Source organism: Lissotriton helveticus, chromosome 7 (assembly GCF_964261635.1).
Source record: "Lissotriton helveticus chromosome 7, aLisHel1.1, whole genome shotgun sequence".
Taxonomy (NCBI): Eukaryota; Metazoa; Chordata; class Amphibia; order Caudata; family Salamandridae; genus Lissotriton; species Lissotriton helveticus.
Genome location: NC_136068.1, coordinates 440,242,886 through 440,819,601, shown reverse-complemented (window position 1 = coordinate 440,819,601; position 576,716 = coordinate 440,242,886). Strand labels below are relative to the sequence as shown.

Here is a 576,716-nt window from a genome sequence, read left to right as displayed (position 1 = left end):
CAGAACCAATCAAACACTCACACCCAGTCAAAAGATCTGGGTTTGATCCATCACCGTTCTTTAGCCCACTCTGCCACCCCAGTTCAGACATGGCTATATGTGAATCAGTCTGACCCTGTGCCTCATGGGAACAGTCCAGCCCGAACTGCCAAGCCATGCCTTCCCTGGACCGGAAACAAGCTTCCGAGGACCGGTTTCTGGCATTCCAGCCGTCTTCAGCCCGGCTTGCTTGAATCCAGTGGCAAAGTGAGCAAGGGACTTACGTCTGAGCATACCCTGCCACACTTGTGGCGGCCAAAGCGGTACAAAAGGGGGTGGTGATGTAGGGAGCATCAGAACCAATCAAACACTCACACCCAGTCAAAAGATCTGGGTTTGATCCATCACCGTTCTTTAGCCCACTCTGCCACCCCAGTTCAGACATGGCTATATGCAAATCAGTCTGACCCTGTGCCTCATAGGAACAGACCAGCCCGAACTGCCAAGCCATGCCTTCCCTGGACTGGAAACAAGCTTCCGAGGACCGCCAAGCGGTACAAAAGGGGGTGGTGATGTAAGGAGCATCAGAACCAATCAAACACTCACACCCAGTCAAAAGATCTGGGTTTGATCCATCACCGTTCTTTAGCCCACTCTGCCACCCCAGTTCAGACATGGCTATATGCAAATCAGTCTGACCCTGTGCCTCATGGGAACAGTCCAGCCCGAACTGCCAAGCCATGCCTTCCCTGGATCGGAAACAAGCTTCCGAGGACCGGTTTCTGGCATTCCAGCCGTCTTCAGCCCGGCTTGCTTGAATCCAGTGGCAAAGTGAGCAAGGGACTCACGTCTGAGCATACCCTGCCACACTTGTGGCGGCCAAAGTGGTACAAAAGGGGTGGTGATGTACGGAGCATCAGAACCAATCAAACACTCACACCCAGTCAAAATATCTGGGTTTGATCCATCACTGTTCTTTAGCCCACTCTGCCACCCCAGTTCAGATATGGCTATATGCAAATCAGTCTGACCCTGTGCCTCATGGGAACAGTCCAGCCCGAACTGCCAAGCCATGCCTTCCCTGGACCGGAAACAAGCTTCGGAGGACCGGTTTCTGGTATTCCAGCCGTCTTCAGCCCGGCTTGCTTGAATCCAGTGGCAAAGTGAGCAAGGGACTCACGTCTGAGCATACCCTGCCACACTTGTGGCGGCCAAAGCGGTACAAAAGGGGGTGGTGATGTAGGGAGCATCAGAACCAATCAAACACTCACAACCAGTAAAAACATCAGGGTTTGAGCCATCACCGTTCTTTAGCCCACTCTGCCACCCCAGTTCAGACATGGCTATATGCAAATCAGTCTGACCCTGTAACTCATGGGAACAGTCCAGCCCGAACTGCCAAGCCATGCCTTCCCTGGACCGTAAAAAAGCTTCCGAGGACCGGTTTCTGGCATTCCAGCCGTCTTCAGCCCGGCTTGCTTGAATCCAGTGGCAAAGTGAGCAAGGGACTCACGTCTGAGCATACCCTGCCACACTTGTGGCGGCCAAAGCGGTACAAAAGGGGGTGGTGATGTACGGAGCATCAGAACCAATCAAACACTCACACCCAGCCAAAAGATCTGGGTTTGATCCATCACCGTTCTTTAGCCCTCTCTGCCACCCCAGTTCAGACATGGCTATATGCAAATCAGTCTGACCCTGTAACTCATGGGAACAGTCCAGCCTGAACTGCCAAGCCATGCCTTCCCTTGGAGCGGAAACAAGCTTCCGAGGACCGGTTTCTGGCATTCCAGCCGTCTTCAGCCCGGCTTGCTTGAATCCAGTGGCAAAGTGAGCAAGGGACTCAAGTCTGAGCATACCCTGCCACACTTGTGGCGGCCAAAGCGGTACAAAAGGGGGTGGTGATATACGGCGCATCAGAACCAATCAAACACTCACACCCAGTCAAAAGATCTGGGTTTATTCCATCACCGTTCTTTAGCCCACTCTGCCACCCCAGTTCAGACATGGCTATATGCTAATCAGTCTGACCCTGTGCCTCATGGGAACAGTCCAGCCCGAACTGCCAAGCCATGCCTTCCCTGGACCGGAAACAAGCTTCAGAGGACCGGTTTCTGGCATTCCAGCCGTCTTCAGCCCGGCTTGCTTGAATCCAGTGGCAAAGTGAGCAAGGGACTCACGTCTGAGCATACCCTGCCACACTTGTGGCTGCCAAAGCGTTACAAAAGGGGGTGGTGATGTACAGAGCATCAGAACCAATCAAACACTCACACCCAGTCAAAAGATCTGGGTTCGATCCATCACCGTTCTTTAGCCCACTCTGCCACCCCAGTTCAGACATGGCTATATGCAAATCAGTGTGACCCTGTGCCTCATGGGAACAGTCCAGCCCGAACTGCCAAGCCATGCCTTCCCTGGACCGGAAACAAGCTTCCGAGGACCGGTTTCTGGCATTCCAGCCGTCTTCAGCCCGGCTTGCTTGAATCCAGTGGCAAAGTGAGCAAGGGACTCACGTCTGAGCATACCCTGCCACACTTGTGGCGGCCAAAGTGGTACAAAAGGGGTGGTGATGTACGGAGCATCAGAACCAATCAAACACTCACACCCAGTCAAAATATCTGGGTTTGATCCATCACTGTTCTTTAGCCCACTCTGCCACCCCAGTTCAGATATGGCTATATGCAAATCAGTCTGACCCTGTGCCTCATGGGAACAGTCCAGCCCGAACTGCCAAGCCATGCCTTCCCTGGACCGGAAACAAGCTTCGGAGGACCGGTTTCTGGTATTCCAGCCGTCTTCAGCCCGGCTTGCTTGAATCCAGTGGCAAAGTGAGCAAGGGACTCACGTCTGAGCATACCCTGCCACACTTGTGGCGGCCAAAGCGGTACAAAAGGGGGTGGTGATGTAGGGAGCATCAGAACCAATCAAACACTCACAACCAGTAAAAAGATCAGGGTTTGAGCCATCACCGTTCTTTAGCCCACTCTGCCACCCCAGTTCAGACATGGCTATATGCAAATCAGTCTGACCCTGTAACTCATGGGAACAGTCCAGCCCGAACTGCCAAGCCATGCCTTCCCTGGACCGTAAAAAAGCTTCCGAGGACCGGTTTCTGGCATTCCAGCCGTCTTCAGCCCGGCTTGCTTGAATCCAGTGGCAAAGTGAGCAAGGGACTCACGTCTGAGCATACCCTGCCACACTTGTGGCGGCCAAAGCGGTACAAAAGGGGGTGGTGATGTACGGAGCATCAGAACCAATCAAACACTCACACCCAGCCAAAAGATCTGGGTTTGATCCATCACCATTCTTTAGCCCTCTCTGCCACCCCAGTTCAGACATGGCTATATGCAAATCAGTCTGACCCTTTGCCTCATGGGAACAGTCCAGCCCAAACTGCCAAGCCATGCCTTCCCTGGACCGGAAACAAGCTTCCGAGGACCGGTTTCTGGCATTCCAGCCGTCTTCAGCCCGGCTTGCTTGAATCCAGTGGCAAAGTGAGCAAGTGACTCACGTCTGAGCAAACCCTGCCACACTTGTGGCGGCCAAAGCGGTACAAAAGGGGGTGGTGATGTACGGAGCATCAGAACCAATCAAAGACTCATACCCAGTCAAAAGATCTGGGTTTGATCTATCACCGTTCTTTAGCCCACTCTGCCACCCCAGTTCAGACATGGCTATATGCAAATCAGTCTGACCCTGTGCCTCATGGGAACAGTACAGCGCGAACTGCCAAGCCATGCCTTCCCTGGACCGGAAACAAGTTTCCGAGGACCGGTTTCTGGCATTCCAGCCGTCTTCAGCCCGGCTTGCTTGAATCCAGTGGCAAAGTGAGCAAGGGACTCACGTCTGAGCATACCCTGCCACACTTGTGGCGGCCAAAGCGGTACAAAAGGGGGTGGTGATGTACGGAGCATCAGAACCAATTAAACACTCACACCCAGTCAAAAGATCTGGGTTTGATCCATCACCATTCTTTAGCCCACTCTGCCACCCCAGTTCAGACATGGCTATATGCAAATCAGTCTGACCCTGTGCCTCATGGGAACAGTCCAGCCCGAACTGCCAAGCCAGGCCTTCCCTGGACCGGAAACAAGCTTCAGAGGACCGCCATAAGTGTGGCAGGGTATGCTCAGACGTGAGTCCCTTGCTCACTTTGCCACTGCATTCAAGCAAGCCGGGTTGAAGACGGCTGTAATGCCAGAAACCGGTTCTCGGAAGCTTGTTTCCGGTCCAGGGAAGGCATGGCTTGGCAGTTCGGGCTGGACTGTTCCCATGAGGCTCAGGGTCAGACTGATTTGCATATAGCCATGTCTGAACTGGGATGGCAGAGTGGGCTAAAGAACGGTGATGGATTAGGCCCAGATGTTCTGACTGGGTGTGAGTGTTTGATTGGTTCGGATGCTCCGTCCATCACCACCCCCTTTTGTACCGCTTTTGGCCGCCATAAGTGTGGCAGGGTATGCTCAGACATGAGTCCCTTGCTCACTTTGCCACTGGATTCAAAGCCAGGTTGAAGACGGCTGTAATGCCAGAAACCGGTCCTCGGAAGCTTGTTTCCGGTCCAGGGAAGGCATGGCTTGGCAGTTCGGGCTGGACTGTTCCCATGAGGCACAGGGTCAGGCTGATTTGCATATAGCCATGTCTGAACTGGGGTGGCAGAGTGGGCTAAAGAACGGTGATGGATTAGGCCCAGATCTTCTGACTGGGTGTGAGTGTTTGAATGGTTCGGATGCTCCGTCCATCACCACCCCCTTTTGTACCGGACTGTTGCCATGAGGCATAGGGTCATACTGATTTGCATATGGCTATGTCTGAGCTGGGGTGGCGGAGTGAGCTAAAGAATGATGATGTATTAAACTCATATCATTGTACTGGGTGTGAGTGCTTACATTGTTCAACACTCCGTCCATCATTCCCTTTGGTTTTGCTTTGTTCTCCCTAAGTTGGCAGGGTATGCCCAGACGTGGGTCCCTTGCTCACTTTGCCACTGGATTCATTCTAGCCTCGCTGATTAGCCAGAAACTGGTCCCAGGATGCTTGTTTCCGGTCCAGGGAAGACATTGCTTGGCAGTTCAGGCTGGACTGTTCTCATGAGGCACAGGGTCAGACTGATTTGCATTTGGCCATGTCTGAACTGGGCTGGCGGAGTGAGCTAAAGAATGATGATGGATTAAACCCAGATCATTTGACTGGGGGTAAGTCCGGCCCCCACAAGTGTTTTGCATATGACCAGGTGGGTCACATGAAGGGGGACTCCAAGTGTTCCAAGGGGGCACAGCCACCCACCAGTGTGCAGTCCAAGGTGTTGGCTAGTGTAGCGCTTGGGAAGGAAGAGTACCCACAGGAGGGTGGGGATCCCACAGAAATGACCCTCGTCTCACTAGCGGACAGTGAGATGGTCCCAGGAAACCAGGTGCCCCCTAACACATAGAAATACAGCACCTGGGTGATCATCAATGGGAAAAGGATAGAGGCTCTCAGAGATACTGGAGTCAGTGTGACCTCAGTCCGGTGTCACCTGGTCTCTGAGAAGCGGGTAGTTCCAGGAGCATTCCACCAAGTAATTGCTGTAGACAATTCAGAGCGCCAGTTCCTGATGACGCAGGTTCCCTTCGAGTGGGGGAACCTGTCCCTTGAGGGTGCTTCCATGCCTGTAGATTGTCTGCTAGGTAATGACCTGGAGCAGTCCTTATGGAAGGATGTTGAGCTCAGATCTCACTTGGAGATGCTTGGGTTGCCAGAGTGGGCATGTGTGTCCGCTCGGTTAATGGCCGCCAGATAGGGTGATCAAGAGGACTTGGAGCCTGAAACAGTGGCCTGAGTCCCTGCCAAGAGAGAGGGCAAGGGGGGGCGGAAAACCAGTCCCTGAAAATCCCAAAGACCGGGAGGAGGTGGACCTGGAGGGGGACCCCCTAGTGCCCACAGGGCAGCAGGTAGCTGAACTTGGGGATCTCTGAGCTGACCCATTGACAGCAAGAAGGGGGTCTCACCAGGGAGGAATCCTGCAAGGAGCAGAAAGAGAGCCCTTCTCTAGAGGGTCTGCCGCAGCAGGCTGCAGACCAGGCAGCTGGTGATCAGTCCGGATCACATTGGATCTACTGGGAGAATGATCTCCTGTATAGTGAACCTAAGGTCGCTGAGCCTGGGTCAGCCCGTGTGCTGGCGGTAGCCCAGCATTTCAGGACCTTCCTACTGGGTCTGGCTCATGACGTGACTTTGGCAGGACATTTGGAGGTGGACAAGACCTTTGACAGGCTTGTCGACCACTTCTTCTGGCCCCAAATGCAAAGGCAGTCAGATGAACATTGCAGGTCTTGCCAAACTTGTCAGGCAAGTGGTAAGAGTGGGAGGAAGGTCAAAGCTCCTCTCCAACCTTTTCCAGTTATTGGGACACCCTTTGAAAGAGCAGGGATGGATTTTGTGGGGCCACTGGATCCCAAGACAGCCATAGGCAACAGGTACATCCTGGTCTTGGTGGACCATGTCACCCGGTACCCGGAGGCAATCCCTCGCATGACAACGACAGCGCCAGTGGTGAGACGAGCGTTAATGGGGATCTTTTCCGGAGTGGGGTTCCCCAGAGAGGTGGTTTCTGACAGAGGGACCAATTTCATATCCAAGTATATTACATCCCTGTGGAAGGAGTGTGGTGTAACCTACAAGTACACCACCCCTTACCACCCACAAGGTAAAGGTCTGATAGAGAGATTCAACCAGACCTCGAAGGGCATGATTAAGGGTCTAACAGAACCCATGAGGCGTAAGTGGGATATCATCTTGCTGTGCCTTCTCTTTTCATACAGGGAGGTACCACAGAAGTCTCTTGGGTTCAGTCCCTTTGAGATTCTCGATGGTCATCCTGTGAGGGGACCTCTGAGTTTGGTGAAGGAAAGCTGGGAGGCAGCTCCCAGGAAAACTCCCCAGAATGTGTTTAGATACATGCTGGCCTTCAGAAATCAAACTACCCGCTTCAGGAAACTCGCTCAGGTGAACCTAGAAGCAAGCCAAGAAGAAATGAAGAAGTGGTATGACCAGAATGCCACTCTGGTCAAATTTCAACCTGGGCAAACAGTGTGGGTCATGGCTCCAGTGGAACCTTGCACCTTGCAGGACAAGTGGACTGGGCCATTTGAGGTGGTGTAGCGGAAAAGTGATGTCACCTACCCGGTAGATTTGCTGGCTCCAAGGAACCGTTTGAGGGTCCTTCAAGTAAACCGCCTCAAGCCCCACTTCGAGATGTCCGAAATGAGCATGCTCTTGGCGACAGATGGGGTAGAAAAGGAGAGTGAGCCCCTCCCTGACCTCCTGTCTACCAAGGAGGGTGATGGGTCAGTGGAAGGTGTGATCCTCTCCCCTACACTGACCGCAGAGCAGCTGAGCGACTGTCACTGGTTGTTGGGACAACTTGCCCCACTGTTCTCCCCGACCCCAGGTGTTACTCACTAGTGTACCAATGACGTGGACACCGGTGACAGCCCCGTAAAGCACAAGATTTACAGGTTGACTGACCGGGTCAAGGCCAGATTCAAAGAGGAGGTCTCTAAAATGTTGGCGTTAGGGGTGATTGAGCCTTCCAACAGTCCTTGGGCCAGCCCAGTGTTCATGGTCCCAAAGGCTGCTGCACTCGGTGCCACTCCAGAACTGTGGTTTTATATGGACTACCGTGGGCTCAATGCCATCACCAGGACTGACGCACTTCCCATCCCCAGTGCTGATGAGCTCATTGATCCGTTGGGAGCTGCCAAGTTCCTCAGCGCATTTGATTTAACGTCTGGGTACTGGCAGATTTCCTTAACCGATGGGGCCAAGGAGAGGTCTGCATTTTCAACCCCAGAAGGACATTACCAGTATCGGGTGATGCCCCTGCCACCTTTCAGAGGTTGGTCAACCAGGTGTTGGCTTGGCTGTAGGATTTCAGTGCCACCTACTTGGATGACATCGCAGTATTCAGTTCCAGCTGGGATTAACACTTGCAGCACCTCAGTGAAGTGTTGAAGGCGCTGCAGAGGGCAGGCCTCACAAACAAGGCCGGTAAGTGCCAGATCGGCCAGGGTTCGGTGGTGTACTTGGGACACCGTGTAGGAAGCGGCCAGGTGGCGCCCCTACAACCCAAGATTGACACTATTCTGGCTTTCGGAGCCCCCCAAGACCCAGACAAAGGTGAGGGCCTTCTTAGGACTCACCGGGTACTACAGGAGGTTTGTTAAGGGGTATGGCACCATTGTTGCCCCCTTAACAGAGCTGACTTCCAGGAAGCAGCCCAAGAAGGTGAACTGGACTGAGTCCTGCCAGAAGCCTTTTGATGCCCTGAAGGCCGCCATTTGTGCAAGGCACCCAACTTCTCCAAGGAATTCATCGTGCCGACTGACGCTTCAGAGCATGGAGTGGGAGCATTACCCTCACAACTGAACGAAGAGTGCCTAGACCTGCCTGTAGTCTTCCTTAGCCGGAGACTACTCCCCAGGGAACAGAGGTGGAGTACCATAGGAAGGGAAACTTTTGCTGTAGTCTGGGCACTGAAGAAGCTGAGACCATACCTGTTTGGGACTCACTTCCGGGTTCAGACAGACCACAGGCCCCTCAGATGGTTGATGCATATGGGGGGTGAGAATCCAAAACTGCTGAGGTGGTCCATCTACAGGGAATGGACTTTACGGTGAAACACCGTCCTGGCACAGAACACGCCATTGCGGATGGTCTGTCCAGGTTCCTCCACCTGAGTGATGAGAACTCCCAGAAGGGTGGGTAGTTCTCCCTACTTTCAGCTGGAGGGGGCATGTGTTAGGCTTGGCATCTTTTGGCGTGTTTCCCCTGAGTTTTTGCTTTCTGACCTCCCGGTTTTTAATCTGTTTTTGATGCCGTAGCATTTCTGCGCACTTTCTTCACTGCTGATCAGTGGGAAAGTACAAGTGCTCCTGTGGTAAATTGTGTTATGGATTGGTTTTTCCATGATTGGATATTTGATTTACTTGTTAGTCCTTAGTAGAGTGTGCCAGGGCCTGTGAATCAAATGCTACTCGTGGGCCTGCAGCACTGATTGTGCCACCCACGTGGGTAGTAGTGAAAAGGTAACTCAGATCTGCCCATGCAGAGTCTGCGCACAGCTTGTAACTGCCATGTCCACTTGGCCAGTGTACATACTTGCCAGTCCCTAACCTTCCCTTTTCTTACATATCAGTCACCCTAAGGTAGGCCCATGGTACCCCTGTGGGCAGGGTGCAGTGTATGTGAAAGGTAGGACATGCCCTGGTGTGTGTGGCATGTCCTGAGAGGGAATTACTGCCAATTTAGTTTTTCACTATTGCAAGGCTACCTGTTCCCCATACGACAGAATGGGAAGTTGGTTTATAACATCTTATAAACATAACTGGCCCTGGGAACTAGGTAGGAAAATAAAGTTTAGTATGCTTGAACTCAGAATCTAAAGATGCATCCTTTAGTGAAGGTGATTTTTACATTCTGTGTTTGAGAATACCGCTCTTAGAAAGTAGGTATTTTCTTGCTCAGTCATCCCGTGTGCCTCTGCTGGAATGTGGATTTCCTGTCTGGGTTTTGGATGACAGAAGACTGGGGAGTAGGAGTGGCTCTAGATATTCTAGGTGGGTCAGAAAAGGGCTGAATAGACCTGGGCTGCAATTGGGGAAGGGGGAGGAGATTTCCTCCCACCGCAAAGGGCCTGGTCTGCCTCTGACAATGCTGTCTCCACCTCCTGCCAGGAAGTCACACCAGAGAAGGTGGTTCTGGCTGGGCACAGACACTCTCTGCGTAAGAGATCAAAGGATTTTGGGATATAAATATTGTGACCCAAACCCCTGAACTTTAGAACTCTTTTGAAACATGAAGACTGCCAAGAAGAAGAGCTGGATAAGCTGTGAGGAGGAACTACCACTATGCAGTGTCCTTTGATGTGTTGGCCTGCAGTGGCTGCTTCTGTCTTGGGCAGTGAAAGGACTGGACTGAATTTTCTGCAATCTAATATGTGAGTTTCTCCAAGGGTTTGAGGTAGAACTTGCCCCCTGTTCAAGAAGTCTCAGGAACAGCAAAGACTTCAAGCTCATCTGCCCTCAGCACTGGGGACTGTGTGTTTTGTGCTGCAACAGAAGAAAAGCAACCTGACGACGTCTACGACGCCGCTGCTGACTCCGTGTCCTGAAGGCACCGCAGAGGGCAGCGCCGCAATACCGCACCACGACCCTGGTGTCACGGATGACGCCTGCTGATGCCGCCACAGAGCCATTGCTCGCACTGCGACCTGTGGGCACCGCACTCCGCACCGCCTCGTGATGATGCCTTGGTATCTTCAACGCCGCCGCTCCATGCCGAAATCGATGATGCTGCTTGCACCATGGTTCGAGGGCACCGCTCATAAAGTTAACCACGCACAGTTCTCATCCTGCACCGCAGCCGTGGCCTACTGACGCCGGCATCATCGACTCCAGTTCGTCAGCCGACGATAGCGCTTCAGCAATGACGCCGCCTCTGCCTGCACTGTGACCTGCAATCACCGAGATGAGCACCGCCTTCATCTCGCACCGTGACCCTGGTCTCACTGATAACGCCATCTGACGCCGCCACGAGCCGCTGCTCGCACTGCAACCTGAGGGCACCACATGCCGCACTGCTGCACTTCGCACTGTAGTACACAATGCCTGCCGACACCAGCGCCCCTGACTCCAACAGAGAGTAGATCGATCTGCAACACGTGTGACTTCGAGGGCCCGAAGACTCCTGCACTGACATCCGGGAACCGACGCCTCGGACGCCGTGTTTTCAGAAGTGCAACGATAAGTCCCTGCCGCCCTGTATTTCTAAAAATGTACTGTTTGCGGGTCTTCTCGACACCGTAGTTGGCCCGCGATGCCGCGGTCAGCCAGAACTGTTTGGATTTGTTTACTCACGATGCCGTTATAGCCCAGGACGGAGCTATTGACATCAAGGAACTGTTTTTCAAGCGTATTTTTATAACTGTGGATTTTTAAGTACTGTATTGTGGATTTTTATCATATTTGGTCTTGTCTTAATTATATAAAAATATTGGATATTTTTCTAAACTGGTGTGGTGTCCGTTTGTAGTGCTTACACTATATTACTGTTGGTTATGTGTGAACGCTTTACACACTGCCTCTAAGATAAGCCTGACTGCTTGTGCCAAGCTACCAAGGGGGTGAGCAGGGGTTATTTTAGGAGTGTAACTCCATTATCCTGACTGGGAAGAAGGGTTCCTATTTGGACAAAGGTGCAAGCCCTTGCCAACTAGAGATCCCCATTTCTAACATTTCTCAACACCAGAGGGTCCCTACCAGTTCTGAGTTATGCCCTTTGGCTTGAAGATGCCCCCTCCACCTTTTAGAATTTGTTTAACCAGGCGTTGGCTGGACTGGAGGATTACAGTGCTGCCTACCTGGATGGCACTGTAGTGTTCTGTTCCAGCTGAGAAGATCCCTTGCACCACCTCTGGGAAGCGTTGAAGGCTTTGTAGAAGGTGGGTCTCACTATCAAGGCCAGTAAGTGCTAGAAGAGCAAGGGTCTGTGCAGTACTTTACCAGTTAGGAAGCAGATAGGTAGCACCCCTACAGCCTATGATTGACACCATTCCCACTTGGGAGTCTCCCAAGCCCCAGACAGAGGTAAGAACCATTTTAGGCATCACCAGCTACTATAGGAAATTTATCAGTGTGTACGGCACCATTGTTGCCCCTTGACTGAGCTGACTTCCGGGAAGCATCCAAGGAAAGTGATGTGGACTGATACCTATCAGACCTCTTTTGATGGCCTGAAAGCAGCAATATGCATGGCACCCATGCTCAAGGCACCTGATTTCTTCAAGGCATTTGTTGTACAGACACACACTTCAGAACATGCTATGGGAGCGGTGCTCTCACAACTGAATGAAGAGGGCCTAGACCAGCCTTTAGTCTTCCATGGCAGGAGATTACTCCCCAGGGAATAGAGGTGGAGTGCAATTGAGTGTGAAGCCTTTGCTGTGGTCAGGGCACTAAAAATCTAAGACCCTACTTGTTTGGGACTCACTTCCGAGTTCAGACTGACCTAAATTCCCTCATATGGTTAATGCAAATGAGGGGTGAAAACTCAAAGCTGTTGAGGGGGTCCAATTCCCTACAGGGAATGGACTTTATGGTGGAACACCGCCCTGGGGCAGAATACGCCAACACTGATGGTCTGTCCAGGTTCTTCCATCTTAGTGAAGAGAACTCCCATCTGGGTGGGTAGTTCTCCCTATATTCAGAGGAGACATGTGTTAGACCTGGCATCTTTTGGAATGTTTCCCCAGTCTTTTTGCTTTCTGACCTCCTGGTTTGATGGTATGCTGGACTTAGTTTTTGCTGTTTTAGTGTCTCTACACACTTTCTCTCTGCTTTTCGGTGTGACGTGCAAGTGCTCCTACTGTAAATTGTGTTGTGATTGGGTTTCCATGATTGCCATATTTGATTTACTGGTAAGTCCCTAGTTCAGTGCACTGCGTATGCCCAGGGTCTGTAAATCAAATAGTACTAATGGGCCTGCAGCACTGGTTGTGCCACCCACACAGCCTTTCAAAGGTATCTCAGACCTGCCACTGCAGTGCCTGCGCTCAGTTTTAACTGTCATGTTGACCTGGCAAGTGCACCCACTTGCCAGGCCCTAACTTTCCCTTTTCGTACATGTAAGACACCCCTAAGGTAGGCCCTAGGTATCCCTGTGGGCAGGGTGCAGTGTGTGTGAAAGGTAGGACATGTACTGGTGTACTGGTGTGTTATACATGTCCTGATAGTGAAATACTGTGTATTTCATTTTTCAGCTCTCCCATAGGCTAACATTGGAGTGGCCTTGAAACATTTTACAAGTGTAGCTTTCAATTGGGAACAGCTAAGGAGTTAGAGTTTAGGCTCTCTGAACTCAAACCATAATAACACACCTTTTAGTAAAGGTAGGGGGATATTCTCAAGAATGTGTGATAATTACTGAAAATTAGCTTTACGCAACTCATCGCATCGCAGTCTATTGCGTGAAAATAACACTGTGTTAGCATGGTATTTCCAACACGGCGATACCATGCCATAATCTCACGATAACGCATCAAATGAACAAGTTAAAATCAACGCAACGCCGTAAAAACATGAAACACAAACGCGAAAATAGTAGCGATGACACCATTCGCACTACAAAAATCAGTGAAAACCAGCCAGAGGCCTTCAATTCCCATGTGTTAAGTGGGAAAATGCACTATGGAAGTAGAAAAAAACATACAAACAAAAGCCTAACAACAGCAAAGCACAATGGAGGTAGCCAGAGCAAGTGCAGAGGACAACCAGAACCCCACAAGCCCCCCAGAGGACCAGCCTGGGACCTTGGATCAGGGAATGGCAAGGAGAAGAAGAGTAGGAAGAAGCGTTCACTCCGCAGGAAAACAGGATCCTGATAACGGAGGTGATAGAACACCATCAACTACTGTTCGTCACCTCAACTGTGTCATTGGCAACAAAAAATAGAATATGGCAGACCATCGTGGACAAGGTGAATGCAGTCGGAGTGCTGAAGAGTACAATGGAAGAGGTCAAGAGGCGCTGGAATGATGTGAAGCGCAAAACCAAGCAGAAACTCGCAAACAACCTGAAGGCAGCAATGCAGACTGGAGGTGGGAGTCCAGCGCCACAGGAGGAGCTGGAGGAGATGGAGGAAATGCTGTCCACAGTCATCAGTGGGGAGACGGTGGCAGGAGTTGGGGGGCCGGACACTGCTCAACATGACCGGACACAACAACGACAGGGTGAGTAATGACCAGGGAATGGGGGAACGGGGGAGATGAGCACAATGGCTCACATGTACAATTAAGCATAGCACAGCTGTGGACAAACCATGCCCCAGACCCCCAACTCCCACCAAGAGACCAATGCACCCAAGTATGCAACATCTCAGCACTGTATAAGCACAGAAGTCAGAGGCACACCGCATGTAAGGGATAAGGGGCAGCCAAATCAGAGCTGCAGGGGCGACTCCTCCAAAATGCGGCACACACACATTACATGCAGAGCACATCAACATTGACAACGATGTGTACAATCTACAACACATCCACAACAGAACAGAGGACACAACTGGTGCTCCTTGTCTGTAGAAAATGGCCAATCACATTTGGCATTGCAGGGAAATATGAGTTGACAATGTACAAGTACAAACACACATCCATGATGTTGTCGGAATGTCCACTGTCCCGCATCAAATAGGCAGCTCCCCCCAAGCAGTCACAATGTACACTGTCATGCAGTCTGAATGTAAACATGTACAATGCGTCAACGTACATGTGAACACCACACCTTTGACTCTGATGCCCTCCAACAGCTCGTGGAGAGCCTCCGCAGCCCACATCCAGGAGCAGGGCAGCCCAGTTGCTACGAGGAGAACCCACCCCCTGCACAGAACACACAGCAGGCAGCACCCACCACCACAGCTGCCTCCCAGGACCCCCCACGATGAACACATGGCCTTCCAATGCCGTGTGTTGGGGTGCCAGGATAAGCTGACTGAACAGGTGCAGCTGGGGTTCGACCACGTGACAGACAAACTAGACGCTGTATGTGGGTGTCATCAGGGACCACTCACAGTCCGGACACCCACAGCTTGCTCCATGCTCTCCAACGAACCATGGCTGACATCGCTAGAGTCCTGACTCTGAGACAAGAACGACTGTCAAGTCAGAGTGGCTCCAGCGAGCTCGCCGGGGTGTTGGGACACATGCATAGGATCATGGAGAACATGGAGCGGACGCAGGCAGAAAGAGCAGCTGCCATGGCTACACACCAGCGAGAGGTAGCTGGGTGCCCTAAAGACTCTCCTCATGGAATTGCTGCCACAAGGCTTGGCGCTGATGCATGCTGCTGCTACCACTCCATCCACATCTCCGGCCCCTGATGTGTCAGAGCCACACAGTGTAGCAGACATTCCACCTCCGGCCCATGAGGTGTCACTGCAACAGCAGAGGAGGAACATGCAGATGAATCTGTCTCTGTGGTCAGAAGGACGCAGTAGCATTCATCTCCGCCATATGGCCTGTTTTTGCTTGGTTCTGCCCTCTGCATCATCACCTTCCACTGTCCCCCGATGCACTCTGCAACACTCACCTTGGACCTCAACATGGACTGCCATATTCTATTTGGTCACCAATGACACAGCTATCAGACTGCGGACTGAACTCCTCCTCTTCTGATGTACTTGTCATTCCCTGAAGGACTCTGGCTGGCCCTCCACGGGCCAACAATGTAAAGTGGGGTTTGCATGGCCCTGTACTGCTGCAGCTTCAACACACCACTGAATGTGCAATAAACATTCATATTCACACAGATGTGTCATGTCTAGGATCTTTCAAGTGTGGAAGTATGGATGAATGTAGGGTCGGTGATTCCCCCTTACGTCTATGTTGCTCATGTTGTGGGACTTGGGTCAGAGGGTGACTCATTGCCGATTGCGGTCCGGGTGGCGCCAACACTATAAGGGAGACACGCATTAGTTACTTCCTTGTCCAGCCCCCACACCCATCCAGCACAGCCGGTACAGGACATGTGACCCTGCCAATAAAAAGGGCCTGGGGCATGTGCTGGATGCCACTCTCTAACTGGGTGTCTCTGTGTGGTTATCATTTATGCATGAGAGTCTAGGACCCTGCCACCTCACATTGCCCAGTGCCGGGGATGACATGATGGCATCCGCACCATAAGATTCAATCATTAATGGTCCATGACTAGCGGTGCACAGACTTGGTGGCACCGGATACACTGCGGCAGGCACAGGCACACCACCACAGGACGGTGTCTTTCGGTGCACCGTGGTAGGGGCACCTAAAGTGCTGAGCGGGTGTGCAGCCTGCGATGATGCGCCATCCTGGCCGTCTGGACTAGTGGGATTAGTGTGAGCCCTGCTCGACCACAGTGTAGGCCTGAGTGCGGGCCTACCACCACGTGGCATTGCCTCGTGGGTCACAGAGTTAGTGGCACCTCAAGAGCTGTGCGGGTGTTCAGCCTGCGATGATGCCGTGTGCACTGATGTGATCTCTGCCATTGCGAAATCAAGACCCAGAATCAAGTGTGGACCTGTTGGCCCATGGTGCAGGGCTGCATGATGTGGAGGGTGCCATGGTCATGGTCCCCGAACTTGGAGCTCCCACCGGCATGTGGTGGGCCCTCTTGGAGACACGCCAGTGGCGGAAGGTGAACAGTGAGGCCTGTGTGCTCAGGGGCAGGCAATCACCGCTGGGTGAAGGGAGGGGCTGGGTTGCAGCAGCCTGTGTGCGCGGGGGCGGGCAAGCGAAGATGGCCTGTGCAACTGTTTAGACTCTGCCATTCATGTGTCTGGAAACTGTTTCAGATAAGGGACCTGGGGGACTGCAGTGTATACCGGCACATGGTTGGAGACACACCTGTGGCAGAAGGTGAGCCGTGAGGCCTGGGTCCGCAGTGTGGGCACTCTCTCTCCCTCTCTTTCTCCCTCTCTTTCTCTTTCTCTCTTTCTCTCTCTTACACCCTCTCTCTTTCTCTCTCTCTCTCTCTCCCTCTCTCTTTCTCTCTCCCTCTCTCTTTCTATCTCCCTCTCTCTTTCTCTCTCTTTCTCTCTCTCTCTCTCTCTCTTTCTCTCTTTCTCTTTCTCTCTTTCTCTTTCTCTCTCTCTCTCTTTTTCTCTCTCTCTCTCTTTCTCTCTCTCACTCTCTCACTTTCTCTCTTTCTCTCTTTCTCTCTCTCTCCTTCTCTTTATCTCTATCTCTAGCTCTCTTTCGCTCTCTTTCTCTCTGTACTTTGATGAGCGCATGACACACCTTCTTATCTAGGTTTTTGTCTTGCAGTGTGTGACTTACTGAATGTCCTGAGAAGACACGCCATGACTCTTCAGAATAGTTGTTTTGGGTGTATTCTGTAATAAACGAATTATTTGGATATTCTAAGATGAATGTATGATTCTCCTTTTTATGACCACACAGGTATGTTAGGTGTTGTGATTGTGCCACACAGGTATGTTAGGTGTTGTGATTGTGCGACCTCAGGCGATTAGTTTGGTTCATGATTTCTGGGAGTTGATGTGCAATATCTTTGTCCATAGGTGGGGTCCTGGGGGTGGTGGCGGTCGGTGTTATTGCCTTATTGGGGCTCCTGGCTGCATGTTCAGCTGCTCCAGGGCATCTTTAGTTCTTCATTTTTTTTTTTTTTTATTATATTTTTATTGTTAGATAAAACAAAAAATTTCTTGGCACACAGCATACACAACCTACACAAGATACATAATATATATACAGAAATTAAGTAAACAAAAAATTACTGTCAAGAGATACTGTATAACATTAAACAAATCTTTTTCCCTTCGTACAACCAAAAACACATATAAGAGGGAAAAACAAAATATTGTTAATTCATCCACAGTTTACATTTAGTCTCTCTTTCCAATGATAAACTGGTTCCCATATTTTCATACCCAATCTTCTTACCCTTTTACCTTTCCTAGCATATATGCCCTTTTCAAGGTTGAAAGTCCCCAATAATAAAGCAATCCATTGTTGTGTTGTGGGAGGTAAAGGATCCCGCCAAGCTCTAGCAATTAGTAACCTATACACCGCCATTGCTAAAAATAAAAGTTCAGAATAGTCACCATCAAATCCCCTAACCCCTAACATAATTATAGTTGGTGTTAAAATCACATTCAAACCAAGTGTATGACCCATAAATTCTTCAATTCCCTTCAGTAAAATGCTTAAATGTGGGCATAGTGCAAAAATGTGAATACTATCTGCTGCCGGTGCACTGCAGCGAAAGCAGGTAATCCCTGTGATCGCACCCCATTGTGCAATACGATCCGGTGTGTGGTAAAGTTGGTATAAAGTTTTGAAGTGTTGAGATTGGAGCGAGGCAGAGCACAAAACAGAACATCCTAATTCCAGTGAGTCCAGGAAACACTGGCTCTGTATCCCTAATTTCCCTGCCCATTTATCACCAAATTTTCCAGTGTCATCCTTTTTTAATTCTGCTAAACTGGCATAGAAATAACGAATAGAGCACTCCCCGCCCTGCTCTATAGATTCCATAAGATTATTTTTTCCAAATCCACTTTCTCCTCCTTTTTTCTTACTGAAAAAACTCCTAATCTGCAAATACTTAAAAAAACTATGTCTTGTTATGTTATATTTTGACATCAAATCTGAGAATTGTAATATATTTTCATCTAATCCCAACAGATCTCCTATCTTTTTAATTCCTTTCATATCCCATTCTGCCATTATAGCATCGGAAAAGATTAAAGATGGTAATGCTTTATTCCTATATAATCTAGTATATCTGTTGTATCTACCCAATCCACATCTTTTCGCTACCGCTGACCAGGTGTTATACGCAGCAATAACTGTCTTGAAGCGTGTACGTTTATAGTAAGAAAAATCAGCGCAGTTTAAGAAAGCATTTGCAGTATCTGAACCCATTACAAGAGCATATACCATAGTTGAAAAGGATTTAACATTCAAATCTGATTCACTTGCTCCCGTCAAACCCTGGGTATATTGGAGTACAGAGGCCCAGTAATATAACCTAAAGTCCGGAACCCCCCATCCTCCGCTAGCCCTTGGTAAAGTCATACATTTATAAGCCCTTCTGGTCTTTCCATATGACCATATAAATTTATTTAGAATCAACTCCAGCTTATTAAACCAGATTGATTCAAACATAAGAGGTATCGTGCGGAAAAAATAAAGAAATTTGGGGAGTATAAGCATTTTAATTACATTAGTGCGGCCCACTAACGTGAGTCTAAGATTGTTTATTCTGGTCAGTTCTAAACTTACTTTCCTCATTAAAGGGGAGATGTTACGCTCTACCACAGTATCAAGATCAGGCGAGATCTCAACCCCTAAATAAACTGCTGCAGAAACCACCCGTATGTCATTGCATTGGACCATTGCATTTTTTATAATCTGCGTTTTTGCGCTGTTTAATTTATATCCAGATATCATTCCAAATTTACGGGCCTCTAACTCAATCTCACCCATTGCTTTAGATGGGTCTGTGGTGATTATAGCGACGTCGTCTGCATACGCTAACACATTAACTTCTAGCCCATTTGAACAAAGAGGGGGAATACTAGGATTAAGTTTAAGATGACGTAGATACGGGTCCATATACAGTGCAAAGAGGAGAGGAGAACTGGGGCAGCCCTGTCTAGTGCCTCTTTTTATCTGTACAGCCGCGGTTAGATCTCGATTGACCTTGACTCTAGCTGTTGGCGCCTTATATAGTACCTGAATTGCCCTAATATAATTATCACCAAAGCCATATAATTTCATTATCTCCCACAAATATTCCCATGCGACCCTGTCGAAAGCCTTCTCGGCATCAAGAAATAGAGCTGCGACAGGGCCGCCGGCAATCTCCATGGCGTCGAAACAGGTAATCACTGTCCTAACATGTGTTGTAGTGCCCTTCCCGGGGATAAATCCATGTTGAACTGGGGATACTAATTTATCTATAACAGTAGACAACCTTGTTGCCAATATTTTGGAATACAGTTTCGCATCCGCATTCATTAAAGCGATAGGTCTATATGACCCAGGGGCAGTAGACGGTTTACCTTTTTTCAAAATAACTATAATTTCAGTACCCCCCCATGAGTTTGGGACCGAGACTTCCCTCTGAGCTTGTATAAGGGTATCCAGTAACTCCAGTCTTATAGTTGAATAAAATGTTTTATAAAATTCAATCGGAATAAGATCCGGTCCTGCAGCCTTCGAGGACGGGAGTTCTGATAAGGCTACCGTCACTTCTTCTAACGTTATAGCAGAGTCTAATTTAATCTGATCTTCCAATTCCAATTCATTAAGTTGAATATTTCCTAAATAATCTTTAATTTTATCCCTGCCCACCTCAGCTTCAGAATTGTACAGTCCTGTATAATATTTCCAAAATTCATTTCTTATACCTGCAGAGTCTGAGATCAAGTTACCTGAATTATCTACCATATTTTTAATATCCCCTGCATTAACTTTCTGTTTGGTTCTAACAGCGAGAATATGTCCCACCCTTTCGCTGTACTCAAACACCTGTTCCTTCTTTGCAAGGTATTTTGCTGCCGTTTTACTAGTAATCCTTTCAGCAATTTCACTCTTTAACATCATAATTTCCAGAATTTTTTGATCCAGTGGGCTCCCACTCGTAATTAATCTACACAGTTCTGCCTCTGCAGTCAGGAGCGAATTAATTTGTTGTTCCATCCTCTCTCTTTCTCTTTTCTGTCTAAAGGTTGTAAAGCTAATTGTCTCACCCCTTATTCCTGCTTTAAAGGCATCCCAAATGTTGCCACTACTGGCACTTCCCTTATTATTAAGCCAGAACTCACGTATCCATTTTTCCATATGCTTACAATAGTTCTCATCTTTTAGCAAGGCTCTCTCAAATGTCCATTTATATATTTTCCTTGCGATACCGCTTAAACTAATTGTCAATAACAGTGGGTTATGGTCTGACACCAGGCGGGGTAACTTCCTGATCTGTGCATTTGAAAGCAAAACATTAGAGATTAGAAAGTAATCTAACCTCACCGTGATTCTATGTGGTGCAGAGAAAAAAGTATCACCATCAATCATCGGGTGTAGATTGGCCCAAACATCTGATAGAGCATTATGTACAGCCATGTCTACTATGGCCCTATGGACCCTTTTCTTACGTCCAGTATAACAATGGCCCAATTGTAGCTCAACACTGGCAGGACGGTTAATGTTAAAATCCCCACAGCAAACAGTGGGTTCCGCCCAGGTCGATAATTCCTGATCCAAAAATTGAAATATATCTGGCTCATCACATGTTGAACCATAAACAGAAACCAGTGTAAATCTAGTACCTCTAAAATCTACTTCGACGATAACCCATCTTCCCCATGTGTCTTCTTTACTCTTAATCACGGTACAATCTCTCCCCCTACCCAAGATTGCTACCCCACGTGTTTTTGAGGCTTGTTTAGTGGATGCCAATACTTTAAAGCCCAGTTGCTCCAACAGATAACCCTTACCTCCCTCCACATGAGTTTCCTGGAGACAGATCAAATCTGGATATAATGACTTACAAAAAGCTGAAACACGTAATCTTTTCTGAAGATCATTAAGACCACAAACATTCAGTGAGATAATTCGACAAGCCATTAAAAAACATCAAAAATCGGTACCATCTTCCCTTTCCAACTTTCTTTTTCATCCTTTATTTCCTTCTTCCACCATTTGTGTAAGGCCTGTAACTGCCTCAAAGTGTATCTCAGTGCATGCGATGTGTGCCATTTTCTTCCCCCCTTCTCCCCCCTCCCCCTCCCCTGACCCCCCCCTCACTACCCCACCCCCACCCCCCCCTACAGGCAAATAGGTCAACCATGACCTATGTGTGGACACCAGGGAAGCAGCAGTCGCCACTCCTCCCCACCGCCGTTCAGAATTCCAAAGAAACCATTTTATTTATTTCTCCTTATAACCCAAAACTTCCTTCATGTAAGCCTTCGCCTTAATCTCGGAGAAAAAGAATTTAAACTGGCCTTTGGTCACTATTTTCAATTTAGCGGGGTATAGCAAATACGCCTCTGAACCCAAGGCCTGAATATGCGGTACCAACTGCCTCAACCTCCATCTGCGCTCCACTGTGGCATGGCAGAAGTCCGGTCTTGCAAAGAAAGAGACATTGTTAAATGTACGCCTAGACTCAGGTTTAGCCTTATCCAGTATCAACTGTCGTAGGAGAAAATTCCCTACAAAGATTAACATAGCCCTCGGGCGCCCCCCCTGAGCTCCATCTTGTCCCCTTTTAAGAAAAAGTGGAAAACGGTGGGCTCTTTGAATTTCGGTTTCCCACTGCCACGTAGTTAGTTCTGGGAAAGCCCCCTTTAGCAGATTTACAACAAACATTCTGGGATCCTCCCCTTCAAGACCTTCTTCCACGCCTAACAGTCTAATATTGTTGCGTCGCTGCCTATTCTCAAAGTCCTCCAGTTTCCAGTTAACGTCTTCGGCCACCTTTTGATGCTCCTCTTTATACATTTTTAAATCTCTCATGTCGTCCTCTACTTTGCCAGTTCTTTCCTCCACATGGACAACTCTCTCCACTATCTCGTCCTGCCTTTTGCTTATATTTCTTAGTTTGTTCTGAATCTTCCTTGATTCTTGCCTTGCCCTCCTACTTTCGCCCCTAGCCTCAGATTGCATTAATTTCAAAGTATTGAATAATAGATCAAGCGTAACCGGAGGTTGAGGAGGCTGCGTAAAACCTTGATCACCAATCAACGTAGCAGGACTGTCTTGTTCCAAAAAAGATAAAGTAGTAGTAGAGTAGTCCCAAGCTAGCTTTTTAGTAGGATCAGTGGTACTGCTTGCTGTGGAGGGCTTTCTTTTAGAAAGACGTTTCTTCTGCGTAATTTTCTGAGCTGGGGAACTGCTGGCAGTATCTATACCAGTGGACTCATCTGTGCTAATTTCGTCAGAAGGCAAGGACTGCGATTGAGAATGAGAGTCTTCGTCAACAGAATAAAATTTCTCTGCGGAGGCAGTTCCATTAGTGATACCCACTTCAGCAGAGGTAGAGGCAGAGGATTCACCTCCTGTTTTATTCACTCCATTTCCCATATCTAAATCCATGACTTCTGCCCAGGTTAAAGTGTTAGAAACAACACCTTCCATACCTTCATTACTAGCCATTTGTGCATAGACTCTACCCCCCGCCCAAGAACCGGCATGGCAAAGCTCCTGTTTTCGTCTGGCAACGGAGCACCCATAGCCCGACTGTCTATTAAACCCTCCAATTCTTTACTCACTTTTGACTTTTCAGTGCGTTTAGAATCGTGGTTCTCAGGTTTGTACCTTACACCAGTCTCAGCAGTCTCAGCCTGGGGCTCCTCCAAACCTGTGCCTGCTCGATCTCCTTCCCCAGCCGTAGCGGCCACAGGCAGTATCTCAGACGGCTTCCCTTCTGTAGGTCTTGCATGTTGCCTAGCAACCCCAGCACCGGCTCCGGCTCCCGCTTCAACATCAACATCGATACTGACGCCGGCTCCAACTCCTGCTCCTGCTCCTTCTCCCGCTCTGGCGTCCGGGGTAAAAATACTGAAATCACTAGGTTTGCTTCCCACAGTCCCGCCGCCTACCGATGCCGGTACGTTAGCGAAACTCTCTGTTACCGTAGGCTGGCGCAGCGTGTTTTCTTTGATTTTAGTCTTATTAACGTTCACCGGCTCTTTCAGGGAAACCGTGTTGTCCGGGCCGGTTCTCTTTACCGTTGTCTTTTTGAAGCTAGAAGCGCTTTTCTGTGCAATGGTTAAGGCAGCAGCTTTCAGGTCCGCTTTATTTTTTTCTTTTGAAATCGAGCCTTTCACAGCGTCTGGATCTGTAGCTTTTCCTCCCTTGCCATCTTTTACATCGTTTCCGCGTTGCGGGCGTGGAGGCATCCTAAACCAGGTTTTTAAAATCAGCCTGGTAGCTTCGGTTAGTCTCCTTTTAATGCGCAAAACAGTTCGTGCTACAATGTTACCACGTTGTACCACAGAGGGCAAGGTGTCAGCAGTACAGATCCCAGGAGGCAGAAAATAACCAGCGGCAATCCTCTTCAGGCGAGGCTCCACCATTGAACCACAAAAAACCTGGCAGTGGGGAGGAGGTGGAAATGTGACTCACTCACTGCATCCCTCAGCGGCCATCTTGCCTCGGCCTCGGAATGGCATCTTTAGTTCTTCAGGTGTGGCTATGGGCTGTGCTCCCATGTGTGGTGCTGGTTGTCGTCCGACTTTACACCAGGTCTGAGCAGGTGTTAATTCCCTGCTGCTAACGCGCCGTATCGCATGTTTTGTGATCTTATCGCTGATCTGGCTGGTCGCTGAGAATGTTGCGAAGTGGTGTTGTTGCATCTTTTTGTACGGGAATGTCTACTCTGCATCTCATTAGCGTTAGTTGCTGGGGTTAACTGTCGCGATTTTCTTTGCAGCTGCTATCGCAGGTAAACTAGTGATATCGGCTGTTAGCACCAGCTTGTGAATGGGGTGATACATTTATCTCGCACTCCTTTTGATTTTCCTTTAATAAGTATTCAACGTAAAACTACGTTGAATACTTATTAAAGGAAAATCAAAAGGAGTGCGAGGCAGGAGTGTTTCTTGAGTGACAGGAACCACACAGTTTATACACATTGGACATATCCTAATTGCTCAGTAGGGTAACCTACCTACGCACCACCGACCCACAAAGAAAAAACTGTATATACACCACTACACCAAACAAACCAGAAAAAGAGTGCGGAATCATACTCCAATTGGATTTTCCTGATACATTTATCGCCACTTTGGCTGTGATAAAGTGCCGTTAACTCGGCAATAAATACTTGAGAATATGCCCGTAGTTTTTAAATTATGTGTTTGAAAATGCCACTTTTAGAAAGTGGGTATTTCTTGCTGAACCATCCTATGTGCCTCTCCATGTTTGTTATTCACCGTCTGGTTTTGGAGTGACAGGATCTGGGGATGTGCATTCACTTTAGACAGTCACAAGGAGAGGTTGAGGTGTGTCCTGCCTTTCCTGGGTGACTCATAGCCAGGCTGAATAGACCTTTCTGCATTTAGAGTGGTGGGAGGAGTTCTCACTATTACCTGAAAGACTTTGTCGGGTCATCACAATGCTGTCTCCACCTCATGTAGTGAAGCTGGACCGGGGAGGACAGAACTGGTTAGTACTGAGCCAAGAGACTTTCTGGCAAAAATTTCAAAGGGCAAAGTGGTATAAATATTTGGGCCTATACCCCATGACTTTAGAACTCTTTTGGACTAAGGAACCTGCCAAGAGAAGAGCTGGAGAAGCTGTCAGGAGTAACTACCATTCTGCTGTGTGCTTTGCTGTGTTGGCTGCAGTGGCTTCTTCATTCTTGGACAGTGAAAGGACACGACTGGACTTTCTTCAATTTATTTTCCTAAGTTTCTCCAAGTGCTTGGAGTACAGCTTGCCCACTGTTCAAGAAGTTTACGAAATAGCAAAGACTTCAAAATCATCTGCTACCAGCACTGCAAACTGTGTTTTGTGCTGCAATAGAGAAAAAAGCAACTCAACACTCAATTTCAATTCAAAAAGACTTTATTGCGGCCATTTGTGGCCATAAAAGCACATTAAATTTGCATCAATTACAAATCCAAACTAGATTAAAGTTACTAGATCAAAACATACATTGGCATCTAGGCATAAAATAGAAAATAATACATTTAATTAAAAATGTAGAATCATCTTTATGGGAATTTCATGAGTTTAAAACATACAATAAAAATATAAATTAAGTATAAGAATTCGTAAAATTCCAAAAAGAGTCCCATGGTCGACATCCGAACCCAAAGTACATACTACTAAATCTGAATCTAGTTTACCTCGGTCCCCCTCAGACTAAAATTAGGGATTCCAGTATTAGTCATGATACCAGGTATAAAAAAAGAGGGTGCTATAGATTACTTGTGGTCTGCTCCAATTTTAGCAGGTTCCTTCGTGTCAACCACATAGCAAACAAAAATGTTGATATTGCACCCACGTGAAACGGGTCAGTGTCTGTTTTTAGGATCCTAAAAAAATCAAGATAGCTCCTAATACCCAGGTTCCTACAAAGTCGGATAATCCATTTCTGCCTGGCTTGTTTATATGCCCCGCAGAAGAGCATTACATGAACCATAGTTTTTTCCTCCACGTGGCAGCCAGGACAAAGAAAACTGGATACTCCCGGCCACTTATTTTTGGTCGCGTATAGTGGTAAGGTTCCATATCTAAATTGTAAAAACAACTTCTTCGCTAGCGTCGGTTGAATAGAATCCAACACCCGCTCAAATTCATAGTGGCACTTAAAATCCAGGAACCCATTAGTTAAACTTGCAGAATTAACTGACTGCAGAATTTTAGTCAGTTTATACTCTTTAAGTGCATTAGCCAACATTTTCTTAGAAATGGATGGGCAGGAGACTTCTGGATTCATCCATAGGTTCTCCCTACCAATTGCCCTAAAAGAGTGCCTTACAAATGAAAGCCAGGGTATACTACCAGCCCCCAATGCTGACATTACCGCTTTTAATTCTTCCCTATAACATCCCAACTCTGGAGTACTCCACAACCGCCGCCAATAAAGCAACGGGCGTGTCGAGATAAGATCCGAAATAGGGAGGATATTCAAATCCATCCTTAGCGGAACTAATGGTGTGTTTTTCGGTAGGGTCAGAATTTGTCTGATAAAATTATTTTCAGTTAGTGTGAGGGCATTAGAAGATCTATGCCCACACAATTCCGCCCCATATACGGATGCTGACCTGGCTTGAACTTTGTATATTTTAAGTGGTTGACTTATAACCTTTAAAACACATTTCTTCTGGACTTTTAAAATTCCCCCTGCAGCCTGGATCAATGTTAAATTAGCCTTATCCATTTGGGGACCCCACCCCATTTTATTGTTCAAAGAGAGACCCAAATAGTCAAAAATGGGTACCCTTTCAAGGGGTCTGCCCTCCATCATCGGGTGCGGGCAGTTAGTGGAATTAGCGTTAAAGACCATGTACTTGGTTTTGTTAATATTGACCACAAGGTTCCTCTTTTTGCAGAACTGGCTAAATGCATTTAGCACGCGCTGCATACCCATTGCTGACTTCGAAAGCAGCAGGGTATCATCCGCAAACATTAATGCGGGAAATCTGTGGAGAGCCAATTTCGGGGAGTCTATGTCCTTAGTGGCAGATAGCTCTTGAATCAAACCGTTTAGGAAGAGGGAGAAGAGGGTCGGCGCAAGCGCGCAGCCCTGCCTCATCCCCTTACCCACGGAAAACGGAGCCATCAATTGTCCGTTCTTGCCATATCTTACTCTAGCAAAGGTATCTTCGTGGAGTTGTTTAAACTGAAAGCATAGATATGGTGGAACTCCCATAGCCAGCAAAATACTCCACAGCTGGTTACGGTCCACCATATCAAATGCGGATTTCAGATCCACGAAGGTAAGATTTAATCTCCCTCCTTCCAAAACTACATGCTTCCAGTAAATAAGCTGGAGCCTAAATAACTGATCTATAGTAGAGGTTTTGGCCCTAAAACCTGCTTGCAATGGGGTCAAAATATCATGGTCTCGAATCCATTCCTGCAATCTTTCTAATAACACCCTTGCGTAAATTTTTTGAGATACATCGATTAGGCTAATTGGCCCATAATTGGCCGGCTCCATGAGGGACCCTTTTTTATAAATGGGGATAATCTTGGCCCCTGCCCACGTGCTAGGAGCCTGGAGGCCCTGAAGGATTGCATTAAAAAGTAATTGGAGATAGGGAACCCACACTGCCTGTTCATTTTTATACAGGTCTCCCGGAATCCTATCTAATCCTGGTGCTTTATTCAATTGGAGCTTATCTAAAGCTAGTTTGACCTCAGCCTTGGTGCAAGGTGGTGTGCTCCACGAGGGATCGGAGGTTTGAAGACAAACCGGCGACTCACTTGGTTCAATTGACATAATTGAATATAGTTCCTTAAAATATAGACGCCAGGCTTCCTCAGCAATATTTGGTTCAATAGTAGTCTTGCCCTCTGACTTCCCTGTATGGACCAAATTCCAAAATGACCTTGCATCTTTTGCATCTAGGGCAATCTTAATAGCCTGCCATCTGTCTGCTTCTCATTCTGATTTTGCTTTAAAAACGATTTTCTTAAAATCTAACCTAGCTTCCTGTATACGTAAACGGTCACCCCCTTAAGGGATGAAAACAGAGTTCGCTTTGCCACCTTACAACCCTTGCTAAACCAGGGTTTTTTCCCCCGCTTTGTTTGCACGTGATTGGCCTACTGCTATAAAAGTAGTCACCCGCGGTTACAACCATTTCCTGGTGAATTTTTCCCAGGTCATCACCGTGCCCGGTGTTAAGGTTTTTTCCGGAAACAATGCATGCCTTTTCTAAAATGGGGATAATACTATTATACATTCTTGACATTGTTTCAGGGGATTGAATAATTGTGGCCCAGCGAATGCGCGTCCCTCCATCGACTACTCTAAGATCGCTTCTAGGAGGAATTACAATACCTTGATCTGTTTCAATCATAACAAAATCCAGCAAAATGACCAAAAGATTATGATCACTTTCGGTGCGCTGCTCAACACTAAAATCTGCCACTTTATGCCAAATTTCAATACGAATTAAAAAGTAATCAATTGCTGATGCCTGGCCCACCCTCTCAAAGGTTGGGTGCCCTGGATTATCTCTCGGGAATCGCCCATTGCAGGCCCTCAAGGAAAAAGTGAGTGTGAGCGAAGTCATTTGGAGGACTAGTGGGGTTTGTGGTTCTGAAAATTCTGGACTCGTGTAATCATTCTGGACTCAAGAATTAAAATTTGTCGAAACATGACGAATTTGGTATCAAAAGACCGAGAATGACGAGCACACCATGTACGAATATTTTCAGCATATTCGAGTGACGATTTCACCTCGAAATCGTCATCAGCGTTCTGAACCCTTGGCTTTCATTCAGCTATTTTCTGTGTTGCCCTTTACATAGGCCTTAATCCAGCTGAATTCAATTCCACAAGGATACGTACTCCTTAATCGACTTTCCTATGACCTGTGCAAGTTGGAACCATTGCCCCAGGCCGAACTCGTTAGGTCAGTTCCCCTCCCAGTGGCCGAACAAGATAGCATCAAGGCTCAACAAGCCATAAAACCATTTCAGCGCACACACCTGCCGTATCTTGCTCACATCTGTCTCTGCTCCTTTTGCTTCACTTGCTTTATGGTGGGGAGGTGCCTGTTTTATTGGGGGTCCGCCAATATCTGATGAAATGTTGGGCCTTGCCGGGTGATTTGTTGTGGGCAGCACGACGTGAAATATGTACATGTCATCATGACTCTGCTTTTCCTTTGTAACAAAGAACTGTAAATGATATACTATAAATTCGAAGAATGTTTGCCTGAAGCTGAATATTCTGTATAAGAAGAGAAGCCCGATTTTGTAAATTCGAGCAGTCTCCTGAGAATATACTTCCCCGTGTGTTGTACTTCTAGGACACTTGTTACCTTGGTTGCAGCCAATAAAATCGATCCTTGACTTCACCTAGAAGACTCTGAGTTTCTGTGGTCTGAATCAGGAAGAACCCGAGGTCTCTGGGTGTACCCTGACACCTCTGGGTTGCCGGTTCTGTGCCGGTTCTTAAAAACCCAGTACCTCAGCTGGCGCCCAACATTTGGGGCGATTCCAGTGGTACCAGCCCAGCCAGAGGTTCGTGAGGAGCTTCGTGTGAAAATTCCGGAGGACGGCCAACCACCTCATCGACCCCTGCATGTCGACGTGGTCCGAAGGTCTTTGCTGCGAGGTTCCCCGCTTCCCAACGGCTACAGAGTGCTGCTGCCCTGGCTATCGCCCTGATTTGGACCCTTGAAGTTTGGTAGAGCGAAACACTAAGACGAGTCTTCTGGTGACGTCATCGATATCTCAGTTAAGTATAAGTGGAGCGTCTCCCAGTCCTTAGTTGGTCTTAGTCTTGGGTATCCTTTGGGATAATTGTTGGTACTTGCAAGCACCAAAACCGAAGGACTCGTGTATTCACGAGAAATATCGTAATCGATAATCCTTTGAAGTTTGGAACTAGACTAGAGAGCGAAAATGCCTAGTCTTAGACTTGGAAATTTGTTTTGTCTTGGTTGTAATAATAGGGACTCCCGATTGGAGGACTCATGTTCGGTTCCTCCGGTTGGAACTCCAACTTACGAGTTATATGTGAAACATGGGGTAGGCCCCATCACATACAATGAAGTGTGGATCAAATACACCAGAAAAGATGGTGTTTTAAAATGGCCCCAATATGGTAGTTTTGATACCGAAATCTTAGATAACCTTGAAGTTAAACTGTTCAAAAAGAAAGCCCGGCCGGCAATGTTCGACTCTTTCCGCCTATGGCGTAAGGAGGCCAAACAGAAGGAAATCAAATTGGCTAAGAAAAATAAGAGAGAAGGGGGACTTTCAGTAATGCAAGCTGCTATGCAGTTTAAAGACAATGAAGAAGAACAGATGAGTGAGCAGTTGCACAGGCAACGTTAAATGGCAATGGATTAATGCTATCCAGTTTTGCCGTCTCTTCAGCAAGAGGCAGCAAAAGAGCGTGAAAAAGATCCATTAATGTCGCTTTTATTAAGTTCGCCAACCCCCTATGCGCAAAATGCCACGGCACCCCCGCAATCTTTAGTGATGCCACCTACGCCTCCTGTTCCTTCGCAGCACCCACCAGCTGTTCTTCAGCTGACTCCTGTCCCTACGGTGCAGCCTCCTCCAGGCCCACCGACCACATCTGCTCCACCTGTGCTTTCTACGATTTTGCCTACTGTACTTTCTACTTCTCCTAATGCTCCCTCTACGATTTTGCCTAGAGCTCCTTCTATTTCTCCTGATGCCTCCTCTGCTATTGTTTCTGCTCCTGCCTTATCTCACCCCATTTTTCCACCTGTTCTTCCTTCAGTTTCACCTTCCATTCGGCAGAAAATGGCCAGCACTGTCACTAACCTTTTCTCACCTCTTTTCGGGTCGCCTACTACGACCCCTAACATGGGACGAAGACAGTTGCGAAGTCAACTGCCTGACTATCAAGAGAGAGACTCATTGAATCGTTTAGCACGGAAATGGGTTATGGACACTGTAAAATATGATGTAGAGTCTGTCATGGAAGTCTTCCATCAATGGGAAGCACCGACGCAGAGATATGTTTTTGAACAGATGTGTGTTTTCCTTTGTGAGGATTTGGAAGACAATGATCTAGAATGCAACCCGCAAGAGTTGTGTCGTGTACGGTTTAAGTTTGGAGAGGGCATGATTGTAGGTCCCGATGTGGAGAAAGCGGTTGAAATATTGTTATCATATCGGAGTAAGGGGAGCAGTTCTGGGTCCCAATCTGAGCCTGGTGCATCTAGTAGGAAAAAGGCGCGACAATACCCGATGAGAGAAGTTCCCCCACAATGGAGAGAGAGCGACACAACTGTTAACCCACCTATTCTGCCACACTTTCAGCGTGTATGGGTACATGTCCCATGGAAGCGAGCTGAAGTTTTAGCACTTAAACAGACATTACCTGATCCGCGTAAAAATCCTGCAGGGTATTACAAAGAGTTGTCACAAACTGCTGGGTCATGCATAATTAATTTAGCCGATATCGATATGCTATTTGGGAATGTTGTTCCACAGCCTTTATGGGGTAAAATTCGTCATACAGATCATGATCAGGAGTTAGGTGACTCATGGGCTAATATTGCCGCTGCAGATGCCCGACAAGTTGGTGGCGCCAAGCCTGAACCTTTGATAGCGGAACTCCCTGGTAAAATAGTTGATTACATGAAAACGATAATGCCTGCAATACGTATAAATTGGGATAAGTTGTCTGCATGCAAGCAAAAGAAAGAAGAAACTGTCTCAGATTTATTCACCAGGTTTGAGGAAACATTTGTCGACCACAGCGGTCCAGATATGACCACAGAAGGTGGTCAGAGATTGTTCGTCGATAAATTCGTGCACAATCTGCTTCCAGAATTGTGTAAAAAGTTAAAGGATTCAGAAAGTTCTTGGGCTGTGTCATCTTCAGCCCAGATATTGGCTACTGCACAATATTACGAAAATAGAGACAAGGATGAGAAAGATAGAGCAGAAAAGAAAACTAAGGAGTTGAAAACGAAGGTTTTGTTACAGCAAGCATATCCGCCACGTGGTGGTGGTAATCAAAATAATAATGGTCAGAATCACTACCAGAATAATTTCCAGCAACCTCAACAGTACCAGAGGAACCCGCAAAGAGTCGAGTACACTCAGCCACATGTCCCTGTAGGCCCCAACCAGTGTTCATATTGCAAAGAAGAGGGTCATTTCAAGTATAGTTGTCCTATTTTGTTACAGCGTGCAAATGGTGCTTCTGGTGTAAGAGGTCGTGGTGTTCAGCAAGCGCCTAGAGGTAGAGGACGTGGAAACGTCCCCCAGAACGCACGTCCCCTTTCACCACAAAATTCTATGAATAGGTTTGATCAGCAGAACAACGCATCTGACAGGACAGCTCAAGATTATTTTGATGATTACTATACAGAAGATGAGTATTTGGAGGGTAATGATTGCTAGGGCAGCCATAGACAAAGAGAGGGAGTTGTTTCAGTTCCAGTAGATCAGAGTGGACCTTATGTTGAAGTGATTACATCAGGTGTGTCAGAGCCTTTTCTGTTGGATACTGGTGCTACAAAGAGTTCTATTATGCACTCCAAACTCCCTGGCGCACCTTTGTCTGGCGAAATGAACGTTTCTGTAGGTTTTTCTGGCGCCCCAGTTAGAAATCCGATTTCTGACCCTTTGTCTCTTTCTGTTGGTCCTTGCGAATTCGAAGCACCCCTTATTCTGACAACAGGTTGTGGTGAAAACTTGCTAGGATTGGATTTGTTAAAAAGATTGTATGCAACTTTGTACTGTTCTCCTTCAGGAGTACAACTTACTTTAGGTAAGAAAGTGGTTTCTCCCATGTATCTCTCAAGGGACAAACTACCAGCGGAATTGTCGTTTCTTCCAGATATTCTTTGGGCCGCTGGTCCAAATGATGTGGGTCTTTTAGAAATTCCACCATATGTTGTAACATTGAAAGCCAATGTTCAAATGCCACGAATTCCCCAATATAGGATATCTAGTGAGGGTGAAAAAGCTTTGCTAGCGATCGTTTACAAATTGATTGAAAAGGATGTGATTGAAGAAATACGAGGCAACGTTTGCAATAGTCCTGTTCTGCCTGTTATAAAACGAACTGATCCCTCTCAGCCACCTGTGTACAGATTCGTGATTGATCTTAGAGAGGTGAATAAAATAGTTGTGCCACAATTCCCAGTTGTCCCCGACATTACCACATTATTGACTATGATTCCAGCTTCTGCCTCTTGGTTTTCGGTGATTGACCTGAAGAATGCTTTCTTCAGCATCCCGATCGCTAAGGAGAGCAGGGATATTTTTTCCTTCAGTTTAGGAGGTTGCAGCTTCCACTTTAAACGCGCTACTCAGGGCTACTGTGAAAGTCCATCAATATACAGTCAAGCTCTAAAAACACAGCTTGATACGATTGTTTTACCAAAAGGTGCTACTCTTGTACAGTACGTCGATGATCTGCTCATTGCTGCAGATACTGTGGAAATTTGTAAGAAAGCAACGATGTAATTGTTGCGTCATCTGTGTGATTTACATCACAAGGTGTCACTTTCCAAACTGCAATATTGCCGACAAGAAGTGACCTACTTAGGTCACCTCTTATCGAAGGAGGGAAGGAAACTGACCCCAGAAAGAATTCAGGCAATAGCGAAATTAAGTGTGCCAAGGACACAGAGAGAAGTGCGTGCTTTCTTTGGCATTACATCGTACTGTAGACAGTGGATTCCAAATTTTTCGTTATTGGCCAAACCTTTGGTGGCATTAACGTGTAAAAATACACCCAATCCCATCCCTTGGTCTGAAGAGTGTCAGAAAAGTTTTCTCGAATTGCGCACAGCATTATGTTCGGCTCCTGTGTTAGGTACCCCCGACTACAGTAAGCTTTTCACATTGTATGTCCACGAGAAAGAGGGCTGTGCATTGTCAGTATTGACTCAGTTGTTTGGAGGTAGGCAGCGTCCATGTGCCTATTTTTCGTCAACCTTGGATCTGGTAGCTAAAGCATTGCCAAGTTGTTTAAGAGCCACAGCAGCAGCAGCTGTTTCTATTCGACAGTCTGCTGGTCTAGTAATGAATAATACACTAGTCGTGATGGTCCCACATGCAGTAGACACGTTGTTAAATAGAACCAAGACACAGCACTTAACTAGTGCTTGATTGTCCAGTTACGAATTGACACTGTTAGCGAGTCATGTGCACATAAAAAGGTGCAGTACTTTAAACCTAGCCACATTGTTGCCAATTACAGAGGAATCAGGTGTTTCAGAACAGCACGACTGTTTTCTTAGAACAGAGGAAGAGACGAAAGGGAGAGTAGATCTATCCGATGCTCCTCTTGCTGAATGTGATGGTACATTATGGGTGGATGGTTCATGTTTCAAGCTCCCGAGTGGTGACACGACTGCAGCATATGCCGTCACGACTTTGTATACAATTGTTGAAGCTGCACGTGTGCCACATAATTCAGCTCAAGCAGCAGAATTAATTGCACTCACAAGAGCATGTGTGTTGTCTAAAGGAATGAAAGTGACTATCTACACTGATAGTCAGTATGCATTTGGAGTGGCTCACAGTTTTGGGCGAATGTGGAGAGAACGTGGGTTCCTGACTTCGCATGGAGCTAAGATTCAGCATGGTCAGTTGGTTAATGAGCTTCTTGAATCACTGACCTTGCCTCTGCAAATGGCGATTGTGAAATGTAGTGCTCACAAGAAGGTGACTGATGATGTTGGTCGTGGAAATGCATTTGCTGATGAGATCGCGAAAGAAACGGCAAATAATGTAATGAGCCGAATGTATGTTGCAGGCCCTGCAAGATGGACTGGTGATGTTGGAATGTGTGAAGACACAATAGAGAGTGTAAAGTCCATTCAAGCTGAGGCCAGAGAGAAAGAATTGAGCACGTGGAGAGAAAGTACGGGTAGAATGGATGCAAATGGTTGTTGGATTGAATTGACAGAGCATCAGAGATGGTTGGTACCCGATGCATATGTGCTTGCAGTGGTTACAATGGCTCATGGAATGGCTCATATCAGCGTAAAAGGGATTTGCGAGTTGTTGGCTCCAGTATGGCAGAATCCAGGGATTCCCAAATGTGCAGAGAATGTTGTCAAGAATTGCATGGTATGTTTGAAACACAATCCTGGTAGGGGAACCCCAACTCCAGCTGGTCATTTTGCACCTCCGACGTATCCGTTCGAGGTTTTGCAGCTAGATTTCATCCACATGGAGAGGTGCAACAACTTAAAATACGTACTCGTTGTTGTTTGTGCCTTCTCAAGATGGGTAGAAGCCTATCCCCTAAAAGACAATACTGCCTTGTCCACAGCAAAAGCCCTTGTGAAAGAGTACTTCCCCAGGTTTGGAATGCCTAGAATGGTCTGGTCTGATAATGGAAGTGAATTTGTGGGTCGTGTGATGAAGAGAGTGTGTGATGGGCTAGGTATTCGGCAGAAGTTCCACGCTGCAAATCACCCCCAATCAGCTGGATTAGTAGAATGTTACAATGGCACTTTAAAACTTAAACTGGCCAAAATCCAAGCGAGCACAGGTCTTAAATGGCCTGATGCTCTACCCTTAGCACTCCTGTCCACCAGGATGACTGTGCATTCACGAGTGAAACTCAGCCCTTACGAGATCGTTTTTGGCCGGCCAGCCAACATATGGGGAGTGCCTAGACCCACTAAATTCAGTGAGCTTGAACACCGTATTTTGCTTGATTATCTGTATGAATTGACGGCTAAATTGCGTGTTTTGCATCAACAGGTTCACGACACCCTGCCTCCGGTCTCTGAGACTCCGGGACATCGGATTGACCCTGGATCCTGGGTCTTGGTCAGGAATTTTCAGAGAACGAAAAACGACCAGCCCAGGTGGACCGGACCGCACCTCGTCCTTCTTTCCACAAGATCAGCCATTCGGGTGGAGGGGAAGGCCAACTGGGTCCACGGGATCCATTGTAAGAAAATCCCTTTTCCTCTGCCTCATGACCAGTGGGTCCAGAAGGGTGTCGCTGACCCAGAACCTAAAACAGTGCCACATGTCATCCCTTTTAATGATGTGCATGTAAAAAGAACTGACTTTGAACAAGAAAATGAGAACATTTCGCACGAAGCCGTGCCACCATCCAATCGATTGAACACTACAGAGTCTGAACTCCTGTTCCAGGATCAAACAGTACCTGGAAGACAGCGGTATAATTTGAGACCAAGAAAAACGAACTAATAAAAACGATTTCTTTTGCAATTCTGAGACCGAGACCCATGAACTAATAAAATATTCTCTTTCCTTCCGAACCTTTTTTTATTGAAAGTGCAGCTCTCCCATCTGAGAAACTTGCTCATTTTTGTTTTTCGAACCGCCGTCCGGGTTCCGCTGCTAGGGCCGCGGTTGATTAAAGTGATTATATGGGCCTTAGACAACTGGTCACAACTTCTACCCATCAGGCAGGCCACACGTTGGATGGAATTTTTACAAATGCGGAAGGTTTATGCATAACTTCAGTTCTCCCCATGACCTGGACAGACCATTCAGTCATACTCAGCAGCCTAACTATTAAAGGCGCGCTGAGGAAGAAGGCTGTCTATTCGAAAATAGGCACGTTTAAAGCTTGGAAGGACATTAACCCTAACGACCTAACGGTGCTTTTAAATAATACCAGCCCTGATCTATCCAGTGATCCCAATATTGCAACTAACCAATTCCAGAAATGGCTGGGCGATGCAACGACTCAGTTGGCACCTACCAAATCCCTCTCAAGAAATAGAAGTTTGCCAACGGCCCAGTGGTATACAGAAGAACTAAAAATCCAAAAACAACTAACTAGGAACAGAGAAAGGCATTGGCGAAAAACCTACGACAGCGAAAACAAGGAAAAATATAAAAAAGCTCTCGCCTCTTACAAAGGAATGATAATAGCAGCAAAAAAACACTTTTTCTCACATCATATAGAGAATGCGAAAAACTCAAGTAAACAACTATATAACATTGCTAAAACCCTTTCTGGAAATACACAGGATCTTAATCCGCCCCCATCACAAGCATTATGTGACGCCTTATCCAAGTTCTTCTTCGCGAAGGTAAATGACATATATCAAGCCTTCAACTCAGATCCTGGCAGCAGTAGGGTTACTACGTCCTTGATCACATTAAAAAATACCATGACCAGCTTTAGACCCCTAACAACTGATCAAATCAAGGGCATAGTTAAATCAATTAAAGCTGGATCAGCCCTGGATCCATGTCCAACTTCTGTGATCGCTATGGTGCCAGACACAATCATCCCTATCATTACTCATGTTTGTAATACAATATTGACATCTGGAATCTATCCTGACTCTCTAAAAAATACGCTGATCAAACCCCTGCTTAAAAAGCCTAGTCTAGATAAGGGAGAATTAAAAAACTATCGGCCGATAGCAAGTCTCCCTTTTCTAGCTAAAGTTACAGAAAAGGCTATGAATCTGCAGCTGTCGGAATACATAGAAAGCAACAACTTGTTGGATGACACCCAGTTCGGTTTCCGTAAATACCATGGTACGGAAACCGCTCTCATCAAAGCAGCTGATGATATCCGAGTCATCCGCGATCAGGGAGGAACAGCACTGCTGGTCCTTCTGGATCTCTCAGCAGCCTTCGACACGGTCGACCACAAGATCCTGGTCGACCGTGTCGAAAGGATGGGTATTCAGCTCACCGCGAGGGACCTTCTTGCCTCCTTCTTGGCAAATAGAACCCTGGCAGTCACATTGGGTACTTTCCAATCGGCCAATCTGTCGTTACCGTGTGGGGTTCCTCAAGGCTCATCCCTAAGTCCGACACTATTCAACATATATGTGTCGGACCTTGCTAGTGTCATCAAAGCACATGGGATGAGCCTAACCTCATACGCCGACGACACTCAATTGGTGCTGGCCATAAAGGGAGACGGGCAGGAGGTGGCAGTCCGGTTCCAAAATGGGATGATCGCTATCGATGAGTGGATGGCAAGAAATTGCCTGAAGCTCAACTCTGATAAAACGGAGGTGGTGATCTTTGGCACCCTGTCTCCAGCCTGGTCTGTAGCCTGGTGGCCATCGGTTTTAGGTACCCCTCCCTCCCCCACCGCTAAGGTTAGAAACTTAGGAGTAACCTTCGATGACCAGCTTAATTTTATGGCTCATGCAAATAAGGTGGCAGCTAACGCTCATTTCAAGCTCAGAATGATAAGGAAAATTATACCTTATCTACCAGACACTGCCGCAAAGACGTTAGTCACTTCCCTGGTCCTGACATCATTAGATTACTGTAATGGTCTCTTTCTTAATGCACAAAACAGAGTGACCAAAAAACTACAGACCGTTCAGAATGCGGCTGCACGTATGCTGTCAAAAAAACCTAAATTTGCACCTATTTCGGATACCCTGAAAAGCTATCACTGGCTAACCATCCAAAACAGGGTCAAGTTCAAATCATTGTGCACAGTCTATAAAATACTGCAGGATCAAGGACCGCATTTCCTTAAAGAACAACTAACTCCCTATAATCCAGTCAGAACACTCCGATCCACTTCATTTAACCAACTGGTGGTCCAACGTAGCAGAACAGTTACTTGGGGGGACCGCCGCTTTCTAGTTGCGGCCCCGAAACTTTGGAACACTCTGCCACATCATATAAAGACAAGCCCCTCACTCCTTCAGTTTAGGAAAAAACTGAAAACATGGTTATTTAATCAGTAATTTTAGCTTCAGGGTTTACTTCCTCATCTGCTCAGGGAGAGACATTATTGCAAGTTAGCGCCGAGACGCCCACGGGTAATTGTATGCGCTTTATAAATGTCATTAAATAAATAAATAAAGTCTTTGGGGTGCAGCTGACGACGTTAGGTCGGTAGTTCTGGTTGGTCCGAGGGAGTTGCCCTAGACTGACAGAAGCATCCCTTAGCAGAGGCAACCTCCCACCGCGGGCAGCACTTTAGAGAGGATGGAGTTTCCCGACGTGGAGAGACCTGCCAAACGAACGAACTTTAAACGCAAATTATGTAACGTGATGACACAGAAAGGTTTTATAATATTGCGTATTTTTATGCTATTCAGTGTAATGATATTTTTAATAAGTTATGTTTTATTCTCTTTTCGTGTAACATTTGGACCCACTGCATCACCCATACCTCCTCCTACTATTTCCTCTCATTCTTTCCACCCTCTACCTGACCATGAATCCAATAGGAGATTGGAGTTCATTAATAACTCCTTTGTTCAGCTCTTGCACCAACACCAACTTGTAATAAACACAACTAACTGTTGGGTGTGCGGTCTTATGCCTCACACAACGGATAAAGGTATCCCTTATCTGGTCCTGCCATTTAGTCACAATGGTTCTGTATGGGCATATAGGACAATGTTCATATATGCACACGAACTCTACCCCCTACGTTCTGTAACAGACAATCCTAGAAAAAGTGCTCTAGTCAAGGGTATAGTAGACATGATTAAGGAAGGTATTTCTTATGAGACTATCCCGAGAGATGAGACACTAGTCTACATAGGATGGAACATGACTGGATATGGAGCAACTCTGAGTGAGAAACAGCAAGCTAAGAGATCGTCCCCGATTTGGATTGTACCCCATCAGGGTCATCTGTGTCTGCAAGGTAATGGCACGAACGAATCCCAGGGCTCAGTTAGGGAAGAGTATCTGCACTAAAACATATGTGTTTGCAGCCCAGACTTCCCCCGCGTTTTTAGCAGCTAAGGGTACTTATTTCATCTGCCATGATAGGGCCTATATATGGTTGCCCCCATGACTTCTCGGGCTCATGTTTTGTTTCATTTCTGTTGCCCCCCACCTACACGGCAGCGTCAGATTACCACAGGACAAGGATAGTTAGAGGTGTCTTGAGTACAGAAGACACTGCAGGTCAAGAATTTAGGGACTTTGCAAAGGGTTTTCTGCCGTTCTGGGGATCCATGGCTAACAGCAGAAACATAAGGCAATTAACAAGGGTAGTTGAGTCCACCGTGATTGAAACTGCTGGTGCCCTTAGTAACTTGACTGCTGAGCTCCAGTCGGATCGACTTATGACCCTTCAGAACAGGGTCGCATTAGATGTCATACTTGCAGACCGAGGTGGGGTATGCAGAGTGATCCAATCGAGTTGCTGTGTTTTCATCCCAGATAACGCTCCAACGGTGTACCAGGCCATCTCCAAACTACATAAGATTTCCGAATCTATTCATGTGGATAAAGGAGATTGGTCGTTAATGGGATGGTTCTGGGAACTTATATCCGCCTGGGGATGGAAAGTTCTGATGGTCATTGGGATGGTCTTAGCCATTCTTTTCCTGTTCTGTCTATGCGCGCAGTGTGCTCCTGCAATATGTGGCCTTTGTGTCACATCATGTGTAAGGAAGCCTATATCAAGAGATGAACTGAGTACTAGAATGATGTTACAGCAACATCTCAATGACTTTAGGAATATAGATCTGGACTCAGATTAGCATGAGGACAGATTAATTGCCTATGTAAGGGCAAAAGGAGGGTTTGTGGTTCTGAAAATTCTGGGCTCGTGTAATCATTCTGGACTCGAGAATTAAAATTCGTCGAAACATGACGAATTTGGTATCAAAAGACCGAGAATGACGAGCACACCATGTACGAATATTTTCAGCATATTCGAGTGACGATTTCATCTCGAAATCGTCATCAGCGTTCTGAACCCTTGGCTTCCATTCAGCCATTTTCTGTGTTGCCCTTTACATAGACCTTAATCCAGCTGAATTCAATTCCACAAGGACATGTACTCCTTAATCGACTTTCCTATGACCTGTGCAAGTTGGAACCATTGCCCCAGGCCGAACTCGTTAGGTCAGTTCCCCTCCCAGTGGCCGAACAAGATAGCATCAAGGCTCAACAAGCCATAAAACCATTTCAGCGCACACACCTGCCGTATCTTGCTCACATCTGTCTCTGCTCCTTTTGCTTCACTTGCTTTATGGTGGGGAGGTGCCTGTTTTATTGGGGGTCCGCCAATATCTGATGAAATGTTGGGCCTTGCCGGGTGATTTGTTGTGGGCAGCACGACGTGAAATATGTACATGTCATCATGACTCTGCTTTTCCTTTGTAACAAAGAACTGTAAATGATATACTATAAATTCGAAGAATGTTTGCCTGAAGCTGAATATTCTGTATAAGAAGAGAAGCCCGATTTTGTAAATTCGAGCAGTCTCCTGAGAATATACTTCCCCGTGTGTTGTACTTCTAGGACACTTGTTACCTTGGTTGCAGCCAATAAAATCGATCCTTGACTTCACCTAGAAGACTCTGAGTTTCTGTGGTCTGAATCAGGAAGAACTCGAGGTCTCTGGGTGTACCCTGACACCGCTGGGTTGCCGGTTCTGTGCCGGTTCTTAAAAACCCAGTACCTCAGGTTCACACCTTTATCGCGTATGTATTTGGTGGTGGAATCGACCAAAATGCATCCTCATCACTGGTAATAGGTTTCATGAAACCACTCAGGGGTTCATAATGGCAATTGAAGTCCCCATCAATCAAAAAGGACACACCACCTGGGAAGGAATTCCAAAGACTTGCCAGGGAATCTACTGTCGGGGATATCCCACCATGCTGAACTGGCCGAGAATAGATATTGATGAGTGCCAGTTTGGGTAATTTTCTATGAATCATAAGAATACAAGTTATGATGGGAGAGTGGGTATCCACTCTTTTCACCACACATTCAAGGTGTGTTTCTACCCATATACATAGACCCCCCCGATGGTCTACCTCTGGGGCCCTTAACAGCAGGCTCACAATATGTCACAAACCTAACTCTATGGACGGGGCTTAGGGCCCAAGTCTCTTGGAAGAGGCAAATCCAATGCGAGTCAACGTAATCTCCCCAACTCGGCAGGTCAAGTTTGGCTGCAAGCCCCGCGATGTTCCAAGACAACATTTTTAGGCCACCGATGGAACCCTCCACATCGCTCCCTACATTTACCTCAGAGCCTGGACAATTTAATGAACCAGAGAGACTAGTACAGGGGAGGGAGGAGACACAACTTCAGGGGATGGTGTAGCTTCACTAGGCAGGGTATATATATCCATCACTGTAGCCTGGTTCCCATCCTCTGGATCTAGGTCAACTATAGGTTTTTTCCACTATCACTAGACCCTATTACCTCATTGATCAAAGGGACTTGATCCTTCCCCCCGGAGACCCTCCTGTATTTATAACCCGCTGCCTCTTTGATGATGTTACTGTAAGTGTAATAGTGGATGGTAGTCAATCTACCAAGTCTAATACACTGAATCTATTGCTTACTGGAAGACCTAATAGGTGCTGATTTCCACCCGTCTCTTCTCTATGGCTATGGCTAACATATTGGACTCACCACCCCCTATTGTTTCCATAGTAGCCTTGGTTCATACTGTAATTGGGAGGACGATAGAAATAACTTAGGTCCAAGGGCTGGATTGACATTTGAGAATTTTTGGAGAGCCCAATACAAACATGTTCAACCACCCTACTGTCCTTAAAATTAATGACAATGAAATCCCCCTCCACATCTTTAGGTCTGCGTCCCACCCATCCCACTCTTCTGGCAAATAGAATTTGACATTGCACATTTCTAGGGAGTGGTCTGTTTTTATTCAACCAGTGGATGAATTTGTTTTTTAGTTCAATATAGGAGTCACATTTTCACTCAATTTGGGGACCCCAGCCAAGACAACTATATAGGGTGCACTTTCGGGAGGTAGGTCAATATGTAGAAGGTTAGTCTCCAAGTCTTCAGGGTTCGTTTTTCTTTTCAGCCTTCTGCCTACGGTTTTCCAGTCTTCCTCTCCTGAATGTTGTAGGGTTTTAGTTGATTTAGTATTGCGGACCATGGGCACATAACCGCCTGGAAATGCACTAGTGGTTGGACGAGTTGAAAAATCCAAGGAATTAGAGGGACAACTAGGAGTGAGTATTGAAGTAGTGGGCAGAACCCCTTCAGGCACATGCTTTGCTGATGTATGACTAGACTCGACCTAGAAGGTTCTTCAATTTTAGTAAGCCTTTGCTCTATTATTAGCAATCTTCCCTCAAGGGGCTGCAATGATGATAAAATTAGAGCGCCCAATTTTGACAAGAGTAGATCTTCTGCCAAAGATGGTGTTTTAGCAATATTCGCCACATCAGAGGCAATTAGTGCAGGCGAAATCTCCTGTAGGTCTTCAGTGGCTTTTGGCTCCACAATAACAGGATCCTTATTGTTATTGAGCTTTGGCACCTTAGGCTTTCTACCTCGCAAAACAACTCTCGCCCGCTTCCTTTTGGGAATTGCCCCCTCAGTATATACATGTAACTGTGAGGGAGTACCGGAAACTTCGGAGCTACATACTACTATGTTTTCATCGGAATTAGTCAATGAATTATCAGTCATTACTGTCGTTTGTGAAAACTCTCCAATCAAGGGTATATTGTCCATATCTTGGGATGGCTGTATATTAGTCCCACTCAGGAGCCCGACAGCGGCAACCCTTTGCTGACGCCGTTGTACGAGCATTTGACAAAGCCCCTATCGAAGACCTTTTAGTAAAAACAGGGTCCTGGGACAGCCAACGCTCTGTTATGGCTATCTCATGATTCAAAACAGACGTTGCCCTCATGATAAATTGGTCTAGTGTCCCAGTGACGTACCCACCCGTCATCGCTTTCTTTCCCCTACCCTCGCACCCAGCCATTATAAGTCCAAGTACAAATAACTTAGTAGGTACTCACAAGACAGTGGGGAACCTTCACTATGGCACATGCTAGATGTTAGAGGGGGGGCTGCAACGGGCTTAAACGGGCCCGCCCTTGGCCCGGGCTTAGCCCGGCGTGCACCCGCACGCGTCCCGCGAAGCGGGGGCCGCGAGCCGTAATATGCCGCTTGGAGGCGGGGCAGGCAGGCACAGGTGAGTGTGTTCAAAGGGCTCCTGGTCCTTAGAGTCCTCGTTCAGGCAGTTCCACTACCCCAGCAAAGATTCGCGGCTGCGAGCGGCAACTCAACACTGCCAATGACTCTGCTGCAGGATCCCTGACCTCTTGGCACTGCAAAGAGCACCACCCGCTTTGCGTCGCAACCCTGGTCTTGCCGACGCCAATGAGACACTGCTTGCACCGTGACCTCAGAGGACCGCACTTTGCACCGCCGCGCTTCACATTGCTGACTGTCCTCCCTGCTACCGACGTTCCAAGCTGACATTGACGCCGCTGCCTGTACCATGGCCTGTGGACACTTCTTGTAAGTTACTTGATGCACTGCCCCTTCTGACACCAGTCTTTGCCTACGGATGCCGGTGCCATCGACTCCAGATCGTCTACCACCGTTAGCGCTTCAGAAACGATCAACGATAATGACGCTGCTTGCACCGTGACCTGCCAGCACCGCTACAAGCACCGCCCCACTTCACACCGAAAGCAAAAACAACAGTTGATGGACAGAATGCAGAACAATGTCATACATTCAGCCCAGTACAGAGATCTGGGCCTAAATCCCTTGTTTTTTTCCACTCCACCCCACCCCAGTTCAGACATGGCCATATGCAAATCAGCCCTGACCCTGTGCCTCATGGGAACAGTCCAGCCCGAACTGCCAAGCCATGTCTTTTCACACCGAAGCCCTGGTCTCACCAATGCTGCTGGATGCTATAACCGAGCCTCTGCCTGCACCGATGCCTACTGACATCAGTGCTCCTGACTTCAACCTCACAGAGTTTGATCTGCAACACGTGTGACTTCAAGGGCCTGACAACTCCTGCACCGCCGTCTGGGACCGCCACCACAGCCACCTCTTTGGAGTGCCTTGCAAGGTCCACAAAGTCCTACATTTCCAAGGCACTATTTGTAGGTCTTCCCGGCACTGTAGCTGGTCTGTGACCTCACGATCGGCCTGAACTGTTGGATTTGTTTGTTCATAAAACTGTGATAGTCAGCGAAGCTGTGGACTTCAAGGAACTGTCTTTTGAGTTTATTCTTGCAAAATGCATTTCTTTATTACTGTATGTTGGATTTTTATAGTTTTATTCTTATTTTACACACATAAATAGTGGCTGTTTTTCTAAAACTGGTGTTGTGTGCTTTTTTAGAGTTTTCACTGTATCACTGTATGTTATCTGTAAATGCTTTACACATTGCCTCTGAGATAAGTCTGACTGCTCATGCCAAGCTATCAAGGCGGTGAGCAGGGGTTATTTTAGATGTGCAACCTCCTTATCCTGGCTAGATGGAAGGGTCCCTACTTAGACAAGGTACAAACCTGCGAACCAGAGACTCCAATTTATAACAGTATCTGTGCGTGCAGGTGACAGTTAATAACTTGTGTTCATTAAGGTCCATGCAAGTTTTTTCGTACTGCAAAACAAGTTTCCAGCAGGTCAAAGATTCTATGTACTACAATTAAATACCATTGCTATGCCTCACTGGAGGAGGGTTCGCTGTCTAATCCTATGAAAGTTCTCTAAGAGAACTAACCAGTCAAATTAACGACCAGCCAGGTGTACATAGGAATAGCAGAACAAGGGCTTGCTTCTTAATAGAATCCATGATCACCGTCACTGAACATATAAATTAAAACAACCTTAGCGGTACGAGAGAATTGGCCATTGAAGCAAAAAGGGGGGACTCCTGAAGAATTATCTGTCAGAGGACAGACATGAACTCCAGACCCCCAAAGGTAAAGCTCACGACCAAAAAGGGTGAACAGCATAACAAAAGTCCTATAACCTGCATTGTTCATGACAACATTAAGTATAAAAAATCTGTCCTGATAAAATCCCAAAACGGGACTTGCAAAACTCCTTACCCCAAGGGAAAGATGTACGACAATACCTCCTTGGTATAAATAATTTAACCTGTATAAAATAATTTGCTAATTGATCTTACGCTCCGATTGCATAACACTTTGCCACAAGATGCATATATAGACATAAAAATATTTACGAACATTAATGCTTCACCAGATACTTCAACTGACCCAACAATTCACAGAACTTAACTGGCTAAAAACTACTACCAGTGCACAGAACATATCAATCTTGCCTCCATACGGCATTCAGTGCCATAGTGCAATAGACTGAATATTAGGTCGAGCTCTGAATAAGCTCAAACACCAAGGCAAGCGAGAAAAGAGAATCAACCGCATCTTTGACTAAACATTTTTCTTTTCTCTCTTTCTTCATTTTTTGGGGGGGAAAAACTAAACATGTGTTCCACATACACACAAGGTCATGTATACTCTGTATACATATCAGTTCAATAGAACTGAAAACCAGTCCAAAGAACTTTACGTTGTAATGAAGGGAAGTCGGAACAGGGAGAGGAGGGGACTGAAGTAAACTGGTGGACCCCGATAACCCTATCTTCCCCTCTTGTCTCCATACAGCCAGAAGAATGGACCACGCCTTCCTACGTGCACCAGCCAGAGGACTACACTGGTCCCTTTAAATGGGAAAGCCGAGAGAGAAACAACACACCCCCTTTCCAGGACACAGCTACTTCAGGACCAATAAAAGCATGGAATTCCCCTTCTAGAGTGTGTGACGTCACCAGGGAGGAGAACATGGAAGCCAGAGGAGACGCCTGGGATGAAGGAAGGAGCCAAGAGATAAGCGGAATCGTGCCGAGGGACGGCCAGACGCTGTGGGAGAGCAAGGAGGCCAACAGCAACGCGCTTCGCGCAATATTCAGGCCCCAGACTCATGGCAAAATATCTCACCACCCGACAACCGTACCTGGTTCACAAACGACCTCCACTCATTCACCGGACACACACCGTCCCATCCGCACTCACACAGCCAAACCCATTTGCCCCTTCCCAACTGGTCCATCTTAGACTGGCTCAGCCAAATACCCAAACGTCCCGCCTCCACACGGACTTCTTCAAAACGCCTACCACCACAGGATCTTGTCCCCAGCAACTCCGAGACCCTAAAAGCCCCAAAAAACATCCACACCATGCACAATCTGAAAAGACGAACCTCAAACCCATTATAGCAACATAACGGTAACACATCAACAATACGAACCAACAACTGAAATGTCACCGCCTCTCTCATCACCCCTCCCCCCCTGTTATCCCTGACCCAACCCCGGAGCATCCTTCCAATGACTACATCTTTCGTAGGGTCAAAACCAAAAAACAAACTGGCATAGGAGGACAATCCCGCCAGTTTTCCTGAAATCGTTGCAGCCGACATATCCTCTGTCTATACAGTGCAGAACAAATTGCAAAACTCCCTGCTCAATCAACGAACGAACCCTCCCAGACGCTTCCAGTTGCCTCCCCATAAAAGAAACAAACTCATCCCATGCCAGCCTGTACGTCCTTCTTGTTGATTCCGCCACAGAGTTCTCCACCAGTCCTAACACTCGCACTCCCCCAAGGCCCAAACGCCGGCCGGCAGTCTGGTCTTGTGCTGGTCCACGCCAGGCGCCAACCTCCGGAAACGCTGCCACTGCGAACGAGACAAAGCATCCGCAATGTCGTTATTCGCCCCAGGGACATGCTTGGCTCGGAAAATCACATTCAGCTTTAAACAACGCAGCATAAACCCCCTCAACAGCCGCAGCACTCTCAAGTCTCTTGCCCTCTGTCGGTTGACCAACTCGACCACCGTCATGTTGTCCACATGAAACAACACCGACCTGTTCTGAAATTCAGCTCCCCACACATCCAGCGCCACCAACAGGGGAAAAAACTCCAAGAAAGCAATGCTCCGCCCTTGCTGCAACCAGTGTGCCAGCCATTCCTCCGCGCACCACCTGCCGTCCCAGAAAAGGCCAAAACCTGCCGCCCCCGCTGCGTCTGAGAAGATCTGAATCTGCCACACCGTCCGCTCCTGCACAAAATCCAGAGACACTCCATTGAAGTCCGAAAGAAAAGTCCACCAAGTCCGCAAGTCAGCCCGCACCCCCATGGAGATCCGGACCCTGTGATGTGGTAACACTTCTCCCAACATGGCCATGCCGAGTCGCCTGCAAAACGTCCTCCCTGCTCGCACTACACGGCACGCAAAGTTCAAGAACCCCCAACAGCTGTTGCACAGCGTGCAGCGCAATCCTCTTCTCTCCAATAGCCCACAGCAGACATGCCTGGATCTCAGAGACCTTCTCCCGGGGAAGGCAAGCCCTCCACAAAACCGAGTCCAGCTCGATCCCCAAGAATGTCAGGCAAGAGCTAGGCCCAGCAGTCTTCTCGGGCGCCAAGGGGACCCCGAAGCTTTGCGCCATGTCCTGGAAATGTGACAAGGCCCTGACACAAGCCCCTGACTGCTCGCTTCCAATGAAAAGGAAATCATCCAAGTAGAGTGTCACAGCCTTGTGCCCGCTAATCTGACTAAAATCCCACTGCAGAAATGTACTGAATACCTCAAAAAGCACACATGATATGGCACACCCCATGGGCAAGACCTTGTCCACGTAAATGGCCCCTGTGAACTGCATACCTAACAAAGGAAAATCCGCCAGATGAATCGGCAGCAGGCGGAATGCTGACTTGATATCACATTTAGCCATTTCCGCCCCCGCCCGCTCATTCGCACTAAGCGAATAGCATCATCTACCGACGCATAAAGGACCCGGGAGTCTACTTCCGCTATGAAATCGTTCACGGACTGGCCCTCCGGCCACGACAAGTGATGAATCATCCGAAACTCCCCTTCCTCCTTCTTAGGCACCACACCCAATGGAGAAACGATTAGATGCTCCAAGGGCCAGTCCACAAAGGGGCCCGCCACTCTGCCCTCCAATACTTCTTTTTGCAACTTAGCAGCCACTACCTCCGGCAATTCCTTCGCTGACTTAAGGTTGTCTGCCCATCTACGCACCCTCGGTCCTTGGTAGCCCACTCTAAAACCTTCCGTGAACCCCCACTGCAACTTCAAAGCAGCCTCCCTGTCAGGGTAACATGCAAGCCAGTGGGCCAGCGCTTCCACCTTAACCGGAGTAGGCGCCCTTTGCGCCAGGCTGTCCCCTACCTTTCGCATTGGAGTTTCGCCACTGCTTTGAAGGCGTGGCCAGGGTGAGACATTGAGTGACCGCGTGACGCCCGCCGCACTTGGTACAAAAGGGGGTGGTGATGGACAGGGCATCAGAACCAATCAAACACTCAAACCCAGTCAAAAGACCTGGGTTTGATCCATCACCGTTCTTTAGCCCACTCTGCCACCCCAGTTCAGACATGGCTATATGCAAATCAGTCTGACCCTGTGCCTCATGGGAACAGTCCAGCCCGAACTGCCAAGCCATGCCTTCCCTGGACCGGAAACAAGCTTCCGAGGACCGGTTTCTGGCATTTCAGCCGTCTTCAGCCCGGCTTGCTTGAATACAGTGGCAAAGTGAGCAAGGGACTCACGTCTGAGCATACCCTGCCACACTTATGGCGGCCAAAGTGGTACAAAAGGGGGTGGTGATGGACGGAGCATCAGAACCAATCAAACACTCACACCCAGTCAAAAGATCTGGGTTTGATCCATCACCGTTCTTTAGCCCACTCTGCCACCCCAGTTCAGACATGGCTATATGCAAATCAGTCTGACCCTGTGCCTCATGGGAACAGTCCAGCCCGAACTGCCAAGCCATGCCTTCCCTGGACCGGAAACAAGCTTCCCAGGACCGGTTTCTGGCATTTCAGCCGTCTTCAGCCCGGCTTGCTTGAATCCAGTGGCAAAGTGAGCAAGGGACTCACGTCTGAGCATACCCTGCCACACTTATGGCAGCCAAAGCGGTACAAAAGGGGGTGGTGATGGACGGAGCATCAGAACCAATCAAACACTCACACCCAGTCAAAAGATCTGGGTTTGATCCATCACCGTTCTTTAGCCCACTCTGCCACCCCAGTTCAGACATGGCTATATGCAAATCAGTCTGACCCTGTGCCTCATGGGACCAGTCCAGCCCGAACTGCCAAGCCATGCCTTCCCTGGACCGGAAACAAGCTTCCCAGGACCGGTTTCTGGCATTTCAGCCGTCTTCAGCCCGGCCGGCTTGAATCCAGTGGCAAAGTGAGCAAGGGACTCACGTCTGAGCATACCCTGCCACACTTATGGCAGCCAAAGCGGTACAAAAGGGGGTGGTGATGGACGGAGCATCAGAACCAATCAAACACCCACGCCCAGTCAAAAGATCTGGGTTTGGTCCATCACCGTTCTTTAGCCCACTCTGCCACCCCAGTTCAGACATGGCTATATGCAAATCAGTCTGACCCTGTGCCTCTTGGGAACAGTCCAGCCCGAACTGCCAAGCCATGCCTTCCCTGGACCGGAAACAAGCTTCCAAGGACCGGTTTCTGGCATTTCAGCCGTCTTCAGCCCGGCTTGCTTGAATCCAGTGGCAAAGTGAGCAAGGGACTCACATCTGAGCATACCCTGCCACACTTATGGCGGCCAAAGCGGTACAAAAGGGGGTGGTGATGGACGGAGCATCAGAACCAATCAAACACTCACACCCAGTCAAAAGATCTGGGTTTGATCCATCACCGTTCTTTAGCCCACTCTGCCACCCCAGTTCAGACATGGCTATATGCAAATCAGTCTAACCCTGTGCCTCATGGGAACAGTCCAGCCCGAACTGCCAAGCCATGCCTTCCCTGGACCGGAAACAAGCTCCCGAGGACCGGTTTCTGGCATTTCAGCCGTCTTCAGCCCGGCTTGCTTGAATCCAGTGGCAAAGTGAGCAAGGGACTCACGTCTGAGCATACCCTGCCACACTTATGGCGGCCAAAGCGGTACAAAAGGGGTTGGTGATGGACGGAGCATCAGAACCAATCAAACACTCACACCCAGTCAAAAGATCTGGGTTTGATCCATCACCGTTCTTTAGCCCACTCTGCCACCCCAGTTCAGACATGGCTATATGCAAATCAGTCTGACCCTGTGCCTCATGGGAAAAGTCCAGCCCGAACTGCCAAGCCATGCCTTCCCTGGACCGGAAACAAGCTTCCGAGGACCGGTTTCTGGCATTTCAGCCGTCTTCAGCCCGGCTTGCTTGAATCCAGTGGCAAAGTGAGCAAGGGACTCACGTCTGAGCATACCCTGCCACACCGCACTTGGAGCACTCATGTTTAAACTTACAAGGGTATCGTGAGCAGTATCCCTTGTTGTAGCTCCAGCAGGCACCGGTCATGTTGGTGCCCGTTTGCGCCCCTGGGGCCGTGTGTCCTGCAGGGGTAACCACCCCTCCCGCCCCAGACTGGGTGGGCCGCGCTGGAAAGGACCGATAAAGCACCGGCAAACCACTAGCCATGTGCGTGGAGGCGGACGAATGCGTCAACGCCATCCACTGCATCCAAAATTCCTGATCAATCTCCCCCCACGGCTTGTCAGGATTCACACTAACACGCGCCCTAAATTCTTCGTCATAGCTCAGCCATGCGAAACCTCCAAACTGTAACTGCGCCTTCCTGATAATGGCATAGAAAGCCTTACGATGGGTAAGGACAATCCCTGGGCACTCTTAGTGCACACAAGTACGTAATTGAATATATATCAATACTTCAGATTTGATGAGAACGTTGTATTCTTTAATTGATTCAATCAGAAGGGTATTCAAAACTGTCTAATTTCTTCATATTACATCATATGTTAGTAAAGTTTTGATACATGGATAAATACGAATCCAAATTTCATATGAATTTATACTCCGTAATAGAATAAACCCCGATGCATTTCGTGTAGGTTTGCACTTCTTCAGGGGGAATCTGTGTGAAAAAGAAAAGACTGCTATAGAGCGCTGATACCTGGGAGCATGCATTATGTAAAAAAAACTGGGTCAAAGAGTACCCATAGAAGTCTATTTGTGAGCAGCTGGAAAATTAAAGTGTTCGCCAATGTTAGTAATCACGGAGGTTGTGAAAATGTTGAAGATTCAGGTTAGAGCCAGCAATGGGTGAAAAAAGGAGCCGAAATTTAAGTAAAATACGTGCCAGAAAAGCCACGGTGTTATCAGTATGGGCATAGCACCCAGAAGTAAAAGGCTGGAAAAAATAATAGTGTTAATAGTAGTATAGACTCATAAAGTAAAGTAAAAGGGTGCACCACGTGTAATGAGAACGCGGAACAAGATGAGAAAATGAATAGCGCGAAATACCGGGACTGTGCATGCAAACGATTCAAAAGTGCGTGAGGAACCCAACAAAGGAACGTGAATAACGGAAACAATTTTAGCAGGTAACAGGGCCACTTACCGGCCATGGAGCAATAAGTAAAAGGACAGCGTCAGGACGGTTAAACCCGGTCCGTGTAAACGGCAATCCGGAAGACACCGAGCATGCGTACATGCTCTTTAAGGGAGAGTGATACCCGTAGACATAAAAGGCAGACTACGCGATGAAAACAAACCGGGTAAAAATGAAAGAGTAGCGCGATTAGTGTGGGACCAAGGCGTACTGGACAAAAACAGGGTAAATGTGCCGGAATTAGCTGGAATTGGCTAAGGATCGAAAAGTAATATAAAAATAAAAATAAAAAGAGTATAGTGTGAAAATTTAGGAGGCACAAGGTAAAACATGAAGTAAAAAGGAAATGTGTGGAAATACAATGTAAGCAAATTGGATGGATAAATAGGGTTAGAAGGAATTAAAGAAGAGGAGAACAGGATAGATTAATGTGAGAAAGAATGGGAATGATAGATGAGTTGAAGGAAATGAAATAGACAAAGCTATGGTATACATAGGTAAACATCAATAGATAGACAAAAGAGAGACCAGGTATATAATCAAGAGGTTATCATAGTACAATCATAGGTGACAGCTTAATTCTAATCTGTCATTGAGTCCTGTAGGATGCAGAGCATGCAGGCGATGTATCCAATATAATTTGCGTTGTAGCAAGTGTTTATTATTGTCTTTATGTGGGAATTTGTTCACCACTTCAAGAATCAGAAATCGAATTTGACTGGGATTGTGAGAATATTGGACAAAATGTGCAGCAATGCATGACTTTAAATTCTTCGTTCAAATGTTGCTACGATGTTCTGTGAGTCTTGTTTTGATTTTACGTTCAGTCTTGCCCACATATGAAAGGCCACATGGGCACTTTAACATATATACAACATTGGTTGTGTCGCAGGTGGCATTAACTTGAAGGTGTATGGGAGTGCCTTGTGTGGGGTGAGACAGAACGTTGCCTTGTATAATACTGCTGCAGTGTCCGCAGTTGTGACATGTTATCGTGCCTTTAAAGACAATATTCATTGGCAGTGTAGGTTGTTTCAATAGAGATTGAATGTTCTTAGAGCGCTGGTAAGCAAAGATTGGTAGTTTGTCGAAGATTTTGTTAAAGTCAGTTTCCAATTGCAGCAGTGGCCAGTGTTTGCGAATCGACTCTTTTATTTTGGTGGATTGTGTAGAAAATTTAGACACAAATACAGGGCGTGTATCTTCCTCCTGGAAATTGTCTTTGGGTTTCAGTAGGTCTTCCCTGGTTCGAGCAGATGCTCTGTGTTCTGCGGTTTGAGTGAGATTTCTCGGGTAACCACGTTGATGGAATTTGGTGATGATGTTCTGACTATCTTGTGCATATAAGTAAGGGGTAGATGCAATCCTTTTAGCACGAAGAAGTTGTGAGTAAGGTAAATGACGTTTTAGGCTTGGCTGATGAAAACTTTGGTAATGAAGTTGCGGTCAGTGACCTTGGTATGTATCGATGTAACAAAATGATTGTTGATTAATTTGACTTGTACATCCAAAAAGGATATCTCTGATCTACTGAGAGTGTAAGTGAACTAGATGTGGTCGTTTACTAGGTTGAGGGAGTTGATAGCACTGATCAACTGTATTTCATTGCCCTTCCATACTAGGAAAATGTCGTCGATGTACCGATGGTAGGAACAGAGGAATGGTTGCCAGTCTTGATGATTCAGAATGTGTTGTTTTTCAAAGAGATACATAAACAAATTTGCGTATGCCGGAGCGGCACAATTACCCATAGCAACTCCAGACAGCTGGAGGTAATGTTTATTGTTCGAAGATTTGAAATAACTGTGATGAAGAGTGAATTGCATCAGTTCCAGAATGAAAATCTGTAAGTCTGTTGGTTTCTGTGTTTGTACTAGAGCAGATTCCAAAGCTTCAAGGCCCAGATTGTGGGGAATTGAGGTGTATAAAGAACTTACGTAAATGGTACATAAGATGATTAGCTGGTCAGGAGGAAAGCTTAGTGAGTAAATTTGTGGTGTCTTGAATGTATGTAGACATGCCTCTGACACTGGCTTGTAGATGTTTGTCAATGTATAATCCAGTTGGTTCGTAGAGTTGCAGGTGCTGATGATGGGTCTGAAAGGTGGCTTTGTGGGATGTTTATGAATTTTTGGCACTAGGTAGATGTATGGTACCTGAGGGTGTTCCTTGATGAGGAATCTTTTGTCTCTTTCTGTAATTGTTTTCGCCGAAACAGCAGTGTTTACTATGGTAACCAGGATTTCCTTGAAATTATTGGTAGGATCAGAATTCAACATCATGTAGAGGTCTTGGTTGTTCAGATGTGCGTCCAAATTTTCAGTGTAATAGCTGGTGTCTAGGGCTACTATAGAACCTCCTTTGTCAGCTTTACAGATTTTTAGATCTGTGTTTGTGGCGAGTTGTCGTAAGGCTTTATGTTCGTTGATAGACAAATTGGAGTGATGTTTTTGGAAGTCTGAAAAATAGCATGTAGATCTTGTTGAACAGCTATTTCAAAAGTGTCTAAAACTTTATGGCTGGTAGGTGGGATAAAAGTGCTCTTTGGTCGTAAGCCCATGAGTGTACTTTCTTCTTGGGTGTTTTGTGGTACACAAATTTTGGTAAAGAAATGTCTCAACCGTAAAGTTCTCATGAATTTGTAAAATGATATGGTAGTATTCAACTCGTTGGTGTGATACGTCGGTACAAAGTTCATACCTTTTTGAAGAAAGTTTTGTTGGATAATGGTTAGAGGAGTTTGAGAAATGTTGATAATTAAATTCTGTGGCTCCTGGTCGATTTGGCTGGTGGTAGCGAAGTGGTATTTCCGTCGGGACCTCCTGGATCTACGGTTGGCGCTAGGCCAACCTCTAAAAAAGACTCAGATTCTGTGGTGATATTGGAATTATTTCTCAATTCACTATTAACTCTGGAAGTTGATGGTTGACCAGATGCCTTGGGACCTGATGGAAAGGGTTGTTGTCTAGGTTTGCCTTTGAAGAATTCTTTGCGAGATGTATCTTCCGACGATGATCACCACAGAATCTGAGTCTTTTAGTAGTCTAGCGCCAACCGTAGATCCAGGAGGTCCCGACGGAAACACCACTTCGCTACCACCAGCCAAATCGACCAGGAGCCACAGAATGTAATTATCAACATTTCTCAAACTCCTTTAACCATTATCCAACAAAAGGTTCTTCAAAAAGGTATGAACTTTTTGAGGCAGGGAGGGGAAAACATGGCAGCCGGCTAGCAGCGGATCGCGAGTGCAGGAGGAGCGGTGGTGCGCATTACGGTACAGGCAGGAGCCTTTCGCTGCTATTCTGGGCGGAGGTACGACGCGAAGCTTGCAGTGCAGAGCGGCTTCTGAACAGCCGGTCTGGGACATCTTGCTTTCTTTCACGGCTTGTCGATACGGAGTGCTTGGTCCCGTATGGAGGTAGAGGCGGAGGAGCTTGAGACTCCCGGAGGAACCAGGACGCCGAGGCCGAAGGCGGAGCTAGCCGAGCTTGCCGCAGGTGCGGCAGGTCGAGCAGAATCGACTGGGTGGAAGAGGGCCACCCAGGAGGTAGGGAGAGGCCGGCGGGCTGCTGCAAAAATCGCCCTGAGAGCGGTTGGGGGCGAGGAAGAGGTGCAGACCTAATTTCAGTCTTGCCCAGCAGAAATACCAGCAAAAATATCACGGAGAGCAAGGACGGCAAGGCAGAAGCTGAACAAGGGAATCTAGGAGGTACTGTTGTCCCTGTAGGGGCTTCAGTTAAGCCGATTAAAGCAGGCTATACTCTGAGGAGTGCAGGGAGGGGAGTGGAGAGCAAGACACTAACGAGTAATTGTGCAGTTACCTCCCTAAAGAAAGCACAAAAGAAAATAAACATTGCCAAACAAAGCTGCAAGTTGGTGAAACACAGTTTGGAGCATAAGATTAAGACAACCCCGTCCCTCAATTCATATTTCAAACCTATTCCGAAAATACTGACATTAAAACCTGACCCTGTAAGGTTGTGTCAAAGTCAGGGTACAGAGGTAGGCACAGGGGAGGTTCCTGATTTAGAGGGGTTGCAAGATTGGTCCCCCCACTTGAGTCCTAACAGATTTCAGGTTTTTGCATTGGACATGGAAGGTTCGAGTCCGGAGAGTGGCGGCGAGGAGACAGCTGATTTAGCGGATCCAGTTATATTAGGCATGGCTCACTTGAATGTCTCAGGGGAAACAGCAGCAAAGGATGACGGGAGTGCTGTAGGGAATTCCAGCAGTTACACCCCCGAGGGAGAAAAAGTTTTAGCAGATGAACTCTATCAGGTTAATCCAGATCTGCCGATAATTGCCTTGCTACAGAAATTAGATAGGGACATGCATGAGGGATTTGAGGTATCGAAGGCTAATCAAGAAAGTATTCGCGCGTCCTGCAGTTTGCTACAGGCTAAATTTAATGAGTTAAGCTAACGCACAGATGCCTTAGAGGCAGAGACAAAAAAGCTGTGGGAGTCTGTAATAGACAATCGTAAGGAAGTCGATGAGATTAAGTTTAGAGAAAGGGCGCAGGAAGATAAAGTGGAGAGATTGGAGAATATGCAAATGCGCAACAATTAAAAATTTTGAAGTTACCTGAAGGTAAAGAAGGCGCAGATGTTAAAAAATATGTGGTGCACCTTCTGAAATCTGAGCTAGATCTGGAAGAGGACGAGGAGTTGATTTTTGCAGACATACAGAGGGTACACCGCGATCCCTTCAGGCTGAATCCAAACAGAACAAAACCAAGGTAAATATTAGTTAATTTTTTGACGTATAACTTAAAAGAAAAATTTTTGTCAGCTGCTCTAAAAAAGAAAGGTATAACAGTTGATGGAGCCAACGTAGAAGTAAGATCTGATTTGTCCCCAGTAACGGCGAATAGACAGTGGGAGCTAGGCAAACGGATAGAGCCTCTTAGAGATTTGGGTGCCACAGTTCAACTCAAGTTTCCGGCGTTTTTTAAAGTACTGTGGCGAAACAAGATCTATTCGTTCCGTGTTGTCGAAGAAGTAGACACCTTTATTGAGCAATGTAGAGAGATGGCTCATGAGGCAAACATTTAATTTAGTGTTTGGCTCTGAATTGTCCTTCTTCTTTTTTTCCTGGTAGGTTAGCCTGTACAAAAAATGTATGGATTGACTAGCACCAAGAGGCTTAGCACCATCACCATAGGCACTCGAAGGGCCGAGGCCATGGGCAGGTTGGTCGGGTTTTCCAAGGGTGGGGGTGGGTGGGAGAGGGGGGGAGTGGGGGGGCTGGAGTGGGGTCTGGGGGGAGGGAAGAGGTGGGGAAAAAAGTATAAAAATAGTCCTCAGAAGCTTATTTGTCACTAGCTTGGCTTTTGTATTTTGTTTGGTACCTAATGAGCGGGGCTAGTCCGATGGATTTAAACATTTTGTCATGGAATGTTAATGGATTACGTGTAAAGTCCAGGAGACGTTTAATTTAAAAATATTTAGAAGATTCATTGGCCCACATTATCATTTTACAAGAAACGCATCTAACTGCCACCGAGTGCAAGGATATTTTTGGGACTCAAAGGTGGGTCGCACATTTGTTTAATACACCTCAAACTTTAGTTACAAAAGGGGTGGCGATTCTGGTCAGGCAAGGAGTGCAATTTTGTTTTGAATCTATGGCGGCAGATGCTAGAGGGAGATGGCTGATTTTGCAGGCAAAAGCGGTAGGGGAAATGTTAAATATCTTAGGATACTATGGGCCAAATCAAGATGATGTAGGACCTCTGGACACTTTGGCCAGCGAATTACTAAGTTTTTCAGGGAAAATTATTATGGCGGGAGATTTCAACACGGTCATGGATAATATTCTAGATCGCTCAGGAAAAAGGGCACAAGGTAATGTGAAAATGTCAAATAGAGTTAGGCTGCTGCTGACCCAGTTTGGTCTATGTGATATATGGCGGGTAAAAGCAGGCTAGCAGGTTGGATATACGTATTATAACCAAAAGTATAAACATAAATCACGAATAGATTATTTATTGCTGGATTTAAGATTAATGGATTATGTAACAGATACTAGTCATGTAGGCGTTCATATTTCAGGTCACTCCGCTATAACACTGAATCTGAGGTTTAAGACACGCAGATCGGAATCAGCCTTGAGGTTAGATCGCACTCTCCTCCTAGACCAGGAATATTTGAAAGCAATAACGGAGCAATTAGGAGTTTTTTTAGAGAAGAATCTGGGTTTGGCTAAGGTTGAGATGGTCTGGGAAACATGTAAAGCGTTCTTGAGAGGTAGGCTGGGAGCTTTGGGCGCTAAGAAGCGCAGAGACTATTATAGAGCTGTTTCAGAACTGGAAGAGAAAATCCACTTAAATGAAGCTAAGATTACTGACGAGGGAGACTCTAAAATAGCGGAGCAGGCTACGCATGATATAGCAGAGTTGAAACTAGATCTTATGGCAGTTCTCACGCATAGAATTAAGGAAAAATGGGAAGCTAGCAATTAGGCACATTTTAGTTATGGGAAAGGCTGTAACAAACTTTTAGCTTGGAAGGCGAAGAAAGACCAGTTACGCAACTTTATTAAGGAAGTGAAAACTGTTGACTCAGATACAGCAATTACAGACAGTAGAGGAATTGGAGAGGCTTTTTTCGAGTATTTTTCGAAAGTATATAAGGAGGATTTAGAACCGGAGCCTCCGGCCATTAGGGAGTGGGTGCAGCTTGTAAATCCACTTCCAATCCAATTTAAACAAATCCTAAATGGTGAAATTTCTTTAATGGAGGTGGAAAGGGCTATAAAATCGGGTAAGAATGGCAAAGCCCCCGGGCCGGATGGTCTTCCGCCGGAAGTATATAAAACTCTGATAGGACAAATTGCCCCAGTATTACATCAGTTATTCAATAGTATATTTCAAGGGCAGGCAGCAATGCCTGAATCTTGGAATGAGGCGGTTATTGTTTTAATTCCTAAACCAGGAAAATCACCCAAATATCGTGATTCATACAGGCCAATATCACTACTAAATTGTGACTATAAACTTTTTGCAAAGATCATGGCTGACAGGTTAAGCTTGGTTATTTCAAAATTAGTACAGGAGGACCAAAAATGATTTATTAGGGGTAGATTTTTAAAGGAGCTCACTTTCTCACTGATAGGTTCTATAGATTTGGCCACAGCCTATAAACTTCCATTGGCAGTAATTGCACTTGATGCCGCCAAGGCTTTTGACCGAGTTAACTGGTCTTTTTTGAAGTCGCTAATAGGTAATCTCGAGTTAGGGATGTGTTTCACCAATATATTGTTATCTTTATATTGCGCTCCCACCTCCAAGGTACTGATTAATGGTACGCTAACACAATCCATTAAGGTGATGCGTGGCACAAGGCAGGGATGCCCCCTGTCCCTATTATTATTTAACTTGTATATAAAACCACTTGCCTGCAGGATTAGGAATGCAGAGAATATATCACCTTTTGTCGTAGAAGGATGGGTTAAAAAAATTGGTCTCTACGCAGACGATATCATCATCTACACCCCCAATTTGCATCAATCAATGCGTAGTTTGTTGGAGCTCACCAAAGAGTTTGGCCGTGTTTCTGGCTATGAAATAAACGAGGATAAGACCGAAATCATGCCGTGGAATTTGGACCCAGAAGATATCCCGTGCAAAAAGGAGATGAGATACTTGGGGGTAAGGATCACGCACGACATCGGTGAACTAACTAAAATTAACTTTTTGAAGATTAAAAAAGAAATAGGTTCTATACTGCGAGGCTGGGGGCATCTACCACTCACTTTGTATGGCCGCACGAATCTGGTTAAGATGGTGATCCTGCCAAAAATGACCTTTCTGTTTGAAACAATTCCCCTGGCATTTAATAAGGACTGGTTTAAGAAGTTACAGAGCGAGATTTGTTCTTTTATATGGGCCTCGAAAGGGTCCCGTTTGTCCTGGAAGAAACTTAGGAGAAGATGGTCTAAAGGTGGATTGGCAGCCCCGGACTTTTTGTTGTATTTATGGGCTTTTCAGTTAAAGAACTTTAGGGTATTATTGGGCGTTCCGATGGCCACAGATTTTGGACGCATGTTTTTAGCCATGCTTAAGAAGAGTAACTATAATGAGGATGGTTTTTTGTGCAAATTCTCGGATCCAAAGTACTTCAAGAAAGTAAGGCTAAAAATGTTGCGTGAAGCAGCAGAACTTTGGTACAAAATCAGGAGAGTTATAAAAATTCCCTATTATGGATATAGGGCTTCAATATGGGATGCCCCAGGTTCACCTCTTTGGTCCCAAGATGCGCTAGCTATGCCGCTGAGAGCAGCGGGTCTAGAATGCTGGGGAGATCTATTTCCCGATGGAAAATTGATAGATTGGGGGCAAGGGGAAGCCATTTGGGGGAGGGGGTTTTCAAAATTTAAGTATCTACAGATACAAAGTTGGGTGAGCAAAACGGACATTGTTATTGGACTTCAGAATGAGCTGGAAGATAAACTTTTTTCAAATCAAGTGTATAAAAAGAAGTGGCTTTATGGTATTGGTCAATGTTGGATACGGAGGATGGTCCGTTTCTACTTCCAGTGGTCCTGTGGGGTGAACGCTTACCGGACATCGCTACGGAGAATGAATGGCAAGTAACGATGACTATGCTACATAAAACAGTCAAGTCTGCAAATTTAAGGCGAAATCTTTTGTTCACTATCCACAGAGCATATTGGTCTCCCCGTAGACTCTCTAAATTCAAGGGCAGCGGTTTGGTGGAATGTCCCAAATATAGAAGTGCCAATGTGGACGACTTGCACATGTTTGTGGAGTGCCCAAACATCAGGGAGTTCTGGGAGGTCATAAGTAATTGCTTGTCTCGGTCTGTAGACCTGAAGATTGAGGTAAGCGCTGAATTTATTATTACTGGAAGATATGACCTACAGAGTAAGATCATTAATGATAAAGCTAAATTGGTGTTTTATAGTGTCCTGCTTGCCCGAAGGGAGATTTGTAAACTATGGGTTTCGGCCATACCCCCGACTCTACTGGATTGGGTGAAAGCTATGAGATATTTTGCCAAATTAGACTCTATGGATCAGAAAAGGAAAAAGCACAGATTTTGGTTATTTTTCTTACAGTATTTTGGTTAGGGGGGGACACCGGGACTGGGAGTTTAGTTAGGTCTGTTAAAAATAATAGTCCAATGATTAAGGTCTTGGCCTAAGTTAGCGGCCGACAGGGGTTTTTGGCCTCGTAGTCCCCGGACAGTACAAAATGAGAGGCCCATCAGCCACTGTCGTATCCCGCAAACCTAGGTCTGTAAAGTTGGCTAATGAGATACAAAGCCCATGGGCGGTTCAGTGTCGTTTTTGAAGTTGGGTGGCGAAAAGGCTAATGAGGACAAAAAACAAAGTATGAACTTTGTACCGACGTATCACACCAACGGTTTGAATACTACCATATCATTTTACAAATTCATGAGAACCTTAAGGTTGAGACATTTCTTTACCAACATTTGTGTACCACAAAACACTCAAGAAGAAAGTACACTCATGGGCTTACGACCAAAGAGCACTTTTATACCACCTACCAGCCATAAAGTTTTAGACACTTTTGAAATAGCTGTTCAACAAGATCTACATGCTATTTTTCAGACTTCCAAAAAACATCGCTCCAATTTGTCTATCAACGAACATCAAGCCTTACGACAACTCGCCACAAACACAGATCTAAAAATCTGTAAAGCTGACAAAGGAGGTGCTCTAGTAGCCCTAGACACTAGCTATTACACTGAAAATTTGGACGCACATCTGAACAACCGAGACCTCTACATGATGTTGAATTCTGATCCTACCAATAATTTCAAGAAAATCCTGGTTACCATAGTAAACACTGCTGTTTCTGCGAAAACAATTACAGAAAGAGACAAAAGATTCCTCATCAAGGAACACCCTCAGGTACCATACATCTACCTAGTGCCAAAAATTCATAAACATCCCACAAAGCCACCTTTCAGACCCATCGTCAGCACCTGCAACTCTATCCACGAACCAACTGGATTATACATTGACAAACATCTACAAGCCAGTGTCAGAGGCATGTCTACATACATTCAAGACACCACAGATTTCCTCACTAAGCTTCAAAATATCATTATTCCTCCTGACCAGCTAATCATCTTATGTACCATTTACGTAAGTTCCTTATACACCTCAATTCCCCACAATCTGGGCCTTGAAGCTTTGGAATCTGCTCTAGTACAAACACAGAAACCAACAGACTTACAGATTTTCATTCTGGAACTGATGCAATTCACTCTTCATCACAGTTATTTCAAATCTTCGAACAATAAACATTACCTCCAGCTGTCTGGAGTTGCAATGGGCAATTGTGCCGCTCCGGCATACGCAAATTTGTTTATGTATCTCTTTGAAAAACAACACATTCTGAATCATCAAGACTGGCAACCATTCCTCTGTTCATATCATCGGTACATTGACGACATTTTCCTAGTATGGAAGGGCAATGAAATACAGTTGGCCAGTGCTATCAACTCCCTCAACCTAGTAAACGACCGCATCCAGTTCACTTACACTCTCAGTAGATCAGAGATATCCTTTTTGGATGTACAAGTCAAATTAATCAACAATCATTTTGTTACATCGATACATACCAAGGTCACTGACCGCAACAATTACCTTCATTACCAAAGTTTTCATCAGCCAAGCCTAAAACGTCATTTACCTTACTCACAACTTCTTTGTGCTAAAAGGATTGCATCTACCCCTTACTTATATGCACAAGATAGTCAGAACATCATCACCAAATTCCATCAACGTGGTTACCCGAGAAATCTCACTCAAACCGCAGAACACAGAGCATCTGCTCGAACCAGGGAAGACCTACTGAAACCCAAAGACAATTTCCAGGAGGAAGATACACGCCCTGTATTTGTGTCTAAATTTTCTACACAATCCACCAAAATAAAAGAGTCGATTCGCAAACACTGGCCACTGTTGCAATTGGAAACTGACTTTAACAAAATCTTCGACAAACCACCGATCTTCGCTTACCAGCGCTCTAAGAACATTCAATCTCTATTGAAACAACCTACACTGCCAAGGAATATTGTCTTTAAAGGCACGATACCATGCCACAACTGCGGACACTGCAGCAGTATTATACAAGGCAACGTTCTGTCTCTCCCCACACAAGGCACTCCCATACACCTTCAAGTTAATGCCACCTGCGACACAACCAATGTTGTAAATATGTTAAAGTGCCCATGTGGCCTTCCATATGTGGGCATGACTGAAAGTAAAATCAAAACAAGACTCACAGAACATCGTAGCATCATTCGAACGAAGAATTTAAAGTCATGCATTGCTGCACATTTTGTCCAATATTCTCACAATCCCAGTCAAATTCGAATTCTGATTCTTGAAGTGGTGAACAAATTTCCACATAAAGACAATAATAAACACTTGCTACAACGCGAATTATATTGGATACATCGCCTTCATGCTCTGCATCCGAAAGGACTCAATGACAGATTAGAATTAAGCTGTCACTTATGATTGTACTATGATAACCTCTTGATTATATACTTGGTCTCTCTTTTGTCTATCTATTGATGTTTACCTATGTATACCATAGCTTTGTCTATTTCATTTCCTTCAGCTCATCTATCTTTCCCATTCTTTCTCACATTAATCTATCCTGTTCTCCTATTCTTTATTTCTTTCTAACCCTATTTATGCATCCAATTTGCTTACATTGTATTTCCACACATTTCCTTTTTACTTCATGTTTTACCTTGTGACTCCTAAATGTTTACACTATACTCTTTTTATTTTTATTTTTATTTTACTTTTCGATCATTAGCCAATACCAGCTAATTCCGGCACATTTACCCTGTTATTGTCCAGTACGCCTTGGTCTCACACTAATCGCGCTACTCTTTCATTTTCACCCGGTTTGTTATCATCGCGTAGTCTGCCTTTTATGCCTACGCGTATCACTCGCCCTTAAGGAGCATGTACGCATGCTCGGCGTCTTCCGGATTGCCGTTTACACGGACCGGGTTTAACTGTCCTGACGCTGTCCTTTTACTTATTGCTCCATGGCCAGTAAGTGGCCCTGTTACCTGCTAAAATTGTTTCTGTTATTCACGTTCCTTTGTTGGGTTCCTCACACACTTTTGAATCATTTGCATGCACAGTCCCGGTATTTCGCGCTATTCATTTTCTCATCTTGTTCCGCGTTCTCATTACACGTGGTGCACCCTTTTACTTTACTTTATGAGTCTATACTACTATTAACACTATTATTTTTTCGTGCCTTTTACTTCTGGGTGCTATGCCCATACTGATAACACCGTGGCTTTTCTGGCACGTATTTTACTTCAATTTCGGCTCCTTTTTTCACCCATTGCTGGCTCTAACCTGAATCTTCAACATTCTCACAACCTACGTGAGTACTAACATTGGCGAACACCTTAATTTTCCAGCTGCTCACAAATAGACTTCTATGGGTACTCTTTGACCCAGTTTTTTTACATATTGCATGCTCCCAGGTATCAGCGCTCTATAGCAGTCTTTTCTTTTTCACACAGATTCCCCCTGAAGAAGTGCAAACCTGCACGAAATGCATCAGGGTTTATTCTATTATGGAGTATAAATTCATATGAAATTTGGATTCGTATTTATCCATGTATCAAAACTTTACTAACATATGATGTAATATGAAGAAATGAGACAGTTTTGAATACCCTTCTGATTGAATCAATTAAAGAATACAACGTTCTCATCAAATCTGAAGTATTGATATATATTCAATTACGCACTTGTGTGCACTAAGAGTGCCCAGGGATAGTCCTTACCCATCGTAAGGTTTTCTATGCTACTATTCTACAGCACCTTTTCGAACCAGGAGGTGATCTCCCGGAGCACCTATAAATATTTACAATTTATTTGACATTTTGGTTTACATTGTTCACTTCGAAGTGCAGCGGTCCTAATCTACAATTTCTACCTTCCTGATAATGTCCATGTGCTTGAACAAGGGGATAGCCCTATCCAGGTGCTTCTCGCAGTATATGCTGGCGTATATCAAAAACGCCGACGTCCAATTCTCCATATTGACAGGGACCCGAGGTCTCCTGGTCAATTCCCACTCCTCTTCCTTGGAGCCCTCCTTGGCCTGCACCTCACTGTGTAGCAGCTTGAAAACATCGACATACTCGTGTTTCCAAATTCTACTCTTAATCTTTTCGGACAAATGAGACCCCAAAGGCATGGCCAAGCCCAATATAGGGCAGCTTCTTCTGGTGTTTGTCCCCCCCTTTCTCTTCCTTGTCCTCCTTTCCCTCTGACCGGTCCTCTGATCCCGGCTTGTCCGTCTGTACCCCTGCCGTCACCACCTGCTTACCTGTCAGCGCAAACGCCCCACCTTAGCCCCTTTTGTCACTTCGTCCCGCACAGACCCCTCCCCCACTCCAACTGACCTGCACGCCTTCTTCCTGCCACCTTTTTGGCCCCCCTCCCAAGCAGCCCACCAGGCACCCTCACCTGTCAATGTGGCTTGCGACAGTCCCGGCCGACGGTCCGTGCTGCTGGTCTTCACCACCGACCCTCTCGCCTTCCCGGTCTTCTTTTTAGGGGCCTGCAAGACACCAAGCCCACTGTTGCCCTACCCTCTAACAGCCGTCCCGTCCACGAAATCTCTCACTTCACCTTCCTCCAGCTCCTCACTCTCAGCACCGTAGTCCAACTCCATGTCCCACTCATCCTCCACAGGCTTCCATTCCACCTCATGCACGGCCCGTTTCACTCCCTTCTGTACTGGCACACCACCTCCCGACCCAGCATCCACACCAGACGCTGAAGCCCGGTCCCGCGCCGGAGGGAGAGCTGCCGCCGACTCCCCTACTGCTTCAAGGCGGCGTCCAGGAGCCGTCTTGCGCTCCGCTGAGCCTCCCACCCTTCTGCTGACCTCCGCCAGCTGGGATCCCCCTTGACCCCCTGGGCCGCTCCAACCCGGGCGGGCTCTGGCATTGCCGGGCCTCACCGCCTTGGCTGTCCTTAACTGACCCTGCCTATCACCCATGCCCCCCCGGGCCCCCCCTGTTCTCATCCTCCTCCTGCTCTGCCCAAAACTCCTTCTCCGAAGTAGGGGTAGGCGGGCCCTGTAATTCACCCCCCAGATAGCACCCGCCCACATGTCCTCCAGTTCACCCCACCTGGCGTCCGCCTCCTAAACCAGCAACCTCTGTTCCCTAATCTTAGTCTCCACATCCATGGACTCCCACCTGCCCAGCAATGGAGGGCAGTAGCCCCTGGGCCCCAACCCTTGCATACTGCTCCAGGGAACAACCCCCGGTGCCCCCAGCCCCCCCAGACCTAGGCCCCAGCGCCACTTGCCCAGCAGGCATGCCCCCAGCTCCCTGCAGTACCGGGGTGCTGGCCCTGGGACCCACAGACAGGTCCAGGGGCCCACACTCTGCTGGCCCCCCAACACCACGCAGGCTGCCTCCTCTCCCTCACTGCCCTCTTCCTGCTCCAAAATCACAGCCCCAGACCCCCCCCTGCACCGGGCCACCCAGGTCCACAGCTCCAGGCCCCCCCGCAGACAGCTCGGGTACTAGGCTCTGCTCGTGACCCAGGGGCCGTTCATACGAACCAGGAAACAAACCGGGCCCCAAGGGGGTACCATGCGCCCCCCCAGGGGGGCCTTGCCATGCTCCCTTCACCTCTACATGCCTCACTTGCCCCCGGGCCCCCACCACCAGGCCCCCACTCCCATCCGCTTTTGAACGCTGAGGCTGGCTCTTACGCCGGCCTCCGCGCTGTGCTCCACGTCCCCCCGAGCTCCGCCCCCGGCCCGACACCAGCTTGCCTGCCAGAGCAGAGTCCTCCTGGCAGGCAAAAACGGCATCTGACACCCCCGCAGCAGCTGCCCACGGGGGACGCTCCAGGCCCACCCACGCCTGTTCCAAAACGCCCGGCCGAAGCAGATCAGCCCTCCCGGCCCTTCCCAACACTCGTAGCGCCTCCCGCACCGCCTCCGCCTCCCCAGACATTCTCTTACCAGCAATTCCCGACGTCGCCTCGACCCCACGCCCCCAACCCCAGCCTGGCCCTTCCCCGCGTGAAAGACCCCGGGGGAAGACTAGACTGCGTCTTCGCTTCCCCCGGGGCCCTCCATTATCCAGCCATGCTCTAGGAGGAGCGTGGCTCACCCAGCTACGTGAGCGCTTCACTGGCTGGGTCAGGAGGAGGCAAAGCACCGCTAAGTAGCCCGGTCTTCCCCGGCTGGCCCTATCATTGTAAATACCCCTCCCCGTTCACTGTCACTACACACCCCTATCTGATATCCCCACACAGTGTTAAGAGTGGCTCACAGTGTTTTCCTTCACTCCCTTTCCCCTTAACAAACTCGTTGGTATTAATTACTGACGCGCATTCTACCCTTTCTTTTCTTTTGTGGAGGTGGAGCTGGAGCTAATTTCCTATCGTCGGTGGCGAAGCTAAGAAGTCGTCATTACCCCCTCCTCCTAACTACGGTGGCATTTCTGAGGTTGACGAAAGACTGAGAGGAGGGAATCTTCTCTGGTGGAGGACAAAACAAACTATTGGTGATTAAAACCTGGCTTCATACAGAAAGCGTGTTTTGGGCAAAATAAAACCCTCACTAACTAGAGTTGTTGTACGTGTCCCTTATTCTGTTCTGCAACAATAGTATAACACCTATCAGCAAGATTTAGGTGACATACACCTAAAAGAGGCAAGATTACCTGGCATTAAGACAATGCTTCTTACCAATAGCATCAGAAAAATTGGTACTAAGCAAAGAATAATATATACATAAAAATTAACTCTTGCCAGCAGCAAGCAGGTACAATGTATTGGGAAAATGTAGTTACTGAAATTTCCATATTGTACAATTTTATTTGACTGTATTTTACAGCCAATATGATTTCTTATATGCATTATGTACCAAAATGAAAGTATGTCTTCCATGTTTATTAAGGGGCGGCTTATGCACATGCACTTTAAATAGCGATGGGTGAAGCCTTTAGGCTGTCATGTGATCAAGGGAGGGATCTCCCGAAACGCGTAATGGCGGCAATGGCTGAATAAAGAGTTTGCACGAATCTTGGGTCCACGCTCGTTCTTTCCGTGTCAGAGTGGAGTGAAGGCGAGATAATCTGGAATTGTAGCCGGAGTGACTCTCACCGGCCCGTGGACCCCTCCCTGATTTGTGGCTTCGCTTTTGTGAGTCTTTGTCTCGACTGGAAGACTGTCACGTAACATCGCGGTCCGTGGTGTTCTCTGGTGGGGACCCCCGGGGCACTGTAAGAAGTATCCGTGATCCGGAAGGAAAAGCTAAGCCCCCTGCATGCTGTGAGAAGCGGTGTACGCGAACTGCAAGCGGCGGCTATCTGGTGGTTCCTTCAATCGGTGTGGCCCGGTGCGGGAGCATTGAGAAGTGGGGACCCGGCAAGCGGTACGTGGAAGCAGTGTAACGCGACCCTGAGGATCCCGAATCAGCATATTGCAGGTGGGGAGAGTGCAGCACAACGCGGTAAGCCTCTCGGCATTTAGCCAGGATAGAGCAAGACGCGCGTTGTGTATATAACCAACAAAAGCCATGATGTCCGCAGACATGCTAAAGGATCGCGAATTGGCGGCAGCAGGGCTGTTTTCTGACGGCCCAGATGATGAGGGAGCCAGCAAGGCGACCGATGTGGGGACCAGCAGTAGTAGCCAAAGCAAGGGGTTACGAGACAGCTTAAGAGTCCTGGAAAAATTGAAACGGCAGGAGCAAGCCAAATGGTGGGAGGCCCGATCCCTCCAACGATACCTGGATGTGGGTAGAATACCAAGGGGCCTCTGCATCATGCTAGCACCAAGTTATGAAACTCCCAACCTGGATATGATGGCCGAATGGGGGGAGTGCAATCTAGACTCTTCACATCGATTAATGGAAATATTAGTGAAATATGCCATAATCGACAGAAGCATATTACAAGATAAGATTTGAGGCGCTAGAAAAAGACATAGAGTTGCTGGGAGATCCACAACAAAAAAACAAATTGCTGGATGAAATGATTGCACGTTTAAAGAAAGAGGAGGAAAAAATTAAAAATAGAAAAAGTTACAAATTCAGATGGGACAAGGAGGGCTACATGAACGGGCAAATTTTCACGTTCGCTAAAAGGTACAACTCATTAAGAATGGCAAGTGTCAACAAACGTAAAGGTGCGAGAAGTGCGGAGCAAGAACCTGATGAACCCCCCTCAGCTTCTGACTTCAGTTCTGCCGCAGAAAGTGGATCGGAGTCTGATAATACCCAGGGAGCCAGATCAGCTCTGAATAATGTGAGGCTGACGTTGGGGGAAGAATTGGAGGTTCTCAAAAGCAGCCTGTAGTACTTGAAATTCTGGACCCATGTTATAAACATCATCGTATCATGACGATTTTGATATCAGAAGACCGAGAATGGCTAGTACACTATGCACAAGCATTTTCGTCATATTCGAGTGACGATTTCACCTTGAAATCACAGTTTTCGTCCTGAACCCTCGGGTTCCATTTTGTGTACGGCAGCCACTTTGTGAGTTGCCCTCACATAGGCCAATGATTAAGGCCAAACACGATCCTGAAGGACACGAACACCTTTTCTGACTTCTCTACGACCTGGGCAAGCTGACTCCACTGCCCAAGGCCAAACCTGTTCGGTCAGTTCCTCTCCCAGTGGCCGAACGAGATAGTATCAAGGCACAACATGCCATAAACCTTTCATCGCACACAAACCACGCCTAATCTTGCACACACCTGTCCCTGTTTCCTAGAGGAGGTGCCCGTTTTTATTGGGGTTTCGTCGATATCTGATGAAAATACTGGGCCTTGCCCGGTAATTGATTGTGGGCTGAACAAACTGAAATGTGGGATTGTCATCATGACTCTGCTTTTTCTTTGTAGTGAAAATATGTTAATGATCAACTGTAAAATTAGGAATGTTTGCCTGAAGCATAATATTTTGTATAAAAAGAGAAGGCTGGCTTTGTAAGTTTGAGCAGTCTCCTGAGAACATACACCGTGTTGTACTTCTAGGACGCCTGTTACTTGGTTGCAGCCAATAAACTCGATCTTTGACTTCACCTAGAAGACTCTGTGTTTCTGTAGTCTGAAACAGGAAGGACCCGAAATCTTAGGGTGTTGTCCCTGGCACCGCTGGGTTACCGGTTCAGTACCGGTTCTGAAAAACCCAGTACTTCAGTTGGCGCCCAACGTGGGGCGATATCAGCGGTACCGGTCCAAGCCAGAGGTTCGTGAGGAGCTTCGTGTGAAAATCCTGGAGGAAGGCCGCCACTTCATCGACCCCTGCATGTCGACGTGGTCCGAAAGTCTTTGCTGCGAGGTTCCCCGCTTCCCGACGGCTACGAAGGACTGCTGCCCTGACTATCACCCTGTTTTGGACCCATGATGATTGGTAGAGCGAAACGATAGACGAGTCTTCTGGTGACGTCATCGATACCTCAGTTAAGTATAAGTGGAGTGTCTCCCAGTCCTTAGTTAGTCCTTAGTTTGGGTATCCCCTTGGGATCTTTGATTCGGAACTTGCAAGTACCAAAGCCGAGGGACTCGTGTATTCACGAGAATATCGTATTCGATAATCCTTTGAAGTTTGAAGCTAGACTAGTGAGCGAAGATGCCTGGTCTTAGCAGACTTGGAAATTTGTTTTGTCTTGGTTGTAATAGGGATTCCCGATTGGAGGAGTCGTGTCTGGTTCCTCCGATTGGAACTCCAACATATGAACCATATGTGAAACATGGGGTAGGCCCCATCACATATAATGAAGTATGGATCAAATGCACCAGAAAGGAAGGGGTTTTAAAATGGCCCCAATATGGTAGCTTTGACACGGAGGTTTTAGATAATCTAGAGGTGAAACTTTTTAAGAAGAAAGCCCGGCCGGCGATGTTTGACTCTTTCCGCCTATGGCGAAAGGAAGCCAAACAGAAAGAAATTAAATTAGCTAAAAAGAATAAAAGAGAAAAAGGTATTTCGATAATGCAAGCTGCTATGCAATATAAAGATGATGAGGAAGAACAAGCGAGTGAACAGTTGCACAGGCAACGTAAAATGGCGATCGATAAATGTTATCCAGTTTTGCCGCCTCTTCAGCAAGATGCAGCAAAAGAACTTGAAAAAGATCCCCTAATGTCGCATTTATTGAGTTCGCCACCCCCCTATGCGCAGAGTGCTACAGCACCTCCGCAACCTTTAGTCGTGCAACCCCCGATTGTTGTGCCTCAAGTTCTTCCACAGCCACCAGCTGCTCTTCAGTTGGCTCCTGCTCTTCCGGTGCAGCCTCCTCAAGGGCCACCAACTTTGACATCTGCTCTGCCTTTACTTCCTACAACTTTGACCACTATATCGACTACCACTCCTGGTATTCCTCCTGACACTGCCTCTGCATCTGCCTTGCCTCACTCTGCTTTTCCGCCTGTCCTTTCGTCGGCCTCCCACTCTGTTCGCCAGAGAATGACTAGCACTGTTGCCAGCCTTCTATATCCTCTCTTTGGAGCAACAGGTGTATCTCCTGTCTCAGAGCGTAAACAGTTACGTAGCCAACTGCCTGATTCTAGGGAGAAGGAAACATTGAATTATTTGGCACATAAATGGGTTACTGACCCGCTGAGATATGAGCTAGAGTCTGTTATGGATGTCTTCCATCAATGGGAAGCACCGACACAGAGATAAGTTTTTGAAAAAAATGTGTACTTTTCTTTGTGACGATTTAGAGGAAAATGATTTAGAGCCTAATCCGCCTGAGTTATGTCGTGTCCGGTTCGATTTTGCAAAAGGCACGATTGTGGGTTCCGATGTTGAGAGAGCAGTTGCGACATTGTTATCATTCAGGAGTGAGGGTGTTTCTCGGTCGTTGTTTGAGTCTGATTCCTCTGTTAAAAAGAAGGTAAGACAGTATCCCACGAGAGAAGTTCCTCCGGTATGGAAGGAAGCCGTTGCAGCAGATGTAGCTAATCACGTTGATGCTGTTCCAGCACACTTTCAGCGTGTCTGGGTACATGTTCCATGGAAGCGAGCTGAAGTCTTGGCCCTTAAACAGACATTGCCTGATACCCGTAAAAATCCTGCAGGGTATTACAAGGAATTGTCACAGACTGCAGGCTCTTGTATTATGAATTTAGCCGACATAGACATGTTGTTTGGAAATATTGTTCCACAGCCCTTATGGGGAAAGATTAGTCATGCGGATCATGATCAAGAGTTAGGTGACTCATGGGCTAATATTAGTGCTGCAAATGACCGACAAGTTGGTTGTGCTAAACCTGAGCCTTTAGTAGCAGATCTCCCTGGTAGGATCATTAATTACATGAAGACTTTAATGCCTGCGATGCGAGTGAATTGGGACAAGTTGTCTGCGTGTAAGCAGAAGAAAGATGAAACAGTGTCTGATTTCTTCACTAGGTTTGAAGAGACGTTTGTCGACCACAGCGGTCAAGATATGATTACAGAAGGTTGGTCAACGGTTGTTCGTTGACAAGTTTGAACACAATTTGCTTCCCGAATTGTGTAAGAAATTGAAAGATTCAGAGAGTTCTTGGGCCGTTTCCTCTTCAGCACAGATATTGGCTACTTCACAGTATTATGAAAATAGAGATAAAGATGAGAAAGATAGAGCAGACAAGAAAACGAAAGAGTTAAAAACAAAGGTTCTTTTACAGCAGGCATACCCGCCTCGTGCTGGTCAGAGTAACTATCAGCAGCCTCAGCAGTTTCAGAGAAACACGCAAAGGACCGAATATCCTCAACAACGCTTTCCTGTAGGCCCTAATCAGTGTGCATATTGTAAAGAGGAGGGCCATTTTAAAAGTAGTTGCCCTGCTCTGCTACAGCGTATGAATGGTGTTTCTAGCACAAGTGGTTGAGGTATTTCACAAGCACCTAGAGGTAGAGGACGTGGAAATTTCCCCCAGAACGCGCGTTCCCTTCCGCCTCAAAATTCAATGAATAGGTTTGATCAGCAGAATAACGCGTTTGGTAGGACAGCTCAGTACTATGCTGATGACTTCTATGCAGAAGATGAGAATATGGAAGGTAATGATTGCTAGGACAGCCATAGACAAAGAGAGGGAGTTGTTTCAGTTCCAGTGGATCAGAGTGGACCTTATGTTGAGGTGATTACATCAGGTGTGTCAGAGCCTTTTTTGTTGGATACTGGTGCTACAAAGAGTTCTATTATACACTCTAAACTCCCTGGCGCACCTTTGTCTGGCGAAATAAATGTTTCAGTAGGTTTTTCTGGCGCCCCGGTTAGGAACCCGATTTCTAGTCCTAGGTCCCTTTCTGTTGGACCTTGTGAATTAGAAGCACCCCTTATTCTGACAACAGGTTGTGGTGAAAATTTGTTAGGATTGGATCTGTTGAAAAGATTGTATGCAACATTGTATTGTTCTCCTTCAGGAGTGCAACTTACACTGGGTAAGAAAGTGGTTTCTCCAATGTATTTGTCGAAGGATAAACTTCCAACAGAATTGTCGTTTCTTCCTAATGTTCTTTGGGCCACTGGTCCTAATGGTGTAGGTCTTTTGGAAATACCGCCATATGTTGTGACATTGAAAGCCAATGTGAAAATGCCACGCATTCCACAATACAAAATATCTAGTGAAGGTGAAAAAGCGTTGCTAGCGATCATTTATGATTTGATTGAAAAAGATGTAATTGAAGAGACAAGAGGCAACGTTTGCAATAGTCCTGTTCTGCCTGTTTTAAAGCGTACTGATCCCTCTCAGCCACCTGTTTACAGATTTGTGATTGTTCTTAGAGAGGTGAATAAAATCGTTGTGCCACAATTTCCAGTTGTTCCTGATATCACTGCCCTATTGACTATGATTCCAGCTTCTGCGACTTGGTTCTCGGTGATCGACTTGAAGAATGCTTTCTTCAGCATCCCAATTGCTGAGGAGAGTAGGGATATTTTCGGCTTCAGTTTAGGAGGTCGAAGCTTCCGCTTCAAACCCGCTCCCCAGGGCTACTGTGAAAGTCCATCAATATATAGTCAAGCTTTAAAAGCACAGCTTGACACAATTGTTTTACCTGATGGCGCTACCCTTATTCAGTACGTGGATGATTTGCTTGTTGCTGCAGATACTGAGAAAATCTGTAAAGAAGCCACGTTGTCATTGTTGCGTCATTTGTCTGACTTACATCACAAAGTGTCTCTTTCCAAATTGCAATATTGTCGACAAGAAGTGACCTACTTAGGTCATCTCTTATCGAAGGAGGGAAGGAAACTGACCCCAGAAAGAATTCAGGCAATTGCAAAACTGAGTGTGCCAAAGACACAGAGAAAAGTGCGTGCTTTCTTGGGTATTACATCATATTGCAGACAATGTATACCGAATTTTTCTTTGTTGGCCAAACCTTTGGTGGCATTAACTTGTAAAGATACACCGAATCCCCTTCCATGGTCTGAAGAGTGTCAGATAAGTTTTTCCGAATTGCGCAATGCATTATGTTCGGCTCCTGTGTTGGGTACCCCCGACTACAGTAAGCCCTTTACATTGTATGTCCATGAGAAAGAAGGTTGTGCATTATCAGTGTTGACACAGTTGTTCGGAAACAGGCAGCGTCCATGTGCGTATTTTTCGTCAACTTTGGACCCGGTAGCTAAAGCATTGCCAAGTTGCTTAAGAGCCACAGTGGCAGCAGCTGTTTCTATTCGACAGTCTGCTGGGTTAGTCATGAATAATACATTAATTGTGATGGTTCCACATGCAGTGGACACGTTGTTAAACAGAACCAAGACACAGCACTTAACTAGTGCTCGGTTGTCAGGTTACGAGTTAACACTGTTAGCGAGTCATGTGCACATAAAAAGATGCAACACGTTGAATCCAGCTACGTTGTTGCCGATTGAAACAGAGTTAGATACTTCTGAACAGCATGATTGTTTTCTCAGAACAGAAGAAGAAACGAAAGGGAGAATAGATCTTAGTGACACTCCTCTTGCAAAGTGTGATGGTACCTTATGGGTGGATGGTTCATGCTTCAAGCTTCCGAATGGAGATACGACTGCGGCATATGCTGTTACGACTTTGCATACGATTGTTGAAGCTGCACGTATCCCACATAGTTCAGCTCAAGCAGCAGAGTTGATTGCACTTACAAGAGAGTGTGTGTTATCAAAAGGAATGAAAGTGACCATATATACTGACAGCCAGTATGCATTCGGTGTGGCTCACAGTTTTGGACGATTGTGGAAAGAACGTGGGTTCCTGACTTCGCATGGAACTAAGATTCAGCATGGTCAATTGGTGAACGAGCTCCTTGAATCACTTACTTTGCCGTTGCAAGTTGCGATTGTAAAATGCAGTGCACACAAGAAAGTGACTGATGCTGTTGGTCGTGGAAATGCATTTGCTGACGAAGTCGCAAAAGAAACAGCGAAGGATGTGATGAGTCGAATGTATGTTGCAGGCCCTGCAAGATGGGTTGGTGACGTTGGAATGTGTGAAGACACGATAGAGAGTGTGAAGTCTATTCAAGCTGAAGCTACAGAGAAAGAATTGAGTGTGTGGAGAGAAAGTACGGGTAAATTGGATGCAAATGGTTGTTGGGTTGAATTGTCAGAACATCAGAGATGGTTGTTACCCGATGCGTATGTGCTTGCAGTGGTTACAATGGCCCATGGAATGGCTCACATCAGTGTGAAAGGGATTTGTAAGTTGTTGGCTCCAGTATGGCAAAATGCTGGAATTCCTAAGTGTGCAGAGAATGTGGTCAAGAATTGTATGGTGTGTCTGAAATACAATCCTGGTAGGAGAACCCCAACTCCAGCTGATCATTTTGCGCCTCCAACGTATCCGTTCGAGGTTTTGCAGCTAGATTTCATCCACATGGAAAGGTGCAACAATCTAAAATGCGTACTTGTTGTTGTTTGTGCCTTTTCAAGATGGGTAGAAGCATATCCCTTAAAGGACAACACTGCCTTGTCCACAGCTAAAGCCCTTGTCAAAGAGTTCTTCCCTAGATTTGGAATGCCGAGAATGGTCTGGAGTGACAATGGGAGTGAATTTGTGGGTCGAGTGATGAAGAAAGTATGCGAAGGGCTAGGCATCCAACAGAAATTCCACGCTGCAAATCACCCCCCAATCAGCTGGACTAGTAGAGTGCTACAATGGCACGTTAAAACTGAAATTGGCCAAAATCCAAGCGAGCTCTGGTCTTAAATGGCCTGATGCTCTGCCTTTGGCACTCCTATCAACCAGAATGACTGTGCATTCGCGAGTGGGGCTTAGTCCCTATGAGATTGTGTTCGGCCGTCCGGCCAACATATGGGGAGTGCCAAGGCCGAAAAAATTAAGTGAGATCGAACACCCTGTACTGCTTGACTATTTGTATGAATTGACGGCTAAATTGCGTGTTTTACACCAACAGGTTCACGATACTCTGCCTCACGTCTCTGAAGCTCCATGACATCCGATTACTCCTGGATCCTAGGTTTTGGTGAAGAATTTCCAGCGGACAAAGAATGATCAGCCCCGCTGGACAGGCCCCTACCTAGTCCTGCTATCAACCAGATCAGCTGTGCGAGTGGAAGGGAAAAAGAACTGGATCCACGGCGTACATTGTAAGAGGGTCCCTTTGCCTCTGCCGTACGACCGGTGGGTCCAGGAGGGTGTTGCTGACTCTGAGACTGAGACTGTGCCTCGTTTTCTGCCTTTCAGCGATGCACGCATAAAACGAACAATTTCTGAAAAAGAAAGTGACAATCTCTTGCTAGAAGCTGTGCCACCATCAAATCGATTGGACACTACAGAGCCTGAACTCCTGTTTCAAGACCAGACTGTATCTGGGAAGCAACGCTATAATCTGAGGCCGAGAACTATGGACAAATAAAACTTTCCTTTTCTTTGCTAAATGTTCAAAGTGCAGCTCTCTCATCTGAGAAACTTTTTTATTTTTGTTTTTCGAACCACCATCCGGGTGCAGCTGTAGGGTCGCGGTTGCCCAAGTCTTTGGGGTGCAGCCGAAGACGTTAGGTCGACGGTTCTGGTTGGTCTAAGGGAGTTGCCCTGGACTGACAGAAGCATCCCTTAGCATAGAACACCCTACCATCGCGAGCAGCATTTTAGAGAGGATGGAGTTTTTCGAGATGGAGAGACCTGCCAAACAAATGAACTTTAAGACTACAATTTGCAGAATGACGACCAAGAAACGTTTTTTGATATTATGTATTTTCATGTTGTTCAGTGTAATGATGTTTTTTATAGGATATGTTTTATTCTCTTTTCGAGTGACATTTGCACCCACTTCATCGCCCATACCTCCTCCTACTACTATTTCCTCACATTCTTTTCAACCTCTTCCTGAACATGAATCCGCTAGGAGATTAGAGTTTATTAATAACTCCTTCGTTCAGCTTTTGCACCAACACCAACTAGTAATGAACACGACTAACTGTTGGGTGTGTGGACTTATGCCTCACACAACGGATAAAGGTATCCCTTATCTGGTTCTGCCTTTCAGCCATAATGGTTCTGTGTGGGCATACAGAACAATGTTCATCTACGCACATGAGACCTACCCCCTACGTTCTGTGACAGACAATCCCAAGAATAGTGCTCTAGTCAAGGGTATAGTAGATATGATTAAGGAAGATATCTCCTATGAGACTATCCCGAGAGATGAGACACTAGTTTATATAGGATGGAACGTGACCGGATATGGAGTTACTCGGAGTGAGAAACAGCAAGCTAAGAGATCCTCCCCGATTTGGATTGTACCCCATCAGGGTCACCTATGTCTGCAAGGTAATGGCCAGAATCCCAGAGCTCAGTTAGGGAAGAGTATCTGCACTGAAACATATGTTTTTGCGTCCCAGACTTCCCCTTCGTTCTTAGCAGCTAAGGGTACCTATTTCATCTGCCATGATAGAGCCTATACATGGTTGCCCCCTGACTTTTCAGGCACATGCTTTGTTGCGTTCCTGTTGCCTCCCACCTACACAGCGGCGGCAGATTACCATAAGACAAGGATAGTTAGAGGTGTCTTCAGTGAAGAGGACACTGCAGAACAAGAATTTTGAGACTTCGTGAGGGGTTTTCTGCCGTTCTGGGGACCCATGGTTAACAGCAGGAACATAAGGCAATTGACAAGGGTGGTTGAGTCCACCGTAGTTGAAACTGTTGGTGCCCTTAGTAACTTGACTGCTGAGCTCCAGTCGGATCGTCTTATGACCCTTCAGAACAGGGTCGCGTTAGACGTCATCCTTGCAGACCGAGGTGGGGTATGTAAGGTGATCCAATCGAGTTGCTGTGTTTTCATTCCAGATAACGCTCCAACAGTGTACCAAGCCATCTCCAAACTGCATAAGATTTCCGAATCTATTCATGTAGACAAAGGAGATTGGTCGTTAATGGGATGGTTCTGGGAACTGGTATCCGGCTGGGGATGGAAAATTCTGATGGTCATTGGGATGGTCTTAGCCATCCTTTTCCTGTTCTGTCTGTGCGTACAGTGTGCTCCTGCTATATGTGGCCTCTGTGCTACATCGTGTGTAAGGAAACCTGTATCGAGGGACGAGCTAAGTAATAGGATGATGCTACAGCAACATCTCAAAGACTTTACGAATATAGACCTGGACTCAGATCAGCATGAGTATAGGTTATTGCCTATGTAAGGGCAAAAGGAGGGTCTGTAGTACTTGAAATTCTGGACCCATGTTATAAACATCATCGTATCATGACGATTTTGATATCAGAAGACCGAGAATGGCTAGTACACTATGCACAAGCATTTTCGTCATATTCGAGTGACGATTTCACCTTGAAATCGCAGTTTTCGTCCTGAACCTTCGGGTTCCATTTTGTGTACGGCAGCCATTTTGTGAGTTGCCCTCACATAGGCCAATGATTAAGGCCAAACACGATCCTGAAGGACACGAACACCTTTTCTGACTTCTCTACGACCTGGGCAAGCTGACTCCACTGCCCAAGGCCAAACCTGTTCGGTCAGTTCCTCTCCCAGTGGCCGAACGAGATAGTATCAAGGCACAACATGCCATAAACCTTTCATCGCACACAAACCACGCCTAATCTTGCTCACACCTGTCCCTGTTTCCTACTTTATGACTTGCTTTATGAGGAGGAGGTGCCCGTTTTTATTGGGGTTTCGTCGATATCTGATGAAAATACTGGGCCTTGCCGGGTAATTGATTGTGGGCTGAACAAATTGAAATGTGGGATTGTCATCATGACTCTGCTTTTTCTTTGTAGTGAAAATATGTGAATGATCAACTGTAAAATTAGGAATGTTTGCCTGAAGCATAATATTTTGAATAAAAAGAGAAGGCTGGCTTTGTAAGTTTGAGCAGTCTCCTGAGAACATACACCGTGTTGTACTTCTAGGACGCCTGTTACTTGGTTGCAGCCAATAAACTCGATCTTTGACTTCACCTAGAAGACTCTGTGTTTCTGTAGTCTGAAACAGGAAGGACCCGAAGTCTTAGGGTGTTGTCCCTGGCACCGCTGGGTTACCTGTTCAGTACCGGTTCTGAAAAACCCACTACTTCAAGCCGCAGGGAAACACTGAGATCCAGCACCAAAGGACAAGACAAAACAGGGCAACAAGGCAGAGGAGGGGACGCTGGCAGGCAAGGAGGAGGCACCAAGAAACGAGGGAGAGGGAGAGCTCGCGGCCAACAAATGGCTTAGATGAGGCACCCAAAGACCTAACCTCAAACAGTGCCTTACCATCAAGCTCCAATAATTCAATTATAAACTTATCTTGCGTTACCCTAACCACTGCTGAGAAACAGTTGCTAACTCTGGGGTTGTCCTTTTGCCCGGAATCAAACTTTAACTATACACAAACCCGTGCAGACATTTATAAATTCATACGTAAGTTAAAGCTAAAAAAGTTCCATGAACAACGTGGTACCCGTAAAAATGAGGAGGACAAGGCCTCACAACAACAGTTGGAATTAAAAGGCCTAGTGGGTGCAGACTACGACCTACTATATGACATGCAAGGATTGGAAAGAGTAGGAAGTACATCAATTGCCCCTTCACAACCCTCTACAAGTACAGGTACCATGGATCCTGTCACCGGACGGATACAAATAACAGGGACCAATATAAAGCCTCTAACATCTTTTAAACCCAAATCCAAATTCGTACCAGTCATGGCACGTGATTCAATTGAGGTATTCAGTGAACAGTTGGTGGCCCAGATAAAAAGACTAAACATTCGTAATTGCAGATTGAAAAAGAGTAACACCAATAGGAAAAGAAAATATTGGCAATTGATCAAGAAACTAAGAGACAATGATCAAATTATAATCCGCAATTCTGACAAGGGAGGGAACTTGGTGCTGTGGCCGGTACAGGACTATTTACAAGAGGCCTACAGCCAACTCAACAACATCGAGTGTTACAAAAAAGTTCCTTACACGAAGCACAAAGACACCCAGGAAGAACTGTACAAGTTACTATTGGCTTGAAAGAGTGTGGGAATGTTAAATTTGGAGGAATTCAAATATTTGAAAAAGGAGCATCCCACTATTCCGGTGATTTATTTCATACCAATAATTCATAAAGACAGAAATAAGCCACCTGGTCGCCCGATAATTTCGGCATGTGATGGCATTTTGGAGAACCTCTCAAGGTACATTGATTCCTTCCTGCAAGGCATGGTGAGGAACTTGGGATCTTATGTACAGGACACCAGTGACTTCCTTAGGAAAATCAGAAATATAGAATGGAGGTCATCGTATTTATTGATAGCTTTAGATGTGTCCAGCCTCTATACATGCATTCGAAATTGTGATGGCCTGCGAGCCATAGAATATTTCCTCAGAAGCAGACCAATTATATATTCTCAGCACTCGAATATGTTGTTGAAAATGATAAGTTTTTGCTTAGAGAACAACTTGTTCCTCTTTGATGTGAAAATGTATCATCAAATACAGGGTGTAGCTATGGGAGCCAGCTTCTCCCCCAGCTATGCCTGTTTATTTATGGGCTGGTGGGAGGAGCTGGTCCTCAGGCGACAATATGAGTCAGTGTGTGCTAACAATATAGTAGTTTGGCTACGCTATATTGACGATTTGTTTATAGTCTGGAATGGTAGCAATGAAAGTGCCAAAGAATTTTTACAACAACTGAATCACAATGATGTTAACTTGCAATTCACGGCAGAAATGAGTAGGAAAACAGTTACATTTCTGGATGTGAGGGTACAAGTGACAGAAAACAGGATCAGTTCTACACTGTACAGGAAACCTACATCAGGAAACACACTCCTACATGCCTCCAGTGCACACTCCCCACATTTGCTTAGAAGCATCCCGTATGGGGAGATGCTCCACATTAGGCGGATTTGTAGTGATGAGATAGACTGTGAGGCAAAACTACAAGACTGTAAAGACAGGGTTCTTGATAAGGGGTACAGTTTGGAGGTGATCCATGAAGCAATGGAAAAAACAAAGGTAACAGTTAGAGAAGATCTTTTGCAATATAAAAACAGAGATAAGGCCAGAGGGGTCGAACAGGAACCAATTAGACTTATCCTGGGGTTTTCCAGACAACAGAAGCAAATCAGGGAAATAGTCCGTAAGAACTGGCCTATTATCGAAGGTGATCCGGTAATAGGAGGATCTATGCCCAAAATGCCGTTCATTACCTTTAGGAGAAACTGTAATATGGGCTCTTCTCTGGTAAGAAGTAATTTTCAATCTAAGAGAAAGGCACCATGGTTATCAGCAAGAACAGGCTTCTATAAGTGTGCTGTATGCAAGGCATGTCAGCATGGAGTCAATACCACCAGTTACACCCCAGCCTTTGGTTACCCGGCCTGCAAAATAGAACAACATATTACCTGCAAATCTGATTTTGCAGTGTATGTGCTAACCTGCAGTTGCAACCTGCGTTACGTGGGAAGCACCAAATTGCCCGTACATAAAAGAGTATTACAACATATTAGGGCAATTTGTAACAAAGATGAAAGCTACCCGGTAGCATGACATTTTCAGCGGAGCCACATCAGTGACCCCAAAGATTTGAAATACTTTGCAATAGACACTGTTATGTCTCAAGGAAGAGGGGGGGATAGGGAGAGCAAACTGAGGAGATTGGAAACATCGTATATACTCAGGCTTGACTCGAAGCACCCTAATGGTCTTAATACTAGTGAAGATCTTTATACCTTCCTATGAACACTTGTACAGAAGAACTTGCAGGTCAACATATCTCATTGAAGATATCTTTACTATGAAATGACATGATGAAAATTAACGTACGGAATGTGATAAGGGATAGTGCAATCAGATGTAGATATCATTCATCAAATATAAATAGGTGTATATATATGAAGTGAAGTGTATGATTTTGTATAGATGAGGTAGTATTGGTTTATATATTTATTAAGGATATTGGATTGTATATTGTTTTTAACCATTATATAGAAAGTATATTTATTTTTGATACTTCGGATATTTATGATGGTCTTAATTAAGGATTGTTCCTGGCAGCTATGAATTTCTATAAACTAATCTTACTGCCCTGTCGACACCATGCACTTTAACTTTAGAATATACAGTGTTTTTATGATTGATGTCGCCTTGCTGGCAAACTCTGATTTATTTTAACTTATACTTATCGCTTAATGTTTTGAGCACTATTTAATTTGATTTAGGCACGTGAAGTGGAATGGGATTAATATGAAGACTTGGTTAAGGTACTAATGGCATTTATGCTGGAATAAATCTGCTAGAATTTAAGGAGCTAGCGGAGTAAAATTCCATTTATGGAATTAATTGGATCATTTGGAAAATGTAGTTACTGAAATTTCCATATTGTACAATTTTATTTGACTGTATTTTACAGCCAATATGATTTCTTATATGCATTATGTACCAAAATTAAAGTATGTCTTCCATGTTTATTAAGGGGCTGCTTATGCACATGCACTTTAAATAGCGATGGGTGAAGCCTTTAGGCTGTCATGTGATCAAGGGAGGGATCTCCCGAAACGCGTAATGGCGGCAATGGCTGAATAAAGAGTTTGCACGAATCTTGGGTCCACGCTCATTCTTTCCGTGTCAGAGTGGAGTGAAGGCGAGATAATCTGGAATATATATATATATATATATATATATATATATATATACATTTTCAAAACAACAATGGGGTCCTTCCGGAATCCTTCCGCCCCAGTCAGGTGGTGTCTCCAATTCGGCGGACCGACCGGCCGAAAAAAGTCAATAATCCACAAGTTTGCTTACAAGCATGAGACACACTCAGAAAATTGCAGCATAAAGGGTTTATTTGTCCAGCAACACGCTACGCGTTTCGACAATAACACTTGTCTTGTTCACACGTGAAGAAACCCCGGCTGATAAGGGGGGAAATATTGTGCTTTGGGGTAGGGACATGTATATCAATGAGGCACTCAGACAATTGAATACCAGTAATTTCTATGTCAAATGTACACTGTTACAATATAATGAAAGTATAATGGAAACTTGGGACTCCTTGATGGAATGGCGTAATAATGGTTTACTCACGTGGCATGAATTCTGTTTCTTGAAGAGGGATTATCCCAAGTTACCTATTTTCTACTTGTTACCTAAAGTACATAAGGATGCCAGAGTCCCCCCGGGCAGACCTATCATTTCATCCATAGGTAGTGTAAACGAGAATCTCTCCCAATACATTGATCACTTTCTGAGGGACTACGTGTCTAGGTTACCAGCCAATATCCGAGATACCACCGATTTCCTCAATAAAATTGACACCCTGCAATGGGTAGAGGGCTCTCTACTCATTTCTATGGACGTCAATGCCCTATACACTATCATTGATCATGTCCAGGGTATGGAGGCCAGTCTTCATTTCCTGAGACAAAGGGACACATGTTAACTTGATCACACCCATATGCTCATCGAAATGATGAAGATTTGTCTGAGGAACAATATCTTCATGTTCGATGGCGCCATGTACAAACAGGTCCGTGGCGCGGCCATGGGTTCAGCATTCGCGCCTAGTTTCGCGAATTTGTTCCTAGGTAGATGGGAGGAGGAACTCAGACAGGACATTGACTTTGAGAAAGACTTCGAGAAAGTCTCCACCTGGGTCATATATATCGATGATCTGTTTGTTATATGGCTGGGTACTCGAGAGGAGGCTATTCATTCATTGAGAAACTCAATAAAAACATCTACAATATACATCTGACCTACAACATCGATGAGAAACGTGTAGAATTCCTTGACACTGTAATAGAAGTGATTGATGGAAATCTCACTTCTAAATTACATAGAAAAGACACGGCAGGTAACACTCTACTCCATGCCGTCAGTGCTCACCCGGACCCTCTCAAATGGAGTATACCGTTCTGGGAGTTACTGAGGGCCAAGAGAAATTGCAGTGATGAGGCTAGTTTTGCTACGGAACAAGATATCATGTTGCAAAGGTTTAGGGAAAGAGGATACCCGGAGGGGGTCCTGAGCAGAGCAGTCCAAAAGGTGTCCATTGTGGATCGAAAGGATACACTCAGTCCGAAAGCTCCCGAGACCAAGCCTGATATTGAGAGTTGTACACGTGTTATAACCACATTCAATCATAGATCAGATAAAATTCCTAAAATTCTTACAAGTAATTGGAACATTCTCAAGGCTGATAATATAGTAGCCCCTTTTCTCAAAGATAGACCCCAAATCACCTATAGAAGAGGCAGAAATCTCAGGGATATGTTGATTAAAGGGGACATAACTGAGAATAAACGACATGTGCAAGGCCTGAAAGCGTTTTACCCTTGCGGGCACTGCAAAGCCTGTGTTACCAGTACCATGGTCAAATATGTTGACATACCAGGTAAAAAGGAACTGAAAACGATTAAACAATTCTTGACATGTACCACCACTTATGTCATCTACGTACTGGAGTACCCGTGCAAAAAGAGGTATGTGGGCAGCACTACATGCATGGCCAAGAAGAGGATACAAGAACATCTCAGGGCCATCACACATGCAGACAGCCACTATCCCATAGCTAGACATTTCCGGGAATATCACCAGTCTGATAACTCTCAGCTGAGATACTTTGTAATCGAGCAGATCATTACTGGGAGAAGAGGAGGGAACCGTGAGCTAGCGTTGAGGAAGAAAGAATCACGCTGGATCATGGAACTCGAAACGAAGTTCCCCGGGGGACATAACTGGGATGAGGAGCTTGCAACTCATTTACACGAGGATTAGACAGCTGTAGACTTTTCATAGGCATTCTTATATGTACCCATTAATCATGTACAACATGAAGTGAAGAATCTGTGTGTTTAGAACAAGTTAAAATACTCATTGAATAACATTGATTTTGATTTTAATGTAGTTTTTAACTGTTTGTATTATGTGGTTTTTTAGGAGGAATGGAAGATTTTCACTCCCGTCACATCTATAATCACGGTCTTTGACCTACTTGAAACTTGGATGAAACACACTTACACCTGTATGAAAGTAGAATTGTCACTTTACTATTTCTTTGCACTGTTCCCTGCAGGACACATAGATATACGCTGAGTTTTCTATGAAATGTTTTTTAATTTTGTTTAGGATCCCAGTTTGGTCGATGTTGGGGGGCACTAGTCCTCAACAATCATATGGTTAACCAGTTGTTGGAGAAAATACATGCTCCATTCTTTGTACGTGTTGGTCACTGTTCAGCAATTTAAATAACCCACCGCTTATGTGCAAACAGTTACATGTCTAAGGCACTAGACCGATTGTATCTGTTCTGTTTGGAGTCAAGTATGAACCGTAATACTTGTACTATTTTGCTTTATTTGTGTGGGTTAGAACTGGTACTTATATTAATTTGTACTCTTTTTAAGCTGTGAACTCTAAATAATATATACAGTACACCATTCCAAGATGGCGGAAGGTTTTTCTGATGAGTTACAGCGCAACCATTCTGGTATTCCTTTCTCTATGTTTACGAACTGACACAAAGTGTATATCATTATGTCCCCAGCAGGGGTTTCTTCACGTGTGAACAAGACAAGTGTTATTGTCGAAACGCGTAGCGTGTTGCTGGACAAATAAACCCTTTATGCTGCAATTTTCCGAGTGCGTCTCATGCTTGTAAGCAAACTTGTGGATTATATATATATACATATATATATATATATATATATATTATACATTACCTACTGGCGGTCGCCAGTAGGTAGTTATAGTTAGGACCTAGTTTCCATAGGAAATCCTCAACATTCTATTTGGATTAACTTTGGCTCTGGTGGATGAATCTTTGCGAATTTCTCAAAGAAGATGGCTCGGTCTGCTGCGCTCCTTCCCGCAAAGTTTGGGGGGGATTGGTGAAGCGGGGGCTGAGATAAAAGGGGGGTCCCAAAACGTGTTTTCTCCATGTTATTTTCCATAGGACGTTTAGACACGGCTACAGGTCGAACGGCTGAATGGGTTTATAAGAAATTTGGCAAAACTGTAGAGTCCGGCTCGCAGATTACGCTTTTTTTGGAATGGTGTAAATCCGTTCAGTAGTTGCTGAGAAAATTAAAGTTAAAGTCAATTATATATCTGTAAGCGCGCACGGGTGCGCGCACTCAAGCGGCTGCGCGCGAGCGGAATTTTTTTTTTGCTGCGTGACATGTGTTAACGTTCGATTCGAAGGAAATCAGGAAGTGTTGACCGCCATTTTGTCACTGCGAGTAAATATATTGTTCATTTGAAAGCGTTGGAACATGGAAAGGGGAGAAGGTAGAGATTGTTTTGCTGCGTAGGTTTTCTCAGGGTGTGCAGTAAGGTCCTTAAAGGCGAAAATATATATATATTTTTTTTGAAAAAAGTTGCGGGGTGCGCGCACACCTATTTAGAAGAGTGTGAAAATGGAGATAAATCAGAAGTTTGAGTGCTTTGATATAAGGTGGCTCTGAAAAGAGCCCTTGTGTTAATTGAGTTTTTTCTGCATTTATAAGTAAGTAGCGATGCAGAGCCGGATGTTGCAGAGGAAGATTCTGTTTCTGTCTTCCTTCTTACTTAGTTATGGTTTTTTCACTCTCACTCCAGGCTTTTAGTCTGTGGATGGAAATCCATGAACCTAGACTCACCTATGAAAATCATACTATTGATGCTTGACTGAGGCCAAGGAGATCAGAGTGCATGTGTGTGTAAGGTGATGTACCTCTGGGGAGATGATGTTACGTTTAAACGTAGCCCCTGAGTGCTTAGTTTGGTTCTGTTCTCTCACTGTTGTTGATTTAGAGCCCCAAATACAAAGGCTTGTTGTTGCTTGTGAATCCCCAAGTGTATATTTGCTCATACTGATCCATAACGCCCCGGCGTATCCATGTCGTAGGCTGCACGAGTGGGCGAAACTCAGCTGGCCGAGCAAGACTTGGGGAGGGGGCAGGAGCCAAGAGGAAACAAGGAGGGGTTTTCATCATTTGGGACAAAAAATATTTCTAAACCAATGAAAAAGTTTATTAACAAGTCACATGACCTGTTATGCTTACGTTACGCGCTCCGCGCCGCGCCCCGGATTGCTTCCGGGAAGCTGCGCTTCGCGCCTCGCGCACCGGAGCACTTCCGGGTGCGCTAACGCAGCGTGTCATATGACGCATTATGCAACAACGCGATACGTCGTTGGGGCTCCACCAGAACTGATTGAATTGGTAGTTTACAGTGTTTCTGGAAGTTTCAGACTGAAGCTGGCGTCAGCATGAGAGCACCACGTGGCTACGTCGTGGCCATTCTGCGAGCAATCATGGCAGAAGCTCCCCACCAGAACTCTGCGGGAGTCGGGGGCCCCGGTGACTCTTGTAGAATCTTCAAGGCTGATGGGACGCTTTTGGGAATGGGGCCCATGCCGTAGCAGTCAAGCGTCCGAGTTCCAGGGTTATCCAGAGCCATCCTTGCAGGCCAGGCCCAAGTCTGTGGAGCCGACCGCCATTTCCTGAGCTCCGTGGCAGCCGCCTGTTGCTGTACCGCAAGAGTGGGTGCAATTCAGCCGGATGGCGGGTGAGATGCTGTAATAGCAAGAGCAGGCGTAATTCAGCTGGCCGAGCGAGGCACTGTGCCGCAGGAGCGGGCGCAACTCAGCTTGTCGAGTGAAGCGCTGGGGTGTAGCTGAGAAACCTCCACCTGGGGAGGTGGGGGAGGATCGTTCGCGCCGCCTCTCCCTTCCAGTGCACCCCACGCCGTCTCCTGGCGCAGGTATATGTGATGGTTGGACCAGGGCACCGCAGGACGTGTCTTCAGGTCAAACGGATTGTGGGACAAGGTCCAGAATGGAAGAGTCACCAAAAGGCTAAAAGTTCCGCCGGACCCCGGGAGCTGGCCGCCTATGTCGAGTGAAGTGCTGGGGTGCAGCTGAGAAACCTCCACCTGGGGAGGTGGGGGAGGCTCGTTCGCGCCACCTCTCCCTTCCAGTGCACCCCACGCCGTCTCCTGGCGCAGGTATATGTGATGGTTGGACCAGGGCACCGCAGGACGTGTCTTTAGGGGTGTAGCTGAGAAACCTCCACCTGGGGAGGTGGGGGAGGCTCGTTCGCGCCGCCTCTCCCTTCCAGTGCACCCCACGCCGTGTTCTGGCGCAGGTATATGTGATGGTTGGACCAGGGCACCGCAGGACGTGTCTTTAGGTCAAACCCTCAACTATGGCACCCAACATCCAGGACTTATGACATTTGTGGAAGGCTGTGACATCGAAGCATCTCAGGGACCAAGCATATGCAGAGTCCTTCCTACAGCCTCTGCGTTTCTTCTTACCTAGTTATGGTTTTTTCACTGCCACTCCAGGCTTTTAGTCTGTGGATGGCAAACTATGAACCTACACTCACCTATGAAAATCTTACTATTGATGCTTGACTGAGGACAAGGAGATCAGTGAAGCGCTGGGGTGTAGCTGAGAAACCTCCACCTGGGGAGGTGGGGGAGGCTCGTTCGCGCCGCCTCTCCCTTCCAGTGCACCCCACGCCGTCTCCTGGCGGAGATGTTGCAGCAGGCTGCCATGTAAATAGTTATTTAATTAAACGTTTTACCCTGTTACTTTGTTGGTGTGTTGTATATATTTATAATATTTGCATAGGGTTTCTCGTTATTTTGGGCGGGGTGGGCGGCGGAGGAATTTCACTGAAAAAACCATGCATTTGGATCGATGTTGCAGCAGGCTGCCATGTAAATAGTTATTTAATTAAACGTTTTACCCTGTTACTTTGTTGGTGTGTTGTATATATTTATAATATTTGCATAGGGTTTCTCGTTATTTTGGGCGGGGTGGGCGGCGGAGCAAATTCACTGAAAAAACCATAGGTTATAGACCATATATAGTTAAATATCTCAAGTCCATCTCTGCACTCGATGGAGATACAGGTCGTCGATCAAAAAATGTGCTGGCCACCTCTAATGGTAATAGCGTGGCCAGGGCTTTTGTCGATGCCTCTGCAAATTGCACAGGGTGCACTTGTTTGACATGCCGCACCATGGTATGTATGGAAAAGGAATATTTTTTTGTTGGATTTCCTCTTGAGAGAAACGAGTCACATATCGTGCAGGTTACTTTTGGTGCATTTACTTTCTTTTGATCTTCAGGATAAGTGAAAAATTGCCAGATGAAAGATTCTTTTTTTCTTCTTAAAGGTAGTCGATCATTTTGTTCAGATTCGGAAGATGAATGAGATACGGTAGCCATTTCACCAAAGTCTTCCGAAAAATGTAGGACGTTGTTCTCTCTTGAGAGTAGAAAAGATAGTGAGAGAAGTGGGTGGAGTGCTGCTTGTAAATTCCAGAATAGAAACTAGTAAGAACCAATTGGAAGTGTTGTTTTCATGTTGCAGCAGGCTGCCATGTAAATAGTTATTTAATAAAACGTTTTACCCTGTTACTTTGCTGGTGTGTTGTATTTATTTATAATATTTGTATAGGGTTTGTCGTTATTTTGGGCGGGGTGGGCGGCGGAGCCGAGCTATCTTGCAGCCATCATGGCGTCGAGCTCGGTTTCTCTCACTAGTTTCATATTTCTCATGAGGGGTTTGTTCCTAATGTTTCTTTTTTAGCGAGGTGAAAAAGAGATCCTATCAGTGGCCTACTGATTTTGCTCGATTCCTTTTGTTTTTTCTAACGATTTTTAAGTTAAAGTTTGCTAGCACGATACAGCGGCTAGTCCACATTTTATATATATGTCTTTTTTATTAGGGGTGTCCTCCGGTGGAGTCGGACGATCTACCTCTAATAAACGGTAAGTGTTCCTCTGAAGGAATGCGTCTTGAAAGTGGCTGACTGTAATGTATGATATTTCACTCAGTGACTTTCAGGCTCATGCTGTTTCAAAACTGTGCATGTGCTTGAAGCAGGCGTAGGTATTGACGCAGCATTGTGAATATAGTGCATTGGTGAGCCTTGCTGGAGCTGCATCACAGTTGCGATGCAACTCTAGCAATGTATTAGTTTTTGAGCACAGATGTGTTACGCATGTATGGTGTTTTTGTACCATGGTGCGCCACATTTCAAATGTGGCACACCATGGGTAACGGAGCACTACCATACTGTGGTGCACATTAACTGGTGCATATCTGGGTATGAAGTAGTTAACATAAATCTGCCCCATAGGTTACAAATCCGCGTTGAGTAGACTGTTTGGCCTTTGTAGTTTTATGTTTTTTCTGTTATTCTATGTAGGTATGTAATATTGCAAGATTTTTGTCACGAAAAAGAAGCCATGAGTATTGGGTTTGTGAAAGATTGCAAGATTTTTAAAATTAAAAAGGAAAAATCATGGCATTGTTTAATATAGTATTGTAAATACTTATCTTTAACAATGATGAGAGAGTAAAAAAAGGTTAACCTGATGTTCGAAAGTTATTCACAGTCTTCTTTAGAGGAAGTATTCTATATGATTATAGCGTGGGTGTTTCACTTTTTTATAGGTAATAGAATGCATTCTGCAAGCATGTAGTACTCCTCCTGCTACAGCATAAATATTCTTCAGTGCTTATTTTCATTTCGTAAGTGGTATTGAGACCGACACAGAACTTCAATGGATCGGAGGGGCTGTTCCTGTGCATCTGGAGGACTGCTAAGCCGTTGCAGCAGTGGGAGTGAGGCCTCTTACAGGGGCGTAGCGCAGCTCCTTTTGATGTTCACAATTGCAGATAACAGGGTAGAGATGTGAGAGAAGTGGGTGGAGTGCTTTGTGTAAATTGCAGAATAGAAACTACTAAGAACCAATTGGAAGTGTTGTTTTGAAGTCACATGACTTCACATGCGCGTCTCAGGACGTGTACGCGGTGATAGTATCTGGTCACGTACGCCATTTGGAAGTAGCGGTCTAATTCAGCGAAGTTTCAAAACGTGAAAAGGAGTAAATCCAAATATATCCGGATTTAATATATCTTCTGAGCTCGAATCAAGCATACAATTGTTAAAGTATAAAACCTTTTATATATTTTTTTTAAATACCAAGGTGTGTACATTCGGTCACACGCGAAAGTTTAAAAAGACATTCGGCTCCATTTAATGAAAATTTTCATAATAATAAAAAAGAAGCCTAGGTTTAGTGTCTTTGACGTAGTATAAGTTCTTTGATGGGTCTATGAAGAAATTTAATAAGTTGCAAAGTTTTCACGAAATATATAGGCGGGTGCGCGCACACGGTCGCGCACGAACGAAAGCCAAAAAAGGGGAGATAAACCCCCTTTATAATATGCTCCTGGAGCTGTTTTTGGTACAATGAGTTAGTTCTGAAAATAACTTTTTTTTTTTTCTTTTTAAAACAAGTGTTATGTTGTTTTTGATTTTGGACCAGGGCACCGCAGGACGTGTCTTTAGGTCAAACCCTCAAGTATGGCACCGAACATCCAGGACTTATGCCATTTGTGGAAGGCAGTGACATCGAAGAATCTCAGGGACCAAGCATATCCAGAGTCCTCCCCGGGGTATTTGCACAACGGTCCTTCACCCCTAGGCCGCCAGCTATGCTACTTTGATAGGAACAGTGTCATGCAGTTTTTGATTTTTTTAACTTGCAACAACATTTTCATGTGTGACACAGGATCAAAATGAAATGAAGAAATGTATCTTTTCTCGGGGCATTTATGACTCTCAATTTTTAGTTTAGTAAGAATGAGGCTCTGCTCTCCGTACAGAAGAATTTCTCCACACTCGTTGCATTTCATGTGCACCTTTGCAAGATATGGTCTCAAGTCCATCACAGCACTCGATGGTGATACAGGTCGTCCACCAGAAGATGTGCTGGCCACCTCTGATGGTAATAGCGTGGCCAGGGCTCTTGTCGATGCCTTTGCAAATTCCACAGGGTGCACTTGTTTGACATGCCGCACCATGGTATGTATGGAAAAGGAATATTTTTTTCTTGGATTTCCTCTTGAGAGAACCGAATTGCATATCGTGCAGGTAACTTTTGGCGCATTCACTTTCTTTTGTTCTTCAGGATAAGTGAAAAATTGCCAAATAAAAGATTCCTTTTTTCTTTTTAAAGGTAGTCGCTCATTTCCTTCAGATTCGGAAGATGAATGCGGGGTGGCAGCCATTTCAGCAAAGTCTTCCGAAGGGTGTTGAACGTCGTTCTCTTTTGAGAGTAGAAAAGATAGTGAGAGGAGTGGGTGGAGTGCTCCGTGTAAATTGCAGAATAGAAACTACTAAGAACCAATTGGAAGTGTTGTTTTCAAGTCACATGACTTCACATGCGCGTCTCAGGACGTGTACGCGGTGATAGTATCTGGTCACGTACGCCATTTGGAAGTAGCGGTCTAATTCAGCAAAGTTTCAAAACGTGAAAAGGAGTAAATCCAAACATATCCAGATTTAATATATCTTCTGAGCTCGATTCAAGCATACAATTGTTAAAGTATAAAACCTTTTATATATTTTTTTAAAATACCAAGGTGTGTACATTCGGTCACACACGAAAGTTTAAAAAGACATTCGGCTCCATTTAATGAAAATTTTCATAATATTAAAAAAGAAGCCTAGGTTTAGTCTCTTTGACGTATTATAAGTTCTTTGATGGGTCTATGAAGAAATTCAATAAGTTCAGATTGCAAAGTTTTCACGAAATATATAGGCGGGTGCGCGCAGTCGGTCGCGCACGAAAGCCTGGAAATGCGCTATCCATTTTATTGAGAACTGTTGCCGAGAGTGCGCACACCGGGTCGTGCACGAAAGTTTAGAAAGGCTATTTTTATTTACAGGCAAATTTTAATGCGTTGAAAAAAAGGCAAGGTACAGACTTTGTAATTCTGTATCGCTTTACAAGGAGTCTCTATGCAACTTGAACAGTGAAGAAAACGGCTTGTTTCTGAAAAAAATATTGCCAGAACTTTATTGACAAAAGTATAGGTTGTATACACAAGATATTTCTGAATTAGCATTTTAAAAACCAATGAAATTCACTGAAAAAACCATAGGTTTTACACATGTTATAGTTAGGAAGTAGCATTTACAAAACCTATGAAATTCACTGAAAAAACCATAGGTTTGACACCAGTTATAGTTAGCTGGAAATTTTACTGATATAAAACCAATGAAATTCCACGTTATAGTTAGTTGGACTCACTATAACTTGCGCGTGTAATGCACTGCTGATGACGTCACATATTACATCACTCATGACATCACTGATACACAATAGCAAACCAATACTTCACATAGAGTAAGGCATATACCATAAAGGTATGAACTCTTAAGACTAGGCTCTACATATACCAAAAAGCTAAGAACTCTTGAAACTAAGCTCTTCTTCAGAGTTACAAAACAAAATAAACCACTAACCAGCAGCAAATCAATCTGGAGATTGAAACTGTTAAATCCAGAGACACTAGTCTACCAGCAAGAAAGAAGAGGTGCTTAACACTTCAACACTACAAATGCAACAAGTCGTGCTTAAGACTTCAGCATACAACTAGAGACTACATACAATACTGACACATTATCAAAAATGGTGGAACTTGCCCACCAATCAAAAAAGGGGGGGAAATGGAGGTTGCCAAAGTAAACATAGACAGACTAAGATTCTGTTCGACCAGCCCTAAACCAGAATATGGCAGCATCAGCCTGGGCCCCAAAGAGGTGATCACCATCAAACGGCAAATCAAGCAAGATGGACTGGACTGCTCCTGAAAACCCCGATGCCCTAAGCCATGCATGCTGATGCAGAGCCACAGCCGACGCCATAGGTCGGCCAATGGACTCTGTATAGTCCATGACACAGCAAATGAGCAGCCTGGCTGCCTGGCGGCCATCCACCATCAACTGATGTAACTCTCCTCTGTTAGCCTCGGCAAACAAAGGTAAAAACTGGCCCAAAGAATCCCAGAATGTGTGGAGAAAATGCTTAGGGATGTAAATAGTGTTGGTGCAGCGTAAAGCTGCACTGGTGGAGGGAAAAACACATTTTCCTAAAGCATCCTGCCTCCTGGACTCCTTATTAAGCGGGGAATGAAGAATGTTCTCTATTTCCAGGGATGCCGTGATAGTTTGGACCATGAAGCTGTGACGGGTCGGTTGCCTAACAAGACAAGCGGGGTCCCCAGGGACAGAGCGAGAAGTGCAGACAATAGTACGGTCTACCGATACCCCTGAGTCAGGCCTTGCCCCTGCCCCTAGCAGAATGTCAGTTAGTGCCTCGCAAAAGGGAAGTAATGGTTCAACATCTGACTGACCAGGAGGAAGGACCTCCATCAGAAGATCTGTAGCCTTCTCCACAGTGAGCAGACTGAGATTCAAGACATCAGCCACTCTCTTCAAAACCTTCCCCAAGGTAGAACTGGCTTCCAAGGCAAGGCCATGGGGGTGACAAAAGGGAGGAAGCAGGGGATACATCTAGCATGATTGCCTCACCCAACTCAGCACCCCAGCTGTCTACAAGCCCTGGTTGTTCTAAAGGAATCATCCCCACACAACCTTACCCTAACTGGTCATGTGGGGCCTCCCAAAAAATAACCGGTGCTATTGGCTCCGTAAACAACATCAAACGACACTGAGGCGTTGTGTTGACGTCCACCTCAGAAGAAGAAGAAGCCTCAACCGGTGTTGATGTAAACACCTGGAGCCGCGGCAAAGCCTGCTCCGCGACGCGCAACGACTCCAACTCTGAGTCCTCTGTCGTCGCTGGGAAAGGCCCTAGAGGGACATCTGACGTCGAGTCAGCATCGATTGATGCCACAGGTGGGGGACCAGCAGTTTCATGCCCTGGCGTCTCTGAGTCTGAAACTAGAACTGCTGCCGAGGGCAAACCCGTTCACGATGGTGCAGTTACGGCGCCTACGAACTCCTTGGTACTCTAGAGGGGGATGAGGGCCCAAAAAGCATATGAAGAGCCTCACAGTACTCCTGCACCTGACTCCAGGTCACCCTGGCTCCAGGAAAAATTGGGAGGCATGGGCGCAACGCTGGAGCAGGAGTCCCAGCACTAGACGACAAGACTTCCCACCGATCCGAGCCAGTCGAAGAGGTCATAAAAGACAGGGGTTTGCCTTATCTTGCAACACCGCTTTCCAGGCGATGTCCCCGGAGACTGGGACCGCTACAGTTGACCACAGGGTGATGGTCGGCGCTTCTGGGAAAAACCACTGGACCTGGAAGAAGACGCGTAGTGAGGAGCTGGAAGTCCGAGACAACCGCCCTGTCAGAAGCTTCAGCTTCAACCTTTGACAGGCATCACAGTCGTCTGCATCATGGTACTTGCCTCAGCACCACATACAAATAGGACTGTGGATACATACCTGATATCTGGTGAGCCCAGGACCCACAGGATTTAAACCCAGAGGGCATAAGGCCCACGGTTTCCTGACAAAAATGTTGTTAAAGTAGGCCGAAAAGCAACCAGAGGTACACTGCTCCGGAACCATGTTGCAGCAGAGAAAAGAAGAAATGAAGGTCCGCGCACTGGAGGGGACTTAAATGACTCCACTGATGTTAGATCCGGAGACAACGTCACTGTGAAGCCGTATGACGCTGTCCCCAGGCACGCTGGAGTACTGCTGAAAAATTTCCAGATCCTGACTGGCGCCTGGCAAAATTCAAATTTAAAGAATCTGCAGCTAGATGTCTCTATCAGATGTTATGGTTATCAATACTTGATTGCGGCTGAACTGAGATTGAAGTTTTCTTTAAAAGTATGTGGGCCAGAAGTATCAAGCCTTTTTGCGTTCGTAAATGGGCAGATTCACAGAATCTGCCCATTTGCGAGTGCAAAAATTGCTTTTCCGATGTAGCACACCTAATTTTGTGATTCGGTAACCTGTTGCCAAATTGCAAATTTGGTTTGCTATTCGGTATTAGAAAGGGGCTTGTTTAGGGCGTCCCAGCCTAATACCGAATTGCATCGGTATGTATGAATGTTTTGTGACCACAATTTCGATTGCAAAACATTAGAATTTTACCACCTACTTCACGTAGGTGGTAATCCATTCACAAATGGGAAGGGGTCCCCAAGGGAACCCTTCCCCTTTGTGAATGTTTGTAGGACCATTTTTAAGAGAAGGCAGTGGACCCACGGACCAATGACTGCTCTTACAAAATGAGAAGAACATTTTTCATTTTTCTTTTTGTAAAACATCTCGTTTTCCTTTAAGGAAAACAGGCTGCTTTACAAAAAAAAAAGATTGCTTTATTTGAAAGCAATCATGGAAATGGTGGTCACCTGGCGAACATCCCTGTGACTTTTGTAATTCCTTGGAGGTCGCAAATTGTGACTTACCTCATTAATATTCATGAGGTAGGTAATTTGCGACCCCATAAGAATCGCAAAAGGTGTACTATACACCTTCATACATTGCATTTTGTGATTCCCTAATTGCGAATCATTGTGATTCACAATTAGGGAATCGCAAAATGCTATATTCATACATCTGGCCCTGTATCTCCTGGAAAGCTCCGGTGGAGTTTGCTCATCTAAATAGTTGCAGGGATTCTGCCCAAAAACAGAACTATGCATAGGATTATGGAACCTTAGTTTATAGGGACTGAGTCATCCTACCACCTGAGTACCCATGAGCCCAGGTATGACCAGCTATAGTGTTACACTTGCTCTCCTACTCACTCACAGAGAAACAAGTGATTAGACGCCCCAGAACACAACACTCCCAAATCTCTCAGGACTCTCAGTGATAAGACACACCCTTTCTCTTGCGCTCTTGTACTTGTCCACAATAAGATTTGACAGAGACACAAACAAATTTAAAATGTTTATTTTAGCTGAAGTACTCTAAAATGCAGTATACATGCCACATAAAGCAGAAAAACGCATAATACAAATATTGTCAGCATAGCAGTTAGTCCGTAAATCATGAAGGCGATGTCATTATGAAAAGATTTAAAGCCTAACGTCGCTCCCCTTGCATTGAAGTAATATTATTATACATTAGAAGATCTCTGGGTGTTGTCTGCAGACCCCATACTTTAGCCTAAAGAGGGTAGATCTACATCATAGGTGCTGTCTTGCCCTTCTCTCTGGAAAGGTCCAGCTCCAAGTGTCTGCTAGCTATTTGTCTTTTCTAATAAGACCAAAGTAGGTTGTTCCAAACAACAGCTGCATCAGTTTGTTTTGTCTAGGTGCTACGGCCTGGCCAGAGCAAAATAACAAGGGGCATTGTTGTTCAACCTTACCCACAATGTTCAGACAAATCCCAGGAACCTGCAATGTGTGAATGCAGCGATGGGTTCTCATGTGAAAATGGCAATAGAGACAGTTGCAAAAATAAATTCTTATAGTAACGTGCCTAAAGGAGTGGGCTTTCTACAGCGTGCTCAAGCAAACTTAGAGAAGACGCAATGTCGCCATGGGCCAGGAGACACTCTCCCCTTGTCGGGTTGTTAGCTCCGGCTAAAACAAAAGTCAGAGGTAAGCAGAAGCAGAGCGTCTCGGTGGTACGCCAAAGAGCCATTCAAATCCCAAGTAGAATCTTTAAGGACTAATAAATAATAAAAAATAAATAAAAAAGAAGCCAAATGGGTACCCAAAACTATATCCATTTACAGTGAATCTTCAGAGTCAAACAATTTGCGGGAAAAGTGGAATGCCATAAGCTCTATGAGAATGTCTGAACCTTCAATAGTAAAAAGGTATGTTCCAATTAAGTAATTTGAACAAGCACACATGTTCCTACTATCCAGAGTTCATAGGAGCATATCAAGGCAACCTGCGTTAACTTCAATGAAACTCAGATGCAAGAGGCGCTGTTCATGAGCACAGGTACTCAAGCCTGCCGTTGGTCTAAGTAGAGGATTGCACACCAGGCGCCTATCCACGGAAAATTCCTCGTCATGGACCATCAATGGACCCATAATCCAGGGCAATGTGTGACGTATTGGGGAGGCAGGCATACAGAGCCCATTGAAAATGGCACGATCGACAGTAGAATACAGGTTGCTCGCAGGTGAAGTAGGCATAACTGAAGGTCAGCCAATAGTCAATGTAAAGATTTTCTAATGCCATCAAACCAAAAAGCTGCTGCATCCGATCACTGTACAGCTGCAACTGGACCCGGCTTGGCAGCTCCACAGGTCAAGCAGCCATTGTGGAGCAGCTTTAGAAGTACAAGTATGCAGCAAATCAAAAAGAGCAATAGGGAAACCCTCCCAAGGCGCTGGAAAAAGTTGATTGGATAAAAGATGGGATTACTCCAAAAATAGTCTGAAAGAGGGTGACAAGTCCGGATCCCACAAGTTTAAAAAAGTGGGCCATGCCCTCTGTATCAGACACATTAAATATTTGATACTTTTTTTCTCCAAAATGTATGGGGAGATTCATGTTTAGCAGTGACTGAATCTCAGTCGCAGTTCTCGCCATCTGCAATTCCAAGGTCTCACGAACTGATGTGAGAACAACTTCTTGTTGAAACAAAAGCGCTTTGAGTCTGCTTAGCTTATTGAATTTTTTTTCGAAGTTGGAATGGAAGGCCACGGTGATCTATCTACAATCCTGCGCGGGGGTGGAAAGAGAACATTGCTACAACATGTAACACGTTGTGAAACTGTTATTATATCATTAGGCCTGCCCAAAAGCCGCAGCAGTTGTGATTAGTTAGGATAAAATAACTGCCATTAGAAAGCAAAGTCAGTGCGGGAATATTAGCTGGGACCGGGGTCCTTTTTAAAAAACAAGCCAAATTAGGGCCGAAACATTGCAGGCACCGTGACGTTTCACTTGTTTACAGACCAGGCCTACTCACAATGCTCACCTGTAAGGAAGACCTCCTTACCCGCTCATTGACACCGAAACCTGATAGTCAAGGACCATAATTCAAGAATATTGCTACTCTGAGGGGTTCAAATCTACCAACTGGATAGTGTTTCATGCAGGCCGTAAACTGGAACAGTGAAATAGGTAATGAAATAACCCCATGTATTAACCACACAGCTGAATCAGTTTCTGCCACAGAAAATGGTAATTGTTCTAGTATTTCAATATGTAACATTGTATATGTTGCGTCTTTCATGGACATCAATTTCTATTTATCTGTCAAATGAAATGGTAAAAACAGTGCAGGAGCATTCAGGTAATCTCATGGTACTTTCCCACTTTTGAGCGTTTGCAAGGTCCAACCAAATTACATAACAGAACGCAGCTGATTTTGACCATGATACAAATTACTGATGATACAATATTATCCAAAGTATATATACAAGAAGACAATGTATTAATGCTGTTACCGACTGCTGCAAGAACTTTTTCTAAATTATCTTGGACTTTTTGACGTAGGCGTATTGCAGCTTTCATCTGTAATAGCTTCCAAAATTCATTTTATACTGCATAACCAAAACATTTAGGGCGAGGGAAATTTGGACCCAAAAGAAAATCAGCAAGATCAATGTCACCTGATAAAAGGGAAAGATGTTGTTTAACAGATGACAGTGTAAAATGTTCCAACCATTGTTGACATAATTTACCAACAGAATATGTGGTAACTGTACGAGAATGTGAAAAAGGAGGATCAGGTCTACTTTGTGTAAACCCTTTTGTGATATTCAAAAAGCATAATTGACATGCATTTGAGATCATTGTCCACAATAACCAACCCAAAGGGTCAATATTAGAAAAGTTTAGTGTACAGTTCCGAAACATGACGGTTAAATCCTCAATCGACTAGTTGGTATGTGCATGCCATGAGTCATAGGCAGCCAAGAACCAAATGGCAGGAATATTCAGCTTTTTAGTGGTGGCTAAACCAAAACAAGAAGGTTGCTGTACAGTCTGATTTAAAAACATGAGCTGAGATGGTATTAACCCCTTCTGTGCTCATGACGAGCTAGACTCGTCATGGCACACAGTAGCCATGTGCTCATGACGAGTCCAGCTCGTCATGATACCCACCCACTGGGGAAGCGCTGGCTCTACCCACGTGGGCAGTCAAACCAGGTGTTTTACCGGGGAAGGCAGGGGATGATCTTCTCCTGCCTCCCCCCACCCCCCATATCCACATCATCAAGGACGTCAGCGCGCGAGGCACGCTGACGTCATTGGAGGTTTCCCTTTGTTCCCCGACGCTCAGGAAGCCATTTTCTTTCAGCACGTCGGGGAACAAACAGGTAAGTTTTGGGGCTAGGGAGGGGGGAATTTGACCAAAAGAGGCATCGGGGGTAAGGAAAGGGTTTCCTTTCCCTCAATGCCTCTTTTGTGCATTCCTACTGCACAATCGTGCGATCGCGCAGCAGGAATGCCCACTAGAGCTAGGGATTTTTTTTATTTTTATAGTTGAGTGTGTTTTGTTGTTTGGGGGAGCTGCCCCTTAGGCAAGGGTTGCTCCCCTTTTGGGGGCATACATTTTGGCTTTGTCTGCCCCCCTGGGGGGGGGCAGATTTTATTTTTTTTAAATAAAATCGGCCCTCTGGGCCACTATAATAAATCTAGTGGGAAGTGGCCCCTTGGGCAAGGGTGACTATATTTTAGGCTTTGTCTGCCCACCTGGGGTGCATATTTTATATATATATATATATATATATATATATATATATATATATATATATATATATATATATATATATATATATATATATATATATATATATATATATATTACCTACTGGCGGTCGCCAGTAGGTATATATAGTTAGGATTTTTTCTCTATGGGATTTTTGAAAATTCTATGTCTAATAACTTTGGCGTTTGTGGACGGAATTGGCTGAAATTTTCAGGAAAATGGCACATTTTGTTTCTGAGCAGCCCTTGAAAATTTGGGGGGGGTTCGTCAAGGGGGGCCGAGAAAAAAGGGGGGTCCCAAAACGTGTTTTTAACATTGAGTTTTCCATAGGGCGGTTGGCCTCACTTTTAGCCCGAACGGCTGAATGGATTTGCACGAAACTTGGCAAAATTGTAGGGACTGGTAGCCCGATGTGCCTTTTGTAGGTCTCAATATATGTGCTACAGTGGATTTTGAGAAATTAACGTTTAAAAAAAGATATATATCTGTAACAGCGCACCGCTTCGCGTACTTTTCACGTTACGGAGCTTTGCGAAGCGAAGCTGATTGGCTCTCCGGTGTCTGTAAACATTCCAAACAGTCCGTAGCGGCCGCCATCTTGTCTCTCGGTAGGATCGAGAGACAAGAGGAGGCCAAAGCGAAGGGGCAAATGACCATAAGGGGGAATAGTAGATCCTCGCTGACCCCCTAGGTTTGATGTGGAGGTTTTAAAAGGGCCCCGCGGGGCAAAAAAAAAAAATAATAATAATAATCGAACGGCTGAATGGATTTGCACGAAACTTGGTAAAATATTAGGGACTGGTAGCCCGATGTGCCTTTGCTAGGTCTCAATATATGTGCTTCAGTGTTTTTTCTGGAGTAGTGGTAAATATACTAGGTTTCTGGCGCCACTGGGAAAGTTACTCCTTTCTAATATATACGTGGTTGGGTAGTAGTTTACACGGTGCTATAAGGAGAAGAGAACCACTTCCCTCTTCTAGTTAGGCTAAGCCACAGACATTCGTTGCTCCCTAGCACACGTAAAAGATTAATACTGTCAAATACAGGTGTTTCCACATTACATTTCATACAGTAATACACTCAATAAAATTTTCCAGTTCCTTTTGTTCAGGGTTTTGTTGTTGTTTAATGAGGAGACGTCACAGCCTATGGAAAATTTTATTGAGTGTATTACTGTATGAAATGTAATGTGGAAACACCTGTATTTGACAGTATTAATCTTTTACGTGTGCTAGGGAGCAACGAATATGTGCTTCAGTGCATTTTGAGAAATTAACATTCAAAAACAAGATATATATCTGTAACAGCGCTCCGCTTCGCGGAGATAAAATTATATCTGTATTACCTAGCTGTTGCTAACACCAGTTAGCGACGGCTAGTAGGAGATAGCGACCATCTTGGGCCCCACTTTGCATGTGAGTGATATTTATCACTAATGACATGCAAAGTGGGCATGCCAAGATGTTAGCGACTGGAAACAGTCGCTAACATCGCTATCTCCTATTATCAACTTTTGGAAATATTCGAGATAAGCGCGAATATCTCCAAAAAGTAACAGCTGCCCTGAGCAGTTCTTAGCCATGTTATCCAATGGGAGGTGGATAACATGGCTAAGAGCATTAGCTCGGTAATGCATGAATATCGCTGAGTTTTCAGCGATATTAATGCATTGCGGTCGTTTTTTATCGTATTTGCGATAAACCTTGATAATAGCAAGGTTTATCTGCGATAATTTCTGACGGTAAAAAAATCTTTGCAATGCATCGTTAGGGATAAATATCGCTTAACTTTGGTAATATGCCCCACCGTCTGTTAACGTTCGATTCGAAGGAAATCAGGAAGTGTTGAAAAACATTGTCTGCGCCATCTTGTCTTTTTTCAAATGCCACACTTTTGTCGTGCAAGGCAGCCATTTTAGATGCCTTGACCAGACCCACTCTGTGCACGCTGTCGATCCTTAGCATGGCTCCCCACCCTCGCAAGCATCTCCCCCAGGCAGTGGTCACCCCCGCTCTCTGTCTTATGCATGGGTAATAAACCTCCCCCCATCTGCGCTGCTCTTCCCTGAGAATCACACCCTGTGCCCGCCCGACACCTCCCTTTCGCCCTATTCACTACCGCACCCTCTGACACTCCTTTTCCTCTGTGTCCGATTGTCCAGGCTGGTCCTAGGGTATCAGCTAGCCCTGCAGATGTAGTTTATGGCCACAGCTGTAAAGAATCACCCCTCTTCAAAGGAGTTATAGTAGATCAAGGCCCACACTCGATGAGATCCGTCACAGCAGAAGCGTTGCTATTATCTGAAAACCATCCTGTATTGTGATTGGGGAGGGGACCGAGCGTGAAGCGGAAGATTCCAGGGATGACTCTTTGTACATCAAAGTTTTTACAATTATGTGTCACATAAAAATATATAGCACTCCGACAAAGTAGTAAGATTATAAAACTTTAATAATTTATAAATATATACAAGAAAACAAAAATAGTAATAACATATAAACATTTTTAGGGAAAAACAACGAAGTAGCGGTCGGCTGTGCGAATAGTCCCAACGCAGCACAACGTCCAGATTTCCGGCGTGGGGCGTCGCGGGGGGTGGGTCATCAGTAGCAAACTGTTGTGCGAATAGTTCCAAGGCAGTAGAACGCGCTGAAATCTAGATGACACGAAAGTGATGTCTAGTAAGTTGCCACCCAGCAAATAACGGCGTGGGGCGTCGCGGTGGGTGGGTCATCAGTAGCAAACTGTTGTGCGAATAGTTCCAAGGCAGCAGAACGATGGCACCAAGGTGATGTCCAGTAAGTTGCCGCACTGGTTTTGGTATCCTACAATGCTGCTCCGAATAACGGCGTGGGGCGCCCCGGGGGAGGCGGCGTGAACGGGCCTCTCCAGGTGGAGTCTCGTCTGTTTACCGTTTCAGTTGCCATTCCGTCCGCTTTTGGTCCACTGTGTCAAAAGCCGCAATTCAGCTGAGTTGCGCCCACTCTTGCGGTGCAGCGATAGGCGGCTGTCACAGGACTCTCAAAATGGCGGCAGGCTCTTTCCTTTTTGGGCCTGGTCCACTGAAATGGCCCTGGGACACCTTGGAAATCGGACGCTTGTCTGCTAGGTCTTGGACCCCATTCTCGAAAGCGTCCCCTCCGCCTTGAGAATTCATCAAAAGTTTTGGGGGTCCCGACTCCTGCAGGCTTCTGGTGGGGAGCGGCTGCCATGATTGCTCGCGGAATGACCACGACGGAGCTACGAGATGGTGGTGCTCTCATGCTGACGCCAGCTTCAGTCTGAAACATCCAGAAACAAGGTGGGGCTTTCATCGTTTGGGAAAAAAAAAAGTTTTCATCCAATCAAAAGTGTTGTTTTTAGGTCATATGATCAAGCCTTCCATCATTAGGAAACCAAAAGTAAAATGAACCAATGAAAAGTTTTATAAACAAGTCACATGACCTGTTATGCGGCATAGGGTATAAAATGCGGAGAAAATACGTTGGCACGTGAGGCGGCGTCAGTAGCGGACCGATGTGCGAATAGGCCGAAGGCAACACAACGCGCCAAGATCCGGATGGCACCGAGGTGGTGTCCAGCAAGTTGCAGCACTGGTGTGGCCATCCTACAATGCTGAAAGTCGGCGTGGGGCGCCCCGTTGGCCTGTGAGTTTGCGTCAGTAGCGGACCGATGTGCGAATAGGCCGAAGGCAGCACAACGCGCCAAGATCCGGATGGCACCGAGGTGGTGTCTAGTAAGTTGCCGCACTGGTGTGGCCATCCTACAATGCTGAAAGTCGGCGTGGGGCGCCCCGTTGGCCTGTGAGATGGCGTCAGTAGCGGACCGATGTGTGAATGGGGCCGAAGGCAGCGCAACAATATTTTCGGAATAGAAGACACCACTAGGCGCTGAGATGTCAAGATCCGGATGGCACCGAGGTGGTGTGTAGCAAGTTGCCGCACTGGTGTGGCCATCCTACAATGCTGAAAGTTGGCGTGGGGCGCCCCGTTGGCCTGTGAGTTTGCGTCAGTAGCGGACCGATGTGCGAATAGGCCGAAGGCAGCACAACGCGCCAAGATCCGGATGGCACCGAGGTGGTGTCTAGTAAGTTGTCGCACTTCTGTGGCCATCCTACAATGTTGAAAGTCGGCGTGGGGCGCCCCGTTGGTCTGTGAGATGGCGTCAGTAGCGGACCGATGTGCGAATGGGGCCAAAGGCAGCGCAACAATATTTTCTGATTTGAAGACACCACAAGGCGCTGAGATGCCAAGATCCGGATGGCACCGAGGTGGTGTCTAGCAAGTTGTGGCACTGGTGTGGCCATCGTACAATGGTAAAAGTCGGCGTGGGGCGCCCTGTTGGCCTGTGAGATGGTGTCAGTAGCGGACTGATGTGCGAATGGGGCCAAAGGCAGCGCAACAATATTTTCTACAATATTTTCGGAGTAGAAGACACCACAAGGCGCTGAGATGCCAAGATCCGGATGGCACCGAGGTGATGTCTAAGTTGCGGACCGATGTGCGAATGGGGCCAAAGGCAGCGCAACAATATTTTCTGAAGAGAATACACCACAAGGCGCTGAGATGCCAAGATCCGGATGGCACCGAGGTGATGTCTAAGTTGCGGACCGATGTGCGAATGGGGCCAAAGGCAGCGTAACAATATTTTCTGTATGGAAGATACCACTAGGCGTTGAGATGCCAAGATTCGGATGGCACCGAGGTGATGTCTAGCAAGTTGTGGCACTGGTGTGGCCATCGTACAATGGTAAAAGTCGGCGTGGGGCGCCCTGTTGGCCTGTGAGATGGTGTCAGTAGCGGACTGATGTGCGAATGGGGCCAAAGGCAGCGCAACAATATTTTCTGACTGACACCACAAGGCGCTGAGATGCCAAGATCCGGATGGCACCGAGGTGATGTCTAAGTTGCGGACTGATGTGCGAATGGGGCCAAAGGCAGCGTAACAATATTTTCTGTATGGAAGATACCACTAGGTGTTGAGATGCCAAGATTCGGATGGCACCGAGGTGATGTCTAGCAAGTTGCTGTACTGGTGTGGTCATCCTACAATGCTGAAACTCGGCGTGGGTCGCCCCATTAGCCTGTGAGATGGCGTCAGTAGCGGACCGATGTGCGAATAGGCCGAAGGCAGCACAACGCGCCAAGATCCGGATGTCACCGTGGTGGTTTCATAGTTGAGAGGCACTTCATCTGCAGTGGGGCGCCGAGATCCGGATGGCACCGAGGTGATGTCTAGCAAGTTGCTGTACTGGTGTGGTCATCCTACAATGCTGAAAGTCGGCGTGGGGCGCCCCATTAGCCTGTGAGATGGCGTCAGTAGCGGACTGATGTGCGAATGGGGCCAAAGGCAGCGCAACAATATTTTCTGAAGAGAAGACACCAAAAGGCGCTGACATTCCAAGATCCGGATGGCACCGAGGTGGTGTCTAGCAAGCTATGCAGTTGAGTTGTGTGCGCACTTGCGGCGAATAGGTCGAAGGCAGCATAACAATGTTTTCTGAATAGAAGACACCACAAGGCGTTGAGATTCGGTTACCACCGAGGTGATGTCTAGCAAGTTGCCGCACTGGTGTGGCCATCCTACAATACTGCTCCGAATAACGGCGTGGGGTGCCCGAAGGGGGGGGGGGGAGGCGGCGTGAATGGGCCTTCCTAGGTGGAGGCTCGTCTGCTGTAGTGGGGCGCCCCTTTACCGTTTCAGTTGCCATTCAGCTGAGTTTCGGCTGCTCTTGATGCTACAGCGACAGGCGGCTGCAAGAGGACTCTCAAAATGGCGGCCTGTTCTTTGGATTTGGGCCTGGTCCACTAAAATGGCCCTGGGACACCTTAGAACTCGGACGCTCGATTTTTTTTTCCTTTCCTGTACATGCAAAAAAAGGTAAATGCCCGGTACGTTACACGCTTCATCTGCCACGATGAACTCTCCAGAGGAACCGAAAAAAAATATAGTTGTGGTAACTATACCATGCATCGTCATATGGAGAGGTGGCACCAATTAATTATAGTGCTGCATAAAAGAGAGATTTGGAGGAGAACCCCTGACCTGCTAGTACATTCATCAAAGAAGTGGCACTGAGAGCTACAGAGGCAAGGGAAACGGTCCCAAGTATTTAGAAGAACTTTGGAAAGATTAAAATGACATGTTTAGATTGTGGCAAATTAATTTCATGTGGACAGATGAGTGTTACTCTAATAAATACAGCATATGAACATCATCATAGTCGATGGTTGGTAGAGACATTTTGACTATATCCTGGACCTGCCCGTCCTCGCCCAAAATGGCGCCGGAATAAATGGGACTCGTAACTCCTTGTTGTGTACTGGTTGCAGAACCTTGAAATCACGAGATACGTATGCAGTTTTGAAGCACATGGCGGGCGGGGACGAGAATTGATTGAATATTTCGACATCCCTATTGATATTAAGTTCTGATGTGTTATTGATTACTGTACTGTTGAAAGTTCGAATTAACGTCACCCATGGTACTTGCCCGCAAATGTATATCTAGATAATTTTATTGTAACTGGCCCTGTCGTATTTTAATTATAAAATGTACGTCCACCGATTCCGTAACTGTTAGATACCTTAGTTCTTGCAACCTAATGGCCCGCCCGTTACGTTCCTCTACAGTGTAAATGTCTATTCATCATATACGATTACAGTTTGCTCCGTGGCAGGCCCACGTGGTTATAGGCTCGTATTTGTATAATGAAATTTTCACAATAAAGGTTTTTAAAAGAAAACATGGTAGTAGTATATACATTGGTAAAGTTTTTAATAATAGTCACTGTTTTAGAATCATTAAAAGGCAAGTGAAATAAAGCAGACCAATTACATGAAGGGTAAAAGGTATAATACGAAGGAACGCAGTAAAGATAAATGGTCAAGGGCTGTTGTGTTTTCTATTCCTGCAACATAAAGTGATCGATAAGAATCTCATATTCAGGCGTATCGGCGACTAAGACAGCAGGTCGACCCTCTTTTGCTCAACGGCTCCGTCATGGGACGAAGAAACGCTCTTTTTCTCGAAAAAAGAATATATTTTACTTGCAGGACAGTTGTAAAATTTCCGGGAAAGTACATTAGCCTGGAACATTATAACATATATTTAAGAAAAAATAATGTTCGGAAGTAATGAAAAGCGTAATTTTTAGGTCATATGACCAAGCCTTTCATCATTACAATAAGAAAAGTAAAATGAACCAATGAAAAGTTTTATTAACAAGTCACATGACTTGTTATGCTTACGTTACGCGCTGCGCGCCCCGGATGACTTCCGGATGCGCTAACGCGGCGCGTCATATGACGCATTACGCGACAACGCAGGTCCAGAATATAGTCAAAATGTCTCCACCAACCAGCGGTCGGAACACAACCCCTTTCAGCAGGCTAAATAGTTCTGTTAAATGACAACAGAAGGGACAGGCAACAAGAACCATCAGTCAAAGAGGGGAGGGCTAGTTCTTCTCTACCGGGTTACATTGGGGCGCTACCGGAACTGATCGAATTGGTAGTCTACAATGTTTCTGGATGTTTCAGACTGAAGCTGGGGTTAGCATGAGAGCAGCATCATTTCGTAGCTCCGTCGTGGCCATTCCGCAACCAATCATGGCAGCCGCTCTTTATCGTTATTTTGGGCGGGGTGGGTGGCGGAGCCGAGCTGTTTTGCAGCCATCATTGTGTGGAGTTCAGTTCATCTCACTAGTTTTGTATTTGTCATGAGGGGTTGTTCCTAATGTTTCTATTTTAGCGAGGTCAAAAAGAGATCCCATTAGTGGCCTACTGATTTTGCTCGATTCCTTTTCTTTTTTTTTACACGATTTTTCGTTATCTGCAAAGACTAAACAGAGTATTGCGACTCTGTGTTTGTTTGTAAATAGAGAATGAACCAAAGAGAACTAATTCTAAAACAGTAAATACTTGGATAACAATCAATCAAATGGAGAGAGAAGCAGGCACGACGGATTACAACGGGGGCAAAGGCCTGCGTTAACTACCTTTCACTATCTGCAAAGAGAGAGTACTCCTAATAGAAATGAGGGGGGGGGGCACCATTCAAAGCAGATCAGTGTGCATAAACACGAAAATGTTTTCACTTACCACGTACTTGACATTCGACAGCTTATGATATTTGCTATTAAAAAACCATTGAAATTCACTGAAAAAACCATAGGTTATAGACCATATATAGTTAGGAATTAGCATTTACAAAACCTTGAAAATTCACTGAAAAAACCATAGGTTATAGACCATATATAGTTAGGAATTAGCATTTAAAAAACCTTATTTTACTCACACAAAACCATTGAAATTCCATATATAGTTAGTTGCACTAACTATATATCGCGCACCCGCAATCCACTGCTGATCATGTCACATATTACATCATTCATGACATGGTCAGTGACATCACTGATGACATCACTGATGACATCTCAAATGACATCACTGATGACATCACTGATGACATCTCAAATGACATCACTGATGACATCTCATATGACATCACTGATGACATCACTGATGACATCTCATTTGACATTACTGATCACATCACTGATGACATCATTCATGTGATAATACGATGAACCTCTTCAGACTCTAATATAACCTTAGATACACTCAGTGTAAACACAGACTCACAGATTGTCATTCATCCATGAAGTTACACACACACCTAGTCAGTCATGCAAACAATCAATCACACCTCCATTTTCCCAACTATACAGTTATACACACCTTACTTATTCAAACATATACTAAAACATATTTACTCTCTTATACAATCCTGGATACAAGTTCACAATGATGCATACAGCCACTCACACATTCACTGGCTCTTATGCACAGTTATTTATATATGTCAAGTCTCACATGTACTGTGTTTTACATATGTACTTACTTTGACATGTAGCACTGAGATATCCATTCACTCACCAATACACTGATGCACACAGTCAACCGCCCATACAGCTGTTTCCACATGCACTTTTGAACCCATACATCTAGTGAATCAACTGCTCACACATCTATGCACAGAGTCATACACCTCCCAGCCACCCACACACACACTCAGTCTCCCATACAAATACTTGGGCAACCAATCAATAACCCATATAGTTACTCATATAGCTACTGAACAACACATGCAGCAGTTTTCAGAACAACAGACATAATGATGCACAAATTAAGACAGTTTAGTCACTAACCCATGCACTCAGTGAGACACATTTAATCACTCACTCATACAGTCAGTCATGCACCTACTAAATCCTTCATCCAGACACTTATACATCCACTCAAGACATATTTTAACTTTACAGAAAAATACAGTCACTGGATGTTGTCATCAGTGATGTCATCAGTGATGTCATTTGAGATGTCATCAGTGATGTCATCAGTGATGTCATTTGAGATGTCATCAGTGATGTCATCAGTGATGTCACTGACCATGTCATGAATGATGTAATATGTGACATGATCAGCAGTGGATTGCGGGTGCGCGATATATAGTTAGTGCAACTAACTATATATGGAATTTCAATGGTTTTGTGTGAGTAAAATAAGGTTTTTTAAATGCTAATTCCTAACTATATATGGTCTATAACCTATGGTTTTTTCAGTGAATTTTCAAGGTTTTGTAAATGCTAATTCTTAACTATATATGGTCTATAACCTATGGTTTTTTCAGTGAATATATATATATATATATATATATATATATATATATATATGTATGTAACTGGAGTCTCTCACAAAGTAAATTGCATGCGCTCTCGGACAAGAAGGCAAAAGGAGGGTCAAAATAGTTGATAATGCAGTTTAGTGCATTAAACTGCATTATCAACTATTTTGACCCTCCTTTTGCCTTCTTGTCCGAGAGCGCATGCAATTCACTTTGTGAGAGACTCCAGTTACATTAATTTGACCGGACTGCTTCGCCGGTATTTGCGCCAACTTCCACGGGTTGCAAGTGCTCCAGAAGAAGCTTTTTGACTTTCTCATATATATATATATATATATATATATTTAAACAGCATGGTTCCATTTCCCTCGTCCTGGCGCTGCTCAGCGGTGCGTCGCTCACCGCGGCCGAACCCAGCCGCCAAATATTTCCCAAAAATGTTAATCCGTTAGAATCAACAAGAGTGAGCCGCCACAATTAGCCAGTGTTCTTGCCAAAAGAGGTTTAATTTACACAGAAATCCAAAACCAACGCGTTTCGGTAGTAACATCTACCTTGTTCACGGTCAATTTCAAAACATTCAATCAGCAATATTTAAAGTGCCCCTATGTTCCCAGGAAGTTGTCGTTTCACTTCCTCCCTCAAAGAATTCTGGTCTATGTAGTTTGTCTTTTCAAACATTATTAATCAGTTAATGAGGGAACCCCCAATTTAAACTGCTTTGAAATAATATTCAAATTAATATTCACATTCATCTGTGCAATTGTGCCCTCCAGTGGGCATTTAACCAAAAATTATTAATAGACATTTTCAATGATTGTTCATCATGGGTTTGTGGCGGCTCACTCTTGTTGATTCTAACGGATTAACATTTTTGGGAAATATATATATATATATAAACTGCCCACTGGACCACCAGGGAGTGTTTAGTGGGGAGTGCCCCTTGGGCAATGGTCACTCCCCTTTGGGGGCTATGTTTTTGGCTGTCTGCCCCCATGGGGTTGGTAGATTTTGCCATTTTTTCAATGTAGGGCCCACTAGGCCACCAGGAAGTTATTTGTGAAGAGTGACCCCTTGGGCAAGGGTCACTCTCCTTTGGGGTCAATATTTGTGGCTGTGTTTGGCCCCTAGGGGGCCAGATCGCCATGTTTTTTTTAATAACAATTAGGCTCACTAGACCAGCAGGGATTTGTTTGTGGGGAGTGGGCCCTTGGGCAAGGGTTGCTCTCCTTTGGGGAGCATTAATTTGCCTGTTTCTGCCACCCTGAGGGGCAGATCGTCTGATTTGTTTTTTTGTATGGGCACTAAGCCACCAGGGTTTTTTTAATGTTGGGGAGCGGCCCCTTGGACATGGGTCGCTCCCCTTTATGGGAGGATGATTGTGGATGTTTCTGCCCTCTTTGGGTGGCAGAATAGCAGTATGTTTTTAGGCCCACCTGCCCCAAGTGGGGCAGAAGCCACAAGACACAAGAGTTTTTTAAATTTTAGTTTTGGGGAGTGGCCTCAACGGCAAGGGTTGCTGCCCTTTTATGGGCGTGAATATATCATTTATACTCTTAGGCCCACCTACCCCTTAGCTTGGCTGGTGGGCTGTGTGTGGTCTGGTGCATTATTTGCAAGTGTGATTGTAATGTTTTTGTTCTCCTTTTTAATCTAGTGTAAAGCTTTTGATTCCTGTTTGCGGTTTCGACAGTGGTTGTTCTGCAGTTTTGCATAGTTGCATTATTTTGGTAAGAAAAACATTTTTGTTCTATTTACTCCAAATGAGTAATATTGTAATGTATGATTGAATTTTTTTGTAAGTGGTGTCATAATGGCAGCATATTTAGTTAGTGTTTTGAGCATGGAATTCTTTGCGATGTGTTTTTCATTGTCTTATGTTTAATTTTCTTTTCTCTTTCTTTTTTAGTGGGATATTGTTGATACATACTGTGTCTGTGCAGAGTAGGTGGTAGTGAGTTTAGCTGCTTCTGGCAAGTGAGTGGTGTTGTTTTGGAGTACATAGGTATTTCTGATAAAGGGGCATTTTGTTTATTACTTATTTTATAAAGTGTTTGTTGTTGTTGACTTGTTTGACAAGTTACCTTTATTATTAAGCATTATGGCTAGCCGAAGAATGACTGCTCAGCAGGTGGTTGGTATGCTTCTTGAATCTTCCTCTGAGCAGGATTATGGGACTGACAGTGCGTCTGAGGGAGAGGAGGGAGGGGAAGATTCAGGCAGTGAGTTTTCTCTCCACATGGAATCATCGGATTATGAAGGTTCTCTCAGTGCAGATGAATTGCCTACTTTAGAGGAGGTTACTGCTGTGCTGATGGTGCAAGAGGCATCTGGATTGCAGCGTGAGGCTGCTAGGCTTTCTACTGGAAGTGCTGGACTGTGGGTTGATTCAAACATCGTGCATCTGAGCCGGTATTGCCTGCCTTTAGAGGTGATGCAGGGTGTAGAGTGGATTGTGAATATGTTTTGCCTATACAGTTTTTTTCAGTTGTTTATTGATGATGTATTTTTGGGTGAGATTGTTGAGCAGACTAATTTGTATGCTGAACAGTTTTTGAGGGACAACAGTGACAAACGTAGGCCCCACCCTAGAGCTACCTGATGGACTCCCACAAATCTGGAAGAGATTAAGAAGTTTTTGGGTTTGACTTGATTGATGGGTTTGATAAGGAAGCCGTCCCTGGCTTCATATTGGTATACCAGTCCCTTGATGGCAACAGCCATATTTCCTGCGGTTATGACTCGTGATCGGTATTTACTTTTGCTATGTATGCTGCATTTTGTTGATAATTCTTTGGCGTTGCCACGTATTCAACTTGAATGTGAATCGGCCTGTTCTTGATCACTTTGTAGATCGATTTTCAGAGATCTATACTTCAGGGAAAGAAATATCTATTGATGAGTCTTTGGTCTTGTTCAAGGGTGTTTCGTATTTAGGCAGTACATCCCTAGCAAGAGGGAATGCTATGGAATTAAGCTGTATATGTTGTCTGGGAGTAGGACAGGATATGTTTTTAATTTCCGTGTGTACACTGGTAGAGATTCCACTATTGACCCCCCTGGTTGTCCGTCCACTTTTGGAGTTTCAGAGAAAATTGTGTGGGATCTTGCTAGAAGACTGTTTAACAGAGGCCACCGTTTGTACCTTGATAACTTCTACACTGCTGTGCAATTGTTTAAGGAATTGTTTAAAGTGGACACTTTAAAAAAAAAAAAAGAAAATGTATTTGCATTTTCAAAACAGTGCGATACAGTGTTCAGTAAAAATACAAAACAAATTGAGCACAGTATTCTTTCAGCAGAAACCAATATGACTATGTCACAAATACAAATATATCTGAATCCAACAGTCGTGGCAGGGGTTTTCGGCACGTTCGTTATTTCTAATGCATCAATGGGAATCAGAGCTGGAACTATCATCATCTGAGGGTGGGTCACAAATGTCCCCTCTATATTTATTCCATGCCCCCCAAATTTTACTCCATTTTTTGGGACATTCCCTATTGCAAAACACTGCCCGTTCTGAAATCATCGCTGCATCCATATCATGTTTCCAAGCTGTTAGTGTAGGAGACTCCGTCCCACCCCATATCTGCGCTATGTTCCTCTTTGCCATCAGCATACCCAGTGTCATCCAACCTTGTCCCGAACGTGTGAGGTCATTAGGTTCCCATATATTCAAAAGGCAACGTCTAGGGTCTGGCAGTACTAAAACCCCCTCTGATTGAGACATGGTTTGCATCACTTGTGCCCAATAGTTTGCAATTCTAGGGCAGTCCCATATGGTGTGATAGAATGTCCCTTCCTCACCACAACCCCGCAGGCAGTATGGGTGTGCTATTCGTCTCATCTTATGCAGTGTGTGTCTAGTATAATATGATCTATGTAATATGCGTAGTTGCACCAAGCGGAGACGCGAGGGGATGCCCACTTCTTTCGGGGACGCAATCGCCTCTTGCCACTCTGAATCATCAATGTCCCCACAATCATGCGACCATTTCTCCCTTAGGGGCCCTGTCGGGTCAGGTGAATTATTTATTAGATTACGATACGTCAGTGATGTCGCCTTCGATGGCATGTAGTCTGTGAGTAGTCTGTCCTCGAGAGGGGACGCTTCTGGGACGTCCGTTTCAGGTGTCAGCGTCGGTATTAAGGCGTGGCGTATCTGCATATACCGGAAGTGTTCTGATGGGGCCCAATCGTATTGTTGTCTTAGGGTCTCAAAGGGTATCACCTGTCCCTTCTGCCGTAGATCCTCAATTGTTGGAATGCCTATAGCATCCCAATGGTCAAAGCCCTTGGTGTGCCTGAGCTTCCCCAGCTTCTTTGTGTCCCATAACGCAGTCAACTGTGTCAATACTCCCCGCCATCCCAACCTGGTCAGTGCCGTATGCCATATGGTGAGTGTGTGTTTCAGTGGGCCAAACTTCGTGTGTGATAAGGATTTATCGTAGAGGGGAGCCAGCATACCAGATAGTCCCAACTGTGCCCTGTCTGCCTTCAGAGCTGGTTTAGACTGCGGGAGATGCAGCCACTGGTTAACAACCTTTAACTGTGATGCTCAATAATAGAGACAGATGTCCGGGAGCGCTATGCCCCCATCGTACCAGCTTCTTATTAGCTTGGCCTGCGCTATACGTGCGGGCTTACAACCCCACAACAGTACCGACACCTGTGCTGTGATCGTTTAAAAATAGGTGGCATGCACAGGGTACGGCGTGTTTTCTAAAATGTAGAGAAAGCGGGGCAGAGCCATCATTTTGAAAAGTGCTGCCTTGCCCAGCAGAGTCAGCGGTAGCGATTCCCAGTGACGTATGTCACGCTTAAGACGGTCAAGGGGGGTTGCAAATTGTGTGCATAGAAGTCGTGATGTATATCCCTAAATATTTTTAAATGTACTATCTGCAGTCCGTAATGGGCAGCCGTCCGGTAAGCGCAGCGGGGGGCCGTTCAGTATGTACATGGTGGATTTAGACCAGTTAATCGAATAACCAGACGCTCTGCCGTAGGCCGTGCAGACATCCAAAAGAGTGTTAATAGAACGCCCAGGGGAGGTGAAATATAATAGGATATCGTCCGCATACAGGGATATCCTATCTTCCCAATCATCGGTCCAACGGAGGCCCCTGATAGTAGGTTCCCATCTTATCCATTCCGCCAAAGGTTCTAAAACTAAGGCAAACAGCAACGGGGACAGTGGGCAACCCTGACGCGTGCCTCTGGCCAGGGGGAAATCCGATGATATATGGCCGTTAGAAGTGACATGTGCCATGGGCTTCTCATACAATAGGCGGATCCAGGCGCAGAACCTCGGGCCAAACCCAAAATGGCGCAGCACCGCAAATAAAAATGGCCAATAGACCGTGTCAAACGCCATATGTGCGTCCAGGGAGAGAATATACCGCTGGTTCCTGGAGATACTTCGCGCGTGCCAATACTCCATGTACTCTCCTTAGATTAAGCGCCGTGTTCCTGCCAAGCATAAAGCCAGACTGGTCTTTATGTATGAGTTTGGGCAAATGGGACGAAAGCCAGCAATTTAGCGAGTATTTTAGCCTCGGCATTCATGAGGGAGATTGGGCGATAGGATGTACATTGGTCAGCTGGCTTCCCAGGTTTCAATATAGCGACAATAGTAGCCGTGCGCTGATCCAATGGAAGTTCCCCAACCTCTAGGCTTTCCTTAAACATATTCAACAGATGTGGCGCAATCGTGCCTGCCAGCTGCTTATATAATTCAACTGGTATACCATTGGGCCCCAGCGCCTTACCCGCCTGTAGCGCTTTAATAGCTACCTGCACCTCATTGGTCGTGAGGTCCTCGTCTAAGGCTTGTGCTTCCTCCGGGGATAATGTGGGCATTTTAAGGTCTTTCAATCAATCAATCAATCAATCAATCAGGTCATTTATAGAGCGCACTACTCACCCGTAGGGTCTCAAGGCGCTAGGTGGGGGGGGGGGGTGCCGTTACTGCTCGAACAGCCAGGTCTTGAGCTTCTTCCTGAAGGAGAGGTGGTCTTGGGTCAGGCGCAGGTCGGTCGGGAGTGAGTTCCAGGTCTTGGCGGCCAGGTAGGAGAAGGACCTTCCTCCTGTTGTCGCTCTTCGGATGCGGGGGACGGCGGCGAGGGCGTGGCTGGTTGATCTGAGGTGGCGCTTGGGAGTGTAGAAGTTGATTAGGTTGTTGACGTAGCTCGGGCCTTGGTCGTGTAGGGCTTTGTGCGCGTGGGTGAGGAGACGGAAGGTGATTCTTTTGTTGACGGGGAGCCAGTGCAGGTCTCTCAGATGTCCGGAGATGTGGCTGTTTCGTGGGATGTCGAGGATGAGTCTGGCTGAGGCGTTCTGGATCCGCTGGAGTCTCTTCTGGAGCTTGGCGGTGGTTCCGGCGTAGAGGGCGTTGCCGTAGTCCAGTCGGCTAGTGACGAGGGCCTGGGTGACAGTCTTCCTGGTCTCAGTGGGGATCCACCAGAAGATCTTCCGTAGCATGCGTAGGATGTTGAAGCATGACGAGGAGACGGCGTTGACTTGTCTGGTCATGGAGAGGGAGGAGTCCAGGATGAAGCCCAGGTTGCGTGCGTGGTCCGTCGGTTTGGGTGCGGTGCCCAGGGCGGAGGGCCACCAGAAGTCGTCCCAGGCGGAGGGCGAGGAGCCCAGGATGAGGACCTCCGTCTTGTCTGAGTTCAGTTTCAGGCGGCTGGTCGTCATCCATTCGGCTACGTCTCTCATCCCTTCGTGTAGGTTGGCTCTGGCGGTGGCGGGGTCGTTGGTCAGGGAGAGGATCAGCTGGGTGTCGTCGGCATAGGAGATTATGTTGAGGTTGTGTTGGCGTGCGATGGCCGCGAGGGGGCTCATGTAGACGTTGAAGAGGGTGGGGCTCAGCGAGGATCCTTGAGGGACGCCGCAGATGACTTCGGTGGCCTCTGACTTGTACGGTGGTAGGCGGACTTTCTGTGTTCTTCCGTTGAGGAAGGAGGTGATCCATTCCAGTGCCTTCTCCTGGATTCCGATGTTGCCGAGGCGCTGTACTAGGGTGCGGTGGCAGACAGTGTCGAAGGCCGCGGAGAGGTCCAAGAGGATGAGGGCCGCTGTTTCTTCGTTGTCCATCAGGGTTCGGATGTCATCGGTGGCAGCGATGAGGGCGGTCTCAGTGCTGTGGTTGGCTCGGAAGCCAGACTGTGAGGGGTCGAGGGATCCATTTGTCTCGAGGAAGGCGGCCAGCTGTTTGTTGACGGTCTTCTCGATGACTTTGGCCGGGAACGGGAGGAGCGAGATGGGACGGTAATTCTTGAGTTCGGTGGGGTCTGCTGTAGGTTTCTTGAGAAGAGCGCTGAGTTCTGCGTGCTTCCAGCTGTCCGGGAAGGTGGCGGTGTCGAAGGAGGTGTTGATAATGTCCCGCAGGTGGGGTGCGATGACAGCGTCGGCCTTGTTGAAGATGTGGTGAGGGCAGGGGTCAGTCGGAGATCCGGAGTGGACGGAGTTCATTGTGCGGATGGTGTCTTCGGTGCTGATCGGAGTCCAGGTGCGGAGGGTGGTGGTGGGTGGCGTTGTTGCGGTTGTGGCGTGCGTTGGTTGGATGCTGAAGCAGTTGTGTATGTCCGTGATCTTGTTGTGGAAGTAGGACGCGAGGGAGTTGCAGAGGTCTTGCGACGGGGTGATGTCATTGTTTCCGGCGTTGGGGTTGGAGAGCTCTTTCACGATGTTGAAGAGTTCCTTGCAGTTGTGTGCGTTGTTGTCCAGCCGGTCCTTGTATGTATTTTTCTTGGTGGCGCGGATCAGTTGGTGGTGTTTCCGGGTGGCGAGCTTGAGGGTGGTCATGTTGTCCGTAGTTGGTTCCCTTCTCCATACTTTCTCGAGGGCTCGGCAGTTCTTCTTGGAGCTCTTGAGTTCGTCGGTGAACCATGGGGTTTTTCTGCTGCCGGGTCTGCTGGGCGGGGTCCTCAGAGGGGCGAGTTCGTCCGCGCAGTTGCTGATCCATTTCGTGAGGTTGTCGGCGGCCTGGCTTGGGTTAGCTGAGCTGGCGGGAGGGTGATGGCTCAGGGAAGCGGTGAGCTGGTCGGCTGTGATCTTGTTCCAGCTTCTTCGGGCAACCTGTTGCTGGTGGTGGTGGATCATCGTTCTATTGAAGGTGAAGTGGACGCAGCTGTGGTCTGTCCAGTGGAGTTCTGTTGCGTGGCTGAAGGTGACGTCTTTGCTGGATGAGAAGACGGCGTCGAGTGTGTGTCCGGCGAGGTGGGTGGAGGTGGTCACCAGTTGCTTGAGTCCGAGGTTGGCGAAGTTGTCGAGCAGGGTGCTGGTGTTGCGGTCGCTGTTGTTCTCCAGGTGGAAGTTGAGGTCCCCCAGGAGGATGTAGTCAGCGGAGGGGAGGGCATGCGGGCTGATGAAGTCGGCGATGTCCTCGCTGAATCGTGTGCGTGGACCCGGGGGTCGGTAGATCAGGGTGCCTCTGAGGGTGGTCTTCGGGTCGGTGTGGATCTGGAAGTGTAGGTGTTCAGCGGTGGTTAGGGTGTCGTCGGTGTTGGTCGTGATGCGGATGGTGTCTTTGTGGATGATGGCGATGCCTCCTCCCGTCTGGTTGGCGGTGCGGTCCCTCCGTGTGATCTTGTAGCCCTCTGGAATGGCGATGGCGATGTCGGGTGCTGAGGAGGCGTTCATCCAGGTCTCCGTGAGGAAGGCGATGTCCGGGGCTGTGGTGTCGAGGAGGTTCCAGAGTTCGACAGCGTGTCTGTGGACGGAGCGGGTGTTGAGCAGGATGCACTTCAGGTGGTTGCTGCTGGTGTTCGGCTTGGCGGGTGCTGGTGCAGGGTAGGTCCGGATGCAGGTGAACTTGCAGGCGTGGCCGCTGAAGGGTCCGTGGGTGTGCCTCGGGGAGGCGCGGTGACATCTCGGGATGGCGCCGGTGTTGAGTGCGATGAGGTCGGCGGCGCTGTAGGTTCGTCGGGTCGGCCTCCGTCGGTGGGGGCCAGGGGTCCTGGCACTGGGCGCGGTCCAGGCGCGGACGGGCGCAGACGGGCTTACCTTTGGCGCGCCTTCGGCGCACAATCGGCGCGCCCGCTGCGCGTCAACGCTGCGCGTTCGCACGGTCGCCATATATGGCGAAGTGCGCGGGTGGGCGGAGCAGCTGGGAGGCGGGAGCGGGGAGGGAACAGAAGGAAGAAATGGGCGGGGTCAGCGGTGGTGGCGGAAAGCGGGGAGCGGGGAGGGACGACGGAGGGCGGCAAAACAGGAAAACAGCGGGAAAAACCACAGTAATAACAAATACAGCGGGAGAAACCCCAGTTAAGACAGATACAGCGTGAGAAAGACAATTTAAGACAAATACAGCGTGAGAAAAACAATTAAGACAAATACAGCGTGAGAAAAACAATTAAGACAATAACAATTCTGCTTAGGCAGTACAGTGAGTACACCAGGGGCACAAGGAGAGGAGCGCTGATCACGGACCACGCCGCTCGGAGGAGGGGGCGTGGTCACGAGGCGGCAGTCGGGCAGCAAGGCACAGCGGAGGGGGAAGCGCACGCAGCAGCTGGTGGCCGTGCGGCGCGGGAGCGTCCTAGGACTAGGACACACTCACCTGCGTCGCACGGTCGCCATATATGGCCAAGTGCGCGGGTGGGCGGAGCAGCTGGGAGGCGGGAGCGGGGAGGGAACAGAAGGAAGAAATGGGCGGGGTCAGCGGTGGTGGCGGGAAGCGGGGAGCGGGGAGGGACGACGGAGGGCGGCAAAACAGGAAAACAGCGGGAAAAACCACAGTAATAACAAATACAGCGGGAGAAACCCCAGTTAAGACAGATACAGCGTGAGAAAGACAATTTAAGACAAATACAGCGTGAGAAAAACAATTAAGACAAATACAGCGTGAGGAAAACAATTAAGAAAAATACAGCGTGAGAAAAACAATTAAGACAAATACAGCGTGAGAAAAACAATTAAGACAATAACAATTCTGCTTAGGCAGTACAGTGAGTACACCAGGGGCACAAGGAGAGGAGCGCTGATCACGGACCACGCCGCTCGGAGGAGGGGGCGTGGTCACGAGGCAGCAGTCGGGCAGCAAGGCACAGCGGAGGGGGAAGCGCACGCAGCAGCTGGTGGCCGTGCGGCGCGGGAGCGCCCTAGGACTAGGACACACTCACCTGCGTCGCACGGTCGCCATATATGGCCAAGTGCGCGGGTGGGCGGAGCAGCTGGGAGGCGGGAGCGGGGAGGGAACAGAAGGAAGAAATGGGCGGGGTCAGCGGTGGTGGCGGGAAGCGGGGAGCGGGGAGGGACGACGGAGGGCGGCAAAACAGGAAAACAGCGGGAAAAACCACAGTAATAACAAATACAGCGGGAGAAACCCCAGTTAAGACAGATACAGCGTGAGAAAGACAATTTAAGACAAATACAGCGTGAGAAAAACAATTAAGACAAATACAGCGTGAGGAAAACAATTAAGAAAAATACAGCGTGAGAAAAACAATTAAGACAAATACAGCGTGAGAAAAACAATTAAGACAATAACAATTCTGCTTAGGCAGTACAGTGAGTACACCAGGGGCACAAGGAGAGGAGCGCTGATCACGGACCACGCCGCTCGGAGGAGGGGGCGTGGTCACGAGGCGGCAGTCGGGCAGCAAGGCACAGCGGAGGGGGAAGCGCACGCAGCAGCTGGTGGCCGTGCGGCGCGGGAGCGTCCTAGGACTAGGACACACTCACCTGCGTCGCACGGTCGCCATATATGGCCAAGTGCGCGGGTGGGCGGAGCAGCTGGGAGGCGGGAGCGGGGAGGGAACAGAAGGAAGAAATGGGCGGGGTCAGCGGTGGTGGCGGGAAGCGGGGAGGGACGACGGAGGGCGGCAAAACAGGAAAACAGCGGGAAAAACCACAGTAATAACAAATACAGCGGGAGAAACCCCAGTTAAGACAGATACAGCGTGAGAAAGACAATTTAAGACAAATACAGCGTGAGAAAAACAATTAAGACAAATACAGCGTGAGGAAAACAATTAAGAAAAATACAGCGTGAGAAAAACAATTAAGACAAATACAGCGTGAGAAAAACAATTAAGACAATAACAATTCTGCTTAGGCAGTACAGTGAGTACACCAGGGGCACAAGGAGAGGAGCGCTGATCACGGACCACGCCGCTCGGAGGAGGGGGCGTGGTCACGAGGCGGCAGTCGGGCAGCAAGGCACAGCGGAGGGGGAAGCGCACGCAGCAGCTGGTGGCCGTGCGGCGCGGGAGCGTCCTAGGACTAGGACACACTCACCTGCGTCGCACGGTCGCCATATATGGCCAAGTGCGCGGGTGGGCGGAGCAGCTGGGAGGCGGGAGCGGGGAGGGAACAGAAGGAAGAAATGGGCGGGGTCAGCGGTGGTGGCGGGAAGCGGGGAGCGGGGAGGGACGACGGAGGGCGGCAAAACAGGAAAACAGCGGGAAAAACCACAGTAATAACAAATACAGCGGGAGAAACCCCAGTTAAGACAGATACAGCGTGAGAAAGACAATTTAAGACAAATACAGCGTGAGAAAAACAATTAAGACAAATACAGCGTGAGGAAAACAATTAAGAAAAATACAGCGTGAGAAAAACAATTAAGACAAATACAGCGTGAGAAAAACAATTAAGACAATAACAATTCTGCTTAGGCAGTACAGTGAGTACACCAGGGGCACAAGGAGAGGAGCGCTGATCACGGACCACGCCGCTCGGAGGAGGGGGCGTGGTCACGAGGCGGCAGTCGGGCAGCAAGGCACAGCGGAGGGGGAAGCGCACGCAGCAGCTGGTGGCCGTGCGGCGCAGGAGCGTCCTAGGACTAGGACACACTCACCTGCGTCGCACGGTCGCCATATATGGCCAAGTGCGCGGGTGGGCGGAGCAGCTGGGAGGCGGGAGCGGGGAGGGAACAGAAGGAAGAAATGGGCGGGGTCAGCGGTGGTGGCGGGAAGCGGGGAGCGGGGAGGGACGACGGAGGGCGGCAAAACAGGAAAACAGCGGGAAAAACCACAGTAATAACAAATACAGCGGGAGAAACCCCAGTTAAGACAGATACAGCGTGAGAAAGACAATTTAAGACAAATACAGCGTGAGAAAAACAATTAAGACAAATACAGCGTGAGGAAAACAATTAAGAAAAATACAGCGTGAGAAAAACAATTAAGACAAATACAGCGTGAGAAAAACAATTAAGACAATAACAATTCTGCTTAGGCAGTACAGTGAGTACACCAGGGGCACAAGGAGAGGAGCGCTGATCACGGACCACGCCGCTCGGAGGAGGGGGCGTGGTCACGAGGCGGCAGTCGGGCAGCAAGGCACAGCGGAGGGGGAAGCGCACGCAGCAGCTGGTGGCCGTGCGGCGCGGGAGCGTCCTAGGTGTATGCCTCTTCCTCCGAGACAGTAGAAGTGGAGGAATATATTGTCGTGTAGTGCTGTCCTAGCATGTGGACTATCGTATGTGGATCCGAAGTATGGCGCCCCTATCATTGCAAGCTGTGCAATCCATCTGTCCCGCCTGTCCCGTTTGTACAGCCACGCGAGTAATTTGCCTGCCTTGTCTCCAACCTCATAAATTTTGTGCCGTGTATGGGCCAATTGTTGCTTGACCACCTCAGTCAGGTGTGCTCTGTGTTGGCGCTGCGCTCCTTGTAAACTGTGTGCCGCTGCAGGGGTCGGGTCAGCAGTATGTTGCGTCTCCGCATCAGTTACCGCTGTTTCTAAAGCTAAAAATTCCTCTTGTTCTGCACGCTTATGTGTCGTAATGGAGGCTATTGCTTGTCCTCTAATCACTGTCTTATAGGCCTCCCATAGCATACTAGAAGAGGTCGCGGAATCAGTGTTGTCTTGGAAATAATGTTTCGTCCCCGTCTTCAATTCCCTTCTGATCTTGTGATTGTGGAGGTAGCCAGGACGAATCGGATAGGTCCGGCACCGTTTGAGCTGGTGGTGTGCGTAACTAACCATCAAAGGGGAGTTAAAGTGGACACTTTTGCATGTGGTACAATCCGCTCTAACCGTAAATGGTATCCAAAAGAGCTAGTTTGCAAAAAACTTCAGAGGGGACAGTGCAGTTCCTTGCGTAGTGATGAACTTCTAGCTGTGAAATTTGTGGACAGGAGGGATGTATACATGCTGACTACCATCCATGATGAGAGTACTTTACCTATGCCTGTTTGAGGTCAGGTTGCTGAAGTGCGCAAACCTGTGTGCATTCTAGACTACAATAGGCACATGGGTGGTGTTGACAGAGTAGATCAGAGTTTGGAACCTTACACTGCTATTCGGAAGGCTTATATTTTGTATAAGAAGTTGGCCAACCATTTCTTCAACTTAGCAACTTTCAATGCATTTGTTCTGTTCAAGGAGTGTTCTCCTGCGTCAAAGTTGACATTTGTTCATTTTCAGCACTCTGTGATAGGCAGCCTTGTTGTTGTGGAACAGGCAAGTGTTCCTAGAGTTGGAGTGGCTCGATTGAAAGATCACCACTTTCCTGATTACATTCTTCCCACATCTTCAAAAAACTTTTCCACTAGTAAATGTAGAGTCTGTTGGCGAAGAGGTTTGCGGAAGGAGACTCGTCTTTTCTGCCCTGAGTGCCCTTCTAACCCTGGGCGGTGTGTGCCTGCTTGTTTTAGAGCGTACCACACGCAAAGAAATTTTTGAGAGCATACATGAGTGGTAAAGTGAACTGCCTGGTCTGTATTGTTTAAACATTTTTATTCTGTTACAAGCTTGGCATTAGTGCAATGTATTTAGTTTCAGATTTTGTATTAGTAGATTTGTATCTGTTTGCAATTTGTTTGTGTTTTTTGTATAAAAAATCCTAAATGTGATGGCGGTGTGTGCAGGCTGGCGCTTGGCTGGCAGTGTGCGTGGGCTGGTGCTTGGCTGGCGGTGTGCGTGCACTGGCGCTTGGCTGGCGGTGTGCGTAGACTGGTGCTTGGCTGGCGGTGTGCGTAGACTGGTGCTTGGCTGGCGGTGTGCGTGGCTTGGCGCTTGGCTGGCGGTGTGTGTGGACTGGTGCTTGGCTGGCGGTGTGCCTGGACTGGGCGCTTGGCTGGCGGTGTGCATGGACTGACGCTTGGCTGGTGGTGTTGGTGGATGGCGCTTGGCTGGCGTTGTGAGTGGACTGGTGCTTGGCTGGCGGTGTGCGTGGACTGGCGCTTGGCTGGTGGTGTGCGTGGACTCACGCTTGGCTGGCGGTGTGCGTGGACTGGTACCTGGCTGGTGGTGTGCGTGGACTGGCGCTTGGCTGGCGGTGTGCGTGGACTGGCGCTTGGCTGGCGGTGTGCGTGGACTGGCGCTTCGCTGGTGGTGTCCGTGGACTGGTGTTTGGCTGGCGGTGTGTGTGGACTGGCGCTCGGCTGGCGGTGTGTGAGTAGTGACTTGCTGCTGGTCACTACACACACTGCTAGCTGAGCGCCACTCCATTCAATCCATAAGTTTGTGTAGTTGCTGTGCCAGGAATGTGGGCGTGTGAAAGGAATGGTGCTGTCTGCTGGTGTGAGTGTTGTAATGTAATGGGCCCGCGGCTGGCAGTGTGAATTTTTTGTATATGTCACATGTATGAAAGGTGTATGAATGGTCTGTAAAGAGGTTGGTGCCTTGTCGTGGCTTTACAGCTCACAAGCTGTGAGTCAATGGTTCCGTTTCCCGTCCTTTCAATTATTAACAGTGCATTTCATTTTTGTGAAATCACTTGCTAATACAATTGTATATACTGAACCATCACTCACCCTCGTGCCAAATCCAACCAGCATGTGTGTGTGCTTGAGGATTAGATGGCTGTGCAGTAATATTTGTCTTTTTTGTCTTTCTGAAGCAGGGTGTACCTTGTCCCTTTTTGTGAATGTTGTGATTTGTTGGTTTCATGCCTGGTGGTGTGAATGGTCTTGTGTGTAGCACGTATGAAAGGTGTGTGAATGGCCTGTAAAGCGGTTGGTGCCTTGCCGTTGCTTTACAGCTCACGAGCTGCAAGTCACTGGTTCAGTTTTTTTGCCCATTTAATTATTGAAAGTGCATTTCATTTTTGTGAAATCTCTTGTTAATAAAATGTCATATACTGAACCATCACTCGCCCTCGTGCCAAATCCAACCAGTATGTATGTGTGTTTGAGGAATACATGGCTGTGCAGGAATCTTTGTCTTTTTAGTCTCTCTGCCAAGGTGCACATTCCATCTAAGAATAACCTACCAACTGTAGATATTGTTGTAAACCCATGGGAGTACATGGTGATGTCTCTCTTGTCACTTCCAACAAGTTATTTTATCCACAATGTCCTGCAAACCTCAAAATATCTGTCACATTTTCCTTGCAATATTGTGCCAAAATTATCACGCTGCAGAAATAAACAACTAATTATGTCAAAACGATTTGGTTTTGCAAGGGGGGTCACCTGGGTTTTTGGACCGGTGCAGGGCGGCCATCTAGGGAAACCTAAAAAACACACACGTTTATGTAAAGTAGACACCCGGGGGCTTCCAGGGAGGTATGGCTTGCATGGATCCCCCAACGTTTCCTTACCTAGAATCCCCTGCAAACCTCAATTGTTACTGAAAAAAACATTTTTTTCACACATTTTTATGTGGGAAAGTGTGGCATCACTGGCCTCACACAAATTTCCTACCACCCAGCATTCCCCCAGGTCTCCCAATAAAAATGGTGCCACACTTGTATGGGAGGCCCAAGTACCCTTGACAGGCAAGGTCACAAAACGTAGTGAGGCGACATCAAAATTGCCTATCTCAAAACCATCTGGTTTTGCAAGGGGGGACACCTGGGTTATTGTCCCGTGCTCGGTGGCCTTCTAGGGAAACCTACCAAACCCACACATTTCTAAAAAGTAGACACCCGGGGCTTCCACGGAGGTATGGCTTGTATGGATCCCCCAACGTTTCCTTACTCAGAATCCCCAGCAAACCTCAATTTTAGCTGAAAAAATCACTTTTTTCAGACATTTTTGTGTGGGGACGTGTGGCATCACCAGGCTCACACCAATTTCTTACCACTCAGCGTTCCCGCAGGTCTCCCGATAAAAATGGTGCCTCACTTGTGTGGGAGGCCCAAGTACCTGCGACAGGCAAAGGCCCGGAACGTGGTGAGGCGCCATCAAAATTGCCTATCTCAAAACCACCTGGTTTTGCAAGGGGGGTCAACTGGGTTATTGGCCCTGTGCTCGGCGGCCATCTAGGGAAACCTACCAAACCCACACATTTCTGAGAACTAAATACCCGAGGGCTTCCAAGGAAGTATGGCTTGCGTGGATCCCCCAACGTTTCCTTACCCAGAATTCCCAGCAAACCTCAATTTTAGCAGAAAAAAATAACTTTTTTCACACGTTTGTGTGTGGGAGGGTGTGGCATCACCAGGCTCACACAAATGTCCTACCACCCAGGGTTCCCCGAGGTCTCCCGTTAAAAGAGGGACCTCATTATGTGGGAGACCCAAGTACCCACGACAGGCAAGGGCCCAAAACGTAGTGAGGGGACATCAAAATTGTCTATCTCAAAACCTCCTGGTTTTGAAAGGGGGGTCACCTGGGTATTGGCCCCGTGTTTTGACGGCCATCTAGGGAAACCTACCAAACCCACACATTTCTGAAAACTAGACACCCGGGGGCTTCCACAGAGGTATGGCTTGCGTGGATCGCCCAACATTTCCTTACCCAGAATTCCATGCAAACCTCAATTTTAGCTGAAAAAATAATTTTTTTCACACATTTGTGTGTGGGAAAGTGTGGCATCACCGGGCTCACACAAATTTCCTACCACCCAGCGTTTCCCCAGGTCTCCCAATAAAAGTGGCACCTCACTTGTGTGGGAGGCCCAAGTACCCACGACAGGCAAGGGCCCAAAACGTAGTGAGGTGACATCAATTTGCCTATCTAAAAACTACCTGGTTTTGCAAGGGGGGGTCACCTGGGTTATTGGCCCTGTCCTCGGCGGCCATCTAGGTAAATGTTAGAATTGGGGGTCTCTGGTTGGCACAGGTATGCACTTGTGACAAACAGGGACCCTCTCCTCTAGTCAGGGCAAATGACTACTCCCAGAAATAACCCCTGCTCACCCTCTAGGCGGCGTGGCGCGAGCAGGCAAGGCTAATCTCTAGAGTACATATGGTTAAGCATTTGTAATATCCCACACAGTAACTTACCAACCCACTGCACAGAGACACAAGACGGTTCTTTATGTAAAAATATACTCTTTATATATAAATTTCCTGCCACCCAGCATTCAGCCAAGACTCCCAATAAAAAAGGTGCCTCACTTGTGTGGGAGGCCCAGGTACCCGTGACAGGCAAGGGCCCAAAACATAGTGAGGCGCCATCAAAGTTGCCTATCTCAAAACCACCTGGTTTTGCAAGACGGGTCACCTGGGTTATTGGCCCCCTGCTCGGCGGCCATCTAAGGAAACCTACCAAACTCTTACATTTCTGAAAAATAGATACCCGGGGACTTCCCAGGAGGTATGGCTTGCGTGGATCCCCCAACGTTTCCTTACCCATAATTCCCTGCAAAACTCAATTTTAGCTGAAAAAAAGCACTTTATAGCACATTTTTGTGTGAGAAAGTGTGGCATTACTGGGCTCACAGAAATTTCCTACCACCCAGCATTTCCCCAGGTCTCCCAAAAAAAATATTGCCACACTTGTATGGGAGGCCCAAGTACCCGCGACATGCAAAGGCCCTAAACATAGTGAGGCGACATTAAAATTGCCTATCTCCAAACCATCTGTTTTTGCAACGGGGGTCACCTGGGTTATTGGCTTGGTGTTCGGGGGCCATCAAGGGAAACCTACCAAACCCACACATTTCTGAAAAGTAGACACACGGGGGCTTCCAGGTAGGTATGGCTTGCATGGATCCCCCAACGTTTCCTTACCCAGAATTCCTTGCAAACCTCAATTTTAGCTTACAAAATCACTTTTTTCAGACATTTTTGTGTGGAAAAGTGTAGTATCACCGGGCTCACACAAATTTCCTACCACCCAGCATTCCTCCAGGTCTCCCAATAAAAGTGGCACCTCACTTGTGTGGGAGGCCCAAGTACCCGCGACAGGCAAGGGCCCAAAACGTAGTGAGGCGACATCAATTTGACTATCTAAAAACTACCTGGTTTTGCAATGGGGGTCACCTGGGTTATAGGCCATGTCCTCGGCGGCCATCTAGGTAAATGTTAGAATTGGGGGTCTCTGGTTGGCACAGGTATGCACTTGTGACAAACAGGGACCCTCCCCTCTAGTCAGGGCAAATGATTACTCCCAGAAATAACCCCTGCTCACCCTCTAGACGGCGTGGCGCGAGCAGGCAAGGCTAATCTCTAGAGTACATATGGTTAAGCATTTGTAATATCCCACACAGTAACTTACCAACCCACTACACAGAGACACAAGACTGTTCTTTATGTAAAAATATACTCTTTATATATATACTTTCAAGCAGGCTTGCATTACAGGCTTAATGGTTCAAGAATGGTTTCAGTTACTTTAAAAATGATGCCACAGTTCTTACAGGTAATGTTCAATGATTAGAATGGTTTAAAAGGTCCTCAAAACGGCTTCACAGTGCTGCAGGCAATGTCTAACGCGTTGGTGCACTGTTCGTTAAGGCCTGAGCGCTTCCTAGCACTCCTGTACGCGTCGTACGATACCCAAAGGAAAGGCCCTACTGACTCTCACGCGCTTCGCGTTAGACGCGTACGGCGCGGCCGATGTAAACTAGGGGTACGAATCGTACTAAGCTTGTGCGACTAGTACCTCGGATGTTGGGACACAAGCGTTCACAATGGGAAGCGGGGCACAGCACTGAGCTCGAGGCGTTCAAGGGGCCTCAGTACATACAGGCGGTGCGAGTCGTAGAGTGGCAGTGCGACTCGTACGGTGGTGCCGTTTACAGTACCTTTGTTCTTGAGGGTTCAGGGCGGACAATGCAGGCGTAGATCTGACGTCCCACGTCGCGGTGCCTTCCTCCTTCGTGGTGAGCTACGGCTCGATGGCTCAGCAGTCTCTGCTCTCGGAGGGTAGCGATGCGTTGGGGGGCTCTTGATCTCGGTGTCCATTCCAGTCCTGAAGAGGGGGGCAACAGCTTGAGGTGATTCCAGCGGCGAGGCGCTGTCAACAGGACGTCTTCACGGAGGGGCGAGCCCAGGCGCAGTCAGTCTTTACGGTGTGAGCTACTCGTCGGGGGCCACAGGTTCACGTTGCTTGGTCCGGACGGTCCGTTCTTGTGGTGCGAACTCCAGCTCGATGTAGCAGCAGTTCACGGTGCTCAGGCCAGGCGGGGCTGGGCTTTACTGTGTGAGTTGAGGCGTGATCGTTCAGGAGTCACGTTGCTCAGCGGGACGGGGTGCACAGGCTCTCAGAGTGTGGCACAACTTCTCAGTCGCACTCAGGTCTCTGGGGTCAGCACTGCAATCGGAGATAACACCAGCAGCAGCTTCCTTCTTCAGGGGGGTAGCGCCCACTGTTCCTGGGGTGCAGTTCAGGGGGCAAGTTCACAAGCAAGCCCTTGGAGATTGTTCACAAAGATGCACAAGTTGAATCCAAAAACTCCTTCAGTCTTTTCTCCTCTCTCCTTCTTGCAGCAAGGCACCCACCACAGGCCAGTCTCTTAGGCTAGAGACAGTAGTTCTCCATGCAGCTTTCCCAGGTCCTTCTCTTCAGGCAGAGTTTCTTCTTGGTGTAAACGGAATCTGAGTTCTTAGGAGGAGGGCTCCTCTTTTTATACACAGTTTCTTTTGTTCTTTCAGGCCAGGGGGGCCTTTGCCTAATCCAGTCAGTCTCTGAGCACTTTGTTTTTTAGGGTCTGGCTTCTTCTTTCAGTGTGCAGGGCAGGGACATCAGACGCTCCGCAGGAGGTGGAGCCAGCATTGTGGTGACAAGTACAGTCAGGAGCACTCTGTTGACAGTCTTGCCTCTTCCTTGACCAGGTGCAGGGCAGAGTCATCAGTCGCTCCCCAGGGGGCGGAGCCAGCATTGTGGTGGCAGACCACAGCCCTATTCAGAGTCAAGGGGCACTCCCCCCACCCATCCTGGTATAATCTCTCTATTCACCACCTGTCAGCCCCAGCCTGTCTCCTGGAATCCCCCAGCCCTCTCACACACAGAAACCAGACAGCAGATACACATCAGAGCAGAGGCGGGCTGAAATGGTTAGGCAAGCAAACACTAACTTTCTAAAAGTAGTATTTGCAAACACAGGATATAAAAATAAACTTTACTAAAAGAAGTATTTTATTATTCTGAGTTCAGGTATACTAAACTTGACTTTCTACCATGCTCTCTGAGTCTGTTGGGATTATAGAGTGTAATAATTCCAGCAGCTCATTCTGACCAATGGAGAGCAGGTAGTCTTACAATAGTGAAAAACTAAAATGGCTGTAATTCACTAGTAGGACATGCCACAAACATCAGGGCTTGTCCTACCTTATGCTTACAATGCACCCTGCCCTTGGATCTACCATAGGGGTGACTAATATGAAGTTAAGGGAAGGTTTAGGGACTGGCAAGTAGTTGTACTTGCGCAGTTAGCATGACAATACCAGACTGCACGCAGATTATGCAATGGCAGACCTTTTGGCACATTTTACCAGGCCGCTTCTGTGGGTGGCACAACCAGTACTACAAGCCCACCAGCAGCATTTGGATTTACAAGCCCTAGCTCTCCTGGTGCACTTTACTGGGGTCTGACAGTAAACCAAATAAGCCAATCATGGAATCCAATCACCTATACATTTTACAGTAGGGAGAGCATATGCACTTTAGCACTGGTCAGCAGTGGTAAAGTGCTCAGAGTCATTACCCCAACAAAAACAGGTCAGAGAGACTATTGGAGGAAGACATAAAGTTCCAGGATGACCCTGCCAAGAGGGCCAAGTCCAACACAACCCCCTTCCAGCCAAAACGCAGGGTAGACCAATCACTACCGTGATGGGCTTCCCTGCTTAGGGCGATAGAACATGGACCTGGCCCGCAACAGCAGGGGCATATTCCAGTTCTACGCCAATCTGAACACATTTCAAATCCTCTGTCCATACTCTCAGGGTCCACCAAGCCAATCCATGGGGAACCCTTCTCTTCACCTGTGGACACCACCTGTGCAGCACCTAACCTTAACCTGCACACAGGTGTTTCCCAACAGAAAGACATCAAGTCACAGTGGCCACTGACAGTAGTCAGGGATGAGACCCATGCCTTATACCTCTCAGGGCTCTCAAACCTCTGTGGCGTTAGAGAGCGGGGCAGTAGCCCAGGTGCTTGGCACCCTTTGTCCACTCTCCCTCCTGCCAGGTCAGGTATGACATCCTGGCACTGACCCACCAGCCCCAGGCCAGTACCCGGCGGCTGGACCAGAGACTGGGGTGGGCTCTCCCACACCCGGTCCTCCTCCTTGGGGCTCTGTACCCTCCCACCTGGAGTGGTACCCCCTTCAAGAATTGTCAGGGCACCTGTGGCAGGTGACCTGCACAATTCGCCCACCAGTTCAGGGGTGCTATCCTGCAACTGGGGTACCAGGTCAGGGGGGACACCCTGCACCTGGCCCTTAAACCTACTGTCTAAACCCGCTAGTTGAACCGGGGTCAGAGGCGAGGACTCCCTTCCTCAGCACCCCCTTCCAGATGGCTGTACACTCCCACCTGGAGTGGTACACCAAAACGACAGACTGGTAGTGTAGTGTAGTTCCTATATTCCCAATAGGCTCTGCGCATTGGAATAATATCTTCAGTAATATAGACGTAGGACAGAGGTTAACTAGGTCTTTTACTAACGATATTAGACTTAAGTTTTTGTGTGCCAACTAGCTCAGAGTTCACTAGAAACTTTCTCGAATAAGCTAGGAGGAGTTTAACCTCCCTGGATAGACAAGAAGGGATTTAGTTTCTGACAACCATAGAACATGACAACTTTGCTCTCCCTGATTAAGAGTGTATCTCTAGAGTCGTGTGAAAACAAAAGACAGCTATTTTACTCAGTCAATATGTGCGTACTTAGTTTCACCAGATTGCAGAGAAAAGAAGAGACGGGCGTTTTCAATAAAAGGTGTTATTTATTGATCAGTCTCTTTTCTCATACAAGAGAAATGAATTGCTATAATTGCAACACTTATAGTTAAGTAAAGTGCATACAGTAAAAGCAGGATTATGAAATAATACTGTAAAAGCATTGATATGGTTTCTTAGCCATATGATACTTTAAAATGGATAAAATAGATACATACATATATACATTTGACTAATCGTACTCAACTGGTGCTTCTAACTATGCCTACCCCGGTGTACCTGACCTAAGCCTAATACATGGGAAGGAGTAAGTAAGTAGCAGTTTAAGTTAAGTTTGGTTTGCCAAGAATCTGACTCAAGAATTCTCTGTAAGGGTCTAGTCAGTTCAGTACCTGGGGATTTGAAGGCAGGAGGGATGGTATCTCTCTCTCAGAACTCGATATCCCAGTTCACCCGCAAGGGCAAGCTGGAAGCGCCGGAAGCTGGATTTCTCGGCAAGAGAAAAGACAGCGTCTCTCTCAGCGCGTCAAAAGGGAGGGGCAGCGTCCGTGGGCTCTCATCAGCTGGGCTCTCGGGCAAGTAGTCGCTGCTCCAGATTCACCACCACCGTGTCTTTGCTTAAGGCAGCGTTGGTATATTCATACCTGAAAGGTGCCGGGTTTGACGTAAGGATGGACATAAGACGTCAATAAAGATGTCATTAAGAACTGGTCGTTCTTACAGTATTACAGGAGTTCTCGGACGAAATCAAAACAATAGCAGAGGGGATTTCCCAGGTTAGCTGGAGGTTTGGATTTGTTTAAGAACTCGGTGTGCTTTCTAGGGGGCTGGAGGAATAGGCTTGCTTAATGTGACAGCATGCGCTATGACCGAATTATGAAAAAGGGTTTCTGTGCCGTTGCAGGGATATTATTGATTTATTAACCGAACAAGGGCAAGGAATAGGATATTGATTCAGGTACCTAGATAAAACACACTACACCCACTCCACGAATTCATGTCCATAATTACTAAACTAAGCAATAGTAAACATATCTAACGGTGCATGTGTATACCGATCCACCCCACAATACATTATTTTGCATCTGAAATGGTATATGCGAAATACACGAAAAATGAGTATAGGTACTGTATGCTTTCAAGCAGTGTAATCATTCAAAAAGATGCACATATATATCAGCATGAATGATTTGCGAAAATTACACATGAAATGGCTCTTAATACAGAAAAAAGGTGCGAGACCATTCCATCACATATAAATACAGTTTCTTGTAAATATGCTAGAGGTTGAGTTTAATATATTGTCTCTGGAGTTCCTAATAATAGAAGCTCTGTTCTCTAAGAATAGTTTTACTTTAAGCAGAGGATGAGTGCCAAAAAAAAAGGTAAATATTATGGAATCGGGGAAAAAATAGTTTTGTTCTCAAGGGAAGAAGTCAAAACAGTTCCAAATTTTTCAGAAGCTTTTGTTTTTAAAAGCTGAAGGCCAAATGCAGAGTTCTGGGAACGCTGTATGCTCGTTTGCTTAAATTCATTCTCTTTGTTCTGGGGAAAACATCATTTCTGACAGACTTAAAAAAAAAACAGTCTACTGCCTCAGGTGAAAGTTCGACCAAGTTGGAAAATGTCGCTACCATGCAATCTTGAGCATGTTTGCTTTCAACGATGTTTTGATCAGCATTGCTTACAGAAGGTTGTACCTGGTTGATGCTGCTCTCATCTCGTACTTCACTACCCTTTAATCGCAGTGGTGAAGTCTCAACGAATGCCGTCATCAGGATGGGTAACCGCTGGGGACAACACGATGCATGAGCCTTTACTGGACTGAGCAAAGTATCTGTATCCAATGGTACTTCTGATTGTAGTGTAAGACAGATGTCTAACACGCATTCTTCTCCGCATAGCAAACATCTTAACACAGGTAAGATACAATTCTGCCAGATGGGTCTGAATGAAAGAAACCAGGTCATATTTAGATCTCTTAGCCGGGCTAATCCAAGGACTTTAGTTATGCGTTCCCGATAGCGTATTGCTAGGATCGTTTCTTCCATTGTTGCTGGAGTTTTGTCTGTGACATGGCTTGCCATAACGAAGCAGGAGTAGCAAAAATAGGATGCCTGCTACGAGTCCCAACAGGAGTGGAAGTCCGCCAAAGACAGAATGGATAAAATTAGGAAAAATACCCAGGACTGCTTTGAAGGGTGTTAACAGTCCCGAAAAAACGGTCTTAAATACACTCGCGATACCATTCGTATCAGAAATGTTTAAGATTTCGTTTAGCATTTCTGCGAAGTGTAGGGGGCAATTTGTTGATAATAATGCATGTATCTCTGTCATTGTCCTTGCAACTTGTAGATCATACGTTTCTTTTGATGACGTCAAGTGAACTGGCGTCTGTAGAAGCACAGTCTTCATTCTGCTTAAAGTATCAATTCGAATAGAAGAGATATTCAAACTGGGCCAAATATTTCCCTCCCTGTCTGGAGTGTTGTTTGGAAACAATACTCGCTCACAGCAAGTGACCATGGAACTTACACTAACTAGATAAGCTTTTCCTGGCACTAGGCCACAACATCTGTGATCCACAATTAGAATGTAGCTCCCGTTAGAAAGCCGTCTAAAGAATGGCTCTATCCGAGTTGCAGGTGTGCCAAGCTGGTGACATGAAAGGTTATTTGAAGTCCCCTCACAGGCCCCATACAAATGTATGCCCTGACACAGAAGTATACCACTTAGTGATTTTTCACAATTATTACCACTAAGAAATACACTCTGTCCTTTTTCACTATAACATGTGTGTGTGTAAGGTAATTTCCATGTTGACTTAATGTATCCTTTACCCAACCTTTCATACTGGCCTGCCTGTATATACTTTTGGCAGTATCGAAATTGGAAAGTTGTTATCGGAATAGTTATGATTCCGTGTATTATCCATTCAATGACAGGTCGTTCTGACATTGTCAATGGTAATCTCTCTAGTTTTTCAATGCTTAGGATTGTATATTCTGCTCCCTTTTGTGCCAAGCTGATTTGCGTATCAGTAAGGTTATAGATAGAGAATAATGACGTTGTGTTGATTAAACGCCAAGGCACGTAGCCTGAACGCAGATTTTGTAACGTCCAGCCAAGCTGTACAATAGAACGCAATTGAGACTGACCGTGTTGTAACATCAGTAAGTCTTGCTCTATTATATCGATTGCAGATGATACAATGCTGTCCAGTGAATATATTCTGGAAGACAGAGTCATTAACCCATTGTCCACAACAGAAAGTGATTTTTCCAAATTAACAAGGTCAATTTCCCGTATTTTCTCTGCTGTCTTAATTTGAGTTACTTTCCAAGCTTCGTTGTAAGCTGCATATATAGAGGCCGCTATGAAACGTTTTTGACGCTGTTTGCGCGGTCCCATAATGAAATCACGCAAGTCAGCACCTTCTTTAAGTAAAGTCAAGTGTTGCTTAATTTCTGCCAGTGTGGATGTATGTAGCCATTCGAGGCATAGTTTACCCACACTGTATGTAGCAAGAGAATTTTCCCATTGTATCCATTTTGGATTTAATGTCACAGTAGGTAAATTACATGGGCTTGTTAATGCCTCAAAGGCTGATTCTGCTGTTCTAACAGTAATCTGTCTGCCGTCAGCTTGGTCTCTTTCTTTTGCTACAGCTGTTTGAACCGCATGAACAATGTTTTCCTTAATACTGAATGTTTTTTCAGCTTCTGTGTACAAATGTGATTTGTATGCTATTGGTACCTTTTCTCCCTCATTAGAGGTTAGGTATGTGAATCCGCATCTTCCTGGGATGACTCGAATCACAAGGTTGCGTGTGTTATCACATGTTTGCAATTTTGTTTTAGCTAACATGTCTGTTTGTAAGGATCTCAACATTTCTGTGTGTTTTTGAGTCCAATTGACTGTTTTAAAATCATCTGGTTTTATTAGGTCATAGAGAGGTTTAACCCTCTCTGCATAATTTAGAATGTAAGTTCTTCCGAAATTCAGGAAATCTAGAATTGATTGTAAGTTTTTCAGCGTTCTTGGTGCTTGGATTACAGCACATTTCTTTAAGAAATTGTCTGTCAGGCTTTTGCCTTCATTTGATAATTCATATCCTAAAAACAGGACAGTTAGATGGGCAATTCTTGACTTTTTGAAGTTGAATTTGTAACCCTCTGCTGCGAACCCAAGTATTATGGTGTTCACTCTTTTCAAGTGAGTATCCAAGTCATCATCTGTTAGATATATGTCATCGACATAAGATAATGCCTCATCATCATATGTTTGTAGTAACTCTGTTACTCTCGCTGAGAATAATCCTGGGCTGTTCTTGAACCCCTGTGGCAAACGACAGAAATTTGCTGTGAGCCATTTATTGAGAAAGCGGTCAAATATCTGCTTTCAGGTGCTATGTTTTGACAAAAGAAACCATTAGAGATGTCTAATGTTGTTTTGTATTTTTTGCGCACTATGTTATTCATTAGTGCTGCACTGTGTGAGTTTTGTACTGCAAAGGTTTTACAACATGAGTTAAGGTGTCTGTAGTCCAAAACTAGTCGATATGAATCGTCTGGTTTGGAGACAGGAAACAAAGGATTGTTCATTTGTGAGGTGCAAGTTTCAATCACCCCCTGGTATTCAAGTTGATCTAAGATCTCCCTGACCTGTTTTTTAGCTTCTTGCTTAATTGGGTACTGCCTCTGTGCAGTTGGTTGTGATTTTAACTGGATTTTGTGAGGAGGTGAGTCCTCATCCCATCCAACATGATTTATATATAATGCAGGAGCCTGGGCTACTGCCCACTTTCTTGCAAGTGTATATTTTTTATGAATTGGAATGTGATTTGAGAAGGCTGGCATAATCATTTCTTCGCCATGAGAGCACTCTCTGACAAACTCTGGTGGCCAGTCTTTTTCAGCTAAAAGGATGTCATAGCCTTTGGAGAGGTTATCCCAAAATAGACCCCTTATTTTCCTAGTCTTATCTCCCTCTATACGTAATGTTATTTCGTATATTTTATGAGGTTTGCTAATTCTGGTATCTGCAGTTTCCACCTGAATATATTCATTCGTGTCCACTGTCTCCAGATGATTCATCAGGATCTTGCGAGCTATGCTCACTTCTGCTGTGCTGTCTAGCATTGTCTGAGCCCACTCTCCGTTTTTCAGCTGTGTCCTCAGTATCTTCGGCATGTTTGATTACTTTAATACTGGCTACCTTCTTTTTTGGAAATTGTAATTTTTTACTTTGATGAGCAGGTTCCTTGTCTTTGGACTTGACGTGCTCTTCCCTGTGTTCTGACCGTCCTCTTCTTTCCGATTTCTGCGAGGAAGTCTGAAAAGATCGAGAGGGACGTGTATCAATATCTTGATATCTATCAGGTTTCTTCAAATTATCCCTATTTCTAAGGTTGTATCTTTTCTCAGAGGGCTCCCTCTGGGGAGACTTGTGTCCTAGGTCCGGAGATTTTTCTCTCCGCCGAGGAGACCTTCCTCTGGACTGGAATCTTTTTTCTTTGGGAGTGGATTGTTTATTTCCATCCCAGCTCTTTTTTGGAGTGTTCAGATTATTTTTAATGAATACCTTTTCAGGATTTTCAGTTAGTTGTGGTTTCACTGGTTTCCCACCCAAATTATCTCTTCCTAGTTCTTCCTAGGATTTTTCTATGATTCTGGCAAGTTCAAATGGTTGTTCTGCTATATCTGTTTCTTTCAATTTCTGGCGGTTCGCCACAGATGCTGCTTCTCCTTTTATGTTAGATAACAATAAAGCTGAGTCCTGCTTGAAATCTTTCAGTAATTTCATACCCAGAGTTAAAGCAGGTTCTGGACCGTATTCATTTTGAATCTGTCTTAGCACATCTGGTATTACCGCCATGGACGGAACACCATGTGTTTTTGTGTAAATGGAAGCAAAGACTGTGCCCCAAGTGTCAACGTCCTCCACATGTGGTGCAATCCCCATTGGAAGACAGATAGTCAGAATTCTGTGTTTCTCAGTAGGGGTAGTATCTGGAAATACTGCCTCTATTTGAGTGATTTTTTGTGCTAACCAGAATGGAATTTGTTCCCGTTTTATGGGTACTTTACCTAGACATGACTGTATGTTCTGTGGTGTGATTTTATTTGTGTTCCCCTGATGAGGGGTCAGCTGTGGAATTTTAATAGCTGGTTGGACTGTTGAAGTCCGCATTACATATTGGACTAATTGTCTATGTATCTTAATCAGTTGTTTTAGCTGTGCTAAAAGTTCTGGTATTGACATTTTTTCAATGTCTGGATGTGGTGTGTAGCTGGCTAGAACCGGCCACGTTGCTCCTGGTCTACCTAGTGGACCGAGCCTGGTGATGTGATTATTATGTTTTAGGGCGCCTTTAAACCAGAGCAGGTGCTCTTGGTATTTTAATGGGATTTCCACCTCCTCGCAAGGGGTGTACTCATCCGGTGGTTCCTCTATTTTGTAATAGTGGAATTCATGTGTGACAGTGTTTGTTGCTGGAAAGTTTATCCATGAATAGAATACCTCTGTCTGCCGATATTCATGTGCCTCAATTACGAATATGACTGTACCACCTCTTGGCGTTAGTCCATTCTCTATAAGTTTTATAGTTATAGTTTTCCTTATGTTGACCGGGATGAGTATTGCGTCCGGGTCAGTCTGCAGGAGACTTGTGTCATCCGCTAGGAGTTGGGCTGCTATTCTAGCTGCCTCCCTTTCTTCTTCATTGTCTGACATTTTTGCTGACAAGAAGGTTTTTGTTGCAGATCAGGTTTCCAAGGAAACAAAGATTAGGTGCACAATATTTTGGAACACTGTATCCTTCAACATTGAATAAACCAAAAACTATACATAGAAATCTCTTTCCACTAAGTTCCGGCGGATTTTAACCTTTGACCCACTCCAGACGTCTTTGGAGTATTTATGGGAGAAAGGGTCTGTGTGAAAAAGCACAACTGAGTTACTCTAATGCCTTGCATTAGATTTATCGCCTTACCAAACGGTGGGCGCCATGTAGTGTAGTTCCTACATTCCCAATAGGCTCTGCGCATTGGAATAATATCTTCAGTAATATAGACGTAGGACAGTTAACTAGGTCTTTTACTAACGATATTAGACTTAAGTTTTTGTGTGCCAGCTAGCTCAGAGTTCACTAGAAACTTTCTCGAATAAGCTAGGAGGAGTTTAACCTCCCTGGATAGACAAGAAGGGATTTAGTTTCTGACAACCATAGAACATGACAACTTTGCTCTCCCTGATTAAGAGTGTATCTCTAGAGTCGTGTGAAAACAAAAGACAGCTATTTTACTCAGTCAATATGTGCGTACTTAGTTTCACCAGATTGCAGAGAAAAGAAGAGACGGGCGTTTTCAATAAAAGGTGTTATTTATTGATCAGTCTCTTTTCTCATACAAGAGAAATGAATTGCTATAATTGCAACACTTATAGTTAAGTAAAGTGCATACAGTAAAAGCAGGATTATGAAATAATACTGTAAAAGCATTGATATGGTTTCTTAGCCATATGATACTTTAAAATGGATAAAATAGATACATACATACATACATTTGACTAATCGTACTCAACTGGTGCTTCTAACTATGCCTACCCCGGTGTACCTGACCTAAGCCTAATACATGGGAAGGAGTAAGTAAGTAGCAGTTTAAGTTAAGTTTGGTTTGCCAATAATCTGACTCAAGAATTCTCTGTACGGGTTTGGTCAGTTCAGTACCTGGCGATTTGAAGGCAGGAGGGCTGGTATCTCTCTCTCAGAACTCGATATCCCAGTTCACCCGCAAGGGCAAGCTGGAAGCGCCGGAAGCTGGATTTCTCGGCAAGAGAAAAGACAGCATCTCTCTCAGCGCGTCAAAAGGGAGGGGCAGCGTCCGTGGGCTCTCATCAGCTGGGCTCTCGGGCAAGTAGTCGCTGCTCCAGATTCACCACCACCGTGTCTTTGCTTAAGGCAGCGTTGGTATATTTATACCTGAAAGGTGCCGGGTTTGACGTAAGGATGGACATAAGACGTCAATAAAGATGTCATTAAGAACTGGTCGTTCTTACAGTATTACAGGAGTTCTCGGACAAAATCAAAACAATAGCAGAGGGATTTCCCAGGTTAGCTGGAGGTTTGGATTTGTTTAAGAACTCGGTGTGCTTTCTAGGGGGCTGGAGGAATAGGCTTGCTTAATGTGACAGCATGCGCTATGACCGAATTATAAAAAAGGGTTTCTGTGCCGTTGCAGGGATATTATTGATTTATTAACCGAACAAGGGCAAGGAATAGGATATTGATTCAGGTACCTAGATAAAACACACTACAGTAGGGACACTGATTACAGATGTCCCTCCCTCCAGGTCAGTCAATTCCTGTACCTGGCTTCCCAACTCAGGGACCCAACCCTGCAGTTGAACACTTACCTGGCGCACCAGGACTTCCTTGGGAGCACGCATGCTCCCCCTGAGGGTAACACATAACTCCTGTGTTGTGTGACAGTCTGCCTGGCACAGATCTCCCGTCCCCTGTCCCTCTGACTGTTCGCGTAGATCCCCCGGACAGAAGTGGTGTCACCATGGTCAGACCCTGGGGACGCAGTCCTTCTGACTGGCCTCTGACCCACTGGTTCTTCCACTGGGGACTCTTTCCCCCTCTCACCCCTCCATCTGGACTACTGCACCCTCCCAACTGGAGCGGCACTGCCAGATACCAGAACTACTGGATCTCTGCTTTCAGAGTCTCCGCGTTCTCTAGATACTGGGAGATCCTCCTCAATTGGCCTACAAGGACAGCCTAGGCCCCCGACCTGATGTTCCCTTAAGAAATCATCCAGGCCCTGAGACTGGGTTTCGGGTACCTTGGGACAGAACCCACACTCACTCCTTCTCCTCTGAGACAGGACGTGAGCCCCAACACCCCTCCCGCTATACTGGGACCTAACTGTGCTACACCGATCCTCTTCCATCCCACAGGACTGGAAGTTACCTGAGCCACTCTTGTTGGAATCACCCCAAATGCTTCTTCAGACCCTCTGGAATCCACCAATGGGTCAGCCTCCAATGTGAGCTCCCTGGGGTCAGAGAACTCATTCTCAAACAGGTGTTGGCCTAGCTCTGGAAAACAGGGACTTAAAATGCTCTCCCAGAATTGGATCACACATCCCCCTACAAGGGTCAACCAAACTATCCTTCACCTCACCATCCAGTGCCTCACATACATACTCCACACCATTCTCCTAAGACTGGCAAGACAGTATCTGACTGTCTCTGTCACACAACCCACACTCTTCTGGGCGGTCTCCATACTCACATTCCAGGACCTCAACTTTGGGGGATCCCCTCTCCCTGTACCTCTCATCTATAGTCAGTAGAGTGTCCCTCTCACTACTAGGACCATGAACCCCTACGCCAGTTACCCTATTCCCTTCAGGGACACTGCGTACTACTGAAGCTACCTCATGTCCTTGAACCTCCTGGTGTATGTTAACCCCCTCCAAGTCAGGTGCCACATCTCTGGGGGTGTGAACTACTCTCCCAGCACTAGATAACTGAATGTTGCTGCCACCATCTGAGCTTGACTACACCTCCAGCTCAGCAAAGCTCAATCTCTGAGCGACACATATTTCTTGTTGCTGGGATGAAGCCCTCATGGCCTCAAGCCCCTCAAGCTCCAAATTAAGTTTCCTCATTCTCAAGTCATGCGTAAGCTGCATTTTCTTTTCTTCCAGAACCACCTTCTTGCTCTCTAGCTCCAATTGGCCATTTAATTTCAACTCTGCCAACTTCATTTCATGATCCCGGGTTGCCTGTCTATCTGCCAGCTCCTCTGGCGACAGGCCTCTGCCGAAGCTATGGACGCTCTCTGCTGGTTCAGCTATCACAAGATCCTCAGACGCATTCCTTGATTCAATCCAGGCTTTCAGGTCTATGTAGAGATCTGGCTTGGTCTTGCATCCCACATGTAAAACTTTGAACTTCCTGCAGAAGCTCTTCAATTCGGATTTCTTGTAGCTGCCCAGTTTTGACTCACCCCATTCTACCTCTACCACTTCAGAGGTTTCAGATGCTGCTTTTTCTATGCTGTTTGAGAAAGGCATAACTTCAAACACAAGGGATCTCTTCCAGCAAATCAAACATTAAAAAAGGTCTGTGGCTGAGTTACTGTACTGTACTCTCTATGCAATGGTCAACAATCACTGTATAGATACTTCAAATGCAAATTCGAGATCCTCACCGCTGCTTCCAATGTTACAATTGGGGGTCTCTGGTTGGCACAGGTATGCACTTGTGACAAACAGGGACCCTCTCCTCTAGTCAGGGCAAAGGACTACTCCCAGAAATAACCCCTGCTCACGCTCTAGGTGGCGTGGCGCGAGCAGGCAAGGCTAATCTCTAGAGTACATATGGTTAAGCATTTGTAATATCCCACACAGTAACTTACCAACCCACTACACAGAGACACAAGACTGTTCTTTATGTAAAAATATACTCTTTATATATACTTTCAAGCAGGCTTGCATTACAGGCTTTATGGTTCAAGAATGGTTTCAGTTACTTTCAAAATGATGCCACAGTTCTTACAGATAATGTTCAATGCTTAGAATGGTTTAAAAGGTCCTCAAAACGGCTTCACAGTGCTGCAGGCAATGTCTAACGCGTTGGTGCACTGTTAGTTAAGGCCTGAGCGCTTCGTAGCGCTCCTGTACTCGATGTACGATACCCAAATGAAAGGCCCTACTGACTCTCACGCGCCTCACGTTAGACGCGTACGACGCGGCCTATGTAAAAAAGGGGTAGGAGTCGTACTAAGCTTGTGCGACTAGTACATCGGATGTTGGGACACAAGCGTTCACAATGGGAAGCGGGGCACAGCGCACAGCTCGAGGCATTCAAGGGGCCTCAGTACATACAGGCGGTGCGAGTCGTAGAGTGGCAGTGCGACTCGTACGGCGGTGCCGTTTACAGTACATTTGTTCTTTAGGGTTCAAGGCGGACAATGCAGGCGTAGATCTGACGTCCCACGTCGCGGTGCCTTCGTGGCGAGCTATGGCTCGATGGCTCAGCAGTCTCCGCTCTCGGAGGGTAGCGATGCGTTGGGGGGCTCTTGATCTCGGTGTCCATTCCAGTCCTGAAGAGGGGGCAACGGCTTGAGGTGATTCCAGCAGCGAGGCGCTGTCAACAGGGCGTCTTCACGGAGGGGCGAGCCCAGGCGCAGTCAGTCTTTACGGTGTGAGCTACTCGTCGGGGGCCACAGGTTCACGTTGCTTGGACCGGACGGTCCGTTCATGTGGTGCGATCTCCGGCTCGATGTAGCAGCAGTTCACGGTGCTCAGGCCAGGCGGGGCTGGCCTTTACTGTGTGAGTTGCGGCGTGATCGTTCAGGAGTCACGTTGCTCGGCGGTACGGGGTGCACAGGCTCTCAGAGTGTGGGAAAACTTCTCAATCGCACTCAGGTCTCCGGGGTCAGCGCTGCAAGCGGAGCTAACACCAGCAGCAGCTTCCTTCTTCAAGGGGGTAGCGCCTACTGTTCCTGGGGCGCAGTTCAGGGGGCAAGTTCACAAGCAAGCCCTTGGAGATTGTTCACAAAGATGCACAAGTTGAATCCAAAAACTCCTTCAGTCTTTTCCTCTCTCTCCTTCTTGCAGCAAGGCACCCACCACAGGCCAGTCTCTCAGGTTAGAGACAGTAGTCCTCCATGCAGCTTTCCCAGGTCCTTCTCTTCAGGCAGAGTTTCTTCTTGGCGTAAACAGGATCTGATATCTTAGGAGCAGGGCTCCTCTTTTAATACACAGTTTCTTTTGTTCTTTCAGGCCAGGGGGGCCTTTGCCTAATCCAGTCAGTCTCTGAGCACTTTGTTTTTCAGGCTCTGGCTTCTTCTTTCAGTGTGCAGGGCAGGGACATCAGACGCTCCGCAGGAGGCGGAGCCAGCATTTTGGTGACAAGTACAGTCGGGAACACTCTGTTGACAGTCTTCCCTCTTCCTTGACCAGGTGCAGGGCAGAGTCATCAGTCGCTCCCCAAGGGGCGGAGCAAGCATTGTGGTGGCAGAGCACAGCCCTATTCAGAGTCAAGGGGCACTCCCCCCACCCATCCTTGTGTAATCTCTCTATTCACCACCTGTCAGCCCCAGCCTGTCTCCTGGAATCGACCCAGCCCTGTCACACACAGAAACCATACAGCAGATACACATCAGAGCAGAGGCGGGCTGAAATGGTTAGGCAAGCAAATACTAACTTTCTAAAAGTAGTATTTGCAAACACAGGATATTAAAATAAACTTTACTAAAAGAAGTATTTTATCATTCTGAGTTCAGGCATACTAAACTTGACTTTCTACCATGCTCTCTGAGTCTGTTGGGATTATAGAGTGTAATAATTCCAGCAGCCCATTCTGGCCTATGGAGAGCAGGTAGCCTTACAATAGTGAAAAACGAAAATGGCTGTAACTCACTATTAGGACATGCTACACACATCAGGGCTTGTCCTACCTTATGCTTACAATGCACCCTGCTGCCCTTGGGCCTACCATAGGGGTGAATAATATGAAGTTAAGGGAAGGTTTAGGGACTGGCAAGTAGTTGTACTTGCGCAGTTAGCATGACAATACCAGACTGCACGCAGATTATGCAATGGCAGACCTTAGGCACATTTTACCAGGCCGCTTCTGTGGGTGGCACAACCAGTGCTGCAAGCCCACCATCAGCATTTGGATTTACAAGCCCTGGCACTCCTGGTGCACTTTACTGGGGTCTGACAGTAAACCAAATAAGCCAATCATGGAATCCAATCACCTATACCTTTTACAGTAGGGAGAGCATATGCACTTTAGCACTGGTCAGCAGTGTGCCCAGAGTCATTAAACCAACAAAAACAGGTCAGAGAGACTATTGGAGGAAGGCAAAAAGTTCCGGGATGACCCTGCCAAGAGGGCCAAGCCCAACAGTTAACCTACCAAACCCACACATTTCTAAAAACTAGACACCCAGGGGCCTCCAGGGAGGTATGGCTTGCGTGGATCCCCCACATTTCCTTACCCAGAATTCCCTGCAAACCTTAATTTAAGCTGAAAACCCCCACTTTTTTCACACATGTTTGTGTGCGAAAGTGTGGCATCACCAGGCTCACACAAATTTCCTACCACCCAGCCTTCCCCCAGGTCTCCCGATAAAAGGGGTGCCTCATTGTGTGGGAGACCCAAGTACCCGCGACAGGCAAGGGCCCAAAACATAGTGAGGCGACATCAAAATTGCCTATCTGAAAACCACCTGGTTTTGCAAGGGGGGTCACATGGGTTATTGGCCCGTGCTCGGCAGCCATCTAGGGAAAGCTACCAAACCCACACATTTCTAAAAACTAGAAACCCAGGGGCTTCCAGGGAGGTATGGTTTGCATTGATCCCCCAACGTTTCCTTACCCAGAATCCCCTGCAAACCTCAATTTTAGCTGAAAAAAGCACTTATTTCAGACATTTTTATGTGGGAAAGTGTGGCATCACCAGGCTCACACAAATTTCCTACCACCCAGAGTTCCCCCAGGTCTCCCGATAAAAGGGGTGCCTCATTGTGTGGTAGACCCAAGTTCCCGCGACAGGCAAGGGCCCAAAACGTAGTGAGGCGACATCAAAATTGCCTATCTGAAAACCACCTGGTTGTGCAAGGGGGGTCACATGGGTTATTGGCCCGTGCTCGGCAGCCATCTAGGGAAAGCTACCAAACCCACACATTTCTAAAAACTAGAAACCCAGGGGCTTCCAGGGAGGTATGGTTTGCATTGATCCCCCAATGTTTCCTTACCCAGAATCCCCTGCAAACCTCAATTTTAGCTGAAAAAGACATTTTTGTGTGGGAAAGTGTGGCATCACCAGGCTCACACAAATTTCCTACCACCCATCTTTCCCCAGGTCTCCTGATAAAAATGGTGCCTCACTTGTGTGGGAGGCTGTTGGACGTGGCCCTTCTGGCAGGTTCACCCCTGAACTTTTTGCCTTTTAGTGTTACACAATTATAATGATTTCTGGTCTTTGCGCACTTTAGCACTGTGGCGCAGTGTAAAGTGCGTGCGCTCTCTGAGTGGGTGTGTGAGAATGGCCTGCCTTCCCATAGGAATACATGGGGAATGTGAGTGTCCATGGTAATTCCTGATGCGTGGGGAGTGCAGGTGCGAGTTTGGTATGTGCGGACTCGTGTTATTAAATGCTGCGCGATGATGTGTGAGGCGTTCATGTGTCTAGTGTGGAAGTGCCACTTCTAGAAGTTGGCCTGTCTGTGCAGTGAATGTGCTGGCTTGTGATTGGCTGGAGCTGGCTGGTTTGCCAGGCTCCTGGAGTCTGGGTGGGTCTGCCTCAGTGTTGAATGGGGAGATCTGCATGTTGATGGCAGGGAGGGGCTGTACCTGGGACCTGAATAGGGCTGGGCTTTCCCCACACAATGCTGGCTCCGCCCCCTGCGGTGCGTCTAATGACCCTAGCCTGGCCTGTGAATAGTGAGAGGGGCTGAGCCCATCAGAGTGCTCCCAAGCCAGCTGCGTCTGGTTTTGCCCCCACCCTACACCCTGGAGAATAAACGGATTTTGTGTATAAAAAGAGGTTGTGACCTCTTGTAAAAGGTTCTTGTGTTCCTACTTGAATCTACCAGGGGCGTGCTGCTGCTGGGGCCCAGGGAAAGGCTTGCCTCCCTGGGCCCTGCCCAGCCCCTGGATGCCCTGGATGCTGGATAACTGGGGGACTTGCTTTGCTGGGAGCTGCCTGCTCCTTTTCCTTACTCCTCGACCCCTTTTTGACTTTCTTCCTTGCCCCCAGGACTTTTGCAAGCCTTTTGCAGCATGAGAGAGCTGTATTTTCCTTTGGGAATGCTGGCCTGTTGAGCGCTTGGTTTTTCCCTCTGGGAGCGCGCCATGGGAACCCTGCAGCGCTGGGCTGCGTTGTGTGTGAGGGAGTCCCCATGCCTGGGAACCCCTCCCTCTTTGTGCCCTTCGCAGGTGTCCACCCTGCTTGATGGCCGCCGTGCCGATATTATTCTCCTTACCCGTGTGCTTATTTAAATTAACACGGGTGCCACCCTGTTTAGGTGTGCCTTAGCGAGTGCCCACCTTGCTTCTACATTTTGTGTGCCTACCGAGGGTGCCCACCCCTCTTTTCCGAGTCTCCCCGCCGCGGCCCAAGCTGCGTTAAGATGGCCGCCGCCGTCCACGGCCCACCTGGTTGTGGGCGGGGCCGCCGGACGGAAGTGACGCTGGCACCAGGAAGAAGCAGCCGGCCGAGGGAGGGCTTCTTGCGGCCCGGGGCTCCAGTGAGTTATGGAGAGCCCCGGGGCCACCACCAGGGGAAAGTGAAGCAGGTTCCTTGCAGAGGCGCGGCTCCCGTGTGGAGAGAGCCCCGCAGAGTGCCGCCGCGTAGATGCCCCCGCCGCCGGAGAAGGACAGAGCAGCCCGGTGAGTGTACAGGGCGGGGGGAGAGGAAGCAAAACAAAGGCACCATGCCGGTGCCTCCCTCAGAGCAGCCCCGCTTGGCAGAGGGCTGCTCCAACGTTTGCGGACATGACTGTTTAAGGAGCCGAGGTAGCTCCTCCACCCCCATGTTTGTTTTAGAGCCTGAGAGCGCCATCGTTTGGCACAAGTGGCTACTCGGGCCCAGAGGGGCCCACACTTGGTTGTTTAGGGGGGGTGGTGTCGGGGCACATTGTCGGTGCCCGCTCCCCCCGTGCCCATACCAGCGCAGTGCCCGTTTTCAGAGCAGCCCGATGGCAGCAGGCCTCTCCAACTTGGGGGCAGGTATTTCTTTAAAGAGCCCCGTGGCTCCAAGGCCCCAGTAATCTAGAGAGCCCGATGGCTCAGTTTTGCGCAGTCTTTGTGTTTGAGGAGCCAGAGGGCACATGTAGTGTTCTAGAGCCTTGAGGGCTCCAACGTTGGCTAGCGAGAGCCCCCTGATGCAGTTTTGTCCTCAGCTGCCCAGCACTTTGTGGGCAGCTGCTCCGTTTAGGTTCTTTTCTTTCTAGGGACTATGTCTTTGAACTTCGGAGTGAGTCGCACTCCATCCCTAACCTTGGCCTTCCCCAGCTGCGCAGCACTTAGTGCCAGCTGCAGCATTTTTAGGCCCTGTTCTTGTCCCTCAGCTGCCCAGCAAGTAGTGGGCAGCTGCTACGTTTAGGTTTTGGCGCAGTGGCGCAACCTGGACTTTGATGTGAGTTATGCGCTAGATGTGATTTCTGCGCTAATTGTGAGTGATTTATGTGCTATTATGATTTATGCGCTAATGCTTTGGGTGTTAGGAAATGTACTGTGTGTAGTATGTTTTGCGCACCCTGTGTTTCTACACCGCTGAAGGTGTTCTTATGCATCATGTGTTTTACCTACACCGCTGAATGTGTTTTTATGCGTCATGTGTCTTCACTGACACCTCTGAATGTGTTTTTATACGTCATGTGTTTTCCCTACACCACTGAATGTGTTTTTATGCGTCATGTGTCTTCACTGATTCCTCTGAATGTGTTTTTATACGTCATGTGTTTTCCCTACACCGCTGAATGTGTTTTTATGCGTTGTGTCTTCACTGACACCTCTGAATGTGTTTTTATACGTCATGTGTTTTCCCTACACCACTGAATGTGTTTTTATGCGTCATGTGTCTTCACTGATTCCTCTGAATGTGTTTTTATACGTCATGTGTTTTCCCTACACCACTGAATGTGTTTTTATGCATCATGTGTCTTCACTGACACCGCTGAATGTGTTTTTATGCATCATGTGTTTTCCCTACACCTCTGAATGTGTTGTTATGCATCATGTGCAAAGCTTTTTGCCTATGCCTCTGAATGGGTTTTCATGCCTCATGTGTAAGCTTCTAGCCTATACCTCTGAATGTGTTTCTATGCATCATGTGTGAAGCTTCTGCTTGTTCTATGTTCTATGTTCTAGTTCTACCAAGTGCTTATTCCTGACAGTGGTCCGTGTGGCCCTGTCCTGTGTACATATAATCCCTTGTAAATCTTGCCCGTGCCAGTTGGCACAATGTACATCCTGTGATTCTGATTCTGATGTGTTTTGATAATACAAAGGCTATTTTTATATAACCTTGTGTGGAGTAAGTATGGGCAAAATTCGCGGTCTGCGAATTCGTGCGAAATCGAATTCGCGATCCGCAAAATTTGCAAATTCGTGCAAATTTTGCGGATCGCGAATTCGATTTCCCGCGAATTTGTGGACCGCGAATTCGCAAATTTCGCCCATACTTACTCCACACAAGGTTATATAAAAATAGCCTTTGTTTTAGAAGGGATGCACCAGTAATTGTGCGCCACGCCTCCACCACCCATGGTGCGCCGCATTTACAATGCGACGCACCATGGGGCAAAAACGACACAGAAGCGTCACGCATCTGTGCCCTGAAGTGGCGCATTGCTGGAGTTGCGTCGCAACCACGATGCAGCTCCAGCAATGCTCTGGGGTGCCCTATCTCCCCAATGCTGCGTCAAGCCGTACGTCTGCTTCAAGCAGGCGCAGGGTTTTGAGTGACGCAACATTGGCCTAAAAGTGACTGGGTGAAATCTTGTAGATTTCACTCACCCACTTTTAGGATGCGTTCCTGTGCAGGAACGCCCCCTGATGGCGCAGGGCTTTACAACGTGATGCATCTCCCAGATGCGTCACGTTATTAATATACCCCGCACCATGGCGCCTCTTTTGCGCTGCCGCTGCGTCACAAAAGTCACGCAACGACGGAGCAAAAGAGCCGCAAGGGGCTTGTAAATCTGCCCCATGAGACTCAAGTCCAGTCCTTCCTTTGTACCTGCCACTAAGAAGAGATAGTGGTGGTGGATTGATAGTTTGAGTATTTTAATGACTGGTTATGTAGTAGGAAACTTACATTTTAGTGTTCTCACTGGTCTGCAATCACGATGGACTTTGTCACTTCGCGTGCTGCGGAGTGCTGCCTGCCAGTCCTAGTCGGACCTTTTTGTAGTTGGTAGTGAGTTACATAACTTTCCAAGTCGACGGCCCGCGAATCCAGCAATACTAATATCCTAGTAGGCCACATCAGATAGGTCAATAAATTTAGTGCAATTGTTGTCTATTTCCCCGAAATAATTTGTTATTGTTTTTTTGAAATGTTTGATTTGGTTGACACCAATCATCCATGTTTGTGTCTTTCTTTCATGTTGTACATCTGCAGTGGCACCCCCCAGGGGCAAGGGGACACAGGAGGAGGTAGCGGCGCCGGCGGAGAAGGGAAAAGATCAGGAAGGCCAGGATCGGTCCGTCGAGGGCTCCCCTGCTGGCCCCAGTAAGTTTTCCTGTTAATAATAATAATTATACTTCCATATCTTTTACAGCACCTATTTTTTCCTAAGGTTCCTCATTCGATTTTTTCTAAATCGTCTTTGATCTTCTTGTAGACTGTTTCTAAATTTTTATCCTGCCTCTACTATGACTCCCTGTGGTACTACTAGATTAATATTTCTCTGTCTGTGTAGCTAACTAAGCTTGCACAGTTGGCAAAAGGCGTTAACCAAAACTCCCATTCTATTCAGCAATAGCTCTATGCACTGAGTGCAGTCCTCTGGGTTGTCCATAATGTCTTTGGGAGTCTTCTAAATGTTTATGCTTTGACCATTCCCAACAATAAAATGTCAATGGCCACCAAGAAAGAATAAGATATTAGTTTACTTTTTGATTGGATAGGAGGACAATCCATACTACTACTGTTGCAGGGACTATTCTGCACAAACAGAACTATGGACACGAAATAGTGCATTGTTTAGCAATTATAATAGGCGCAGTTAGACTTTCCACATACCTCAGTCATAACAGAATTTGAACCCCCAATCTCCTTACTGACTAGCTAGTGTGGCAGAGTCATTTAGCTCCCTAATTCATCGATGATTGATCCCCAATGATGATTATCCAACCCAGGACATAAGACTACGGAGTCAGAGTCCAGAACTGTCAGAGCCACGGACTCATGCTTGCAAATTGCAAACCCTTTCGCTCACTCACTCATGACCAAAAACAACAGAGTCTATGTAAGTTGTAAAGCTTTATTAAAAGTAAAAACATTTATTAAAGTCAAGTTCATCATACAACATAAACGGTGGATTGAAAATGGAAAAGTGCTTGGTGATTTTACACATTAATTGTGGGCGAGCCCTCACCTGGTTGGAACTTCAAATCTTCTTTGTGGTGCTGAATCGTTGCTGACTCCGTCCTAGTGATGATGATCTGATCTTGCTCTTGTTCTTAGAAGGGAAGCTTCTGTCTGTTATGAGAAAAATGGTGCGTGTTAAAAAGCAAGCATTCATCAGTTGTGCCAAAAAGTGTAGCAAGACAACACCCTTCCCTGAAAAAAGGGCAATTTTTAGTTTTGACTAGACAGTCACAAATTATTAAATTTGTTTGTGTAGTCGTAGTGACATTTTTTCATTCCTAGACAAAATACTAGGGAGTGGTGTATATGGCATCTAAGAATCTGAAATGTATTTTCTAGGCGGAACATCGGCACAACCATCCACCGGTGCCTGGGCCAGCGCGGAGGTGGGCACTCCTGGGGCGGAGGCGGTGCAACAGCCAGCGGAAACTGCCTTGGGGGATGCCATGGTAGTGGCGGACAGTGGTAAGCTATTATATTCCTTACTTATTGAGATTGCAGACTGCAGAGTGTGCTCTCTGCACGGGTGTATATGTTGTACAGCACAAGTATACTATACTGTTAAGAAGACTTACAAATTTAGAACTAAGTTTTTATCAACCAGGTAGTAGCCTCCTCTAAATTTACTTCAACTCAGCTGTGAAAGTTTTTTCGAGAATCCAAGTCAGATCAGAGATGAACTTGATGGATGGGATGAACGAAAAGGGAAAGAAGGGTGTAAGTAAGTAAGTAAGTAAGTGTGGAAGGACGAGCGAGTTAAAAGTATTGATGACTGGCAAAGAATGATACGTGTTTGATTGCTGCCCGAGGTGGCTGGGAATATGATGCATGGCCGGTTGAAGGATGAAGCAAGGATGGGTTGAAGGAGAAAGGGAAGAGGACTGCCTGGGTGGGTGAAACAGAAACTGTATGTGTGCGCAATATATCATTTGTTTGAAATTCAAATGCAAGTCAAGCACGGATGCATGGCTTGCGGTTTCCAAAATAAAATGAAAATGTTGTTTTCCCGTGAGGAAAAGTAAGGTTTGTCCAGTTGAGACATTAGGAAGAATGATTGACATTTACTTTGAATGGATGGATGCCTGGATCATGGTACTATCTGACTCATAGATAGCATATGTGTATGTAGAGAGAGAAGACGGTAACTGGATGAACTAAGTGTTACTTTGAAGAGCATGTAACATCGCACCCGCACGTCCGTTCCAGTGTAGGAAAGGCAAGGAAAAGAAGTTGTAATTTTTCCGAATACTACCATGAATAGTAGCAGTAGTTTGTATTGCAAGCACAGCATATATCCGGCGATTACGGGGGCCACTCACTACCTCTGTTAATAATTTTAGTACAACTCTCTCATTCATGTGTGGCCTATCAGTGTTCACTCAATAAAAAACAAAGCACCTAAAGTCATCCCATATGTAAGCAAATACATATCCTGTGAAGGGATAGATAATCATATTATTTATCTTCTTCATGTTCTTTTTCTAGTAGTCATTGGCACTGTAGGGTGAAAGTTAAATTAATTAAGCAGTAGTCCTTGTAACAGAGTATTCTCAGTGCCACCCGTAATAGAAAAGTAAGAGCTTCACCACCTGCATGTACTGGACTGGTACAGTAACACAAGCCTGTGTCATCATGGCGTGCGTCTGTTTTTCTCGGGTGCAAGTTGACTGCGCTGGCATTATGCCGGCTTCCAGAAGTTTACGTACCAATTTCGCTAAACACGAGAGAGAAGAAGAAGAATAAGACTGGTGTACTGTCATAGTCGACTCTAATGTAGTGAGTCCATAGTGCTCGTAGAATTGATTCCTGAAACTCCCACTAATGTTAGAGCAAGGCTAAAGAATTGGGAGGTTAGATAGATACAGGCCACAAATGTTAAGTACTGTGCTTGCAAGTTGCTAGTTCTACTGTGACACAACTTTATGCTGAATTATTTTGTGTTAATCTTAAAGAGCATTGGTTACAGACTATGTCTTTCTTTCTTCATATAGATGCTCCTTCAAAACTGTCACGGAAGGAGCTGGCTAGACGGGCCCGGCAACGGAAGCTGGAGGCGACTGTCGCCGAATATCGGCGGCTGGTGGCCCAGGAGGAGGAGGACACGCAGTCGACCTCCACAGCGACAGCTGCATCCTCCTCCGCGCTCCCTGGGTCAGCCAGTCAGCGCAAGCCTCCAGCGATACGGAGCCGTGGTACCGCAGCCACCCGCCACCGCCAAGCAGCCAAAAAATCAGCTGCCCCCCCACAGCACTTCAAAGGCACGTGTGCACCGTCTAACCCTCAGGGTGTCCTACCTTGAGCAGGAGCAGAAGAAAATGAAAATCCTGCTCAAGAACCTCTGCAAGGAGCATGACCACCTGGCCAAAAAAGTACACCGCCGGCGGCATTAGAGGAGGAGAGACTGTCCCTTGCCCCTTTTTTAAAGACTTTTGGGGGGTGGGAATTGGGAGTTGGGTTTTTTGGACTTTGGGGACTTTTTATTTCACGGACATTCTTTGGGGTTAGGGAGGGGGGTAGGTAGGGTCTTGCGGGATAGTTTATTTTTGTTAGGGATATAAATAATTATTACTTTCAACTTAAACATAGCATACGTGTTTTTACTGCAGTTGAGGCTAGGGGGTGTTTAACTGTAAGTTTGTTTTCCTGAAACTTAAGTGGCTTCTTGATTCAAATTGTGTAAGTAATTGCCCAAATGTTTACAAAACTAAGTGCCTCTCACAGAGTTAGTGAATTCAATTGTCCTAGGACTTTACTAGTACTACCGTCAGTCTCTCGTCTCTCCCACTACTCCATTATTCTTCCTCCCCCCAAACGCTTATCTTACCTGTGATTCGTGTTTGAAAATAGGGCTAGGCACTGGGCTGGCTGCATGGCAAATGGCGATTAAGGTTGGCAATCCTGGGCAGATGAAATGGCATCATTGCGGTGGTACTAGTGGTGGTACACAGTGGCAGTTGCAGCATATGAAAAAAAAGAAAATGAAACCTTGAGTGGCCTGAGCGGAGCATTAGAACGGTACGATAGATACTATAGCACGTGACAGTACATTAGAACAGTGCCTTAATGTAGCCTTACAAATGCTAAAGTATTGAAAGTATAACTATTACTTGCGTGGAATTTGACATTGGCTACTACTACAAGAAATAGTACTGAAGGTAAAGGACACAGAAGCGTAATCATTTGCCACGTGTAGGAGGAGGATGTTCTTGATGATCAATCCAGTTGATGGCGCCAGTGAAAATCTGCTTTGATTTGCCAATAGTCATGGGTCTGTGTCAAGCTGAGTAAGAATATATCCTCAGATTCCTTCACCAGCCTTGAAATGTAAGTTATTTTCTGTTGCTATGACCTTATCCTCCCCAGCAAGTGTGTGGAATTATTGCTGTCATTTACTCACACATCAATGAAAACCACACAGCCCGGGGGAAGAGGGTTAGGGTTTGGAAATTGGATGGGAATGGGGTTTTTTGGGAAAGTTTGGTTGAGAGAAGAAAAAAAAAGCACAGCATGGACAAACAACAAATGAAGATAAACAAATCTTTGGATGTGAAGCTATCCATAAATCTTTTAAGTGATATAAAGGAAGTGCATGCACTACTGTATGCATCAAGTTGTTTGCTACATGGGTAGGTTACTGAAAAGTAAGTAGTACTTTCTACAACGTACTAACTATGAATGAAAGAATGAGACAGTACAGGGCTGCTGTAACTATGCGTTTTCAATTGCCTAGCTCTGCACTCAAAGAAACACTTCGTACATTAAATTAGTTTGAAAAATAGCAAAGTAAAACCTATACAAAGGCTGGAGGGATGAATTTAGAAGCAGAGAGCAAAGAAATGCAGAATCACACTCATAGAAGTTCACAGCAATAACATTACTTAAAAGATAAGTAGAAATGAATGGATACTGTTACTATATGTTGTTGTAGTTGTCCTGTTGAATTTGGGAAGTTGCATGCATCCAGCCATTCCTCTTATTTGCGGTACTGCTCCATTCCATCTGACGCTCCGTGGATCAATGTTGGTGACCAGAAGACACCCTGTCCACTGCCTGCCTCGCGGATGCTGAATTGCGGCTCGCTAATGTGAAGCCTGACTTCATCCTTTTTCCGATTGCATAGGGTGAAAGCCGCCCTGCAAATGTTGATGGAAAAACAGGAAGTGATATTAAAACACCAGTGAGAAAAAAATATAAGGTACGTACGCTGTGTAGTGCAAAAAGTCACACTTTCAGTTTCAGAATGGAGAGTACAATAGTTTCGAAAGGGCGTACTCTGTGTCTCCTTTTGAAGGATAAATAAGTATGGGAGAATTTTGCGGATCTTTCCCCTCAAGCTATGTGTACTGTAAACTGCGATTTTAGAACAAAATTAGACCTTCACAGCAGTGCTCCCAGACCCTTAAACCCAGTCGCAAAAATGTAGAAGACCCCCAATCAGACCCCAAAAAACGTGCGAAACTGCTACCTGTCTGAGGCCTAGTGGAAAATGGTGACAAAACGTACTTTGAAAGTAAAGTAGGCCCAAATCCCCCCTTTTCCACCATGGATTTTATTCAAACCACTTGCTACCAAAATTAGACATTTCTCGACAAGTGCTCCAAGAGTAGACCCCAGAATCCAGTTGCCAAAATCTCAAACACCCCCAAACACATGCAATACTGCTAACCCTAACGAGCCCTAAGTTAAAAATAGTGTCAAACGCTTTCTTCAACTAGGCCAAATCGCCCCTTTCCCACCATGGGTTTTCTATAAACCACTTGCAATCAAAACTATCCATACCCAGCATTGCTCCAAGACCCCCCAACCCCCCCCAAACACCAGGAACCCCCCCAAGCAGGCCCCCGACAACACGAAAGTGACCGAAAACTCTGAAAAGTGAAAAACTTTTTCACCATGGATTTTCTCCAAAACACTTTCATCCGGTATTAGACCTTCCCAGCAATGCCCCCAGACCCGTCAACCCACCAGCAAAAAAGTCGAAGACCCCCAAACAGGCAAAAATACAAAAACGGGGACTTAGAAATATTTAGGCCTCGTTCCCAAATCACTCCATGCGCGCTCTGCAGCTAGGCCCTAACTCCCCTTTGCCACCATGGATTTTCTTCAAACCACTTGCAATCAAAACTATCCATACCCAGCGTTGCTTCAAGACCCCCCAACCCCCCAAACACTAGGAACCCCCCCAAGCAGGCCCCCGAAAACACAAAAGTGAGTGAAAACTCTGAAAAGTGAAAAACTTTTTCACCATGGATTTTCTCCAAAACACTTTCATCCGGTATTAAACCTTCCCAGCAATGTCCCCAGACCCGTCAACCCACCAGCAAAAAAGTAGAAGACCCCCAAACAGGCAAAAAGCAAAAATACAAAAATGGGGACTTAGAAATATTTAGGCCTCGTTCCCAAATCACTCCATGCGCGCTCTGCAGCTAGGCCCTAACTCCCATTTGCCACCATGGATTTTCTTCAAACCCCTTGCAGTCAAAACTATCCATACCCAGCGTTGCTCCAAGAGCCCCCAACTCCCCCAAACACCAGGAACCCCCCCAAACAGCCCCCAAAAACAGGCAAGTGAGCAAAAACGGGAAAAAAATCACCATCGATGTGTCCAAACCACTTGATTCCGATATTAAACCTTCCCAGCAATGTCCCAAGACCCGCCAACCCACCCGCAAAAAAGCAGAACCCCCCCAAAAAGGCAAAAAGCAAAAATGGAAAATCTCATACTTAGAATATTTTCGGCCTTCTTTCAATTCTGTCCAAACGCGCTCTGCAGCTAGGCCATAACTCCCCTTTTCCACCATGGATTTCCTTAAAAACAAATGCAATCAAAATTAGACCTTCCCAGCCGTGCTCCCAGACCCCCAAACCCACTCCCAAACACCAGGAACCCCCCCAAACAGCACCCCAAAAACAGGCAAGTGAGCAAAAACTGAAAAACCTTTTCACCATGGATTTAGTCCAAACCACTTGATTCCGATATTAGACCTTCCCAGCAATGCCCCAAGACCCGCCAACCCACCCGCAAAAAAGCAGAACCCCCCAAACAGGCGAAAAGCGAAAATGGAAAATCTCATACTTAGAATATTTTCGGCCTTCTTTCAATTCTGTCCAAACACGCTCTGCAGCTAGGCCACAACTCCCCTTTTCCACCATGGATTTCCTTAAAAACAAATGCAATGAAAATTAGACCTTCCCAGCAGTGCTCCAAGACCCCCCGACCCAGCACCGCAAATCTAAAACACCCCCAAAGAAACTCTCAAAAACCTGCACTACTGGTATATTCAAAACATGGCAAATTGCGCTGTTCACACAAAACACAAAAAACAAACAGCAATTGGTTTCAACAGAGACAGACAGCCATTGCTGTCCACTGCATGCCATCTTCTCATTATTCATTACCTGTTCTACTTTTTGTCCGAACCTTCTTCGGAAAGTGAGGGCCCACAGGGCAGCCTCTCCTGTCAATTTCAGAAGTAAGTCTGTCAACAATCAGCAAGCATGTAGTCAGTCAGTAATTTCAATCCCACTTGAGGGGACTCGTCTTCGAAGACAAAGTTTATTTATTCTCCATAATCCATCCATCTGCCTTGAGGGAAATGGATAGGGGGAGTCTGGAGGAGGAGGATAGAGGAGCATGGTTGAGTTGTGAACTTGTGAACATCAGGAATGCAGACTGCGGCACCTTCAAATCAATAAGGAAAATAATAGGAAGACAGTGCTGATGATGGACTTGTTGGGAATAGGTGATTAGAGTTTTGTTGTGGTAAAAGTTGCAAAACAAAGAAAGACACACAGGAATAAAAGTGAATAAGGACGAAAAAAAGGAAGTAATTTTCAGGCCTCGGTGTCAGGGAAGTAGAGCTCGTCCTCAAAGTCTATGAATTGAGATGGGAGTAGGTCAGGTGACAGAGAAGAACTTCCGTCGGCGTCACCTAAGTCGGTGTCCACTTCTTCCTGCGTGCATTCACGTATTTTGTAATTGGGTGGTATGAAGTGCTGATTCATCTTGATTATTGTTAACCTCTCCACATTTTTGGGCGAGAGGCGGGTCCTTCTTGAAGTTACAATGGCACCAGCAGCACTGAAAACACATTCAGAAGACACGCTTGCGAGTGGGCAAGACAAATAATTTAGAGCCAGGTTGGTGATCAGTCGCCATCCATCCCTTTTCCTATACCAATACACCAATGGGTTCTCATTAACACAGACCTCTGTTGGGTCATCCAGATAGGCCTGCACCACCGACTCAAGGTTCTCCTGGGTTGCTCCACTTTGCGTACAATCTGTGGCCTTTGCAGCAGTGGACCGAGCAAACCCATGCTGAGTTAGCCAATCCGCTTCCGACAATATTTTTTTGGGGCCTGGTGCAGGTGAGGATGATGATGACACGGTTGCTAGTGTCGTTAATGGCTGTGAGGGAAAGTAACTCACTTCGGCCACGAATTCAGAAGTGGAACTTGACGCCGGATGGCCTGCTGATTCAGTTGTACTTGTGCTGTCTCCTTGCAATTTCTGCCGCTCTCTTTCGAACCGAGTGGCTGACACAGCGAGCCAATGTTTGTACTTTGAAACATCTGCTTCATCAAAAGGAATAAATGCTTTGCTGTCCACTGCCTTTTTGTACCGTGGATCCAGAATAGTGGCACAAATGTAATGTTGTTCTGTATGTATGTTTTGAAGCCTTTCATTGTGAAGTAGGCGCCTTAATAACTTCTCCGCCAAATCATATGCTTCTCGCTTTTCACCATGATCTCTGAACATTGAAGACACCTCTTTCAGTTGGTGCTCTAGCATGACCAACAATGGGATAGCTTTGCCCAAAGAACAGTCCTTCCTGCTGACTTCACGCGTGAAGACTTCAAAAGGACAGAGCATGTCTGCCAGGCTTGCAATTAGCTTCCATTCCTCCAACTCTAGCCTCATTTCTTTCTGAGTACAACCCAGTTTATAGACATACTCATTTATTACCCCCCACTGCTCAGACAGACGCTCAAGCATGTAAAAGGTTGAGTTCCAACGTGTTGCCACCTCCTGGATTAGTCCTTTGACTGGCAGTTTACGTTCATGTTGAATGCTCCTCAGCTGCTTCTGGGCCTTAAAAGAATGGCTGAAATGTGTGCAGATTCTTCGGCAGATGGTCAGTAATTTGATGACTGTGTCTTCTTTTTTCAAGAATTCTTGCACCACGATGTTAATACAGTGCGCCAAACACGGCACTCTGAAATATCCACCATCAGTCATGGCCCTAACTATATTACTGCCATTATCCATGGAAACATAACCAACTATGCGATTTCTTGGATGTAGCCATTCCTTGACCTTCCTGTTAAACTCCTCCAAAAGGTTAGCTGCAGTGTGAGATTGCTCCATGGCAAACCTGCCTACTGTTGCATGTTTGCGAGTATCTTGAAAAACTTTCTCCGTGTCAACACCTGCTTGTTTTAACTGTTGTGTGACCCCTGCAAAAGAGACCCAGTGTGCAGTGATGCACATGTAATCAAGGGCTTGGCAACTGGTCAGCATGTCTGTTGTCATGTGGACAGTGTGAACAGCACTCTTCAGAATAGCTGCGCCAATCACCTCCAGCACATCTTGATGTAGTGCTGGAACAGCAACCCTGGCAAAATAGGCCCGGCTAGGAACCTTCCATTTAGGGCAGACTGTTGCCACAAATTCTAGAAACCCCACCCCTTCCACGAAAGAAAAAGGGAGAAGGTCCAGCGCTAGCATTTTAGCCAGTTTTGCGTTATACAGACGTACCGTTGGGTGGTTGCGTTCAAATGGCGCCTCCGACCAGAACATTCCGCTAATGGTGGGCTGGACCATTTTACTTGATGATGATGATGACTTCTTCAAACCAGTTAGGCCCAGTGATGTAGTTTTTCGCATTGGTGTCTCTCCCAGACTCTTAGTGTGCCTCATACATGTTGCAGGGATAGAGGGTGTGGGCGATACCACTGCAGTGCTGCTGCCAGGGGTACTGGGTGTACCAGAAAAAATGTCTGTCGCTTCTTCACTTCCCCCCTGCACGATCAGCCTCTCGTCGTCATCATCAGATGCAATATCAAGGAACACATTTGGATTTGTTTTTCTTTTGGCTTCCTCGATCTTACTTAGGTGTGCCTCCCACTTGATAGTGTGGTGTTTTTTGAGATGACCTCTCTGGCCTCCGCTACCATAGTTGGTACCAATCTTACCCCGACTAACTAATGTTTTACAAATCGAACAAATGACCATGTTTTCCGCACTTTGGCTAACAGTAAAGAAGTCCCAAACTGGGGACTGGAAATGTCTGCTGGTGGTGGAGGTGCTACTTTGACTTTCAATGCCAGATGAAGTGGAGGATGGGCATGGCTGAATTTGTTTCTGTTGTTCACTTACAGCACCACTACTTGAGGTCGAGCTGGATGGAGGTCCCTGCCGGCCCTTCTGACTGAAAAATATGGAAGCTGTAGGTCGTGTTGGTGTTGTAGTTTACTGCATTGGTGGTGGTACAAGTGCCACGCCGCCCACATCCACATCCCGCTCAGCAGCCATTCGGGATAGGGTTAAAATGTCTGTCTGCTGCATGCCCGCTGGGCCTGGAGTGACAACTGTGATGACTGGTCATCGTCAGACTGTTCCTCAGCAGCAGAAGACACTACTTCTTGTTCCTCGTCATCACCCATAATTTGAAGCCTTGCGGGAACCTTCCTTTTAGGCTTAGCTACCTTTGTCGGCTAATGGCATGCCTCACTCTCAGACTGCATTTGTGGGTTCCAATCAGGATCAAGGTCATCAGAATGAAGGGGGCTTGAAGAAGAACTTGTAGTAGTAGTAGCCCTCCTTGACCTTTTTCTTGCTGGGGATCTGGAAGACAATGGATCAACATCAGGAGGAATGGCTTCCTCAGATGATACTTCCGCTTCAATATCAATTTCCTGATGTGCCCCTACTTCTGGAGGAACAAGCGTTGTAGGCAGTTGTGCCGCTCCATGAACCTCTAGTTGCACCTCTCCATGCGCCTCTCCATGTGCCTCTCCTTGCGCCTCTCCTTGCGCCTCTCCTTGCCCATGAACTTGCGCTTGTACTAGTTGCACCTGTGGTTGTCGTCGCGGCTGTGGATGTTGAACACTCGTCAGCTGAGTTACACACGGCGTTGATTGGATGGTACTTTCTTGTGATGAGCCAACATCACTGGTCGATGGTGATTGAACAACCAAAGTGGCTGCCGCAGCAGCACTCATGGTCTTGGACCTACCTTGGCATGGTGGCACTGAGCCCAATGAAGCGGAGATGCTGCTTCCAGCTTGGTCCCCGGCGGAGACCGCTGCTGCTGCAGGCGTATTTTTTTTTCCCAAAAAAGGTGTCGGTGGGCACACCAGTCTCCTTGGTAGGTGGTGCCACTTGCTTCTTCTGCTCCTTCTTACTGGCAGTGGCACTGGCAACTTTTTTCGCTGAGGCGCTACGGCCACCTTTCTTTGGGGCCATCTTCTTCAGATGTCAGAACAGCAGGCCTCAGTTGCACGAGTTGCAGAGTTGTCTTGTCTGTGGCCACACGTGACGTCACGTGATGTCACGTGACGTTGTGCTGCACACACTGCTGCAGGACTTCTTCCTGGCACTGGTGGTTCTCTTGTGCACCTAAAAGCAATGGAAGCCAGAGGAACATCAGTTAAACACCCCAAAAAGTCGAAAAGCACACAAAAATCCCCAAAATCCAATGCCATCCATGTCCTCAAGGATGTTTAAATTCAAGACACCCCACAGAAAGACTAGGTCCATGCACCACTGAGTACCCCTGGGCATAATGGTTGAAAGCAAGGCAAACTGGGTGCAGGCCTGAGCACACTGCCTGGCTTCAAATTGGCCCCTTGACCCCCAGCTACATGGCCAGGCCCTGCCTGGACCAGGCCTCAAAATGGCCCCCACCCACATGGCCTGGCCCCAACACCACCCTAAAAAGTTGAAAAACACACAAAAATCACCACAATCCAATGCCATCTATGCCCTCAATGATGTTTAAAATCAAGACACCCCACAGGAAGACTTGGTCCATGCACCACTCAGTACCCCTGGACATAAAATGGATGAAAGCAAAGCAAACTGGGTGCAGGCCTGAGCACACTGCCTGGCTTCAAAATGGCCCCTGACCCCCACCACATGGCCAGGCCCTGCCTGGACCAGGACTCAAAATAGCCCCCACCCACATGGCCAGGCCCCATCAACACCCCAAAAAGTCGAAAAGCACACAAATATCACCACAATCCAATGCCATCCATGCCCTCAAGGATTTTTAAATTCAAGACACCCCATTGAAAGACTAGGTCCATGCAACACTGAGTACCCCTGGGCATAATGGTTGAAAGCAAGGCAAACTGGGTGCAGGCCTGAGCACACTGCCTAGCTTCAAAATGGCCCCTTGACCCCCACCACATGGCCAGGCCCTGCTGGACCAGGACTCAAAAAGGCCCCCATCCACATGGCCAGGCCCCAACAACACCCCAAAAAGTCAAAAAGCACACAAAAATCGCCACAATCTAATGCCATCCATGCCCTCAAGGATGTTTAAATTCAAGACACCCCACAGAAAGACTAGGTCCATGCACCACTGAGTACCCCTGGGCATAATAGTTGAAAGCAAGGCAAACTGGGTGCAGGCCGGAGCACACTGCCTGGCTTCAAAATGGCCCTTTGACCCCACCACATGGCCAGGCCCTGCCTGTACCAGGCCTCAAAATGGCCCCCACCCGCATGACCAGGCCCCAACAACACCCCAAAAAGTCGAAAAATACACAAAAATCACCACAATCCAATGCCATCCATGCCCTCAAGGATGTTTAAATACAAGACACCCCACAGAAAGACTAGGTCCATGCACCACTCACTGCACCTGGGCCTACTGACTAGTGAGGCTTTACAGATACCCCAAAATAAAAAAAATCAACATATGACAGCTAAAATTCCATGATATAAATGAGAATTAAGTTAAAAATGAAATCACAGAAACAGTTGTATCATGCACCCATGACTAACCCTGGGCCTACTGGATACTGTGGCTACCCAAAGGCCACAATATAGTTTTTTTACAGTTGTGAAAAGGTTTTAAAATTGTAGTTGCAGCAACTGCAATGCCCCAACAAACAACACCAACTTACTTGTAAAATCTCTTATCCAAAAGTGATCCAAACCAGGGGTGAAACTTGCCTGAGAGGTCAGCGGTGTGCTCCCACATCCTGTTGTCTATTTAAAGTACTCCCGTGAGTCATTGAGCTGACAAGATCGTGGATGAAGCACCTGCGCACCAGTGAGAGGTAGCGGACCGGATATAATGTTTGGCAGCCTACTCAGCAAACCCCAAAATAAAGACTATATTCTCTACTGATGATGTTCAATAAACCAGAAACACGTGTCTAGAGATCAGCACTATTTGCGTCAACCTTGGTGAAATACTCGAAAATGTCAGAGCGAGCTACAGGAGACTGCATTTACCAGAATACATGGGGCGAACCTTGCCTATGAGGTCAGCCGTGTGCTCCCACATCCTGTTGTCTATTTAAAGTACTCCTGTGAGTCATTGAGCTGACGAGCTCGTGGATGAAGGACCTGCGCGCCAGTGAGAGGTACCGGACCTGATATAATGTTTGGCAGCCTACTCAGCAAACCCCAAAATAAAGACTGTATTCTCTACTGAGGACGGTTAATAAACCAAAAACACGTGTCTAGAGATCAGCACCATATGCGCCAACCTTGGCGAAATACTCAAAAATGTCAGAGCGAGCTACAGGAGACTGCATTTACCAGAGTACCAGGGGCGAACCTTGCGTGAGAAGTCAGCGGTGTGCTTCCACATCCTGTTGTCTATTTAAAGTACTCCTGTGAGTCATTGAGCTGACGAACTCGTAGATGAAGCACCTGCTCGCCAGTGAGAGGTACCGACACTGATATAATGTTTGGCAGCCTACTCAGCAAACCCCAAAATAAAGACTGTATTCTCTACTGATGACGGTTAATAAACCAGAAGCACGTGTCTAGAAATCAGCACTATCTGGGCCAACCTTGGCGAAATACTCGAAAATGTCGGAGCGAGCTACAGGAAACTGCATTTACCAGAATACCAGGGGCGAACCTTGCCTGAGAGGTCAGCGGTGTGCTCCCACATCCTGTTGTCTATTTAAAGTACTCCTGTGAGTCATTGAGCTGACGAGCTTGTGGATGAAGCACCTGCGCGCCAGTGAGAGGTACCGGACCTGATATAATGTTTGGCAGCCTACTCAGCAAACCCCAAAATAAAGACTGTATTCTCTACTGATGACGGTAAATAAACCAGAAACACATGTCTAGAGATCAGCACTATCTACGCCAATCTTGGCGAAATACTCGAAAATGTCAGAGCGAGCTACAGGAGACTGCATTTACCAGAATACCAGGGGCGAACCTTCCCTGAGAGGTCAGCGGTGTGCTCCCACATCCTGTTGTCTATTTAAAGTACTCCCGTGAGTCATTGAGCTGACGAGCTCGTGGATGAAGTACCTGCATGCCAGTGAGAGGTACCGGACCTGATATAATGTTTGGCAGCCTACTCAGCAAACCCCAAAATAAAGACTGCATTCTCTACTGATGACAGTTAATAAACCAGAAACACGTGTCTAGAGGTCAGCACTATCTGCACCAACCTAGGCGAAATACTCGAAAATGTTGGAGCGAGCTACAGGAGACTGCATTTACCAGGGGCGAACCTTGCCTGCGAGGTCAGCGGTGTGCTTTCACATCCTGTTGTCTATTTAAAGTACTCCCGTGAGTCATTGAGCTGACGAGCTTGTGGATGAAGCACCTGCGCGCCAGTGAGAGGTACCGGACCTGATATAATGTTTTGCAGCCTACTCAGCAAACCCCAAAATAAAGACTTTATTCTCTACTGATGACGGTTAATAAACCAGAAACACGTGTCTAGAGATCAGCACTATCTGCACCAACCTTGGCGAAATACTCAAAAATGTCGGAGCGAGCTACAGGATACTGCATTTACCAGAATACCAGGGGCGAACCTTGCCTGAGAGGTCAGCGGTGTGCTCCCACATCCTGTTGTCTATTTAAAGTACTCCTGTGAGTCATTGAGCTGACGAACTCGTAGATGAAGCACCTGCTCGCAAGTGAGAGGTACCGGAACTGATATAATGTTTGGTAGCCTACTCAGCAAACCCCAAAATAAAGACTGTATTCTCTACTGATGACGGTTAATAAACCAGAAGCACATGTCTAGAGATCAGCACTATCTGGGCCAACCTTGGCGAAATACTCGAAAATGTCGGAGCGAGCTACAGGAAACTGCATTTACCAGAATACCAGGGGCGAACCTTGCCTGAGAGGTCAGCGGTGTGCTCCCACATCCTGTTGTCTATTTAAAGTACTCCCGTGAGTCATTGAGCTGACGAGCTCGTGGATGAAGCATCTGCCCGCCAGTGAGAGGTACCGGACCTGATATAATGTTTGGCAGCCTACTCAGCAAACCCCAAAATAAAGACTGTATTCTCTACTGATGACGGTAAATAAACCAGAAACACATGTCTAGAGATCAGCACTATCTACGCCAATCTTGGCGAAATACTCGAAAATGTCAGAGCGAGCTTCAGGAGACTGCATTTACCAGAATACCAGGGGCGAACCTTCCCTGAGAGGTCAGCGGTGTGCTCCCACATCCTGTTGTCTATTTAAAGTACTCCCGTGAGTCATTGAGCTCAAGGATGTTTAAATTCAAGACACCCACAGAAAGACTAGGTCCATGCACCACTGAGTACCCCTGGGCATAATGGTTGAAAGCAAGGCAAACTTGGTGCAGGCCTGAGCACACTGCCTGGCTTCAAAATGGCCCCTTGACCCCCAGCTACATGGCCAGGCCCTGCCTGGACCAGGCCTCAAAATGGCCCCCACCCACATGGCCTGGCCCCAACACCACCCTAAAAAGTCGAAAAACACACAAAAATCACCACAATCCAATGCCATTTATACCCTCAATGATGTTTAAAATCAAGACACCCCACAGGAAGACTTGGTCCATGCACCACTCAGTACCCCTGGACATAAAATGGATGAAAGCAAAGCAAACTGGGTGCAGGCCTGAGCACACTGCCTGGCTTCAAAATGGCCCCTTGACCCCCACCACATGGCAGGCCCTGCCTGGACCAGGCCTCAAAATGGCCCCCACCCACATGGCCAGGCCCCAACAACACCCCAAAAAGTCGAAAAGCACACAAATATCACCACAATCCAATGCCATCCATGCCCTCAAGGATGTTTAAATTCAAGACACCCCACAGAAAGACTAGGTCCATGCACCACTGAATACCCCTGGGCATAATGGTTGAAAGCAAGGCAAACTGGGTATAGGCCTGAGCACACTGCCTGGCTTCCAAATGGCCCCTTGACCCCCACCACATGGCCAGGCCCTGCCTGGAACAGGCCTCAAAATGGCCCCCACCCACATGGCCAGGCCCCAACAACACCCCAAAAAGTAAAAAAGCACACAAAAATCACCACAATCCAATGCCATCCATGCCCTCAAGGATGTTTAAATTCAAGACACCCCATTGAAAGACTAGGTCCATGCAACACTGAGTACCCCTGGGCATAATGGTTGAAAGCAAGGCAAACTGGGTGCAGGCCTGAGCACACTGCCTGGCTTCAAAATGGCCCCTTGACCTCCACAACATGGCCAGGCCCTGCCTGGACCAGGCCTCAAAATGGCCCCCACCCACATGGCCAGGCCCCAACAACACCCCAAAAAGTAAAAAAACACACAAACAACACCCCAATCAATGCCATCCATGCCCTCAAGGATGTTTAAAATCAAGACACCCCACAGAAAGACTTGGTCCATGCACCACTCTTTACCCCTGGGCATAAAATGGATGAAAGCAAAGCAAACTGGGTGCAGGCCTGAGCACGCTGCCTAGCTTCAAAATGGCCCCTTGACCCCCAACACATGGCCAGGCCCTGCTGGACCAGGACTCAAAATGGCCCCCATCCACATGGCCAGGCCCCAACAACACCCCAAAAAGTCAAAAAGCACACAAAACTCACCACAATCCAATGCCATCCATGCCCTCAATGATGTTTAAAATCAAGACACCCCACAGGAAGACTTGGTCCATGCACCACTCAGTACCCCTGGACATAAAATGGATGAAAGCAAAGCAAACTGGGTGCAGGCCTGAGCACACTGCCTGGCTTCAAAATGGCCCCCTGACCCCCACCACATGGCCAGGCCCTGCCTGGACCAGGCCTCAAAATGGCCCCCACCCACATGGCCAGGCCCCAACAACACCCCAAAAAGTCGAAAAGCACACAAATATCACCACAATCCAATGCCATTCATGCCCTCAAGGATGTTTAAAGCAATGGAAGCCAGAGGAACATCAGTTAAACACCCCAAAAAGTCGAAAAGCACACAAAAATCACCACAATCCAATGCCATCCATGCCCTCAAGGATGTTTAAATTCAAGACACCCCACAGAAAGACTAGGTCCATGCACCACTGAGTACCCCTGGGCATAATGGTTGAAAGCAAGGAAAACTGGGTGCAGGCCTGAGCACACTGCCTGGCTTCAAAATGGCCCCTTGACCCCCAGCTACATGGCCAGGCCCTGCCTGGACCAGGCCTCAAAATGGCCCCCACCCACATGGCCTGGCCCCAACACCACCCTAAAAAGTCGAAAAACACACAAAACTCACCACAATCCAATGCCATCTATGCCCTCAATGATGTTTAAAATCAAGACACCCCACAGGAAGACTTGGTCCATGCACCACTCAGTACCCCTGGACATAAAATGGATGAAAGCAATGCAAACTGGGTGCAGGCCTGAGCACACTGCCTGGCTTCAAAATGGCGCCTTGACCCCCACCACATGGCCAGGCCCTGCCTGGACCAGGCCTCAAAATGGCCCCCACCCACATGGCCAGGCCCCAACAACACCCCAAAAAGTCGAAAGCACACAAAAATCACCACAATCCAATGCCATCCATGACCTCAAGGATGTTTAAATTCAAGACACCCCACAGAAAGACTAAGTCCATGCACCACTGAATACCCCTGGGCATAATGGTTGAAACCAAGGCAAACTGGGTATAGGCCTGAGCACACTGCCTGGCTTCAAAATGGCCCCTTGACCCCCACCACATGGCCAGGCCCTGCCTGGACCAGGCCTCAAAATGGCCCCCACCCACATGGCCAGGCCCCAACAACACCGCAAAAAGTCAAAAAGCACACAAAAATCACCACAATCCAATGCCATCCATGCCCTCTAGGATGTTTAAGTTCAAGATACCCCATTGAAAGACTAGGTCCATGCAACACTGAGTACCCCTGGGCATAATGGTTGAAAGTAAGGCAAACTGGGTGCAGGCCTGAGCACACTGCCTGGCTTCAAATTGGCCCCTTGGCCCCCACAACATGGCCAGGCCCTGCCTGGACCAGGCCTCAAAATGGCCCCCACCCACATGGCCAGGCCCCAACAACACCCCAAAAAGTAAAAAACACACAAACATCACCCCAATCCAATGCCATCCATGCCCTCAATGATGTTTAAAATCAAGACACCCCACAGAAAGACTTGGTCCATGCACCACTCTTTACCCCTGGGCATAAAATGGATGAAAGCAAAGCAAACTGGGTGCAGGCCTGAGCACACTGCCTAGCTTCAAAATGGCCCCTTGACCCCCACCACATGGCCAGGCCCTGCTGGACCAGGACTCAAAAAGGCCCCCATCCACATGGCTAGGCCCCAACAACACCCCAAAAAGTAAAAAAGCACACACAAATCGCCACAATCTAATGCCATCCATGCCCTCAAGGATGTTTAAATTCAAGACACCCCACAGAAAGACTAGGTCCATGCACCACTGAGTACCCCTGGGCATAATGGTTGAAAGCAAGGCAAACTGGGTGCAGGCCGGAGCACAATGCTTGGCTTCAAAATGGCCCTTTGACCCCACCACATGGCCCGGCCCTGCCTGTACCAGGCCTCAAAATGGCCCCCACCCACATGGCCAGGCCCCAACAACACCCCACAAAGTCGAAAAACACACAAAAATCACCACAATCCAATGCCATCCATGCCCTCAAGGATGTACAAGACACCCCACAGAAAGACTAGGTCCATGCACCACTCACTGCACCTGGGCCTACTGACTAGTGAGGCTTTACAGATACCCCAAAATTAAAAAAAATCAACATATGACAGCTAAAATTCCATGATATAAATGAGAATTAAGTTAAAAATGAAATCACAGAAACAGTTGTATCATGCACCCATGACTAACCCTAGGCCTACTGGATACTGTGGCTACCCACAGGCCACAATATAGTTTTTTTACAGTTGTGAAAAGGTTTTTAAATTGTAGTTGCAGCAACTGCAATGCCCCAACAAACAACACCAACTTACTTGTAAAATCTCTTATCCAAAAGTGATCCAAACCAGGGGTGAAACTTGCCTGAGAGGTCAGCGGTGTGCTCCCACATCCTGTTGTCTATTTAAAGTACTCCCGTGAGTCATTGATCTGACAAGATCGTGGATGAAGCACCTGCGCACCAGTGAGAGGTAGCGGACCGGATATAATGTTTGGCAGCCTACTCAGCAAACCCCAAAATAAAGACTATATTCTCTACTGATGATGTTCAATAAACCAGAAACACGTGTCTAGAGATCAGCACTATTTGCGTCAACCTTGGTGAAATACTCGAAAATGTCAGAGCGAGCTACAGGAGACTGCATTTACCAGAATACATGGGGCGAACCTTGCCTATGAGGTCAGCGGTGTGCTCCCACATCCTGTTGTCTATTTAAAGTACTCCTGTGAGTCATTGAGCTGACGAGCTCGTGGATGAAGGACCTGCACGCCAGTGAGAGGTACCGGACCTGATATAATGTTTGGCAGCCTACTCAGCAAACCCCAAAATAAAGACTGTATTCTCTACTGATGACGGTTAATAAACCAGAAACACGTGTCTAGAGATCAGCACTATCTGCGCCAACCTTGGCGAAATACTCAAAAATGTCGGAGCGAGCTACAGGAGACTGCATTTACCAGAGTACCAGGGGCGAACCTTGCCTGAGAAGTCAGCGGTGTGCTTCCACATCCTGTTGTCTATTTAAAGTACTCCTGTGAGTCATTGAGCTGACGAACTCGTAGATGAAGCACCTGCTCGCCAGTGAGAGGTACCGACACTGATATAATGTTTGGCAGCCTACTCAGCAAACCCCAAAATAAAGACTGTATTCTCTACTGATGACGGTTAATAAACCAGAAGCACGTGTCTAGAGATCAGCACTATCTGGGCCAACCTTGGCGAAATACTCGAAAATGTCAGAGCGAGCTACAGGAAACTGCATTTACCAGAATACCAGGGGCGAACCTTGCCTGAGAGGTCAGCGGTGTGCTCCCACATCCTGTTGTCTATTTAAAGTACTCCCGTGAGTCATTGAGCTGACGAGCTCGTGGATGAAGCACCTGTGCGCCAGTGAGAGGTACCGGACCTGATATAATGTTTGGCAGCCTACTCAGCAAACCCCAAAATAAAGACTGTATTCTCTACTGATGACGGTAAATAAACCAGAAACACATGTCTAGAGATCAGCACTATCTACGCCAATCTTGGCGAAATACTCGAAAATGTCAGAGCGAGCTACAGGAGACTGCATTTACCAGAATACCAGGGGCGAACCTTCCCTGAGAGGTCAGCGGTGTGCTCCCACATCCTGTTGTCTATTTAATGTACTCCCGTGAGTCATTGAGCTCAAGGATGTTTAAATTCAAGACACCCCACAGAAAGACTAGGTCCATGCACCACTGAGTACCCCTGGGCATAATGGTTGAAAGCAAGGCAAACTGGGTGCAGGCCTGAGCACACTGCCTGGCTTCAAAATGGCCCCTTGACCCCCAGCTACATGGCCAGGCCCTGCCTGGACCAGGACTCAAAATGGCCCCCACCCACATGGCCTGGCCCCAACACCACCCTAAAAAGTCGAAAAACACACAAATATCACCACAATCCAATGCCATCCATGCCCTCAAGGATGTTTAAATTCAAGACACCCCACAGAAAGACTAGGTCCATGCACCACTGAATACCCCTGGGCATAATGGTTGAAAGCAAGGCAAACTGGGTATAGGCCTGAGCACACTGCCTGGCTTCAAAATGGCCCCTTGACCCCCACCACATGGCCAGGCCCTGCCTGGACCAGGCCTCAAAATGGCCCCCACCCACATGGCCAGGCCCCAACAACACCCCAAAAAGTCAAAAAGCACACAAAAATCACCACAATCCAATGCCATCCATGCCCTCAAGGATGTTTAAATTCAAGACACCCCATTGAAAGACTAGGTCCATGCAACACTGAGTACCCCTGGGCATAATGGTTGAAAGGAAGGCAATCTGGGTGCAGGCCTGAGCACACTGCCTGGCTTCAAAATGGCCCCTTGACCTCCACAACATGGCCAGGCCCTGCCTGGACCAGGTCTCAAAATGGCCCCCACCCACATGGCCATGCCCCAACAACACCCCAAAAAGTAAAAAAACACACAAACAACACCCCAATCCAATGCCATCCATGCCCTCAAGGATGTTTAAAATCAAGACACGCGACAGAAAGACTTGGTCCATGCACCACTCTTTACCCCTGGGCATAAAATGGATGAAAGCAAAGCAATATGGGTGCAGGCCTGAGCACACTGCCTGGCTTCAAAATGGCCCCTTGACCCCCACCACATGGCCAGTCCCTGCCTGGACCAGGCCTCAAAATGTCCCCCACCCACATGGCCAGGCCCCAACAACACCCCAAAAAGTTGAAAAGCACACAAACATCACCACAATCCAATGCCATCCATGACCTCAAGGATGTTTAAATTCAAGACACCCCACAGAAAGACTAAGTCCATGCACCACTGAATACCCCTGGGCATAATGGTTGAAAGCAAGGCAATCTGGGTATAGGCCTGAGCACACTGCCTGGCTTCAAAATGGCCCCTTGACCCCCACCACATGGCCAGGCCCTGCCTGGACCAGGCCTCAAAATGGCCCCCACCCCCATGGCCAGGCCCCAACAACACCCCAAAAAGTCAAAAAACACACAAAAATCATCACAATCCGATGCCATCCATGCCCTCAAGGATGTTTAAGTTCAAGACACCCCATTGAAAGACTAGGTCCATGCAACACCGAGTACCCCTGGGCATAATGGTTGAAAGCAAGGCAAACTGGGTGCAGGCCTGAGCACACTGCCTGGCTTCAAAATGGCCCATGACCCCACCACATGGCCCGGCCCTGCCTGTACCAGGCCTCAAAATGGCCCCCACCCACATGGCCAGGCCCCAACAACACCCCAAAAAGTCGAAAAACACACAAAAATCACCACAATCCAATGCCATCTATGCCCTCAATGATGTTTAAAATCAAGACACCCCACAGGAAGACTTGGTCCATGCACCACTCAGTACCCCTGGACATAAAATGGATGAAAGCAAAGCAAACTGGGTGCAGGCCTGAGCACACTGCCTGGCTTCAAAATGGCCCCTTGACCCCCACCACATGGCCAGGCCCTGCCTGGACCAGGCCTCAAAATGGCCCCCACTCACATGTCCAGGCCCCAACAACACCCCAAAAAGTCGAAAAGCACACAAATATCACCACACTCCAATGCCATCCATGCCCTCAAGGATGTTTAAAGCAATGGAAGCCAGAGGAACATCAGTTAAACACCCCAAAAAGTCGAAAAGCACACAGAAATCACCACAATCCAATGCCATCCATGCCCTCAAGGATGTTTAAATTCAAGACACCCCACAGAAAGACTAGGTCCATGCACCACTGAGTACCCCTGGGCATAATGGTTGAAAGCAAGGCAAACTGGGTGCAGGCCTGAGCACACTGCCTGGCTTCAAAATGGCCCCTTGACCCCCAGCTACATGGCCAGGCCCTGCCTGGACCAGGCCTCAAAATGGCCCCCACCCACATGGCCTGGCCCCAACACCACCCTAAAAAGTCGAAAAACACACAAAAATCGCCACAATCCAATGCCATCTATGCCCTCAATGATGTTTAAAATCAAGACACCCCACAGGAAGACTTGGTCCATGCACCACTCAGTACCCCTGGACATAACATGGATGAAAGCAAAGTAAACTGGGTGCAGGCCTGAGCACACTGCCTGGCTTCAAAATGGCCCCTTGACCCCCACCACATGGCCAGTCCCTGCCTGGACTAGGCCTCAAAATGGCCCCCACCCACATGGCCAGGCCCCAACAACACCCCAAAAAGTTGAAAAGCACACAAACAGCACCACAATCCAATGCCATCCATGACCTCAAGGATGTTTAAATTCAAGACACCCCACAGAAAGACTAAGTCCATGCACCACTGAATACCCCTGGGCATAATGGTTGAAAGCAAGGCAATCTGGGTATAGGCCTGAGCACACTGCCTGGCTTCAAAATGGCCCCTTGACCCCCACCACATGGCCAGGCCCTGCCTGGACCAGGCCTCAAAATGGCCCCCACCCCCATGGCCAGGCCCCAACAACACCCCAAAAAGTCAAAAAACACACAAAAATCATCACAATCCGATGCCATCCATGCCCTCAAGGATGTTTAAGTTCAAGACACCCCATTGAAAGACTAGGTCCATGCAACACCGAGTACCCCTGGGCATAATGGTTGAAAGCAAGGCAAACTGGAAGCAGGCCTGAGCACACTGCCTGGCTTCAAAATGGCCCATGACCCCACCACATGGCCCGGCCCTGCCTGTACCAGGCCTCAAAATGGCCCCCACCCACATGGCCAGGCCCCAACAACACCCCAAAAAGTCGAAAAACACACAAAAATCACCACAATCCAATGCCATCTATGCCCTCAATGATGTTTAAAATCAAGACACCCCACAGGAAGACTTGGTCCATGCACCACTCAGTACCCCTGGACATAAAATGGATGAAAGCAAAGCAAACTGGGTGCAGGCCTGAGCACACTGCCTGGCTTCAAAATGGCCCCTTGACCCCACCACATGGCCAGGCCCTGCCTGGACCAGGCCTCAAAATGGCCCCCACTCACATGGCCAGGCCCCAACAACACCCCAAAAAGTCGAAAAGCACACAAATATCACCACACTCCAATGCCATCCATGCCCTCAAGGATGTTTAAAGCAATGGAAGCCAGAGGAACATCAGTTAAACACCCCAAAAAGTCGAAAAGCACACAGAAATCACCACAATCCAATGCTATCCATGCCCTCAAGGATGTTTAAATTCAAGACACCCCACAGAAAGACTAGGTCCATGCACCACTGAGTACCCCTGGGCATAATGGTTGAAAGCAAGGCAAACTGGGTGCAGGCCTGAGCACACTGCCTGGCTTCAAAATGGCCCCTTGACCCCCAGCTACATGGCCAGGCCCTGCCTGGACCAGGCCTCAAAATGGCCCCCACCCACATGGCCTGGCCCCAACACCACCTTAAAAAGTCGAAAAACACACAAAAATCACCACAATCCAATGCCATCTATGCCCTCAATGATGTTTAAAATCAAGACACCCCACAGGAAGACTTGGTCCATGCACCACTCAGTACCCCTGGACATAAAATGGATGAAAGCAAAGCAAACTGGGTGCAGGCCTGAGCACACTGCTGGCTTCAAAATGGCCCCTTGACCCCCACCACAAGGCCAGGCCCTGCCTGGACCAGGCCTCAAAATGGCCCCCACCCACATGGCCAGGCCCCAACAACACCCCAAAAAGTCGAAAAACACACAAAAATCACCACAATCCAATGCCATCCATGACCTCAAGGATGTTTAAATTCAAGACACCCCACAGAAAGACTAAGTCCATGCACCACTGAATACCCCTGGGCATAATGGTTGAAAGCAAGGCAAACTGGGTATAGGCCTGAGCACACTGCCTGGCTTCAAAATGGCCCCTTGACCCCCACCACATGGCCAGGCCTTGCCTGGACCAGGCCTCAAAATGGCCCCCACCCACATGGCCAGGCCCCAACAACACCCCAAAAAGTCAAAAAGCACACAAAAATCACCACAATCCAATGCCATCCATGCCCTCAAGGATGTTTAAATTCAAGACACTCCATTGAAAGACTAGGTCCATGCAACACTGAGTACCCCTGGGCATAATGGTTGAAAGCAAGGCAAACTGGGTGCAGGCCTGAGCACACTGCCTTGCTTCAAAATGGCCCCTTGACCCCCACAACATGGCCAGGCCCTGCCTGGACCAGGCCTCAAAATGGCCCCCACCCACATGGCCAGGCCCCAACAACACCCCAAAAAGTAAAAAAACACACAAACATCACCCCAATCCAATGCCATCCATGCCCTCAATGATGTTTAAAATCAAGACACCCCACAGAAAGACTTGGTCCATGCACCACTCGTTACCCCTGGGCATAAAATGGATGAAAGCAAAGCAAACTGGGTGCAGGCCTGAGCACACTGCCTAGCTTCAAAATGGCCCCTTGACCCCCACCACATGGCCAGGCCCTGCTGGACCAGGACTCAAAAAGGCCCCCATCCACATGGCCAGGCCTCAACAACACCCCCAAAAGTCAAAAAGCACACAAAAATCGCCACAATCTAATGCCATCCATGCCCTCAAGGATGTTTAAATTCAAGACACCCCACAGAAAGACTAGGTCCATGCACCACTGAGTATCCCTGGGCATAATGGTTGAAAGCAAGGCAAACTGGGTGCAGGCCGGAGCACACTGCCTGGCTTCAAAATGGCCCTTTGACCCCACCACATGGCCAGGCCCTGCCTGTACCAGGCCTCAAAATGGCCCCCACCCACATGGCCAGGCCCCAACAACACCCCAAAAAGTCAAAAAACACACAAAAATCACCACAATCCAATGCAATCCATGCCCTCAAGGATGTTTAAATACAAGACACCCCACAGAAAGACTAGGTCCATGCACCACTCACTGTACCTGGGCCTACTGACTAGTGAGGCTTTACAGATACCCCACAATTTAAAAAAATCAACATATGACAGCTAAAATTCCATGATATAAATGAGAATTAAGTTAAAAATGAAATCACAGAAACAGTTGTATCATGCACCCATGACTAACCCTGGGCCTACTGGATACTGTGGCTACCCACAGGCCACAATATAGTTTTTTTACAGTTGTGAAAAGGTTTTAAAATTGTAGTTGCAGCAACTGCAATGCCCCAACAAACAACATCCAACTTACTTGTAAAATCTCTTATCCAAAAGTGATCCAAACCAGGGGTGAAACTTGCCTGAGAGGTCAGCGGTGTGCTCCCACATCCTGTTGTCTATTTAAAGTACTCCCGTGAGTCATTGAGCTGACAAGATCGTGGATGAAGCACCTGCGCACCAGTGAGAGGTAGCGGACTGGATATAATGTTTGGCAGCCTACTCAGCAAACCCAAAAATAAAGACTATATTCTCTACTGATGATGTTCAATAAACCAGAAACACGTGTCTAGAGATCAGCACTATTTGCGTCAACCTTGGTGAAATACTCGAAAATGTCAGAGCGAGCTACAGGAGACTGCATTTACCAGAATACATGGGGCGAACCTTGCCTATGAGGTCAGCGGTGTGCTCCCACATCCTGTTGTCTATTTAAAGTACTCCTGTGAGTCATTGAGCTGACGAGCTCGTGGATGAAGGACCTGCACGCCAGTGAGAGGTACCGGACCTGATATAATGTTTGGTAGCCTACTCAGCAAACCCCAAAATAAAGACTGTATTCTCTACTGATGACGGTAAATAAACCAGAAACACATGTCTAGAGATCAGCACTATCTACGCCAATCTTGGCGAAATACTCGAAATAGTCAGAGCGAGCTACAGGAGACTGCATTTACCAGAATACCAGGGACGAACCTTCCCTGAGAGGTCAGCGGTGTGCTCCCACATCCTGTTGTCTATTTAATGTACTCCCGTGAGTCATTGAGCTCAAGGATGTTTAAATTCAAGACACCCCACAGAAAGACTAGGTCCATGCACCACTGAGTACCCCTGGGCATAATGGTTGAAAGCAAGGCAAACTGGGTGCAGGCCTGAGCACACTGCCTGGCTTCAAAATGGCCCCTTGACCCCCAGCTACATGGCCAGGCCCTGCCTGGACCAGGACTCAAAATGGCCCCCACCCACATGGCCTGGCCCCAACACCACCCTAAAAAGTCGAAAAACACACAAATATCACCACAATCCAATGCCATCCATGCCCTCAAGGATGTTTAAATTCAAGACACCCCACGGAAAGACTAGGTCCATGCACCACTGAATACCCCTGGGCATAATGGTTGAAAGCAAGGCAAACTGGGTATAGGCCTGAGCACACTGCCTGGCTTCAAAATGGCCCCTTGACCCCCACCACATGGCCAGGCCCTGCCTGGACCAGGCCTCAAAATGGCCCCCACCCACATGGCCAGGCCCCAACAACACCCCAAAAAGTCAAAAAGCACGAAAAAATCACCACAATCCAATGCCATCCATGCCCTCAAGGATGTTTAAATTCAAGACACCCCATTGAAAAACTAGGTCCATGCAACACTGAGTACCCCTGGGCATAATGGTTGAAAGCAAGGCAATCTGGGTGCAGGCCTGAGCACACTGCCTGGCTTCAAAATGGCCCCTTGACCTCCACAACATGGCCAGGCCCTGCCTGGACCAGGTCTCAAAATGGCCCCCACCCACATGGCCATGCCCCAACAACACCCCAAAAAGTAAAAAAAACACACAAACAACACCCCAATCCAATGCCATCCATGCCCTCAAGGATGTTTAAAATCAAGACACCCCACAGAAAGACTTGGTCCATGCACCACTCTTTACCCCTGGGCATAAAATGGATGAAAGCAAAGCAAACTGGGTGCAGGCCTGAGCACATTGCCTAGCTTCAAAATGGCCCCTTGACCCCCAACACATGGCTAGGCCCTGCTGGACCAGGACTCAAAATGGCCCCCATCCACATGGCCAGGCCCCAACAACACCCCAAAAAGTCGAAAAACAAACAAAAATCACCACAATCCAATGCCATCTATGCCCTCAATGATGTTTAAAATCAAGACACCCCACAGGAAGACTTGGTCCATGCACCACTCAGTACCCCTGGACATAAAATGGATGAAATCAAAGCAAACAGGGTGCAGGCCTGAGCACACTGCCTGGCTTCAAAATGGCCCCTTGACCCCCACCACATGGCCAGTCCCTGCCTGGACCAGGCCTCAAAATGGCCCCCACCCACATGGCCAGGCCCCAACAACACCCCAAAAAGTTGAAAAGCACACAAACATCACCACAATCCAATGCCATCCATGACCTCAAGGATGTTTAAATTCAAGACACCCCACAGAAAGACTAAGTCCATGCACCACTGAATACCCCTGGGCATAATGGTTGAAAGCAAGGCAATCTGGGTATAGGCCTGAGCACACTGCCTGGCTTCAAAATGGCCCCTTGACCCCCACCACATGGCCATGCCCTGCCTGGACCAGGCCTCAAAATGGCCCCCACCCCCATGGCCAAGCCCCAACAACACCCCAAAAAGTCAAAAAACACACAAAAATCATCACAATCCGATGCCATCCATGCCCTCAAGGATGTTTAAGTTCAAGACACCCCATTGAAAGACTAGGTCCATGCAACACCGAGTACCCCTGGGCATAATGGTTGAAAGCAAGGCAAACTGGGTGCAGGCCTGAGCACACTGCCTGGCTTCAAAATGGCCCATGACCCCACCACATGGCCCGGCCCTGCCTGTACCAGGCCTCAAAATGGCCCCCACCCACATGGCCAGGCCCCAACAACACCCCAAAAAGTCGAAAAACACACAAAAATCACCACAATCCAATGCCATCTATGCCCTCAATGATGTTTAAAATCAAGACACCCCACAGGAAGACTTGGTCCATGCACCACTCAGTACCCCTGGACATAAAATGGATGAAAGCAAAGCAAACTGGGTGCAGGCCTGAGCACACTGCCTGGCTTCAAAATGGCCCCTTGACCCCACCACATGGCCAGGCCCTGCCTGGACCAGGCCTCAAAATGGCCCCCACTCACATGGCCAGGCCCCAACAACACCCCAAAAAGTCGAAAAGCACACAAATATCACCACACTCCAATGCCATCCATGCCCTCAAGGATGTTTAAAGCAATGGAAGCCAGAGGAACATCAGTTAAACACCCCAAAAAGTCGAAAAGCACACAGAAATCACCACAATCCAATGCCATCCATGCCCTCAAGGATGTTTAAATTCAAGACACCCCACAGAAAGACTAGGTCCATGCACCACTGAGTACCCCTGGGCATAATGGTTGAAAGCAAGGCAAACTGGGTGCAGGCCTGAGCACACTGCCTGGCTTCAAAATGGCCCCTTGACCCCCAGCTACATGGCCAGGCCCTGCCTGGACCAGGCCTCAAAATGGCCCCCACCCACATGGCCTGGCCCCAACACCACCCTAAAAAGTCGAAAAACACACAAAAATCACCACAATCCAATGCCATCTATGCCCTCAATGATGTTTAAAATCAAGACACCCCACAGGAAGACTTGGTCCATGCACCACTCAGTACCCCTGGACATAAAATGGATGAAAGCAAAGCAAACTGGGTGCAGGCCTGAGCACACTGCCTGGCTTCAAAATGGCCCCTTGACCCCCACCACAAGGCCAGGCCCTGCCTGGACCAGGCCTCAAAATGGCCCCCACCCACATGGCCAGGCCCCAACAACACCCCAAAAAGTCGAAAAACACACAAAAATCACCACAATCCAATGCCATCCATGACCTCAAGGATGTTTAAATTCAAGACACCCCACAGAAAGACTAAGTCCATGCACCACTGAATACCCCTGGGCATAATGGTTGAAAGCAAGGCAAACTGGGTATAGGCCTGAGCACACTGCCTGGCTTCAAAATGGCCCCTTGACCCCCACCACATGGCCAGGCCTTGCCTGGACCAGGCCTCAAAATGGCCCCCACCCACATGGCCAGGCCCCAACAACACCCCAAAAAGTCAAAAAGCACACAAAAATCACCACAATCCAATGCCATCCATGCCCTCAAGGATGTTTAAATTCAAGACACTCCATTGAAAGACTAGGTCCATGCAACACTGAGTACCCCTGGGCATAATGGTTGAAAGCAAGGCAAACTGGGTGCAGGCCTGAGCACACTGCCTTGCTTCAAAATGGCCCCTTGACCCCCACAACATGGCCAGGCCCTGCCTGGACCAGGCCTCAAAATGGCCCCCACCCACATGGCCAGGCCCCAACAACACCCCAAAAAGTAAAAAAACACACAAACATCACCCCAATCCAATGCCATCCATGCCCTCAATGATGTTTAAAATCAAGACACCCCACAGAAAGACTTGGTCCATGCACCACTCGTTACCCCTGGGCATAAAATGGATGAAAGCAAAGCAAACTGGGTACAGGCCTGAGCACACTGCCTAGCTTCAAAATGGCCCCTTGACCCCCACCACATGGCCAGGCCCTGCTGGACCAGGACTCAAAAAGGCCCCCATCCACATGGCCAGGCCTCAACAACACCCCAAAAAGTCAAAAAGCACACAAAAATCGCCACAATCTAATGCCATCCATGCCCTGAAGGATGTTTAAATTCAAGACACCCCACAGAAAGATTAGGTCCATGCACCACTGAGTATCCCTGGGCATAATGGTTGAAAGCAAGGCAAACTGGGTGCAGGCCGGAGCACACTGCCTGGCTTCAAAATGGCCCTTTGACCCCACCACATGGCCAGGCCCTGCCTGTACCAGGCCTCAAAATGGCCCCCACCCACATGGCCAGGCCCCAACAACACCCCAAAAAGTCAAAAAACACACAAAAATCACCACAATCCAATGCCATCCATGCCCTCAAGGATGTTTAAATACAAGACACCCCACAGAAAGACTAGGTCCATGCACCACTCACTGTACCTGGGCCTACTGACTAGTGAGGCTTTACAGATATCCCACAATTAAAAAAAAATCAACATATGACAGCTAAAATTCCATGATATAAATGAGAATTAAGTTAAAAATGAAATCACAGAAACAGTTGTATCATGCACCCATGACTAACCCTGGGCCTACTGGATACTGTGGCTACCCACAGGCCACAATATAGTTTTTTTACAGTTGTGAAAAGGTTTTAAAATTGTAGTTGCAGCAACTGCAATGCCCCAACAAACAACATCCAACTTACTTGTAAAATCTCTTATCCAAAAGTGATCCAAACCAGGGGTGAAACTTGCCTGAGAGGTCAGCGGTGTGCTCCCACATCCTGTTGTCTATTTAAAGTACTCCCGTGAGTCATTGAGCTGACAAGATCGTGGATGAAGCACCTGCGCACCAGTGAGAGGTAGCGGACTGGATATAATGTTTGGCAGCCTACTCAGCAAACCCAAAAATAAAGACTATATTCTCTACTGATGATGTTCAATAAACCAGAAACACGTGTCTAGAGATCAGCACTATTTGCGTCAACCTTGGTGAAATACTCGAAAATGTCAGAGCGAGCTACAGGAGACTGCATTTACCAGAATACATGGGGCGAACCTTGCCTATGAGGTCAGCGGCGTGCTCCCACATCCTGTTGTCTATTTAAAGTACTCCTGTGAGTCATTGAGCTGACGAGCTCGTGGATGAAGGACCTGCACGCCAGTGAGAGGTACCGGACCTGATATAATGTTTGGCAGCCTACTCAGCAAACCCCAAAATAAAGACTGTATTCTCTACTGATGACGGTAAATAAACCAGAAACACATGTCTAGAGATCAGCACTATCTACGCCAATCTTGGCGAAATACTCGAAAATGTCAGAGCGAGCTACAGGAGACTGCATTTACCAGAATACCAGGGGCGAACCTTCCCTGAGAGGTCAGCGGTGTGCTCCCACATCCTGTTGTCTATTTAATGTACTCCCGTGAGTCATTGAGCTCAAGGATGTTTAAATTCAAGACACCCCACAGAAAGACTAGGTCCATGCACCACTGAGTACCCCTGGGCATAATGGTTGAAAGCAAGGCAAACTGGGTGCAGGCCTGAGCACACTGCCTGGCTTCAAAATGGCCCCTTGACCCCCAGCTACATGGCCAGGCCCTGCCTGGACCAGGACTCAAAATGGCCCCCACCCACATGGCCTGGCCCCAACACCACCCTAAAAAGTCAAAAAACACACAAATATCACCACAATCCAATGCCATCCATGACCTCAAGGATGTTTAAATTCAAGACACCCCACAGAAAGACTAAGTCCATGCACCACTGAATACCCCTGGGCATAATGGTTGAAAGCAAGGCAAACTGGGTATAGGCCTGAGCACACTGCCTGGCTTCAAAATGGCCCCTTGACCCCCACCACATGGCCAGGCCTTGCCTGGACCAGGCCTCAAAATGGCCCCCACCCACATGGCCAGGCCCCAACAACACCCCAAAAAGTCAAAAAGCACACAAAAATCACCACAATCCAATGCCATCCATGCCCTCAAGGATGTTTAAATTCAAGACACTCCATTGAAAGTCTAGGTCCATGCAACACTGAGTACCCCTGGGCATAATGGTTGAAAGCAAGGCAAGCTGGGTGCAGGCCTGAGCACACTGCCTTGCTTCAAAATGGCCCCTTGACCCCCACAACATGGCCAGGCCCTGCCTGGACCAGGCCTCAAAATGGCCCCCACCCACATGGCCAGGCCCCAACAACACCCCAAAAAGTAAAAAAACACACAAACATCACCCCAATCCAATGCCATCCATGCCCTCAATGATGTTTAAAATCAAGACACCCCACAGAAAGACTTGGTCCATGCACCACTCGTTACCCCTGGGCATAAAAAGGATGAAAGCAAAGCAAACTGGGTGCAGGCCTGAGCACACTGCCTAGCTTCAAAATGGCCCCTTGACCCCCACCACATGGCCAGGCCCTGCTGGACCAGGACTCAAAGAGGCCCCCATCCACATGGCCAGGCCTCAACAACACCCCAAAAAGTCAAAAAGCACACAAAAATCGCCACAATCTAATGCCATCCATGCCCTCAAGGATGTTTAAATTCAAGACACCCCACAGAAAGACTAGGTCCATGCACCACTGAGTATCCCTGGGCATAATGGTTGAAAGCAAGGCAAACTGGGTGCAGGCCGGAGCACACTGCCTGGCTTCAAAATGGCCCTTTGACCCCACCACATGGCCAGGCCCTGCCTGTACCAGGCCTCAAAATGGCCCCACCCACATGGCCAGGCCCCAACAACACCCCAAAAAGTCAAAAAACACACAAAAATCACCACAATCCAATGCCATCCATGCCCTCAAGGATGTTTAAATACAAGACACCCCACAGAAAGACTAGGTCCATGCACCACTCACTGTACCTGGGCCTACTGACTAGTGAGGCTTTACAGATACCCCACAATTAAAAAAAAATCAACATATGACAGCTAAAATTCCATGATATAAATGAGAATTAAGTTAAAAATGAAATCACAGAAACAGTTGTATCATGCACCCATGACTAACCCTGGGCCTACTGGATACTGTGGCTACCCACAGGCCACAATATAGTTTTTTTACAGTTGTGAAAAGGTTTTAAAATTGTAGTTGCAGCAACTGCAATGCCCCAACAAACAACATCCAACTTACTTGTAAAATCTCTTATCCTAAAGTGATCCAAACCAGGGGTGAAACTTGCCTGAGAGGTCAGCGGTGTGCTCCCACATCCTGTTGTCTATTTAAAGTACTCCCGTGAGTCATTGAGCTGACAAGATCGTGGATGAAGCACCTGCGCACCAGTGAGAGGTAGCGGACTGGATATAATGTTTGGCAGCCTACTCAGCAAACCCAAAAATAAAGACTATATTCTCTACTGATGATGTTCAATAAACCAGAAACACGTGTCTAGAGATCAGCACTATTTGCGTCAACCTTGGTGAAATACTCGAAAATGTCAGAGCGAGCTACAGGAGACTGCATTTACCAGAATACATGGGGCGAACCTTGCCTATGAGGTCAGCGGCGTGCTCCCACATCCTGTTGTCTATTTAAAGTACTCCTGTGAGTCATTGAGCTGACGAGCTCGTGGATGAAGGACCTGCACGCCAGTGAGAGGTACCGGACCTGATATAATGTTTGGCAGCCTACTCAGCAAACCCCAAAATAAAGACTGTATTCTCTACTGATGACGGTAAATAAACCAGAAACACATGTCTAGAGATCAGCACTATCTACGCCAATCTTGGCGAAATACTCGAAAATGTCAGAGCGAGCTACAGGAGACTGCATTTACCAGAATACCAGGGGCGAACCTTCCCTGAGAGGTCAGCGGTGTGCTCCCACATCCTGTTATCTATTTAATGTACTCCCGTGAGTCATTGAGCTCAAGGATGTTTAAATTCATGACACCCCACAGAAAGACTAGGTCCATGCACCACTGAGTACCCCTGGGCATAATGGTTGAAAGCAAGGCAAACTGGGTGCAGGCCTGAGCACACTGCCTGGCTTCAAAATGGCCCCTTGACCCCCAGCTACATGGCCAGGCCCTGCCTGGACCAGGACTCAAAATGGCCCCCACCCACATGGCCTGGCCCCAACACCACCCTAAAAAGTCGAAAAACACACAAATATCACCACAATCCAATGCCATCCATGCCCTCAAGGATGTTTAAATTCAAGACACCCCACAGAAAGACTAGGTCCATGCACCACTGAATACCCCTGGGCATAATGGTTGAGAGCAAGGCAAACTGGGTATAGGCCTGAGCACACTGCCTGGCTTCAAAATGGCCCCTTGACCCCCACCACATGGCCAGGCCCTGCCTGGACCAGGCCTCAAAATGGCCCCCACCCACATGGCCAGGCCCCAACAACACCCCAAAAAGCCAAAAAGCACACAAAAATCACCACAATCCAATGCCATCCATGCCCTCAAGGATGTTTAAATTCAAGACACCCCATTGAAAGACTAGGTCCATGCAACACTGAGTACCCCTGGGCATAATGGTTGAAAGCAAGGCAATCTGGGTGCAGGCCTGAGCACACTGCCTGGCTTCAAAATGGCCCCTTGACCTCCACAACATGGCCAGGCCCTGCCTGGACCAGGTCTCAAAATGGCCCCCACCCACATGGCCATGCCCCAACAACACCCCAAAAAGTAAAAAAACACACAAACAACACCCCAATCCAATGCCATCCATGCCCTCAAGGATGTTTAAAATCAAGACACCCCACAGAAAGACTTGGTCCATGCACCACTCTTTACCCCTGGGCATAAAATGGATGAAAGCAAAGCAAACTGGGTGCAGGCCTGAGCACATTGCCTAGCTTCAAAATGACCCCTTGACCCCCAACACATGGCTAGGCCCTGCTGGACCAGGACTCAAAATGGCCCCCATCCACATGGCCAGGCCCCAACAACACCCCAAAAAGTCGAAAAACAAACAAAAATCACCACAATCCAATGCCATCTATGCCCTCAATGATGTTTAAAATCAAGACACCCCACAGGAAGACTTGGTCCATGCACCACTCAGTACCCCTGGACATAAAATGGATGAAAGCAAAGCAAACAGGGTGCAGGCCTGAGCACACTGCCTGGCTTCAAAATGGCCCCTTGACCCCCACCACATGGCCAGTCCCTGCCTGGACCAGGCCTCAAAATGGCCCCCACCCACATGGCCAGGCCCCAACAACACCCCAAAAAGTTGAAAAGCACACAAACATCACCACAATCCAATGCCATCCATGACCTCAAGGATGTTTAAATTCAAGACACCCCACAGAAAGACTAAGTCCATGCACCACTGAATACCCCTGGGCATAATGGTTGAAAGCAAGGCAAACTGGGTATAGGCCTGAGCACACTGCCTGGCTTCAAAATGGCCCCTTGACCCCCACCACATGGCCAGGCCTTGCCTGGACCAGGCCTCAAAATGGCCCCCACCCACATGGCCAGGCCCCAACAACACCCCAAAAAGTCAAAAAGCACACAAAAATCACCACAATCCAATGCCATCCATGCCCTCAAGGATGTTTAAATTCAAGACACTCCATTGAAAGTCTAGGTCCATGCAACACTGAGTACCCCTGGGCATAATGGTTGAAAGCAAGGCAAGCTGGGTGCAGGCCTGAGCACACTGCCTTGCTTCAAAATGGCCCCTTGACCCCCACAACATGGCCAGGCCCTGCCTGGACCAGGCCTCAAAATGGCCCCCACCCACATGGCCAGGCCCCAACAACACCCCAAAAAGTAAAAAAACACACAAACATCACCCCAATCCAATGCCATCCATGCCCTCAATGATGTTTAAAATCAAGACACCCCACAGAAAGACTTGGTCCATGCACCACTCGTTACCCCTGGGCATAAAAAGGATGAAAGCAAAGCAAACTGGGTGCAGGCCTGAGCACACTGCCTAGCTTCAAAATGGCCCCTTGACCCCCACCACATGGCCAGGCCCTGCTGGACCAGGACTCAAAAAGGCCCCCATCCACATGGCCAGGCCTCAACAACACCCCAAAAAGTCAAAAAGCACACAAAAATTGCCACAATCTAATGCCATCCATGCCCTCAAGGATGTTTAAATTCAAGACACCCCACAGAAAGACTAGGTCCATGCACCACTGAGTATCCCTGGGCATAATGGTTGAAAGCAAGGCAAACTGGGTGCAGGCCGGAGCACACTGCCTGGCTTCAAAATGGCCCTTTGACCCCACCACATGGCCAGGCCCTGCCTGTACCAGGCCTCAAAATGGCCCCCACCCACATGGCCAGGCCCCAACAACACCCCAAAAAGTCAAAAAACACACAAAAATCACCACAATCCAATGCCATCCATGCCCTCAAGGATGTTTAAATACAAGACACCCCACAGAAAGACTAGGTCCATGCACCACTCACTGTACCTGGGCCTACTGACTAGTGAGGCTTTACAGATACCCCACAATTAAAAAAAAATCAACATATGACAGCTAAAATTCCATGATATAAATGAGAATTAAGTTAAAAATGAAATCACAGAAACAGTTGTATCATGCACCCATGACTAACCCTGGGCCTACTGGATACTGTGGCTACCCACAGGCCACAATATAGTTTTTTTACAGTTGTGAAAAGGTTTTAAAATTGTAGTTGCAGCAACTGCAATGCCCCAACAAACAACATCCAACTTACTTGTAAAATCTCTTATCCAAAAGTGATCCAAACCAGGGGTGAAACTTGCCTGAGAGGTCAGCGGTGTGCTCCCACATCCTGTTGTCTATTTAAAGTACTCCCGTGAGTCATTGAGCTGACAAGATCGTGGATGAAGCACCTGCGCACCAGTGAGAGGTAGCGGACTGGATATAATGTTTGGCAGCCTACTCAGCACACCCAAAAATAAAGACTATATTCTCTACTGATGATGTTCAATAAACCAGAAACACGTGTCTAGAGATCAGCACTATTTGCGTCAACCTTGGTGAAATACTCGAAAATGTCAGAGCGAGCTACAGGAGACTGCATTTACCAGAATACATGGGGCGAACCTTGCCTATGAGGTCAGCGGCGTGCTCCCACATCCTGTTGTCTATTTAAAGTACTCCTGTGAGTCATTGAGCTGACGAGCTCGTGGATGAAGGACCTGCACGCCAGTGAGAGGTACCGGACCTGATATAATGTTTGGCAGCCTACTCAGCAAACCCCAAAATAAAGACTGTATTCTCTACTGATGACGGTAAATAAACCAGAAACACATGTCTAGAGATCAGCACTATCTACGCCAATCTTGGCGAAATACTCGAAAATGTCAGAGCGAGCTACAGGAGACTGCATTTACCAGAATACCAGGGGCGAACCTTCCCTGAGAGGTCAGCGGTGTGCTCCCACATCCTGTTGTCTATTTAATGTACTCCCGTGAGTCATTGAGCTCAAGGATGTTTAAATTCAAGACACCCCACAGAAAGACTAGGTCCATGCACCACTGAGTACCCCTGGGCATAATGGTTGAAAGCAAGGCAAACTGGGTGCAGGCCTGAGCACACTGCCTGGCTTCAAAATGGCCCCTTGACCCCCAGCTACATGGCCAGGCCCTGCCTGGACCAGGACTCAAAATGGCCCCCACCCACATGGCCTGGCCCCAACACCACCCTAAAAAGTCAAAAAACACACAAATATCACCACAATCCAATGCCATCCATGACCTCAAGGATGTTTAAATTCAAGACACCCCACAGAAAGACTAAGTCCATGCACCACTGAATACCCCTGGGCATAATGGTTGAAAGCAAGGCAAACTGGGTATAGGCCTGAGCACACTGCCTGGCTTCAAAATGGCCCCTTGACCCCCACCACATGGCCAGGCCTTGCCTGGACCAGGCCTCAAAATGGCCCCCACCCACATGGCCAGGCCCCAACAACACCCCAAAAAGTCAAAAAGCACACAAAAATCACCACAATCCAATGCCATCCATGCCCTCAAGGATGTTTAAATTCAAGACACTCCATTGAAAGTCTAGGTCCATGCAACACTGAGTACCCCTGGGCATAATGGTTGAAAGCAAGGCAAGCTGGGTGCAGGCCTGAGCACACTGCCTTGCTTCAAAATGGCCCCTTGACCCCCACAACATGGCCAGGCCCTGCCTGGACCAGGCCTCAAAATGGCCCCCACCCACATGGCCAGGCCCCAACAACACCCCAAAAAGTAAAAAAACACACAAACATCACCCCAATCCAATGCCATCCATGCCCTCAATGATGTTTAAAATCAAGACACCCCACAGAAAGACTTGGTCCATGCACCACTCGTTACCCCTGGGCATAAAAAGGATGAAAGCAAAGCAAACTGGGTGCAGGCCTGAGCACACTGCCTAGCTTCAAAATGGCCCCTTGACCCCCACCACATGGCCAGGCCCTGCTGGACCAGGACTCAAAGAGGCCCCCATCCACATGGCCAGGCCTCAACAACACCCCAAAAAGTCAAAAAGCACACAAAAATCGCCACAATCTAATGCCATCCATGCCCTCAAGGATGTTTAAATTCAAGACACCCCACAGAAAGACTAGGTCCATGCACCACTGAGTATCCCTGGGCATAATGGTTGAAAGCAAGGCAAACTGGGTGCAGGCCGGAGCACACTGCCTGGCTTCAAAATGGCCCTTTGACCCCACCACATGGCCAGGCCCTGCCTGTACCAGGCCTCAAAATGGCCCCCACCCACATGGCCAGGCCCCAACAACACCCCAAAAAGTCAAAAAACACACAAAAATCACCACAATCCAATGCCATCCATGCCCTCAAGGATGTTTAAATACAAGACACCCCACAGAAAGACTAGGTCCATGCACCACTCACTGTACCTGGGCCTACTGACTAGTGAGGCTTTACAGATACCCCACAATTAAAAAAAAATCAACATATGACAGCTAAAATTCCATGATATAAATGAGAATTAAGTTAAAAATGAAATCACAGAAACAGTTGTATCATGCACCCATGACTAACCCTGGGCCTACTGGATACTGTGGCTACCCACAGGCCACAATATAGTTTTTTTACAGTTGTGAAAAGGTTTTAAAATTGTAGTTGCAGCAACTGCAATGCCCCAACAAACAACATCCAACTTACTTGTAAAATCTCTTATCCAAAAGTGATCCAAACCAGGGGTGAAACTTGCCTGAGAGGTCAGCGGTGTGCTCCCACATCCTGTTGTCTATTTAAAGTACTCCCGTGAGTCATTGAGCTGACAAGATCGTGGATGAAGCACCTGCGCACCAGTGAGAGGTAGCGGACTGGATATAATGTTTGGCAGCCTACTCAGCAAACCCAAAAATAAAGACTATATTCTCTACTGATGATGTTCAATAAACCAGAAACACGTGTCTAGAGATCAGCACTATTTGCGTCAACCTTGGTGAAATACTCGAAAATGTCAGAGCGAGCTACAGGAGACTGCATTTACCAGAATACATGGGGCGAACCTTGCCTATGAGGTCAGCGGCGTGCTCCCACATCCTGTTGTCTATTTAAAGTACTCCTGTGAGTCATTGAGCTGACGAGCTCGTGGATGAAGGACCTGCACGCCAGTGAGAGGTACCGGACCTGATATAATGTTTGGCAGCCTACTCAGCAAACCCCAAAATAAAGACTGTATTCTCTACTGATGACGGTAAATAAACCAGAAACACATGTCTAGAGATCAGCACTATCTACGCCAATCTTGGCGAAATACTCGAAAATGTCAGAGCGAGCTACAGGAGACTGCATTTACCAGAATACCAGGGGCGAACCTTCCCTGAGAGGTCAGCGGTGTGCTCCCACATCCTGTTGTCTATTTAATGTACTCCCGTGAGTCATTGAGCTCAAGGATGTTTAAATTCAAGACACCCCACAGAAAGACTAGGTCCATGCACCACTGAGTACCCCTGGGCATAATGGTTGAAAGCAAGGCAAACTGGGTGCAGGCCTGAGCACACTGCCTGGCTTCAAAATGGCCCCTTGACCCCCAGCTACATGGCCAGGCCCTGCCTGGACCAGGACTCAAAATGGCCCCCACCCACATGGCCTGGCCCCAACACCACCCTAAAAAGTCGAAAAACACACAAATATCACCACAATCCAATGCCATCCATGCCCTCAAGGATGTTTAAATTCAAGACACCCCACAGAAAGACTAGGTCCATGCACCACTGAATACCCCTGGGCATAATGGTTGAAAGCAAGGCAAACTGGGTATAGGCCTGAGCACACTGCCTGGCTTCAAAATGGCCCCTTGACCCCCACCACATGGCCAGGCCCTGCCTGGACCAGGCCTCAAAATGGCCCCCACCCACATGGCCAGGCCCCAACAACACCCCAAAAAGACAAAAAGCACACAAAAATCACCACAATCCAATGCCATCCATGCCCTCAAGGATGTTTAAATTCAAGACACCCCATTGAAAGACTAGGTCCATGCAACACTGAGTACCCCTGGGCATAATGGTTGAAAGCAAGGCAATCTGGGTGCAGGCCTGAGCACACTGCCTGGCTTCAAAATGGCCCCTTGACCTCCACAACATGGCCAGGCCCTGCCTGGACCAGGTCTCAAAATGGCCCCCACCCACATGGCCATGCCCCAACAACACCCCAAAAAGTAAAAAAACACACAAACAACACCCCAATCCAATGCCATCCATGCCCTCAAGGATGTTTAAAATCAAGACACCCCACAGAAAGACTTGGTCCATGCACCACTCTTTACCCCTGGGCATAAAATGGATGAAAGCAAAGCAAACTGGGTGCAGGCCTGAGCACATTGCCTAGCTTCAAAATGACCCCTTGACCCCCAACACATGGCTAGGCCCTGCTGGACCAGGACTCAAAATGGCCCCCATCCACATGGCCAGGCCCCAACAACACCCCAAAAAGTCGAAAAACAAACAAAAATCACCACAATCCAATGCCATCTATGCCCTCAATGATGTTTAAAATCAAGACACCCCACAGGAAGACTTGGTCCATGCACCACTCAGTACCCCTGGACATAAAATGGATGAAAGCAAAGCAAACAGGGTGCAGGCCTGAGCACACTGCCTGGCTTCAAAATGGCCCCTTGACCCCCACCACATGGCCAGTCCCTGCCTGGACCAGGCCTCAAAATGGCCCCCACCCACATGGCCAGGCCCCAACAACACCCCAAAAAGTTGAAAAGCACACAAACATCACCACAATCCAATGCCATCCATGACCTCAAGGATGTTTAAATTCAAGACACCCCACAGAAAGACTAAGTCCATGCACCACTGAATACCCCTGGGCATAATGGTTGAAAGCAAGGCAATCTGGGTATAGGCCTGAGCACACTGCCTGGCTTCAAAATGGCCCCTTGACCCCCACCACATGGCCAGGCCCTGCCTGGACCAGGCCTCAAAATGGCCCCCACCCCCATGGCCAGGCCCCAACAACACCCCAAAAAGTCAAAAAACACACAAAAATCATCACAATCCGATGCCATCCATGCCCTCAAGGATGTTTAAGTTCAAGACACCCCATTGAAAGACTAGGTCCATGCAACACCGAGTACCCCTGGGCATAATGGTTGAAAGCAAGGCAAACTGGGTGCAGGCCTGAGCACACTGCCTGGCTTCAAAATGGCCCATGACCCCACCACATGGCCCGGCCCTGCCTGTACCAGGCCTCAAAATGGCCCCCACCCACATGGCCAGGCCCCAACAACACCCCAAAAAGTCGAAAAACACACAAAAATCACCACAATCCAATGCCATCTATGCCCTCAATGATGTTTAAAATCAAGACACCCCACAGGAAGACTTGGTCCATGCACCACTCAGTACCCCTGGACATAAAATGGATGAAAGCAAAGCAAACTGGGTGCAGGCCTGAGCACACTGCCTGGCTTCAAAATGGCCCCTTGACCCCCACCACATGGCCAGGCCCTGCCTGGACCAGGCCTCAAAATGGCCCCCACTCACATGGCCAGGCCCCAACAACACCCCAAAAAGTCGAAAAGCACACAAATATCACCACACTCCAATGCCATCCATGCCCTCAAGGATGTTTAAAGCAATGGAAGCCAGAGGAACATCAGTTAAACACCCCAAAAAGTCGAAAAGCACACAGAAATCACCACAATCCAATGCCATCCATGCCCTCAAGGATGTTTAAATTCAAGACACCCCACAGAAAGACTAGGTCCATGCACCACTGAGTACCCCTGGGCATAATGGTTGAAAGCAAGGCAAACTGGGTGCAGGCCTGAGCACACTGCCTGGCTTCAAAATGGCCCCTTGACCCCCAGCTACATGGCCAGGCCCTGCCTGGACCAGGCCTCAAAATGGCCCCCACCCACATGGCCTGGCCCCAACACCACCCTAAAAAGTCGAAAAACACACAAAAATCACCACAATCCAATGCCATCTATGCCCTCAATGAAGTTTAAAATCAAGACACCCCACAGGAAGACTTGGTCCATGCACGACTCAGTACCCCTGGATATAAAATGGATGAAAGCAAAGCAAACTGGGTGCAGGCCTGAGCACACTGCCTGGCTTCAAAATGGCCCCTTGACCCCCACCACATGGCCAGTCCCTGCCTGGACTAGGCCTCAAAATGGCCCCCACCCACATGGCCAGGCCCCAACAACACCCCAAAAAGTTGAAAAGCACACAAACATCACCACAATCCAATGCCATCCATGACCTCAAGGATGTTTAAATTCAAGACACCCCACAGAAAGACTAAGTCCATGCACCACTGAATACCCCTGGGCATAATGGTTGAAAGCAAGGCAATCTGGGTATAGGCCTGAGCACACTGCCTGGCTTCAAAATGGCCCCTTGACCCCCACCACATGGCCAGGCCCTGCCTGGACCAGGCCTCAAAATGGCCCCCACCCCCATGGCTAGGCCCCAACAACACCCCAAAAAGTCAAAAAACACACAAAAATCATCACAATCCGATGCCATCCATGCCCTCAAGGATGTTTAAGTTCAAGACACCCCATTGAAAGACTAGGTCCATGCAACACGAGTACCCCTGGGCATGATGGTTGAAAGCAAGGCAAACTGGGTGCAGGCCTGAGCACACTGCCTGGCTTCAAAATGGCCCATGACCCCACCACATGGCCCGGCCCTGCCTGTACCAGGCCTCAAAATGGCCCCCACCCACATGGCCAGGCCCCAACAACACCCCAAAAAGTCGAAAAACACACGAAAATCACCACAATCCAATGCCATCTATGCCCTCAATGATGTTTAAAATCAAGACACCCCACAGGAAGACTTGGTCCATGCACCACTCAGTACCACTGGACATAAAATGGATGAAAGCAAAGCAAACTGGGTGCAGGCCTGAGCACACTGCCTGGCTTCAAAATGGCCCCTTGACCCCCACCACATGGCCAGGCCCTGCCTGGACCAGGCCTCAAAATGGCCCCCACTCACATGGCCAGGCCCCAACAACACCCCAAAAAGTCGAAAAGCACACAAATATCACCACACTCCAATGCCATCCATGCCCTCAAGGATGTTTAAAGCAATGGAAGCCAGAGGAACATCAGTTAAACACCCCAAAAAGTCGAAAAGCACACAGAAATCACCACAATCCAATGCCATCCATGCCCTCAAGGATGTTTAAATTCAAGACACCCCATTGAAAGACTAGGTCCATGCAACACCGAGTACCCCTGGGCATAATGGTTGAAAGCAAGGCAAACTGGGTGCAGGCCTGAGCACACTGCCTGGCTTCAAAATGGCCCATGACCCCACCACATGGCCCGGCCCTGCCTGTACCAGGCCTCAAAATGGCCCCCACCCACATGGCCAGGCCCCAACAACACCCCAAAAAGTCGAAAAACACACAAAAATCACCACAATCCAATGCCATCCATGCCCTCAATGATGTTTAAAATCAAGACACCCCACAGGAAGACTTGGTCCATGCACCACTCAGTACCCCTGGACATAAAATGGATGAAAGCAAAGCAAACTGGGTGCAGGCCTGAGCACACTGCCTGGCTTCAAAATGGCCCCTTGACCCCCACCACATGGCCAGTCCCTGCCTGGACTAGGCCTCAAAATGGCCCCCACCCACATGGCCAGGCCCCAACAACACCCCAAAAAGTTGAAAAGCACACAAACATCACCACAATCCAATGCCATCCATGACCTCAAGGATGTTTAAATTCAAGACACCCCACAGAAAGACTAAGTCCATGCACCACTGAATACCCCTGGGCATAATGGTTGAAAGCAAGGCAATCTGGGTATAGGCCTGAGCACACTGCCTGGCTTCAAAATGGCCCCTTGACCCCCACCACATGGCCAGGCCCTGCCTGGACCAGGCCTCAAAATGGCCCCCACCCCCATGGCCAGGCCCCAACAACACCCCAAAAAGTCAAAAAACACACAAAAATCATCACAATCCGATGCCATCCATGCCCTCAAGGATGTTTAAGTTCAAGACACCCCATTGAAAGACTAGGTCCATGCAACACCGAGTACCCCTGGGCATGATGGTTGAAAGCAAGGCAAACTGGGTGCAGGCCTGAGCACACTGCCTGGCTTCAAAATGGCCCATGACCCCACCACATGGCCCGGCCCTGCCTGTACCAGGCCTCAAAATGGCCCCCACCCACATGGCCAGGCCCCAACAACACCCCAAAAAGTCGAAAAACACTCGAAAATCACCACAATCCAATGCCATCTATGCCCTCAATGATGTTTAAAATCAAGACACCCCACAGGAAGACTTGGTCCATGCACCACTCAGTACCCCTGGACATAAAATGGATGAAAGCAAAGCAAACTGGGTGCAGGCCTGAGCACACTGCCTGGCTTCAAAATGGCCCCTTGACCCCCACCACATGGCCAGGCCCTGCCTGGACCAGGCCTCAAAATGCCCCCCACTCACATGGCCAGGCCCCAACAACACCCCAAAAAGTCGAAAAGCACACAAATATCACCACACTCCAATGCCATCCATGCCCTCAAGGATGTTTAAAGCAATGGAAGCCAGAGGAACATCAGTTAAACACCCCAAAAAGTCGAAAAGCACACAGAAATCACCACAATCCAATGCCATCCATGCCCTCAAGGATGTTTAAATTCAAGACACCCCACAGAAAGACTAGGTCCATGCACCACTGAGTACCCCTGGGCATAATGGTTGAAAGCAAGGCAAACTGGGTGCAGGCCTGAGCACACTGCCTGGCTTCAAAATGGCCCCTTGACCCCCAGCTACATGGCCAGGCCCTGCCTGGACCAGGCCTCAAAATGGCCCCCACCCACATGGCCTGGCCCCAACACCACCCTAAAAAGTCGAAAAACACACAAAAATCACCACAATCCAATGCCATCTATGCCCTCAATGATGTTTAAAATCAAGACACCCCACAGGAAGACTTGGTCCATGCACCACTCAGTACCCCTGGACATAAAATGGATGAAAGCAAAGCAAAGTGGGTGCAGGCCTGAGCACACTGCCTGGCTTCAAAATGGCCCCTTGACCCCCACCACATGGCCAGTCCCTGCCTGGACTAGGCCTCAAAATGGCCCCCACCCACATGGCCAGGCCCCAACAACACCCCAAAAAGTTGAAAAGCACACAAACATCACCACAATCCAATGCCATCCATGACCTCAAGGATGTTTAAATTCAAGACACCCCACAGAAAGACTAAGTCCATGCACCACTGAATACCCCTGGGCATAATGGTTGAAAGCAAGGCAAACTGGGTATAGGCCTGAGCACACTGCCTGGCTTCAAAATGGCCCCTTGACCCCCACCACATGGCCAGGCCTTGCCTGGACCAGGCCTCAAAATGGCCCCCACCCACATGGCCAGGCCCCAACAACACCCCAAAAAGTCAAAAAGCACACAAAAATCACCACAATCCAATGCCATCCATGCCCTCAAGGATGTTTAAATTCAAGACACTCCATTGAAAGACTAGATCCATGCAACACTGAGTACCCCTGGGCATAATGGTTGAAAGCAAGGCAAACTGGGTGCAGGCCTGAGCACACTGCCTTGCTTCAAAATGGCCCCTTGACCCCCACAACATGGCCAGGCCCTGCCTGGACCAGGCCTCAAAATGGCCCCCACCCACATGGCCAGGCCCCAACAACTCCCCAAAAAGTAAAAAAACACACAAACATCACCCCAATCCAATGCCATCCATGCCCTCAATGATGTTTAAAATCAAGACACCCCACAGAAAGACTTGGTCCATGCACCACTCGTTACCCCTGGGCATAAAATGGATGAAAGCAAAGCAAACTGGGTGCAGGCCTGAGCACACTGCCTAGCTTCAAAATGGCCCCTTGACCCCCACCACATGGCCAGGCCCTGCTGGACCAGGACTCAAAAAGGCCCCCATCCACATGGCCAGGCCTCAACAACACCCCAAAAAGTCAAAAAGCACACAAAAATCGCCACAATCTAATGCCATCCATGCCCTCAAGGATATTTAAATTCAAGACACCCCACAGAAAGACTAGGTCCATGCACCACTGAGTATCCCTGGGCATAATGGTTGAAAGCAAGGCAAACTGGGTGCAGGCCGGAGCACACTGCCTGGCTTCAAAATGGCCCTTTGACCCCACCACATGGCCAGGCCCTGCCTGTACCAGGCCTCAAAATGGCCCCCACCCACATGGCCAGGCCCCAACAACACCCCAAAAAGTCAAAAAACACACAAAAATCACCACAATCCAATGCCATCCATGCCCTCAAGGATGTTTAAATACAAGACACCCCACAGAAAGACTAGGTCCATGCACCACTCACTGTACCTGGGCCTACTGACTAGTGAGGCTTTACAGATACCCCACAATTAAAAAAAAATCAACATATGACAGCTAAAATTCCATGATATAAATGAGAATTAAGTTAAAAATGAAATCACAGAAACAGTTGTATCATGCACCCATGACTAACCCTGGGCCTACTGGATACTGTGGCTACCCACAGGCCACAATATAGTTTTTTTTACAGTTGTGAAAAGGTTTTAAAATTGTAGTTGCAGCAACTGCAATGCCCCAACAAACAACATCCAACTTACTTGTAAAATCTCTTATCCAAAAGTGATCCAAACCAGGGGTGAAACTTGCCTGAGAGGTCAGCGGTGTGCTCCCACATCCTGTTGTCTATTTAAAGTACTCCCGTGAGTCATTGAGCTGACAAGATCGTGGATGAAGCACCTGCGCACCAGTGAGAGGTAGCAGACTGGATATAATGTTTGGCAGCCTACTCAGCAAACCCAAAAATAAAGACTATATTCTCTACTGATGATGTTCAATAAACCAGAAACACGTGTCTAGAGATCAGCACTATTTGCGTCAACCTTGGTGAAATACTCGAAAATGTCAGAGCGAGCTACAGGAGACTGCATTTACCAGAATACATGGGGCGAACCTTGCCTATGAGGTCAGCGGTGTGCTCCCACATCCTGTTGTCTATTTAAAGTACTCCCGTGAGTCATTGAGCTGACGAGCTCGTGGATGAAGGACCTGCGCGCCAGTGAGAGGTACCGGACCTGATATAATGTTTTGCAGCCTACTCAGCAAACCCCAAAATAAAGACTTTATTCTCTACTGATGACGGTTAATAAACCAGAAACACGTGTCTAGAGATCAGCACTATCTGCACCAACCTTGGCGAAATACTCAAAAATGTCGGAGCGAGCTACAGGATACTGCATTTACCAGAATACCAGGGGCGAACCTTGCCTGAGAGGTCAGCGGTGTGCTCCCACATCCTGTTGTCTATTTAAAGTACTCCTGTGAGTCATTGAGCTGACGAACTCGTAGATGAAGCACCTGCTCGCAAGTGAGAGGTACCGGAACTGATATAATGTTTGGCAGCCTACTCAGCAAACCCCAAAATAAAGACTGTATTCTCTACTGATGACGGTTAATAAACCAGAAGCACGTGTCTAGAGATCAGCACTATCTGGGCCAACCTTGGCGAAATACTCGAAAATGTCGGAGCGAGCTACAGGAAACTGCATTTACCAGAATACCAGGGGCGAACCTTGCCTGAGAGGTCAGCGGTGTGCTCCCACATCCTGTTGTCTATTTAAAGTACTCCCGTGAGTCATTGAGCTGACGAGCTCGTGGATGAAGCACCTGCGCGCCAGTGAGAGGTACCGGACCTGATATAATGTTTGGCAGCCTACTCAGCAAACCCCAAAATAAAGACTGTATTCTCTACTGATGACGGTAAATAAACCAGAAACACATGTCTAGAGATCAGCACTATCTACGCCAATCTTGGCGAAATACTCGAAAATGTCAGAGCGAGCTACAGGAGACTGCATTTACCAGAATACCAGGGGCGAACCTTCCCTGAGAGGTCAGCGGTGTGCTCCCACACCCTGTTGTCCATTTAAAGTACTCCCGTGAGTCATTGAGCTGACGAGCTCGTGGATGAAGTACCTGCATGCCAGTGAGAGGTACCGGACCTGATATAATGTTTGGCAGCCTACTCAGCAAACCCCAAAATAAAGACTGTATTCTCTACTGATGACAGTTAATAAACCAGAAACACATGTCTAGAGATCAGCACTATCTGCACCAACCTAGGCTAAATACTCGAAAATGTTGGAGCGAGCTACAGGAGACTGCATTTACCAGGGGCGAACCTTGCCTGCAAGGTCAGCGGTGTGCTTTCACATCCTGTTGTCTATTTAAAGTACTCCCGTGAGTCATTGAGCTGACGAGCTTGTGGATGAAGCACCTGCGCGCCAGTGAGAGGTACCGGACCTGATATAATGTTTTGCAGCCTACTCAGCAAACCCCAAAATAAAGACTTTATTCTCTACTGATGACGGTTAATAAACCAGAAACACGTGTCTAGAGATCAGCACTATCTGCGCCAACCTTGGCGAAATACTCGAAAATGTCGGAGCGAGCTACAGGAGACTGCATTTACCAGAATACCAGGGGCGAACCTTGCCTGAGAGGTCAGCGGTGTGCTCCCACATCCTGTTGTCTATTTAAAGTACTCCTGTGAGTCTTTGAGCTGACGAACTCGTAGATGAAGCACCTGCTCGCCAGTGAGAGGTACCGGAACTGATATAATGTTTGGCAGCCTACTCAGCAAACCCTAAAATAAAGACTGTATTCTCTAGTGATGACGGTTAATAAACCAGAAGCACGTGTCTAGAGATCAGCACTATCTGGGCCAACCTTGGCGAAATACTCGAAAATGTCGGAGCGAGCTACAGGAAACTGCATTTACCAGAATACCAGGGGCGAACCTTGCCTGAGAGGTCAGCGGTGTGCTCCCACATCCTGTTGTCTATTTAAAGTACTCCCGTGAGTCATTGAGCTGACGAGCTCGTGGATGAAGCACCTGCGCGCCAGTGAGAGGTACCGGACCTGATATAATGTTTGGCAGCCTACTCAGCAAACCCCAAAATAAATACTGTATTCTCTACTGATGACGGTAAATAAACCAGAAACACATGTCTAGAGATCAGCACTATCTACGCCAATCTTGGCGAAATACTCGAAAATGTCAGAGCGAGCTTCAGGAGACTGCATTTACCAGAATACCAGGGGCGAACCTTCCCTGAGAGGTCAGCGGTGTGCTCCCACATCCTGTTGTCTATTTAAAGTACTCCCGTGAGTCATTGAGCTGACGAGCTCGTGGATGAAGTACCTGCATGCCAGTGAGAGGTACCGGACCTGATATAATGTTTGGCAGCCTACTCAGCAAACCCCAAAATAAAGACTTTATTCTCTACTGATGACGGTTAATAAACCAGAAACACGTGTCTAGAGATCAGCACTATCTGCACCAACCTAGGCGAAATACTCGAAAATGTTGGAGCGAGCTACAGGAGACCGCATTTACCAGGGGCGAACCTTGCCTGCGAGGTCAGCGGTGTGCTTTCACATCCTATTGTCTATTTAAAGTACTCCCGTGAGTCATTGAGCTGACGAGCTTGTGGATGAAGCACCTGCGCGCCAGTGAGAGGTACCGGACCTGATATAATGTTTTGCAGCCTACTCAGCAAACCCCAAAATAAAGACTTTATTCTCTACTGATGACGGTTAATAAACCAGAAACACGTGTCTAGAGATCAGCACTATCTGAGCCAACCTTGGCGAAATACTCGAAAATGTCGGCGCGAGCTACAGGAGACTGCATTTACCAGAATACCAGGGGCGAACCTTGCCTGAGAGGTCAGCGGTGTGCTCCCACATCCTGTTGTCTATTTAAAGTACTCCCGTGAGTCATTGATCTGACGAGCTCGTGAATGAAGCACCTGCTCGCAAGTGAGAGGTACCGTCCCTGATATAATGTTTGGCAGCCTCCTCAGCAAACCCCAAAATAAAGACTGTATTCTCTACTGATTGGCGAAATACTCGAAAATGTCGGAGCGAGCTACAGGAGACTGCATTTACCAGAATACCAGGGGCGAACCTTGCCTGAGAAATCAGCAGTGTGCTCCTACATCCTGTTGTCTGTTTAAAGTACTCCCGTGAGTCATTGAGCTGACGAGCTCATGGATGAAGCACCTGCGCACCAGTGAGAGGTACTGGGCCTAATATAATGTTTGACAGCCTACTCAGCAAACCCCAAAATAAAGACTGTATTCTCTACTGATGACTGTTAATAAACCAGAAACACCTGTCTAGAGATCAGCCCTATCTGCGCCAACCTTGACGAAATACTCGAAAATGTCGGAGCGAGCTACAGGAGACTGCATTTACCAGAATACCAGGGGCGAACCTTGCCTGAGAGGTCAGCGGTGTGCTCCCACATCCTGTTGTCTGCTCAATGTGGAAGGGCTGACAACCTTAGGCAAGAAAGAAGGACGAGTCCTCAGAACCACCTTGTCCGGATGAACAGAAAGGAAAGGAGGTTTAGAAGAAAGAACCTGGAGCTCACTCACTCTTTTGGCAGAGGTAATAGCTACCAGGAAAGCCGTCTTGAGAGTAAGAAGATGCAAAGGACAGTTATGAAGGAGCTCAAAGAGAGCACACATCAGATACGTCAAGACAAGATTTAAGTCCAACTGAGGCATGATGAACGGCACGGGAGGAAACGTGCGTGTAATGCCCTTCAGAAAACGGTTAACAACCGGAGATTTAAAAAGAGAAGGCTGCTCTGGAAGCCGTAGAAAGCTGGAGATGGCCAAGAGATAACCTTTGACAGTGCCCAGAGCAGAGCCCCTCTGGGCCAAAGAAAGAAGGAATAGAAGGACCTCAGAAAGAGGGGCAGAAAGGGTATCCACAGCCTTCGCTGTGCACCATACCGCGAACTTGTTCCACCTGCAGGCGTATACCGTCTTGGTCGAGGGACGCCTGGCTGCCAGAATGACATCACAGACTTCAGGAGGAAGATCAAAAGCTGTTAACTGTCACTGCTCAATCTCCACGCATGGAGGTGGAGACTGGACAGGTTCAAGTGGAGGATTGTCCTCTGCTGCTGCGACAGAAGATCCTCACGAAGAGGCAGTCGGATCGGGGGATCGATCGCCATGTTGTGTAGCTCGGGATACCAGTATCTTCGTGCCCAATCCGGAGCCACCAGAATGACTTGTGCCCGGTAGCGCCGAATCTTCTTCAGCACTCTGGGCAGAAGTGGTATAGGCGGAAAGGCATACAATAGATCGCAACTCCACTCGGGCCAAAAAGCGTCGCCAAGCGAGTGTCGCCTTGGAAATTCCAACGTGTAGAACTGATGACATTGCTCATTCTCTTCGGTGGCAAATAGATCTAACCAAGGCTCTCCTGACTGCTGAAAGAGACCTTGCGCCATGTCCGAGTGCAAATGCCATTCATGATATATCAAGCACCAGCGGCTGAGTTCGTCCGCCCTGGAGTTCAGAGAACCTGCCAGGTGTTGAACCACCAAGGAAATGCCTTGATGTTCCAGCCATGTCCTGGAGGTGCAGAGCCTCCTGACATAGGGTCCAGGACCCCACCCAGCCCTGTTTGTTGCAATACCACATGGCGGTGGTGTTGTCCGTTAACACCTGCACTACACTTCCACGGACAGAGGGAAGGAATGCTTTCAGTGCAAGTCGGATCGCCCGAAGCTCCAAAAGGGTGATATGGAGCCGGGATTCCGTCGGAGACCAGAGGCCTCTGATCTCCGCCTCTCCCAAAGTGGCCTCCCCATCCCAGGATGGACGCACCCGTCACCACTGTGTGCTCCGGTTTGGGAAGGGAGAGGGATCTGGCATTGATCCAATCGCGATTTGTGAGCCACCACTGCAGTTGTGTAGTGCCCTCCGAGATCTGGACATGATCGGACAGGTTGCCTTGATGCTGTGCAGGATGCAGGAGGCCATCAGGGCCAGGAGACGAAAGGTCATCCTGACCGAAATCCGGGAAAGAGGCTGAAAGACGGGAATCATAGCCTGAATATCCCGGACTCGCTGCTCAGGAGGATAAACCCGTAACTGCGTCGAATCCAGAACCGCTCCGATGAAGGGGAGCTTCTGAGAGGGACTCAGGTGCGACTTGGGCATGTTGATGGAAAACCCCAGCAAATGCAGGAGGTCGGCCATAGTCTGAAGGTGTGGGGAGAACAGCCTGGGCGAGCCCTCCTTCAACAGTCAGTCGTCGAGGTAGGGGAAGACTGACACACCTGACCTGCGCAGATGAGCTGCGACCACCATCATCACTTTCGTGAACACCCGAGGGGCGGTGGTAAGGACGAAGGGGAGCACGGCAAACTGAAAATACTCCTGGCTTAACATGAACCGCAGGTAACGCTGGTGGGCCGATAGGACGGGGATGTGAAAATATGCGTCCTGAAAGTCCAACGCTACCATCCAGTCTCCAGGGTCGAGGGCAGCCAAGACCTGAGCCAGAGTCAACATCTTGAATTTCTCCTTCCAGAGGAAGCGATTTACATTCCTGAGGTCCAAGATGGGGCACAAGCCTCCTTTGTCCTTCTTGGGGACCAGAAAGTAGGAGGAAGACCAACCACGGCCTACTTCCGACCCAGGAACACGCTTGATGGCCCCCTTGTCCAAGAGGGCCATGACTTCCTGTTGGAGAAGCTCAAAGTGATCCCCCAACATGCGGTGGAACTGAGGTGGCATGGCTGGGGAGGGGGTAACCCCTTTGGACAAGTTGCAGCACCCATTTGTCGGAGGTGACAGAACGCCAATAGAGAAGGTGATGGCAAATCCTGCAGTCCACCGGCGTGGGGTGCGATCCGAAGCTCAGACTATGAATGTTTTGAAGTTGATGTCGCAGGGGTGGAGGTGGACTGTCCCTCACGCCAGCCCCCGGAGCCACCCCGGCGGCCTCCACACCCACGGGAACGCTGAGTCTGGTTCTGCTCAGGCATCTGGCTGAACTAACGGGCAGGAGCGCCTCTTCCATGGCCATGAAAGGAATGAAAAGTAGACGTGGCCGGGCGTGTGGTAGAAAGGCCCAAGGACTTAGCCGTAGCCCGAGAGTCCTTGAAACGCTCCAGAGCAGTGTCTGCTTTATCGCCAAACAGGTGGGTGCCGTCAAAGGGCATGTCTATGAGCGAGCCCTGGATGTCCAGGGAGAACCCATTGGACCACAACCAGGCATGGCGACGAAGCGCCACAGTCGTGGAAATTGCCCTACCGAGGGAGTCCGCGGTGTCCAAGCCAAAACAAATGGCGAACCTAACTGCGTCCTTACCCTCAGCCACAGCCTGAGACAGCACAGCCTGGACCTCCTCTGGGCACGGAGGCAACACCTCGGCGACGGTATGCCACACCGCATGGGAATAGCGGCCTAAAAGGCACGCGGTGTTCACCCCAAGCTGGCCAAAGAGAACAATCACTTGCCAAACTGTTCCAACTTATTAGAGTCTTTATCCAGCGCAGCCGTGGGAAAAGCACGCTCAGACGTTGAAGCCTGAATGACTAGACTCTCAGGTGTGGGGTGGGTGGTCAGAAAGGCAGAGTCACCCTGCGCCGGGCGATGAAGCCTTGAGACGTTTTCATCCACAGGAGCCCCTGTGTCCGGCCGCGACCAAGTGCCCAACAAGACGTCACTGAGGGCATTGTTAAAGGGCAGCAGTGGCTCTGAGAAACTGGACACCGATTGGAGCACCTCAGTAAGGAGATTAGTCTTAAGGGTCACCATGGGGACATGCCCGACAGAGCACCACCGTATATGAGGCACCTTCCTCCATAGTGGGCGGAGGAGAGGCAAACCCCGGATCAGAGGAGACGTCAAGGCCTCCGGCCTCCTCCAAATCATCCACCCAGTCCTGCTCAGAATCACACTGACGAGCCAGAGGGTTCTCGGACCCATCCCAATCATCCTCTACCGCCGGCAGAGGAGGCATAGGCCCTGGTGGCGGGGCAGGGATCAGGGTGGGAGGAAACGACACTGGGAACGACGCCGGTCTAGGCCGAACCGGCGCTGTGTCCCAATTCGGATCCCAGGCGGGTACAAAACTGTCCGGGGAACTGGGGCAGAGGTGGAACCAGCGGTATCCGCTGCGGTGCTGCCGGCGGAATAGAGGGCGGTGCTGGGGCCGGAGCCAGCAGCATGGGGCCTCTTGGTGCCGTGGCTGGAGCCAGGGGCGCAGGATTCCTCGGCGCCGGAGTCGGAGCCACAGGCGGCGCTGGGGCTGGATCCACCAGACAGTTTGACGGACCAGCAGGATCTTGGCACGGGACCGCGGGGTCTGAAGGCGCACCGGCGAGAGCCCGAGGCCTAAACAGGCGGTCCATGGCAGCAAGAAATTCTTGCATTTGTGCGGAAGTCGCCGACGGACCCGGATAAGGAGGGTAGGCTGCGGGACTCTCAGGCTCCAAAGGAGCCGCAGGGGTGGAGCTACTCTCCCCCTCATCTGCATCCGAGGACCGACGGGGGACGTCAGAGAGCGATAACGCTTCTTTGACTTCTTTTTGTGATGTTTCTTACCCGAATCCGAGGGTGAAGACTTAGTTTCCAAGGAACGGTGATGACGGCTCCGCAAGTGGTCATGGTAACGATCCCTGGACCTCGAACGGCGTAGGGACGAGTGCCAAACTTCAAGCAACTTCCGGCGCCGATTCCTGAAGGCCTGCGGGGCCTTAGCCCTACAGTCCAGACAGGACCGGGAGTCGTGGTCACGCTCCAGGTAGTAGAGACAGACGTTATGAGGGTCCGCCACCGACATATTGTGACGGCTGGACCCGCAGGACGTAAAACCAGGCATCCCTACGTGCACCAGAGAAAACCAATGCGAGACAAAGTCTCAAAAAGATAGAGCACATACCTCAGTCATTTTTTTACTAAAAGAATCTGCGCTTACTGGCGCGGAAAAAGAAAGAACTGACGTCAGCGCGCATGGGTGGCACCTAAGTATTCTCCGTGATGTCATCTCGGCGCTTACGATACCAGCGATGGACGCGGAGCCGCACAACGCCACCTACTGACGCGCAGAGGTACTGCTAGCAAAACTTTCCGGATCCAGTCTGACACCTTGGGATATTCTAAGGTAAGGAATCTATCACTAACGTGTCTCTTTCGAATTGGTATATCATTTTTAAGCTGCTCCTGAACATGCTCTGGGAAAAGGCCATAACGCAACCACGCGTGACAGCGTATGGGAACTGACCTGGCCATAGTACGACCCACAGCGTTCGTGGTGACCATGGCAGACCTATTAGGAAAGTGTGCCATATCGCGGCCATCACTGCTTAGGTGGGCCAGATCAGCATGAGAGATCCCCGGCAAGGAGGGGCGGAGCCAGTCAACAGCGTCCCAAAGGGCAAATGTAGCCCGAGCAAATACACACAACGTGTTGAGGGACCGGAGTCCCAAGCTGGCGGATGCAAACACATCATGGCCATATGACACCAACCACCGACACTCCCGAACTCATGAACTTAAGGACCAAAAGCTGACATGCAAGCATCAGGAAAGGTGCTGGAGGAAGGACTATAGTGAAGAAATGAAAAAGGTCTATAAACAGGGGCTCGCCCAATACAAACAGCTACTTCACAGTACTAAACTAAAATATTTCACAACAAAAATCCAGGAGGCGAAAAACCAGCCTAAAACCCTGTTCAAAATTGTTAAATCATTAGCTCATCCTGTTACTGCACCCACCCCCACTAGTCAAGACCTGTGCAACAACATAGCTAAGTTCTTTTTTGATAAAGTTATTGCCATTTTTTCAGCTTTCTCAAACTTGCCACATAGTAATTCATCTCTCACAGGTTCTAATTATACAAAAGACCCTAAAAACAACACCTTTTTTTAAAACTCTTTTAACCCCCTTACAAATAAAGACACCTTTAAAATCCTTATCCAGGCAAAGTCAGGCTCTCCTTTCGATCCCTGCCCTATTGAAACTGTGAAACTCGTGGCTATGACAGTGGCAAGTAAACTCACATCGATTTTCAATACTATGTACAAGGAAGGATACTTCCCAAAGGACTGGAAACAGGCTTCCACCCCCCCCTTTTAAAAAAAGACGCCAGGGATCCAAATAATTTCAGACCCATATCCAGACTGCCCCTTCCAGCGAAGATTATTGAAAAAAACATGAATGCCCAGCTTAACCAATTCCTCATTCAATCTGAGACACTAGACCCCACCCAATATGGGTTTAGAGAAGGGCACAGTACGGAAACTGCACTCAGCAGATCCACGGATCCATTCTCGATCAGGGAGGAAGTGCCGCCCTGATTATGCTGGATCTCTCTGCGGCGTTTGACACGGTCCACCACACCTTGTTGGTGGACCGCCTGGAAGAAATAGGTGTCAAACATACGGCACAAGCGCTCCTCAAATCCTTTCTTTCTAACAGAACTCAAATGGTTAAACTAGATGAATTTGAGGCGGAAGCTTTCACCCTACCTTGCGGAGTTCCCCAGGGATCCTCCCTTAGCCCCACACTTTTTAATATTTATGTTTCCTCACTTGCCCCGCTCATTGAAACTTTTGGGTTTAATCTCACGTCATACACGGACGATACCCAAATTGTGGTCAATATTCGACCCAACAAACATTGTGACACTGCTTCGAGGCTGCAGAACTGTATGCATAAAGTGAGTGAGTGGATGACACAGAACTGCCAAAAACGCAATTCCAGTAAAACAGAGGTGGTACTGTTTGGCAACTACCCCTCCTTCTGGACCCCAAACTCCTGGCCTTATGCTCTAGGTCCTTTACCACCCCCCACCAAAAAGGTGAAGAATTTGGGAGTCTGGATTGATGACACTTTAAGTTTTAAAGACCAGATCAACGCAGTGACCTCAACCACCTCACTCATTCTCAGAACCTGTAGGAAAATAATCCCCCAACTTCCGAACACTGCACAACAAATAGTAGTTTCAGCCCTGGTTTTGTCCAGGCTGGACTATTGCAATGGTATATCCCTTAAGTTGCAAGAAGGCTCCATGCACAAATTGCAAATGGTGCAGAATGCTGCGGCAAGACACTTTACAGGTATCCCCAAGTATGCCTCTATTTCTCCAGCTATAAAAAAACTCCACTGGCTTCCAGTGAAAAAATGCACCCAATTTAAGGCACTCTGCCTGGTGTTCAAGGCCCTGCGAGGAGCTGGCTCTGACTTTTTAAAGCAACAATTCCGCTGGCATATACCTAGAAGGCACTCTGCCTGGTGTTCAAGGCCCTGCGAGGAGCTGGCTCTGACTTTTTAAAGCAACAATTCCGCTGGTATATACCTAGAAGAACACTCTGTTCATCCAAGGCCAAGCTGGTAACAGCGCCACGCATAAGAAAAGCAAAATGGGGGGGCAGAAGCTTCATCACCAATGCAGCAAAGGCCTGGAACATGCTTGCCTTATATCTTAGAAGCATGACCAACTTGTTGGCCTTCAGGAAGTCCCTAAAATGTGGCTCTTTAACACTCAACCTGCTACTCCCACTCTGACATTTCAAGGGTAGGACCTCACCATAGCGCCAGCACACCGCAGGGTAGCAGATGCACTCTACAAATCCAGTTAACATTAACATACCATTAACATAACTCCCGAGTGGGAGGATGAAATGGAACAGGAGTCACAGAGAGAGCTGCCTGAAGCACAAGTCCTCCAGCTCCAGGATGGAGGGTCAAACAGGTGGGGTCAGTGGGAGCCACTGATGTGCTACAGCAAGATCCACGTGGTCCCCCAAGGAGGGCAGTGCCCACGTTCCGAGAAGGATGTCAAACAATGACTACGCAAAAGGTAACAGTGGTGCCATGTTCCCCGCACCCTGGTGGAGAATATCCAGCAAAGGCTCCGAAGGCTTAGAGACTGAGGGTGGCTCCATCCTTAAAATGTCCGCAGCCCTGCAAACCGCCCTAACGAACGTCCACCCACCTCCGTGGCCCCGTGAGGCAGTGAAAGCGAGTTATCAGTAGGTGATGGACATAAGATAAACCGGCCCCTTAATAGAGGCTCAGCAGCAGGATGAGTAGGCCAATGCTCCACTGGCGCCTGATCTGGAGGGCAATGAAATGACTCAGGGGGTGGTGACCCCCCCGAGATCACATCCTCCACCACTAAAGCTGGAGACGGTACCAGCATCGAGGCGATGCCGAGCTGGAGTCGGAGACCTTTCAAAAGGCCCGACTGACAGAGTGGAGCAAGCATCGGCGACCTCCAAAAAGGCCTCAACCACCCGAGTCGAGCCGGTGACCTCCGAAAAGTTCTCGACCCCTCAAGTGGAGCCAGCCTAGGTGACCTCCGAAGAGGCCTCAACTCCTTGAGTCGAGTTGGCCTCAGCGAACTCCGAAGAGGCCTCGACTCCTCAAGTCGAGCCGGCGTCGGCGACCTCCGAAAAGGCCTCGAGTCGAGCCGATGTCGGTGACCTCCAAAGAGGCCTCGACCCTTCGAGTCGAGCCGGTGTGAAGTGACCTCTGAATAGGTTCCAAGCTTTCGAGTCGAGCCGGCGGCGGCCTCCGAAAAGGCCTCTACCACTCAGAGTCGGACTGGCATAGACTCATCACACCCTGAGGGGGAGAGAGTATGCCGAAGCGGTGTCGTGCACCGCGTCGCAGCCACCTCCAGGCATGCTGCAGGGAGCCTCGGAAGGCTGTGCGACGGTGCTATGGAAGGGCTAACGTCGTGGGATGCTCTTCCGGGCTGTATCCCGATGTTGCGGTGAGGGCACTCGGTTGGAGCCTAGGGTAAACCCGCCATCGGTGTCCCAACCTGAGTCCCTACCCCCCTATGGGGCCCAGGGGCACGCCAGGTAGGGGGGGCAAATGCTTAAGTGTGGTGACTCTAGTGTCAGAGCCAGGTCACTCGATTGGAGCTGAGGGTAAACCCACCAGCGGTGTCCCAACCTGAGTCCCTACCCCCTGTGGGACCCGGAGGCGTACTGGGAAGGGGGCAATGCTTACCTACGGTAGGCGAATGCTGGCGATGGCGCCGGGACTGGCCCTGCCACGTGGATGACTCTGCTGGAGAAGGAGACCTGCGTTGCACGGGGTTGGTCTGGGACATCCGGGCAGACAGCAGCACCATGCGGCAAACGTCACACTCCACTGAGTCATGGTACTCTCCCAAGCACCATATACAGAGTTCGTGAGGGTCCGTCGCTGGCATCTATCACAGGCAGGACTGGCACAGTTTGAAGCCCACAAGGGCATCAAACACACTGTTCCTGGACGCGAAAGGTGTCGAAAAAGGCTTGTAATATACAAAAACAGGCCTGAGGTATTACTTTACCTGATTCGCGTTTGGAAGCTGAAAAGAAGAAAACTGATGTCAGCATGCCGGGAGGGGCTTAGATTGCTCCATTGATGTCACTTCTGTGGATGACGTCAGGACGGAACCGGGCTGCGCCGCCTCCCGGCGTGCAGAGGTATTGCTGGGAAAAAAGATTTTCCGAATCCAGTCTGACGCTTGGGAGATATTCTAAGTAAAGGAATCTGCGGCTATATGTCTCAATCAGATTCTGATTTCTTTACACGATTTGAAGACACATTCCATAACTTTAGTGGGCAGGCATTGACAAATGATACGGGTAAGCATCTGTTCGTTGACAAGTTTGTCGCTAACATGTTGCCAGAAATAGCTAGTTGCCTAAAGGCCAGCGAGAGTTCATGGACTAAGTCTTCCCCCATCTCCCTTTTGACTATGGCCCAGTATTATGAGAGTCAGGAACTGGAAGCAAAAGGCAAAGAGGATAAGAAGGTTAAGGATTTAAAGACAAAAGTTATGTTTGCTCAAGTATATGGGCCACCATTCAGAGGAAGTGGTAGAGGCGGACATGCAGTATATACACCTGGTGTACCCCCTTTCTCTCGAGCCCCTTTGTCTTCTGATCAGTGTGCTTATTGTAAAGAGAGTGGGCATTGGCGTTTTGAGTGCCACCTTTTGCTAGGTCAGCAGTATCAACTGGGTAGAGGAAGCATGAGAAGGCGCCCAGGGAATTCAGGGCAAAGGGGAGAATATGAAATCGTACCAGCTTTGAGGCAGTTCAACATGGACCAAACTATTCTAATACTTTTGCCATACTGAATGAATATCAAATGACAGATTATTTGAGTGATGGTCTTGGGTATTTTAATTATGCATAGGAATGCCTAGGATGGGGCAAGGAACCGGTTAAGGTGCCAGTAGATCAGGAAAGTCCTTATGTTGATGCAAATGTCTTGAAATCTACTGATCAGTTTCTGGTTGATACACAAGCTACTCATAGTGCTCTGTCTAAAAAATTGGTTCCTAGGGCTTCCCGGTCTGGCGCAAAGATAACATTGAAAGGAATCGGCGGCACACCTACACTTAGCCAACTGTCTTAGCCACTTGCATTTAATCTTGATAAATTCACTGCAGCATGTCCATTTCTGCTTTCCCCTAACATGCCAGATAACATTGCGGGTATCGATATGCTTAAACATTTACGTGCTACAATATGTTGTTCCCAAGAAGGTGTGCGTGTTATTTTCAAGGATAACTATCCAATGGTTGGGAGGTCTTGTCTAATTACCTTAGAATTACGCCCAGACGTCAGACTGGATCTGGAAAGTTTTTGTCAGCAGTACCCCTGTGCGTCGGTAGGTGGCGTTGTGCGGCTCCTCATCCGTCACTGGCATCGTGGTCGCCGAGATGATGTTGCGGGCGCTACTTAGATGCTGCCCAGGAGCACTGATGTCAGTTCTATACATGACTTTCCGCGCCAGAAACGCAGAACCATGCAAGAAACTGACCACTGGTGCATTGAAACTAGGGCCCCAAAAGGGATGGCCTTAACCCTAGAAATCAGGTCGCAGAACGGGGAGGATGGGTGGGACGTTAAGGAATCTATCACTACTAATGTTTCTTACAGATATATCGTTACCAAAAGTAAGTAACTTGTTCGTCTGAAAGAAACACATAGTGATAGATTCCTTACCTTAGAATAGATACCCCAGCAATACCAATCCTGGTGGTGGGTCTGCGAACCAAGATCACACCAGAAAGTCCCGGAGAACAGAACGGCCAAAGAAGCCATCTCTCCGGACTTGGCTGTACAGGCAGCAATGCTTAGTAAATATATGCCGCGAGGGCCACGTGGCTGCCTGACAAATGTCTTGTGGGCGGACACCACATCCCAATGAAGTCGTGGCTGCAGTTGCTCTAGGGAAATGAGCACGCAGTCCCACCGGAGGTTCCTTTTTAGCCAAAGAGGCTGTACAGGCAGTAATGCCTAGTAAATGTATGCAGCAAGGCCCACGTGGCTGCCTGACAAATGTCTTGCAGGGGGACACCACATCCCAATGCAGTAGCGGCTGCAGTTGCTCTAGTGGAATGAACACGCAGTCCCACCGGAGGTTTTGTTTTAAGCCAAAGAGTAACAGGCATTGATACATAAGACAACCCAGTGGGAGATATTTCTCTTATGCACCGCCTGACCTTTCTTAGTGCCAACATAGCCAACAAAGAGTTGGTCATCCACCCGGAACTGCTGAGTGCAGTTGAAATAAAAGGAAAGTGCACTTTTTGGGTCCAGATGTTGGAGCCTCTCTTCCTCTCTGGAAGGATGCAGAAAGAAGGTGGGCAAGGTAATAGTCTGCCCAATGTGAAAGGCTGTAACAACTTTTGGCAAAAAGGAAGGACTGGGCCTGAGCACAACTTTGTCCGGATGGACCAACAGAAAAGGAGGCTTACAAGAAAGAGCTTGGAGCTCACTCACTTGCCTAGCGGTGGTGATGGCAACCAGGAAGGCAGTCTTTTAGGTCAAGAGACGGAGAGGACAGTAAGAAGGGGCTCAAAAGGAGCACACATGAGATAAGTATGAACTAGATTCAAGTCCCACTGCGGCATCACAAACGGAATAGGAGGGAAAAGGGGTTTTAATGCCTTTGAGAAATCTATTGACAACAGGGGACTTGAAAAGAGAAGACTGATCAGGGAGTCTGAGAAAGGCTGAAATGGCAGAGCGATAACCTTTGATAATGCCCAGAGCAGAGCCCAGCCGGACTAAAGAGAGAAGAAACAAAAGTACCTCAGAAAGAGGAGCAGAAAGGGAATCCACAGCCTTTGCTGTGCACCATGCCACATATTTGTTCGACCTGCAGGTGTATACCACCTTAGTGGAGGGACGCCTGTCTACCAGAAGGACATCGCAAACTTCAGGAGGCAACTCGAAAGGAATAAACTGCTGCCGCTCAATCTCCACGCAAAGAGGTGGAGGCTGGACAGGTTCGGGTGGAGGACCGTCCCTGCTGCTCCGACAGAAGATACTCCTAAAGAGGCAGTCTGATCGGAGGATCGATGCTCATACTGAGTAGCTCAGGATACCAAACTCTTCAAGCCCAGTCCAGGGCCACAACAATAACTTGGGCCCGGTTGCGCCGGATCTTCTTCAGCACTCTGGGTAGAAGTAGTATAGGCGGAAATGCGTACAACAGACTGCAACTCCACTCGCGAGGAAAAGCGCCGCCGAGCAAGTGCCGACTTGGAAATTCCAATGCGCAGAACTGCTGACATTGCACGTTCTCTTTGGTGACGAATAGATCTAACCAAGGCTTCCCCCACTGCAGAAAGAGACCTTGCGCCACATCCGAGTGAAGACACCATTCGTAATCCATCATTCACCTGCAGCTGAGTTTGTCCGCCCTGGCGTTCAGAGAACCTGCCAGGTGTTGAACCACCATGAAAATGCCCAGATGTTCCAGCCATGTTCAGAGGCGCAGGTCCTCCTGACATAAGGTCCACATCATCACCCCGCCCTGTTTGTTGCAGTACCACATGGCGGTGGTGTTGTCAGTGAACACCTGCAGTACTCTCCCCTTGACAGAGGGAAGGAATGTCTTCAGTGCAAGTCAGATCGCCCGAAGCTCCAGAAGGTTGATGTGGAGCTTGGACTCAGAGACCAGAGGACTCTGATCGCCGCCTCTCCCATGTGGCCATCCCATCCCAGGAGGTACTCATCCATCACTACTGTGAACTCCGGTTGGGGTTGGCGGGTGATCTGCGATCGACCCAATGCCGGTTCGTTAACCACCACTGCAACTGTTGTACAGTGCCCTACGAGATCAAACAGGTTCCCATGATGCTGCGCCCACTGTAACTTCAGATCCCACTGCAGAGCCCACATATGCCATCTGACATGATTGATCAGCAGGATGCAGGAGGCCATGAGGCCCAGCAGCCTCAGGGTCACTCTGACCAAAACCCGGGATAAGGGCTGAAAGATTGGAATCAGAGCACGAATATCCCGGACTCGCTCTTCGGGAGGATAGACCCGAAATTGTGCCGTGTCCAGAACCGCTCTGATGAAGAGGAGCTTCTGAGAGGGACTCAGATGCGACTTCGGCACATTGATGGAGAACCCCAGCAAATGCAGGAGGTTGGCCATAGTCTGGAGGTGGGAGACGACTGTCTGGGGTGAGCCCGCCTTCAACAACTAGTCATCGAGATAGGGGAAGGCTGAAACCCCTGATCTGCACAGATGAGCTGCGACAACAGCCATCACTTTCATGAACACCCAGGGGCGCTGGTAAGGCCAAAGGGGAGCACGGTAAACTGAAAATGCACGTAGCCTACCGTGAACCGCAGGTAACACCGGTGGGCCCGCAGGACTGGGATATGGAAGTAAGCATCCTGCAAGTCCAGCGCTAACATCCAGTCTTGTGGGTCGAGAGCAGGCAAGACCTGAGCCAAAGTGAGCATCTTGAAGCAATTTAAGTTCCTAGGATCCAAGATAGGACGCAGGCCCTTGTCCGTCTTTGTCACCAGAAAGTAGTTGGAATAGCAACCACGACCTACTTCTGGTGTCGGAAGTGCTCGATGGCCCACTTGGCCAAGAAGCCCGCAACTTCCTGCTGAAGAAGCACCAAGTGATCCTCTGACATGCGGTGGTATTGAGGTGGCATGGCTGGAGGGGTAGTCTCGAAGGGAAGGGAGTAGCCCCTTCAGACTATTTCTAAAACCCACCTGTCTGATGTGATGGTGCGCCAGTGGGGGAGGTGATGGTGAAGCCTGCCGCCCACGGGCATCTGATGGGCCTGAAAGTTCAGACTAGGAAGGTTTGGAGGTAGTGGTGGTCGGGGTGTAGGTGGACTGACTGGTCCACTGGCCCCTTGGTCTGCCACGGCTGAACCCGTGTCAATGGCCTCGCTGGGGTGGTTGCTGCACAGGCTTGTGGCTCTGTTGCGAACGCTGCATGGCGCCCCTTCCGGTGCCATGAAAGGAGCGAAAAGCAGCCTGCAGAGAAGGGGGGGGCTGCGGAGAGCCCCAAGGACTTGGACGTAGCCTGTGAGTCTTTAAACCGTTCCAACGCATGGTCTGCTTTGTCGCCGAAGAGGCGACGGCCATCAAAGGGCATGTCCATAATTGTGTTTTGGACATCCCTCGAGAATCCAGTGGTCTTCAACCAGGCGTGGCGTTGAACCACCACCATTGTTGCCATCACTCTGCCCATTGAGTCGGCAGTGTTCAGGCCACAACGAATCATGAGCTGTCCGGGCCTCCTCCAGACACTGAGGCAGCACTTGTGCCACCGTATCCCACAGAGAGTGGGAATAACGGCCCAAGAGGCATGCAGTGTTCACGGACCACAGCGCAGAACTGATGGCAGAAAAAGTCTTCTTTCCAAACTGATCCACTTCCTTGGAATCCCTAAACGGGGGTGCGGAAGGGAAGGCAGTCGGAGAAGGAGAGGCTTAGACAACCAAGCTCTCAGGGGTAGGGTGTTGGGAGAGGAAAATGGGGTCACCCAGAGCTGGGCAATGGCTTTGGGCCATGTTCCTATCCACAGGAGCTCCTGTGGTGGGCCTGGACCAAGTGCCCAAAAGCACATCAGAAAGTACTTTGTTGAATGGTAGCAGCGGCTTCGCAAAAGTAGCCGCTGGCTGAAGAACTTCCGTCAGGATGTTAGGACTGACAGCCACAGTAGGGAGCTTGAGGTGTAGAGCCTTGGCCACCCTGGGCGACACCACGGCATAACTAGCGCCCTCCTCTGTAGCCACGGTAGGAGGAGACAGCATACCAAGGTCTGGTGAGGTATCCTCAAGTACCCTTTATGCCATTCTTGCCATCGACTCCGGCTTGGCATTTCCCGGCGCTGAGGTCCTCCACTCTGGCTCCTTGGACTCCTTCGGCCACCTCAAGTTCGATAGATGTCGAGATTTGAAGCTGAGGCTCCTCCGTCGACGCTGTTGATGTCTTCACAAAAGCCGCGTGTGGCGCCGAAGATGCCGATTCATAAACAACGCAATAGGAGAGAGTAGCAGAGGCTCCTTGAAGAGGAGGAATATGCACAGAATTAGAGGAAGGAGAGATTGTTGAGTTTATGGATGCCTTAGAGAGGGATAACGCCGGCCGGGCTTGGCTCCGCTGAGGCGTTCACCATCAAATCCTTTTGCCTGTTTGTTTGCTGTGGGTAACGGCCGGGCTTCGCTCCGCCGAGCGATTTACCCTCACTGCTTTCCTGTCTGGCCGGGCCCTGCTCCACCGAGCAGGACTACGACTCCCAGCTGCCTCACCCAGGACGCTGCCACACCTGTAATCATCGTGCGCCAGGAGGCGCTTAAAGCTCAGCGCGCAATCTCGTCCTGCGAGGACGCGCGCAGGACGCGCCGGGCTAAGCCCGGGCAAAGGGCGGGCCGTCTGTGGCCGTCCGGGGCCAGACGAGGCCGGGCTGGGCCACCCCCCTTGACTTCTGACACACCTCATAAGGTACATTAACTCGATTCTTTTGTCTTTGGGAGGATACCACAACGCCCACATTGCTGAAAAACTTGATAAGGAAGATACAAATACTATATCATTGTGGACTGGTGGGAAGAGAAGGAACAAATTACCTTATTACTGTGATACTTATTAGAGAGAACGTACCTAATTGTTTTTCAGAGGAAGGTCAGTGCCAGGCGATAGTGTAAGTTTTAGCACTTTACCCCAAGTCTAACTATGTCTAAACCCCCAAAAACGCGCTCGGCTACGAGTAAAGCACACCTATCCGGTACACCAAACCGTGTAAGTTTAGACCCAAAAGTAGCACTGTCTCATAAAACAAAACCTACCGCGATTGATCTGATGCTGAGGAAAGTCACAGGGGAGATTGAGCGTATTGAGAGGAGCCTGTCCACTTCTCCAATTCCCATACTAGTCACCCCCACACAATCTAGGGATGTGAATACATCTGTAATTTCCGATACCGAGATATTGGGTAACTCAATCGAGGGTATCCCCTGTGCACAGCTGGTAGTACAGTTAGGGACAAACGACACCAGGGACAGTAATGAAACTACAAGTAAAAGACCTAAACAACGGGGGCGCAGGAAGGGCCAATCTAGGAAAAATAAAGCAAACATAATGGTACATCGATCAAAAGATAGCGAAGAGGTGATTACAGTAGAAGTAGTGCCACACCATTCAGGACCACCAGGATGGATGGATGAGGTAATTGGTGACCTAAAAAAACATCTGGAAGGCTTTATCACTAGCCAATTAAAACCGATTGTCAGCAGGTTAGAGAAAATAGCAAACAAACTGACCAAACAGGGAAAGACCAAGGGCCCCATAAGTAGTAACTTTACTCCAGACCCCAACCAAATAACCAACACAACAATTGGTCAAATGGCGGAGAAAAACAACTGTGTTAGTAATATGCAATGTACAATCGCACAGGTACATGATTGACCCAAAACTTCAGTACACCCAGAGAGAGGGAAACATGAAGAAGGAGGGAATTAAGAACACAGATAAGGTTCAACAGCGAATATTTACACAAAAGGGGCAAATAGGGTACCCCACAACTCAAGGACTAACTAACGTAAATCAAATTGGCCACCCTCTGAATGAAAGACCAGACATTTCTCCACCACACATAAACCTGCCTCCTGAAGCATGCCCTTATGTCATTGTCTTTGCTGGGGTACCTGAACTCAGGGCTACAGAAAAAGAATCACACTTAGAACTAAAAAATAAAATAACTAAGTGGCTGAACATTCATAGGCCCTTGAACGCTGGGGAATGTGGCGAGATCCTCTATGTAAGATGAGCAAATTGGTTAGGTGGCAGAAGGAAAGACATCACAGGGGACTGTATTGTGGCGACCTTTAGAGACACCAACCTAGTGGAATATATACTAGGCAACCCAAACAGAAACCAGACTGTGGTTCTGAAAATTCTGGACTTGTGTAATCATTCTGGACTCGAGAACTAAAACTTCGTCGAAACATGACAAATTTGGTATCAACAGACCGAGAATGATGAGCACACCATGTACAAATATTTTCAGCATATTCGAGTGACGATTTCACCTCGAAATCGTCATTTGCGTTCTGAACCCTTGGCTTCCATTTTATATATACGGCAGCCATTTTTATGTGTTGCCCTTTACATAGGCCTTAATGCAGCTGAATTCAATTCCACAAGGACACATACTCCTTAATCGACTTTCCTATGACCTGTGCAAGTTGGAACCATTGCCCCAGGCCGAACTCGTTAGGTCAGTTCCCCTCCCAGTGGCCGAACAAGATAGCATCAAGGCTCAACAAGCCATAAAACCATTTCAGCGCGCACACCTGCCGTATCTCGCTCACATCTGTCTCTACTCTTTTTGCTTCACTTACTTTATGGTGGGGAAGTGCCTGTTTTATTGGGGGTCCACCGATATCTGATGAAATGTTGGGCCTTGCCGGGTGATTTGTTGTGGGTAGCACGAAGTGAAATATGTACATGTCATCATGACTCTGCTTTTCCTTTGTAACGAAGAACTATAAATAATATACTGCAAATTCGAAGAATGTTTGCCTGAAGCTGAATATTCTGTATAAAAAGAGAAGCCTGACTTTGTAAATTCGAGCAGTCTCCTGAGAATATACTTCCCCGTGTGTTGTACTTCTAGGACACTTGTTACCTTGGTTGCAGCCAATAACATCGATCCTTGACTTCACCTAGAAGACTCTGAGTTTCTGTGGTCTGAATCAGGAAGAACCCGAGGTCTCTGGGTGTACCCTGACACCGCTGGGTTGCCGGTTCTGTGCCGGTTCTTAAAAACCCAGTACCTCAGCTGGCGCCCAACGTGGGGCGATTCCAGTGGTACCAGCCCAGCCAGAGGTTCGTGAGGAGCTTCGTGTGAAAATTCCGGAGGACGGCCAACCACCTCATCGACCCCTGCATGTCGACGTGGTCCGAAGGTCTATGCTGCGAGGTTCCCCGCTTCCCAACGGCTACAGAGGACTGCTGCCCTGGCTTCGCCCTGATTTGGACCCTTGAAGTTTGGTAGAGCGAAACACTAAGACGAGTCTTCTGGTGACGTCATCGATATCTCAGTTAAGTATAAGTGGAGCGTCTCCCAGTCCTTAGTTGGTCTTAGTCTTGGGTATCCTTTGGGATAATTGTTGGTACTTGCAAGCACCAAAACCGAAGGACTCGTGTATTCACGAGAAATATCGTAATCGATAATCCTTTGAAGTTTGGAACTAGACTAGAGAGCGAAGATGCCTAGTCTTAGACTTGGAAATTTGTTTTGTCTTGGTTGTAATAATAGGGACTCCCGATTGGAGGACTCATGTCCGGTTCCTCCGGTTGGAACTCCAACTTACGAGTTATATGTGAAACATGGGGTAGGCCCCATCACATACAATGAAGTGTGGATCAAATACACCAGAAAAGATGGTGTTTTAAAATGGCCCCAATATGGTAGCTTTGATACCGAAATCTTAGATAACCTTGAAGTTAAGCTGTTCAAAAAGAAAGCCCGGCCGGCAATGTTCGACTCTTTCCACCTATGGCGTAAGGAGGCCAAACAGAAGGAAATCAAATTAGCTAAGAAAAATAAGAGAGAAGGGGGACTTTCAGTAATACAAGCTGCTATGCAGTTTAAAGACAATGAAGAAGAGCAGATGAGCGAGCAGTTGCACAGGCAACGTAAAATGGCAATGGATAAATGCTATCCAGTTTTGCCGTCTCTTCAGCAAGAGGCAGCAAAAGAGCGTGAAAAAGATGCATTAATGTCACATTTATTAAGTTCGCCACCCCCCTATGCGCAAAATGCCACGGCACCCCCGCAACCTTTAGTTGTGCAACCTACGCCTCCTGTTCCTCCGCAGCACCCACCAGCTGTTCTTCAGCTGACTCCTGTCCCTACGGTGCAGCCTCCTCCAGGCCCACCGACCACATCTGCTCCAACTGTGCTTTCCACGATTTTGCCTACTGTCCTTTCTACTTCTCCTAATGCTCCCTCTACGATTTTTCCTAGTGCTCCTTCTACTTCTCCTGAGGCCTCCTCTGCTATTGTCTTTGCCCCTGCTTTATCTCACCCCGGTTTTCCACCCGTTCTTCCTTCAGTTTCACCTTCCATTCGGCAGAAAATGGCCAGCACTGTCACTAACCTTTTCTCACCCCTTTTCGGGTCGCCTACTACGACCCCTAACATGGGACGCAGGCAGTTGCGAAGTCAACTGCCTGACTATCAAGAGAGAGACTCACTGAATCGTTTGGCACGGAAATGGGTTATGGATACTGTAAAGTATGATGTAGAGTCTGTCATGGAAGTCTTCCATCAATGGGAAGCACCGACGCAGAGATATGTTTTTGAACAGATGTGTGTTTTCCTTTGTGAGGATTTGGAAGACAATGATCTGGAATGCAACCCGCAAGAGTTGTGTCGTGTACGGTTTAAGTTTGGAGAGGGCATGATTGTAGGTCCCGATGTGGAGAAAGCGGTGGAAATATTGTTATCATATCGGAGTAAGGGGAGCAGTTCTGGGTCACAATCTGAGCCTGGTGCATCTAGTAGGAAAAAGGCGAGACAATACCCGATGAGAGAAGTTCCCCCACAATGGAGAGAGGGCGACACAACTGTTAACCCACCTATTCTGCCACACTTTCAGCGTGTATGGGTACATGTCCCATGGAAGCGAGCTGAAGTTTTAGCCCTTAAACAGACATTACCTGATCCGCGTAAAAATCCTGCAGGGTATTACAAAGAGTTGTCACAGACTGCTGGATCATGTATAATGAATTTAGCCAATATCGATATGTTATTTGGGAATGTTGTTCCACAGCCTTTATGGGGTAAAATTCGTCATACAGATCATGATCAGGAGTTAGGTGACTCATGGGCTAATATTGCCGCTGCAGATGCCCGACAAGTTGGTGGTGCCAAGCCTGAGCCTTTGATAGCAGAACTCCCTGGTAAAATAGTTGATTACATGAAAACAATAATGCCTGCAATACGTGTGAATTGGGATAAGTTGTCTGCATGCAAGCAGAAGAAAGAAGAAACTGTCTCAGATTTCTTCACCAGGTTTGAAGAAACATTTGTCGACCACAGCGGTCAAGATATGACCACAGAAGGTGGTCAGAGATTGTTTGTCGATAAATTCGTGCACAATCTGCTTCCAGAATTGTGTAAAAAGTTAAAGGATTCAGAAAGTTCTTGGGCAGTCTCATCTTCAGCGCAGAAATTAGCTACTGCACAATATTACGAGAATAGAGACAAAGACGAGAAAGATAGAGCAGAAAAGAAAACAAAGGAGTTGAAAACGAAGGTTTTGCTACAGCAAGCATATCCGCCACGTGGTGGTGGTGGTCAAAACAATAATGGTTAGAATAACTATCAGAATAATTTCCAGCAGCCTCAACAGTATCAGAGGAACCCGCAAAGGGTCGAGTACACTCAGCCACGTGTCCCTGTGGGCCCCAACCAGTGTTCATATTGCAAAGAAGAGGGTCATTTCAAGTATAGTTGTCCTATTTTGTTACAGCGTGCAAATGGTGCTCCTGGTGTAAGAGGTCGTGGTGTTCAGCAAGCGCCTAGAGGTAGAGGACGTGGAAACGTCCCCCAGAACGCACGTCCCCTTCTGCCACAAAATTCTATGAATAGGTTTGATCAGCAGAACAACGCATCTGACAGGACAGCTCAATACTATGTTGATGATTACTATACAGAAGATGAGTATTTGGAGGGTAATGATTGTTAGGACAGCCATAGACAAAGAGAGGGAGTTGTTTCAGTTCCAGTAGATCAGAGTGGACTTTATGTTGAAGTGATTACATCAGGTGTGTCAGAGCCTTTTCTGTTGGATACTGGTGCTACAAAGAGTTCTATTATGCACTCCAAACTCCCTGGCGCACCTTTGTCTGGCGAAATGAACGTTTCTGTAGGTTTTTCGGGCGCCCCAGTTAGAAATCCGATTTCTGACCCTTTGTCTCTTTCTGTTGGTCCTTGCGAATTCGAAGCACCCCTTATTCTGACAACAGGTTGTGGCGAAAACTTGCTAGGATTGGATTTGTTAAAAAGATTGTATGCGACTTTGTACTGTTCTCCTTCAGGAGTACAACTTACTTTAGGTAAGAAAGTGGTTTCTCCCATGTATCTGTCAAGGGACAAACTTCCAGCGGAATTGTCGTTTCTTTTAGATATTCTTTGGGCCGCTGGTCCAAATGATGTGGGTCTTTTAGAAATTCCACCATATGTTGTAACATTGAAAGCCAATGTTCAAATGCCACGAATTCCCCAATATAGGATATCTAGTGAGGGTGAAAAAGCTTTGCTAGCGATCGTTTACGAATTGATTGAAAAGGATGTGATTGAAGAAACACGAGGCAACGTTTGCAATAGTCCTGTTCTGCCTGTTTTAAAACGAACTGATCCCTCTCAGCCACCTGTGTACAGATTCGTGATTGATCTTAGAGAGGTGAATAAAATAGTTGTGCCACAATTCCCAGTTGTCCCCGACATTACCACATTATTGACTATGATTCCAGCTTCTGCCTCTTGGTTTTCAGTGATTGACCTGAAAAATGCTTTCTTCAGCATCCCGATCGCTGAGGAGAGCAGGGATATTTTTTCCTTCAGTTTAGGAGGTCGCAGCTTCCGCTTTAAACGCGCTCCCCAGGGCTACTGTGAAAGTCCATCAATATACAGTCAAGCTCTAAAAACACAGCTTGATACGATTGTTTTACCTAAAGGTGCTACTCTTGTACAATATGTGGATGATTTGCTGATTGCTGCAGACACTGAGGGAATTTGTAAAAAGGCCACGCTGTCATTGTTGCGTCATCTGTGTGATTTACATCACAAGGTGTCACTTTCCAAGCTGCAATATTGCCGACAAGAGGTGACCTACTTAGGTCACCTCTTATCGAAGGAGGGAAGGAAACTGACCCCAGAAAGAATTCAGGCAATAGCGAAATTAAGTGTGCCAAGAACACAGAGAGAAGTGCGTGCTTTCTTGGGCATTACATCGTACTGTAGACAGTGGATTCCAAATTTTTCGTTATTGGCCAAACCCTTGGTGGCATTAACGTGTAAAAATACACCCAATCCCATTCCTTGGTCTGAAGAGTGTCAGAAAAGTTTTCTCGAATTGCGCACAGCATTATGTTCGGCTCCTGTGTTAGGTACCCCCAACTACAGGAAGCCTTTCACATTGTATGTCCACGAGAAAGAGGGCTGTGCATTGTCAGTGTTGACTCAGTTGTTTGGAGGTAGGCAGCGTCCATGTGCCTATTTTTCGTCGACCTTGGATCTGGTAGCTAAAGCATTGCCAAGTTGTTTAAGAGCCACAGCAGCAGCAGCTGTTTCTATTCGACAGTCTGCTGGTCTAGTAATGAATAATACACTAGTCGTGATGGTCCCACATGCAGTAGACACGTTGTTAAATAGAACCAAGACACAGCACTTAACTAGTCATCGATTGTCCAGTTACGAATTGACACTGTTAGCGAGTCATGTGCACATAAAAAGGTGCAGTACTTTAAACCTAGCCACATTGTTGCCAATTACAGAGGAATCAGGTGTTTCAGAACAGCACAACTGTTTTCTTAGAACAGAGGAAGAGACGAAAGGGAGAGTAGATCTATCCGATACTCCTCTTGCTGAATGTGATGGTACATTATGGGTGGATGGTTCATGCTTCAAGCTCCCGAGTGGTGATACGACTGCAGCATATGCCGTCACGACTTTGCATACAATTGTTGAAGCTGCACGTGTGCCACATAGTTCAGCTCAAGCAGCAGAATTAATTGCACTCACGAGAGCATGTGTGTTGTCTAAAGGAATGAAAGTGACTATCTACACCGATAGTCAGTATGCTTTTGGAGTGGCTCACAGTTTTGGGTGATTGTGGAGAGAACGTGGGTTCCTGACTTCGCATGGAGCTAAGATTCAGCATGGTCAGTTGGTGAATGAGCTTCTTGAATCACTGACCTTGCCTCTGCAAATGGCGATTGTGAAATGTAGTGCTCACAAGAAGGTGACTGATGATGTTGGTCGTGGAAATGCATTTGCTGATGAGATCGCGAAAGAAACGGCAAAGAATGTAATGAGCCGAATGTATGTCGCAGGCCCTGCAAGATGGACTGGTGATGTTGGAATGTGTGAAGACACAATAGAGAGTGTGAAGTCCATCCAAGCTGAGGCCACCGAGAAAGAGTTGAGCACGTGAAGAGAAAGTACGGGTAGAATGGATGCAAATGGTTGCTGGATTGAATTATCAGAGCATCAGAGATGGTTGTTACCCGATGCATATGTGCTTGCAGGGGTTACAATGGCTCATGGAATGGCTCATATCAGCGTGAATGGGATTTGAGAGTTGTTGGCCCCAGTATCGCACAATTCAGGAATTCCAAAGTGTGCAGAGAATGTCGTCAAAAATTGCATGGTATGTTTGAAACACAATCCTGGTAGGGGAACCCCAACTCCAGCTGGTCATTTTGCACCTCCTACGTATCCGTTCGAGGTTTTGCAGCTAGATTTTATCCACATGGAGAGGTGCAACAACTTAAAATACGTACTCGTTGTTGTTTGTGCCTTCTCAAGATGGGTAGAAGCCTATCCCCTAAAAGACAATACTGCCTTGTCCACAGCAAAAGCCCTTGTGAAAGAGTACTTCCCCAGGTTTGGAATGGCTAGAATGGTCTGGTCTGATAATGGAAGTGAATTTGTGGGTCGTGTGATGAAGAGAGTGTGTGAAGGGCTAGGTATTCGGCAGAAGTTCCACGCTGTAAATCACCCCCAATCAGCTGGATTAGTAGAATGCTACAATGGCACTATAAAACTTAAACTGGCCAAAATCCAGGCGAGCACAGGTCTTAAATGGCCTGATGCTCTACCCTTAGCACTTTTGTCCACCAGAATGACTGTGCATTCACGAATGAAACTCAGCCCTTACGAGATCGTTTTTGGCTGGCCAGCCAACATATGGGGAGTGCCTAGACCCACAAAATTCAGTGAGCTTGAACACCCTATTTTGCTTGATTATCTGTATGAATTGACGGCTAAATTGCGTGTTTTGCATCAACAGGTTCACGACACCCTGCCTCCGGTCTCTGAGACTCCAGGACATCGGATTGACCCTGGATCCTGGGTCTTGGTCAAGAATTTTCAGAGAACGAAGAACGACCAGCCCAGGTGGACCGGACCGCACCTCGTCCTCCTTTCCACGAGATCGGCTGTTCGAGTGAAGGGGAAGGCCAACTGGATCCACGGGGTCCACTGCAAGAGAATTCCTTCACCTCTGCCTCATGACCAGTGGGTCCAGAAGGGTGTCGCTGACCCAGAACCTGATACCGTGCCACATGTCATACCTTTCAGTGATGCACGGGTAAAAAGAACTGACTCTGAACGAGAAAATGAGAACATTTCGCACGAAGCCGTGCCACCATCCAAGCGATTGAACACTACAGAGCCTGAACTCTTGTTCCAGGATCAAACAGTACCTGGAAGACAACGGTATAATTTGAGACCATGAAAAATGAACTAATAAAAACGATTTCTTCTGCGATTTTGAGACCGAAACCCATGGACTAATAAAATATTCTCTTTCCTTCCGAACCCCATTTTTTTGAAAGTGCAGCTCTCCTATCTGAGAAACTTGCTTATTTTTGTTTTTCGAACCGCCATCCGGGTTCCGCTGCTAGGGTCGCGGTTGCTTAAAGTCTTTGGGGTGCAGCTGACGACGTTAGGTCGGTAGTTCTGGTTGGTCCAAGGGAGTTGCCCTAGACTGACAGAAGCATCCCTTAGCAGAGTCAACCTCCCACCGCGGGCAGCACTTTAGAGAGGATGGAGTTTTCCGAGATGGAGAGATCTGCCAAACCAACGAACTTTAAACGCAAATTACGTAACGTGATGACAAAGAAAAGTTTTATAATATTGTGTATTTTTATGCTATTCAGTGTAATGATATTTTTAATAAGTTATGTTTTATTCTCTTTTCGTGTAACATTTGCACCCACTACATCACCCATACCTCCTCCTACTGTTTCCTCTCATTCTTTCCACCCTCTTCCTGACCATGAATCCAACAGGAGATTGGAGTTCATTAATAACTCCTTTGTTCAGCTCTTGCACCAACACCAACTTGTGATGAACACAACTAACTGTTGGGTGTGCGGTCTTATGCCTCACACAACGGATAAAGGTATCCCTTATCCGGTCCTGCCATTCAGTCACAATGGTTCTGTATGGGCATATAGAACAATGTTCATATATGCACACGAAATCTACCCCCTACGTTCTGTAACAGACAATCCTACAAAAAGTGCTCTAGTCAAGGGTATAGTAGACATGATTAAGGAAGGTATTTCTTATGAGACTATCCCGAGAGATGAGACACTAGTATACATAGGATGGAACATGACTGGATATGGAGCTACTCTGAGTGAGAAACAGCAAGCTAAGAGATCGTCCCCGATTTGGATTGTACCCCATCAGGGTAATCTGTGTCTGCAGGGTAATGGCACGAATCCCAGGGCTCAGTTAGGGAAGAGTATCTGCACTAAAACATATGTTTTTGCAGCCCAGACTTCCCCCGCGTTTTTAGCAGCTAAGGGTACTTATTTCATCTGCCATGATAGAGCCTATACATGGTTGCCCCCCGACTTTTCGGGCTCATGTTTTGTTTCATTTCTGTTGCCCCCCACCTACACAGCAGCGGCAGATTACCACAGGACAAGGATAGTTAGAGGTGTCTTGAGTACAGAAGACACTGCAGGTCAAGAATTTGGGGACTTTGCAAAGGGTTTTCTGCCGTTCTGGGGATCCATGGCTAACAGCAGAAACATAAGGCAATTAACAAGGGTAGTTGAGTCCACCGTGATTGAAACTGCTGGTGCCCTTAGTAACTTGACTGGTGAGCTCCAGTCGGATCGACTCATGACCCTTCAGAACCGGGTCGCGTTAGATGTCATACTTGCAGACCGAGGTGGGGTATGCAGATTGATCCAATCGAGTTGCTGTGTTTTCATCCCAGATAACGCTCCAACGGTGTACCAGGCCATCTCCAAACTACATAAGATTTCCGAATCTATTCATGTGGATAAAGGAGATTGGTCGTTAATGGGGTGGTTCTGGGAACTGATATCCGCCTGGGGATGGAAAATTCTGATGGTCATTGAATGGTCTTAGCCATTCTTTTCCTGTTCTGTCTATGCGTGCAGTGTGCTCCTGCAATATGTGGCCTCTGTGTCACATCATGTGTAAGGAAACCTGTATCAAGAGACGAACTAAGTACTAGAATGATGTTACAGCAACATCTCAATGACTTTAGGAATATAGATCTGGACTCAGATTAGCCAGAGGACAGATTAATTGCCTATGTAAGGGCAAAAGGAGGGTTTGTGGTTCTGAAAATTCTGGACTCGTGTAATCATTTTGGACTCGAGAACTAAAACTTCGTCGAAACATGACGAATTTGGTATCAACAGACCGAGAATGACGAGCACACCATGTACAAATATTTTCAGCATATTCGAGTGACGATTTCACCTCGAAATCGTCATTTGCGTTCTGAACCCTTGGCTTCCATTTTATATATACGGCAGCCATTTTTATGTGTTGCCCTTTACATAGGCCTTAATCCAACTGAATTCAATTCCACAAGGACACATACTCCTTAATCGACTTTCCTATGACCTGTGCAAGTTGGAACCATTGCCCCAGGCCGAACTCGTTAGGTCAGTTCCCCTCCCAGTGGCCGAACAAGATAGCATCAAGGCTCAACAAGCCATAAAACCATTTCAGCGCGCACACCTGCCGTATCTCGCTCACATCTGTCTCTACTCTTTTTGCTTCACTTACTTCATGGTGGGGAGGTGCCTGTTTTATTGGGGGTCCACCGATATCTGATGAAATGTTGGGCCTTGCCGGGTGATTTGTTGTGGGCAGCACGAAGTGAAATATGTACATGTCATCATGACTCTGCTTTTCCTTTGTAACGAAGAACTGTAAATAACATACTGCAAATTCGAAGAATGTTTGCCTGAAGCTGAATATTCTGTATAAAAAGAGAAGCCTGACTTTGTAAATTCGAGCAGTCTCCTGAGAATATACTTCCCAGTGTGTTGTACTTCTAGGACACTTGTTACCTTGGTTGCAGCCAATACAATCGATCCTTGACTTCACCTAGAAGACTCTGAGTTCCTGTGGTCTGAATCAGGAAGAACCCGAGGTCTCTGGGTGTACCCTGACACCGCTGGGTTGCCGGTTCTGTGCCGGTTCTTAAAAACCCAGTACCTCAGCACCAGTACCATTCGCACCTTACCATTGGGATATTTTTACCCGAGGAGACGGAGTACTTATACTTCGACCTATTCCAACTGGAGAACAGGAAGGGCACCACCTAGACAATGGGACAGAATGCACAATCAACCAGGTCAGCCTATACCATCTCGAGATTACCCACAGTGGGCAAATAAATTTAGTCCCCTACAGTCCCTTGATGAAAATGACTGACTACACCCAGTAGGGAATGGGCTGGAAAAGATGACCACAAGGATTGGAACCGAGCGTACTGGAAAGAGGGCTAGGGAAAGTCATGAAGTAAAGAGGACAGAAGAATCCCTAACATACAGTGGAGTGGGCGACCATGGGGTTAAGTTGCCCAAGAAGGCTGAGCACAGTCCTAATGATCAGGATCTAAAGGGAGGAAAAGTAACTAGGGCAGGGCTTGCTCTACTGTCCTGGAATATAGCGGGCCTGGGGGGGAAATTTGAAAACGAGGACTGGAGGGAGTATATCTGTGGTTCCCACATAATAGCACTTCAGGAGACGTGGGCAGTCGATTCCTCTCCCTACCTGCTAGATGGTTACAAATGCTTTTTCGTGCCAGCACAAGAAGGTAGATCGGGCAGGGCAAAGGGAGGGTTAGCCTTGTATGTTGATCTTGATTTAAATGGCACGTGGACACAACCTCCCTGGGCATCACATACTTTACAGGCAGTGGTATTCCAAGGACAAGGGTTGAGGTTGTTGATATTAAATTTCTACAACTCAGGACCTATAGATGGGAATTATGCAGTTATCCAGGAACTAGAGAGTAGATTAAATGAAGAAACCGAGCAAAGGAAAGGGGGTGCGGAACCAATTGTCCTGGTCATGGGTGACTTTAATTGTCACCTTTGCCCAAAACTCCTCCCCGTAAGCCCCGACTGGCCATCTTGCCCAATAGAAAGTGGACCACATTTTGAGCACAACAAAGAGGGAAAATTACTAATGAAGTTGTTAGACAATCATTCTCTTACGCACACAATAGACCTGGTGGTCCCGAGAAAAGATGGCACTCTCACACCAACATTCAAGGGCAGAGGTTGCTCATCTATTATAGATTTTATGATAATATCCACTTTTGCAAAATATCTGGTTAAAGAGGTGAGAACGGACTGAAGTCCCTTTAGTGACCACAATCCCCTAATTCTTGAAATCTTATATAATGGTCACTCAATAAGGAGCGATCTGGCAGACACCGAGATGCGCCCAACGGACCAGGGGAGGCGATTAAGATGGTCAAAAATCAATGCCCAGGAATTCTATAGAACCTCAATAGAAAAAGGAAAAAAACAAATACATGTCTGTTTAGAACTTACAGTAGAGGGCAGAGATGTGGTCTCAGCGTTCGAGTCCCTAACCAATGTGGTTGATGGACTATTGAAAACCAAACGTCCCACAAAAGAAACAATACAACCACGATGGTTTGATACCAATTGCTCTCGGGCACTGAGAGATCTAAAACTCTGCCTTAAGACTCTCCCGAGGGACAAGCAGAAAGTAGCCCAGTGTAGGCGTATTTACAAAACCCAGCTTAAACAGAGGAAGACCATGCTGCAAAAGGAAGTCTGGGCTGACCTGAGGAAAGCAGGGGAAACAGGGACTATACTGAATTTTGGAAAATCATCAATAGGCCCTGTTTCCAAGACAGTCGTGCCCCGGTGATTAGTACTAATATACTCCCTGAGCAGTGGGTGACTCACTTTAAGAGCCTTTACAACCACCACTGCGACACAGTTTTGGTAGAGGTTTGGGACGGGGCTCGGCCTACGGAACTAGAATTTTCATTACAAGAAATCACCGTGGCCATACAAGGTCTGACTCGAAACAAGGCACCAGGGCCCGATAGCACGCCACCAGACCTTTACCTAAGTAACATTGAACTCTGGGCGCCCATTATGACTAGGGTGTTAAATGCAGCGATAAAATCTAGGCTCCCGCGATCTTGGTCTACGGCATTGATTGTCCCTATCTTTAAGAAGGGTAGTAGGGACAACACTCAATGCTATAGACCAATATCGCTGATAGACGTGTCAGCCAAACTATTGGGTAGGGCAGTTTTAAACCGCCTTACCGCTTGGACAGAAGAGCACCACACCCTAGCAGATACCCAATATGGATTCAGATCAGGTAAATCAACCAGCGATCAATGTCTCAACCTCTACCTATTAGTTGCTAAATATACCAAAGCTAGCAACGGAACAGTTTACATTGGATTTATGGACCTGGCTGCGGCCTTTGATAACGTAAACAGAAATAAACTCTGGGCCTTGATGTGTAATTTGGGAATTGACCCTGGACTTATAAACATTTTAAAAGAATTACATTGTAACACCACTGCTAAGGTCCGCTATAGCACGGGGGGGGGAGTACCGATCCCTCCCCGTGCACTCGCGGAGTGAGGCAGGGGTGTATCCTTGCTCCCTTTTTATTCTCACTGTACATAAATGACCTAGAAAGAACATTGGTTGCTCTGGAAACTGACTGCCCCAAAGCAGGATCGCATCATATACCGGTACTGTTGTACGCAGATGACGCGGTCCTGCTTGCACGAACAGCACTGAGTTTGCAACATCTTGTGGACGGATTTGTGAAGTTCATGGACAACTTAGACCTTTCCATGAACTTGAGCAAATCCTTTATAATGGTGGCGGGAAAAAAAAAACGAAGAAATATGTATTTAAAATAGGGGCCCACGTTTTAGAAACCGTTACCACCTTCTCATACCTGGGTATGTTATTCGATGGGGAGATCAAGTTTGATTCCTCAATTGAGGAAAGGTGTAGAAAACTGGTTTCTGCAAACAGTGCTATATTAAATTTTGCACGCAGGCTGGGTCGTTGGTCACCAGAACAAGTAATGAATTTATACAGAGCGGTAAGTACCGCCAAGGCTATGTACGGGGCAGAGGTCTGGGGTTTTAGGGATGTAAGACATTTACAAGTAGAGGAAGATAAATTCCTAGGTAGGATTTTGAAGACACCACAGAGTATCCCGGCAGCAATTGCACACACTGAGCTGGGGATCCCATATATCACCGACCAGATAAAGGTGAGACCTATCTTGACTTGGCTCCGAATCTGGGTAAATCCGGAAGCGGAGCTAAGCAGGATAATAGTCAAAGACTGTTTACTAAAAGATAAGTGCCTTCAAATCCCATGGCTAAATTATGTCAAGGACACACTAGGGAGCATAGATCACCAGATACTGTTCAGGGATCCGACCTCGATTGACACCTCCTGCAAATATCGGATCAAAAAATTGTTATTAGCAAAATATGAACTGGGTAGACAAAATTCTGATTTATTAAAAACATCAGTAGTTGCACACCACTTAGCAAGTAACGGGGAGGGTATGGAACCCTATATATTTTTAATGTATAATCAGCAAGACAGATTTTTAATGTGTCGTTTTAGGCTCAATACCTAATATTTTAGCTTATCCGCCTGGTTTTACTTCAACAATTGAGCAGAAGGGTGCCTGCAGCTGCGACAATAGGTCTCCGCAGAACACCCTTCATTTTGTACTTTTATGTTCTTTTTATCGAATCCCTCGTCGCAAATTTCTTGCAGATATTTTGAAAGAGTTAAAATTTCGCCATGCCAAAACTGCATTACTTTTTCCGCAAAGAGCAACTAATATGCGCACCCTATGCTCTATTATGAGTTTTTTAAAAGTTGCAGTAAACTTAAGAAACACGAGAGGTTGAGCTATGATGTATATAATATAATTCGTTTTAAATGCATAAATTGTGTTTTTAATATTTCATGGTTCAGAAATATAATTGATGATTTTGTATAATGAATTTGTATGATGGTTTTTAATCATCGAAATAAAGTTTTACTGAACTGAACTGAGTTTATGGATGAGTTTGAGGGCCTACATGAGCCCAGTGGCTTGGATACTTCCCCTGAGTATGATCTCCCCTCTGCGAAGGCTGGGGTTGTGCAAGACATTGCTCCTTATCATGTGGTCTTAAGGAAGGCAGCTGATTTGCTTGGTCTGCAGCTTCCCTCAGCTGAGGTGAAATCTAATATCCTTACGGAGGTTCCTAATACAACTTCTTCAGCTTCTGAACCATTTTTTCCCTTTATGAGGCTTTGACGGAACCAATAATGGAGGTGTGGCAGAAGCCCTTGTCTGCTCCTGTGGTTCCTCGTTCCATCTCTAGAATGTACAGGCCTGCTCCTGGGGTTCCGGCTTTTTTGTCTTCACATCCTACACCGGAAAGTTTGGTTGTCCAGGCTTCTTGTTCGAAGCAATCTTCTGGTTCTTTCCCTACCATTCTTGGTGATAGGGATTCTAAAAAAAATGGAGCAGATGGCAAAAAGGTGTTCTCTTCTGCAAGTATGGCTCTTAAATCCACTAATGCAACCTGTCTTCTTGGAAGGTATATCCATGCTTTGATGGACTCAGTTAGTTTTGGGGGTCTCTGGTTGGCACAGGTATGCACTTGTGACAAGCAGGGATCCTCTCCTCTAGTCAGGGTAAGGGGCTCACTCCTCAGAATAACCCCAGCTCACCCTCTAGGTTGCGTGGTGCGAGCAGACAAGGCTAATCTTCAGGGCCTTTAGTTAGGTAAGCATTTATGATCACATACAGCAATATAAAGACCCACCACAAATGGACACCAGGCGTAGCTATGTAAAAATACGCTTTCTTTATATAAATATGGAAGGAGATAATTGCAGGCTTAATACAAGACCAGTATAACTTTTTTTAAATGAGGCCACAGTACTTTTGTTTTGGCAGTAGAATGCAGTTCTTAGTAAAAATGGATAAAGTGTTGCTTCTTATGCGCTTTGCGCGATTCTGGCCCGACTCCCAATGGTGATCAAGGTTACACAAAGCAGGAAGGCAAACGTTGCAGGCTTGGGGGCCTGTGGCGTACGCTCTGCCACACGCGTTATCACTAATAGTACCTCTTTGTGCGGGAGTACGGTTCGCAGGCGGTGTTCTCCACATACAGACACCCCAAGTGGCTGGCGGCTCCTCACGGGATCGGCCCTGGCTCTGGCGCCGTCTTGGTACGCGGCGGAGAGCGGGTAGACCCCACGGAGCGGGGCAGGCGATGCGGAGTGCTGGCGGGGCTCATGACTTATGAGCCGTAGCTTCAGTTCTGGTGCGGTGCGCTTCAAGGGTCAGTACGCGGCGTACTGTACTTTTTACTTGTTGCCGGTGACACGTGGGATGCGTGGAAAGGTGCAGGCGGGCCCGGGATGTGTCCGCGGCTTCCCTTGCTGGGTACGGCTCGTACAGGCCTCAGGTACGAGGCGAAGGAGCTGGACTCTGGGAGGCGGGGTGGGCGGCCAGGGGCTCACGGTGCGTTGGGTTCTCCTCACTGTGCGGCGTACGAGCCGATCCTCTCGTCGAAGCCGTTGGACGGGTGCGGACGCGGGGTCACGGAGCGGACGGTACGGCGCGTACTGGCAGGCTCTAAGTGCGGCACGGTTTCCCAGGGACAAAGCATTGGTGCAATGCGGTCCGGGCGTACGGACCGTACGGGACTCGCGCTGGGCTCTGAAGTTTACCTCTGGCGGCGGGGGCTGCGTTATGACCAGTGCGGCTTGGCAGGAAGGAGGGGGCAGGGTGCGGGCAGTCCAAGCGGGACAGGCAGACACGGCTCCATGGAGCGAAGTCACCTGTGGCGGGGCGGCCAGGCACGAGCTGCACACTTGAGGGAAATGAGGCGCAAAGCGGGTCAGAACTTCCAGCGGCACAGAAGAGGGTTCAGCCCACATTCAGGGGCTCGTCAGGAGAGGCGGCAAGAGTCCAATGATCCCGGGACTCTGGTCAGGGGGCAGGCTCCTTTCCAAGCCCTTGTAGATTGTTTTGAGCACAAGTTCCTTTTAGCAAATAAAACAAACCAGGTTTCTGTAGGTTCTTTCTCTCCTTGAGCAGCGAGGCAACCACTGCAGGCCAGTCCCCCAGGATAGGGACAGTCTTCCTCCTTCAGCTTTCCTGGTTCCTCCTCCTCGGGCGGAGATTTCTCCTTGGTTCAAAAGCAGGATCTCCTGTTTAGAAGCAGGGTTCCTACTTTTATACGCAAAATCCTTTGTTCTTGCAGGCCAGGGGGCCTGAGCCTGGTTCAGCCCAGTTTTGGAGCACTTTGTTGTGGAGACTCTTGCTGCTTCTTTCAGGGTGCAGGGCAGAGACATCAGACGCTCTGCAGGAGGTGGAGCCAGCATTGTGGTGGCAGAGCACAGCCCTATTCAGAGTCAAGGGGCACCCCTCCCACCCATTCTAGTGTAATCTCTCTATCCACCACCTGGCAGCACAGACTGTCTCCTGGAATCCCCCAGCCCTGTCATTCACAGAAACCAGACAGCAGATACACATCCTAGCAGAGGCGGGCTGAAATAGTTAGGTAAGCAAAGGCTAACTTTCTAAAAGTAGCATTTGCAAACACAGGATATTAAAATAAACTTTACTAAAAGAAGTATTTTATTATTCTGAGTTCAGGCATACTAAACTTGACTTTCTACCATGCTCTCTGAGTCTGTTAGGTTTATAGAGTGTAATAATTCCAGCAGCCCATTCTGGCCTATGGAGAGCAGGTAGCCTTACAATAGTGAAAAACGAAAATGGCTGTAATTCACTATTAGGACATGCCACACACATCAGGGCTTGTCCTACCTTATGCTTACAATGCACCCTGCCCTTGGGCCTACCATAGGGGTGACTAATATGAAGTTAAGGGAAGGTTTAGGGACTGGCAAGGAGGTGAACTTGCGCATTCAGCATGACGGTACCAGACTGCACGCAGGTTCTGCAATGACAGACCTTAGATATATTTTAAAAGGCTGCTTCTGGGGGTGGCACAACCAGTGCTGCAGGCCCACTAGCTGCATTTGTATCTACAAGCCCTGGCACTCCTGGTGCACTGTACTAGGGACTGATAGTCAACCGAATAAGCCAATCTAGGAATCCAATCACATATACACTTTTCATAGGGAGCACTTGCACTGTGGCACTGATTGGCAGTGGCACAGTGCCCTGAGCAGCTAACACCAGGAAAACATGTAAGGCACATCAGCAAAAAATGGAAGGGAGACTCACGCCAAGGTGCCAGGTCTAACTGTCAGGCCCTGAAGTCCATTTGCGCCTACCGAACACTGCACTACAGAACCCAGAATTCCAAGCGGTGTTGGGAGCTGGAATTTTATAATACATCCTGTCCCACAGGAAGTGATGTACGTAATTTTGACCGGCTCCTTGGAGGTTGGAGTGTGCAGAAGCAGCTTGTTTGGCTGTACCGAGCTTTCTGAGCCTTTGATGTTGAAGAGGCTTTTTTCATTTTTGGGCGTCTGTAGACGCGGAAGCACTCTGCTTGGTATTCTCCTCCGCCCCGGATCCCGCAGTGAAGTCTGAAGTTAAGACGCGATCCTTTGGGAAGAGAGAGAAGGAACTGTGGCTTGTTTGCGTGTGCGGCGGCACACGAAAGTCGGGCGGTGCGCGGAAGAGCATCCGTCTTCCAAAGACTTGCTGTTAAGCGGACACGAGATAAGCAGCTGCCGCTTTTCCACTAAAGTCTAGGGATTTGTTCTGGGGTTTCCCTTGCAGGATTTTCCATGCCTGCGGAGTGAGAAGGGAACCTCGGGCATTTTGAACCAAGGATTCTTCATTCCAGGGATCCTCTACCAAGTAGGTACTTTTCAGTTTCATGACAAAAGAAGGGCTGGAAATCGGACCGTTTATTTGACTGCCAAGTCATGCTAGTCATGCTGGATATCTAAGCTTTGGATTAACCTCATCTGTGCTGCTGAACAGAGTGACTATTTCGTGACCTTGAACTTTATTTGCATTGGAACTATTTTTCTTGTTCACGTTTTGTTTTGTTTTTTGGCCATTCGTTTATTTTGCATTTCCTGAGTGCAAGGAAGGGGGTACGTAAGAGGACCTTGGGTGACTGGTGGTGTTTTGAGTCTCTTCGGGGCACGGATGTAACGGAATTGGTGACATATGTGTTTTGCTACCACAGGTGCCTGTTCTGGTAATTCCATGAAAAGGGAGACAGCTGTTTGCAGTGACGTATCCCTGAAGAGCGTGGAATTCGAATACCTTATCCCCCTACAAACAGTCTAGGTTGGTAGATTCCACTAGCGAGAAATTACGAGTGTAGTTAGACTGTTTATGCATGGTGCTTACTTGTTCTTTTGTTTTGCAGGTTTCCCTCTTCCCTCACTGCACCTTCCCTAACCCTTTTTCCCTCGCCTGATCGCCTCAGTATTCTGGATTTCATATCTTCAGAACTGGGGATATCGGGAGGTGGACCCCATTGAGCAACGCACAGATCCTGAGGAGTTCATTGAGTTTTGACACTAACAGACTCAGTCAATGCAGCTAGCTCCGAAGTTGCCTGAGGAGGATCGGAATCATTCTTGGAGGTCCTTTCTGATTCTCAGGCTGCTGCCCGTCAGGTGATTCAATCGGGTCTGGACACTGCTGACTCTGTGGCTCGTGTGATGGGGTCTTCTGTGGTGCAAGGAGACAGGCCTGGCTTTGGTCGTCTGGTTTCTCACCTGATGTTCAGGCGACTTTGCTGGATTTGCCCTTTTATGGATCAAAACTCTTTGGTTCAAAGGCGGACTCATCCTTGGAGCGTTTTAAAGACAGCAGGCCTACCTCAAGGTCTCTGGGCCTCCAGGTGCAGAGTATACGGCTACAAGCGGTATTGTGGTTTTGGGAGATCTGCTTCCTTTCGTGGCTGACAGCAGTCTCAACAGAGCCAGCAACAGCAGAATCCCCTATACAAGTCGTAAAGCAAAAAGCGAAAAGCGAAAGCGAGAAGCGAATAGCGAAAGCGAAAAGCGAAAGTGAGAAGCAAAAAGCAAAAAGCAAAAGCAAAAAGCGAAAGCGAGAAGCGAAAAGCGAAAGGCAAAAAGCGAAAAGCGGAAAGTGAAAGAGAGAAGCGAGAAGCGAAAAGCGAAAAGCGAAAAACCAAAGTGAAAAGCGAAAAGCAAAAAGCGAAAGAGAGAGCGAGAAGCGAAAACGAAAAGAGAAAACGAAAAGAGAAAAGCGAAAACGAAAAGTGAAAGCGAGAAGCGAAAAGGGAAAGCGAAAAGCAAAAAGCAAAAACAAAAAGCAAAAGCGAAAAGACGAAAGCGAAAACGAAAAATGAAAAGCAAAAACAAAAAGCAAAAGTGAGAAGCGAAAAGCGAAAAGCGAAAAGCGAAAAGCGAAAAGCGAGAAGCGAAAAGCGAGAAGCGAAAAGTGAAAAGCGAAAAGCGAAAGTGAAAAGCGAAAAGCGAAAGCGAAACGCGAAAATAGAAAGCAAAAATCGAAAACGAAAAGCGAAAACGAAAAGCGAAAGTGAGCAGCGAAAAGTGAAAACGAAAAGTGAAAGCGAGAAGCAAAAAGCGAAAAGTGAAAACCGAATACGAAAAACGAAAAGCGAAAACGAAAAGCGAAAGTGAGAAGCGAAAAGCGAAACGTGAAAAGCAAAAAGCGAAAGCGAGAAGCAAATAGCGAAAGCGAAAAGCGAAAAGCAAAAGCAATTAGCAAAAAGCGAAAAGCAAAAGCAAAAAGCGAAAGCGAGAAGCGAAAAGCGAAAGGCAAAAAGCAAAAAGCGAAAAGCGAAAGAGAGAAGCGAGAAGCGAAAAGCGAAAAACCAAAGTGAAAAGCGAAAAGCAAAAAGCAAAAGCGAGAAGCGAGAAGCGAAAAGCGAAAACGAAAAGAGAAAACGGAAAGAGAAAAGCGAAAAGAGAAAAGCGAAAACAAAAAGTGGAAGCGAAAAGCGAAAGCGAAAAAAGAAAACAAAAAGCGAAAGCGAAAAGCCGAAAGCGACAATGAAAAATGAAAGAGATGAAGAGATGCATCTCTGCTATGGAATGCGGGCCAGACGTCTCCTGTTAACTTTACGTCTCTGCTCAGTGTGGATGCCTCAATTCGAATGGAGGCATCCATGCTGTGTTTTGTAGACCTCTGTAGTCTACACAAAACCTCATCTCTCTCTTATCACCCTGGGTGTGAGGTTTTGGCACTAGGACTACTGTACTAGCCCAAGGGATATCTGAAGGTTGAATCACTCCCAGTTCCAACATCTTCTGGACTTCTGTCCTGATACAGTCCCTGACATGATCAGGTTGCCTGTAAATCTTATTTTTAACAGGCAGACTGTCCCCAGTGTCTACTTCATGAGTGCACCAGGTGGTCTCACTTGGGGTCAGTGAAAACATATGTATGCCTGCAGAACCTGTCTGCACTAACTCTGCTGCTAATCAGTGAGGCTGCCTGCCAAGGCTACACCATCAACTGACCCATCATCAGGGTTCTGAGAGAGCAGGTCTGGGAGAGGGTCACTCTCTTCCTCCTGTCCTTCATCAGTAGCCATGAGCAAGCCCATGTTTGCCCTGTCCACATATGGGTTCAGTCTGTTAAATTTAAGCACCCTATGGGGCTCCTGGGAGTTCTAAGATCTACCAAATAGGTAACCTCTCCCTTATGTTCAACAATAGTGTGGGGCCCACTCCATTTGTCTTGGAGAACTGCTGGGGCCACATGCTCCAACACCCACACTTTCTGTCCTGGCTGATAAACAACCAGTACAGACTTTTGGTCATGCCAAGCCTTTGGCAATTCCTGGCTAGCCTCAAGGTTTTTGGATGCCTTGTTCATGTACTCAGCCATCCGGGAGCGGAGACCAAGTACATAGTCGACAATGTCTTGCTTTGGAAGTTTGAGAGGTAACTCCCATGCTTCCTTCACCAGACAAAGGGGTCCTCTTACAGGATGCCCAAACAGAAGTTCAAAAGGGCTGTAGCCAACCCCCTTCTGTGGGACCTCTCTGTAGGCAAATAAAAGGCAGGGCAGTAGGATATCCCATCTCCGCCTGAGCTTTTCAGGGAAATCCTTACTCATGCCCTTTAAGGTCTTGTTACTTCTTTCAACCAGACCATTGCACTGTGGATGATAGGGTGTGGTGAACTTATAGTTCACTCCACACTCCTTCCACATTGCCGTCAAGTAACTAGACATAAAGTTTGCACCTCGGTCTGATACAACCTCCTTAGGGAATTCCACTCTTGAGAAAACTCACAAGAGGGCTCTTGCCACAACAGGTACTGTAGTGGTCCTAAGTGGTATAGCCTCTGGGTACCTGGTGGCATGATCTACTACCACCAGGATAAACCTGTGCCCAGAGCCTGTTTGGGGATCCATTGGTCCAACAATATCAATCCCCACTCTTTCAGAGGAAATCCCCACCACAGGTAGTGGTGTATAAGGGGGGCCTTTGTAGTGCCCCCTGCTTTGCCACTGGCTTGGCCAGTCACCCAGGAGCGACAACACTCCTTTGTGTCTTCTGACATGTGGGGCCAGTGAAAGTGAGGGACAAGTCTGTCCCAAGTCTTGTTCTGGCCAAGAAGACCTGCAAGGGGAATGTCGTGGGCTAGTGTCAAAAGGAAGCCCCTGAATGCCAAAGGTATGACCAACCTCCTGGAAGCACCAGGCTTGGGGTCTCTAGCCTCTGAATACAGGAGCCCCTCATCCCAATAAACCTTATGGGTTCCACTAGCATTCCCTGCAGCCCCAGCAGCAGCTTGCTGTCTGAGGGGTTCAAGAAAAGGGCAGTCCAACTGCACCTGCCTCAGATCTGCCCTTGAAGGTCCCCCTGTCCCAAGAAACTCAACCTGATCAGGTTCAAGCTCTTCTAGGACAGTTCCTTCTTCAGGCCCAAAATCAGCTTCTTCAGAAGGCTGATCCTAATCCTGAGGCAGGGGGGAAGGCACAGCTCCTTTTCCTGGTTGGCAACTTGTCCATTATTCCAGAATCCAGTGCCTGTTCAGTGTTGCAATTTTTGACCTGTGACCTAGTCACTGCAAGAACATGTGCTGAGATACCTAACATTTCTGCATGTGTTATAAACTCCACTTCAGACCAGGCTGAAGTATCTAGGTAATTGCCAAGCAAACATACTACAGGGAGGTCTGAACTAACAACAACCTTCTTAAGGCCAGTTACCCCCCCCCCCCCCAGGAGAAATTAACAACTGCCATACGATGTGTGGTAGTGACATTGCTAGCATTGGTCACTTGGTAGGTTTCACCAAGTATGATCTGTCCAGGGTCCACAAAGTCAAGTATTACCATTGTGACACTGGTATCTGTGTCCCTGTAGGTCTGAGCCTTTTTCTCATTGACTAAAGGAGTTTGTCTGTACTTGATCAGGTGACTGGGGCTTACAGAGGAGGACATATCCATGCCTCCATCACAGATCAAAACAGCTTGAGTTGGTACTCTGACTAGGCCAGAGTCCATCTCAGTTCCCAGGGTTAACCCCACTACACTCTTCTGTTGAGAACCACCACTTGGAGCTGAACTAGGGGGAATGGTGGATGGAGCTGTCTCCTTTTTGGTACAATCACTGGTCTAGTGACTATTAACTTTACAAATCTTGCACCAGGGTTTCCTTGCACCTTCTTTCTTTTTGGATTGTTGGGGACCTCCACCATTAGAAACTTTTTGGGGACCTTGAGAAGACTTCTAGTCTTTTGCTTTCTCCCCACCCTTTTGGTCTGGCTTCTTCTGGTCAACACCTTGGTTCTGTACCTTCTGCTTCACCCTGGTTCTGACACATTTGTCTGCCCTCTTACCCAATTCTTGTGGAGAGGTCAGATCAGAGTCAACCAGGTGCTGATGCAATAACTGGTTCTGACAATTATTAAGAATTTATTCTCTCATTATAAGGTTATACAATCCTGTATAGTCACTTACTTTACTGCCCAGTAACCAGCCTTCCAGAGCCTTAGTATCACAATCTAAAAAGTCTGTCCAGTCCTGAGTCTGAACAGCAACCTATACTGCTCAGTGGTTAGGCCAAACCCATCTATTAGAGCACTCCTCAGGACATTGTAATTGTCAACATCCTTCTCTCTAACAGTGAGGAGCTTGTCTGCAAAGGAGAGCCACAAGATTGCTGCTCACAGCTTAGGGGGGACCTGCTGTACTTTGCAGCCCTTTCCAGAGCAGTTATCCATTTGTGGATGTCATCCCCACTCTGGTAGGGAGGGACAATCCTGCTTAAATTTTTATGGTCATAAGACCTATCCCTACCACTAGGGATTTTGCTGCCACCAGAGGGCTCTAGCCCTGCTAATTATCTCTCTCTTTCAAGAGCTAGGGTCTCTTTCTCAAGGGCAATTTCTTGCCTCCTGATCCTAAGCTTGACTTTTCTCATTCTATCTACATGTTCCTTTCTCTAAGGGGATGTTCTCCTCCTGTGAGATAAGGCAGTGGAGCCTATTGATGAACCAGAATGATGAGATTCCCCTGAGAGAGATCTCTGTCTTCTAGGTCCACCAGTAGGCCTACCTGAGGGAATGAAGAAAGGCCCACTGTGGCCATCGCCATCTCCAGGGAGTCCTGTGTCTTCCAAATGGGTTTCAGGAAGAACCTCATTCTGGTCTTCATCCCCTTCAACTTCAGAGTCCTGGTGGGGGGCCCCACTAGGATCCTCTTCTGATGATGGATGGCCCCCATACCTATTACCTTGAGTATCTGGATCTGATGTTTTTGCTAAGTCATCTGCCACTAATATATCTACTAGATGCTGGCTGGTGGGACTCTGTCCTTGCTTTAATTTTCCTATGGCACACAATCCTATCAATTCTTGGAAAGTGAATGTGTCATATTTAGATGTCTGCCTCTGGCTGACATCTGGCAGAGAGGCATTAGCTCCTGCCCTTAAAGCCATGACTAGTGAGGTGTGGTGTGTGCACCTACCTACACTACTTTTTTCCTACTAGAACCTCTCTAGAAGTTGTAGTCAGGGTGTGCTAAGCCCTTACCACCTACAACTGCTCAGTTAAGTAGATTTTATGTATTATAGGTCTTGACTTATATGTACCTACAGGTACCTTAATATGATTTTTCAAATGATATTCTCAAGATTATTTGGTAAAACAAGTGCAAGCTCTTATCCCATCCGCTGCACACCAATGTAAGAAGTTGGCCTGGTATATGATGTCCACTATTCCAGTGGGCACCTTGCACCAGTCCAATCGACCCTTTTTGATGGTAGATTATAAAGTCAAACTTATAGAAAGCTATCCTAGTGGTAGCTGTGGAGAGCAGAAACAACAAAAAAGGGGACTACCGGTCAATGATTTTGTACATTGTATTGTTGTTTTCTGGGACCATTGTTCCTACGTACTGTCCTTTACCCAGGTCCCAGAGACTAGTCATGGGTTTACCCTTCTTAGGAACTGACTTGTTTAAGATGTCACCTGAGCTCTGGGCCCAGATTCCAACCTGTATGTTTAACTTGGTAGTACGTAGAGGTCTCCCACATTCTTGGTCCCAGTCCATCATAATCCCAGTACACAAAAAAGGCTTCACAGAACAGCTGAGCTCATCTATCTGATTGATTTGGTAGTCAGAGGTGATGGACAGAGTGATTTTGGAGAAGGCAATGCTATGAGCAGGCGACAGCTCTATTTTTTCAGATCTACAGTTTGGGTTTCTCCAGGGTTTAGGGACATGTCATGTGACCAATGCCTACGCCTTTTTCTATTAATCCACAAGTATACTGAGACAAAACTGGGGTCACTGTTTTTTGCATTTATGGATCTGCCCTCTGCCTTTGACAGATTAAAGGATCCAAGTTATGGGCCATCTTGCTGGACATGGGAATGGACATAGATATTGTTTATTTCCTCAGCGAGCAGGACAGGGATATGATAGCAGCTGTCCAATATCTCAGATGGACCTTGTACTAGTTCCTTCCCCACAAAGAGTGGGGTAAGACATGGATGTATATAGGCCCATTTTGTGTTCACCTGGTATGTGAATGCCTTGTGGGCCAGGCTGTTAGGCAGGCAGGTGGATTTCTTCAAGCATGTGCCTATCAGATAATTGTGCTGTTTTGCTAGCTTGAACTGCCCTGGGCTTTCAGACGCTGCTTGATGGTTTTGTCACGTATATGTACAGCCTCACCTCTCTACCAATTATAGTAAGTCTCAGGTGATTGTTGTGGGCCCTAGGGGACGAAGTCAAGATCCTTTCGTGTTCAGGATCACACCTGACTTGGGCTCAGACTTACACATACTTAGGTTTGTTTTTTGATAAACAATTCACTGAGCCAATTTGATAAGATCTAAAAGATTATCCCTGACCCATTCTATAGGGGAGTTTTTCTCCTTCTCCCCCAGAATAGGTAGCAACCCTCTGGATGCTTTGATTACAATTTACCAGGCTTAAGCAGTCTCTGAAGCCACATTTGGCAGGGACATCTGGGGATATATATGTAGGAGAGTAGGGTCTGCTTTCCTATGGTCACCCCATTTTTTGCTTCACTGGTTTTCGACTTAATGTGGCTGTGGGCCTGCTAATCAGACCCACAGCCCTGCTATTCTCTCTCTAAATTCACAACATGTACCTTAGGTACATCACCAATTCGGATTGGGTCACCTTATGAGACCCTTTACAGTGTACTATAGGTACCCAGGGCATAGGTGCATCCAAGGCCTACCAGGGGCTGCAGCATATCTTTTGCCACCCCTGGCTGGCCATCCAAACTGACACAACTGGCTGATTACTCAGCTGGGGCAAGGTCGTGTAATCACCCCTTGCTTAGATATAGTATTCCTATGTCTAAACCTATATCTGGACATATTTGCACCTATAAGTCACTCCTATGGCAGGCCTTAACAATCCTGATGGCAGAGTGCTTGGTTTTATGTGAGATGGTGCTCTAGCATGAGCTGAGCCTGTCTGCAGCTTTCGGAACCATGTCCTTATAGCTGTTCTAGGATAATGCCATACCATGTACTCTTAAGTGCATTATGCACCTCGCGGTCAGATGCTAACTTTGGTTTGGCTTTATCAAAACATGTCGTGTAAGGTGTCATACGCTTTGGAATACTACCCCTCGCCAATTCTGGCGACGGGGGTAGCATTCCACCCTTCTAGAGGGAGAAGACATGTTACTTCTATTAATCCCGGTTAAAGTTAACCAGAGCCTCAGCATGACAAAATGGATGCTGCTGCCACAGACACAAGTCTGACCTCCTGCTGCTGGGAGCCCTTCCAGCGAGGGAGGTTGGACAATAGGTTTCCGGTCACAGGGAGGTGCTAGCACCATCCCAGACAGGAGACAGTGGATTGGGGCTGGGAGGGCTGAATTAAAACTAGACACTGCCTGGGGCACACAAGGTGTCCCATGCATAGGCCAGTTCAAACAGGTGCTGGGGCACTCCAGCCCCAGCTCTGGTGCAAAACTGGACAAAGGGAAAGGGGTGTAACCACCCCCTTCCTGGGTCCCACCCATAGGAGGTACCTAGCAGGTAATCCAGCCTCTTGATTTGGAATAAAGGTAGGAGCTGTGTCCTTAGACTTTAGATAATCCTGACTGAAACTCTGATATGAAACTCTGGACCCTTCGAGATCCTACTCGACGTAGAAGACTGAAGAATCTCCCTTGTGGTCAAGGAGTGACCACCCTGTGCAAGCAGGCACCATCAAGCGCTCAACGGTTTGCTTTATCGTTGCTCCTGCCGGAGCTCAAACAACAGAGCCTGACAAGAACCAGACTTCCAGACACCCTTCTTGACATGGAGGTAGTGGACCGCATCGAGAGTGACCATAACCCCATCTCCGCGGCGTTTAATTTGGGTTTAAATATGGTGGATGAAACGTCTAGGGGTCCCATTAAGTCGAACCTAGTTCTAGCTAATGATGAGCGACGCTTAAAGTGGTGCCAGGTGGTAAAACATCAGGATATCATTACAGAAATTGAGGAGGGTTTGGAAGGTGTCCTGGCGACTATGGAGGTTGAACCTAATGATGGGCTCCCGTATAGAGCTTTTATGGAGGCCCATGATATCTATTTTAGTAGTCTGAAAAGCTACTTCTGTAAGACTCGTAAAGGAAAAAGTGTTTAAATTCGTAGAGCAGAGGGTTGGTATGATGGCTCCTGTCGTAAAGCTAGGGGGGAGCTATCTAAAGCATTAAAATCAAAGGACCCAAGTGAAGTAAAGGTGGCTAGAGCAAACTATAGGCACAAACAGTTTATTGCTAAAAACGCATGGGAAGAGTCTAGTTGGCAGGACCTTAAAGAAGCTTGTAAAGCTAAAAACACAAAAGCTTTTTGGGACTTTTTTAAATGGGGTAGGGATGGACAACACGAGACACCCCAAAATAAAGTAGCCCAAAGTGCATGGGTTGAGTACTTTAAACCACAATACGCCGCTAATGAAGTAGGATGTACAGAGGGAACACGGGTCCACGTTTTCTACAATGAAGTAGTATTCACAGTAGGAGATGTGGACAGAGCGTTAGATCTGGTGACCATGGGCCGCGCACCTGGAATGGATTGTGTCCCCGCCGACTTGTTTTTATACAATAAGGGAAGGTGGCGGTTGTATATCATGCATTTGGCAAATGCCATCGCCCAGGGGATGGAAGTCCCACTTTCATGGAAATGCGCGGAAATAGTTCCGGTGTTTAAAAAAGGGGACAAGTCGTTAGCAGGCAATTACAGGCCCATCAGCCTGATCGACTCCGTCCAAAAAATCATGGGACGGCTGGTTTTGGGAAAAATCCAGACGTGGATGGATGATAATAACATCTTGAGTCGCCTCCAGGCTGGGTTTAGACCCAAGACCAGCACTATAGCCCAGGTCTTCCGATTTATTATTTTATTTTGGCGCACTGTGGTTTTGAACAAAGGTACCCTTTATGCCGTCTTTGTAGATTTAAGGGCAGCTTTTGACTTGGTGCCCCGCAACAAATTGTGGCAAGTGCTGGAGGAATTAGGGATGCCCCCTGAGCTGTTGTGTTTGGTCGTCCGGTTACATGAGGGTACGTTTGCTCAGGTACGGTGGGGGGGCCAGGGAGATGTTACGGAACCCTTCCCTGTTGGACGAGGGGTGAGGCAGGGCTGCGTCTTGGCGCCTATCCTGTTCTCTCTCTTTGTGAACGGGGTAGCGAGTTTTCTCTCCCTGGTCCCGACCGATGCCCCTGTGATGTGCAGTGAGCGAGTCCCGATCCTCATGTTCGCGGACGACACCTTATTAATTTCAAAAACTCCCAGTGGCCTACAGCGTGCTCTTAAGCGCTTTGAGGGCTTTTGCCTAGAACGGGGTTTGGAAATAAATATAGCCAAAACCAAGTATATGGTCCTTACTAACCGTAAATCTACTAGGTGTATCAAACCCTACAGAGGGAGGATATACATGAACAATTCCCCGCTTGAACAGGTTGAAGCTTTTACCTACCTGGGGGTCACCCTTCAGAAAGATCTGGGTTGGACTAGCCAACTAGAACTAGCAGTCCTTAAGCATCGCCAGCAGGCAGGTATCCTTCTTAAAAGGTTTAAATCTTCTGAATCAAAACCCATTAGCCCCCTGCTAGAAATATATGGGATGAAGGTACTTAGTTCGGCCCTTTACGGAGCTGAACTATGGTGTTTTGAAAAATTGGGGAGCCTGACACAAGCAGAAAACGAATTCCTAAGAAAAGCGACTAGTGTCCCAATAAGTACCCCGTTGTTACCTTTAATGTGGGATCTAGGGAAAAAATCTGTCCAAGATCTTGCTTTCCTGCGCCCGCTTCTGTATTGGCGCAGGATATGGACCACAGAAGAGCTTCAGCACTATGCAGAGGGCCTAAATGGAATAATAGCTAAAGATTCCTCCCAAAAAATACATTGGCTAAAGGCCATAAAGTCTCTGCTAATTAGCCTGGGGATGAGGGAACTTTGGGATGACCCGATAAATGCGTTTTTTCCCTCTAAAAAAGATTTGAAGATAAAATATTGGGAGATGGTTACATTAAATGCAAGAACGAAGGGCCTCTCCCTGCACCTTACAGGTCGCTTCCTGGAATTCAAGGGATACCCTAAGCTGGAATCGTATTGGGATGCCATCGAAAAGCAGCTGGACCGTAAACTCTACTTTCAAACTAGAGTAGGCTCCCTTCCAACAAGGTCATTCACAGCTAATTGGGTAGGCGAAAATCATCATGATAAATGCCCTAGGTGTAGAGAAGAACAAGAGACGATAAGTCACCTCCTTTTTTTCTGTCCCCTCTATGTGGCCCCTAGAAAGATGTGGATTAAACCAATATGTAAATTAATAGGTATCCGCAGACATGAGGAGGCGCAACGAATCTTGTGTACAGACCCCAATCCCCCAATTGCCATAGCAGTGGCAACATTTTTTAAATGGGCATGGATAATCCGGGCAAGAGCTCTATCAAATTAGATTGAGAATACCATCTAAACTGTTTATTTGCATTGTAAACGCCGGGATGTAGCTGGGACATGAGCCTTGCAATATAGCATCTGACTCACATAACTGATGAGTTTTATAAATTTTAAGGATGTGTTTTTAGCTACGTGATATTCGGCAACTGTCCCTTGGTGTTTAATTCCTTTTTAAATATATTTATTGTATAATCTTTTTAATAATATTTTTTAATCATTGGAAAATGTGATTTTATGTTTCACTTTTATGACTTAATTGTCGAATAAAGTTTATTTGATTTGATTTATACAACCTATGTTGTTGCATGTTTTCTGACCGTACCATTGAGGTTGTGAAAGACGCTTGATACAGTTTAATGGCTGGCCTGATCCATTCTGCATTATTCACTTTATTATTGTTTGATATTTTTTATGAACATCTTGTGCCTTTTGGGCTAGTTGGCTCTGAATGTAATTCCCTTTATTGTGATTTGTTTATTTCATGTTAGCATTTTGGGGCTTTTGGGGCATGTTGGCCAGAATTGTCTAGATGCCTTATATATTTGCTTAAGTGTATTCCGTCTTGTTATTGATTTTATCTGAATAATGCTGATGCATTCAGTTTTTATTGACCAATTGATGTATGTAATGATGTTATGGTCTAATTCAGACCAAATAAAGTTATTTGAATTTAAACAAATTCTAACATCTACGGGCAATATAAAATAAAGACATAAACTATTCCACTGCAAGAAATTACCATTAATGGCAACAAGGAAATGCAGACTCACAACAAAATTTTAGAACAGGCCTAGATGCATCATACACTACAGAGGTAATAAAGAGGAAAAACTGATGTCTGGAATCTAGATATACATTGACACTGGAACAAAAGGCACCAGTATACTTCGTTTGGAAGAGAAACGTTTATCCATTTCTCATAAATACCAAAAATTACACAGTGATATTCTGATCACTCGGAGATATGTGAAGTAAATACTGAACCAGCTAATACAAATAACCTACAAAGGGGTGAATACGATTTGGAATATTGGATGCTAGCTGAGAGATGAAACTAAAATTCTGTAAATTACCTACTATTTGTTCCCCATGATTTAAAGAAAATATCAGATCCATAAAAAAACCTGATGACATTGTTGGACTTGACCCTTTTTGCAGGGTTATCCCCAAACTTTTTGCTTCTTCCTTCTTTTTTTCCTGACCTGTGTTTGTTGGTTTAATGACTCTGGGCATTTTACCACTGCTAATCAGTGCTAAAGTGTGTGTGCTCTCTGGTAAATTGTGAACATGATTGGTTATCCATGATTGACTTACTGCTCAGTCTCTAGTACAGTGCACTAAGTGTGCCGGGGCTGGTAAATCAAATATTACTAGTGGGCCTGCAGCACTGATTGTGCCACCCACATGAGTAGCTCTGAAAAGATGTCTCAGGCGTGCCACTTCAGTGCCTGTGTGCAGTTTGCTAACTGCCACCTCGACTTGGCAAGTGCTCTTGCCAGGCCCTAACCTTCTCTTTTCCTACATATAGGACACCCCTATGGTAGGCCCAAGGTACTCCCCTGGGCTGGGTGCAGTGTATGTGATAGGTAGGACATGTAGTGATGTGTGTAACATGTCCTGGTAGTGAAATCTGCCAATTTCGTTTTTCACCATTGAAAGGCTAACTTGCCCTATAGGACAGAATGGGGAATGCTTTGTAACATTTTACATGCATTTCTTCCCATAGGGATAAGATGAAAAAATAAAGTTTAGGCTCTCTGAACTAAGAATTTAATAACACACCTTTTACTAAATATGTTTTTTAAATTGTGTGTTTGAAAATGGCACTTTTATAAAGTAGGCATTTTCATGTCTAACCATTCTGTGTGCCTCTGCCTGTTTGTGTGTTGGCTGTCTGGTTCTGGAGTGACAGGGGCTGGGGAGGAACATTCTCTCAGACAGCCATGGGGGTTGATCCGTGCTTTGCCTTTCCTGAATGAGTCAGGGCTGGGCTGAATAACCCTGGGATACATTCAGAGTAGGGAGAGTAGTTCTCAACAGCACCTGAATAGGCCTAGTCCTCATTTAGAGTGGTGGGAGGAGATTTCCATTGCACCTGAATAGGGACACTCTGCCTTACACAATGCTGTCTCTACCGCCTGCCGGGCAGCTGCACCAGCGAGGACAGAACTGGTTTGGACTGGGCTCAGAGACCCTTGCACAAAGAGAACAAAGACATTTTTGGGGTATAAGTATTAGACCTAAAACCCCTGAACTTTAGACTATTTATGGATCAAGAGGAATATTTGCCAAGAAGAAGAGCTGAAGAAACTGAGGAGAAGTACTGCCCTTGTTTTGTGTATGGGGTTGGCCTGCAGTTGCTGTTTTCTGCCAAGGAAAGAAGAAGGACTTTGCTGTGTGCTGTGTCCCTGGTTGAGGAAAGTCTCCAGGGGCTTGAGTAGAGCTTGCCTCCTGTTTTGAAGTCTTAGGAACACAAAGGCTTCACTCCCAGCTCCCCTGAACTTCATTCCTGGGAGTTCTGACCTGCCAAGAGGTGCCTGTGACTGTCTTGGGAGCTAGAAAAGCAATGCAACGACAAGGAAAGCAACGCATCGCTCTTCTTGCGACAGTTTTCCAATGCTACGACGTGGTGCGAAAAGAATCTCCCTGCATTACCGCACCACTGCCAAAACCAATGCAGCGCTTGTTGCCGGGGCAAGAATCGACGCATTGAGGGATAGAGGCTGAAAAGGTTGACGCAGCACCGCTCGCCATCGCAGCATCATTTGCCGACGCATCCCAGATTTCCAAGCATCGTCCCGGCGGGGCAAGTTTTCCCCGATGCATCACCGCGGATCGGAGTCGTCTCAGAATCGACGCATCGCTTTCCCCTACAGACCGGACCCGATGCATCGCTTCCCTGCGTACAGCGGAACTGTCGCATCGCATCCGCGAAGGTCTCAGGAACTATGCATCTCTTTCTTTTTCGGCACTTCTCATCATTACGGCTGTTTAGCTTGGTGAATTTTGTCGCACCGACAGGTACTTTGCAGGAAATCGCACAGCAATAGTTTTCTATGGACTCAGTTGCTAACGTCATTATTCTTAATACTTGTATGTTGGATTTTTGTTGTTTTGGTCATTTTAAGTTTAGATATAGATACTTTATTTTTCTAAACCAGTGTCATGTCCATTTGTGGTTATCACTGTGTTACTGTGAGTGTTGGTACAAATACTTTACACATTGCCTTTGGGATAAGCCTGTCTGTTCGTGCCAAGCTACCAAGGGGGTGAGCAGGGTTATCTAGAGTGTGTATCCCCCTTTCCCTGACTAGAAGCAAGGGTCCATATTTGGTACCTACCTCTGCCAACTAGAGACCCCGTTTCTAACATTGCTGGTCTGCTATGAGGATTTGAACTTGTATTTGTACTTGACCCACAGTGATTGGTGTACATCACTAGTTTAGTGCAGACCACTATGCAACCACATGCTGTGTTTTATTTGTGGTTCTATTTTTGATCTGACCCTTGAGTATCCATGCATCATGTCTTGGAATGGTAAAGCAGCAAGTGAGGATGCAGACTTGGAGTTTGACTTTGAATTTTTGGGCAGTTACAAAGCAGAGCAATTCAGGTAATTCTGCAAAAGCTTTGGTTGTCCCATGAAGAGCCACTTTAGGAAAGAGGAGCTACAAAAGGCTTATGGGCCTGGTGGGAGGCCAAAGAAGCTGGGGAGACAGATGATACAGATGTGGATGGGGATGTGCCAGAAGGTCGTTTCAGATCCCAGGAGTTGCTTGTTGGGAGAGCATCCTCTAGGGCTGGCAGTAATCATTCTTCCAGGAATTTTTCTCCTGAGGATTTGGAAGAAAGGCAAAGGGCAAGGGATCATAAATTGGACGTCATGATACTAAAGGCAGAGGAGAGCAAGAATACTCGTACCTTGAAAGAAAGGAAGTTGCTTTTGGCACATGAATTGAGTATGAAAGAGCTTGATATGGATCTCGAGAGGCTTGAAGCCATGAGAGTCTTAGACAGGAAAAGGGAAAAATGTTTAGCTCATCAAGTGAGCTTGGCTGGGTTGGAGGTGGACTCCAGCTCAGATGGTGGCAGCAATAATGTAGTGTCTAGTGCTGAGGGAGAAGTACACACACCCAGAGATGTGGCGCCTGACTTGAAGGAGGGGGTTGACATACACCAAGGGGTTCAGGGTTATGAGATAGCTCCAGTGGTGTGCAGTGTCCCTGAGGTGGACCTGGGAACTGGCACAGACGTTCAGAGTCCTAGTGGTAGGAGGGACACTCTAATGACTCTAGATGAGAGGTACAGGGAGAGGGGTTCCTCCATGGTAGAAGCTTTGGTATGTGAGTGTGTGGACTGCCCAGAAGATTGTGGGTTGAGTGACAGAGACAGTCAGACGCTGTTTTGCCAATCTCAGAAGAGTGGTGTGGGGTACTTGTGTGAGTCACTGGATGGTGAGGCAAAGGGTAGCTTAGTCAACACATGTGGGGCTGTGTGATTCGATTGTTGGAGAGTATATTTTAAGTCCCTGTTTTCCAGAGCTATGCCAACAGCCAGTGGAGTGTGAGTTCTCTGACTTCAGAAAGCTTGCACTGAAGGCAGACCTTTTGGTGGATTCAAGAGGGTCTGAAGAAGCTTTTGGGAGTGATCCTGAGAGGGATAGCTCAGGTGTTCCGCAACCAAGTGAGATAGGGAAGGTTTATGGTAGCCCAGATAGGTTGCAGTGTAGTGGGAGGGGTGTAGGATCCCACTTCCTGTCTCAGAGGAGAAGAAGTGGGAGTGGGATGTGTTCCAAGGTGCCTGAAACCCAGACCCAGGGCCTGTTTGGTTCATGGAGTGAACACCGGGAGAGGGCCTAGTCTGTGCAGTGGGGAGGGTGCATGAGTCCAGAGAAAAGGGTAAGGGGCTACACAGTCCCCAGTGGAAGGACCAGTGGGTCAGAGTTGCCAGGTCTGAGATCAGAGCACCCCAGGACTGACCCTGGTGTTGCCACTTCTGGCCGGGGGGGTCTTCATGCTCTGTCACATGGACAGGAGGCTGGAGACCTGCGCCAGGCAGACTCTCGAACAACTCATGAAGAGTGTGTTTCCCTTGGAGGGGGGTCGGTGTACTCCCCCAGAAGTCCTGGGTTGCCAGGCACAGGTCCAGTCTAAGGGTACAGATCCTGGGTTGGAGGACCAGGTTCAGAGTGTTTTCCCCTTGACCTGGAGGAAGGGGTGACTACTAACAGTGCCCCTACTAGTTTGTCTTCTGGGGGTACCACTCCAGGTGGGAGGGTACAGAGCCCCAGGGAGGTGGACCAGATGTGGGAGAGTCTATGCCAGTCCTGTGTCCAGCTACAGGGTACAGACCCTAGGCTGGTGTACCAGTTGCAGGATAGCACGCCTGAACTGGTGGGAGAATTGTGCGGGACACCTGCCACAGGTACCCTGAGATTTCTCGAATTAAGGTGGATTGCTCCTGGTGGGGGGATGCAGAACCCCGGGGAGCGTAAACAGGTGTGGGAATGCCCACCCGTGTCTCCTGTCAAGCCGCAGGGTATAGACCCTGGACTGGTGAGCAAGTGTAAGGATACCATACCTGACTTGGCAAGAGGGAGAGCGGAGAAAAGGTGCCCGGCACCTGTGGCTACCGCCCCCCACTTTCTGATGCCACAGAGGTTAGAGAGGCCTGAAAGGCATGAGGCCTAGCTCTCATCATTGACAGTTGTCAGTGGCCACTGTGGCTTGCTGTCCTTGTGGATAAAGTTGCCCCTGGGAGGGGGACAGGAGTCACACCTGGGGGTGGACTGGGCAACAACACTGTGTTGGCCATGTGGGCACTGTCTACCTGTTGGGACACATCACATCTGTGAGCCAAGTAAGTTTAGGCGCTGTACAGATGGGTTCCACAGGTGAGGAGAAGGGTTCCCCATAGGTTAGTTTAGTGGGCCCTGAGAGTATGGATAGAGGGATCCAACTAGGTTCAGGAAGGCATAGAATGGGAATAGACACCTGCTGTTGTGGGCCAGGTTCCATGTTCTATCCCCCGAAGTAGGGAAGCCCATCGAGGTACGGATTGGTCTACCCTGGATTTAGGATGGATGGGGGTTGTGTTGGACTGGGCCCTTTTTACAGGGTTATCCCCAAAATTTGTGCTTCTTCCTCCTAATTTTTCCTGACCTGTTGTTGTTGGTTTTAAGACTCTGGGCACTTTACCACAGCTAATCAGTGTTTAAGTGTATATTCTCCCTGTTGTTGTAATACTTTATTCGAAAAATATCTCATAAAAGTACAAGCATACAAAAATACATAAGACAATATATCAAGTATTACAATTTCATTTCATTTAAGATGTCATTGCTAAAAACAATTTAAGAAATAAAGGGGGGAGATTATTAAAAGATCCTTTCTTAAGGTGGGTCTGGACAGGTATTGGGTAGCAGCTTGGACCTGATAAACCAGGCGCTTGCCAGATATTTAGCGACCCCACAAACAATATACATAGAAGAGGTGTTGGTTAAGATAATACGCAAAGCTGATCTGTGGTCCCTAACTCCCTACATACAGGTTTCAACCATTTTGCTCTGGCCTGCTTATAAGCGATACATGCAAACAAAAAGTGGCCAAGGGATTCTTCCGGGCATGAACAACCTGGGCATTTTAAGTCAAGCTCCCTCCAGACCTTCCACCCTTCCTTGAATTTATTGAGGAGGAGGGTACCGTATCTTAATTTCAAGAACAGGGTTCTGTCGCAGGGAGTCTGAACGAAGTCCAAGAATGGCTCTAATTTTCTGAAGGGCTTGTGTTCAAGGAAGTTATTCGTCAGGGGTCCCCAGTTTGGGCTCTTTAGTTCCTTGGCCTCTATCCAATCCCAGTATAGTTTTGTAACGGTTTGTTTAGGTGGGGGGGATTGCGAGGCCCAGGACTCACCCACCCCTATAGACTCCACCAACTTCCTTAAATTATTAAGCCATTTTATTTTGTTGGATACATTCAGACTAATTAGCTCATCCAGTACTAGAGCATAATTTGCCAATTCAGGGGTCCTTCTGAGACGCACCCAAAATAATAAGGGGCGAATTTGGACTAAGTCAGAGATTGATCTTTTACCCATGTCGAAGAATAGTGGTTTCAAAGGAGCCGAGGGGGAAGCGAGACTATATCTCTCATAAATGTATTCTCTGCACCTACCAATGCCTTAGTGTTCTCCGCGCCCCATAGTTCAGAGCCATAGACTGCTGAAGCAAGAGCTTTCCCCTCATAAACTGCCAGGGCGGGGGATATTGGTCTACTGATAGAGAGGTGCTGGTTCTTTAAAATCGCTCGAGACCCTTTTAAGATTTAAAACCATTTTAGATAAATGGGAGTCCCATCTCATATTATTGCAGAGCCTGACCCCGAGGTAGTCGAATTCATTCACCACCTCTAGAGGGGTTCCGTCCAGAGAGAGATTAGCCCTCCTGAGCTTTCTATTAGCTGATAATACCATCAGCTTCGTTTTTGTGGTATTAACCGTTAGCCCACGGTCTTTACAGAAAACACTGAAGCGGTCGAGCAATTTTTGCAAACCCATAGGGGTTTTGGACATCAGGAGGGTATCGTCTGCAAAGAGGAGTGTAGGTGCTTTCTCGTCGGCAAGGACGGGGGCATCCGCAGGGTCCTCCCTCAAATGGTCCACCACCCCATTTATAAAGAGGGAACATATTCTCTCTGTGCAAATTGTTATTATGATTGGTTCTCCGTGATTGACATATTTTGATTTAATGATCAGTCCCTAGGAAAGTGCACTGGGTGTGCCGGGGCTGATACATCAATCAATCAGTGCCTCCAGCACTGATTGTGCCACCCACATGAGTAGCCCTGAAAAGATGTCTCAGGCCTGCCACTGCAGTTCCTGTGCACAGTTTGCTAACAGCCGTGTCCACTTGGCAAGTGCACCAACTTGCTTGGCCCTCACCTTCCCTTTTCTTACATATAGGACACCCCATATAGTCGGCCCAAGGTACCCCTCTGGGCTGGGTACAGTGTAAGTGAAATGAAGAACATGTACTGATGTGTGTAACATGTCCTGGTAGTGAAATACTGCCAATTTCGTTTTTCACTATTAAAAGGCTATCTTGCCCCATAGGACAGAATAGGGAATGCTTTGTAACATTCTACAAGCATATCTTCCCATAGGGATAAGATGGAAAAATAAAGTATAGGCTCTCTGAACTCAGAATGTATTAACACATCTTTTACTCAAGATGGTTTTTAAATTGTGTGTTTAAAAATTCCACTTTTAGAAAGTAGGCATTTTCTTGTTTAACCATTCTGTGTGCCTCTGTCTGTTGGTGTATTGACTGTCTGGTTTTGGGGTGACAAGGGCTGGGGAGGTGCATTCTCTCAGACAACCACTAAGGGGGGGGGGTTGATGTATGTCCTGCCTTTCCTGAATCAGTCAGGGCTGGGCTGAATAGACCTGGGCTGCATTCAAAGTAGGGGATGGAGTTCTCACCAGAACCAGAATAGGCCCGGTCTGCATTTAGAGTGATAGGAGGAGATTTATCTTGCACCTGAATAGGGCCGGTGGGATGTATGACATTACAACGCATACTTTTACATCGCATGCCTTTACAACGCGGTATTTACAATGAATACCTTTACAACGCATAGTGCTTTGGGGCGCTGGATAGTGAATAGTTTAATTTACTATTCCAACTCCAGTCCCCGTGGACACTAGGGAAGGTGTTGGACAGTAAATTAAACTTATTCCCTATCCTAGAGCGCCCCCCAGCGCAATGCGTTGTAATGGTTTGCGTTGTAAAAGTTGCGTCGTAAAGGCACTGCGTGGTAAAAGTTGCTTTGTAAAGGATGTTTCCCAGGCCTGTGTGTCTTACACAATGCTGTCTACACCTCCTGCCAGGCAGCTGCACCAGAGAGGATAGAACTGGTTTGAACTGGGCTCAGAGACTCTTGCACAAAGAGAACAAAGACATTTTGGGGTATAAGTATTAGACCTAAAACCCCTGAACTTTAGACTACTTCTGGAATCAAGAGGAACCTTTGCCAAGGAGAAGAGCTTATGAAACTGAGGAAAAATGCTGCCCTTGCTGTGTGTCTGGGGTTGGCTTGCAGTTGCTTTTTTCTGCCAAGGAAAGGAGAAGGACTTTGCTGTGTGGTGTGTCCCCTCTTCAGTAAAGTCTCCAAGGGCTTGAGTAGAGCTTTCCTCCTATTTTAAAGTCTCAAGAACATATAGACTTTATCCCCAGCTCCCCTGAACTTCCTTGCTGGGAGTTCTGACCTGCCAAGTGGTGCCTGGGACTCTCTTGGGCCTCTGGAGGTTATTTCTGCAGCTGGGAGATGGAACAGTAACGCAACGACAAGGAAATCAACGCATCGTTCTTCATGCGACAGTTTTTCCAACGCAACGCTGTGGTGCGAGAATTTCCCCGCATTGTCAGGCTGCTGCCAAAACTAACACAGCGCTTGTCGCCGCGGCAAGAATAGATGCATTGAAGGATAGCGGCTGAAAAGGTTGACGCAGCGCCCCTCACAGCCACAGCATCGTTCGCCGATGCATCCCGGATTTCCACTTATTGTACCTGCGTGGCAAGGTTCCCCCGACGCATAACCCGTGGATCAGAGTCATCTCAGAAACAAAGCATCGCTTCCCCCTACAAACCAAACAAAAAGCATCGCTTCCCCGTGTACAGCGGAACTGTAGCATCGCATCCACGAAGGTCTCAGGAACTATGCATCTCTTTTTTTTGGACGCTTCTCATCGCTGCGGCTGTTTGCCTTGGTGAATTTTGTCGCAACAACAGGTACTTTGCAAGAAATCACGCATCCATAGTTTTCTAAAAACCTTTTGAAAGTCATTTTTCTTAATACTTGTATGTTAGATTTTTGTTGTTTTGGTCTTGTTAAGTTTAGATAAAGATATTTATTTATCTAAACAAATGTGGTGTCCAGTTGTGGTGTTATCACTAAGCTCCTGTGAGTGTTTGTGCACATACTTTACATATTGCCTTTGGGATGAGCCTGTCTGCTCGTGCCAAGCTACCAAGAGGGTGAACAGGGTTATCTAGAGCGTGTATCCCCCTTTCCCTGAATAGACGCAAGAGTCCATATTTGGACAAAGGTACCTACCTCTGTCAACTAGAGACCCCCATTTCTAACAATTAGGAATCCATTTTATACCATTCTCAGATAAGTTGGGAGTTTTATATTTTCACTCACCTATTTTGTAATCATATTGAAACTGCAAACTTAGAATATAAGATTAACTAGAACGTTGTAATAATCCAAACACTGGAACTGTGTCACACCAGGAGTTCATCTGGTTAACTGTATTCATTTGGTCATAAAAGTATGATAAACCGGTAAACTGGTGTATTAATGAACAGCATGCTCATACTGTGTCCTGGGAATAACCAGGTTCTTCCCTTTGTACACTAGACCCTCCTAAAGTAGTAGTAGCAAGCACTCGAAGGAGACCTTAATTTTATATTTACATTGTAACGCATCTTTTTTCTTATGGGTCAGGAAAATGGTGCTACATAAACTGCTAAATAACGTGTTGCAACTAATTTTCGTTATTCTTTGTCAGTAAGACTCTATTTTTAAGTTGGTCTAACAAAGGATTCGATTTCAAATGTATTAAGACAGTCCACAAATAAAGAGACCAGCGTCTTGTAAAATGGGCTTCAATATGCATCTCATTCCACGGCCCTTCTACAGCCCCTCCCCACATAAAGTTTTTTCATCCCACTTAAACCACCAAATGTTTGGTTACCAATCCAGAGGGCTTACCGTGTCTTATCTGTAAACCAGGGCATGGTATCAGTGTCAGCCCCTTATGTAATCGAGGAAACATGCTAGTTTGATTGCAAAATGCTCTAGTCTCTGGTAAATATCAGTTTTTATGAGGCATTAATATATATTCTGGATTCTTTCAAAGAGTTTCATGAATCTAGCATTTAATATGTTTCTACGTAGGCCATAGCATTGTGCTTGCCCTGGTCTTGTGTTTTTATCTTCTTAGCTAAGGCTCAGTCCCAGACTGGTATGTGCTGGCTCTTGTCACAGGTCTGGTACAGTCAAGCTCTAACTTAGGGCCTGATTACGAGTTTGGTGGTGCTGGAGCGTACGCCAAACCAGCGGCCTGCTCCCGCACCGTCAAACTCGTGTGCCTCACCACCCTCCAGATTAGGAGTTTCTTCGAGTCTGGCGGGCTTTTTGGCGATCCAATGGCGGTGCCTCTAAAAATTGCCACAGCAACGAGAACACCAAAAATACTGTTCTTGAATGGCATGGACTATAAAGTCAATGCCGTGCAGGAACTGGGGTGCAGCCATAGGGGGGCACATTTTGTGCCCCCCTGCATGCATCCCTATAGAAATGAGCAACAAGGGGCTCCTTAGGGTACCTTTTGTTTCAAGACCGCATGGCATTGTCATAGCAGCTAAACCAACACAGAGTAGCAAGAAGTCAGAAAGGCAAAATACAGGAGGCAACTAACTATGTAAATGTGAAGGAGAAGCTTAACTAATGTGTGCTAATAGAGTCACACTTAGGTTATCCCTTCTTTGTGAAAAGATTCCCATCAGTCACCGACCGAGTCCGCCCTTCATCATCTGGGATCTTTCACACCATGAAGGTAGAGTGGTATGCCCACAGCAAACTGGCAGATGTGAAAGCCAAATCTAGCTTATGAGACCCAGTGATGTGAGTGTCATATGGGGGTGTCCGAATGTGACTGAAAAGCAGTGCAATAAATGTGAGAGTACGTGAGTGAACAAGTGAGATATAGATAATGGTAAAATTGGGTAGAGAAGGGGAAAGAAAATTTTAATATGCACCTCTTCAATCCCAAATTAATAAAAAGTGCGAAGTGGCATAAACAAATAACCACTAAACAGAATGGAAGGTCGACATGTTTCTGCAGACTGACTAGATCCAAAAGGTATCTTGCTGCTTCTTCAGGACCATTAGCGCTACTGCTGGTGAGAATATAAAAAGGTAAAATGTCACCTGGATATTAGTGATATCATCCTTCTCCTGACTTCATGATTCAAAGGAGTGCCAGAGCATTTCCAAAAACACATACATAGAAAGAAAGCACATAACAAATAGTCATGGTTAGATCACCATATTTTAGAAGTATCTTAGAAAACAGTAATCTTATTGATAGCCAATGTATATGTATCCTCAATCGATAGATACTCATATTTGCCTGAAATACACCAAATGTGCTTGCTCACTTACCTAAGTGGCAGGAGAGAAAAGCTCCACCTCACCTGGCTACAGCGCAGGTAAACGGAGCACCGCTCTATAGGACAAATGTAGATAAAAAGGGGAGTTATAACACACAAGCGTACCGCTACTATCATCACACAGCCGTCAGTGGTAGAACTCAGTAGTTTAATAAATTCTCGAATATTGCCAATAGTATTCATGTCAAGGACACATCTCATCCCTTGTTAGGTAGAAAACTCAGCAATTATGCGGTAAAATGGCATTCTGCTTTATATTATTCATAGTTAGCACCAACCAGGTAAAGAGACCACCAAACATTTTTCAACGTTAATAATGTACGTCTATTATCTTCTCACCCTTCGGTGGCGAATGAGAAAACATTACCCTTCTCACCTGACTCTCATTTTCAACAGTCATCTTGAACCATCCAAAGGGAGCCAAATGAGGTATTATTATCAATTTCACATATATCTTATTGTAACCAATTTTTTTACAAACGGCTAACCAGAGCCGTTCAGCCCTGTATATGTACCAGCAAGTCTGCTCGAGTGTACGTTTTCGAAAAACAGTGCAGTAATGTGGTTTCTCAGCCAAAAATTAACTCACTAGTGATTGAAAACTACAGGGCGAGTGAGCCAAAACAACTATGGACGCCGTTTGTTCTGCCAGAGTGCACGCTATCCACATCGTCAGAAAAGTATGGTGTCTTAGCACAGACGTAGTCGCTAGTAACTATAAGCTCAAATGACAGGCAGAGCTAAAAATAACTCCAAACATCATATATAGGTGTGTGATCCGCTTCCTCCACTCACCTGTCCGTCGGTACTCCGGACGTCCCTCTGGGCTGTCATGGGAGGTACCGACGCGGTGAGCAAGGAAGCATTATCTACCTGTTTCCTGTGCGTGTACACCGCGTCAGATGACTGCGACGTCAAAGGCCACTGGGAAATGAAGTTCGCTGCCACGCTAAGCCTGTATGCAGCTCAGGAGCGCTATCATTATCTTCTGGTGTTTCGTGCGTGTGTGTGTCGCGTCATAAGCCTGCAACAGCAAGGGACTCTGGGAAATGCAGTCTGCTCCATTTCCAAGCCTGTATTCAGCTCATAGAGCATCAATAGACTACCAGTCCCCGGGTCTGTTTTAGATTATGGAAAGTACTATATTTTTGCTGTCCAAGCAGACATGACTCGCTTGAAGGCACTATGCATAGCGCATATAGAGCAGAACTCTTACGTAATGCCTAACGCGCGCACTGCCCGTTCTCCCCACAGACCCACGCCTCTTAATCCCTTGGTACAGTGGAAGATAGTCTATGTGAAACTGACGATCGTACAGTCAAAGTACATGTTTTTGTCATTACAGGACTTTATTGTATCGAACAATCAAAAAGGGGGGGTTTGCTACAGGTCAGAGATTACTAAAGAGGTTACGCTCAAATGTCATAACTTATATGGTTAGATATCTAAACAATCAGTGCTAAATCTAATCACTCACAGTGTAAATCTATTGTTATATAGTATTCCTCTCAAGTAACTCTATCCAACCAAACTCCAAATATGACATAGCAACCAGGTCTAAATATAAAATGATCTTGATGAGTTTGAAAAAGGTATATTCTCTGTCCACAGTCTTCAGAGTGACATCCAAGGGATGTCTTCATTCAACCCAATCTTATCAGAGTTGAGTTTATATACCCATTTCTGCTCTTTTTTAAATAAGAAATTGCTGACATCAGTCACATGTGGTGGAATCGGTGGTTGTTCGATTACCGTTCACCTTAGGTCGGTGGGTAGGTGTCCAACCTCGATAAAATGATTGGTGAGTCTGGTAGCTTGTTTTGAACATCTAATTGAGCTCTTGTGCTCAGAGATCCGCACTTTAACTTTGCGCGTGGTCATCCCTACGTACTTCTTATTGCAGGGACACGTGATTAAATATATCAGGTTCAGGCTGTTACAATTCGTGAACCGTCGTTGTTCCCACGGGAGATCAGTGCTAATATCAATGTGTGTTGATTTTGATGTTTGGGGACAGGCTGCACAATTCCCGCAGGCATGATGACCTGTAACTGCAGGCATGTCCCACAATGTACCTATTGAGCGGGGGATGGTATTTTTTGGTCTAGTATGGACCAATTCGTCCTTCACATTTCGTCCCCGCTTGAATGCGAACAGAGGAGGGGGTAGTGTGTCGGTCCCGGTGTTAAAAGTTAGGCTGCAAACGTCAACATTATCGGCGCCATCTTGCTCTCCTTGAACCCATTCGTGCACGTAAGCGGCAGCCATTTTGAGCACCATGGCCTCCCTGCCCCTCGCTGATAAGCCAGCGCGTCTCTCTCTCTCCCTCAACCTCGCAGGCATCCCCTTTCCCCCCCCCGCGCTGACAAACCCCCCCCCCGCTCTCACATGCCCTGAGTCATAAACCCCTCTTCAGCGCAGCTCTGCCTCAGAACCCCATCCTGTTCCCAGCGCGACACCTCCCAGGCCCTTTGATACAAACCCCCTTTCCTGTGTGCCCGTTTGTCTTCCTCGTTCCCAGGCCGCCACCTAGCTCTGCGGATACTGGTTATTGCCCCCCCCCCCGTACAGTAGGAAGCTTCCCTCATCAAAGGACCCTCGAGTTGATTGAAGCCCCCACCCTATGAGATCCAATCAACCCCCCCACATCCTGTGAATCGGCGGGATGTCCAGCTGCGCGATAATCATCACCTGTTGTGACCGGGGTGGGGACTTCAACTGTAAATGTGTGTGGGAACGGGCCTGAAGGGGAGATTCAGAGGATGTCCTTTCATACTTCAAAGCATTACAAGAATGTGTTACCTGCAATAAAGATCATGAAAATGTGTATAAGAGGCCAGGCCTCAGAGATGCGGGTAGAGCACCTCGTGACGATACTGGCTGTCCGAACTAATGTGTTCTCCTCCGGAGAGAATAAAACCCTTGTTTCCTGCCTTCCAGTCTCCAGCGCCTGCCTCTTCATTGATTTATATCTCGTGGGTTTAAGAGGCGACACCGCCGGGCAATACTTAGGGTCTTTTATTCTGGTTGGTAGCCTGACCTCTTTACAATTGGCGCCCAACGTGGGGCCCATCAGTGACTCGTGGATCCAGTGGGAGAGGTCCTGACGACAGAGTGAATGACTGCAACGATCGGGAGTGCACCTGTCCGATAGACCCTCGTCTGACAGCCGATCATCCGAACTTCACTGGTTCCGAACAGACCTCTCTCGAGTGATCTACGGTCCTGACTGGGAACCATCAGGAGTGCCGCGAGGATTACGAAGAAAAGAGGACGATCGGGCGCTGGATTCGGAAGACAAGAAACTGTCCATGCGGTCCGGGTAAGGTCGTGTAAACACGACGAATTGCGAAATGATTATTTGAATTGTTTAGAAAATACTAGTATTACTCTTTGTTAATTTATTTGGAGATCCACTGTCTGCAAACGGAGAAACAACAGGCTCTCTCTTTGCAAGCAGCGGAGGATAGGTAATGCAACCGTCGCGCCTATCTTTCTCCCCCACTGATTAATTATTGAAACTGAACTATTGTTCGCAGACTGTTTTCTGGAGATTCTCTGTCTGCAAACAGGAAAGAGCCCCCCCTTTTTACAGATAGTGAAAGGGTAGATAACGCAGACCTTTGCGGGCCTACTTATTCTCCCCACTGAATTGTTTTGACCGAACATTGACTAGTTGATATTGGTTCATGAGGTATTCACTGCCTGCAAACAACGTAGAATAGGAATATTCTGTCTAGTCTTTGCACGCAGTGATAAGATAGGCAGTGCTGACTTTTTGTCCCCATTGTGCTCCGTCATGTCTGTCTTCTCCCCACTGATTGGTAGCCTGTTTAGCCCGGACCGCTTATTAGAGGTGAACCATCCGGCTTCACTGGAAGGCACCCCTAATAAGGACATGTTCATGAAGCATGGATTGATCGCTATAGCCTATAACAAACTGTGGCATAAATATACGAAAAAGGATCGAGAAAGTCAGTGGCCACTGATAGGATCCTTCGATGATGACAAAATAAATGCGCTAGAAACAGCCCTTGGTAAAAACAAGACAACGCCCACTATGCTTGATAGTTTCGGCATGTGGCGCAAAGAAACTGAACAACGTAAAAAGAAAACTGAGAGTAGGTTGGGAAAAGAGCTGCGAAAAGCAGCCCACCTAGCTGCTCAGAAACTAGAAGGAGAGATAAAGGAAAGAGAGAAAGCCAAACAGAAACTAGAAATGGAAACATCAAGTCAGTGTCCGGTTAGAACGTCCTCCATGCTCTACCCCGATTTACCCTCGAGACAACGAGCCAACGATGATCTGCTGTTAGGTCCTCCGACCATCTACATGCCCCCTCCATATGCCCCTTCCCAACCCTTAGCACAGCACCCACCACCCCCAGGTACAAACGAAGGTAGTGCCACAGCTTCGGCCCCCATGGCCTCTGTGCCGGCCGAACCCCTTGTAGTAAATACTACACAAACGACAACGTTAGGCGACCCCGAGACCCGAAGGGCTGGTTCTGCAAGAACAAACAGACTAAGCAAAGATGAGCGAACAGGGATCGACAAGATAGCAAGGACACTGGTAGAAAGGAAGGAAGATGAAGAGTACATCACGGATATGTTTAACTCATATACCGGGAGTCACAGACGACATTTTTCCGTACGACTGTGTTACCATGTCTTGAACGCATACGAGGACCGATATTGAGACAAAGGTCCCGAGAGCCTAACGACTCTGTACCGGAAGGTCGATATCGGGGATGAGGGCGAGTGTGATGTGACGGACCTCCTTACGCGTACGCTTGAGGTTTTCCGCCACCTCACTGAACGAGAATCGGGAACTAAACCCACGACCTCCGTAGCGACCGAGCCACAAACTGAGCATTCTAACACCATGATGCCGATACGAGAGGCTGCCCCTTACTGGGTTCCTCCCCGAGGTGCAGGGACTAACGATGATGCAAACCACCCAGATGCAAAGGGAAGGGTAGTGTACAACTGGGTCTACCAGCCATGGGACCGGCAAGAGATTCTGACATTCCGGAAATCTCTGCCTGACCTAAGTAAAAACCCCACGGCCTTCTACACTGAATTGGGTACAGCCCTAGGTTCAACGATCATGACCCTGGCTGACATCGACTTGTTTTTCGGGTTATGTCTACCAGCTGATGTGTGGAAGCAAATCCGGAAAGTCGACCACCTTGAGCTGTTTGGGCATACCTGGTCACAACTCGATAACATCGATAAACAACGAGGACCTGGACAAAAGCCTTTGAAATCCATTCTAGACCTTCCAGATAAAATCGTACAGAAATTAAAAACCCTGATCCCAGAAAAGAAAGTGGACTGGTCGATAGTAACGGCCTGTCGCCAGAAACCCCAGGAGGATGTATCGGAATACTTCTCCCGGTTTGAAACGGTGTTCTCCGATTACAGCGGCCAGGACATGACCACTGCAACCGGACACCATCTGTTTGTCCAGAATTATGTTAAGGGTCTGTCATCGGAGGTCTCCCAGAAACTGCAGGCTAGCGAGAGTAGTTGGGCAGCCTCCAAACCTACGGCTATCCTCCAGATGGCCCAATATTATGAACATCAGAAAAATGAAAACGATAGGGCAACAGAGAAAAAGAAGAAGGACTTGAAAGAGAGGGTGATGATGGCCCAACTGCAAGGGGTGACTATAGGGCGAGACCAATACCGGGGAAACTATCAGACAAACGCCCCTAAGGCTGCATTTCCCCAAGACCGCACTTTGACTCCCCACAGTGGACGTACAGACCTTAGAGAGGACCAGTGTGCTTTCTGCAAAGGAACTGGCCATTGGAAATCCCAGTGCCCAGTTCTTCTGGAAATAATCAGGAACAAAGACCCCAAGGACATAGCAAGTGGACCGAGAAATAAGGGACAACAGCGAGGGCCCCCAAATGACACGACTAACGACAGATCAGGCAGACCAAATACATTTGATCGACCCAGACAGAACCAATACCAGCAATCTGACTACGATGACGCCCACAACTTTGCATAGGACTGCCAAGGGCAAGGGAGGGATCTAGTCGAGCTCTATGTTGACCAGCAAGGCCCTTACGTCACTGCTAAGGTCCTAGGTACAAAATCTCCATTTCTGGTAGACACTGGCGCAACACGTAGTGCGTTATCTAAACGACTGATTCCGGGGGCACCCTTGTCTGGCTCACTTATAACATCGACGGGTTTCGATGGAACGCCCTCCACTAACCCTTTGTCCGCCCCGATCCTCTTTGACGTGGAAAACAACACCACCGACACCACGTTTTTACTTTCCTCCAATAGCCCCGACGCCATTATGGGACTTGACTTATTGAAACACTTCCGAGCGACGATCAGATGTTCTCAAGACGGAGTTCGAGTTTTCCTTTACGACAACCCCGTTCTGCTTAGACATTGCCCTCCCCGACGCATGTTTTCCATCACCGACGTTGACACATCCCTGCTTGACACTCTGCCTCCGTATCTGTGGGCCAAGGCAGATTCGGACGTAGGGCGCATGTTGATTGACCCAGTGCACATTACTGTCCGACCAGACGCAACACTCCCAAAACTTCCACAATATCGGATATCGCCCGAGGGCGAGAAGGCATTGGTAAAGATCATTCAGTCACTAATAGACGCAGGAGTGGTAGAGGAAGTAGTTAGCAACGTTTGCAACAGCCCTATCTTGCCCATCATCAAGAAACAGGGAGAGGGAGATGAGAAAGCATACCGTTTTATCATTGACCTTCGAGAGATCAACAAAGTGGTGGTACCCCAGTACCCTGTGGTCTCAGACATCACCACCATCCTGACTTTGATTCCTTCTACAGCCACCACCTTCACTGTCATTGACCTCAAAAACGCATTCTTTTCCATCCCCATCCACCCAGACAGCCGATATCTCTTTGGCTTCACCCTAAAAGCCCGCTCATATAGGTTCTGTCGAGCACCCCAGGGCTACACAGAAAACCCTAGCATCTACAGCCAGGCCCTCAAGAGACAACTGGATCAAGTCCAGTTACCCGATGGAGTGGTGTTAGTGCAATATGTCGATGACATCCTCTTGGCAGCCGACACCACTCCATTAGCAGTTACAGCCACCATTCAACTCCTGCGCTTCCTTGCGGAAAATGGCCACAAGGTCTCCAAGAAGAAGTTGCAATTCTGCCAACCCCAGGTCACTTACCTCGGCCACCTTTTGTCCAAAGAGGGAAGGAAACTCACTCCTGATCGAATCCAAACCATTCTCGAAACTTCTGTCCCTAAGACCCAGAAACAGGTTCGCTCCCTACTAGGCCTCACCTCCTTCTGCCGACAGTGGTTACCGAACTTTAGCCTCGTTGTGAAACCGCTGCTTTCTCTGCTAGGTAAAGACGTCCCCTTCCCACTCCCTTGGACCCCTGAGTGTCAAACCTCCTTCACGGAACTACGAGATGCCCTTTGTTCGGCCCCTGTCCTAGGTACCCCCGATTATAAAAAGCCCTTCTCCCTTTACACTCACGAAAGGGAGGGGTGCGCTTTATCTGTCCTGACCCAGGCCATTGGCCCAAAGCAACGACCATGCGCTTACTTCTCTGCCACTCTTGACCCTGTAGCCAGAGCCTTGCCTGCCTGCCTTCGAGCTGTAGCTGCTGCTGCAATCTCTATCCGACAGAGTGAGGGGATCGTACTCTTGAATTCCCTCACGGTACTGGTACCCCATGCAGTTGACACCCTCCTGAACCAAACCAAGACGCAACACCTGACGAGTGCACGACTGACTGGATACGAACTGACTTTGCTTGCACCCCATATCACCCTGAAAAGATGCACCACACTGAACCCGGCAACTCTGTTACCCTTGCCAGAGAACGATCCCAATGTGCACCCTGTACATGACTGCGTGACTCTTACGGATGAACAGACTAGAAGTAGGGTTGACCTCAGAGACACGGCTTTCCCTGACCCACGACGGGGAGCTGTGGGTGGACGGTTCTTGCATCAAACTCCCCGATGGCACCACTTCCGCTGCCTATGCGGTCACCACGGCTCGAACTGTAGTCGAGACAGCCCGCATCGTGCAACGATCTGCCCAGGCAGCAGAACTGATCGCCCTGACACGAGCCTGCATTCTGGCAGCAGGAACCACAGCGAACATTTACACCGACAGCCAGTATGCCTTCGGGGTGGTTCACCATTTTGGGCTCCTTTGGAGGGAAAGGGGATTCTTGACCTCACACGGCACCCCCATTTTGCACGGGGATCTAGTCTCCGCCTTGATCGAAGCTGTCCTTCTCCCCAAAAAGCTTGCAGTCGTCAAATGCCAGGCACACAAAAAGGTGACAGACATCATTGGGCAGGGAAATGCGCTAGCCGACATCACGGCCCGAACGACAGCTGAAAATAGGACGACAACACGTATGTACGTGACCAGGTCACAAGCAGAAAAATGGACTGACGCTAGGGACACTATTAAAGACATTCGAACGGCTAGCACACAACGCGAGCTGATTGAATGGACACGGGTGGGATTAAAAGATGATGAAGGCTGCTGGCGGACAAGAGACACAAACAAATGGTTGCTACCTGACTCGTACCTGATTCCCATACTGGCTATGGCACACTCCCCTGCCCACATAGGATCAGCCCCCATGATTGAACTTGTCTCCAGAGTTTGGCACAATGATAAAATCACAGATTCCGCCAAACGTCTGGTCCAACAATGCTTGATATGCCTGCAACACAACCCTGGGAAAGGAACTGTAGTACCCCGGGGAGGATTTGGGGTCCCAAATCACCCATTTGAAGTCCTGCAGATGGACTACATCCAGCTAGACAGGTGCCAAGGCCTGAAATATGTACTTGTCGTGGTGTGCGCATTTAGCAAATGGGTGGAAGCATATCCAACCCGTGACAACACTGCTATGGCCACTGCAAAAGTACTGTTAAAGGAGTTTTTCCCCCGTTACGGCCTTTGTCGTATTTTATGGAGCGATAATGGCCCCCACTTCATAGCCGAAGTCATCCAGTTCATCTTAAAGGGGTTGGGCATCAAGCAGAAATTTCACGCAGTCTTCCACCCCCAGTCTGCTGGACTTGTTGAGCGACACAATGCCACACTAAAGCTTAAACTGGCCAAGATAGTGGCTACCACGGGTCTGAAATGGCCAGACGCCCTCCCACTGGCATTGCTATCGATGCGTTCCACCCCCACCCGACATCACTTGACACCTTATGAAGTTGTTTTCGGTCGACCCATGAGTGTCTGGTCTGCACCGAAACCAACTTCCATTCATGACGTCCCGGACGTCCTAATGTCTGATTATCTGTATAAATTGACTGAAACTCTGTCTGTCATTCATCAGCAGGTGCAGCAGGCCATCCCCGATGCTTCCAGGGGTCCGGGTCACGCCATCCAACCTGGAGATTTCGTGCTGATCCGGAACTTTCAGCGGTCGAAGAGTTTGGAACCCCAGTGGACGGGCCCCTGGCAAGTGTTGATCACCACCCGGACGGCTCTTCGTGTGGAGGGGAAACGGCACTGGCTGCACGCACACCACTGTAAGAAGGTCTCCTCGACCCTGGCCACGACGGAAAACATCGACAACCAAGAAGAGCTCCTGAACAAAGACCGACCGTCGCTAACCTGCTATCCCGATACCGAAACACTTGAACTTTCAAAATTCTCTGATCCCACTGTGCCATCCAGAGAAGGGTATTTCCTGCGTCGAAAGGAGGGAGCTTCGGCTAAGCAGACCACAAACTAAGTTAAATCTCAGAACGGTGACCCAAAGCAACCAAGGGTTACCTGGAGAGAAGCTAAACTAAGTCTGTGATTCTGCCCACTACCGAGCACCTTGAAAATGAAGATGATGGAAGCGCCAGATAAGAAGATGATGGAAGCGCCAAATAAGAAGATGATGGAGGCAACAGGAAATACCCACTACAGAAACCCAAGGACAGACAGACTCCATAGCTCAAAGACAATTGCACTCTTCATCGCAATCCTTTTCTGCTTTCTCCTCATGACCACACTCTGGATTGTGGAAGAAAATGCGCCTGCTCACGAAACATTCCTGACCACTGCTCAGCCTACCACCATGAAGGAACATTATCTGATTTCGCTCTCTCCTCAACTCAGAGAGAGGCGAAAGGAGTTTTGGAATAACTCTTTCGTACAGCTCCTTCACCAGCACAATCTCGCCACCAATGCCACCAACTGTTGGATCTGTGGGTTGCTACCCCACGCCACTGGACACTCGATACCATTCATCCCCTCACCCTTCTCAGTTCATGGCTCCTGCCTTGCTTGGCTGATCCTCCTGCAAGAAAGCTATAGGGACAATGCCACCTCCAGCAAAACCGTAACGCATTTCTTCCACGGGGTCTGGCGGAACAAAACAAAGGCACACTTCTGCCCGCAGACCTCCAACGACTCGATCCACATGGACATCCCTGCTAAAGAACGAATTGAAATGCAGGTGTTCAACAATCCAACCAGATCCACCTTCTCCTACCTGCGGAAACGAACGGCTGCCACTCTGACTGTGGCCCTGTCAGTCATCAACGTCACAGGCCACATGTGCATAGAAGGACATGGGACACAGCTGGTGGGCCGCAGTACTTGCCGGTTTACCAGAACTTTGGACTCCACGGATCCACCTTCCTTTGTGTCGTCCCCAAACATGTATTTCGTCTGCGGCACAAAGGCCTACACCTGGCTCCCCAAAGGCTGGGGGGGCACTTGTTTCATCTCCTTCATCCTCCCTCCGACTTATGTGGCCCCAGCGAATCATCATAGACATAAACGAGCCAAGGACATTGAGCAAGCCGACTCAACAGGAGCGCAGTTCCTCGATGCTATGAAGGGACTTGTTCCTCTCTGGGGCCCGATGGCAAACAGCCGTGCCATCCGACATCTGACTCAGGCAGTTGAGACAACGATGAACATCACAGCTGGTATCTTTGCTAACAACACCGCCGAACTCCAAGCGGTCCGCTTGGTGGCCCTCCAGAACCGCCTTGTCCTAGATGTGGTTCTTACGGACCGTGGTGGAGCATGCCGCATTATTGGGTCCAGCTGCTGTACATACATACCGGACAACTCGCCCTCAGTGTACAAAGCCATCGAACATCTTCACAGACTCTCTTCAGAAGTCCACCAGGATCAGGAAGAATGGTCGCTTGGTGGTTGGTTCTGGAACACTGTTAAGACCTGGGGCTGGAGACTGTTCACCATTATCCTGATTCCTGTAGTTGTAATATGCGGTCTATGCTTAGGAATCCAATGTCTGCCACCCTTGTGTTCATTATGTGCAAACTATATTTGCCCTAAGACTGTGGACTTTGGAAACGAACGCATGGGAGCATTATATGATGTCGAGGTTAGGAATTTGATGAAGATTGACATTGAATAGGCAAGTTGGCTAGATATGTTGAAAAGGGAGGACTGTTAAAAGTTAGGCTGCAAACGTCAACATTATCGGCGCCATCTTGCTCTCCTTGAACCCATTCGTGCACGTAAGCGGCAGCCATTTTGAGCACCATGGCCTCCCTGCCCCTCGCTGATAAGCCAGCGCGTCTCTCTCTCTCCCTCAACCTCGCAGGCATCCCCTTCCCCCCCCCGCGCTGACAAACCCCCCCCCCGCTCTCACATGCCCTGAGTCATAAACCCCTCTTCAGCGCAGCTCTGCCTCAGAACCCCATCCTGTTCCCAGCGCGACACCTCCCAGGCCCTTTGATACAAACCCCCTTTCCTGTGTGCCCGTTTGTCTTCCTCGTTCCCAGGCCGCCACCTAGCTCTGCGGATACAGGTTATTGCCCCCCCCCGTACAGTACGAAGCTTCCCTCATCAAAGGACCCTCGAGTTGATTGAAGCCCCCACCCTATGAGATCCGATCAACCCCCCCACATCCCGTGAATCGGCAGGATGTCCAGCTGCGCGATAATCATCACCTGTTGTGACCGGGGTGGGGACTTCAACTGTAAATGTGTGTGGGAACGGGCCTGAAGGGGAGATTCAGAGGATGTCCTTTCATACTTCAAAGCATTACAAGAATGTGTTACCTGCAATAAAGATCATGAAAATGTGTATAAGAGGCCAGGCCTCAGAGATGCGGGTAGAGCACCTCGTGACGATACTGGCTGTCCGAACTGATGTGTTCTCCTCCGGAGAGAATAAAACCCTTGTTTCCTGCCTTCCAGTCTCCAGCGCCTGCCTCTTCATTGATTTATATCTCGTGGGTTTAAGAGGCGACACCGCCGGGCAATACTTAGGGTCTTTTATTCTGGTTGGTAGCCTGACCTTTTTACACCGGTGTTGAGGATTGCCCAAACATTGAGCTCAATTAGATGTTCAAAACAAGCTACCAGACTCACCAATCATTTTATCGAGGTTGGACACCTACCCACCGCCCTAAGGAGGATGGTAATCGAACAACCACTGATTCCACCACATGTGACTGATGTCAGCAATTTCTTATTTAAAAAAGAGCAGAAATGGGTATATAAACTCAACTCTGATAAGATTGGGTTGAACGAAGACATCCCTTGGATGTCACTCTGAAGACTGTGGACAGAGAATATACCTTTTTCAAACTCATCAAGATCATTTTATATTTAGACCTGGTTGCTATGTCATATTTGGAGTTTGGTTGGATAGAGTTACTTGAGAGGAATACTATATAACAATAGATTTACACTGTGAGTAATTAGACTTAGCACTGATTGTTTAGATATCTAATCATATAAGTTATGACATTTGAGCGTAACCTCTTTAGTAATCTCTGACCTGTAGCAAACCCCCCCTATTTGATTGTTCGATACAATAAAGTCCTGTAATGACAAAAACATGTACTTTGACTTTACGATCGTCAGTTTCACATAGACTATCTTCCACTGTACCAAGGGATTAAGAGGCGTGGGTCTGTGGGGAGAATGGGCAGTGCGCGCGTTGGGCATTACGTAAGAGTTCTGCTCTATATGTGCTATGCATAGTGCCTTCAAGCGAGTCATGTCCGCTTGGACAGCAAAAATATAGTACTTTCCATAATCTAAAACAGACCCGGGGACTGGGAGTCTATTGATGCTCTATGAGCTGAATACCGGCTTGGAAATGGAGCAGACTGCATTTCCCAGAGTCCCTTGCTGTCGCAGGCTTATGACGCGACACACACGCACGAAACACCGGAAGATAATGATAGCGCTCCTGAGCTGCATACAGGCTTAGCGTGGCAGCGAACTTCATTTCCCAGTGGCCTTTGACGTCGCAGTCATCTGACGCGATGTACACGCACAGGAAACAGGTAGATAATGCTTCCTTGCTCACCGCGTCGGTACCTCCCATGACAGCCCAGAGGGACGTCCGGAGTACCGACGGACAGGTGAGTGGAGGAAGCGGATCACACACCTAACTATGATGTTTGGAGTTATTTTTAGCTCTGCCTGTCATTTGAGCTTATAGTTACTAGTGACTACCTGTGTGCTAAAACGCCATACTTTTCTGACGATTTGGATAGCGTGCACGCTGGCAGAACAAACGGCGTCCATGGTTTGTTGGCTCACTCGCCCTGTAGTTTTCAAGCACTAGTGAGTTAATTTTTGGCTGAGAACCTGCATTACTGCACTGTTTTTCGAAAATGTACACTCGAGCAGACTTGCTGATACATATACAGGGCTGAACGGCTCTGGTTAGCCGTTTGTAAAAAAATTGGTTACAATAAGATATATGTGAAATTGATAATAATACCTCATTTGGCTCAATTTGGACGGTTCAAGATGACTGTTGAAAAGGAGAGTCGGGGGAGAAGGGTAATGTTTTCTCATTCGCCACCGAAGGGTGAGAAGATAATAGACGTACATTATTAACGTTGAAAAATGTTTGGTGGTCTCTTTACCTGGTGGGTGCTAACTATGAATAATATAAAGCGGAATGCCATTTTACCGCATAATTGCTGAGTTTTTTACCTAACAAGGGATGAGATGTGTCCTTGACAGGGGTACTATTGGCAATATTCGAGAATGTATTAAACTACTGAGTTCTACCACTGACGGCTGTGTGATGATAGTAGCGGTACGCTTGTGTGTTATGACACCCCTTTTTATCTACATTTGTCCTATAGAACGGTGCTCAATTTACCTGCGCTGTAGCCAGGTGAGGTGGAGCTTTTCTCTCCTGCCACTTAGGTAAGTGAGCAAGCACATTTGGTGTATTTCAGGCAAATATGAGTATCTATCGATTGAGGATACATATACATTGGCTATCAATAAGATTACTGTTTTCTAAGATACTTCTAAAATATGGTGATCTAACCATGACTATTTGTTATGTGCTTTCTTTCTATGTATGTGTTTTTGGAAATGCTCTGGCACTCCTTTGAATCATGAAGTCAGGAGAAGGATGATATCACTAATATCCAGGTGACATTTTACCTTTTTATATTCTCACCAGCAGTAGCGCTAATGGTCCTGAAGAAGCAGCAAGATACCTTTTGGATCTAGTCAGTCTGCAGAAACATGTCGACCTTCCATTCTTTTTAGTGGTTATTTGTTTATGCCACTTCGCACTTTTTATTAATTTGGGATTGAAGAGGTGCATATTAAAATTTTCTTTCCCCTTCTCTACCCAATTTTACCATTATCTATATCTCACTTGTTCACTCACGTACTCTCACATTTATTGCACTGCTTTTCAATCACATTCGGACACCCCCATATGACACTCAAATCACTGGGTCTCATAAGCTAGATTTGGCTTTCACATCTGCCAGTTTGCTGTGGGCATACCACTCTACCTTCATGGTGTGAAAGATCCCAGATGATGAAGGGCGGACTTGGTCGGTGACTGATGGGAATCTTTTCACAAAGAAGGGATAACCTAAGTGTGACTCTATTAGCACACATTATTAGTTAAGCTTCTCCTTCACATTTACATAGTTAGTTGCCCCCTGTATTTTGCCTTTCTGACTTCTTGCTACTCTGTGTTGGTTTAACTGTTGATGTAGGGACAGTAGCATTGGTAGGTCATTAAACACTCCCTAGGACCCTCCCCCTCCTTGTTGTGTATATGATATTGTCATAGCAGCACCACCGAGCAAACACAAGGAGATGATGCAAACACAAGGAGATGATGAACGGAGCACTGACACTTTTCTGACACTCACCCCAGTAACAGATCAGAGTTGAATCCATCATTGTTCTTTAGCTCACTTCACCAACTCAGTTCTGACCAAGTTATATGCAAATCAGTCTTGACCCTGTGCCTCATAGGAACAGTCCTGCCCGAACTGCCAAGCGTCATCACCAACATATTACTGAGGCCCTGACTAACACGCCACCAACAAGGAAAAGCGGATCCCTAGCAGCTGTGGCGGTGCAATGGTGGTCCAACTGCCCAACTTGTAATGGGGCAGTTGGGCTACCTGTGTGACGGTGGCTGCACCACCACCCTGTGCCCCCGTGAGTCTGGCGATCCTTGGACCGCCAGCCGCCAGACTTGTAATGAGGCCCTTAGCCTGGTAATGATTTGATCTTTTTTGTTGGTACTATACTTTATTACTGACTAACCCAATTTCTGGTCCTAGCCTGAGTTCTGAGCCTATCCTTACCTGGATTTTATCCTTGTACTATGTCAGGTTCAGTGGCATAACGAACTTGAGGGGGCTCCCCTGCAAGGAACAAGGAGGGCCCCCGCTCCGGATTTAATCTAGAGCTGTCTGGCCAGGGTACTGTGCTGACGGCAGTCCGGAGGCCCCACCGCACCATGGGGGCTGCGGGAGCCTGTTTTACGCCACTGCTCGGTTAGGAGTCTAGCACTAATCTTAGTCGTGTTCCATGACCTGCTTGTATCGCATGAGGTATTTCTGCTTTTTTCAAGGTGCTGTCTCTGGAACTTGTCCTGGTTCTACACTTGGATCTCTGTCTGATTCTAGCAATGGCTCTGGTTTTATCCCGCACTCTGTATACTCTCAGGCCTGTCCGTGGGCCTGGTTTTGTTTGTGATCTGTCTCTATTTTCTAGCCACTCTTGTTTCTTTTCATTTCTATGATCCTCTGTGATCCTGCCCCTCACTTGCCACAGACCCATGGCTATGTCTCTAATTCATCCTTGGTTCTGCATCGGGTTATAGTCCTATTACTGGCTTTGTCCTGGGTAACATCTGTTTCTGGTCGTGAGTCTGTCCGGGGCCAGTTTAGGATTTAACCCAACTCCTGGCTTTGTGCCTGTTTTAGTCCAAGGCTTAAAGAGGTGCATGTTTCAGTCACTGATTGAATGGCTTGTTCTGGTCCTGTAACTGATCTTGGTAATGTCAGTCATAATTCTCATGACCTAGGCCCTGGTCCTGTGGCTACTGTAGTGTTGTGGACCCCAGGCCTACATGCTACACAATTAATGCACACAGAGGCATGCTTAGTGTACTGGTAACTGGCCCAGGGCACGTGCACCCGGCCCTTTTTATTTGCAGGGTCACCATGCCTCTCCTGCCTGGTCTCCCCTCTTGCAGGAGTCTCCTGGAGGGCCTTCCTGCCGGGCTGCCATGGGACCGTGTGGACTGTGTGGGCCTTGTGTAGGCTACGCAAAGTCGTCGCTGGGTAATTACCAACAGGACCACAGCCAAATAGCTCATGTAGCGACAAAGGGTGGTGTCTCAGTCTGTGTGCTCTCGCCCTCAGGACTTTGGTTCTATGCCTTCATCAGATGGTCTTTGGGTGACCAGTCTCCATCTGCGACCTCCATGCTTCCTGGTGCCTGTCGTGGAGCTGCTGCGGACACATCTCTCGAATTCGGATTCCCCTCTCACTGGAACTCCGTTGACACCCTGGCCCCTGAATTGCCATGTGACCGCGTGGGCTGTGCGGGTCTTTTGTAGGCCTCCCTGAGGGGTCTCTGCGGAACTCCCAACAGGGCCACGGCCAAGCTTCGTGTAACCCCAAGGGTGGATAGTCTAGTGGTCGAGTATGCTCTTCTTCAGCAGGCTTTAGGTTTACGAGGGCAAACAGAAGGTTCCTGGGTGGCTGGCCTCCCACAGCGCTAGGAGTGCCTCATTGTACTCCGGGTGTCTCGAATGTTTGAATCCACTCTTTTGTGCGATGCTCCTCAGATGTTCCTGGTGATGATGATCATGCACCTGGCTGATGGATGCAATAAATTTCTTTCAGTCGGTGCAAACAGGTGGCGATCTCTTGCCTTTGGGGACCTTGTGGAGTGAGGAGTACTCGAGGAAGTTTGTGGCCACTTACGGTTGCTTTCAGGCAGGTGCACTTCCTAGATGGTGTGCCATTGATTCCAAGCAACAAACAGGTGACAAGACGGTCACATTGTGAAACATGGGGCCTTAGTGCAGATCGGGCTTGCTGGCGGCTTACGGTTGGTCCTCCTGCGAATCTGTCTCCAGTGACGTCCCTGCACCCCGGTGGCTGGCTTGTGCTGATGAACACCTTCTCAGGTGCTGGCCCAAGTCATCTGTCCTCTTGCTCTTCTCCTTTTCTCTCTTGCGCATCTGTGGTAGTTGATTGCCCTGTGACATCATGCCACTCTGCTTTCCTCTTTCGCAGAGTGGCGTCCTGTCACGCTCTTCTTCCGATCAGGGTTGTCACTCTGATGTGGCCTCCTGCCACATGTCTCAAGTTTGCGCCACATGGACATCTCCCTGGTCGTGTCCGGTTTTTGGGACGGCCTATACTCCGCTGCTGATCTGTTGCAGGTCTGTCCTGTTGGTAGGACGTGCTTCTTCTCCTTGAGGACCTCTTGCAGGCCCCTTCCCCTCCTCAGTGGTTTTTGTGTTGCTCCTCTGCTCTTCACTCAGGTGCGTCATGCTTGAGCCTCGAGGCTGCGCCATTGTTGGCTTGATCCTGCCTCCATCCAGGCATGGTTGGCGGGGTTGGTCACTTCATGTGACATGCTCCTTGCTTGGGGTGCAACATGGCATCCAGCCATGTGTTTCGTGTCTTTGGAGCACATGTTGTAGTGGCAGCGTGCCACGTGGAGTGTGCAACTCTCCTCTTGCCTGTCTTGGGCCACTGGCGACTCCGTCTTAAGGCAGTGTGAGGGAGGATACTGTGCTGTCATTGGCACACTGCAGGGCTCCACTGGTGCAGTGGAGATGTAGTGGATCTCCCTGCTGTCTTCAGCCTTGGTTCTCCTCTTTGGAGAGGTCCATTTCTTCTGGGTGCCTGCCCGTGTTGTCAGCTTCTGGGTTCCAGCATCGGCACACCTTGGACTCCACGCTCTCGGTCCTTCTTCGTGGCAGCCTCTTCTGGCACTTGGTGTGCTTGCTCCTTTCTTGTGATGGTGGCTGTTAACCACCAGGGGCGTGTGGCACAGTTTCTTCACTTGTGGTGGCATCAGACAGCCACTGGGGATTGCACGCTATGAGCACGGTCTTTATGTACTTCCTGTGGGCCTTGCTGTCTTCTTGGGCTTTGCTGCTTGGCTGAATTTGGGTCCATTACTTTGGGTGGATGTCTCTTGGGTAGGCAGCTTTGAACTTCCTGTGGGCTCCTTGATGGGGATTAACAGTTCCTCCCCTCTTGAACGACGGGCAGCCTACTAGGGAGAGTGTGGTACACATGGTTCACCCATTTGGGCTTCTGTCTGGCATTGTCTCTGTGCTTGCTGGCTGGGGCAAGCGTGCTGCAGGTCTCCCTTTTTCCAAATTTAAAGCTGCTTTGTAGGGCAAAGTCGCGGAGGCATTGCAGGCTACCTAGTGATTTGTAGAACTTGGGGGGAAAGACAAGTCACTTGCACGTACTTGTGCAGTACAAACCAAGCTAGGTAGGGGAGGGCCTGAGGGGAGAAGTGTTTAAAGACTTATCGGTACCTTGTCCCCCAACTAAGTAATACACAACACGAGAGGTACCAAGAGTCTGTACACGGGAGCCTAAATAGTACTCACTCTGTAAGACAAAACCAACAGGTCAATGTACAAGTCATCAACGATTGACATATAATAACAGGAGAAGAGAGAGGAACCAAGAGGGAAAGAAAAGCCCCAGAGGTGCTGGAAAAAATCCCCATCAGCCCGCTCAGTAGCGGAATATCGTCATCTGGGTAGAATGGTTGACAAAAGCAATGTCCATAATGCCCTTCCTTAGGAACCACCCAAGGCTAGCATAGCTTGGACTATTACGTTGACCCTCAACCAACGAAGATGCAGACTGAAAAGGGTTAAATTGCAGTGCTCATAAAGATGTGAAAAAAGGAAAAGAAACAAAATTCATAATCCAAGTGTCATAAAAATACCTACCTTGATGTCATAAAAAACTTTATTGGGTCTGACCATCAAGGTGGTATGGTTAAAAGCAGAGTGAAAATAGCATGCAAGGAATTGCTATTTATCATGAATCTTATATGGTCGACATGTTTCAGCCTTCACAGGCTTTCTTCAGGACCTATGATGTTCTACTGCAATAAAGAATAATTGTGAAGAAACTTACTGGGTCAAAAGATCTCAATAAGTGATTCAGAACTCCAAAAGTAAGGAGTCAAAAAGTCTTCTCCTGTATATGAAACAATCAAAACAAAAAACATTGTTCTTATTGTCAGAAAGAGGAAAATCTAGGTGTATAGTACACTATAGACTCCTACATAATTCAACTCACCCAAATTTAAGGGAGGAAAGACCTCACCTCACCTGGCACTTGCTCACAGTGAAGGAGGCCACGCACTAAAAAAGGAAAGAGGAAAGTAAAAAAACATACGTCTCATTTAATAAGTGTGTTTAAAAGATCAACAACAATGGCATTAATAGGGAGTCCATGGATAGTGATAACATTCCCCGACACAAGGGCCTCCCATGGGTAAGACATGCCTTACACAGTGCCACACACTCAGTTTATGATGGCACAAATACCCATAGGTCTGGATTGAAGTCTCAAGAGTTGTAGGACTTGAAAACAGGACACACCCAAACTCTCGTGGTGTCCTATGTACATGCGAGTATTCATAGGGCGGTAAACAATCGCCCAGTTGTTACGCCAGTTTCACCCATTCAGAATCTTCCAAACAAGTATTCAAAAGTCTTCCAAACAAGTATTCAAAAAGTCCTTCAAAAAGTAAGAAATCCGCAACAGCCCCATGTCCTCACCTCTCCGTCGTTGCCTCGCTCAAGACTGTGAGCCGAGGGGGAGGTGAGGACATCAGGTCTTCAGCACGGAGAAATAGTCAGGCTGCGGACCTGCGAGGGAGCGAGACCCTTTCCCTTCGCGTCCAATCAGAAGTAGAGGCAGCTATGCGGACTATGCTAAATACGCGTTGAGCCCCGAATGGCTGCTCAACTCTGAAAAGGCCCCGCTATTGGTCCATTCTGGGCCAATCAGATCATCGCGCATTAGTGTTGCGTGTCCGGTTAAGAGCTGTCCCTTAATTGGCGCATTCTGGGCCGATGGGGTTAGCCTGTGTGCTCAGTTACGGTCTAACACAGACGGCCGCATCCGAACATTACGAACGCGGTAAACTACCATACAGAAATTGATAGTGTAGATGATAATGTTGTTCCTGCCCTTCAGATCGGACAAAATACAACAAAGAGATTCATTAAGTAATCAAACCAAAAATCATCAAAGCTCTGTACCGTAGCTATCGCTGAAAACTGGCTACTGATTGGATACCCCCGTCCGTAGAATACAGACATTGGACCGCTGTAGGCCAATCACAAAGGGCCGTGTGTATTGTTTACATGCAATCAAAACGTCATTAAAGTACCGTCATTGCAAGGGCAATTTACAATACATCTATTATCATGACCTCTCTCCTTTGCGCCCCATGTGATGCCTATGTATGGGCGCATAAATATACACGCTGCCATGGAGGCATGGAACAACGTATGGAAAACATCAAAGGATTCATATGCACTCAGACACACAAACTACCGTCACATCCTACAAGGTTTACGGTATAAGGTTTGTATCTAGGATGGCTTGCTGGAAATACTAAGGATGGTAGGAGATAAGGTCCAGAAGGTTGAACGCTACCCCCAGGGAGCAAGATCCAAGCATAGGTAACCACCGTGCATGGGCCAATACGAGTACAAAGAGCCAAAGAGACCTCTTAGCTCCAAAGTGGAACAGATTGAAGAACATTGAAAAAATTCATGAAAGAATGGTACCGGCGGGGTGATCAAACAAAGCCTCAGAGTTGCAACCACGGGATGTCATCATTCAGCCCCTCCGTGTCGCTTTTTAGCTTGTACACCCACTTTTGTTCCCTTCTCAGTAGAAACTGTGAGATATCTGTTATGTGGTCAGGTATATAAGGTTGTTCAAGGACCACCCACTCTAGGTCATTTGCCTGATGTTTGGCCTGTATGAAATGGGATGTAAGTCGAGTAGCTTGTTTACTGCGTCTGATAGTACTCTTATGTTCCTGGACGCGTAATTTGATTTTCCTCGTTGTCATCCCAATATATCTTAGCATGCATGGACATGTAATTTGGTATATGACTCTCTCGCTATTGCAATTTGTATGGTGTTTGAGTATCCAAGGACGAGAGGTGCCTATGTCCACTGATGTGGTCTTCCTGGTCTGGGGACAGACCGAACAATTCCCACAGGGATAATGGCCCTGGACAGGTGGAAGATTCCACAGGGTGGATGTGGGTTCATCTACCACTCGACGTGGTCTGGTGTGGACCAGCTCGTCCTTCAGATTTGTTCCTCTTTTAAACGAAAAAAGGGGAAGGGGAATCTTATCACCAGAGCTGTTCAGAATCTTCCACTTCTGTCTGATAATTTTCTGCAGTTTCGACGAAGAGGTGTTAAACGTCGTAACGCAGACCAATTGACCCAGGGGTGGCTTCTCCACCGGTGCCTCTAAAAGGGACTCACGATGATTATTCGAGGCCCGTTTGCATGACGTCCTAATCAAATGCCTAGGGTACTGTCGCGTCATCAGTCTTGTAGAGAGGTCCTTGGCCTGGACTCGAAAATCTGCCACCTCTGAACAATTTCTCCTCACTCTTAAAAACTGTCCAAAGGGGAGGTTCTCCCTTAGTGAGCGTGGATGGTGACTGTCAAACCTTAAAAGTGAGTTCCGCGCCATAGGTTTTCTATAAAGCGAGCTGGCTAGATGACCATCTAGTGGAAAGATCACTAAATCCAAAAATGGTAATTGGTCTCTGCTATGTTCCTGAGTGAACCTCAAAAATGGGTTGAGGCCATTAAGCCAGACGTGGAAGGCTAATAGAGAATGTTCATCGCCACGCCACACCACCAAGATGTCGTCTATATACCTTTTCCACACCACCAAATGTTGGTGGTGTGGATTGGTGGCACTCAGTACATGCTGGCTTTCAAAGTTATGCATATAGAGATTCGCCAGACTCGGCGCAAACTTGCTGCCCATTGAGGTCCCAGATGTTTGTAAATATAGGGAGTCCTCAAAAGCAAAAAAGTTTTCGGTCATAGCGATCCTGGCTAGTTCAGTTATGAAATGGACAGGTGTCACACTAACCGGGGGAGACTCTTCTAAGAGTTCCTGAATGGTTTGTAGCGTCTCCCTCTGGGGTATGCAAGTATACAGTGATTCTACATCAAAGCTAGCTAAGATGTCAGAATCCGTGTTGAAATCTACCCCTGGTAACAAACGAAGGACATCCTTCGTGTCCTGAAGGTATGACGGCATCTGCTTAACCAAAGGTTGTAAGAAGACGTCTACAAATGATGACAATGGTTCTAAAAGAGAACCAATCCCAGAGATGATTGGCCGACCCGGAGGTGGTCTGGTCGGTTTATGAACCAGCAGACAAGGGTGGGGCCATTGTTATTCAGGACACCACAGCATACCGCACGGAATGTCTGAGGCAACTAGGTAACACTCAGTTTTACGCACTGCTTGACCTGGACCCTACGGCCAGGATCACTAACGAGATTAAACATCTGGTAGAGGAGGCTAGCGCAGAAGGCTGGATTACCTCCCAAGAGGCGACTTTTTTGGTGGCAAAATCCCCCACTGTCCCTTACTTCTACACACTACCCAAGGTGCATAAACCGACCAGACCACCTCCGGGTCGGCCAATCATCTCTGGGATTGGTTCTCTTTTAGAACCATTGTCATCATTTGTAGACGTCTTCTTACAACCTTTGGTTAAGCAGATGCCGTCATACCTTCAGGACACGAAGGATGTCCTTCGTTTGTTACCAGGGGTAGATTTCAACACGGATTCTGACATCTTAGCTAGCTTTGATGTAGAATCACTGTATACTTGCATACCCCAGAGGGAGACGCTACAAACCATTCAGGAACTCTTAGAAGAGTCTCCCCCGGTTAGTGTGACACCTGTCCATTTCATAACTGAACTAGCCAGGATCGCTATGACCGAAAACTTTTTTGCTTTTGAGGACTCCCTATATTTACAAACATCTGGGACCTCAATGGGCAGCAAGTTTGCGCCGAGTCTGGCGAATCTCTATATGCATAACTTTGAAAGCCAGCATGTACTGAGTGCCACCAATCCACACCAGCAACATTTGGTGGTGTGGAAAAGGTATATAGACGATATCTTGGTGGTGTGGCGTGGCGATGAACATTCTCTATTAGCCTTCCACGTCTGGCTTAATGGCCTCAACCCATTTTTGAGGTTCACTCAGGAACATAGCAGAGACCAATTACCATTTTTGGATTTAGTGATCTTTCCACTAGATGGTCATCTAGCCAGCTCGCTTTATAGAAAACCTATGGCGCGGAACTCACTTTTAAGGTTTGACAGTCACCATCCACGCTCACTAAGGGAGAACCTCCCCTTTGGACAGTTTTTAAGAGTGAGGAGAAATTGTTCAGAGGTGGCAGATTTTCGAGTCCAGGCCAAGGACCTCTCTACAAGACTGATGACGCGACAGTACCCTAGGCATTTGATTAGGACGTCATGCAAACGGGCCTCGAATAATCATCGTGAGTCCCTTTTAGAGGCACCGGTGGAGAAGCCACCCCTGGGTCAATTGGTCTGCGTTACGACGTTTAACACCTCTTCGTCGAAACTGCAGAAAATTATCAGACAGAAGTGGAAGATTCTGAACAGCTCTGGTGATAAGATTCCCCTTTCCCTTTTTTCGTTTAAAAGAGGAACAAATCTGAAGGACGAGCTGGTCCACACCAGACCACGTCGAGTGGTAGATGAACCCACATCCACCCTGTGGAATCTTCCACCTGTCCAGGGCCATTATCCCTGTGGGAATTGTTCGGTCTGTCCCCAGACCAGGAAGACCACATCAGTGGACATAGGCACCTCTCGTCCTTGGATACTCAAACACCATACAAATTGCAATAGCGAGAGAGTCATATACCAAATTACATGTCCATGCATGCTAAGATATATTGGGATGACAACGAGGAAAATCAAATTACGCGTCCAGGAACATAAGAGTACTATCAGACGCAGTAAACAAGCTACTCGACTTACATCCCATTTCATACAGGCCAAACATCAGGCAAATGACCTAGAGTGGGTGGTCCTTGAACAACCTTATATACCTGACCACATAACAGATATCTCACAGTTTCTACTGAGAAGGGAACAAAAGTGGGTGTACAAGCTAAAAAGCGACACGGAGGGGCTGAATGATGACATCCCGTGGTTGCAACTCTGAGGCTTTGTTTGATCACCCCGCCGGTACCATTCTTTCATGAATTTTTTCAATGTTCTTCAATCTGTTCCACTTTGGAGCTAAGAGGTCTCTTTGGCTCTTTGTACTCGTATTGGCCCATGCACGGTGGTTACCTATGCTTGGATCTTGCTCCCTGGGGGTAGCGTTCAACCTTCTGGACCTTATCTCCTACCATCCTTAGTATTTCCAGCAAGCCATCCTAGATACAAACCTTATACCGTAAACCTTGTAGGATGTGACGGTAGTTTGTGTGTCTGAGTGCATATGAATCCTTTGATGTTTTCCATACGTTGTTCCATGCCTCCATGGCAGCGTGTATATTTATGCGCCCATACATAGGCATCACATGGGGCGCAAAGGAGAGAGGTCATGATAATAGATGTATTGTAAATTGCCCTTGCAATGACGGTACTTTAATGACGTTTTGATTGCATGTAAACAATACACACGGCCCTTTGTGATTGGCCTACAGCGGTCCAATGTCTGTATTCTACGGACGGGGGTATCCAATCAGTAGCCAGTTTTCAGCGATAGCTACGGTACAGAGCTTTGATGATTTTTGGTTTGATTACTTAATGAATCTCTTTGTTGTATTTTGTCCGATCTGAAGGGCAGGAACAACATTATCATCTACACTATCAATTTCTGTATGGTAGTTTACCGCGTTCGTAATGTTCGGATGCGGCCGTCTGTGTTAGACCGTAACTGAGCACACAGGCTAACCCCATCGGCCCAGAATGCGCCAATTAAGGGACAGCTCTTAACCGGACACGCAACACTAATGCGCGATGATCTGATTGGCCCAGAATGGACCAATAGCGGGGCCTTTTCAGAGTTGAGCAGCCATTCGGGGCTCAACGCGTATTTAGCATAGTCCGCATAGCTGCCTCTACTCCTGATTGGACGCGAAGGGAAAGGGTCTCGCTCCCTCGCAGGTCCGCAGCCTGACTATTTCTCCGTGCTGAAGACCTGATGTCCTCACCTCCCCCTCGGCTCACAGTCTTGAGCGAGGCAACGACGGAGAGGTGAGGACATGGGGCTGTTGCGGATTTCTTACTTTTTGAAGGACTTTTTGAATACTTGTTTGGAAGACTTTTGAATACTTGTTTGGAAGATTCTGAATGGGTGAAACTGGCGTAACAACTGGGCGATTGTTTACCGCCCTATGAATACTCGCATGTACATAGGACACCACGAGAGTTTGGGTGTGTCCTGTTTTCAAGTCCTACAACTCTTGAGACTTCAATCCAGACCTATGGGTATTTGTGCCATCATAAACTGAGTGTGTGGCACTGTGTAAGGCATGTCTTACCCATGGGAGGCCCTTGTGTCGGGGAATGTTATCACTATCCATGGACTCCCTATTAATGCCATTGTTGTTGATCTTTTAAACACACTTATTAAATGAGACGTATGTTTTTTTACTTTCCTCTTTCCTTTTTTAGTGCGTGGCCTCCTTCACTGTGAGCAAGTGCCAGGTGAGGTGAGGTCTTTCCTCCCTTAAATTTGGGTGAGTTGAATTATGTAGGAGTCTATAGTGTACTATACACCTAGATTTTCCTCTTTCTGACAATAAGAACAATGTTTTTTGTTTTGATTGTTTCATATACAGGAGAAGACTTTTTGACTCCTTACTTTTGGAGTTCTGAATCACTTATTGAGATCTTTTGACCCAGTAAGTTTCTTCACAATTATTCTTTATTGCAGTAGAACATCATAGGTCCTGAAGAAAGCCTGTGAAGGCTGAAACATGTCGACCATATAAGATTCATGATAAATAGCAATTCCTTGCATGCTATTTTCACTCTGCTTTTAACCATACCACCTTGATGGTCAGACCCAATAAAGTTTTTTATGACATCAAGGTAGGTATTTTTATGACACTTGGATTATGAATTTTGTTTCTTTTCCTTTTTTCACATCTTTATGAGCACTGCAATTTAACCCTTTTCAGTCTGCATCTTCGTTGGTTGAGGGTCAACGTAATAGTCCAAGCTATGCTAGCCTTGGGTGGTTCCTAAGGAAGGGCATTATGGACATTGCTTTTGTCAACCATTCTACCCAGATGACGATATTCCGCTACTGAGCGGGCTGATGGGGATTTTTTCCAGCACCTCTGGGGCTTTTCTTTCCCTCTTGGTTCCTCTCTCTTCTCCTGTTATTATATGTCAATCGTTGATGACTTGTACATTGACCTGTTGGTTTTGTCTTACAGAGTGAGTACTATTTAGGCTCCCGTGTACAGACTCTTGGTACCTCTCGTACTTGTGCAGTGCCTTGGGCTGTAGCTAGGTGGCACTATGGTTTTGCAGCCTCCTCCCCACAGAGATGTCAACAGAGGCCTCCTGGCGCGCACTGTTCACGTGCGAGGCCGCCACTCTCACTGGCACTCTTGGGTATTCATCTGTGAGGGCGTGCCTCGCTAGTCCTTGTGCCAGTCTGTTTTTCCTGCGAGCTCTGTTGGGCTTGAGCTGTTGGGCTTTCTTGTAGTGGCACATTGCACTCTTGGACCTGGTGACTGTTGTTGCTGATTACTAGCAGCACGCTTTGGTGGCAGGAGAACACTGGTGGAATGTGGCATTCAGTGTGTTGTTGTTTAATTAGCAGGACCTTTTGGGGGGGGGGTGAGTCAGTCTCCTCTGCCCAGGGAGATCAACAGTTCTTGTTTTTCCTTGTGATAGCAACAGGCAGCCATCAAGGTCATGTGATGCACTCAGCTCCCTCTCGACTTTTATTGTCTAATTCTGCAACTGCTGGTAGTGTTGTATTTACTGTCACTGTAGGCCAGCCTACACAGTGCTGCTGGCTGGTTCCTTGCAGATTTGTTGAACCTGTTGTTTTTCTTCCATGCAATACCTCCCAATGGCCACTAGGTGGCAGTGCAACACTAGTCATGGGACCCAGCAGCTTTCTTGATGCTGCGGGCCTAGCAGGGCATGAAAGTCTTCAGTGCAGTGCGAGGAGACATTGCTCAATAGCGCTGCAGCCTGAGGGATTGAGAAAAACAAGCATTTTCAATGCAATAGGTCTCACATTTGCAAGCATTTAAGCTATTGGCATTGTAAATGATAATGCCTTTTATGTATGTGTTTTTAAAAGCTATACACATATAAAAAAGCATTGCTATTTTTAATGCCAAGAGCTCAGTCTCGCAAATGCAAGAGCACTTTAATGTTGGCCGCATGCCTTTTTGTAAATGCGGCTCGCATATTTAGGTTACAGTGAGCAGCGTCTAAACAAAGGGGTGCGACGAACATTTAAACTGAAAGCACATATGGTGCTTTCACCCAAAGTGATTAATAAAATAATTAATTTCAAAATCTTCTGTAATTAGGGCCGTGTTAGACCTGGCACCATTGGCGTGAGTCTCCCTTCCATTTTTGCTATTGTCTCCTCTGTTTTTGCTGGTATTAGATGCTCTGGGCACTGTGCCAATGCTATTCAGTGCTACAGCGCAAATGCTCCCTGTGTAAATATGCTTGTGAATTGGTATATCCCTGATTGGCTTATTTGGTTTACCTGGTAGTCCCTAGTAGCGTGGCCTGTGTGCCCAGGACTGGTAACCCAAATGCTGCTGGTGGGCCTGCAGCGCTGGTTTGCGCCACCCACAGAAGTAGCTTGTAAAGTGTACCTCAGGCCTGCCACTGCAGTGTCTGCGCCCATCCAGAACTGCCATCTTGGCTGTGAAGTGCCCACACTTCCCAGTCCCTGACCCTTCCCTTAGCCTCATGTCAGTCACCCCTACGGTAGGTGCATTGTGCGCATAAGGTAGGACATGGTTTGATGTGTGTAGCATGTCCTGGTAGTGAATCCCCCTCCATTTTGTTTTTCACTGCTGCAAGGCTACCTGTTCTCCATAGGCTAGAATGGGCAGACTGGCTATTACATACTATAGTCCTATCTGACTCAGGGAAGGAACATGGTGGAAAATCGAATTTAGTATGCCTGAGCTCAGAATAATAAAATGCATCTATTAGTGAAGTTGGTTTTAATATTCTGTGTTTGAAAATACCACTTTTAGAAAGTAGGTATTTTCTTGCCTAAGCCTCCAGTGTGCTCTGCTGTTATGTGCATTGGCTGTCTGGGTTTAGAGGGGCAAGGCAGGCTGAGTCAGACCTGGGTTGAATAGAGGGATCTGCATTGAGTACTGGGGAGGGGTCGCTCCTTGTCCTGAATAGGGCTGTGCCTGGCAAGGTGAATGCTGGCTCCACCTCCTACTGTGCGTCTGATGGCAGACCCCCTCTTTCTGAAAGGAAGACTGCAGCATGGTAAACAAAGTGCTCCAGGCCTGAGCAGAACTGGTTCTGGCTGGGTTCAGTGACTAGAGACTTGTGAGAACAAAGACTTTTGGGGTATAAATATCTGTGCCCAAACCCCTATAATTTGTATTGCTCCTGGATGTCAAGAGGAACCTCTGTCCGTGTTACTGAAGGAATCTGCAGGAGAGGACTGTCCTTGTGCTTGTGTGCTGTTTCTTGGATTGGCCTGCAGTAATTCCCCTTGGACTTGGAAGAAGAGGGAAAAGGACTTTTGAGGGACTTTTATTTTGCTAAAGCAATCACCCAAGGGCTAGAAGAGAGCTAGCATCCTGCTGGAGTCACAGGTACATCTGACTCCCCCACCAGCCTCCTGATTTCTCCCAGTGAGGATTTCTATATGCAGGTGAGGCCCCTGTGAGTTCCAGGGCCTCTAGTTCTACTACAGAGCAGAGAGAGCTGAAAATCGTCGCTAACCACGTTTGCGAGCCGCCGCAGCCGAAAAGCATAAGAAAAATCCACGCACTGCTGCCGCCGAGCTCTCGCAAACCCAAGATCATCGCATCGCACGTCTGCGGGCCCCAAAGTGCTCGCTAACCTCAGAGATCATTGCATCGCGCGTTTGCAGGCTTTTCGAAGGCTCGCTGACCCCGGATCATCGCAGAGCGGACGCCGTGCGTCCGCCATTTTCCTCGCATCGCACCCGGATCGTCGCTTCCTCGTGGAGCGCCATTTTCTTTCATCGCAACGAGATCGCACACGCAACAGGATCAGCGCATCATCCTCCCTCGCGGCAAGCATTCAACGCATCGCTGGCCTAGCGTGAGGAAACCTGTCACTTTGTCCCGCACGCACCCGCAGCCCGGCGCAACATCCTCCCTTGCGGCCAGGATTCAATGCATCGCCGGCCTAGCGTGGGGAAAATCATCGCTACAGCTCCTTTGCGACCTTTTGTTTGTTTTGCTACGAAATTCAGGTACTTTGTGAGTAAAATGTTCACAGAGACCCCTGCTTTGAACTGAACCCCTATTTGAACACTTTGAACTCTTTTTCCATCCTTTCAAGAGTAACCCCCTTTTTCAGTATTGTGGCTTTTTACCGTTATTGGCCTTGTGTTAAGTCTTTATATATAGATACTTATTTTTTATAACTATTTGTGTGGTGTCCCTTTGTAGTGTCCTTCACTGTGTTACTGTGTGTTACTGTGTATGATCATAAATGCTTTACACACTGCCTCTGAGATAAGCCTAACTGCTTGTGCTACGTTACCAAAGGGCTGAGCAGGGGTTATCAAAGGGTGTAGCCCCCTTACTCTGACTTAGGAAGATGGGTCCCTACTTGGACTGTGGCCAGCCACTGCCAACTAGAGACCCCCATTTCTAACAGGCCACTAAAGTGAAAGCGGACTGCGCTGTATATTAAATATATAAATAAGTGTGCCGCTATAGTAAAAGGGGACCACACTGTAATTTGGATAAAAAAACACTATTAAAAGGAAAGCAGGCGGGTGCTGCGATGTTGTGGGCTGAATAGGGGAAGAGCATTAAAGAAAATAGTTCTCACCAACTTATATAGCAGACCATGTAACAACACCAGTAAAAGGTCCAGTTGTTGTGGGAGGTAACAAATGCAGACAAGGCGGTACCAAGGAGGGACTAACAAGCCTAATAACGACTCAGAAGCCAGCATTTACGAAAGACAATGACACAAGCCAATTAAAAGTATTGGCGGAGAGTGGGCGGGACTTCAAAGCTATACTCCACTACTGCATGCTTCGCAGCAGCGCATAAATCACAAAGCAAAAATTAGCGTAGAACAAACCACATGTAGGAAATCACATGGAGTAAATCGCTCGTCGGACCAAATTGCACAGAGACTAAGATCACAATGGAGCAGATCATATAAAGCATTGTTGTGGGGGTGGAGTTATACGTAGTGAAGTGTAATCAGCCAAATTACATTTTTCTTTGCTGGAGTCAAATACATGCATGTATGAATGAGTCTGCCTAAACAGACTTTTTAAGAGGACTCCTGCAAAAACTACTAAGGTTTAGTACTGTGACACATACAAAAATAGTAAATGTCCATTATTTTGAGTAGAGGTGGGTGAGCCACTGAAAGTTCGAGCCAGGCTCGAATCTGAAGCATGGCACAGGCTCAGCTCTGGGTACTGTTGGAACCTTGAGCCTATATCGAGCTGAGCTTTCATGTGACTTCTGCCTGCCATGCTCGCTCTACCCTCATCCAGAAAGAGGTAAACAAAGCATTAACATATGAGGTACAAATGAGAGACAAACAGACAACTTTTTGGTTCCTGATTTGTCCAAAGTAAAACCAAAAAACCTGCATTGATCGCTGCTTCCTGCTTAACTAAATTGTGGGATCTTGGGCAAATATTTTTTTTACTGATCCTTCTTATTCTTCACTGTCACAAATGAAAGGGCCTACATATACATGCATGTACAACACAAGCTGTACAAAAACGTATTGTGTTTAAACTAATAGAGAATAATGTTGCTCTATCTGTAAGAATGCATCAGTCGCATACATACACCTGTCAACACACAAATACACACAGACACTCGCGGAGACACACACAAACACGCCGTCTGCATGAAACACTGTGCAAGAATCGTCCCAGTGTCAAAAGAATAACTTCAAGTGAAACTGAACACAGCTGCTACCAGCCTTTGCAGAGTCACCCACGCGTACAACTCAATCGCATTAAAGAGATCTCAGGGGAAGTAAAGGGCCAGCAAAAACCAATTCGTCGGTCTGGTTCAGAATCCAATTTGTAAACTAGTGTGCCTGATAAACAACCTACCATGCCAATCACTTACAAGCATTATGTTTTTTTTTTTAAACACTATAAATATGATTTTCATGTATAACATACAATACAAACTTTACATAATGCACCGAGGCACTCCCGTTCCCTTTTGCCAGACAAGAGACGCGGGTCAGAGGAAGACACGCGGGTAATTTGGGCAGGATCATACAACGCCGAGCAACAGCAACCAACTTGCGAACCCGGATCTCTGGTTCCGAAGAGTGCAGTTTAATTACCAAATCAATCTGCTCATAATCACATGAAACCAGACACACTGTACTTTTGGAAGACGTGAAAAGTGAGGGTCGTTGCGTAAATGAATTACTCAGGTCAAAGCTTCCTCATGCAGGGGTCGTGGCTTGGACAGCAATGAGGACGGGCGCCTGTGTCCGTTACCTCCATCAACCCGAGAGGAACAACGGCGATTTGTTGAGCGAAACTAAATCAGCGTAACAGCCAATCTACAAGCACGGACGTCGGAATATCAGGAGCACAGACTGAGATACCCCACCACAGCCAAAGAGTGTCGCAAGCCAAGAAACGGTCTTCAACACAAGACCAAGACAGACGCGAAGAAGGGAAGAAAATGGCGCCGCACCGATGCTAGCCCTGGTAGAGGAAGATCTGGCCCCGCGAAGAGGAGAGTGAGAAGGACCGACAACATAGCACACCCATGAGCTACCCAGCCAGGTGAGTGCTAAAAGGGTGGTGAAAAGCGAGCACCAAACCGCTATAAAAGGCTAATAAGCAAGCGGGGGCAAAACGAAACCGTAGGTGCACACTGGCAGTGGCCATCTTGGCCAGCACACACCCGCCGGAAGCAACAAGGTCGGCGAAAAGGCACAGAAATACATAGGTGCGCCTGCAACACCGGGGACAAAACGGAGGGAAACATCTAAAAGCACAGCGAGCCAGTGACCCTGAGAGTGCGAACAAGCATTACGTATCAAACGGCAACAAGACAACAGGGAAGAGGAAACTGAAGGTGCACACCGGAAGCAGCCATCTTAGCCAGCATAGACCCACCAAGTATATGTGCGCCTGCAACACCGGGGACAAATCGGAGGGAAGTATTTAAGAGAACAACCCTGGGAGATGGCAGGCCGGTGAGCCAGTGAGTGTGAACAAGTACAACGTATCAAACGACAACAAGACAACGGTGAACACGAAACTGAAGGTGCACACTGGAAGCAGCCATCGCAGCCAGCATACACCCACCAAACATAAGAGCCTGCAGCACTGGGGTCAAATCGGAGAAAAGCATTAAGAGGACGGCCCAGGGAGCCGGGGTGCCGATGAGCCCATGAGTGCGAACTAGCACAACGTGTAAAACACTAATAACCAATCGGGGGCAAAACTAAACCGAAGGTGCACACTGGCAGTGGCCATCTTGGCCAGCACACACCCGCCGGAAGCAACAAGGTCAGCGAAAAGGCACAGAAGTACATATGTGCGCCTGCAAAACCGGGGAGAAAACAGAGGGAAACATCTAAAAGCCCAGCGAGCCGGTGACCCTGAGAGTGCGAACAAGTATTACGTATCAAACGACAACAAGTCAACGGGGAATACGAAACTGAAGGTGCACACTGGAAGCAGCCATCGCAGCCAGCATACACCCACCAAACATATAAGCCTGCATCACTGGGGTCAAATCGGAGAAAAGCATTAAGAGGACGGCCCACCAAAACCGCAAGTCTGGAACAAAGCGCGGAAGACAGAGAGACAAGCGCCTGTAGAATAGTGAATTTAATCGGGGGAAAGCATCGAATAAGCCAGACCTGCGGGGGCAATCAAGACAACCGGTCCACACGAAACTGAAGGTGTCCACAGAAGTAGGCACCCGAGCCCACACGGACCCACCCAGTGCCGACAAGCAGGCGAACAGGAGCAGAAGGCAAAACGAACGCCCGCACAAAAGGGGGAAAGCAGCTAACGGTCCGGTCCAGTGGGCGCAAGTAAGAAACGCAAGAAACGGCAACAAAACGACAGCGATTACAGCAACAGACCCACGGCGAATACGAAACTGAAGGTGCACACTGGCAGAAACAAGGGCTAGCTCTGGTACAAGCAGAGGAACGCTTTAACACACCAGACCAGAAGCAGCAAGCAGAGCGTACCAAGGGGGGAAGCAAACCAGAAAGAGGGGAGAAGAAGAGGCCATCCTGACCAATAAACAGCAAGTGGGCACGCACAGAACGAGAATACCTCAGCTAGCACCCTCAAGCGGAACTGGCGGGAGCAAAAACAAGGACAAGGGCCATCCGTGACCCTAGCAGATACAGACTAGATCGCCAGCACATGAGCAAAGCCACACCGGGTCCAAGAGGAGAACACTCTAGCTCGGCCACACAACGCAAGAGCGGCAGATTGGACAGCTACCTAGCCAGAAGGCACCTCAGCGAGATGTCTAACCAAGAAGGGAAAGCAACCAACGAAGTAAAGAAATACAAAAACAATCTTGACTCGCCCTTGAAGCTCAAAAATGACACAACTCTGGACACAATCCTCAGGAAAGTCAATGAAGGCAACGAGGTTGCTAGATCCACCAAACAAACAATCGACAACATGCAACTTGAGCTAGCAGCCATTAGAGCAGACCAACACAAGACCAACACCAGGATTGATGCAGCGGAAGTGAGAATCAGCGAGATTGAAGACGCCAACACGCAATCAAGCAGAGCCCTGCTGTCAGTCTCCAAAGCCACCAACAGCCTACAGAAACAGCTGGCTGAGCAAGACGACCGCACAAGAAGAGGCAACATAAGACTTCTCGGCGTACCAGAAGGGGAAGAGGACAAACCTGGATCCTGCTCAGCCCTCCTAGAGGAGCTCATCACACACATCTCAGGTCTAAACTTTGACAAACACTTCGAACTAGACAAGGCCTATCAGGTACCAACGATGAAACTCCAAAGCGCACGTGGCCCCCGCCCGATTATTTGCAGGCCCCTTAGATCGCAGCAGACCAAGGCAATATTTGCAGTGTCCAGGAAAAATCAAACACTAAAGTGGAAAGATACCAAAATAATAATCACCCAAGACTTCTCGCGCCAAACAGTCGAAACAAGGAAAGGATTCCTTGCCCTGAGAGACAGAATGAGAAAGGACAATATCACCTTCAGCTTTGCAGGGCCGGCAAGACTGAGAATCGTGGACAAGGGTCACCCACTGATCTTCGATGACCCGGAGAACTGAGAAGACACTTACTCGGCCCCCCGGTGGAGGACATGGAGTCGCAACGCACAGAGACTGCGAAGAGAAGAGCATCATCGGATAACACGAGTGCAGCAAACCAGGCCTGCAATGGACAATAACCATGCACACAAAAGAACTCAAGCACACGATCAACGTTTCTACCTCAAGCAACACTCTACCTCACGGTACAGCCTTTATCTCGAACATGAACTCACAAAGAAGACATTCCTCCATCCCGTGGTGGACCCTGTCATTGACTCTGCAAACTGACACTACCTCAAGGTAGCACGCCTACCTCAGCCACCCTGGGACGAGTGGGAGCTCAACACGGCACCATCTTCCACACGGACCAAATGTATATCCTTTAATACTGTAGACAACTGGAAACCCTCGGGGGAGGAGTGGGGGGAGGGAACTTTGCTGTCGCACGCCCAATTTTCGAAATGCAGGGGGAGGGATTGGTTGGGGGCCAGGGGGGGTAGGCCAGTACAGACCATATATTCCTTTTTCTTTCTTTCTCTACTTCTTACATTCTCAACGGACACACATTCCCAGCCATCACGCACCGCAGACAGTCCAGACGGGGCATGCAGGGAGGCACTAGGAGAGGGGTGGACAGACCAAAACGCATGGGAGACAACCCCTTACAGACAGCACCAAACAAGAGCGACAAAATACACTTACCATGACAACACACAGTGACCCCAACTACTCTCAGACCTGAAAATAACCTCACTCAACGTCAAAGGGCTCAACCACCCGATAAAGAGGAGGAAGATAATGAACTATCTAACCAAACTAAAAAGTGATGTATATGTCCTGCAGGAAACAAAACTTTCCGAAGAGGACGCACAGCGCCTAAAGGCGAACTGGGTGGACTAACCTTGTGCTCGCCAGCCATTCACAAAAAAAGAGGAGTAGTAACGCTAATAAATAAGAAAGCCAGACTGACCCTACTCGAACACCAGGCGGACGAGGATGGACGCCTGCTAATAACCAGCCTGAAGCGGGGGGAGAAAACGATACACATCGCCAACATCTACGGCCCTAACACAGAGGACGAGTCCTTATGGGGAGAAGTGGGAGACAAACTCGGCAGCCTCCCCCAAGAGGAGTTACTGATAGTAGCAGGGGACCTTAACCAGGTTTTGGACCAAGCTCTAGACAGACATCCACAAAGGACCAGCCACCAAACACAGTCCCAACACACACTTAGGAACCTATGCGCCAAACTCCACCTCAAAGATCCATGGAGACTCCAGAACCCAGACGCCAGAGACTACCATTTTACTCCCACCCGCATAACTCGTATAGCAGGATCGACTACATCTTTATTTCTGCCACCCACACTTACCTCATACAGAGATTGCGCCAAGAACAGTGTCAGACCACTCCCTCATCAGCCTAACACTTAGCGGTCGCCACAACGAACAAACTAGCTGTAGATGGAGATTCAATAGCGATGTCATTAAGGATCCAACCAATGCAGCAGCCATAGAGGAAGCCATTAAAGAATATCTAGAAATTAACGACAAACCAGACATAGACAATGGAGAGTTCTGGGATGCTATGAAGGCCACAATAAGAGGGAAAATAATAAGCATCAAGGCCAAAATGAACACGGACAGGAACAAAACAATAGCAGAACTAGAGAGACAGATCAAAGACCTGGAGATGCACCACAGTGTCAACCTAGCCGACAGGAACACACTAACTACCCTGACAAGGAAAAAATACAAACTAAATAAGATTCTAAGCGAGAGAGCAGGCACATGGATTAACAGGTACAAAGCCATAAATCTCTGTTCAGCAAACAAAGCAGGCAAGGCCCCGGCCTCTTACCTTAAAAGCAAGCAAAGACAACATGCCATAGCAGCCATGACTGACGCCAACAAGAAATCCCAAACAACCAACAAAGAGATTCTCAAAGTTTTCAAAGAATTCTATGAGGAGTTATACAAAGAGGACAAAGACCTCAACCCCGATGGGGGGGGCAGCCCTCCTGGGCAAGATCAACCTACCCAAACTAACAGAGTCACAATGTGCATCACTTGAGTCAGAAATAACAGGGGCAGAAATAGATATGGCAGTAGCGGCCCTAAAAGATAATAAGGCACCGGGGCCAGACGGCTACACACCCAAATTTTACAAACACTTCCTCCCCCAAATTAGAAACACACTGAAAGAGGTTTTCACACACTGCATCAAAGTAGGGAAAATGAAAAACTCAATGGCAGAGGCCAATATCATAGTCATCCCCAAAGAAGGCAAAGACACGCAATTTCCGCAGAACTATAGACCCATCTCCCTAATCAACGTAGACTGCAAAATATACGCAAAAATACTAGCAGGAAAACTCAACGCACAACTTCCAAACCTCATACACAAAACGCAAGTGGGCTACCTGAAAAACAGACTATCACAAGACAACACAAGACTCCTCTGCTACATAATTACTTACGCCTCCTCCAACACTAAACCAGAGGTGATGATCGCGCTAGACGCAGAAAAGGCCTTTGACAGAGTCTCATGGCCCTTCCTCGACCAGTGTATGCAGAAGTTCGGCCTAGGCGAGAAGTATAGGGCAATGGTGATGGCACTGTTCAAGGCACCCAAAGCCCGAGTTGTGGTGAATGGAGGCACATCAGAGGCCCTATCTCTGGAAAGAGGAACCAGACAAGGCTGCCCACTATCCCCGGATCTGTTCCTATTGACCCTAGAACCCCTACTGACCATGATCAGGAACAATGCCGAGATTAAGGGGGTGGAGGTCAATGGGAATACGGTCAAACTAGCAGCATGTGCCGATGACATACTCATCATGACAGAGAACCCCGAGCCCTCAATAGATGCACTAATGATCACCATTGAAGTGTATGCTAATGTAGCAGGGTACAAGCTTAACAGAAGCAAGTCCAAATGCAAGCCACTCAACGTCCATACCACCAGGGGAGTGATAGGAACCTCCGGCCTACTCTGACAGAAGAGGGCACTAAAATACCTAGGTATCTACTTTGACAGGGACCTCAGGTCAACACTTGAGCATAATGAAAAATCAATACTAAACAAAATAAAGGACAGACTAGACGCATGGTCCCCCAAGTACGTCAGTTGGTGGGGCAGAGTAGAAACTATTAAAATGATGGTAACCCCCATGGTCAACTACCTGCTGAGCATGCTGCCACTGATAGTCACGGAAGAATTCCACAAAAAACTGGACACAATGATAAACTCGTTCCTCTGGAGGGGTAAAAAAGCCTGGATTACTCTCCAGAAACTCAGGCTCAGCAAGGACCTAGGGAGGCTCAACGTCACAAACTTTAAGACTTTCCAGTCAGCCTGCCTCGCCAGGCAAGGCATATACTGGCTTACGCAGGAACAGGGATACACACCAGCTTGGCTAGAACTAGAGAAAGCTCTGCTGGGCATGAACCCGGCGGCCCTCCTCACGGCTAACAACACCCGGAAGCCAAAACACAATCCTCAGAAACACCAAAAAAGCCCTCCTGCAAGTAGACAAAAGAATGGGAAAGAGTATAAAAAACACAAAACACGAATTCATTTGGTTCAACACCAAAATTAAATACAAGAACATCGTACTTAACATAACCGCCTGGCTCCAGCGAGGTATCCACACCCCATCCCAACTAGAAGAACGAGGATCCCCGTCCACCTTCTCTAACCTACAAAAAGCGCACGACCTCCCAGACATAGAATTATATAACTTCCTCAAAATCAAAGCGGAAATCACTAGAGCAAAATTAAGCAAAGAGGTACCAACAATACACCAATACCTGTCAAATCTCAACAAACTTGGGCACCAAACATCTTACCTATACAAATTACTAAGGGTCAAAACAACCAATTTAAACAGGAAAGTCATAGATCACTGGGAAACACTAAACGCAGGGCGGTTTAGTGAAAAAGAAAAAGCCCTCCTCTGGGCCTCGGCAAGCAGGAACAAAGTCACCTCCACACTAGCACAAACTAAATTCTGGCTCCTACACAGAGCATACTGGACCCCGGCACGCTTAGCAGCGGTCGGGCTCACAGACAACGGCCTATGCTGGAACTGTCAGAAACAGAGAGGTGACCTAGAACATATGATTGTCCAATGCCCCAAAGTTAAAAATTTCTGGGGGAAAGTAACAGATTTCATCCACAATGTAACTGGGTACACTCCAAAACCGGACCTCCTCGGCATAGCAAACGCATTCACAGCGCCAGAGATTCAATCCGCCAACGATAGGAGCCTTATTGACCTGCTCCTCACGGCGGCAACCAAGACAATCCTGTCTAACTGGAAGGATACAGGGAAGGCCACTTTCAAAGTATGGTTCAACTGGGTCACCTTCCTAAGGGGAGCAGACAACATAACGAAAAATCGAACACCACAAATTGGACGCGGCAATGAGATGTGGCTCTCCCTGGACAAATACCTTGCCTCGCAGAAACTGCCGTGAATGCACCATCTGGCCTCACATAGACCCACCCCCCCCCCCGGGGTAACCCGTCTGCAAACTCTCTGGCCATACAAGCCTCTATTTACCGCACTTGGGTCCATCCTTTCTCTCTCTTTTCTTCTTGTCTCCGTCCTACTTACCTCTACACACGATCTCTTCCGACCGTAGGGGGCAATGCATAGGACCTGTATGTAATGACAAGGACCCAAGCAGCCTATGTATAACCAGCACACAAGCGCCGTAACAAGCCTGTATGTATTATTACCGATGCGTATGTTTACATTTACCAATGTTGCCTTCGATCGGCTTACTCTGTACTGTTTTGTAAAAACTTCTTCTAATAAAATCTTTAAAAAAAAAAAAAAAAGGTTTCTCATGCACCCTACTCACTGCCGGCCGACACGTTCCGTGGCCCCAGCGACCCGAGACAGACCTTCCACTGAGTGACTGACAATAAACCCGCGAAGCACGTACACATATCACTGGGTCCGTCCACACCAATAGTACAGAAAATCACAGAGTACGTACTAGTTCAAATAATACAGAAGCAAGTGGCCACCAAAACTGGGATCCAGACAGCGAACCTGCGGTGTGAGGCTGCGCTGTCAGGAGCAGCAGCAGGCAAGGGTGCGCAGATGAGGAGACTGACTGGCAGCAGCGGATTCAGAAACAGAGCATCAATGAAGTGAGACCTACCAGGGCCCCAGAGAGGAGTGTGCGACATCTCTCAGCTCCGCTAGGTTTCTGAGCAGGCAGCTTTAACACTCCGAGGCTGAGGTCGCGAGGGGCGTGTGTGGGAGATAGAAGACCGACGCCAGCCAGTGCACGCTCACACCACCAGGGGTTAGATGCGCTGGGAGGGGGGCCCTTTCCAGCAAGCGTGCAGCACGTACCACACTGTGTCACTGCTGAGCAAAAGAGCAAAGAGAGAGCGCCGATGGGTCCACTGTATGTTAAAGATCAGGCTAAAGAGTACCGAGATGACGCTGCAGATTAACAAGCAGCAGCTGAGATCGCCAGAGACGCAATGCGCGAACAAAAGGAAAGTGAAAGCACGCACTTCGCACATAATACAATGCCGGAAACGCCACAAGCAAAAGAGACGCTGTGCGCGTGCACATCTCCTGTCTGGGCAGGCACAGCAAACAGGAGACAGGGGGAGGTACAAACATGCCTCCCTTCCAATTAAAAGCGTGCATTTTTGAAGCACGCTAATCAGAAGCATGGGTGGAGCTTCCACCCCGCTTCCGAAGCAAAACCGACAACAATAGTCTTGCAAGCGAGCAGTGCATGCGCTGCGTCGCTAGGTGAAACCTAATAACCAGGAGGCTGCCTGGGGGCGCTCGGTGCTCGTCGGGAGCTGGCAGCATGAAGAGGAAGGCCTACTCACTGAGTTAGAGGACCGCGGTGCCTGCAACTGCCGGAGGACACCACAGCCCCTTATGCACTTTCTTTTCTGTCCTACATAGCCTGGGGCATTGCTGGTATTTCGATGCAGGTGGTAAGTAGGGCAAATACAGTCTTCCTGCTCTGCTGGAATTAAGTGTGCAGTGCAGCCTTTTGCCGGTAGCTTGTCTGTGCGCACTGTAACCATGTTCTCTTTTAATTATTTTATGCTAGCCCGGGCCTGGGCCTTCGCATTCAAGATGCTCTGTGTAGCTACGGTACTTGTGGGCCACTGCAGCTGCTCTATACATGTCACTGCAGGTGTGGGTGGATGCCTGGGTGGAAACAGCTGGGGGTGATCCATGCACTTCTTCCCTGTGTGCAGGGTCTCTTGCAGTGCCGCCGCACCGCTCCTGTCTCCCGTCCAGCAAGGTGGGCGTAGAGTTGTGTGCAGGCGTCTTGGAGGCTGGCATTGTTGAGGGGGGCTCATGCATCGGAGACCACTCTGCTGGGAGTAGTGTTTCGCCACCATCCAGATTGTTGCCGTCAGCACAGGCTTAGCTTAATCGCAGCTCTTGCAGCTTTTCAGATGACAGCCCTGTCTCACCTTATGGGGCTGGCGCTGTATGCACTTCTTCACACAGCCGCCACTTCACGCTATCTCCCACAGGCGGGTGGCAGCAGGCGCAGTGAGGTGGTGGAGGCGGATGGTTTCATTCTTCACCCCCTGTTCAGCACACCTAGCCTTCTGCCTGGGTTGAACTACACCGCAGCTCTGATACGGCTGTCACCGTCACAGCACTTCACTCTGGGCAGTGGGCCGGTGGGGTCAGACCCCCTTGTCCCAATTGTAGTGTTGTGGACCCCAGGCCCACATGCTACACAATTAATGCAGACAGAGGCATGCTTAGTGTACTGATAGCTGGCCCAAGGCACGTGCTCCAGGCCCCTTTTTCATTTACAGGGTCACCTGACTGGTGAAGCCTGTGATGGGTGGGTGTTCAGAGTGGGTACAACAGGAAGCTGAACACTAGAACGTGTCCAGCAGGACACTACAGCTACCTTAACTCCTGTTCGTGTTCCTGTCTCCTGCCCTGTCTGTCAGTTCGTCTTTGATCGAATCCTGTTCTTGTTGTGGTTGGTGTCCTAGCATGTTCGTATGTTTCTGTCCTGGTTTGTAGTGCTGTCAATGGGTCTTTACCTGGGCCTGCCCATGTTCTGCCTCTGCCCATGTCTTCTACGTGATTCTGCCAGGATCTGGTCGTAGTGCGATTTCTACTTGTGCTCCCAGTTCCATCCCTCATCCTGTCTCTGGCTCTTTTTTGGGTTCTATCCTGACACAGTCCCTGGCCTTGAGCCTATTGCTGATCCTTTCTCTGACCCTGTTATTGATTCTGTCTGAGATTCTGTCTCTTCTCGTGTCACCAGTGGTATGTTCCAGTCCTTGACAGAATCCAAGATTGCGCCTCGAGCCCTCGGCCCGTCCAGGGTTCCTTCAACAATGACTCCCCAATTGCTTATGTTCCCGTTAGAAATAAGGAGCCCTGTGACTGGCCCTATTCCTGGCTTGTCCAGACGTCTATCTGGGGGTAAGGGGCTGGGCTTGCACCTTTTCTGTTCCTCTTCGTGGCTCTGCCCTTGCGCCTCGTCTCTTGCCTTGCTCAGAATGATGCGTGCCTATTGATAGGGGTCGCTCTCGGTAAACCCGCCTCGTCGTTTTAGCCCCGCCTCTCTGCGTGCAGTGGGCGTTCCTCGTCTGAGGCCATCCCCAGGCAGGCGCTGTCTCTCTTAAAGACGCCGCCCGCCCGCTTCATTCATTGTGCAGCTGCAGGAGGGACCGAGAGAGACCGGGGGATACCAGGTGAGGGGAGGGGCAGAGGATGGAGGAATGGGGAGACAGTGAAGGCTGACCAGATAAGGGAGAAAGGGTATAGAGGTAATGCAGAGACATGGTATGGTTCTGAGAAATTATGAGGGGAGATACGGGTGAGGGAGGCAGGCATAAGCAGGCTAGGGATGGACGAGAGTAGGAAGGGTGGGTTGGGAGGGAGGAGGGATAGAGAGAACAGCACGGGATGAACAGAAAAAGATGGGACGGGTAGAAGAGGAAGGTGCAATTGAGGGAAGAGGGAGAGATTGTTGCCCTAATGGAGAGAGTGGTTAGAAGAAGACATGGAAGGCAAGAAAGAGTTGATGGGGATGGGTGGAAAAGAAAAGGGTGATACGGTGAATAAATGAGGTAGAGTGGCGGGGTGACAGAGGGATGGAGAAGGGAGGAAGGTAAAGGGAGTGGAAAGAGTGATAGGAAGAGAGAGGCAGGGATGGATATGCATGGGTAGTGGAGCGGGTGAAGTCGCGGGCGTGGGGGTTTTCATGATCCATCGAAATAACAGAGATGGGTAAAGGATAGTGACAGAGAGGGTAGGTTTCACAGTTCAGCAGATAGTGACGGCTGGGGTGCAGGAACTTCCTGAGAGAGGGAGAGGAGAGTGTCGAAGCCGGAGAGGATGTGGCGTTTTGGGGGGTGTGGCAGTGTTTGAGGTGCCCCCAGCGTGAGGCGCCCTCAGTTGCAGGTGGTGAGGGGCCCAACATATGTGTCAAAGGGCTCGCCGTGACAGTGCATGGGAGACCTTGGTCTGCGCGTGTGCGCTTAAAGAGTCTTCCTAGTAGCATCAGCCCCTGTGCGACGACCCCAGATCAAGGCTAGCTCCCACAGAGAGGTGCCTCAGATGGAGCCGAAGGGGTCTCAGTCCGCTGACGCTGATCATTGTAAGACTGTCTAAGAATCCGCTAGGTGCACTTAGCGTTATTGTACGGGCACATTCTGAAAGCGTACGTGCGCGCGCGCAGGATGCAGTGGCATAATGGGAAGGTTAGTGGTTTATAGACCTGGGCACGGCGGATAAGCTGTTTCCCATCGCAAGTAAAACAAACAAAAAAAATGCCACACCCCTGGCCCTCTCCAGACTGAAGCATGTACCGGATGGTAATGAATGTGCACGTGAGGCGAGCGAGTCCAGCTCTCGTTTGGTTGCTTTCCCGAATGAATCTTGACAACAATCCCATCAATTGGTGCCTTTTATGCACTGTACTTAACGAATTTGTCCGTCCTCCCTTCCACGTCTCTCACCCATCCATTCATCATTCTCTCCAACCAAACTTTCAGCCTTGGTCCATCCTTCTGTCCATTCACCCTTCCATCTGTCTCCCCTTCCATCTGTACATGCTCTCGTGTTTCTCTCCATCCATTCCTGATCCGTCTCTCCATCCATCCTTCTTCCACCCTCCCCTTTCCATCTTCCCCCTCACTCCAAAGCTTTAACATGATTGCTGTTCTCTTCCAATGCTTTTTATGAGATTTTGTTCGGACACCAGTGGAATCATGTTTTAAAAAGTTTTATGCTACATATACTGACTCCCCACCTTATGCTGCCAATGTGGGGTTCTTAATGCACCTGGAGTTTGAATTATGGTGTTGTGTTTATACGAACAAAACTCCAATATGAGAACCGACTGACATGACATGCGCATCACTGGCACATTTAGCTAGTGTTTCACATCGCAGGAAGCAAGTCTTTCGAAATGGTTCCTTTCTTCCTTCTCCTTTTTGTGAACTGGAGAGAAGTCGTGGTAAACATCAGGTGCAGGGACTGTATTAGCCAAGAAACTAGGGAGTGGGTGTAACGATTTTAAAAGCAATCTATGAGCTTGGGCCCCACCAAGACCAGTCCTTCCGTTGATAACTCTACACACAGGCAGAGCGGTGAAGTGGCCCACATGGAAATAGGGAATTGCTGAGAGGTCTATACCACTGAACGGATCTTGAGCTCAGACACAGGTCCGGTTAATGGCAGATATGTGCCTGGCAGTGGCATGACCCATCCATACTTTCAGATGCACATGCCAACAATCCAGTACGCTCAATGGCACAGGTTGATACAGGGTGGGTCTGAAATATCTGCCAGAAGGTTAACTGGAGTCTCCCTTGCGTTTGATGTTATGCTCACCTTTGTGCAATGTATCTCAGACCTTAGTTGGGCCCAGTCTTTTCAACACTGCCAATGGTCATCAAATCAGATATGCTATGCTCAATCAGGTTGGGAGACCTCTTGCTTAAAATTGTTTTCGTTGGTACTTCCAAACCTGTTTTAAACTTCATTTAGGTTACACACCTCCACTCACTCATCTACAAGGGTTAGGCCCCTCACACACATGGCACCAAATGGCAATTTGGAAGAAAAGAGCCCCTCATAGGGAGCCCCTCAGGTACTGCAGCGCCGACCTGACAAGGAGCAGCCCTATGATGAAGCATGACACCAGCCGGGTGTGTGAGGGCCCCAAATTCTAAGAGGAGGAATCCCCATCTTCCTACTTCTCATGACCACGCAAAACCGGTTCCCCTAGTTTTCCCCTGTCTCGGAATTAGGAACAGCATACTTTGTGCATCTTTACTAAGTTTGGGCACGTATGCTGGACCTGTCCAAAAAGCCCAGAGGCCCTCCTTTGTGATTGGATAAGTGGATGTACTGTTATTTTGCATGATTGCTTGTGTGGTGGGCAGCAGTGATTTTCATTGTAAATTACAGCACCAACTTTTCAGAGTGTGGTCCATCAAATGGTTGGGATTGAACACTGTGTAAATATGGCAATGCACAGTTTTTTTCACCATTCGTTCAAAGTGGCGCTGTAGATTTTATTGTACCTTGTGCTGGTTTTATTAAACTGGGTCTTTGACTATAGAACACCTGTGGAAGCCCAAATGCAAATGTAATTTTAGCTTACACATACGAATGTATGATGTTACAACACATACATTTACAATGCATGCCTTTACAATGCAATTTTTACATCGCAACATCCTTTACAACGCATTCTTTTACATCGCATGCCAACACATCACATTTTCAGAAACTACCTTTACAATGCATTCCATTACATCACATTCTACCTTTACAACACATACCATTACAATGCATACGGTTACATTGCATTTAAGGTAAATGTTAGATAGTATAGGGGTAATAATTACTATTCTAACTCCAGTGAGTGCAACAGTAGGGTAAGTGTTGGATAGTGTAAGGGTAAACATTACTATTCTAACTCCAGTGAGTGCAACACTAGGGTAAGTGTTGGATAGTGTAAGGGTAAACATTACTATTCTAACTCCAGTGAGTGCAACAGTAGGGTAAGTGTTGGATAGTGTAAGGGTACTATGCGTTGTGATGGTATCCGTTGTAATTTCTTGCAATGTAATGCCTGCGTTGTAGTGATATGCGATGTAATGGCTGCATTGTAATGACATGCTATGTAAAGGATGTTGCAATGTAATGACAGCTATGTAAAGGTAGTGCGATGTAATGACTGCGTTGTGAAGGTTGTTTCCCTACACATCTATAAGGCTTGATTCAGTGACAATTTACATTTCGTATTCACAGAATGCGATATTGTGAATGTTCCAGAGTAGAGATGTTCAGAAAAAGGCATACATACTCACAAACTTGTGATTTCATGGGTATTCACAAACGATTTCTCGGCCATTCTCACTGTAGCAATGATTAGAGTTTTTTGCTTGTCAAAAGAGGGAATAATTCATTTCTAGGGTGGGACTGTGCAGGACACCCCTTTCCTTTGCCACCCCGCCAACAATAAAAAAGAAAACATGCCAGGCAACATCTTTCTCCACAGGAAGAAAAAAGGTAGCAAGTGCACATGCTTTGTTTGGTAGGCAGATTACCTAGTGTAAGTTACATAGGGGAACCCTTACTCTTCGAAGTTACACTTTCCAAAGGTACCTAACCGAGGTACAGAGGGTTACACATTTTGGGATCTTAAGGGTCCTGAGGAATGCTGGTGTGACCAACACTGTGGACATGTAGCAAACGGCAGACAAATATCGACAAATTGGCGGTAAGGAGGGATGAAGGAACTCTTAATCTTCTCTTATCACCACCATCCTTTATGTTTTTACACCAAGGGGGGGGGAGGAATAAATGGTCGTAAGGGGACACCTTTGAACTATTTTAAACTTCACTGCACTTTTCTTTCGGTGATCCCAAAATGTTATGTTTGTTTTGTCTTCTCCTCCCTTTGCTCCGCCCCAAGCGTTAGCCTGCGCAGGGGCGTACTGAAGCAAGCCCAATGATCAAGCATATTACGAATATGTGAGTGAGAGCAGTAGTTTTTCACAAAGCACGTGCGAGTCTTGGAATACACCTTCCCTACTCCTCCGTGTGTGTGAAACTTATGTGCAAGGGGAGGCTGGAGTAGTGGAACTTTGCCTCTCCCCCTTCAGAGTATGTGTGATTATTAAACATCTCCCAGCAACACATATGTTAAAATATATAGACCATCAGCACTTATTTTTTTGTACAGGATTCCAAAACCAGGGCCAATTTAGTACATAACACTTTTCCTTATAGTAATGGCTTTCAGAGTAAAAAGGGCAACATTAAAACACACTAGATGGTATTTAATGCAAGCAAGAATTTAAGTTCAACTTTGGGGATCAATGTTCTAAGAAGCAAATAAAGGTTTAAGAAAAAAAAGGCCTATAATTCAAATATAGGTTACAAAATAACAAAGTGCATCATACTTTGATACTCAGGCCATCGCAGGGGCAAGGGGTCGTTTCAGGAGGGCGGGATCTCATGATAGGAAAAGCCACCAGATGGTGCACAATCGTAAATCTGAATCTTGTAGTCAGAAAAGTGTGCTGTATGTTGGTGACACATGATAAATAACTTAAACGTCCCACCTCAGGAGTAGGTGATATGAAGAAAACCACAGTCAGTTTCAATATTTCATTGCCAATATGCCTATCGGATCTATACTGCATATAGATTATTTTATATGATTCTTAGTAGGTGATAATATCTGGGTAGGATCAGCCCAAACTGACATTTTAAACAAGGTGCTAAAAGAGGAATTAATGTAAGCTAGCCAAGGAATACACAAGGTGTTATCCAAGGTTAGACAATCAAGGATGATTGATTTGGTAAAACAGTTTCTTCTTTTGCCCATATAGAAAGCTAGAGCAGCAAATGTCTTACCATAAGTAGGTCCTCCGGGTGGTGTAAACCGACGTCTCAGTGAGCAATCACAGTTGAAGCGGAAGGAGGTAAACAAAGTAGACGTCTTAGAAAACTATTTTCCTTAACATGCAAAGATCTTCTAATGATATATCACCATAGACCAGCCCCATAGGAGGCAGGAGCTACCACACTGGCCCTATAAATCCCTACCATTTCTCTAATTGGTCAGCTACACAATTTTGCCGATAGCTTAAAATTCCCATAGGAATTTCTACTCATTTTCACTTTAGCGTTTAATATCTGTTGTGCCCAGGACCCATTGCTCGAAAATAGGACGCCAAAATACCAGTAAGAGTATACATTAACAATTGGGGTATAATCTAGAAAGAACAATCTAAATGTTTTTGGTTTATTCCCACAAATCATAGTCATGGTTTTGGATTTATTGATCTACTTTTTGTTAGATGACATAAACTCCCCAAAAACACTCATCAGTTTCTGTAGATCATCCAGGGTCCTGGATAGCAAAACAGCGTTGTCTGCATATAACAACACTGGTATAGAGCGCCCGGCGGCACAGGGAGCATCGGCTTCCACAGACTGCAAAACATTATCCACCCCATTGATAAACAGTGAGAACAATAAAGGGGCTAAGACACAGCCATGTCGAATACCTCTCCCTACTTTAAAAGTGGACGTACATTCTCCATGTATGCTAAATCAAATGTTAATAGTTAAATTCTCGTCTACTTTTAAGCGCTGGGATGCCTCAGGGTAACCATGCGCTATAGAAATGTGTAATCATTCATAAGCATGCCAGGAAACCTATAATTGTCCTGGGGGCACCACAAGTAAGCAGCAATGACCAAAGAATAGTATGAGCTATTAAGTCAACTGCACTGCTTAGATCTGAAAAACAGAAATACAGGGTCCCTGGTTTCGCTATGGTGTATTTCCTGATCAGCAGATCCAAGTAAGTGCATCGCTCGATGGCCCCTAACTTTGGTTTTAGAAAGGGCTTAGGGCCCCTAAGCCCTTTCTAAAACCAAACTGAGTCAGTGATAAAATGGAGTGATCCTGAACCCATTCCTCTAGCCTCTTCAGTAGGATCCTACTCATCACTTTCACAGAGGAATCTCAAGAGCGAGATGGGACAATGATTCTTTGGGTCTGCTTTGTTGCCCTTTTTGGGTTTCGCCTGCCGAAAGGCTGCGCTCTGCGCAGCTTTTCAGCGCAGGTGAAATCCTATGTCGACACTAAGCACTTCGGGAACGTCCCCCGGCTCTCATTGGCTAGCTCCATAAATGGAGGCTAGCCATTGAGTGCCGGATCTGTCCGTCAAGGCCGGACCAGATTCGGGGGCGTTCCCGACATTTTTTCCCTGGGCGGAGTTACGTTTTTTCCCGTTCCCTCCCCTTTCCCGCCGTCCGTGTCCTCTCCCGCCCCCCTCCCGCCGTCCGTGTCCTCTCCCGCCCCCCTCCCGCCGTCCGTGTTCTCTCCCGCCCCCCTCCCGCCGTCCGTGTTCTCTCCCGCACCCGAATCTGGTCCGGCATTGAGCCGGCACCCGCCTTCCTGCTCCGGCCGTCTTCTGCGTCTCTCCTCCCCCTTTCCCGCCCCCTCCCGCTTGTTTCCTGATGGCGGCACCGGCCGAAGATGGAGGCGTCCTTTCCCTTGCCGCAGAGCTCAGGGGCGCAGCCTGAGATCGCTCTGCTCTGGCAGGGACAGTGAGTGGCGGCCGCCTCCTGTTTACACCATGAAGCGGCCACGGCCGAAAGAGACGGCGGAGCCAACGACCGCGAAAGAGACGGCGGAGCCAACGACCGCACACAGCCTTGCTGCCAGACGGAGCAGAACAGGCCGAGAGATACGACATGGCACAGAACATGAAGAAGGTAACGTCCCCAGCACTTGTTTACTCGATGACGGGCAGGTGTGGTCGTGCATCTATTACCCTGTTTGTCTGAACCCATAGTCACCCCGCTTCGGTGCCACCCCAGTGGCTGCACCGGGGTGCGCCACCCATCGCCACCAACCCCGCCCTCGTGTGATTGGGATCGGATTAATCAGGCCGCGCGATCGATGGCTCTGTTCCGCCCTCCGTGCGCCTCGTGTCTGCAGCCTGTGGGCGCTACGTGCGTCCGGCTGACACTAAGCGGCACTGACATCTCCTCCCCGGCCCCGGCTAATGAGAGGTAATGGATCGGCCTGCTAATAAAATGGCCTCTCCTGACAGCCGGGAGGAGGCCTCGAGCAGGCCGCGCCAGAACAGCAGAGCAGGGATTTAATTAGAGGAAGGAAGGGGACGGAGGGCCTACGACTGCAGGGTGGGGCCGAGTCTTCCGGGAAGCAGGGCCTGGGGGGCTTTCAAGGGTAGGGGGTCGCTGCCATTACTGGCGTGGGTGATGACCGAGTTACTTGGATAGATGAGTTCAGTCAGTGTTATTGTTGCATGTCGTGTGTAGCGCCCTTTTACAGGTCGGAGGGATACTAGCCTTGGTCGATTGATTATCGATCGGGCCATGAATTCTTCTTTTCAAGTGCGGGTGTTTGATGCTGGAAGGAGTCGATGATGTTTGGGAGTCCACCATTTTGCCTATGGTGTGCGCAAGTGCTTTCAATGGGAAAGAAGAAGTGCAGGTACCCTATACCAGAGGGCCTATTTACTTCTGATAAGTGCCGGCACTCTCCACTTACAAGCATTGCACATCTGCTGAGAAGTGAAAGGTACTCCCTCTCAGTATCATTACTTGCCTTATTGAAGTGCTGGCCCTGATTAATAGGCATTGTAGTTTGTAATTTGTCCAGCTCATGAGTGAAGTTGCAAGGAATGCCGAGAGCTGTTTTACACAGCGGCGACCATGCGCTTGCTTATATGCAGTGGCAATAGGATAGCATGTTGTACTCCAGTGTTTTAATATCTGTTGACCAAATGCCTCCTGCATTAACCTAAGCAGTCGCCGGTTTGTCTTGTAGGTGTAGTCCTTAATGGGTAGTAGAGTAACTGTCATTTCTCGGTTACCACTCTTCCACAATGTAAGCGAGATTCATTCCAGGTGGAGGTGATCAGGTTGGTAGTGAAGGCGAAGCCGAGAAGCTGTCGTCTCTTACGCCAACACTCAGTTGAGGTCATGTACGGAGTCCATCTGGAAAATTTGTGTGTTGAGAGCCTGAGATATTGGATTCCAGCTGACGTGTCCCTTGGGCGGTTATCTTTTGTGTGCCCTCCCCATCCAGTAGGCCTGGGATTTACCAGACTAGTGAGTAGCAGACTGTGGAGACCGTGTCGGTAAGGTCAGATGTTCTGCTCCTAACCCAGCGTTAGAATCACCTAGTTCTGTAGTCCATGCTTGGTAATAACGACTGTTCATGACGTACGGTGGTTTGTAAGTTCCTTTGAAATAGTTTATTTTTGTGCTGGTGAATTAGAGGAGGTATAGGAGATTGGGCACATCATTGCTATAGGTAGCAACGGGAAAAAGAGGTTTTTAATGTGTCGGGTGATCAGCGTTCCACATGCCATACAGAATTGAATGTTATATCAGTAGTTCTTAACCCTTTGACTTCTGTGGACCTCCCCTTAATCGTTACTGTAATCCAGGGACTCTCACTGAATCATTATTGGAATCCGCTGACCCCACTGAGCCACTATTGGAATCCGGGCACCCCCACTAAACCATTATTGGAATTCATGGACCCCCAATGATTCATTGTTGGAATCCGGGGACCCCCACTGATTCATTGATTGAATCTAGGCCTACAGTCAAAGCACTTTCGATGATTTTATTTGAATTGCAAAGCAAATACACACAAAAACAGGAACAAGCATTCATCAAATAAATCTAAAAATGATGAAATATTTTATTCAGTTAACAAATTAGTATTAATGTAATTTTATTGGGAAGTTTGGAGCTTTCTGAATCCAGTTGAGACTCTTGTTATCCATACTATAGTGTTTGATGCACTTGTACTGCTCCCACCAATCAATCTGAGGATACCTAGTTCATTTTCAGTCTACAATTTCAAGTTTCTTCAATTTTACGGAACGTTGCAAAATGTTCAATTTTACTTTTTGCTTTTCTATTTACATGCATGTTATTAATCAGTTAATATTACTTCATTTTCTAAGCAGTCGTGGCACCTGTGAGTAGGCATTGCAGACCCTCAGGGGTCCCCAGACCATAGATTACCTCAGACCATAGGTTAGAAACAACTACTATAGTTGATTGTAACATAAATGATCTTTTCCCAAGCATAGTTTTTGCATTTAGATCAGATTTTTCTTCCGAAGGAGATCTGACAGCAGGAAGCCAATGTGGTGTCTTGGGACCAGTCAGTCAGTCAGTCAGAATATCTTTATTCGACTTTTACAAGTCATGCAAAGAATCGAACACAAAAACATCACACATAAAATACATCCATAAAAAGCAGCAGACAAGCTGCACATTAAGAAAGACTATCTACATATATAAAATATTTACATTTCATGTCAAATAAAAAAACATATTTTTTTAAAAACAAGTTCATTTAAGGCGAGGTTAGGCCAGCAGCTTTCGCCCTGGCCGCGGCCACCAAAAAATTAGCAGTACAGAAAGAGATGCGAGGATTTAACAAAAGTTGTAAAAAGAGCAGTGCCGGGCGCACCTGTATGAAGCCAGCTTCTTTCAGGATTGGCAACAAATATTTTTTCCTCTGCTCATGATACAAACTACAAAACATAACAAAGTGCATCGTATCCTGTACTGAGAAATGATCGCAGCGACATGGGGAAGCTAAGTCTGGTTTCTGCCAGCTAAAAAGGGAACCTAGACAAGAATGTAATAGGTTAAATCTAAGCTTAGTTAGTAAAAACCTATGGTAAGGGAAGGTAACAAAGCTAAGGTAAGGTGCGAGCGAGGGTGTACTAACCAGAAGACTATGAGCCCTTACTGCTGGTTTCAGCAATTCGTGGGCCTCACGACGCGCTTCCTTCCTTTCCTTAAAAGACTTTTTTATAAGGTCTAAGTCCTCAGCCTTAATTTTCTCTGGCGATAGAAAAAGTTCGGGGCGACCTAGTTCTAAAAAAGATTTAGCTATGTACGCCAACCAGGGAATACTGCTATGTTTATCAAGTGCTAGGACATCATAAAGAATTCTGTGATTAAGAGTCAGGTCTTCGTTCAGCCACATTTTCAACCACAATGTCAGGGGGGCTAGGCTCAGTATATCTGCCAAATAGGGTAGGCCCACCTCTTTATGGATAGAATAGGTTGGGGTTGACTGCGGTACAGAGAGCAGAGATCTGATAAATCTATTTTCTGCCCTCTGAATAGGGTCAAGGTTTACATACCCCCACAAAGGTGACCCGTATGATGCAATAGCAACGGGCTTGCTCTTATAAATTTTTAAGAGAGCTTCCATGGGCCTGGCCCCTAACTTTCCAGCGAAACCCAGGAGCGCTGAGGAAGATCTGCTAACAGCCAACCTCTTTGCACTTATCTGTGGGCCCCACGAACCTTTCTGATCAAACAGAACCCCCAAATAGGGGAATGTGGCCACCATAGAGACAGGAACCCCTCTGCAAAAGAATGATTTATGTGTTTTTTTAGTGCACCCGCGCCCCAATACCATCGTATGTGACTTGGTGGCGTTGACTTTAAGATCCAAATTCTCCATATAGGAGCCGAAGGCATCCAAAAGGAGCTGAAGGCCAACGCCAGTGCGTGCGATTAACACGGCATCGTCCGCGTACAGGAGTGCCGGGATTGCGGAGCCTCCTGCACGCGGGACGTCCGCTCCCAGGCGCTGCAGATGTTCTCCCAAGCCATTAATATAGATGGTGAAAAGCAAGGGGGCCAAGATACATCCTTGCCGTACCCCCTTTAAAGATTTAAACAATGGGGTGCATCTGCCTTGGTTTGACACTCTAACCGCTGCGAAAAGCTCCTGATGCATAGACGCCATAAAACCAACCAAGGCTTCATCAATACCCATTTCCACCAAAATCGACCACAGTTTTGACCTATTGACCAGGTCGAAGGCCGAGGAGAGGTCCATAAAGGCAAGGAACACAGAACCCTCCTTGGCCACAGTGTATTTGGAAATGAGTAGATGCAAGTTGATACATTGTTCAATGGTCCCTTTTCTCTCTCTGAAACCATATTGCAATTCGGACAGCCCACCACAACCCTCGACATTCTCCCTCAATCTGGATAACAGTACTCTGCCCAAGATTTTGATGGTTGAATCCAGGAGGGATATAGGTCTATAACATGCGGGATCATCCCGCTGGCCTTTATTTTTGAAGATGGGTACAATTGTGGATATGGCCCACGAGGCGGGGGCTTGATTGCCTCTCGCGGCATTAAACACATTTGTCAAAACCTCCGCCCACAGGTTTGGAGAGTACATGAAGAAGTCAGCAGGGACTCCGTCAGGGCCTGGAGCCTTGTGTTTTGTGGTTGACAAGAGGGCCTTTTTCACTTCTTCAGGGTTAAAGATGATGGATTGTGCCTTGATGCTGGGCATTGGGGCCACATTGTTTCCTTCATCCGCGCCCCCATATACATTTTTAAAATGAGACAACCATTTATCATCAGTGATTACGCAGTCCATGGGTGCGTTTTTGTCGTCAGAGAAAAAAGGTTGTTTAATGATCTCCCAAAATCTCCTGCTGTCCTTCAGCACTGCCGCTGGAGGAGATTATCCCAGGCCTCACGTTTGATAGTATCCTTACGATTCTTTATGGCTGACTTGTATTTTTTCCTTAGTCTGGAAATATCATCTTTAGCCCTAGGCACTTTTTTTAAGGCTACCAACAATTCTCTGTGGGCAGTTGAACATGCGGAGTCAAACCAGCGTTTAGATCCTGTGGTTCCCTTATGGTTCCCTTAATGGGTTTTTCCAAGAGGTCCTTTGACACCTGGGCGCATATTGTCTCAAATGCTGCGATTATTTCTTTCCCTTGGGCACCTGGTTTTTTACAGCGTTCAACCTTGTCTTTAATTTTTGGGAAGTTTAGCGCGTAAAAGTTTTCCGGGATCACTTTGGCCCATTTCACACGTCTGTCATTATCAGTGGCCCTCAGAGGTTGTGCGGATTTTGCTATGATTGGGGATACCCCCATCAGGGCTCCCCAGGCCACTTCAAGTAATACGGGGTTATGGTCGCTATGATGGCTTAATACTGTACGATAATCCTTGGACCGTCCTAAGATGCCTTGTGAGACAAATATATAGTCAATCACTGTACCATGCTGAGTACCAAAAAAGGTTGGCATTCTTAGACCCCCATCAGGTTCGTACAGATCATAATTAGCAAGCAGTTCTTCTAGCTCCTGCCCCTCTGCAGAGTGTTCAAAGTGAGGGCCCTTTAGGTCAACGTCATCCACCTCGCTGGCACCCCCTCCCTTACATTCTAGGTTACATAAGTGAATATTAAAATCGCCTAATAAAATTAATTCAGAAGCGAACTCGATATTCTGAGATACTGAATATAAAAAGCTATCTAGGTTAGCGATATTGCGCCCTCTATAGTCGCTATTCCCAGAATTATAAAAATTAACATATAGGGTCCTACTGGTGTTATTAATCACCCTTTCGACCATTAGGATGTTATCAGAGTCAGTACTAATCTGCCTGTAACTACCTATCAGGTCTAAAGAAAATAGAATAACCAAGCCGCCTTTGGCTCTACCCGCTCTGCTGGCTACTGCAGGTTTTGTAAAACTAGTGAACCCATCCCACCAGAGGTTGGCGGATGTGTCCCAAGTTTCTTGCAGGGCAATGATATGATTCTTTAAAATAAAGCTCAACCAATCGTTGTCCTGGCGTTTCGTATTTAGGCCTGCAATGTTCCAGCTTATGATTTTACAGGAATCGGTGGGTGGCCTGGCTTCCCTGGCCCCCTCCCCCACCCCTTCTAATATATGTGGCGTTGGAGATCCCTCTTTGACTACCCCTTGAAGGGGGCTTTGTATATCTACGCTAATTTGAGTTGGAGCATCTAAATCTCCTCCCTCAATAAGTCAGTCGCAAGTGTTTAGATCTGATAGAGGGCCATACCTGTTTCTGGTACCAAAACCCCACCCAAGCGGGGTAGCTGTGTGGCCCTGGCCAAGCGCTGGCATATTCCATATGGGTTGTGGTATGGTTGGGCGTAACCTAAACTGGTCATTATTCATCGGGAAGATAAACCTGTCCCCCTGGCCACGAAAATTACCACCCTGATGATTATTACCCCAGCTAGCCATGCTTGGTTCAAGTAGCATGGTGGGCCTGGTGTATTGCTCATTCAAGTAATTCAATCTGCCTAGGTCTGGGTTAGTTATAGGTTGAAGGTGGCCATTAGGATGTCGAGGTCTAGTATCCCCTCCCCAGCTAATGGATTTAGTAGGTCTCTTTTGGTTCGGGATGCTGCGGGTAGTGACCAGCTGCGATTTACTGTAGAAAAATTTAAGGGTAAGCGGGACTATAGTGCCACTGCGACGCTGAGGTGGAAAGATGTTGGCCAAAATATCTGGCAAGACTTCCGCGTTGGCAAAATTTAAAATCACACAATCCCCCTTAAACTTTTTAGGGTTACTCCCAATCCAAGATACTCTCCTAGTCATTATTAAATCCCCAGCCAATTTATCAAACCCTTGGTGTGCCATATACATATTGCTGGAAAGCCAATGTAACGCTTTATCTTTCAGGCCCTGAATAGACTCTATTTTGTCTTGTGCTAAGACAGGGACGTTGGCCAATACAAGAACTACTGGTGAGGCTTCCAAGATGAATTGGGCTGAGACATCCTCAGGTTGCATAACAGCCTCGGCAGCGGTTACGCTAATGGGAGGGTCTGCAACTTCTGTATCTTGTCTGAAAGCAGATAGAGGTGGTTGGGATAGAGAGGTAGGAGGAGAGGGTGGCGGCAGCTCTTGTAAGATGGGTGGTGGATTGCTTACATTAGGAACGACCGCCACATCCTTTGCTGGCATGTCTATAACAAGAGAAGCTAAGTTCTCCACTTCTTCTACCAATTTACTCTGTACCCCTCCCAGCTTTTTAACTTCAGAAGTAAGTTTGTCCAGCTTCCCAATCAGGGGCTTAATGATAGTCCTGATTTTAATGTCTATCATATCTTGGATCCTATTAAATAGATCGTCGTCAACTCTGCGTCTTGACTCTGCGTCGATGTCAAAATCGTCATTATTCGCTTCACAGCGTGGCGGGGGTGTGGCGGGCTTTTTCCTGCTTTGTTGTTTCCCTCCCCGTTTAGCTGCGTATTTCCTACAGGCTCTAACCGCCCGTGTAGCGGGCTGCGGGGGTGAAAAAACTTCATCCACTATGTCAGCCTGAGTGTTGGAGTCGTTAGCGAAATCGGCTGAAAGATCGATTAAGTTTATCAGTCGGTCAGGGTCATCCGCCTCTATACCGTTAGCTTGGGGTAAGTCTGTAAGATTTGTGGGGGGGTTATCAGGCAGGGTATCCAGTGTAGCTGAGCTTAGACCGCTTGGGGAGAGACTCACAATAGGCAGGATAGGCGACTGGCTCAAGCCTAAAGATTGCCTTCTCTCGGTATTGATTTTACTGACTACTTGGACCAAGTAGGAGTCTAAGGTATTAATTGACTCTGTGGGGGCAGATACCAATTTTTTCCCCATGGTTGCTGCAGTCTGGCGAAGGATATCCAGGGCTCAACTGACTGGCGAGAAAGAGGTCAGAAAACTTCCAGTACAGGTATTGGTGATAGTGGGGCGGACAGCGCGATGATCAGCCCGCGGCTGCAGGGTATCCGAGTAAGCAAATAAGCGCAGAAATGCGCGCTAGATGAACAAAATGTGCACAGTACCTTGTCAGCGCCAGGGAATGGGTAACAGGAGGGTGGCCTAGCCTGGCCTTTTCGTGCCGATGAGGGCCGTAGAGGGCCCGCCCTTTGCCCGGGCTTCGCCCCGGGCGTCCCGCGACGCGGGGGTTTCTCCTCTTTATCTGGCCGTTGGCGCTCTCTGGGCGCAAGCCGCGTCACTCAGTACGCGCCGCCGCGAGGCCTGCCGGGATTTGTGGTCTCCCGGAGCGGCGGCGCGGAGTCCGGTGCCTCTGGACTCTTGGCGGTGGCGGCGGTGTTTCCTGCAACTCTGTCAGCCCTCAACTGACTCTCGGCGGTGGCGGCAAAGGGTAAGTAGTTTCCCTTCTTGGGACCAGAAAAAGATGCCCACCACTGTTAGGGGATTTCTTCTCTTGCTGTCAATTTGGACCCAATACCCATACCACTGTAAGGGTAATTCTACTCTTTGAATCAATACCTTCCAAGTTCCAACCATTTATTTAGGTAATTCTTCCCTTGGTACCAGCTGTGACCCAGTGCGTACAACTGTGGAGGTAATTATCCACCCCCGCCCCCAACTAGCTTTGATCCAGTGCTCGTTACTTCGCAATCTATTTGTTTTATTTCACACCCTCACAACTGAAGTCGCCTGTTGCATGGGGGTTTTGGAATTGAGATGTCAAGTGGCTACTCTACATCCTTGCTTATTAAACCCACATCTTTCAATTTTCCAATTTCGTTCTAGTGCAAACTTTCTGTTCTGAAACCTTTCCAGTGGTTGTTTTTTAATACAGATCCTTTTCCTCTCTACTACCAAAACTTAACTGTACTTATTCTGCCCCCCCCCCCCCTTTTTGTATATGATTATCAAAAGTATGCAGCTTATTTTTGGACAGCTCGAATTTCCTATGTCGCTGCCTTTCTACCAACCATTCATACCCTCTTCCTCTCCCCCTTGTGTCCTTTTACCCTTAATATCAAAATATTGAATGTGCTCACCTTTGCTCCATTTGAAACTAGGTACAACAGCAAAAGTGTTGTTCATCAATAGACCCACCTTTATCCGCATTGCTTTTGAAATCTGACTATTCACTGTACCCCTTTACTCTGGTTCTGAATCTCAAGGGTCTAGGTGGATGGCCTTTGTGTTTTGCCCTTCCAGCAGTTCCTGTCACAGGGTCATTTGGTCAACTCCATGTTATTTCCACTCTTTCAGTGAGCTCAGCCTCATATGAGTACAGTCATGCCATTTGAAGATCTTTGGCACTACACCCATGCTTTGGAGTGCTGTATTATAACGTGTGTATGTATCCTCTGTATAGAGTATAGTGCAAACCTAGCCGAAGAGCTGTGTGGGCTGTGAGGGCTGTGAGAGCTGTGTGGGCTGTGAGAGCTGTGTGGGCTGTGAGAGCTGTGTGGGCTGTGTAGACTGTGTGGGCTGTGTAGACTGTGTGGGCTGTGTAGACTGTGTGGGCTGTGAAAGCTGTGTGGGCTGTGAAAGCTGTGTGGGCTGTGAGAGCTGTGTGGGCTGTGTGGTCTGTGAGGGCTGTGAGGGCTGTGAGAGCTGTGTAGACTGTGAGAGCTGTGTAGACTGAGAGCTGTGAGAGCTGTGTGGGCTGTGTGGGCTGTGTGGGCTGTGTAGACTGTGAGAGCTGTGTAGACTGAGAGCTGTGAGAGCTGTGAGAGCTGTGTGGGCTGTGAGAGCTGTGTGGGCTGTGAGAGCTGTGTGGGCTGTGAGAGCTGTGTGGGCTGTGAGAGCTGTGTGGGCTGTGAGAGCTGTGTGGGCTGTGAGAGCTGTGTGGGCTGTGAGCTGTGTGGGCTGTGAGAGCTGTGTGGGCTGTGAGAGCTGTGTGGGCTGTGAGAGCTGTGTGGGCTGTGTGGGCTGGGAGAGCTGTGTGGGCTGTGAGAGCTGTGTGGGCTGTGAGAGCTGTGTGGGCTGTGAGAGCTGTGTGGGCTGTGAGCTGTGGGCTGTGAGGGCTGTGAGAGCTGTGTGGGCTGTGAGAGCTGTGTGGGCTGTGAGAGCTGTGTGGGCTGTGAGAGCTGTGTGGGCTGTGAGGGCTGTGTGGACTGTGTGGGCTGTGAGGGCTGTGTGGGCTGAGAGGGCTGTGAGGGCTGAGAGGGCTGTGTGGGCTGTGTGGGCTGTGAGGGCTGTGTGAGCACTGTGGGCTGTGAGAGCTGTGAGGGCTGTGAGGGCTGTGTGGGCTGTGTGGGCTGTGTGGGCTGTGAGGGATGTGTGGGCTGTGAGGGCTGTGTGAGCACTGTGTGGGCTGTGAGAGCTGAGCGAGCTGTGTGGGCTGAGAGAGCTGTTGGCAATGTAAATAACAATGCCATTTATTTATAAGTAAAAAAAAGAAAAAAAAAAAGATGTCATGAGCAATGCCTATAGCTCTAACTTTTCCAAAGGCGAAACCATTGCATTGTAAATGCTTGTTATAGATAGGTATAATAGAAATGCCTCTGGATGGTGGAAGGATACCAACAGCTGCTGCAATGAACACCCTGATTAGAATGGCCCCCCATATTTCTTTGGCTCATTTAAATGCATCAGCAAGTACCCCATCAGGGCCCTGGGGCCTTTCTCCCATGACTATCATGCAAGGCTAAGAAAACATCATCAATAGAAATGTCTAATGAGAGAGGGTTCCAGCTACTCATCATCTCACTTCTTTCTGGTCCACTGTCCATATCTGAGAAATGCGCCGCCCATGCTTCACAGGGAACAAGGAATAGGAACTCAGGAATTGTGTCATTAAAAAAAAAAATTATGCTTTGCCAAATCCCTGAATAGTTTATTATTATTGGATTCAGTAGCCAGGGTCAATTGGGTCCATGCCTCTTCCTTAAGTAACTTCTTCCTTGTAGCAAGAACCTGTCTTTACTTAAGTCGAAGGGACCTAATTAGTCCATAATCCCAAGGAGAACTGTGTAAAGCCAATTTCAATCACTGAGAGGCCTGGGTAAATGCGTGAACGAACCATCCTCTATAGCTTACACGGGCGGGGTTTTTTGTACAGATCAAAAGAAAATTGATGGAACAGGGGATGTGATTAAATCTAGCCAACAACAGATTAGGAGTTAACTGTGCCTTTAGACAATAACTAATATCAGTATCGTTTCTAGCTACTATTTCACGTAGTCAGGTAGTGGGTACAATACCAGCTCACCTAATTCGCAACCCATTTGGCCTAATAGGAATAATGTTGTTTATACATGGAAAAGCTTCACATTTCCCGCCCCAAAGTAGAAAGGGAATATAATGGGATCATGATCACTTAATACAGACTGTACACTACTTGGAGTACCACACATGCAACTAGCAGACGCAGAAATCATAACATGGTCGATAACCGTGGAAGCATTTCTTCCACTAAAGGATGGCATTTGCGCTCTATTATCATCACATTCACACTTTGGTAGCTGTAAGTCATACTTAGAAATGATAGAATTCAATGCATTCGCATACTAATTATGTCAGAAGTGTGTAAACCCCACCCCATCCTGGTTAGTATGACCACATACACATGTTGCGGATAAGGGGCACGACTGGATATTAAAATCGCCTGCCCATACTAATACAAAATTTGTGTGGACAAAGTGTAAAAATACATCCAGGCCACAGTCAAGTGCATTAACCACTTTATTGCGTGTAGTATCAAAAGCATTATTATGTTAGTTGACCAGCACCAAGTCATGGCCCCCATCCATTGTTACCTACAGTACCTGGGAGTGTGGTCCCACCACCATAGATTTTTTCACAATTACAGGGAGCTTATTGGAAATAAGAACTTGAAGCCTGCCCTTTGCCCGCCAAGCAGGGGAGGGTAGGGCCCCAAGGAAGCGAGAAGAAAAACCCTCAAGATGTGTGGGGTTCACACACACCATGTTTCTTGGATGCAAATGACATCATAATCAGATATCATTTTTGTCCATTCAACAGTTTTGAACTTATTTATCAGCCCGCCCACATTCCTTGTTGCAAATTTATAACACACTTCCATAATTTGGCTAGAGTAGCTTACATTTATCTCATTCATATATAAACAGCTTGGGCTGGGATTAGAATCAATGATATCAACAAAAGATTTAAAATTAACAGCATTGGGCCCCTTTAACAACCCTAAGACATCAGGTAATTCAGTATTAAGCAATTCAGCAGCATAGTCAGCCGTGTTACCTCCAGAAATATCATCACCACACCTCAATTCGTTGCACCTGTGAGGGTTAAGCCAGTCAATATTTTGTAAAGAACTCGGTACCTGTTACCTATTGGAGACAAAGGAGAACAAGATGAAACAACCAGCCTGGTCACTCTGAGCAATTTAGGAGCTGCATCATGCATTTGTATGGAGCTGCAAAAATGACGGTAAAAGAAACCCAGGGGGAAAAGGGTCAACTGGGAAAGTGGCGCTGGCTTTGCTAGAGTTTTTTCAGCAAAGCTAGGATGTTGAAAGTTAATAACTATGTAATGCAGTCCCCCTTAAAGCTTTTCTGTAATGGTCCGATCCATCCCACTCTCCTGGTCAGCAGGATTTGATGTGCTCCATGGGATGTATGACATTACAACGCATGCTTTTACCACGCATGCCTTTACAACGCGGTTTTTACAACGCATGCCTTTACAACGCATAGTGCTTAGGGGTGCTGGATAGTGAATAGTTTAATTTACTATTCCAACTCCAGTCCCCGTGGATAGTAGGGAAGGTGTTGGATAGTAAATTAAATCTATTCCCTATCCTAGAGCGCCCCCCAGCACAATGCGTTGTAATGGTTTGCGTTGTAAAAGTTGCGTCGTAAAGGCACTGCGTGGTAAAAGTTGCGTTGTAAAGGATGTTTCCCGCTCCATGAGATGGAAATAAACAGTTTGTGTGAGGCAAAACTTTATTCTTCAGGGATTCAGAAGTTTCGCTTAGTCCCGATTTCAAAGGGGGGCATACACTAAAACAGTCACATAAGGGCAGCAGGATGGAGGTAAATTAATCGTTACAGGATCACAAAGGAGAATTTGGACATTAGGGCCAACATAGTTCAATATAGAAGGCTGTGACTAAGTGCCTGATAGAAATCCCTGGTTCAAACGGGAATTAGCCATAGTGGATGACTGCCTTAGGGACCCTGAATCCACTTCTTGTACATGCCCATCCACTGGTCCATTCAAAGGCTCCCCCGAATTAGAACAGGCCCTATCTAAATGTAAATGTGTTTGTATTTATATAGCGCCTTCTACCCAGAGGTCTCGTAGCGCTGTATTCATACCGCTGTGGAACCCTTCCTGGCTTTTCCTGTGAGATGTCCACTCCTGGGCACCCCCAAGGTGAAGCCAGGCATCCAAGCACTGCTGCGGCCGTTGTGGAGATTAAGCAAGCTATTGCCCAGAGTCACAGAGTGGGGCCCATGATTAGACTAGGCACTGAGGCGAGAATTATCAGGTCCGGGGAGATTGAGTCCAAGAGCCGCCGAGGTGGGAATTGAACCCTGGTCCCGGGCCAGACCTCTGCATCAGGGTCTGCCGCTCTAACCATTGAGCCACGCTTCTCCTATGGAGACCTCTTCTTGATTGCTGAACCAGGCCTGCATTAGTGGTCCGAACATTTTCCCTAGGTTTAATAATGGTGATCCCACTAAGTTGGCATGGGTCATGTTCATATTTAACACATTTTGGGAGAAGGAGGTGACTTTTTCAATTTCCCCTGCCAGTCTCTCCAGCTTCTCCCTGAGTGGCAACAATTAATCCTTAATGGTGGCTACTAGTTTGTTCAAGGCAGGGGCCCAGAGAGATTCATCCAGGGGAGCCGAGTGGTTAGCAGCCCCAAGATAAATTGGGGCAGCGAGAACAGGGGTACTTGAATTACTCTTCCTCTTTCTTTTAGGTGCAGGTAAACATGCTATGGAGGTAGAGGCCACAGGAAAGGGGGCTGCCGTGGGCTCGAGAAAAGTTAGTTGTACAATAGAATCATCCAGGGCCTCATTGGTACTAGCTGTATACCCCGCCGCTAGCTCCTGCTCACTAGCTGGGGTTGTCGTAAATTTCTTGGTAGACACCACAAGCCTGACAGACCCAGACGTGCCCAAAAAAATAACGACATTCTGCCAAGTCTAATTCCTTAGAAATTACAATGACTCCTCATACTAAAAAACAAATCTATTGCAGTATGGTTCACATCTACTGCTGGCTTGGCATTTCCAACCTTGTGCTTCCCAATAGTAGCAGGTAGGACCAAAGGAGACCTTTGAACATGGAATACTAGCCCCCAACACAGACTGTTCCTTGCTGAGCAGCAACGGTAAATGTTACAGGACTGTATAAAAGATAGCAAAAATAAGTGGGCAGTCCTTCACTCACAGTTTCATGATCAGACAGTTGCATTCTGATGTGGGTTGGCATAGGCCAACAGTTGTGTACAGGAATAAAGAAGAAGGGACACAGACCAAGGGAACAGGCCAACCCAGCCTTGTTCGGCCACAGACAGGTGTATACAGGCACGCACTTGACCCGCTCTTGGCCTGCTCTTGCGCCTGGGCACGGATCACTTTTAGCACAATGTCAGGGCTTACTCCGCCTCCTGTCACAACACGGATCTCTGGCAGGGTACAAGTCGGGGATACGGGTGGGTGGACAGTGTTCACCCACTATTTTCACAGGGTGAACGCCGTCCACCCTGCCAAGACTTTGGGCCCCACTGAATAATGTGCTGAACTCGTCCCGTGTAATTTCCAAACACCTAGACACTTTCAGCAGTGCCTGCACATTGTCTGCTTTCAATCTGCAACAAACAACAATGTGCAGGCGGGAACCGGGCTTTCTTATTTTGCACTCTGTTAGACTTGGCATCTTTTGGCATGTTTCCCCTGAGTTTTTGCTTTCTGACCTCCCTGTCCAGACTCTGTTTTTGCTAGCTTAGTGTTTGTGCGCACTTTTCTCACTGCTGATCAGTGGTAAAGTGCACGTGCTCCTGTGGTAAAATGTGTTATGGATTGGTGTTTCCATGATTGCCCTGTTTGATTTATGTGTCCGTCCCTAGTAAAGTGCACTGTGTGTGCCAGGTCCTTTGAATCAAATGCCTTTGGTGGGCTGCAGCACTGGATTGTGCCACCTACACAAATGGCCCGTAAAAGGTAACTCGCTGAGCCTGTGTGCGGTCTGGTACCTCCATGTCAACTGGCAAGTGCCCACATTTTCCAGTCCCTATCCTTCCCTTTTCTTACATGTCAGACACCCCTAGGGTAGGCCCACTGTACCCCTGTGGGCAGGGTGCAGTGCATGTAAAAGGTAGGACATGCCCTGGTGTGTGTGGCATATCCTGATAGTGAATTACTGCCAATTTCGTTTTTCACTATTGCAAGGCTACCTGTTCCCCATAGGACAGAATGGGAAGTTTTGTTTATATCATCTTATAAACATAACTGGCCCTGGGAACTAGGTAAGAAAATGAAGTTTAGAATGCCTGAAATCAGAATCTAAAGATGCATCTCTTAGTGAATGTGATTTTTACATTCTGCGTTGGAAAATACCACTTTTAGAAAGTAGATATTTTCTTGCCCGGTAATCCCGTGTGCCTCTGCTGGAATGTGGATTGCCTGTCTGGGTTTTGGATGACAGAAGACTGGGGAGCAGGAGTGGCTATAAACAGTCTAGGTGGGTCAGGAAAGGGCTGAATAGACCTGGGCTGCAATTGGGGAGGGGGAAGGAGATTTCCTTGCACCTCAAAGGGCCTGGTCTGCTTCTGACAATGCCGTCTCCACCTCCTGCCAGGAAGTCACACCAGAGAAGGCAGAACTGGTTCTGGCTGGGCACAGACACTCTCTGCCTAAGAGATCAAAGGAGTTTGGGATATAAATATTGGGGCCCAGACCCCTGAATTTTAGAAATCTTTTGGACTAAGAACACTGACAAGAAGAAGAGCCGGAGAAGCTGTGAGAAGGAACTACCACTTTGCTGTGTGCTTTGCTGTGTTCGCCTGCAGTGGCTGCTTCTGTCTTGGGAAGTGAAAGGACTTACCTGAACTTTCTGCAATCTACTTTGTGAGTTTCCCCAAGGGCTTGAGGTAGAGCTTGCCCCCTGTTCACGAAGTCTCAGGTACAGCAAAGACTTTAAGCTCTTCTGCCCTCAGAACTGGGGACTGTGTGTTTTGTGCTGCAACAAAAGAAAAGCAACTTGACGATGTCTACTAGGCCACTGCTGTCTCTGTGTCCTGAAGGCACCACAGAGGCACAGCGACCCTTGTCTCACCGATGACGCAGCTACCGAGCCGCTGCTTGCTCCGCGACCTGTGGCCACCGCACTCCACACAGCCTTGCTTCACGACGACACCTTGGTGTCCCCTACGCCGCCGCTCCACGCCGAAATCTATGCCGCTGCTTGCACCGTGGTTAGAGGGCACCGCTCGTAAAGTTACACAACACACCGCTCTCATCCCACACCACAGCCATGGCCTACTGACGCCATCGACTCCAGTTCATCAGCAGACGCCGGCGCTTCAGCAACTATGACGCCTTTGCTTGCACCTCGACCTGCCAGCACCGCGACGAGCCCCGCAGTCACTTCACACCGCGACCCTGGTCTCACCGACGACACCATCTTAGGCCACCACCGAGCCGCTGCTCGCACTGCGACCCGAGGGCACCACACGCCGCACCACTGCACTTCGCACTGCAGCATCCGACACCTGCCGACGCCAGCGCTCCTGACTTCATCAGAGAGGAGTTTGATCTGCAACGTGTGTGATTTTACGGCCCAGACGACTCCTGCACCGACCTCCGGAACTGACGCCTGCGGACGCCGTGCTTTCAGAAGCTTAACGAGAGGTCGCCGACGCCCTGCATTTCTAAAAGGTACTGTTAGTGGGTTTGCCCGACACCGCAGCTGGCCCGCAACGCTGGGGTCAGCTAGAACTGTTTGGATTTGTTTGCTCACAATGCTGTGATAGCCCCGAACAGAGCTATCGACATCAAGGAACTATTTTTCAAGCATAATTTGACAACAGAAGCAATAATTTTTGGTCTTGTCTTAAATATATACAAATATTGGATATTTTTCTAAACCTGTGTGGTTTCCTTTTGAAGTGCGAACATTGTGTTACTGTTGGTTATGTGCAAATGCTTTACACACTGCCTCTAAGATTAGCACGACTGCTCGTGCCAGGCTACCAAGGGGGTGAGCAGGGGTTATTTTAGGAGTGTAACTCCCTTATCCTGACAAGAGTGGTGGTTGACTTTGGCACACACCCTAGTCAACTAAAAATCCAATTTCTAACACACTCCTGCTGGGCCCATAACAAAGGCTGAATTTGAGGGGTCATCAGGCCATCTTGTGTGACTCTCTTAGCTTGGAGCAGTCAGGAGCCTCACACCTAGATGCAAATGAAGCGGAGGGGAAACAAAGGTTAGCACTTCACACATACTTTAAGAAAGGCAGCTTTTCAGTTTGTTTTCACTTTGTTCAGTCACTGTTCAGGAGATATACATGCACTGTAAGAATGTCAGATGTGTTGGTCTTTCCCAGTATTTACACACAGCAAATTGCATTAATATAGCACTTACACCTGAGGAGGCGTTGAAATAATTGAAGTACCCCAATTTTTTCTCGTATAGCCCTACTCATCCCAATGCAGGGTGTCAGAGCGCCTTACATCAACACGTGCATATTGCATGTACAATACATTATATGTTTGTAAATGAATGTACAGGATGTGTTACATAAAACTGGGGATTGCAAGGTGTAGAAGTCACATATCATCTTCCATAGCTCACTGTGCTATTATCCTCGTAATGCGCTCAAATGTACACATGATAGACCCGTTAAACATATATGTGAGGGCTTTAGATCTGATGTCACTTCTTGTGATGCCACTTCCTGGAAAAATCATCGCTTGTGATGCCACTTTTTTATGATGTCAATTCCTGTTATGCCATGTGTGATATCATGCGCTGTGATTTCATGCACCATGTTGTCATGGGCCGTGTTGTTGCTAACCGTAATTTCGCGCTGTGATGTCACGCACCGTAATGTCTAACTAGGTTAGTCCCCCAACTCATTTTTTCAGAACTTGTGCCCTGGCCTCTGGGGTAAGAAGTCCGGCCCCAGTTCCCCAGCTGCAACAATGTATCAGCCACACAAATAGAAATACACCCAAGGGGCATCCCTGAATTATACTATCAACAACTGTGGGTAATTGTAAATATAGAGATGCAAATGTACACACTTTTTTGTGAATTAAGCCATCAAGTTCATCAAAATGAATAGGCTCAAAGCTCAAAACTCATTTTTCACGAACTGGTGTAGACGGGTCTCAATATGCACAGGCCAAATAAATAAATCAACAGGAAGAGCCCAGAGCGACTTTCCCTTTTCATGGACCAGGTATGAGATGGTCAAGGGTGGTGGGCAAACTCTCTTTTCAAGGGTTTGTTGTAATAAGAGAGCTTTTGCATAGGGTGCCAGTCGAGGAGACCTCGTCATCGAGTAAGGAATGGGGCATGGAAGGGGATGAAGCTGTAATCAATGCATGACCACTCTTCCCGACTCTCAGAGCATTTTCAGCCGCAGGGGGAGGGGCAAGAGGCGCGCCCGGCTGGCCCACGTTCAGCACTTCACCAGCTGGGTACGGCTAGTTATAATCAGTGAGAATAATGACAACTAGCCATACCGATCAATATTTATGGGTTACGAGCCTCGGGGGGGGGGGGGGGGGGGGGGGGGGGGGTTGTGTCGGAGATGAAGAACTATGAGGAAAGCGCCCCCTCCCTCCCAAGCTCTACCTCCAAGCGGCAAGAAACGAGAAAAGGCCCGGCGGCTTCTTAATGTGCCGCACGCCGGCACCGTCACGCCGTCCACGGGCGGCTCCCTGCAGAGACAAATAACTCTTCATTGCCAACACCAGACTTCCTTTTTTCATAATAAGAGGCGCGAGCGTATACAAGTTTTCGCCATTAACCAGAACCGCACCTGGAAAATCAAACGTTCCACGAGGAAGAACAGTAGGAGTCAGCGTGTCTGAAACGATGCAACAGTTCACGTCACAAATAATGGACGACGAAGATTGTGACGGGGTTAACCACGGGCAGATGGACAGAGGACATCAAAAGGGGCCCGGGGGTTATAGTGCCACTTATGAGGAAGGTTACAATATCAACGGTGGACAGGACTTACTATGTCGCTAATGGCGAAAAACAGTTACGATATCACTCATGACTGCTAAAGGACACGAACTATTGAATGTTACAGGATATCATGTCAGCATGGTGGACACAGGTTATGATGTCATCGATATATATCACTAAAGATGGGTAGAGGGTTTGATGTCGCTAATGATGAAGAAAGGCTGTGATGTCACTAAAGTTGGGCGGAGGGCTTGATGGCACTAATGATGAAAAAGTCTTCTAACTAATGACAGAGCGTATGATTTACTAATTATGGATGAGGATGTTATCACTAAAAGTGAAGAAATTATATCATTAGTGAAGAACAGAGGCTATAATGCCACTAACAATGGACAGAGGTTAGAGTGCCGAGTACAATGCCACATATGGTTTCACTAATAATGGACAAGAAGTATGATGTCATTAATGGTGGCCAGGGGATATGATATCACTATCGAAGAGTCGAAAGTATAATGCCACTCATTTTGGACAGAATTTATGACAAAGATTATAATGCTTCCAAAGATGGATAGAGGATGTATATTAGGTAAAGTAGCCACTGCTGTACACTATAAAGATATCCTTGGAAACCACGGTTTCATATAATGTCATGGGATTCCAAGGTGACTTGCAATGTGCTTTTAGCGTACAACAAATAGATGTTCATACTATCACCCATTTTTAAAATATATTAAATCCTTGGTGGCTTGCTCTTTTATATGCAAGAAATAATAAGGTTGCAGAGATGAAAAATAAAAAGCAGAATCTTTAGTGCTCAATTAAACACGCCATTTACATTTAGTAACTTGTTGAAAAAAGATTTAAATCCGTTTACGGTCAGGTTAAAAATGTAGTTCCGAATGAGTAGAAATGCAGCAGTTCTATTTTATCCATAATTACCTATCCCATGCAAAACAATAGGCTTATTACTATTATCTCCCTCCAGCTGATCCCTGTTAATTTTAGGAAAGATTAGAAAGTCGTGAATACACTTCTTTTTACTCAGATTGGAAGCTTTCCTGTATTATAAAGTTATTAATGATGAACAGAGGTTTTGTTATGGCTTTAGGCAGAAATTAAAATTTACAATGCCAGAAAGTGTGGCCAGAGGTTACAGCGCCATAAATGTTAGACAGGAGTGATAATGTTGCTGGACAGAAATAATGATGTGACTAATGCAGGTCTGAGATTATTGTAGTATTCCATTCTGTGTACTTCCCTTCCCGTGCTCTATTTAGAATTGTTTTGGTTCTTACTGCCTGAGGATTCTTAGGGATCTTTGGGAGTGTAATGTTCTAGTGTGATCAGTTACAGCTGTGCATCTGTTCGTGGTGGTTGTGTAAGCTGTCTCTGTATAATAAACTGGATTTATCTTCAAGAAGCCTCTATCCATTTACTACATATTCTGGCGACGATCGGGATATCAAGCCTGAAGCTCTACAGAACCCGTGTTTTTTTTTTTGCTTCTCAACAAAAGAAAAAGAAGAAGAAAATCCTGTGCGGAGACAGCGTTCACCGTTTACAGCGTTTACAGCGTGAATTCGTTTACAGCGTTTACAGCGTGAATTCTATAAAGGTACTCTTTAAAAAGATTCTTATGTGTTAAATTATAACACCAGCGGCAGCATTCCTAACTTAACGTGCCTTGATTGCACCTGCGGCTGTTTCTCCGTGTTTTCCATGTTAATTTGAAACTTTGGGCGATTTGTGCCTACAATCTTGAGATTTTCATCTCATATGTTCACTTGATTGATTTCCATGTGAGATCTACTATCTGCTGTATCTCCGTGGAACTTTTGGGCATTTGCTACAGCCTTATCTCTCAAGCGCATTTTTTAAAAAAGAAAAGCACACGAGACTCACCCAGTCTCCCGCGTGCGCTCCACTCGCTGCCAGAATTCTTCTTTGGATCGGACGCATCATCGCAACACACTCTCCCTGCGTGCATCCACGTCATCTGTCAGCGCTCTACTTTCACGCACAACGCTGCGTTCCAGCGGCCATCTTGGATCACCACAGCAACCAAACGCCGATCGGAGTCCCGTTTCCTTAACTCTTTTAACATCACTATTATTTATGTTATTCGTTTACCAATCGATATTTACCACACTTATTTACCTAATTTTGACCATTATGTTCTGCAGCCTGTTTCCTGCTTATGATTTTGTTACGAAGAAACTGTATTGAAAGCAGAAAAGGTACCATAGACTCTGACTGTATTACTACTGTGTTTTTGACAATTCGTCCAACCAAAATAACTGTGATTTTCATTTCCTTTGTTCTTTCCTTTGAGTGTTTTTAACAATATTCAAAAAAAAAATGTCGAACAACGTAATTTCACCTGCACATTTTCTACCTTCAGCTGGTGATCCCAAAGTAGAATGGGACCTTTGGTATCCTACTTTCTTAGCTTATGTTGATGTGGTAGAAGAAAACGGCTGTTCTCCTAAAAGGAAACTTGCCTTACTTAGAAATTGTCTAGGTGGAGCCGGTCTTAAAGAACTAGAGAGTCTTCCACCTATTGACAACTCTGGTGCTGGTGATGTAAATGTATTTGAGGTTGTTGTCAAGCAATTAAGCATTAGATTTGGCAAGAAAATCAACACCGTGATGGAACGTTTTAAATTTTACTCTAGAATTCAAAAAGAAGATGAATCCATAGAAACATATGTAGCTGCTCTACGCACTCTAGCTAGTTCTTGTTCCTTTGAAACCATTGACTTTGATCAAGTTTTAAGGGACCAAATCATGATGCGTACAAAAAGTAAAAAGATACAGGAACGGTTGTGGATGGGCACTGAGACCTCTCTTAACGCTGTCCTAAACATTGCAAAAGGTATTGAGCAGTCAGAATTATTTGTTAACGAAATAAGAGGCCATGACATTAAAACTAAAGTAACGATCCCGGAGGTTTCATTAGTCAGGAACCCCCCAAATTACAGAAAACCTACTTCTAATACCACTAGAAGGGACAACTTTAGCAGGGACAACAGAAATTTCCAAAGAAGGTCTCCCATAATTTGTTATAGATGTGGTGCTAATGACCATGTGGGAAATTACAAAGGGTGTCCTGCTTGGAACAAAATTTGTGTTAAATGCAAAAAGTCAGGCCATTTTACTAAAATGTGCAAATCCACACAGAAAGTAAATTTTTTATCACATGATGAGTATGATGACTGCGAACAACCTTCTGAAATTAACACGATGTTGTGTGTTGGTGATACCGAGTGCAAAGGTTTTCCTAGTGACATCATTCTTATTAATGGTGTAGAAATCTCCATGCTCATTGACTCTTGTGCTTGGTACACCATAATAGGCAAAGATGTTTTCGACAAGTTTTGGTCTCCAAAAGAACTGTCACCACCCGACATACATCCCGGTGGGTATACTGGGAAGAAGATAGGCCTTGAAGGTTTTATGTGGGCAGAGATCAGCTTCAAAGATAGAACTATCAAGGGGAAGGTTTACGTCTCCTCTAAAGGAGCATCTATCTTATGTTGGCCCCATCAGTTCGATCTAGGGATCAAGCTTGATCCCAATGCCTCCCCTCCTGTATATGTAGTTCCTCCTGAAAATGACTTTGTCTCCCAACTAAAAAGAGATTTTCCGTGCATTTTTAATGATAATTTGGGTGTGTTTGCTAATTTTAAACACCGCATTATCCTTAAAAAATCAGCTGTTCCTGTCCGACATAGGGTCAGAAATGTACCCTTGGCCTACCGTGATAAATTAAAGTTAATTTTATCTGACTTAGTTTCAAAAAAAATCATTGAACCGGTCGAGTCATCCCCTTGGGTTTCGCCCGTTGTTTTATCCCTGAAAAGCAACGGTGAGCTTCGTCTGTGTGTAGATCTCCGCAGCTTAAACAAGGAGATCTGGATCGACAGACATCCTTTACCCAACATACATGAGCTCATTTCCACTCTCTCTGGCGCCTGTGTTTTTTCCACACTTGATCTAACCAGCGCCTACCATCAGGTGATTTTACATGAGGACTCCAAATTTCTAACCACTTTTATTACACCTGAAGGTTTGTTTCAGTACCGTCGTATGCCCTTTGGTCTAGCTAGTGCAGCCTCCGTATTCCAACGCCTCATGAAGACACTTCTGGAAGGATGTGAGGGTGCAATTGCATTCCAGGACGACATTTTGGTACATGGAAAAGATTTTGAGGAGCATGATAAAAATTTGGCTAAAGTTTTAAAAAGTGTACAGGATTTTGGTCTCACTCTTAAACTGTCTAAATGCAAATTCAGACAAAGTCAGGTTGAATACTTAGGCCACGAGATTTCAGCGCTAGGAATTAAACCCAAACTCAATCACGTCAAGAGTATATCCGAAGCCCCTGCTCCTTTGAACAAAGACCAACTTGTTTCCTTCCTTGGTCTCACAGAATTTTATAGCAAATTCGTCAAAGATTATGCTTCCAAGGTCCACCCCCTCAGAATGTTGTTGAAGAAAGATGTGAAGTTTTTGTGGAATAACGATCAGCAACATGCTTTCGAATTACTTAAACAAGAAATCATCAGTGCTCCTTTCTTAAGACCTTTTGATTTAGGAAAAGAATGCATAGTGTGTGTGGATGCGAGCAATGTTGGCCTAGGTTCTGTCTTGATGCAAAAAGACAAGGGCGAAGAGTATGTTGTGTCATATGCTTCAAGAACCTTGCGAGGCGCTGAGTTCAATTACTCCACAATTGAAAAAGAGCTACTAGCTTGCACCTGGGCCTCTGAACATTTTAGGCAATTTCTCTGGGGAACCAGGTTCTGTTTAAGAACCGACCATAAACCCCTCATCAATATGCTGGCAGCTGGTGGTGGCAGGACCTTAACAGCGCGCTTAGCACGTCTTGCAGCCAAATTGCAAGAATTTCAATGTACTGTAGAATATGTCCCTGGACGGTTAAATGTGCACGCCGACTGCATGTCCAGGTTGCCCTTAGTAAATTCTATTTTTTCTGTTAGTTGGAACAATGAGTCTGATGTCGTTTCTAACATCGACGATGTCAACGATTGTGGTCCAACTGGCGTTTCACCTAGCATATCTGAAATTGACTGGAGGGAAGCCATGGCGAATGATTCTGACCTTGCTTCCTTAACCAGGTACTTACAATATGGTTGGCCTCGTGAGCGGTACTTATCTGGAGACATTCTCTCCCTTTTTAAGGTAAATGACGAACTCATGTTTGATCAAGGTTTCGTGTTTCGTAGCGACAAAATTATTCCCCCCACTTCTTTGAGGGAAAGAATTATTTCCATAGCCCATGAAGGCCATATGGGCATGTCTGGCACAAAAAGGCGCATACGCGAGTTCTACTGGTGGCCTGGTGTTGACAGAATGGTTGACAAATGGGTTCGCTCATGCCCCCCTTGCGACAAAAGTGACAAAACCGTCAAACCCTTGTCTGTTACCACTACTCCCATTGAATTTGCCTCTTGCCCCTGGAAGAAATTGGGCATTGACATAATTGGACCCCTTAATTTGTCTTCCCAACAAAATGTATTTGGCCTGGTCCTCATCGATTATTTTTCTAAGTGGCCAGAACTAAAAATTGTCGACAAGGTTGGTTCCACTCAAATCATCCAATTTCTTGATGAAGTTTTCTGCAGGGAAGGGATTCCCGCGGAGATAGTGTCGGACAATGGCCCACAATTTATAAGCAAAGAATTTCTGTCATTCATCCAGAGGTGCGGCATCGTGCACAAAAGGGTGTCGAATTATAACCCACAAGCTAACGGTCAAACAGAACGCTTTAACCGTGTCATTAAAGAGTCCATTCAACTGGCTGTTAAAAGCAACCTAGACTGGAAAAAAACCTTGCGTTCCACCTTACTGTCTTACCGCACTTCACCCAACTCTGTTACCGGGTTTTCACCTTTTGAATTGCTTAGAGGCAGGAAGCCTGGCTCCAAACTCTTGCCTTGGTGGATGAAAGTTAAATTACCGGTTGATCCCTCTGTAGACCCTGCTTGTGTCAAAGACAGAGTTTTGAAATATCAGGAAAAAATGAAAGCCAACTTTTTGTCTACCAAAAGCTCCGGTCAGAAGGTCAGGGTGGGTGATTTCGTCCGTGTGAAATTAGGCAGAGCTTTTGACCATAAGTGGAGTAAGTGGTCGGATCCTTGCAAGGTTGTCGAAGTATTTTCAAAGGCTGTGAGAGTTGAGGATGGGAAAATATGGAATTTCAGAAGGGTTTCTTTGTGTAAAGGTTCGAATCCTTCTAATGTGGAATCCTACTCTGTACCATCCTCTTATAATGATTTTACCACTGCTAAGACTTTGTGTGATCAAAATGATGCATCTTCTGCTCCCTTGTTTGACTCTTTTAGCTCTGAGAACCAGACTCTTGATCCTGTTGTTCTTGTGCCTAATAACTGCAGTACATCCATTCCTGACAACGGTAACGTGATCACTGAACCATCTCTTAGCATTGGCAATGATCCTGTTAGTAGAAATGTTTCCATACCTTGTCCTGTGACTTCTAATGATGATAATTCCTCCCTTAGGAAAAGTGTTCGTGTAAAGCATACTCCTGTAAAGTTGCATGATTACTACCGTTAAGTTTTTTTTTTTTCTTGTAATTTTTTTTTGTTTTTTTTAGGGGGGAAGGTGTGTAGTATTCCATTCTGTGTACTTCCCTTCCCGTGCTCTATTTAGAATTGTTTTGGTTCTTACTGCCTGAGGATTCTTAGGGATCTTTGGGAGTGTAATGTTCTAGTGTGATCAGTTACAGCTGTGCATCTGTTCGTGGTGGTTGTGTAAGCTGTCTCTGTATAATAAACTGGATTTATCTTCAAGAAGCCTCTATCCATTTACTACAATTATGATGCCACTAATTGTGAATTCAGGTTACTATGTCATTAAGGATATGAAGAAAATATGTGATAACAATGATGGAAAGGGGTTATTATGTCAGTAATATTGTGCAGGTACTGTGGTTTCACTGACGAAGAGCAGTGGTAAAGGTCTCACCTATGTGGAACATAACCTATGATGTCACAAGTAATTAACGGATTTTTGGTGTCTCTAATGATCTAAGGGACATTATAGGGATATTGCACGTGACCGTAAAGTTCCATAAGATATAGAGGAACGAAGATGAAGGTTATGTAACCCCAAGGTAACTTCCAATATCCTTATCACGTATGCCATGGGGTACTTTATCCCATATAATACATGGTCAAATCATCACCTTTCCCACAAACAACTTATAAACTTGGTGCATAGCTCTGTCATATGAAAGAGCAAACATGTTGCAAACATGAAGAATGAAAATAAAACCTCTAGTGCATTTTCTGCAAACAAATATAAAAATTTTTTTAATACAAGTCAGGTTTTTTTATTTTAAAGCTACACTAGCTTGGAATGTGTAGAAACATGCAGAAAGATTCTAACCTTCCTCTAGCTATCTAAGAAGTTTTAAAAATAAGCATGTTATTTCTGCTCTTCATTGTAAGCTAAGAAAAATGAAGCAGAAAAAAAGAAAAGCAAGGTTAAATTTTGTGCTGCTTTAAACAGCTACTTTCATTATACTCCGTGACCCGACCTGCCTTTCACCTGGGTTGCTGGCTCTGGCAGCAGACATTGTGATGTCAGAACTCGAAATGCCAGAACTTGACTGTAATAATTTATAATAGTCGAGTTCTAATGTCTTTTCTTAACAGTCGGCGACTGTGTGCATTACAAGTTGCTGATGATAAAGAAATTAGAGACTGCCGTTTATGCAGGGATTGCAGAATCCATGTATTATAGAGGTTATATTGTCACCTGTGCTTAGGGTGGTATGATATTTAGTCTGTGACAAGGTGACAGGGGAAACAATTGATTATTATAGCGGTGTAGGAACAAATAGATGATGTCACAAGATCCAAAAAGATAATTACATATAATAAGCCTATAAACCTCATATCTGTCGTTGGGAGGTTGGTGTTGTTGGAACATTGAGTAGGCCATTTGAACAGTATCCTATACAATTGAAATTTGGAAAATTAGGTGCTGCTGAGTGGCATCAGTAAGTGGAAGAGTCACACAAACGTACTATTTATTGGTCATACATGCAAAGAGAGGTTGTGCAGAGGAGCAGAAAGCTTTAGGTCGCATCTGCTTTTTTGTCTTTCCCTGATTAGTCCTTCAGTTGTCTGATGACAATCAGGTACAAAACCCTCACATTTCAATGTGCCTCTGTTTTGGATGCTCCATGTTGGATACTACCCTGTTGTGAGAAGCATTACAAAGGCTGGGCCCGCAGAGCAGCTTGTAAAGGTCACTTGAAAGGAGACCAAATCCAAACAGGTTTTATCATTGCAGACAGTAGATACACATCTGCTGTTTGGTGTATGTAAATGTAAATGTACTGTACTTGTATAGCGTACGAATCGACCCCAGCTGGGGTATCTCGGCGCTTGTACGAATAACGCTGTGGAACCATTCCTGGCTTTTCCCTGTGAAGTGCCCACTCCTGGGCACCCCCAAGGTGAAGCCAGGCATCCTAGCATTGTTGGGGCCGTTGTGGAGATTAAGCAAGCTATTGCCCAGAGTTGCAGAGTGGGACCCATGATTAGATTAGGCACCGAGGCGAGAATTATCAGGTCCGAGGAAATTGAGCCCAGGACCCGCCGAGGCAGGAATTGAACCCTGGTCCCGGGCTAGACCTCTGCATCAGGGTCTGCCGCTCTAACCATTGAGCCACACTTCTCCACACTGTATGAAGGTGGGACCTCGCTACCCCACTTGCTGGTCCAATTCCAAGCCCTCTGTCGCCAAGGAAAGGAGTGCTCCACAGAGCACTTAGAGATCTGACTGCTGTGTGCTTAATAGTCAACATTCCAGGGGTGAAGAACCATCATGAGAGTCTGGCTCTCTGGTTTGAAGAGCTGTGTTCCTGTCCTGAAGGGTTTAGAAGCCTGTCTGCCTTCTGAGAGAGTAAAAATCCTGCCAACCCTGCAGGAGGAGTATGACCAGGACGAGCATGGTGTATCATGCCGATGGTCTCTGTGGAACACCCAGAAGAGAGACACTAAGGAAACTGATCTGACCTCAGTGTCTGTGGGTCTGCATTCTCCCCATACGGGCTCCTGGCAGGAACCTCGCATATTGCGACCGCAATTACCAAAGTCAGGTTGGGGCTGTGATTGTGTGTCGGACTAATCGGCCCGTGTGTGACTGCAACAGCCAAGAGAAATTGGCCCGTGCATGGCCACAGCTGCCCAGGATGATGACCTATGTGTGACTGCAGATGCCCAGAGTGATCGGCCTGTGCCCGGTGCAGCAGTCTAGAGTGATCGGCCTGGGCAAGGCCATGGCTGCACACAGTGATTGGACTGTCCTTGGCTGCAAATGCTGATGTAGTCAATTGAAAGAGGCTGCACCTGAAGCCACCCTAGAAGACCCCAAATGCTGTTGCCCTTACCAGTGGTCCTCAGTGGACAACTCAGGTCTGCAGCCTCCATTTCTGACAGGTGCACTGCACGAGTGCGGGCCCAGCGAATGAACAGGTACTCACAGATGATGCTGTTGTTCGCTCAGGTGCACTGATTCTATGGGAACGGATACAATGCTTGTGTTAAGGTTGATAACTAAAAATGAAGCACCCTGATTTCTGGAATGATATATCTGCACATTTCCCATAAACACACAACTTCCTCATACCCTACAGGCAGGTGGTGCCCTTAGACCAGGGGGAACAGAACCTGGATCAAGTGAGAAGGTTGGGGGATAATGAGGTGCAGCCCTGCCTGGTAACACCAGGACATTACATTGCATATTATTATTTTAGTGTGTTATATTCCAATATTGTGATTGTTGAGTACTGGCACAACCCCCATAAACCTATGAGAAACTTGTGACTTCTCACCATCAATACCACTGAGAGTCATGTGCAGAAGGATTGTAGTTGGCCCATTTGCAGAGTCATAGTAGGATGGACCCCGGGATATCAGAGGCCAACATTCTCAACTATCCTTCTTCAGAAGAGTTCCAGTAGCTCCTGATTGCCTCATGCCCCCCAAATGTCTTGTGATTGACTGACTCACACACTCACATACATACACAGGAACACACACGCAGACACTGACACACCTGTTTAGCTATAATGCTTTAGAGAGGAGTATGTTTGGTCCATGGTGAATACCTAGCGCACGCAAAGTTGCTGCTTAACTATACATATGCTCAGTTAGATTTACGTACTTCATAGGGCTGGTAAAGTCAAACATGTCTGCTATAAATATTCACCCTCCGCCTGGGACGACTCCTGGTGGCCTCCCGCCCTGGGCACCGCACCCAAACCGACAGACCATGCACGCAACCTGGGCTTCATCCTGGACTCCTCCCTCTCCATGACCAGGCAAGTCAACAACGTCTCCTCGGCGTGCTTCAACATCCTACGCATGCTACGGAAGATCTTCTGGTGGATCCCCACCGAGACCAGGAAGACCGTCACCCAGGCCCTCGTCACTAGCCGACTGGACTACGGCAACGCCCTCTACGCCGGTACCACCGCCAAACTCCAGAAAAGACTCCAGCGGATCCAGAACGCCTCTGCCAGACTCATCCTCGACATCCCACGAACCAGCCACATCTCCGGACACCTGAGAGACCTTCACTGGCTCCCCGTCAACAAAAGAATCACCTTCCGCCTCCTCACCCACGCACACAAAGCCCTACACGACCAAGGCCCGAGCTACCTCAACAGCCGAATCAACTTCTACGCTCCCAAACGCCACCTCCGATCAGCCAACCACGCCCTCGCCGCCGTCCCCCGCATCCGAAGAGCGACTACAGGAGGAAGGTCCTTCTCCTACCTGGCCGCCAAGACCTGGAACTCCCTCCCAACCGACCTGCGCCTGACCCAAGACCACCTCTCCTTCAGGAAGAAGCTGAAGACCTGGCTGTTCGAGCAGTAGCGGCACCCCCCCTCCCCCAGCGCCTTGAGACCCTACGGGTATGTAGTGCGCTCTATAAATGTCACTGATTGATTGATTGATTGATGTATGGGAGTGGATTACCCTACCTTGTCTCTGAATAGCACACATGTAGGTCCTTACTTATAGACACATGGTGTGTGTGCCCCGTACATTGTGCTGTAGAGCTGATGAAGAGCAATGTAAAAGATAATGGGTTATTTGTTTTGGGGGGTTAAAAAATAGATTGCTGTCATCATACTTGATTTAATCTTTGCACCTTCCTTGTGTGACTAAGCTTAAACATTGCACTGGCTTTGTATTGTTGTATTTGAGTCTTTGCCTACCTATGTATCACTAGATTTGAGCTCTATACATTTCTGATATTGTTAGAATTTAACTTTATCCTATCCCAATAATAATAGATATACACTTTGCCATGTTCTTGGAATATTAGATGTGGGTTTTAACCTTTGCACTGTTCAGTTATCACCAAAGGTGAACTTTGGTCAGTCCTCCTATTCTAGATTTGAGTATTTCCCTACCACCATATTCTTAGATTTGAACTTTACACTGCATCTAAATTATTAGATGTAAGCCTTGCAATGTCTATTGAATTTTGCCCCGTTGTTATATCAATCGAATGAAGCTTTGTCATTTGTTCAGATTGGTAGATTTCATACTACCTGTATGATAGGTTTTTAAATGTGAACTTTGCTCTGTTCGTCAATAAGATTTGAACGTCACCTTGCTTTTTTATTAGTAGAGTTGAACTCCATTATGTTCTAAGATAATTAGATATGGACGTTTTTATTGCCCTTGTATTATGAGATATTAATGCTGCTATGTTCTAACATGCCAAGATTGTAACTATGCTGTGCCACTGAACTATTAGATTTCATATTCACCTTGTCATCGTTATTTAGCATTTTTGCAGCACACAATTTGCCTATAGTGTGGCAGTGCTGTGCTTTGTCCTTTTTTCTGCAATTTGAGGTATTTTTCACTGTCCTCACATTGTGTGATTGGGCTATGTATGCCATCAACATTTCATTAAAGCTGAACTTGGGACTGGTGTTTTATTATGAGATTTTAGACTTTCGCTATGATTTATATTACCTGAATTTAAACTTTGCCCAGTTTTTTTATACATTTGATTTCAACATTAAAGTGGTTTAATATTGCTAGATTTGGCCTTTACCCAGTTTTTTTAAAGACAATATTGGCAAATATTCTTATCATTAGATATATATGTTGCCCTATTTCCATAGCATACAAATCAAATTGCTTCTTTAGGGGCATCAGTTTTCCCCAAAATATGACATTGGTGAAATATAACAGTCTCAGCATTTCTCTGGTCAATAGATTTTCTATTTGCCTTGTCCGTAAATTATTAGATTTAAAATTTGGTCTGTGCTTGTAAAATTGGATCAGAATTTTGAACTGGTTTCATATTGATAGATCTTGAACTTTGGCCAGTCCTTTTGGTCCTATTTGTTAACTTTCCTGTGTTGGTTTATCATATTCAAACTTTAGCCTATTCTCATGCCTTGATTTTGATTTTGCAAACATTAGTATTATTAGATTTCAACTTTGCACCAAATTTTTACTCTGAGGTCTGCATTTTGAAATGTCTGTATAAAATTCCATTTGAACTTGGCACTTTTTTTAATGGTATTTCAATCTCACAGTACTAGAATACAATTTTGCACTGTACTCGGATTACATGATATGCACTTCAAACACTAGCAATAAATGGGAAGACCCTATATTTAATTTAACAGATCAGTTATCTGTAGACCATAATTTATTAATTTGATGAACAACTTATTTCTTAATGTATTTTTTTTTATAGAGCCACCATGAGCCGGAAGGTTGTGCGCACAAGTAAGTTCCGCCATGTGTACGGGCAAGCTGTAAAGGCCGACCAGTGCTACGATGACATCAGGATATCACAGACAACGTGGGACAGTAACTTCTGTGCCGTTAACCCAAAGTTTGTGGCCATGATTGTTGAAGCTAGTGGCGGAGGAGCCTTTATGGTCTTACCGCTGTCAAAGGTAAGCGAGATGGGTTAAAACCCACCCTTCATTGTGTCACACCCAATAATGCAGGACATAAGAGTTTGTGTTTGGTGAGAAGCCTGTCTCAGTCAGACAGATAGTCCTTTTCCAGCTCCTCTGGATATTCTTAATCTTTGCTATTTCGTAGAACGTATTTGGTTTAGAAATGCTTGTGCAAACATTGCAAATCATTGCTTGATGATACTCAGAAGGTTATCAAGCCGTGATATATAACATAACTGTAGATTCATGCACACAAGTGTATCTGGAAGAAAAGAAATCATAAAATACCCACACATGGCACAAAAGGTATGAGAAAAATACCTTAGTTACCTTAGGATTAAGTTTATAAGGGCTTGCAGTCAGCAAAGGAAATTGTCAGGATTGTGGGTTAGTACCTTAACATTCCTTGGTTGCAAATGCTGAGTGCTATCCACGATTTTTTTTAGATCAGCATCCCTGATCAGGAAAAAAGCAGACAAATGGAGGGAAGAGTCCTGTGGCAGGAAATAGACTACAGGAGGTTATATTGTGCTTCCTCCTGACACTGGCCAACAAATTACTTTCTGAATACCAAAGTGGTCCATGAAGACATTGAGTATCCCAATCAGAAATATATCCTGTGTTCTGCCATTTCTGATTGGCTACTCTACAGTCCTTCTTGGACCAGCTTTGTAGATTCTCCTAGGCGCAAATCAGGTGCCTGGGTTGCCCTGTTTAAGCAGACTGTGTGACCAAGTAAGGCAGAATAAAAATGTGGAAAGCACTTCTGCCAGTTGACTAGCCAGAGGGGAAACAGGGGCAGTCTTCCTGTCCTTCAACTTGCAAAAGTTTGGAACATTCAGAAATACCTTAGCATAATGCAGCTGCTTCGCTACAGCTGTATGCAAACTGTTATCGAATGAGTGTACTGTTTGCTGCTGATGCAGCATGAAATAATGTTCTGTTTGCAACACCCGACTGGCAGGTAATTACATTTAATCACCAATCTTGCAAAGTAGCCTTTTAGTTCCACTAAGTGATGATTATTTTTACTGCCTTAATGTATGTACAATGATTAATTTGCACCATCTCCTTTTGTCCACAGACAGCTGGTACCCAGAAGGGTACCAGACTTTTCTATAGTCCCACACCCTCCCCCCATGAACTGCAAGCTATGCCACTGGCCAGTAAATTGCTGAGAGGGGCAGAGTTCACCGATGTCATATTTTAGAAAAATTATGCCCATCCCTATTCAAGACAAGGCTGCCTGCCTGCTGAACCCGGCGTTCTGTGGCCTGGAAACTACTCAGGGCTGTCTTATCTGATAGCACTTTGCTGAATGTCTAAAAGTAGAAAATGGTTTTATGGGTATCCCTGTCTCTACAGAGCAGGACCGATGGCGCTCTACCATTTATTGCCGGTCACTCCTCAATCTTATTAGAGATTTCGCTTACTGTGATAATGGACAGAAAGATTATGGCCGCTGATTTCTTGGGCACTTGGCCCTTATAGAGTGAGGCGGTTGCCTAACAAACTGCCAGATGGCCATACCCAGGCACCCAAGTCGGGGTCATCAAGTCTGAGATACCTAAAAGTTGGTTCAAAACGTCATTGGTGAACTTAAATCCCCTGCATACATATGTGCTGGAGTCAAAAAACAAAAAAGAAAGATTCCAGAGACTTTTAATGAGTTAGCCATTCCAGAAGACCAAAATCACATCTTCCAAGACACACAGTAATCTTCCAACCTCCTGGAAGGCAAGGAATGCAGGGATCACTGCCTTCCCTTCCTAGGGGCCACTAGCCTCAGGTTATAGTAAAGAGATAGCCCCCATGACCCACAATTATGTATGTGCTCCCAGCGGCAGCTCCTCTGCAATGGCGGAGGAGCGTCTGCCTTCTGGTCAGGGCGAGCTTATAAAAAATAACATGATAATAAAACAATTATATTAGCATTTTATTTTTCACTGTGAGCCGAGTCTGCTGAGGTAAGAATGGGGCCATCCTCATTGGAGAGCAGAAGGGAGGATGAGTGGTGAACATTGTAAGTGTGGCTGGTTCGGCCAGAAATCATAGGACGGTCAAACCAACATGCACACTTAGATTTTTCCAACTCAGCTAGGTTGTACAGCTGGATGGAGAAAAGGCACAGGCACCCTGTGCCTTAGCGAGTGTTAGACCAGCCCACTCACGCCAAACCCGGCGGTTCTCTCATGCTTGTTATAGAATGAAAGCAGTATCTGGATTGAGTGGAGAGTTTCTGCAGCAACCAAGAAGCTGTGAAAAAGCACTGATACTGCGGGCGATGGTGGCAGATAAGTGCTTTTTAGGTCGTGCCTAGCGCAGCGCGCATTCGCTGCTCTATGGGAGGCTGCTTGTGAGCACTCCAAACTTCCCCGAAGCTTCTCTGTGTGGGTCTGGCAACTCCCACACATTCCATTGGCCTTTGCGTGTGGCTTTCAATAATGAAAGCACGCAAATGGCCAAAGGCAGGTGCCTGTCCCACCTTTGCTCTAAAGGTTCACTCCCATGGCGTTTTGGTCTCGGGAGCAAGCAGCGGCGCGCAGGGTGGCAGCTGCATTCCACCCTTGTTGTTGTGGATCATGTTACTAATTAAACACAGCGCGGTCGCTTTCCCTTTCGCGGCCGCGCTTGTTTTCTGTTTCCATGTTTGTTGTCCTTGTGCATACATTGAAAACACACGCGTTTCATGAAGGAGTCACATGGAGTAAACATTAACTCCCGATTGAGGATAGAAACATCAGCAGGGAAACGTTCAGAGCACAAATGAGCAATGTTTTGCTGCAGGTGGTGCTCATTGTTGCTGAATCATTTTGTCCACCATAAGCGTGGAAGGGTATACTCAGATGTGAGTCCCTTGCTCATTGCACCATCAGGATTCAAGCAAGCCGGGCCAACGAGGCTGAAATGCCAGAAACCGGTCCCCGGTAGCTTGTTTCCTTCCCAGTATAAGAATTGGCTTGGTAGTTTGGTTTGCCCTGTTCCCATCATGCACTGGGACAGGATCAGACTAATTTGCATGTAGCCAGGTTCTGAGCTGGGATGGTGCAGTGAGCTAAAAAACGGTGATGGATCAAGCCCTGATCTTTGGACTGGGTAAGAGTGGTCTGCTTAATTCAGACACTCTGTTCATCACCACCCCCTTTTCTGAATCATTGTTGCTGAGGAGCAGCCAAGCCTGGGTCCTGCTGCCAGCTAGAGCCACGAACAGGGGTAAAGAATTTCTGCACGGGGAACATTAGGCAACTCCCTAGCAACGGGCTGTCAAGCACATTTGCTGTGCGAGGCTATTATGCAACTCCTGCTAGTAGGCGGGGTGGGGGGCATGTTAAAAGCATCTGCAGAGGGTGGTGCATCGAGAAGGGAAAGCACACCACACTGTCCGCACCCTTTGCCTCCAACCCCAGACCCTGGCTCCCCTCGTCTCTCCCCCATCCTGGTAGTCACAGGCTTCATGATGGCCCGCATCCACTCATGCAACCCCCATGCAATCCACCTTCAAAATCCGTGGGGGCAGTAGTTGTCTGTGCTGGCGTCCAGATCTCCTGGGCCACTCAGGCTCCCAGTGGAGCAGGGGAGGAGTAGCAATCAACTCCTCAGGACTGCCCACGATGGCGCCTCCCACACCATCCTGCAGGCTGTGGTTGGCTCATCCAGCCCTTCAACCCACACTGGAGAGGGCTGGATGAGACGCCTCTAGTGAGGCACTGACACTGTGTCCTCTGGTGCCATTTCGGGAGGGGGAGTGCAGGCCGATAAAGCGGGACGAATTCCGGCAGTGGGACGGAGCTCGCGTTTATGCGGCTCGTCCAGTCGCCCTCCTGGACACACCCCTCCAGAATGTTCTGGCTGTTAAGAATTTGAATTAATAAGAAGATTCTGCCACCGTTTGTACATATGCTAAGTATCAATAACATCAATAAAGATGTCAGTAATTCGGGCTCTAGGTACACCTGGGTGTCAAAGCACGTAGCAAGTAGCGTTTAAAGTATAGAATAGCTGGAAATAGACATTTCAATATTATGTCTGTGCTTATGGTGAAGTGCCTCTTGGAGTTAGAGGTTATTTTTACTCTCACTATTCTATTCAGTGAGTCAGTCAGTCAAAAACAAACTTTATTTGGTTTGTTACAACCATAAAAGTACAATTTACCTCTACTATTCTATTCTATTTGTGAGGTTTTATAAAGTGAATGGCTGCACAGAAGGGCCACTAAGCCATCAGCAGGAGCTGTCACAATGATTCAGATTAATTAAACAGGATAGTTTTTAGCAGTTTCCTAAACTTAGGTTCGGACTCTGTTCTCGTAATATGTTGTGGGAGCTTGTTCCAGAGCTCAGGGGTTAAGAATGCAAAGGACCTTCCTCCAGTCCTAGTTCACTCTATTATGGGTCCTCTAAACAGCTGCTGGCTGGTAGAACGCAGCATTCTTGCGGTGTTGTAAGACATTCTCACTCTGACTTCAATACTTCTGAATCCAATAGTACAGACCACTAGGTTAATGCGCATACTGCAGAGCTCAGCACACAGCATGAAGCTCAGGGTTTGCAATGCTGTGGGGGCTAACTGAGCATTTGATCCTTCTTAGGTCTATGGACTGCGCTCCGCCTCTTGATTAGCTAGTGCGGGGGCAGGGAGGGTCCCTACTATTTGCAGCAACAAAAAAGTTATTTTGTTCAGTCCTCAATACTACAGTAAGATTTGCAAATGAGTCACAGAGGGAGGAAAATCAGGACACCTGTCTGTGCTGTCAGACTATTTTTTGCAAGCTTTGTAGCCTTTACAGTTAAACAATAATTGTTTGTCTTCAGCGCCTCTGTGACTCCTACATTTTTCATAACTTTTCAATATAAACATACAATTCACCATCCATTAGCGTGAAAGCCTGTCCTTTCTTTGGTCTGCGATTGGCCACGCCATGTATATACCAACTGCGAGACCGATTGGCTATGCCAATGTTTGTTGAAACATTATTATCTCTACCCCTCGGCGCTGCCCCACCACTCTTTATTGACAGCAGCTGCTGCTGTGTGCTCATTGCCCTTCCTGTTTTCAAAGTCAGCCTAAGATGGTATGGGCTGCATAGCAGCTCTACTGTAAAAGGAAGAAGAGAGAATATAAGCAGAGAAACATATAATAAGACTTTCAGTGATGACATTATTATCTACCAAGGCATCCCTTCTTCATCAACAACTGCACATTGGACTGCTCCATTAAAGGCAGTCGTACATGCTAGAATGATCTCTGACACCATGAACTAGTTTACATCGCCTATTCGTACCACCTCAAATGGCTCCCATTTGAAGCATATTTCAGGTTCAGATCAACCTACATTAGTAATATGAATGAACTGAACTACCTAAAATAAAAAATTAAAACGATTACACAGAGGCAAAAAGCTAGGCAGTTCCAGCACTCCCCGCCTAGAAACCTTCTGTTACACTAAATCATGCACCTTGTCTCAATATTTCGCAGGGCCTGCACCTACTACGTGGAACAACATCTCCAGAGCTCTGAGGCTATACTCATGCGATAGCCATTCTCATCCTTTAACAAGCATTGGCAATGGCAATCTGCCTTGATTTGCCAATGTTGAACAGGTGACATGGTTGGCTTTTAAAATACCCGTCCAGCCATATTAAAAGTATGGAAGATTCTACACTATCAAGATGGCTGCCATATTGTGTGACATATCATGTAGTGCCATCGCATTGTGTTTGAAGATACAAATCAATGTCTTTTTTTTTAAGTATGGAAAACAATGTTTCAAGATGGGTCCCACGTTGCATAAGGTGATGAGATGATGTTGCCTCATGCAACGTGATACCCATCTTGAAAGTATAGGAAACAATTGATTTAAATGTTTTCTATACTTTTAACATGGCTGATACCTCCACGGAGCGGTAAATAGCAATACTACCATGGAAAAGCCAGGGCTGAATAGTGTAGCAGTACCTAGTCCTTGCCATCATAACATTTTGGTTCAGGCCCAACCATGGAACACATACTCCCTTGTACTCTTAAGAACTGCACAATGAAAAAACCTTGTGTCAAAAAACTTGAAAGGAGATAAAGCTGCTACAATACTCTTGCTGATAAAGAAGCATATGAACAAGCCTCAACAAAGTATCACTGAAATATAAAACATGCCTGCAAAACATATATGTCTCACCAAATTAATCAGGCAGTAAACTCCTCCAAGATGATTATTAAAGTTCCTAATTCCTTTTTTAATCCACTAGCCTGCTCCTCTCATATTGCGCCGTCACAATCCCTCTGTGGTTTCTTAGCGGCTCATTTTGAAAGCTGAATTAATTACATTTATCAGAATGTCCCTAATACTATTGAGCAAAACAGTGAGGAGCTCAAGACCAGTTACCCATGCTCTACCAATAGTCCCACCTTATGCGAATTTACACCATTGTGGCCAGAGTATATCCAGAAAGCATTAGCTGTGGCTAAATCAGGGTCCCCCTTTGATATCTGTCCAGCTTACATGACCGCCTCCCTGTCCTTTCAACTTACCCCTGCTATTTGCTCATTATTCAAACTATCAATCTCTTCAGGCAAATTTTCCCTTGCTTAGAAAGCAGCACTAGTTACTTCCATTCAAAAATAGCCACATTTGCCACCTATAGATCTTACCAACTATAGATCTATTCCTCTTCTTCCACCATTGGGCAAATTGTTGGAGAGTCAAAATAATATCCAACTCATGGAGTACTTAGAAACAAATTTGCTGCTGGACTATTCCTAGTCGGGTGTTAGACCCTATTATAGCACCGAGACTGCTTTGTTTGCAGTCACTGACTACATTGGATAATATCTCTTTATTGCTTGTACCGGTGGACCTCTCAGCAACATTCAACACTGTTTCTCATTCGAAAATGCTGCTGAGATTGTAGGAGATAGGAATTCATGGGACGGCATAATCGTGGCTCAAGGACTTTTTGCTGATTGCACCCAAACTATTTCCTTTGGTGCTTATAAATCGCACAATGTGAAAGTGGATAAAGGGGTGCCCCACACTTTTTAACATATATATATATATATTGTCCTCCTTGCCAATCTTGCCAGAAAGCTTGGCTTTCTACCTTTTTCATATGCGGACGACACGCAATTGATATTTACTTTGGATCATGACCTAAAGAATGTTAAAGCCAGTATTACGGCAGGCTTGTTTGATTTTGCCTCCTGGATTTCTGCGAATTGTCTCCAGCTGAATGCCAACAAAACCAAAATCATGCTGTATGGCAAGGCTCAGCAGTTTTGGACACCAGAATGGTGGCCTTCAGAACTTTTGTCGTTCCCCTTCCCCCAGATTGGTCGAATGAAATCTGGGCATACACCTAGACCAAGCACTTACCTTTATAGATAAAGTTACAGCCACTACTGGTACTTGTTTTCACATGCTACGTCGTTTACGGAGAGTCTTCGCCCTCCTTCCTCACTCTGTGAGAAAAACACTTATCCTAGCACTCATCATCAGTAGCTTGGACAATTGCAATGCTCTGCTGGCTTCCATAAATGAGACTGCTTCAAGTAGACTGCAAGTCCTCCAAAATACAGCAACACGTCTCATCCTCAATACTGCAACCAGAATGTCATCTGATCCTCTTTTGCACTCGCTTCATTGGCTACCAGTTTGCAAGACATCATCTTCAAGGTTTGCTGCCTGACTCACAAGTCCATGCTGGACACTGTACATAGCTATCTTTCTGCAAAGCTTGTTCACTATTGTCCTTGCAGATTTTTGAGATCCATGGAAAAAGCCCTGCTGGCAACCCCACATATCATGAAATCTTGCTCATGAGTCTGGCTCCCTTTTGGTGGAATAAGTTCCCATCTCATATACGTCAATGCACAGACCATTTCAAATTCAGGGAACTTCTCAAAACTTTATTATTCCAGTTCCAAACTCTCTTCTCATTTACTAATGTTTGCTGTGTTGTGCCTAGATACCCCTACTGGGGTGATTAGTGCACAATATAAATTGAATGAACATAACATGATCAAGGACGCCATTGGACACCTGGTGCACCGCAGAGGACTATCAGGATGGAGGTTGGTGGAGGAAATCCAAGGAAATGTTGATATCCAGTGTGAGAAGTTGGTCTGGTATATGATGTCCACTATTCTAGTGGGCACCTTGCACCAGTCCAAATGACCCTTATTGATGGGGGTTGTAAAGTCAACCTTATAGCAAGCTATCCTAGTGGTAGCTGTGGAGAGCAGCCTTCAGGCTAAGACTTAGAGGTGAGTTAAGCTAGTTATTTTACCAATTATAATCTCTTGAATGATCAAATGAAAGCACACCACACACGGTAAATATCAAATATATATGTATTTATTCTAAACACAACCCCTCTGGACTCTTTATGAGGTCAGAGGTAAAAGTACAATACAAGGAACCTAATTAGCATACGATAAGTTGCACAGTATACGTTCCACAAACCATATACTAAAATAGTGGTATAAGGACCATGTGAGAGTTAGAAAGCAGGTCTAGTGCCTGCCTGTGAAATCGCTGGGGCTGCCTAGAACCACCAACGTTTAGGATGCAGGAGGCCCACGGGAGACGCGTGCAGTGTCTAAACACAGCCGCGGGTTACCATTGACCTTCTATGGAGAACGAACAAGTTACAATTTTAAATATTATGGGTACAAGGAAGTGAACAGCGATGGAACCCTTTTAGACTAGGACACTTGGAGAGTCAATACCCACGGGAGCACCGGAGTACTCATGTTACCTCACCCAGGGAAGCCGGGTGCATAGGTGTCTTTTCATGTCGGGTTTCGTCGTCGATTCCAATGGAGAACTGTGAAGAAGTGCTGGAGGTGACCAGAGGAAAAGTGTCCGGGTGGATCCAAGGGTGGTTCGGCGATGTGAAGAACCTGAAAGCAGAGGAGACAGAGTCTGGGTGACCAGGATGGTGACAGGAAGATGCCAGCCGATGTCGGGTGATTCCAGGTGAAAAGGTGAAGTTTGTCTCTTCAGCCACGAGAACCAGGAGGTGTCGACGATGACCAGGAGCTGGATTCGAGCTGTCCCACAAAGGATCTAGTTGACTGTGGTGTCGGTATCCAGATTGGACCCAACAAGCCTTAGCAAACACAATCCACGCAAGATGGCGAGAATGGCTTTGGTGCAGACCAGCAAGGTCTGAGGAACTTCTCTTTTGGGGAGAAGTTGGAGCAAGCCTGGAGCAACCAGGAAAGCAAAGGAATTCAAGATTGGTCTTCGTGGGGGCTCACTAGCCAACGGACTAGGAACCGAGAAGATGCGCCGAGCTGAAGTGCACGAAGAGGGCCCACGGGACACTCGTGGAGTGTGGGCTTCTGAGCTTTGGTGCAAGAGGTGCTCGGGCTGGGGCATCAAGCACCCCAATGCACAACTTCGGGATACCTCGAGAAGTTGGTGCAGCTTGCAAAATGCAAGATGTGCAGGAGTTCCAGTCCCACATCTCTCGTGTCCGCCCAGGTCTCAGCTTTGCTGGGAGCGCAGGTCAGCGTCAGAGATGTCTGGAAGTCCATGTCCTGAGTCGCAGATTCTTCGGGATCTGGCACGAGCCTCAAAAATGCAGACCGGCAAAGATGCAGTTGGTGCCTGTTTGAACAGGGTGGTCACTCCTTGACCACAAGGGAGATTTCTTCCATCTTCCAGTCGATATTGAATGTCGAAGGTCCAGGATATAGGTTGCAGAGTTTCGTCCAGGGTAATCTACAGTCCTAGGGATTGGGGTTCTATACTTATAGCAAGTTTAGGGGTTGGACAAACTAAGGTCCCTCCTATGGGTGGACCTGGGGAGGGGGTGGTTACACCCCTTCCCTTTTGTCCAGTTTTGCGCCAGAGCTGGGGCTGAGTGCCCCAGCAACCGGTTTGAAGTGGGAAATGCATGGAGCACCTTGTGTGCCCCAGGCAGTGTCTGAAAAGCATTCACTGAATGCAACCCTCCCTGACCCAATACACTAAAGCCTGTCTCGGGAGGTGCCAAGCACCTCCCTGGGCAGGAAACCTATTGTCCAAGCCTCCCCTGCCAGAGTTTCGTCCAGCAGCAGGTGGGCAGACTCGTGTCTGTGGCAGCAGCATCCATTTTGTGATGCTGGGGCTCTGTTTAACTTTAACCGGGTTTACCAGTAACTACATGTCTTCTCCCTCTAGAAGGGTCGAATGCTACCCCCGCCACCAATACTGGCGGGGGGGGTAGTATTCCAAAGTGTTTGTCACCTTACACGACATGTTTTGATAAAGCCAAACCAAAGTTAGCATATAACCGCGAGGATTATAATGCACTTAAGAGTATATGGTATGGCTATATCATAGAACAGCTATAAGGAGATGGTTCCGAAAGCTGCAGAGGGGCTCAGCTCATGCCAGGGCACCCTCTCACACAAAACCAAGCACTCTACCTCCAGGATTGTCAAGGCCTGCCATAGGAGTGACTTATAGGTTACTATGTGTCTATATATAAGGTAGATATAGGTATGCTATATCTAAGTAAGGGGTGATTACACCACCTTACCCAGGGTGTGAGTACAGACCTTCGGTGTCAGTTTGGAAGGCTAACCAGGGGTGGCACAATACATGCTGCAGCCCCTGGTAGACCTAGGGTGCACCTATGCGCTGGGTACCTTGGGTACCATATACAGGGGCTCACAAGTGTGACCCAGTAACGAATCTAGTATCTGCCTAAAGTACATGGAGTCCATTTTATAGCGAAAGCAGATAGACTGGAGCCCTGAATAGCAGGGTCCCAGTCCAACTAAGTCGAAAACCAGCAAAACACCAGGCAAAAAGTGTGGGTAACCATATAGTCAGATATCCACCTACCTACATCCAGGGTATCAACAAGACTACCATTTGGCACCTGGCATGCTCCTGCGGAGTGTCAGGTGGGATGGTAGAGATGGCCCGAGTCAGAAGGGAACAAAGTAAAGATCACGTGCACAATCTCATGGAGAGCTAAACAAAGAGAAAAAAGAAAAAAACACGTCCATGGCATTAGTAACATAATGCTACTCCATAGCCAATTAACAGTAAGGTTACCCAAGCTATACTCCAGGGGACACACAAACACATACTACGTGAAGAGCAGGGAATTGTGATTGACTAGAAATAATGAGCAAGGGCTGACATTAAGCCCACTCTCTGTAGCTTGTACACAATGCTTTTACGGACAGTCAGTTAGAGCTGTCTGTAGCAAAATTGAAAAAGTGGTAGTGCTTCCCAGGTGTTTTTATGTTTTTCAGGGAGACATGCTTGTTGCCCAAGTTGATGGTTGGGGAGATAGATAGCATGGCATCCACTTTGATCTAAACGCATTCTCACCTCAGGATAAAGATGTCCACATTTAAGCTTCCCTATGAACTAGGGTATTTGGGCCACCCTGACGTTGAATGCTACAGTTTGACCTCTCATTGTAACCTTTACCCATGTGGATAGATGATTGCTCCATTGTGAGAATATTTTGTTGGCTGGTTACCACTGCAGTGTTGCCCTGAAGAAATAGTATGAGTGCGTGACTCCCAACAGCTCTAAGATAGAGGATTCTTTGCTGCATCTGCCGAGGTACTTGATATGGGACATGTTGGAAATTGGGTAATTGGCTGAGGGGGTGAAACCCTACTCAAACAGCAGTCACAATTTCGGTCAGGGTGACGTCACAAGCAAATCCCAAATTAACCTGTGTTTAATCCTCTGGCAGCTTGGCATTAAGTAGTGAGACATAACTTGGCAGTAATGTGTAAAGTATTTATACAGCACTTCAAACAGTAATAAAGTAAAAACACAACACAAGAAAAATCCACCACCAATTTAAAAAAAATAGATTGAAATGTAATAAATTATTTGAGATCAACATGACAAAAATCCAATCAGTAGAACCGGAAATACAATATTAAATATTCAAGTGAAAATAGTGCCTGGACGCGCAAAGCGCTAACTGGAGTTTATCTCTTTGTGCCAGAACAGGACAAAGTCGCAGGTTCAGGCCAACTGAGATGGAGCGCGGGCCTGATACAGTGACCAAGTTAGGCCTGCTTAAAAAAGTACCTTAAATCCTGGTTCCAGAGCATTGTGAGATCCCGCATTGAGGATGCGTCAAGCAGCAGAGGTTATGGGCAAGCTGCAGGGCTGCAATGCAGAGTCCTGAATTGTGGAGGACGCCATTGATGAGAGGCTTGCTATGTGGAGTCTCACTTCGAAGATGTGTTGCGCACCAGCAGTTCCGAAGATGCTTTTGGGTTGCGATATAAAGTTCTGCGTCATCGTGAAGGATTGTGTTGAGGAGGAGCTTGCAATGCAAAGGCCTGTGTCAAGGATGCATCGTGGAGTCGTGGTTCTGAGGAAAATGTGGGCTGTGATGCGAGGTCCGAACTCGGGGATGCATTGTGCTTTGGCAGGTCTGAAGCGAAGCTATGGAGAGATGCGTTGTGCTCCGTCAGTTCTGCCCACAGGACAACAACTAGGCTGGCAGATCATCTTCAGGTGCATTTCCAATGGTCTAGGACTAAGGTGGCATCCCTTGGAGGGCAAGCCTCACAGCAATCAGAGCACAGGTGCTGGGTTCAAGGTGGTTGGAGCCTTTTCTGTCGCTGAGGCTCTGATCAGAAGGCCAGCCAACTCTAGGGGTCCTGGGATCAAGAGCCAGATCGATTTACTCAGGCAGCACGGCAGTAGAGCTGCAGTCTTTCTTGCAGAGTAGCACAGCAGTCCTTCCGAGTTTTCCATGGGTCAAAGGGCTGTACTGAAGAGTTGGGTCTGAGGGTCCATTATTTATACCTGTGCCCGCTTTGAAGTAGGAGAGGTTTGTGAAGGTTCACACTCTGAGGTGTTTGGAAGTTCCTGCCACCATGCCCTGGCCCCAGCTTGTCTGGGGTCGCAAAACAGGAGAGGATGTTGCCTAATGGCGAAAACGGTCAACCTAGCAGCGGGGAAACCGGGTTCAAGTCTCGGCAGGAACGCTCAACATCCTGTGATTCTGGACAAATCACTTATTCTCCCCATGCCTAGCAAAATTAATGTGTCTATCTGTAACGCAAGTGGTGCTCATGTAAAGCGCTCTCATACCTTGGAGTTGAGTTTGGCTATATAAAACTCACAAAAAATATATATATATTAGTGTCAAAACCCATAGTGAGTGTGCTGGGCAGACCCTTAGTGGTGTGCATGTGTTGTAGGTGACTGCTCTTCCTTGTCATCAAGTCAGACATGGACCATCCTGCCAGCTAATAATCTTCTTTGTCTCACTGTCTTGGTGTAATACACAAAGACCAACTGCCAGCACACCTAGTCATGTGACCCAGGATAAAGGCAGCAGGCACAAACGGTTGGGACAAGAAAATGTCAACTTTCTAAAAGTGCAAAAAGAACAATTGATTGATGGAATGCTGAAACAATGGCAAACATTCACACCCAGTACAGATATCTAGGCCTAAATCCATAATTTTTTTGCACACCATCCCATTTCAGTTTAGACCCAGCCATATGCAAATCAGTCTTGATCCTGCTCCCCATGGGAACAGTTCAGCCGGAACTGCTAGGCCAGGTCCTCCCTGGACGGGAAACAAGCATTCTGGGACTGGTTTCAGAGTACTTTCTAAAATGGCATTTTCTGAATTATGACTGATAATCTGACTTTAACATTAAATGAGGTTTTAAGTCACAATTCTGTAGACACCAAACTAAACATCCCCATCTGCTCCCAGTTGAAAGTTACCACTTAATACATGTAATAAGCTAACCCAATAATATCCTATGGGAGAGGCAAGCCTTGCAGTGGTGAAAAACGAATCTAAGAGTTTTCATGTCCAATTGTTTTAATACACTGCACCCTACCCTCTGGATTATGTAGGGCCTACCCCAGGGGCAACTTATCTGTATTAAAAAGAGAGGTTTATGCCTGGCATAAGATTTATTTTGCTTGGTCACAATGGCAGTTTTGAAACTGCATAACCAGACTGTAATGGCAGGCATGAGACACGTTTAAAAGACTACGGAAGTGGGTGGCACAATACATGCGGCAGGCCAACTAGGAGCATTTAATGTGCAGACTCTGGCCACATGTAGTACCACTTTACTAGGTGCTTACAAGTAAATTAAAGGTGCCAATTGAGTGTAAGCCAATATTACCTGTTGAAAGAAGAGAGGACAAGCACTTTAGCACTGATTAGCAGTGCTAAAGTGCAGAGTCCTAAAGACCAACAAAAATGGCATCAGAAAACAGGAGAGTGAAGGCAAAAGGTTTGGGCTGACCCTACAGAAAGGGCCACGCCCAACAGGATAGTAAAGTAAGTGCTAAAAGAATCACCTACTTAGATGAAACGCGGCTATGGGGCTTGCCGAACTTTCATGAGCGGTGGCAGGACACTAGTGTGTCTCAATGGATTTAGGGAGGTTGGCAGATTATGGGCGACCTATACACCAGTGACATGTTTTTAATATTCAAAGAAGTTAGAGCTGCCTGTGGGATTAGGGAAAGTCTGCTACTCGTTTAAGCCAGACTGACAGCTTCAGGAATTACCTGTTAGGGATTCCTGGGAAGACCACCAACCCTAGTGGACCTCTGGAACATGGATAGTGAGAGGTGATTGATTGATATCAACCTAATGCAGACATCACCCTGCAGCAAGTTTACCTACAAGGGTTTAATGGGAGAGAGATATTGGATCCCAGTTAACTGATGCAGAGTGAGATAGTGTCCCAGCTTGCAGAAACAAAATGTGATGAGCAATACTTGTTTTTGGTTTTTTCACAAAGATCATATCTAACTCCATTAACCCAGAAAGGATGTGGCCCAATGGCTACAGCAGTCAACCTTGAAGCTGGGGAACTGGGTTTGAGTCTCGGCAGGGACTCTAAACATCCTGTGATTTGGGGCAAATCATTTAATTTCCCCGTGCCTGATAAAAATAAATCTATCAACTTAACTGGTGCTCATGTAAAGCGCTCTGATACCTTCGGGTCGAGTTTGCGCTATATAAAACCCTAAATGAAAATACCAACAAAAAAACTACCCAAAATATACCCTTGTTGCACAGATGAATGTGCAAGGTGTGGGCTGAGAAGGTGGATTTCTTACATATGATCTGGTCATGCCCGACGGTGATAATTTACAGGAGGAGAGTGGTGACTAAAGGCTGCTGGTTGTGCCCTTCCTGAAGCAATGTGTATTGGGCTTACACCCTAGTTTTAAAGGGGGAAATATTTGCTAGAGACTTGTGACTGTGCTTGCTATTTCTATACGACTTATGTCCATACATCGGCTTAAAAGTACTGACCAATGGGGGCTGTGATCTGTGAAATTGGTTGCTGATGAGATCTGTACAGTACTAGAATACTAACAATAAACAGTTTGAGGGTTTGGGGGAAAGGACTGAGAAAATGAATGAATATCTGGGGAAGGACTCCTTACACTAGAACCCCCACTTTCTTTGATTTTCGTGCGATGTATGCAAGGAGAGTGGATAGAAGTGAGTTGGAAACTTACATTTACCCTGAAGAATTGCATTGTATTCATCGTATTGCAATGTTTATAAAGTGCTTACCACCAATGTGTGGGGTGCTGAAGCACTTGCCTACATGGGTAGCATGCGACACTGTGTAGGGTTGGAAAGCGTTGTCTTTGTTTTGATCCTGTGTGGGAAGTGTCTCCATGTGTTAAGTGGTGACAACGAAGTGTGGTTATCGTGTTTTGAGACGCTGCGCCAAACACTGTGATGGGCAAAGAAGTGTGAGAGATAGGCGTGCAGATTATGGTTTTTGGAAAGCTGGAAGCTTTGATCATTGCCTCAACTGACTTTCACAGGGACTCGTGGCACGGCCGCTTGATCTGATCTGGGCACTGTTTTGGTATATTTCGGTATATTTCTAATACATGTTGTTAAAAAAAACAACTCTGTAATCTGCACAAACATGAATAAAAGTATTTAGAAACTTAAGAGTTGGCTTAAAAGAAATGGGACGGACATTCGTCCCTTCCCTCTCTAACAGTAACTCTGCAACCCTTGTTCACACCTTTAAAATCTGCATTTCCTTAACTCAGTCTCTCCTGCCTATGTCCCAGAATTCAAGCAACATTCTTCTGATACTACCATGATGTTCTCCTCTCATTTCACACTTGTCTGACTTCTGAAATCTCTAGCACATGGCTGGCTGAGCCTCCGACTACATTTTGATGTGCAACCCCTAGCCTGCTAAATGAGAGTCCTGTAGAGGTGCGCAAAACTCAAAAAAAACATTAAACCTGTTCTAATCACATGCCAAAGAGTAGGGCCGGACTGGCTACCAGGCGTTTAGGAGTGCTGGCAGGGTGGGTGCCGGTTTCGGCTACCAGGCGTTTAGGAGTGCTGGCAGGGTGGGTGCCGGTTTCGGCTACCAGGCGTTTAGGAGGGCTGGCAGGGTGGGTGCCGGTTTCGGCTACCAGGCGTTTAGAAGGGCTGGCAGGGTGGGTGCCGGTTTCGGCTACCAGGCTGGCAGGGTGGGTGCCGGTTTTACTGCTGGTGTGGGGGAGGGGCGGTTTTGTAACTGAGGACTTGCCGCCACATGCCTACGTGCAGCGCTTCTAAATAAACAATGCAAAAACAAATTGTTGTAAAGTGTGCTTAAAGCAGAGGCATGGGGAACCCCCCACTTTGGCAGCTTAAGAGGGGGCTCCCACTGGGCCTCATAAACTGGTGAACTGGGTCCTCCACGTAACAATTAATTAATTGTTTATGGACCTCTTATGTCTGCAGGTATGCAGACAAAATGACAATAAATAGCACTGCTACCAGATACCACGATAGAGGGTTATGAGCTGCACAGGGATGAATATACACAAAGAAAAAAGTTAAAAAGTAGAAAACGGCGAGAGAGGAATAATTAGAAAACAATGAGTGAGTATGACAGCGTAAGATATGAAAGAAAAAGCAAGGATGAGAGATAAAAGATGGGAAAAAGAACAGAAGGAAAAAAGAAAGGGTGCCAGGAAGGAAGGAAATGTGAAGTAAAAGATGGAGGAAAGGTAGGATGGAAAGGCGAATGATTGACCTGATAGAAGAGGGAGAGGATTGACTGGGGAAAGTGTGAAGGGATGGGAGTATTGAAGAATACAATGATGAAGAAGAGAGAAGGAATGGATGGGTAAATGATTGATGGATACATGAACATATTGATGGGTGAGTGGTTGAAAAGATGGATGGATGGAGCAAGGGTGGGTATCAGTAAAGGTGAAAGTATTGGCAGCTGGATGGATGAATAGATTGATGGATACATGGATAATAAATGAAGAGAGAGTTAGAGCTATGTGTGCTCTGTCTGGTTGGAGGTATGTTTCAAGTTGGGTGTATTTTCTTGCTACTCCCTTGGATTAAAGCATACTTTAAAACCATTCGTTTTTGCCCTGGTTATTTTGAAGCACTGCAAGTAGGAATTTGGCGGCAGGTCCACTACAACAAAACCGGCCTCCACTCTGCCCGCCCACTGAAACGCCTGGTGCTCAGTAGCTCAGTCTGGCTATGCCAAAGAGACATTTTGGGGTGGTCCGTGAAACCCAAGAAGGGGTCTGCGTTGTTCTCTCTGTTGGCTTGAGCACATACGTTCACTCCGAATACCTCCGAGTTCATGCATGTTTGTGTGACATCAAGGTTCAGAAACGTAATCTGTCACCTGTATGTTAAATAAAATGCTGATGGCTGCATCAGCCCCTTACATTTGTGAAACGTGGTCTGTAGATTTGTTACACACACACACACACTGTGACTGGAGCTTGTAACTTGCGGAATGCACAAAGGCAGGTAGTTAGGTACACGTTCTTAGAGCACGTGACCTCAAGGTGATTCACAGAGTCTCTAACAGGCGGATTTGCCAAAGGAGCTAAGTTACTACCTGAACTGAATGAGATGTCTTACTATTGCATCCTATCGGTTACACACAGGTCTCTCCAGCTAGCGTGTGTACTCACAGTTACTATTGAACAGGAAGTGGCACTTCTAACCTGTATTTGACTCACAGATCTCCGCAGCAGGCTCATTAACGTCATAAGCAATCGTAAGACCTTTTAAACTTTTGGTTGCAGATGACACTCACATCTCTTCAGCGGCACCTCAACCCTGTGAGCCTTTTTATCGTCATCGAAACCTGGCCTGAATGGTGTACAAAGATCACTACTTTACGGTTACGTTGAGCCCTTACATGGCGCTTGCGGATTCAATGCGGAAACCCCGGGACAGGAAGTGCTCCGCCTCGCAAAAAGGGAAGTGGTTTTCAGCGCGCAAGGTGTCGACGAAAAGCTTCGCTAAGGCGTCCAATGGGTGGGGTCTGGGCATAGCTGGCTCTTGCTGAGATGGCGCCCTGGCCAGAAAAATATTTGCCACCCTCCCTGCTGCTGGTGAATAAATTCAGGCAGCAGAGGCCCCTTCTCACAGGCATCCCCCTGGCTGCTACATCAAAGCACTGACCTGTCTCGGAACACCAACATCTCCGCACCTCCCACCACCAACTACCTGAGCTTCCAGACTGACGCCTGATCTTTGGGTTGGAGAAGAGGTGTGTGGTGTCCGGAGTGGCAGGTCAATGGGAGGGCAAGGAAAGCGCTGGCAGGGTATTAAAAGCAGCCAACTGCAGCACTTTCAAAACGATTAGGAACACTTTAACCTGGATCTGACTCTAGCCAAGGTCGGGGGAAGTTGCTCTTTCCAGGGTCGCGAGAGCTCCGTGAGCCCCTGAGAGGACTGGCGCCCGAGGCCTCGGCCCATGACAGAAGCCCGCCCTGGGCCTGGATAAAAGCAGGCAACACGAGGCGCCTCGAAACACGAGGGGCGAACTTTGAACAGTGGGTGAGGAGTGACCACGAATAATACGGGCAATAGTAATAGCAATTATTATTATTACTATCATTATTACAATTATGACTATTATTATTGTTGTAGAACATATTAGTAGGAACAACAACAATAATACCAGTAATAAGTGGGATTACGCACTCAAATGGATCACATTTTTATTAGACAGACATTTTGAAATTCGGAGTGTAGGATCTAGAGCAAAGGTCTTCAAACCGTGGGGCGCAGCCCTAGGGGCCCATGGCTGCATTCCCAGGGAGAGCGCAAACGTGTCTGCAGGGACAAATAAATAAGGAGGGTCTGGTAGCATTACCTTGTTTATTTGGCGGGTTGTCAGGCTGTCTTTCATTTCATACAGAGATTTAAGTGCATACAAAAGTGTTGAACTGCGATCCTGAGTGCACTTGGGCTGAGTCAGTGAGTGAGGTGGCATGGTCAAACATGTGGCTAAGAAGAACACATTTTCCAGTAACTATTTGGTTATTTTGTCTCCTTCAGGTAACTTCACACAAAAGAGCGGGCATACCAAAGAACATGCACAGACTGTAAAGGAAAAAATAAACGCATGTTAAACTAAGTGGTGGAAATTGTACACTTTTTCATAAACCATCAGTTGGCTAATGCGATTAGCGCAGATGCCTGAGTGTGATCAGACAGTCACAGAACGGAGTCCTTGTTGGAATAGTGGGTTGTGCATTTACAGTGCTACGAGGCCCTAGCCTGTGGCAAAAAGCACTGTGCCTGTGTAAATCATTATCTATATCGATATATTTTAGTTTTAATTAATCTGGCCACATCTAGAAAATTGTTGCACCCCTTTAAAAAAGAGACACTCAAGAACTCCACAGGTAACACCCTTACATGAGCTCTAAAGAAGAATACATCTTTGTCACTGTGACTCCATCACTTAAAGCCTGTACGAACTCCCAGATAGACTTTATGTTTATTGCTTAACCAATTGAACACATTTATTTTCAGTTAGCATTCACCCTGGTGAGAAGGCTTGTATTTTCTTTAGTTTTCTGCTCCCTGTCAGCTGCACGGAGCAGGAGTCCCACCCTTTAACTTTCAGGCAAAGGCATCTCAAGATCAGCCATATCCTATCAGGTATGGTTGTTTTTTTTATAAGCTGATGAAGCCAGGGGGTGTCATGGAGGAGCCCAGAAGGGCTGCATTCAGATGTGGAGCCCTGATCCTCCGGGATCTTCGGCCTCAAAGTAATTTGCCCAGGTGAAGGAGGAAATTGGTCAGATCCATGGATTTTGTAAAAGAGATGTGGGAGCTTGTTTCCTGTTTACAAATTAACAGAGACAGCTTTCTCTGAGAGACGTCCCTGAGGATGGGCCACAATATATTGCTTTTTTTTAATGGGCTACCACTTCCATTAGTGCAGAAGGTGCTTTGGCATTGAGGCCAGGTGTGTGAGTGGCCACTGCACCCTATTCACTGCCATCTAACTACAAAAAAGTGCAGTGGGGTGCCCCTCATCTCTCCAGTCATAAGTTATTACTAAATACTGCATCCCCCTGAGGTCAGCGATATACTTCACAGGTCAGCGCCCAGTGCTGGCCCACCAGTCACACTGCCCTAAAGCCGACCCTCAGTTGACGGACTGACACGCGAGCCGAGAGCAGAGCGTGAAGCGAGAGCAGGGCGAGCTGCGTAGCGGTGCGTAGGGGCGGAGCCTTAGCAGCAGCAGCAGCAGTCCACCGGTTGCAGCCGCCGGTGGTGGTGTCGGCGGTGATCGTAGTCCGTGGCGTCTGTGGCGCTGCGAGGGTGTGAAGGAAAGTGTGGAGGAGGTGGAGGAAGGGTGCAGGATAGAGCGCAGTGGGAACGTCGCGGGGGCGCCTGTGGTTTCCTGCGGACTCCTCCCGGAGGGGGACAGCAGTTGGTGAAGCCTGTTGAGGTGAGGAGAGTGAATCCTGACCAACGGATCCTCCAGTAACTTCCCCTTCCCCAGGCATAGTCCCCCGCCGTTTCCCCATTTGTTTATGGGGTTTCTAACTCCATCTCTGCAGTACAACACCACCCACCACCCTCCTCCTCCTCTGACCTCTCGCACCCACCCGGTTGTGCCATAGTACTATAGCTATGGCGCGTGTTGTGCCTCTTGTGCCTGCTTCCTCTTGACTGTGTCACTCATACTGAACGGTTCGAGGTTAGTCTTGGCTCAACTAGCCCACACTAACCTGTATTGTATTGCAGCTGCCATACTTGCTGGTTTCAGCTCTAGTTACCCTAGATACGCTCTGCCCTGCTCTAGTGTTGACCTGCCTTGCCCGGTCCAGCCCAGTTTCACTCCCCCAGCACCACCACACCTCCTCGGATATCCCTGCCCATACTTCTACACTGACCATATTGACCTCTTTTTGTGGTCCTTGCATATACCTCACGCAGTATACCACACTCTGCCCCAGCTGCACTTTAGACCTGGTCGAGGTGGCAGGGTCATAAGGGTCATAGGGCAGGTTGTTGTGGACAGGGAGGGGGAGGGGAAAGAACGAGGGTGTCTAAGCCGCAGTGCCTGTAGTCACCAGTGTGAACCCAGTGTGAATCCAGGACTCAGCAGAAGCAGTTCCCTATCAGTAACCCAGCCTAACAAAGTAGAGTGATTAGTCACATCATGGCAACAGGACCCCCCACCCCACAACATAAGCATGCATCCCGCAAATAACACACTTGACACAAGTGTTAGATTGGGAAGAAACTGCTGCAGGTTTATTACATACAACGTTATGTAATCATAGTGGGTTAACTTACGGGCGATCCAAGGGCCGACTGCATTCTCGCCACCTGCCCGCCTGATGAGCCAGGCAGCACCGTGGCGAACCACCATGTGCTGCCCCTTATGGTAAACATTATACTCACGCCCCTTGCGGGGCGTAGCTAAGCAAACCCTCGGTTGCACAGGCCCACAACCTCCCGAAGGACTAATGGGGCGCCGACACGTGTTCCCGGAACCTCCCATGAGGGCCCAGGTCTTAGGCTCTGGCACCCCTATGTGCCCGCTGAGGTACAGTGCTGCACCTCTCTGCTTCCGGATCGCCCTGTAACTCCGCCTGCAACGAAAAATAAAACATTAAAACATTCAAACTGTCCCCCTCAAGCTGACACACAGGGTGAGAGGTTGGGAGGGAAAATGTGTGTTCCCGCTACGAGGTCACCACGACGCGTCCGGTGCGGCAAAGAGGCAGAGAAGATGGCAAGGGGGGCTTAAGTACCCCTCGCCCTGCCTGCCGCACCGGACGTGACCACACAGCTCCTCCTCGCTCCCCTCGGGACTCCTCCTGCCAGGGGGAGGAGAGGGTGCTAGCGAGAGGCGGGGGAAGCCCTCTGTGTCTGGGGGGCCGCCCTCCTGATGGCCACTGCGTGGCCTCGGGCAGCCGCAGAGATCTGGGAGAATAAGGAAGGCGTTTCAGTCACCGAAGCAAAATAAACTAAAACGGCTGGCAGCAGTAGTAGAAGGAGTCGCAGCAAATATTACTAAACAGCTGGTGCTTACATCCCCGCCACACTCACTGAGTCCTCCCCTCCATAGACTTGACCCTGGCAGTAACAGGGACCTTGCTCATTGCACCATCAGGATTCAAGCAAGCCGAGCCGACGATGCCTGAAATGGCAGAAACCGGTCCCCGGAAGCTTGTTTCCTTCCCAGTACAAGAATTGGCTTGGTAGTTTGGTTTGCCCTGTTCCCATCATGCACTGGGACAGGAACAGACTCATTTGCATATAGCCAAGTTCTGAGCTGGGATGGTGCAGTGAGCTAAAAAACGGTGATGGATCAAGCCCTGATCTTTGGACTGGGTAAGAGTGGTCTGCTTAATTCAGGCACTCTGTTCATCACCACCCCCTTTTCTGAATCATTTTGTCCACCATAAGCGTGGAAGGGTATACTCAGATGTGAGTCCCTTGCTCATTGCACCATCAGGATTCAAGCAAGCCGGGCCGACGACGCCTGAAATGCAAGAAACCGGTCCCCGGAAGCTTGTTTCCTTCCCAGTACAAGAATTGGCTTGGTAGTTTGGTTTGCCCTGTTCCCATCATGCACTGGGACAGGAACAGACTAATTTGCATATAGCCAAGTTCTGAGCTGGGATGGTGCAGTGAGCTAAAAAACGGTGATGGATCAAGCCCTGATCTTTGGACTGGGTAAGAGTGGTCTGCTTAATTCAGGCACTCTGTTCATCACCACCCCCTTTTCTGAATCATTTTGTCCACCATAAGCGTGGAAGGGTATACTCAGATGTGAGTCCCTTGCTCATTGCACCATCAGGATTCAAGCAAGCCGGGCCGACGACGCCTGAAATGGCAGAAACCGGTCCCCGGAAGCTTGTTTCCTTCCCAGTACAAGAATTGGCTTGGTAGTTTGGTTTGCCCTGTTCCCATCATGCACTGGGACAGGAACAGACTAATTTGCATATAGCCAAGTTCTGAGCTGGGATGGTGCAGTGAGCTAAAAAACGGTGATGGATCAAGCCCTGATCTTTGGACTGGGTAAGAGTGGTCTGCTTAATTCAGGCACTCTGTTCATCACCACCCCCTTTTCTGAATCATTTTGTCCACCATAAGCGTGGAAGGGTATACTCAGATGTGAGTCCCTTGCTCATTGCACCATCAGGATTCAAGCAAGCCGGGCCGACGACGCCTGAAATGGCAGAAACCGGTCCCCGGAAGCTTGTTTCCTTCCCAGTACAAGAATTGCCTTGGTAGTTTGGTTTGCCCTGTTCCCATCATGCACTGGGACAGGAACAGACTAATTTGCATATAGCCAAGTTCTGAGCTGGGATGGTGCAGTGAGCTAAAAAACGGTGATGGATCAAGCCCTGATCTTTGGACTGGGTAAGAGTGGTCTGCTTAATTCAGGCACTCTGTTCATCACCACCCCCTTTTCTGAATCATTTTGTCCACCATAAGCGTGGAAGGGTATACTCAGATGTGAGTCCCTTGCTCATTGCACCATCAGGATTCAAGCAAGCCGGGCCGACGACGCCTGAAATGGCAGAAACCGGTCCCCGGAAGCTTGTTTCCTTCCCAGTACAAGAATTGGCTTGGTAGTTTGGTTTGCCCTGTTCCCATCATGCACTGGGACAGGAACAGACTAATTTGCATATAGCCAAGTTCTGAGCTGGGATGGTGCAGTGAGCTAAAAAACGGTGATGGATCAAGCCCTGATCTTTGGACTGGGTAAGAGTGGTCTGCTTAATTCAGGCACTCTGTTCATCACCACCCCCTTTTCTGAATCATTTTGTCCACCATAAGCGTGGAAGGGTATACTCAGATGTGAGTCCCTTGCTCATTGCACCATCAGGATTCAAGCAAGCCGGGCCGACGACGCCTGAAATGGCAGAAACCGGTCCCCGGAAGCTTGTTTCCTTCCCAGTACAAGAATTGGCTTGGTAGTTTGGTTTGCCCTGTTCCCATCATGCACTGGGACAGGAACAGACTAATTTGCATATAGCCAAGTTCTGAGCTGGGATGGTGCAGTGAGCTAAAAAACGGTGATGGATCAAGCCCTGATCTTTGGACTGGGTAAGAGTGGTCTGTTTAATTCAGGCACTCTGTTCATCACCACCCCCTTTTCTGAATCAGTTTCACTCCCCCAGCACCACCACACCTCCTCGGATATCCCTGCCCATACTTCTACACTGACCATATTGACCTCTTGTTGTGGTCCTTGCATATACCTCACGCAGTATACCACACTCTGCTCCAGCTGCACTTTAGACCTGGTCGAGGTGGCAGGGTGATAAGGGTCATAGGGCAGGTTGTTGTGGACAGGGAGGGGGAGGGGAAAGAACGAGGGTGTCTAAGCCGCAGTGCCTGTAGTCACCAGTGTGAACCCAGTGTGAATCCAGGACTCAGCAGAAGCAGTTCCCTATCAGTAACCCAGCCTAACAAAGTAGAGTGATTAGTCACATCATGGCAACAGGACCCCCCACCCCACAACATAAGCATGCATCCTGCAAATAACACACTTGACACAAGTGTTAGATTGGGAAGAAACTGCTGCAGGTTTATTACATACAACGTTATGTAATCATAGTGGGTTAACTTACGGGCGATCCAAGGGCAGGCCGCATTCTCGCCACCTGCCCGCCTGATGAGCCAGGCAGCACCGTGGCGAACCACCATGTGCTGCCCGTTATGGTAAACATTATACTCACGCCCCTTGCGGGGCGTAGCTAAGCAAACCCTCGGTTGCACAGGCCCACAACCTCCCGAAGGACTAATGGGGCGCCGACACGTGTTCCCGGAACCTCCCATGAGGGCCCAGGTCTTAGGCTCTGGCACCCCTATGTGCCCGCTGAGGTACAGTGCTGCACCTCTCTGCTTCCGGATCGCCCTGTAACTCAGCCTGCAACGAAAAATAAAACATTAAAACATTCAAACTGTCCCCCTCAAGCTGACACACAGGGTGAGAGCTTGGGAGGGAAAATGTGTGTTCCCGCTACGAGGTCACCACGACGTGTCCGGTGCGGCAAAGAGGCAGAGAAGATGGCAAGGGGGGCTTAAGTACCCCTCGCCCTGCCTGCCGCACCGGACGTGACCACACAGCTCCTCCTCGCTCCCCTCGGGACTCCTCCTGCCAGGGGGAGGAGAGGGTGCTAGCGAGAGGCGGGGGAAGCCCTCTGTGTCTAGGGGGCCGCCTTCCTGATGGCCACTGCGTGGCCTCGGGCAGCCGCAGAGATCTGGGAGAATAAGGAAGGCGTTTCAGTCACCGAAGCAAAATAAACTAAAACGGTTGGCAGCAGTAGTAGAAGGAGTCGCAGCAAATATTACTAAACAGCTGGTGCTTACATCCCCGCCACACTCACTGAGTCCTCCCCTCCATAGACTTGACCCTGGCAGTAACAGGGACCGCCCTCCTTGTCAAGCCATAAGACTTCGCAATCTCTCTCTATCTTGGACTACTTAAAAAAAGTACCTGGAGGGGTTAAGCCTTTCCCTCTTGCTCAAGTTTTGGAGGCGCCCAAGGCAAGCAATTTCCAACAAACAATAGAAGCAACTGTCCACATGCCACCAATCAATAAATCGATATCACCAATGCTCATCCCCAGCGCCAGATCATCCGTGGACGATCAGAAAACGCCTCCGGTACTCCCCTTGGGGGACATCTCGGCTACTCAGCATTTTCCATTTTGTTCTCCATCTCCCTCGCAGAAAAGTCACATACTACACGCCTCAAACAATCATTCTTGGACCGAAACATCGAGCCAAAATCTAATGTCTTGTCACAACAAACACACATCCTTATGACTACGTTACCACAACATTAATCTGCAAGCCCTTTACCTACATAAATAAATCAAACACCAAGCTTTGACGTATTTAGCCCTCTTGCAGCTCAATGGAATAGACCACTGGAAGGAGAACATTAAACCGCTTTTGCCTCAAACGCCTTCAAATTCAACCACAGTAACAGCTACAGTGCTCACAAAGCCCCAACAAGGAACCGACCTAAATGACCAATCACTATTGGATCTATCTTTTTTCTCAAAGACTCAGCTAAACGACCTAATCTGAAATCGGATCCCGACTCACGGGTCGACCCCCCCCCACATTTATGGCGAGCATTTGGCCACAACTGCTGCAAACCTTTCAAACCACAGTCACTGCATTAAATTACCATTCAGACAAATTGGACATGCAAGTTGACCTCTTGAACACCTTAGTCCCGATTACAGCAGGTATTTACAACAAGTTAGAGAATAAAAACAACCTAATAATAAGGGCTCAAACCTCTTCAAACCTGGTCCCAGTCAGTTTGCTGTTGTTCACCCATCATTGACAGCCTCTCAGCACTTCCAGCTTTCTTAAATTGTGTCTTAGATGAAGTCAAACAACTGTCAGGAGGTAGTGTCGGCAAGCGCCAGGACCAGGACCGCTTAAAGTGCACAGATTTAAGTTCTGGCAAAATAATTGACAACACTCTGACATCAGGGGTCGACGGGATTCCAGAGAGTATAGACGCAAAACCTTCTGTAGCATCGAATTTGCATCATAAAGATCAAGGGTTGACACCGCCAGCCAAGCCTATACCATCCTTGCTGTTGAACCTCCAAATTGTGAGTGTCTCAACAATTTCAGTCGACCGTGCTCATGCAGAGTTGGATCCTAAGCCACCCACACCGGCCTCACCTCACTCCAAGACAAACCCTCAACCACTCCATCCTTTCAGTATGAGAGAGAGAAAACGCCAACGCAAACAAAGGAACAAGCTAACAACAAAATCTACAGCTGAACTCCTTAAATTGGTCCCATTGTTTAAAACCTCAGACAATAAACAAGTTTCAAGTTTTACCCCACTAAATCAGGATCAACAGACCATTACTGCTCGCCAAATTTCAAATGCGCCCCAGCCCACCCCTGTACACCACCAGGTTCAATACGCTCATCCCTCTTGCTTAAGAGGTCCACCACTAAATCCTCATGAAGTTGCGACTGCTGAAAAAGCAATAGAGTCTCTAATCGGCATGGACAAAGCAACTGGTCAATTACTAGTAGTAAAAACAAACTCGCCAACAGAAACGTCTACTCAAACACAACCCTCTCGTCATCCTTGCCTTCATACTGTTCTATCAAGCGCCGGAGATAACCATTCAAAAGTAACCTTCAAGCATACACCAAATCTACCTGATGAATCATTGATAAGTCTGCAAGAGTCCCAAGATAACCCTTTGCCTAAATTAGGAATAGTTCCTGGCTTTTTAACCGGAAAATAAATCCTACCCGATTCAGGTCCTCGACAACAAAGTGCCGCTAATGATCTTCGGAACGCCAACATTTTTCTTGCTCCTGAATATAAATCAAAAGGCCATCATGACGTCCTCAACAGAGCAAATATTATCAAACTACTGAAAGGAGTACCGGGACTCAATACATTGGCATCTGAAGACATCGAATACATAGAATTTCTCCCTCCAAGAGGGTCACAACCCTCTGAAGTAACTTTAGTGACATTCAAATCCGCCACCTGGGCTCGAGCCTTCCTAGCCTGTAAAGACATTTTTCAGTCATGGGGAATCAAATCTACCCACACCTTAATCCAGGCTACCCTACAGTGCTAATCAGTCAAAAGGGATACAAGGGGAAAAAAGGCTATATAGGGCAGTCCCCCACTCAACAAATCTGAAACAAGAAGCCCTATTCAGCCTGCATGTTGTGAATCTCAGACACCATAACTCAAGGGGCCATACCTCATATTGGCTCACCAAGCGGCCAGATCAAGCCAATGCTGCGTTACAGGTCTGGACATGCCTTAAGACATACAAACACTGATGTGCACAGGGTACAACACATAAAGAAAATATGTGTGAGAGCAAGGAAAGTACCTCACGGACGTGACACCCAAGGGGGTTCCCGGTCTGTAAATGACTGGTCTACCCACTTCTCATCATCGGTTACTTTCCTTGCTGGGAGGATGAAAAGAAGTGTGCAAGAAGCATGTGCACAAAACAGAATAGAGAGATAAAAGAGGGAGTGTGCAAGTACACTACCTAGTAGGACAGAAAAAATTATTCAGGAAAAGATTGACAAGTACCTACACCCAACACCAACAAACAAAAAAGTAAAATAGTGAGGTTTGGCTGGCTGAATCGATTTTATTCTGGTGCTGCCAAACTTCACTTGTTAAAAAATGGTTAAATTGATACCATTCAATGTCGTAACTGGACCAACATGTTTCATTGCCTTTTCATTGGCAATTTCATCAGGGCAAATGGTTGGGTCTCTTATTCTCAATCCTCCATAGTTCATATGGGAACCTGTGCACACATATACATTTAAAAACAACAGAACACAGCAGTGGTAAGATGGTGAGTCAATAGAGGTCTATACATGTATCACACTCAAGCCAGTGGCAGCAACTTGCCGCTATTACCTTGTGCTCGCAAATACTGGGTATACCGTCGAGCATCAAAAGGACGGCGTGTCAAAAGATCACGGATCCGTCTTGGGGACTCCTCAATGTGAGTCACCTATATAAAAACACATAACGCACCAGTTTTATGCATCATGATGTCCACAGTATTGTTCGATATTTACAAGACACTCGTGGAGCCCAAGGGACACCTAGAGCGTACCACCAGATTAACCAGCGGTAACGACTGTCACAAATAAGTTCAACAGATGACGGTATGTTGCTGGCGTCATCGAGTTGATAAAGTAAAGGTGTGCAACCCGGTAGGGAGATGACTCGTCTGAAAGTTTTAACTGCTCCTTTAACCCATGCCCACACGGGGGTTCCGCTTACCTGCCTGATTTATGCAGTGATTACGGGGAGAGAAACACTCACCGCTCTAGGAAATGCCCAGGCGGGAGTGCCTACCAGTATCGGTGTAAAGTATTCGCAAATTGGCCGGGACGAAGTGCAACCGCGCCCGGCTACAACATACCGATGCCGAGTCCCTCCGGCGCTTCCGACGTCTCACAATCCAAGCCTGGATTGGGACGCGGAAGTACCCCGGCTGGGACTCCGCCCACCACGCAACGTGGCGGCCATCTTAAGCAAGGAATGAAGTCAGGCTCAGTAATCAACTAACTTTATTCAATAGCAAGGAAAACATAGAACATAGGGCCATATGTTTAATAGCGTGGCGGCCCTCTTTAGTATTTTCGTGATATTATTCATATAGAATTGAAAGCTCGGGACCTTATGTGCAAATTATTGTTAAAAGACCTGGTTTATTCAAGCCAATTGGGTGTGCCAGCGATGGGAAGGACAAGCGCCGAATGGGCCGGCATAAAAAACAACCCAGGCAAAGAGTGGTGTAGGAGCAGACTGGAATCATAGCAAGGTCTGAAACAGGGCAATATACCTTGATCCTAAGATTACTACCACTGTCAGCCAGCAAAACTTCAATGCAGATTTCTTGGAATAATTGCCCAAAGCAATATATCGTGGCCAAGCCTCAACTCACATAATGTTGGAATACTTGTTACGCGAGGCCACAAATATGTTGTCGGCAAGGTAGCACCGATGTCTACCGTCTGCTCACTTTGTTCCATTCAATAGAGTCGTTAAGACCCTCTTTGTCTGCCTTCTCTAAATAGATCCATCGTGCTTCCTTTCTCGCCAGTATTGCATCTAGGTTGTGCGTGTTACCCACAACCTTCTCCAATACTGTCCATTGTAAATCACTCTGCCCATGATTTTTTTCAATGAAGTGCTGAACCAACCGAGTTGTAAGTTTCCTTGCTCGAATGGTGCTAAGATGCTCCTGAATGCGCACTTTCACTTTACGTGTTGTGAGACCTATATACTGTAACCCACAACTGCAAGTAATCCTATAGATAACGTGTGTGGTGTTGCAGTTACTGAATTTGGTCAGGAACCATGTCTTGCCATTGTGTAGTGTGACTTCTTTAGTGGCGGTGGTCAGTGGGCACACAGAGCCCCCACCGCAAGGGTAATGACCCGCCGGGATGGATTTGATTTCTGAATTGATAGTCGTGATCCTCGTATGTACCAACTTGTCGCGCAGGTTGGCTGCCCTTTTGAATGCGAAACGAGGGACTGGCATCTTATCGTTAGGAGTATCCAGTAAGGTCCAATGTTTGCGGATAATCTGTCTGATTTTTGTAGACAGTGGGTCGAAAGTGGTCACCACAGGTAAGCAAGGCTGATTGATTTTTACATTACGTTCAAGCAGGGCATCGCGAGGGGTATTCAAAGCCCTCTTGCGTGCATGTTTAATAACCGTGTTTGGGTACTGCCTCTGCTTAAGTCTGTCGACAAGGCCAGCGGACTGATCTACATATGCCACAGTTGTGGAGCAGTTCCTGCGGTATCGCAGAAACTGACCCACCGGCAGGTTGTCTCTGAGGGAGCGCGGATGGAACGAGTGGTAATGTAGAAGAGAGTTTCTATCCGTGTCTTTCTGGTGGACTGTGGTTGCCAATTTATTATCCTCCACTGATATATCCACATCCAGGTATACTGCTTTACAGTTACTGATTGACCATGTAAAGCGTAAGCTTTCATCAGCTTGATTCAGCCAGTCAAGGAATAGACGTAATCGGTCCTCTGTACCTGTCCAGATACAGAGGACATCATCTATGTAACTTCTCCATTCCTGGATGTTACTCAGGAACGGGTTGGAGGGGTGGTAAATCACATTCTCCTCGAACTGGCCCACATAAATGCAGGCCAGGCTCGGGGCAAATGTAGCCCCCATAGATGTCCCAGACGTCTGTAGGTACAATTGTCCCTTGTACTCAAAGAAATTCCTCGTGAGAGCTAACTCTATACATTGGAGGACAAATGACACAGGTGTGTCATAGAACCATTCCATCGCCTCCAGGGCTCTAGCTGCTGCCACCAGCGTCGCGCCCTGGGGGATGCTGGTGTACAATGATTCGATATCAATCGTAACCAATAGTTGGTTCGAGGGATCAAAAGTCATATCCTTCAAGATGTTCAAGATATCTGTGGTGTCCTGCACATATGATTTTTGAGTGATGACTGCTTCTCTTAGGAAAAAATCGGAAAATTGAGACAAGGGTTCGAGGATAGATTGTATACCAGATACGATTGGGCGTCCTGGTGGGGGGCGCTGTGGCTTATGGATCTTTGGCAAGATGTAGAATGCCGGGACGCGAGGGTTTACATTAATAATGAAATCCGCCTCCTTGGTGGTAACCCATTTCTTGGATACCGCATCTGTCACCAGGTTTTTAATGGTAATCGCGAGTTCCTGGGAGGGGTCACGCATAAGGGGGCTGTAATTGGTGTGGACGGATAGAAGTCTAAGTACCTCCGTCTCGTAGTCGGCGGTGTTGAGCACGACCACTGCCCCACCCTTATCCGCTGGCTTGATGGTGATCACTGAGTTCAGTTGTAATGCCCTTACGGCTTGCCAATCTTCTCTGGTCATATTGTGGCCCTGATGGAAATGTGTTTGTTGTTCAAGGGCCTCCACTTCATGTAAAACTCGTTGCTCGAACACCGCAACCTCAGGGCCCAAAGCTGATGCTGGGGGACAGAACACAGAAGGGCGGTGTAAATTAGTATCAAACAGTGATACCGGGGTCTTCTCTTTATCATGGAAGAATTTATGCAGTTTGATCTTCCGCATCATTTCAGATAACTCAGTTCTACAAAGAAATGGATTGTGCTGAGGTGTGGGCAGAAAGCCGAGTCCTTTGTTTAGTACTCTCTTTTCAGTGGTCGTCAGTGTGTAGCTAGATAAATTAACTACGATGTCATTCTCCGGAACTTGGATAGGTGTTTCTGACTCTGTCATTTCTGAAATGTGCGCCCCCTGCTCCGTGTCACACTGGGTGAGAAGGTCTGCCATGTTGGTGGTGTTTTGCCCTTGCCTCTGCCTCTCTGGACCTGAACGCCTCCCCCTCGATGGCCTCCCGAGCCCTGACCTAAAAAAGCTCGCAATAATGCTCCTAGGTCGTCTTCAGGTTTGCCACCTGTAGCAAAATTGACCCGGCTACCAGTGGAGGTGGAGGGGCGATCTGCTGCCTCCTCGTCTTCGCTGCTGGTGTTGTCGAATTGCCAGTTACTAGGTGTGCGTCTGTATCCTTGCTGACCCCCTCGATTGGCTTGTTGTCTACCCCTCCTGGACTGATATTGGCCCCTGGGTTGTTCTTGTGGTCTCTCGTAATACTCGTCCTCCGTGTATGGAAAAGCCCACTTATGAGTATGCCGTTCTAGATTCTTTTTCAGGCCTATTATTTTCTGATTAACCATATAGGCTTTGTAATCAGCCAGATCGCTCTGGATGCGGGCCAGTTGGTCCTTCGCATCCAACAAGGCACTGTTGTTATTAAGGCTCTCTTCTAATTCCAGAATTTCTACCAACAGCGCCTCACTGAGGCGTTTGGCGGTGTTAATGATTAGAATCAGCCAGTCACGTGTGCATTTGTTTGCAACGCAGCTCCAATCAAATCGGAACTGCTTGTCTTCCAGAAAGATCTTGGGCTCAAGCCTAACTATAAGACTGGGAGGGGAAGCTCCAGCTCTAAGATATTCAGTCATGAGAGCCCCATGCAGGGCTACGCGAATCTGGCGTTTTTTAAGTGCACTCAGTTTGTCCCATTCTTCCCTCGCCGACACCTCCGCATTCAGAGGGGCATCAGATAGTAAAGGTGGGCCTGCAAGTATCAGTGCAATCTGCTCGTCGGAAAATGCCAGACAGTTCATGTCCACGTGGCGTGAAAAAAGTGCTGTATGATAAGTTGTCAACCTCACGAACCACCTTATCTGTTTCTGTATCTTTATTAAAAAACAATTTACATAAACTATCCTCACGGCTGAGCCGCCGTACTAAATCAATCAGTCAAAAGGGATACAAGGGGGAAAAAAGGCTATATAGGGCAGTCCCCCACTCAACAAATCTGAAACAAGAAGCCCTATTCAGCCTGCATGTTGTGAATCTCAGACACCATAACTCAAGGGGCCATACCTCATATTGGCTCACCAAGCGGCCAGATCAAGCCAATGCTGCGTTACAGGTCCGGACATGCCTTAAGACATACAAACACTGATGTGCACAGGGTACAACACATAAAGAAAATATGTGTGAGAGCAAGGAAAGTACCTCACGGACGTGACACCCGAGGGGGTTCCCGGTCTGTAAATGACTGGTCTACCCACTTCTCATCATCGGTTACTTTCCTTGCTGGGAGGATGAAAAGAAGTGTGCAAGAAGCATGTGCACAAAACAGAATAGAGAGATAAAAGAGGGAGTGTGCAAGTACACTACCTAGTAGGACAGAAAAAATTATTCAGGAAAAGATTGACAAGTACCTACACCCAACACCAACAAACAAAAAAGTAAAATAGTGAGGTTTGGTTGGCTGAATCGATTTTATTCTGGTGCTGCCAAACTTCACTTGTTAAAAAATGGTTAAATTGATACCATTCAATGTCGTAACTGGACCAACATGTTTCATTGCCTTTTCATTGGCAATTTCATCAGGGCAGATGGTTGGGTCTCTTATTCTTAATCCTCCATAGTTCATATGGGAACCTGTGCACACATATACATTTAAAAACAACAGAACACAGCAGTGGTAAGATGGTGAGTCAATAGAGGTCTATACATGTATCACACTCAAGCCAGTGGCAGCAACTTGCCGCTATTACCTTGTGCTCGCAAATACTGGGTATACCGTCGAGCATCAAAAGGACGGCGTGTCAAAAGATCACGGATCCGTCTTGGGGACTCCTCAATGTGAGTCACCTATATAAAAACACATAACGCACCAGTTTTATGCATCATGATGTCCACAGTATTGTTCGATATTTACAAGACACTCGTGGAGCCCAAGGGACACCTAGAGCGTACCACCAGATTAACCAGCGGTAACGACTGTCACAAATAAGTTCAACAGATGACGGTATGTTGCTGGCGTCATCGAGTTGATAAAGTAAAGGTGTGCAACCCGGTAGGGAGATGACTCGTCTGAAAGTTTTAACTGCTCCTTTAACCCATGCCCACACGGGGGTTCCGCTTACCTGCCTGATTTATGCAGTAATTACGGGGAGAGAAACACTCGCCGCTCTAGGAAATGCCCAGGTGGGAGTGCCTACCAGTATCGGTGTAAAGTATTCACAAATTGGCCGGGACGAAGTGCAACCGCGCCCGGCTACAACATACCGATGCCGAGTCCCTCCGGCGCTTCTGACGTCTCACCATCCAAGCCTGGATTGGGACGCGGAAGTACCCCGGCTGGGACTCCGCCCACCACGCAACGTGGCGGCCATCTTAAGCAAGGAATGAAGTCAGGCTCAGTAATCAACTAACTTTATTCAATAGCAAGGAAATCATAGAACATAGGGCCATATGTTTAATAGCGTGGCGGCCCTCTTTAGTATTTTCGTGATATTATTCATATAGAATTGAAAGCTCGGGACCTTATGTGCAAATTATTGTTAAAAGACCTGGTTTATTCAAGCCAATTGGGTATGCCAGCGATGGGAAGGACAAGCGCCGAATGGGCCGGCATAAAAAACAACCCAGGCAAAGAGTGGTGTAGGAGCAGACTGGAATCATAGCAAGGTCTGAAACAGGGCAATATACCTTGATCCTAAGATTACTACCACTGTCGCTACGCTCTAGGTGTCCCTTGGGCTCCACGAGTGTCTTGTAAATATCGAACAATACTGTGGACATCATGATGCATAAAACTGGTGCGTTATGTGTTTTTATATAGGTGACTCACATTGAGGAGTGCCCAAGACGGATCCGTGATCTTTTGACACGCCGTCCTTTTGATGCTCGACGGTATACCCAGTATTTGCGAGCACAAGGTAATAGCGGCAAGTTGCTGCAACTGGCTTGAGTGTGATACATGTATAGACCTCTATTGACTCACCATCTTACCACTGCTGTGTTCTGTTGTTTTTAAATGTATATGTGTGCACAGGTTCCCATATGAACTATGGAGGATTAAGAATAAGAGACCCAACCATTTGCCCTGATGAAATTGCCAATGAAAAGGCAATGAAACATGTTGGTCCAGTTACGACATTGAATGGTATCAATTTAACCATTTTTTAACAAGTGAAGTTTGGCAGCACTAGAATAAAATCGATTCAGCCAGCCAAACCTCACTATTTTACTTTTTTGTTTGTTGGTGTTGGGTGTAGGTACTTGTCAATCTTTTCCTGAATAATTTTTTCTGTCCTACTAGGTAGTGTACTTGCACACTCCCTCTTTTATCTCTCTATTCTGTTTTGTGCACATGCTTCTTGCACACTTCTTTTCATCCTCCCAGCAAGGAAAGTAACCGATGATGAGAAGTGGGTAGACCAGTCATTTACAGACCGGGAACCCCCTCGGGTGTCACGTCCGTGAGGTACTTTCCTTGCTCTCACACATATTTTCTTTATGTGTTGTACCCTGTGCACATCAGTGTTTGTATGTCTTAAGGCATGTCCGGACCTGTAACGCAGCATTGGCTTGATCTGGCCGCTTGGTGAGCCAATATGAGGTATGGCCCCTTGAGTTATGGTGTCTGAGATTCACAACATGCAGGCTGAATAGGGCTTCTTGTTTCAGATTTGTTGAGTGGGGGACTGCCCTATATAGCCTTTTTTCCCCTTGTATCCCTTTTGACTGATTGATTTAGTACGGCGGCTCAGCCGTGAGGATAGTTTATGTAAATTGTTTTTTAATAAAGATACAGAAACAGATAAGGTGGTTCGTGAGGTTGACAACTTATCATACAGCACTTTTTTCACGCCACGTGGACATGAACTGTCTGGCATTTTCCGACGAGCAGATTGCACTGATACTTGCAGGCCCACCTTTACTATCTGATGCCCCTCTGAATGCGGAGGTGTCGGCGAGGGAAGAATGGGACAAACTGAGTGCACTTAAAAAATGCCAGATTCGCGTAGCCCTGCATGGGGCTCTCATGACTGAATATCTTAGAGCTGGAGCTTCCCCTCCCAGTCTTATAGTTAGGCTTGAGCCCAAGATCTTTCTGGAAGACAAGCAGTTCCGATTTGATTGGAGCTGCGTTGCAAACAAATGCACACGTGACTGGCTGATTCTAATCATTAACACCGCCAAACGCCTCAGTGAGGCGCTGTTGGTAGAAATTCTGGAATTAGAAGAGAGCCTTAATAACAACAGTGCCTTGTTGGATGCGAAGGACCAACTGGCCCGCATCCAGAGCGATCTGGCTGATTACAAAGCCTATATGGTTAATCAGAAAATAATAGGCCTGAAAAAGAATCTAGAACGGCATACTCATAAGTGGGCTTTTCCATACACGGAGGACGAGTATTACGAGAGACCACAAGAACAACCCAGGGGCCAATATCAGTCCAGGAGGGGTAGACAACAAGCCAATCGAGGGGGTCAGCAAGGATACAGACGCACACCTAGTAACTGGCAATTGGACAACACCAGCAGCGAAGACGAGGAGGCAGCAGATCGCCCCTCCACCTCCACTGGTAGCCGGGTCAATTTTGCTACAGGTGGCAAACCTGAAGACGACCTAGGAGCATTATTGCGAGCTTTTTTAGGTCAGGGCTCGGGAGGCCATCGAGGGGGAGGCGTTCAGGTCCAGAGAGGCAGAGGCAAGGGCAAAACACCACCAACATGGCAGACCTTCTCACCCAGTGTGACACGGAGCAGGGGGCGCACATTTCAGAAATGACAGAGTCAGAAACACCTATCCAAGTCCCGGAGAATGACATCGTAGTTAATTTATCTAGCTACACACTGACGACCACTGAAAAGAGAGTACTAAACAAAGGACTCGGCTTTGTGCCCACACCTCAGCACGATCCATTTCTTTGTAGAACTGAGTTATCTGAAATGATGCGGAAGATCAAACTGCATAAATTCTTCCATGATAAAGAGAAGACCCCGGTATCACTGTTTGATACTAATTTACACCGCCCTTCTGTGTTCTGTCCCCCAGCATCAGCTTTGGGCCCTGAGGTTGCGGTGTTCGAGCAACGAGTTTTACATGAAGTGGAGGCCCTTGAACAACAAACACATTTCCATCAGGGCCACAATATGACCAGAGAAGATTGGCAAGCCGTAAGGGCATTACAACTGAACTCGGCGATCACCATCAAGCCAGCGGATAAGGGTGGGGCAGTGGTCGTGCTCAACACCGCCGACTACGAGACGGAGGTACTTAGACTTCTATCCGTCCGCACCAATTACAGCCCCCTTATGCGTGACCCCTCCCAGGAACTCGCGATTACCATTAAAAACCTGGTGACAGATGCGGTATCCAAGAAATGGGTTACCACCAAGGAGGCGGATTTCATTATTAATGTAAACCCTCGCGTCCCGGCATTCTACATCTTGCCAAAGATCCATAAGCCACAGCGCCCCCCACCAGGACGCCCAATCGTATCTGGTATACAATCTATCCTCGAACCCTTGTCTCAATTTTCCGATTTTTTCCTAAGAGAAGCAGTCATCACTCAAAAATCATATGTGCAGGACACCACAGATATCTTGAACATCTTGAAGGATATGACTTTTGATCCCTCGAACCAACTATTGGTTACGATTGAGATCGAATCATTGTACACCAGCATCCCCCAGGGCGCGACGCTGGTGGCAGCAGCTAGAGCCCTGGAGGCGATGGAATGGTTCTATGACACACCTGTGTCATTTGTCCTCCAATGTATAGAGTTAGCTCTCACGAGGAATTTCTTTGAGTACAAGGGACAATTGTACCTACAGACGTCTGGGACATCTATGGGGGCTACATTTGCTCCGAGCCTGGCCTGCATTTATGTGGGCCAGTTCGAGGAGAATGTGATTTACCACCCCTCCAACCCGTTCCTGAGTAACATCCAGGAATGGAGACGTTACATAGATGATGTCCTCTGTATCTGGACAGGTACAGAGGACCGATTACGTCTATTCCTTGACTGGCTGAATCAAGCTGATGAAAGCTTACGCTTTACATGGTCAATCAGTAACTGTAAAGCAGTATACCTGGATGTGGATATATCAGTGGAGGATAATAAATTGGCAACCACAGTCCACCAGAAAGACACGGATAGAAACTCTCTTCTACATTACCACTCGTTCCATCCGCGCTCCCTCAGAGACAACCTGCCGGTGGGTCAGTTTCTGCGATACCGCAGGAACTGCTCCACAACTGCGGCATATGTAGATCAGTCCGCTGGCCTTGTCGACAGACTTAAGCAGAGGCAGTACCCAAACAGGGTTATTAAACATGCACGCAAGAGGGCTTTGAATACCCCTCGCGATGCCCTGCTTGAACGTAATGTAAAAATCAATCAGCCTTGCTTACCTGTGGTGACCACTTTCGACCCACTGTCTACAAAAATCAGACAGATTATCCGCAAACATTGGACCTTACTGGATACTCCTAACGATAAGATGCCAGTCCCTCGTTTCGCATTCAAAAGGGCAGCCAACCTGCGCGACAAGTTGGTACATACGAGGATCCCGACTATCAATCCAGAAATCAAATCCATCCCGGCGGGTCATTACCCTTGCGGTGGGTGCTCTGTGTGCCCACTGACCACCGCCACTAAAGAAGTCACACTACACAATGGCAAGACATGGTACCTGACCAAATTCAGTAACTGCAACACCACACACGTTATCTATAGGATTACTTGCAGTTGTGGGTTACAGTATATAGGTCTCACAACACGTAAAGTGAAAGTGCGCATTCAGGAGCATCTTAGCACCATTCGAGCAAGGAAACTTACAACTCGGTTGGTTCAGCACTTCATTGAAAAAAATCATGGGCAGAGTGATTTACAATGGACAGTATTGGAGAAGGTTGTGGGTAACACGCATAACCTAGATGCAATACTGGCGAGAAAGGAAGCACGATGGATCTATTTAGAGAAGGCAGACAAAGAGGGTCTTAACGACTCTATTGAATGGAACAAAGTGAGCAGACGGTAGACATCGGTGCTACCTTGCCGACAACATATTTGTGGCCTCGCGTAACAAGTATTACAACATTATGTGAGTTGAGGCTTGGCCACGATATATTGCTTTGGGCAATTATCTCCAAGAAATCTGCATTGAAGTTTTGCTGGCTGACAGTGGTAGTAATCTTAGGATCAAGGTATATTGCCCTGTTTCAGACCTTGCTATGATTCCAGTCTGCTCCTACACCACTCTTTGCCTGGGTTGTTTTTTATGCCGGCCCATTCGGCGCTTGTCCTTCCCATCGCTGGCACACCCAATTGGCTTGAATAAACCAGGTCTTTTAACAATAATTTGCACATAAGGTCCCGAGCTTTCAATTCTATATGAATAATATCACGAAAATACTAAAGAGGGCCGCCACGCTATTAAACATATGGCCCTATGTTCTATGTTTTCCTTGCTATTGAATAAAGTTAGTTGATTACTGAGCCTGACTTCATTCCTTGCTTAAGATGGCCGCCACGTTGCGTGGTGGGCGGAGTCCCAGCCGGGGTACTTCCGCGTCCCAATCCAGGCTTGGATTGTGAGACGTCGGAAGCGCCGGAGGGACTCGGCATCGGTATGTTGTAACCGGGCGCGGTTGCACTTCGTCCCGGCCAATTTGCGAATACTTTACACCGATACTGGTAGGCACTCCCGCCTGGGCATTTCCTAGAGCGGCGAGTGTTTCTCTCCCCGTAATCACTGCATAAATCAGGCAGGTAAGCGGAACCCCCGTGTGGGCATGGGTTAAAGGAGCAGTTAAAACTTTCAGACGAGTCATCTCCCTACCGGGTTGCACACCTTTACTTTATCAACTCGATGACGCCAGCAACATACCGTCATCTGTTGAACTTATTTGTGACAGTCGTTACCGCTGGTTAATCTGGTGGTACGCTCTAGGTGTCCCTTGGGCTCCACGAGTGTCTTGTAAATATCGAACAATACTGTGGACATCATGATGCATAAAACTGGTGCGTTATGTGTTTTATATAGGTGACTCACATTGAGGAGTCCCCAAGACGGATCCGTGATCTTTTGACACGCCGTCCTTTTGATGCTCGACGGTATACCCAGTATTTGCGAGCACAAGGTAATAGCGGCAAGTTGCTGCCACTGGCTTGAGTGTGATACATGTATAGACCTCTATTGACTCACCATCTTACCACTGCTGTGTTCTGTTGTTTTTAAATGTATATGTGTGCACAGGTTCCCATATGAACTATGGAGGATTAAGAATAAGAGACCCAACCATTTGCCCTGATGAAATTGCCAATGAAAAGGCAATGAAACATGTTGGTCCAGTTACGACATTGAATGGTATCAATTTAACCATTTTTTAACAAGTGAAGTTTGGCAGCACCAGAATAAAATCGATTCAGCCAGCCAAACCTCACTATTTTACTTTTTTGTTTGTTGGTGTTGGGTGTAGGTACTTGTCAATCTTTTCCTGAATAATTTTTTCTGTCCTACTAGGTAGTGTACTTGCACACTCCCTCTTTTATCTCTCTATTCTGTTTTGTGCACATGCTTCTTGCACACTTCTTTTCATCCTCCCAGCAAGGAAAGTAACCGATGATGAGAAGTGGGTAGACCAGTCATTTACAGACCTTAGACGCTTAGGGTGGACAAAAAGCTTGTTTCCTTCCCAGTGTAAGAATTGGCTTTTGTAGTCTGGTCTAGCCCTGATCTCTTGACTGGGTGAGAGTACTCTGCTTAATTCAGAGACTCTGTCCATCACCACCCCTTGTTGTAAATTATTTTGTCCACCCTAAGCGTGGAAGGGTATACTCAGATGTGAGTCCCTTGCTCATTGCACCATCAGGATTCAAGCAAGCCGGGCCGAAGACGGCTGAAATGCCAGAAACCGGTCCCCGGAAGCTTGTTTCCTTCCCAGTGTAAGAATTGGCTTTTGTAGTCTGGTCTGCCCTGTTCCCATGATGCACTGGGCCAGGGACAGACTAATTTGCATACAGCCAGGTTCTGAAACTGGGATGGTGCAATGAGCTAAAAAACGGTGTTGGATCTAGCCCTGATCTCTTGACTGGGTGAGAGTACTCTGCTTAATTCAGAGACTTTGTCCATCACCACCCCTTGTCGTAAATTATTGAGATTCACAACATGCAGGCTGAATAGGGCTTCTTGTTTCAGATTTACCCTACAGTGCTAGCCAAGCGAACGGCTACCCAGACAAGTGCTCGTCGGACCCCGAACGGTGATCGAAACAAGCCATACTCAATCTTAAAAAATGCAGTAGGAGACGCATCTTCAACAGAAAGATCATGGACTATACCCTTGAGTCCCCATAAAATTCAAGACTGGGGGTGGCTGGCAGCCGCTTTGCCCCGTAAAAACTCAGCCTGACCACTTGGCCAACACTCACCAATATAGAATTCACTGGAGGCTGTTAAACCTAGTGTTCCTCAGTTCCAACCTACCATCCCTATAAATCTCCAGCTGCAGTCTCGTCTATCTCTGTGTTCATTGACTATTAGTGGTCTTCATCATAAAACTACCTAATTGGAAAGTGGTCTTCATCATAAAACGACCTATTTGGATACCCGAAATTTCATTTTTAGCCATGACTTAATCGCCCTCCAGGAAACATGGGCCACTCACAACTGCCACATTGTAGGATTTATCGAATATTGGAAACCAGCTGTTAAAGATTGTAATTATGGACGCCCCAAGGGGGGCTTGTCCATTTACATCTCATGCAGTCTTAAAGGTCCAACAGAGCTACTAAACTTCGAAGAGGACTGGTTGCTTGGAGTTAAAATCAGCTAGTGGAGACAACAGCGATCCCTTCTGTTTCTTAATGTTTATATTAATCCAAGTGCACGAACAAAAAGGGCTCACCTAAATCGTCTGCTTAAAATTCTGTGTGACTTGGCAGTGGACTTTCCTCATGCTGACTGCCTGCTCACCGGGGACTTCAATACCAATCTTTTTCAGGGAAATCAGTTCGATTTTAGAGGTCTTCTACCACTGCCATCGCCAGCATTGAAAGCTCAGTTTAAACCACCCAAATAAACCACATTGCGGCTTAGGGGAGCTCGGTGTGTTGCAACTCTACAGCGCTGGTTTCATCGTAATGCACGGCAGGTTCACACAGGATATTCCCCCAAATTGGTCATGGACAAATGGTCGAAAGTACTCCTACTTAGACTACGCCATCTGCAACTCAGCCCTGTTCTCATACCTGGAAAACTACATATTATAGCTCGATCAGAGAGCGACCACCGCCCACAAGTTGTCATGGTCAATGTAAACCCAGTTTATCACAATTCTGCTCCAACAACTTATAAGGGAGTTCACTCTGAAAACCTAAAACATTTAAGATGGAATGACGACATCAGCATTAACATCATGAAAGAATGTTTGTCCCTTACATTAGGTGGCCCTCCTTCAACAGCCTCCCCCATTGTTGATTGGTCATATTTCTGTTCCCATTTGTTAAGTCTTTTTCCATCTCATTCGCCCTCTTATACCGTTTCTCACAGCACCCAGTTTCCCATTTCAAGCCAAACTATGGTACTAAAGAAGATCAGAAATACCGCCCTACGGGCAACTAGGAAGCATCCAGATTCTAATGATCATCTGAACGATTATAAAATTGCACAAAAAAACTTCAGACAGGCACATCTAAAGGATAAACAATCTTACCACAACCAATTCTGGTGTAAACTTCTCTGGGAAAGTAAAAACCGAAACTCCAGCAAATTTTGGGCGTTAATGAATAGACAAATCAACGGAACAACTAGTCTGGGGAGTGCAAACATCGCAGAGGCAGAATGGGTCACATTTCTGACTGACAATTTTAGGGCCAATGAAGGAGCAGATTCTACAGCAACGAACCGCCCCACACTGATCAAAGAAAGTCTTACGGAGTGCAGGGACTGTTTTCACGAGTTGACGTAACCTAAGTGCGAGGAAATCTCCATTACTCAAGCAAGGCTGGCTAAAACATTATCAAAAGCGAGACCCGATAGAGCGCCAGGTCCAAACGGCCTGCCACAGGTCCTGTTTAAATCAAATATTCTTCTCTGGTCGCAACAATTAGCAACCCTCTTCAATTTCACAATGAGCAGTTCAATTCTACCTGATTCCTGGCGAGGTGCAATAATCCACCCAATTTATATATCTGGCTCCCACTCGTCCCCAAATAACTACAGGTTGATAGCCCTACTGGACAATGAGGTAACGTTTTTCGCGAGTATTTTACTTGAAGAACTGAGCTCCTGTGCTGATCAGAAAGGTCTGATCCCACAAAATCAAACTGGCTTCACCGCAAACTTTGGCACCATGTCTAACTTAATGGCATTGTCAATACTTATCGACAAAGGACTTATTTCATTCAAGGTGGTTTTTTGTTGCTTTGTTGATTTTAAAGCTGCTTTTGACCGGGTCCCTAGGGCAGCACTCTGGGCGAAGCTAATGAAATGGGGAATCCCGGACAAACTTTTGGAGGCCATTGTCCAACTGCATACTAACACCTGATACAAGTTAAGCTTGGCCCCGGCTCACATTTGTCTCGAAAAATCACGACGATAAGAGGAGTCAAACAGGGATGTGTGCTAGCCCTATTGCTCTTTAACTTGTTCATCGCCAACCTTTCAGCGGAACAAGATGCGATAAACAGCCATCCCCCTAAGATTGGTGGTTCCCAGTTAAGCAACCTTCTATACGTCTACGACCTTGTCCTGCTCAGCCTAACTCGAGTAGGGCTACAAAGACTATTAAATAAACTACATAGTTACACTGTTATGAACAACCTAGAGGATAACTTAAAGAAAACCCAAGTAGTCATATTTGGCAGAAAACACTACAGATGTGGTGGCTGGACGTGTAACAACTCTGGACTTGTAGTAGGAAAATCCTACAAATACCTGGGGTTAATTTTGCCAAACATCGCAGCAACATCTCAATGAAAGACACGGCTCTCCAAGTGCATTTTTCAAAACTTTCAAAAAAATTGACAGGCCCGAGCCTAACTCCTATGTTGGAAGTCATGAAAGCCAAAATTGTACCCACTTTGTCATATGGCATTGAAATTTTTCGGGGCAAACTGAGTGCAACATTAAATCAACATGTGACCAAGATCTATAAAAGAGTCTTTCATATGCCAAAATCCGCTTCAGCTGCACAGATACGATTAGAATTGGGCCTTTTAAACTACAAAATCTCAAGCGCAGGTACTTACTTAAATCTGTGCCATAAGATAAGGCAGGCCGGAGATGGGCCCCTTGAGTCACTGTTGTGGTCAAATATTAGCCTTAATAACCCAGGTGTGTCCTATAGTCAGTTTTTCCATGAATTCGTACACCAATTATCGGCAAGCGATCTCTGGAATCCTAACCCTAGTAACATAGTCTTCAAAACCAGCATCAAGAAGCGAATCCGTATGGGGTCTCATAATACTGACAAAGCTCTTTTCGCCAAATGTAAGCATGCATGGGCAGTAGTCAATTCTTACCAGCTGGCTTCTCTTCCATCATACCTGCCCTGCACATACCCCCTGCACTTAAAATTGCACTTAGATTGGGGGAATGGCACTTTCTGAAACATTTACCTCTTTGGTGTCGCACATCAGATGAGCTACAGTGCAGGGGCTACGGGGACTTGGTGGAATCCCTGGAGCATGTTCTATGCCTCTGCCCTGCATTGCTGACCCAGCGCAGACTAAAACTGAGGCCAGAGTGGAACAGATTGGAAGTCCGGTCCTGCAGGCAGGCAATTATCACGGCATTGAACCCAGAGAACACAGCTTTAAACATAAGCTTTACAATCTTTATTCACTGTGCATATCGCAGACTCAACCAGCAAACTGCAGGCCCGGCAACAATCTTGAGGATTTTTAAAAAAAATTTAAATATTAAATATTTTTTAAATATTCTAGGTTTGTCAGTGGTGACAGTTGGTAGCCACCATTTTGTTTTTAAAATAAATTTTAAACATTCTCCCTTCTGAAATTGTTGGGAAGACAGTTAATATTTTCCTGATGAAGGCGGCTTAACTCTTACTGTCCGTCGAAACGCATTGAAATAAGGGAGAAGTACACTATATATTAACTAAGGACTATTCTGACTGTTGCAGGACGTGAACCTTTACTGTGTACCTTCCCTTTTTGTAGTAAAAGGAAGTATTGATGAATATTTGTGTATGATTTGTTCTTTCATTATATTGTCTGTGTTCCCGATTTTAATTATATTTTAATATGTTTTCATTTTATGGTTTTTTAATGTAAATGAATAAACTGTGCTAGCTGGAGTTATTGGTTTTTATTATTGTCTTTATGCATTGCTTCAATTGATAGATTTTTGTTTGGTTCAATATATGTTAATGTGCTAGATAAAATTATTGTCTTAGGAACTAAATTGCCCAAAGGGAATTTTTTATGATAGAAAGTCAGTTTGGTACCCTATCCCTTTGGTGTTGGGGTCCCTCTCTCTTTTATTAGATAATAAGGTACCCATGCCAGCATCAAAGCCGCCCTGGGAGACATTTACCAAATACTGAAGATACGATGCCCAACTTCCTGTTTCACATCTTATCTAACACTAGCATCAAGATATGTGGTAAGATGCTGTCTGTGAAGATGTTGGTGATTTCATGGTCGATCATGTCAGATTGGTGGCATCAGTGGCAAGCTCATCTATAATGCTATCGGCGACACAGTGTGAGATCACGAGAAGCCGTGCATACCTTTTCCATTTGGAAAAGTTGGGACTTTGGGGACTTCTTCATCTGAAATTTTTTTCATGGAAATATATTTTTCATGCTAACACATCACACATTTTATTCAATGATTTAAGTGGAAATTGTGGCAGTAAGCTACTATAAATCCAAATAACTTAGCTCAAAGAAACACAAAATCCAAACCTTGGCTGCTGATGTGTTTCGCCCATGTGTGTGAAGTATATATTTTATCTATTTTAAAGGTTTTATATAGCGCTGGCTAGACCCGGAGGTATCTGAGCGCTTTACATGAGCATCAGATCATAGTTACAGGTTACATCGTTACAAAGGTTACACTGTTATTAGAGCATGGCAGCATAGTTACTTGTAAGGTCAAGATAAACAATAAGCACAAGTATGAAAGGGGAAAAGCAAGCAAGGGGAAAAATTCAGGGGAGGGGGCAGGAGCTGGGGAAGTAGACAGGTAATGAAGGCGGGACAGAGGAGGGGGAGTGAAAGACATCGCATGGAAAGAGGAGGGGAAGGGCTACGGGGACACAAACCGGTAGACGAGTCAAAGCAACGTCCAAAATCCAGTAAGCTGTGATCCCAGGGAAAGTGGTATCACTTCCTTATCTCTGTTGCGGGAGGCTCCCTTTACGCAGTGGACTCTCTCAGAGGGGTCTCTGAGACTCCGAGGCCTACATACTGGATCCTTCCCCAAAAAGGGGAGAGAGAGTGCTTTGGCAAGGGGTGCCATACCATACTTCAGCTGTGAGTGGCTCCCTTGGCGCAGTGGACTCTCTCAGCGGGCACGCTGAAACTCCAGAGTATAAATATTGGATCTTTCCCCAACAAGGGGAGAAGGAGTGCTTAGTCAAAGGGCACAAAGGACAGGGGGCTAAGCAGACTAGCAGGTAAGGTGAGAGATTCAGGGGAGAGTGGATAGGAGCTAGGAGCTAGGGAGGTAGACAAAGGGAGAGAGAGTACTAAATGGGAACAAATGTAATTAATGAGTTATTATATAGCGCTGGCTAGACCCAATGGAATCAGAGCACTTTACATGAGGGACAATAATGATGCAAATTACATTAGTTAAAAGTTACGTAAGTATCAAGAAAAGCATTTGAAGAACATAGGGGACAAGGTGAATGGAGCAGGAAGGGTAAGGGGATAGGGTAAAGGGGTAGGAGGAAGACAGGACGTAGAGATGAGGGAAAAATAGTTACAAAATATACCAGAAAAAAACTTTTTGGGAGCATAGAAGAAAAGGAAAATGGGGTGAGGAAAGAAAGGGGTGAGGGCAAAAGGGGTAGTGTCTAGATACAGCGAGAGACAAAGGGAAAGTTTGTCCAAGGTCCGGCTGGGTAGGTGTCAGTCGAGGGGGGATCCGCGGCCCATCTCCTCTTCAGCTATCAGGTAGATCCACCGGGCATCGGTCAAATGGCTAGGTCTCAACACAAAAACATTAAAGGGGAAGAGGGCGAGAAGAAGGAAGCGTAGAGGGGGAAGGGGGTGGGGTGAAAGGGTAGGAGGGGATAACGACAGAGAGACGAAGGAAAGTCTGCCCAAAATCCGGCTGGGTAGGGGACGGCCGAGGAGGAATCCACCACCCATCTCCTCGTCAGCTAACAAGTAGCTCCACCGGACATCGGTCAAATAGCAGGGTCTCTACGATCGCGAGAAGGTTCAGTGTACATGTCCAGGAGGGAGAGCAGGATCAAGGTCAGGTGTAGAGTTCAAGGTGTGAATTCTGCCTGCAGTGCAAACGGATTGTGATTAGCCCGTGGAGAGTCAGGCAGAGGGGTCATTATTCTTCAAGCCCCATGCTTTTTCAGCACCCGACAATCTTGCTGTTAACTGTTGATGTTTGTGTGCCGACTTCTCCCTTGCTTGAATTAGTACCATACCATTTTTATAGACTGTTATATTCAGAGCAGCTCCTAGTCTCTGCGATGGAGCAATCAGAAGCTTAACACCGCTTGGTATATTTTTTATATCCTGTGTGATCAATAGTTAGGTTAGTGTAGATTGTTTCATGCATATATGCAGCAAACACAGCACGCCATTTTTGGTTGTGCTCTGTGTCTTTCGCTGAGATGCACCAAACAGTACCACCAGTTTTCACCAGCAGTCCAAGCTGAAGGCACCACCTAGATACAACAAAGACAGTCCGCCACCTTTAACTCTGAGCTATGCCTCAAGCATGCGCTTGCTGCATTCATACAAGCACATCCTTTGGCTGCAGCCATGCTCATGTAGTGGGTGGTGTACATGGTGCATGGTCTGTGACTCCATAAACTGTGTGTCTAAGATTCTGAATCCGGTATGAACTCAAAGTCTGTCTCCAGTTAATTCTGGTTAGCGTGATTCTGTACAGAGAGGGAAATGGGCTACAAAGAAACACATTATTTTGTCCCCTAGTAAGATACTACAGCTGTAAATTGACAAGCACAACTGAACACACCAAAGAAACCAGGAAGTACCTTGCAGATATTTACTTTTCAAAATATAAAACACAGGGCAGATAAAACCCAACTGAATGGACTTTCACAAACGATAGATATTTTGACCTTTAGAAGCAACACCCTGATAATGGAGTTCAGACGATTCTTAAAATCTGAAATTGAGTAGTCCATGCAAATCGCTTAAAACACTCTCCACAGAATAGACGTCCACACGGTCGAATGTAAAGAATAGAAAGAAGCAAGGCATTTTAGGTGTGGTTCTCGATAAAGGCGAGGAGCAGTTCTAGAGAAGTTAACGAAAAAGACTAAGGCCCGCGCTGGACGTGCTCTTTTAATTCTCAGTGAGTGAGTGAGTGAGTGAGTGAGTGAGTGAGTGAGTGAGTGAGTGAATGAGTGAAATGTGTGAGTGTGCATGCATTTTTGTCTGTGGAGGATAGGGTAAGAGGCTGGTACATGGCATGAATTTGTGCACAGCTTATTGACGGTATCCTATGCGTGATTAGGCTTATCCCTGGTATATTGGTAGCTATCATTGCTGTGTAATGGAGGTCCTAGCATACTGTGGGCATCGTTAGCTTATTCTGTGCATCATTAGATTATGGTGTTATCCTCAACTAAATGATGGTAATTTCAGACATAGTGATGGTTATTCCGAACAGATCTGGCCAGACCTGGCATACATTCTGCACTGCCATATTCTGGGCTTCTTTGACATTAGGGTTGCTGTCTAGAGATTAGTAGTGTTTTTTTCTAGCATAATAATGACCTCAGTATTAGGTATATATAACAGTCCAATGGTTCGTCATGGACTCAGTTGTCATAGTTCTGTCGCAGGGAGTAATACATGCAATAACAAAAGCTCAATTACCAGCCATCTATTCTTGCAGAATAACAATAGGTCGTTTTTATTTGAAGGTCATGGATGATATGTGCCTAAAAGTAGTAGGTGTGTCCTAAAGAACGGACACTTCCCCCCTGTTTGACTACCAAGTGTCACAATTCGAAAAGATAATCGTGACAGATGGATCTCTTGAGAGATTCAGACCAGCAATGGCCTGCCATTTCTTTTTTTAAGTTTTAATAGCTTTATTAAACAGAGTACACAATGTAAAACATCAGAACAAAGCTCAAAAAGCATCATAAAGTGATACATTTTGTAAAAGTGAAATATCTAAAAGGAAGAAGAGCCCCAAAAGGGAGCAAATGCACTGTACTAAGAGAAAAAAGCTAAAGGGGGTTTTGTATAAGAGAGAAAGAAAGAGGGGGGGGGGGAGAGAGAGAGAGAAGGAAAGGAAAAGAAGAAGAGGAAGGAGAGAAAGGGAACAACCTATAAAACGAGCTCAATTAGTAAAATACAATGCAATAATAAACCGTTCTATGAATGCAAAATAAAAGGAAAACTACAAGTGCTAAAAAGATCTATAAACCTCAGTGTGAGACACCTCTGGAAAGAAAATCAGTCAAAGGCAACCATATTAAGTCTTTCTTAATCAATAAAGAGGTATTGGTGGCGAAGGCACGGTCGAGTCTATGATGATGACATAGTAAGTTCCACCAGGCGTTGTAAGATATCTGAGAAGTGTCCTTCCAATTGATGGTGATAACCTGAAAGGAAATTGCTATAAAAAGATCTATAAACTTGCGAACATTGCAACGAACATTCCAAATGGGTGATGAGCCACCTAAATAAATATGTACAATTTCAAAGGGGAAATCAGTAGATAAGATTTTGTTCAATTGTGACCAGATTCGTGACCAGAGGGATTTGACTAATGGACAGTGAAAAAACATATGTAGAAAGTCCGCATTTTCATGAGAGCAGGACCAACATTTTTTAGAGTCAAGTAACTTAAATTTATGTAGATCAGAAGGGGTCAAAAAAGGTCTATTGTAAAAAAAATAGCAAGTCTGTGTAGGGATGTATGACGTTACAACGCATACTTTTACCACACATACCTTTACAACGCGGTTTTTACATCGCAAACCTTTACAACGCATAGCGCTTAGAGGTGCTGGATAGTGGTAAGTATAATTTTCTCTTCCAACTCCAGTCCCCGTGGACACTAGGGAAGGTGTTGGATAGAAAATTAAACTTATTCCCTATCCTAGAACGCCCCCCAGCGCAATGCGTTGTAATGGTTTGCGTTGTAATGCCTGCGTTGTAATGGTAGTGCGTGGTAAAAGTTTCGTTGTAAACGTTGTTTACCCTGTGTAGTGCTGGCTGAACGAGAAACGGTGTGTAGTTTAGACCAAATAATATCCCATAATTGAAGGGAAAATTCTTGAGCTAGATCCTGTTCCCAAAGTAGTTCAAGTTTAGTTTTAGCCCTAGTAGCGTCGGGTTGAGAAAGAAGTTTGTAATTTGCAGCAGCTTTGAGAGGGAGTGAAAAATTAGGTGGATGGAGGAGAGAGGGGGGAGAGGAAGAAAACAGACTTTGTTGTGAAATAGAGTCAGATAAAAGAGGTTTGAGCAATGAATATTGAGAAGAGTGAGTGTTAGAAATGTGAAAAGTGTCATGAATGTGAGAGAAATTCATCAAAACACTATCATGAAGTAGTTGGGAAGAGGTTATAATGCCTTTATCTATCCATGCCTTCCAAAAAAATGCTTTGTTATTAGGTTTAAGAGATTTGTTAAACCATATGGGTGTAAGAGAATGAAGGTCAGCGTGCGAGAGAAAAGAACGAAAAAAAAGATAGAGTGAGTAGTGTAGAGAATTTAAGGGTGGGGCAAGAAAACGTATTGGGGGTGAGAAAGACGGGTAGCAGTAAGAAAAGAATGGCCTGCCATTTCAATTAAGTGAGTTTGCTCAATACCTATTGTGTCTTCAGATTGCTCACAGGAGAGTACGGAGTGATTGAGAGAGGCATGAGGACACTGAACATTATTCTGCGCATCTCTAAACTTAAATACACAGCACTAAGTGTTCCAGAGGAGATACCAAAAAACACACATCATATGTTGACACAAAACACTCCAGCATCCATACGATTAGGCTGACAACGGTTATTCTATTGTAACACGTTCTACATGGCAAACAACAGTTCACGATTCTGAGAATATACAAGACTACAGCTGCTACGAGAACATGGCAGTGAGCAGGGCACAAGTCCTAATAAAAGAATTGGGGGGACTAACCTGGTTAGGCAGTATACTAATGAAATCATGACGTGCGCCATCACAGCTCATGATGTCACGATGCGTGACATTGCATGCGACATCACAGGATGTGATGGAAGTGACATCACAAGAAGGGACATCAGAAATTAAGACCTCATACGTATGCCATCTCTTTTATCATGAGTACATTTAAGCGCATTATGAGATTTAAAAAATTAGATTTGGTGTTGGGGTTGTGCCAAGAAAGTGGGACGATCCTCATGCAAAATCTGGATCTCAACTAATACATTTCTTTCTTTAAACCCTGCCACAAAGAAATTGGCAACAAGGAGAAGCATGGTAGTAGATCTAGCATGCTCAATTGGTTGCAAAGACTACATTTTAAAATATTTGATTGGGTTAAGGCATCTGCTGTGTGGGTGCCCAGTAGATCTCAGGGAATAGTAATAATGGTGAGATAACTCAGGTAGTTAATGCACTTGCTGGAGAGATCTGTCTTGTGAAGTCCCAGATTTGAAGTAGTAAAGAAGTTAAATGTGTCTCCTGCAAAGCACATCATCTAACAGGCAGATGACATATTTGTATTTATTGGGACAGTAAAGTGGGTAACTGCTTTCAAAACAGAGATCCTTTTGTTACCTTCAGTTCATAAATTGTAATCCTTCTAAAAGACTGCAGTGAGGTATGAAGGATAAGTGACTCTTACACCTTGTAACTCTCACTGTCTCATGTAAAGAGCTTTGACACCCTGCTTTGGGTTGCATAGCCCTATAAAAGAAATAAAATAGTGCTATTGAAATTGTTATTTGTGTAAATACTAGGACAGACAAATGTATCTGACATTCTTACAGTGCATGCATCTCCTATATACAGGGACTCAACAAAGGCAGAAGCTACCTCTCTTAAGTACTTGTGAAAAGATAACAAACAGTGTGCCTTTGTTTCCCCTCCTTGGCATTTACATTGAATTGTGAGGGTCCAGGCCGCCTCCAATCAGGATTTTCAAACAAAAGGCGGCCTGATGGCCCCTTAACTGAAGATGAAAAAAAAGCTCCCGCCCACGTTGCTGCTGGGAATCGAAAGTAGACAACGTGCAGGCGATGCTAAACGTGTCCTGGTGTCTAAAAATGACACCGGGACACGTTCAGTATATTTCTGTGGGGCCCGACTTCTTGGCGGGGGGACGACGGCCACCGTTGTGAGAAGAGTGGGTGGATGCCGTGTACCTGTGTTGTACCACAGACTCGTGCACTTGCAGTAAGTAAACAGATGCGGTCTAAAAAAATGACATTTTTCTGGGAATATATGTTATACTGTGTCAATGATGATTGAACAGTAAGTTCAAAACTCCATTTGAGCCACAGTCCTGGGTTGTAGTCTCCAGAAAGCCACTCCAGGCATACACTAAGACATACTGATGGCCAGCAGGCTAGGTTTGAATCCAGAGCCCATTGGGCACAACCAAGATCGATACCTTTTGGGCTCTCGAGGCAGGGGTATTAAGTGCAGGGCTTGGCCAAAGGCCACCCCCAGGACCCAGATCCCATTGTGCATGGTTAAAGGCCATGTCCAGTGGGCATGGGACAAGGGGTTATGAGTGCATGACAAAAATGCAAAGCCATTGCACTATAGACTTGAATGATTTAGGATGGGTATTGCTCATCTCCTGCAGGGCTGGACTGGCTACCGGGCAGTTGTGTGTGCTGCCGAGCAGGGGGATGATTTCGTTGATGGGGACCTGTGTGTGCAAAACGAAATTCGTTTTGCTTTTTTTATTTCAAAGCGCACGCAGGTCCCCATCAACGAAATAAGCCCACACCACAGAGAAATTAGTCCCCAGCTCGGCAGCACACACAACTGCCCGGTAGCCAGTCCGGCCCTGATCTCCTGGTTGCGTATCCATGTGATGTATACTGTGATACTAAGCTAGAAATGTGTCCCTGTGATTCATTTTCTGCACAGAGCACTTTACATTTCATGTTTTTTTGGTAAATTTTATTCTGGCCCGAGACGTACCTTTTTAAAACCATTATTAAGATTTTTAAATATTAGAAAGTGCCAACCTGCGCTACGCCATTTACTTCTCCTAAACGATGAATTAATTTGTTTAATGATTTGTAGGTTTATTTCCTCTGCAGTTCAGCTTCGTAACATTGTAAAAAAAATGATTCCTGTGTTTTGATTTTGTCAAAGATTAATTTTGCTATGTATATTTATGTAATTCAAATGTTTTTTACTGCTCTTTTATGGCTAATTTAGCCGAATAAAGATCTTTGACTGACAGACTCGAGTGAGAAGCTGTTGAGGCCAGGGCATATATGAAAGTCAGGCCCTGAAACCCTTTTGACACCACCAAAGTTTTTTACTGCTCTTTTATGGCTAATTTAGCCGAATAAAGATCTTTGACTGACAGACTCGAGTGAGAAGCTGTTGAGGCCAGGGCATATATGAAAGTCAGGCCCTGAAACCCTTTTGACACCACCAAAGTGGGTTGTGAGTTCAGCGCCCTTTCACACTCAACACAGGGCTTGGCCAAAGGTCAGTACTTGAGCTGAGAGCCTGCAGGCTCTGACCTCAGCATCCCTTCATCCCCCAACACAGTGCCTGGCCAGCAGTCAGCTCCTGCACAAAGCCAAAATCTGCACCAAGTGTACCACTTCAAGGTGGAGAGGTACTGAATGCCAACATCATGCCTAAATCAGTATATCATAGGGAGTCATGAGCAGTGCATAGGTGGTGGAGTTAGATTTGCATTATTCACCATATCTGATGAATTTTAGTGTTTTTATGTTTTGGAATGGACCTTACCATCTTTGACCTGACGACTTTTCGAAGATTGTTTATTATTTTTTAAAACAGACACAATTTTTCTGAAAAAGTTTTTTCCAGTAAGTATATGTACTAATTATAGTGTAGATGAGTGTGTTTATTAAGATCAAACATATGTATATGTTCACGTTCATAATAAGTGAAAGCTCTATTAACAAGTAGGACTCCGTTAATCAGCACAGAGAGCCAGAGGAGAGTCCCAAGAGCAGAGACGGGAGTCGAGCGAATCCACGTTGAGTCCAAGAACAGAGCCAGCAGCCCAAAGAGACCTAGAGCAGCAATTACAAGGCCAGAGAGGTCAAAGAGAGGCCAAGATCTCCGGCGGGGTGGCGTGCAGGGAAGGGCGCCGCCAGGAGCACATAGAAGTCTCTGCAAGTTAGGGCCCAGGGGGCAAGACTGCTGCGTGCGCAGGACAGCCTGCGTTCTGAGGTACGACACCCTGGCATCAGATCACACAGTATGTCAGGCGGTAAACGTTCCCGCGTGAGGTCACACAGGCACGCTGCGGTGGAGCCTCGTGACCAAACCCTGCACCCTGCTCGTCCGTTCTCCAGCCCTAGTACCCGCCTCTGCCCTACGGGAGCTCTTCTGGGACAAAGGCCCCTGTGTGGCGCTGTTCCCGGCAGCCAATGGAGAGCCAAGGCCTCTCCGTTGAGTGTCTGGATGTCTTATGACTCCTCCATCGTGACCAAAAGGAGATGATCCGGACTCCTTGGGTTTCCAAAGGCCGGCGCTCCCAGGCAGTCCTTAGCCCCCTGTCCCTCCAGGCTGATAGATGTGAGACCCTTGCAGCCAGCGTTCATGCCTTACAGGGTATGGGGTCTGCCACTCACTCCTGCAACTTGGTAAATCACTTCGGATTCAAATCCCAACAAAACGGTCGCTGATTATAAGTTGTGTTGGGGTAAATGAAGAGCCCAGGTTAGGATTGAGGTGAAATGCAGTGTTTGGACTGTGGTGCTGCAGATTGGCAGAGGTGCATAATGGGAACTAGTTGGATGCCCTCTCTCCCCACTAGAAAGGCATAGGAGATTGTAGGTTATCAAGGAATCGAGGTGCAGCAGCAGATCTGAGAGGGATAGCAGAGGGCACCACAGGTTGGAACCACGGTGCATTGCCAGAGCAGTAGTAGTCCTAATTCTGGAGTAGCAGAGGATTCATTGAATGCAAGTTAATGCCGTGGTGCATTGGTGGAGCTTTGTAGGAATTCCAGTGTTCGAGTACCTGAAAATGCAGTGTGTCTGGTTTGCGATGTATTTATGTGTACTGATCAGTAGCCTAGCACGGATGCCACAAGTCCCAGTGCAAGGAAAACGGCCCCTTTGACTGGTGTTGGGGGTAGTAAAATCTAGCATTGCTAGAGATCTACAGACCCCGGTGCCACTGCCCGTGCTGCACCAAAGGTAGCCACGCCCCTGGTGCTGGTCCCATGACGGCATTATCAGAGAGTAGCAGATAACGTGGCAGGCTATGAGGTGAGGTAGAGAGTCTCAATAATACAAATATATTGCCACTCAATACATTTTGCAGTGGGGGCACCATTTAAGGTCGCACTCGTTCTTTAAACATGTGTTCTGTGCCCGACTGTCCCCGACCCGGATGCGGTGTCAGTACTAGGGCAGTGGGGGTTGTTCAGGGAACAGTAGAGGTGCTCTATGCAGGCCCAAGAACCAAATGCTAGAAAAGAGCAAGAACGCACGTGTGTGTGTGTGGGGGGGGGGGGGGGGCGTAGAAGGGGCTGCTGGTCAGGAGTTTGGTGCTTTGGTCGAACTGTGCTTGGGTTACAGCAGTGCTGAAGTAGAAGAGGGGTCGCGGCCCGATTGAGTTGCATCTCAGAGCTGCGTCACACCTCATGTTATCAAACACATGCTGACTTACTTTATAAGGCAGCTACGGGTGCAGCCGGGTTTCCTGCCACAGCGGTGGAAGAAGAGACACTTCCTGTCACACTCACTTTGAAAACCCCAAAACAGGGTGAAAAGTAGCAGGTGGTGGGGGGTGTTGAGAGCGCCTCAGAAAGGAGAAGCATCACGGCTTGGCCTTATATGGTAAGGCTGCACCGAGCATGGTACAGTGTCGCAAGTCTAGAGCGCGCAATCTGCCCGAGAGGGTGCACAAAGACCCAACCGCCATATAGATAGAGATAACCGACACACACAGCTTGTACAGCTCTACCTTGCATGCCAGGGCGGTGTACTTCAGGGCACAGAAAAAAAGGATCGCAGTCTTCGGTGTATGCACCCAGCTATTTGGTTGTTTAGAGATGGGTCTCATAATGAGGTTTTTCTGTGAGAATGTTAATAAATAAAGGCTCGTCATTGTTAATTCTTCACCTGAAATACAAGGACTTATGGGAGTGCTACAGCCTCGCGACTTCCGGCTTCACTGCATACATTTTACCAGGCTGACAGGCTGCATTAAAGGCGTCATGGACAGTCCCTGCTGTTTACAGCGGCTTCGCTGCACGTGACCACGTTCCTCATTATTGCAGCTCTAAAGGCAAATGTGTTTCTAAAGCTGCTTTGTGCTTTACGCTCTTCATGAATATATATTTGGGTGAGCCAAAGGTACATTCGGGTAGGCCACTGCTGGCCTGATTTATCGCTTATATATCTAGCCAGGCCTGCTTCTGGGCCCTCCTTTCTCTCCTTAGTCCTACAAGGCACAGTAAAACAAACTCTTTTCAAAGTCTCTTTCTAAATGTTATCACTCTCAATAAGTGATTTTCTTCCATGTAATGTCCCTTTGATGGGAAGAGGAGGTTTCTAAGGTGGGAGTATCAAGCAAGTGACACTACTCGGGCTCCCTCTGTGCAAGCCTTCAGGGAGAAGCCCACTTCATAACTACCTCCACCTGACCCCTGACTCTGCAGCGCACTCCCTTACAGGCTTGATTATCCACATTTCTACCACCCCTCTCCATTACACCTTATTTCACAGCTGACCTTGGGCCCTAGCCCCATATCAGCCACCATTCAGTTCCACTTTCATTATTCCCAGTAAAAAACAATAGTAAAATCGCCTTCAAACTTGAAACATTGAATATAGCAGTAAATGTAATTAGCATGCATGTTAAAGTATGCTCCACAGTTGTCCTAATCGTCAGGCTTTAGTGCTGGTGCATAAGTCTTTTTTACCTTTTTTTTTACCTCTTTCTCTGTAGATAACTCAACTACCACCCTCTAACAGTGCGCTTCATCTCTCCGTAGCCACTCCTTCTCATGGCCTCCGCCTCAGACTCCCCAACTACCAACCTCCATCACTGCCCCTCATCTCTCTGTAGTTCCCCCCCACCCCATGACCCCCTCATCGGATTCCTTAACTGCCACCCTCCACCAGTGCCCCTCATTTCTCTGTAGCCCATCCACCCCATGACCTCCTCCTCAGATTCCCTCACTGCTCCGTCCACCAGCGCCCCATATCTCTCTGTCGTTCCCCCACCCCATGACCACTTCCTTGGCTTCCCTCACTGCTCCCTCCACCAGCGCCCCTCATCTCTCTGTAGTTCCCCCACCCCATAACCTCCTCCTCGGCTTCCCTCACTGCCACCCTCCACTAGTGCCCCTCATTTCTCCATAGCTCCCCCACCCCATGACCTCCTCCTCAGATTTCCTCACTGCCACCCTACACCTACACCCCTTATCTCTCCGTAGTTCCCCCAAACCTGTGACCTCCTCCTCCGTCTCACTCACTGCCATCGTCCACTAGTGCCCCTCACCTCTCTGTAGTTCCCCCACCCCATAACCTCCTCCTCGGCTTCCCTCACTGCCACCCTCCACTAGTGCCCCTCATTTCTCCATAGCACCCCCACCCTGTGACCTCCTTCTCGAATTCCCACACTGCCACCCTCCACCAGTGCCCCTCAACTCTCTGTAATTCTCCTCCATCCCGTGACCTCCTCCTCGGCTTCCCTCACTGCCACCCTCCACCAGCGCCCCTCATCTCTCCGTAGCCCCCCACCCCATGACCTCCTACTTGGATTCCATCACTGCCACCCTCCACTACTAGTGCCCCTCATCTCGCCATTGCCCCTCTCTCATATCCATTCCATTTGTTGTATAGCGCGACTCATATGAGTGTAGGGTGTCACAGTACTTTACATAACAGCACACATTATACAGAGACAATACATCAGTCTATGGGTAATGTCACATAAGCCAATGAGGATTACAAGGTGTAGAAATCACGTCATCCACACTGGTGGGCAGTATATTTTACAAGGGTCTGGGGAAGCACAAACTCAGGATTTAAAGAGGACTCCAGTGGTTGGGGGTTGTATTTACTGATAAAAAGGTATAACTGCCCAAACTCTTTTTAGTAACATTAGAATGTTGAAAGAATGGAAAAGTTCTAACCATATCACAACACAAAAAAGCGAAGTTTGTATTCAGCTCTTCAATGACAGTTCATAGGTCACTGTCCTATGTTAGGATAGTAACTTCTGAACTGCAAGTAACACAAGGATATATGTGACAGAGGTAGTATCCCACTGAGCTATTCCCATAAAATTCAGTTTATCTGCATTTAAAAACAAGCACTGGCGTTGCCAATAGGTCTCGCAGTAGGAAAGTTGTAGCTATTACAATTGCAAATAACAATGCCTTTTATTTTTGTTTTCATTTTAAAAGCATAAAGGGCTTTGTCATTTACAAAACCAATAGCTCCAACTTTCCTACTGCGAGACCTATTTTCAACATTGAATGATCCACCTCCAAGACGGCCTATTAATTAAAACAGGCTGGTAACAGCAAACGTGAAATTGTGAGGCACGTTTAAGAAAAGTACTTATAAACAACCAAATCACGAAAGCACACAAAGGAATAAAGCGTTTATTCCTGCTCTCGCATACCAGTAATTAACATTAAACCGCTTTTAATCCAAATATCGGTAGGAAACCCATTTGAGCTACAAATACTGTAACAAAACACGTTCTGAAAACGGATCCGTTCATCAATAATTCACAAAACGCCCCATGCAGCAATCATACCATGAGCTGAAAAGAAAACATGTACAACCGTGATCATACTGGGGCTAGTTCATCTGCCGTAACGACAATTTACATAACAAAATGTGACGTCAATACATTGCAGAAATAACAGACACCCAAGTAAAAAAAAAAAAACAGACCCACCAATCTCATGGTACATACTGTGCACCAAACGGATGTCTACTCATGAAGGAAATGGAACCCAAAATGTACGTTGGCCATCTGCTACACGTCGACTGCTTTAAATAAATATAACTGCGTTTATGCCAGTACTGTTTAATGGTATGCTTACATGTTTAAATTCATGACATCATCTTTGTCAGAATCCAGTATTATCATTCGTTGAGAAGGACATTATTATAGGAACATTTGCGATGCGTGTTTACCACCTTTGTAACGTTGCCTAAATACAATAACAACATCAAGCAAATCTATTATTTAATACACAAGTACGACGCGAGTATACATGACCGAGGAGTTCATTTTGAAAATTTAAAAACGTTAACACTGGAATTCAAAAAGGACCGTATGTGCTCAATATGGGTTCGGTGACTAAACACTGGTATGTAAAAGAAAAAAAAAAAAGAAGCCCTATAATTTATTTAAAAGGTAAAGTACAGAAAGGTTATGCAACAAAACCACGATGGTTAGACATCCTAGGTCCCACAATGTATAGACAACTTTGTATGGGCTTGACTGAGCGCAGACCCACGTAGGCAACGCACTGGGGACCCCCTAGAACCACAGGCAGCGTTAGGCCGCATAAATGCCATGCCATTCAATTTTGAACGGAGTTTATGAAAAGCCTGTGCATAGTGAGATGGTTTTATGTGGAGCTGGATACCACACTAATGCCGTTTCCAATTACACGTGCGTTACTATTATCCAATTTCATAGCACTCAATAACTTACTCTGGAAGTATTGCAAACTAAGCCGACCAAGCTTGGGCCATGAATTGGTGATCAGTGGAAAATAGCCAAGTCAGAAACGAGCATTTAGCGAAGTGAAGCCACTTATATCATCCGACAGAGGGGCCAAATTATGTGACACCGCTTACTAAATTATGCACCACGTTTTGTAGAATAGTAAATTAATTAAACTATTAATTTAAAACTTATAATCCGTTTGAGATAAAAACAACGTTTTTTGTTAAAAATCTGCAGGTTATAGGGAAAATGCGACCAATCCATCATTATGTGAACAAGCATTGGCGGTCCCTTTCAAGTGAAAGCGGGATGTAATTAGGGGGGAGGAGAAGTCTGGGCAGGCAGGATGACTCAGGGGAGGGGGCGGAGCGGGGAGAGCGGCATGTGGATTGTACAACAGACGGAGGGCATTGCTGTGGGGAGGGGGTGTAGGAGAAATGCACAAGGCGGGCAGGGGAGGGGGCGGAGCGGGGAGAGCGGCATGTGGGTGTTAAGAAGCCGGGCCTTTGAAGTGAAGCTAAGCTTCACTTCAAAAGGTGTCGGAGGAATGCGGCTGACGGTGATTGCGGCTGTGCACGCGCTTTTAAGCTCAATGCACATGCGCATTGAGCTTAAAAGTCACGGGCACTGCAAGGAATCGCCACGATTCCTTGCTGCTTAGTTAAAAGTTGTTTAAGCCGCAATAGGCTCGCAAGCTCGATGCGCATGCGCATCGACAGGCGAGACCTAACGACCAAAAGACAAATGGTTGCTTTGCAGCAGTATCGTAAATCAACAGTTATATGAACAGTTTTATTTTTGTTGTACATCAGTGGCAGATTCACTGCGAGGGCCAAGGCTCATGTTTTGGTGAGCCAGGCTCATGTTTGGGTGGGCCTGGCCCACCCGGCCCACCCTCTAGAACCGGGCCTGATGAAGCAACACCCCCCATCGCTGCCCCTCCAATGTACATGAACGAGTGCCTCCCACTGGCACTTCTGCACAGGTGACGTCACCTCTGGGCATCCGGCGCAGGCACATTCTGGACCCCACCCGAGCTCCCCCTTGTCACACTGATCTTACATCCCCAGGCTCGAGAAAGAATGGCTATCACAGTACAACTGGTCTTACAGGTGTCGGCTCGAGGAACCAAGGCTCTCACAGTAACACTGACCTTATAGGACCAGGCTCGAGGAAGCAAGGCTCTCACAGTAACACTGACCTTATAGGACCAGGCTCGAGGAAGCAAGGCTCTCACAGTAACACTGACCTTACCGGACCAGGCTCAAGGAGCCTAGCTGTCACAGTAACACTGATTATACAGGCGCAGGCTTGAGGATTCAAGGCTCTCACAGTAACACTGATCTTACAGACGCCGGCTCGAAGACGCAAGGCTGTCAAAGTAACTCTGATCATACAGGCTTACCCACAGACAGCTGATCTATCCTTCAGGTTACAGAGAACTTCAAGCTCAGATAGCAGAGATAGTCGTTAGGTTACACAGGTTTTACTGGAACGATGAATCCACTACAGAAAGTGTGGTTTAAGTGCCACAGATCTTAATGCTTAGGCCTCAGACTTTAAGCACTGTCTCGCAGGTAATACAATTGTTACAGTCGGCCAAAGAAACACTTACTAACTTATTCTACAGATTACACAGGTCTCATAGGTTCAAATAGCAAATGCCCTACAGACTCCTCGTTCAACCAGGGAAGAAAAATGACAATAGTTTTAATTGCGCAAAATGTGCCATCCTCACGGGAATTACATGTTACTCTCATTAGGTGTGGGTGACGTCTGTAGGAAATCTATATGCGTGGTTTACCCGTATGTACAAGAGGTATGTACATGGTATGTACAAGAGGTATGTACAAGAGGTACCCTGCTCCAGGCATGGCTCTTGCAATTTATGTAGTCGCCCGCTGATAATAACTAGCGCAGGCAGCGCATACATGCATTCTTGGCAGACTTTCAGTTTCAAAATCCCCACAAGACACTTTTTTTCCGAACCAGTCAGCAAGTGAAATTACGCCGATCCGCGTGAATAAAGAACATTTACATTAAATAACGGGTAACCAAGTACGCGAGGTTTACGTGTTACTACGCTCGCTTAATTAAAAATGCTCTCCCCAGCTTAGAGTGACAAGCCAACACTCCCTGGTTAGGGCAACACACTCTATATTTTCTTACTAATTTCTCGATTAAGAAATCCTCCGATTTAATGAAAGTTAATGTCGAGTCCTTCCGTTGTCACATCCGTAAGTCTAGGCCCATGGTAGAAACGGAGCTTTGATGCCATCTGCTGCTCAATTTAGGCAACTGCAGCTTTCCCAGGCTCATCCAAGCCGATGCGTATTTAGAAAGTGAGGACAGACCAAGGACCCAAAGACCCAAAGACCAGGTAATAATAATGCCAACATTTCTGTTTGCTGTAATTTGCCGAGGCGTAGCTATTACATTAGTGCAGCAGGTGCAGTGGCACCGGGGCCCAGGGCTATGTGGGGCACATTGAGCCCTGATATTTGCTGTATTTTATTACGCACAACAGCAGCGAATGGGGATTTGGGGGGGGGGGGCTGACCATCGGGAGGCCTGCCTCACCTGGGGGGTTTTGGGGCCCATAGGGGGAGGGGGGACACTGGAAAAATAGCGGGATTTTGGCTGGGCTGTTTGGGCTGGCGGCGGGCTTTGGGTTTTTTTGAGAAGCCAGGTCAGCAGAGCTGCTTTAGAGGGAGAGAACCAGGTCAGAAGAGCTGCTTTAGAGCCAGAGAACCAGGTCAGCAGAGCTGTTCTAGAGCCTAAGAACCAGGTCAGCAGAGCTGCCCTAGAGCCAGATAAACCAGGTCAGCAGAGCTGCTGTGAAGCCAGATAAACCAGGTCAGCAGAGCTGCTGTGAAGCCAGATAAACCAGGTCAGCAGAGCTGCTTTAGAGGGTGAGAACCAGGTCAGCAGAGCTGCTTTAGATAACGAGAGAACCAGGTCAGTCAAGCTGCGTTAGAGCCAGAGAACCAGGTCAGCAGAGCTGCTCTAGAGCCAGAGAACCAGGTCAGCAGAGCTGCTGTAGAGCCAGAGAACCAGGTCAGCAGAGCTATTTTAGAGCCAGAGAACTAGGTCAGCAGAGCTGCTGTAGAGCCAGAGAACCAGGTCAGGAGAGCCGCTCTAAAGCCACAGAACCAGGTCAGCAGAGCCGCTCTAAAGCCACAGAACCAGGTCAGCAAAGCTGCTTTAGAGCCAGAGAACCAGGTCAACAGAGCCGCAGTAGAGCCAGAGAACCAGGTCAGCAGAGCTGCTTTAGAGCCAGAGAACCAGGTCAGCAGGGTTGTTGTAGAGCCAGAGAACCAGGTCAGCAAAGCTGCTTTAGAGCCAGAGAAACAAGACATTGGGCTTATTTACAAGCCCCTGGCGCCGCCGCTGCGTCACTTTTCCCGCACAAAAAGTGAAGCACTGGCGGTGCAAGGGACTTGTAAATAAGCCCCATTGTGCCCATTCGAATGCTTTAGAGGGAGAGAACCAGGTCAGAAGAGCTGCTTTAGAGCCAGAGAACCAGGTCAGCTGAGCTGCTTTAGATAACGAGAGAACCAGGTCAGCTGAGCTGCTCTAGAGCCAGAGAACCAGGTCAGCTGAGCTGCTCTAGAGCCAGAGAACCAGGTCAGGAGAGATGCTGCTGTAGAGCCAAAGAAATCAGGTCAGCAGAGGTGCTTTAGAGGGAAAGAACCATGTCAGCAGAGCTGCTTTAGAGCCAGAGAACCAGGTCAGCAGAGCTGCTCTAGAGCCTAAGAACCAGGTCCGCAGACCTGCTTCAAAGCCAGAGAACCAGGTCAGCAGAGCTGTTCTAGAGCCTAAGAACCAGGTCAGCAGAGCTGCTCTAGAGCCTAAGAACCAGGTCAGCAGAGCTGCTCTAGAGCCTAAGAACCAGGTCCGCAGACCTGCTTCAAAGCCAGAGAACCAGGTCAGCAGAGCTGTTCTAGAGCCTAAGAACCAGGTCAGCAGAGCTGCCCTAGAGCCAGATAAACCAGGTCAGCAGAGCTGCTGTGAAGCCAGATAAACCAGGTCAGCAGAGCTGCTGTGAAGCCAGATAAACCAGGTCAGCAGAGCTGCTTTAGAGGGTGAGAACCAGGTCAGCAGAGCTGCTTTAGATAACGAGAGAACCAGGTCAGTCAAGCTGCGTTAGAGCCAGAGAACCAGGTCAGCAGAGCTGCTCTAGAGCCAGAGAACCAGGTCAGCAGAGCGGCTGTAGAGCCATAGAACCAGGTCAGCAGAGCTGCTGTAGAGCCAGAGAACCAGGTCAGCAGAGCTATTTTAGAGCCAGAGAACTAGGTCAGCAGAGCTGCTGTAGAGCCAGAGAACCAGGTCAGGAGAGCCGCTCTAAAGCCACAGAACCAGGTCAGCAGAGCCGCTCTAAAGCCACAGAACCAGGTCAGCAAAGCTGCTTTAGAGCCAGAGAACCAGGTCAACAGAGCCGCAGTAGAGCCAGAGAACCAGGTCAGCAGAGCTGCTTTAGAGCCAGAGAACCAGGTCAGCAGGGTTGTTGTAGAGCCAGAGAACCAGGTCAGCAAAGCTGCTTTAGAGCCAGAGAAACAAGACATTGGGCTTATTTACAAGCCCCTGGCGCCGCCGCTGCGTCACTTTTCCCGCACAAAAAGTGAAGCACTGGCGGTGCAAGGGACTTGTAAATAAGCCCCATTGTGCCCATTCGAACGCAATAAGACAGTTACGTAACCTTCACACCACGGAAAAGGTGAAATTAAGCACCAGTTTCTAAAGTTATTGCTCTTTGCACAGTTACTGGTAACTCAAGTCTCCTACCTGAGGTCTACTACATTTATTCTAATTTAAAACTTTAGGTATCAAAATGCAAAGTTGTGTGAGCTATTAGCCTTACACTGGCTGAACAACTGCCTCCTAGCATAGGACTATTACGAGTGTCTACAAATCTAAGATTGTATTTTGGAAAGTAGATGATGCACCTCATGCCTGCAACAAAAAACAAGCATTTGCAATGCAATAGGGCTAACATTACTAAAAGTTTGAGCTATTGGCGTTGCAAATGATGTTTGTTAGTTTTTGTATTTTTTTGTTAAAAGATATTCCAGCAGTAGCATAAGTAATGAAATAAAATCCCCGTAGACCACCAGTACCACCGCCATTAACACCACCAGTACCACCACCACCATTACCAATACCACCACCACTACCACAACCGCTACAACCACCACAAGTACCATAACCACCACTACAATTATTACTATTACTACTCTGTGGTGATAGTGCTAATAATAGTGGTAGTTATGGTACTGGTGGAAAATTATTATTATAAATTACAATACCTGTTGATTTTTCAAAAGGCATTGCCATTTACAATACCAATAGCTCTAAAACTCGCAGTTGCGAGAGCTATTGCACTGTAAATGCTTGTTTCGCACATCCTAGGGATTGATAGGTCACAGAGTTGTCCGCTACAATGTCCTCCTTAGGTGTAGCACAAAACAAGACAAGTCTAGTGAATGCCTCTGGGACCTAGATTTTGGGTCTCAAGAAAGAAGGAAGCCCTCTATGTAGATAAAAGGACTCACCCTCATTGTGTGGCATGCTTCATCATCGCCTTTTTTCTCACCCTGGTAATAATCTTTCTGGTTGGCCTCCACCTCTAAAAGGGATCCCTTGTAATAATAAGTAGTTATTATAGAAGAAGCTTACAAGTCTATAGAGGAATATTCCAATATTCTTTAATAAGACTTATCGGACAAGATTAAAAAGATTTGGGCATGTTTATTCAACCGAACATCTTATTCTTGTTGACATGCATCAACCAGTCACTTAAGCCAAATCACGTCAGTGACTTTCGTCAGGTCGGGAATGTTCCTACAAGTAAGTCTACACATTTATGTGTCTATGCATTAAGTCACACATGAATCAAGTGCACTCTGCAAGCATGCATATATTCTCACTTGAATTTGGAGTCAAATTTCCTGTTGTGCCTGTTGGGCTTTGGGCTATAGGATGATTTTAGAAATACGTGAGAAAACTACCTTTGATATACTGCAAACAGTATACATTCATTACTATTGTGTGTAAAATGTGCACTTGAAAGTTACAACAGCCAAAAGTAGCACGCCAAGCAGCACTCCCTAACATTTTAGGTTTTTGAGCTGCATCCGTTGGTTTGCATAAGTATAATATGCATTAACAAGGTGTCACGGTACCAAGTCACCTCTCTCCTGGTACAATGCCCAACATTGATTGTGGATCTTGTTCCTCTGCTTGATTGGTCCAGGTTCCGATCATGGCTACATCGTTAGCTAAAGTAATAGGCCTAACTCTCTCGACACCCCCAATGTTCAGCAGCTGCTGAGTATCATCAGCATACATGAAAAAGATAAAAACTTTTTCACAAAAAAAGGAGGTAATATGAAGCCACTGCAGCCAGACTTGAAATACATATGCCCTTCTGAAGAGCCTGTGTTCTCCATTCATAGCCACATCTGAAATTTGGAAACTTAATACCAATTTTAGGTCAGAGTAAGAGGAACAAAATTTGCAGAAAGACACTACCACTGAAGAAATGTATTATCTACCACAATTGAACAATCAGTCTCGTTATCTGTCCCTTGTACAGTTTCTCTGTCCTGTTTATTAACACCTGTTGGAATAGATTTTTGTCATAGCCTAAAATGAGTCACCTCAAGCTACTCCCTCCTCACGATCATGGTGTCAGGATCACTTCTCTGTTTTTAGGTCTCGCCTGAGAAGCAAGAAATGTTGGTAGGTTACAGTGGGCTTAGACCTCATCCATTGCTTACCATTTGTTGGCTTCATCATCACTTTTATTTCAGTGCTTTTTTTGTTCAGCGGGCTCCAGCTTCACTTCCTATTCTGGGGTTTGTCCCTTCCCTACAGCATGGCCCAAGTACTCGTGTCCTTCCACTTCTTGAGCTTTTGGATCTACTTTTAGTTACAGCACTTTATACGAATACATATGTTTGCAGGACGTCTCCCTCATGTGCTTCTACCCCCATCCTGCCCTTTGTTGTTATTTGCTCCCTCCCACCCTCTCAACCCCCTCTGTTTTGTTGCTTGCCCCTTCACACCCTGCTCTCTCTGTGTTGTTGCTTGCACCACCCCACCCTGCCATCTCTCTTTGTGTTGTTGCTTGCACCATCCCACCCTGTTGTCTCTCTCTGTGTTGTTACTTGCCCCATATCTCCCTGCCATTTCTCTCGCTGTTGTTTCTTGCTCCCTCCCACCCCTGTCCCTCTCTGTGTTGTTACTTGCCTCATCCCACTATGCCGTCTCTCTCTTTGCTGTTGCTTGCATCATCCTACCCTGCTGTCTCTGTCTTTGGTGTTGCTTGCACTATCCCACCCTGCCGTCTCTCTTTGTGTTGTTGCTAGCACCATCCCACCCTGCCGTCTCTCTCTGTGTTGTTGCTTGAACCATCCCACCCTGCCGTCTCTCTTTGTGTTGTTGCTTGAACCATCCCACCCTGCCGTCTCTCTCTGTGTTGTTGCTTGCATCATCCCACCCTGCCGTCTCTCTTTGTGTTGTTGCTTGCACCATCCCACCCTGCCGTCTCTCTCTGTGTTGTTGCTTGAACAATCCCACCCTGCCGTCTCTCTTTGTGTTGTTGCTTGCACCATCCCACCCTGCTGTCTCTCTCTGTGTTGTTGCTTGCCGCATCCCACCCTGCCGTCTCTCTCTCTGTGTTGTTGCTTGCACCATCCCACCCTGCCGTCTCTCTTTGTGTTGTTGCTTGCACCATCCCACCCTAACGTCTCTCTCTGTGTTGTTGTTTTAACCATCCCACCCTGCCGTCTCTCTTTGTGTTGTTGCTTGCACCATCCCACCCTGCCGTCTCTCTCTGTGTTGTTGCTTGAACCATCCCACCCTGCCGTCTCTCTTTGTGTTGTTGCTTGCACCATCCCACCCTGCTGTCTCTCTCTGTGTTGTTGCTTGCCCCATCCCACCCTGCCATCTCTCTCTCTGTGTTGTTGCTTGCACCATCCCACCCTGCCGTCTCTCTTTGTGTTGTTGCTTGCACCATCCCACCCTACCGTCTCTCTCTGTGTTGTTGTTTGAGCCATCCCACCCTGCCGTCTCTCTTTGTGTTGTTGCTTCCACCATCCCACCCTGCCGTCTCTCTCTGTGTTGTTGCTTGAACCATCCCACCCTGCCGACTCTCTTTGTGTTGTTGCTTGCACCATCCCACCCTGCCGTCTCTCTTTGTGTTGTTGCTTGCACCATCCCACCCTGCTGTCTCTCTCTGTGTTGTTGCTTGCCCCATCCCACCCTGATGTCTCTCTCTATGTTGTTGCTTGCACCATCCCACCCTGCCGTCTCTCTTTGTGTTGTTGCTTGAACCATCCCACCCTGTCATCTCTCTTTGTGTTGTTGCTTGCACCATCCCACCCTGCTGTCTCTCTCTGTGTTGTTGCTTGCCCCATCCCACCCTGCCGTGTCTCTCTCTGTGTTGTTGCTTGCACCATCCCACCCTGCCGTCCCTGTCTGTGTTGTTGCTTGCACCATCCCACCCTGCCGTCTCTCTTTGTGTTGTTGTTTGCACCATCCCACCCTACCGTCTCTCTCTGTGTTGTTGCTTGTACCATCCCACCCTGCCGTCTCTCTCTGTGTTGTTGCTTGCACCATCCCACCCTGCCGTCTCTCTCTGTGTTGTTGCTTTCCCCATCCCACCCTGCCGTCTCTCTTTTTGTTGTTGCTTGCACCATCCCACCCTGCCGTCTCTCTTTGTGTTGTTGTTTGCACCATCCCACCCTACCGTCTCTCTCTGTGTTGTTGTTTGCACCATCCCACCCTACCGTCTCTCTCTGTGTTGTTGCTTTCCCCATCCCACCCTGCCGTCTCTCTTTTTGTTGTTGCTTGCACCATCCCACCCTGCCGTCTCTCTTTGTGTTGTTGTTTGCACCATCCCACCCTACCGTCTCTCTCTGTGTTGTTGCTTGCCCCATCCCACCCTGATGTCTCTCTCTATGTTGTCGCTTGCCCCCTCCACCGTCCTGTCCCTCTCTGTCTTGTTGGGTTCCTTCTTTAGTCAATTGACGAATCGAATGTGCAACTGCTGCCTACTGGTATATTACGCAGACCAAAGGAGTCCCATGAGGTGTAAGCCACACACCCATGACCACAGAGTGTGCACCGATTCCTGCATTCCATAAAGTATTCCCAGTTAGACAAACCCTGACTTTAATTTGAACGCATGTGCGTATGATTTCAACTACTGTTGTGAACCCCTAAAATATGGGAATGGGCTTAGAACTGCTTGAGCAGGACTGGGAGCGTACCTGATTCATGGCCTCTTTCTTCTGGACTGCAGTCTCAACGTGCTTCTCCTTTCAACAAACTTGTAAAAAGGTGCAGTCTTCCCTGTAAAGAGCAGGGCAAAGGAACCACTGAGAAGCCCAGAATGTCGAGAGCGCTCTAAAAGGCCATGACATTCTGAGTGGGGACTATGTTCCCCATCATCACATCCAACCTCTCTTCCTTTATCGTCTGACGGCGACAAGTGGTCCTTGTGAGAAGTTGGCCTGATATATGATGCTCACTAGTTCTAGTGATCACCTTGTATCAGTCCAAATAACCCTTATGGTGATTGGTTGTAAGTAAACCTGATAGACCAGCTATCCTAATGGTAGCATGGACAAAGCAGTCTTAGGCTAAACTCTTTTGGCATGTGAAGCCAGCTGTTTTACCACATATAACCCCTTGAATACCAGATGAAAGGACACCACACAGGTTGTTATGAAAATAAACAATATATTTATTAATAACAAACACCTCTGAACTCTTTATGAGATCAGAGGGATAAGCACATGACAATACTCTTAGGAAAAATACGATAAGTCGCACAAATTACAATGGTGCCCTAGGGGCATGACAAACCATATACTAAGTAAATGGTATAAGTAGAACGATAGAAGAAATGGAGATGCCCAGAGGCTGTAGGATCGCTGGGACTACACTACCCTAACCTTAGGTAAGTAGCAGGAGGCCCACGGGACTAGTGTGCAGGCCTTAACAATCCTGGAGGCAGAGTGCTTGGTTTTATGTGAGATGGTGCTCTAGCATGAACTGAGCCTGTCTGCAGCTTTCGAAACCATGTCCTTATAGCTGCTCCAGGGTATTGCCATACCATATACTCTTAAGTGCATTATAATCCTCGCGGTTATTGCTAACTTTGGTTTGGCTTTATCAAAACATGTCGTGTAAGGTGTCATACACTTTGGAATACTACCCCCTCGCCAGTTCTAGCAATGGGGGTAGCATTCCACCCTTCTAGAGGGAGAAGACATGTTACTTTACTTAAATGCGGTTAAAACTAACCAGAGCATCAGCATCACAAAATGGCTGCTGCTGCCAGAGACACGAGTCTGGCCTCCTGCTGCTGACCGAAACTCCGGCAGGGGAGGCCTGGACAAAAGGTTTCCTGTCACAGGGAGGTGTTACACCACCCCAGACAGGAGATAGTGGATTGAGGCAGGCAGCGCGAGTGAAACTAGACACTGCCTGGGGTGCACAAGGCACCCCATGCATAGCCCAGTTCAAACCGGTGCTGGGGCACTCCAGCCCCAGCTCTGGTGCGAAACTGGACAAAGGGAAAGGGGTGTAACCACCCCCTTCCTGGGTCCCACCCATAGGAGGGACCTAGCAGGTAATCCAGCCCCTTGATTTGGAATAAAGGTAGGAGCTGTGTCCATAGACTTTAGATAATCCTGACTGAAACTTTGAAATGAAACTCTGGACCCTTCGACATCCCACTCGACGTGGAAGACTGAAGAATCTCCCTTGTGGTCAAGGAGTAACCACCCTGTGCAAACAGGCACCATCCAGTGCCCAACGGTTTGCTTTGTTGCAGCTCCCGCCGGAGCTCGAGCGACAGAGATCAACAAGAACCAGATTCCCAGACATCCAACAGCCCGATCCACAACCACAGCAAAGCTGAGACCCATGGAGGCGACGTGAGACATGGGACCGGCCATCTTAAACAGACTGCAAAGTGCTGACCGTGCAGCTTCAGAGGCACCCTCGGAGCTGTGCATTGGGGTTTGAAAAGCCCCAGCCCCGAGCAGCTCGTGCACCGAAGATCACCCCTCCACACTCACCGAGTGCTGCGTGGGGCCCTTTTGCATTTTCATGCTCGATGCGTTTGTCCGGTCAATTGCCCGTTGGCTAGTGGCCTCTGTGACGACGATCCTTTGAATCTACTCTGCTGGTCTGGTTGCTCCAGACTGGCCCTCGCTCCCCTGAAAAGGAGCAACCTCTCTCAATCAATCAATCAAAGACATTTATAGAGCGCACTACCTACCCGTAGGGTCTCAAGGCGCTCTCTGACCTTGCTGGTCCAAGTGAGAAGCAATCTTCAAATCCTGCATGGGTTGCATTTGCCAGGGACTGTTGACTCCGATCCGGAAGCCAACACCGCCAACAGCGAGAGCCTTCGTGGGACAGTCCGTGTTCCACTCCTGGTCATCGTCGATGCCCCCGAGTCCACGTGGCAGTGGAGACAAGCTTCACGACAACCACCTGATTGCGCCTGACATTGCCTGGTTCCTTCCTGGTTCCATCCTGGTCACTGGCTAGTGACCCAGACTCTGTCCCCTCTGCTTTCAGGTACTCTACATCTTTGATCCACCCTTGGATCCAACCGGACTCTTCTCTCCTGGCCGCCTGCAGCATCTTCATCTCCAGGCTCCATAAAACTCCACGACGAAACCCGACACACTTTGGCACCTATGCACCCGCTTCCTGTGGGTGAGGTAACGAGAATACACCGGTGCTCCTGTAGTGGTTTGCACCTCTAGTGTCCTAGTTTAAAGTGGCTAAAGTCTAGTCCAGTCGGAAGACTTCCAAAACAGTAACTTTGTAACTTTTACGCGCCATTGACTTTGCATTGGTGCATGCGTGTGCTTTAGGCACTGCACCCGTATCCTGCGGGCCTCTCCCGTCCTAACTGCTGTTAGTCCAGAGTAGTCCCAGCGATTCACAAGGCCCTAGGCCTTACCATTGTACGTATAGTGGTTCTTATACCACTATTTTAGTAAATGTAAATGTAAATGTATTGCGACTTATATAGCGCACGTATCACTCGTAGGCATCAAGGCGCTTGCCTTGGGAACCCGTCCTGGCTTTTTCCCTGTGAGATAACCCCTACTGGGTATCCCCAGGGTGAAAGCCAGGCATCCCTCAGCAGGTGGGCCGCCGTAGGTGAGATTAACCCCTTCGACGCTCATGACGAGCTCAGCTCGTCATGGAGTTTCCATTGATTTCAATGGAAATTGTTAATAAATCTTTCCAGGGCCTTAGCATCCAAGTGGTTAAGCAACTATTGCCCAGAGTTGCAGCGTGGGACCCCATGATTAGAATAGGCACCGAGGCGAGAATTATCGAGTCCGTGGACATTTTTGGGCTCAGGACCCTGCCGAGTCAGGAATTGAACCCTGGTCCCGGGACAGACCTCTGCATCAGGGTCTGCCGCTCTAATCAGTGAGCCACACTCCTCCACCGGGCCTATCCATAACTGTGCAACTTTTGTATGTTTAACTGTGCTTTTGTTTAAACGCTGGTGCCTCTGGCCTCATAAAGAGTACAGAGGATTATTCTAGTAATAAATACATATATTTTTATAATATATAACTTGTGTGGTGTCCTTTCATTTGATATTAAAGGATTGCATATGGTAAAACAGCTGGCTTCACATGCCCTCTTGAATTAAGCCTAAGACTGCTTATGTCCATGCTACCCCTAGGATAGCTTGTCTATAAGGTTGACTTTACAACCACCACCATAAGGGTTGTTTGGACTGATACAAGGTGCTCACTAGAATAGTGAACATCATACATCAGGCCAACTTCTCACACTTCCAGTAAAAGATCATTATGCACATACTGTGGTCTGAGTGTCGGTATTCACATTCCTCTTGAAAGTAGTTCTCAACCTCGAAAGAGACACAACTTTGCTACTGCTAATGGCAAATTCCTTTCCAGGGTGGATAAAAGGGGGATCTCCCTTATATTTCCTTGAGTTGTATGGGAAGCGTTTCTCCAAGGGCAAAAACGAAATCCTGTATTTCCCCCCACGGCAAAAACTAGCAAAACACACGATTACTGATGTGGAAGTTCCTGTCAGGTGGACATTTTGTATACATATTGTGCATGTACCCTTGGCTTTACACAGAACACTTTGGAGTGTTTGTGAAGCCCATAAATGTTGAAAATCCTTTCAAAATATGGAATTAACCCAATTTGGGTACAAGAAGAGCGACGTGTGACTTATCCCCTATGGCACACGGTTGTATGATGATCCATTGCATACATTTACATCGCGGCAGTTCACAGCGCCGCACTTACATCGCAACGACGATTACAGCGGCGATGTTTTCATCGCACGTTGTTGCGACGCAAATGCGGCCATGTAATTGGATAGCGTGTCACACCGGCGACTTTACATCGCGTGACATGACAATGCGATGTTGCTTCTCGAGTCTTTAGTACTGGTGCAGGAAGTCTGACAGAGCCGATAGAAAGTCTCCTCTCAGCTTGTGGGATGAGGAAGGGTGTGGATGATATCATATATATCTGTAGCTGTCATAATGGGGTTTAAGATTATTACCATTTTTGACGTGGCCCTGGTGGTGTATTTTGAGAGTAAGGGGGGTGTTGGATGTATGTATCTGCGAGACGGAAGTTACGTGTGCAAACAAGGAGAGCTGTGTGTGACTCCGTCATGTATGTTTGTGAGAGGGCTGTTGGTATGTTTGGTGTGACACTTGGCAGGTGTGCTTGTGACAACATGGGTAGTGCTGGCCTGAGTAAGAAAGTGAGGAAGTCATCATTAGTGTGCCCATGATGAGAGAGAACATGTCACGGTGATTGTTTCATGTGTGTGGCTGTTTAGTGGTGTATCTGTTAAATGTGTGCGAAGTCGTTGTTTTTTAACCAGTCGGTGGTTTTTGCAATTTTGTGAGTTTGAGTTGCAGTGCTTTGTGTTTAGTGTGTGTTGTATGTGTTTGCAGTGTGCCTCGCAGAAAGCTCGAGCTATGGTCTGCAATGCGCATCTATAGTTTGCAACATCCCCCTCTCTCCCCTGGGGAGATTTGAAACAGTAAAACTTAATTGTGTATTTACTTGCTTTGAGGAAGAGGAAGATGGTGGGAAAGACACAGATAACAAGTGGTCCTAAATATATATCACTTCTGAAAAAAAAGCTGCATTTGTGACTAAATTATAATGCGGGAACAACACAAACGATGATAACACTACTTGCTGTTGATCCAGCACTCCTGTTTTTGGTGCTTTTTCAGCATGAAATGTGTCCTCGTATCCAAAATGGACGTGAGGACACGTTTTGTGCTAAATGCTGTATTTGCATTTGCACAGTTTTGAGTAATTTTGCATAATTGTGAGTAATTATACAAAAGCCTATTTTACACACCCCAATTTTTTACTAGACCAGCCCTGTCAGGTGACCATGTTCCCCTAAAAGTAATTCCTTCTTTCTTTACAAAGGATGCAGCCTTTCCCTTTAGCCTTCTACCGTTATCTATTCCCTACTCTGAAAAAGTTGTGATGGAAAATTGATGGTTTCATTTTATGATTCACCGCTTACAAACTTCACCAGCCGCCACTGGATTCAGTACCAATCCTAGCATACGGTGCATCTGCAGGGTTCATAAAAACAACATCCCAAATATTTCTATTTTGATATCTGTTCATTCAGCTTGATTTTTAAGTAATGTAATGTCTTTCTCTATGTTATTGTTAGTTACTGCATGTTGTACATTAATGGAAATCTGTACTTTAAAATGGGCACGATGAAGTGAAGTATTACGTAAATTGTTCTTAGTGAACTTGTCTGTTATCAGGAAGCTTGTCATGTCCTGGAGTATGTGAAAATACCCGATATGTGAACATGTCACCTGTTGTATATAAAATAATACAAACATAAAAACATAGCACCCGATATGTGCACCTGTCACCTTGGGGCAGCATCTGCAGGCTGCAATTACCATCACACTATGTGCAGATCTTGTGGATAGAATCGCATATGGCTGTGCTGCGTTTAAATCTTTGTGTCAACATAGCACCCGATATGTGCACCTGTCACCTTGGGGCAGCATCTGCAGGCTGCAAGTACCATCACACTATGTGCAGATCTTGTGGATAGAATCGCATATGGCTGTGCTGCGTTTAAATCTTTGCGTAAACATAGCACCCGATATGTGCACCTGACACCTTGGGGCAGCATCTGCCGGCTGCAAGTACCATCACACTATGTGCAGATCTTGTGGATAGAATCGCATATGGCTGTGCTGCGTTTAAATCTTTGTGTCAACATAGCACCCGATATGTGCACCTGTCACCTTGGGGCAGCATCTGCAGGCTGGAAGTACCATCACACTATGTGCAGATCTTGTGGATAGAATCGCATATGGCTGTGCTGCGTTTAAATCTTTGCGTCAACATAGCACCCGATATGTGCACCTGTCACCTTGGGGCAGCATCTGCAGGCTGCAAGTACCATCACACTATGTGCAGATCTTGTGGATAGAATCGCATATGGCTGTGCTGCGTTTAAATCTTTGTGTCAACATAGCACCCGATATGTGCACCTGTCACCTTGGGGCAGCATCTGCAGGCTGCAATTACCATCACACTATGTGCATATCTTGTGGATAGAATCGGCTGTAATAATCGCATAAATCGCATAAATCGCATAAATCGCATAAATCGCATAAATCTTGTGTATGTGCTGAGCATTTTGCAGTGCTGCGTTTAAAAGTGCTGCTTTTAAATGTTGTTAGGAATTTTGCAGTGCTGCGTTTAAAAGTGCTGCGTTTAAATGTTGTAAGCATTTTGCAGTGCTGCGTTTAAAAGTGCTGCATTTAAATGTTGCAGCATCTGCAGGCTGCAATTACCATCGCACGTGTAGAGGCCTTTAAAGTGCACGAGGCCTGTGGCATGCGTTGTAATTGCATGCAATGTTAATGCCATCGCGCCGTTGTAACATGCGTAGTAGACGCCTGCGATGTCAACGATCCTGCGATGTAAATATCGCGGTGCGATGGCACCGCGATGTATTGACACCAATGTAATTGGTGTTCCCCATGGCACACACTAGGCAGCCTTTTACAAAATGTTCCATTGGTTTATCAGAGGCCATCTCCAGAAATGCTCTCCCTTCCTGCACTGTCCAAATACCTCTCATGAGCCAACTGCTACACCTTCCGTCTCATTCGCCCTGGCATCATGCGCACTGCCGCTCACTACCACCTTGTATACATGGTCAGTTAATCAGCCATATGCTTGTAGATGCCTTTTCCACCTCTACTTTACTTTCTTTAGGCCATCGTTCCTACATATATTTACACACAATCATTAGGTAACTATCCTTCCTCAACTCTTCTATTTTCCACAACCTACACTCCATTAGACGCATTCTACATAGTACCTACACAGTACACGTGTACTCCCATACAGCTTTTAGTGCATCATCACTGACACTATTTTTAATAACAACAGTGGTCCCATGCAAGAGGAATGAAAGAAAGCAATCAATATAGACACAATGGAGACTATATTAAGTTGTTTGACTTGTCCAGCCGGACAGAGGTCAAGAATTTTTACTATATAATTACCAAATCACAAAAGATACCTTCACATTTCATTTAGAGTAGGGCACAAGCCTGTACCCTAACGCTTACAGATTGGCATAGTGAAAAGGTAGTCAAGAAACAGAGAAAGATATTTAGGCAGAAGCTAAGGATTTCTGTCAATGAAACAATATCAGAAATTCAATTCACACCATTACAAACATATCACATTAGGTATACATTTCATTGTATATGGTGTTATAAAAGGTTGACGGCGTTTCGATCCCATTTACAAAATCAAAGGGATCAATCATCAGGACAAAGTGTTTGCCTAAACAATATAAGCCACAATAGCCATGGAGCTTGCACTGAGAAATAGGTCAGGCAGAATTGGGTGGGAAGGTGGGTGTCATCACGGCATCGATTCCGGACTGGGTTAATATCACAGCCGGCCAGGGCTCAGAATTGTGTAAATTGTAGCGCGGGATGGGCGAAAAATCCAGGCATCATCCTAGATTGAGACCACAATCAGAGCCGGAAAGTCAGTTGGGCTTCCCCGTGATAAGGGACTATAGGTTACGCGCCAGCGGAGCGCTTGGTCGCGTTTCAGGGAGCCGTATTTACGCAATTCTGAGCCCTGGCCGGCTGTGATATTAACCCAGTCCGGAATCAATGCCGTGATGACACCCACCTTCCCATCCAATTCTGCCTGACCTATTTCTCAGTGCAAGCTCCATGGCTATTGTGGCTTATATTGTTTAGGCAAACACTTTGTCCTGATGATGATCCCTTTGATTTTGTACATGGGATCGAAACGCCGTCGACCTTTTATAACACCATATACAATGAAATGTATACCTAATGTGATATGTTTGTAATGGTGTGAATTGAATTTCTGATATTGTTTCATTGACAGAAATCCTTAGCTTCTGCCTAAATATCTTTCTCTGTTTCTTGACTACCTTTTCACTATGCCAATCTGTAAGCGTTAGGGTACAGGCTTGTGCCCTACTCTAAATAAAATGTGAAGGTATCTTTTGTGATTTGGTAATTATATAGTAAAAATTCTTGACCTCTGTCCGGCTGGACAAGTCATACAACTTAATATAGTCTCCATTGTGTCTATATTGATTGCTTTCTTTCATTCCTCTTGCATGGGACCACTGTTGTTATTAAAAATATGTTCCCCGAGGTCCTGTGCTGACTCGTATGGGTGCCCTTGTTGTGTTAGATTCATCACTGACACTAGGCATGGGCAAGCGTGATAAACAGGTGCTTATCCAATTTTTATTACTGAGGACATGTTACAGTTTCAAGTTGAAATCATGGAGACGATATTGCCATTTACATAGCCCCCTTTTGGACAAAAAATCATCTTTTTTAAAGATATTTGACTGCATTGCAATATGTTTGTATTAACTGTGATGTATGTACTGTTTATGCACCGGAAACAATGCAAAATAAAGTTTGTCAGACTGAAGAGACTTAATGAAAGGTTTATGATCGGTAAGAAGAACTGGTTTTGTTTCACATAATTACATCTGGAAATGGCACAGACCCCACCAACAGGCCAGAGCTTCTTTTTCTATTGCAGAGTGAGTGGATTCTGCACTCCCTTTCGCTCGTGACACAAACTCCAGAATTTCTTCACGCCCTTCTTCTAGTACAGAGGTCTTCAAACTGTGGGGCGCGCCTCCCTTGGGGGCCGTGGCTTTGTTCCTAGGGGGGGCGCAAATGACTGTGTAAATACTTGTAAATGAAGATGGACTGGAAGTGCGACTTTCTTTATTTATCGCGTTTCCAGGCTGTCTTCATGTGCAACCAGAAGGTAACAGTGGTGTAGCTAGAGCTTGTGGTGCCCGGGGCTATTCCTCAGATTGCCGCCCCTGGGGGGGTTGCTGGGGAAAAAGGACAGCACGCAATTGAAAGAGGTCCGAGAGACACGTTGTATAGCCGCTAATAGTTACCTTGATCATACAAGTTACATACACTTTCATGACACGGTCCAAGGCTACACAGTTGAATACACAGGTGACCGGTAGTACTAAGGAGAACACACAGACTGCATGATCTATCTGGGGACTCAGAAAAACCACATGTGACATGAGGTGTGATGAGAAGGCAGGGTACAGTGCTGTATGGTAATTGTTACTTCAATGCTGCACACTGGAGAACTAAATGTCAGCCTTGGATACATGGAGAATGTGAGAAAGGACAATTGTAAGAGCACTTTTCAAAAACTTCAAATAAATAAGAGTTATTGGAACCTGAAGATTACTACAATAACAGTAAATTGGCTTTTTTGCAAATGAAATAATATATTCTATAATTACTCACAGAGTGCTCTGGTTATCGACCTTGAAAGGATGAAAGGCTAAGATCCACTTTACTGTGATTCAAACTTCTGACCTGCAGGTAAAACTAGAGGTCTTAACTTGCTGGGCCATCTTGCTGGCTGCTGATGTATTACCACTCCTCCACCCACTCCTTCCGCATCGTAGTGCAAAGTGTACACATTTTGAAACATAACTAATCAGTCCAGAAGGAAGTGTGGAGGAGCTATTCAGTTTCACAGTCCTGCAGCTTTTATATTACCAAAGAGAGAGAACTCGCAGATTTACCCCACCTTCAGGGGCTGGAGCCTATTTATGCTGCTAAATTAACTGGGGTAAGATGCCGGTGTTAGTCAGAGATTCCAACTTCAGTCTAAAATGGTTTTGGATATTCGTGCCAAAGAGGAGAGAAAGAGTTGCTCTGCTGCAGAAGACGCAGGGTCTGCGCCACTAAAACATTTTAGAAATGCAGTGCTCTTACCTCACGAGCGGGCGGTGGGGAGGGCAAAAGTTTATGCATCATCCAAATTTCACAGGCACTTTTGTAAAATGCGAGGCCTTTTTACAAAAGTGCTGATATTGTGATTTTTTTTTTTGCAATCATGACATCCTGAAGGGTTTGATTTACACCTTAAACAATAAGAATGCTAAATCTATTCATCGATTTCTTTGAAACGGTACATGCAATTCATCCCGAAAGTTTCCAACAGACAGTTTATGTGGCATTTAATCGTTTTTCTATGAAATCACATACAACCCTGTGGAGCAGGTAGGCACAGACTATGTCTGGTGCTTTGAAGAGACAGCCATTGTCCCTTGGTGCTGTGTATCTGTGAAAGCATGCAGAACTTCCACAGATCGGACCCAATGATGGCTCTCTGTGATCTCTTTTCCAAGCAATCACCTGCTCACACACAATCACCTGCTCACTCCCACGCAATCACCAGGCCTCGGGTCATCTACTGCATGCATTAGCTAGGCTGTAAACAGTGGAGGTCTGTAGCTAATCAGTTCATGGACTGTCCAGTGTAGCACACTTGAAAAACGATTTCAAGATGGTATGCACCTACCACATGTTTACTGCAGATTGTGTAACGTCATGCTGAATGGTTGCTAGATATCACAGCTCAACACTGACACACAGGTTCACCATAAACCCATGGCAAGTTTAATTCAAGAAACTAAAGAAGCTATAAACATACACCCTCCTTCACCCCCACTCAGTGGAGTGAGAATACGTAAGCACATTGGAACAACTGTGCCTATAGCAGAACTCACAAAACTTGTGTACTTTGACATCACTTACTTCTTGCGCCCGGTGTTCTCAGAAAGTGCCGTGGACCCTTCCTCTGGGCTCTGCTTTGCCCTGCCTGTAGACAAGGTCCCCAATCAATTAACTGCTTCAAGCCTAGGGCGGGACATCGCTTTACCTCTCGCAGATTTGTATTGTGTCGCTCTGCCTGCAGCTCCGTCGGCCTGCCACCACTTGACGCCTCCGCTCGGCACGCAGAAGCTTGTGCGATGTCGTGGGCCTATGCTAGGGTAGTGGTGGCGTGCGTGCAGGCAGCAAGTACAAGCAGCAGGTGGCAGTGCGCAGGTGCTTGGACTTTAAACAGGAACGCGCCCACGGCACTGGTGGCCCGTTGCGGCGGCATTTATAATTTATTTGGGGACACTGTGTCAGTGTCCCCAAATAAATTATAAAGGCCGCCGCAACAGGCCACCAGTGCCGCGTGGCCGCCGCCCCAAAAATAGTGCCGCCTGGGGCGGACAGCCCCCCACCACCCTCCGCCCCTAGCTACGCCCCTGGCAGGTAAAGGTCATATAAAACAATGGCAACTGTTATTCTTCGTGCCATGGTGGTGGGTTCAAAGACGTGGCTAAAAAGAAAGAGAACATCGTTTCCTGGAAGTATTTGGTGGTTATTTAACAATTAGCCAGCTGTATATAAAATAATGAACATAGCGTAAACGAAAAATAAATACAAATTAAAGTAGTCCTTTGAAACGCTTTCTTTAATATTATCAAACCTCAATACATTAATGTGATCACTATAGTTGTCTGTGAAACCAGGGAATCAGACAGTTGAATCCTGCTTGGCATAGTGTGGAATCCTGACTTTTGTATTTGCAATTCTGTGAAGTTTCAGCCTGTAACATAAAGCACTTTGAATAAGCAAATCATTATTTAAATTTTTTATTATACACTGTATAAGCAAGGCTGCTGGATATATGTGCAGGAAAGGATGAAATTATGTGGCAGGGTTGACTAAATTATGCGGTGGGAAAAAAGCCAACACAAGTGGCTTAACACAGTACTTTTTGTGATAGTGTTCCTTCAATATTTTATAAATTTTACACATGCTGGCACTGTGTGGGCAGATGTTTCACCTCGTTAATGCCAGATTAACACCCAAATTCAGCAATAAGCATCAGAAAGCTGACTGTCAACCTTTGCGAGGAGTCTTTCACTGCGTGGCAACATGTGTTGTTGTCTTTTTATAATTTTTTTATCCATTTGAGCTAGAAACAGATTTTTGTTTCTTAAACTCTATAGAATATGCAGCAGATGGTCAATTATGCGGCATATTGATTTTAAATGGCCATCACTACAATAAGTGCAGCAGGTGCAGTGGCACCAGGGCAGTACACACCAATTGCGTCTGTATTACTAGCATAATGGTGGATGGGAATTCTTTTTTGCCTGGTAAGCATTAGGGCCTTATTACCCTTGTAGCACAGGGAACAGGTGCAAAGTAACATGTGGCAAGATGTGGGATTTACTCCCTTTTCTTTTCAACACAAAGGAGCAGACAACCTCCTCACGCCTAGGAGTGATGGGCCAGTGGAGAGAGTGGGCATAGTAGTAGATATCATTTGTACCACAGATGCAGTTGCATGGGGGCCAGGGGTGTGATGCGTCAAATAAACCCCAATTAGGTTTGTTTTACTGTCTTTTCTTGATTATGTTGGGGCCCACTATTGTTACCATTGTTTTGCAAGTGTTGCTTTGGGACTCGGACCAATGGCCCAAGAGAAGAGAAAACAGGAGACACATTTGCTTAGGCCTCAGAGAGATGACAGAGTGGGGAAAGGGGCAAGATGGAGGCCACTTTTTCAACAAGGGGTAGAGAAGAACGCCACTTCACAAAGCAGTTGATCTCATTACTAAAGTAGATGCAGTGGCCCTAGTGCCCAGGAGTGACAGGCCCACTGCATAAAAATGATGACTGCCTTCATTTATAAAAGAGGATTGTAGGCTTTTCTTCCTAGCATTAGAGGTGGGGGCATTTTTGCTGCAAAGTGGTGGACAATATGTCAGAGCTCATTTTATTCTGAAAGGGACAGCGAATCTTTTCCAAGATTGGAGTGATGGCCATGCATAGTGAGGAAGAGGTGAACGGGGCACATCACACAGTCTGCTACTCAAGTCTACAGCTATCATTAGTGCTACATGTGCAGTTGCATTGGGTCTCAGGAGTATGAGGGGCTCACAACACCCCAAGTATCAGAAGTTGTGTTATTGCATGATATATGGCCATATATATATATATATATAAATATATATATATATATAAATATATATAAATAAAAGCTTTTTGAGTGATCTGCCCGTTGTCCTGGTCTGCTCGATATTACCTGATACTTCTTTCTTCTTGAGTCTATCCCTAGCGCCGGGAAACCCACTGCGGGTAGCTGTTGCGCGTTACAAGTTAAATAAATAAATAAATAAATAAAATATATTTGCTCTTTTACAGAGTCACATTAAGTGTGGATCATCAGTTACAGAAAAAGTACTCCTGAAATGGTAATCCCACCCCTTGCACTAGTCCTGGATCTTTCCGCTACTCCAAGTACTGACAAAGTTTTGGAGGGGGCCTGGCTTGAAAACATTTTGCTAGGGGGGGCGCACAGCAAAAAAGTTTGAAGACCTCTGTTCTAGTAGAACTACACCCAACCCACAAACACTAGCGTCTGTCATCACTATGTTCTTTCCGTTGGTATCAAGATGTTTTAAGGGTTTTACCTGCACAGCCCATTCTTTTAATCGTTTAAAAGCTTTACTCATTCCACACAGTCTTCTCATTTTTTTGTAATAACCGGCTCAGTGGAGCTCAGGTGTTAGCAAAATACGACATATATGGTGCATAAAATTCAGTCAAACCTAAGAAAGTCCTCCACTGCTAATTATTCTCTTAACTAAGGGCCTCCCTGATTGCCATCAATTAGCACTCCCTAAGTTCAGTGGATGTAGCAGATATCCTGGGATCTTTGTAATTAACTGCATCCACTTCTGTCCTTTGTTTCTCTTTCTTTAACCCCTCCCATGCTGGTGACGGAACCGCTCCGTCACCAGCCTCAGTCGCGCTGTGCTGGTGACGGAGCGGTTCCGTCACGGCCCGCTCGGCGCGCCTGCGGGGTGCTGATTTCACGCCTGCGCGGTGCGCTCTATTAAGCGGGCAGGGCCGTGACGGAACCGCTCCGTCACAAGCACAGCGCGCCCGAGGCTCGTGACGGAGCGGTTCCATCATGAGCATGGGAGCGCCGCGCGGCCCCCCCTCCCCCCTAGCGCTGCGGCGGAATTGCCGCTGCAGCGAAGGGGTTAATGCCACACCATTGTATTTAGCAATAGACAATACTCCTCATCGTATGCTTTTACAAACACTCGCCCTGAAAATAAGTCACACCCATATCATCATAGAATAAGATGTGCATGACTCTTTGGAAGACAGCTGACATCAACCTGAAAGGCATCCTTTAGTATCTGAAAGCTCCCCAAGGAGTAACAAAAAAGTTAAATGGCTCAACTTTAGATGTAGTTCCACCAGGTGGTAGGGTGATGACATGTTAAACATGATGAACACTGTAGCCCTCCGGAGTAGTGTCATTATTTCCGTGATGTTGGGTAGCAGACACTGAGCCAGCTATATATTTTTGTTTAGGTCACACAATCCGAAACATGTTTTTAGTTCACCACTCATCTTGCATATCGAGACCACCAGAGACAACCACTCATCATCTCCATTCTCTTCAATGACTTCATGTTCCTAAAATATCTTTAACTCTTTCCATAAATCCCCGTGCTCTCATTTTGTGCGCACTTGGCGTGGCTCTCCCACTTTGTGCAAACAAGGCATGACTCTGTTGTTGAGTCTTACTTTGTGGGCAAAGTCTTCTCTAATTTCTTCAGCAAAAAAAAAAAACCCTTAGGGAATTTCCATCCCCAATTGTCTTCAGACATTTAGCTGATCTCTCTAGAACACATTATTTGATCTGGATGGGTGTGGTCCAAAGATATGTTCAGATTTTTCTGCTCTCCCAACAGCACAGCACATCCCTTATGCCATAAATAGTTGCTTCGTCAGTGCTGTTGCCTTTAAAGCACCCTTTCCCTTGAAACTATCCAACCAACTCGTTCAACTTTTCCCCACTTTCAAACATTTGTACTTTAGATTTAGACAAGGTCACATTCTTTAACTTTGAAACTCTTCCCCACCTATTAAAGTGCACAGCTATCCTACCTACTTCTACATCTTCAACTTTCACTACACAATTCATTTTCCACTATGGAGTATGGATTTCCTTCTGTTCAAGGATAGGTTTTTAGCTGGAACCGAACCACTCCAGTACAAAATCTATGCTTTAATACTTTTCCCACTTGGTATGTGTACTGTACAGTGGAGCACGCATGCAAAGTTGAAAACATTAATTTTAAAGCTTCCTGCAAAGGTACGCCTGCCTCAAGGAGTTGAAGCGTTTTGGCGCAACTACCAGTCTACAAATGTTAGTAGAAGGGATTTCATCAAAATCCATGGGCGGTTGCATAGGAACACCCCTTTGACGCAAAGTACTGTGCTTTACTCCAGTCAACTTTCCAATGCAAATCCTGATTTGCGTTGGAAAGTAAATATCACCACACCACTTTGCGCAGGGTTTGCTTTACAAAAGTAATGCAAACCCGGTATAAAGTGTTCATAAATCTGGGCACTCTCATGGAAGTCGATGTAGGGAATAAATGTTTGTTACATTTCATACACCTGAAGCATAATATGTATGCCGACAGATTCCTTCGCAAAGTGCATAGTCCATCAGGAAGAATTCATCTGTTCCTTGGACCAACATGTCTAACCTGAGGCCTATCTCCCTCCTACCATTCTTAGGGAAAATTATTGAAAAACACACCAACAAGCACCTATCCACCTACTTGGAACAGTCTGGTAGCCTTGACCGATCCCAATCAGGCTTTAGGCCAAAATTTAGTACAGAAACGGCCTTGCTGTCGGTAACGGACGATCTGCGGCTGTACCAGGACAGGGGTTACTCTGTTGTCCTGGTACTGCTAGATTTATCGGCAGCGTTCGATACGATTTCCCACACTATTCTGATCGAACGACTGTCCAGGAGTGGAATCGGCGGTAGGGCACTGGACTGGATCAGGAGCTTCCTCTCCAACCGCACCCAATCTGTCAGCATGGGTGAGTTCAGGTCGGAAGAGGTTAACATCACCAAGGGAGTACCACAGGGCTCTTGCCTGAGCCCTACTTTATTTAACACCTATGTGGCTCCCTTGGCAGATGTTACCAGAGCTTTTGGGTTCTACCCGGTGTCCTACGCTGACGACACGCAGCTGCTCTTCCCCTTTAAACACCTTTCCCCGGAAACAATACAATCTTTTTCCGATGGGATGAAGGCAGTTGCTAGGTGGATGTCCTCCAACCTCCTTCAATGTAACGTTGGAAAAACGGAGGTGATGCTCTTCGGGGAAGCTAGGATTCAATGGTCCCCCGACTGGTGGCCTTCAGACTTGGGTCAAGCTCCTGAGCCCAAAACAGTAATCAAGAGTTTGGGAGTCACACTGGAACCGGAGCTGACCATGAAGCACAATGTTAACATCACTGTGGGATCCTGTTTCCATGCGATTGGTCTGCTCCGTAGGATTTTTCCTTTCCTACCGGACTCCCACAGGAAAACCTTAGTTCAAGCTCTGGTCATGAGCAGACTTGATTATTGTAACGGTCTCCTGGCAGGTGCAAATGAGGAGGTTCTAGACCGCCTACAGGTGGTACAAAATACCGCAGCTAGGCTGGTGTTAAATGTACCTCCTAGATCCCCCTCCAAACCACTACTTCAAAAACTACATTGGCTATCAATACGCCAACGTGTGAAGTTCAAGACCTGCTGCGTTATCCACAAGGGACTTAATCAATTGGGACCAGAGTATTTGGCGAGCAAGTTTGTTCCTTACGCCCCTACTCGTTCCCTCAGATCCAGTGACCAGCTGTTACTGAATGTTCCTAGGATAACCAAAACCAGACTAGGTGGTAGGGCCTTGTCGGTAGTAGGTCCTAGTCTTTGGAACTCCCTCCCACTTTCACTAAGACAATGCCATAACCACCTCCAATTCAGAAAATGTTTGAAAACCTTTCTGTTTGGTTTAGTTTAGTTGTTTACTTTCTGGACCCTGAACACTCTCTTTTAATTGAAATGCTCCTTTGTCAGTTGCGATACTGGTTGTCAACAGCGCGGAGATACTCCTTCGGGAGTCGATTCATAGCGCTATAAAAACTCGCAAATAAATAAATAGTATTGCATAAATAAGTCTTGCTCGCATGTTTGGACATCTGTTTCCCTATAACTGTACATCAAACCATTGTGTGGTATGCGCCTACCTTGAATAAATTAAATTCAATGGCAGCCTGCCTGCCTGCAGGTAGTGGTGAGGGGAAACATCCTTTATAACGCAACTTTTACCACGCAGTGCCTTTACGATGCAACTTTTACAACGCAAACCATTACAACGCATTGCGCTGGGGGGCGCTCTAGGATAGGGAATAAGTTTAATTTACTGTCCAACACCTTCCCTAGTGTCCACGGGGACTGGAGTTGGAATGGTAAATTAAACTATTCACTATCCAGCGCCCCAAAGCACTATGCGTTGTAATGGTATTCGTTGTAAATACCGCGTTGTAAAGGCATGCGATGTAAAAGTATGCGTTGTAACGTCATACATCCAGTGGTGAGGGCACTGACGGTTACAGAGAGAGCCTCTTGTGTGATTAATGCGTGACGCAACAGGACCTCACTTATCCCACCCTAATGGTGGCTGGACGTGGTGAAGTGCATGCCAGTGTTCGACCTACATCAGCAGAGTGTGTAAGCAGAGACTGATGGGCCGGCGTAGAGTATTCCACAATCAATGACAAAGTTGAAGGGAAAGGTTGACGGGAACGCTGCTAAATAGTCCACACATACAGGAAGCTCTAGCGCCATGCAGCTGAGTGGTCAGAATTTGGCTATGATGCACAGGGTGATTTCGCTTCTCTGAAACAGGTGTGTTTTCAGGGGCGGCTCCTCCGTTTGAGCAGAGGAGGGTCTCCCCACTGGTTAGACAACCCCTCCATGACCCAGAATTGAAACATAAAATTGTAATAACGTCGGTTTATTATCATATTATTTTTTAATATAACCATGTCCGGGCGCTCGTGTCAGGACGGGGGCGGCCCGCTGCTGAGTGACAGCAGCATGGAGTAGGGTGGGCTGCCTCAGCACTCTTCAAAGTGTGCATGTCTTTTTGGCCAGGCATCATTCTACGGCCAGCCAGACATGCGCACTTTGAAACCACTAACCCAGCTGCCCGGAGACAGCTTGGTTAGAGTAAGCGCAGGGCTCCAGGGTCCTTGGGAGTGGGGAGTGAGGCTGCTCTCTCCAATCAGGGCTCTGCTCTCACAGCATGAGAGCAGCACCAGGATTGGTTAAGGAACTTCTCAAGGGATCATACTGCAGGAGAGAGACGTGCAGCGCGGACGGGGTTGGAGTTGGACATGTCCTAGGTAAGTGTTTTTTATTTTTTATATTCACCCACCACCCATTTGCTTGCCTCACCACTCCCAATAGATGCCAGCCGCCACTGGGTGTTCAGGAACAGATTGCTCAGTTTTGGAACCTACCCAGTAGTTGCTGGTAAATACTGAACGAAATGCAATGCAAATCTGTAAGATGAAGTAGTTTAATCTTGTAAGCAAAGTAGTCATTTAGGTCCATACATAGCAGCCAATGGGCTGCAACTTCCTTTCTAGAATGAATCACTGTTTCAACACACAAGCCCACATTCCTAATAGATACCCAAAGATGTTGCCTTTGAAAAAGAAAAATTTGGATGGTTTCAAAAGAGCTAAAGACCCACCTTTTCAAAGCACACAGCATCTCAACGCCATAGGACTCACCAATCCAGAAAGCCTAAACCAAGCTAATGTTTACACTTTACAAATACCCATCAATATACCTGCGTATGTGCATGATACCCGTCTTTCAAAACTGAAACAAATTAGCTTTGAAGACAACCTCTTGAAGACATGTATTTCTTTTAGCACTTCCAAGAGCTGTCTCTTCACTCCTCCAGGTCAGACAGGTTGTTGTCACGCAGAGTACCGCAAGGCTCTTTCCTGGGGCCTGTTCTCTTTAACATCTGTGTTCTCCTATTGTCTGCCCAAACTGGATCATTTGGATACCACATTACATCTTATGCCGATGACACAAAATGAATCATCCAACAGGACTCTGATGCTAAACCCTCCTTTGCACATCCTAAGAAGCTGGTTGGCGGCTGTCCATCAGCGGGTGAGTCACAATTATTTAAAGCTCAATGCCAACATATCTGAGCTATTGCTCTTGGACACTTACGTCTCTCATTGCAATGACGACTTGTGGATGCCATGCACCAGAGCTTTTCCGATGCAGAAAATATCACTTGGAGCAATACTAGACCAGGAAGTTTCCCTAAATGCTCCAGTCAAGTCATCAACAAATGCTTGTTTTTACACCCTTTGCTAGCAAAATGCATGCTACAGTGGTAGCTGTGTGCTGCCTACAATTGATGGCTGATGAAAACCTCTATATGGGGCTACATAATGACCTACTAGCAGCCCTCCAAGAGGGTCAGAATTGTGTGGCCAGGTTAATGCAAAGACTTCGCAAATTCACCAAATTTGACTGTGCGGAGGCACAGAGGAAGTTGCACTGAAAGGCGATAGATAAGGGAGCGCAATATAGTACCCTGCATGGCACATAGATCTTTTTTTTAGACTCAAAAACCAGAAGTGTCCAAACTGCTGCAAATGTACATTCCCCACCACAATCACCAGTGAGGATTTCCACTTCTACTTCCCTTCCACCGGTTTAAAAGAAATCATGTTGAAGGACGTTCTTTTCAATATCTAGTCCAGAACTTGTGAAACAGTCTCCTCCTTGAGGTAATGAAAGTAAGAAACTAAGGTGGCTTCTTATAAACTTCACTTACTAAGCAGCTTAAACTGACCATCCCCACTGCTGTCCCCTCCGCAGTGCAAGCCCTTGTGCTTACTCATCCAGACTGGCTTATGGCTCCGTTGTTACTACTTGGGGCATTAGAACTCAGGTCAGTAAAACGCAGGGAAGTACTGCACATATCATCAATCAATCAATCAATCACGTATCATTTTTGGCCTATTTACAGCACGGTACTTTACCACACAGGTATTTCTTTTAATTATATATTTTAAAGACATTTATGGGTGTTTAGGGTTAAGGGATTCTTTTTAGGGTTCTAGCTGGGTTGAGGTACAGGGTGATAAGAGTTTTTGAGGTTCAGGGGTGGGTACAGGAAAAGGTGTTTAGGGTTCAGGGGCGGGTAGAGGTAAAGGAAGGTAATGGGTTTTTAGGGTTCAGGGAGGTAGGACATTTGCTTGTTAGTCAGATTGGCGTGGCAAATCTTGTGTTATTTTAAACTAATGCAAGGGCTTAATCTTTTCTTCTCCGGGGATTTCATAAGAAATTAGAAGCGGGCTGAGTTGCTGTCTCCCACATGCCTTGTAAAGGGAGTCTTTGTTGGCCTCTCCCGTAGATCCTTCGTATTGGAATTGGACACAGGCTTCACAGATATCGGAGAGGGCCTGGGACATCTTTGTTTTTTGCTTTGTTTCTTTGGTTGTACCCTTATGCCTTTGGGTAGCAGGGCTTTTTTTTAAAGTGCTATGTGACATGTAGAAGGGGATGCCACGAAAGCGGTCATCTATTGAGGTTTATCTTTGTATTTTTAAAATTTTCATCAAGTCTTCTTGTCACCTTAAAGTGGAAATTAATGGGACTTGTCTGGATCACAGGCTGACTGTCCAGGTCCTTCCTGGGGGTCTCTACTCTCTTGGAAAGTTCTGCCCCATTGTGCAATAATTCGAAGTTATGGCTCAGTCCTCTGGCCTGCACTTCCGTAGGTGGCCACTCATGGTGCACAGGGTGAGTTTTATTACTTACTCGGGCCTTTGTTCTCCCTTAGGTCAGAACACTTCCAGATGTGGGTGGTACAGAGGCCACTACCATGCCAGATCATTCCTGAACCAGAGCACTAGCAACCCAGGACCAGTTTCGTCCTAGGTAGGGTTCATCAGCCAGGTATAGTTTGGTTCAAGTGAGATGTGGTCCTGAGCGATTACTAGTGGCTGAGGGCAGGCCTGGCCTGGTAGTTCGGGCTGGTATTTTCCAATTGCATCAAGGTCAAGACTGGTTTGCATATGAATAGTTCCAAACTGAGGCGGCATGGTATACATAGTAACAATAGACTGAGATGTGGCCTAGGTGATTACCAGTGGCTGAGATTAATTCAAGCATCCCACCCATCACTTTTTTGTATGCTTCAGTGTGGCATCCTAGGAGGGACGAGGGTGCCCAGATGTGGGTCCGGTGCACACTTTGCCACTAGAATCAAACTATACCTGATTGGTAAGCAGTGATTAGGGCAAAACTGGTCATGTGTTCTGGTCATGTGTTCTGGTTCAGGGAGTACCAGGCCTGGCCGTTCAGGCTGGACTGTTTCCTTTGGAGCAGGGTCATGACTAAGTTGTATATGGCTGTGTCCAACATGAGGTGGCATGGTTGCAAAATAACGATGGTCTGGGATGTACTCCAATTAATTCCCAATGGCTGAGATTAATTCAAGCATTCCATCCATCATTCTTTTGTATAATTCAGTTAACCCCCTCTAAGCCAGCTGATTTCCCTGGTTATGAGTTCTGATCATACGATCCACTGAGAATTTGAGCGTACCCTTAACACCTGTAATCCTCACTGAGCTTCTCATGTCCACACCTCTAATCAACATTGTGACCACTCGTTGACAGTAATTTTATGTTCCTCATGCCGTTGTCCGACAGGATCTTTCAGGTCTATAACATCCTCAGGAACCTTCAATAAATCTCTGCTCAGTCTCCTTTAGTCTGTGTTTTCCATTTTCCCCCATTAAGGTTTCATTCATATTTTAAAGGTTATTTGTATTACCACTAATTGTTTTTAAACTTCAAGTAACTTTCTGCCATATTCTCTGTGTTTCAAATGGATTCAAAATAACTTTAACTGATTTTCCTTAAATCGTTTTCTCACTTTTGGCAACAGTAATTCTGGGAAAAGATGCACATGTTCCTTAATCTCCTTCTGTTGTTTGCTGCCATGTGATCTATAAACAAGTTACATTATTAATGATAATGCTCTCGATTTTGTTTTCTCTCGCCGCAGACAGGACGCCTGGATAAATCCCAGCCTGTGGTGTGTGGCCACACAGGCCCAGTCCTTGACATTGAATGGTGCCCTCACAATGACAACGTCATCGCCAGTGGTTCAGAGGACTGCAGCGTCATGGTGAGTTTATGATGCCAGTGTGGGGCAGCAGGACGACCAACAATGCGACCAGAACATTATGCCACTAATCATCTATTCATCAGTCAGCTGTTTCAATGGGCGTGGGGTGTCCTTGTAACTTGCATGTAGATATTTCTGCTCCCTTCCACCATTTCAGTAGTGTTGCATGAAACCCAATTGTAATGTGTATTCAGAATCAGAATAAGATTTTTTTTATTGTTGAATTAATAAAAATCCTTACAATAGCAAAGGTACAGTTGGCCTAAATACACATAACAAATGTCATTAAATTGCTAAAACAATAGTTAATATCAAAGTTAAAAAAAGGTTAAAACTTTGTCGGGTCCCGTCGCGAACGTCATAAGGGAGTAGCCTCAGACAATATGTAACAGGATCATGCACGTACCTGTAGCTGCTTTCCAATCTTAATCATAAATGTAAGACCCCTACAAGTCAGGATTGGTGATGAACCTCCCAGAGAGATAAACGGTTAAGGGGGGGTCCGAGGGGAAAAAATTATTATAGACCTACTGGTACCTAGTCCCCCAACTAGACACTAAAACACACGGAAGGTACAGAAGGTCTCAGAAATACAGAGGGAGAGAAAAGAAAATAGCAAATCTCTCTATTGGGACCTAATAGTGTCCTCTTTACATGCCCAGAATACACAGTTAATCTGGAAACAACCAAGAAAACAAAAACAAGAGAAGATGCACAAGGAGAGGAAAAAGATACCCATCAGCCCACTCATAAGTGGAATCTCGTCATCTGGGTATATGTTGGTAAATGGTGTCCTCTAGGGTCTGCCTTGGAAACAATCCATAGGACTGCCTAGTGATGGACCCAGAACATTTCACCAACAGATGACAGTATATGAGCGGGAGGGGTTGAGGTTGCAGTGCTCAAAGAAAAAGAAGAAGAAAAGGAAAATAATCCAAGTGATTCTAAAAATACCTACGATGATGTCATGAAATACTTTATTAGGGCTGACCATCAAAGTGGTATGGTTAAAAACAGTATGCTGATAGCATGTAAGGAATTGCTACCCACCAATGTTGTTATTCGGTCAACATGTTTCAGCCTCAAGGGCTTTCGTCAGGACCTATGGTGCTACTGCAACACTTACTTAAGTGATGTGAAAGTGGGATCTACATCTGCTTTCCAAACTGAAAAGAGTGTATCTTCTCCCTTATTGTGGGGAGAGAAAACCTCACCTCACCTGGCCACTGCTCAGGAAGAAAGGGAGGCCACGCACTCTCCGTCGTTGCCTCGGAGTGAAAACTGAGCCTCCCCCTCGGCTCAGTTTTCACTCCGAGGCAACGACGGAGAGTGCGTGGCCTCCCTTTCTTCCTGAGCAGTGGCCAGGTGAGGTGAGGTTTTCTCTCCCCACAATAAGGGAGAAGATACACTCTTTTCAGTTTGGAAAGCAGATGTAGATCCCACTTTCACATCACTTAAGTAAGTGTTGCAGTAGCACCATAGGTCCTGACGAAAGCCCTTGAGGCTGAAACATGTTGACCGAATAACAACATTGGTGGGTAGCAATTCCTTACATGCTATCAGCATACTGTTTTTAACCATACCACTTTGATGGTCAGCCCTAATAAAGTATTTCATGACATCATCGTAGGTATTTTTAGAATCACTTGGATTATTTTCCTTTTCTTCTTCTTTTTCTTTGAGCACTGCAACCTCAACCCCTCCCGCTCATATACTGTCATCTGTTGGTGAAATGTTCTGGGTCCATCACTAGGCAGTCCTATGGATTGTTTCCAAGGCAGACCCTAGAGGACACCATTTACCAACATATACCCAGATGACGAGATTCCACTTATGAGTGGGCTGATGGGTATCTTTTTCCTCTCCTTGTGCATCTTCTCTTGTTTTTGTTTTCTTGGTTGTTTCCAGATTAACTGTGTATTCTGATGAACCTCCCAGCCAAATTATAACGGCCTGGTGACATGTTCTTATGTTCATTTTGTTTAATATGTCCCGTAAAAACTGTTTTCTGGCTACCATGAGGAGTGGGCACACACAAAATAAGTGAATTAAAGATTCGTTTTGGTAACCGCAGAGTCTACATTTTGGGCATGTGTATTCATTTCTAACGATATACGCTGGTCCTATCCCCTGATTGCGAAAAACGACGTGTGTGGAGGAAGGAAATCAGAGTGAAACCTTTTTTAAATGGAGCGTATTCATATCTCTTGGCATGAGCTCGAGTTCCAATGCACAGTACCACTTCTTAGTGTGTAAAATGCCTTACAGCAGGTAAACACTCATAATCACATTTTGGTGCTTTCAGCCCCATGCCCTGCTCTCTTTTTCTGCAATTCCCCAGCACATGGAAGAAGTGCACTGACCCTTTACGGACAGTATTATTATCAATTGTAGGAAGCTGGCCTTTTATATTACATACCAAAATAAGATATATTATGCCAAGAGTCCAGGTATTCCCTAATAAGTGGACACAGGTTTGCCCTAGCAATCCTAAGGTGCTCCTCCAGGGGGTAGTGTGGTCGAGCAGCACTAGGCTTATCTGAGAGGAGTATTAGACATCAACAAATACACACAATAGTCATTGACACCAATTTATAAAAATGACACATATCTTTATATATGGTTAGGCACCAGAATCAATCCAATCAGTAAGTTTTGCAAGAGAAATACTTTTGCGTTTAAACAGTCGACAGTGTATTTTTTCAAAATCAGCAGCATTAACTGCCACTCGCTAGTTAAACATCATGTGGAAGTCTTTGATTTATTGTCCGAGCACCTGCTAGATATTCTATTCTTAACGGAATCTTGACTTTCTCAAGATTCAGTGGCCATTCCCGCTCTGGCCCTGCCCCCAGGCTTTATTATGAAGAACGAGGATAGAGGGTCATTGAGAGGTGGCGGAATTGCTATAATCTATAAAGATGCTACACCTGCAGTTTCACCAAGGAAAGTATCCAGGAGTGCGAAAGCGCCTTTTTTTGGACTAGCTCTAACAGCCAATTTCATGTTTTCTGGATTATTGATTTATTGCCCCCAGGGGCCGTCTATAAATTTTTTAGAGAAGCAATAGCTAACATGGTGAGCAGTTTAGCACTCAAGTCAGCCAATTTTACTATTATTGGCGACTTAAATCTGCACCTGGAGTCTAATAATGAACCTGACAGCCACGATTTCTTAAATGACATGGCGGCTTGCCAACTCCTCCAATTGGTCTCACGCCCCACTCATGAGGCGGGACATCTTCTAGACCCTGTACTGTCCAACATTTTGCTTCCACAGGCCCCGATATCTTTACCGATGGCCTGGACTGACCATAACTTTATTATTTTTTCATTGCACCTTGCTGGTCCTTAAACGCTCGGTTCCTCGCAATCTGGTGTATAAATGCCCTTGGCAGAAACTTGATTACTCCTCCCTTCGAGACACTCTTGCCATCTCTCAGCCTATGTTGTCCGCAGGCATAGAGAGTTCTGGCGATTGCTTTGGAATATTGGATTGATCATGCCTTGGATAAGTGCATCCCTGCTAAATGAACCCATCAGAAGAAAGCCCTGCCGCATGCATGGTTTGATAAGACTCTTACCACTGTTAGGAAATACTGTAAAGTACTTGAGCGTACTTGGAGACGCATTTACAATCCCTCAGCCAAACTTGAATATACAAAGGCCAGGATAGTTTACCATAAACAGATACGGAAAGCCCATGTCGCACATCTTGAAAACAAAATTAATACCAGTAATAACCCCTGCAAAACAATGTTTGCATTGTTAAAGGATATGGTGAAGTCACCTCAGACAGCAGGCAACACTATTGTGTCTAATGCTCAATGTGAAACTTTGGCCATTAGTTTCATCCATAAAGTGGTGGGCATCTAAGACTGTTTTCAATCAAAGAGTTAGGCTATGTGCTAATGAAGGGAGCTCTGCTTGGCAGTGATACTCAATCCCTCTCTACCTTCCCACCTATTCTGATGGAAGACCTTCAGGCCCTGTTCACCAAAATAAAGTCAGGGTATCCTTATAATCCCCTCAAACCGGAACTCTTCGTCAAAATCGAGAAATGTCTACTTCCTAGATGCCTGGAACTTATTAACCTTTGCCTAAGAACAGCACAGCTGCTGCAAGCCTGGAAACATGCGAAGGTCATCCCGCTACTGAAGAAACCGTCACTAGATGCCTCTAGGCTGTAGAACTATCGTCCGACCTCCTTGCTTCCGTTCCTGGCAAAAACTACGGAGTCACATTTGAATACCATATTAACGCAATATCTGGAATACCATTGCATATTGGATTCCTCTCAAAATGGTTTCAGGCACTGAGTCAGCTCTACTGACAGTTACGGAGTAACTCAGAGCTTGTCTGGATGAGGGCAGTACAGCTGCACTCATTCTGTTGGACCTTAGTGCCGCCTTTGATACGGTCTCGCACAACATCCTGCTTCATCGCCTGCAGGAGATCAGCATTACTGGTAGTGACCTTGCCTGGTTCACTTCCTTTTTGTCTGACAGGTCCTTTCAGGTTATTGCCCCCCCCTTTCACTCTCAGAAACACCCACTCTGTTGCGGCGTTCCGCAGGGGTTCGCATTATGCCCGACACTGTTTAATGTCTATATTCGACCACTGGCCTTGTTGGCCAAAACCCAAAATATCTTTCTGGTGTCATACACAGATGACACGCAGCTGATCCTATCCTAAGGATCCTAGCCAGGATGCTGCCAAATTTCGAGATGATCTATCTGCCATAGCCATCTGGATGGAAATTAACTGTATCCAAAACAGAGATCTTCCTATTTGGCAGAGACTCTCACCTCTGTAGACAAAAGTGGTGGCCGTTGATGCTTGGTACTCCCCTGGTGCCCAAAACCATTGTAAGAAAACCTGAATGTTTGGTTCGAAAATGCCCTCTCCTTTGAGGACCATGATAAATCCATCGTAAGGAAAGACAAGGGAACCCTACTCACAATGGAACCAGGGTAATTAAGTATTCTAAGAAAAAACAGTGGTTCCGTGGGAATAGATACTCAATAATGAATTTAAAGAACACTTTCATTGCACCAACTGGAGGACTGACGGATGCGGTCCTACACCGGATAAAACATAAAAGAAATCACTCGGAAACACGCGGTCATTGCCACTGCATACCCATTTTGGGCAAAGGAAACAACGTGTTGCAGATAGGAACCCTACATCACATTGAATTGGTGTTTCTATAAATAAAAGGACAGCCACTGTGCATTCCACTGGAATTGCTAGACTCACGCCCTTACTAGGGAACCCCGCTAGGTTACCTAGTGAGTAACTTTTAATTTCACATACACACGGTTTTGCACGCACATCACCAGTATTGTAGAAATTCTGAAAACCAGATGTCCCCCACACCGTAGGTCCTGAAGAGACCCTATATCCATATTAGGGTTGAAACGCCGTCGACAATTAAGAAAAGCGAACCTTTGAAAATAGCACTCTATGACTGTATAGATGTTATGCAATTTGATGAAAGAAAGTGGTCGCTTTTATGAACAAAAATCGATCTGAAACCTTGCACAAAAAACGTTTTCACAAATGTTATCTTAATGCTTTGGTTCACAGTTTTCACTTGGGACACTTTACACAACTGCAAATATTTGTCATTATGTGTATGAAATTATTCATCATAACTTCATATTTTTTCAATACAACTTATTGAACAAACACATCAGTGTATCTGCATTTCTTTCTATCTGACATCTCACATTACCCCTGTTTTTATACTCGATATACGCTTTGTTCTTTAAATTCATTATTGAGTATCTATTCCACATGAACCACTGTTTTTTCTTAGAATACATGCTAAATCCAAGGCAGGGACATGCTTTGACCTACTCTGTGGTCTTAAACCAGTGGTTCTCAATCTGTGTGCTGCAACTCCTTGGTGCACCCTCCAGACAAGCCAGGGGCACCACGCTCCAAAGGTTTCAGAATTTCGATTTCAAGCCATAAATTGCCGGTAACATCACAGAAATGTGAGTTATTTGGTAAAAGCATGAAACCTCTTTATCCACCAGATGGCAGCAGAGCACTCTTTATTAAGAGCGCATAACTGAATACTTTGACTTTCTCAAAAGCTACATTGTGTTCCTTCACCCAAACGAAAGACACACCTTTACTAAGAAGTTGCCTCAAAGGCACTACAATGACAATATAGGTAAGCATATTATTTATTAACTGTTATTGTTATTTGTAAGTGGTGCTTACTTATGCTTACTTGTGTTATTGAGAGTGTGTTCTCCTGTTCTTGATTCTGGAGTGTTGGGAGGCTGTAGATGGCTGGAACGGACTGTTGGTGGAGCTGGTTGTTTTAGAAGGCATATTCAGTTTGGCGTCCCTACCTGTTTAAATGCTTGAATTCAATGTTACCTCATTTGTGTTGCTTCATTTCTTCATTATTAACAACAGGGGGTACCCGATAAACCAAGAGGCATCTGGGTGAATACAACTAATTAAAGAAAAGAGGATGCCAACGGTATTTTCTTAAGGAAGGTTATTTATCAAGACAAATACTACTAATTATATGTCTCATCACATCATAAATTGTATAGTATCTATCTATCATCAAATATAACGTTCATCTAATGGCTATTAACAACAACTTAAAAGAAAGAAAAAACACACAACAAAAAAATCTGATTTGTGATTTTCTTTTAGAAATCCTTTTTCATTTTTTACATCATAAATACAAATCAGCAAATCACGCAATATTTAATCTTGTGTGAAAGTACTTTTCAAGATCCAAAAAGGCGAAATATCTTATTTAAGATCCAAGAGGTTAAATATCTTATTGTTGTGGACCCTTAATCCAAGGGTTATGTAAGAAGCCCAATAGTTTATATACAAGGAAAATACTGGCAATGTCTTTTCTTGGCCTTATTTCCTTTTCGAACACCAAAATAACAAGGAGCATAAGAAGCAAAAAACCGGTGTCTTTATGGCTTCTAATCACAATAATGCTCCTAGGGATTATATCCAAGCAATTTCCAAATCAAAAGGGGTGTCGAAATTGGTCATTTCTTCCAACACCCACACAATGTTTGTGGTGACCTGTGGCACATATTTGGCTTCCTATTCAATGTTACCTCATTTGTGTGGCTTCATTTCTTCCAACACCCACACAATGTTTGTGGTGATCTGTGGCACATATTTGGCTTCCTGAAGTTATTAAGTACATCTTCCTAAAGTAAATTAAGTCATTTTTCTTCTTATAAAAGAATTGACATTTATTGTGTGTGATAAATGTCCCAGCTGAAGTAGGTGTTTCATCCGATTCTACACTACAGGAGTACCCCATGACTGTTAGGCATGAAATGGGTACATGACCCAACTTTATCCCAATTATTTCATGGAGAAAAGTGTAAGTACTCCTGAGGCCAACCACCCGCAAATAAATCAGCATAATAGGGAGCCACGGGCAACGGCCAATAGGCCAAGGAGAGCATGGGTTGAAAACGTTTTTGAACCACTGTCTTAAATCCATATTGGGTCTGTTTGACCCCCACACCCGTCAGTTGGTCGTTCAAGCTACGATTCTGGCCAGGCTGGATTACTGTAATGGTCTGCTGCTGGGATCCAATAAGCCCGTTATCTAGAGGCTACAGCCCACCATGAATGCGGCAGCCCATAATCTGTTTGCTCTGCCTAGATATAGTTCTGTCTCAGGTCTGCATCGCCTTCATTGGGTGCGCGTGGAGCAAAGAATCCAGTTTGGAACGCTCTGCATCACACACAAATTTCTTACAGGCGCTGGTCCGGCTATTCTGAACAATCTTTGTCATTCCTACACCCCACCCCACGCCCTTCGCTCCGCTGATCTACATCTCACTCATGTGCCGCGATTCCGTAGGGCCAGAGCAGGGGAGGCGCTCATTTAAGGTGCTTGCTCCCGTCCTTTGGAATTCTTTGCTACTCCCTATCGGAAACATCACCAATCTTCTATCAGTAAATCCTTAACATGACATTACAAACATACCATAACATAACATAACATAACATTTTTCAGAAGCTGCAAGGTTATCCTATAGGAGGAAAAAACAAGTATGTCATTCAGGTACAGTACAGCGACTTACGAGACCAATCTACGGGACTTGAAGTATATGTTATGTTTATGTTATTGGGCTAGGTCCAAGACAGCATCAGCAGGTCACTTTCAGCGGCACTAGGGCCACGGGGTGCAGTGGTATAATTCAGCATTGGGTGCCCAATGTTAGTCAATTGAAATCGGTCTGCGTGAAGAGAAGCTGCAGGTTTCGACTGGGAGGCCAGTCAGGTTGAACCAACAGGAGGGTTCAAGTTTTACGATATTAGGGAATGTGGGGACACTGGTGGTCCTCTTCTCTTCAGGCCAGGGTGGCTAAGTGCAGAAGGTATTTGAGGTGTTAGATTTCTTCATCCTGGAGCACTCGCAGTTGAAGGGGCCTTCAAGCAGAGGCTGCAGGCAATGTTGGGGAGTTCACAAAGGTTGAAACCAAGGTGGACTCTGTCTCTTGAGAATTTGGGGACCTTGCTGACACCATTGGCCCACTTTGACATGGGCTGGGGAGCTCAGTTGCATTGGTGCTTGGTGGCATCAGGTTTAGGCGGTTCGGGAGTCCTCACATTTCTTCTTGGTTTGCCAGCAGGATGCAGGGGAGCAGTTCTGTCGCTCCACAAGAAGTTTTGAGTATTTATTGAAGACAGGCCATCCTCTCTGACTTTGAAGCAGTGATAGCTGCAGGAAGAGATGTCTTTGGTGCAGGTTTGATGGGGAACAGCAGACAGGTTGGCAGGGTTGATGCCAAGTCATTTGCTCTTCTTCAGCTTTCTGATTTCGCGGCTCTTCAGCTTCCTTCTTCTTCGTAGGTCATCAGGATCTGCTTTTCTGGTGCCAGGGACTTTCCTAAATATTGAATTTAGGGGAGTATCAGGTGGTAGCTAATGAGCTACCTTTCCCCATGGTCAATACGCTCCCTATTTGACCACTTCCTGTTGGAAGTGGGCATAACCCTGTCCCCGAGTTCCTAGGTTTGCCATCACCAACATGGCTAATTCTGAAAACTTGCCTCCACTTCGGATAGCCCACCTTAGGGGTGGTACTGGGTGAGGGTGGACATGCCTCTCTGACTAGCTAATTTTCCCGCCTGTCCAGGTGCCAAAGGGCTCTGGATAAAGTGGGTCAGCTTCCTCTCCTGCGAGAGAAGCAAGATCCGCTTACCAAAGGCGGTGGGCTCATTGAAGCTCCTTTGCCTTGGAATTCTAATCTGCAGGTCATCCAGTGGTAGGGGGTATCTGCACCCTCCGCCCAAGCAGGTTTGATTTCTGGCCTCCTGAAAGCGCATGTCTCTGGTGGTAGGCTGGCAAAACCCTCTAAGGGGTCCTCTGGGTGCATGTGTTAATAATCACACACTGGCATCAGTGTGGGTTTGTAAATATGAGATGTTTGATACCAAACATCTCTATTTTCAGTGAAGCCATCATGTACCTGGGGAACTTGTTTCCACCGGTGTCCAGCACTTGTACTCAGAATGGCTCTCCTGTTCACTTGTACTGGCAGCAATGGAGCTGAAAAGCACAGGGGCATTTCTGCTCGGGCAGATATTTCCTCACATGTAGTCAAGTGTACCCTGCCTTAGGGATGTAAGACCAGCCCTGTGGGTGATTTACCTGTACTGCATGCAGCGCCGTTGGGCATGGCACATAGGGACGTGGACCATGTTGTGTTTTCACTTTTGTCTGCACCAAGACACACAGTCTGTATGTATTTCGTGAGGAGTCCTTTAAGGAGGCACAAATAGTGCTGAAGCCCTTAAGTTCCCTCTTAAGCCTCTTTGTCCCAGGGGTACCATTTACGAGGGATTTACAGGGGTGTTAAATATATTGCCAATGGGGTACCATTGCACATTTTTTGGGAAGAGATCTGGCACTGGGGACCCAGTTAGCAGAAACCCAGCACCCTTTCAATTGAAATCACATCAAATACGAGGCAAAAAGTGGGGTTGAGCATGTCAACAAGCATTACAATTGCAGTAGGTCTTGCATCTGTTGGAGAGGAGTTATTAGCATTACAAATGGCAATGATTTTACCTAGCCATGTTGGCGTGTGCGGTACCTTATGTGGCTAAAAGACCTCTTTTGGCCACATATGGTTCTGCACACTGCAACATGGCTAGGTCAAAAAGCATTGGCATTTATAATGCCAATACCTCCAACTCCTGTTACAGCAAACATATGATGGACGGAATGCTGATAATGCAAACATTCTCCCCAAATCAAAAGATCTGGGTTAAATCCATCGTTCTTTTGCCCACTACGCCAGCCCAGTTTGAACCCAGCCATACGCAAATCAGTCTTGACCCTGTGCCTCATGGGAACAGTCCAGACCAAACAGCCAGGCCAGGTCCTCCCTGGACCAGAAACAAGCATCCTGGAACCGGTTTCAGGGTATGTCACCCTTCTTCAGCCAGGCTAGCTTGAATCCAGTGGCACAGTGAGCAAGAGACCCACGTCTGGACATACCCATCCCACTTAGGGTGAAAAGTGCTACAGCAAACAAATGATGGACGAAATGCTGACAATGCAAACATTCTCTGTTTTTGCATTGTTTTTGTTTTTGCTTTTGCAATAGCTCCAACTTTAACAAATGTGAGGCCTATTGCATATGTTAAAGAACTGCGACACACACAGACACACGTTTTTATAACAGTAAAGTAGTTGTAGTCGACGGGGACCAAGCAATGCACACATTATCTGGAAGCAGACGTCACTTTATTAGTCCTAAACATATGCAGGATTCTGACTACACAACATTGTAATACAGGACATGCATTAAGTTGTTATTCCTGTTACATCAAAATTAGTATTATGGTTACAAGCTCACTGAAGTATAACGCCAATAGAATCAGCAGCAGTATTTCCAGTGAGCTGTGAGAACTCTGCTTTCCTACCTCATTTTTTAATAAGAATTTTCAAGAAAGGGAGCCAAATAACAACACAAATTGGTAATCTATTAGGGACATTGCCCGTTAGTTGGTCACACGTTGCTATTCTGTTCTCCTGTAGCTATTCAGTTGGTGTGAGGATAGTTTCTGTGCCCCTGTGGCGTAAAGTGCATAATAACTCCAGCAAAGTAACTCACCAGCAGTCTATGAGATGATTAAGTGAACTTTAAAACTGCCAATGAAGTTGATCTTGGTGGAACTAAATCCACAATTTATGATAGTTTGGTATATTCCCCTCCCTGTACTTTTGTGAGGAGGGCCAGTCCTACAAAATGAATAGTGCATCACGTGGTTCTCAAAGTAGCATGCAATGCGCCAAAAAGAGTTTCAATGCCTCGTTAGGGGTAGTAAGCGGTGTATAAATACAGTTACATGCGGATCAGGAGCAGCTTCAATATTTGTTATGATTGAGGAGGCTGACTTTTTTCAATTTTGTTGTTTCTAATGTCAATGTACATTTTTTAGTTACTAGAATGCAGTTTGAATTGTAAAACTTTGTGCATTAAAATACAAAGTGACATGAAATAAAGACACCTGAGTGGGCTAACATCAAAAATACCATAATGTGTTACCTCCCATGCTTTACGATTATCACCCACCCGATTCGGAAGAAGCGGGTTGGTGGGGGAAAGAAAGACAGTAAGAACACAGCCCCAGTAAGAGGTAACGACAGGTGGGAAGGGGGGACATGAATTTGAAACAGACAAGAAAAGAAGAAGTAAACCTTATTAATCTACTGGCAGAATTGTTCTAGGAGGGCGGTTGGAGATTGCAAGCTAGCCATGATCCGAGATATAATTGTTTACGGGAGTGATGGAAATGAAGGAAGTTGTGTGGGCCGGCCTGAAAAAAAGAAAGGTTGGGCCGCTATTGCTGCTGATTAAGAGCAAGCGGCGTGCCTTGGAGCTTAATAAAAAATGTATAAAGATGTTAAAATCGAGCGGGGTGAGCCACGCCCCCCTTTGGTTTAGGGTTTGTGTGGCGTTGCCCGGTACGGCAGACATGCCAACCCTCCTGATTCAGGCGTGAGACTACCGATTTGAAGGCTAGTCTCCCACCTCCCGATTCCTACACGCAAAACCCCGATTCCTTGGGGGTTTCAGCTGACAGGGCTTGGTATGTGTAAAGTGCAAATTTTTCCAGCAAAGAGTGGCAATGCAGGGGCTCTCAAAGAAGTGAAAAACCAACAAAGCGTCATTAACAAGGGTCTGACCTGTGAAGTACTGGGGCAGGGGGGGGGCGGGGGGAGCAGCTGTGTGTATGCAGGGGAAGCTGTTTCAGCCCGGGCTGCCACGGGGAGGGGGGGTGCATACACTGCCAGCAACCTGCCAGGCCAGTGTACAACACTTGCATCACCCTCTCTCTGCCTGCCATTTTATTTATTTATTTATTTATTTATTTATGCATTTTTATATAGCGCGGACTTTACCCGAAGGCGTCAGAGCGCTTCACATTAGGAACAGAAATGAAACATAATGAGAAACATTACAAAAGAACAGATTCCAAAAACATACGTTACTTACATAAGGTAATAGTGACAATTGTGAGCAAACAAAATACATGAGGAAGTAAAAATTGTGAGCAACCAAAAATACATGAGGTAGTAAAGGTAATAGTGACAATTGTGAGCAAACAAAATACTTGAGGTAGTAAAAAATTGTGAGCAACCAAAAATACATGAGGTAGTTAAAAGTGCACAAGAGGAAAAGTGACAAGTGTACAGTTATAAGAGAAAACAGAGTATAATTAGAGGTATAGTACTGCAATAAGTGCTAGACACTCCGGCACAAGAACAAGCGTGACGTAGGCAAGGTGACACTTGTGCAAGTATCAAAGGTAAAAACATGTGAGAGGTAGCAACCGTGTGTTACAAGGGCAGAGTGGTTTGTGCATGTTACAAAAGGGCACCGAACACCAGTACATGGAAAATACTGCAAAAAGGCAGACACTCCAACCACAGGAATACACTGGGAAGGCACTTCCATGGTCATGGAAAGTAGAAATTATCAGTAGTGGGAAGTCTTCCTCACAAATAGCAAGAGGGCGTGAATTACTTTTGGAGGTGTCTCTGGAGGAGGAGAACTTTGAGGTCCCTTTTGAAGGCCTGGGAGGAGGCGGTGGTCCGGAGCTGGGGCGGAAAGGAGTTCCAGATTCTCACTGCGTTGCCTGAAAAGGATTGGGCCATTGTTCTTTCCTTCTTGAAAGTGGGAGGTTCAAGCAGTAGATTCTCCGCATTGCATGAAGGTCTAGAGCCTCCAGAGAGTTTCAGTTTATTCGCCAGGTAGCGGGGAGAGGAGGAGTGCAAGTCTTTGTGGGTGATACAAGCGGTCTTGTAGATAGCTCTAGCCTCGAAGGGAAGCCAGCGGAGGGTGGATAACATCGGTGTGATGTGATCGCTTCTTTTGGCCCCATAAATGAAACGAGCTGCTGAATGGAAGACAGACTTAAGTGGGGACAGGTGAGATTTGGGGAGGCTAGTAAGAAGAGAATTGCAGTAGTCTAGTCTGGAGTATGCTCCATGCTTCTGAAAGGTAAGAAAAAAATTTGCATTTGCGTTTCAAATGTCCGATCCTGCAGCAGCACACTTCCAAAGCCCATACATGCCAGTAACCCGATTCAAGGCCCCATTCTCTCGACTTTTTTTTTTTTTTAAATCTCCCACTTTGCTCTTCTGAAATGTTGGCATGTATGCGGTACGGTAAAAAAAGAAACAAGAGGTACCTGTACCTTTTGGCTGAAATCCTCTGTTCCTTATTTAGCTCTCTTGTCTGCCAGTTCGGCATCTTGCTGTAATGAAGAAAATAGTGCTGGCTTTCCAGACAGCACGACTCCATCTAATGTGGCCGGTGAGGCAGGCTTTAGTTCAAGAGAATCTACGGTTGATAAGCCTGCACCCTGCCTTGAACCGTGGAGCAAACCCATGAAGCGCGCAAGGAGGCACGCCGAACATCGTCCGCAACTGATGCCCGACTACCCACATGGTCAGACATGTCAGGTAGAACACCCGGCAGGCAACCTGAGCTAGCTGAAGTAAGACCGGGATTGCAGCTCACCATGGCAGTGAGGAAGAAAAACCCACGTTTCCAGGATGTCGGAACGGCACAAGACGCAACCGAGGTCGGAGGCAAACCAAAAAAATAGCTTCACCTGGCTGGGGCGCCAAAGGTAAACCAATCAAAGATAAGAATCTAAACCAGTTTACCTTTTTTGTGACTTTTAGCCTGCGCTGTACTGCTTCCGGTCACCAGAGTGTCCTGCCCCACCACGTCTGCCTGCAGTCAGCAAAACACTGTCTCTGTAGAGGAAAGATTGATAACAAGCAACGAAGGGCGGAAAGCTAGCTAAAAACAACAAAAGAGTTCTGCCAACCAACTGTTGAAGAATGAAAGCGTAAGGAAACCGTACTTAGCCAGTGCTCCTTTAACTTAGAACGGAAGTGACGTAGGGGCTGGCAAACAAGTTAGGAGGTAGCAAAAATGAGCAACACTGATGTGAACGTATAACAGGCAGCAGGTGGAACCAAAGTCGTGTTTTTTTTACTACAGCAGGTCTTGCAACATCGCGCGTGCTCTGCCTAGGCTTCACCTAAAAAGGACACTTTCCTACACCAACCCTTTGGACTTCATGCTCCTTGCCAAAAGTCTTTACAACTAGAGCACCCATTTGTCAGATCCAAACACTTGCAGACAGTGTAGGGCAGTACAAGCCTTTTATTCCACTGGACATTTACTCAGTGGGCTTGAGCACTTGAAGGCAGGTTTTGAAAGCCAATGGCCACGCCTGGTGACTCTATTATTTTCCCTAATTCCCTGAGATTAATGGCAGCAGCCACTGGAAGGCCTCAAGAAAGAGAGAGAGGAAGAAGGTAGATGTAGGAGAGTAGGGTCTGCTTCCTATGGTCACCCCCACTTTTTGCTTTTGCTTCTCAGGTTTTCGACTTAGATGTGGCTGTGGGCCTGCAGATCAGACCCACAGCCCAAATGCACTCTCTCTAAAAATACACCATGTACTCTAGGTACATCCACAATTGGGAATTGGTTCACCTTATCAGCCCCTGTACAAGTGTACCCTAGGTACTCAGGGCATAGGTGTAACCAAGGCCTACCAGGGGCTGCAGCATGTATTATGCCACCCCTGCCTGGCCACTCAAATAGACACAACTGGCTGCTCACTCAGCTGGGGCAAGGTCGTGTAAACACCCCTTGCTTAGGTATAGTATTCCTATACCTATTTATATATAGACACATAGTAACCTATAAGTCACTCCTATGGCAGGCCTTAACAATCCTGGAAGCAGAGTGCTTGGTTATGTGTGAGATGGTGCTCTAGCATGAGCTGAGCCTGTCTTCAGATTTCGGAACCATGTCCTTATAGCTGTTCTATGATATTGCCATACCATATACTCTTAAGTGCATTATAATCCTCGCGGTTAATGCTAACTTTGGTTTGGCTTTATCCAAACATGTCGTGTAAGGTGTCATACGCTTTGAAATACTACCCCCCGCCAATTCTGGCGACGGGGGTAGCATTCCACCCTTCTAGAGGGAGAAGACATGTTGTTGCTGACTATCCCTGTTCGAGTTAACCAGAGCCCCAGCGTCACAAAATGGACGCTGCTGCCACTGACACAAGTCTGACCTCCTGCTGCTGGGAGTCCTTCCAGTCACGGAGGTTTGGACAATAGGTTTCCTGCCTGGAGAGGTGCGAGCACCACCCCAGACAGGACTTTGTGTATTGGGACAGGGAGGGCTGAATAGAATGAGACACTGCCTGGAGCACCCTAGGTGCTCCATGCATACCCCGGTTCAAACCGGTTGCTGGGGCACTCCAGCCCCAGCTCTGGCGCGAAACTGGACAAAGGAAAGGGGGTGTAACCACCCCCCTTCCTGGTCCCACCCATAGGAGGGACCTAGAAAGTAATCCAGCCCCTTTTAGTTGTATAAAGGTAGGAGCTGAGTCCTGAGAAATCAGATGAATCCTGAACTGAAAACTTGATACGAAACTCTGGACCTTCGACGTTCTGCTGAAGACTGAAGAATCTGCCTTGTGGCCAAGGAGTGACCACCCTGGGCAACCAGGCACCATCCAGCAAATCAACGGGTTGCTTTGTCGACGTTCCCGCCGGAACACGAGCACAGAGTGGGACCGGACATCTTGAAAAGCCTGCAACTTACTACCTGTGTAGCTCCTGAGGTACTCAAAAAACAAACAGTGTGGAGGGTCAAGGGGATAGTTTGATGACCTGTCTACTCACTCCCCAAAATTAGAATACATGACAACAAAAGAGTAGACCAAGTCAAGAAAGTGGCGTGTGTCTGGACAAGCGACTATGTAACAGTTGGATGTGAATGTAGATGATACCAGAGACTGTTTGAGTTACAAAGGTTTTGAATAAAACCCATCAGACCACCCATTCGGTGGAATATCATCATTTGGGGATTGGTGAATATTCAAACCATTACCTGGCCATTTAGTGCCAGGGTAACATAGAAATTCTATGTGCAATGTTCCTCAATGTAATAATGTTGATAAAGTGCAGTGCTCAAATAATAATGGTGAATAAAATTGACTACTAAGACTTAAAAGGTTTTTGAAATGAAAGTCAAAGTGTCAAAGGTTAAAAAGCACGCCCTGTAGTTGGAATTGGATACTACTCAGTGGCGCTGAGCAAGGTGGTCGACATGTTTCAGCCTAATGGGGAACTACTTGTGTAGAGCAATTTGGCTGGACAAAGAAGATGTTGTTCACTTACTATGTCCTTTATCTACACTATAGAGCGGGGCCTCATTCTCCCGAGCGGTTGCCGGGTGAGGTGGGGTCGTCACCCACACAAAGCTGGGTGAGTATCACTAGGAGGAAATGCCTCTGGATGATGTAGCTAGTATGTTTTTTGTTTAAGTAAGGCAGGATATAATGTATTCACGCATGGGTGTTGATCTGAGCGGGGGATGTGTATTCATGCGGATGTATGTGGGTGACCCTGTCCTGTTTGATTGTGTTACTATTTTTTGTCTCATGATAGGAAGAAGTCTTGTCTCCCTTCCTCCAGTGAACATTGGAGCGCAAGTTCCTGGTAGATATGTGACTTCTTATAAGCACAATTTCTATTATTCCTCATATCACATATTATTGTTTGTTGCAGTAGCAAGTTTACATGAAAGGTCCTGAAGAAAGCCGGGGTAGTTCCCCATTAAGCTGAAACATGTCGACCACCTTGCTCAGCGCCACTGAGTAGTATCCAATTCCAACTACAGGGGTGTGCTTTTTAACCTTTGACACTTTGACTTTCATTTCAAAAACCTTTTAAGTCTTAGTAGTCAATTTTATTCACCATTATTATTTGAGCACTGCACTTTATCAACATTATTACATTGAGGAACATTGCACATAGAATTTCTATGTTACCCTGGCACTAAATGGCCAGGTAATGGTTTGAATATTCACCAATCCCCAAATGATGATATTCCACCGAATGGGTGGTCTGATGGGTTTTATTCAAAACCTTTGTAACTCAAACAGTCTCTGGTATCATCTACATTCACATCCAACTGTTACATAGTTGCTTGTCCAGACACACGCCACTTTCTTGACTTGGTCTACTCTTTTGTTGTCATGTATTCTAATTTTGGGGAGTGAGTAGACAGGTCATCAAACTATCCCCTTGACCCTCCACACTGTTTGTTTTTTGAGTATTTAGTGCAGCTTTAGGCTGCGGGTCATTGTATTGATGTATACGCATCCTCGTATACATTTGTAGCTCACCCAACTTAATTGTGATGATACCCTACACAGTCCAGTCCAATTTTTTCTGGCCCTCAGATACGTTTTCATCATACTATAAATAAATTTCACAGTCATTGCGAACTCTAGCCGGTCCATCGTATACACATATTATGGATCGATATGTGCATACAATACGAGTTTAGCTGACTTGTTTCCTACACAGTGATTCTGGTACGTTCAGCCTTAAATAGGTTTTGCCCCTGAGACCTAACCAATACTAGTGCACTCGTGGCATGGTTTTCCCACTAACAGCGTGTTCACTGTCTTACTTGCACTCATTGCAAGTAAAGTGTTTTTTCGTTTTGGGCATGCGTGCCCGTCTAAAATACCAACATGTCGACCACCTTGCTCAGCGCCACTGAGTAGTATCCAATTCCAACTACAGGGCGTGCTTTTTAACCTTTGACACTTTGACTTTCATTTCAAAAACCTTTTAAGTCTTAGTAGTCAATTTTATTCACCATTATTATTTGAGCACTGCACTTTATCAACATTATTACATTGAGGAACATTGCACATAGAATTTCTATGTTACACTGGCACTAAATGGCCAGGTAATGGTTTGAATATTCACCAATCCCCAAATGATGATATTCCACCGAATGGGTGGTCTGATGGGTTTTATTCAAAACCTTTGTAACTCAAACAGTCTCTGGTATCATCTACATTCACATCCAACTGTTACATAGTCGCTTGTCCAGACACACGCCACTTTCTTGACTTGGTCTACTCTTTTGTTGTCACATAGCTCCTGAGGTACCCTCGAAGCTGTGCACTGGGGATTGAGAAGCCCCGATCCCGAGCTCCATCTGCGACGAAGATCTGCCCCCCACACTCCACGAGTTCTGCGTGCGGCCCTTCTGCTTTTGTTCTGCTTGACACGTTGTCCGGTTGCTGGCCCGTTGGCTAGTAGCCTCTGTGACGACAATCCTTTTGAACCACCTCGCTGGTCTGGTTGCTCTAGACTGGCCCTTGCTTCCCTGCATAGGTGAGGCACCCCAGACCTTGCTGGTCTGCACCAGAAGCCTTTGTTGTATCCTGCGTGGGTTGCCTTTGCCAAGGCTTGTCGATTCCAATCCGGAAGTCGACCCCTCCATCTGCGAGAACCTTCGTGAGACAGCCCGTCTCCAGCACCTGGTCGTCATCGACGCCTCCTGGTCTACGTGGCTGCCAAGAAAAGCTTCAAGACAGCACCTGATTGCTCCTCGACGTCGTCTGGTTCCTTCCGGGTTCCACCCGGTCACTGGCTAGTGACCCAGACTCTGTCCCCTCTGCTTTCAGGTCCTCTTCATCCTCGATCCACCCTTGGATCCACCCGGACATCTTCCTCCTGGTCGCCTACAGCATCTTTCTTCAGGTCTCCATAGGATCCAACGACGAAACCCGACACATCTTCACACCTATGCACCCGCCGTCCGTGGGTGAGGTAACGCGAGTACTTCGGTGCTCCCAAGGGTATTGACTATCCAAGTGTCTAGGTTTTTAGTTGTTTCCTACTAGCTAAACCGGAAGTGTCCTAAATCCTTCTAAATCTAACTTCTAAGTTCCCATTGACTTTGCATTGACTCACGCGTGTGTGTAAAGACACTGCACGCGCCACCTGTGGGCCTCCTACTCCTAAACTATTGTTCAGATAGTGTAGCCCCAGCGATTCCCTAGGCCCTAGGCCTTTCCTTTTCTCGTGACCTGGTACTTATACCACTTTTTTAATATATGGTTTGCTTCGCCCCTAGGGCCTAACCGTAAATTGTGCAACTTAACGTATAATAACTAAGTGTTGTGTTATGTGCTTTGGCCTCTGACCTCAAGAGTTCAGAGGAGTGTGTTGAGAATAAATACATATATATTTTATATATATATCCTGTGTGGTGTCCTTTCATTTGGTATTCAAGGGGTTACATCTGGTAAAACAGCTGGCTTTACACGCCCTCACGAGTCTTTTAGTCTAAGACTGCTCTGTCCATGCTACCACTAGGATAGCAGGTCTATAAGGTTGACTTTACAACCACCACCATAAGGGTTGATTGGACTGGTGTAAGGTGATCCCGAGAATAGTGATCATCATATACCAGGCCAACTTCTCACAGTAGAGAGAAAACTATTAGACAGAGTAAAAAGCGAGGAGGGAAGGGGAGAGAGAATGGAAGGATAGAAAGATAAAGAGTGTGCAAGGAAAGGAGCTGGGCTCGTTTGAGCATTTTTGCCAAGGTTGCTTTTGGTTCCCCAGTCCGGTCCTGACACCATGCTTCTTACAGGCTGAGAGATACTAAGTTGTATTCTGTGCCGGACAGTGGTTAATTATTTGTGCAGAAGCAAAAACTGAAATCAACCCCACAATATGTTTGTAATGATCGCCCCCATAAAGCCTTGAAAAAGCTTTCAGAGAGCGACACACATAGGTGGAGTTTCTCTGGGTCTTTCGGTAAACATGGATTTATGTTACTATGAAATGCTGCTAATAAACTAATGAAGAAAATAAAGGTGCTGAGAGACTGAATTCTGCTATTATTTTAAATAAGTATAATCCATTGTTTGAAATTGCATTGAATTAGGGCCTTATTTAGAGCTTGGCAAACAGGATAGTCTGTCTAATCATGAGTGCCATAGTCTATAATGCACTTGTAATATGGTAGACGGGACATCCGCCATTATATATATTATATTGCTAGATTTTGTGGAAATTGTTTTTTTGTAGCAGACCTGCTGAGACCTCTCTCTCTTGCGCTTCTGTACACTCTGCTTTGCCTCATATGTTTCCTGACCCTTCCATGCACACCCTCAGTTTTTCCCCATGTGTTTCTGATGCTCAATGAGTCAGCTATGTATTTTCTTCTGTTTTTACACTGTACGATATTGTGCATTTATATAGCGCTTCATACGCCTGATGAGGCACACAGCACTCTGAATTGTATTTTGTTCCCTATGCTGTTCCAGACGCATGGTTATTAGGGTGTGGTATAAAGATTGACCTACGTTGATTTACTTCCTACAATATTTTCTCCTGTTTGCTTACTTCATTTACCCAAATCTGGCTGATAAACCTTTTTGTGCATTTGTTGTGGCCCAAATATGGCATGCTTTTGTGCCCTAAAATATTGAACAGTAAAAATGTGGCCATTTATTTGCAGAAGGCAAAAAGCGTTCACACGGTCCCGTCAGGGGTGAGTTCCAGTTCCAGTTAGTGAACTTGGAAAGAGGTAGGGCTTAAAACCCTACCCAAAATAAAGGGAGTGAGCAGATCGAAAGAGCTAAGTGAGGTAGCACAGGTCCCTCTAGTTTTGTCAATACCGGTCCATCACACAACACAATTTGCATAAAGAACTGGCAACAGATTCACAGATTTTGAGAGAACTACTACAACTGATTTAGATGTTATTGTTCACTGCAAAAACATTCCATGTATGTATTTGTGCCAGGGTGTGTGAAGATTTACCTCTATCCTCTCTAGCACGTGCTCAATATACCTCAACGAGCCAGAACTCTCCTACCTCTGAAAATACAACCTGATAGATTGTTTGCTTTCATGCAACAGCAGAAAGAGGTGATTTAGTTCCAACAGGTGGTTTGGTGACGTGTGGCATAAAATACATATTTGAGTAATTCATAGGTACTTTATTTGTTATACTTGTAAGGGTTTTTCCATTGTCCTCATAAATTCACGGTTGCATAACAAAATGTAATAAAAACTTCAGAAAAAGTTCTCACACCTGACTTGGAGTACCTCAAGGGCCAGAGCGAGGAACACTTCCCTTTGCAGCGGCTCAGAGAGAGAGTCATTCAAAATGGACATAACACTCTCCTCAATATACCCTACAGCAGCTTGATGATTAAAGCAAGTTGGATTGTCGTACAAATTAGCATAGTATAGTTTAAATTGTTCGAGTATATCCTCCGATCTAGTGTAGACTACTCCGTCTGCCCCTTTGATACATTTAATACTAGATCTAACCCTCATATCAGCAATTTGATTTGCTAACATACGCCCAACCCTTTCCCCATACTTATACTGTTTAGTTTTAAACTTGTGATAGCTATTTGCTACTTTGTCCCTTAAACTTCTTTTAAGTTTGGCTCTGAGGTCTATCACCTGATGATGGATCAGCTGTTCTCCGGGATCTTTTAAAACAATAGCCCTAGCATGATTTTGCTCCAGTTCTAAGTATGTCTTATAACTCTGTTCAAGCCCAGATAGCCCGTGTCTATTCTTTTAAAAAATATGTTGTAGTGTCACCCCTCTAACAAACGCCTTCATACAATCCCAAACCATTGCTACTGAAGCTGTTCCCTCATTATTATCAAAGAATTCCCCCAATGTTCCTTGCAGAAATTCCACATACTCTGGGCTATTTAGAAGGTATCTGGGGAAAGAAAACTCTCTCCTTGGCTCTTTAACCCCCGATTGAAGCTTCCAAGTAAACATCAACGGATTATGGTCTGAAATATTTTTGGGGCAGACTTCAATTTGTGCCCTCTAAAATCCTACTACTAGTAAAAATCATGTTGATTCTAGAGTGTGTGTTATGAGGGTGTGAATAAAACGTATAGCCTGGCACCATAGGATTTAATCTGCGCCAGACATCCTCTAATTGAAGTATGTGCAGAAGCTCAAATATAGCCGGGCGAACCTTGCCCATCCTAGACCGAGTTAAAGTATTAGTAGTATCTATTTTTCTATCCAAGATACAATTAAAATCTCCCATGAGAATCAGATCACCGTCCCATTCCAATAACTCGGTGCATAAATAGAGGAACATATCAGGACAGGCAGTATTGGGACCATAGACGACACACACCGTAACTTTGTGCCCAGACATCAATACCTGAACTATTGCCCATCTCCCCTTAGAATCAGCCAATTTACGTAGTACAGTAGCCCGACAGTTTTTAGATTTTAAAATAGCCACCCCGAATAGAAATTGATTGCGATGTGCTAACCAGTACCTCATAACCAAGCTGTTTTAAGTGTGCTCTGTCTTTATAAGCCAGATGGGTTTCGGAGAGTCCTAATATATGAGGTTTAAATATCCGAAGTTCCTCTGTAACTAGCCGACGCTTCCCAGAGTTGTTAAGACCAGATACGTTCCAACACATATATTTTATATACGTCATTTTATCAACTGAAAAAACCATGCCCCACTTGCTCCCCCTATATACACTTCTCTTTCCCATGTGTTTGATCAGTGTTGTCTTCCCAAAACTGTGGCTACTTACACCCCTTCCTCCCCTTCCAACCCAACCTGGTGTATGCTAAATACAAAACACCCAGTTCCAAATCTCCCCCCGTCCAGCCAGCCCTCCTCCGTGTCTGTGGAAAGGAATCGCCCCTCTTTCTGCTGTCCCACCCTGGCAGCATCTTGGGAAGACGTTCCCCCCGTAGGCCCCCGCAAGCCCTGGATCGCCATCCAATCCCACCATGCCTATCTTAATACTTATCCGCTACACCCATTATTATGCAAAGAACCCCACCTTAACACATTCTAAAGCCATTCACTAATTATTATTCTCTATAAATCTAGATTGAAATGGACTCTGCCCCTAAACACTCTCAGCAGGGAAAGAAAGAAGGAGCAGCAAAAAAACAAACTAGTTCATTGGGTATTCGGTCCCTTCTTGGCAGCAGATTGCCACTCAGAGAGAGCTTGTTGAGCATCATGTTCGTTGAAAAAAAGTGTGTTCGACCATCCTTCATAACTTTAAGATGGGCTGACTCTTGTAAGAATACTTGTGTGACAAGATTCTTAAGAGGGTCCATTAGTTGGTGCAGCTTCCATCGCTTGTCCATTGTTTGCTTACATAAATCTGATGGCGCAAAAATGGACATTGAGTCAACCTTAACAAGGTGCAGATGGGCGGGCCTTCAAGTATATTGCCTGGCGAAACAAAAAATTACCTACATATACCAGATTTGGCCGAGCAAAATTGGAGCGACCTTGATTAGCCTGTTTTAAAGCCAGGGGTAAACGGTGTGCACAATGGATCTGTGAGTCCATGTCCCAGTCTCCTAGGTCGGGAAAGGCTTTTTGAAAGAGGCTGACAATAAATGCTCTTGGATCACTGCCCTCCTTCCCCTCTGGAATACCAAAGACCCTTAGGTTCTGACGACGTTGCCTGTTCTCAAGGTCTTCCAACTTTGCTTCAATAATCCTATTTGGGAGTTTTGGGATTCCACCAGGTTCGTAGAGTATGTGTTTGCCTCCTCTGCTGCTGCAACCCGTTCCTGCAAATCTGTGACCTCTGAAGAGAGCTGGGTAACCTTGGATGTGACCTCCAACAGAGCCTGCTTTATCTCCTTACTGTCCACTTTGGCTTGTTGATAATACACTTGTGCCTCTGCTCTCTGGGTCAGTAATGCTTGCATTATGCTAGACAGTGATGGCTCCTCACAGTCTGTTGAAAAATGTTCTTCAGTAGAGACTTCACTATCCGAGAAAGTGCTATAGGTCTTTTGGCCTGCAGTCACCCCAGATGGTTCTTTTTCGAATGACTTTGTGAGAGGACCTGCGGTTGACTTAATTGAAGTGCCCAACATTTCCCCCTGATATTTTGCTCCTTCTCCAGTGTTTATTACCGCAACCTTTACAGGTCCTTCTTGTTCTTGTTCCTTGTTAGGAGGTCCTTCTAGTTCCTTGTTGGGAGGGATGACTGTGCCAGCTCCAGCTTATGTCTCTGCTGTCAGACTGCCAGAGTTAGACAACCATAAGACCATAGCCTTGACTTCTCCCTTTGAAGAAACACATTTACATATAGGACTAGAAACCGAGCCAGTCTTTGTGGTGTTTGCCACTGCCTCCTTAAGCCGCCCCACAGTATTAGGAACTTGCTGCTTTACTCCACCTCCCCGACCTTTAGGTCCCTTGCCAATTTTCGTAGCCTTAGGGCCCTTAAGTTTACTGCCTTTCGCCCCTTCAGTAACACTGGCCTTAGAATTGCACTGGGCCTCTGTATCATTACCATGACTTCTCAGCATATAACTCAGTGCATCTTGCTGCTTCACAGATCTAGCTGAAGGACTGGGAAGGCTGGGAGAGCAAGTATTGCTGACTTGAACAGGACTTGGGAATATTGCATCAATGTCCACCTCGCCTGTGGCCAAATCGTCGTTTGCTGCAAACCCGCCATCTACGCCACTCACAGTGTCATCAGAGCTGTGCATGAGCACTCAAATTGGGCTGCTGCACCACTATTATCACTATTCCCCTTTTTATTTTCTGCGCCAGCGGACACTTCCTCCTCCATAATCCGAGTTTTCTCAACATTTGTCTCAGCCATATCTTCTCCCGTAGACCTGGCAGTGATATTTGCAGGTTTTGGTAGAGTACTCAATGACAGACAGCTTGAGTCCACAAGGGAGGCTGATGTAATGAGAATAGAGGCAGGGTTCTTTCATTCCACCTTTTGTCATGACATTAACACTCCTCCGGAAGCTAGCCCATCTCCCCCCTGAGAGGCCACCAACACAGAAGAGCTTTTTATCACAGCGTCCCCAGTCCCCAAGCCCGTCTAGACAGCACCATCTTCAATCCCCAAGCCCTCCTGAACGGCAGTATTTAGCAAATCGGCCATATCAAAATCCGGACTAGATGACTCTAAACTACAGGACTGGAGTAGTTCAGCGCCTTTTGCAGACTGCAGCAGTTTAAGTAAAGGCTTCTTTTATCGGAGCTGGGGGTAGGGGTGAGGGTGGGGGTAACATCACTCCCCGGCAGCTCACCTGCATTAGCTTCCAAAATATTGCTGTTTACTCGATCCTCCAGCCCCCCAATGGCTTCTCCCGCCTCCACCTGCACTCCCATACGACCTCTGCCTCTTGTAGTGCGCGGTGGGGCCATCGGGTCTTCTCCTTGCCTCCTTTCAAAATTGGGAACCAGCCTCCACCAACCACTTTGGAATTTCTGCGTGCCGACTAGCTCATGCAGTTCAAATAGTGTCTTCCGTTTCTGCCAGAGAGCCGACCGAACCGCGCTGACTGCTCTGTATACCCCCGTGATCCGGCACATCGGCAGGGGAGGGGGGTTCAAAACCGCTAACACACTCTAGGAGGCCCCCGGGTGCTGCAGCAACAATTGCTGATTTTCCCCAGCAGGCGGGCGGGTAGCAGGACATCCGGCGCTCACGGACCCAAAACGGAGGTAAGCGTCCTCGGCGGCATCACTCCGCCATCTTCCTCTCCATGAGGAACACTTCCAATGCTATGCTTAACGCCTTATTACTCATCTGTGTTAGCATGGTACACTAATCTGTTTTATGCAAATCAATGCTTAAACAGTAAAAAGCTTGTTTTACCATACTTGCAGAATAAACAATATTTCTTCTGCATATGCTGATCTGCTTATCATTTTCCAAAAATATTCTAAAACTTAAAAGTAAACTGTGTTTGTAAATGTGAAATTTTAAAACATAAAATCAAAAGCAGAAGAGCAAAACTGCCTCATTTAAAGAAGAGATTGAAGCTGGCGTGATAAGGAAATTAATATGGCCAGTCTCAGTAGTGAAGAGAATATAAAATACAAAATTACAGATTCATCCTAGGGACTGTGAGGCAGGGCCTAGTTACGTCTCCAGGAGAGGTGAGCAAAGTATGGTGATGTATAGGATTGTGTTAATCAAGCCTATGTGTGGTTGAGTGTTGTGCAGTGCTCCATGTGCAGTATATTACATAATAACCACACCAAATGAGCACAACTGATGTGTTCGTGTGTAGCCTGGATAGCGCATAATCCACAATATCACCACCTCTCCAAAAGGACCAAACACAGAAGTGTACCACACTCCTGTGTTTGGTGGCTCCAAGAATGTACATGAAGTCGCTACGTTCAAAAGGAGAGAAATATATGGACTATCCTGGAGGGTAAGGCCCACCCAGACCTTCTAGTCCCAGCACAGGGTCCTACTAAATATCCACCCGTACAGGCATCACAACAATACAGACCCAACTGGAACCAACATAGACTCAGTGGGTATATTAGTGGAATGGGGGCAACACTTGGCATCCCTGCTTTACCATTGACTCAAGATGCCCTAAGCTAAGAGATCCTTCAAGATATAGGGCAAAACACAGGGGATTGCGGTGAGTGGGAAGTTCAGGCATGATGGGGGTAAAATGAGGGATGACCCTCCAGTTCCCTCCATCAGAAATCATACAGAGGACATGACTTCAAGGATTCGTAAAGCATAAAACCTTCTCCACATCTCATCTCATCAGAAGACTGAGAGGGTGATTTCCTGTACAGAAGGGACCACACAAGCACCTGAGACCCCTTCTTTAATACCAAAGTGTCCCAAGGTCCCAAGAAGTGGGTGCAAATGTTCGCTGAGACCCAGGGCCCTTTCTTTAATATGAACCATAGTGTTAAGCACCTGAACAATAAGAGTATTTTCTTCTTCCCATGCTCTTCACAATACTATCTTTTCAGGCTCCTTTGTTCTTCCAAGAACATTCACCTAAGTGGATATCGAATATGTACATACATCTTCCAGCCTATGCACCTGAGCAGTTCTTTAACAGCTGCTTCCATGCATTTTCTTGTATGAGATGTCCTCGTCTACTTTTGGGGACTGTTCATTTGCTTCAAAAAACAACGGTAGCAAACATTTGATTGGGGCAGGGGTGAACAGATGCATCTATGGGCCTTAAGGCAGGATTCTGACATGATTTTGCATTTTCATACTTCCGAATTGTTTTTATAAGCTTTAAGTTGGAGTTTGAGTCTTTAAATTTCAAATTTATATTTATTTCTAAAGAGCGTATTTGGTCTCACCTTTCCCCTCAGCAGCCTACCACTTTGCAATCTTTAATGGATGACTATTCTGGGTCTTAGGACATCTCTTTGGTCATGAGATATAATCAGGCCCAGGCTCCTTTCCCCTGACGCCAGGCCTGCACTTTCAATTTTCGGGAATCCACAGGTTTTCAAGTATTCCAATTTGTCAAAATTAGAAATAGCTAAGTTTCAATTAAAGTGGATAAACTCTTTAGTTTTCTTATCATCGATTTCTGGCATCTCACAGTAATAACTTAGTTGAGGAGTTCTTTTTCCTATGGGTTCAACCTTTGGTGTTGTTTGACTGTGATCTTTTTGGCATTTTACTGGATGTTGTTTGGAGTTGAGGGACTTCCCAGTGGACATGTGATGTCTGTACACTAAGACTCTCAAGTTGAGTTGAATAGGGAGAAGTGTTTGCCACACAGGGAACATACATTACCCCAGGTTGAGGTATTAACGACATGGGGTGAATGCCTCCTATGCCACATTTTAACTGGAAAATAAGGCGTTGATTCAGAATCATTTTTAACACACCAAAGTCTGCATGTTTTGCATTACTTCAGGCCTTTTCCCCCTCAATATATTTCGGAAGGTTTGACCGGCCATAGTCTATAGGCGGTAAACTGCCAGCATGTAATTAATATCACACAATGCAAACGTTTCCATAGGTATAGGAAGTAAACCTTTAACTTGCAGTGGGAGCCTGGAGATATTGTTAGCCTTTTCTAGAGCTTTACTTTGGTTTGGCCCAATGTCTTTCATCATCACTCCATAGAACAAACTAAATTGTGTTTATTAAGCCAATTGTCCACTTCTACTTCTTTCATTTACTGCTGTCACCACTCTCTTTTTCTCAGACGCATATCTATGCCCTCTGTCTGCCTGCATTGGGTAACTTGTGGCTGAGATCGATGATGAGCCAGAATATTCCTTTCTACATCTCATTGGAATTACGTTAGTATCTGGAAGTGCTGTGGGTGGAATTACTGTCAGAACATTTCCTTCCCATTAGTTTCTACGATCATAATTCTGGTCACTTTATGAAATAGGAAGTATCGAGGCTGGTTGGATTTGGCCGGTCCCCTGGAGTCAATGTAGATATGCTCTTCTATTTTTTAATTCACTGCACTTCTCCCCGCCGTTAGTGCTCAAAGTCGTGGTCCAGCTCTTTGTGATCTAAAACGCTGTCTATATAGTTGTCTGGTTTTATTTTCTCTTTTTTTGGCAAACCCCTAGTTTCTAGTGTCTGTGAATGGCCTGCTTGCTCAACCATGTAGAGTGACTATAGAAGGATTACCAAGAATACATATTTCTGTGCTATCCTGTTATCAGTTTAAACCTATATTAACCGATAAAACTCCACCTAAAGGGAAACAACCATCCTCAGATTAAACATATAAACACTGATAATCACCTGCACAACCACAAACCACCCCAACTAGGTCCAGTAATTTGTTTATTAAAACATTTGAATATAGCAGTTTTACTTTTCTACAGTATTAATATTCCTATAAATCAGAGAGAGTCCTAACAGAGTGAATGTGAGAGTAAGTAAGTGCAAACTGGGGTTAGGCAGGTGAATAAAAAAATCAATCAATCAGTATTTGTATAGCGCTACTAATCACCTGTGAGGGTATCCAGGCGCTAGGTAGCAGGGCTCAGTCGAAAAGCCAGGTCTTGAATCTCTTCCCAAATTCCTCCAGCGATGGTGATGTCCAGATATGAACGGGAAGGCCGTTCCAGGACTTGGGAGCGATGTAGGAGAAGGAGCAGCCTCTGTGTGGCATTGGCCGATGTGCGGTGTCTGTGCGAGAGTGGCAGATCGAAGGACTCTGGATGGTTGGTGGAAGGTCAGGCTGTGATTGATGTATGCTGGTCCTAGGTCATGGAGGGCTTTGTAGGCGTATGTCAATATCTTAAATTGGCATCTTTTCTGGATGGGGAGCCAGTGGGGGTTCCTAAGGTGTGGGTGATGTGGGTCCATTTGGGCAGGTTGAGGATGAGTCTGGCTGCTGAGTTCTGTATCGTCTGTAGTCTCTTCATGAGTCTGGTGGTGGTTCCTTTGCACAGTGTGTTGCAACAGTCCAGTCGACTGGTGACTAGGGTTTGAGTGATGATTTTCCTCCTGCAGATGGGGAGTCATTTAAAGATTCTTCAGAGAATGCAGAGGGTGTCGAAGCAAGAGGAGGAGTTGCATTGATCTGTTGCTTCATAGTGAGCTTTCTGTCCAGGATGATGCAGAGGTATGATCGTGGTCTGTTGGTGTGGGTCTGTGTTCAGTGGGCAAACAGGCGCTGTTCCAAGGGGAGGCACTGCTGCCAAAGATCCACACTTCGTTCTTCAGGACAGCTGATTTTCATCCAGTCGGCAACATTCTTCATGCAGGTGTGGAAGCTGGTCTTCCTTGTGGGGCGGTCTGCTGTGAGTGAGAAGATGACCTGGGTGTCATCGGCGTAGGATATGATGTTGAGGTTGTATGTTCTGACAATATCGGCTAGAGGTGTCATGCAGTTGTTGAAGAAGGTGGGGTTGAGGGATGAACCATGAGGTGTGCCGCAGATAGTGTTCTTAGGTTCTGAGCACAGGGAGGTAAGCAGATCTCTGAGTTCGTCCCGTGAGGAATGACGTGATCCATCTGAGGGCATCTTTCTGGACCCCGATGCTGAGCTGATAAGCATTGATTTTCAAAAGGTCTGGAAAACACTGAGAAAACACCACTGAAATTCACAAAATATAGACACTGAAAACAGGACAGTCTACATATTTCATCTGTTAGATGGAGGTCACGCTCCAAAAAATTCTGGTCCTGTAGGTCTACGTGCCAGGTAGGCAGATTTCCTTTCTTCACATGAAAGCATTCTTGCAGTAATCAGTGCCCGTGCCTCATCCTTCTTTTGCTCTTTTCAAATATTGATTGAAAGATGTGCATGGCATCATGAATCAATCCCTTCTTCTCATGTATGCTTCAGAAGGTGCCTCTTTCTCTCTTCCTCACTTCTCTGGCTGTGTTGTTCGTTCCAGCTATCTTAGCGCTGCTCCTGCAGTGTCTTCTATGGTATCCTCAGTGGTAGTGCTTATCAGACCTGCCTGTGGAACTTGCTGCCTTTTGAACTACCACTTCAAAATCATGAAAGTTTTTCTATCCCAGACCCATATTTAATATTATTGGTATTTTTCTGTGGGCCTGGCAATAGGACCTCTTGTGGCTGATATGTCTTATGGGATCAGTCTATGTGTATCGGCTAGTTCCATATAATGTAGAACATTTGTCGTTTTCAGAAAATGTGCTGTTAGTTTTCCCCAGTAGCGCAGCTTGTTGACATTTGTTTCCTCTTTCCACAGGGGTGGGGTTGGTACATTGTGGTAAAGTAAATGGAAGCTGCGTTCTACCAGGAAAGGTATCTAAAGCTAAGCACCCTGCAGGGCAGCGAGAAGCAACCTCACCTTGCCTCAAACACTTTGGTTGCGGTTTTACATTAGAATGGCAAGCTGAGCAATTTTATAATAACATAGACTCATCAATCACCACTTAATAGAAAAGGGAGGACTAATGTAACTAAGAACAAGTTTTCAGGTAGTGATTGGTTTCGAGGGCCCATAGAGCATCTGCGTGCGGTCATGTGAGGTGTGCACGGCTGGGGTCAGAAACGGCATGGATGGGTATCACAGGACCGCAGAGAGGCAGCTCCATTTGGTGTTTCTGTGGCTAACCGACACCTCAGGGACTATTCCTGGCCAAAACACTGAATGGGACTTAGGCATTGCTTTGCTGCAACAATGTAAAACACAGTGCACCACCTCCTCTACACTTCCAGCTGTTGTTCCCCAACCAGATCTCTCCTCTACCATGCTCGAACCTTGCTGCAGTCATAATAATGCCTATGCCAATGGCAGTGGTTACTAATCATGGAAGTGGAACAAGAGATGGATGTGGTAAGTGGGCATCACAAGACCCTGGCATGGCCGGCTGCACATCTGATCCATGTGGCTCTGTTGGAGAGACGCTGTTATGTTGGAGCCAGTCAGTACCGACACACCATTCATACATACATGGAAACATTTAGAAGCAGGAAAGAGGGGAATATTGAAAACTAAACAGGAGGAACGTGTTTTCCCATTGAATTGCATTAATGTGGGAGGATTTTCAGACTGAAGAAACTTAAATAAACCTATTTTTGGTATAATAATCAGAAGTCTCCAGCCTTAATCTGGTGTAGACATCTATGTTTGTATGTACCTGTCAGGTGACGCTCACTTAAACCTACTTTTTGCCACATTTTGCATAGCAAAATTACAATTTGTTAGATGCACATTAAGCCTGGTATACATGGAGCTTGAAGTTTGAATTATATCAATATTTCGCTATCATGTGACACACACCACAATTTGAAAGGTTGTAAGCGAATGCCCTTGACGGCCCTGGTGCTTGGTGTAAAGATACTTTGAGACCAACCTAAGGTACTCTTGGGCAATGCCAACATCTTTTTACACTGCAAAAGACAAAACAATACACTATCTATTCTGTACTACAGGGGTAGCACACAAGATAAGGTATGTCAGAGGTACGTTCTATGATCTGGGGATCAACATTTATGTTTTTGCTTCTATATTCTGCTAAAATTGAATTTGCCTAATGATAGACTCATGACTCTTCGAGACTCTTTACATGATGACTTTTCACTCTCATCCCAAGGTTTGGGAGATCCCAGATGGTGGTCTAACGCGCTCTATTACAGAGCCCATAGTGACCCTGGAGGGTCACTCCAAGCGAGTGGGTATTATCTCCTGGCATCCTACGGCCCAGAACATCTTGCTGAGTGCAGGTAGGTTGATTCAAATCAAGAAACAGACACCACCCATGGTAGTTCAGGGCAGGGAGGATTAGGCAAGGTACATGCTCTTAGAGTAGGCGATTGGACCTTTGGCTGATCTCTGAAAGTATACTTTCATATTGGTAAATTGAGTGAGTGAGTGAATGAATGAATGAACTAGAAAATGTGTGGCACTTCGAACAGTGAACTGAACCATCTCCAGATACTTTCAGCAGTGATATGGTGGGTACCAACGTTTCATGTTCTATCTCTGTCCCCAGATCAAATGATGTGCCCAGTAACCTGGGTGTAGTTTTCTTTTTATTTAACTGCCTTGGCACATGGGGATAAATGGGATGGTTTCACAGGTTCCTTAAGCCACAGAGAACCAACAGACTAAATTTGATTGTGCCAAGGGCAGAGAGAGTTTACAGAGTTGTCAGAAGTTTATAGTACTTTACACTGCTTTTTATGTATTTTGAAAAGAAGAAAAATGTGCTCTGTAGGTGAATCCAAGTCCACTCTCCATGCCTGTGGCAAAGTTACATACAACCTGGGCTCCCCATCAACATGCATCAATATGCAAGCTGAGGAGCCTTGGTTAATACCAACTGGTGAGAGAAATTTGGAAATAAATCTACACCAATTACTAAAAATCTTGTAGACGTCTACAGAAAGAAGAGGAGGCATGGGGTGTGAATTTGTTCTCCAGGCTCAAGTTAGGATAAATGTATAACACATGGGTGGATGGAAGTAAAAGGAAATTTATTTATTTAAAAGTTTTGATTCTTTGGGTGGGTTTCCAGCCAGGTGTCTGAGTTCTATTATAATGGGCTTTATTTTTGGCTCCTCTGAACAAGGTTTTAGTGTGCTCTCTTTGTTGACATCTTTTACTAAGATCTTCTGCTTGTTCGTTATATGTGTCTGTATAAGAGCAATTCTTCCAAGAACATTGGACCTGACCAAAAAGTGAGTTCTCTCCGAGGGACCTCGGATGAGACTCACATAGTTCAGTCCGGTGTTTTATCCATGGGTTTAGAAAACCCCTTTGTTGTCTTGCTTCAGTATATCCCTCTAGAACAAACAGACTTTGCCTCTCAATGGTGATGATGAAGCATGGCTGTTTGTGTTGTATACTGGTCCATTTAATAAAATCCTCTACTTCCTTCTTATCACTAGACCAGATAATTAGTATGTCGACTATATATCTTTTCCAAACCTTAAGGTTTTTACAGTCAGAATTAGTGTCAGTAAATTTAGCAGTGGTTTCAAATGCATGGACATATTGGTTCACTACGTTGGGAGCGATAGAGCTGCCCATGGAAGTCCTCTCCATCTGTAGCCAAAAGGACTATTCAAATGTGAGCATTTGTTTATGCGTGTTAGTTCTGCATATGCCAACACAAGTGAGAACAGTGGGCCAGATGTACGACACTTACATTTTGCTAGTCGCAAATTGCATCGTTTCGCGACTCACAAAATGGAATGTACAACAGTGTCTCAGACACTGTTTGCGATTCCCAATGGGGTCGCAAATAACCTGCCTCATTAATATTCATGAGGTAGATTGCAATTTGCGACATCATTCGGAATGGCCAGCACTCACAGGGATGGTGGTCTGCTGGGGTCAGCAGATCGCCATGTCTGTGACTGCTTTTTAAATAAAGCAGGTGTTTTTTTTTTTTTTTTTTAAATGGAGTCTGTTTTCCTTAAAGGAAAACGGGATGCATTTAAAAAAGAAAAATGAAAAGTTTCTGTTTCATTTATTAAGAGTAGGTAGTGGTCCGTGGGACTACTGCCTGCTCTTAAAAAATATTCTCGCGGCCAGTCACAAAGGGAAAGGCGTCCCCTGGGGACCCCTTCTCATTTTCTAGTGGCTTACCATCTTTTTGAAATAGGAGGTAAACTGAGAGTGTTTTGCGACTGAAATCGGAGTTGTAAAACAATCATACATAGAAGTGCAACTCACTATTAGGCACTTGGCACGCCCCTTCCTAATAGCGAGTCACAAATCCTATTTTGCGAGTCGGTAACGGGTTACTGACTCACAAAATAGGGTTTGTACATTGCACAGACCTATTTTACAGTTGCGAACAGGACGATTTCCCGTTTGCGACCGCAAAAAAAGGTTGTACATCTAGCCCAGTGTAAGTTAAGTTAGTTCCCTAGACATGAACAGTCTTCTAATGACATACAATGCTGAGGGATACTTGTGTAGTGTGCCTCTATATCTAAACATGTTAGAATTAGTTTGATTGGGTCAAAAACTCACAGTCCTAAAGAGGTTTAAGGCTTCTTTACTATCTTTTAGGACACCAAGCGCTCAGTCGACCTCTGGTAGTAGGAAGAAGTCTAAGAACTGGGATAAGAGATCCAGTATCAACCGACTCCAGATACAGTGGGACTACCAAAAGGGGGTGACCTGTTCTTGAGTATTGTTGGGTGGGTGTAGACCTATGGAGTTTCTGGATTGTCCAAAATTAGGATTTCTGTTTATTGTTTGGTAATCCAAACAGCCGTATTAGCTTCTACTATCAGAATGCTACTAGTGTGTTGATAAAGCTGGTGGGAAGGCCTCGAAAATATGTAGTAACTTTATTTTACAGCACTGAGTCCTAGGCATTAAATTCAGTAAATTCAGACCTTGATTTAAGCTGGTGGCTGGTGGCTGCTGGTGGGCCCACGGGCACTTATTTTTGGGGAGTGGCACTTATTTGTCCTCATCAGACTTTGACCCAGAACTAGAGAGGGCAACACACACAAAGGGAAAAGAAAGATAAGGAGGAAGCCTTGGGAAGTTAGAGATGAAAAAGAAGCTGCTAGATTGAGCTAAAGGGTCGGGGAGTGTCTCGTGGTGGATTAAAGATGCAGGAGGTGGGATCAAGACTAGGCAGCCTTGGTATTCTGCACGCTGATGTTCAAAGCACCGGCCATGGGCTTCTGAGCAAATCTTTAGGTCTCAGCACCTATTGTTTGATAAACTAAGCACTGGTGTCATCGTACACCAATTTCTAGTTTTAAGGTGTCTGGTGCTCAAATAAATTTTGTATTAAATTATAGCACACCATGAACACTTCACAGCCCGAAATATGAACACAACAGAACCTTCCTTACTGGGGAGTAGAGACAGAAAGAGCGAAGATGAATTAGAGAGACTGTGTCCCCCATTAGGTAAGATAGAAACATGGCGCACTTGACTCTCCTCTTTGGCAGACTGGTTTTTCTTAAAGTAGGATCATTTTGAGATGGGTCAGTGCCTAGGATACACCAGCTAAGCTGGGCCATTGTCATTCTGAGATGAAGCCTGGCCTGCCTCAGCTTGGCTGACTTCTAAAAGGCACAGGCCAGTCGGCAAATACTCCCATATCTCAGAAGGCTTAGTTACCTCTGACCGAACTAGTAGAAAATCACTGTTACCAGTGCTTACTTTATAAAAGAATAAGTGTTGTTGCTCAGAAGCTCAAAGTTGGCATTATCGAATGTCAGCAGTGCTGAATACCATGGCTGTTTTCTCTTCATTCTACCTCAAGCCTCTTTCATCGATCATGAGACAGGCCTTCTTTATCTCACTCTTTCAGGTACCTTTTCCATATTTTCCTTCTTTCTTTGTCAATGTTTTTGCATCTTTCTCTTCCACCTTCTTGCCCCTTTTTGATTTTGGTCTCTCTTGCTCTGGGTCAAAGTCTTATGAGGAAAAATAAATGCCAGTCCCCAAAAATGAGTGCGCCTGTGGGCTCCACCTGCCACCTGCATCCGCTTACATTAAATACTGAACATTTGCTCCTTTTATTGACATTAATATAAGTAGCTGCAGCCACAAACAAAAAGTAGTGGGTAGGTGGACAGGGCGCAGAAGGGGTAGGGCAGGAGGGAGAGCATGGGAGAGTTAATAATTTTAAAAAAAGGAACTTACCTGAAGCTGCCGGTCGCCTTCCGTGTTGCACCTCTATGTTCTTCCTTGTCCCAGCAGACACTGAGACAACATCACAGGCTCCCTGTGCAATCCCTGTGCTGCTTTTACGCTATGAGAGCAGCGCGAGGATTGGCCTGAGTGGGCTGGTTTGATGCTCCGCTCAGGAGAGGGAGTCTGTGCTGTTTCTCCAACCTGGCTGTTCAATACAGCTCAGTTGGAGAACCCTAAGTGCGCATGTGTATTTGACGGGCATAAGGCGAACAGCCAAACACACATGCATACTTAGAAGTGCTCAAACCAGTCCTCCTCCCCCTCCCATGGCCCAACCTACCCCTCTCTACGCACACAAGCTCAGCCAGCAGGTGAAAAATAAAATGATGATAGAATATCATTTCATTTTTCACTTGCTGGCTCTGAGCCAGTGGGGTGACGCTCTTCTGCCATTGCGGAAGAGCCACCCCTGATTAATATATTTCATCAGTGAGTGGCACAAACTGGAGGAAGGGGGTGAAAGAGATAGGGAAGCGGAAGCGGTGGAAGTCCTGAGAAGTCCCAGGTCCCAGGAGGTACCTTACCACACACTTCCTTTTGGTCCCAGAGCCACATATACGCTACAAGGGTAGGCAACGCCATACGCCGCACCTACCAGGACCTTGCCCTGTATTTGGCTGCCATTCTACTGCGGGCCACCATTGGACAGGGACTCCAAGTCCCAGGGGGCAGTGCGGTCTCGAGGGAGGAGTCCTAGCGCCAATCGGCGCTTAAAACATCGGGAGGGTCGCGCGGCGCGGGACGCGCGCGTGCTCGCCTGGGCCAAGGGGGGCCCGTCCTTGCCCGTCATCAGCCGGAAGAGGCTGGGATGGGACACAGCTCTTGGCTCACTGGTGAAAAACCTTTGCCTTTAAGTCTACGGTAAATATTACAGTCAATTATATTCCGGCTCCCCATTTCATGAGAACTATTGCTGCCGATCTATTGACATTGATTGACTGGTGGGGGGCTGTAGGGTTTTATGAGACTGTGGTTAACACACACCTAGGTATTGAACCTTGGTTACTGTTTATTTTGCTATTTGTGACGCAAGTGGGGAATTTCAATTTTTGCTCCCCATCGGGGCTGTCTTCTGGAATCGATATGGGGAAAAGAAAATTGCATAGTTCAAATACTGGACAAAAATAAAAGCAGGCCAAGGTATTCAGTACATCTTTAATGAAATACCTGTCAGGGGCAGTGGGCACCATAGAAAAGCAAATTTCGAATGTGGAGGAGGCCATGAACAAAGAGTCATATAGTACGATTGACTCTAGTAAATCCCACTCTCCTGCCCATAGATCGCCTGAGGGGGTTTTAATATCGAACTCAGCAAAGGCACCTGTGGAACAACAGAATGGTTGTGTCCAAATAGGGGGGATGAGACCTTATTAATCGAGCTCGACGCAGCGCCATTGCCCCCACAAAAAAGAGCCAGTACCCCAAAAATCTCAAAACCCTATTTAAAGTCTGTTCACGGAAAGGATCGCCCAGCCACAAGTATACCCAAAGAATGTGCAAGTCCTATTAAAGTCAAAAGTAAAAATAAAGGCCAAGTAGCTAACAAAATGACAGGAATCATGAACTCAATATCTGTTTTATCCATCTTTATTAAAGAGTCATTATTACTCTGGTAAAAAGACTTGATATAATTGAGCAGGACCTGGCAGTAATCTCAGGGCACCTAAAAAACGTACAAGCAGACCCAGAAAGGGGCGGGGGTTTAGACAAAAACTATAGCCATATAACAGTTGATGGTGCCCCTAGTTGTAGTATACAGACCAGGGATAGGGAGAGATCTAGTAGTATTGCGGATTCTAGGCCAAAGAAGGTAAACTTCGCTAGTGCGCAATCAGCTAGGATCACTAAAGAGAAGGAGGGTGGAAAAGACCCTCGTAGAGATCGATGTAATGACTTCTCAAGTAGATATTTGTCTCAGCCCAGGAATACGAATGACTCATAATCAAGTGCCCACATTAAACCATGTTAACTTCAATCTTACACCGACAGTGGCTCCCTACACTCTGGTTCTGGCAAATGTGCCATCGCCCACAGAGGGAGACAAGGAAAATTGGGTGGCATTGAGGAATACATCTTTACATTATCTAGGGGCTAAAATAGGTTTGACCCAAGAGATGTTTGATTCCTTTAAAATGGTGAGAAGAGTTCAATGGGTGGGCCTCAACAGAAAGACCTTCAAAGGGGATTGTGTAGTTCTATCCTTAGGCTCCCCTGCCCTTGTACATGAAATTTTAATCCGAGCTGGCACAAATAGATCTTCGATCGAGGGAATTGACGTATTACCCCATGGCTTCTTTTATGGGCCCAATATGCCTAATAGAGTTACTGCCCTTGCTACTGGTACTTTTAATAATCAGTCGATTTACAATCTAGATGTGTCAAATAAGTACGGGCCCTTCTACTCGTTGGACGAGGTGGATTGTCGTAGAGCCACACAAGTTCGCAAGAAGTCGAGGACTAGTGAGGTGCCTGAAGTTGACCAGAGAGAACGCTATTTAGTATCCCTGGAGGAACAACCGAAACCAGTCTCTAAGGCAGTGGGTGGGTGTTTTCCTTTAGCTGACCCGCCTTCTTCACCCCATAAACATCTAAATTATTATACCAGCATAGGTCCACAAAAAGTGGGAGATCTCCCTGCAACAAGTATCCAGGAAGTGGACCAATATGCCCTTGTGACCAAGGAAGCATTTAACGAAGTAGTAATTGCTGGAGCTATAGAAAGCAGCTTGAGTGCTGAAAAAGTGTTATAGTCGGGGGGAGGACTTGACTTTAAGGTCTCATTAAGCATATGCTTACGGGCAGGTAAGAATAGCATTTTGGAACATTTTTGGACTCCAATCCAAGGTCAATAACCCAGTCTGTGCGGATTTTATTGCGAACTTTGACGTATTGTGCTTGCAGGAGACATGGTTGTTGGACGAATTACATATTGATGGCTTTAAAAGGTTCCATGTCCCTGGTTGCGTTCAATGCATGGGAGACATAAAGGGGGGCTATGCATGTACATCATAATATGCTGTGGGCTCAGAAGATAAAAATTGTAAAGTTAACCACCTATTATCAAATTGTCACCATATAATTTTCCCCGCAAGTCGAGTTAGCTGTCATCAATTTCTATAACAATATTGATATGGGCAACTTCATCGATTTGCTAAAAAATTTCAATGACGATATAAGTAATGTAACCATAGCAAAAGGGAAGGATATTATTATTATCTGGGGAGGGAACTTCAATACCAGTGTTTGTACCCAGTATTCTTGTGGATTTGGGGAAGTTGAGGAAGAAGAGCGTGGCCATGCTGCCCACTTTGTACCCTCGATTAGGGGTGAATGTTTTAATGAAGTCATGGCCTTGCAAGATCTTGGCTTCGCCAACATGTTGTGCTCCCCTCCTGTAGAGTTTGACACCACGTTTATTGGTCGAGGCCTCAGCTACACGATAGACTTTATTATTCTCCCAAATCGACTTGCAACGTGGGTGAATAAATTTAGTATCCACCCAAACGGGCTCAGCGATCATCTTCCGCTAAGCATTAACATTTTAATCCCCCACAGGAGCACTAATGTAGTAGAGAGCTTGGCTTGGACATAAGGCAGCGTGTTGAATCGTCAGAACGGTTATTCATTGCGCTGGCCTAAGAATGATCCAGAGGCACTGAATTTAAAATTAATGTCACAAGCCATAATTCCCATTAATGAGTGCCTGCGAGAAGAGATCTCTCACTCTAATATATTGGTCGCATTCTCTCAAATTACAGCCGCGGTCCCAAAAACTTTGACTCGCCCTTGTAGGGAGCCAAGAAATGTAAAACACGGCTGGTTTGATTTTGTGTGTACCAAGGCATACTCCTTGTTGACGGCTGCACTACACAAGACAGTGAGGGACTATGAGGAAATCAGAGGGTTTAGGAAGGCCTATTATCTTGCTAGAAATAAACGCAAAAAAGAAATAAAAGACCAGGCCTGGAACAACCTCTAAGAAGCATCTCTTAGTAGGGGAAACATCCTTTACAACGCAACTTTTATCACGCAGTGCCTTTACGATGCAACTTTTACAACGCAAACCATTACAACGCATTGCGCTGGGGGGCGCTTTAGGATAGGGAATACGTTTAATTTACTATCCAACACCTTCCCTAGTGTCCACGGGGACTGGAGTTGGAATAGTAAATTAAACTATTCACTATCCAGCACCCCAAAGCGCTATGCGTTGTAAAGGTTTGAGTTGTAAAAACCGCGTTGTAAAGGCATGCGATGTAAAAGCATGCGTTGTAATGTCATACATCCCTTAGTAGAGATTGCTTGCATTTCTGGCAAGCAGTAAAGTCCCCGTTCTTCACGAATAACGGGGGAGCTAGGATTGAAGTGGCAATCAGTGAAAATTCCTGGGTTGATTATTTCTCTTTGGCATATGGAAACGGGGGCAATGACATTTTAGAACCCAACGAGCCAAAACTGGGCGAGTATATTCATTTCTCACGATAAATATTAATTTTACACCTGACGAAGTTATGGTGGCAATAAAAGAGAGTAAATGTGAAAAGGCCCCGGGACCCGATGAAACTCCGATTGACTTGTATAAATTCACGGCTGAGCTATAGTCCCTACTTCTAACCCGCGTCCTCGAAGCCAGCTGTGTAGAGGGATTTATTAAATCCTGGTCGGAGTCCATAATAATACCTATTTTTAAAAAAGGGGACCGGGAAAATCCTGCTTGTTACAGACCCATATCCCTTCTAGATTCTTTTATGAAAATTGCAGGAAGGGTCATCTTGAATAGACTGCAAAAGTGGGTGGAAGATAACAACATCTTGAGCCCTGTTCAATATGGGTTTAGGGAGGGAAGGGGTACTGTCGAGCAGGGTTAAACTTTTCAATTTTACATGGGAAATACACCCAGGCAATTATTTGGAATTGGAATTTGGAAAATTATTTGCGGTATTTCTAGATTTTACCGCCGCCTTTGACTGTGTTAATCGTAGTCGGCTATGGCAGATTTTAGAGGGGCTCAAGGTTGACCAGACTCTGGTGTTATTTCTGAGACAGCTATATGCGGGGGTATCAGCAAAGATGAGGTATGGTTTCAAGGGAGTGTGTACCAGGTCTTTCCACGTGGAGAAGGGAGTGAGACAAGGCTGCGTACTGGCCCAGTTCCTCTTCTCATTATACACCAACGCCTTGGAGGGGGAACTGGTGGCCAGTGTGAGTGATTCACCGTAAGTTAACAACAAGCAGATTGTCTCCCTTCTTTACGCGGACGACGCGGTTTTAATGACCAGAACCCAGCTTAGCCTTCAGAGGGCCCTCACTACTTACATTGACTTTATGGGCAATAGGGGATTGAGGCTTAATGTGAAGAAAACCTTTGTTATGTCTTGTGGTAAGGGTGGGAATAAACGTTGTACACTTGTACCCGGGACTGAACAAATTGAACCAACTAAAACGTTCTCCTACCTTGGCATTTTGCTAGAGGATACCGGCTCTTGGAGTGCTACTGTTAAGAGCAGGGCACTTTTATTTAAAAGGTCGACGGCGCTGTGATGATATTTTCTAAAAAGATGGGTAGAAGGCCGCCAGAGATCTTACTGAAAATCTACCAGGCTAAGTGTATAAGTATTGCCACATATGGGGCAGGGGTCTGGGGGTTTCATGATTTTACACCAATTCAGGTGACAGAAAATGCTTTTCTTAGATTTATACTAGCCGTTCCTCAAAGCACAGCTGTTTTTAATTGTCACAGCGAACTAGGGATCCATCATATCACTGATGTGATTAAAATGCAACCTCTGCTACTTTGGCATAGAGCCTGGACCACACCCAAACTTGGGTTAAACCGAGATATTATTAGATTCTATGGGCCTGGATCAGGCTAGTAAAATTCCCTGGTTAAATTACATCAGTAAACTATCTAATGATTTGGGGAGACCTGAGTTTTATGTTAACTCTAATTCCTTACATTCAATATCTAGAAAAGAGCTTAAAACTGTATGTCTGAACCATTTCGAGACTTTAAGAATGGGGTTGGAGTTCAATAAAAAAAACTGTGATCCAACATCAACTTACCCTGGTCTGTCGCTCCATTCAACCCTATTTAGTATGGTGTATAGGGCGTTACGATATATATATCTTGACTAGGTTTAGGTTTGATTGTTTTCGTCGCCTGGTTTCATTTCCAACAGTTAACGACTGGTCCAGACAGCTTTGTCCTTGTCCGTGCGATAATTTATCAAACCAAACGACCATGCACGTGACTCTTTTCTGTAAATGTTATGTAAATGAACGGGCCAGATGGATTATTCCCTTCTTAAGGAAGGGCAATGCCGTCTGGCCTTTTTATTTCTTCAATTATTGAGCAATGTGTATTGTGTTGGAATCATGTCTGGGTTTTTTAAAAGTATACTGAGGAAAAGAAAAAGTATAAATTGACAGTGTACTGCATAGTTTAATGTATTTTTAAATGTATAATGAATTGATATTTTGTATTTTCAGCTTTCATGATTTTATTAACTTTTAAAATCGAATAGAGCATTTTCTGATTCTGATTCTGAGAAAGGGAAGGAAAGGAAGAGTAAGCAAAATGCTGGGTAGGGCTGGTAACGACCTACTACAATCCCTAAAACAAGGTACATGGTTAAAGTTGCAAATCCTTTACATGAGGAACCAGGAAACGAGCATATAAATGTGAGCATGGTGGCTCCAATATTCCAATTTCAGAGACACTGGACAACCATGAGGGTCGTCCACGGATACTTTTTATCAGAATATATGTACAGATGCAGGGCAGGGTATGGGAGTTTCCCACCAATTTATGCGAAGGTTTGGAAGAAATATTAGTTCGAGCCTCAAAGGATGTTAAACTCTGAATAGTCCTCCCTGGCAGGAGACTCCGGTGACAGGCCTTACCTTGAACTCCAGGACTCTGCGTTGCCAGGAAGCTTCCTACGGTGGGCATTATTTGTAGGATGTAAGTATGGGCGATTGAAACAGGCAGGAGGTTGTAATGGTATGTTTAAAAAGTTTTTATAGTTTTGTTCCACTGCCTCCACTGACTGTGCCACTTGTATCCTGCCATGTCATAACTTTTTATGTTCCGGCTGTGGTTTTTCTACTGGCAAAATGCAGCTCTCTAAAACTCAACAGTATACTAAACACTGTAGGGGGGAAAGGAAGCCTACGAAGGGTGGTATTTCTCCTCCCTCTCTGCTCCATTTCTGGAGCATAAACTGTAGATCGCTCCCCAAGAATAAATTAGACATCCATGATTTCATAATCGAGGAATCTCCTGATGCCCTATTCCTGACCGAGACCTGGATTCATGGGAGTTCGGGTCCGGACATCGCCGTAGCGATTCCACCTAACTATGCTATGGTACATCAGGATAGACCCTCAGGTAAAGGGGGTGGAATTGCCATTATTTTTAAATCCACCTACCAATGTAAACTGGAGGCGTTACATCTTCCAGGCAGTGAAGCTGCATTGTTTAAACTTACGATTAATCCCCGACTGACGCTTTCTGGTCTGTTAATTTATCGGCCCCCGGGGAATGCCGCTTCTTGGATTCCCTTACTTGTTGATTGTCTATCAGCAATACTCCTGAAATCAAATAACTTCACCATACTTGGTGATTTAAATATTCATCTAGATGATGTCAACAATTCCCTTACTAAATCTTTTCTGTTTGATCTTGAGGTTTTTAACCTCAAACTTTGTAATACTGGAGCTACTCATCTTGCCGGTCATCTTTTGGACCCAGTTATTTCCACTCTTCTATTTGATTGCACTCATCTGGCACGCCCGCTGGTTTGGTATGATCATTACGCCGTACACTTTGTGTTACCACCCGGTCTTTATACAGCTAATGATTACGTAGAGGAAACAAAACCCTCCTACCGATGGGACAGGATTGACATAGCTGCTTTTAATCTGCATCTGACTGAGACTATTCCTTCTCTCAGTAATACTGAGCAAAATTTGAATGCCCCCATTTCTAGGTGGCTAACAGATGCAGTATCTGTTCATGCCCCTCGTTCTGGCAGTAAATTTCGATCCTTGCGTCCCCCAGCACCTTGGTACTCGGATGAGTTAAAAATCCAACGTGTTAAATGTAAAGCCTTGGAGAGGAAGTGGAGAAAGTCCTATTCCATTCCCTCTAAACTGATTTACAAGGATGAGCTAAAGGCTTATCATGCCAACTGTAAACGGGCCAAAGCTGTTTACATTACCTCTACTATCACTTCAGTGCAGAATTGTCCTCGGACTCTTTTTGCTACTGTCAAGAAACTTACAGGTGCTGACACTGTTCCCGCGTTGCCGGCTCTAGATGGTATACACTGCGATAATATTGCGGACTTTTTTGTATCGAAGGTTCAGGGCATTCACCAATCCCTAGCTTCCCTTCCACCTTCTACGGATCCTTCCTCGCCTGGTTTTTGCTGTAATGTCCCTGCTCCTCCCACTGAGTTTCTGTACAACTGGAAATTATTTGATGATGTCTCCTTCCTGACGTGCTTAAAAAGCATTAGGTCAGGCTCTCCTCGGGACCCTGTCCCTATGAAGATACTGAAGCAACTTGACCTCGAACCACGTAGATTCCTTATGAGGCTACTTAACATCTCCCTCAGTGAATCTCGTGTTGAACAGGACTGGAAACATGCCATGGTCGTTCCCTTACAAAAGAAATCTGGTGTGGACATTACTAACCTGGCCAACTTTAGGCCTATATCCCTGCTGCCAGCTTGTTCTAAAATACTAGAACGCCATGTTAACATCCAGCTAAATGAGTTTGTTGAAAATACAGGATACCTTCATCCATCCCAATCAGGCTTCCGCGCCAATTATTCCACCGAATCCGCACTTCTGGGGGTGACTGAGCGACTCCGACACGGTATTGATAGCGGTGAGACCTTTGCGCTTATCCTTTTGGATTTAAGCGCGGCCTTCGATACCGTGTCGCATTCCATTCTTCTGGAGTCCCTTCACTCCCTTGGTGTCGCTGGATCGGCGCTTGCCTGGGTGGCCTCATTTCTTAATGAGCGTACATTTCAGGTATTTTCAAACAAAGCTGAATCGGCGATCTGTTCATCTGCTTACGGCGTCCCTCAGGGGTCTATATTGAGCCCTTTGTTGTTCAATATTTACATCAGACCCCTCGCTACTATCGTAGAGGACGCCGGTCTGTCCATATACTCATATGCAGACGATACGCAGATTGTGTTTTCCCTGTCTGGCAGCAGGGTTCAGGACACCTCTGCCCTTAAAATCGGCCTCTCCCGGGTTGCCGCCTGGATGCAGGCTAATCTGTTAAAACTCAACGGTGAAAAAACCGAGGTTATCATACTTGGCAAACATAAAGATCTGTGGGGCTCCAGACACTGGCCCAGTGACATGGGTCCACTGCCTACCCCCGTGCCAGTTGTTCGTAACCTCGGCTTTCTAATCGACGAGAAACTCTCGATGCGACAGCAGGCAACTAAGGTTGCTGCAATCTGCTTTAATACCTTACGCTGGTTGCAGAAGATCTTATGGATGTTGCCTGAGTCCACTCGTCGAATGGTTGTTCAGGCTCTTGTAATGTCCCGTATCGACTACGGCAATGTGCTCTATTTAGGAGCCGATAAAGCTACAATGAATATACTCCAGGTTGTACAGAACTCAGCTGCCCGCCTCTTGTGCAATGTTCCACGAAGAATGTCTGCTACGCAAGCCCTGTGTGACCTTCATTGGTTACAAATTCCTGACCGCGTGGCTTTTAAAACTTTGTGTCTTCTGTTCAAGATTCGTCAGGGCTCTGCCCCTACTTACCTGCACAATCTTGTTCAGTCTTACCAGCCCTGTCGTCCTCTCAGGTCATCAAATCAAGCCAATCTTGTAATTCCCAGAATCCGCTTGGCAAAAATGGGAGGCCGCTCATTTGCCCATTTGGGGCCGAAGATGTGGAATGCTCTTCCGCTGGCGTTAAAAACGGAGACCAATCTTCTTGCTTTTCGCAAGAAGTTGAAAACTTTTCTGTTTTAACTGATCATTGCTTTTGCTCATTTTCTGCTTCAGCAACCACCTATCTTTTCTTCTCTAGTCTGTCCCTGGCGCCGGGAAACCCATTACGGGTAGCTGAGCGCAATATAAATTCAATAAATAAATAAATTCCATGCAGACCATGCCAGTTTAGGCATCAGGCACGACATGTAGTTGGGGGCTTGTATAAATAGTACATTGGGTCAAACTGTGATATGAGCATGAAAGAAGGGAGACAAATGGTTTTGGCTTTTATGGGGGTGCTTCGGCAGAAGTCAAGTCCTTGGATGCCATGGGAATACCGTGAAATGAATAATTTCTACAATGGCCCTGCCCAAAATGTCTTTTTCTCAGAAATTTCCCAGGTAGTCAGAAACTGGGGTTCCTGTCATTCCTGCTAACCAGTGTTGACTCCCAAATATATTGCAGGCTGTGATAACGTGATCATCATCTGGAACGTGGGGAAGGGCGAGGCTGTCATCACTTTAGATGAGACCCACCCGGACATGATCTACAGTGTGAGCTGGAACTATGACGGGAGCCTCCTCTGCACTGCCTGCAAGGACAAAAAGATCCGGGTGATCGACCCACGCCAGAACAAGATTGTGGTGGTGAGTCTTCCAGAAGGGAGAGAAAGGGGAGAGAAAGCCACAGCCTACGTCTCACACACTCCTGCTGTACATAGAAAAATATGAATTAGGACTGCGATTCTGTGGGCGGGCAAAAATGGAGCAAAAACATCATCCAACCTCACGTCCTTAATTCAGAAAAAGTTAAATAAATCGTGACTGGTAATAGCTTTATCATATACAGTATGGGATATATTGTCTCATATGTTATTACTGGATGCTGCATATAGCGATTTGTAAGATTTCTGAATAAGAGAAAGTAAACTGCTTCAAACCCCAATGGTTGTATATTGTGTAATGGTTCTCTCTTTCTGGCCTTCTTCAGGAGAAAGACAAACCACATGAAGGCAGCAGGCCAGTGCGCACCATCTTTGTTTCTGACGGCAAGATTTTTACAACAGGATTCAGCCGGATGAGCGAGCGGCAAGTGGCTCTTTGGGATCCGGTATGATACATGGGGCTTATTTTTTAATTCACAATGTGTAGACGTTTCCCTGTAATTGGACTAAACAAAATATTGCCGTTGTCAATGGTGGTTCGGAGATTTGCCAGCCACCTGACTCCAGTTCACCGATTAACATCCACCAAGCCCTTGTATAAATCATTGGGTTTCTGATTAATATGAAGATTTAAGATTGGATTCGGAAGGGGAAATGCTTTCTGTAAAAATACAACAAACGCATTTGTTAATAATTTCGGTAGAGAGGAATAGGATTACATTGGCACATGGTTTTAACTGATGCCCTGTGAACAGAAATTCTTTAGTGGACCGCCTTGAGAAATGCGAGCCAAAGTTGTCCATACAATGCAGCTTGGGCATTAAAATGACCTGATTCAGCCCCCAGTGTTGTACATACTGTCTATGTCTAAACTGCTAAAAGCATAGTAACCTGTTTCTAAAACAATGCATGCCCTGCCGAAAATGTGAGTATTTTTAATAACAAAAAGAGGAATAATTGCTTTAAAAGTTTAGGCTTTTCCTAAAACATAAAGAGCCATAGTATTTGGCCGTGTGAAATTGACTGGAAGAATATTTGCATTCTTGCTGCATTCGAACATATTTATCTTGTTTCAATGTTTCAGTGCATTTCTGGGTGGCTGTGTTTCATTGCATTCCAAGATGGCTACTGTGTTTGTGAATTGCAAAAGTGTTGTAATAGGTTGCTGTATGCAAAAAAAAGCCACCGTGTTGTATTATATTCCAAGGTGGCCACTGCCACCCAGTGATTTACAAGGCAGTTGCAGTGTTTCCGTAAAATCAGTTTAGGAGGTGTTTTTTCTCTTTCTTTATAGAAAAACTTTGATGAACCATTGACGCTACAGGAGCTAGACACCAGTAGTGGAGTGCTTATCCCTTTTTATGACCCAGACACCGGCATCGTCTACCTCTGTGGAAAGGTACGCTTAATCCTCAAATAACATCAGACTGCCTTCAGTTTAGATTTGTCAGTGATTTCCTCATCTGTTATTCCAGAGGTGCATAAGGATATAACTAATATAGTTGTGTAGCCTATAGAAAACATACATTGCCTCAAGCTACCAATCAGTAGGCTCTGACAGGAAGACCTGTCCCTTGCCCTTTTTGATACCCTTAGCCAAAGTACCAAATGTTTTTTTAGCCATTTCAAGAGCATAACTTCCCCTTCAAGAATGAGGTCTGGGCCTTAGGACCACCTAGATTTCACACTCAATTGCATGTGCATATATACAGTGGATTGAAATGGAAACACTAAAAGGGATATTTACAAAATAAATGCCGGAACCTGGTGTTACTCTAAAATGGTAACACAGCACTCTGACATTTTTTAAACGCATGGATGTGCAATATTTACAAAAATACGGCGCAGCCCTGTGTTTCCCCTCGTGCTGGAGGTAAAAATGCTGCCTAGCACCAGCGCAGGCACCCTTGTGCCATGTTGCAAGGGTGCCTGAGCTGCAGGGGTGACTGTTTATGTGCACGAACGGACATATTCAAACACATAAACAGTTTTCAAAGATAATTTGCTCTTTCTATGTGTGCTGCATCTCTGTGTGCTGCAGAATGCAGCACACATAGAAAGAGTAAAATATGAGGAGAAATCAGTAATTTCTCCTCATCACCATCTTAAGACCAGGTGTTCCCTGGTCTTAATTTTTGGGGCTGCCCCATCCGTGGAAATATGGGGCAGCGTCAAAAAGCAACAGGTGTTGCTGCGAAACACCCACTGCAACACCCATTGCAAGCCCTTTTCACTCTTAAGTGAAGCGTGAAAAGGTGCCTTATTTACAAGGTGGAGATAAGCCACCCTAAGTGGCTTAACACCACCTTGTAAGTAAATAGAAGGGGATATCACCACCAGAACATCACTAAAAGTGAAAAGTGATGTTCTGTTGGCAATATGCCCTTGTTAATATGCCCCTAAATGTCTATGAAATCTGAGAAAAGTTCTGTGAAAGTAAATAGAACATTCTTCCATGTAAACAACGTGTGAGTTTCAAGACAGAGAAACATTTTTGGACTAACAATATTTTTTCTGTAATGTCCCTTCAGAAACATTTCAAGACATCTAGATAATGTCACTTATATCTTCCTTTTATTAAAATAATTGTGACACCACATTTTTGCCAGTAAAACCTAGACTATCTCCGTTGTTACGTGTTTCTATTAGAGATATTCCTCTGACAGAATATGTGATCAGCAGTTACAGAATGGGAAATAAGTCCGGCCAATTTTAACACACTCTGTAAGGTAATTGAGAAGAAAAAGAACACTGAAAAGCAAAAGATAGGGTGAGCATGAGCGTGTGGATTAACTGACATATGACATATGAGAGGCCTTTTTACAAAGAACAATAAAGAAGGTAACGTATCCTAAATTCCCACATTGGCTATGAATATATTTTAAATGTTGTTGGGTGGGAGGCGTTATTCATTAGGGAGTAAAAAATATTTACCTAAAAGATCACTTTGATGTCCGTTAGATGCTAGGAAAACTTTAAAACAAAGCAACCCAAGTCTATCAGCCCTATTTTGTTTAACCTTTATTTAAAACCATTGGTCACCCTGATTATGTCCTATAAGATCAATACGATTAATTATGCGGATGACACTCAACTGATCCTCTCCTTTGAGGGGGAGGATTCAACATCGGTTGAGGTTTTCCATGAGTGTTTGAGGGACGTTGCTGGCTGGCTACAGGTCAACTCCCTGCAATTCAATGCAGGTAAAACCGAATTGCTCTTCTATTCGGGGAGTAAGATTCCGTACTCTCTCCCTGACAATCTTTGGCTCCCAGAATTTGCCATTAGGGTTTCTCCTGTTAAAATAGTGCGCAACCTAGGTGTTATGCTGGACAACAAGCTGTCTATGGAGGCCCAGGTTGCAAAAACGGTATCCTCCTGCTTTGCCCTGATTAGGTCCCTTCGTAAGATCATGCCACTTCTACCTTCCTCTGCTCGGGCCCTGGTGGCCAGATGTACAATTCTGAGCAGACTCGACTATTGCAATGCACTTCTGCTCGAGTCTCCCAGTTTCTTGCTTGATAGGCTCCAAAGAATTCAATCAGCAGCGGCCAGAATGGCCTTGGGGTGGCCTAGAAGAACATCAGCATCCGTGGCCCTGGCCGAACTTCATTGGCTCCCCCTCAGGCAGAGAATACGATTTAAATCTCTCTGCCTTGTTTTTAAGGCCCTCCATGGGCTTGGACCCAGAATGCTGCAAGCTAAATTTGCATGGTATACCCCTGCCAGGGCTCTGCGCTCCTCGTCAGCACGTCTGGTGAGAGTCCCTAGATTTAAAAAAGTCAGGGCAGGGGGAAGATCTTTTGGGGTGGCTGCGGCCAAACTTTGGAACAGTCTACCTTGGGAGATTAGGCAACTGGATAAACTTCTCCCGTTCAGAAAATCCGTGAAGACTTGGCTGTTCCCTATGGTTTGAGTTGGCTGATTTATTTCTGTTCCCTCCGTTCATTCTCTGGAGCACCAGCGCCAGGATGCCTGCAAAGTGACAGTGCGCTTTATAAGTTTTATAAATAAATAATAAAATAAACCAAATTATGTACTGAAATGTGAACTATATAATAGGTTCGCATAATTGCCTTTGTGGATGCTTTCAAATGTAATACACATCGAAACAAGTAGGGATTTAAGCAGAAGGGAGCTGTATTGCAATGGTAATTTCACTTTTCCCAACCCTGTGGCTATACTTTGTTCTACAGTTGTCCATATCCTTTTTCAGGGAGCTATAAATGTAGTTCCCAAACCCAATGTGTTAATCTCCAAGGAGTCCACCTCCCCCTTCATGGACTTAACTGTGTTACCGGCACAGCCTCACACAAATTACCTCGAGCCGAAATATCACGCTCTTGACATAAATATGCAAGGCTGTGTGTAACTGAGTGCTACCTGGTCATAGCAGTTGAGTTTGTCTTTCTAAAACGTCCATGTATGTCTTATCCAAAAGAGAACTCCACTTTATTTTTCATCTCCCACTGGATGGAAATGTTTGACAGATCTGAAATGTATCCAGTCAGTTGAGGTTTAACTGTCATTTAACCCCTTCACTGCGGCGGTTATTCTGCCGCAGTGCAAAGGGGGCGGGGCGGAAGAGCGGCGGGCGCATGCTGGTGACGGAACCGCTCCGTCACCAGCGTCGGTTGCGCTGTGCTTATGACGGAGCGGTTCCGTCATGGCCTGCCCCGCTCAATAGAATGCTCAGCGCAGGCGCAGAATCCGCGCCGCGCAGGCCATGACGGAACCGCTCCGTCATCAGCACAGCGCGACCGCGGCTGATGACGAAGCGGTTCCGTCATCAGCAGGGGAAGGGTTAAATCTTACAGCTTACACACACTTGCCGCTGAGCGATTTGTAAATGAGATGAACCTTTTACAGCAATGTTCCCCAAACTGTGAGGATCCACTGGTGATTCTGGAGCTAATTTTTGGTGGGTCACGAAAGTCATTCTCTATATGTAAGTGATCTTTAAAAAGATCAGCCCTGTTGGTATATCAGTGCAAAGAAGCTGGAACATGACCCTAATTCCAGTTTTAAAACAAAGCCTTTGCAATCATTAGAGAGCAAGACTTTGGGTGAACCTTCCAGTATTTGCTGCTGCTGTTTTATTTACTTCACAAAGCCATTTCAACAGAGAGTCTTCTCACTATGTGGCCTCATATACAGTCATACCGTGTGTGAATGACTTTCACACATAAATTCAGAAATATGTGTGGCTTAACAGCCAGACCTGCCAACTTTGGATCTGGGGGAACCAGATTTAAGTCCCTGCGTTGGCTCATCATCCTTTGGTTCTAGATCTCTCATGCTTAAAATAAAATGCTGTCTTGCTTGTGCCTATCAGATAATACAGAATCTTCCACAAGGTAGCCCAAACAACACAAGGTGAAGCAGGAGACATAAACACAGCACCTTTAGAAAAGGGTTTTATTTTACAAAATGCAAGGACTCTCTCTCTTTTAGTGTAAGGCTTGGGGTTTTATTATACACAATGCTCTCGAACAGAGAGGCTTTCCCAGATGCCAAATTCACAAGATTTAAATACACAAAGAGATATGTATGTTTATATGCAAGCAATAATAACACACTTGGTAAAAATAATGCATGAATAATACTGATGAATAAACAAGCAGGAAATAATATGAAATAAGACTCAAGCAAAATACAGGACGTCCTGCAAGAGATCAGAAAGCTATATATACATCAAATAATTACTTTGGAGGTACACCTTGACTCACTCACACATCAAAAAGAAAATACATCAAATTATCAAAGCCACTGGCCAAACATCACAATGGCAATAACCAAAACTCAATACTTCACCTGGTGCAAACACCGCATCTCACCCACTCCTGACTGGGGAAGCTAAACAGCCGTGGTTGAGAGCCTCAGCAACCAGAGTTCCACACTCCGAAGTAGACCCGTCCGTCCCCACTCAGATTCCAAACTCCTGTTTTCAGAGTTAACAACCCTCAGCTTTAAAAACACTAGAAGGTTAGGGAAAGACCTCCCCCCGGGCCAGAGGAATCTTACCAGAACTTGCCAGATTAAAAGCAAGCATTTCCATGGCAGGAAGGAGTTCAATCTCGTATGTTCCAGCCTTTATCTTGACGAAGCTCACAAAGCCTTTCAGAGTACATTAAATAAAAAACAATCCTTGAATGTGAATAACCCAAACAACATTCAAGCACTACTGTGCACGCAGAAAAGCTGAAGCAAGGCAAATTCAAGTAAAAGGATGACACGAGGCAATGTCAAAGCCAATAGTAAGAACTTCATAATTCTCATCAATGTACAACACAATGTACAACACAACTGCTTATAGATTCACATACTTCATCTCTCAATGTACAACACCGAGCACATATGAGCATCACTGCCCACAACACTGCACTTTGAAACCAAAAAGTACTTTCCACACCTCTCTCTCCCCCTTTCATGCTTTCAAATGCACATCCCACACGTTCTATTCTTGGCAAGGCTGTCCTCCGTGACAGCTCCCACTGAAAGACTGCAAGATTACAAGATAGAAACCTGTAAGAGAAACAGGCATATGTAGGACCGTCGTACATCCAGGCTAGGATAAAACAACACACTAAAGTCAGTTAAAATAATGGTAGTCAAAGGTCATCACAGGGTGTCAGACCAAAAGAGTGCCTCTAGCATTACAAATGATCCTGTGTAATGTGATCTGCTGGTCATGTAAAGCTCTCCAGTGATCTTGGGCCATGTACGCGCCATTTGAAGAAGTTTCTCATATTTCCTAAAATCACTTGTATCAACACCAAGATTTTTCAGAAGCCCGATGAATTTTATAAACAGATACCACAGGCCAAACTCAAACTCCAGCGCAGCTCCCCATCTGACACTTTTACAGGCAGAACAATATGTTGCCCACAGTCCAATATCAAAGGGCATGGTCATGGTTGTCACATTTATAAACAATTAAACAACTGCTTTTAAAGGAACGCAAAAAATTGTAAAGAGTATGTTATTTTGGTAATTCACAGCAATTGGAAAGCATATCCACTATAGTCACTACGCAAAATCACCTTGTTTCATATCCATTAAAGCTTGTTGGGTCACGTAGGTTTGCCAATGTAAATATGTGGGTTGTGCTTCTAAAAAGTTTGGTAAACACTGTTTTACTGTATTTCCTATAAAGCTTAGTGAAATGAAGTGAATTTTCTTCTCACATCTAAGTACACATGACGCAATATGACATATCAGCCATATCTCTTAATTTGATAGAAACAATAAAATACCAGCTTGAATCAAGCTTCTTCTTCGTCTGAGGCTTTCAAATGAATATATTACCTGGTCTGGGTTGTGTTCAATAGCTCCTAATGTACTATTTTTGTCCACTTTCATTTTAAAAGATCCGATAAAAATATCAGAACAATTCTTAACTAATACTCCAACTTATTTTATCACAACTCACAAGAATCTGTGACACATATGCTTGCTTTTTGGAAGGGTGAAACGTCTACTTTACATATTCCTTGAGCCTTCAACTAAATACTAAAAGACAATATTTTAGCTCTACCCAACACTTTAGAGAGGTACTAGGTATTGTAGACATCTGAAAGGACCACATTCACTCCTATTGCCATATCTGCTGGTCCTACATGCTGCCATTCTGTGAGACTCAAGGTGATTAAACCTTTTATAAAGGTGTCTATAATGGGCGCTTGTGGAGCACCTTCAGTCTTGTGAGTGTAGGGTTCTCCTCTCACACTCAACACCACTCTGAAGTAAAGCGTTTGAACTCTTCAATGAGGTCAAATGTTTAGGACCCTCGACCACTCTCATAATTAGTATAGTGAGGCTTAAGATAGTTTTCTAAACAAAATCTACTCTGGGGGTTTCATAAATTAAGGCTCTTAAGGGCCTGAAAGAACACAGCTCCCTCCAATTCGCTCTCATTGCACTACATGTTACACACAATTTTCGGCAGCACCAGATGTCATTCTAGGCACTGAACAGCTGTGCTTGGCCGTAGACTGTTTCTCCAAGAGAAAGCATGCTGTTAGACCTGTCATCCTGATGGGGGCCTCCCCCCAAATGTTTTGCCTGCTTACCTCCACTTTTTGCTTTATCTTTTTGTTGGCCATAGGACACTGAGCACTTTATCACTGCTAACCAGTGCTAAAGTGCATGTGCTTCTCCCCTAAACATGGTAACAGTGGTGTATACACAATTGGCATATTTAATTCACTTATACGTCCCTTGTAAAGTGATATACCATATGCCCAGGGACTGTAATCTAAATACTACTAGCGGGCCCAGGGCCGGACTGGGAACTAAAACCAGCCCTGGCAAAGTGCTCGGCCGGCCCCCAGGGGGGGGGGGGGGTTGGGAGTGCGAACAAGCTTTTTGCCAGCGCCGTTTTTCAGCCGATTTTGTTACAGGGCCCTGTAACAAAACCGGCCCCCACCCTTGCAGCCCACCGGGGGATTGCCCGGTGCCCGCAACGGCCAGTCCGGCCCTGAGTGGGTCTGCAGCACTGGTTGTACCACCCACACAAGTACCCTTTCAAAAATGTCACCGGCCTGTCATTGCAAGGCCTATGGGTGCAATTTACTGCCCCTTCGACATGGCATTTAAAATCACTTGCCAAGCCTTAAACTCCCCTTTTATTAGACATGTCACCCCTAAGGTAGACATAAACAAAAAGATTCTATCAATGTGTGGACATATATTTTATATTTGTTGGTTTTACAGTGATGAAAATATAGTGAAAATACTCTCTCTTAGGGTGGTAAAGATGAGAGCGCTATGTGCTTTTAAAATACCCCTCACACACTAAAAAAATCCAGTAGTGTCATGCTTCATCATTGGGGTCTTCCCGTCCCTCTATGGGGCGGGGCGTGCTACGACCTGACCGACTACGCGGGAGCACTGAAGTGGTGACAGGACTATGTGATGGTGCAAGGTGGGTGGTGTCAGTGAAAGTGTAGGGACCTAACAATGTGTGTGAGTACAAAAATTAAAAATCCTCTGGCTAGTAGAAAAAAACAATTTATTCGCTTCTCTAGCTGGGGACGTTAAGAAGGGGGTTTTGGGGTTGAGCCGGTCGCTACAACCTGGTCTACATGTTTCGTAGGCAGTCCCCTACTGCCTACTCATCAGGACCTTCTACTGGTCCCTACGAAAATAAGCTCAGTTGCTAAGTGTTGTCAGCCTGTCTTCCTAAAAACTAACAGTAAAATTCCACTGTTAGCTTATGCTTCAGGGCATGAGCTGGCCCCGGTGAAGCAAAAATTATCAAAAATAGTGACCCAAATGTGGTCTCTGTAAAGAAAAGGGAAAAAAAGGGAAACACAGATATTTACATTTGTAGCTGTGGATTTTGCGCTTTCATTGTTGTTTGCGCCACAATTTCACTCATCAAATCCATTCACCCATTACACAAAGAATAACTTTAGACTTTATGGACAGAGTGATGGTACAGTCTGCCATCCCCTGGCTGTCCGTAAGTGATGCCGAACAGTGGTGGAAAAACACACAGATGTTCATAGTAGTAACTGTGGTTTGTCACTGCGCTTTCATAGTTGTCTGCGCCATAATTCTTCTTGTCAAATTTCATTAGCCCATTGCCTAAAGCCCTACTGTAAGACTTTATGGACAGAGTGATGGTTCAATCTGCCATCCCCTGCCTGTCCGAGTAAATCCCCGAACTTTTTCGTGCCCTTTGTAATTAGGGCTGTTACAATCTCCACACACACACACTCTCGCGACTCAATACATGCAGCGACATCTCGCAGGATTAAAAAGGAGGAGCCCGATCTCTCATACTAGTCTTAAGGTTATGGTCACTGATTCAATAAAAGCCCCCACAAAACGGGACGCACCCCTACATTAGAATGGTTAACCATACATACTGTTGTGGCAAGCGCGTGGTGCCCCATGAGCTGACAATCGGTAGGAATTCACCGCGGCGCTCTGCAAGAAAGAGAGCCATGCCCTTAGCGTATTTTAAACACACTGTGCGAGGGTTAAAAAATATCTCAAAACCCACTCGTTTTAAGACCTGGGGTAAAAGTCTGTAACTTACATTGTCCGCATAGTCCCTAAGTCTTACTTCTACCAGTGTTGCCGCTCTGCTGAATGCTCGCGTGTTGGGAGCGGTGAATCATTTGAGCTTCCCTGCGCGCTGCTGGCGGGTGTGCCAAAACACTAGCGCGCTAACTCAAAATGGCCGCCCGTAATGGCACGCTGGAGGGCAAAATTGCGGAAGTCTTCCTTCTATTTCCATTGGTACTCGGATTTTGCCTGCACAATGTAAATCTTAATGCAATATAGATCGGTTGGATCGCTATTGACAAATTATGACAGTGGAGATTTTTCAACAATTAATTAGTGCAAAAGCCATAATAGTGTGAACAGGTCGAATGTAGAGGACCTAGATTGAGAGGTATGTGCGCTTAGCCAAAATGCGGGAAACATGTATAATAGGTGGATAGAATTCAGCTTTGAATATATACACAGGTTTCTGCCCAGAGTTGGAAAAAGATATAATTGGGTATACAGATTAAACAGCGAAATTCGCTGTGGGATATGCTATGGAAGACATAGTTATTATGTGGGTTGAGACTTGACCCCTGTGCTCAGGTTGGGCACAGTAGTCATACAACAGTGGTGCTGTGTTCCAAAGGGGTTTGGTCTCCACAAGCCAGTCGTGTTGGTAACTTAATGGGACCTCTGTTAGTATCTTGGCCACGGATAGGGGTGGTGCCTCAGAGAGTGGGGGTACTTATTTTGGGGTACGGGGGTTCTATAACTGACCCCACGGAATTTCATCGTTCAACCCATTTTTGTTGGACTGGACACGAAAAACCCATCTCTGTTCCTTTTCAAGGAGATGTCTTTCGTTGTCGATCTGTTCAATTACAGTCCACAGTATGTCTTCAGGTTTGTGACCACTTTCCAGGAAGTGGTTTGTTAATTTGGTGCTGGACTTTTTGCACTTGATTGTGCTTTTGTGTTCACCTATTCTTAACTTCACTGCCCTGCTCGTCATGCCAATGTATTCGAGTTTACAGGGACATGTGATGAGATACACAACATTGGAACTGTTGCAGTTGCTGAATGTTCTTTGTTCCCATGTTGTCCCGTTGTTGAAGGTCAATTTTTTGCTTTTCCTGGTCAAACAGCATACCTTGCATCCGCCACAAGGGTAGTGCCCTTGTACAAAGTTTGGATTACCAATGTTGTTCACCCTGTTGGCCTTGGGTCTGGTATGGACCAATATGTCCCTGACACTCTGTGCTCTTTTGTGCGAGAACATAGGTTTTGGAATTTCCAAGCCCCCACTGTTGAGGATCTTCCAGTTCTTGTTAATAATTTTGCTCACCTGGTCAGAGTTGGTGTTGTACGTGGTCACACATATTGGTCTCTGCTCTTCCACTTTTTTGACTTTATCCTCCAGGAGGCTTTCTCTGCAATTGTTCCTTGCTCTCTTGTAGGCTTGATCAATGATCCTAGGGGGGTAGTTCCTCATTTTCAACTTTTTTCGTAGGTCTTCTGACTGAGTTTTGAAATTGGCAACTTCCGTACAGTTCCTACGAAGTCGCAGGAACTGGCCGTAGGGGAGGTTATCCCTCAAGTGTCTCGGATGAAAGCTCTGATACATCAAGAGACAGTTCTTGGAAGTGCTCTTGAAATGGGTTGTTGTCATCAATCTGCCATTTTTGGGGAAGATGTTCAGATCCAGGAATACCAGATTGGTTTTTGTTGTGACGCTGGTGAATTTAAGGAATTCATCCTGGTAGTTGAGCCAAGTCAGGAACTGTTGGGCGCTCTTATCATCACCATCCCAGATGATAAGGATGTCGTCAATATACCTCTTCCAGGTCAGGATCTTTTGCCGGAATGGGTTACTGATGTTTAGTATTTTTGTTGCCTCCAGGTGGTGAACATAGAGACCAGCTATGCTTGGAGCAAATGTGCTTCCCATGCTGGTCCCATGCTTTTGGAGGTACAAAATGCCGTTGTACTCAAAGAAATTCTCCTTGAGAGCCAGGGCACAGCATTCCATCACCACGTTTCGTGGTGTTTGGTACTCCCAGTCATCTGCGAAGAGGACATCCTCAATTATCGCCAGTGTTTCGTTATGAGGCAAGCTTGTATATAGGCTTTCTACATCACAGCTAATTAATAGCTGTGTGTTTGGGTCAAATGACACCTCCTCGAGCAGATTGAGCACATCTTTCGTGTCTCTGAGGTATGTTGATGTGCTTTGTACCATTGGACGTAGGAATGCGTCCGCAAACCTAGAGACTGGTTCGAGGACCGACCCGATCCCCGATACAATAGGTCTACCCGGTGGATTTACAAGGTCTTTGTGGATCTTGGGTAAGATGTACAGGTAGGGGGTCCTTGGGTTTTTTTGACACAGAAATTCCCCTTCTTTAGTGGTAATCCAGTCGTGCGACAGTGCCTCCTCTACCATTGTCTTTATCTTGATTGAAATGCTCTCAGTTGGATCTGATGAGAGTATTTCGTAGTTTCTTTTGTCCTGTAATAGCCTGGTACACTCCTTGTCATATTGATCTATATGCATTAGTACAGTTGCACCCCCCTTATCCGCTGGTTTTATGACCAATTGTTTGTTGTTGCTTAAGTCACGGAGTGCCCTTCGTTCTTCATTGGAAACATTTTGAAAAACGCGTTTCTGCGTTGGGTCGAGAACTTCCAGATCTTTCATGACAGCTTTTTCAAAGGTCAGGAGTTCTATGGGGAGGGTGTTGTTCATTGGTGTGAAAGTGGATCGAGGCTTGAGTCCGGTATCTCCTTTCTCTTGAGTGTCCACTTTGTCTTTAAAAAAGACTTGTAGCTTGAGTCTCCTTATAAATTCCTGTACTTCCTTGCATAGGTGGAATTTATCCATGTTACTAGTGGGGACATATCCTAAGCCTTTTTCCAATATTCTTTTTTGTGGTTCAGAAAGTTCGTTGCCCATCAGGTTAACAACCAGGCTCATTTCTGGTTCTTTTGTGCCCCTGTCATGCTCCTGGTTGATACTCTTGGAGTCACTTCGTCTTCGTTGCTCCAATGGACCGAGTTGCCTCTCCGATTCCTTCCCTTGGCTTGTCCTCGGCGCGCCCCTAAAAAAGGACCCGAGTTATCATAATATCCGTAATCTTGTTGGAATCCCCACGGCGGAAAAGGGGCATTCGGATGTTGGAAGGGTGGTGGGCCAAACTGTTGCGGGGGGTACATCATTGGCTGGGGTTAGCTGTTCCATCCCCTCATGCCCCGGTTGTTGGGTCGTCGAAAATTCTTTCGTGCACCCTGGTATCTGGGGCTTCTATTGCTGCTCGAGTTAGAGCTGTTGGATCCGGCATCTGATGAACCGTCATTGGAAGCATTGTCATTTGATGGTTTGTAATTCTCCTTTATATAGGGGTAGATCTTTTCTTTACTCCACCTACTAGTATCTTTTTGCAGTTTTTCGTATTTGCTGTCTTTTAGAGATATTTCAAAGTCATTCAATGTTTTATTTAGTTCATCAAGATATTTCTTTAAGTTGGCTGGAGACTCATAGCTCTTGAGGCGTACTTCTACTGCTTGTATTTCCACCTTTAGATCACTCGCTAATCTGCTAGCTGTTTTGATGATCAAGACGATCCAGTCCCGTGTACATCTCCATGATATTTGGGACCAATCGATTTTAAAGGTTTTGTCCTCAAGGAATATGAATGGTTCATTCCGTACTACCAGACCTGATGGAGCTGTGTTAACTTTAAGATACTCAGACATGAGCAGCCCATGGATGGCTGTTTTTATTTGGGTTCTTCTTAGTTCCTCTAGTTCATCCCAATCACTATTTTTTAAGGATGGGCATCCGGAGTTCAATCCTTCAAAAGTACCTAAGGAGGCCATAAGGTTAGAGATCTCGTCCTCAGTGAATGCAAGGCCCAGGTCAGCCATTCTAGTACACAGAAACCGAGGGGTCCTCTGTTTATCCTGCTGTGATGCCGCCGAGTGCAGAATCACAAAAAAGTGGTGTGAAGAGATGAATTCTTTGGTTGACTTCCGCAGCTGCACGCTGCCAGTAATTCCAAAACAAAATGGGAAGTGCAGAGGTGTTGATAGAATCACCCTCCAAACTGATATACATAAACAAAAAGATTCTATCAATGTGTGGACATATATTTTATATTTGTTGGTTTTACAGTGATGAAAATATAGTGAAAATACTCTCTCTTAGGGTGGTAAAGATGAGAGCGCTATGTGCTTTTAAAATACCCCTCACACACTAAAAAAATCCAGTAGTGTCATGCTTCATCATTGGGGTCTTCCCGTCCCTCTACGGGGCGGGGCGTGCTACGACCTGACCGACTACGCGGGAGCACTGAAGTGGTGACAGGACTATGTGATGGTGCAAGGTGGGTGGTGTCAGTGAAAGTGTAGGGACCTAACAATGTGTGTGAGTACAAAAATTAAAAATCCTCTGGCTAGTAGAAAAAAACAATTTATTCGCTTCTCTAGCTGGGGACGTTAAGAAGGGGGTTTTGGGGTTGAGCCGGTCGCTATAACCTGGTCTACATGTTTCGTAGGCAGTCCCCTACTGCCTACTCATCAGGACCTTCTACTGGTCCCTACGAAAATAAGCTCAGTTGCTAAGTGTTGTCAGCCTGTCTTCCTAAAAACTAACAGTAAAATTCCACTGTCAGCTTATGCTTCAGGGCATGAGCTGGCCCCGGTGAAGCAAAAATTATCAAAAATAGTGACCCAAATGTGGTCTCTGTAAAGAAAAGGGAAAAAAAGGGAAACACAGATATTTACATTTGTAGCTGTGGATTTTGCGCTTTCATTGTTGTTTGCGCCACAATTTCACTCATCAAATCCATTCACCCATTACACAAAGAATAACTTTAGACTTTATGGACAGAGTGATGGTACAGTCTGCCATCCCCTGGCTGTCCGTAAGTGATGCCGAACAGTGGTGGAAAAACACACAGATGTTCATAGTAGTAACTGTGGTTTGTCACTGCGCTTTCATAGTTGTCTGCGCCATAATTCTTCTTGTCAAATTTCATTAGCCCATTGCCTAAAGCCCTACTGTAAGACTTTATGGACAGAGTGATGGTTCAATCTGCCATCCCCTGCCTGTCCGAGTAAATCCCCGAACTTTTTCGTGCCCTTTGTAATTAGGGCTGTTACAATCTCCACACACACACACTCTCGCGACTCAATACATGCAGCGACATCTCGCAGGATTAAAAAGGAGGAGCCCGATCTCTCATACTAGTCTTAAGGTTATGGTCACTGATTCAATAAAAGCCCCCACAAAACGGGACGCACCCCTACATTAGAATGGTTAACCATACATACTGTTGTGGCAAGCGCGTGGTGCCCCATGAGCTGACAATCGGTAGGAATTCACCGCGGCGCTCTGCAAGAAAGAGAGCCATGCCCTTAGCGTATTTTAAACACACTGTGCGAGGGTTAAAAAATATCTCAAAACCCACTCGTTTTAAGACCTGGGGTAAAAGTCTGTAACTTACATTGTCCGCATAGTCCCTAAGTCTTACTTCTACCAGTGTTGCCGCTCTGCTGAATGCTCGCGTGTTGGGAGCGGTGAATCATTTGAGCTTCCCTGCGCGCTGCTGACGGGTGTGCCAAAACACTAGCGCGCTAACTCAAAATGGCCGCCCGTAATGGCACGCTGGAGGGCAAAATTGCGGAAGTCTTCCTTCTATTTCCATTGGTACTCGGATTTTGCCTGCACAATGTAAATCTTAATGCAATATAGATCGGTTGGATCGCTATTGACAAATTATGACAGTGGAGATTTTTCAACAATTAATTAGTGCAAAAGCCATAATAGTGTGAACAGGTCGAATGTAGAGGACCTAGATTGAGAGGTATGTGCGCTTAGCCAAAATGCGGGAAACATGTATAATAGGTGGATAGAATTCAGCTTTGAATATATACACAGGTTTCTGCCCAGAGTTGGAAAAAGATATAATTGGGTATACAGATTAAACAGCGAAATTCGCTGTGGGATATGCTATGGAAGACATAGTTATTATGTGGGTTGAGACTTGACCCCTGTGCTCAGGTTGGGCACAGTAGTCATACAACAGTGGTGCTGTGTTCCAAAGGGGTTTGGTCTCCACAAGCCAGTCGTGTTGGTAACTTAATGGGACCTCTGTTAGTATCTTGGCCACGGATAGGGGTGGTGCCTCAGAGAGTGGGGGTACTTATTTTGGGGTACGGGGGTTCTATAACTGACCCCACGGAATTTCATCGTTCAACCCATTTTTGTTGGACTGGACACGAAAAACCCATCTCTGTTCCTTTTCAAGGAGATGTCTTTCGTTGTCGATCTGTTCAATTACAGTCCACAGTATGTCTTCAGGTTTGTGACCTGCACTCGGCGGCATCACAGCAGGATAAACAGAGGACCCCTCGGTTTCTGTGTACTAGAATGGCTGACCTGGGCCTTGCATTCACTGAGGACGAGATCTCTAACCTTATGGCCTCCTTAGGTACTTTTGAAGGATTGAACTCCGGATGCCCATCCTTAAAAAATAGTGATTGGGATGAACTAGAGGAACTAAGAAGAACCCAAATAAAAACAGCCATCCATGGGCTGCTCATGTCTGAGTATCTTAAAGTTAACACAGCTCCATCAGGTCTGGTAGTACGGAATGAACCATTCATATTCCTTGAGGACAAAACCTTTAAAATCGATTGGTCCCAAATATCATGGAGATGTACACGGGACTGGATCGTCTTGATCATCAAAACAGCTAGCAGATTAGCGAGTGATCTAAAGGTGGAAATACAAGCAGTAGAAGTACGCCTCAAGAGCTATGAGTCTCCAGCCAACTTAAAGAAATATCTTGATGAACTAAATAAAACATTGAATGACTTTGAAATATCTCTAAAAGACAGCAAATACGAAAAACTGCAAAAAGATACTAGTAGGTGGAGTAAAGAAAAGATCTACCCCTATATAAAGGAGAATTACAAACCATCAAATGACAATGCTTCCAATGACGGTTCATCAGATGCCGGATCCAACAGCTCTAACTCGAGCAGCAATAGAAGCCCCAGATACCAGGGTGCACGAAAGAATTTTCGACGACCCAACAACCGGGGCATGAGGGGATGGAACAGCTAACCCCAGCCAATGATGTACCCCCCGCAACAGTTTGGCCCACCACCCTTCCAACATCCGAATGCCCCTTTTCCGCCGTGGGGATTCCAACAAGATTACGGATATTATGATAACTCGGGTCCTTTTTTAGGGGCGCGCCGAGGACAAGCCAAGGGAAGGAATCGGAGAGGCAACTCGGTCCATTGGAGCAACGAAGACGAAGTGACTCCAAGAGTATCAACCAGGAGCATGACAGGGGCACAAAAGAACCAGAAATGAGCCTGGTTGTTAACCTGATGGGCAACGAACTATCTGAACCACAAAAAAGAATATTGGAAAAAGGCTTAGGATATGTCCCCACTAGTAACATGGATAAATTCCACCTATGCAAGGAAGTACAGGAATTTATAAGGAGACTCAAGCTACAAGTCTTTTTTAAAGACAAAGTGGACACTCAAGAGAAAGGAGATACCGGACTCAAGCCTCGATCCACTTTCACACCAATGAACAACACCCTCCCCATAGAACTCCTGACCTTTGAAAAAGCTGTCATGAAAGATCTGGAAGTTCTCGACCCAACGCAGAAACGCGTTTTTCAAAATGTTTCCAATGAAGAACGAAGGGCACTCCGTGACTTAAGCAACAACAAACAATTGGTCATAAAACCAGCGGATAAGGGGGGTGCAACTGTACTAATGCATATAGATCAATATGACAAGGAGTGTACCAGGCTATTACAGGACAAAAGAAACTACGAAATACTCTCATCAGATCCAACTGAGAGCATTTCAATCAAGATAAAGACAATGGTAGAGGAGGCACTGTCGCACGACTGGATTACCACTAAAGAAGGGGAATTTCTGTGTCAAAAAAACCCAAGGACCCCCTACCTGTACATCTTACCCAAGATCCACAAAGACCTTGTAAATCCACCGGGTAGACCTATTGTATCGGGGATCGGGTCGGTCCTCGAACCAGTCTCTAGGTTTGCGGACGCATTCCTACGTCCAATGGTACAAAGCACATCAACATACCTCAGAGACACGAAAGATGTGCTCAATCTGCTCGAGGAGGTGTCATTTGACCCAAACACACAGCTATTAATTAGCTGTGATGTAGAAAGCCTATATACAAGCTTGCCTCATAACGAAACACTGGCGATAATTGAGGATGTCCTCTTCGCAGATGACTGGGAGTACCAAACACCACGAAACGTGGTGATGGAATGCTGTGCCCTGGCTCTCAAGGAGAATTTCTTTGAGTACAACGGCATTTTGTACCTCCAAAAGCATGGGACCAGCATGGGAAGCACATTTGCTCCAAGCATAGCTGGTCTCTATGTTCACCACCTGGAGGCAACAAAAATACTAAACATCAGTAACCCATTCCGGCAAAAGATCCTGACCTGGAAGAGGTATATTGACGACATCCTTATCATCTGGGATGGTGATGATAAGAGCGCCCAACAGTTCCTGACTTGGCTCAACTACCAGGATGAATTCCTTAAATTCACCAGCGTCACAACAAAAACCAATCTGGTATTCCTGGATCTGAACATCTTCCCCAAAAATGGCAGATTGATGACAACAACCCATTTCAAGAGCACTTCCAAGAACTGTCTCTTGATGTATCAGAGCTTTCATCCGAGACACTTGAGGGATAACCTCCCCTACGGCCAGTTCCTGCGACTTCGTAGGAACTGTACGGAAGTTGCCAATTTCAAAACTCAGTCAGAAGACCTACGAAAAAAGTTGAAAATGAAGAACTACCCCCCTAGGATCATTGATCAAGCCTACAAGAGAGCAAGGAACAATTGCAGAGAAAGCCTCCTGGAGGATAAAGTCAAAAAAGTGGAAGAGCAGAGACCAATATGTGTGACCACGTACAACACCAACTCTGACCAGGTGAGCAAAATTATTAACAAGAACTGGAAGATCCTCAACAGTGGGGGCTTGGAAATTCCAAAACCTATGTTCTCGCACAAAAGAGCACAGAGTGTCAGGGACATATTGGTCCATACCAGACCCAAGGCCAACAGGGTGAACAACATTGGTAATCCAAACTTTGTACAAGGGCACTACCCTTGTGGCGGATGCAAGGTATGCTGTTTGACCAGGAAAAGCAAAAAATTGACCTTCAACAACGGGACAACATGGGAACAAAGAACATTCAGCAACTGCAACAGTTCCAATGTTGTGTATCTCATCACATGTCCCTGTAAACTCGAATACATTGGCATGACGAGCAGGGCAGTGAAGTTAAGAATAGGTGAACACAAAAGCACAATCAAGTGCAAAAAGTCCAGCACCAAATTAACAAACCACTTCCTGGAAAGTGGTCACAAACCTGAAGACATACTGTGGACTGTAATTGAACAGATCGACAACGAAAGACATCTCCTTGAAAAGGAACAGAGATGGGTTTTTCGTGTCCAGTCCAACAAAAATGGGTTGAACGATGAAATTCCGTGGGGTCAGTTATAGAACCCCCGTACCCCAAAATAAGTACCCCCACTCTCTGAGGCACCACCCCTATCCGTGGCCAAGATACTAACAGAGGTCCCATTAAGTTACCAACACGACTGGCTTGTGGAGACCAAACCCCTTTGGAACACAGCACCACTGTTGTATGACTACTGTGCCCAACCTGAGCACAGGGGTCAAGTCTCAACCCACATAATAACTATGTCTTCCATAGCATATCCCACAGCGAATTTCGCTGTTTAATCTGTATACCCAATTATATCTTTTTCCAACTCTGGGCAGAAACCTGTGTATATATTCAAAGCTGAATTCTATCCACCTATTATACATGTTTCCCGCATTTTGGCTAAGCGCACATACCTCTCAATCTAGGTCCTCTACATTCGACCTGTTCACACTATTATGGCTTTTGCACTAATTAATTGTTGAAAAATCTCCACTGTCATAATTTGTCAATAGCGATCCAACCGATCTATATTGCATTAAGATTTACATTGTGCAGGCAAAACCCGAGTACCAATGGAAATAGAAGGAAGACTTCCGCAATTTTGCCCTCCAGCGTGCCATTACGGGCGGCCATTTTGAGTTAGCGCGCTAGTGTTTTGGCACACCCGTCAGCAGCGCGCAGGGAAGCTCAAATGATTCACCGCTCCCAACACGCGAGCATTCAGCAGAGCGGCAACACTGGTAGAAGTAAGACTTAGGGACTATGCGGACAATGTAAGTTACAGACTTTTACCCCAGGTCTTAAAACGAGTGGGTTTTGAGATATTTTTTAACCCTCGCACAGTGTGTTTAAAATACGCTAAGGGCATGGCTCTCTTTCTTGCAGAGCGCCGCGGTGAATTCCTACCGATTGTCAGCTCATGGGGCACCACGCGCTTGCCACAACAGTATGTATGGTTAACCATTCTAATGTAGGGGTGCGTCCCGTTTTGTGGGGGCTTTTATTGAATCAGTGACCATAACCTTAAGACTAGTATGAGAGATCGGGCTCCTCCTTTTTAATCCTGCGAGATGTCGCTGCATGTATTGAGTCGCGAGAGTGTGTGTGTGTGGAGATTGTAACAGCCCTAATTACAAAGGGCACGAAAAAGTTCGGGGATTTACTCGGACAGGCAGGGGATGGCAGATTGAACCATCACTCTGTCCATAAAGTCTTACAGTAGGGCTTTAGGCAATGGGCTAATGAAATTTGACAAGAAGAATTATGGCGCAGACAACTATGAAAGCGCAGTGACAAACCACAGTTACTACTATGAACATCTGTGTGTTTTTCCACCACTGTTCGGCATCACTTACGGACAGCCAGGGGATGGCAGACTGTACCATCACTCTGTCCATAAAGTCTAAAGTTATTCTTTGTGTAATGGGTGAATGGATTTGATGAGTGAAATTGTGGCGCAAACAACAATGAAAGCGCAAAATCCACAGCTACAAATGTAAATATCTGTGTTTCCCTTTTTTTCCCTTTTCTTTACAGAGACCACATTTGGGTCACTATTTTTGATAATTTTTGCTTCACCGGGGCCAGCTCATGCCCTGAAGCATAAGCTGACAGTGGAATTTTACTGTTAGTTTTTAGGAAGACAGGCTGACAACACTTAGCAACTGAGCTTATTTTCGTAGGGACCAGTAGAAGGTCCTGATGAGTAGGCAGTAGGGGACTGCCTACGAAACATGTAGACCAGGTTGTAGCGACCGGCTCAACCCCAAAACCCCCTTCTTAACGTCCCCAGCTAGAGAAGCGAATAAATAGTTTTTTTCTACTAGCCAGAGGATTTTTAATTTTTGTACTCACACACATTGTTAGGTCCCTACACTTTCACTGACACCACCCACCTTGCACCATCACATAGTCCTGTCACCACTTCAGTGCTCCCGCGTAGTCGGTCAGGTCGTAGCACGCCCCGCCCCGTAGAGGGACGGGAAGACCCCAATGATGAAGCATGACACTACTGGATTTTTTTAGTGTGTGAGGGGTATTTTAAAAGCACATAGCGCTCTCATCTTTACCACCCTAAGAGAGAGTATTTTCACTATATTTTCATCACTGTAAAACCAACAAATATAAAATATATGTCCACACATTGATAGAATCTTTTTGTTTATGTATATCAGTTTGGAGGGTGATTCTATCAACACCTCTGCACTTCCCATTTTGTTTTGGAACCCCTAAGGTAGACCCTAGGTAGCCCTAAAGACAGGGTGCAGTGTATCTAAAAGGTAGATCATGTACTTTTAAGTTTTACTTGTCCCGGCAGTGACAAATACCCAAATTCGTTTTTCACTATTGTGAGGCCTACACCTCTCATAGAATAGCATTATGGATTCCTTAATACACTTTAAGCTGTAATTCCTGATCAGAAAGGAGTAGCTGCATCATGTTTAATATCCTTAGAATGGTATCGATAAATCCTCTTTAATGGTAAAGTTGGATCTAAAATTATTATTTTAGAAATGCCCTTTTTAGAAAGTGGGTATTTCTCTGCTGTCACTGCTCTGTGTGCCTTGCAGCCTGTCTCTAATACACATCTGGGGTGGATGACAGCTACACTTTATGCATTCCCTTTTGACAGCCACAAACACAGGAAAGGTACGTGTGATAGAGAACTCATCTGCATTCATCTGTATTCTGAAAGCTCTTCCTAGGCAGGAAGAGAGGGGAAGAGCTGACACTTACACCTGAATAGGTAGTGTCCTGTTTCCTACACAAAGGGCTTTCCCCCTACTGATAGTCTATAGCCAGGCCTGGGGAGAAAGGGGGACCTGTGCACTTCAAAGACCTGCTTTGAAGTCACCCAGACTTCAAAGGCACTTCTGGGTATAAGTACTGGGGGTCTGACCCCACCTGTACCTGTGAAGAACTCTTCCAGGAGTAAAGACTGCGGCGCTACAAGGATTTCCACTCTGATTGGCTGCTACTCTGGAAGAACTGCTATTCTGCTTTGTTACACAGCCCTGCTGTCTGCTGTACTCTGCCCTGCTAAGGACAAGGACTGGACCCATCTCACTTCAACCCAGAGTGACTTCAAGGGCTTGCCCCCTGTTCTAAAGTCTCAGAGCCATCAAATAATTCCCTCAACTCTGCAACAGCACCTAGACTCTGCCATTTGTGAGTCCTGCCCTGCCAAGTGGTGCCAATCCAGTCCTGGGCCCTTGAAATGTTATTTCTACTGTCCAGAACTGAAGTACCGAAAAATAAATAAAACCATATAGAGCTATACTTACTAATATCCCCCAATTCCAATTACCAATAACAAGTCAGTTGCCAGTGTAGAAGGTTCAATCGTTTATTAAACAACAACTCTGCCAGAGGAGCCTCTCGCAACCTAACCCCTCGAGGTCCGCCGAGAAGACTGCAGGCACATTATCAAGAGACCACATATATACTGTTACATTTCGAACCCGTTACCTAAGAAAGAAAAATACAAGTTGGTACAGGTTGTTGCAAAGGAAAGACCATATATGGGACACAAAGCATCCTCAGTTTAGCTCAGCTGGTTATAGCAAGGTCGATGAGGGTGACTCCCTTCTGCCAGTTTTAGGAGAGTCCGCACAGCGCCTCCTGGAATGTGCTTATCCAGCCTACCCCCACCTACAACCTTGACAGGCCTAACATGCAGAAGCAGCAGCTTGTTACATTTGTCAGACTATTTCTCGAGAGAACGGCTCTCGTTAACTGTAATGGTAGGTCTAGGCCACAAAATGGCGCTGGTCGAGTTAATCTATATTGCCTGTTAAAGGGCGAAAAGTAAAATAAGGTATATGTCAATCCCTAAACTACTACGTGTGCGAGTTTATTAATGCCCAAACACTCTCACGGAACTACATAGGTACATCACGCTAATTTCTAACTACTACTAGGTGTTTTTAGTTTGCTCACAGGGCCTAATTCAGATTTCAGTTCCTCAGAACCATCAAAATCAATGCAGTGACAACTTTGTGCTGCTCAGAACTGACGTAACGCCCTCCGACGCTGACGCAGAAGCCGATTGACGACATTGCTTCGACAGACTGTGCAGCTCGATAATGATGAACAGCTTGGCTCAACGATAATGCAGAGCCTGCATCGTAAAGGGGTTCGTCAATGAAGCCTTCATCGCCTGCGCGGATTGGAACTGGTACATCTAGCACTTCGATGTCAACTCTTGCTCCATCCAAGGTACTGTTTCAGCAGGACCTACGTGAATCCTGTTGCTAGCCTGCTATCCATCGTGGTCAGCCTGAACTTTTGATTTACCCCCGTCCAACGAGACCTCAAGTAACCCCTAGTTGCTTTTAAGCACCACTTGGCTTTTTATTCATAAAAATCTAATCTATTTTTCTAAATATAATCTATTTTTCTAACCCTGTAGGGAGTTTTTTGTAGTGTATTTGTTGTGTTACTGTGTGTGTGTTGCACAAATACTTTACACATTGCCTCTTTAGATAAGTCTGACTGTTCTGTGCCAAGCTACCAGAGGGTGAGCATAGGTTATCTTTTAGGGTGTATCTAGCTTACCCTGACTAGAGTGGTGGTTCCTGCTAGTACAGGGTGCATACTCTGACAACCAGAAACCCCATTTCTAACATATACACATAGTGGGATCCCAGCTTAAATGCTGCACACACCTAAACATAACAACAACAAAATCTATGTTGAAAACGTATTCAAACTCAGATCATTATTTGAGTCGGTGGGGCTCACCAGTGCACATTTTTGTGGACTGACACCTATTTTTCTCCTCAGATAGTGATCAAAAACAGTGGTCGAAGTGCATTAAAAAAAGTATGGGAACTGTGATGCTGTATGCAATGGGGTGGGGTGAGTGAGCGTGTAGGCAGGGTCAAATGTGTCTTTTACCTTTAGGTAACTTCATATAAAATAACGCACAGATTCATTAAAATAAATGAATGCAAGTTAAGTTAATCAGTGAGAAATGGAGTATCACTAATTATGAAACCTCTATTAGTTAATGCACTGCACAGGTCTGTGCCTGTTCCCAGAGGGCCACAGAATCAAGTCCTGGTTGGTGCAGTGGAGAAAAGTGACTTGTGTATTTCTAGAGCTACGAGGCTGCAGTCTCTGACAAAAAGCACTATGAACATGTAAGTCATTATTTTAAACGTACATTACACATAGTAAAAGACAGGCTTCTACAAAATGTGCTAAAATGTTTGATATAAAGAAAGTGCTCCCAAAATATAAATTTTAGTAATACCCAGACTGTAGATAGTGCAATTTTTTATAACTGTCCTTCAAAAGCTCACACTTCACAGCTAAGCTGGTAACTCACTTATAATATCCTTAAAAAGAATACAATTGTGTTATCAGAAAGCTTGAAGTGTGTCCATCAATTAAAGCCAATACTGGCTTCCAAGCACCCTTTACATTTTCAGATTAAGAAGTAGTGCACATTCACATTTCTTTCAGGTAACAGGCTTCCTGACAAGAAGGCTTGTCTAGCTGTCTGTGCCTCCCTCGGTTTCACAGCAGAGGAGAAACTCTCCCTGTTGTGTAGGAATCTAGGACCCTAGTGTAATTTTTCCGATTCATGCCCATATATTGGTATTAATTACCCGATCCTTATATAGGCATAGAAATCATTACCATATTTAGACTGAGCCTATGTAGCCCAAATATGTCATGGCTACTTCCACTAAGTTCCGGGAATCAACAACGATTTCTTGGAAAAACCCGCCTTCAGCAGCTAGGGACTTCCCCTCGCCTGAATACTAATTTATCTAGGAAATCATGGAGTTTTCAAAGAACTGAGTCTTTGAGTGACGTTATTATATCCAATCATACATCAAACTCGGCACCTTCAAGGTATAAATATGCCTACATTTGCCCAGACAAACACACGGTGGTTTGGAGCAGATCGACTAACTACTTGCCCGACGCCCTGCAGCAGCAAGTGCCGAAGGAAGCCGACCCTCCAGCTGACGCACAGAGAGACGCTGTCTTTTCTCCTGCCGAGAAATCAAGCTCCAGTGTTTCCAGGCTACCCTTGCGGGTTGCTGGGAAATCGAGTCCTGAGAGAGAGATGCAAGACCTCCTTCATTCTAAATCCAATTATTAGACCCTTAAGAGTATTCTTGGAAGAGATTCTTGGCAAAGAATACTAAACTTAGGCTACACCTCACTTACTTCTTCCCTTGTACTAGACTTAGGTTAGGTACACCGGGGTAGATGTATTTTAGAAGCACCAGCTGAGTACCTTTAGTCATTATTTTATCGTTGTATGTATTTTATGGCTTAGAAACCATATCATGCTTTTACAGTACTACTTTATAATACTTATCGTATTATATGCCTTGTACTTTATAACCAGTATTACAATTGTAGCAGTACATTTCTTATGCTCGAGAAAGAAGACTGTTCAATAAATACTTTTTATGGAAAACGCCCGTCTCTCTATTTTCTCAGCACCTCTGGTGAAACGAAGCATGCACGATTGACTGCGTAAAATAGTTATCTATTGTTTCCGCGACTCTAGAGATTGATTTCTTATTCTTGAGAAACAAAGATGTCATGTTTATGCGGTTGTCAGAAACTAATCCCTTCTTGTGAATTCGAGATAGTTTCTAGTGACCTCTGAGCTAGCTAGCACTCACAATTAAGTTTAATATATTCGGTAGAGACCTAGTCGACTTCAGTGCTACGTCTAAACTACAGGATATATTATTCCAATGCGCAGAGCCTATTGGGAATATAGGAACTACACTACATCCCTTGCACTTCAGCTGAAGCATTTAATCTGTCGGCATTAATCGTCCAGGAACGATTGTCCTTCGACATAAAGTAGGGGAACGGCTTTACTCATGTTTAAAAAGTATGGGCAAGTCGTGTCCCTCAGATCCTGCCCACATTGACCACTGATCAAGAGTAAGAGATGGAAAAACAAGAACAGGCCAATGAAGGAGGAAGAGAAAGACGGAAAAACAACACAAAGGGACAAAGAAGGAACCTGAAAGAGAAGGTTAAGCGGCAGGGTGCCTGGTAGTGGATTTAAGAGGCTTGAGGTGGAGTCCAGACTGGGCATTTGGTGCATTGATATTCAATAGCATTGGTTGCAGGCTTCTGCGCAGAGCTTTGGGCACCAGAACGTATTCTTTTACAAATGAAGCACTACTCAAACTAAAGTCAAACCATGACACTGGCAGTGTGTTCAGCCCTGCCAAGTGCCACGCATCTCATGTTAGACTAACGCTATTTTAATCATTTGACCGGAGCGCCGCAAGGTGTGAAAATGTCATGCAATGTTTGGCACTTGGCAGGGCTACACAGGATGTACAATTTTAAATAATTCAGCTGAGAATGTGCCTTTTGTGTCATGACTGGCTGCAGTCTGCACCAGTTCTCATTGCAGCTCTAGCAGCAGTGGCTCGTGCTGAGGTTCAGGAAACAGGTGCAGTGTTTTCTTTTTTTCTTAAGCGATACAGCACAGCTGGGGTACTCTCTCTTCCTCTTCGTGAGAGATAGTAGTATCGGACTACAGGAGGTAACCCTTAAACCACTTGTAGACTGGGTAAGTGGTATGTAACAAACAGTTTCTCAACAAAGGTATTGTTTGGCGAGCAAGTATAATAGGCACAATTAGTTACCATGGATTAAATCAAGAGGGGGAAAGGGAGCCAGGGGGAAATTTTATGAAGATAAATTGTATTTTAATTGTTGATCATGTTGGACATATTCAAATTCATATGTACAAACACATGAGACAGTAGCACTGCGTTACATTTAAAGGACATGTTTTGGTGACGGCACAAGTGACACATGATGTGGTATATACAGCGAATGTGGTGGGCGCAAAAAAAGGTAAGTGAACTTAAAAATCTTAGTACAATTTGAGATACCCAACAATAAATGGTACATGAATAGAAAAAAGTAAGGTAGTGTATCTGGTACGTGAAGTCGCCAGAAGTATCGCTGTGGAAGTCGACGGTGTTTTAGGCCTGTAGATAAGTTAGGTCATCATCAGGACTGGGTTATATAAAGTGGTTGGCAGTGCTGGAGATAAAGGAATATACAAATTTCCTTATGTACAGAGGAACTAACAAGTGGACCAAGAAAGGACCGAAAGAAGCTCTGAGGCAGTCGAGCTACTGGTGTGGGGAAGAGATATAAGAAGAAGAAGGCACTGCTGCTAATTACCGCTTGTCTAGGCTTTTATGAAAAAAGAGGTGCATTTAGGAGCGCCAGATAAATTATGTATGTGGACTTACTAAAGGCCCGAGGATGGGCTTCATCCAAAGGAACAGTCGATGTCCGGAGAAAATCTGCGTGGAGAATTAACAGGGAATGAGCAACAGGGGGAGTATGCAGGGGGACAAGGAGAAGAATCAATTGACCCGTATACTCGCAGAAGAAGGGGATGCAAATAAATCGCAGGAACTTGGAAGGTAATCTGTGGAGGAAGCAAGAGGGGGGTCTGCTGAAAGCGTTGATGCAGTTAACAACAAGGAAGGGGCGCAGTGCACTGGAGGGGGCTGCTCGAGGCATCACCGCAGTGAGAGACCGGGTGCCAGGCGGTATACGGGGTGCGGGGAAAGGTAGCAAGCGTGGAGTGTGGGGAGACTGGTGATAGTGCGTCCGGATAGGGTCTCTAGATCTGGGGTAGCGCAAGTGAACTGGCGATGTGTCGGGTTTCAGAGAAGGGGAGGAATGGCACCCAGGTGACGGCTAGAGTGCACAGTGTCTTGTAGTAAGGGACGCTGAAGTAAGAGCGATATTTGCACGACCGGAGGAGGTGGCAGCGTGTAGTGCGGGTCCCAGTGGGAGTCCAAGGTGGGGGTATGACGTCCGCGCTAGGGTGTTAGCGTGAGGGTGTAGGCGCAGGGGTTCTTTAGGCACCCGGGTGACTACTAGAGTGCACAGGGTCTGGTTGTAAGGGACGCTGGAGTAAAAGCGTTATGCATAACCGGAGGAGGTGGCAGCGTGTAGTGCGGATCCCGGTGGTAGTCTAGGTGGGGGTATGACGTCCGCGCTATCAGGTTAGAGTAGGGTGACCAACTGGCATGGGTGCAAATTCAGGACGGCGAGTGTAAAAATTCAGGACAAAGGGTCAAAGTTCAGGACAAAAATTCAGGACAAAAGGTCAAAATTCAGGACAAAGCTTCGGGGCAAAAGGTACGTTTTACAGACACGTCAGAGGAGGCCGCGCAATAGTATATAAGTAAGCAAATAGACAACCACTTAAGTACAAGGCAAAATAAGTTTATATTAGGTTGAGGAAATTGTGCACTTCACAGTTTTTCAGTATGGCCGCAGCTTGCTACCTTAAGTTTAAAGTATTTTATTTGGCACAACATAAATGGACAAGGACAGTGCGGACAAGGCCACGCCCACAGCGTTATTTCTCCAAAGAATGATTTGGTCGCGGGCCGGTCCACAACGGCATTAACGGATGTGCATTGTTGCAATGAGTAAATACCCTTCCCGTTTCAAACTCCCCCCCAACCCCAACGAACCCTAATACCCCTACCTCCCCCACCCCCCACCCACCCATCGTCCAGTGCACAGGTCGTCTCCCAGCCGTCTACCTTGGTCGCCTTTAGCGAGAGAGGTGTTCCCCCATCCACTCAGGAGGTTGGTGCCGCAGGGCTCGTGAGCCTCAAGAGGCGGAGGTATTTAGGACAGGTGAGCTCCCTGAATTCGGTAATCAGCAGAGAGTGGAACGGTTGCCAAAGTTCATTAAATTGCTCTATATCCCCTGCCATTGTGAGTGATAATTTTTCCATGCCCAGTACATGCCATAACCTGTGCAGCCAGCCCGTGAGAGAGGGTAGTGTGGGAGTGCGCCAATGTAATAAGATGTTCTGAACAGCTGAACCCAGTGCTATGGCTATCTGTCTGCCCCTGCGTGATCTGAGGGGATACATCAACCGGTTCGGGAGCCCTAACAGGGTATATGCGGGGAAGCGTGGCAGTTCTGTGTTAAAATGGGAATCCACTTCATCTAACACTTCCTTCCAGTAAGGCCCCAGGAGTGGACAATCCCACAGGATGTGTGTAAGTGTGCCCTGGTGTCCGCACCCCCTCCAACAGGTGTCGTCCTTGCTACGGTCCATTTCATGGATCCGCTCCGGCGTATAGTACCAGTAGGTAGAGAGCTTAGTCAGCGTTTCGGTGAGGCCCATGTGGTACGCCGAGTATCTGGCCCTGTACGATATCTGCTCCCATTCCTTGTGGCTCAGCGTCCTGCCCAACTCCCTCTCCCAGCGCTCCCTTCCCGGGTTGTAGAGGTGCGAAGAAAGTGGTTGCAGTAGCTGATAAAGATCTGTGATCAATTTCGAGTCAGACGTACGCGTCATAAGCCATCGCTCATACGGAAGGAGTTGTCTATCGGCCGACTCCCGTACCTGCGGGTGTAGTGCCCAGTGGCGAGCCTGCATATAGCGGAGCCTTTCAGATTCAGGGAATGAAAACTCCTGACGAAAGCGTGTGAAGGGGAGGACTCCTTCTGGGACATACATGTGACACAGGGCTCGACACCCGGCCGCCCGCCAGTGGATAAAGGCTCCCCGTTCCATCCCCGGAGTAAAATCCGGGTTGTCCACCAATGGTGTAAGTGGTGACGGGAATGTAGTAAGAGTATGAGCAAGGTTGGTGGCATCCCAGACCCGCAGAGGTACTCTGGTGACAAAAGAGGCATACAGATTCGCGGGCCGGTGAGGCCGGCGTAGGAACGGGACTTCCTGCAGAGGTCGGCCCGCTACTGACTGGTCCTGGAAGAGCCAGTGTTTATCTGATTCCCACCTGCTCCATTCAACCAGGTAGCGCAGCTGTGCTGCCTGAAAGTACTTGTGAAGATCCGGTATTCCCAGCCCTTTCGCCTCCGGGGCCAGCATGGAGAGAGTCCTGAGCATTCAAGGTTTCTTGCCTTACATGATAAAGCGCAAGCGTTCTGCTGTAACTGTGAGATCCACCCGACCGGTGGCTGGAGCGGTAAGGCTCGGAACAGGTAAAGAACCTGGGGTAGGACCGTCATCTTGACAGCAGCTATCCTGCCCAGCCAGGAAAGAGTGCCGCGGTTCCAGCGCCCCAGCTCCTCCCGGATATTCTTGCCCAGTGCAGTGTAGTTAGCAGTCACCATGGCTGGCAAGGTAGGAGCCAGCTGGATCCCCAGGTAAGGCACCAGCCCCGACGACCAGAGCATGGGGAATTGGTCTTGCAGATGAGATCTAGTGGCTGGTGTAAGGGAGATGTCTAGAGCCACAGATTTCCCCACATTCATTTTAAAACCCGTGACAGCAGCAAAGGAGTCCAGCTCCTCGAGGCATGCCGGAAGGGCCGTCCGGGGCTCGTCTAGCGAAAGTATGATGTCATCCGCATAGAGGCTCACAGTGTGCGTAAAGCCCCCGAACTGCACCCCCGTCGCCGCCGGATTGTTACGCACCCATTGGGCGAATGGTTCCATATAGAGGGCGAAGAGCAGTGGCGAGAGCGGACATCCCTGCCTGGTACCCCTCTCGATGATAAAGCTCCTCGAGCTGTAACCATTCACTCGCACTACCGCCGTCGGAAATCGGTAGCAATTGAGGATCATGGTACGGAACTTGTCTCCCACGCCCGCCTTCAGCAATACCTGTTCGAGATAAGGCCAATGCACTCGGTCAAACGCCTTCTCCGCGTCCACCGCCAGCATCATCCTCTCTCCAGGGATCCGAGAGGCCTTCTCCAGGAGATGAACGATCCTTTTGGTGTTGTCCACCGTCTGCCTCCCCGGGACAAATCCCGCCTGATCCGGATCTATCAGTCCCGGCAGGTGGGGGGCTAGTCTGGCCGCAAGAGTCCCGGTGTACAGTTTTAAATCCACATTCAGAAGGGATAGCGGCCTGTAAGAGCCACAGTGCGCCCGGTCTTTCCCGGGTTTGGGGATAACCGTGAGTGAGGCTCGCAGGAGGTCAGATGGTATGGCCCCTGGGGCGACGAACGAGTTAAAAAGGCGGGTGAGGATCGGGGCCAACGTCGTGCAGAACGTTTTATAAAAAAGTGAGGTATACCCGTCCGGTCCAGGAGCCTTGCCATGCTTGAGTCTGGCAATGGCAGAGATCACTTCCTCTATTCGAACGTCCCTATCAAGGTGCTCTGCCTGCAAGGGGTCCAGGGAGGGCAGGGTGACCGAGTCCAAGTATGTGGACATCGCAGTGACATCCGTGGGGTCTCCAGCATATAGATCCGCGTAAAATCTGCAGAATGTTTCAGCTATATAGGTGTCTTCCGACACTATAGTCCCCGTGGAATCAGTGATCTCCTTCACTAGTTGGTGTTGGTGCGCCACCCGGAGCCTATTAGCTAGTAGTCTGCCACAGCGGTCCCCTCCGGAGTAGTATGCATGGCGCAGACGAAGCGCAGCATACTCCGCCCGGTCCAAATCTAGGGCCGCCAGAAGTTTCCTTGTCTCCTTAAGCTGCTTCCATATTCTGGGGGCTCCCGTCCTGCAGTGCATCTATTCAAGCTCGAGGACTCGCTGGGTAAGTTCATCCCTCTTGGCCTGCCGTTCTCTATTTTCAGCAGAGGAGATGGCCAAAAATTCCCCCCTAAGGACCGCCTTCAGGGCCGCCCACTGTGCTGCCCGGGTGGTATCAGGGTTATCGTTGTGGGACTGAAACTCTCGGATCGCCCCCTTGATGCGGTCAACCACCACCTTCCTGTGAAGCAAGGTGTCGCGGAGGCGCCATGTTCTGGGAGGAGTAGTCACGGGCGGCAGGCCCAGAGTGGCGGAGACCGGGGCATGGTCCGACAAGGACAGCACTCCCAAGTCCGTCGCAGAGACCAAAGCCCGTACCGGAGTTGTGACCAAGAGATGGTCTAGCCTCGCGTACGTCTTGTGAGCATGGGAGTAATACGAATACCCCCTGTCAGTAGGGTGCATGTGTCTCCAGAGGTCGTGGAGGTCTAGTTCCGATAACTGTGCCTTACACTCGGCTGAGAACTCCCCGACCTGCGGGGAGCGCTGCGCGGATCTATCTATGGCGGAGTCAAAGACCATATTAAAGTCTCCTCCGATGATGACATGCCTATCCTGCGAAGCGGTAATGTCTGTAATCGCGGACCGCAAGAAGCGTTCTTGTTGTTCATTAGGGCTGTATAAGGACCCAACCGTAAAGGCGATACCTCCAATACGAAACCGGTATGCTAATAGCCGACCTTTGTGTTCTGTGTGTTTGTGAAGGATTTCCCCCCTGAAGTGTCTGGCCACCAGGATTGCCACTCCCGCCGTCTTAGTGGTGCTAGAAGAAAAAAATTGTGTCGGGAACTTATGTGAGCGAGGTCTAGGAGTGTCTCGGGATAATAGGTGTGTCTCTTGAAGAAGACAAACATCAGCCTGGGTGTTCTCCAGGAGAGACAACACTGCTCGCCTTTTGACCGGGTTGTTGAGGCCCCTAACATTAAGGGTCACCACCTTAAATGTGCTGGGAGGCATAAGAGAAGGTATAGTGAAAGCGCAATGTCCTCGCACGAGCGAGGCAAGGTATATGAATTCCGCTAAAGAGCTCAGGACCTGTATAGTGCACTGGACGACCCACCCCCTCCCTTCCAACTCTCCAACCCCTACCCAAAACTCCCCACCCCCACCCCTCCAGCCCCCTCTCCACAACCAAACCCCCAAAACTCCACACCACCCTCCCCTCCCTCCCACCCGACCTCCTCCCCTCAGAAAAACAACCCGCACACCCCTCCATTCCCTCCCCTCCCGCCCTCAACAAGTTCCAGAACGGCATAGTCCCAGGCCGGTCCACAAGGGACAAGTCCGTGGTAAGTCACTGAAGTGGACGTCCAGCCACTACACTTCCGCACGCCACCCCCTCCCCCAGAACCCCCAAACCTGCAATGCGAAAGAAGCTGTGGTGATCTCCCCCCGGAGTCGACTCAAGCTGTCAGCGCGATGTCACTCGAGGTAGTGTGACCTGCCGTCTCCCGGAGCGCTCCGTCCATCCCGGCCCGGATGGTAGGCGAGTCCGGTCGAGCAGAAGAAGCAGAGGATCGGCGTTCAGAGACCCTCTGCCAGCCATCTCTGGTGATGCGCCTTCTACGTGGTGTGTGTGCTTCTTCGTCCGACGCGGTGATCCCCAGCACCTCGCAAGTGTCCTGGAGCGATCGGAGCTGGTGGAGGACGCCATTCCATCGGAAGATGAGACGGAAAGGATGTCCCCAGGAGTACTGCACCCCTTGGGCTCTCAGAAAATCTGTTGCTATTTTGAATGACTTGCGTTTTTGCAGCGTGATTGTCGATAAGTCCTGGAAAAGCGCAACTGCGTGCTCACGGAACTGGAGTGATTGTCGTTTCCTCGCTTCACGCAGGATTCGTTCCTTAAGTGGGAAGTCCGGCAGGAAGGCCAGAATATCCGGCGGGGGCGCCGAGGACCGGCGCGCCGCACCCACTCTCCTTCGTCTTTGGAAGGCACCCCCTGGACGCGGATGTTGTTCCGGCGGGACCGGTTTGCAAGGTCTTCCGCATGGGCCTGGAAGTCCAGCTGTTGTTCTCCAGCTGCAGCACCTCCTGCTGCAGATGTTCGACCTCTTCATCTCTCGAGTGTCCGGTTTCCTCCATACTAGCCACTCCTTCACCTAGACTATCCACCTCTTTCCGCACCTCCCGGACTTCTCCGGCCACCTCCTGCTTTAAAGTCTGGAAGTCTTCCCGCAGCGAGCTGAAAAGAGATTCCAGGAAGGACCTAGTGACTGGCGGTTCACCTCCTCCTGTGTCTGGCGGGCTGCGCGAGGTGCCTGGTGAATGTTGTCCTTTATCCTGTTTCGAAGACCCCCTATTCAGCATCTCTGGCAATGTCCGTTCTCCCTTCTTCCCCCCTCTGTTGCCGGCCATCCTGGAGGTAGAAGCTGCTCGGGAGGGGCGCGGCGAGTCCTCGGTCCTTGGGGACGGCCGACAGCACGCCGGGGTCACTGTGAGTCCGGAGTGTCCGCCCTGCCCTCCACCGACGGTCAGTCTGACCCCCCCGGCGGGGCTGTCCGGCTCTACCTCAGACACCAAGGGCACTCAAGCGCTCGCCGCGTGGAGATGCACAGAGATGGCCGGTGTGCCCCAAATTTGCCACTTGGTGGTGTGCGCCGATTATCGCGGAACAGGTCCATCCCTCCAGGAGATCCGGACCACCGTCGCGACCTCGGTGGGCTCCAAATGTGTCCGGCAAGGCGTCCGTTTCGGGACTCTCCGTCACACACCAGTCTGGCTCAGCCCCCTCACAGCACTCGATCGGCTCCCTGCTGTCCCCCACAGCCGGTCCCAGTGGTAGCTTACAGGCCGCCTCAGCCGACCGCCATCACACCCACTACTGTGGGTCACTCAGGGATGCGTCTCTCACGGGCTCCTGCGGATGGCACCTCCAAGGCGCCGCCGCCCCAGTTAGCTGCCGGCGCCAATCCGGTGCGTGTTCTGTGCCCGAGCCTGTGCCCCCGTACGGCCACCTCTGGGCACCCGCCGCACCTGAAGCTCGGGTCCGCCCTTGGCAGCACCCCTGTGCCACGTGGTGGAAGGCCCAGTCGCTGTGCCTGGCCGTCGAGCCGCCCTGCTCTGTTAAGACCGCTGCCAGTAAACCTCTCCTCCTTCACTGTCTCGGGGCTGCTCTGCCGTGGGGGGCCCAGCGGATGGTGAAAGGTATGGCTCCGCGGCCGGCCTCACACTCAGCAAAGTTCCAGCGAGGCCGGCCCCCGCCGGTGGGGCCTGTTCGAAATCTATGCCCTCCTCGGTGATCGGCGGGCTTCGTCGCTCCGGGGGGGTCCGCTGCCCTTCAGCCTCTCCGCCCCCACTGTCTCTTCACCGCACAGCCGCTGATGGCGAGCGTCGCGCCCTCCCGGTCCGTTGCGGGGGTCCAGGGAGCTCCGCCTCCAGGCCGCGTCCCCGGCTTCGCGTAGAAGCTCCCGGCCGTTGGGGGAGCCGCAGTAGCACGGCCGACCACTTCCGGTCGCCTCGCGGTCCCCGGGCCTCCGTCGGGCAGTCGGCCAGTCCGCTCTCCCAGGAATCGCCACGGGGCTGGTCACCTCGCCTCCCGATGCCACTGCAGGCCGCAGTTGCGGCCCTTCTCGCTTCTGGCGTCCGCACCGGCCTGTGTCGCAGAGATCCTCCGGGGTAGACCCCCGGTCGGATGTGGGCTCAGGACGGATTAACGGCAGCTCCGCCACTACCGCTGCAAGTTGTGGGCCGATCGGGGGGAGATCGGCGTAAGAACAGGGCTCAGGGGTCCGGGGAGCTCGCAGGGAGTGCGACCGCTCACCTCGCCATCTTGGCCACGCCCCTCAGCTTGCTACCTTAGAAGTTTCAAAACCCGTATCTCGCTCCAGCAGGTACATTAGTGACAAGACAATGGTGAGCCACACCTGAATATAAGTAAGGCCGCTTTTATTGTTGATTGAAAACTACTGGATATACAAGGAACTTTGCAGTGCCAGCCCCCAGTAACAAAATCGCTCACCCCCCTTTCCAGCCTCCCAGGGACACACCTGATGCTGGTTGGCCAGTCCGGCCTTGCTACCACCCTCCAATGTTGCCCCTCATATTCACATAGACCATCTTGCATGTGTTTTTTTTTTCTTTTATAGTGTTACTCATCCCAAGTATGTAGGGCAGGGTGTCGGAGTGAGTTACATCACACACACATTATGTAGAGACAATGACTCATATAAACGTGAAAGTCAATGTATAAGAAAAGTTACGATAATATGTAATTATGTGTTACAAGCTGTAGTCATTCTTTTATCTATCATTCAGTCTTTCACCATTCATTCTCTCCTTCCATCTATGTGCCCATCTATATCCAAACATATTCAACCATTTGCAAACCTATCCATCATGTATCCTTCCATCCATCATTTCACTCATCCATCCCTCCATCCACCCATCCACCCTTTTACTCATCCATCCATTATTAATCCTCCCACCCTTTCACCCATCCATCCGTACAGTCATCCATCCACACTTCTACCCATCCATCTATTCACTCATCTATCCAGCTATTTACCCTTTCACCCATCCAGCCATCCTTTCACCTACTCATCCATCCACCCAGTCACTTACCCTTCCACCCATTAACCCTTTTAGTCATTCATCCTCCATTTCTCTCTCCATCCCCCTTTCAATTATCCATCCATCCATCCATCCTTCCACCCAGCCACCCATCTACTCATCCATTCATAAATCCATCAATTGACCCTATTACTCATCCATCCGTTCTCTCGCCCATCCACCTCGTCACTCATCTATCCATCCTTTTGTCCAGGCCAAAATTACGGACAAAAGGCGTCGGTAAAAAGAATCCTCACGGACAACGGACGTGAGGTCCAAATTACGGACGGCCCGTGAAATTTACAGACGGTTGGTCACCCTAGGTTAGAGTGAGGGTGTATGCGCTGGGGTACTTACTGGATAGCTACAGGAATGAATCACGCACGCCGGCAAGAGATGACTGGCCCTTACTACTGTGTGGTTTAGTTATGGATGTGCCTTGCCCAGTTAGGGTGCTTTGTCTACCCTGTCTTGTGGCAGGATGGTTGGAGCACATGAAGGGCGGTGTTTCCGCTATAACACCCAAAAGTCGCTGATTGTATTGGATGCCCACCTCTGGGCCACTCTGGCCCAAAACCAGGCCGCACGAGCATAAAGGAGTTAACCTCATGGTCCAGCAATTAAAGGGAGACAACATGTTTTCCTAAAAGCTGTGCTTTTGTCACCGGTGCTGTTTGCTGCAGTGTAAATATATGAATGAAAAGCGAGCTATCAGATCAGGCACTATTCACAGCACCTCAGTATAATATCCCTTATTTGCTATAAAACAACAAAGGATAATAGCTTTGTAGTGGCATAATTCTCCAGCCCTCCAATCCTATGTACCTCAGGTCACCAACAAGGCCCAATTTAAATGTTTTAACTCTCGATCTTGTAATTTCCACAAAAGGTAATCAGTGTTTGGAAGAAGACTAAAAACAACTGCTGATATTGTAATAGCAGTGATTGCAAAGAGCTTGAGTTGCATGAATGCTTATTGTGTATAGTGTTATTAATAGTTTTGTAGGACTGTGTGTGGGGTGCATTAGTGCACTTTTTATGATCCTAATTAGGTGTAGACGTGTCCAAGCTACACAATGAAGGTCGACAATTGCTTTTTCTATCACTTTTTTTTGCATTACAGGGACATAATTGCTTTGTTCTACTTCAGATAAAGTGTCTCTCAAAGTGTTATGCAAATGTCACACATACGCATGCATAAACCCTGAAAATGTCACATGTAAGCAAACTGAAAACTTGGCAGCTACGTTTCCCACATCTTCATTGCTTGAGTTTGCTTGCGAGAAAATGTAACTCATAATCGTTGAATGCCACTCATAATTACACTGAAATTATGAAAGTGTCACACATAAACAAGAGACATTGGCAGCTATGTTTAAGGTTCATCTATGCAAACTCAGCTCGCTGACACTGTGCCTTGAGGCAGGATGCATCATGGGAATTGTAGTTTCCAGTCCTATTTATCGTACTGATGGCCAGCCTGTTTAGACTACCAGGGCCGGCTCTAGGGCGGTGCAATCCGTGCCACCGCACAGGGAGCTGACTTGGGGTGGGGGCACCACGTTCATCCTTTTAAAAGCACCTGATGCCACTGACATTGTCCCAGAAACTTTCAGGCATCAATAAAAATGACAACTCTGATGATTAACCCCTTCCATGCGCATGACGAGCTGAGCTCGTCATGAGTTGCGCCGCTCGCATGCTCATGACGAGCTCAGCTCGTCATGTAACGCGGCTTTTTGTAAATAGCCGAACAGCGCGAAAATCGCGGCCGCACACATGCGGTTAATGTTCTTCCTGGAGAGAGGCTGAAGCTTTCTCTAGGGAAAGTTTTGACTCATTATAGCGCGGAGAGTTAATTTGCCTCCTGCAAAGAACGTGTCCCTTTCACATCACAAAGTGTATCTAATATACATAGGTCAATGGGTTACCGCTTTTGTCAGAGATCCTTTTGTTACTTGCAGTTTAAAAGTTAAAATCCTAATATAGAGCAGTGAGCTATTAACTGCCATCAAAGGGCTGCATGCAAACTGCAAGGACAATATTAGACTATATATTTTTTGCCCAGTCTTCGTTGTCCTAACATTGCTAAAGGGGTTTATTTGGGAAGAAATCAATTTTTATTATTAAACAAAAACCCCTAACAATAGTGTTATATTTTAAATTCTGAATTTGTGCTTTTCTAGACCAAGGACTCCTAAACTACACTGCCTATCAGTATGGATGAAATGCGGCTCCTACTTGTAGGCCTCTGTCTTATGTAACATTTCCTATATACTGATTTACACACCAATGAATGATTGAAGAGGGAAGATGGCCGCCAGAGGAGGTGCTCCAAGTTTACCTCCTGAGGGACGGGATCGTCTTCAGCGAAAATCCCTGGTTTCTCCATGTCCAAGGCCACGCAACAATCAGATTCACCGCAATGGATGCTCCACACATGTAGCGGAGATTTCTTGCCGAGGAAGGAGAATCGAAGCAAACAAGCAATTGACTTTGTGCTGCCGTGGTTGCCTCATCGGATCCGACGAGCCCTCCCGAGGCAGCTCTGAGGTGCGGCGGTCGAGGAGGGTGTCGGAGGCGTTGTGCCACAGAGAGAGGGCTGTCCTGGTTTAGCAGCGGCTCCGCAATGGACAAGAAATTTACATTGCGCGACCTCATAGGATTTCTCGTTGTTCCACGAGCGCCATTGAGTCGGCCAGAGGCAGTTTTGGAGGTACGACGATTGAGGTGAGGAGTAGGAAGGGTCACGCTGCTGGGTCAGGGCAACCCCTGTATGCCTCGGCTCCTGGAGAGCCCAGAGGCAGGACAGGGTTGCGGGGATAGAGAGGAGCGAGGACCACACACGGCAGGACCAGGCACGGCAGCACCAGGCACGGGAAGTTAAAGAGAGCTCCCAGTACCGCTCGCAGTGAGGGGCTTGCCTGCGCCCCCTCGCCCTCAGCTGATGAATAGGGAATGAGATGAGAACAGGGGAGAAGAAGGAGTCTGAACCGGATTGAGTGCACCGGATGCATGGCGCTGGATCCGCCCTCACACACCTCTCACGACCAGACCCGGGAAGTCTAAAAAAAGCTCATGATGCCGCGCTGAGCTCTAAAATTATTCTGCTCCATCTGAGTCCTGGCTGGTCGTAAATGTGCAAGGAACTGACACAGCACTGAATCATACGTAATTAATGACAAAGTGGTGACAAGAGGACCTCCATGTAAAATATCAAGGTGAGACAGCCCTCCCCACTGCTGGGAATATGCTCCCATGATATGGCTTCCAACTTCTTTTCGTCCTCAGCCAATTTGGGAAGACCGCTCAGCAATCACTCGGGGGCATACCTTGCTGCTAGCGTCTACCTGCACAGGGGGTCAATCTTCTTCTACATCTGCCCACTGATGCCGCAAACCAGCACCACCGGACGCGAGTGGCGTAAAGACTACATCCCCCAGACGCCCTAGCGGCGCAACAGCGGATTTCCGCCCCAGGAGGGGCAACTAAAGGACACCAGACCCGGCGAAGCGGGGGGCTCAGCAATCACTCGGGGGCATACCTTGCTGCTAGCGTCTACCTGCACAGGGGGTCAATCTTCTTCTACATCTGCCCACTGATGCCGCAAACCAGCACCACCGGACGCGAGGGGCGAAAAGACTACATCCCCCAGACACCCTAGCGGCGCAACAGTGGATTTCCGCCCCAGGAGGGGCAACTAAAGGACACCAGACCCCGCTCGCTGGATCGCACGCAGGTCGGCGCCGGGAGAAGCCCGGGACAAGGGCGGGACCATCTAAGGCCATCGTAGGCCGGGCCGGGGCATCCCCCCTCGGAACCGATTGAAGAAAAGAGGGGAAAAGAACAGAAGGTACAGACAACCTTTTGACTATTTGTACTGACATACAGGTTTCCCCCAAGTGTCAGAGTTACGAGACTGGTGAACTTTCTATTGGGGAGGGGGTACTTCTCCAGTGTCCACCATCAATAGCCAATTTGCTATAATCAGTAAGGGGGGCCTTAGAGAATCCTACTATCAGAGTAAGTCACTTAGGGAAAAAATGGACTATTACGTTAAGAGCTCTGTTCTCCCTATTGCCCGCGAATTAGAGAGATTAGAGCAGTCGCCTGTTATGGTTAGCTCCCAGAGTGCGTGTTTGTCCCCACTGTCTACTGATCCAACTCAAGCTATTTCATTACTGGAGGAACTAAATAACATGTGTGGAACCACATATGCTCCTGTGGATCTTCAATCTAGAGCTTCCATTTCCCCTATAGTAATGCCTAGCCCTAGGACCAGCTGCTCACTTCAACTTACCCAAATCTCACAGGGTACACTACACGCAACAGGTCCAACAGTAAATTCACACCTCGCTGTCGCTAACCAGGTTTCCTCTACTAACTGGAAGGGAGATGGGTTTAGACAAATAGGGAGGCAGGCCAAGCAACACACGCTAACTATAAATTCTCCACTCCCTAACTCTCCTAGCATCGTAACACCTAAAGTATGTACCAATGTCTCCCTACTGGCCTCACTGGAAAATATGATAAAGTCATTAATTTCTCCGTTAATTGACAAAATGACCAGTCTAGGGGATAGGCTTTCAGGGGTCGAGGAAGCAATTAAGGCTAATTCCCTACTTTTAAGAACTAAGGCAGAGCCCGCTCATCCACCGTGTCCAGCCCCCACAGAATTCCATAATACCACCATGCAAAGTAAATCAACCCACAACCATTCAGCTGCCCCGCATAGTAAAAACATAAACCACTCGAAGGTAGTCACAACTTCACGTAGTTTTCAGCCTAAAAAAGAGCCAGTCAGAAAAATGACACCACAAACGGGAATGGGAGCAAATTGTGATAATTTGCCACAAAAAAACAATCATCTACATTTGCCACCAGAGGCCGCGCCCATTGTGTGCGTCCTCTTGGGTGTACCAGAAGTCCCAAGGGGGAAATACGAATACAACCAGGATTTAAGAAACAAGGTAGTGTTTTGGCTATCTAAAAATAGACCTCTCCCATTAAACATTGACGGTACCATACTTAGCGTCAGAAGGGCGGGCTGGTTAGGATCTCTCCCAAAACATATTGCGGGCGATCTGGTACTTGTTAAATTCAGGAACAAACACGTTGTCTCATACATTCAATCTCAAAGCCACAGTTAGGAGATGGGCCCATATCCGTTTGGAGTCTAGCTGATTTCTACCCCAGAACATCTTATGCTCTGCCGCATCGCCAAAATGAACAGTATTAGAATAAAGACTTTGCAATTGCAAAATTAGTAAATGTGCAAAGTTGGCATTGTTGTTTCTGTGAAGGGCCAATGAGTTTCCACACTCTGCTTTGTATAATGTATTTTATTGGGATTGCTGTAAGATTGAGGGTTTCGAGGGGACAGTGTTGATATTTGTATAAATTGTATAATCGTGGGGATTATGAACTGTATTTTTAACGAATGAACTGTTTTATGCACTTTTATGGTATTTTTTAAAATACCGAATAAAGACTCATTGACAAGGGAAGACCACTCCACTCTCCTCCACAGCCATCTTGTCATCCTCTCATCCACCACTGTCTTTTTGTGGTCTCACGCACCCTAGCCAAAAGACCCTGACCTCTTGAGTAAGCCTAGAACTCCATCTGGTGGCCACAAGAGGAAATGCAGGATACATTGCTTTCTGCTAGCTTATACTACAGGTCCTTGGATCCACACTGCCTGTTTGTGTGGTCCAGCTTAGAGCTCGTACACGGGAACTAAAATTAAGATACAATGTCTTCTTGGATATGCTGGCGTTGTGAGACAGGACCGTGGAATGCTACTGCCTTTTAACCAACAGCGCTTCTAGTAAAGAGACTAAATCAGTAATGGGCATTCCCTCATTATTAAGACCAACCATACACCACAACAAGATGCAAATGCATAACTAACTTGTCCTCCCACCGATTCATTTAGAGCCGAACCCTCACAGTCATTAACTATTCCCCCGCCAAACCCCACCCGGAAATCTAAACTCATGCGCTACGGACCCAACTCATGGTCCATAAATTACCCAAATAATCTGACCAGCAATGCTAAAAAGAACCTAAAACACAGAACCTTAAAACAATACCCAGAAATACCTATTGTAGACAACTACCACACCGTGACTAATGGCAAGACGAAAACTAACTTCATTTTCTACACAAATCACCCAACTAAGTGGAAAAACCCCTTCCCACTTTACTTTAAAGTCGCCAAGTCAGTAAACATTCCCTATGGCGAAACAATCTCCACTACTGTCTCCCCTACCTTTAAAGGGGAACTCGCAATCTCCATCTTCAGAACAGGAAACATTCTGATACAGGCCACGGACCCGCACCTCACCACTTTTGATCGACACTTCCCAACATTACTCTCCTCTCCAACTCTTCAGGACCACCACACCCAATCTCCCATATCCCCCCACCCTGACAGCTAACCCTGAACCAACCCAATCTCCCACCCCAGACGACCCACATCACACCTCTTGGACATCCACCATCCCTAATTATAACCTCACTACCCCTATCATCACACTCCGCAGTCAAACACCTATTACAATGGCTCCAACCGATAACATCAGGTCCAGCAAACGCACAGTTATGAAACACCACAAGGTGGATCCTGAGTGAAGCAGATCTGACTCAATAAACAATCTTTCCGTTACTGAACTCTCTACAGATATCCCTCCCTCGACTTCTTTAGTCTCGACTCTTCCCTCGCAAACTATCCCCAACTCCACTACTGCCACTAATTCACCCACCCAAATCATCTCCATATCCAATGCCACGATAAGCCCTTGGACACTGACCCCCCTCAAACCACTGCAAATGCACCCTCTCCTGACCCACCACCACATACCCAAACAGCCCTCAGCCTAAACATTGCTCAGTTCTCGCCCTTGGACCCAAGATGCACAACACCTCCACCTAACCCCTTGACCAGAAGCAATAACGACCCGACTCCTCATGTCCAATCTATCCCCACTCCTAATCCCAATGATGCCTCTCAATCACACAACCTACTACTCTCTCCTTCCACTGACTCTAGTCCTACACTGCCACAGATGAAGGCATTATACCCTTTCAGTGCACTTACCCACTTATTGACCCGAATGGAGCAGAAAATAGACTCCCTAGCGTCAGATATCCTACACTTACAAGACCTCCTCCACCGGATTAAGCCACCTTGCTCACACAATCAGGGTAGCTTCACACCTTCCTCCCATACAACCTCATCAATGACCCCGTCTGGCACACCATGGCCCACTAACCCTATGAGGAATCAGGCAAATCGACTTAACCAAACTCTCTGCCCTATCTCAGAACGAGAAGCAGAGGAGATAAACGATTCGTACCTCGCAATAAGCCAGAACATGACCCCCTTTGCAATCCCTGTTATAGTGAGCGCAAACAGAATCCCGAGACCTGCCAGCTCGCCAAGACTCCCTGCTCTATACACGTCTATACATACAGAACACACCAGCACTGAGGCTCCCAGTCCTCTACCATGCATGCTCCTCAACTGCAGATCAGCAGTACAACACGCCATAGATATTTCTGAAGTTATACTCGCAGAAGAAATAGACCGCATTCCTCACAGAATCTTGGCTCGATGACCATTCTACCCCCATCCTAGACCTTCTCACCCCCCATGGTACAACATCATCAGACACGACAGACAGATCAAAACAGGTGGCGGCTTAGCTATCATTTACAAAGAAGGAACACAACTTACCAGATTAAAATCCACGGAATACCAAACTCTTGAGTACCTAGGTGTTGAACTTACAATCAAAGGCACCACGCCCATCAAATTTCACACCATCTATCACCCTCCCGGTGAACGTGCCATCTTCACTGAAGAACTAATCAACCTAATAACTCATTTCTCCCTAACAGACACAGAAGACGTGTTCCTGGGTGACTTCAATATTCACTGGAACAACCCAGAAGACACCACTGCACAAAACCTCTCCAACCTGCTGGAAATAACCAACCTCAAACAACTTTGCAATGGACCAACACACATCAAAGGAGCTACACTGGATTACCATCATCACTAAAAATGAACTGGTCTCTCTGAGATCGATTTCTCCCATTGACTGGTCTGACCACAACCTCATACTATTTAATATTGACTCACATGTCAGAAACCAACCAAAACGGTCGGACAAACCAAACCACTGGACCAGGAACATCAACGGAGTCCTTATAACCAAACTGGAATCCAGGATTCATGCCCACCAACAACCCCAGCATCTCACAGCCCACTTTAATTCCACAATGACAGAGGTGTTAGATCAAGTAGCTCCACTCAAACTACCAAATCTAAATCCTGGTTCAATGTAGATCTTAATAACTAAAGATGACAACTCAGACAATCGAAAAGGACTTGGAGACTAAACCCTTCGACTCTCCACCTAGCACAACTTAGGTTGACCCGACGCGCACATAAAAAACACATCTTTAGAAAAAAGGCCTCGTTCTTTCCCACCCAACTAGACCAGGCAAAGAATAGACCTAGAGAACTCTTCAACATTGTAAAAAGTCGAGGAGCTACGCAAGCATCCAAGATGGCCGCATAAGCTCCCGGCTCCGTCGACCTCCCTCGCTGGCAGACTTATCCTGAACTTCATCCTGACCTCCCGCCAGACTCCCGTGTGTCTGAATGGTTGCTGAGCCCAGAGGGGCAATCCCGGAGTTTTTATCGCCTTTATTGACGAAGTTACACCGTCTTTCATTTTTGGGCCTCCTCCAGTGTGTAAGCCGGGACCTCGAGTACTGACCCAGCCGGGTTTCAGTTGAACAACATCGGCCGCGGGTGCCTGGCAGAGTCCGGTCTCATCGGAGTGGAACATATTCTCTATCCCAGTGGTGGTTTTCGGTCCCTGCGCATACTGGACGAACAGCGACGAGACGTGGTTGCCGCGGTGGGTGGGGGCCAGGTCCCGGGACCCTGTTGCAGCCCTCGGGGTCCGGGGGTGGGCCCCCGCTCTCGGCAGTGGTGTAAAGGTTGCCAAGCCTGTGAGTCGCCAGTCGCTTCCGTCCACTCCGCGCCTGTTGGTTTCCCCGGAGTAGCCGGCCTCCGGGGCTGAAGATCTGCTTTTCTATCGCCCACGCGGAGATGGATCGGACGATGTGTGGACCGACCCTGGGGACCATAATGGCCGCCATCGGGGCTCTTCGCCTGCAAATGGAGGCTGCTCTCCACAATTTGACTGCACGCCTCGAGACTGTTTGTTTGAGACCGGACTCCAGCCTTGTGTTAGACCTGAAACATACGCTTACCCCCGCGACGCTTGCTCTACCTCGAGAGGAGAACCCCGACTATGATCTGAACCTGGTGCCGATTTTGCCCGCACGATTACAGCGCTACGTTCCTGGAGCCCCTGAACACCTAGCAAGATCGGCAAAGTCGTCGCCCGCACAGGACTCACTTCTTCCTTCTCTTCTGCAGACCACCACTACTATTTTTTGGATTGACTTTCGTGTATCTGATGGACTTCGAGACTTAACCTTTTTGACTCTTTTTGGCTATATTGATCTCCTTTTTCAACAACACTTTGACTCTTTTGCTACTATATTGGTTCTACTGGATGGGGTTTGTGCAATGGATCGTAAGGGTCAGGGCTGAGTTTGACTTGAATTCGGTACGATGACTTTCTTTTGGCTCAGCTGGGTTGTTTCTGTGGGAGTGAGGGCCAGATGGAATTCTTATTGTCTGGGTTTGGTGTGACTGCTATGATCGAAAAGGGATTTGCTGTCTCTGTGGTGCCGGGGGCTGGGCGGGACGGTCTTTTCTCTGTCGGTGGCTCCCCTATTGGTTTGCTTATTAGTCTGTTATAACTTGCTTAATACCGCGGTAGGGGATGTCTGCTTTTGGCGGGGGGGAGGGGAGTCCGGGAGCCCGTATCGTTTTGTAATACATCTCCTCCTCCATCTTTTCCCTTCCCTGGGGTGTAGTTTAGGGGGCGACAGGCACGCTGCTAGTGGGGTTAGGTCGTAGCCATCCGCAGGGGTGCAGGGTGGGGGGTTGAGGGGGGGGGGTTATTTTTCCTTTATTGTGTTCTATGACCTTTCTATTTCCCTTTTCCCTTCTTCACAAGCGATGCGGCATCTTCTCCTGATCTTTTTGTCTCTCATATCAGGGTGTCGAATGTCCAATCTGCATATCCTGTATCCCTGGTGGGCGGGTTCTGATGAGGTTTGCTTATGGTTATCTGTATCGTATTGTTTTGCCTCAGCTCTAAGCTGGTATTGATATTTTTCGGATACTTATAATTGTACTGTATTTCCTCAATTCATTCGCCCGTTCACCGCTGTACTATGTACCACCAAATGACACCCGGTATGTACATTTTTACTCTTGTGTTATAATCAATAAAAATATATACAAAAAAAAAAACATTGTAAAAAGTCAAAAAACTTCACACCCCCGCAAGAAATATTAGCCACCAAGGATCGATGCGAAGAAATCACCAGCTTCTTCACAGATAAAGTCAAAAAAATTGAGCAATCCATCATCCAAACCCCAAAGCCTCCCTCCGCTGCAACCTGCCCCTTTTTAACCGCTTCTGACCAAACAGATCAAAATCATACCACGGACAACCACGCCTGCTTCCAACTGAAGAATGGCGCTAATTGGTCGAACTTCGAACTCATGTCTGAAATTGAAGTCTTCAATATAATTGCCAGCTTAAAGCCCTTTTCCCACACTTTGGACCCCCTCCCATCCACAATAGTAAAAAACTCAACCACATCATTGCCCCTTTCTGGAAAAAAATCATCAACTCCTCTCTCGCATCAGGTTGCATCCCAGACTCCCTACAACTAGGGCAAATCACCCCTATACTCAAGAAACCAGGGGCCGAACCCAACGAGCTTAACAACCTCAGACCTATCTCCAACCTTCCATTCCTAGCTAAAACATTAGAGAAATGCGTTCTCCAACAACTCAACAAACATATGGACGACTTCAACCTGCTGGACCCCTTTCATTTGGGTTTCAGGAAAGGTTGTAGCACTGAAACAGCGATGCTCAATATCTCAGACGATATCCGCAGAGCCTTAGATGAAGGTGAGGCCTGTCTCCTCATCCTTATTGACTTATCAGCGGCATTCAACACAATAAACCATCCAGCTTTACTTGAAACTCTGAAGAGGCGCTCTGGCATTAATGGCACAGTACTAAATGGTTCACTTCCTTCAGCACCGTTCCCAACAAATTAAAATCAACTCCTGCCTCTCTGCACCAACACGTGTCAAACTTGGAGTGCCGCATGGATCGATCCTCTCACCATCCCCCTTCAATCTCTTCATGGAACCCCTTGCAATTATTCTGAAGCAAGCAGGGGTTCAATGCTACCTCTATGCAGATGACCGTCAAATATACCACAAAGTCAAATCAACCAAGAATGTCCAACACCTCAATGCCACGCTAACAAGATCCAAACCTGGTTTAACGCAAACCATTTAAAGCTGAACCCGGACAAAACGGAATTAATACTGTTCTCTCCGAAAAGTAACCACCGATCTATCTAAGGCTGGCTCAAGAAGCTTGATGCTCTAAACTGCCCCCTTGTCCTATCTGGCTGAGTAAAATCACTGGGCATTATCCTAGATAAGAACCTGTCAATGAAGGACCACATTAAGAACTCTTCAAAAGGTGCACTTTACTGTCTTAAAAACCTCAAGAAAATTAAACTTTTCATTCCCCAGGATGATTTTAAGACAATTGTACAATCCCTAGTCCTTTCTAAACTGGACTATGGGAACGCCGTTCTAACAGGTGCACCAAAAGCTCACCTTGCCCCACTAAGGTCAGTCCTTAATATGGCGGCTCGACTCATAACTTGTGGAAAAAGATTTGAACACATCACACCTACCCTCAAATCACTCAACTGGCTTCCCATGGAATGCAGATGTATTTATAAACTGGCCTGCATCACACACAAGGCCCTCCACCCCCCATCCCCCAATTACCTGAACAACAAACTGGTTAAAGCAGGAAAATCAAGAATGCTGAGAAGCACCAACTCACTTCTTCTCATCCCCCTAAAATTGAAAAGGAAAGCGACTCAATGCCGATCCTTCTCTGGTAATGTTACCAGGATATGGAACACACTCCCTACTGACCTCAGATGCAACCCCCCTTCTTCCCTTGCTTCAAAAAGGACCTGAAACTACTGCTCCTCAACCAATACTTCTCTGATCAAGTCAACCAACTTAGGCATCAATAGACTAATTGTCTCCCCTCTCACTCTGACTTTTAAGGATGGGGGTTATCTGACTGTTTCAACCACCTGCGTTTTTCACTCCTTCAATGTATATTTAAGTGTGATGTCTTTGCTTATATATTTTATGCATCCTCATGTCCTACGATATAGTGCAACTTTTTCTTTTCCTTTGTGTATATAAAGCGCTCTGATACCCCCAGGTCTAGCTAGCACTATATAAAACTTTATAAATAGTTTTAAATTAAATTAAATTGCGTGTGTGATGTAAAGTGTTCTGATATCTTAAACTGGTATGAGTGGTACTATACTACTAAATGAATCTGAAAGACAGTGGTTATGGAGACTTGAGGGGCAATGTCAAATGGTGGTAATGAGGGAATGCGTGTCATAAGTGGTCATGGTGGGGGACACCAGCAAACATTGTCGCAAAGGGTGCCACCAGTCCTAAAGCCAGCCCTGTAGACTACAATCCCCAAAGAGCATACCCAGGCTGAGTTTAACTAAGGGAGCAGTAAGCGCCGTTTGGTGTTGCGCATTGCAGAAATAGAAGCAGGTGCTCATCGTGAACCCTCTAGGACAGAGGGTTGCGTGGGGGACCAAGAAGCCAAGAGGTGTTATGCTGCTCTAGCGGTTACCATTGGGGATCCATTCTGCTGCCACATCCTCGCAACACAACACTGAAGCCGATTGCCGATTCGCGGGTCGAAAGTTTTATTGGGCTTGCGCTAAAAGAGAGACACAAACGCCAATTTAATAAATGACATAAATACATATTTGATATTCGCTACCGCTGGCCTCATTAAATTAGACTGTTAAAGGGAATATTTCTTGGCTCTTTCGAACTCCCTGCAGTAGCCCCAAGTTTTATATAACTTTGACTGAGATGGCTAAAAAAAACATGCTGGGGTGAACGGAGAAAGAGATGAAAAATAAACCCCAGCTCAGAAATTTCACTTGAAAGAAAACCAACTTGTAACAGCACTTATTCGTTACGGATGTATGACATTACAACGCATGCTTTTACCATGCATGCTTTTACATCGCAAGTTTTACAACGCATACCATTACAACGCATAGTGCTTTGGGGCGCTGGATAGTGAATAGTTTAATTTACTATTCCAACTCCAGTCCCCGTGGATAGTAGGGAAGGTGTTGGATAGTACATTAAACCTATTCCCTATCCTAGAGTGCCCCCCAGCGCAATGCGTTGTAATGGTTTGCGTTGTAAAAGTTGCGTCGTAAAGGCACTGCGTGGTAAAAATTGCGTTGTAAAGGATGTTTCCCATTCGTTACTTATGATAAGGTATATTTGTGCAGAGCTCTGCCAAAGCACCTCAAACCTGGGCTACACCCTTTAAGTGCTAATATAATAAAGGTCTATCTATGAATACTCACCTCAGTTCTGGCCTGTATGAAAATGATGGCATTTGTTTGACTCTCTTCGGAACCCACCTCCCTGGCGTGCATATTCACCTGCTACTGGCACACAACAAAGCGCCATCATTCATTACATATCCACTCTGATATGAACCCCAAGGGACCTACAACACTGGAGTGTCACACCACTTTGTAAAAACACCAGAATGCTAAGTACAGTCTACTTAGAAAAAAATCGGGTTGGGTGGGGGCCGTGTAGTTGATAAGCGTGACTCAAATCCACCCGAGTGACTTACCGCACTCACCTATAATTACCTAATAATAAGTCAGCCGGACAGTGGAGAAGAATAAACAAGGCAATTTTATTAGGCCACAAACTCCCATATGAGAGGGCCCCGTCCGACCTCACCCCTAAGAGTGCGCCGAGAGGACTGACTCATCTCATCACAGCAATACATTATAACAGGCTACAGCAGAGTAAAACACGCCCATACTGGAAAAGTACTGGACCCCGGAGAGGGTGAACAATGGCCTCACACAAGAGGCATGTGCACCTGCAATGGCAACATTAGTTATCTCTGCCCAAGGCCGCGGAGCCGGGCTTCAGCATCTCCTGCGCATGAGAACAGTTCTGATTAGAAGTTTTGTTATTAGTTTCGATCACAGTTAGCCAAGAAACAAAAACTGCTGCATCCAGGGTTTTTCTATTCCTACGGGAGGGGTGAGCGAGTGCGACTCGCACGCAGAGAGAAACACTCCAAAATGGTGGCACACAAGCTAAGCTAAGGGAACTGAATATTATCACACATGTATGAGTAAATAACGAAGTGGAGAATATAAACGTAAATGCATGAATGAATATATCATTAGTTAGACACATTATGCTAACTCATAAGCATAAATGTAAGTGGGCGGGGCATCGGAAAATGAAACCTATCAGACCCTCCTTTTAGCATCATGTGGCTAACATGTGTGAAGCCTTTATTAGCTAAAAGGTAGGATCTTTACCAAAAAAATAGACTAGGGGCGGGGCAACACATCACTCAAAAACATCATCATCAATCAACGTTAACCAGTGAATATCATGGAGTTCCACATCATTAGAAACAGGGTACTGGCGATTAGGCCGTGTAGGAGCTCTTAAATTGCTAGCGCACATAGAGCAACAAGGGGGAAGGCAGTAGACACATAGGCAACAAGTCAGTAATACACCAACAACTCCTACAACCCCCATCAAAATCTTCCAACCCCAAGAAGAGAAAATGCCCCACAACCATGTCTGTAGTGACCAAGTGCCGGTGTCCTGATGAAGTTCAGCCGCTAACCTATGAAGTTTCTGTACAGCTAAATTAACCATCGGGGCAGAGTCAGGGATGTACACACAAGACGTCCCGATGACGCAACAGGCTCCACCCCTATCTGCAAGGATGATGTCAAGCACCATCCTGTTCTGAATTGTAAATAATCTCATAGCCTGCATCTCAATCGTCATATTGGCTGCAATATCAGCCTCCGTATTCACTACCTTTTCCATCACCCTCGACAGTCTCCGAATGGCTCTACTGTTAAAGATGGGCCTCCAGAACGGCAGTAAACCCTTTGAAAAATCTGTCCATTGCTGTAAGGAAGTATCTGTCTGATCTACGTCTTCGACTTGGAGAGCCCTCCTTTTACGCTGCCCAGGCATTATAGCAAACCGTCGATGAGTCTTATGATAGTCCGAGGGTGCTACATAAACAGGGGGAAGTAAATAAGCCAAATAGCAAATCCCACCCCATCCCTCAGGCAACCACAGATATCCAGTGTCCCCACACACAAAGTAGATGTTCGGGGGAGTAACTAAGGAAGGACTAAGGGGTAGACAAATTGAGGCAGTGACATTGCAGGAACTGTTTCCAACCTTTATGGGACCTCTCCCTTGGATACAGAAAAATGGTGAAGGCCCAACAACCGCCAAGGGTACAAAGGAATGACCACTACTATTCGTCGAAGGAGGGTGTCTATAAGTCAGGGAGGAGTTCAACTGTAGGAAACTCTCCCTCACTTTATCAGTGTCATTAGGTGTCATAAATCGTCCTACTTTCCTTGAACATGTTTCTATAAATGTCTGATCGAAGCGTCCGTCAGTAAACAACCGTCCAAGAGAAGAGGGGGGCATAGGGCGTACACGCATCGTCAAAGTCAACCCAGTACCAGGCAATCGAGCGTCCAAAAAATCAGGCTGTTGAAAATATTTCACCATACCTATTAAGGTGTACCAACCCACACAGCTATTTACAGGTGTTAGAGGAAGCGCCAGCAACCTATCTTTCTTATATGCGGCTGAAGGGAGCAACCCACAAACCCAACAATCTGTCACATTATACACAGCATGAGCATGGTGTAGAGTCTTGATAAAAACATTATCTCTATAGCCCTTACGCATACATTGTTCCCCATAATCAACAGTAACCAAATTATGTTCGGGTAGGACAGAAGGAGTAGGGATAAACTCATGAACAGGGTAGGCTTCATCCAGGAAGAACAGTATCCCAAGAATTATCAAAAATATAATGATGAATATCACAATAACCACTATTTTTCCTTTTCGGGGCAGAGCAAGCCATGGTGAATCTGGTTCTGGTCTACGAGGAGCTGCAAAAGGCTGCTCCTCCTCTGGGATGGGACGGCCAAAAGGGTACATATCACCTAGCTAAAAGTCCAAAACTAAACTAAAAGAATATTCAAACAGTTCCAGTCACTCCGAAACCGGCCAGAGGGGTTCTTCACCCTCAAAAGGGATCTTCTCCCTGTGTCCGTTAAAGCCTCACAGGCAGGCTTCCATTCTTTATTCCCTAATCCCTCGACGGAGTCGCACAACTGCAGAAACTCAGGAGCACTAAACCTGGGCCCAGGCACAATCCTAGTGTCCCGTTTGACAATGTCTCGATAGTGCACCAGGGCTCTTATCAGCAGTCCATCTCTACCACTAAGCTATCCTTTCCAGCATTGTCCACGCCTATTCCCTATCTCAGCCCTTCTTCCAGTGCTCAGTTTTTCTTCCTCTCTTTTCTGGGCCGCAGATTATAACAAGTGCTCCCTCGCACTTCAGGATCTGTAAACAGAATGGGGAGGTCAATAGCAGGAGATGTATCCTCCGATGTTTGCGCACTATGATCAGGAGAGGCCCCACCACTTGCAATCAGAGCCGGCCTCTCTTCATTTTCATTTGGCTCCTCACCCCTCAATGAAGCATCCGAGAAGGGGACATACCGAGGAACCGTCTCATACTCGTGATCAGCAACACCGCCTCTCACCCATTCATCATATGGCAGTGGTAGAGGGACGCGTTTGACATGTGATGCATGTGTCCATGCCTTCCGGCCCTCAACCCGAAGTGCGGTGCGGGTGGTTAGGAGCACTTGCCTTGGCTCCGACCACCTGGGTTCCAAGCAGGACTTCCGTTGGTACTTCTTCACGATGACCCAGTCCCCGGGTTGTATGCTGTGGCCTGGCCCCTCCGGCAGCGGCTTCAGGGTGTCTGCTACCTGCTGATGAATAGAACGGAGATCTTTAGTCAAAGCATACAGGTAATCTATCAACAAAGGATATTCAATTTCCGAGAAACATTTAGGTCTAGGGACACCCCACACGTTGGCTGGTCTACCGAATATAACCTCGTGGGGGGAAACACCTGTCTTGGAATTAACTGTCACTCTAGTGGAAAGCAAAGCCAGGGGAAATGCATCTGGCCAGCGTAACCCTGTACTCTCTTGTGTCTTGGTCATTTTGAGTTTTAGGGTGCCATTGAATCTCTCAACCAGACCCGCAGCCTGGGGGTGTTGTGCTGCGTGGAACTTTTGAGAGATTTGCAGTCCTTTACAGATCTGCTTCATTAATTCAGCATTAAAAGACGTGCCGTTATCACTCCAGATCACCTGGGGCAAGCCATATCTCGATAAGTACTCTTTAATCAGCATCTTAGCTGCTGAGATAGCTGTACAATCTTTAGTTGGAAAACCCTCCACCCACCCACCTACTAAATGAGCATACCACCATTAGAACGTATTTGAGGTTATTAACCCTCTCTATCTCAATATAATCCATCTGTATTACTTCAAAAGGGAAGGATGGAGGGGCAAAATTACCAGCTGGAACAGGTGTTCCCTTCTCAGGATTATGCCTTAAACAAACCATGCACTGCTGCACTAAATGCGTTGCCACCCTGGAAATGTTCTTATTGCTCCACACTGGGTCTAACAATTTGCATATTCCCCTTGCACTAATATGAGCTGGCCCGTGAGCCATTGTCACCACTGGGAGGACATATGCATCCGGGAGTAACCATCGTCTTTTGTCTGACACATCCGTCCAACACTCATCCGAGTCCAACCACCCCCCACCATCCTTCCATGTTCTCAACTCGTCCTCAGTCGCTTTTTCTTGTATGTTCCGCACACTCTGTACAGTATTTGCGAACATATTAACATCCGGTACCCACCTAGCTGGTCCTGCCACAAACATTTGTGGAAGTTTTGTCCTAGCCGTCTCCTTAGCTGTTTGATCTGCAAATGCATTTCCCCGTCCTATATCATCTACCACCGCTTTGTGTGCACTACACTTGATCACAGCCAGTCATTTAGGAAGTGTCAAAGCTGTCAATAGTCGTAATATCAATGGGCCATTCTGAATCTTTTGTCCGTGTGATGTCAAAAACCCCCGTTCTGCCCACAGTCGCCCATAGCTATGAGCCACGCCAAAGGCGTATGGGCTGTCAGTGTAAATATTCACATCCAATCCTTCACTCAATTCACACGCTCGCATCAATGCTATTATTTCTGCAGCTTGAGCTGAGTGGTACGGGACCCTAGAAGTCTCCACCACCTTTTTCAACGTTGTGACCGCATATGCTGCAGTTGAGGTACCATCCGCAAGTTTAAAACAGGAACCATCAATATACAGCTCCCCGTCGGGATCATTAAGGGGGGTGTCCGTCAAATCTATCCTTCCCTTCGTCTCCTCCTCTATCCGAAACAAACAATCATGGACTTCATCATCCTTTTCATCTGAAGGGATGGGTAGTAACGTAGCCGGGTTCAAAGTGGCGCATCTTTTGATCGTAACATGGGGTGCAAATAATGTCATCTCATAACCAGTAAGACGAGCACTAGTTAAATGCTGCGTCTGCGTCCTGTTCAACAAAATGTCCACAGCATGCGGTACCATTACTGTGAGAGCTGAACCCAGCACGAGCCCTGCCGATTGTCTAATTGAAACCGCAGCAGCCGATGTAGCCCTTAGACAGCTCGGTAGCGCTCTCGCCACATTGTCAAGCATAGCGGAAAAATAAGCACAGGGTCTCTGCTTCCCTCCAAAACATTGAGTTAGGACAGACAGCGCGCAACCGTCCGCCTCGTGTACATAAAGCACAAAAGGCTTCTGGTAATCAGGAGTTCCCAAAACAGGTGCAGAGCATAAAGCAGTTTTTAGTAACTCAAACGCTTCTTGACATGCTGGAGTCCAAGGTAGGGGTTTGCGCACCTCTTTAGTAGTCAGATACAGAAGGGGTTTTGTTAGTAAGGCGTAATTAGGTATCCACTGGTGACAATACGAGGTTATGCCCAAAAACGCGCGCACCTCTCGCTGCGTGTTAGGTACAGCCATGTTAGTTATCGCCTTAATGCGCTCCGGTGTCAACCGCCTCCCCTCCTTCGATAGGAGATGACCTAAGTAGGTTACCTCCTGTCGACAGTATTGGAATTTAGGAAGGGACGCCTTGTGTCGTTTGTGAGCCAAATGGTGCAACAATTTAACAGTGGACTCCCGACACCCCTCCTCGGTGTCTGATGCTATGAGAATATCATCCACATATTGCAATAAAACATTACCCTTCGGGAGTTCCAAATCATCCAATTGTGCCTTCAAAGCCTGACTATAAATGCTGGGACTTTCTGTATAACCTTGGGGAATTCTACAAAATCTAAAACTTCATCCAGCCAATGAGAATCCAAAGAGATAACGGCTATCAGGATGCACAGTATACTTAAAAAAGCATTTTTTAAATCCAGAACAGGAAAATATTTAGCTGTGGGAGGGATCATCGTCAAAATCGTGGTGATATCAGAGACCACCGGATATTGGGCCTCGACCACCTTGTTAATGTGGCGTAAATCAATCACAAATTGGTAGACATCAGGTGCACCATCACTGGCATCGGTGGAGGGCCTTTTAAGGATCGGAAGAATGGGACTATTACAGCTGTTAGAGTCCGTCTCCTCCACTACCCCTGACCGGATCAAGTCCTGTATTATCTGTAACAAAGCCTTGTCTCCATCCCTGGATATCTTGTACTGGGGTATCCTAGGCAGTCGGGCTCCCACCTTAACCTTGATGGACACAGGGGCAATATCCATTTTTCCCACATCGGTATCACTACTAGCCCACAGACTCTCTGGGATCCCCTCAAACTCAGCCGGGAGGGGCTCATCTTTGGAAAAGCACTGCTGCGCCTGAGCGACAGTAGGACCCAACGTGAGGTACACACTGTCTGGAGAACAATAAATGGTAGCATTCAATCTTTTCAATAAATCCAAACCCAGCAAATTCTCTCCACAATTCGAAGTCAGAAGGAAAGGAGAATCAACAGTGAAAGGACCAATCGTAAGAGCAAGAGGCTTAGAAATGGGGCTAATCACCGGAGTACCTGAGAACCCTACGGAGATATTATTCTTGCCAGACAGAGCCGCCCCTGGGACCTGAGAATGTGCCACCGAACTTTTCATAGCACCCGTATCCACTAAAAATTTCTGAGGGGACCCCAACAAACCCGCAGTCACTTAGGGTCCTCGTTGATCGATATCCACAGAAACCGGTCCCATGCTCTGTCCTACGCTGTCCTAGTTATAAAAGAATCCAGTCAGATCGTCCATAGCATATGCATCATTGTAGTACTGTCTATCTTTACCATTGTCACCCTCTGTTTGGAAGTGTTGTCGATCCCTGTCTCCATGGAAGAAATTCCCCCTTGGTCGCCTGCCCCCGTCAGACTGTCTGTCATCCCTACGAAATTCACCACGACCACGACCCCTGCCTTGTCCGGCAGTGGACCGAAGCTCCGGACAATCTCTCCACCAGTGCCCCTCCTTTTTGCAGTTGGCACACTGATTCTGTCCCAGACGCTCTCTCTTTTCTCCCCTTCCGTAACCACTTCCCCCTCGACCAGCTACCATAGGTGGGGCTCCACGTCCCCGACCCTTCGACACCTGCTACAGTAACACTCTTGTCTTTATAATAATAATAATAATAATCCACATTTGTATAGCGCACAATCACCCGTTAGGGTCTCTAGGCGCTGGGGGCCGTCGGGAAGATTAAGCAAGCTATTGCCCAGAGTCGCATGGTGCTGGGCTAATCTGCCGCCGGAGCAGGGGATCGAACCCTGATCCCCAGATTCCAGCGTCAGTCGCCCTGGCCGCGGCGCCACACCTCTCCTTGGCCTTCTTTTCTTGTCTGTCTTTATTCTCATTCTCCCTATGTTCATAATACTGAGCCATACTCAGAATACCAGAGGGGGTGGAAGTCGTCCACGTACTCTCTGACATCTGCAATCGAGCTGATATTTCCGGTAACAAATTTGTTACAAATCTATTAACGAAAAGTCGCAGGCCTCCATCTTCGGAGATATCCTGATCACTGAAATCCATGAAAGTCTCTTCAAAACGAGTGAAAAAATCTGAAACCGCCTCATCCTTTTTCTGTCTATATGCAGTCAACGTATCCCAATCTACTTTCTTTGGGGGAATACTTTCTTGGCCCGACTGGACCTGGCTCCAGCATTTATCTCCTCAGAGATCACCCCCTATGTACCCACCAGGGAACTCCGCTCGTCCTCCCAGTCCCTCCTCACTATCCCACGCTACCGGACAAAGAAGTGGGGAGGTTCGAAATTTGCTACCCTTGCCCCGATCCTCTGGAATTCCCTTCCCTTGGATCTGCGATCCACCGCCCTGTACCCGCAATTTCGCAAACATCTCAAAGCCCACTTGTTCACAAAATCCTTTGATTAAATCCCCAGCAGTCTCCCCCGTTTTTTAGCCCTGGATCTGGTTAGCAGCAGCGCCAAGAAACCGCAGGTGAACGAGCGCTCTACAAGTATTTTAAAACTCAAACTCAAGGGAGTGCATATATTTTATTATACGTCCTGGTAACGCTAAAATCTCAGCCTTCGGCTTCTCCCCTGGCTTTCGCTCCTTGTCCCAATCCTTAAGTTCTTCCCAGGTACCACCCAGCTCTTCTGCATGGTCCTTGCCCTTTACCTGTCTCCACACATCTACCGGAACCAGTAACCCAAAAAACATTTCTATATCTGCGAAAGTCATGTCTGTCGAGGAAGCTGCTTCCGTTAACTCTTTGTAATAAGCAGTTTGATTTTTTCTCGAGTTGGGCAACTGAGCCTTCATTGCTAATACCTCGCTCCGTTTCCAAGGCGTATATACCCATTGTTCTTGGAAATGAGCATCGACACGAGCTCGAGTTACATTATTAGTTACCGGGTCTAACACTTCAGGTACTTCAGGGTGGAAAATAGGGTGTACCTCTCGCATTGGATGTACCCCAGGAAAACGGGGCTCTCCCGCTGACGGCAACTCATTTCTATACTCCAACAGGGACCTCAAACTGCGGAACACATCCTTCATTCCAGTGTTAGCCCTATAGGCTCTGTTCTTTCATCCAACCCAACAGCAGAACGCGTAAGCAACTTTCGTACCTGAGTAAACAGTTCACTTCCCGTACCTCGAGTCGGGGTCAGCAATGCACCCTGAGGGGTAGTACTGGCAGAAACAGTGGGAAATGCAGAGGAAATCACAGAAGGGGCAGGTGAGCTTGTCGCAAAGAGAGAGACCAAGGGTGTAGGCAATGAAGAGGTGACAGAAGACAGAGCCTGTTCAACAACAGAGGAAGCGGGGGTGCCGGACAAGGGAGGAGCACCCGTTTGGGGAACTGAAAACACCGCCGGGGAAGCGGAATCCGTCAGCACTGGATACAATGACTGTGGGGCATACGGGGGAGGGGGGCGAGTATTCAAAATGTCCTCCATCTCATCTTGTTCTTCCTCTCTCACTACATAACTTTTATTATCATGTAACCGATACAGTCTATCTGCGCGCTCAATCCGCTGCTCATTCTCTTTCTTAGTATGTTCTCTCGCCTTCTGCGCCATTGTCTGTGCCGCTCTCTTCTGAGCCACCTTTTCCTCTCTCAGCTGCCGTTCCTTTACCTCCTTTTGCCACATCCTCAAGGAATCGAACATACTCTGACGACTGCGCCTGGCAAACAATCTGTCTTGTAAATAGTCTAATTTTGCTCCATCGAAAGAACCAGTCAAAGGCCACTGCAAATCCACATTTCCCTTGGTATATCTATGCCACAAGGTAGTAAACAAAATCGGAGTCAATCCATGTTTAACGTACATCTCGAAATTAGGGGAGCCTTCCACCGGGGCTGGTTGGCTCTCGGCCAATCTAGTGTCCGAGGCGCCGCAGCAGCACCCGAGACACCGCAATTTACTGAAACACGGCATCTCCACTCACGCAATCACACACCAACGCAGAAACTCACACTCACCCGCTCACCCCCAACAAATCACACAATCACTACTAAATACACACCCCTATGCGTCAAATCCCTGCCAAAACACGTGTTACCAAAATAGGACAAGGCCCGTCGACCAAGTCCTGGGGAATATGGACTCTACTGCAGACCGAACAGCACGCCCGCTGTTCCGAGATTGGGGAACACATCCGCCTCCCGGGCAACACTACAGACCGCTGCGCACTACACTGCGTGAGACCCAAGACCCGTTCCCAGCGAACCGCCACCCTAGGGGTTCGGGTGAGTCCCAGAATCCTTCCGCAGCGAACCACGCCTCGACCGCAGTAACACCCGGTCGGATGACCACAAACCAACTTCCACCCAATCCCCGTCAAGTTGTCAGAGCACCACTCGCACTCTGAGTTCCCCGGAGCACACTAGCCCCAGGAGCACACCAGCTCCTCCAATCACTAGAGACACACCGGTCTCGGAGACACACCGGTCTCTTGGAGCACACCAGCTCCCTCAATCAACAGTCGGACCACTCACCTTCTGCACGCGGTACCGACCTCTACCGTTCTCCACCACCGGCTGCCAGGACCAACACGGTCAGCTCCAAAGTTCCGCCTTCCGGACTCCGGCGCAGGATCATGAACCGGGACCTCTCCCGATCAGCAGGGTGGGGCAGCGCTGCGAGAACCAAGCTCGGCATCAAAGTGGGTACCCAGACCCATCGTGCCGACCAGAGGGTCCCCCACCTTCTGCTACCCACTTACGGGTGAGAAAGATCCTTATCGCGGTTCGGGCGCCATCTGATAAGCGTGGCTCAAATCCACCCGAGTGACTTACCACACTCACCTATAATTACCTAATAATAAGTCAGCCGTACAGTGGAGAAGAATAAACAAGGCAATTTTATTAGGCCACAAACTCCCATATGAGAGGGCCCCGTCCGACCTAAAACACGCCCATACTGGAAAAGTACTGGACCCCGGAGAGGGTGAACAATGGCCTCACACAAGAGGCATGTGCACCTGTAATGGCAACATTAGTTATCTCTGCCCAAGGCCGCGGAGCCGGGCTTCAGCATCTCCAGCGCATGAGAACAGTTCTGATTAGAAGTTTTGTTATTAGTTTCGATCACAGTTAGCCAAGAAACGAAAACTGCTGCATCCAGGGTTTTTCTATTCCTACGGGAGGGGTGAGCGAGTGCGACTCGCACGCAGAGAGAAACACTCCAAAATGGTGGCACACAAGCTAAGCTAAGGGAACTCAATAATATCACACATGTATGAGTAAATAACGAAGTGGAGAATATAAACGTAAATGCATAAATGAATATATCATTAGTTAGACACCTTATGCTAACTCATAAGCATAAATGTAAGTGGGCGGGGCATCGGAAAATTAACCCTATCATAGTTATTGTGGGGGAGGTGAAGAATTCCCCAAAGTGGCCTAAGAAATTTCGGCTCAGTCGCTCACAGCCATTTAGGATGTGGTTTAAAGTAGGGTAGTATTTTATTTCTTGCCTACCTCCCTGTCTAAGCATCTTGCTTTAAGCAGTCAATTTGCTGAGAACTCAATCTGCAGTTAGGCAGTGTAGGTAGGAAGCCAATGGCACCATAACTTCTTTAACCAATACAATATTTTATGTTACTGACAGTCCACAGACATTTCTAAAGTTACGAATTGCCATTTCATCTCTTTATTTATATAAGTGAAGAATAATGACAAGGTGATTAAAAAAATAAACACCAAACCTTGACTCAGGCAGCCAGCCAAGAAATGGTGGGGTTCATAAGGTCTCCAGTGGCTCATTAGGTCCTGGCTGAAGTCAGCTTTTAGCTGTCTTGACGAGAACCTATAGAGTATAATACCAATACTTTAAAGTGGGCTTTGGGGCAGCCCATTGCCGACTTTTTTGTCAATCTCAATTGCTTTCTTCTTCTTCTATGGCTTTTCTTCCTCTCCTTGTGTCTGTTCTTCCTGTAGAGCATAGCTTCTTGACCATCTTTTTGAGTGGACGACTTGTATCCTGTGGCTAACATTCAGGGAACAATTTTTTTTTCTTTTCTTTCAGGAATCCAAGGGAGTGCCTGTGTTTTCTTGCTCTCTTTCTTTGTGCTGCTTCTCCCTTCCCAAACCCACCTCTCTATCCTTCCCTTAATCCTCCCTGTCCCGCTTGGCTATTTTTGTTTGCCATTATTTTGAAACCCACAGCTCCTCAGTTGCTCCCCTGTTCCTCTGCCCAACATTGCTCCTAATGCTCGGAAAACTTAAGTTATTGCCCTCACGGCCTGCTCCTCCGTTACTGCACCATCATTCCCCACCATGTTTTCCACCATAATTGATTTTTTTTCTTTTCTTGAAGGGCTCGACAGGTGAAATTTGCTGCTGCGATGCTTCTTTCTGGCTAAAACTCAACTTTTAATATTTTTTAATTTACTGCACCAAAATGGGTGTCTGCCATTTTGCAATACTAAATTAAAAATACAAGGCTAAATGGTTTCAACGTCACAACATATACAAGCATGTGTGCACAAGCGTCATGTTGTAGCAGCCATTATGATTTTGCATGTTCTGGAGACAGAAAACTCCGCAGCAGCTCATTAGACATCCCCTAAAGTCAGTGATGCTGGTCCTCATTGGTGATACTCTTTTTTTTACTTTTTGCAAATGCTGTTCAACAATCACATTACAAACAAGCATTGGCAAAGCAGAAAGATCTGTAAGCACATTTCAAAAGCAAGAACCATTGACTTTATCAATGCTTGTTTTTCAATTAATGTCCTGAAACCAGGGCAGAGGACTCCCTTCCAGCTCTTAACATGCAGTTCGCCATTTCTTCTTAAACAGCCCTGAAGCAGGGGAGTCCATCAGGAAAAGTAATTGAGGAGGAACCTGGAAAAAGAAAGAGGGAACAAGGAGGCATAAAAGGAGAGATTAGGGGAAGAAAACAAACAATTGCAACCCAAAAACAAATGCTGCTTGGCAGGTCAAAAAGAACAAGAGGGAGCGAAATGGAAGAGGAGATGATGTGAATGGGAGGTAGGGATGGTGTTAGTCTTTGTGTTTATTGAGGTCGTCATCTCCAGAACCAGGGACATGAACAGATACATTTAACCAGGTTACTTCTCACCAAAAATGCCAGCCATTTGTTGATTTCTTTCGTGTTTTTTAATCACCTTGTCTTGGCTGTTAACTTTCTTTTTATAAAGATGATTTGGCAGTTCATAACCTTGCAATTATCTGTTGACTGATAGTAATTGTAGGAGAGTAGGATCTGCTTCCTATAGTTACCCCCACTTTTTGCTGATGTTTCACTGTTTTTGACTAACTGTGATCCTGCTATTCAGGACCCCAGCCTAGCTGCTTTCTCCTCTAAATTGACTGCATATACTTTAGGTACACTCCAGATTGGATTATGGGGTACCCTTATAAGTCCCTAGTATATGGTATACTATGTACCTAGGGCATAGGTACCCCAGAGGCCTCCCAGGGGCTGCAGCATGTATTATGAGACCCCTGGGAGACCATTCAAAATGACACAACAGATCTGCTACTGCAGCATGTGTAAGGTGGTGCATGAACACCTTACTTAGATACAGGTTCACTATATCTACCTAATATCTCTGCACATAAACCTATCAGTCACCCCTATGGCAAGCCTTATCAATCCTGAAGGCAGGGTGCTGGGTTTTGTGTGAGAGGGTGCCCCTGCATGAGCAGAGCCCCTCTGCAGCCTTTCGAAATCTATTCTCCGGGGTTGTTCTGTGATGCAGCCAACCATATACTCTTAAGTGCATTATAACCTTGCGGTAAATGCTAACTTTAAAATGGCTGCAAGGAAACATGTTGTGTTTGGTGTCAAACACCTTAAAATCATACCTCCACACCAGTAACGGTGTGGGAGGTATGATTCCACCCTCCTAGAGGGAGAAATATGACAACACTGGTACACCTGTTACCAGCTTTCTCGAACCTGGCATCACAAGATGGATGCTGCCAGCCACAGACACGAGTCTGCCCTCCTCCTGCGGACAAAACTCCAGCAGGGGATGGCTGGACAATAGGTTTCCTGTCACAGGGAGGTGTGACCACCTCCCAGACAGGCCTTAGTGTATAGGGGCTGGTTGGGTGCACTCTCAGAGTGCTTTGATGTCTGCACTGGGGTCACATTTGGTGTCCCTGTGCATAGTCCAGCTCAAACCGGTTGCAGAAGCCATTTGCTCCTGCTCTGGCGCGAAACTGGACAAAGGACATGGGTGTAGCCACCCCTCTATCCTGACCCTCCCATAGGTGGGTCCCCAGAGTTTGTCCCACCCCTTCCTTGGGTATAACGTAGGAACCCCTGAATACAGGACTTTAGAATTTACCTGGGCTAAACTCTGCTACAGAAACCAAGTACTTTGACGATCTGCACAACGCTGGATGACTGACGAATCTCGCTTGGAGTAAAGGAGTTACTCCCCTGCTGAGCAGCAACCAAAACGTATCTGACTGGTTTGCATCTCTGAAGCTCCTGAGGACTTCGAAGATTCTGCAACACAGGAGGTGGCTTCCCGAGGTCTCCGAGGTCGATCTGCGTTCTCAGCAATTCTGAGGCCCATATCCCTCGTGGGGACTGTGCATCCCGAACCCTTGTCCACCGTACTCTTTTGCAGCAGCATATGCTTACTTGTGACCCCTGAGGCTGTGCTTTGGGCTACTTGTAGTCCTGACCCCGAGCAGTGTTTCCACCAAAGATTTCCGGCCTATACTCCACGTGTGTTCCGTGGGCTGGTATTTTGTGATTCCACTCGAGGTCCCTTTGCGATCCCTAGTCTGTTGGCCTGTGGGCCCTGTGAAGGTAACTTTACCTTTCTGCGAACTTTCCTGGTTGCTCCAGACGTGCCCTGACTCTCCATAGCTTGGAGAGTCCCCAGGACCTTGCTGGTCCTCACCAAAGCTGAATTCCTCGAACCGCAAGGGTTGTAGTTGTCAAGGCTTGTTGGTGTTCCATCCGAACACTGACCCTCCTAGCACTCGACATCCTTCGTGGGACAGCTCACCTCCAGACTTTGGTTGTCATCGACGTCACCCGGTCACCGTGGTTGCAGAGTCAAGCATCGCGTCAACTCACCTGAAGCACCCAACATCGGTGGACATTCGTCTACTGAGCCCCTAGTCACCCTGAAGTGACCCAGACTCTGTCCCCTCTGCTTTCAGGTTCTTCTTATCTCCGATCCAGGCTTGGATCACACCGGACACTTTTCCTCTTCACAGCAGCAGTACTTTGCAGCATCACGCCATTGAAAACGACGAAGATTCCCAACACCATTTGACACCAATGCACCCGGCTTCCCTGGGTTAGGTAACACAAGTACTCCGGTGCTCACATGGTTCTGGCCATAGAAGCTTCCAAGTTTTTATTATTATTAATTTAATAAAGCAGACAACTACCTGGAGATTTCCCGTGCCATCAGATAGAACGCGAGATAGAAGGAGGACATTTACTAGTTAAATAGCCAGGTTTTTAGGACCCTGCGAAAGTTGTAATAGCTTGTTTCGTGCCGGAGAGGCGTGGGGAGGGAATTCCATAGTAACGGGGCCAGGTAAGAGAAGAATCGGCCACCCAAACTCATCAGTTTGATCCTGGTGACTAGAAATTTGGCCTGAGAAGAGGATCGAAGAGGGTGTGTAGGAAGATAGGGATGGGCTAAGGCACTCAAATACTGAAGTGCTGGGCCCTATTTGATCTTATGCATGTAGCATAGGGCCTTGAATTTGGTCCGATTCTCTATCCTAAGTGTTAAACCTGTCAGCCCTGGGGTGGTCTTCCCCTAAATTCTTTGCCCTCTTTGCCTCCTACTAGACCTATATGTTTGTTGGACATTAGGACTCTGGGCCCCTTACCACTGCTAAACAGTGCTGAGGTGCAGGTGCTCTCCTTTAAAATGATAGTTTCCCTAGAATATCAGCTACAGGCCCTGCTACTGCTGTGAGGCCTACCCTTCATTTACATACTGGGAGTCTGCATGTTCTGGGACTTTTTGCTCCTGTAGCCTTTTGTCCCCGGTTGACAGACAAGTAGGAAAGGTAACACTCCAGAGCTTCCAGGATTTTTCCAGTGTTTTTAAACCCCTAGATCCTTCCAGAAGGTGCCACCCCTCCCGGTCACCTGACCTTACTTAGGGTATATTAGGAAGGGTCCTGACCACACATCTCTGTTACACTACTGGACCTGGAAGACGCTCTGCGGGAGTGAAGACTGCTGTGCTGAAAGGACTTCTACACTACTGAGGCTTACTGCTCCTAGGAACTGCTGCCCCAAGTTAGCTGAGCTGCTCCTGCCTGCCTGCTGATCTTGCCATGCCAGAGGGGACCCAGGAATGACATCACCAGAGTGTTTCCACCAAGAGGCTAACTAATCCCCTGTTCACTGTGGGGATTGTAAAAGCCACAAGGACTGTAAGGACTGTCTCTCCCGCAGCCTGGTGGGGGATTCATAAGGATCACCTTGTTTCTGGACTGCCTGAACTGCATCTAGCACAAAGCCCTGAGAACTGTGACTGTCCCAGGGGCTTCAGGAACATCACCACCGCAGGCACGGGTGATTCATCATTCAACCTGCCCCCTGCAATCACAGCCGCTGGACCGTGGGGCCTCAATAACGATCCTGATGGAACTGTAAAGCGCTGCAGGGAAAGCGCTCAGGAGAGCTGTGGTAAAGTAGCGATGTGTGCCGTGACTGAAGCGCTGTAGCAGAGGAAGCGCTGTTGCCCAGGACTCACCGCCGCTGCCATGAACCAAACTGTGCTGAAAGGCGCTGTAAATTAGAAGCGCTGTGTGCCATAAACACCACCACCGCCCGGGGCTGGAGGAATGTGCGGGGTATGGTAATTTCCCCGCTGCGGGCGCGAGAGGAGCCTTTACCACGTTCACCCCTAAGGGCGCTATGGTCAAGTGTTGTGCCCGTAGAATCACCGCCGCTGACTCGAGCGAAACACGCTTCTGCAAACACCCCCGCAGCGCTGTGCGTGTGTGTCTGCACTCTACAGCCTGACTTAGAAACTGCCCCCGTGAACACCGCTGCTGGCCCGAGTCTGCAGCAGGACTGAACTTGCCGGGAATCTCAGGCGCGTCATCGGGAGAGCAGCACTGGGATCGATGCTGGCGCCAGGGGTTGCTTCGCGACGAGGGAGCGTCCTATCGGAAGCCATGCCTGGATTCAAGAAGGCTGTTCCGTTCCCCTGAGAGGCGCCGCCAGGAAGGAAAACCACCCCAGACAAGGGACAGCACCGGAGCAGACTACAATTCCTAACCCACTCCCCAGGTAACAAGTGTCCCGCGCTACCGCGCCTTGGGCTGCCTGGGCGGGCTGGGGATCTACAGGATTATTTAGAGGCCGTCTGGGGCTGGACCTGCTTTCGGCAGCCTTCTTCCCCTAGTTGAAGCACACCTTGAAGTGCGGGGGAGTGCCAGACAGACAAAAGGGGGGGGGGGGCACCGTTGCTGCACAACTGCATCCCGGGGGCATAATAACATTAAATACACCGGCCTGTTTGTAGTAGCATGCGGCTGTAAGTACAACAGGGACATAGTGGCACCAGAAACCCAAGTCTCTGCAGCCACACTTGGACTAAAACAGAACACTCTCCCTAGCCTCCTGTTCTGGGCATAGTGGGCACAAGCCTGCTGGAGACGTTCCTATGCCCTGAATATCGTGAACTGTGCCCCAAAGTGCCTTACACTTACTACTTCTAGGAACAGTGTCTACTCCAATACATGTGGGAAGTGTTTTGTTGTGTTTGCCCCATTACTTTCCCCCAAGAGATAGATACTACCCAGTATTGGTGGCAATCTCCCCATAGACATTACATTACTGGAAATTTACACTATACATGGAATATCCTGCCGTATTTTGGGATCTTACATAATTTTCAAATAAAGATACCTTTGTTTTCGTATAAAAACTGGTGTGATGTTCTTTCATGAGTGTTTTTACTGTGTCACTGTCGGTGTCTGTTACACAGATACTTTACACATTGCCTCTTAAGTTACGCCTTCCTGCTCTGTGCCAAACTACCCTGTCGGAAGCGGTGGTCCCTACTTGGACTAGGGTGCATACCCCTGCCAACTAGAGACCCCGGTTTTAACACTAAGCCAATGAAGGTCACAGAGAGAACCTAAGATGGAGGCCTTTTTGGGTACATGTTTGAAAGGGTTTGCTCAAAGTCCTCTCCTAAGTGTCCTTAGTCTTTAAAATTCCAACCGCGACTTTCCCATAGAGTTGTACGGAGCTCGCGGCTGTGTTCTCAAACTGCACACGTCCCCCATGGGTCCCCTGTGTCACTACCTTGGGTGGTTCCTTGGGGTCCCAGTGATTCTATGTGCTCTAAGCACTGTGTCTAGTCAAGTCATTGTTATACCACTTTCTTAGTATATGGTTCGATCTCCCCCTGGAGCCCGCTGTGTATTGTGCTATTTACTGTTGTTCTAGTACTGTAATACTGTGTGTCTCGTTCTCTAATCTCATAAAGAGGTTAGTAGAGAGTGTTTAGTAATAAATACATATATTTTATATATACATTGTGGGGTTCTCCTTTCATTTGGTCATTCAGGAGGTTATAATCTGTTAGACCAAGCTGCTTTACATTCCTTCAAGACTTAGCATGAAGGCTACTCTCCATAGCTACCACTAGGATAGCTTTTAATAAAGGTTGGCTTTAACCTAATCATCAATAAGGGTCGTTTGGACTGGTGCAAGGTGCCCACTATAATTAGTGGACAGAAACCAGGCCAACTTCTCACAGTAATACCAAGGTTTTATTTAGGTTGCCTGACTGCAGCTTGAGGTCTCAGAAAATAAACTGCCTGAAGCATGGTAGCTATGCGAGCTCCAGAAAAAGGAGCCAAAAAGACAGAGACAAAACTGGACACAATCCTTTCCACACTACCTTTTCACCAATTATTTTAGCTAAATAAATCAAAACGAATGTTATTCAATAATTATATTTTAGGGAAATAATTTTTCCATGCAGTACTATAGTCCCTTCCGCCCAGACTGCACTTCAGTTAGCGATAGTACTGTTTTTGCCCTCCAGACGATGCAACAGGACTCGTGCTGAATTCCACCTGATAGCTCATGCAAAAAATAATAATTGTGTGTAATTCTTTCCAACGCTGAATTTAATTCCATTCAGTAACCGCTTGAAATAATCCTTAAGTGTAAAATGGATTCATATTATTTAAAATCAAAAAAGTTTTTTTTGTACATGTATCATCTTTTTGAAGGAACTGTATTTGAGGAAGCGCACAGGCTCCTTCACCAGGAAAATGCCATCCTAAAAGACACGTTACCCACAGGAAAAGCATAGTGTTGACAAATTCTTTCAGCTTTTTACACTTTTTACCAAATTTCATTATACTAAACATGTAGCACAATTCAAAAACATAATAAACTCCTCTGGAATTTATAAACACATACATAACTCTGAATAATCACATTCATAAGCCCCATTTGCATGGCCTATGTCATTTCAATTTCTAATATCAGTGGTCAAAAATAGATGAACGAAATAGTAATGTTGATGTTCATAATACCTTCTGTATAAGTAATGCATTAAGCCCCATAAATGTAATCCATTTTGTCTCAAACTTCCGTGGTAGGATGTCTCTGTTTCCCCCTCGAGGTAAAGGTTTAAGTTGTTCAACTACTTGATATCTCATCTTGGGCCCTGTATTTTAATGTAAGTTCCCTTGCTATTATATTTTTACATTCGATGTATCCGTACCTTGCATGAAGTCGTGCCCACCTAATACAAGCGACCAAGGCACCACAAGTAAAACAATGCTTGAATTATTAGCGGGCTACTGGCATGAAGGCGTCAAATTTCGATTACAATGTTGTTACAGTTGCCACAGATAAAACTTGGGTGCCAAGGATAATATTCTTTGTCTTTTAAAGTAGATTTAACAAGAATGTTTTACAGAACGTTCAGTATTCAGAGTATAAATAACGGGTTCTTCATAAAACTGTTATTGAGCTGTTCCCCCTGGAGTTGTTTTTACTGAAAATGAATAAAAGTTAATAAAAAAAAAAGCATCCATATGTCAGCATGTAAAGTCGATATGCGGCATGACAAAGATTGTGAGTGTAGGAGTTAGACTTGTTCCTTTCCAGACACCACTTTGTTAAAAATCAGATAGAGAGAGCACTCAAAACTGAGAACAATGCCCTGTTGCTAACAGCACACTCTGTTGCTTCGGGGCCTTTCTTTTTATGCTTCCCAAGGCTTAGACTAGGCTCCCCCCCCACCCCCATGCTGCCTTGATGTCAAGGAACTTATAGTGAATTAAGCGCTGCACACTGCAAATGGTGCACAAGGCTGGTCATCTGACCAAGTTGGTGATTTCCTGGATTCAGGGGATAGATGCTGATTTAGAAGCCCAGATTAGAGGAGGGAGTGCTGATGAGGAGGAGACTGCCTTGCATGGGGCGTTGTGAACGAGAGAGGCGATGGACACATCACTCTGATGGATGTATGACATTACAACGCATGCTTTTACATCGCATGCCTTTACAACGCGGTTTTTACATCGCAAACCTTTACAACGCATAGCGCTTTGGGGTGCTGGATAGTGAATAGTTTAATTTACTATTCCAACTCCAGTCCCCGTGGACACTAGGGAAGGTGCTGGACAGTAAATTAAACTTATTCCCTATCCTAGAGCGCCCCCCAGCGCAATGCGTTGTAATGGTTTACGTTGTAAAAGTTGCGTTGTAAAGGCACTGCGTGGTAAAAGTTGCGTTGTAAAGGATGTTTCCCCACTCGGATGACCGGACAGTGGTGCTGGTATCCTCAGCTTCTGGTTCCTTTTCTGTTGTCCGAGTTCCCTTGGTAGATTGAGTACAGGGAACTGGTAGGGAGACGCGAGCCACGTTTATGCTCTCCATGCATGAAACCTTTGGAGGGTGCCATTTTCTGGCTAGCTCCTGAGCTTCAGGGTTCACTGTAGCCGATGTGAGTGGCTTGAGTCACTGCCCAAGCCTGTGGACATGATTGCATGAGAGCTCTGCAAAGTTTCTGGAGCACTGGTGGACCACCATCGTAAACGAAGGGGGCCCTGATTTTTAGGCAGTGCTACTTCTGAGACAAAGTATGCCACTGGGCATCTTAGAGAGTAATGACCAACATAAACATGCCCACGGTGAAGTGAAACATGGGCCCAAGATGAATTAAAATGTATATTGGAATATATGAGAATAGTAAACATCTTATTCTGAAAGATGCATAGAGTAGCATCAGGGACCTACACGAATCATAATAGAAGACTATGGGGATTTTGTGGTTTATTTACTGAACTAAATGAGGGTCCTGTACTGGGAACACTGGATTAAAACACAATGACCACTCCAAATTTGCATGCATGAATGGTGATGGCGCCAGCTGATTGATGGTTACAAAATTGTACCCTAGGTATCACTGATATCTCCTTCATATGGCACGAGATGTGCTGGAGCTCTCTGAATGGAGGTGGAAATACCCTGATAGATAACCACATTCGCTTGTGACGAGTTATCGCCTAAAGTGCAGGGTCAAGTGCGTAGTGAAGCACCCACTATACTAGCTTGAGCGCGTTGTCAGATGGACAAATTCACTTGGGTATTATGGCTAAATAAATAAAAGAGCGCAAAGCGGGAAAGAAAAAAATGGAAGCAAAAACAGCAGGAGGGAAAGTAGGTTCTAAAGAATGAAAGAAAAATGGAAAGAGAAAATAGAAAGGAATAAATAAAAAGGTAGAAGAAAACTTTGGCTACTGGAAAAATTAATGGGGAACTTCCTTGCAATTAACGGAATGAATGAATAAATGAATGAATGAATGAAAGAGCTTATAGAGCGCAGGACTCAACCCCAAAGGGGTATCGCCACGCTGTGAGCGGATGTAGGAAAGCTAGGAAGCAGGATCAGTTGTTAAAAGTTCAGTTTCCAGGAGTTTCCTGAACTTTAGGAAATTAGAACATTTATGTAAGTGAATAGAGAGCGCGTTCCAATATCGTGGGGCAAGTTATGAGAAAGTTTTGCCACCAGAGCGAAGTTTGTTGAACCGAGGGACGGTAAGGAGGACCTTCTCCCCTGAGCGCAGAGATCTGCTCAGTAGATACCATGTAAGTTTCTCCACCAAATAATTAGGGACCCTGTTATTAAGTGCTTTATGGACCAAGCAGCAGAATCTTAAATGTAATTCTTTTATGAATAGGAAGCCAGTGGAGACGTCTTAGTAATGGGAGAGAAGCTGTTCTAGGTGGCATATTGAGGGCCAGCTGCGCTGCCGTGTTCTGAACCACTTGCAACCTGTTCAGTACGGATTTGTTTGCTGCTGCTAGAAGGGCATTTCAGTAGTCAAGATGTCTGATTACCAAGGCTTGAATCAGGGACTTGCCTGCTTATAAAGGGAGGCGATGGAACACACCCCTTGGAAGCCTCAAAGTATAGAAACAGGTGCCTGAAGTAGAAGCTCCTTGATAAAGAATGATCTAGATAGACCCCTAAGTTCTTCTTATGCTTCACTCCCTCACTGGCTGGCAGGTCTATAGTTCAAAGTGGGGGCATTTAGTCCTACTTGCTTCTCCCTTGTGCAGGGTTGGTACAACGTCCACACCCATGCTAGTTATTAATACTAGTAAGTAAGGCTAGATTACAGGCACCTTAAATATATACAACAGAGTAAACAAAGGCAGGAACTAAAGTGTGAAACCGCACACTGTTGCAGACAATCTATCCATCTAGAAAGCAGGAGCATGCATGTGGAGCTTCACCTACTGAAGAGAAAACTGATGTGCACACCAGAGGCATCAAAACTCTGAAGTCTAAATGGACGAGGCAAGCAGTAAAAATGGCTGACTTAGAGGATCGGTGCAGAAGAAATTCCATCTGTCCATTGACCTGACTGAGGGAACAAGGAAGTATTAATCACGTTCGATTGATTATGCTGAGACAGAGGAAGACATTACTGTGGATAGATTCTTAGACCACAGACACAATGACCAAGCCCAAAAGGTCTGTCCTGAACTTCAAGATAAGGCCACTCTGCTACAAGAACTTGAGATGGAGACTCACTGCAGTTGGGAATTCACAGTGTTTGACAACATTCACCGAAAATCCAATAAAGACTTGTTTGGAGTCTGTTAGAATGGTAAGATGAAAGGACAGAGAAATGCAGGGCTGGGCCTTGGACATTGCGACTGGTGCAGCTGCATCAGGTGCTGAGTTTGTGGGGTTGAGGAGGAGTGGAGCGGAGTTTAAAAATAAATCATGGGTGTGAGAAAGTGCCATCTTTCTTGCATTGGTATGCCCCCCACTTTTTTCTGACTGCTGATGTGCTTGACGGAGTGTGCCCTTGGCTCCTGCCAACCAGGTACCCAGGGCCTGTGTTCCTTCCCTAAAGCTGTGTTGAAACTGAAACCCAATTGGCATCTCTGGCCACCTGTCAGCCCATAGTAAATGGTACCCTAGGTACCCAGGGCATGGTGACCAGAGGAGAACCCTAAGGGCTGCAGCACTTATTGTGCCACCCTTAGGGGCCCTGTACCCTGGCACCCACGCACTTCCTGTGCAGGCTGAGTGCCTAAGTACGCCATGCCCACAAACCCACTGCCCTGGCATACATCAGTCACCCCTCTAGCTGGGTGCCCTGTGCCAGTGGTGAGGGCACAGATGCATGAGCCCTATGCCCCTACAATACCCAGGGCCCTTCCTAGGCACTGTAAATGCAGTGATGCCATTAAGAGTATATGGTGCTGGGAGGTCGACATTACAAACTCCACAGCACCATAATAGCTACACTGAAAACTGACAAGTTTGGTATCAAACTTCTCAGCACATTAAATCCACACTGATGCCAGTGTGGAATTTAATGAGAAATGCACCACAGAGGGCATCTTAGAGATGCCCCCTGAAACCTAACCACAATCCACGTCAGGGCTGAGTGCCTGCAGAGGCTGCCACACCGCATACATGTTGCTGGACCCCTGGGTGGAGATCCCCCCGCTCTCCAGGGCCTGCAACAATGCACATCCTGGGTGAGGTGCTAGTCCCCCCAGGATGGGCAGGGGGAATCTTCAAAGGCATTCGCCTCTGTGAGCTTCTCCAGACCATTTGCTGTACCCAGCAACTGGCCCCCACCAGTCCTGACCCACACTCTGGCGGGAAGACTGGTGGGAAAAACTACGTCAGGAAGGGGGGGTGCCAACCGGTGCCAACCCCACTCCTTAGGTGGGGGAGACGAGGTGAAGCACGACCCCGGGCTCCGGCCATCTTGAAGATGGGGAGCCCTGCCCAATCACAGCTAGGCTCCTGCCCCCCTCCCACAGGAGAAGAGCAGGCTAGGGGGTGTACCCACCCCGGGACAGGGACCTATTGGTGCCTGCCCTTGCCCTACCTGTAACGCCCCTAAAATCAGTATTTAGGGGCTCCCTGAACCTTCCTTCCTTAGATCCCGATAAGAAAAGAAGAAAGAAGATCAAGAAGAAGAAGACCAGGAGCCTAGCTCGAGGACGTGATGGCCGCCTTTTAGCTCGGCTCCGTCGGCCCTCCGGCTAACCTCGACTATCCTGCAATATATCCTGCACTGCGACGCCACTTCAATACAGAATTTGAACTTTGAAGACCCACTCTTACTCACCGTCTGGTCCGGAGGTCCCTGTGTGCTGTGGGTCCGCAGCTGTGCCCTCGGTGAGATTGGGGCCTCCGGGCACTTGAGACCGGGACCTCGCTTGCGGGACCCGACCGGCAGAGAAGAGATTCCTGTGGGACCCGACCGGCGGAGAAGAGATTGCCGGCCCCGGCCGCGAAAGTGAGCCACTGGTGGGAACCGTTGTGCGTGTGCCCCGGAGATCCTGAACCGGCCCCGATGACTGGGCCGTGCGGCTGGAGGGGGACGAGATGTGTTGGGGGCTGACCGTGTGAAGGGGTCCCTTCGCCTTTGTCCTGTCCGGCGACCCTGAACCCCGCGCCTGGCTCTCGCCTGTGGGGCCTGCCACTGTTCGGAGGGGACCCCCCCCCCTCATCGGGCGCTCGCCCATCCTGTGCCAGTGAGGCCGTTGTTGTGAGCCTCCGGGGATCTGTAAAGTCCTACATTTGGGAACTATTTGGGGGCCCACGGTGGAGTGTGGGGCGGCAAAACTCACAAGATGGCTACCGACAACGTGGGGGGTGCTCCACTCTGCACCGACGCTCCATACCGGCCGAACTGTGCGGAGGCCTGGGTGTGTACTCGAGCGCCCACGCCCGGAGATGTCCTGGACTCCTTGATGTCATTGTACGCTGTTTTGGCCCCCGGTGCCTCTGCTGACCCCGTGCGGCTCGCCGCCATTTTGGGCCGCCGCTCTTTCATGCACCCCTATCGTCCTGATGCCGCCATTGCTTCGCCCCCTTCGGCTGCGCCTTGAGTTGCTGTTGTTGTTCTTCGGCCGCTTGATGGGCCGGTGACTTTTGACCCTTTGCTTCCTCGCCGCCTGGATTTCGAGGACTTCCACACGACGCGGAGATCTGCTCCTTCCCGGGTACCTGGGACTTATGGTGGGCCGCTGTTTGCTCCCGCTCCGTTGGATTCGAACTTTTGTTCTGGAGGGGTACCTTTGTATCGTCGAATTGCGCACCTGGACTCCGGCTTGCCCTTGCTTGCCCTGTCGTTATTGCTACAATTGATTTGCTTTATTGACTTTTTGTATTCCCTTTGTACGAAGGCTCTCTCTGATTTATATCACTGCCGTGACTCTGGACAACATTACGATTATTTTGTGCTGGGTGGTCCGCTCCGCATTATCCTTTATTGGGTTGGTTTCATGGTCAGGAAGGGTTGGGGGTGAATTGCACGACATGATAGTTTGCTGGTTTACCTGCCCGTTGAATTGATGTTTGTACTCCCGACACGGTGAAACATTACAATCTCTCCCTCCTCCCCCTCCCTGTGGTTATTGCTGTATGTGAAGGTGTAGTATTGATTTGATACTTATTCATTTGTTGGTCGGGGGAGGGTCGTAACCGAATGTGTTTGCTCATGTCCTCTGGCTCCTCCCTCACATTTTATTTTTGTTTTGTATTTCTTCTTCTCCTTTTTTTGTCTTCTTCCTCTACTTTCTTTTTTCACTATATTTCGGGTTTCGGATTAGGGCGACAGGCACGCTGTTTGGAGGGTAGGCCGTAGCCTTCTGCAGGGGTGCGGGGTGGGACGGGTGGGCGGGGTCTTTCAGATGTTTTCTTTTGGTTCTATGGCCCTTTTCTATCCCTTTATAGCGGTGCCGCTTCTGTCCTCGCTTCTCAGGCATGAGTGGGTTGGGGTCTGTAGCTATGCCACTTTTATCGGTCTCGATGCTTCGTCACGACTGCCATACCCTTCTTTTCGCCAGCTTCCACCTTCTTCTGTATTATTAGCCGCGGGTTGCCTGGCCCGGGGTGGCGCCCATCTTGCACGATTGTGTTTCTCCTTTTATTTTTATTTTACTTTGCTCCTTTCCCCTCCTTTCCCCCCCTTTTTGTCCCTTTTTGGTTTCTTCCCCCTTGTTTCCTCCCTATTTTTCCCCCTTTTCCTTCCCCTTTCCCCTTCCCCACTCCCCCCCTTTCCCCCCCTCCCCCTTTTTCCCAGGCTCGTATTGTGAGAAGTGGGTTCGATTCGTACAGTTTATTCGCTCCCCTTGCCTCCGTTAGCGTGTTAATGGGTGGGGGACACGAGATCTTGGTAGCACTTGTATGCTTCTCCACTATATTTTGCGTTTGTTCTGTGCTGCGGTCGACTCGTGCCCTTACATCCTCCTCCCCCCCCACCCTTCCTCTCGTTTTGGCATGGGTGTATTCCTGTTTCTGGGTTTTTCCGTATTTGTGAGTCAGCCGTGAGCCTTGTCCCCTTATTATAAAATAGACCTCATTGATCCTGATATTGGGCCGTTATTGCCGCTTATCCTATCTCTAGCATTGTTCAATTATGTTTGCTTGCCTGCCAACTGGCCTTGTGTCGCTTATTTTGATTCTTGATTGTTTTTGAATTGTGGCCGGCCGGATTGGTTGTAGGCCCACACATGTTTATCCTACTGATGCAAATAAAGGTCTTCAAAAAAAAAAAAAAAGAAGAAGACCACCCACCGTGCAGCTGCTAACAACAGGATGACAACAACTGACTTGGCCCCAGCCCTACCGGCCTGTCGATCCTGGAACCTGCTCCTGCCTAATCCCGGCGACTCCTGCGGACAGCAACATTGGGACACCCAGAGGACCTGCCTGCCTTGACCCTCTTAAAGCCTGGGACTCCCATCAGCAGAGGCTCTGCTGCAACAACACCCCTGGTGCCAGCCAGGAAGCTCCGGACCAACCCACTCTGCACCCGCCGAGCCCGGCCCGTACTCGAGTGATCCAGGACCATGAGGACGTCCCCCCGGTGACTGGGACCCTCAGTCCAGTGCCCAAAGACCCTCCTCAACGACCCAGATGACGCCTGCAGCCTCAGGACAGAGGACCCCTCCGACCGCGACCAGCAGGGAGTAAGATTTCCCGACTTCAAAAGACACCCCTGCACCCGGCGCCCCACGGCCCCCTGTGCCCAACTCCTGGGTGCCTACCTATCCTCCAAGACCCCAACTTACCCCTCGAAGTGTTGGTCGCTCCAGAAGAACCTTCGTCCCCGAGCCTGCAGCCTTTGTTCCCTTTTCAAGTTCCTCATTGAATAACATTGAGTGCCCCACGGCTCAAAAGCACCCTGCACCCAGCCGCCCAAGTGCCCCTGGCAGTGCAACCTGTGCCTTATCCTGCTTCCCCAATTGCCCTGAGCAAGTGACCAGGAACCCAGCTCCCACAGCCGCGTGGCCTGCTAGCCAGCAGCCACCAACCGGAGGCACCCTTTCCCTCATTGGATAACATTGGGCCTAACTACCTCTGCACCCGGCCGCCCCTGTGCCGCTGGGGGTGAACTAACTGTACTTACCTGACCATGGGGGACCCTGAGTCTATGCCCAGAACCCTAACTTCACCAGCCAAGTACTCACCTGGAAACCGATAACTCACTCACCTGCCATTGGATATCATTGACTGGTTTGACTCGAAAAATCTTCTAAGTGTGAAGTTTTGGAAACTAAAAATATTCATATAAAATCACCCGAATTCCGAATTCCGAAGTACTCACCTGTGATCAGGGGAGAAGTCAGTACTGTACCTTGTAGCCCAGTACTGAACCGCAAAAGTAATCCTTACCGGGTTTTACTAGTAACTTGTATTTTCCCCATAGGAATCCATTGTCTGCTTTTCTATGAAATTTCTTCTGTCTACTTTTGAAAACTAGAAATATTCTTTAAAAATCATACGAAATACTGAAACTTAATTACTTACCTGTTTTGAGTTGAGACCCCAGTGCTGGCCCCAGGAGACCAGTACTGGGTTACAAAAGTAACGAGATCGTACTTTACCTGCAACCTGAATTTTCTCCCATTGGATAACATTGCCAGATTCCTGTTGAAAAGTTTCTAAGTGTGAACTTTTAAAATAGCTTTTTATTCCTGAAAAATCACTACAATACCTAAAACGTTTTTGCTAAACTGTTTTCAGCTTAGACCCCAGGACTGAACCTAGGAGCCAGTCCTGGAATTACCAAAGCAATCTACAAAGTAATCAACTGTGTTTATATAAGGAAATCCATTTGGCTCAATGCTAAATAGTGTGTAGAATTGTGTTGCCTACTGCATCCCCTGTACCTATTGTCTTTACAAAGTTTATTGCCTTTCTGCAAAGTACTCATCGGAGACCTCTCATATTGAGAACAGTATATTTTTTTGATACCTATTGGTTCTAGAAATAAAACAACTATGGCCCTCATTAGGATAGCGGTTTTTCCGCATCCTCCGGGCCGGCGGAAGAGTCCGCCGGCCCGGAGGATGCGGAAAAAACGCTGCGGAGCCTTCACAGACCCCTTGCCAGATTAGGATGGCTGGGGGGTCAGGAAGACCGTCCGCAGGTTTTCCGCCGCGGTCGATTTCCGACCGCGGCTGAAAAGCTCTAACATGTCTGGCGGTGTCTATCAGACACCGCCAGGCATATTAGGATGTCAGCATTTCTATGCTTTTCCACGGCGGCATTTCCGCCGTGAAAAGGCATACGGACTTTTGTTTGGGGGCCCGTTGCGGGCCCCCAGGGGTGAAGGGGGGGGGGGGTGGGGGGTTCACATGGGGGGTACCTATGGTACCCCCCTGCATTTGCGTGCACGAAGCGGCAGGCACCTCGAGGTGCCTGCGCTTTGTGCATGCAAATGCACTGCTTTCATTTTTAACCTTGCGGCGGGTGCTACTTGAAGCAGCACCCGCCGCAATGTTAAAAATACAGGATGTGATCGCCAGGGTGGCGGTCACATCCTAATTGCACAGGAGGGACCGCCGCTGCCCCTGCAACGGTCCCTCCTACTCTGGGGTGGCGGACGGACGCAGGTCCGTCCGCCATCCTAATCGACCCCTTAATCTTTTGATATAAAAACAATTGGCCTGGAGTTCAGTCTTTGAGTGTGTGAAACTTTTTGCTGACTGAGTGTGTACAACAAATGCTTTACACTGTCCTCGGGTACTGCCTTACTGCTCGACCAAGCTACCACTTCAGAGAGTAAGGTCACACCTGGCTTTCCCCTCTATTATACCTCTGGGGTTTGTGGACTCTATACACACTGTACCTTATTCTGGTCCAGTATATATAGAGCCACTTTCTCACAATGGGTTTAAAAGCATGCACCGCAGAGTTACTTGTGTCTCCAGCAGTTTCCAGGTAACAATAGAAATGCCAAGATAATTCTGGAAATCAATGTTCCTGCTGGAGAGAGATCAGTGTTTTTTCTAATGACAGTTTTAACTCAGCATAATGTAGCACAGAAGTTTAACATGTCTGCTGCAAAGAACATGTGCCATGCAGATCACTGACCTACATTTTATGTGGATAGCTCATTAGATTAGTGTTTTTATCATAGAGATCCTTTTGTAACTTGAGGTTCATAATCCAACTATAGCACAGTAACTTTTGAACTGTCATTAAAGAGCTGCATGCAAACTGCATGATATAGGTTAGAACGTTAGTTTTTCCCCCCCCAATCTTTCATTATCCTAATGCTGCTAGAAAGTGATTGTTGGGTAGAATTGCATCCTTATTGGTAAAACCAAGTGCAACCACTTTCTTACATTTTAAATTCTCTATTTGTGCTTCTCCAGACCAAAAACTTTCAAAATATACTGCCTACTAGTATGAGTGACATGTGACTCCTACCTTGTTGTCGTATATAACAATTCTTCTAGGCTGATTTACACATGTATGATTCATTGTCTCTGTATAATGTGTGCGTGATGTAAAGTTCTCTGACATCCTACACTGGTTTGAGTAGCGCTTTAAAACAAATGAAAGGTATGCGAGAGGGGCTATAGAGAGATGATGGGCAATGTTGGAAAGTGATAGAGAGGGAATCTGTGGTGAAGGAGGTCATTGGGGGGTGCCAAAAAAGATTGTCACTCACTCAGGGCGCCACTGGCGCTAAAGCCGGCCCTGGAGAAACAACACATTGTGACTTACAGTTACCGTAAGAAGAGGTTGTGGCACAACCACAAGGGTGTGTATTTTAGGATGAAACATTACAAAAAGGTTAACATCCTGTAGCGTCCACAGTTCATTGATCCTATCTAAAATTAACTCTGCCGCGTTTTGTGAGTAAGGAACAGCTTTAGCTTGCCAAATGGTACTATTAATAATAGATTTTGGTTTGCATATGATATTATGATTTGAAAAAGCTGGAAGATAGATACCTTTGAATGCATTGATTACTTCTACCACTTAATGTAACTCCCCATTACAGCAGTGAGTAAAAGCATTAAACGGCAGCTCGCTTTGGACCTTTGAATAATGATAATGAGCTAGCTGGCATTTGTACAAATATTTGCTCTGACATTACCAATAAAATACTCAACAACTATGGCCATCAATACAACGTACTATGGATTCTCAGGTCCAGTTTTGTGGAGCTACATGATCGGTCTTGTTGCTAAAGTGGGCACGCTTGGGTTGGTTTCCTTCGTACCTGCATGGGATGCAATCAGTATCTAGACACATATGCACTCAAACATGTGAGGCAAACCGCATTACAGAAGGCGGGGCTGGACCGTGCAGGAAGTGCAGCGGGAAGACATGCAGTCGCCTTCCTGCTGTAGCGGTGGCACTGCATGCAGCGAAAAAGATGGTAGGAGCACAGTGGTCAGGGCACCCAAGAAAAAGCGAACTCAGTGAACCCGTGAGGTCTGAGAGGCACTGCATGTGCATGAGCAGAGTGGTAGTTAATGCATAGAGGTTAGAGCTAGTTCAGGTAAACCCTAGCTGAAGCTTGTGGGTGTTTACTGAGTGTGAACAGCCCAGTTCTCAGCACACCATCAGCGAAGGTCAGCCCTAGCTCAGTGAGCACTTTGTACAGATATTTATTTAGTTATTTGAAATTTTTATATAACACAAGCACCTCGCTATATATCAGGTGGCAGATGGTATACAAATGGATGCAAAGAGTGACATTAAGTCCGTTATACATTGATAGAAGTACTTGAGGAAGCAGAAGGAGTCGAAAAAGCAAAGTGCTTTGTGCACAAGGTCACTGTTAACATAGTGAAAGCTTGGCCGGTGTACTGGAGCCAGCACAAGGTGTAGGAATAACGTGGTGTTTGTTCACTGACCATTGAGCAGCATGCAAGGGGTACTCTCTATAAAATCAAAGGATAGGAGACGAGGCTGAACAAGGTGTTGAAACAGCAATGTCCGTAGTGCACAGAGAGCAGCATATAAAAGGCAGAGCTAGCCGCTATGCAACCACACAGACGTACACTAAGCATGATGTTGCATCATTGATATATCTAAGGAGTAGAAGGCAACAAGACACTGTGTCAGCTAGGCAGGGGACGGAGGTTTGCCTCTTTAGTTAGACTGTGATGGTCTGGAAGTATTATATGGTGAAAGGTGCCTTGTAGCGGGGAGCATAGTGATAATGCAATCTAACACAAACGAAGTGGAGAAAGAGGATCTGAGAGTCATAAAGAAAGAGAGAAAATAAGGTTTCCTCCTGCATTCACACATTATTGTCAGTACTTGATAAGGGGGGTGCAAGGTAAATGGTGTTTAGAGTGTGAAATCCTCATCAGGGTTCCGAGGCAAGCCGTTGTATGCAAACTTTATGCTGTTGGTTGGATGATAGATGGGACTGCTGATTCACTTGAACTTCCTTGACTATCTTATGGCCTCCAAAATAACAGCGACCAATGAAACCTTTGCTTGCCTCGTAGGGGGACAGTAGCATACGGTACTTTGAGATTACGGACGAAGCCCCTTATGTGCACTACCTGTCCATGTACAGCAGCAAGGAGTCACAGCGGGGTATGGGATACATGCCGAAGAGGGGCCTGGAGATCAACAAGTGTGAGATAGCCAGGTAAGTTACCTTCCTTCGGCCTTGGGATCCCACTTCTGACATCAACCACCCCCAATGCCCATTAAGAGATGTCTTCCAGCATAAAAAACAGCAGAGATACTGCTACCCTGGCACAATCCGAGCAAGGACGGGCCAGGAACTTGACCCCAGTGCATACATTGTTGCTCAACACCTTGCTACAGGGAAAGATTCCATTGGTTGCTTTCCCTGCATTCGTTGTGCCAGTGACGTTGTAAGAGGAGGGTTGCTGCCTTTTAATCTTATCCCATTTTATTCTTCTAGATTTTACAAATTACATGAGAGGAAATGTGAACCAATTGCAATGACAGTGCCGAGGAAGGTGAGGAACTCACAAGTGACTTAGAATAAGACCTCTATCAGAAAAGTTGTATGTTGGTCCGAAAGCTGGAGTACAGAGGGTTGCTACCTGGGTCGGACTGGCGTACAGGACAATCAGCAGTGCCCGACTGGCTGTTCTGACAGGCCAGTGTATGGATTTCTGTGGATCAGGATGGGGCTTTCACTGAGCTCCACTGAGCCGAGACCATTGATAGCTGCAGGTCAGGATTGTAGTGCACTGGTAGAGTTGTGTATGGGTTCTAGTACTGGCATTGCAGCTGGTGCTGTAAGTTGGGATTGTCGTGCATTGTCAGATGTGTTAAAATCTTAGTAATGGAATAGAAGTAAGAGCTGCATGTCAAAGTTGAGGTATCTAGATGAACTCTGTGTGTCCCAGTACTTAAACAGCGTTGTCACAGGAAAATACTAGGATACTCTGGTAAAGATGTGTGATTCTTTCTCCTAGTATCTAAGCTCATGTTGTCTTTTTTTGCTTTCTTCAGTCAGACCTTTTCCAAGAGGACCTCTATCCCGATACAGTAGGCCCGGACCCTGCCATGGATGCAGACGAGTGGCTTGCCGGTAAGAATGCCAATCCCATCCTGATCTCCCTAAAGGACGGGTATGTGCCAAGCAAGTCCCGTGAGCTGAAAGTGAACAAGAACATTCTGGACAGCAAAGGACCACGCAGAAGCCATTCGTCTAATGAAGCTGGGTTTTCCAAGGTAAGAGTGAGGCAGACAGAACCTGTATTAGTAGAGTAGGGTCAAAAGAAAGAAAGCGAATCAGGGATCACTCTTACATCTGTCCTCTGTCTGGACAGCAAGGATGGTCAAGCTACCTAGTTCTATTTAAATAAGTTAATGAAGCGGCGCATGACTTACAAGTGGGTTGTGAGTAAAGAATGAATGAATGAATGAAAAGTTTATTGTTTGATTAATTGAAAACCTTACAATATATATGCAGTAATTCTTAATTATAAAATCCAATTATAAAATTGATTATAAAAACATTTGGGCATCAAGTTCATTATACTATTTACATATTAAGTACATCCTACATTACATTCTTTTACTTTTTGGTGTTCTAACTTAATTCTCAGTCGCGTTAAGAACTTTACAAAAGCTGAAGTTAAAATAATATTGTCAGTATGAAGGCATCTTATCAGAGCTTGCCTGCAGCTCCTTATTCCACGAACATTAAAACGTCTCTTAAGAATGAATACTCTTTCAACTTTCAGTTCTGGACAAACACAGAGGAGGTGCATAATGTTCTCTTCACCAAGTTTTCATAAGTTACAAGTCGTTGGTGCCTCTGTACGCAATCATGCCATTAGATGACATGTGCCCGGAAATACTCCAAAGCAAGCTTTTATGAATATTTGCTTATACTTCACAGACCAAGGAATTTCGAGGTACAGTTGCAGTTTTACCTTGGTATATCCATTCATTAGAGGCCACCATGTTTTCTTTTTGAAAAGGTATCTTTATCCAAGAGTAGTGATAGATGCCTATGTGTACTATTGATAACTTTTTAATGAGTTCACGGTAATTGGAATTTCCCAGACAGAGTTTACTGAATATTCCTCTAATGGTGTAAATAGATATTTTCACGCCTGGGCTTTCCAGTTTAAGTTTATTTCTTGCCACAATTGATTTACAGTATCCGTTGTTATCCTTTTCCATACTTTAACAAATTGGCCTTTTCGCCCAAATGCCGGATTAGTCATCCCAAATTCCATTCGTAACTGTGCGGGTAATGCATTATGTGGAATTAAAAAGAGGGCTTTATAGATTTCCGTGACTGCATTGTTGATTATGACTGAGTCTTTTCCGCACAATGCTTCACTTCCCTATGTCAGAGTTGGCAAAAGTTTTGCTGATATTACTTTCAAAAACGGTCCATAACTCTGCCCTCCTATGGTTTTCTGTATAATTCTGAAAGCCGCTTGCAATATTTTTGCTCTTTGTTGAATGTCAATCTTGTGTGGTTGAAATGATCCTCAGTGATAAAATAGTACTCCTAAGTATATATATGTACTCACTTGTTCTGTTTGAGAGTTATCCAAAATCCATTTATACGTGTGTTGTGACCTTGAACTTTTTAACCTACATAATTTTTGTCTTTGTTTCGTTTATCAGCATTCTATTTTCTTTAGAGTAGTTAGAAATCTTATTTAACAGGCGTTGTAGTCCAACCCTCATTTGACTAAGTAGGATAACATCATCTGCATATAGCTGGTTTGGTATCGGAGTAATGATTAATTTAGGTGGACAAGCATTCACCTCATCTAAGGCTTGGGTAAGATCAGCTAAAAATAAATTAAAAAAGCAATGGCGCCAGTACACAACCTTGTTTCAAACCTGACGCTGTTGGTATTTTTTCTGATACTGTTTGTCCATCTCCCATCCGGACCCTGACCCATATGTCAGTGTAAAGAAGTTGGATTCATGTTAAAAGGGAGAGTGGTATACCTTGATCAATTAACTTCTGCCACAAAAGATCTCTATGCACACAGTCGAAAGCCGACCTAAAATCTACGAAGCACAAGTATAGTGGTTGTTTCTTTGTAATGTATTTGTCCATTAGTACAGATAACACAAGGATATTTGTTGTAGTACCTAAGCCTTGTGTAAATTCAGTTTGGTTCGGAGGGATTATCTGCTTTTCTCTGGCCCATTCAGATAAGTTAGATAACAGTACACCTGCAAATAATTTGGCATCAGTATCCTGGAGCGTAATGAGTCGTTAGTTTTCCGGCAAAGACCAAACTCCTTTCTTTATTTTAAATAGGAGCTTTCAATGATCCCTTCCAAGTTTCAGGTATCGATGCTGACTTTACAATTTCCTTAAAAACCTTTGTCAGGTATACTGACCATAGACTGGGGTAATTCCCATAAAGTGCAAACAGAATACCGTTCGGGCCAGGCGCACCATTTTTTTTGTTTTTGGATTAACTTACATATTTGTTTGCTCATTATATCAATTTTTTTGTATCATGTCATTCTTTGTTAGTTCAATCATATTGGCCCTACCTTTCAACTCCGTTTTATCCCCATAAGGATTAAGATGTGAACCCGATCCACTCATTCTCAGATAAGGAAGATGTTACAGCTGTTCTGTTTGGCCGCACTAAGCCGTTTATTAATGTCCAGAATTCTCTGGAATTTGAGTTTTTATTGCAAAAGTGTACTTTAGCCCAACTATCATGTGTTTTTTTTATTCCTTTCGCCCCACAATAACTTCTGCAGGTTGTGATTGACCTTTTTTAATTTTAAGCACAAATCCATATTTTTCAGATTCTTTTTTATCTGCCTTAGCATATCTGCCTTAGCATATAGCAGATAAAAGGAGAACAATACTGTTCCAGAAAAATAATTCTATAAAATAACGGCAGTTTGTTAGCTTGGTGCAAAATCGTAATTGTTCCTTTTCATTTCTTTGTTGTGCGGTGTAAAAGACTGTTTCTTCTGGTGGTTAATGGGTTGTGAACTTTTTCTTAGAGGTTATGTAACATGTGGTAATGAGGTTTTAATTTAAAGTATGGTATAAAGTGCTAATTCCTCATTCTAAGTCCTCTAGGCAGTGCTGCAGGTGCTTCTCTAGTCTCACTGGTAATTCCTCATTCTTCGTCCTCTAGCCAGTGCTGCAGCTGCTTCTCTGGTCCCATTGGTAATTCCTCATTGTAAGCCCTCTAGGCAGTGCTGCAGATGTGTCTATTCATACATCCACTACACTCCAAACCAAAACACATAGGTAAAGGACATTGACATTTACAACCTCAATAGCTCTAACTGTACAAAATGCACAACCTAATGCATTGCAAATGCGTGTTTTATTAGTAACCTTCACATATTCCTCGTAAAAACTACAGTTGATATCTAAAGTTCACAAAGTTCTACATGAGTTGGGCTTTCATGTGAAAATGAGGTTTTCTGCCATGTGTTTGTACATACATGGGGAAACATCCTTTACAACGCAACTTTTACCACGCAGTGCCTTTACGACGCAACTTTTACAACGCAAACCATTACAACGCATTGCGCTGGGGAGCGCTCTAGGATAGGGAAAAGATTTAATTTACTATCCAACACCTTCCCTAGTGTCCACGGGGACTGGAGTTGGAATAGTAAATTAAACTATTGACTATCCAGCACCCCAAAGCGCTATGCGTTGTAATGGTATGCGTTGTAATAACTGCGATGTAAAAGCATGCGATGTAAAAGCATGCGTTGTAATGTCAATCATCCCATACATGTAATCTGACTTTCCCTTCCCTTGAGAGTGCCGAGTCACTTGCAAGGAAGATCTATGTAAGTAATGTATTCATCTCCAAAAGAAATGTAATGGGGCAACTCTTTCACAGTACGCGTGATGCTTTTGTATCCAGCTGTGATTTGATGAACTTTTCTCTCACAAATGTTGTCACTTGTGAAGAAGATCTATGAAAAGTATGCACTCCCATAGAAAAGATTCATCAGGTACCAGCACAGCTAATTTGCAGTGTTTGCAAGATAAACACTTTCGGCGTCTGTGCCAACTACCATTCTCAAGATATAAACTGCATCCGATGCCGGTGAAGGAAAAGCGGGAAACTCCCCTCAAACATGCTTGGGAGGCCAATAATTGTGAACTACACAGAACATTGCTTGAGTAAAAAAAAAAACGTTGCACACTCTAGTCATAATAGTGGTGGAGATGTACCATTGAGAGTTCCATATGGCTGCCCCAGACAAAAAATGCACTATATATGATAAGTATGAGAAAAGGGGTAAAGGGCTTATTTTCTCGGGTATAAATGTTTACTAATGAAAATGTTAGCCAGGGATCAAGTGGCGCAAGTGCATGTACCCACCATAACCAGGAACGTTTAACTGTAATGTCTGAAGGCGCAGTCATCCACCCTAAAACAGTTAAATGCAACTCTTTTCTCGTCACCACTACCTATTCCAAGCCTTGCAGACTCCTTAGGAACCCAAGCACACACAATCCCAGATTACCACCACAAATCTATTCCAAATGCAACACATGAATGTCTTTCATTTCTAGACCAGAACGAGGTGCACTAAGTAAATACATCAGGACCATGCAGCTTTTATTAACAACATTATTTTATTTTTTATTTTATTGTTGATATTTGAGTTTCTATGCATAAAATAATACAATGTAAAGTGATACAGACGAGTAACCATACAGCTTTTAAAAGAAAACGAGCGAGGTGTCACTTGCACTGAGTGCAAACGTTTCTTATCCATTACCTCCTCGTCAGCCCTCCCCGTCCCAGTCCTAACTACATGAGCATAGCTCCTCCCACCAGAAAGTCCCAAGCAACTTGAAACCCATGCCTTCCCTCCAGGCCACACCCATACCCTGAGGCATATAACCGAGTGACCTGCCAATCAACAACCTGTTTGTTTTTTCTGCGGAATCACTTCCGAGCTGACTTCGGCGAGGGGGGTACTGGAATTGGCCTCCTATCGGGTAAGTGTGAAACAGGTTGCTAAGCGCCCGTTTTTAACCCCTATTGTGCCTGTTTTTACCTTGGGGGCATATGTTTTGAGTCCCTGCTGTAGTGGGACTGTGGGGTTGGGGGTCCGGACTGCCTGGTGTGGGGTGGTGACTCCATGCTGCGGCCTCCCCTCTTCCGAGGTCGTTCCCTGCTCTAGCGGGTACACCCGGGGAGGGAGGGGAGGTGTGTGGGGCACGGCGGGCTTTTTTCAGCAAGCCGAGGGCGTGCCGGTTGGGCCTCTGTCTCTTTGCAATGCTGTCTCAGTGCTCGTTTCGTTCGAGCCCATGTTTTTCCCCTTTTTGCTTCCTGCAATCCTTGGAGGGTGCTTCCTCTTCTGCAGGTCCCTCCAAGTCGTGACTATGTGATGGATTCCTTGGAGGTGCCGGTTGGGGGGTCGCCTCACCTCTTTTTTACCTGTCTGGGAGGAGTTCGTTCGGGATCTGTGGGTCCTACAGGTGGTACGGCTGGGCTACAGAATAGAATTTGGGACTCCTCCGGTGGATGTGTTCAAAGCTACCCCTGTTCCCAGGTCTCAGGCAAAATGTCAGGCTCTATTGGACGGAGTTCGGGACTTGGTGTCAAAGGGGGCTGTGGTGAGGGTGCCTGTGAGTCAACAGGGTCGGGGGTTTACTCAATCCTGTTTTTAATCCAGAAGCCAAATGGGGACTTCCGTCCGGTCCTGGATCTGAAGGCGGTGAACTTGTGTATCCCTCATCGGTCCTTCAAAATGGTGACTCTACAGTTGATTCTTCCCTTCCTGTCGGTGGGGGATTTCCTGACTTCTCTCGATCTACGGGACGCCTATTTTCATGTGCCAGTGCACGCGGATTCACAGAGGTTACGGCGTTTCTGTGTTGGGGTGGATCACTACCAGTTCCAGGTATTACCGTTTGGCCTGTCTGCCTCTCCGAGGGTGTTCACTAAAGTGTTGGCACCCTTGGTGGGTTTGTTGCATGCTCGGGGTATACAGGTTTTCCCCTACTTGGACGATTGGTTGATTTCTTCCTCTTCTTTCCTTCAGGCTCAGTCACATTCCAAGGAGGTTTGCAGTCTCCTTCAACGGTTCGGGTGGATTCTGAACTTGGAGAAATCCCATCTTCATCCCACTCAGGAACTGTTGTTCATTGGGGGGGTGTTCAACACCAGGTTGGGAAAGGTCTTCCTGTCGGAGCCCCGCAGACTGACTCTTGTGCACGAACTGAAAAAGGAGTTGGGGGCTCGGTCTTCCACGGCTCGCCAGTGGTGGCGTGTTCAGGGGCTGATGTCTGCAACTGTAATGATTGTTCCTTGGGCCCGTTTACACTTATACCCCCTGGTGAATCATCTTCTGGGGCATTGGGATCCGGCCTCTCTGAATTACGAGCAGTTGGTCCCGGGGAGTGTGTCCATCGCCCGGGAGTTGTCCTGGTGGCTGGTGGATCGGAACCTCTTACAGGGCTCGCCCTTTGTGTCCCAAGTGAGGTTGGTCCTGACAACCGACGCCAGCGAACTGGGTTGTGGTGCGGTCTTGGGTCAGGAGTCGGTGCAGGGTCTTTGGTCTGTGCCGGAGGCAGAAATGTCCTCGAATTGGCAGGAATTAAAGGCGGTTCAGTTGGCGTTGTCTCATTTTCTGCCTTGGGTCCTCCAGAGGGATGTGATGGGGCGGTCGGACAACAAGGTGGTGGTGTGTTATATCAACCGCCAGGGGAGCGCGAAGGTGGCTTCCCTCAATTTGTTGGCTCAGAGTATCGGCCTGTGGGCGGAGTCTCACTTGTTGTCTCTGAGGGCTTTACATCTGCCTGGGATTTTGAACTCGGAGGCGGATCGCCTGAGCAGGGTGTTTCCCTCCCTGTCGGACATGTGCCTGTCTCAGGAAGTCTTTGGTTGCCTGATGGCCCGGTTCGGGGTCCCGGTGGTGGACCTGTTTGCAGCCCCGGGGAACGCCTTGAGAGAGACGTTTTGTTCTCTGGTTCGATCTGCCGCGGTTTGGAGGGTGGATGCTCTGTCCTTCTGGTGGGAGGGGGGCCTGATGTATGCCTTTCCCCCTATTGCCCTGCTGCCGCGTGTTCTGCTGAAGGTCAAACTGGATCGGGCTTCGGTGATCCTGGTGGCTCCGGATTGGTCCAGGCGGCCTTGGTTCCCTCTGTTATTGAAGTTGGCTGTGGGGCCTTGCTGGAGGTTGCCGGTGGTCCCTTGTCCCTTGTCGTTTCCCCCTCTGTCTCGGGAGTGTCTGGTCCGCCTGAGACTGGCGGGTTGACTGTTGAGAGGATGAACCTTGTGGCGTTGGGGTGTTCTCCTTCAGTGGAGGAATTTATTCAGAGGTCCAGGTGCCCTTCGACGCTCAAATCCTATGCCCGGCATTGGGTTTCTTTTCAGTCTTGGTGTTCGGCGCGTGGGTGGTCTGCGTTGGAGGTGGATCCGGTGCTGGTCTTGGACTTTTTGAAGGACAGCTTTGACTTGGGTCTGGCTGTGTCCTCCCTGAGGGCTCAGTGGGCTGCTGTTCGGGCCTTTCGGGGTTCGGTCTGTGACCCGGTGGTTCCCCTGGTGTCCCGTTTGTTGCGAGTTGCTTCCTTCAGAAGCCTGTCATTCGGTCCTTTGCTCCTAGTTGGGATCTGCCTCTGGTTTTGGGGGCTTTACAGGGGGCTCCCTTTGAGCCTCTGCTGGAGGTGTCTTTGAGGTTTCTGACGATCAAGGTGCTGTTCCTTGTGGCTATTACGTCGGCTCGGCGGATTGGGGAGTTGGGCTCCTTGCTTTGTTCGGCCCCTTTTTTACGTTTTTTTCCTGATCGGGTGGTGCTGCGGCCTGATCCTTCCTTTGTTCCCAAGGTCCCTTCCTCTTTTCACTGCTCTGCGGATCTGGTTTTGCCTGTTTTCTGTCCTGATCCTCTTTCAGAGGTTGAGGTGCGGCTGCACTGTTTGGACATTCAGAGGGCTCTGGAGATCTATTTGATGCGTACTGAGCCGTTTCGTAAGGGGGAATCCCTTTTTGTGACTTTTGGACTGGCTGGTCAGGGTCTTAAGCCTTCTGGGGCTACCCTCAGTCGCTGGCTGTGATGGGCTGTGGGTGCTGCGTATGAGGCCTGTGGTGTGTTGGGTCTGTTCAGGGAAGATCGACTCGGGGGTGGCGGCTTCCTGGGCTTGTTTTCAGGGGGCTTCCATGGCTGAAATCTGCAGGGCTGCTACCTGGAGTTCTCCACACACCTTTATGTCCCATTATCGTTTGGTGGTTGGGGGGACTGATTCTGCTGGGTTTGGGGACGCTGTGTTGTGTTCTGCTCCGGTGGTGTGACTTTTATGTGCTTTAATAAAGTCTGCTTTTTGCTAGTGAGTGAAGCCGATTATTGCTTTGGTATCTGCTCATGTAGTTAGGACTGGGACGGGGAGGGCTGACGAGGAGGTAATGACCGGTTACTCACCGGTAATATTCATTACTCCGAGTCGTAGCCCTCCCCGTCCCAGTCCAGGTTCCCATCCCTCCCTCCCTGTTTAGGCTTCTTGTGCTTGTTAGGTACAGGTTGTTGATTGGCAGGTCACTGGGTTATATGCCTCAGGGTATGGGTGTGGCCTGGAGGGAAGGGATGGGTTTCAAGTTGCTTGGGAGTTTCTGGTGGGAGGAGCTATGCTCATGTAGTTAGGACTGGGACGGGGGAGGGCTACGACTCGGAGTAATACATTACCGGTGAGTAACCGGTCATTGGGCCCTAGGTGCCCCAGTGTAGCTTTTTCAGACAATAGTTGTTTGAAACCCAAGAGAAAACATATTAAACCCCCTGTTGATGACTCATGCCCCCCCCCCCCAAATTCCCACACTCCACACATTGGAAATGTAAACCACTTCTGTGAGTTCAGAAATGTCACTGGCTGGGGAAAATCAGAACTTCACAGTTTCAAATACGAGTAGGGTAAAGGCATTCGATCCACATTTACCAAGGGTTTTAGTTCCATTTCCTCATCTCTTGATTCGTGCACTAAGGGTAATCAAACACCGCTGCATATTTTAGAAAAATAAGCTGGTGTACCACAGTGAGGTGAAGTAAGGTCCCTCGCCGACAGCGCGCGAACAGGCTCAAGAGAACGAAACATGTTGTTCTATGAGGAAGTAACCAAGCACCAAAGGAAAACAACTGTCTCTCACGAAGATGCAAGGTAGTTTGAGCAGCACAGAATACAAGACATTTCTGAATTCAGAGAGCGGTCATTGGTTTTCCTCCAGAAGGTATTTTTCTCCAGAGATGCTAAAGCACAACACATCATACATGTAACTGTTTTGATGCACTACGTTCCTTGATGATCTGGTGATAAAAGAATTGCAAGTTGTGTAAACCAGATTAAGGATCGAAGAGTGTTCTGTTAACACCAAACCTCCCTACACTCCAGGCTAAGGCCTTTGGTGCCCCATCTGCATGATGGAGCACTGCGTTGCACTCCTCCACAGTGGATGGCAAGTTACAACTTAGGAATCGGTTGCGCTCTCGTGTCAACGGCTATGTCTTACCTATGTCTCCTCTTTATATTTTCCGTAGGATCCAGTCGTGGAGAAGCTGACTGAGGAGATTAGGCTGCTGAAGGCCACGGTGAAGGAACAGGACCGACGCATCTCAGAGCTGGAGGAACGAGTCAGCAAATAGAGACACCACTGAAGGAGGGAGTTATGATATCCATATATATACAAGAGAATTTTAATTAAAAAAATCGTCCAAAGTGTACTGCTTCTACATTTTGTTGTTAAAACCAAATTACTGCTGCAGACTCTGGGGTATTTGGAGCCACTGTGAAATATATATATACGCATGTGAGGGAAGTGTTGTGCTTCTGCCTCAAGAACCACTCCCCAGTCAAGCAAAGCTACAACAGCCTGCTTCAGAAGACAGTTGCTGATCTTGCTTATCCCCCAGCGCTGCAACCTTTTGCTATGCCTCCAACTAACCTTGGGAGAAGCCAGCCATTTTCCTGCCGCCCCTCTGCTTTTCTCGAACTGTCAGTAGACGGTCTCCCAGGGTTGAATAGGGGGAGCCGAGTGCACTGGCACCACCTTTGCTTTTTGGGGAAGGTTACATCATTTTACTCGACAAGCAGTGCCGACTGTGTGCCAATTGACTACCTCCATAAAAAAGAGGCGATTTGCTGGACTAGCTGATGCTTTTTTTGTTGTTGCTTTTTTCCAGGTTTACTCTTCTTTGTTTGCCAAATATTTCGTTTCTAGAATTTAAGCGTTCTAGAAGTAAGAAGGAAGAGGAGCCATAATAGAACCTTAATTTTGCAAACATGTTACCACCATGCTTTTCAAGCCTATATTTTCTGCTATTGCTTCTCCTTAGAATCTCTCTGACAGCAGAGCTGAGAGTACAAATGTGTGATCCAAAATACAGAGTAGTTTCAGGATGATGTAGGCAACACTCCTGTCCAGAGGAAATGTCCCGACATACTTGACTTCCCCCTTTTTCTGAAATTTAAAGAAGGGAGATTGTAAGGAGAAGCAAATTATCTGGAATAAAGTCTAATGCATGTCAGTAACCCATGCCCAGTCCCACACACCTGGTCACAAGGACATACCTATTTTTTGTGGCAGGCAGTCCTGCAAAATGGTTGGAAAGGTTGTGCCTGTTTCAGTATCCCAGGTCTGATGTCTGATCATGTAGAGATCGCTTGCGTACCTTCCAGAAGCAGTTACTGGCCTGTGGAGTGACTTGTTTCTGAGTTTCATCCTAAGTGACATGTACTAAATATGGAGGAGATATGTGGCCGGGGAACCTGTGTAAAGGGAATAGCAACCAGAAAGAACTCTGTATGAAACCAATCCACGTGAAGGACCGGACACTGTGCTGCACTCGGTGCCTTCGAAGGAAGAATCGCCAATATGTGTTTGTTTTGTGCTTTGTGCTTTCCCGCAGTAAATGCGGGTGCCGCACAAAGAGGACTGTATGATTGGTTCTGAAATATGCACATGCAGGTGTGCCAATCATACCTCCATCCTCAGTCTCAGAACAGTTGTATCAATAAAGAGAATTTGGAGAACAGAGTCGGGTGGCTCACGTTTCTGTCTACCAGAATTGCATGAAGGATGCAAGAGTTGCCAGACTTGACAAGTCAGAGGAGACTATAACTGGAACACATGTAGATGCCGCTGAAGTCTGTTTCATGTCCAAGTCTTCTCTGCCTTGTGTGCACCACAAGGCAGAGAGGCAGGAGTACGCAATGAGTGGAGAACATGAAACCAACATATGTGGCATCAAAGGGGAGTATTGTGGGCTTAGGCGGGAGTACGCAATAAGTGGAGAACATGAAACCAGCATATGTGACATGAAAGGAGAGGTTCAAGAGCTAAATCTGTAATGGAAAAAAGGAATGATTGGTGGTGGGCTGTGGGGTTCACTCAACCGAGCGGGTTAGTTTTCACTGGCACGAAGTCCATTCCAGCATACTGAGCGAATGAATATTTGGATTGACAGAGCAATGCCTCCGTTAAATCATATGGGTGTACATACCTTGACTGTTCACTGAGGGGCGCGGGCCAACCGCTTACAGAGATGCGTATGCACAGTTCTGCTTGAGCGTTCTCAGCCAATAATCAGGGTCACCCAGAATTATTTTTTTTATTTTGTTCACATAGTTTTCTATAGCGTAAGCCTGGACTAATGGCCATCAAGCTGTTGCACAACAGATTTTCATAAATCATAAATTCAGATGGTGTAGAAGGGGAGAAGACGAAGACCTGTTCAACATGGAGAGAAAATACAGAGACCCCACTGGATTGGAAAAGCACAGACATTGGAATAACCACATTTTGAAGTTCAGAAAACAAAATGTTCTGCACTTTACTCGAGGGTGAAACTATAGTGATCCATAGTAGCATCAAAGGTTAATCATAGAGTAAGCGGTATAGCAGATGTCATGAAGGACAGTGTTCAATTAACAGTGGCAAGTTTTTGCCTTTCCCTCGAAACTTAGGATAGTTTTGAGTTTGGCCTTAAAGATGTTGAGAGAAATTGATGGTGGTGCTGGAGCAAAGTGATCAACTGGAATCCTGCAGCCTCCACTCCTGGGAAGTGGCCTTCAAGTCATGGGTGATCATGACTGCAGGACCCTTGCTACAAGTAGATGAAGAATTACAAAAGATAGTCTGTACATTGCCTAGGACACAGGAACGACTGAACAGGCCCTCGGACGAGCGCAAGTGGAGTGTAGCTTTCGGAGAGGCATCATCACACCCTAGGGTTAAGGAAGGAGAGAATGGAAACCGACTTACTATGAATTAAGCACTGGACTCACTTTATCATGTTAGTCGTTGTCTGCTATCACAGAAGCTTTCGAAGTGGTGTGAGTGTTTACCCACAGTTTCATCTCCTTTTACTCACAGAAGGGAGCGCCTATTAAGCTCTCAACTGTATGTAGATGGAACTGTCTACCATTTATTATTTGATATGTGTGGACAGGGCTCTAGGAGGTGGGACTGTCTTTCTAATGGGTTGAGAAAGTCGTTCTTGTGCTTGTGCTTTGGCTCATGTTAAAAATAACTATAAGAAAAAAAAAATTATACCCGGAGAGAGGAACTCGAGCATTTGTAACAAGATCAAACTGTCGCATCTGGTGTTATTGTAACTGAGAATGCTGGGATCTGAACGCCAGACTACAGCTCACAAACAGATATCAGGAATCCGATATCAGCAACTACCCTTGAATAAAACATATGTAGAGTGTCCATGATGAGATTCAACAAATAAGCGGCATTCGAAAAGTACACCGAGGTCCATACCTGTATTCGTATTGGAAATCTTTAAATTTTCACCACGAAAACCATACCTATGACATAACTATCAAGAAAACCATAACCAAAGGAGTAGGGGGTTGTAGTGAGTTTCAGGAGGGTCCCAAACA

The 576,716-nt window shown here is 46.8% G+C and overlaps 1 protein-coding gene across 1 annotated transcript; it reads left to right on the top strand.

Moving 5' to 3' along the window:
* Positions 1-302,855: 302,855 nt before the first annotated feature.
* LOC144768574 (coronin-1A-like) lies at positions 302,856-574,860 on the top strand. Its single transcript, XM_078652351.1, has 11 exons — positions 302,856-302,949; positions 341,792-341,996; positions 433,678-433,800; positions 466,046-466,175; positions 480,568-480,749; positions 481,093-481,212; positions 482,061-482,165; positions 562,870-563,015; positions 563,298-563,355; positions 563,858-564,079; positions 573,365-574,860. The coding sequence occupies exons 2-11, from the start codon at positions 341,799-341,801 to the stop codon at positions 573,467-573,469; spliced, it is 1,389 nt and encodes a 462-aa protein (XP_078508477.1). The 5' UTR covers positions 302,856-302,949; positions 341,792-341,798; the 3' UTR covers positions 573,470-574,860.
* The last annotated feature ends 1,856 nt before the right edge of the window (positions 574,861-576,716 follow it).

What these genes read in the sequence shown, in the direction of transcription:
- LOC144768574 (XM_078652351.1), top strand. Translation starts at nt 341,799, where the DNA reads ATGAGCCGGAAGGTTGTGCGCACAAGTAAGTTCCGCCATGTGTACGGG. An exon ending in CAGAGGACTGCAGCGTCATG is followed by an intron (nt 433,801 to 466,045) that starts GTGAGTTTATGA and finishes TCTCATCCCAAG; the next exon opens with GTTTGGGAGATCCCAGATGG. An exon ending in TCGTCTACCTCTGTGGAAAG is followed by an intron (nt 482,166 to 562,869) that starts GTACGCTTAATC and finishes CTTGCCTCGTAG; the next exon opens with GGGGACAGTAGCATACGGTA.